Genomic DNA, 434,792 nt, shown 5'->3' with positions numbered 1-434,792 from the left:
TCAATTCAATTCAACTTTATTTCAGACAAACTGTCCATATGAAACATATAAATACAATAAAAAATAATACAAAGCATTATGTGACAACCGTCATGGAGAGAGGACTAATAATTATTTGTTGACATATAGTGCCTCTTAAAATATGTGGATTATGTTTTGAGGTTTATTGGATGTAGACTGTAGACATTATTATATTATTGATTACTATAGTTTACAAAACAAAACAACAAAGATACATATGTTTCGTTTCGTTTATTCAACAATTTTCTACACAAGATATAAACATAGTAAAAAGCATGTGTAGAAGGAAGCCTAGATAAGTTTTTTGTTACAAACAAATAAACTTTAAGCCTAGACTCCCTGCAGTAATAAACAAAATAACAATGGTTGGGACAATGAAAAACCATATATATACCAATATAAAAAAAACCCTGTATTACAGAATTTGCCTCGGCAGGTATTGCCTGATGTGGAAATACAGTACACAGAATTTGGTGCTGTATTAACGCAATGCTTATGGCAACACATTTTATTTCAATGAAGAATTGAGAAAATATTTTAGGCGAAATAAAATCAACTATTATATCTTATTATTTATAGATTTTTGTTTATTAAACAAAATGAAATAATTGCACAATTTTTCGACATTCTTCAATATGAGGGCGCTTCATCATTTTGGGAAACGGACGCCCGCACTCGCCATTTTTTTCCAAACATCCTTTTTGTTGATTGCTTACCTATATTTGCTTGAATGTATTTGCTAATGACTGTTGTAATTATTTTGGAATATTTTTTATAATTACTATTAAAGTAACTTATAACATGGAAAAACTGTTCATGTCACGAAACACTAAATAGATTTGAGTTACAGACAACTATCGTGAACACATCCACATTATGGAAATGTTGGATAACAATAAGTAAATCGGTTTTTACAATCGTCTGCACACGCTGTGATGGCTCACAATCACGTTTACATTAAGAGAAGATTTCGGAATTTCATGTCAAAGGTCACGATCACACTGTATCAATTTGTTGCGTTTGTCATTTTACAATTTTGTTGTTCCATCGTCTCCAAATTCAGAATAACGTCTTGTCTTGTATTGTGCAATTTAATTATGCATAATTTGGCTTATTATTTAATGTGTAACGTTAAACAAATAGATTTTATTAAGCAAACAATTAAGAACTTCTGAATAGTTTAAATTCAAATAAACAAAATGTAAGACTAATTTATATATTTCTCAATATATTTTTATTTTTATTTGTTACATATGTACATGTACAAGAAAAACACACTAAATACTGTCGATGCTTGTTTGTGCTCCACGAATTGTCTTCTAAATAATATTATAACTATACTGCCAAATTAACTGGATGTTTTGTGGCTCCAATCAGTTTTATTTGGTCTACCATTCCTAATTAAATGTATTCTGGCAGTCAGGTGGTATGTGTAGTGGTTAAGGAGAAAAGGAAGTCACAGGTTTTGATCCACATAAAGGACATTTTACAATTGATTCTTGGGATGGAATATTGTTTCTAATCTGTACAGTTATTACTGCATTTGATTATAATACATTAATATGTTTGTTACAGGAGATTTTTTCCCCAGAAATTGCAGATACTGTAAAGGTAAACTACATTGTCCCCAAATGTAGAATTACTGTATGAACAATAACTATTACAACTACTACTTTCTGGTTTCAAAATAATATTAAATTTTCGCTAATTTGTATCTTATATACAATATGTATGATAATTTGAAAGGTTGAAATGTGCACGGCAGAAAACTTGACAAATTGAACGTCATTGCAAAATAATCAACAGCACGCAAATAACTAATCAAATAGCAAAAATACCAGGGTGTGTTATAATGATGTTATGAATGATGTTATAATACAGTATATTAGCATTTAAACCTCTGGCAATCTAAATATGACTAGTTTTTCATCTGCTATTTGCAGCTTCAAGTAATACATTGTATCAATTTCAGTTAATTCATCCACTGCAAAATTTGTTCCACATATGACATGCCATTCTCCTCCTGGAAGAGACTGTTGCAACCTCTTCACCAGTTCAGTACATATCTCATTACGATATTTACAAGTTGTGATTACACGATTGACGATTCTGTAAATTCTTGCATCGATAGCTTCATTTCCATCACTGTCTACAACATTAGCTTCATAACTTGACAGATTTATCATAGGATCGTCAGTCGGACATTTGAAGACAAAAATCTTTTCACAGTTGTTCACGATAACTTGACCAAAAAAAAAATCAGAAATCCACATGGCAAAGTTGCCGCCCATAATACAAACCCAGAATTGTCCGAATGTTGCGCCCAATCTATTGCTTATGTGACGTTTGCGCGCATCCGTGATATCCAAGTAGTCTTTAGGTGTTGTATATGAGTTTTCTTTGATATTCATGTAGGCTTCACGGACAACTTGAACCAGGAATTGACGTTGGCCTGAAGACATCTTGGATGGAAGTAAGTCAATTTTCAAATCTGAAAAAGAAAACCATTTCTCAGAAGTTAATTAACATGACACATGATATCAGGTTGTATTTTTTTATATTTGTCATACTGCTATTGAGAGACATTTGGTTCCACCCCAATTTATCTAGCTTCATGCCATTATAGTTCCATACCAATTTCCTGGTCTGCAACTACCCCCAAAGTTGCCAAGTCTGCTTCTTGTCGTGCAACGCAAACCATATTTGGATGAAATCTAATTTTGCTAGATTGTTGCTGTACCATCGGAACATTCACTGCTGATATTTCATTAGACTTCTTCAGAACATCTGAGTGACTGTGCGCTATGTCAAACTCTTCGCCGTTTATCTGCAAGTTACTGAAAAATTCCGCTAATTTTGACAAAGTCTTCCGACTAGAATCAATTGCTGAATGTGTTTCAAAGAAATGTCGTTTATCAATGGCCGACAATGCTCGAATCTGAGTTGAAATGTTGTCACGCTTGGTCTTCAGAGCTTGTAAAGAAGCATCGTAAATCTTCTCCAATTCACTCTCTGCTTCGGCAACTGACGCTTTTACAACGGCTTCTTCAGAAATCAGTTTGCTCTCCGATACACTCAGCTGCGTCTGCATTTCATCAATCTTTGCGATGCCTTGCTCAATATCTACTCTAGCACGTGAAGCAGCTTCAGAAAGATTCACGCACCAGTGGTTCGGTTTGGGATGATCAAGTATTATGCAGTCCCTGCACACTGGCTTGCAACATTTCTTGCAGTAAAAATTCATACGCTCACCATGTAAATGACATCGTGTGTTTGTGAATTTTACTTTCGAACTTCCTCCAGCCTCACTTTCGTTCATCTTGCTCTTAATGGCGTCGATCATGCTTGACACGAAAAACATAGATTTGAGGCTTGACGTGGAACCGTTCGGCAGGACAGTCACCTCCCTACACGACGGGCACTCGATACGCTTGTTACGTTTCCATTTTGAAAGACAATGCTCACAAAAGAAGTGAAGACATTCCAGTAGTTTTGGTTTCACACATTCCTCCATACATATCTGACAATTTAAGAAATCAGACTTTAACTCTTCCAAAGATTTATTTGCCATCTTTTACAATTGGTAATAGAAGCTTGAAATTAATAGCACAATATTATTTAGCAGACGCCAATGCTTGTCTTCCATAGGTCTTGTCCCAACTCAACCGTATGGCTGAATATACAATCATTTTATATGATTTGATATGAAATGGCGTACGTGACGAACTTTAATCTATTAGTTATTAATTAATGTATTAGTTTAATTTTTAATAATTATATTTGCTTTGACACTCCGTTCCAAAGGTGAACCAGCAAGATATTCGTTTTGCAGCTCTAGCTTTAGCAAAGATTTTAATTTGCCTGCTGACTTTTCATTCCATAGATTATTTTTTAGATCCCTTAGAAACATGAATATGTGCATTTTATGCCTAAAAAAAGTATTTTTTTCATGCTTGCAAGTGCCTTATTGATAATTAGTTCCTTATTCAAATTCAAAGGGACTTTTGAATTTGCAGATTTTATCTTATTTTTATTATATTATTTCAAATTAGTGTTTGTTTATTTTGTTTGCATTGACATAATTTAATACTTTTTTTAGTACTACAGAAACCATTTTATTTGACAAGGTAAGTACTGTATGTAAATACATTTTGTATTGTTAGAAGCTTTTACGTTGCATTTATATCATGTGTATTCAACCAATCTGTAATTTATCTTAGGCAGATTCTGTAACACAGTGTCACATGTGATATATATGTGACCCTGTATTACAGAATTTGCCTCGACAGATATTGCCTGGAAATACAGTACACAGAATTGGGTGCTGTATTAACCAAATGCTTATGGCAACACATTTTATTTCAATGAAGAATTGAGAAAATATTTTAGGCGAAATAAAATCAACTATTATATCTTATTATTTATAGATTTTTGTATGGAATAATTGCACAATTTTTTTTTTATGAGGGTGCTTCATCATTTTGGGAAACGTACGCTCACACTTGCCATTTTTTTTCAAACATCCTTTTAGTTGATTGCTTACCTATATTTGCTTGAATGTATTTACTAATGACTGTTGTAATTATTTTGGAATATTTTTTATTATTACTATTAAAGTAACTTATAACATGGAAAAACTGTTTGTCACGAAACACTAATAGATTTGAGTTACAGACAACTATCGTCAACACATCCACATTACATAATTTTGGGTAACAATGAGTAAATCGGTTTTTACAATTCCTTAGACCCACACGAGTGTGTTCACTAAATGTTCATGCTTCCAAGTGCCTTATTGATAATATTAGATTATTGTACATTAGGCCAATACAGTGTTTGTATTTGCCTGTAAAGTTATTATTTCCTTATTCAAAATAAAAGGGACTTTTGAAAGCAGATTTTATCTTATTGTTATCTTCTTCCTGTTTCAAATTAGTGTTTGTTTATTTTATTTTTTGCAAGTGACATTGAATACTTTTTTGAACACTCCGAAAACCATTTTATTTGACAAGGTAAGTGTATCTAAATTAATTAATTTGTTTATAATTGTAGACATTGTTTATTGTTGATAATATTTTTCAATAATGCGCTCAGATTTTGGATGCGAAGAGAAGTTATTATAAGCTAAGCTACTTTACTTTTTAAATATACAGTATTTTTAGTCGCGTGCAACGCGATCCTACAGTTCACTATGTCGGTCGGTTGGTCGGTCGGTCGGTAAACACTAACTTGTATATGGCCTTGTCCTGATATCAGTTTCAACTAGCTAAGTCAATTTTTTAAAGTATATTCTTTATGGCCAGGAATCGATGTGGTTATGTTTTTACGGTGCGCAATAAAAATTTACGATTAAAAGAAATCACGTTTGTAATCATATCTTCACAAGCGTGTAAGTTAACAAAATGGTGAAAATATGCTAAATTTTAAAATTAATATAGATCGTCAGAATGCTCGGGAACACATATTTTGCATTTCATTTTCTTAAAGTGTATCATATGTATGATTTATTATGAAATAAAAAGAGCAAAAGTTGATTAAGTCATTAATTGCATATTAAATTTAAAATAATTTAGACAATTTAAACAAATTATGATAGGCCGAAATAACAAACTTAACATTAACTTTCTTCCTTAAAATGTTCATATATTAAATTTAATAGTATATAGTTTGACAGTGCATCATTTTTTTATATTTTTAAAGATTTCATCATAGTAAAAAGTTATAATTCATTGCGGTATGTAATTATCTATGTGCACCAAAGTGGTTACTGCATAGTAAATACACGTAGGAATCTTTCTACAACTTTTAGTCAGTTCTTTTTACGGTATGGCTCGGTGGTACAGAGATCGAGTCTCACCTTGGGAAACGAAACGAAATAAGAAGCTTAGAGACATAACAGCTTCCTCAATATGTGTGCTGTTTCTAGGATGGCCGACATCTCAGCTCTTAACTTTTCATGCCATTTTTACTCTACAGCTCACTATGTCGGTCGGTTGGTTGGTTGGATGGTTAGTCGGTCGGTTGGTCGGTTTGTCGGTCGGTAAACACTAACTCAAATTTGAGCACGCGACTGCAGCCATGTATATGGCCTTGTTAAATATAGGCTTAAAAATGAAGTGGGTATCGATAGCTGGATCTCAATGGAGATGTAAATAAAATACAAGGATACAAGGATACAAGGATACAAGGAAACTTTATTAATCCCAACTTGGGAAATTGTGTTGCTGTCTTATTACAATTCCGTAAGGAAAAAAGAAATGATAGGCCTAATACATAAGTGTGATAATAATAATAATAACAAAAATAGTGTATTCGTAATAAATTCCCCTATCTTTGAAATCTTTCATTATAGTCTCGTATGCCCCTTGGGAGGAAGGAGAGACGATGGCGTTCAGTGGATCCCCGTGGCGGCCTCAGTCTACAAAAAGCTAAATCGAAATGATGTTTCGGCTTTCTTAATTTCCTATAGTTGTTTTCACCTACTATGTATAGAACTATTTCCCTGTTCCAATATCAAGAAATGCAAGAATGCTCACCTAGACCGTAAAATTGTCTGCTAAATTATTTATTCTTTTTACGGTATGTTAATTAATGTAACTAGTTTGTATCACCAGCCCCTTGGGGTTTCTTGGAGGTTCCTTTCATCTTTAAAAATATGTTTTACTCCGTGTTTGTTTTGTTTGTTTATGAGATGAATAAAGAGAAATTATGCTTAATTGTAAATTCCAATATTATTATTATAATATAATTAATATGTATGTATTTCACTATATTTTTTAATTTAATGATTTAATTGCTATTGTTTATACGTCAATGGTTAACATTACTCTGTATGTATAGAATAGAGTTTGTAAACAGTAGCATCATCCCAGGTTACAATATATGGGCCTAGTATGTACAACAGCATAGAATTTTCTAGAATCTAAACGCATTGATTACAGATTCTTTCCCATTCAAATTATAATATTTAGAAAAATAATGATTGTGTAACTACTGTAATATTTACATTTACTGCTATAATAGTATAGGATTTATAGATAAAAGTAAATTATAATTGATTATAGTATCAATACAACATAAAATAAATTACAACCGTAAAACATTTGGATAAACACTTGCCGTTGCAGAGATGTTTACCATACCAAAATAGCGTCTAGATTGTCTAACAATTTAAATATGACCAGTTTTTCATTTGCTATTTTAAGCATCACGTAATATACATTATCTTTATCAAAGAATTCATCCACTGCAAAATTGATTCCACATAAAATAACGTGCCATTCTCCTCCTGGAAGAGACTGTTTCAATCTCTTCGCCAGTTCGGTACATAGCTTATCACGAGATTTACAAGTTGTAATTGCGCGATTGACAATTCGGCAAACTCTTGCGTCGATAGCATCATCTCCATCACTCTCTACAACTTCAGCTTCATAACTTGACAGATTTATATTAGAATCGTCAGTCGGATATTTGAAGACAACAATCTTTTCGCAGTCGTTCACAATAACTTCTTGAGCGTAAATAAATTCCGACTGGCACAAATAATTTCCGCCGATGATGCAAACCCAGAATTTTCCATACATCTCACCTAGTCTGTTGCTTATGTGGCGCCTACGCATATCCATGTTTTCCCAATATTCTTTGGATGTTGTGTATGGTTTTTCTCTGGTATTCTTATAGGCTTCACGGACAACCTGAACCAGGAAATCCTGTTGGTCTGAAGGCATCTTGGATGGAAGCATTTCTACTTTCAAGTCTGAAATGTTAAAAAGGAAACCATTTCTTAAAGTTAATCAACACGACACATATATCTGGTAAAATGATTTTAATAATGGCGATAAACAACACTACAGTGGTTGTGCCTTGTGGTATCTCGCTAATAATAAATCACTAATTTATTTTTCTGTTGTCACCGCCTGAGATACTAATTTGCTGCGTCTACTGTTCCCCAAGTTAGTTCCTAGTACCAATTAGTACTTCCTATTAAGGAAGCAACCAATAACAATCTGGTTCCACCTACTCTAAAAAAGTATTGTAGCTACATGTCATTACAATCGGAGTTACAATACATAGTTTAGATACTTACCAATTCTCTGGTCTGCAACTACCCCCAACGTTGCCAAGTCTGCTTCTTGTCTTGCAAGGCAAACCATATTTGGATGAAATCTAATTTTGCTGGATTGTTGTACTTTTGGAACTTTTACTGCAGATATTTCATTTACTTTTTTCAGAACATCCGAGTGACTGTGCGCTAAGTCAAACTCTTCTCAATTTATTTGCAAGTTGCTAAAAAACTCTGCAAACTTTGACAGTGTCTTCTGACTAAAATTAATTGCTAACTTTGTTTCAGAAAGATGAAGTTTCTTGGCTGACAATGCTTGAATCTGAGATGAAATGTTGTCATGCTTGGTCTTCAGAGCTTTTAACGAAGCATCGTAAATCTTCTCCAATTCGCTCTCTGCTTTGGCAACTGACGCCTTTACATTATCTTCTTCTGACATCAGTTTGCTCTCCGCTAATGTTAGCTGCATTTGCACTTCGTCAATCTTCCAGATACCTTGCTCAATATCTTCTCTGGCACGAGAAGCTGCTTCAGAAAGATTCACGCACCAGTGGTTTGGTTTGGGATGATCTAGAACTATGCAGTCTCGGCACACCGGCTTGCGACATTTCTTGCAGTAAAAATTCATACGCTCACCATGTAAATGGCATCGTGTGTTTGTGAATTTTACCTTACCACTTCCACCAGACACACTATGGTCATTACCTTTTTCCATCTTGCTCTTAATGGCGTCGATCATGCTTGACACGAAAAACATAGATTTGAGGTTTGACGTGGAACCGTTCGGCAGGACAGTCACCTCCCTACACGACGGGCACTCGATGCGCTTGTTGCGTTTCCATTTTGAAAGACAATGTTCACAAAAGAAGTGAAGACACTCTAGTAGTTTTGGTTTCACACATTCCTCCATACATATCTGACAATTTAAGAAATCAGACTTTAACTCTTCCAAAGAGTTAGTAGCCATCTTTTACTACTGGTAATAGAATTCTATCAAAGTAGTCTCTAAACAGGAGACATTTTCTTTCCTTTTTTCATATGGCTTTCTGACCTGACACGACACGCCTCTGTTTTGTTCTGTCTGGAACATCACAGTAGGCCTATACCATGGGAAACTGCACATGTTACCAGCGCTTGTGTCATCAAACAATAATCTCTTTGAAACCATCTATTGGAAATATCGACAACAGTATGTATGCGCAGCCTGGTCGCACAATATTGACATGGATATGTCGAATAATTGATGAAAAATATTTAGCTTTATAAAAACGTGGTTTTTCATCAAAGACCACGGTTCAGTTTCTTATGGCACTAAATTTCAAATAATACAGTATTTGAGAATATTACTAAAATGTAATTTTTATATTTAGATTATTATATTATTCCTCAACACTTTTAAAGCTAATTATGTGTTGACTGCCGCTTTGTCATGAATATCCCTGAATTGATATAGCAGATGTTTATACTGAGGCATTGGTGGTTGGCTAATGTCACAGCCAATCAATGAGGAATAGCTTTACGTAATTTAGGTTTCTACCAAAGCAGAAATTTGAAACATTCATCATTAAAATAGTACGGGTCTCCCTTCTTGAGCATGACTTGGTGCCACGCATCTTAGTGTTAAACATCGCTACAGTAATAATAACCGTGACACCCCTAATGGTTTTGGACCAGCCCATTTTAAACTTGTGTAGCTACAAGCCAGTAATTAAAGTAGAGCAGTTATATATTCATACCAATTTCCTGGTCCGCAACTAAGCCCAAAGTCGGCAGGTCTGCTTCCTTCCTTGCAACGCAAACCATATTTGGTTGAAATCTAATTTTTCTAGATTGATTCTGTACTTTCGGAACTTTCACTGCTGATATTTCATTAGTCTTCTTCACAACATCTGCGTGACTGTACGCTAGGTCAAACTCTTTGCCGTTTACTTGCAAGTTACTAAAATATCTGCTAATTTTGACACAGTCTCCTTACTATAAGCAATTGCTGATTTTGTTTCAAGATGGCGTTTATCATTGGCCGACAACGCTTGAATCTGAGATGAAATGTTGTCACGCTTGGTCTTCAGAGCTTTTAACGAAGCATGGTAAATCTTTTCCAATTCACTCTCTGCTTTGTCAACTGATGCTTTTATATCACCTTCTCGTAACATCAGTTTGCTCTCCGCTACACTCAGATGCGTCTGCATTTCATCAATCTTTGCGATGCCTTGCTCAACATCTACTCTGGCACGAGAAGCTGCTTCAGAAAGATTCACGCACTAACATATCTGCAATAAAAATTCATGCGCTCACCGTGTAAATGGCATCGTGTATTACTATTAGTGTATTTCTCTTTACAACTTGCGGATTCGCTATGATCACTAACTTTTTCCATCTTGCTTTTAATGGCGTCGGCATGGCATCTTTTACTGACTGGGCAGCAGCAGGAGAAATTCGGAAATTCCATAAAAAAAACTCCATCTTTGGAAAATGTCCCAGATGACGCGTGATAATATTAAGCACCTTAAGTACAAAGGATTTGTTTAATAACCACAATATTGTTGTACTGTATTTTCCACTGTTGTTCGTGCTCTTGACAGCCTAAAGGCCTAGTTAAAACAGTCAGTTGGTAAATGTGAAGAAGGATAGCGTTCATCATCATATGATTCTTTAATCCAAAAGCATCGTCTTCAACAAACACATAGGGCAATGTTTTATCTGGAGTTCGAATGTTGAGCAATTTATTCTCATATACAGTATCGTATCCAAATAACTACATCCATACACACACCATGACTCTGACGTCCGCTGTCCAATGACCAATGTCTACCAGTACCAATGTTTTAGTCTCAACGATTATAGACAACGTCTTATATAAGTCAAAGATGCTCTCCAGGTGGAATGCCATCCTGAGATGATGAGTAGTAGTAGTAGTAGTAATTGTTTATTTTTAATTTTATTTTCTATGGACCAGAGATTCCGAATTAACCGATTGAATGAATGAATAGTTCGCATCACAACCCGCCATAAGTAACTAAAGATTTTCTTTTAATTAAAATATGATTAGCCTGAATGATTAGGTGCTTGCATCACCTGCTTCCCGTCTATAGCCCCAACACAGTTGGGAAAATTCAATGACTCGAAAAATAAATTCATTAGAAATATCATTCCACTCTTCCTCTGTCGATAGATGTTTGATGAAGTCTTTCTCGTTTAGGACAGTCACGCAGCACCTCTGATTTTCAATGAAATTGTTTATGTTACCCCTTTTTAATGGCTTTGGTTTATCTGAAGTGGTCCGTTTATTCCGCACCATAGAATTAAGATTTAATTATAATCTACAATTTTTCAAAAATATAAATTTGATATTTTTAACTAAACCATAACAATTGCTTTACAATTACATGATGTATTTTAAAATGATCTGTAAACTGTATTTAGAAATAGAAGTAGAAATCATGAGACATTGTATGAAATTAATTTGAATTTATTAAGCATAGTTTTTTTTTTACAAGGAGCATGATTGATGTACTGTTCTGTACTGTCTAAAATTGAATTATAGATACATCTTATTGCCTCATCACTAAACCTTGGCTGCGCCGGATCATAAGGACTAAAAAATCTAGGTCTAAAACAGCATCCATGGACTTTTTACATTGACTTGCTATCCTTGCTATCAAAATACTTACAAATAATATTGTTTACGATTAACTTGTACCGTATAATTACAATTACAAATAATTTAATCTTTCTATTCGTTGTTATATTATTATAAATTATTATTATAGTAATTTAAAAAATGTGTACCTCAAAACCATGAAAAATAAAGATTTATGAAATTAGACTTTTAATAGGTAATAAATTTATTTACTTCTGTACAAAAAAAACCAACAAAAATAATGATTTCATTTATAAAAGACAAATTAAATTTAACAAAAACATATTTTCTAATGGATCGGACGGGCTTCCGGTTAATTTTTTTTTTTGCGCTTTAAATTTAAAAATAACATTTTTTTCGGTGCACTTGTTGGTCAAAGTGAATAAAGATAAATTTTAAAAAAAAGTAAAACCTTATTGTCGGAGCAATATCTTTAAACACAATAGTAGATATACATTTTAATGGATTATAAATCAAAACAGTATAATACAACCCTAACCTTAAAACATTTTGATAAATTAGGTAAATCCATTCCATACTATTACAGTATTTGGAAATTTGTATATACAATTCATTATTTGGGAGGCGATGAGACCAGTTTTACTTTTAATTCCATCCAAAAAAAAAATTACCACAATCATCGTCATCATCATCACCACAACCATTATTATCATCATCATTGTATTTAAATATAACCAGCTTTTCATCTGCTATTTCCAGCGTCATATAATATGCTGTCGTATTTTTAAAGAATTCATCCGCTGTAAAAGTGTACACAAATAGAACATGCCATTCCCCTGAAAGAGACTGTTGCAATCTTTTCGCCACTTCAGTACATAGCTCCTCACGATATTTACAAGTTTTGATTACACGATTGGCGATTCGGCACACTCTTCCGTCGATAAAATCATTTCCATCACTCTCTACAACCTTAGCTTCATACCTCGACAGATTTAATACATTGGAATTAATAGTCGGCTGTTTACACACTAAAATCTTCTCGCAGTCGTTAACGATAACCACTTGAGCGTTTGTAAATTCGGACAAAAACTCGAAGTTCCCGCCCATGACGCAAATCCAGAACTCACCGAATACCACGCCCATCGCAAAGCTTATGCAGCGCATTCGTTGAGTAAGCATACTTTCCTTATAATCTTGTGTTGTATTCGTTTGTTTAGGCCTATAAGCTTCACGAACCAGACGATCCAGGAACTTACGTTGGTTTGTCGGCATATTAGATGGAAGCAACTCTACTTTCAAGTCTAAAACCCCAAAATAAAAACATGGTTTTAAAATATACGAATCATGAGAGGAATGGCTACGTAGAAATAAAATATAGAAATAAATAGAAATTTAACAATCATTATCAAGCATAATTTGGTGTTTAGTAACTGTGGACTCCTAGTGTTCAACATCACTACAGTAATATTTAAAGACCTTGCCATCCCTTAATGGTTTGGACCAACCCATTCTAAACTTGTGTAGCTATACAAGTCACTACAATTGAAGTAGACAAGTTAAGAATGTATATTCATACCCATTTCATGGTCTGCAACTAACCCCAAACTCATCAAGTCTGCCTCCTGCCTTGCAACGCAAACCATATTTGGTTGAAATCTAATTTTGGTGGATTGTTTCTGTACTTCTGGAACTTTCACTGCTGATATTTCATTAGTCTTTTTCACAACATCTGCGTGACTGTACGCTAGGTCAAATTCTTTGCCGTTTACTTCTTGCAAGTTTCTGAAAAACTTTGCTAATTTTGAAAGAATCTCCTTACTAGAAGCAATTGCTGATTTTGCTTCAGAGAGATGGCGTTTATCATTGGCAGTCAACGCTTGAATCTGAGATGAAATGATGTCACGTTTGGTCTTCAGAGCTTTTAACGAAGCATCGTAAATCTTCTCCAATTCGCTCTCTGCTTTGGCAACTGACGCTTTTACATCATCTTCTTCTGACTCAGTTTGCTTTCCGCTACATTCAGCTGTACCCGCACTTGGTCAATCTTTGCGACACCTTGCTCAATATCTACTCTAGCACGAGAAGCTGCTTCACACTCATAGTCACTAACTGTAACTTGTTCCATCTTGCTCTTAATGGCGTCGATCATGCTTGACACGAAAAACATAGATTTGAGGCTTGATGTGGAACCATTCGGCAGGACGGTCACCTCCCTACACGTCGGGCACTCGATATGCTTGTTGCGCTTCCATTTTGAAAGACAATGCTCACAAAAGAAATGAAGACATTCCAGTTGTTTTGGTTTCACACATTCTTCCATACATATCTGACAATTTAAGAAATCAGACTTTAACTCTTCCAAAGAATTAGTCTTAGTTGCCATCGTTTACTCATAAGTCCTTTCTGTTTCGTATGGCAGAACATACCCCGTGGGAAACTAAACACATCATAAGTAATACTATCCGCTAGCCTATGCTACAACCGCCTGCTGTTGTATCAAATATCTTTTGAAACCATCTGACTGTGTAAATAATAATGCCTCTTACCTGAAAAAAAAAACAACGAAACTAAACCAGGTATAAATCGTATGCGCAGTCTGATCGCTCTTTCACATTATGTCGAGAATTAATACTGACAAAGAAAATATTTAGCCTGACACGTTTTTTTATTTCATCAAAATCGGACCATGAAAAGATCATTTTGTTACGAGCGTAAGTTTTACGTAGGCCTATTACTAAAATCAAAATATTACTATAATATGTAGTTTTCATATCATGAATTATTATATTAAGTTAAAGATAAAGTATGAGGGGTGCACCCACCCACCCTATAAATCTGTACCACAAAACAAAAAGTATCCTACCATAAGGAAAAAACATCGGGTAAGACTAAGTACTGTCAATTTTGATTAAAACACATTGTTTCAGCGTGCTAATTTAGTCGCCATTGCTGTTTTTATGCCTAAACCCTTAAAACACGCTCTTTCACTATGTATATTTTTTAACATAACTAGGCCACGGGCCACATGATAACTTTGAAGTCACGTCACTTTTTGAAATGTTAAGACCGTACCGGAAGTACTTTCATCGGGGACTTCCCCCTGACGTTGGCATTGGACGCAAAGAATGTTACCACTAGCAGGGCCGTAGCCAGGATCTGTCAAGGGGAGGGGGTTTATTTTGTTTGCATTGACAGAATTGAATACTTTTTTTAGCATGCCGGAAACCATTTTATTTGACAAGGTAAGTACTGTATGTAAATTAATTATTTTGTTTATAATATACATTGCAATTGTTTAATGTTAATAATATTTTTCAATATTGCGCTCTGATTTTGGATGTGGAGAGAAGAACTATGGACCATGCACTTTATAGGTTGGTTTTCAGTCACATTATTTCACTTCGCACAAAAATCTCAATATATTTACAAAAAGCTGCCCATTGAGTAGTACACTAATACTAACATAATTGGGTGAAATAACCCACACCATGAGATGCAAATAGAATGTTAAGTGTTATCAAATTTATTTAACTAATTTGTTTTACAAGGATAGAGATATTATTGTCACAAATCAAATCCAAGAAAATTTTTTTTGTTTTATTACAAAGCAATATAAGGCAATACTGTTATCAACCAAAAGGTTGTCATTCTTTTCTACAATAAGCTTAGCCACGTACAAACCGTGTCTGAACTGGGCAGAAGCAACTGGAAATTCAAGCATCGCATTTTGGCCCTGATTAAAGTAATTGAACATACATTACTAGAAGAATACAACATATCCATATGCTACTATTTACAGTATGTACTGTATACATCTGTTATACACTTGGATTATTCATCATTCCAATCTAAATATGTTTGTTTATTTATGATTGTTTATCTTGGCGACTACTGTACTCTTAAGTTAATGATGACTACATTTATTGTTATATACAGTATATAATAAAGCATCAAAATAAGAAAGTCAATATAAAAATTGTGTAAAAATAGGTTAGAAGCAATTCTAAAACATAACATGGTCTTTTCTTATGAAGAGATCAAGTAAGTGGCTTAACACAAACATTTGGAAATGCAAGATTTACTATATACATTAATACCCCACCCACTTCCATACCTTCAGATTAAAAAATAAGAATCTTAACAATAGCAATCATGTTCTTTCATTTGAAATATGACCAGTTTTTCATCCGCTACTTGCAGCTTGACATAATATTCTGTATCACACGCAAAGAAATCATCCAATGAAATATTGTGTGCCAAGAGGACATGCCATTCTCTTCCCGGAAGCGACTGTTGTAATCTCTTCCGGAGTTCATTACAAAGCCGCTCGCGATATTTACATGTTGTGATTGCGCGATTGACGATTCGGCAAACTCTTGCATCGAGAGAATCATGACCATTACTTTCTAAAACCCTGGCTTCATAACACGACAAATTTATACTTGAACTATTATCCGGTTGTTTGCAGACTAAGATCTTCTCGCAGTCGTTCACGATAACCACTTGACCATAGGTAAACTTGGACAGGCACAGACAATTCCCACCCATTACACAAATCCAAAATTCCCCGAATGTCTCACCTAATCTATTACTTATGTGGCGCATACGTGTATCCATGATTTCCTTATACTCTTCAGGTGTTGTTTTCACATTTGGTTGTTTTGGGCTTATATTCTTGTAGGCTTGACGGATAACGCGAACTAGAAAATCCTGTTGGTTTTTACACATGTCAGATGGACGTAACTCTACCTTCAAATCTAAAAACGATAAAAAGAAACAATTAATACTTAAAATGTACAGTGCTATCAATAGATGCAATTAAAAGTAGATTTATAGTTAGTATTATAAATATTCATACCAATTTCCTGGTCCGAAACTAAGCCCAATGTAGACAAGGGTGCTTTCTGTCTTACAAGACAAACCATATTTGGTTGAAATCTAATTTTGCTGGATTGTTGCTGTACCATCGGAACTTTCACTGCTGATATTTCATTAGTCTTCTTCAGAACATCTGCATGCCTGTACGCTAGGTCAAACTCCTCGCCATTTACTTGCAAGTTACTGAAAAACTCTGCCAATTTTGACAGGGTTTTCGTACTGGAAAAAATTGCTGACTTTGTTTCAGAGAGATGGCGTTTATCATTGGCCGACAATGCTTGAATCTGAGATGAAATGTTGTCACGTTTGGTCTTCAGAGCTTTTAACGAAGCATCATAAATCTTCTCCAGTTCACTCTCTGCCCTGGCAACTGACGCTTTTACATCACCTTCTCGTAACATCAGTTTGCTCTCTGCTACACTAAGCTGTGTCTGCATTTCATCAATCTTTGCGATGCCTTGCTCAATATCCTGTCTAGCACGTGAAGCAGCTTCAGAAAGATTCACGCACCAGTGGTTCGGTTTGGGATGATCAAGTACTATGCAGTCCCTGCACACCGGCTTGCGACACTTCTTGCAGTAAAAATTCATACGCTCACCATGGTATTGACATCTTGTGTTTGTGAATTTGACCTTACCACTTCCACCAGACACACTATGGTCACTCACTTTTTCCATCTTGCTCTTAATGGCGTCGATCATGCTTGACACAAAAAACATAGATTTGAGGCTTGATGTGGAACCATTGTGCAAGACGGTCACCTCTCTACACGTCGGGCACTCGATACGCTTGTTTCGTTTCCATTTTGAAAGACAATGCTCACAAAAGAAGTGAAGACATTCCAGTAGTTTTGGTTTCACACATTCCTCCATACATATCTGACAATTTAAGAAATCAGACTTTAACTCTTCCAAAGAATTAGTCGTCATTGTTTAATAAAACTTTAAAAAAACACGAGAAAAAAGCACTTCTTTTAATATTATTAGAGGTCTGACACTTGTTGCCGTTCCTTATTTGTAGCGTGTTCTCCTGGGTGTGTAGAAAGCGACGACCTCGAATTGGACGACTCCAACGACCCGGGCGACCTCGAATTGGACGACCTAGAATTGGACGACCCATAACACGAAACCGACGACCCTTATAGCCTAGCCTAGCCTAGGCCCAAGTGTGGTATAACATCCCGAAGCCGAACATAGCCAAAGATCTTTAAACCATACCTTATATAATACTCGCAAGCAAACAATTGATTGAAAAAATACAGAAATATCGCCATTTGAGATACTGAATGTGTCGATACGAACAAACGAACAGATATGGAACGCCAAGAGTGCATCATTAAAACTGCATTCGACTCGATTAGCACACGAAATATCATAAACATGGCAAACCAGGTCAAAACGGCCCCTTTTTCAGCGGCGGCGTTGGCGTTCCATATCTGTTCGTTTGTTCGTGTCGACACATTCAGTATCAAATGGCGATATTTCTGTATTTTTTCAATCAATTGCTTGCTTGCGATTATTATATAAGGTATGGTTTAAAGATCTTTGGCTATGTTCGGCTTCGGGATGTTATACCACACTTAGGCCTAGGCTAGGCTAGGCTGTAGGGGTCGTCGGTTTCGTGTTATGGGTCGTCCAATTCTAGGTCGTCCAATTCGAGGTCGCCCGGGTCGTTGGGGTCGTCCAATTCGAGGTCGTCGCTTTCTACACACCCGTGTTCTCCTCGACGCGACCTCTTCATCTCAAATTACAACCACATGGCAATGGCATCAATAACATTCCCCTTGGAGCTCTAGAGGGAGTATTACAAACACGTTTTGTGACAGATCCGGAGACCGCCCTCTATAATTTTAAGTACCGCCTGAACTGAAAGTTGATCACCACGTCGTCGCTCCGCTCTCTACCAGTCGTCTGCTGCTCTATTCAAAACATTGAAAAGTGAAGGCTTAGGATATACGCGAGTTCAGGTCTACGTATTTCCTGATTGGAACCTATAATATACACTTGGTTTTTATATCTTGGAAATGATACATTTTTCTGTTTGAGCCGTTTATATTTTACAAGATTTGATGGCTCGTTTTAAAGCAAAATTTGACTACGTCAAAGAACGTGATGATGTTTTAAGTTTCAAAAAGGGCGACCTGTTTGAGATAACTAACAAGGTAGATGAACGGTGGTGGGCGGCGCGTGCCGAAAGTGACAACAGCATCGGCTATGTGCCAGCCCTTTACTTGGAGGTAAGTTTATAATTCGTTACACCTAGGCCTAAGGCATCCTCGTTTTGGTGTGTTTGGGTCGTCTTGCTGTACCTTGTGTTAGTGTAATAAGTACCTATAAAGATCTAGGCCTAGGTACAATTGAATATTAAAAATGGTACTAATTCACACCTGTTGATAGATTTCAAGCAGGTAATATTGTACAATCATGCAGAATTTAACTCAGACAGGCAGTGCATAGCATATGACAGGTGGATTCCATGTCTTTGAAATCATACATACAGTACTTTTTATGTCTATTTATTTCATATTAAAGGTCCATGGTAGAATCTCTTATATATAATACTTTATATACTGTATAATTATTTTAAATAACATTGCAATATTTTATACATTTTTCAAACCCACTTTTCAAACCCACTTTATGAATTCTGTTTTTAAGGTTATTTGTGTATTTAATACTTAATTACATACGATTAGATTCTAAAATGCACGACGCACCTCTGATACTGTAAACATTGAAATACCGATTGCGCAAGGTACATTTGATGATATTAAAACGCGGCAATTTCTTTATAATGCGTCAAATTCGTTAACAATATCTAAACCTCTTGAAAATGTTAATTGGAATGTCTGAACATGTGGCTGTACAGTTATTCATGATTCACATATAGCCTTTCTCATACTCTTGTGAGTTAAAGGGATCATTTGGTGAAAATATATATTATACTTACATATAAAATACGCATTTTATTTTGGGGAAATATTTCTCACAAATGAGATAAGTATACAGGCCACAAGACTAGTGTAGGCTAAATAAGTCTTTAGGTCTAGTTCACAATATTGGTGAGGGGGAGGTGGGTGGAGGAGGGGAGGCTGTTGTTAAGTTACCCTTTTGTAAAAAAAGAACCCTCTCTGACTATAACAACCTGGTTACAGGTTTATGAACATGTTGTATAGATGGCCTTTAAACCTAACAAGTAGTGTTTATATTCCAATGGCATCAATATAGACCTTTTGTACTTACCTGCCCAATCAATAAACCTCTTAGTGTTTACAAAATGTGGCATGAACTCAGTCTTGTATCTGCCCATGAGCGCAATACCAACCCAAATATTTTATCAAAATGATGACACCAAACAAACTTGATCATCTGTAAAGGATTTGTCTATTATTGCTCAAATATTATATTATACAGTAGTTATTTACCTTGTCAAAGGATGGGTGTGTCACACTACTTTGCTGCTCACAAAGGTACTATCAAAGATCATGCTTGACTATCTACAAACATTTTAATCTTGGGATAAGATTTGTTATTTTCCAGTATTAAATTAAATTGGTAATATTGGATAAATATTTGAATGCTACGTTTACATGCTCTATTCTCTACATTAAATATTTAATTAAATATCTAGTTCAATTGGTTACATTTATTGTGTGTTCAACTGTTTTAAGAACAGAATTCATGATTGCAATCTTTTCATATATACTGTAAGTGGCACATGGCACTGCTCCCCATTATCTTATTGAACCATAATGTCCCACTACGCAGAGGTGTTCATTCTGAAACAGATCCTCTTATGTTAATACCACCTAGTACCAACCTAAAATACGTGCCTAAGGGCTTCTTTGCTCAGTTACCAGAGATCTGGAATCAACTTCCTTGTTCCATCCCCTTTTCAATTTAAATCTCTCCTGAAAACTCACCTACAGTATTTCAATAGCTATTTTTTTCTTGTTGCATTGTGAGACTCTCCGATAAAGAGCGCTTTATAAATGTTCGATATTATTTTATTATTATTATGACAGTTTTATTAGTCTAATTAAAACTACTGTATAGTTTAATGTACTTCCAAAATCCAACCAGCATCAACTTTGGTGCAAATGATATTTTAGCTTGTTTTTGTCGAAGATGCTGAATGTTAATTTCCTGGTAAAATGTTTTTGTTCTGTATGTTTTTTATATGGTTGTTTATCAGAAATAAAGGAAATGCATGAATGAATAATATGCAGTATGCAATACAATACAGAAACTCTGAATAAAATCCTATATTGGAGGTAAATGACTAGTGGTAAGAAAGTTACTGTACCCGTTCACAAGCACACGTTCTATGCTTGCTTATACTCTACTTCACTTTTTTCCGTCACTTTACGCTTTCCATGGTTTGATGCCATTTGTTTCAACTCAATTGTTTTTAATTATGTTTTTAACATGTTTCCTCTGTATACTGTAGCTTTGAAATGATTGAATGTTTGATCTTGTTTTATCCGTAGCCTGTAAAAGATAAACCAATTGGACGTCTAGTTCCCGAAGGACGAAAAGATACAGTAAGTATGATATTGTTAGTATTATTATTCACAAAATTTGACAGTGTATTATAATTTTTTTTTATTTCATTAATGTTTACAAATTGCATTGAACCAAACACAGAAACAATGAACAATGTTCCAACAAATATTCTTGAAAATCAATAACTTGTCATTAGGAATTCCATCACCAATAGTACAGTTATTCTACTGCAGCAGTACAGATATTGCATGCTTGTGTAGTATATTGATATCCTCTGACGGAATTGTATTTTTCTATACAAAGATTATATATGTAGCTTGTTGGTACTCACATAGTGGTTGTCACATGATGTCACATTTTACATAGACTATGTACAGTATAAAAATTGCATCTGTCAAAAAAAAGTTTAGTTCTCTGCCCTACAGTATGTGTACTACTGTAAGTACTCTAAACCTGGCCTAGTTTTGTGTTCATGTGTACCTGGCTCAGTACGGTACGGTAGGCCTACTTATGCATTATTTAAACATACATACTTGTACTATAGTCTTGATTAATAACTGATCCATAATGAGTTCAATAGGCTCATTTAATTAACCATTGTATTTGTTTGGTAAATACAATGATCAGTAGTCTTATTTTATTGTTCCTAATATCTGGATAATAGCCAACCTTGACCACTCAGTCACCTAAGTTATAATTGTATTCTAATTAAAATTATACTATTTGTTTCAATGCTGTGTATTAGAAATAGCCTTCATCTGTTTAGTTTATCTGCACATGCTGAGAAGCAGGTATTGTATTGTACAGTAGGGTTGTTCGCATGTTCTGTAGATATACAGCAGACCTACTGAATGTTATTAAGTTCATCTTGTTTATCATTCATTTGTTGTCAATTGTTGAGTCTATTTCGTGCCTGTAACTTACCTGGATAAACCAACATTAGCCTCTCTCTCCGATGAAAAGAATACATTATGAAAAGTATTGAACATTAACATAATTAATTGGTAGATTGCCAATCACCTGCTTGCTTGTAATCTAATCAACGTCACAATACAAAAAAGTAGATACTGTAGCAACAGTAACTGTTGTACTTAGCATAGAGTGCGTTTATGAAACTTTGACATTTACCCCCAGGTATGTCTTTCATTCATTCCTTAACGAGTGTATAATGGCTGGATTTAGCACGGCTTTGGAGGCTGCAGTTAATTTACTAAAGTTTGAGATTATACACTTTAAAAAGGGTTTTTATGGAATTCTATGCAAAACATGCTACTTTCGTGCAAAAATTGAAATGGTTATCTGGTCGACTTAGGGATGCTCTGTTGCCAGAAGATTTGACGGTCTTGGGGCTAATTATTTAATTTTAGACAGAGTTCCAGAATCCCTTTTAATTGTACAGTATTGATAATTTTACAGTATTGATAATTTTACAGTCTGTCAATTTCTATAAAATGATATTTTATTTATCTGTTATCTCTTGGTAATAAAAAGAGATCTGTTCAGAGGGAATTTTGATTAGAGACCTAAATGATTTACTGTGTGCTTGTTACTTCATTAGCAAATGAAGTACAGTGTAGGCATGTTTAATTTGCATTCTAGAGCCCTTTTAAGTGTAGTCATAATCTTTATATCTGTGAAAATATTTGATTTTAATCTTGTTCTCTTGGTTTTGTTGACATAGTGATTAGTAGTGTTATTCTTGTATACAGATTCATTGTATTCTAAATTCTCTATTGGTTTGACAAGCCTCATTCTATTTGTTCTTTCTGCAGCCTCACTTAATTTGTCACATATTAAATTATCATAAAGATATCTCATCTCTAATCTGTTATAACTTAACATAATATGGTTGAAGGTGCTCTTAAATAGTCTTAAGCCGCAACCACAGGGATTTTTTCTCGGTCAAATTAACTGACCCATTATAGTAGTGTACACTTGTAATTTCAGCCAACCTATTACTTGATGTTGCTTTAAAAAACTTTAACTACAGTATACCAGCCCCGGGATAGGTGCGTCATTTTTCTGATGTGACTTACCTTTAGATGACCATGACGCACCCGTTTTGACGCATTGTGACCAAGTTGTTCATAATATGGTGGGTGGGTAAAGTGACGGACATTTATACACCTGCGTAAATAATTATTTTTAAATGACGCAACCATGATGCACATCTCTCGGCAGTCATATAAAGTCAAGTGCATAACAGAGTTCCTACAGTAACTTTAAAAAATAAACTATCGGGAGGTGTAATAAAACCATAGATGACACTGTAATTGTTTAAATACAAACACTATTTAACTTCAGATTTTGCAAATAATTTGATATTTTTTATAATACAATCACTTTTTTCTGATATTTATAGACTGACTACGATTTAGTTTAATTGTGAGTCTTTTTGGAATTTGGTTTTTATTATGTAATGCCTCAACAGTTTCTTTTAAAAGAGTCTCTGCTTGTGACTGTTGAACCGTGTCTTTGTCATGCATCATGGTCCAACGAGTGCTTGTTGGTATTATCAACCTTTACATAAATGTTTCAGATGATAATAATAATAAAGATTAAGTGTTGAGCCTGTTATGACAAGTTTAAGCCCCAGGCAAGACCCACTTAAAATAGAGGCCCCTGACAGTACATGGGGAACTTCATCAGTAGAATTCAAAGTGGGAAGTACAGTATACTGTGTGCCGAGGTACATTCTATGAAATGTGCTGTTAAGAATTTTACAGTAAGCCCAAGGCAGGACCAACTTACAATAGGGGCCCCATTATAATAGTGAAAATTCATCAGTGGAATTTAGGTGAGAAGTACAGTATATGATGTCTCGCCCTGGGATATCAGTTAAAATATGCCAATAAAGTTTTTATTATTTTACTGTTACAGTAAGTAACATATTAAAATTTATTTTAGGGTGCAGTTGAATTCCCCCATTGGGACACCTGCTGGATCTAAGCAAAGGTGGTAAAGGTTCATAGAATCTACTTAGGAATCTTTCCACTTGTCTGATCAAATCTGATTTTTTTTTCTTTGAGTATTATGAATGAACAAATACAGTGTTCAAAATAATTTATTGGTCCATTTCGTGCCATGCTTACCTAGATACAGTAAACATGACAATAGAGTAGTTACTGTAGTTTTATGTTCTTCCATAAACCAAAACATAGTCTGTATAATAAATAACGTCCAACGCCACTGCATCCAAATCATGTTGTGAAGGTAAAGAATGGATGTTTCCTGGACAATTACAAAAACAGTTTGATATGCCCAAATATGGTAGTGGTATGCCTAAATATGGTAGTGATATGACATCATCGTGTCCATATATGTGCACATCACATTTTTTTGCCACATAACGTTTGATAGTGTAGACAGAGGTTAAGATCGGTTAATATGTAACTACAGTACAAGTGCTATTAAACTACTGTACAACTTATTAGGATCTGCCACCGTTAAAGCTACAGTATATTCACACTGAGTTTCCAGTCTGCTGTTGACCATATGAAAAATCTTGGAAAATGGATGTAGTGTTTATGAATCGAACCTAACTAACCTAATCTTGGATTCTCTCTGTATGTCTATGATTGAAAAGCACACTGTAACAGCCCTGAGTTATAAGCCAATGTACAGAATCAGGGCTTAGTGTTAGCTTTATTCTTTGTTGAAGTCAAGCTAAATCCTTGCATATACTGTATGTTGTCTAAACAAGGTACTGTATCTCTAGTTCAATATTTTTTAAGAACATATGGTAATACATTTTGTACTGAATATTTGATATGTTTAGTAGATTGGGTACTACAGTATTAGCAATTTACCTGGAATGTAATATTAAACCTACTGTAATGCATTATTATGGTGATTACACATTGACAAATCTACCTATCCATTTGACAGTAGATTACAAGGTCATTATACACTGTAGCGCTTTCTACTACAGTATGTAGGATTAGCATTCCTAATTACACAATATGCATAGTAACTTTAGTTATTTGAGTATAGAGTATAGTATAGTATCATTCACTACAGTACAAAGAATTTGTGATATCTGACAAGCGGCATTCTCTTTCTGGCTGTTTTACTTTATACCTTTTTGATTTAGGCATTATTTGTATCTCCATTGAGATCAGTCACTGATACCCACATACTGTAATTGTCGGTTTTTCCCCAGTAATTTGCCTTTGGAGTATATAAATAATAAAGAAATACTGTATATACATTATACCGTAGGTCTACTAATTGACATATCACCAACTTTCCCAGTCTATTTGGTGCCTAGCTTACATACCTGGATAAACCGACATTAGCCATTTCTCCTCGAAGAGTGAGATAGAACATTAATATGCTAAGTTTAGCACTTCATTTTACAATTTTCAGACCCTTCACGACCCCAACACTTCCCCCCCATGGATCTGCCCAGAGAATATACATGCATACGTACTGTATATTTGAGTAGCTCTCTTCTGGGAGAGAATAGGAAAGGCTAGGTTTATCCAGGTAAGCCAGCACTCATAGACTACCAACACCACTTTAAATCCATCAGAGTTAATTGTGATTTATCTTGTTCTATGTTCAAACACAAAAATCATTGGATGCAGGAGCCCAGAGGGGTCAACCTAGCTGGAAAGTTAACCAATTTCTATACTGCATTTCTATCACTTGCTTATATAAACAATACATAAGAGTTGAAGTTTGAATCTGAAAACAGTGGAGGTATTAAGAGAATGATTACACGATCTGGTACACTTATGTGTAATAAATCTTATTTTGAACTGTGACCCCAAGGAGAACCATTAAAACATATTTCAAGCAGTTGAAAGAAAAAGTATATACTGTATACAAAGGAAGTCTGTTCTGATGATAACATATGTTGTATATAAAACGTCATCACTCAATTACTTTAAATGTTTAGGTTAATTCCCACCCAGATTTAGTTAAGATAGTTCAATCACAAAACAATGTTGTCTTAAAAAAGTTGGTGCGCATTTTCTTTTTAAAGAAAATTATATAGGCAAAAGTTAGAGGCACATATTTAGTTGACTTTGACAGCTCTTTTCTTTCCTTGTGCTCCCATTTTCTATGTATCACTGAAAGGAATAAATAAATAAAATATAAATCCATGATATGATATCCATGTAAATAGTGATATTTTGCAAAATTAAGTAAATATGTCATGTGATTTTTTGTTGCTGATCAATAAAGTTGCATGACATCATTCACAACATAGGATAACTAGATTGCAATAAGTATAATAATGATGATAGGTTTATTGTTTGCTTTCATAGTAAAATATTTTTCAATTTCCTAACACCTGTAGATCAATAATGTAAATGGCACAACAGAATTGTAATGTGATGCTTTCAAACTGTAATGATCAACATAGATAGCTTAAAAAAATTCAGATGCATTCAAATACCTTTATACCAACCACTGTATTGTATTATTTGCCAACATACATATTTTGATGAGCACTGTGTGTTTCATTTATTCTTTTACATTGCATGGGATTTTCCATGTTATTTGCTTGGGATTTTCCTGGTTATATGCTGGGGATTTTCCTGTTATTTGCTTAGGATTTTCCCTTTTATTTGCTTGTGATATTCCCTGTAATTTGCTTGGGTTTTTCCCGGTTATTGGCAAAGGATTTTTCCTGTCATTTGCTTGGGGGTTTCCCTGTTATTTGCTTGGGTTTTCCCTTTTATTTTCTGAGTAAAGTTGAAGCTTGACACTGGAATTCAATTTGTTTCTTCTTTATTAAATAAGGAAACAGTTGTATAACCAAATATGGTAAACGAAATTCATATGAGACAATTTCTAGAAAAGTAAAAATTACTACTGTACACATTTTACTGTATTCTAAAATGTAGAAATAAGGTGAGTACTGTACTTATACTTTATAGTATTAGTAGTAGTAATTTGAATCAAACAGTCCATTTGGTCCTTATATTAAACAGTGCCATACAGTAGCTAAAGCTCTGTCTACACTATCAAACTTTATGTGAAAAAAAATGTGATATGCCCATATAATTTTATGGACATGATGATGTCATATCACTACCATGTTTGGGCATATCACTACCATGTTTGGGCACGTCACACTTTTTTGTGTCAAACTAGATAGAGCTTAAGTACAGATTAGCCTTCTTAATGCGTTATTCAGATATTTAGGCCCTATTTGCAAGTGTCTATAGATATTGTTAATTAATTTTATTTATGTTTTGAATTTGAGTTTCTGTGTTCTCAATCTGTATCTTCTTTTTGTGCTTGATTTTGCCATCTAGATTGTTCAGAAAGTAGTATAACCATAAATAGGCCTTATATTCATAAAAATAGCAATCAGTTGTATGTAGTAATAGTATAATACCGACATAAGAATAGCAGTCACCAGGCTGTACAACAAAGTAATATTTCCGTAAACAATACATTTCTAGTGAAATGGATTATTATTGAATTCTATATTACACAATTCGATTGGCAATTGTGAATGTTTTCCTATTGGTTATTCCCAATTGTATCCTGGATGTACACTCCCATTAGTTGTATTGTTGTACATTCACTTCCGGCTGGAATTTATACAGTGTACTGTGTCATTGGTCAGACATAGGTCTATTACTGTCTAGAGTACTTGGTTTGTTTATATTGTACAGTACTTGCTGTATAATTGCATATTTATTATCATTTTATACTGTATATTTTTCTGAGAATTTGATAATCAAACTTCTTTCAGAGCAAACATATTTTCTATGTATATTTTATATGCAAATGACAATAAATTAAAGTAATTTTCCACTGATGAATGATTGAATGAATTTGTTGATGACGTACAGTACTAGTGTATTTCATTATCATTTCAGTTTACGACTTAGAACCCCTCGTTTGCGAATTCCTAGTCAGGGGCACTTCCAATTAGGGACTCCTTTCTGTGAAACGAATGATGGACATTATTTTAACACTACTGCCAGCCACCACCTATTCAAGTGGATACCCCTATTAAGTTCTGTCTACACTATCAAACTAGTTTGAAAAAAAAAGTGTGATGTGTACAAATATGGTAGTGATATGACCAAATATGGTATGACAACTTACATCATGTCCATATAATGGGCACATCAGATTTTGTTGTCACAAAGTTTGATAGTGTAGACAAGGCTTAAGGCCCGGACATTTTATTGGTTACTGAATACTTTTGCATAATTCTCTTGCCACTGTTTCAGAATGAATTCAAATTTTGTTAAAACTTTCATATCTAGTTTAACAGATAATATTTTATTTTAACGTTTAGTTCAGTAGCACTTTTAATGTGAAACAAAAAGTGTACAATTAATTGATACCAAACTTGAGCGTTTAATTGAAATTAATGTTATCGAAACCAAAAGATAATAATGATTTTATGAGGACGATAATTCATTGTTATTCAATTTCAATTTCCTTTGTCATATTTAATAATGATAGATTTATAAACTCTCTAATAACCACTTTAAGAAAGACACTGTTATAAATAGCCTACAGTAATCATAAATTATTAGTATGACCAATTAAGCATTGATCATGGTATCTCCATCTGCTGTTACTAATTGCATAGTTATTTTTGTTGCTATAGAAATATTACCCACAATCAATCAGAATGCACCTTTGTAAAATTTCTGTTCAGATTATGCATAATGGTAAAATAGTATTAATTAGCGTCTAGGTAATATACTGTAATTATATTCTAGTAACTTTAAGTTTTACAATTTAATTATTATTCATCGAGGAAATTAGGATTAGGAGCCACAGTGCAGCTCCTATGAACACCGGTATGATATGAACTTTGTAACTCTTTTCGATACCAAGTTTCTTTATCAGCTTTACGTCCCATCTGAAGGATGAGAAAGAGGAAAGAATCTTGCGTTTTTTTATAATCTGCATACCACAAATTATGACAATCTACACTGTACAACCAAGGCAATCTAACAACAGGATGTTGAGCTAGGTCGCCTTGCCATGATAGGAACTCGTAACAGTGCTTTGATCTTGTATCTGACCACGACAAATACTGTACCAACAGTACTGTACTATGTATCATATTCTCCATGGCACGGTATCTGGAGGGCGTGGAAGTGATCATGTCACAGCCACAGATAAACCCTTTGATCTCCGGAGATCAGCATCCTGTTGTTAGATTGCCTTGGTTTAACAGAGGCACTATACATTTATGCTTTGATTTACTGTAATTTGTAAAATTCAAGAAATAATTCTTATATGTCTGTACTACAGATATTGTTGTTTACAAAATGATGCCTAAATGGCTATAAATAATAATTCAATTCAAATCAGGTAAACAAAGATTATTTACCAAGTTATACATTGTTTACCTGGAACATTGTATGGGTAGGTTTTGAATTTATTTGTAGATTGATAGGTGATTGTACTTTGAAATCAGAAAGAAATCAATATTGACAGATTAGAGGAGGCATATCTAATGAAATTTTGAAAGTCTATTTCGTGCCTAGCTTACTTGGATAAACTGACAATAGCCCTTTCTCCTCGAAGAGTGAGATAGAAAATTGCTAACTTTAGCACTTCATTTTACAATTTTTAAACTCCTTGCGACCCTAACTAACACTTCCCCCCATAAATCTGCTCGTGATAGTATGGTTTGATCTTGTTGCACACCCTTAACTTTAGGCACTGGCCCTAGGCTTTTTTTGGCTAAAAAATAATTGCCCGTACTAGCAGTTTATAAATGTTTATACTACAACCGGGCATATACTTTAAGATAACGAATTATCTTACTCAATAAAATGTTTTACTAGACTCTGTCCGTCCGACAATTGTAGGACGAGAGTTATATTATGCTTTTCTTATACCTGCTTCTTGATTGATACAATTCAAAACTATCATATATAATAGTACTAGTCTTCCTATCTGTCAACAACTAAACTTTGTACCGAAGCTTATTATAAATTTGATTAATTATTAATAATTTGTATATTTGCACATTTGAGGTAATTGTACTTTGAATTGGAAATCTAAGACAAATATGATGATATGAAAATATAAATGTTAATAGCATACTATTAATAATTAATTTGTCTGACAGACAAATTTGTATATTATTAGGCCAGGAATAGTAGTTTTTAGTTCAATGTGCAATTGGAATATTTATTTTATATCAAGCTGGTGTTGTCTGACAATGATACACTTTTTTCTAAAATAAGTACCTGTAGAAATATTAATAAATATTTACTAATTACGGCAGAAAAAAAATAGTAGCAAGAGTTGATGTAGCTACAGTATACTGTTTGCAAATGCGTTATAAATATATCACAAAAATGTCAAGATTAATTAGCCACTCAATGTGTATTATAAATCCTTCAACAATTAACGACCAAATCCAATTAACCTTGTCGTAATTAACCCAAATATGCAGATTACTGTTGTCATTTTGATAGATAATTATGTCCATCTTCAAAACAAAACTTAATGTCTAATAAAAGGTTAATAATCCTTGATTGCATTTTGAATCTTGTCATTTACATGCCAAAGCCTAGGTGTGGTAAAAAATGTAAAATCTGACAGCTGGGGTAGATTAGATATAGTGTAGTTACTTCTGTAAATGCCATTGTTAATAGACCAGTAAAATAGGCCTTTGGGAATTAAAACTTGGTTTTGACACTCATTGTTAAGTAACTCTACAATCAACGCATTTTATTAATATTTGTTGCACAATTAACCTATGTAATGAAGGTTGTAATTCCATCACACCAAAGATGATGAGATTAGTTGATGACTTGCGCTTTGGATTTATTTCAGATCTAGTCAGGATGCGTCATGCTCCTCGTATGCTATGTTGATAGGTAGGGGATAGTACTCCCAATGTGTGTGGAAGAATTAGGCTGCTTGTAAACTTTTTTCAAATACTTGTGTCAAGAAACTTGTGCTACTTTTCCAAATCACAATTACAAATGTCTCGGTAAATTATATAAATAGTATGTAATTTAGAACCTACCTATTTAGCGTAGTTGGCCTCTGACCTTAGTATTCACTATAAATATTGAGGCTTAAAAATTGAAAATAAATGTATATAAATTAAAATAAATTTGAAGCAATGAAAAATTGGTATTAGAAGTAATTATGTTATGTCACGTTGTTTTGTTTCGTTTATGCGTTGCGTGAACGTCATTGCGTTGCCTGGTCAGAACCAAGCTTTAATCTAGCACTGTGCCATACTATACCTGTAGCTTTGAGACAACATGCAACTAATACTACTGTACTATCTTGGTATTGGAATTAATTACATTATGTTATGTTTATGTGTTTTGTTACGTTTATATGTTGCGTGAACATCTTTGCGTTGCCTGGTCAGAACCAAGCTTTAATCTAGCACTGTGCGATACTATACCTGTAGCTTTGAGACAACATGCAACTAATACTACTGTACTATCTCGGTATTGGAATTAATTACATTATGTTATGTTTATGTGTTTTGTTACGTTTATATGTTGTGTGAACGTCATTGCGTTGCCTGGTCAGAACCAAGCTTTAATCTAGCACTGTGCGATACTATACCTGTAGCTTTGAGACAACATGTATTACTAATACTACTATCTCAGTGATTGATACTGTCTCATTGCATTATAAATTTAGAAGAAAACCCAAGTTCACCTTCTGAATATCTGATGCTATTCTGTCACTGTTATTAGATTTCAAGATTCGAGCCCACATGCAGCTTGTGTTTGTCTACCCAATACTTGTTTTACATGTGAAACAAGATTGCCATGTTTTGTATTACACCACAATATTTACATTTATCAAGTAACCATAGAATTCATTACAAAAGAGATATCGTTTATATTCTATGTACTGGTTGTGGTTACGAATAACTTATGATATTCATAAATTGATATGATGTACGTCATTATGTAACTCATAAATAATAGATAGAAATGAATTATGATTGAAAATGAAATATTATGCTAATATGTTCTTAGAAAGAGCTAGGACTAGTATGTATTGTCAATGGGATTGGATTTATTAGAATGTGTTACAGAAAAGTAATATTCAACAACAAAAATAAAAAAACAAAATCGAAAAAGCCAGAGATATTTTCAGTAATTAAACCGGGTTAAATTAACCAAGTCCAATAGTTACTTTTACTGACCACTGCCTGCCCAGTAAAACTTACCATGTTCTCGGTACAACTAACCGTGTGGCTAAAAATCCCATCGAACCTGCAACTCATGTTAACACATGTGAGTCAATCATTGTTTTTAACATCACGGTTAAATTTTGGTAAAGTTATGGTACAGTAAAACTAACTGCATGAAAAAAATGCGAACGATGGTCAAATCTTCTGATGACATTGGGTAAATCTACTGTGGTTAATTTGATCGTTTTTCAAGTCCAGTATGAACAAGGCCTTATACTATATTTATCTACTATTCCTGTAAGTTTACAATCAAATCTTCTTCATAATACAGAAATTAGGAAACATGTCATGTCTTGAACAAGGATTTCTAATTCTTCAATATAAACATTCTTTCAATTATTGCCTCTGGATTTAAAGCGTATTATTAGTAACACAGCAATGTTTGATTGAAAATAAACTTTCACTGTCATTAAATCTGTGAATTCCTGTGAATCACATATTTTATCATCATAAATTCCTCTGCTTTCTTGACTCAACATTTATCTTTGTTCTTCACTATGTTCATTCAGGATGATTCAGGGGAAAGTAATCTATCTATCAGCTAAAGGGTAATTAGACACTTAGAAGAAGGGAATGAATCTACATCAAAAAGTTGAAAGTGTCAAAGCTTTAGGTTCATAAAGGTTTAAAGATGAACTCAGCGTCCTCTTATTTCCTTTCCTTTCTTGTCCTTTCATCTTCTATTGTCTCACTCTTCCCTATTTTTCTTTCGCTAAATACTCCTTTTGTCCTCCCCATACTCCTTTTGTCCTCCCCATACTCCTTTTGTCCTCCCCTCTCCTATTCTCCTTTCCTGTCCTTCTTTGTCCTTTCCTCTTCATTCATTAAGGTTTAAAAATAAACTCAGCGTCCTCTTCTTTCCTTTCCTTTCTTGTCCTTTGATCTTCTATTGTCTCACTCTTCCCTATTTTTCTTTCGCTAAATACTCCTTTTGTCCTCTCCATACTCCTTTTGTCCTCCCCTCTCTTATTCTCCTTTCCTCTCCTTCTTTGTCCTTTCCTCTTCATTCATTAAAGATGTATTGTCCCCCAAAATCATGAAAAATAAAGATTTTTAAAATCGGACTTTGAATAGGCCATTTTGCAGTTTTAATGAAGTTGTTCACTTCCTTAAGAAAAAAAACGGGGGAAAAAATTATTTCACCTATAAAAAGACAAAATAAACAGTTAAATTACCCAAAAACTCATTGTCTTCCAGACAATTTGACAATTTTTTGCTTTAAATTACATTTTTCTCAGGTAAATACATTTTTTTCAGACCCAATTTTTTGTGAGAGTGAATAACTATTATGTGACATTAAAATAACTATTCAACAAAAAAATTTAAAAAAATATTTTTTTAGGGGGACAGGTTTAAAAATAAACTCAGCGTCCTCTTCTTTCCTTTCCTTTCTTGTCCTTTCATCTTCTATTGTATCACTCTTCCCTATTTTTCTTCCTCTCTGCTTAGTGTACTTCTATTCTTGTAACACTCCCTTTGTTCCACATTGTTTTGTTCCCTCCCTTATTCTTCTTCCCTCTCCTTCACTCTCCTCTCCTTCCCTTTGCTCTACCTATTCTTTCCCTCTCCTAGTATCCTTCCATTTCTTTTCCTTCCTCTTCTTCTTCTCTCTCTTCCTCCTCTTTTCCTCACCACTCCTCTCTTTCTCTATCTTCATGTCTTCCTCCTCTTCTGCTGCTATCTAAAGTGGTGTTGTTTGTTCATAGACAGACATTACAAATCAAGCGAGAGATTAATTTCTTGTCCATATCATAATTTCAAATGAATTTTGAATGAAATGGAACATTTTAAACATTATGCATCAAAATTGACCACTTATTATTACATTGTTATCACCAGTTCCGTGGTTTCCTTTTCAATCAGATCTATTTTGTTTTTCATACTGTAGTATGTTTTCACATTATCGTTGATATTTATAGATTATTTCTTAATAAGATCGGATAATGATATGGTTTATATTACATTCCGTATGTTCTCTTTAGTATGAACTCTTACTAGTGTAATGATAATAACGTTTAATACTTCTGTCAAATAGATTGGACTGGTTTATCGAGCCAGGTGCAAATATTTTACGAGACAACCGAGTATTATATATTAATTTTGTGTTTTAACTGTTATTAGAAGTGTTGTGTTGAGCTTATGATGTTCATTAAAAAACTTTTGTGTAGGTGTTCTGACGACAATGTTTTAAATTGTATTCAAATTATTTTAGTCGATTGTTGATACTGTATATAAATTGTCCATAATAAAAAAATAACACTGTTCAGGGAAAATTTTCATTTACAAATTTTGTTTAGCAATATTGCTAATCAAACTGATTTTTAAGTCGAGAAACATAGTTTTGTATTGTATTTTTTGCTACACAATTTTAGAAATGTGTAGCAATAAGGTTGTTTTGTATAGCTTTTTGCTACGCTACACTGGCGAAAATGTTCCCTGGTATTACAGAATTTGCCTATTTATGATACTAGGTGAATAATGGCATGTTGTATGTAGAGATACAGTACAGAGAATCAAGGGATCATTTTAATATGTGGATTTAATGTTGTTTTATGTTATTGTTATATATAATTTTCCTACATTTTATGTTATCTGGTTTATTTCATCACCTCCCCACCTTTTCCTTTCGTCTTTCTTGGAATCAAAGGGTCTATTGTTCTGAGAATATTCTTCTTCATTTCTAATTGGTTAGTTTACTTCACCTCATCACTTTTTATTGGTGAATTCTCAGATTCTGATTTGAAAAGGAAGCAGGTCAAAGGTACAATTTAAATCAGTAGTAGAGTATGCTCAAACTTAGCTATGTTTAAAGATGACATGCTCTGTCAGAGTTAAACTCTGTCTTCACTATCAAACTTTATGTGCCCATATATGGACATGATCATGTCATCACTACCATACAGTAGTTGGGTATATCACTACCATATTTAGGCACATCACACCTTTTTGTCAAATTAGTTTGATAGTGTAGACAGAGCTTTAGTTTAGCTTTTTCTGTGTTTAAATGCAAAATCAATGCGTCAGTTAAACATCTCTAGTGTGTGTAAACACAACCCTCGACTTCTACTTCTTCCAAGCATGTTTAATACATCATTTGTCACCAAACTAATTTGATTAAAGACACAATAATCTCATCATTGATTGTCACAAGAATTAGTAATCATAAGTGTTATTTTCACAGCTGGTCACATTAGTAATTTTTTTGCCCAGCGTTTATTTCGACAAATTGTTGCTGTAAGATTTGACAAATGTAAATACGTTAACAATGTGTGTTTTGAAGTATAGCACATCTAGATCAATTCCATCTCGATGGTTTCTTTGCAATGTGAAATCGTTTTCTAACGATTCATGACAAAATTTGTATGTAAATATACTTGATTGACATACAGTATTAAGATTTGTAATTTATCTGTAACAATTCTGAGTATACTGTCATTTTTCATACTGTGTTCTAATGTTTCTTGTGTGCACAGTAGAACCCCTATTAAGGGGACACCATTAGGACCCAACAGTGTCCCTGAACAGGGTTGGTCGCAGTGCAAAAAAAAGTATTGCCATTTGTTTCAAAGGGAAGTGTCCCCTGTAATAGGGGTGTCCCTTGAATCAGGATGTTCCAAAAAATATATTATGATCATAATTTAATATTTCAACATTTTTTAATTATAGGTTGAACATGACTATCATCTTGAGGCTCTCGCTGAACTACAGTCAAAGGTCAGACCCCTTCCAGGTTAGTATATATTTATAACACTCACTTGAATAAATCTGCGAAAATTCTCTTTAAAAACATTTACACAACTATGTAAGGTAAGTTCATTGTTTGCCGTGTTTATATTGTATAGCATGCGTCATGTTTTATTTCGCATTCTAACCTTTGAACTATTTAATTTGCATAATGACCATATATGTCAATTGACTGCCATTAAAACTTGCAATGTATATTAATACATGTAATGCTGCATGTTTTCAATATATTTTATGATATAATAAAAGTTTAACATGGGTTTTGTAATTTCCTGAAGATTGCAAGATCGTCATTGTATTAGATAGTTTCTGAAGACTGCAATATTTTAATTTTTTAAATCCATATTTATTATTATAAATATTCAAGGTTGAATATTATTCTTATTATTCACAACACAAATTAATTTTGATTATAATTTAATACTTGCATATTATATTATTCAAAATTGAAGACATAAACATATTTGCAAATTTTGTATTCAATAATATTTGCCAAGCATATTTAAAAAAAAAATATATTGGATAATTTATATAATATATTGGATCATGTAAAAAATATTCTACTGCAGTTACTGCAGTAACTACATTGTTAAAGCAATAACATATGATTTTAGTTTGTTTTAATGAGGCATTAAATAAACAGGTTAATGAGAATGCAGTTACTGCAGTAGTCTATTTCGTGCCTAGCTTACCTGGATAAACCGACAATAGCCTTTATCCTTGAAGATAATAACTCGAAAAGTAGAAATTTTCATTGAGCACCCCTCTCCACAAATGGTATAGTCCATGAATTACTGCAGTAATTTATAATTTTAACATGGTCCTATTTTATTTTATATTTTGAATCAATAATTTATTCAGAAGATTTATTGCAAAAATATTTGAGTATCAAGCCACATGCAGGTAAATTAATTTGTAAACAATTATTAATTTTTGTGAAATAATTGGTAAAAAGGGCTTCTTGATTTCAGATTTAATAATTAACTAAATGTTGAAATTCTAACTTCCATTTCAAATTTCACTGTAACTAATTTATAACTAAATTTAAAAATAATTGTTAATTAAAAGTTTGCATTTTTTTGTTTATTTGCATGTGTGTGTGTGTTTTAAGTACTGTAAATAACCCATTTGGAAAGTAGAGATTCGTTTAGGATCATACTGTATATTTATTGTTGGGCCTACATTCCAATTATATTTCTCATATTTCCCTTTGCATTATGATTTAGTATGACCACTTGCATCAGCAAAAGAAATTTGCATAAAAAATAAGAAGAAAATGCCTCCTGCTGTATGCCATTGTATGGAATATTAAATCCACTAATATATTCCTCATGTTTTATTAAACCATAATGAACCATGTCAAAATGATTATACTGCAGTTACTGAAGCTTTTTTGAGTAATCATACATAGTAGCTCATAAAATTTTACATTGAAAAATAATTATACATCATTGCAGTAAGAAAAAGTAATTACTGCAGTAATTGCAGTAGAATAATTTTGACATAATCCATAATGAATGTACAGTATCTGCATGATTTTTATTTTAAAATAAGTTTTGTGTTCTTTGCATTTTTTTAAAACTGCTCTTTTTTTTCTTTTAAATTTGTGTTTGTGCATTCTCCATTCTTTGCATTAAATCATCCCTTCGCACGTTATCACTTCATCAGCTCATGTTCTTGGCCAGGCTTTGGGGATATCGGTACCATCAGAGGACCAGCCTCCAATTCTGCCTTATAAGCGTAAGTTTAATTAATGAGTTCAAAATCAATTTATATCATTTTTTAATAACCATACCGTAGTAGAAAATTAGAATTCCATATATACTCATATAGTAGCTCTATTAAGAAATAACAATTGACAACTTCCTTGATCATTGATTGGTTCGTTAATGTCATGATACAGTATAACTGTACAGTATTGCTAAACTACTCTGTGCAGCGTCTGGGAGCTAAGTTAATTGGTCAGATGTTTTGCCCTACTATGTACCATAGTGAACTGCGACTGTGACTTGCGAAAAAGGTTCTAGGATGGGACTCGAACCCATGACCTTCAGATCACTATCCTGGCGTCCATACAGTAGACCACCAAGCTTGTCTGGTTAAGATTCAAGCCCAAGGAAGCAGCCTGTACTGTACTATGTTACAATATTCTGAATACACAGTAAAATGAAATCGGAGTATGGCAAAATATTTGACCAATGTCATAGAAATTTCAATACGATAATAAAATATACATACATAATTTATATTGAAATTTAACATAATTATAATAATCCTTAATTTACTTCTTTTTGTAGCAAAAAGATTAGTCTCCAATTAATATTTTCCTTGATAAATACTGTATTAATATTAATTAATTTCTTACTCAAACCATAAATAATTTTACCATATAATTTAACATAAAACGTAAATTTCTTTTTAATGATGAGAACCCAATGTAAATGAAGATTTGTCCACTTTAGTCTAGATATAGAATTGTTTTAGCTTGACTACATTTACTGTACAAATTCAACTCTCCCCTACCACTTTGACACATGTGCTCTCTAAATCTTCAGCACCTCCGACAACTCCCCCTTTCCTACCAAAAGTTTCTTTATCTTTTAATTTACCGACACCTTTTTTTTATAACCTTTTCTTTAATTTCATCCATAATTTCTTTTAATTTATTTTTTATACACTAATTGCAATAGATTAATATTTCTGTTACCACCATTTTAAATTTTGATTTAAAAATATTATTTAATAAAATCAAAATCTCTCAAAACAAAAGTTCAACCAATGTTTGCTTCGTCTTTGTCGTTTTGAAAGTCCAAACTAACTCATATCACCATTAATGTTGTTGATTATGCTTTTTAATTATAGTCAGATAGATTTGATTTTGTAGATTTCATTTTTTTTTTCAATGGTTTTTATGTATTTTAATATGTTTGGGATTAAAACAAGCTTTAAATTTTATATTTTACATTTATTAATTATTTTTTCTTCCAATAAATTATTCAAAACTAAATTCATTTCAGGAATTGTATTTTATAATATTTGAATGCCAAATATTTTTTAACTTTCTTTTAGGTTTACTTTACCATGAATTGCAATTATTATTTCATTATAAAAAAATCATTTAATTCGAATGTTTAGTTATCATTTCATAATTTTCTTATTTTGCTTCTTTTTTTTTGCTGCACACATAAACAAAACCAGACCCCTTAAAGAAAAGCACCCGACCGGTGCAGAACGATAACGAAACGAGAAAAAGTAAATCAACACATCGTGCAAAAACTCCCCCTGCTGTTGCGGAGAAAAAGACACGCGGTCAATCGGTCAAAGAACAACGGTGCTACGATAACATTCCAGAGGCTGACTACGATGACGATACGCCAGTTGGCAATGAGGAGACGGACTCGGACGTACCTGTCATGGCGGTACGGCCTACGGTACAAAAGGGTAAACACGTTCGTAGCTCAACATATAATGGCACCAGTTCCTTTACCGAGCAAAAAAGAAACGGTGTAGAATCTCCTGCTGCAAAAAATTTACCAAAACAAAACAATGCTAAACATTCTAGGCATAAGACTGTTGATGTTGCGTATGACCGTAACGCAAATCCGAAATCGCCGATTGCGAAGACGCCAGATAAATTGCCATATCACCATCAGTGTAAGTCTTGTTGCCGTGCATGTTCACGCTTGATTGGTTTCTGGATCACTAATCTTTACGTGTTCTTAATCTTGGTGTTTGTCGTCTGCTAAAAGTCTCTTCTGGTGTAATCTTTTACTTGTGCATATAATAATTCTTTGTTGATATAATTGTCCATTTTACCCTCTCCTTTAAATTGATGTGTTTCCCATCTTTATCAGTTTGGTTCCTGGTATACTAACCTCATACTTCTGCACGATTCTGTGTTTGCTGTTTTCCATCTTTCCCAGTTTGGTTCCTGGTATACTAACCTCATACTTCTGCACGATTCTGTGTTTGCTGTTTTCCATCATTCCCAGTTTGGTTCCTGGTAAACTAATCTCATACTTGTGCACGATTCCTTGTTTGCTGTTTTCCATTTTTTGCAACTCGTGATCATTTCCTCACAGTTTGGTTCCTGGTTTCTTATTTCCATAATTGTAATTTTGCTTTGTTTTCCGTTTAGCACAATTTATTTTTTTCTGTTTTGTATTCCATTGTTCATTTATTGTTTGGTTTCTGGTAACATTTCCCTCAAATCTTGGTATGCTTTTTATTTTCTGCTATATTTTTTTTGTGCTAAATAATAGTTCTTGCTTGTTCCATCTGCCTCGTTTGTTTATCACTTCTGTACATGTTTTTGTTTGGTATGTGGAAGAATAGAAATTGCACTTGCGCATAATAGAGTACAAACATTCTAAAAATATAATAACAAACTATATTATTATTATTAACTATAATATTTTTTCTAATATATATACACTATTTTCAAAATATGCAAATGTTACATTCCATATTTAGTTATTTATTTTGTTATATTTTATATAAGTTATTCTCTGTTTTTTCTAGTATTTTGTTTTTGAGATTTGTAGAGAGAAACCATGTTGCAAAAATACCTCTTTATGATACCGATAATGTTATCGCTGATATATTGTAAATCCTCTATGTTTTATCTAATACTACCATATTGGGAAAATAGCTCATTTATTTCAGTAATCTTTTGGCAACATATTGGCTAAATTTCTGATATTGCTTTCAAAACGATTATTAGGCAACTTTGAAATGTAATGATGCAAATACCAGAATGGTTATATAATGTATGTGCCCTTCAGCTTTAATATAAGAGACATCAAGCTATAAAAGTTAATATTATCAAAGAAATATTATATAAAATCAAACTCTGAAAAATTAGGCTTTTTTTTTCAGAGTTCTTGTATCTCATTAGTGGACCTTTAGTTATCTATGGCCCTGTTTCTGCTGCCAAGAAAATACCGTATTTTATACGGTATTTTTTGAATACCGTATTTATACCGTATTTTTTTGGCAGCAGAAACTGCGCTCATAAAAAAAATACCGTATTTTGTATACCGTATTTTCCCCACAAAATTTGTGGATAAAATACGGTATTTACAAATTTATACCGTATTTTTTGTACCCTTTTCTGCTGCCAATAAAAAATACCGTATATTTTTTGACCTGCGACATGAGGTCAACATCGTGTTTTTATTTTCTGTCGCTGTGAGCTGTTTTACACACGTGTATAGATATATTCGGCGAAAATGTGGAGCGAAGACGTCACAGTATTTACTATATAAATCTGTGTGGGGAAAAGGGGTGTGGGGAAGGAGGGGAAGTTAAATGTCCGGCCAACTAAAAGGTAATAAAAGGGACAACCACATTTATAAAGACATTTCTAAACAAATAAAGCAGGAGTACGGAATAGACTTGTCTCCAAAGCAAGTAAACTCAAAGCTGAAGAGCCTGCAAAAGCAGTACAACATTGCAAAAGACAATAACTCGGGGAGGGAACGAATTACTTGTCCCCATTACGATGTTTTCTGTGCTCTCACAACATCTCTATCACTAGGGCTAGCCTGTTGAAAGTGAGGCGTAAAACTTCCTTTATTGCGACTTTTAATTATCGACCAAATAAATGAATGGCAATTTGGGTAAAAAGGATGAAATTTAACACGACCACCCAAGAAGTATTGTTAGCAGAAACGGGGTACTGACAAATACGGTATAAAAAATACCGTATTTTATACCGTATTTTTATACCGTATTTTGAGCAGTTGCAGCAGAAACAGGCCCAAAGAGAAATATCTTTAAAATGTTCATATTGCGCAATATCAAGCACAGCAATTTTTGCTGAACTTTTAATTCCACTTGTTCGGCACCTATGATTAATAGTTTGTTTACGTTTATAGTAGTAAATGTTTCAATGATTTCCGTCACTGTATTTGCATCTCAAGGTTAATATTAGAAAATAGAAAATCTAGTGCTTTTTCCTGTTACTGTTTTTTGCTGTAGAAGAAAACACTACATTATATTACAGTAGTACAGTACATCTATGTCATTGGAATTGTGCCAATATCTTTGCACATTTTACGATTATCCCATTAAGTTCAACGGACTCGGTAGTAGCCGTCGTGATTAACGAATCGCAACGCATTTAGTGTGTAGATACTTATGCTGGTGCCAAATTGTATATATTTAATGTGGTTATAGTCCTATGGGAATTGCCTATAGATGTGGGTGTATACGTAGTATATGTCATTAACGAATATGTGACCTTGGGAACGCAAAACATTTCAAACTATTTGACACAACTGCTGTTTTAATGAATGCTAATTTAAGTTAATGGTTTTGAAAACATTCTGTAACTTTCTACATTTCATTGTGATTTTATTTTAGTGAAATTTGCAACATTTTTTAAGCATAGCAAAGTAAAATGAACGGGTATATGAAATAACTGGTTCATTAACAATATATCATCTTGCTTTGCCAGTAGCCAAGAACGAGTAAATGTTATTTCTAAACAGCTTTTCAACTACAAGAGAACCCTTACTTTGGAATACCCCTATTCAGAGTACACCCATGTTAAGGAGACACTTCCTGATATATGTTTTACCACTACTACCAACTTCTATTGAGGCGACACCCTTTTTCAACGGTGTCCCCTTAATAGGTCTTCTACTGTATGTTTTAATACTATTAGCCAAATCCCTATTCAGGGAACAACCCTGTTAAGGAGACACATTATTGGTTCCCTTAATAGGGTCTCTACTGTAATGATTTTCAATAATTCAACATCAAAACAATATTTAACCAATTGGTAATAATTATTTTAACAGGTAATAGCATTACTAGGCAAAAGGAGAAGGAGGACGAGGAGGATGAAATTCCATCTTTTCTGAGTCGTAAGTTAAAGATGATGTTACCAAAAAAAATGGCGGAGATGATTACTAACACCTTTTTTTATCGACTAAAGCGGAGATGTTTACTAACAAATTTTCTTATCAACTATGGCGCAGATGTTGACTAATATTTTTTATCAATTTAATGATTTTGTTTATTTTTACAGCTAATGAGTTGGTGCATGAAAAAATGTTTTTGTGATTTTATTGTTATTTTTTATTGTACCAAACTTTCTCAGATATAAATTAAAGATTTTTTTTAATGCATATTGACGGAGAGTAAAAACATTAAATGTAACTTTTTTATTACATTTTTAACTTTTAATTATCAGCTTATATTTTTTCTGCTATCAGTAAGAATTTCAACAATTCACAGATTATCGTGCTTTGTGTTTTCTAAAATTATTAAATGATAATGCTAAATTAATGGAAACAAAAACAATAATTTTGTAATTATTTTTCATATTTTTATCCACGTCGGAATCATGTCAAAATTGTTCTTTTGCATTTACTGCAGTAACTGAATTTTTTAGTTGAATAACGTATGATTTTATTTTATCTCAATGTAAAAGGCTTGCACTGAAAGTAAACAATGCATATGATTAACGAAAACGAGCAACCAAAACGAATTACTGCATTATACTATATATTATTTATCTTTACTACTAATCTTTTTTTATTAGTAAATCCATACTTGACATCAGTTTTTAGATTCAGTTTATTTGAAGGACCCATTTAATCTAAAGCTCTGTCTACACTATCAAATCAAATTAGGTAGTAATGTGCCCAAATATGGTACTGATATGACATGTCTATATAAGGGCATATCACATTTGTTTGTCACATAAAGTTTGATAGTGTAGACAGAGCTTTACTTATGTATGCCCTTCTTTACTGATCTGACTAACACTGTTTCATGATTTCCATTAAAAAGACAATTTATACTGGGAAGTACTATAACATATCTGAAATATAGGATGCAATCACAATACATCTTTTATGTTTACTTGGATGTTTACAGAATCAATTATTACAACAGAGTCGAGAGTGAATCATAGTCGTATAATGTTTATGCAGGTTATTTGCGGACATTCTCAGTTTCATGTGTTTTTACAGTGAAATATTCAATTTAGATTTTTGAAGGACGTGTAATAAATAGTGTGTTTTATTTAATTTATTTCTAAATTAAATTTCTAAATTTTATGTGCTATTGCTACAAAATTATAGAATTATTTAGTAATTTAATATTTATATGTCTATTTTATTTAGAGAATAATATAATGATTGATGATATATGAATGATGAATTTTTTTTTGTAATATTACCTAAAATGACACACATTTATGAGTAGTTCTATATTTCCATATATACATATTGCACCATAATTGAAATTTGTATTGTTTCCCTATCTGCCCTATCTGTCTACCAATGCGTAGATCTTAAGATTTTGTTTACAAAAAGCCTCAGGGCTTCAATTAAATTTGTATTTCTTGTTTTTTCTTTCTGCCTTATCTGTCTACCAGCATGTCAATCTAAAGAAATCTTTGCTTTTATTTTTTCATTGTACATTATTAATGAAGTTTTACTTTCTTATTTTTCATACTAAAATAATATTGAGCCTCAGGACTTCAATTGAAATTAAATTTCTTGTTTTTTATTTCTCTCTATCTGTGCATAGATCTAACAAATGCAACGTCTTATTAGTCATTTCAAATGCTTGATATCGCAACAGATTGTTGAACTTAAAGTAACACGATCTCTAATAGCGTGAATCATTATTCGCTAGCAATAATTGATGGTATTTTAATAGTAATTAGCATACAATCAACCATTACCGTGATCAAACTTTTGTAGCACTGGCTCGACTTGTTTCGCTTTTAAAAATCTATCATTCTGTCTCAATCTTTGGACGTTTAATTAGTATTTAATCTATAATTTGTCACTTTTGCTAGTGAGGATGAGTGATAAACTTACAAACTCATTGGGGCTTCTAATTTATTTTTGAAGAATGAAATTGGAATTATTATCAGGCTAGAATATCTTATCAGAGATTCGTGCCATAGATGGATCAAGGGGATGACTCTGTTCCACCCCACTGATTTTTAATTTCTAGGTTTCGGGCAAGTCTCTAAATCCAGTGTCTGTCACTCATAGGTCAGGGGCTCTTTTGTTTTGCTCATCCAGCAAATAGAACACAGTGTTGTGATAGCTTCTGCAGCTACTCCAAATCTAGAAATTTGTATAATTGTAGTTTGTGTTACACAGGCAATAATCTTGTTCAAATTCACATTTTTATTGGTCCTTCAGAAGTTCAACGTTTATATAATTTGAAAAAACAAGTAATTACTCTGTGATAGATTAATCATTTTTAATATGATAGAATTTAAATGTTCAGCTAGATTAATCTTTCATACCCTTTAGTAGATTTACTCATAAAATTCATCATTCTGTCTCATAATTTTTCAAAGTAATATGAACGAGTGAATACCTGTCAAGTGTGTTATTGACCTTCAGGAGATTTTCTACAAAATGCCAGTCAAGTGATTGTAAATGCATTTGAGTATTTCAAACCCATATTTGTTTCTCTACTTTAAGACTTATTAATGGAGAAGAGAGAGTTATCGTTTTCTTTGTTATCTCATCTATCATTCTCTAGTTGACATTTGTTATACTCAGTGGGGTATATAGGATTTGTGAGTTGAGTTTAAAGGAGGTAAGGGAGTGGGGAAAGCAAGGGTAGGAGGTATAAACTTAAGACCATACCACCAACCATGACTTGGTATGGGATGCATTTTTAAAAGAAAAATTTGACCCTTGAATATTACATGCAAGATGTTTGAATACAAGTCATTCTCAAAGCTTGTCTGCTAGGTTCAGTGTAGACAACTCACTCATGTGTCCTTAAAACCCTAGCCTTACTAAGGCTCTCCTCCACTAGGTGTAGGGATTACCCTTGGACCTGTGCATAGTTTTCAACACAGACCAGTCATAACTTGACCTTGGGGATTATCACATTTGTCCAAGATTTATAAACAAATAATTGTAATTGTAACAACAACTTAGAGGTAAGCACCCAGAGGTTGTGAGTTCAAATCCAACTTGCCTCAATCAGAAAGCTTGATGTTAGGGCATAATTTGTGTGTGTGGTGAAATAAATATGAAATGTTAATATTAATATAAAATATGTCTTTGATGAGAAGACAGCTATAATTAAAAATCCTCAAACCGAGAATCTCCACTAATGTTACTCAAGACTGTTGTTGGAGTGCCACTTGTGTCAAGGGAGTTTGTATTCAATTAGTAGATGTTTAATTAGTGCTCTGTTAATGTAGGCCATTGTTAACTCATTCCCTACGTCACTTTCAACAACATATAGTGATCCCACAAAGAAAATATTGATTACATACATTTTCTCTAATAAATTACATAACTGCTTTAGCTTAATTCCCACTAGGACATAACATAAGTATGTGACCAATGGCAATCAACAGCTCATTCAAGTCGTGTCTTGTCATTGGTCAATAATCTTAACGTTGCATCCAAGTTTGAACTAACTTTATAATTCATTTTTAATATTTTGAAATTTTGACACAGTGACACATACTATAATTTTATGAGATCATATAAGGTTATTGAAATATCTTTATCATTGTGTGGCAAGCTGAAGTAATATATTTTTATTTTAATACTTGTGCTGGTATTTTATATAATTATTTTGATGGACAAAATTGAACTCTATTGACTAAAGCTCTGTCCTGAATTGTTATGCTAAAAAAAACTTGAGTAGAGAATTAGCCTAGCTCTGTCTACACTATCAAATTTGTTGTGACAAAAAAATGTGATGTGCCCAAAAATTGTTTTTATTACCAGTATGTATCTTTACCATGCAAGCAATATTGCTTTTTTTTGCAATTTTTGTTTGATAAATGCCAAAACCATTAGTATTATTAATGCTCTTAGAAAATATGGACAAATTTAATACATGTAGAGTGAATATTGATTGTGAATATTAGTATTTTATAATCTCAGAGATTTCTAGTATATTCCGACAGATTTTTTAGTAGCTGTATTTTGTAAAGATTTTTTATTGATTACTAGGTCAACACAAATGTTTGTTAGTATCAGGCTTATACAGCTGTCATTAGCCCTAAACACAAAAGCGCTCTGAATATTTTTTTTGTCTCAAAAATATGAAGTATTAAATATTTATGTTGATTTTCAACTTGTACTTGTAGTCCCTCATTGTATGCTGTATTATATCTTATAAACCACTACGATTGTTTGCGTATAGGTTACTATGGTAACATAATCTCTATCCCTTTGAGTAGAGAATAGGTTCACCTGCCGAATGACATATTAATAGCGATGCTTGGTAATCATTTACATTTTACTTATCATTTTCTCTTAAGTAGAATTCAAATACTCTCTTTAGACTTACTTAAGTAGAATGTTGTTCACTAGTTAGCAAACATGCGTGAGAATTTTTCATTTACAATATTACTTTTTTCATTAACGATTTATACAGGATTATTGAAATTGTTTGTCTTTTTCTTAAAAGTTTTTTATATGCACATGCAGAATTCATCAGTTGAACTTGTAGAATATGAAGTACCCCCTCTATATTTTTCAATGATTAGACATATTTATTGACTGTAATATATAATATAATATTAACATTTGTGATCTTGTTTTTGTTATAGCCATAGATAATCTAGGTTCTAGACAGTAATTCTAAATTTTTTGGCAGACATGGCGTATCATAGGTATACTTGAGCTTGGTTTAAAAAAAATATCAAAATATCCGCTGGTGGCACTATGTACAGTAAAGAAAATAACTAAAGACTTGTGGCATAAAGCCATAGATTATGGGATAGCCTACAGTTTAGTATTCGCATTGTAGTTTAAGGTTGTGATTGGTCAATTATGCTTTAGAATTGATTATGATTGGTTAAGTTTCTCAACATATTTCATTTATGTGACTATGTAATTGTAATGTTCAAATATTCAATGCTGACACAGTGTCATATTTTATTGTTTGGGGAATGTATTGTACTTTTAATTCTTTTTAATTATATATTTTAATATTATTTTCAGATATTCTGCCTGATATTGGTAACTGGTTCACTGACAAACTATTTTAATTTCTTTATGCACTTTTTTTATATGTAACACAATTATTACTTATTAGTAATATTAGTATTAACTATATGTTTTCACGTCACATTCTGTTTCTGTCTCCTTCTTGCTTCTCCTTTATATACTATATGTATTGGTTTTGTTTCATTTTACAACCATATCACCATTTTGTCTCTTGTAACTTCATTTCAGTTCCACCACCACAGGAACCCCCACCACCACCAGACTATGACCTCAATGGTGAAGATGAATTGAACGAGGATGGGGTACCATATCATCATCAGTGTACGTTATCATATCAAATTTCCTTCAAATCATTGTTGTGAACTTGCTTTTAGACCTTTCCTAAAATTTGTTTACTAATTATTAAATTAAAATATGTTTATAGGCCAATATGTTGTCCAACGATGTTATTCTAAGTTACAGTTGGACAAAACATCTGACCAATAAACTTCTGACCCAAAGCTACTTATAGTAGTAACAATAATAAATTAAAATATAATTTTTATCTATGTTTCTGGACATCTGAACAAATTAGATGAATAGATTATTATTGTTATTATGATAATAATAATTTATCATGTATGCATCTGAGATTGATCTAATGGATGTAACACTCCTTCAGTCATCCTTTCCACAGGGTTGGTCCCATAGATTTTGACACGCCAGCATCTCCCTGCAAGGGAGCAGATGCTATTTCTGTCAAACGCTATTTGGGTAGAGATTGGTAAGATCTCTCCAGTCTAATGAGAGTTAAGGGTGTCATTATTTTTATTATCATTATATTTTACAAAACTACAAGTACAAAAATCAACTGCTTTAAATTTCCAGAAAGTTCTTTATTAAGAAGATAATTTTAGAAATACTGTACGTTTTATAATTCTAACAATAAGACTAAATAAAATGATTGTGTTTGTTTGTAATTCTAGTAAATAAATCTGGTAGAGACAGTTCTTCGGACGAAGGTCAACCAACATCTCCCGTTCAGCGTGCTTTTCTTCCAGCTGACGATAACCCTGTACTCATACCGCCTAAACCGCTACCAAATCCAGTCAAAGGATCCAGAATGCATAAGGATCTTCACTTTGAATTAAAACATAGGTAATGTGTTTGAGATTAATGTTGAAGAAGGTTGTACAGTAACATAATAGGGAGATTACGATTTGCGACGACTGACGACCTAAATAGGTCAGGTAAATTGATGTGTCATTGGTTGTTGCCTGGACCCAGAAATCATCTGTGTTAAGGGTCTTTCACACCTGTTCTGGCATGGGGCCAGTAAAATCAAATTGAATGTCAATGTTTGTTTCCACATGGCTATGTATCAATCGATATGCGTGTAACCATGTGAAAACGAAACATTAACGTTCAGGACTGGAACCATGCCGGAGCAGGTGTGAATTACACTTTAAGGTAGATAGCAAGGAAACATGTTATAATATCCCTGTGTGCAGATCATGAATTTGCATGACATACCTTGATTGCTGATCGTCTATCGTCACTAATAAACACAATGTTGATTCTTAACTTTACTTTGTTTTCTTTTTTGGAAATACATGGTTGAATGTTTAACATACAATAATGTTACACTATGTTTTTTCTTTTATTAGTGGTAGAGATGTACTAAAACCAGAGTTAACCAGGGTTATGACACAACGAAAACATCAAAAGTCTAAAGCTGAATTGGAAGAGGAAAAGAAAAACAAGAGAACAAGTCTAGAAATAAAATTACAAGAACGACAAGATAGGATAAAACAGGTATACATACAGTACTAATATTACTTGTGTTCATTTTGAACATAAACTCCTGTATACATATGCGTACATACATTGCACATTGCATGATAACAAAACTTGGTACGCTATTAAATTAATTGGCTCCCAGTGTAGAATAGTTGTACTGACTAGGAGGTAACCCAGTCTAAAGCTCTGTCTACACTATCAAACTTTATGTGACAATATTTTGGCATATCACTGCCATATTTGTATCACACTTTTTTTGTCAAACTAGTTAGTGTAGAGAGTGCTTAAAGAAGAAAAATACAATTTTTTCTTTTATAGGAAGATGAAAAAAAGAAAGTATCTGGAGAATCCATACCTGAAGAACCAGGTCAGGCAGAGTTGTACCGAATAAGGAAGTCTTTAAGGTCAAATGAAGCCACGAAAACATAACACTAATCTATCTTCTGTTTAATAAAGTTAGGGCCTGTTCAGACCTACAGAGTTATGCTTTTGTATCAGATGCAGCGTACAACATTATCAGATCCAAAAATATTAGTGGAAACCACCTCTTACAACACTGAGCATAACTTCATAGATCTGAACATATCCTATAAGTTAATTGATTTTCTAGGAGGAAATTGGTTTTTACACTAAGACCTGTGCACACTAAGTAAACTGAAAATTGGCTCCAATTTTGCAATCCACTTTTTACCCTTATTTGATTAAATTATTCTTGTGAAAGAAGCTATGAGTTTTGTGTCTAGTCTGTAAACAGTAACAGAATTGCCATTTGACAGCTAAAATTGTGATTTTTTCTGTTTTGTGGTTGAAATTTTCAAACATTTTTGCAATGTAGAGAATTGAGAATCAATGGCAAATTTTGAGTTCATGACCAAAAAGCTTGTTTTGATGTAGAAGGCGCATGGATTTGCGAAACTGTGAGCTGAGTGCTTACTACAATTATTAAGCAATCTCATTGGTTGTTTAAAGACTTATTTTGTAAGAATATGTACTAAATAACAAATTAATGCATTTTGATCTAAATTTGAAGTTTTCTCAACTATCCAAATGGCAAGACTAGAAGCAGTAAAAAAAGGCGGCACTTTTGGCAGATAAGAGTCCTGCCACTCAGAATAAACTAAGTATGCACAAGCCTTGTAGTCTACTTCCACATCTTTCTACATTTTGTAAACTTAATCATTTTTTAATACAGTTACGTTGCAGAATTGGCTAGGTGTGAACGAATATGCAAGTGTCCCTGATATGCTTAAATTTGAGGGTGAACCAATTTTATAAATTATCCACATAGTTCTCAGTGAACGCCACTATTCCAGTATCCTTATTTGTTTATTTGAGAAAATGCTTTTTTTAACTAAATTATTTAATACTAATCATTTTGACCAATCTGTAACAAACTACAGTAATAGTTTAAACTAAAATGTTATGTTATTATAAATTTAATTAATATTTTAATCATTACATTGCTAGCTTTTTATATAATTATTGCATATATCTTTAGTTTAATTTATCTTATTTAAAGTTAATTTGTTTTTCTATTAAAAAATATGTATATATAATTATAATTTAAGAATATCTCCAGTTAGAAACTTTCAATATTTTGTTCATTATAAGATATTACACATTAATTGTATAATTAAGTTTGAAATGCATTCGAAATCCCCTATTCCATACAAAATTAATTATTTACTATTCCATAAAAAAAAGACATTCCATCAATCTCGTTCAATGATATTGATACCAATACTGTAAGTGACCAATTTTTGAAAATTTCCAAAACATCAGAATTTGTTACTCCATGTGTTGTCATATGTTTATATTATAAATCTCCACAGATGACATTGTTTGTTTCAAGTATATTTTTTAAATTGCCAAAATCAATTTTTTAAATTAATTTTGAAGATTACTATTTCAGGAATTAACTGAAGATAAATGGAGTAAAAAATCACATTCCAAGTTAGGCCTAGAAGTGAAATGAACAGCCTTATTGTTGTTGTAAGATGCATGCAACCAGTCCTCAAGTTCTACCCCACAAGGACACTGCAAACAGGCCAGTATATTACGCTGGGAGGGGTGGGGATGGCTTCAATTTTAGCCTATATTGTTTAACTAGGTGGTATCCAAATCTATGACTTTTCCTCCCTAAAAGCTATTTTACACACCTGAAAATATGCTCACTTGAGGGCATCTTCAATGTTGTTAGAGATTCTCATTCCACTCAATTACATTCTATACATTCTAAAGCTCTGTCTGCACTATCAAACTTTATGTGACAACAAAATTTGTTCCCATATATGGACATGATATCACTACCATATCTAGGCATTTCACTATCATATTTATTTATTTATCTAGTTTGATAGTGTAGGCAGAGCTTAATAATTGTGTTTGCAAAAAGTCTTCCATAAGCCGTTGTCTTTGCCTTCTGTAACCATTACTGGTGTCAATAGAAAAATCCAAACATAACTTCCAAATAATACAATCGGCTTTAAATAATGAGAAAAGCTTTCATTTGCATTTCTAACATAGGTAATTGAAGTTAAGTCAATATATAAATATGTTTGTTAACGATTTTTTATTCCAGAATTTAAAAATGAAAGTATTTCTTTCTCAAATTTGTTTTGTGTTGACAGGTGTCCATAAAACACAGGTGTTTCTAAAACACAGGTGTTTATATCACACAGGTATAATACATGTGTCCGGTAAACACAGGTGTCTGGTAAACACAGGTGTCTGTAAAATACAGGTGTTGTATATTACATGTGTCCGGTAAACCCAGGTGTCCGGTAAACCCAGGTGTAAAATAAGGTGTCTGTAAAACACAGGTGTCTGTAAAACACAGATATCGGGTAAACACTGTGTTTACCCGGGTGTCTGTAAAACACAGGTGTCCGTAAAACACAGGTTTCACTAAAACACAGGTGTCCTCTTTCAATTCACATTCGTTTTGTTACACTTCAAATTTATAATTGTAAAACTGCAAACAGAAATTTTTTTAGAAATTTAAAAAAACTTATAATAGTGCCTTTATAGGTAAGCGTCTATCATTCTTAGGATTTCTTTGCATTTTATATGTTAAAATTTAATCAAGTAAACCTAATATGTTAACATAAGCTGTAGCTTTAGTAGAAATTATTCAAATTATAATAAGATGCAAATTAAATGCATGCTTGAATCGATCCATTCGAGTTGCTTAATGCTGGTTGCTGTGTTTCAGTTTCTACTATAAAAAAATTAGTTTGGTATTATTTTCGCAAGACATTATTAGGTAATTCTTAATCTCATTAAATAATTGTAACAATTATTTTGATTTGAACAACATAAAAAAAAATCCAGCGATCTGTCTGCAAATTACCGATCAAAAGTTATGTTCTTAAAGTTTACAATTTTTCAATTCCAACTTTATGAGTTCAAAATGCATTTTCTGCAAAACAGTAACTCTAATTGCTTAACGCGACGCCAAAGATTTGTGAAACAATGGAGGGTTACAGTAATCTGGGCGTGCTTACATACAACAGCTTTTCCACATTTTTGCAACAACACAAGATTCTTAACTCGGGTTATTGATGAACGGCTGTCACAAAACATGTATGTTTGTGAGCAGAGGATAAAAAATGGTTTTGTTTTTGTGAATTCATTTTCTCAAACACAATTAAACAAATTTATTATAAATTATAAATGTATTATTTTATGTTGGACTATAAATTAGTAGGTAATATAAGTTTTTGGGAAAGGGTGTAAATTACAATCAAAATGGAAGTAAGCATGCTTGATATGACGACGGAAATGTTAATCAGATCTAAATAGTAATTTTTACTAAATTTAACCTGATTTGTTCATATAAAGTAGAACCTATTACGGGGACACTTTTGGGACCCAATAGTGTCCCCTCTGAATACGAGTGTCCCAATGGAATGTTCTACTGTACTTTAATTATAGAATTATACTAAGAATAAGTTTATTAAAAATATATTGTCATAATTTTCTCAGGAGCAGGATAGAAATATATATAAACATGATTTACGGGATGTATTATAACAGATCATATAATCCTCAAAATACTTATTTTTTGTATTGTTATTGTTATCGCTGTGGATATCCGATGTCGGACAAATAGCCACGGCAAATTTTATTTTAATTGGTTAATGAAAAAACAGCATTATATAACAAAATTTGGTTTTTAAAATGTTTTTATTGTATGATAAAATATTTCATTATGATTAGTTAGCTTGTACATGGATAGAAAATGCTACTGGATTACGTAATCATTATTTTATATTGAAAAAAATAAAATTTAATTTAAACTAGCCATTACATGTATTGGTTATTTTGTATAAATAAATAATAAAAATTGTACATAACACTATACATCAAGTTTGTACATAGAATATATCAAGTTTTACTATTTATCCAGTTTAACTATACATCGAGTTTGAGCATAACTATTTATAGAGTTTGAGCATAACTATTTATCAAGTTTGAACACAAATACTGTATACATCAAGTTTGTGCACAACTATACATTGAGTGTGAACATACCATACATTGAGTTTGAACATAATATACATTGAGTTTGAACATAATATACATTGAGTTTGAACATAATATACATTGAGTTTGAACATTAAATATACATCGAGTTTGAACATACTATACATTAAGTTTGAGCACAACTATACATTAAGTTTGAGCACAACTATACATTAAGTTTGAGCACAACTATACATTAAGTTTGAGCACAACTATACATTAAGTTTGAGCACAACTATACATTGTTTTTATTTGATCATTTTGAATCTAAAGACTAGCAGCTACTTTGATTGCATGTTGTCAAACACAAAGTCCTTTTTATATGTCACTAAATGTTCTATTACTGTACTTCATCAAATGAGAGCAATGAGATCCTTCATTGTATGTACACTCGAAAGATGTGACCATTGTAATATTTATGTCTGGTTTGGCGTACCATAATTTCTTTGAAAACGCCCTCTGTTAATACAGATACCTTTTTAATGGGTAATGGGATTTCCAGAAGTTATTTTTACTAAGACTTGGTTTTTCCAGAGGAATAGGAATAGGAATAGAAATTAATGCTTCTAATCTTACCAAAGATTGTGGTTAGTTGCTGTGGGTAGAGTGGGCAGTAGAGGAAAGAAGGTATGCCTACTTTTAGTATGTAACTATTATAAGTGAGTTTAGAGCTAGGCCATGAATTGTTGAGTGATAAGTACACGTCATTCACCGAACTGCCAAGCTCAGTGTGTAGAAGGCCTATAAGTCTAATGCACTAGCTATACTAATCATAATGACCTAGCCTAGTAGTAACCCGTAATTTGTCTGTAACTCTCTAGGTCATAGAATATAGTGTATAGGTTGTTGTTATAGTCTACTTATCAACATAATAATAATAATAGACTAGCTATGTGCCACCCACCCCAGAGTAGTGTAGGCCTAGTCTAGTAGTAGTAGTAGTAGTAGCTGTTCGACTGTAGTAATAATAATAAGGTTCTAGTATTATTGGAACTTTCTTTAATATAACAACGGTCGTAGGTAGGCATGTATCATTGAAAAAGAATATTGTAGGCCAAGGAATTAAAATACCCATTATGATATTTTTCAATCATAAAAAATGCATCCTCTATCATATTCATAGTTTTCAAAACACTCTTAAAAACCCATCTATTTTCTTTGTAATTTCTTTCTGTTTTTTCTCTCAGCGCTTTGAGATAATCTTTTGATTGTGTAAAAAAGCGCTTTATAAATCGAACAACATTACATTACATTCATTATTTATTCATTGAATATTAATTTTCACAGTTCTCTCAAGTACGTTGTCATCATTAGAGGATGTCTCGCTCCAAATTCCAAGCAGGTGACCTGGTTAAGGTGCGGCGCTGGGATCCAATTCCCTACAGTCATTGGGGTAAATTTTGAATATTTTTTTATATAGTTTAATAATATCTCCAACCTTAGTATTAACAGGACTCAGAAAAGGATTACAACATACATACATTGGTTATAACGTCAATTGTTGTATTCGATTGAGACTTTTACCGTTGAGTACAGTTTTTCCGTTAAGTACTTATTTAACAGAGTATTTTGAGCATTGAGAAAGTTCTTAACGAAAAACCTTGTCAACGTTTTCTATTCGAATGACTTTCTGTTGAGCACAAATTTACAATTCGAATACAAAAAGTACTCAACGAATCTTTATGTTAACAATGAAAGTTCCCATTCGAATACAACAAATGTCATATTTGTTATGCTGATGTTTTTTTTGTAATAACGCCCTCTATTGTTTGGCTATGCTTTCATAAATTCTCATATTTCATTTTTCCATGATTGTACCTCTAAATATTTATTCCCTACAAAGAGAAATCACTACACTTAAGTGTATAGATTCACAAGATTGCTTTTTCAAAATATCTAGTGAGCTTTTGCCTCATGTATTTTATTCACTTTGGTTTTTAGGAGTGTACATTGGTAACGGTGAGGTTATGCACTTATCTGGAGCAGAATTTAATATCAAAGCAAAGGAGACAGCAAAGGTACATCGTGTGACATTAAAGGAGTTTGTTGGTGATGATGATAACGCAGAAGTGGAATGTATACCATGCCCTTCTGACGTCAGCCGGGAAGAAGTTGTAAGACTTGCGAAGAGTGCAGAGGGCGGTTTCTTTAGAAATAGACCGTATGATCTGTTTACTAATAACTGTGAGCATTTTGCTCGTTGGTGCCACGGTGAGGCAAGAAGCAAGCAGGTAGATGATGCTGTATGGTGGGGTACCGTTGGTGCTGCTGCTGTCGGTGGAGCCCTATTACTTGGATCTTTACTCTCATCTGATAAAGAAGAGAAAAGAAAGAACAAATACTAGTTTATAATGACAATTTCTATCATGCTCAATAAAACACAATTTTTTCCAATGAAATATACTGTATATTAAATGCTGTATAATTTAGAATACTTTATACTCTTGATAGTTTATTATAATATATTTTTGTGCATTTTCTTATGTGAAACATAACAGTTTATTTGTGTAATATCATTTGAATTTCCTCATTTTTATATTTCTCAATGTTTTTTGTTTCTGTACTTTATTAGTTATCCGCTTGTTAGAGCGGATAACTCCTTGTTATTGTATGGGATCAATATTTTTTTTCTGTATTATTCTTCTTTCCTTCCTTCCTTTTTGTGAGTCGCGTTTCTCTAAAATGTGTAAACATAACATTTCATAACTTTGACAACATATGGGCATTTACGTGAAGTTGTGCACCTCCTATTTTTGAATGACGTCATAGTTGCGCAACGTGACTTACGCGCAATTTTATGAATTTCAATGATTGATCATAGATTAAAAACCAAAAGTCATTTAGTATTGACACGTTGACAAAATTTAAGTCATATCAGGGGCAAACTTTCTACGGATTAAAAATGGCATGTTTCACAAGAAGTTACGCGCGCACGCGCATTTAAAATTTCAAAATGCGCAAAATTAATTTCTAATCAATTAATCTTTTTACGCGTTTCTTGTCATTTTGAGCATGTCAAAAATTCCCACGGGCGCGCAATTTTTTACGCACGCGGTGCGCACGTAGCGTTAAAAACATATTTTTTTCTCTTAATTATATTTTTCAAGCCTTTCCTAGTAATTTTGAAAACAATTTAGACCTTTTCCAGTTTAAATAACGCCATACGAACACGTTGAATTAGACAATTCGTGCGCGTTTTTTATGAAAAAGCTTAAAAAATCGTCAAAATAATGTCTTTTTTTTAAACAGTCATAGTTACTCAAGTAAACCGTGAACCGTTTATTTTTATTACAAAATCTAGAAGTTGATGAGTTGTAGATATCGGATCATGCATCGATAAGGCTAAAAAAACATTGTGACGTCATCGTATGGCCACACGAATGTAAAGTATAGGATTTTTGTCTCTTTCGTTATTGCTCATCACATTCAATGGAGCGCATCACGCTTATCTGTATTCCTTTTTCTCCTACATTTATATATTGTGTAGGTCAATCAACTTTCTTTAGCATGAGATAAAAATATTTTAAATTTTATGACGGCATCATGCCTAAAAATTATAATTACGTGGGTCATTAATTTCATCTTTACAGTAAATTTTAATCTGCAATAGCTCGTAAGAATAAAATGTGATAATCACGATTAAAACGTTTTCTGGAAGCTATTGGATTGTAGATACAAATTCATGTAAACATTTTGCCAATCGGATGTTGTGACGTCATCATATGGCCGTATTTTCATATTTTGCGTAATAGTTCATCACATTTAAAAGGGTGCGCATCTATATTTTACGTACTCAAATTTCTTCTACACGTTAATATGTTGTTCCTGAGATAATTTCCTTCTGAAATTGCTATCTAAGTGTTTCATTTTGATACCGTCGCCATGTTAAAAATTGGAATAAATGGCGGGTCCCGTAATTTCACCTATTCTACACTGTATGTAATATGTATACAGATTATACTGTTTGCATGTATATACTATATGACACAAAATTGACAGAATTCAGCACTAACAGCATATCATATTCTTCAGTTCTTGTCATAATGCCAAAATCTTTATCTGTGTGCAATATTCCAACGTATGATGTGCGCGTTTGTCGTGGTGCGGATAACTAACTCGTCAAAGTGACGAGTTTCATGTCTAGTTTAATGATTATTGTTTCTCACATTTGACCCTTTTTTACTGCACTATAATATAAACAAATATTTTTGTAAATAAAAAAATGATATTGTTTTAGAAAGAATTTCGAATTAGAAGGTACTACTAAATAATAGATACCAAGCCAGTGGTACCAGGGGAGGGGGGAGTAGTAGGGTGGGGAGGGTGTCGATGGGTACAGTATCACTAGGTCTAATGATAGAGGAATAAAAATAATATATTATATTCCGTATTAAAGAACGCTAACAAATCATTTTGTCGATCTGGTTTTTTTTTAAACAAAGACATAATGTGTCTGCCACTTCAGATTATACATTGTAAGGTTGAATAACATAATATAAAACCATAGGCCTACACATTTTTAAAACGTTTTTCTTCTCTCATTTTTCACTGTGTTGATATCTATTTTGCTGTTTTTAGAAAACGCATTAAAAAAACCGGACATTCAAACGTAAAACAATGATACTAAATGAAATGCTGAAGTAAACAGTCGTAAAACACTGTTTCGAGAACTGGTGACCAGAGGATGCCATCACAGGCGCGGCAGGTCAACATTGTAAAGTTTGTCTTGTTGGCGTTTCACGACGCTTTTACCGTACACGAGGATGTAAATTGTACAACCTCTCTTAAATAATATTTGTCGGATACAATCTTCCACCTTTTCCTGAACCTTCATGTATTTTTACGTTTGAGCTAAACATTAAATGTGGTTATACAGTATTTTTATTAATAACTCGAGGGAATAACAGGAATTGAATAATTGTTGTTTTTTGGAAAGGTGACCAAAACTTTCAAAACTGTCATATTGATGCATATACATATTTTTACCCCGTTTACACTATCACCGCAACAGTGTCGGGTGTGTCATTGCTTATTTTCTGTTATTCATTAATCTATGTGATTACTTAATCAATGTTATATCTGTTAGCTGAGACAGGTGCTGTTTTCTCAGCTAACAATTTGATTAAACAACGACCGAACGCATCATGTTATTTTACTTATCAAAGTTTATGTAAATAGACCGGCGTACTTGGTTTTTCCAAAAAATGTTTATATAGGCCTAGATGTTGTATATATCAAACAGTTCGGTACAGTAAGGTATAGTGAATAAAGGTAGAAAAGTGTTGTAAATTAGTAAGTACATTGTTTTTCATTAACTCCCTTTGTTTAGCCCAGAGATGTTAGGCATATCAAAAGTTCCAATAGGACTAAGGCATATAAATACACGTGACATCCTAACAAGGTGACGTGGGTCCAGTCATCAATGTATCAGTATGGTGCACTTTTAATTTAGGCTTGTGGACCTATAATACCGAAAGATTAAATAATACAACATAATTCACAAGCATATTGTAATATAAAATGTGTGACGTGTTTTCTCTGCAGTTCTATAGAGTAATGTACGCCTATAGCCTAATAAGTGATATTGTCTTCTTTTTTTCAGCAGGGCCTAATACCATTGTGCTATGTATCCTTACAATCTTCAAGCAGGCGACATTGTTACGGTAAAACGTACAAGTCCGTTTAGGCCTACTTACTACCACTACGGTAAATACTATTACTATTATTAAATGTCATACATATAACATTAATATCTATGTATAATGTAAAGTAAAAAGGCCGGCATTTGTATTCTTAAACATGTGGTTGATTGAATACAACCAGGGCTGAATGGACAAAAGTTGTTTTGTACTTATTTGAATTCCAGGTGTGTACATTGGTAATGGTGAAGTTATACACTTCTCTGGAGCAGAGTTTAATATAAAAGCAAAGGAGACAGCAAAGGTACATCGAGTGACATTTAAAGAGTTCGTGGGTGATGATGATGATAACCCAGAAGTGAAACGTATACCATGCCCTTCTGACGTCAGCCGGGAAGAAGTTGTAAGACTTGCGAAAAGTGCAGAAGGAGGTTTCTTTAGAAATATACCATATGATCTGTTCACTAACAACTGCGAGCATTTCGCTCGTTGGTGCCACGGCGAGGCTGAGAGCAAGCAGGTACAAAAAGTTGTAAAAAGGGCTATCGTTGGCGGTGCTGTTGCACTTGGTGTAGGCCTACTCATTCGAGAAGTAGTAAAAGAAATTAAGGAAGAGAAGAAACAAAGGCACTATTACTATTAATTTCTGTCATTGCTATTAAAGAAAGCATTGTTATAATGCAAAACGTACAGCCTAGTTAGTGTGATTTTAATTCTTAAAATCGATGTCAGTTAAACGGTTCAAAATTGATAAACTGACAATTCTTCACGTATAATTACCGTCTAAAAAACTTGCTTTGAAAACAATTTAACTGCCAATAAGCCATTTACCGGTAGTTATAAAGTTTTGATGCTACAGAAAATCCCTCCTTTGGGACAACACTATTTAACACTTTCACTCAAAACTATGGAAAATATATGTTTTAACACTACGGCAAACTACTCCGGTGACACTTATTAAGGGACAGGGACATTTTTTAATGTGCCAAATGATTGATTCAACCCCTATTAAAGATGTATTGTCCCTCAAAAACATGAAAAATAAAGATTAATTAAATCAGACTTTGAATATGTTATTCATTAGTTTTAATAAAGTTAATCACTTCAATAGAAAAAAAACCAAAAAAAATCAGGTTTTCACTTATAAAATGACAAAATAAATGTTAAAATTCAACCAAAAATCTATTGACTGGCAGCCAATTTGACCATTTTTTGCTTTAAATTACATTTTTTCATGTAAATATATATATTTTTTTTCGATCCAATTTTTGGTCAAAGTGGATAACTATTTTGTTACATTAAAATGGAATATTCAAAAAAAATTTTGTTAAGAATTATTTTTTCAGGGGGACAATACATCTTTAAGGTGAATTATTTTCCCATCATAAAAACAACAAAAAAGAGCAAATAATTAAGTTTTATCGTTTTTAATTATATATGTCTACATAAATTACCATGGTGTTATACTTCTACTGTATTTCCAGCCTCTTTCTTGTTGTTAGAAAGTAGTCATTTTGTTAAAGACCACTTCTTAATCAGATTCAATGATTGGAGAGAGCACTACCCTTAATTTAAATGCAGAAAGAAATGAATAGATTGTGCACACTGCGAGGGTGTGTGATTCCAGCCCGCAATCTTTGACTGTGTAAAACATTTGCTCACTAAAAAAAAGCTTACACAAACATAGTTTAAAAATAACCTAGTTATAGTGTAGTATGTCAAATTATATATAATGACATATCATGTTTTTGACATATTTACTGGATTTTCCAGAATTTGTCATGATTGTTTGAGGAAATTAGTATTTCCTCCATGGCTGTATGTATAAATAGGCCGGTCCAGCTTGGTTTTTCCCAAAACTTGTTTGTATACGGTAGATTGACCATCCTCAAGTAATAGTAAGTATATAAATTTGAATGTCTTTAACATTTGTTTATTCGGTGAATTTTAGCAAGATTAATGTCATAAATATAAAGTTGTTATTAATGTGTTTTTAATTGTTGATTCAAATAAACATTTTAAAAATACATTATAGTAAAAGAAAGCAAACATAATAAATATACAATTGTAGAAGAATTTGTTTTAATACTGATTTTTAAATCTAAGTAAGTAACCCATGTTACCAGAAATGACAATTTTGCCTGTTTTTATTTCGATGATTATTATCAAGCACGTTGTGTTTCCTCAGAGGAGATCTAGGCCGTGTTTCCGCAGCTAAAACTTAACCGATAAACTGTCTGTGGAAACGGGGTTTAACCGATTCCACTCGAGAAAAATTAACATTATTAATTAATTAACAAATCGGATAATTATAAATGCGACAATTTTTAATCTTTGACCTGGAGGACAAATTGATTGTGATTGGGCATCTGGGTATGGTATGTATCATTGAAAAAGAATATTGTAGGCCAAGGAATTAAAATACCCTTTATAATATTTAGTAATCATATTTATTCATTGAATATTAATTTTTACAGTTCTCTCAAGTACGTTGTCATTAGAGGATGTCTCGTTCCAAATTCCAAGCAGGTGACCTGGTTAAGGTGCGGTGCTGGGAGCTAATTCCCTACTGGCATTGGGGTAAGTTTTAAATATTTGTTATATAATAATATCTCCAATATTACCAGTCCTGACTGAGAAAAGTACAGTACTGCCATTTACAAAGGCCACTTTAGACAGACAAACAGTAATGGTCATAAGAAATATAACATAGATTCTATAAATAGCTACATCCTGGAAAGCACCTGGCATATGCCTACCCATTGTTATAACGTTGTCAAGGTCATATTATGCTGGTGTTTTTTTTTGTAATAACGCCCTCTATTATGTTGATGTATTTTAAATGTATAACGCCCTCTATTGTTTGTCTATGCTTCCATAAATTCTCGTATTTCATTTTTCCATGTTGGTAATATTTATTGCTTAAAAAGAGAATTTACTACACTTAAATTTTTATATTTTTATTCAAAGTATCTAGTGAGCTTATGCCTAAAGTATTTTATTTACTTTGGTTTTTAGGAGTGTACATTGGTAATGGTGAGGTTATGCACTTATCTGGAGCAAAAGACAAAGCATACGTACGTCGTGTGACATTTAAGGAGTTTGTTGGTGATGATGATAACGCAGAAGTGGAACGTATACCATGCCCTTCTGACGTCAGCCGGGAAGAAGTTGTAAGACTTGCGAAGAGTGCAGAAGGAGGTTTCTTTAGAAATATACCATATGATCTGTTCACTAACAACTGCGAGCATTTTGCTCGTTGGTGCCACGGTGAAGCAAGAAGCAAGCAGGTAGATGATGCTGTATGGTGGGGTACCGTTGGTGCTGCTGCTGTCGGTGGAGCCCTATTACTTGGATCTTTACTCTCATCTGATAAAGAAGAGAAAAGAAAGAACAAATACTAGTTTATAATGACAATTTCTATCATGCTCAATAAAACACAATTTTTCCAATGAAATATACTGTATATTTTTTTCATTTTTTTAGTTTAAAGATATGCTGTATAATTTAGAATAATTTATACTCCTGATAGTTTATTATAATATATTTTTGTGCAATTTCTTATGTGAAACGTAACATTTTAGTCTTGTATATCAAAATAAATCAGATTATTTGTGTAATATCATTTAAATTTCCTCATTTTTATATTTCTCAATGTTTCTTGATACTTTATTTATTTAATGATTATTGTTTCTCACATTTGACCTTGTTTTTCACATTTGACCTTGTTTTTCACATTTGACATTGTTTCTCACATTTGACCTTGTTTTTCACATTTGACCTTGTTTTTCACATTTAACCTTGTTTTTCACATTTGACCTTGTTTTTCACAGTTGACATTGTTTCTCACATTTGACATTGTTTCTCACATTTTACTCTTTTCTACTGCACTATATAAATAAAAAGTATTTCGAATTAGAAGGTACTACTAAATAATATATACCAAGCCAGTTGTACCAGGGGAGGAGGGACTGGTAGCAGTATCACTAGGCCTACTGATAGAAGAGTAAAAATAATATATTATATTCCATCCGTATTAAAGAACGTTAACAAATCATTTTGTCGATCTTTTTTTTTTTTATAACAAAGTTACAAGTGTCTGCCACATCATATTATACATTGTAAGGTTGAATAACATAATAATATAAAACCATAGGCCTACACATTTTTAAAACGTTTTTCTTCTCTCATTTTTCACTGTGTTGATATCTATTTTGCTGTTTTTAGAAAACGCATTAAAAAAAACGGACATTCAAACGTAAAACAATGATACTAATCTAAATGAAATGCTGAAGTGAACAGTCGTAAAACACTGTTTCGAGAACTGGTGACCAGAGGATGCCATCACAGGCGCGGCAGGTCAACATTGTAAAGTTTGTCTTGTTGGCGTTTCACGACGCTTTTACCGTACACGAGGATGTAAAATGTACAACCTCTCTTAAATAATATTCGGATACAATCTTCCACCTTTTCCTGAACCTTCATGTATTTTTACGTTTGAGCTAAACATTAAATGTGGTTATACAGTATTTTTATTAATAACTCGAGGGAATAACAGGAATTGAATAATTGTTGTTTTTTGTCATATTGATGCATATACATATTTTTACCCCGTTTACACTATCACCGCAACAGTGTCGGGTGTGTCATTGCTTATTTTCTGTTATTCATTAATCTATGTGATTACTTAATCAATGTTGTATCTGTTAGCTGAGACAGGTGTTGTTTTCTCAGCTAACAATTTGATTAAACAACGACCGAACGCATCATGTTATTTTACTTATCAAAGTTTATGTAAATAGACCGGCGTACTTGGTTTTTCCAAAAAATGTTTATATAGGCCTAGATGTTGTATATATCAAACAGTTCGGTACAGTAAGGTATAGTGAATAAAGGTAGAAAAGTGCTGTAAATTAGTAAGTACATTGTTTTTCATTAACTCCCTTTGTTTAGCCCAGAGATGTTAGGCATATCAAAAGTTCCAATAGGACTAAGGCATATAAATACACGTGACACCCTAACAAGGTGACGTGGGTCCAGTCATCAATGTATCAGTATGGTGCACTTTTAATTTAGGCTTGTGGACCTATAATACCGAAAGATTAAATAATACAACATAATTCACAAGCATATTGTAATATAAAATGTGTGACGTGTTTTCTCTGCAGTTCTATAGAGTAATGTACGCCTATAGCCTAATAAGTGATATTGTCTTCTTTTTTCAGCAGGGCCTAATACCATTGTGCTATGTATCCTTACAATCTTCAAGCAGGCGACATTGTTACGGTAAAACGTACAAGTCCGTTTAGGCCTACTTACTACCACTACGGTAAATACTATTACTATTATTAAATGTCATACATATAACATTAATATCTATGTATAATGTAAAGTAAAAAGGCCGGCATTTGTATTCTTAAACATGTGGTTGATTGAATACAACCAGGGCTGAATTGACAAAAGTTGTTTTGTACTTATTTGAATTCCAGGTGTGTACATTGGTAATGGTGAAGTTATACACTTCTCTGGAGCAGAGTTTAATATAAAAGCAAAGGAGACAGCAAAGGTACATCGTGTGACATTAAAGGAGTTCGTGGGTGATGATGATGATAACCCAGAAGTAGAATGTATACCATGTCCTTTTTTGGTCAGCCGGCAAGAAGTTGTAAGACTTGCGAGAAGTGCAGAAGGAGGTTTCTTTAGAAATCGCAAATACGATCTGTTCTCCAACAACTGCGAGCATTTCGCTCGTTGGTGCCACGGTGAGGCTGAGAGTAAGCAGGTACAAAAAGTTGTAAAAGGGGCTATCGTTGGCGGTGCTGTTGCACTTGGTATAGGCCTACTCATTCGAGAAGTAGTGAAAGAAATTAAGGAAGAGAAGAAACAAAGGCACTATTACTATTAATTTCTGTCATTGCTATTAAAGAAAGCATTGTTATAATGCAAAACGTACAGCCTAGTTAGTGTGATTTTAATTCTTAAAATCGATGTCAGTTAAACGGTTCAAAATTGATAAACTGACAATTCTTCACGTATAATTACCGTCGAAAAAACTTGCTTTGAAAACGAAAACTGCCAATAAGCCATTTACCGGTAGTTATGAAGTTTTGATGCTACAGAAAATCCCTCCTTTGGGACAACACTATTTAACACTTTCCCATCATAAAAACAACAAAAAAGAGCAAATAATTAAGTTTTATCGTTTTTAATTATATATGTCTACATAAATTACCATGGTGTTAACTTCTACTGTAATTGCCTCTTTCTTGTTGTTAGAAAGTAGTCATTTTGTTAAAGACCACTTCCTAATCAGATTCAGTGATTGGAGAGAGCACTACTCTTAATTTAAATGCAGAAAGAAATGAATAGATTGTGCACGCTGCGAGAGTGTGTTCTTCCACCCCGATCTTTGACTGTGTAAAACATTTGCTCACTAAAAAAAAAGCTTACACAATGTCACACAGCCGCAATTACGGCTCTTTCGGACATGTAATTGCTGGTAACCAATGATGAACAACGGTAAATAGCCACAACTGTACACATATAAATGTAAAAAGTAAAATTTAATAATAATCTTTGACAACCAATTCTTTCTTTTATAATTCAAACCCCCCAAAAAAAAACCACAAAAAAAACCCCAACCAATTCTCAAACAATGATACCGTATTCCTATTCCCCACAAACTTTATGCAATTCCCCAAATTTCCCAATCCTTCCAAACAAAATATCAACAATCTTCTTATTTTTAAATAAATCCCCGAAACCCCCCCTTTCAAATACAATAATATCACAAGATGAATAATTAAACAATAATAAATGTCCACAATATCGTTCCTTCTTGCCTTCTCTCCTATGCTGACACAAAAACAAATTAGAAAGATAAAAGTTAAAACGATTCTGCAAATAAACAACTCCCACGCCTCTGCTCCCGTTCTGCTTGTATTATCAATTATAATTCTTCCTATTTTCTGACATATAAATAAATCGAATATAAAGTTAAAATGTTTCTTGATGTCGTTCTGCCCTGCAATCCGCTCCCCGACCAATTATTTCTTTCTCCTTTTCCACGTAAAATAATATCAGTATCAATCCAGTTACTCTTCAATATTTCCAAACAATTCTTTACATGCAACAACTTCTGCTGTTTCCAACAGTTATTTCTTCCGTCAATTTACATTCACAATTTTAATTAATCCTCAGTAATCTCAACAATTAACAGTTCTACATTTAAGTACAGCCTTATAGTATTACTTCCAACTCACAATTTATTAACTTCATGTATATCACTTTATTTCCTTTCTGCTTCAGCTCTATATCACCATAATTATCTCCAACTCACAATTTATTAACTTCATGTATATCTCTTTATTTCCTTTCTGCTTCAGCTCTATATCACCATAATTCAATTACTTCTTCTCCTGTACGTCTTAGTTTCTCATATCAATATTCACCTATCCCTTTCTGGCTTAACATAACATAGCCCTCCTTCTCTGTCTCCTCTCAATTTCCATCTACCTCAAAATTCCCTCAATTATCCACATATCACCACCTTATCCTTCTCCACCAATCAGCAACTCACACACTAACTTAACTCTTATACCTCTCCTCCAATCAGCAAACCCCACACAATCCTTCTCTGCAACACAAAAACTCTGCTCCACTGGCTTCACACAATAGCTTCCTAAAACAAAAGAAAGGTTCAAATAGTGAAAACAAAAGGAAAAGTAAGAATGAGTTGCAAAATATATACACAACTTTATGTCACTTGTGACACACAAACAGTTTAAAAATAACCTAGTTATAGTGTACTATGTCAAATTATATATAATGACATATCATGTTTTTGACATATTTACTGGATTTTCCAGAATTTGTCATGATTGTTGGACCGGCCTATTTATACATAAATACTAATACTAATACTAATTTCCTCCATGGCTTTCTTTATGTATAAATAGGCCGGTCCAGCTTGGTTTTTCCCAAAACAAAACGGTAGATTGACCATCCTCAAGTAATAGTAAGTATATAAATTTGAATGTCTTTAACATTTGTTTATTCGGTGAATTTTAGCAAGATTAATGTCATAAATATAAAGTTGTTATTAATGTGTTTTTAATTGTTGATTCAAATAAACATAGAAAAGCATTTAAAAAATACATTTAGTAAAAAAAAGCAAACATAATAAATATACAATTGTAGAAGAATTTGTTTTAATACTGATTTTTAAATCTAAGTAAAGAGTCTGACATTCATGTTACCAGAAATGACAATTTTGCCTGTTTTTATTTCGATGATTATTATCAAGCACGTTGTGTTTCCTCAGAGGAGATCTAGGCCGTGTTTCCGCAGCTAAAACTTAACCGATAAACTGCCTGTGGAAACGGGGTTTAACCGATTCCACTCGAGAAAAATTAACATTCAAATCGGATAATTATAAATGCGACAATGTTTAATCTTTGACCTGGAAGATAAATTGTTCGTTGTGATTGGGAATCTGGTTGTTTTGATAATAGCTGATCATGCGCACTTTATTGGTAATATATTTTATAGATAATTTTATTTTGGCTGCGGAAACAGGGCCCTAGACATACTTAAGATTATTTTATTCAATGCACGGCTAATATATAAACAAAAAACAGCTTTTGAGATGTAAAGTCTAAAGACTGATAATAAAAATAAAAATATTACCTTTCGAAGTATTCAAATTAAGAGGCAATCTTTGAAATAAACCTCTCTTTATAAAGTATATAATTGTGTATTATAATTCTTTTTTTTTAGTATTTTCTTTGCATTGTGTTAAGATGTCTCGTTACAATCTTGAAGCAGGTGACCTGGTTAGGATCAGACGTCGTAAAAATGCAATTCCTAATTACTACCATTTCGGTAAACATTACATTATAATTATGGTATAAGATTGTTTATAAGGTCATATGCCTATGTAATATACCGTAATGCTATATTTTATGATATAATTTTACTTTTTAGGAGTGTACATTGGTAACGGTGAGGTTATACACTTCTCTGGAGCAGAGTTTAATATCAAAGCAAAAGAAACTGCATACGTGCATCGGGTCACATTAAAGGAGTTTGTTGATGATGATGACGATGCAGACGTGAAACGTATACCATGTCCTAGTGACGTCAGCCGGGAAGAAGTTGTAAGACGTGCGAAAAGTGCAGAAGGAGGTTTCTTTAAAAATCGAAAATACGATCTGTTCTCCAACAACTGCGAGCATTTCGCTCGTTGGTGCCACGGTAATGCTGAAAGTAAGCAGGTACAAAAAGTGGTGGATGGAGCTGCAATTGTAGGACTAGCTGCTGTAGGAATCGGTCTTCTAATTCGAGAAGTAGTCAAAGAAAATAAGAAACGGAAATATTATTACTATTAGGCCTAATATTCGCTTTCAAATAAAGCGTTAGCATGCAATAGCCTTAAGTTGTTAAAATAAGAACACCGATGTCAACGTTTCTCAAATAATGCCGCATATTATAACCGATGAAGAATATTATATCATGAACTGATAAACATTTTTTATTTAATATGCCTTTTCAACGCTTGAGCTATGATATTATTACTATTGTTAAACCGTAATCGGATGGAGTTGAGTAATCATTTGGTTGCACGTACGCAAAAAGAATATTGCATTATTGTAGAACGCATGCTGTCCTGAATTTATTTGTATCAGAATAAAATTCTAGTGTCTGGAATTAGCCTAGCTCTGTCTACACTATCACATTTTATGTGACACAAAATGTGATGTGCCCATGGACCCAATGATCACTACATATTTGGCCATATCACTACTATTTAGGCATATCACACCTTTTATTTTGTCAAACTAGTTTGACAGTGTAGACAGAGCTTAATACTTGTTGTATCAATATTTCCACACGAAAACAAAGCGAACAGCTTTTTAATTATGCTACAGTAGGCCCATACACATTTTACCATTTTCCAGATATACCGACTGAATTATACATTTGATCTACTGTAATTGATATAGCTCCATACTGTAACAGTCTGTTTCAATTCAAATGATTGTACCTACGACGCTAATACAATATTGTAGTTGTTCGACCTATTGCAATCGTAGTAATCCTCTGTTGTATTCTGAATATTACATTGTACGCCTGTACTTAATTTGTACCGTATGCAACTTTTACAGTTGACATCGTTATAAAATGTGGTTGAATCGCTCCGAATTTCAAGAAGGTGATCTGATCAAAGTTTACCGAAATCAAGGTGCCTTCAGTCATTGGGGTAATATGTTGTAATATTGTTATTGTTTCTATCCTCATATGCTAGTCACTTGTGTTGGCAGAAAAGATAGGTGAGTGGTTTGTTTAAACCACTCAAACAATGATTGCTGTTCAATTACCTACCTTTTTAAAAAATTATTTAAGTTGGTATTACACATTTGGATTCCTTTTTAATCTCCTGTCAAGAAGGATTCACTTTCATTTTATTTATCCTGTCACTATATGGTTTCCAAAAAGACGATGTATTTTCACGAAACCTTTACATTTTCAAATGTCTTTAAAAACTATGGTATTTGTGCAAGTATTGTTTCATACATATTTAATTTCTCGTTGTGAATTTCAAACAATAAACAAAGATTTATACTCAATTGGTTTTCAGGAGTGTACATTGGTAATGATGAAGTTATGCACCTCACGGTGCCTGAAGGAACGGTTAGTCGTGTGACAATGAAGAGGTTCGCGGGTAATGATCAAAAGGAATGCATACCCTGCCCTCCTGATGTCAACCGGAAAGACGTTGTAAGACTAGCAACAAGTGCAGAAGGAGGTTTATCTAGAAATAAACCGTACAGCCTGGTGACCAACAATTGTGAGAACTTTGCTCGTTGGTGTCATGGTGACGCAAGAAGCGAGCAAGTGGAAGTAGTTGCCCGAGTAGTTGCTACAGGCCTAGGGCAGTTTATCGTTAAATTAGTCAGACACATGTTGTTGGGAGAACCAATGCCCCCCGGTGGTGATCCAGGTGGCGAGACCCTCTGGGAGTTTGGCTCAATGAGCAATTTTAGCTCGTCTGGATCGAGCAATTTTAGCTCGTCTGGATCGAGCAATTTTTGAACAATCAATCTGATTAAAAGCACAGTTTACGATAAATATAGTCGTGTAACATAATTGATAGGAGACAAAATAAACTATATTTAAACAATTAATACACTATTTTAATTTCCTTGGTATTATTGTAATAAATAAAAGTCTATTAGAACAGTCATACCATGGAGAAATAAGTTGCGATTCTCCATGGTCATAGTGATTATTGTTTTAAAGAAAATTTTTAAGACTATAATATTAGGTGTGTTAAAAAACTCTTTGGTTCCAGCTAAGATAAGATACTCTCTTAAAATAATCTCTTTACATTCATACAATACAAGGATGCGACCAGAAGGTTAAAGTTGTTTTCTTTAAATGAAATGATCATTGAACAAATTTTTCATTTTTTTTTAGTTATCAAAGACTGCAGTAAGAGGGTTGCTTCCATGTTTGCGGTCATTTGTTGGAAGAAGTTTCCCTGATGATCCTTTAAATGTTACTGATAGTTTTTTGCTAATTGTTTGGATCAAATAAATGTTCTTGATTCTTTCCGTCCAATGTAAAAAATAAATTAAAATATTTTATAATATATGAACAATTTAAAATTCTAACAATTATATATAAATATTTATTATATATTATGCCAGGTCTTGCAGCTCATAGCCGTTTACACAAAAATTGTATTGAATTAATATAATTAAAATAAAATAAGTGTAATTGTGATGAAAACCCCCGAATTTACACTAACGGTAACCTAATGTACTGTATCAGCTGTTTTTTTTTCGAATTGTATCGGTATAAGTGGTGTTTAGTGGTTAAAAAAAACTAAGCTTAGTTAAAGTTAGAACTGAAAGAAAACTTTTATAATTTAATTTTATTTGTTCTTATGTGTAATAGTGAAGGCCATGAAAATAACAAGGCCATATACATGGCTGCAGTCTCGTGCTCAAGTTAGTGCTGACCAACCGACGCGTTGCACGCGAACGCGACTAAAAATTACTTAGATTGTAAGGGTTAGGGTAGCTAGCTTTATAATTTTCGTTTTATGATTTGATTGAAATAAGATATTGGTAGTATAGCTCCCGTATTGGTACATTATGATGTCATTAAATATTGTATTGCACAGTGGTGCAGTCACTATGTTAAGTGTTTTATTCTTTTGCGCGTGCTCAAGTTAGTGTTTACCTACCGAACAACCAACCGACCGAAATTGCTGAACATGTTTAAAAATGTTGAAAATGTTTTTTTTTTTTTAATTTACAGTGACACGTGTGTAGCCGGTCACTTTTGACGTGCTCGTATAATCGAAAATAAATTTGACAAAACAAACAAAAATTTTAAGCGCGCATACGCATGCGTTATATGTGCTACGCACGTAATTGTATTGCCATATGATGAAATATGACCTGAAATTTATGAGTACCAAATTTTATTTAATTGTGATTCATGCTTGTGAAGATATAATTACAAACGTGATTTCGTAGACCTCGTAATTTTTGATTGCGCACCGTGAAGAACATAACCACATTGAGTCCTGGCCATAAGGAATGTACTCTGAAAAATTAAATTAGCTAGATGAAACTGATCAATATAAAAACGCAGGAGACCATAACCGTACATCGGGTGACATTAAAGGGGTTTGTTGGTGATGACGCAGAAATGGAACGTGTACCATTGTCCTCCTGATGTCAACCGGGAAGACGTAAGATTAGCAAAAAAATGCAGAAGATTTCTTTAGAAATGAACAGTACAATCTGGTGACCAACAACTGGGTCATGACGCTGAGAGAATACAAGTACAAAAGGTTGTGAAAGGTTGCCATCCGCGGTTCAGTTGCTGTCAAGAAGGTACAACATGTTGTGGATATAGTAGAGCAGTTAGTGCCATAAAAATAGCCAAGTTGTGCACTTTATTACCAAAGCATGAAACTTGCCACAAAGTTTCTTTGATGTATATAGATTAAAAATATCGGGGGGTGCCAAGTGTCCAACATCCGGTATGGCGGCCATCTTGATTTCAAAATGGCCACCATAAAAACAAAAAGTGTTCATATCTTGGCAACTATAAACAGTAGAGACTTGATTCTGGTGTTAAATTGTTCACAAACCACATATTTCTATTTGCTCTAATGAAAAGTTTCGTCAAAAAATGACCGGAAATGACGTTTCTCCCAGTTTGACCTTTGACCTCTTATCTGTATATCTCAGTAACTACTTATCATTTTCAATCGATTTTGGTGTCATTTTGTTCAGAATAGAGACATTTATATTTGTAGTAATGAAACATTTTCACATAAAATGACTGGAAATACAATTTATAACCTTTGACATAATATATAATATGTGAACATACTGTATGTGGTTTACATTGGTATAAATGCACCTAATTTTTTTTAACGAAATAAATTACACTGCAAAAATGACCAGGAATTATTATTCTGAATTTTTGACTTTTGATGTGATAGGATAGGCGTAAAGTATGACAGATCACTGAGAAACAGCAATCACTGAGCTCATCTATGCCAACTTGTTTGCTAAACTGTGATGTGTCAATCGTTAGATAAAAGTTTTGGTCCTCTCTCCATCATCTTTTTTTTTTTGCAATGTATTATACCATATGGACAATTGTCTGAAATAAAAGTTGAATTGAATTGTTAGATGCCATTTGGAAATATTTTTGATGTAAAGTAGCATTCTTTCGTTGGGCTCTTTGATGTTGCATATGAGACAAGTTCGGAAAGTTTTCATTTTCATGAGTTAAGAGAATACCGTCTTTCAAAGTACTTACTACAAACTTATCCTGCATTTGTGCAGTAGACCTACTTTCATTAGTCAGAAACTCAGATAATTCTTGTTCATTTTCGTTGCATCTAAAAAAATGTACTCCATTTTTATGGTAATGGGCCTTTGCTGTAAACCATCTGAATCCTTTTCCTCGATTTTCTCTACTCATTGATTTTTTAGCAAAATCCGAACCAAATCAATTCGTAAAAGACATCTCAATATAATTATTCAAGTAATTCTCGAATTAGTGACATGGACCTACAATATACTGTTCTGTACAAGACCTTTTTAGGCATCCACTTGTGGACTTTCACTTTGAAGGTCTTGGTCTAATCATACAAGAAACAATGTCTGATTTAATCAATCAAAGTAGTGGGTCCAGACAAAGAAGGGGATGTAAGACCATCCACAGACAAAGAAGGAGGTATAAGACCATCCACAGACAAAGAAGGGGGTATAAGACCATCCACAGACAAAGAAGGGGGTATAAGACCATCCACAGACAAAGAAGGGGTATAAGACCATCCACAGACAAAGAAGGGGGTATAAGACTATCCACAAACAAAGAAGGGGGTATAAGACCATCCACAGACAAAGAAGGGGTGTAAGACCATCCACAGACAAAGAAGGGGGTATAAGACCATCCACACACAAAGAAAGGGGTGTAAGGCCATCTACAGACAAAGAAGGGGGTGTAGGACCATCCACAGACAAAGAAGGGGGTGTAAGACCATCCACAGACAAAGAAAGGGGTGTAGGACCGTCTACAGACAAAGAAAGGGGTGTAAGGCCATCCACAGAGAAAGAAGGGGGTGTAAGACCATCCACAGACAAAGAAGGGGTGTAAGACCATCCACACACAAAGAAAGGAGTGTAAGACCATCCACACACAAAAAAAGGGGTGTAATACCATCAACAGACAAAGAAAGGGGTGTAATACCATCAACAGACAAGGAAGGGGATATAAGACCGTCCACGGGCACAGAAGGGGTGTAAGACCGTCCACAGACAAAGAAAGGGGTGTAAGACCGTCCACAGATAAAGAAGGGGGTGTAGGACCGTCCACAGACAAAGAAGGGGGTGTAAGACCACCCACTGACAAAGAAAGGGTATAGGACCACTTACAGACAAAGAAGGGGGTATAAGACCATCCACAGACAAAGAAGGTGATGTAGGACCATCCACAGACAAAGAAGGGGGTGTCGGACAATCCACAGACAAAGAAGGGGATGTAAGACCACCCACAGACAAAGAAGGGAGTGTAAGACCATCCACACACAAAGAAGGATTATAAGATCATCTACAGACAAAGAAGTGGGTATAAGACCATCCACAGACAAAGAAGGGGGTATAAGACCATCCACAGAGAAAGAAGGAGGTGTAAGACCATCCACAGACAAAGAAGGGGTGTAAGACCATCCACACACAAAGAAAGGGGTGTAATACCATCAACAGACAAAGAAAGGGGTTTAATACCATCAACAGACAAAAAAGGGGGTATAAGACCATCCACAGACAAAGAAAGGGGTTCAAGACCATCCACAGACAAAGAAGGGGGTATAAGACCATCCACAGACAAAGAAGGGGGTGTAGGACTATCCACAGACAAAGAAGGGGGTGTAGGACCATCCACATACAAAGAAGGGAGTGTAGGACCATCCACAGACAAAGAAGGGGTGTAAGACCATCTACATACAAAGAAAGGGGTGTAAGACCATCCACAGACAAAGAAGCGGGTATAAGACCATCCACAGACAAAGAAGGGGGGTATAAGACCATCCACAGACAAAGAAGCGGGTATAAGACCATCCACAGACAAAGAAGCGGGTATAAGACTATCCACAGACAAGGAAGGGGGGTATAAGACCATCCACAAACAAAGAATGGGGTATAAGACCATCTACAGACAAAGAAGGAGGGGTAGGACCATATTACCGAGGAAGCATAGGCCTACAAAAAGAAGATGCAATCAAAATAGGCCTACCACTTGGAAAACAATAAATTGTAGAATAACTGAGGCTTGATTGTTAAAATATAAAGGGTTCTTTGTAAGGTCATTAATAATATATTGATATAAACACGATCATCATACTATTCATTTGACATTCAAATACAGTCTATCTCGAAAAGAAGCTCATACTATCACCTTTTCGAGGTTTTACGGTATTCCATAACATGTATGTTATTTCCTCTGTCAAACTATTAAAACTTTTAGCGAATCAGAAGGTGCCAACATCATTGAACTAATGGTACCACCAAGCACAATGTTTACCAATTTTATGTACTATATACAATTTAAGTCCATTAATCATTTAATATAATTACGCCTATCAGGTCAAAGTTCAAAATTAGGTGCATTTAAGACCACCAAAAACCACATACAGTATATTCACATAATTAAAAATCAATAATTAAATGTCAAAGGTCATAAATTGTATTTCCGGTCATTTTATGTGAAAATGTTTCATTACTACAAATATAAATGTATTTATTCTGAACAAAATGACACCAAAATCGATTGAAAATGACCAGTAGTTACAGAGATATACAAATACGAGGTCAAAGGTCAAACTGAAAGAAACGTCATTTCCGGTCATTTTTGGACGAAAATTTTCATTAGAGCAAATAGAAATATATAGTTTGTGAACAATTTGAGACCAGAATTAAGTCTCTAATGTGTATAGTTGCCAAGATATGAACATTTTTTGTTTTTATGGTGGCCATTTTGAAATCAAGATAGCCGCCATACCGGACGTTGGACACTTGGCACCCTCCGATATTTTGAATCTATATACATTATAGAAACTTTGTGCCAAGTTTCATGCTTTGGTAATAAAATGCACAGCTCATGTCATTAACTGCTCTACTAATAGAGCTGTCTTATCTCTGTAGACCGAGCTTCTGTGGAAATGGGTCCAATAATTCGAGAAGTAGTAAAAGAAAATAAGCAAAAACAAAAATATGATTACTATTAATACCTTCTCTGGGAAGTACATAAAAAAACTGAAAATATTCCCTGCTGACTTGCGACTGCTTTTGCCTATTTTGACTTTTGATGTCTTTTATGCATGTGTCTTGTTTTTTTAATGCTGTATTGATTTTTATACATTTTGTATGCGATATTTTTGACATGTTGTATAAAGTTGGTCAGTATTTTTGTATTTTTTGGAAATTTACTTGAATATTATATCATAGCGGTACAGGAAAGAGTTAAATTATTATTAGTTATAGAGTAATGCACTTTTCTGGACCATCAAGTAACAAATTCGAAAGTGTAATCGTACGCGAAGTGAATTTATATACATTTTTGGCGAGAGGCAAAGATTTTCAAGCATGTTGCATGTCCATGTGACCGATGCGACCCGGAGTGTGTTTTAAGCCGTGCAAAAGAATATGAAGAAGAACACAACAAAATCAAAAGAAAATTAGACAATCGCACCGAACTCATTTTGTTTTTCCGTGACAATGGTTTCAGGAAAAAAGAATAAAAATAAATCCAAAACAGGAAATGGAAAAAAACCAGATTCGAGTGTTGAATGAATGATATGTTCAGTCGCAGTCAAGTTACTTATTCATCTAAAAGCACAATTAATCTTATGCTAATAAAGACACCAAAATATGTGCGTCAAAGTTGAACATTCTCAGAGATAGTTTTGGCAACACAAATCAAGATAGTTCGTCAAATGTAATGACGAGTTGTGTCTTAAATAAACTGTACCCAAGAAAAATGATTTAATCCACTATAAGGAGTGGGGAAGAGTGAAAGCAGAAAAGAAACAAAACATAACTTTACTTAAAGTTTTACCAACCAATGAATTTGCTGATTTGTTTTCGAAAAAGAAAGTAATGACGTTTGCAAGCACATACAATAGGCCTCAATGCGTTAAATATCAACATAATATGAAACTATAAGCTCTTGTAAAGAAAATATGCAGATATTCAGATGGATTTTGCTGAGAATTTCACGTGTATACCATTGATAATAGATATATAGATAATTTGCCTTAATAAACCTTTTTAGTTAGCTACGTGTGTGGCAATTGGCTTTTAGTAGATGTGATCATATCAATGGTGAAAAAGAAAGAAATCAGACAGCATGGAAATTTACAACAAAACCGATGGACACACAACAAAAGACATTTTAATTTTTGGAATTTCCAAAAACAGAAATAAGAAGGAAGTATCTAACATATCACCAGAAGATATTGGTTAACTTTACCTATCGAACGCTTCACGGTCGCATTTTTTATATTCACTCACAGGTAAAAATCTCTTGTTTTGGCCTTTAAAAAATACAAATAATAAAAATAATCTCGATTTTTAATTTAAAAGTAGGTTGTAGGATCATTAATTGTAGTTAAGACTTCATGTTAACAATAATTTCCTACACTACTTTTCTAATGCACGTAATGATTTTTTGTTTGTGTAAAAGAGGTATATTTTCAAATTCTCACTCACATCCCACCCCCATTTTTGTCAATAATTAAAATTTCGTAATAACCAAAATATCCTGATGGTGCAGTGTGGTCCTGCAATCGGGTTTATTAGTAAATTCTTTTTTTTATATAATACCGTACTGATTTTGTCATATTAATTTGTAAGCAGAAACAAATGCCTTATATTCGTATTCCTACGTTTTTCCACATCGAAAAAATGTCTTAATATTAATTTTATAATAAAATTAATATAATATAATCTCTATTCTTAAATATACATTTTCAGTTACAGTTGACAGAATGTGGTGGTTTCGCTCCGAATTCGAAGCAGGTGATCTGATCAAAGTCTACCGAAATCAAGGTGTCTTCTGCCATTGGGGTAATATTCTGTACCTTTATATCCTCACTATGCATGATGGTAACTTGCGTTGGCAAAAAAAGAGAAACAATTGCCAATTAATTAAAGATGTAGTGTCCCTTTGACTAATTTCAAAAAATAAAAAACAAAAGATTTCGAAAAAAAGTGGGTCATTTTGAAGTATCATAATAGTTACTAACTTTCACCAAAAATTAGTCGAAAAAAAAAATCATTTAACTGAAATACAGACGTTTTTTGTTCAAAAAATAACTTTGACTTCCAGTCAAAGTTTCGATCAAAACATATCCCATAATGCAACGCGCTTGTGTGGCTACTGTACTCTATATGCATAATCTTGAAACTTCCTCGTGACAAGTTGTAAACAATCTTAATTAGCATATCATGCATGCATACTCGTGGTTTGAAATCTTTGTTTACTTTCGCTCGCGACGATTTCTATCAAACTAATTTACTAACTAATTTTTATTAATTACGTAAACTTGTTGTTTTTGGCTCGAATTTTCGACTTAAAGTGAATAACTTTAATTTATTTATTTATTTTTTGACTCATTCACCTTTGAATCGGTGGCACTCACAACATGCGGTGCGGTCCAAAAACAAAACATAACAATTTGAAAAAGAAACTAAAAGAAGGAAAACAAAATGAGAGAAAAAAAAAGAAGAACTAAAAGAAAATTAAACTATATACAAAGCAACAATACAACAAAAACAGTCATTGGGAATATTTCAACAAAGACCGTTTTTTCCATGACAAGCTTAAATATCTTTTACATAATTTAGCGAATGCGTTGTAAGAATTGTCAGAGAGAGGAATAAACTCTCCTCCTAAGATAAAACTTAGTTTGGTTTCATCATTTGCATTTAAATATCGTGTCCATATGCCATAATCATTACAGAGTGTCAATTCATTTTCTAGTTTTCTTAATTCTTCTTTTCTGATTTCGTCAAAAGCATTACAGTTCAATAAAAAATGATTAATATCTTCAGATTCACCATTATTACATAGAGTGCAAAAGCCTGTGGTTTCGTTTGACCACTTACTTGTTTTACAGTCTAGAGGTAGGCTGTTTGATCTAGCCTTAAACTTTAGGCTGGCACCATAGAAATTTGTTTTGTATTTTTCTAATTATGGTTTGGGGTTTAATTTGGAGTAAATGTTTAAAGAAGATTTATTTAGTAAATTATTTGACCACTCTGATTTATATGATTTAGACAAGGCTTGTTCAATATTCCTAACAGAAAATTAATATTACTTTGATATGACCAATTTAAATTTAGAATATTTTGACCTTCATTTTTTGTGTTTCAAGGGACAATACCTCTTTAACTTATAGCTACTCTTTTATTAAGTTTAGTATTAGTGCACATTTTTGGAGCAAGAACTTAGTTTGATTCTTTAATCTTGCATTCCTTTTGGGCTATACTCTCAAGAAGCATTTCATTTTATTCATCCTGCCATGTTATGGATGATGTATTTTTACCAAACCTTTACATTTTCTAATTTATTTAAAATATATGTTTTAATTGCAAGTATTGTTTCATACACATTTAATTTCTCGTTGGGAACTTCAATCAATAAACAACAATTTGGTTTTCAGGAGTGTACATTGGTAATGGTGAAGTTATGCACCTAACGATGCCTGAAGGGACGGTAAGCCGTGTGACAATGAAGAGGTTCGCGGGTAATGATACAAAAGAATGCGTACCATGCCCTCTTGGTATCAGCCGGAAAGACGTTGTAAGACTAGCAACAAGTGCAGAAGGAGGTTTATCTAGAAATGAACCGTACTGTCTGGTGAATTAACAACAACTGCGAGCATTTTGCTCGTTGGTGTCATGGTGACGCAAGAAGCGAGCAAGTGGAAGAAGTTGTTAATGGGATATGGGAGTTTGCCGTTAAAGTAGTCAGATACATTTTTTGGGGAGAATATTTCACTTCAACTTCAACTTCAACTGTGAAGGAGGAGGAGGAGGAGACCGTGTACGTTGCACGCGGAAGGCGCACAACAAGGGTCCGGGAGAAGCCGTCTAGAGGCCCTGGTGGCGAAACCCCCTGGGACCTTCTTGCCTCAGTGAGCAGTTCTAGCTCGTCTTCATCAAGCAATTTCCAGCGTGGGGCCAGGAGGAAAGATGCGCCAAGGGCCCCCGGTGGTGGTGATCAAGGTGGCGAGACCCCCTGGGACCTTCTTGCCTCAGTGAGCAGTTCTAGCTCGTCTTCATCAAGCAATTTCCAGCGTGGGGCCAGGAGGAAAGAGGCGCCAAGGGCCCCCGGTGGTGGTGATCAAGGTGACGGGACCCTCTGGAAGTTTGGCGCAATGAGCAGTTTTAGCTCGTCTGAATCGAGCAATTTTTGAGCAATCGATCTGATTAAAAGCACAGTTTACGATAAATATAGTCGCCTCGAAGAATGTAATTGATAGGAGACGATATATAAACAATTAGTATATAATTTTTTTCCTTGGTATTGAAAGTCTATTAGAACAGTCATAGCATAGAGAAATAAGTTGTGATTCTCCATGGTCAAAAACTACAGTGACAGGGTTGCTTCCATGTTTGCGGCCTTTTGTTGGAAGAAGTTTCCCTGATCATTTAAAGATGTATTGTCCCCCCGAAAATTTTTTTTTTACATTTTTGTTGTTGAATATGCCATTTTAATGTCTCATAATAATTATCCACTTTGACCAAAAACTGGATCGAAAAAAAAATGTATTTACCTGAAAAAACTGTAATTTAAAGCAAAAAATGGTCAAATTGGCTGCCAGCCAATGGTTTTTGGTAAAATTTAGCCATTTATTTTGTCATTTTATAAGTGAAAACATTATTTTTTTTCATTTTTTTTTTCTACGGAAGTGATTAACTTTATTAAAACTACAAAATAACATATTCAAAGTCTGATTTAATTAATCTTCATTTTTCATGTTTTGGGGGGACAATACATCTTTAAATGTTACTGATAGTTTTTTGGTAATCGTTTTTTGGATCAAATAAATGTTTTTGATTCTTTCCGTCCAATGTAAAATATAAAATTAAAAGTAGTTTATAATATATGACAAATTTAAAATGCTAACAATTATATATAAATTAGACCTACTACATTAATATGTCAGGTCTTGCAGCAGCTCATAGCCGTTTACACAAAAATTATATTTAATTAATGTAATTAAAATAAGTATTAATGTGATGAAAACCACCGAATTTACAATAACGGTAAGCTAATGTAGGCCCTCTATATCAGTTGGTTTTTTTTTCGAATTGTATCGGTATAAGTGGTGTTAATTAAAAAAAACTAGGCCTAGTTAAAGTTAGAACTGAAAGAAAACTAATTTTATAGTAGTAGTGGTGGCGGCCATGAAAATAAAAATTACCTAGATTGTAACACGATAACAATTAACTGGTGGTATAGTAGCTAGCTTTATAATTTTCGTTTTATGATTTCATTGAAATAAGATATTGGTAGTATGGCTCCCGGCCTTTTGTCAATTCATCATTCGTATTACTAATTATTATGATGTCATTAAACATTGTATTGCACAGTGGTGCAGTCACTATGTTAAGTGTTTTATTCTTTTGCGCCCCATACTTTAAACGCCACCAGCGGCAGAGAGAAAACAAAAACAAAGATGGCAGCCCCCTTAAGAAAGATTTTGGCTTCACCCAGTGCTCTCACTAAAACACAATTTATACATACTTTTAAGTCTAAAACAAAATTTATTTTTCCTCCAACGGTGCAATGTAGAAGAAGTATTTCTACATTAGGAAATGAACTCAATGTTGAATATTTGGATGCAGAACATGAAGGTAGGCTAGTGGCCTAACTAGGCTAGGCTAGCCTCTAGTAGGCCTAGGCCTAGCCTATTATAGTAGTAGCTAGTTTAGGCCTAGGTAGGCCTAGCCCTAGATAGGGCTAGCTAGTAAGTAGGCCTAGATTAGTAGGCCTAGTACTAAGTAGTTAGCCTTTTTAGTAGGCTAGGCCTTTGCCTAGTAGAAGTAGGCCTCTAATAATACGCAGTTGAGTTGTTGATATTTATTACTAAATAAAATAAATAACTTGGGCCTCGCCCTACTTACTAGTAGTAGCCCTCTATAGTTAAGCTAATGTTAAACCTAACTACCTACCTAGGTAGGCTAGTTAATAACTTTTGTAGAAAAAAAAAGCTAAACAAAATAATTATAAAAATACAAAATAAACAGTTAAATTACAGTTATTTATGTGACATTAAAATGGCATATTCATCAAAAACATCAAATACATTATTTTTTATATATCTTTACAAACAATGTAGTAGGCCTAGGCATAGTTTAGTATAGAATGGGAAGCCCTGTATTTACTCATCAGCATTCCTCAGCATTGTTAACTCAACACCCATCCATGTGAAAGGATCGATGTTTAATTTATTGTCTCATAAAAAAACTTGGGTCTAGGTAGGCGTTTTATTTTATATTTATAACATTTTATTCTTTTAAGTTGATAATAAATAATTATTACTTGTATTATTTATCAATATAGGCCTAGGATATTATAAGTAAGATTATCAAGCTTTGGTATATCAAATAATACTGAAAAATACTTTGCACAGTTTGACATTTTCTGATTTGAATTGAGTATTTTGATTCAAATTGCGCAAAAGTGTGCATAACATAGTAAAGCAGGCCTGGCTAGCATGAAAAGCGAGGCCTACTCTACTAAATGTACTGTACTCGCCTCATACAGATAGTGATGGAGGGGTGGTAGCCATAAGTATGGACTTGCATACCTACTAGGCATAATAATTGCTTGCAATTCACGTCTTATTCATTATTTACTTAAAGTATAATATTTAATAAGATTTGCTATTTGTGCGAGTCTTCTCCATTTTGTACACATCTAGGCATATACATACATCATTTCGCCAAATATCATTTTTTTACCCAATAATTAACATTTTGTCCATTAATAATCATTTAGGTATAGTTGTATTTGGCATCAATAGACCAGCCGCCAAGAATGCTGTCAACAGAAGTGTTCTTACATTGGTGAGTTTTCTTTCTAAATGTATTATAGTTTCACTCAGATGAATATTCTTCGACAAATTCACAAATTATCAATTCAGTATAGTTTAGTTCTGTAATAAAGATATGCCAGCAACTTATATTGAGAACTCGGGCAATCCTATGCATTGATCAACAGTGGTGGAACATGTGAACAGAGTGTCTATACTTTGTCCCGATGGATTTAGGAGATAATAAAATCATACAGAAATGTAGGCTGATTGTCATACTACACACCATTAAGGAGTTTACAATTTTTAAATTTATATTGTGTTCGGAAAGCCTCTAAAAAAAATATATAATTTTTCTTTTTTATGTTTGGCTAGTCACGATTTTTGTCATCTGGCCTTTGTAGCACAAAAATTGTGTATTTCCAAACTACTGTGTATCTTCATTTTAGCTTAAATAGACTTAAATAAGACACACATAATATATTAACAATGATAACAAATTCATTTTTCTTATACCTTTAGTTTGAAGAAGCAGTGCAGGCAGTTCGTTACGATAAGAACGTTCGTTCAGTAATCATAAAAAGCGATGTTCCAGGAATATTCTCTGCAGGTAAGTCCATATTTGCTATTGGTTAGTTACTGATACTGTACAAAAATGATACAGCAGTAGCAGTAAATCTCTTTAGGTAATTTACTGAAATGTAAAAATATATCTCTTCTCATATTTGTAGGAGCTGATTTAAAAGAAAGAGTAACACTGAGTCCAAAAGAAGTAGCATCATTTGTTGACAGACTTAGAAAATTTACCATGGACATCACTAACCTGCCTATGCCTGTCATTGCAGCCTTAGATGGGACGGCAGTAGGGGGCGGCCTAGAGTTTGCCCTGGCCTGCGATATGAGGACAGCAAGTGAGTTATGAAAATTGTGTACAGTATGTAACAAAACACTTTAATACTTGCTTTTCAACCTTAAAATACTTCAATAGAACTAAACTACACAACAAAAGTTGAGTCATGGCGTGAAATTTATCCCATATCAATCAACAAGAACATATTTTCTTTAATAAAATTAATTAATACCCGAGGTTTATTTGATTGAGAACTTTGTACCATTTAATTGTTTTATGATGTCTGGTTTTTTTTTTGCTTGAATTTAGCTACAACAACACAAATGGGTTTAGTTGAAACAAGGCTTGCAATTATTCCTGGTGGGGGTAAGTGTTTTTTTTTTAAATTAAACATTTTTATCTTCAAGCACCATACAGAGGACAAGAAAAGATTTTTAATAAGAGCATAGCATTTACATTGTATTGTATAAATGTATAAACAACTAGAAGATGTCCATTTTAGGTATACAAAAATAAAAAATAGAGGGAGCTATTACAATTTCATAACTTTTTCAATAGTTTACATGCAAGTCATGCGAATGTTTATTTCACTTAAAAATCTTATTGTCAGCCTTATCAAAAAAAATTTACATAAAAAAATTTGACTTTTAAAAAAACACTTTTTGTTTTGTTACTGTTTAGGTGGAACTCAAAGGTTGGCTAGACTTGTAGGCCCATCTGTTGCCAAAGAACTGATCTTTACTGCTCGTGTTTTTAATGGGGAGAAAGCTGCTGAATTAGGCATTGTAAACCACGTTGTGGAACAAGATGATAGCAATGAGGCGGCCTACAAGAAAGCGTTGGATTTAGCAAAGGAGATCATACCTCAGGTGACTTTCTTTCTATCCCAACAGACATTTTCAGTTTTACGATCTAATAATGCATTTTTCTTTTATAAATTATTTACACATTTTTTACATTATTTTATTGTTTTATTTGGTTTTTTTTTCAGGGACCAATTGCAGTACAGATGGCTAAGCTAGCAATTAACAAGGGTATGGATGTAAGTATAAACATATAGCATAATACAGTAGAACCTCTATTAAGGGGACACTCTCGGGACCAAACAAAGTGTCTCCTTAATGAAGGTGTCCCCTGAATAGAAGTTAATTTTGGCCCTTATATGTTTCACAACAAAGTGCCGCATTAATAGTGTGGCTGTATAGCCATGTATATATATGATGCTTGAGTTAAAGATATATTGTCCCCCTAAAAAAATATTTTTTAAAATTATTTTAATGTCACATAATAGTTATTCACTCTCACAAAAAATTGGGTCTGAAAAAAATTTATTTACCTGAGAAAAATGTAATTTAAAGCAAAAAATGGTCAAATTGTCTGGAAGACAATGAGTTTTTGGGTAATTTAACTGTTTATTTTGTCTTTTTATAGGTGAAATAATTTTTTTCCCCCGTTTTTTTTCTTATGGAAGTGAACAACTTCATTAAAACTGCAAAATGGCCTATTCAAAGTCCGATTTTAAAAATCTTTATTTTTCATGATTTTGGGGGACAATACATCTTTAAGTCAAGTTGATTCATTACGTACAGTTGGGATGCCCTCTATTCCTCGACACAGTTTTGGTTTCTAGATCCAGGTAACAACCGACGATACATCTATGAATTCGTCGTCGAAGTCGTCATAGGGTTGCAAATTGAAAACTATAAAATTACAGTTCTTACAGTTTAATTAATATGCTTTACACATACACAGGAAAATCAAATAATAATTATAAGTATTAAATTCAACATGCATACACATTCAATAGACACACACATAGCAAAACAGAACTTGGCACAATTAATCTTTATGAAAGTTGTAGAAATAGTATTGTCTTGTTTTTGACAGGTGGATCTTACAAGTGCATTAGCTTATGAGGGCGCTTATTATGCCCAGGTACGTGTTTTCTTTCTTTCTTATATTTTTATTTCAATATAACATTCTTTTTATTCAGTAAATCAAAAATAAACAAACACCGAAATCCTACACCCCATGAAAATACACTACTAATACTTTATTTTTTGTTAATATTGCCATGAAACCATGTTATGTTTATTCGCTTTCCAATGCCATGTGTGGTATATAGATTCGAAATATAAATAAGTAAAAAGTGCATATAGATTTAACTGTGATATCTCTGAAGAATGGAAATCAATAAAGATTGATTGATTGAAATCTATATAAGAATCCAAAGACAAATTATTGAAAAACACAACAATGCTGTATGAAAATGACTGGATGTCAAATGATAAAAAAAAAATTAAAAACGCAATAATTGTGAAAATAATCTCAACTAGTTGCCAGCAAGTGGTCACCATTAATACTGCCCTCATGTGATGGAAACATCAGGATAAGTTTATTTTATCATTGTACCTTTGTACTGTCCTTATTTTGAGACAAATAAATTAAATATATGAAAACTCCTGTTGTACATGTTGTACTTCTGTGCCTTCAAATTTAGTAACCATCTGTAGTGACATTATTTATGTCCAATTGAGGTACACGTAGTTACACAGTCATGGTTGAAAGTTGACGCAATAACTACACGATGCAAGTTGCGACAAAAGTTATTGTAATCACGTTTGATTTTATTTCAGGTTATTCCGACAAAGGATAGAATTGAAGCGTTGAATGCATTTAAGGAAAAAAGAAAACCGCAATTTAAAGGAGAATAGATTTTTTTTTTAAAGAGTTGGGGAAAAAAAAGCATGCGACTTATAATATTTTAAGAGAGCAAAAGCATTATTGAAAAAGATTTTTTATCATGATGGAATTTTGATTCAAAATAAACTGGTAAATTTCTGTTGAGCACAAAGGTTTCTAAATCAAATACGCCAGATGATAAGAAACTTCCAAAAACAGAGCCGTAGCCACCAGTACGGTTGGTAAGGTTTCAACCTGACCACTTTTCCCAGAGGCCTTTGACAACCCAGTGGCTTGAGCAGAGATTATTCACTTTTCTTGTGAAAACCGCACCACTTTATTTCTTGTGGCTACAAGCTTTGGGGAAGTTTATAATGCTAGGTGAATATCCTTATCGAATGCATGATGAATAAAGAAAACATTATCAATGATTCTTTGTCTTGTTATCAAAAATAATTGGTTGATTCAACCCATTATGTTGTCATTGTGTAAACATTAGAACAGATAAATATAGCTGATACTAAATTAGTATTATAAATTATTGATTTTTTAATGCTTACCTAATTTTTGAATACAGATACAGTATAACAATCGTTGGATTGTAGCTGGGTTGTAGTGGCACTGTAGCTGTGTTGTATCAACACTGTAGCTGGGTTGTAGTAACACTGTAGCTGGGTTGTAGTAACACTGTAGTTGTGTTGTAGTAACACTGTAGCTGGGCTCTAGTAACCCTGTAGCTGGCTGTAGTGGCTCTGTATCTCGGTTGTAGTGGCGTTGTAGCTGGGCTGTAGTGGCTCTGTATCTCGGTTGTAGTGGCGCTGTAGCTGGGTTGTAGTGGCGCTGTGGCGGGATTGTAGTTAGTGGCACTTTAGCTGGGTTTTATTGTGCTGTAGCTGGACTGTAGTGACACTGTAGCTGGGTTTTAGTTGCGCTGTAGCTGGGCTGTAGCAACATTGTAGCTGGGTTGTAGTGGTGCTGTAGCTGGGTTTTAGTTGCGCTGTAGCTGGATTTAGTGACGCTGTAGCTGGGTTGTATTGCCGTTGTAATCGGGATGTACCCAGAATGCTCTCTGGTAAAATCAGGCTAATGTGCTATCAGTTCTCGCTCATTATTGACTCCACACAGAGGATTTTTTGTTTGTTATGGAGAGATAAGTTATCACTAGGGGTAGAACTATAAGATAGACAAAAGTTATTTCGGGTATTTCCCCAAACCCCATAAACTTGATCTGCCTTTATTGCATTCATACAAGCCAATAACAATCTCAATAGGTTTACTAGTTCAAAGAATTTGTAAGCAAAGAATGTTTAGCACGAATTGTTATTCAAAAAGCGCATTCATTTTGTGTTTTATGTTTTACGGTCTATTTGCTTCGTTCATGATAGATTATCGTTAATCAATATAAAAGTAGGCCCAATATAAAAGCCCTTTATTTATGTGGCCCTTTATTTCTACTGTCCTCTATTGTCGTTTGCATGTATTGCAGTCTAGTTCTTTAAATTTCGTGATAATTATAACCAACAAAAATTAAGTTTCGCAAATTCTCAAGACGTATTAAAATATTATTTGTTTATTTAACAAAATTAATCAAGAATGCTGTATATGCGCTCTTGTCAATTTTGTGGCTTTCATGATTGTCGCGAATATTAATGGCGAGCGAAAATAAATTGTCTTTTACATTAATATCTTAAGTACCCGTGACACCGGCCGACATATTCGTATGCACGGAACTCCTGTAATAATTGTTTATACAGTATTACTTGAGAGACATGGCTTTACACAACAAAAGATGCTCGTCTATGTTTACATTGTGCGTGTTCCATTCTTCTAGTAAACAATGCATGTCATGACAAGACAGAATTGTTTTCATCGGTCCGAACCCTTCTCTGTCGGATTTCAGTTGTCCCGTCGTAGGAACTAACGTACGGGAAAAAATCGCTCGCGGTTTGTGTACGTTTTCACGCATCGGTGAGTGGCCTTACCGAAGAGTCGATTGCGGAGGCCGAAACGAACCGATGGAGGAACTAACGTACGGGAAAACGCGACCCGTCGTCGATATTCGTTTGTTTTTAGCGTAAGCAGAACCACTCTCAATGACTGCGTTATAGTCGTTTAAGCTTGGTTCCCACTAGGACGTAACGCAACGCAATGGTTTGACCAATCTCAAGCAATTATTCAAACAGTCACGCGTGATTGGTCAACTCGCGTGCGTTGCTTCTACGTCATTGTGCTGCGTCCTAGTAGCAACGAAGCTTTAGTGGCGAAAGATCGCTATAAAATCATGGTACATCGACCGAAACAACGTAGGCCTAAACGTAAAGCAAGCAAAATATATGTTTTGTTGATTCTAAAAACATAAATAATACATTTCCAAATAAGATCTTTAATATAAACTTTATTTATTTCTTCAACACGCCATTCGTTGTCTAAAACATTTGAGCATTATTCGCATAAAACTCATTCAAAATACATTTGTCAAAAATTGCAAAACACGAACGGCTCTATTAAAATTATCACACACAAAAACACACTGTTTAAACTCGAATCTATATTTCTGGAAACTACTACAAGTGGCCTTATAACAGGCCTAAAATAATTATATATAAGGTAGGGCCTACGGTACGACAAGTTCGACATTGACATTGACAAGTTCGGTGAGAGATTTCCTCACCGAGGATTTTTCTTATCACTTATAGACAGAAAAAATGTAAATGTGAATTGTGAATACGGCCACTGGTAACCGACCACAAACGATTTTTAATTAAGGGATCAAATATGCAGTTACTGCAGTATTTCACTCATTTTCCTCTTTAACCTGTTTTAAAAGCTATAGTAAATGCCTCATACACTTGAAACAAACTAAAATCCTAGGTTAGGCCTACTGAAGTTTTTATAAGTAGTTACTGCAGTAACAACTCAACAAATTATGAAAGTTGGCCTAAAATACGAAGTTCTGTAAAGCAAAGATTAAATGCCCAGAAATGTTCTTGTTGTTGGAAATTCGGTTTAGTTTCGTCAAAGCACATTGTATCGGATCCGTTTCAAGACCAAACTCGAATTGTAAAATTAAGTTAGTCGCATTGTACCTCTAATAACCATTGCATAATTCGAGCACCTTTGTTTTTCATTTCATCTTCCTCATTTGAAACCAAACGTTCCGCTGTCGGGATAACATACTGCGAGTTTGAATGCACGTCGTCGCTCATCAAATGCAGATCAGTTTCAGCGCACGCGGCACCGCCTTTGGTCGCCGCCGCCGCATCCGTAACTTGCCTTATCGTATCTTTTGTAATTTCGTATTGCACAAGAACTGGTAACGTCACGTGTAGATTATTCGGTACTATAATTTCTTTACTCGTTTTTTCTTTCTCGTCGTACATATAGATAAATGTCTTATCTGTCCGACGTTCTGGCATACGTAGTAATTTATTCGTTTTTGTGTCACTTTGTTCGTCGTTTCCAACTTCAGAACTAGGGGTTGTATGTCCGGAACGGTTCGTAATAGATGTCCTATTTAGATTTGTGTAAGAAGGTGATTTTTGAGTTGATCGGCCATTGTTGGTATTATCAGAAAGTTGCGACACAGTCGCACTACTGGATGTCCTTGAAATGGTCGCACAATTTGATGGTGGCGATTCTGTCGTCGCCGATGACGAAGACAATGATCGTCGATTTGTCGGTGTCTTTGAAACGGTAACTGACGTGCTGTTTGTCCTAATCCGCCCGGATTTTAGCCGTGGTTTCGCCTCTAATTTGTTCATTCTGAGGCATTCGTTTGGGCTAGGCATGGATTAAAATCATAATGCATAAGTTTATTGTTTGGTGATTAATATCGCAGACGATAAGGATTGCAAATACTGATACTTATGCTGTTGACTTATGTTAGTTAATGTTGCATTAATTACCCTTGAGTGTCGCAAAGTCCAGGTTCTTGAAGTTGGTAGCCTGCAGTGAGTTATTGTCACAATTAAATATATATGTTTATATTGCATTCTCTGTGTAAATACAGACAGCCAGTTATAATGTCACAGTACTTAGTACTTGTAGTCATGCCAACGCGAATAAATCACGATTTTAGAAGAGGGTGTCTGTCGTCTGTTCTCGTAAACCTTAAGGTGACCTGCGGAAAAAGAATGGAACAATATGTACATTGGTAATGTGCAGACTTAGGTGGATTACGGAAGTCATAAAACAAATTAATGTGTTTAAACACGTTGATCACGTAACAATGGCGTGATAAGCGGACCCGTGCATGGGATACATTTTCGGGGAAAACTACCCTGCTGGCGTATAATCTCTAGAGATGTGTCTAGTCTAGTATAGCCTACAACAAAAGCATGTGAAATACTTTTCATCTGAAATGAAATAACTATGGTTTGTTTCTTTTCATTAGTATATTGGTTGATTAAATATACTGCATTTCACTATTAAAATGCTTAAGCAAAATGTACTACATATTTACATAACAGTAGAACCCCTCCTGGGACACCTATTCAGCGGATGCCTCTGTTAAAGGAACAGTTTCATATGAAACAAACGAGGGGAAATATATATTTTTAAACACTACGGCAGTACCAACCCCTATTAATGGAATATTAAAGGGCCTCTTTGTTGGGTCCCGAAGGTGTCCCCTTAATTGGGGCCTATTTATGTGTAAATTATACATTTCAATTTCAACTTGAAACAATTTACATAATTATATCGAATTGAACCTCAATGTTTTTATAGCTTGGCGTAATTGATACGTCGTAATAAAGACTCATGGAGGTATAAAATAATGTATACCTCCATTGTATACCTATCGAGGATTTAATTGCCCATGCATTTAGTTTAAGGTGTATAATTGTCATCTTCTACAGCCATGGTACAGCCAACACATCGTTGTTTTTATTCTTTACCTATATACTATTCCAATGTTTTATTAAGCTATAGAAAACTTAGTAGGCCTAAACCTACCTTTTCCCTAAACCAGTGACGCATCCATTTTAGAGCAATATTTAGTTGCCAATAAGTCTATCACAACCGCTCATTCGATGTATAACCAACTCTCACCAGTCTCTTCCACAAACTGACAATGATATGGTAAAGACATCATAATACTCCTGTAGATTCGTCTCACACTCGGATATAAGGACCAACTTGTATCGGTAATGTTCCGCTAACTGACGACGATATAACATAGGCATATAACACTTCTTGATCACACTCCGCCGCCGTCGCCCTAATATTCGTTCACACACTCAATTGTAAATGTTGTTTAATTACCAGTACTTTGCGTTTGTTTGATAAAAACTTGCCTTGTTTTCTCGCCTTGTGAATTCTATTGATTTTCGAAGGTATCTCATTTGTCCCAATCATCCACGGACAATAGCGCCAGGGTCGTCCACTTACCTCTCTATTAACAAAACGGTTTATCGCGTGTGAGGAATTCTTACATGCTGCCACCATTAATAAGTTTTTTCTATTTTACTGCACATGCGCAGGTTTATGATAGCCCGTAGGCTACTACACCTTGTCAACGAATAAATTAAGTACAAAAATGTATTTATTAATCAATCTGCTCCTTCAACCAAATATAGGATATTAAATTACATTCAACTAAAAATATTTGCAAAAATTCAATTTCTTCTTTTATTTTTTCTTTTACTTTCTAATCTTCTCTTTTTCTTTTATTTTTTTGTTCGTTCTTTTTCATTTTTTCTTTTGTTCTTTTTCGTATTTTTAAAATTCTTTTTCTTGTGTTCTTTTTCCCCTTTCTTTCTTTTCTTTTTCTTTTTTGTCTTTTTCGTTTTTCTTTCGTGCTTTTTCGTAATTTTTTTTCTTCTTTTTCTTGTGTTCTCTTATTTTTGACACGTTGGCAGTATGTCCTGGGCTTACTTCTTCCGTATGTGTGATGGTCCGTGCATACATAATATAATTAATTATTTTATTGAATTCCATTTTACATTATGGTAGGCAACATCTGTGCTCAAGCCTAACCTCTTTTATATGGTTGGCATATTAATCATGCTACACCTCTCTGATTTTTTAAAACGATCTGCCCTAAATATCGAATGCGCGTATTTCGTTAGGTCCAAGTGGGAACCACGCTTTATGTTATCCAGTGAACATTTTCCCTTAACGGCTGGGTTCCCACTAGAGATGCAACACAAGGACGTAACGCAACGTATGTGAGTTGACCAATCACAAGTGATGGATTATTCGAACTCTTGTCATTGGTCAACACGCTTACGTTGCGTTTATGTCCTTGCGTTGCGTAAAGTACTCTGAACTTTGAGAGGATTAATCGAGTTTCCAATTGATAGTCATCCATTGTTTACATTTGAAATGTCACACCCATTTGACAACTATGACATAGTAGCCTACTACGTTGTTTATCGGTTTTATCTTGTCAATGGTGGCAGTAGCGTGGGCAATCCAACATTTACTGATCCTGTCCTTGTGTAGTAGAAATAAGGGATGTTTTTGCCCAAGGATGATTCGGCCCGGGACATTTCGTTACACTTTTCCTGAAACGTTACGACCAAAAGTGATCGAAATTCAAAGTTCTCTGGACTGACTGCGTTTCCAATTGATATTAGCGTCATTTGAAATTTCACACCCTTTTGACAACCATAATAGCCTACTACATTGTTTATCGCTTTTATCTTGTCAATGGTGGTAGTTTCATCATGGTCCTATATAATAGGTCAATGGTTTTATGATCCTGTCCTTGTGTAGACCTTAGAAAAAGTAGAGTAGGCCTAGTGTAGGTGCATTACAAATATAGTTGACGATAAACATACTATGAAAATTCAATATAAGTTTGTGGCTTTATTTATGTGTAATAGAACAGGCTTTTGTAGTATCACAACCCAGGAATTCCATAGGAGTACTAGGCGCAGCCGATTTAGTGACAATGTGAAAGAAATATTGCTATTGAATATATTAAATGAAGCGTGCTATGCTTGTTGATATTGTGTTATGCTTCGCATGATTTAGCATACTCCCATTTAGGCATCAACCTTCTACCGTGTATTGACTATAACACTGAGTTAGGCCTGCGTAGGATAGTAAACATTTACAGAAAATGGAGAATTTACAAGTATTGGTTGTTCTAACTGTACTAAGCTTGATGTGCCGAACTTGCTTTGGAAATCCTGGTGGAGCCCCGCTTTCGGCATGCGAGTCGATGACGCCTACGCACCCGGGGTCTCCGTCTGCACAGAACCCAGCAGACAATTCTGTCCCGTATGATTTGGTTATTAATTTTCCAACTTCAGTACGAGAATATATCACAGGAAACTCATTACAAGGTATGGTATACCATGGATTCGATGGTACAACATTGTCTCATTCTCCGGCTATTTCGTTAGAGTAATTAGACTAAGGGGCGTTACTCAAGGCGTCAATTGCCAATGCATCAAATCATAGAGGAGAATCCGCGCCCCAGCTTATTATTAGCGCTCTCCCGCTAGATCCTTCCCCTACTGAGAATACGGTATGTATATACCGTATATATAGGCCTATAACCGTTAGTTATTCGTTATTTCAAAACTACAACTGAAAACGTTAGTAACATACGAATAAGAACGCATTGATTATGAAACCGATGAAAAAAATGTAATTTTGATTTTAACAGTCCAGATCACTGGAATTAACGGGGTCCTGTTTCAAGGATTTTTACTTCAAGCAAGAAGAGTATCAGATAACATGATTGTAGGGGAATGGACTACTGTCGCTGCTACCAATCCAGCTGATACTAAAACATTAGCATGTCCACCAACGGGTACGGGTGCCACTACCATTCCTACCAGTGTTACACACAGTAACAGTAATACCAAAGGTACTAGGACATTTAACTGGTTGCCGTCAGCCGATTATGGAGATGTGTATATGGTGTAAGTTGTCTTCAATCTATGTATGTAGGCCGTACTAGCTAGGCATATTATTATCACTAACGAAAACAAAACTGTCGGCAGGGATGTAGGCTGTTTAAAAGATAGGCATTTTAATATAGTTATACTATTATTATAGTGATTGCAATAGAAGGATGAGGATGGCAATTACGATGATAACAATGAGGGTCCATCCATCCTCAAACTTGACATCCTCGATGTATTTAGCTCCCGCTTTAACGGACAACGATTAATAAGGCCTACAATCTTATTTTTTAGGATGACCGTTGTTCAGACTGAGACGATATTCTGGATAGGAATTAGATCACAGTCCTTCGCACACTCAGGTATTTGATTTCTTTACAAAGTACTATTAATTATTAAAGAAATGCACTTTACAACTTTACTATTTTGTGTGTGAAATTAATTGAAACGTATATGCGGAGCAGTTGTCTATAGTGATTAAGATACGTGGATCTTTAGGCCCTGAGACCCTATTTCAAAAGCGTTGATCCACCACTGATTTCTGCCAATGTGTTCAGATCTGAAGAGATTTCATGTCGTAGGCGCGCCTAAACAGCGTAAACTTACATCTTGCCATTTGCGCTATGTGTAGTTTAGAAAATGATGGAAAATCTAAATGCAGTAATATGTTTCTGACTTCTTCGATCTTCAGTTATATTAACAACACAGGATTTTTGCGCTTCGGAGCCGTGCCAAAATGACGGGACATGTTCTCTCTCTGGCACGTCATACATATGTGATTGCCCTAGTAATACTTGGGGCAACAACTGTGAGAATATAGGAAGTGAGTTTGGTAGTGGCTATACGTTTTTTGTTTTCTGGGCAAGCGATTATCTTCTTTGGGCAACAAGTTTGGGAATATTAAAGTATTGGCCAACGTGTATTAAAAAAAATCTCGTTATGCCTATACTTGTTTTAAACGCTTAGGCCTATTTTGAAACAATACACTTTGTAAAGTGGTTTTAGGGCCTACGTTGTAATTGAGAGGTTCGTGGGTTTCAAATGATATTTTTTATTTGGTCAACAATATTCACCCACGGTTTTTTTCGATTCAAACTAGTAATTTTGCTTGTTTTAATTTTTTTTATGTTTGAAAATAAATATGGTTATGGGTTGTTTCTTCTGTGGGTTCTAACTTTTTAAAACATTTTACATTATCACTTACTTTGTGTTTTAATTAATTATTTAAATTTGAAACAACCCATCTTTTGCATGAGAAATAGATTATTTTATTAATTATATTTAAAACGACAGACGTCATTTCTAAACCAAGGTATTCATTTGTTACGTTGGACGATTGTTTATTCATCCTTAATTTTGGGGATTTGTGTTGTTTATTCCTGTGCAGTCAACCTCAAACATTCTACTACTCGGTGGGGTTGTCCTTAAACAAACCATCGTACTAGGAACGAACTTAACCGGGCTAAGGATGTGTATTCAATTGCGTACTCGAGTCCCATTTATAAATGCCAATCCAATGAACACGATCGTATTTCAATTTCAATCTTTTAAATTGAATTTGCAGTCTCTTATTTAAAATAGTGTTTCAATCCAACAAATTATCAATCTTTTTCTTCAATTAAATTTTCAGACTGAACGGCAATTCAGTTAACACGATCGTATTTCAATTTCAATCTTTTATATTGAAGTTTCAGTCGCTAATTTTAAAATAGTGTTTCAATCCAACAAATTATCAATCTTTTTCTTCAATTAAATTTTCAGACTGAACGTCAATTCAGTTAACACGATCGTATTTCAATTTCAATCTTTTATATTGAAGTTTTAATCTCTTTAGGCCTAATTCATTTTAAAATAGTGTTTCAATCAAACAAATTCTCAATCTTTTTCTTCAATTAGGCCTAAAAGTACGTACTATAGGTCTATTTTTATACTTGCATGTATTTAAATGCAAATCCAGTTAACACGATCTTAATTCAGATTCAATATTTTCGATTAAAGTTTCAGTCTGCTTTTAGGCCTATTTCATTTTAAAATGATTCAATAAAGTAATTTCTTAATTTTTCTTTTTCAAACAATAATTATTGTTTTTGATTCGTTTTCATTAAATTTCTTTTTTAAATTTCTCGATTCTATAACCGTTGCGCGCGCTTCTTGCGCACAGCATCTGAGAAACTAAGCGCTGTTCTGGCGATTGAACCGATGAAGGCCAATGGTATAACGGTTGGGCGTCAGCATGCCAAGCGAATTTCGTCGTGTGCCACTATAAATATACAAAACTGTAATAATATTGGTGACACTTTCTGTTTTAGAACTTCATGCTTTTAAGTTTTATACAATTTCTATTTGAATTGGAATTATCTCGCTTCGTTAATTTTCATTGTTATACTACAAATGATGGCAATGAATGGTACGATATTTTGTACCTGTCACGTCAAGCGTTACACATACCGGTAGTAGAAAATGAAGGAATTTATAATCTTGTAATTATAAAGTGGAATTACAAACTGCCGATTTAAAACTAAAACTGCCTAGGCCTAGTGACTTAAACTCTTTAGGGAGGATTGAAAGTCACATTAGGCCCGTACCCATTACATGGTCTTGTTGAAGATTTAAATAAGGCCTACATTTATTTCAACCTGTTCTGACATACAAGGGCCTGTCGTTTATAGTGTCTATTAGGCCTACTGTAAAACTCGAACTTAGTAATATCTCCATAATGGCGAACGCGATACAAACTTTTTGGTTGTAATCGAACTATTATATAAACGATTGTAAATTCCTTCGTTAGATATTTTCACTCGGACAAGTGTATATTGGCTTTATTTTACTTTTTCGTTTTAGGTTGTCTGTCTTCTTCTTTTCTTTCTCAATTCTTCCCAGTTAATAAAAAAAACAAACAGATATAGTAGAACCCCTTACTATCAATACGAACAAGCAACACAACATTCACGACAATAAGCATTGTATAGGCTTATATATTTTATTTCTATTTTTAAAACTCGATTGTTCATATATTATCACATTCATAGGTCCTGGCTTATGTGCCACGCATGCCTGTTTGAACGGTGGGGTGTGCGTTCCAGTAGGTAATTTCACGACGACTTGTTCATGTTCAAGTGGATATTACGGTGTGTTTTGCGAGACTGCGTCGTTACCGTGTGTCAGCAGCGACCCGTGCGTCTTCGGGACGTGCGTACCTCTTGATGATCTAACGTTTGAGTGCCAATGCAATGCTGGTTATACGGGGCAACTGTGTAATGCTGAGGCGAATCCTTGTAACTCTGATCCTTGTCTCAATGGAGGTGAATGTGTTAACACCAATTCCACTCATTTTGAATGTTCCTGCTTAGAAGGTTATGGAGGATCGTTATGTCAGTCCAGCGGGTGTAAGACATCATTCTCCATTTCTAAAGCTTTATCTGTTGCTTTGCATGACTTTTTGCTGTTGAACATTTTTTTTTGAGCATTCATCTTCTAAACAATCCAACTATGGGTCTAGACCCATTACCACCTGATATATGTTCCCTTTCACAATATTTCCCTCATCTGTTGGTATCTTCTGGTCTGGTAAGCATAGGCTGGTCTGTATTGGTCACCGTGACTCTATTGTATGATTGTCATTTCGTCATCATTTTGCTCATTATATTAAATCTGGTGTCGGATTTTTTCTTAAGTTGCTGAAACTTTTATGATACATTACTGCTATATTTCACATTCATATTTAAAATTCTTTTTCCTTTTTTACGTCTAATGACGCCTCCATAATAATTATCTTATCAATTTGACAGGCATCACACAACCCTCTCCTTTATCTCCGATTCAAGAAAAGCATGCCTCCTATTTTTTCTTTCTTTATCGATTTTTTTACATTTTTCAATGTTTTGCTGTTTCATCATTTCTTTTCAATTTTTCAATTCAATTAAACCATATTTGTTTTCTCTTAATGCGGCTAGACTGTACAGGAATTACCCCGTGTCCTACAGACCACATTTGTACAGTATCAGGCCTGGCTTATGTGTGTTCTCTTTGCTCTGATAATATATCAAATTTAGCTTGTAACACGTCATATATTGCCCTGGAAACTGGTAAGTTTTGAAAAAAAGTTTCTTCGATGAAATGGATCGTAGGCCTACAAGACATAGAAATGTGTTCATTTTGAAAACCCAATTCCATCACTTCCAAAGACTTTGCTTTTGTAGAGCGTGTATGTCTTGTGAAACCAGGGTTGCCATCTTTGAGAAGGATAGTGAATGAATTTGGCTATCCTTGCTGATGGATCAAGCAAAGGTCGCATAACCCGTCAACAAAAATTGTCGACCGAAAAATACGACCGTTTTTCAAATTCATTTTTCGGCTTAACGCTGTTTACTGAGGCGTCTTTACAAGCAACAGTTACCACTTATTGATTTCATACATGTTATCCTCTTATATGATATGTGACTTGCTTTAATATCTATGGAATCCTTAAATGGTTTCCAGGGGAACATGTCATAAAACCGCATTAAAAACACTCATTAATATTGTGTAATACACGATAATTGACGTCACTAAAACTAGATAATCAATTTTGTCCCTAACCCCAACAAGTGTAGGCCTACGGTATTAAACTCTAAGATAGATTCCACTGATTATTCATCTGTTCTGTTTTGTCAGTAACGAATCCATGCGTTTCAAACTCGTGTACAAATGGCGGTGAATGCGTTGCTGCGTCACAAACGTCATACACGTGTAGCTGTCTCGCTGGATTTTCTGGAACTTTTTGTCAAACGGGTACAGCGAGTAAGTAACAATGTTATTTATTTTTGGATGCAATTTTTACAAATCAATGTGGTTTGTTTTATCTTCAAATCAATGTATTTATATCTTGTTGGTTTACTGTACTTTTTATCTTTTATTTAAGTTCTAATATTTTCGATTTTATCTTGGTTCGAGGAGTTTCGTTTCGTTCGAATTTTGTTTAACCTTTACAAAATTATCAATACGCTTCATATCGTTCGTTAGGCGCGTTATACTATTTTGTGCCAGTTATCCCCGTCGTGCACCGAGTGTGTCTTAAGGTGGCCAGTGTAATTTATTGCTGTTTTCAAGTCACCCTGTATCCTGTTTGTCCATATTTTCTTCGGTTTTCAAAGGTCTTTTTCATTTCTTGTTATCTTCCTTTTAGAGTTACTTTTTGTTGCGTTTTTTCGATAAGCCTACTCGTCGGAAAAGGGTATTTTCCGTTTTTAAATTTGCTGTTAAAGTAGGCCTTTACATTATGATCATTTTTGCATTCCATATGACTATTATCTTTTGGCATCGGCCGACTGGAGCTAGCTCAATGGTACGACGTTCCAGAACTTGTTGCAGCGGACGTTCTATTATCTAGGCCTATCTATTAGAAATTAGTAGGCCTAAAATGACAATAAAATGGCAATAATTACAACCTTTATTAATGTTACAAAAAGCGATGTTATTACAAAGTGCGACAACTTTATTACAAAGTGCGACAATTTAATATAAGTGCGACAACCGCGGTGGGTATGGCACGTCAAGGTATGATGCGCCGTAAGTGTCATTCAAAACGTACAGTGAATTACGTATGGCGGGCCACAGACGTCAAATTTATAAAGAATTGGTAATGTTGGTTGGTATTGTAGGTCATTTTGCTGAAAAGTAACAATAAATGATAAATCACCATATCAATATAATTATGGAAGTACAATAACAAATATATATATAGGCATGGAAGGCTCAAAATGTAAAAAAAATGTAGAAAACTAGAAATCCAACTGGAAGATTTGAAAGCCTTTTAAGCACAACAATTTGAGAACCATATGTAATATGTTAATCATGAAAGTGTTTGTTTTTCAGTTACTACACCATGTAACCCTAACCCGTGTCAAAATTTTGGTACCTGTGCTGAGTCAGGCACTTCTTTTACCTGTACATGTGCTAGTGGATGGACAGGAACAACATGCACTACAGGTAAGCACATTGTAGTTATTAATATTTATTAAACCAATATGACACCCATTTAGAATATTTAGTTGTGAACTACTTAGTACATTAGCATTTTCTTTTTTTCCAGTTAATACACAATGTAACCCTAATCCATGTCAAAACTTCGGTACCTGTGCCGACTCGGGCACTTCCTTTGTCTGTACTTGTGCTAGTGGATGGACAGGAACAACATGCACCACAGGTAAGCTGGAAAAACCTGTACTTATTAATTATTTTTTTAAGCCAATCAGATGTGATCTACTTAGTACACCAATAAAATTGTATTTGTTTTTCAGTTAATATACCCATGTAGGTCTAATCTAGTTAAATTGACCTGAGGAAAAAATGGAGATATAGTATGTAAATATACTTCGCGTTCTAGCTGAGTATCTTTTTAAAACTATTTTTAACTGCTATAAGACGCCTCTTAAAATAGTAGGCCTAAACTATTTCAGAGAACCAAGGCCCATGTTTAATCAGAAACTCGAAATAGGTAAAGTATATATTCTTTTCATACATTAAAACACATATTAGACAGTAAATAATTAAATTAATTGTTTGTTTTCAGCTACACCATGTAGCCCTAACCCGTGTCAAAATTTTGGTACCTGTGCTGTGACAGGCACTTCCTTTACCTGTACTTGTACTAGTGCGTGGACAGGAGCAACATGCACCACTTGTAAGTTGAAATCTTGAAACAACTGTATTGTAAATCTATGCCCCAGGTGAAAATAGGAGTCATTTCATCTTTCACCGAAAGAAAGTATTTACCCCATTGCACGAATATAAAACATTCGTAATTTACATAATGTTTACAAGAGGCTAGGTCAATTAGGCCTACCATTCGAAAATGCAGAAATCCAATCGGATGCAGAGCAGAACAATAGACGACATGACATTACAGGTTGATTATCGATGCGCATTCAACAGCCTATCCACACGTCATGCCTTCCGGTTGCTCATGTGTAACACAACGAGGAATAATGCACTCTGACATCAAGAGTTTGTCCATGTGACCCACAATCGTTCAATCAAAAGACAAGAATCTTTTTGGTGTGTTATATAGTGTTATCTCATACGGATCCAACTAACAGCACGCAATCCAATTTTTGTCTGCCCACCGAATTGGATCCAGGCTTCAGTAGATATAACTGTACAATTTTTTAAGGCTTCTTGGACACAATGTGCATAAGTAGTATGTTAACCAGGAATGTGTTTGTTTTTCAGCTTCACCATGTAACCCTAACCCGTGTCAAAATTTTGGTACCTGTAGCGTGGTGGGCGCTTCTTATACCTGTGCTTGTACGAATGCGTATACAGGAGCAACATGTGAACTTAACGGTAAATATCGAGTTGAAACATAATTTGTTTATTGTTATTAGGCTTCAGAAAAAATGTTTATTTATTTTGACAAAAATGGTTGTAGTGGAAATCTGTCAAAAGGCGTTTCAATATCACTCTTGTAATCATGAATCACAATCATATTCATTCTCTATCATAATCAATGGAGCTTACGAATTACAATGGCCAACGACCGTTGCTAAATAAGGTCATGCTTTATTCTATGACACCGTTCTGCTGGTTTCTAGCTTCAGACGACAACCTATGACACATCAACATCCTAGGCTGTCGGGCAGCGCAAATCAAAAGCTTGTTAATGTCATATCGCTAAACAGGCACATACTGTTAGTGTACACTCGACTATTTTACACAGCATTAATAATTAACCTTTGTTTACAGTTGATCCCTGCCCGTCATGTGCAGCCAATGAGTACTGTTTACTGTCAATAGAGGGAGTATATTACTGTGCTCTTGGTAACTTTTGTCAGCTTTTTAAAAAATTTAATTTTCTTTAAATAAATGTTTAAGTAAGAAATTCTAACTTAGTTAAACGAAAAATTAACTTAGTTACTATATTACTGTGCTTTTGGTAACTTTTGTCAGCTTTTTTAAAAATTAAATTTTCTTTAAATAATGTTTAAGTAAGAAATTCTAACTTAGTTAAACGAAATATTAACTTAGTTAAGGGAAATGTTAACTTAGGTAACAGAAGAAACGCTAACATAGTTAATAAAAATAATAACTTAGTTAAAATAAATATAAAATCTAAATAAAGAATATTATTTTAGATTGTTTGTTCTATCAGTGAAATTACACTTCTCATTTTTGTTATTCCTCCCTGGTTTTATCCATTTTACACTTTCTTGATAACTTTTACAATTTTTCATTTTTTACATTTTCATATAATATTTTTTACTTTATTTCTGGTTAAAAGAAAACCCTTGTAACTATGTGAATTGTCCTGACAACACTGTTTGTGTAATCTCCGGCACTATACCTTTTTGTGAAAGCGGTAAACACACATCTTTATTTTATTTATTTTTTTTTCAATGGATTTTTCCTTAGATTGTGGATTTCAGTATTATCTAAAATTGCTTATTGCTTTGAACTTGGAAAACAAACAAACTAGGAAATTCTCTTAAGATAGAAATTAAAAGAGAAGGAGAATATTTATTATTTCTATTTTCTTTTCAATTTTTTTTTTAAAAATAATTTCCTTATGTGGGAATGTAGATTCTTCCATATAGTATTTTTTTTCCAGTATTTTTTCTATCCATATACCTCTGTATCTATAATTTTCCCATTCATCTAATCATTCTTGTGGTATAATTTCATTTCAATTATCTATTTTTTAATCCATTTATTTAACATTTTTTTCCTTTTCATTTGTTTTTTTTATTTATTAATTTTTGCATTCATCCGATTTACCTTTCTTTCCATTCATTCCTTCCATTATCTATCTATCCATTTCACCCATCACTTTTTGTACTGTGTAGCGCACCATACACAGTACGATTCTCTAAATGCAATAGTATAATTCATTGTTTTATTTTACCCTTCATTTGACCTCAGTTGACCCTTGTGCATCGCTCCTTTGTCCAACTGGTAGTATTTGTGTTCAATTCGGTTTGGAAGCTTCGTGTTACAATGGTGAGGTGATACTCTGAATTAAGTTTGACTAAACAACAATGTCAATTAGAAATTGTAGTTAATTGAAAATAAGTAAGCGTTTTTCAAAAAATAATATTATATATTATATTAATATACAGTATTATATTAAGTTTTCTAACTATTGTTTTGTTTACATTGTATGAGAGCCACCAATACAATGGCTATTTTGATGTTTTAGATTCCATGTCTAGGTATGATATGCCAACTGTGCCAAAATGTTTTTCGTTTTTTAAATGTTAAGCCAAATCGTCATCTAGAACGTAGACTAGAAATGTTTATACCTTCTTAATCTTAATATAATAACTTTCTTTTTTATGCTGCTCATTTTCGACATGTCAAAGGTCAACAATGTAGTCCCAATCCATGTCTTAACGGAGGAGTTTGTACTCCCTCTGGTAACTCTTATAATTGTAATTGTGCTGTGAACTATGAGGGGAATAATTGTGAGAATTGTAAGTTTAATTCATTGCACAGTATTATCAACTCATCACTGTTCTTCATCACCATATAACCACTGTACTTGACCTCATTGTCATTGGTGACCTCATTGTCATTGGTGACCTTGTTGTCACTGGTGACCTTTTTGTCATTATCATCATCATTGTTACTGTCACCTTTGCCATCTATCTATATAAAAGGCAAACAAAACAATTATGTCACCACTTTTATGATGGACTGCATTTTTATTCGTGACCTCATTTTCATGCATGACCTCATTATCATTCTTGACCTCATTTTCATTATCATTGTCATCATCATTAGGCCTACTGTAACCTCTAACACATAAAGAATACGTAACATTATCCGTATTACATGTATTTTAAAAACCTACATATTCCGTATTACTATCCCTAGTACTTCAGCCTACTTCAGACTGCAACCCAGATCCATGTCAAAATGGTGAATGCATTGAGGTATTGCAACCTGGTAGTGAAGATGTCTTACTAGGGTTCGTCTGCCAATGTGTTTCTAACTGGATAGGCACCTATTGTAACATAACAGGTAGTAGTGTTATGCATGAAGCGTTTTAAAGTTTCTCTTTCTATTGATACAATTTTGGGGATTATGTAATACTTTGAATTTGTATGGAATATTGTATTTTGGTTTTTATTTCTATTATTGAGTTCAGTCTGTCAATTTGTTTAACATTTTCCAGGTTTTTGTTGCTATGTCAGTACTTTAACTTTTTGAAATTTAGAAAATGTTTTTTATTCAAAATATAAAGTTAACACTTTTTTAAACATAATTTTCTTTTCTAATTCAGTTTTGTAGTTTTGTTTCTCTTTTTTTCTCGATTATTTGTAAAATCTAGGAATTGTTAATACATTCAATTCTTTTTCCTGGGCCTAAACTCTCTAGTTTGCTGAAGAAAATTTCAATAAAATTAATTAATTTGTGACCTTTTGGTGCATAAAGAGTTTCAATAGACTTATCAGAAAATGTCTTTCAGGAAAATACTCTTTTCTTCTTATCTATCCCAATAATAATAATAATTGTGTTTTGTTTCAAGGTTAAGCCCACTGGGCTTGTCTTTACTTATTAGGTATTTTATTTTCAAATAATTTTAAGAGAAGTGGTTTGCATTGAAAACATGTTTGTATATTTACACAATATCAATTCCCACAGTATTATTTTAAAACAAGCAATTGTGTACTGCATTTATTTGTCATACATAGCTTGTACAAATATTTATATAGTTCTTGAATAAACACAGTGTAAAATGGTGTTTAAGGTTGAGTGCAGTCTTGCGAATATACAGTGTATCTAAAATAATTCATCATGTGCATCCATATTTACAAAGTTTTGTCAAAATGAATGGAAAGATGCACTAAACTAAAACATTTTTTCTTTTCATGTTTTTCATAATGATCTTACAATTAATGTACTATTTCAACTTGTCATTCATATTGACATAGTGACAATCTAGAACCTTTTTTTTTTAATTTTGGCAGAGAAGAAGAAAAATCTTCACAGATTTTGTAATTTTTTTATTTTATTTATTTACAATCATTACTTTGTTGTCTTATGATTTTTCAGATTATTTCAATGATTTTCATGATATTTCAATATTTGAGTTACAATATTTATTACTAAACATTTCTTTATCATTTGATAATAGGCCTACACCATGATGTAGCAATTGGAGGTGTTTTTTTACAGTACAACCACTATTAAGTGGCCACAACAAGGGGTGTCACTTCATACCATTGGTTTCACAGGAAATGTCTAGGTATTTCCCAGAATATGGGTGTCCATATTCTACTGTAACTTTATAAACTAAACTAAACTTATTTTTGTAACTTTTTATATAGCACCGTGTGTGAGTGGTCCGTGTCTAAATGGTGGTGTCTGTCAAAACCAATATTCCGGTACCAATGCTTATTATACCTGCGGATGTACCGGCACTTTCACAGGAGACAACTGCGGAACTTCTAGTAAGATATCTTATGTTTTTTTTTTGTTCAGAGGTCATTATATATCATGTTTTTTTTGTTCTTGACTACTGTAAAAATAAATTGTTTTGTCTACAAAATGGAGAATTTTTTTTAATGGCATTAAACATGATCACTGAACAATTAAATTTTGAGTTTTATGTTTGGCTTGGTGGTTATGATGCTTGGCTACCACTCCAAGGGTCCTGGGTTCAAGTCCCGTCACATGTCAGGATTTTTTCTAAGGACCAAATTACTCCACTCCCAAAGACTTGTAATAAGACTTTGTTTATGTAGAGCATCTTGTGTATATTATGTTTGTCTTGTGAACCTCTGAGGGTCCCTAATGATCAGCAATAGCTGGATGGATCACCCTCATTAAATATGGTTAAAAAAAAAAAAAATGCGTTTTTCTTTTTTTATATTTTAGCCTCTCCATGCAACAGTTCCCCTTGTCTAAATGGCGGTACATGCTCTGCAGATTCCGGCTCCTTTTCTTGTACATGCGCTAGTGGCTTTGGAGGAACAACTTGCAGTACACGTAAGAGATCAAAATTATTCTACTGTAGTTACTGCAGTAACTCCCATTTTGTTTAAACTTTTTTTATGCAATTATAATATCGTGAGCTTTTTTGGGTAATCATACACACTTTATACTGCCTCATTTTTTAATTGAAAGAAACTAAAATCATACCTACTCCCCAGAAAATTGAACAATTGATTTTATTTTATAGCATTTTTTATATAGCATGGAAATAAAAAAATAAAAAGTTGCATAAAAACAAACAAAAATACATAAAATTGAAATTATTACTTGTATTTAGTCATCTGATAACATCATTTGCCCTACAGTTATTGTTCATAATTTGTTTTGAATGCCAAAAAATTATCGATAATTATTGGAATAAATGATTAATATATGTTTTTCCAACACTGTCCTAGACTTTGATCTGTTTTATAGCTCTTTTGTTATTTGTAGTGTTTAATTATGTGTTTTACACAGATATATATTCTTGTTTTATTTTATATATAGCCAATCCTTGTAACAGTTTCCCCTGTCTGAATGGAGGTACATGCGGTACAAATGTTCAATACACAGCTTACAGTTGTAATTGTGCCAGTGGATATATAGGAGCTACATGCAATACACGTAAATTTTCAGACAGTTTATTAATACGCTGTTAACAACCTATTGTATTGTATTTCTACAGTCTGTTCAATATCAATCTATTGTGTAATGTTTCACTATAAAATATTTTGTTTATTTGTTGTAGTATTTATTCCTCTTTTCCTTGTTTGATTTGTGTGTTACAAATTGTTTTATTTCATATTTAGCTAATCCTTGTAATAGTTCTCCTTGTCTGAATGGAGGTACATGTTCTACAAATTCTCAATACACTTTATACAGTTGTACATGTGCTACAGGATATACAGGGACTACATGCAGCACACGTAATGTTCTACTTTTAATCTTTTGTCTATTTGTAAAAAAAAACACACTTTTTGTCTCTTTCTAAATCTTTTATGTTGTTAAATGTTTAACCACAATCTTCACTTACCTCTACTATACTGTAGTACTTTTTTCAAATCTAAAATTTTCGCATATAGAACCTCTATTTAAAGGACACCTTTAGGACGTAACAAACTCTTTATTTTATAGAGATGTCCCCAGAATAGAGGTTAGCTAAAATGTTAAAACACTTATATTCTCTTATACTCTTTTTGTTATATGTTTTGCTTTATTTTGTATTTAGCTAATCCTTGTAATAGTTCTCCTTGTCTGAATGGAGGTACATGTTCTACAAATTCTCAATACACTTTATACAGTTGTTCTTGTGCCAGTGGATATACAGGGACTACATGCAGCACACGTAAATATCCATTCAGTTTGTTTAATATTCCGTACCAACACAACACACTTGTGTCCATGTTTAGGAATCAAAACATGATTCCATCATTTTTTAAACCTAAACACTTTAAAATCTATTCTGTTTTTATGATAAACCTTTTGCCTAAAACTTGTATACTGTTTCTTTTAATGTTTAAATGTGACATCTTCACTTACTCACTTCCAACTTTTAAAATATTTAACAGAATTGTTTTATTTTGCCTGTTTAAAGAGCAACCTACCTTTATTGTATTTTTTCAATCTAAAGCTCTGTCTACACTATCATATACTAGTTTGACAAAAAATATGTGATGTATCCAAATATGGTAGTGATATGAAATCATCGTGTCCATATATGAGCACATCATATTTTTGTGTCTCATAAAGTTTGGTAGTGTAGAAGAAATATTTAGTTTGAATTACTAATGTTATTGCTATAATTATTTAATCAAGGAATACAATATACTTTTTTATCATTCAAGTCAATATATCTATAAAGCTTTTTTCCCTCATGGACATACAATAGATACAACGCAAGTGATTTGACCAATCGTGAGCGGCAGTTTAGATTATCCATCGCATCATGATTGGTCAAATGATAATTTGTGAGTATTAACAGGCATTTTAAAAATATTTTTTTGGTCTATTTATATTTTAGCGAGTCCATGTAACAGTTCTCCGTGTGAAAATGGAGGTACGTGTACAACAGATTCCGGATTTACTTCTTACAGTTGTACATGCGCCGGTGGATTTTCAGGAGCTAGGTGCATGACAGGTAAATTACCCACCTTGTTTGTTCAATGCTTTTGTCTGTATATAGATACTAATTTTTCTTGTTTCTTTAAAATCTAACTGGAAATAGATGTTTGCACTAATAGACCCCTCTCCCCTTAAATTAAAAATTTCACAATATTAGGTCCTGGATCCCTATTTCAAAAACCTGGATCCACCACTTCCTGGCAGAACTTTCATAGTTTCTTCAACTAAAAAAGTAAATATATCATACATTGCAATTTGTGCTATAAAGCGTGGGTACAGTATGTTTGTGTCCTTAGACTAAACAAAAAGTATTATCAAATCTATCTATACAAAAACATAAATGACAACTGTAAAAAGATTATAGTTCACTTCTTTGTTGAATGCATCAATGCTCAATGTCATGGTGTATGACCATGAATACTATCAGGTCACTCTATTCTAGTCTGTATTCACCCACACTCATTGAAATAGCAATGGAATGTTATTGTAAACTTTGGTATTTTACTTTATACACTTTGTTTCTCCAAATATTTATAATATGTTTAATATGAAGTTAACAAAGCTATTTTCTTTTAAATAAACCAAGAAATTCATTTTGTGAATTTGATTATTGTTTTGAGAGAGTCAATGTTTAAGTTTATATATATTGAACGATGGGTGTGGTTAACACCACAAACTGCTTATGAGAACCAGGCAATCTATTTTTCATTGGTTAAGAGAGTTACAGTGAAATTTTGATCATTAACAAGTACCATTTGCATAGGGTTAAATATTTGAACATACAATACTGACAATTGTGAATATAACAGTTAGCGTTTTACCGTACAACACTTCGTACAACGCAGAACCCTATTAGTGGAAAATGCTAGATACCAAGTTGGTGTAAGACTCTTCCAAACAGATTTGAATCCAATCAGAACATTTCCTATAACTATTACAAGAAACATACTGAAGGTGGAAACTTCCAAATAATGATAAGCGTTGTCCTGTGTCTCAACATCTTCGTTTCTTATTTATAATTAATAATAAAAAAACGGCCATAACTCTTTATTCTCTTTGTTTAGCTTTACAATGTGCAAGTAACATTATAACCATGGAGCATTAACATACTAACTAACTGTGCCTTCTTTAGCCATGTGCAAGTAATTATAGGCCTACGTACTGTACTAACTCTATTAACAACTGTATTGCTTTGTTTAGCCTTACCATGCACAAGTAACCCTTGTCTTAATGGAGGAATATGCATGCAGGATGCTGGTTTCACGTTCTATTCCTGCCTCTGTGAGACTTCTTATTTTGGAACCCAATGCGAAATGTGTACGTTCATCTTTTTGTGTGTTCTATACAACACTAAATTTAACAAATAAATTTTAAATCTGTTTAAATTCTTAGAATGTGTAAATAAACTTGACCTCATAATGGAATCAAATTGTCATTATTTTTCTTTCAGTTGTTCCTAAACACTCTAATTTAAAATTTAAAGTATAATTGATATTTTAATTAATAGGCAAAATTGATAAAAGCAAAAAAAATATATTTCCTTTATTGCCCTTTACATGACGAATTCATTTTATAATAATTTTTATATTATTATGAAAAATCTTTAATAAAAATTAATTGTAGAAAATAGTAAATTGTCTTTTGAAATTATTTTCTTTCATTACAATAATACAATTTTTTTTTGATTAGACATTTTGGATCAAAAGTTTCCAGTTTTATGAAAGTTAACATAATCATTTTTCTTTGTACTATCGCATTAACGGCTCAACGCTAACAACAAAACGCTTTCCTATTTCTCCTTTTAGCCGATCCTTGCTCTAGCACGCCGTGTCAGAATAACGGAGTTTGTGTAAAAACAATTACCGAAACTATCTTCACGTGCATATGCCCTGTTAGTTACTTTGGGGACATGTGCGAATATTGTAGGTTTTTAAGATCTAGTGGCTGTATTTTTTTTCTTCTTTTACTTATTAATCTTTCATTTTTAATAGCATGCACTGTTTTTATTCACCTTCCATAATAATGTATGTAATAATATTTGTATGTATTGATATATGTGTATAGATTTGTTACATTGCACTGATAAGGGTTGCCCAAAAGCTCTGCAAATATTTCTGGGTGTTCACTTTTACTTACTTTTTTTTACACTTGATTTAGCTTTTTGCTTACTTTATTTTGTATCTCCATAAAGATCCAGCCACTCACAGCATTGTAATTTTTTCTCAGTAATTTGCTTTTGGATTTACATTTATATGTTGGTTATATTTTGTATCTTTTTGTTTACAATTATTTAATTTAAATGATTTCAAGGAGTCACTGAAATATTACAACACATAATCTTGTTAATGTTCGTCATTCTAATTTAAATTTTTTAGTTTTAATTAATGTTGGATATCATTGTTTTGTTTATTACTGTACCTTATATGTATGTTATTGTTTTTAAATTTCTTTTATATGGTTTACCAAGCTTTCGATTTTTTATTCATATTACTTTATGTTTACTTAAAATAATAGAGTTGGTTAGTATAAAAAAAATAAAGGCATTCTGCATTGCCTAGAATGAATTAAAAAAATGTATAAAAAGATTATTTCTTTATGAAGGTAATAACATATGTAATAAAACCTGACAAGATTTGGAATACCATCCAAGTGGATTTTCAGCTACTTTAGATAAAAAGTTGTAGTAGTTAGTAGGCCTCTCACAACCACACCACTTTATGTACATGTGTAAATGTTTATAGAATAAGTGTGTTATACCTTTCTAAAGCTCTGTCTACACTATCATCAAACTTTATGTGACAAAATAATGTGATGCGCCTATATATGGACATGATGATGTCATATCGCTACCATATTTGGCCATATCACTACCCTATTTGTGCACATCACACTTTTTTTGGTCAAATTAGCTTGATTCTGTAGACAGAGCATACTAGTAGTATATAGTATGCTGTAATAACTATATCTTATTAACTTTACCACAGGGAATCCATGTTTTAATGTTGATTGTCAGAATGGTGGTACTTGCAGTATTTCTTCTGTTGATTCCAGTGCATATATCTGTACATGTACAGATAATTATGCTGGCGACCACTGTGAAAATAGTAAAGTATTGTTTATTTCTTACGAATACACCAAGGCTTATTTCTAGTGTGTTCGGCAGCTTACATCTTCAGACGATCATTTACTTATGAGCTATGTTGCACACAGGCACAATGGTCTCATTCGAAAAGTTCTATTAGTTTATAATGTATATGTATTTACGTCTCAAAACGTGGTGTTGTGTTTAGCTCTGTCTACACTATCAAACTAGTTTGACAAAAAAGGTGTGATATGCCCTAATATGGTAGTGATATGACATTATCATGTCCATAATATAGGCTCATCACATTTTGTTGTCACATCAAGTTTGATAGTGCAGACAGAGCACATACAACAACTTTCATACCCACAAAGGATACCTTTGTGTCAAGCTGCCACCAAATGGCACTGGTTCTTCTATCATCTTGTTCTTCCAAGTGTTTTTTCTGCCACTGTACCAGGATTTTCTCATTGCAATCAAGGTACTGAATGGAAATTTTGTAAAGTAATAAATCATACAGAAAATTGAATGGTGCTGTCTTCTGTGTCAATGTAGCTCGATGGTGACACTTCACAAAAATCACTGGTCTAATTTTGTTGGGCGACATCAATAAATAAAAAGCATAAATTAATTTATGAATAGGTTTTTATAAAAAAATTTTTTTTTTATGCAGTTGATTATTGTAATATAATTTCCATCCCATGTGAAAATGGTGGTACATGCATACTCACAGATTCTTTTTATGAGTGCATCTGCCCAGCTGAGTATACAGGAAATAGTTGTCAGCAACGTATGTATTTACTTTTTTTTTCTTCAAAATCTTAAGTACGATAACATCAAATTGTTAAAGATGTATTGTCCCTTGAAACACAAAAAATGAAGGTCAAAATATTCTAAATTTAAATTGGCCATATCAAAGTAATATTAAAGTTATTCACTTTAAGTCGAAAATTCGAGCCAAAAACGACAAGTTTACGTAATTAACAGGTAAATTAATTTGATTACATTGCATCTGGAAAATCGTCGCGAACGAAAGTAAACGAAGATTTCAAACCACGAGTATCCATTATGAATGATGCTAATTAGAATTGTTTACAACTCGTCATGGTTGAGAAGGTGTTCTCACACAGATTGCGAGGAAGTTTTATGATTATGCATACAGAGTAGACAAAAAAGCGCGTTGCATTATGAGATATGTTTTGATCAAAAACTTTGACTGGAAGTCAAAGTTATTTTTTGAACAAAAAAACGTCTGTATTTCAGTTAAATGATTTTTTTTTTACTAATTTTTGGTGAAAGTTAATAACTATTATGATACTTCAAAATGACCCACTTTTTTTCAAAATATTTATTTTTTTATTTTTTTGGAATTGGTCAAAGGGACAATACATCTTTAATGAATATCTAACAAATATACAAAGCAAATATCAGCATTTTGCCAAGTAATAATGTTAATATATATACCGGTTGTTTTTCAGTTATTGCACCATGCAGTGTTGAAAATCCTTGCCAGAATTCTGGTACATGCACCGATTCGTTGGACTCAGACACCGGAGTGTACTATGCAACCTGTTCCTGTACAGAATTATATGAAGGAACCAACTGTGAAATTGGTAAAATTAATTTCTATTTTAAGTGGACCAATACAATTTCTTGACGTTTATGATTTGAAAGATAGGATTTTGGAAATATGTGGTGATTTTTTTATATATTTATTCCATATTTTTTGTATGTTTTACAGAAATTACTCCATGTTCACCAAATCCTTGTCTAAACATGGGAACTTGTACTGCTTCCGGAACTACGTACACATGTTCTTGTACGTCAGCATATACTGGGACAAATTGTGAAATTGGTAGGAGAACAGAACTTTTCTTAAGTTTTCATGTATTTCTCCTATAAACTCGTATAACATGTTCATTTGACTTGAACAATTGTTTTGTTGTACTTAATTGTTTCATATACTCAACTGGTATGCATATTCAACTGAGCTGCAGGTCTAACTCCTTACTGTTGTGATCAGTGGGAGGAGATCACTGCAAAAAGTTGCGAGTGATCAGTCAATGTATTCCATTTCCTCTAACCTCATGTTAAAATCATATTCATCTGACATTTAACTCATTTTTATGTTTTATTCAGTTTAATTAGTTCTGTTGTAAAGTGCTGTTTAATGTTCATGCAGAAGAATATATGAATGTTTTTATTTTCCATTCTTCCCTTCAATCTGACTAAAAGTAGTACAGAAATCGTCAAGTTTTGCTTTTGGTCGCAATTGGTCGCAAATAAAAATGGGACCACAATTAATATAAGATGTTAATAGTTTCAAATATCTAAGCTAGACATTAGGCAATTTTAGGCTTACATCCCAAAATGCTGATTTAAAAGACATTAAATTTCGTAAATGTCATTACATACTTACCAAAGTAAAAAACATGTGTTTAAATGGGGACACATCAGTAACGTGTGCAAAATAGTCTCAAATCTTCATATTCGTCTAGAGATCGATGTATGAGTCATTTTCATCTTGTCAAAATGGAACTGGTGTCTGATAGTGTAATATAATAATATATGTAATATATGCAGTTTCAAATATTTTTACCAAGTTATGATTGCAAATCATAAACTATCATTTAAAAAATATGATTTTTTACATATTACATGTGTTTTCCAGCAATTCCATGTTCCTCTAATCCTTGTCTGAATGGAGGAACTTGTACATCTTCCGGATCTGCATACTCATGTTCTTGTACGTCAGCATACACTGGGACAATGTGCCAAACCGGTAGGAGCAACAATGCTTTCGTAGAAATTGCTCAACTTTATGCAAAAATTTGCTTTCTCAAAAATATTCTGGCATGACTCATTTTATGTTTTATTCATTTTAATTTAAATGTTTTGTATTGTTGTACTTGTTTCATAATTAATGTATTGATATAAACTAAAAAAGGAATACTTTCTAAATCATATAGATTGCAGCTACATTCTCTTCTTTCATTTTCTATTCACGCTAGCTTGTTTAATGTTCATGCAGAAGAATATATGAATGTTTCTATTTTTCATTCTTCCCTTCAATCTGACTAAAAGTGGCACGGAGATCGTCAAGTTTTGCTTTTGGTTGCAATTGGTCGCAAATAAAAATGGGACCACAATTAATATAAGATGTTTAGTTTCAAATATCTAAGCTAGACATTAGACAATTTTAGGCTTACGTCCCAAAATGCTGATTTAAAAGACGTTAAATTTCGTAAATGTCATTACCAAGTTATGATGGCGAATCATAAACTATCATTTAAAAAATATGTGTTTTCCAGCAATTCCATGTTCCTCTAATCCTTGCCTGAATGGAGGAACTTGTACATCTTCCGGATCTACATACTCGTGTTCTTGTACGTCAGCATACACTGGGACAATGTGCCAAACCGGTAGGAGCAACACTGCTTTCCTAGAAATTGCTCAACTTTATGCAAAAATTTGCTTTCTCAAAAATCTTCTTGCATGACTCATTTTATGTTTTATTCATTTTAATTTAAATGTTTTGTATTGTTGTACTTGTTTCATAATTAATGTATTGATATAAACTAAAAAAGGAATACTTTCTAAATCATATAGATTGCAGATACATTCTCTTCTTTCATTTTCTATTCACGCTAGCTTGTTTAATGTTCATGCAGAAGAATATATGAATGTTTCTATTTTTCATTCTTCCCTTCAATCTGACTAAAAGTGGCACAGAGATCCTCAAGTTTTGCTTTTGGTCGCAATTGGTCGCAAATAAAAATGGGACCACAATTAATATAAGATGTTTAGTTTCAAATATCTAAGCTAGACATTAGACAATTTTAGGCTTACGTCCCAAAATGCTGATTTAAAAGACGTTAAATTTCGTAAATGTCATTACATACTTACCAAAAATTGTTTGTTTGTAAAAAACATGTGTTTAAATGGGGACACATGTGTAACGTGTGCAAAATAGTCTCAAATCTTCATATTCGTCGATATTGATGTATGCGTCATTTTCATCTTGTCAAAATGGAACTGGTGTCTGATAGTGTAATATAATAATATATGTAATATATGCAGTTTCAAATATTTTTACCAAGTTATGATGGCGAATCATAAACTATCATTTAAAAAATATGTGTTTTCCAGCAATTCCATGTTCCTCTAATCCTTGCCTGAACGGAGGAACTTGTACATCTTCCGGATCTACATACTCATGTTCTTGTACGTCAGCATACACTGGGACAATGTGCCAAACCGGTAGGAGCAACAATGCTTTCGTAGAAATTGCTCAACTTTATGTAAAAATTTGCTTTCTCAAAAATCTTCTTGCATGACTCATTTTATGTTTTATTCATTTTAATTTAATAGTTTTGTATTGTTGTACAAAAAATTGCAGATAAATTTCCTCCTTTTTTTCATTTTATATTCATGCGAACTCATTTATGTTTTATTGTTTCATTCATTTTAATAATACCGTAGTTCTGTTTTTCTTTCATATTCATTTCATTAAAAACTTGTTTAAATACCACGTTTCTTCTTTCACATTCTATCCTTCTCTTCGCTTCACCATTGCTTCATCTAGAGGTCGATATATGCGCCATTTCACCGTGTCAAAATGGAGGTAATTGCATACCAAATGGGGGTCAGCGTACATGCGTCTGTAATAATGGTTATTCAGGAACTGACTGTGAAATAGAACGTACGTTTTACTACACCCTCTAATATTTTACTGTACTACTACAGCACTGTATTTGAGTGAGGAAATAAGTGCTTTCATTTTTGTAAAAGTCTTAAGCTCTGTCCACACTATCAAACTAGTTTTACAAAAAAGGTGTGATGTGCCCAAATATGGTAGTGATAATATGATGTTATGGTGTCCATATATGGGCACATCACATTTTTTTGTCGCATAAAGTTTTATAGAGTTTAAAACATTATTTCATTCAACATTAATATTATGTTTAAATTTAATTTTTCTTTTCTTTGTTAGAAAATTAATTGTGTGTTCTTTAACTTTGTGTTCTTAGTCCTTAAATTGTAATAAATATCATATTTTTTTATTTTTAGCGGTTAATCCATGTTCGCCAAATCCCTGTAATAACGGAGGCACTTGTACGTCATCTGGATCTGCATACTCATGTTCCTGTACGTCGGGATACACTGGGCAAACTTGTTCAACCGGTAGGAGTACACAATTTTTCTCGCTTGTAGAAAATTTGTTTGAGCATTTCACCTATATGTTAACTGCATATTTCCTTCAATTCATTTAATTCATTCTGTACTTTTTTCATATTCATGATAGCATATTATTTATACTGTATAGATAAAACAAGCAAAATACCAAAAATAAAAATAATGCTTAGAATCTATGTTCAGTTTGAGCCCAGATTTGGTCCAATGGCCTAAAAAGAAGCAAATTATGTTACGTTTTTTAAATGGGTTAGTGTGAATGATCCTATTCTATCTACTCTATTTTCATAGTTTTTTATCTGACATTGGACTGGGATCCGGGCTCAATGTGAATGCAGCTATATTGAATCCTGGTTCACATTAATGAGAGCTTATTTTATTTTTTTTTGCCTGTGTAAACTACGCTTAAATTTAACTGTACTGTGTTTTAGCATGTTTAGTACCATTTTATTGGTAAAACTTGATAAGCCTTCTCTTGTGTTCTTGCCAAAGATGAATATTGCGAAGATATTGAAACTTTCATATCTCAAGACATAAAGCTGGGCTTATGTCAAAAGCGTCTCAACTCAAAGATTTTAGTTCCAGAAAAATAGAACTCAAGTTTAACTCAAAGCAACTGACCTGTGCTTATGTTAAAGCTCAGAGCGCTTGTCAACGAGTTTGGACACCTAAGCACACTTTTAGATACAGCTGTCGACATGCCTTCTTTCAAAATGGAGTAATGTTGACATAATATGTTTGCGCCCATTCTTTTCTACTTACGGTACTTAGGGACAACTTTGTATCTCACCTAGTCTCACCTAATTCATAATCAAGCAATAGAGGGCCTTCTTAAAAAAGTACTTCTTTTGATGTACAATGTCTGCGCCCATGTGAGTTTGCTATTTTTGCAGTATGACATCTTTGGTTCTTGTAGTCGTTAACTTTACAGTGTAACCTTTAACCTTTACAATGTACCTTTAACCTTTACATGTAACCTTTAACCTTTACATGTAACCTTTAACCTTTATAATGTAACCTTTAGAATGTAACCTTTAACCTTTAGAATGTAACCTTTAACCTTAATTTTGTTTTCTTACATTTCTTTGCTTCATCTAAATTCTTCTAGTTGATGCTTGTAGTCAAAATCCATGTTTAAATAGCGGAGTGTGCAATCAAAATGGCAATTCTTATACATGCAGTTGTACATATCTCTACACAGGCAGTACCTGCCAGTCTCGTAAGCAATTTAACAACAAAACTGTATTAATATAGTTTTGCAATATGAAGCTTTGTGATGACCTATGCATATTGTATTGTTGATTGTCGCATACTGAAAAGCAAGTTAAAATGTCACTGCATACACACAATTAACAGGATATTAGTTCCCAGGTCATCTCTGATTGAAAGCTCTCTATTGGGAATAGAGAACATACGTCATCCGGGTTTTGATTGGTCAGTTCATGGCATGTGCTTTTTTCCCCAGCAGTCATATTATACAAAAATACAATAAACACTGTCTGATTCCACCTGTTTGTTGGCTTAGTGAGCCGACGATTTGGTGATTGTCATAATGTTTGAAAGTTGTTTTAAAATTATAATGAATCATGATTATTTGCTCCTTTGTAGCCTCCAATTGCAACCCAAACCCTTGTGAGAATGGTGGAAGTTGTACGTTACAATCTGGTGGTTCGAGTTCCTGCACATGTGTAAATAATTATAACGGAAACCTTTGCCAAAACGGTATGTATCAATCGGACCTATTAATAGCAGTTTTTATATACTATGTGTAGAAATGTTAACTGTACAATTTGACAATGTTGTTTACGTTTTTATTTTAGCACCCGCATCATCCTGTAATAGTTCTCCCTGCCAGAACGATGGAACATGCTATCATAACGCAGCAGAAAATAAGTTTGTGTGTACATGTGTGGAAGGATTTGTAGGAGATAATTGTGGAATAGGTATGGTTTTAAAAAATAAGGTCAGAGGTCAGATGAACCCCCTTTTTCATTCCTTGGGTACAAGAGTAAGATTGTTCCATGCTGAATCATTTTTTAAAATACATATTTTTATATTTTTCTATAAATTTAAAATAGCTTTTTGGAATGATCTCATAAAATACATTTTGATCAATATGTGATGACGTCACAGAAATCCATAAATATAATTTATTAATGATATGTTTTACGTATTGTATGTAATTTATTCCATATTCAATTTGTTTTCTGGCTAGGAGCCTCTTTACCCGGTCTGATTCAAATTCAGTATCTAAATTGTGAATTTTCTAAAATACATTCAATTATTAATTTTTACAGCATATAATCCTTGTGATAGTAACCCTTGTATGAATGGAGGTACCTGTACCCAACAAGAATCTACCTATGATTGTGCATGTGCGGCTGGATACAGTGGAACACAATGTGGTACAGCATCTTGTAAGTATATTGGTCAGTCGTTAGTCAGGAATTATTCACCTAGTTTATGAGTGCAATGGTAAAAATAATTTCATATGATGAAAGATGCAAGGTTATATTAAAGAACAATTCATCTTTCACCTCATGAAATTATTTGTCCCATTGCACGAATATAACTCTTATGATGATTTGCCAGGTCAAGGCCTAAACCACTCAAGAACATGGAGTAACACACAACAATAAAATATATGATGTGTAATATTGAATGTCATGTCATCAATTAACTACTCCAATGGATCCCTACAAGTGATGCAAGTTGAATTTTGTTATATGGGCGTTTATTCTGGTTTTACAATAAGCATTTTGGTACGTGTGCCACAAGGCTAGGCTGTTTAATTGTTCATCTTTGCATCCAAAATTGGAACACTGCCTTTCAAATGGTTTAGGTTATTATAGCCTCTTGTTTTTAGCAGTGAATTATTATTGAATAAAAGTAGGTGTGATAATAACAATAATATTATTATTATTAATAAATAACGATTAATTTGGCAAAATATTCTATTTTTTCACTTCATGAAGTTATTTGTACCATTGCACTATTAAACATTCATTATTTGTATAATATAATATAAAATATGTCATTTATTATTTAATGTGCACAATGTGCTGCTGTTTTGAAAGCCATTTGTTCACAAAGAGCATGGTGCATTATAGTATGATTTTAACTTGTCTTTTTTGTTGTCAGCAACCACCGGGTGTACTGACGATTATTGTAAGAATGGGGGTACTTGTTCTTTTGATGGCTCTGAAAGAACTTGTGCATGCTCACCGGGGTACAGTGGAACCACTTGTGATACTGGAACTTACCAAGCACGTATGTATTGGGCGGGATGGTTACTTTTGCAAAAGTTTCTCGATTACAAAATCATTCAGTCCTTCAACTTATTCTTTATTTACTTGCATTTTATATTCACCCCAATATAATTATCGGAAGCAAAACGTTTTCATGATATTTCTCTTAAACATTTCTTTCACTCGAGTGGCCGAGTGGGTAAGGCAGAGCGGCACAATCCTCTTGTGGCGGAACCAGGATTTTGAAAGAGGGGTGGGGGAGAGACACGGGGGAAGGGTGCTGGACCCAGGACGCAATGCACCCAGGATGTGTAATTGTAATATTAAGTTTACCTATCTTCCTATTTGTATGGTACTGTTCAAAATTTAGGGGGAGGAGCTTGGAACTGCCTATGGCCAGCACAGCCTATCCTCTTTACGATCTTTAGTTCATAAGGCTCTGTAAATTTTAATCTATGGCCGCAGAACGGAAGATTTTTATAAACATTAGGCCTAGATAAAAGTATTACTGTATATATTTTAAAATCTTTTTTTTTTGCAGCAAACGGTTCTTCAAGCAATTGTCTGCCTGGTATCTTGTTGATGTTAACTGTTATACTCTCTGCTTTATGGATGCTGTAAACAATTACAATCTGTGTCAAACTTACTATATTGCATTTTTCATCATTTTGTTTTTATTGGTTTGTACCTTATGGTTACATAATGTTACAGTAAAAAAAACAATGTAATTCAAGTTCACATTTACTCAATAATAGTTCACCTCTATTCTTACTCTAGAATGTAGACGACTTAGTAAATTTTGGCACACATGGCGTTTCATACCAAAAATAATGATATTGCACAAAACAATAAAAATTAAAAGTAATAATTAAACCTAAGTTTAATAGTAATTTATAATAATGATAAAATTACTTTTAAAAGTGATGATTGACAATCAAAAAAAAATTATGTTTTTATAACACTTCTGAACAATTGATTTTCGTGGTAGTGTTATTCTTAACTTTCTATGTCGTCTAAGACCAACCAACCTTTAAGGAAATATAGACTTTCAAAGCGGTAAATGGCTGCAATTTTTACTCTATAGTTCACTATGTCGGTCGGTCAGTCTATCGGTCTGTCGGTCCGGTATCACTATGCGTTTTATCGCTTTTCTGTACTTTTTGAACTGTTTTGATGTACAGAAAAGTTTTAAAGTACATTACTTTTTGAAAGTTCATTTTTTTCTGAGAGCACGCGACTTATGGCTGTTGGCCTTGTTAATTTATGCTCTGGTTCCCGTTTGATTTTTCTGATATAGGATTTCTACATATCAAGCAGAAGGTTCCGGGTTCAAATCTTGGTTGGAGCAGCTTTTTCTCATTCTGATATATTTCTCCATCTTTACCGTTTATAAATACATTTTTTAATCTCCAGTACATCACCTGATGGTGTAGAATGTAGAGTATGTCTATGCCTGTTAATTTATATATTTAAGCTGCAATTTTTAGCTGCAAAAAAAGTTTATTTTTTGTTTTATATTTTATTCATTCACCTATGAATTTAACTAACAAAAGACACCTTTCTTTGAAGTAATCTTATTGTTATGCCTGTTATAATAATATTGTCTATATTTTATGTTTTTCCTCTAGGGCCTAGTTGTGTATTTAAAATACTTAATTCGGGTCAGTTTAAATTATTTTATTAATTCAGGAATATTTTGTACATATTTTTATTATGTAATCTGAATTGTTTTGTAAAAATCAATACACAGATTATAATAGTTTAATGATTATTATAAAGACTCGCATACTAACTTTGTAGATTTGCAAACAAATAAGGGAACTATCGCTTTCTAATCACCGTCGCCAATTAGAACACATTTTGATGAACTGTGTCCCCATTAATATTGTTGACCATTTCCATGGAAATTACAGTACGACTGAGATATAAAACAATGGTATTAAATTCGTAACCAGGTCATTTATTTCCAATTTCTTGCCCCTTTTTTAAATCTTTATATAATTATGAACTATGTAACTATTTTATATTATAAATATAATGTAATGTATTGTGGGTAAAAGTGTAGTTAAGAAACTATTAGTCTTAAACTAGAATAACGAAATTTACTATCACAACTCCAGTTAGCGTGTGCGCATGCGCAGCGTTTCGTTTGATCTTCGGTGCCGCGTTGAATCTGTATAGTGAGTTTTATCTGCAAGTCGCTGGATGTAAAAACTATTCATCTGGAACGATTCGATGGTTCTAGGAGGTGGACTCGTCGTCGCAGTTTGGCAACTACGTTCCAGTCGAGCGTGCGTAGAATGACTTTTAATTCGACAGCTGGCTACGTAACGAGAGGCATCGTAAACATGAGAGCTTCCTATTGATATGGGTGCTTCAAATTATGTTAAACTTTACCTCATTCTTCGAAATCTTATTAAGTGCGTTTAGATGTAGCAGTAGTTACATTTTATATAAAAAAGTACTAGTGTTATGGTTTAAAGGTCATGTTGAAAAATACGCGTCGCAGTCGAATAAGTGCCGCAGTCGAATAATTAATATGCGCAAACAAAGTATGCAAAAGCACCGCGACGCTAATTAATTTTATAGTTAATTAAATCATTCTATGCATTGAATTTATTATAAATAAGGGATTTTGTACAATTTATTATAATCGATTAATTAGTGATTTTATGCCTTTATACGAATGGTGGAGAAATGATAGATTGAATGAAATAAAATATTTATTTTCTGTACATGTGTTGTCTTTTGTTTTAAACACTTTAGCAGGATAGATAGATAGGCCTAGAGGGAATTTATTGCTGTCAAAATGATATTGATTATGGCGATAATTATGTTATTGAACCACGCTAATATGATCAATTAAAACAATTTACCGCGCAGGTGAGTAGACAGTCATTACAATTCACCGTGTTTACCGATAAACACCTCAACACAAATTCCGCTGCTACTTCGTAACGCGATTCTCTTATTGATACAAATACTATCGTTTTGGACAGGCTTTAAAAAAGGTATGTATGTAATAATTGTTTATTTGTAATTCTATCTGTGTTTCTAACTGTGTTTAGTGGTTTGTATTTTAGCAGGTCTATCTTAATGTAGGCCTAATTATTATGTGTCATGAGGAGGGAAGTCGCACGGACTTATTTGAGTCTCTCTGTCATCCCTCCAAATGATACTTTGTTCTTTCTTGTTTGTATAGGCCTACATATGTTGATTTTGGTCGAAATAAATGTTGAATTGAATTGATGTGAAACATCCTTCGTTTTAAAATTTAGGTCTACCGTCGTTTGACGTAGGCCTACGAACCTTACTCCTGTTGGCGAGTTCAACCTAAAAAAAATTACAGTATTTAGTATATGCAAAACTGTAGCTATTATTTAGGAATATAATGCAAAAAACTTGGTAACATTTTGACTGAGGTTTAAGTATGTTTGTCTGCTTTTGATGCTCTGCTTTATTTTGTTGGTATTAGCCTCAATATTGTTCTTCTGAATTTTTTGGAAAAATATCTTAATTTTTTGCAATATGCAACTGTAGCTAGCTTATAGGCCTAATTAGCCTCAATATATTCGTAGGCCTATAACGAATAATATCTTGATTTGTAAATCTACTTCTAAAAAAGGAACCGGTAAATGTTTTAAATTCCATAATAGATCTTCTTGTTTTATAATGACGACATCTTTCTTTGATTATTTAACTTTCATTAAACGAATAAAATGTAAATAATTTTATATCAATAATTATATATTATAGGCCTAGATATTATTAAAGCTGTTAAAGACTATTTTCCTAAAAATGTATTAATTTGTTTGTTTTTGTAGGGAACGATTCGTCGTTAGGCCTATAGGACTAGGTAAGAAAAGCCTCTTTATTATTCGAGTGTTCGTATTATAGGCCTACAAATTAGTTTTGTTGATACCATCTTCACATGGAATTGTATCGCGAATTATAGCTAACGATCCATCGTAAACATTGATTAACTTTGCTTGTGTTTATTGCTTGAGACTAAACGAGTGTTGTCATAGTAACGTAAGCAAAAGTTAATCTAGCAGAATATTTTCATGACATTGACGATCAAAATGATATATTGATGTAAAATACAATATTTGTATATATGATTATGATATTACTAATATACAGTATAGGCCTAGCTATGACTATGATCCTATTGTCACATGCATTGCTAAGAAATTATGGAGATTCGAACTAAAAGGTCTATAGCGCCTACAGGTTTGGATGGATTACCTTAAAAATTTATCTATAAAAAAGGCAAAACAAAAAAACAAAAATGCTGTAATGAAACGGTAAGGATGTAACGTAAGGACCAGCAGTCACCATGACAATTCAATTCTCTGGTGGGAATTGTTTTTCTATTTATCTTATTTGTATCCAATAGGGACATAATAAATACGATACTCACCGTGCGTCATTTTCCGTCACGGTTCTCAATTCCATATCCATGGTTACAGTTAACTTTTGTAGTGACCCACATACCCTTTTTTTTAAACACATAAAAGCCTAAACAATATTTTCAGTATATAAGTATAATATTTTGGTATTTATTTTAAATGATGGATTGTTGATGATGAAATGATAAGTTATTTTACGCAAGGCGTTGTTCCAATAACGGTAACTTTCTGTTCTTTTTGTAGGCCACCATTGGGATAACATCTGCTAACTGTTTTGACCTTGGCTTGTATTTCACCCAAAACCGTTTCAAATTTCAATCAACATGACTCAAATACCCAATTTCACGAAAATAGCATTCAAAACAAAGCGTAGGCTACTTGGGATAGCACAGCAGGAGGAGGACACGGCCAAGTTTGATTCAAGGCGACGTCGAAAACGGTTTTTATCCGTCGCAGAAATGTTTCATGTTGAGCCTGGAAAGCAGGTTAAGACACAGAATTCGCTATCAACCTGGGGTAATGTTCGTGAGAATTTAACGAATCCAATGTCGTCGACAAGGCGACATTCCGAGGGATATGCGGCTCTTGGTAGGCGGGACAGACTTTCGATATCATCTAGTTTTAACAATGGTAATTTATCAAGCATTGAAGAGAGGAGGTTCTCTAGAGAACACAGTGACATCAGTCGTCGTTCGTCTGTTGTCGGTGGACTTCTTGGGACGGCGGCGTTCAAACGGCAGCTATCAAGAAAATCGGTTAACCTAAAAAGACGGGTAAGAACGGTCGCAAAACATTCCTATTTAGTATTAAGTGGACCCCAGGCTTGGGGACACATCCCCCGTCCCCCACAAAAATCTGGGAAGATTTTGTTGTTTGTAGTATTACGATCCCTATTTTTGTATTGATGTGTCCGGTATATCCTTAATAGTGTTTCTAATGTTTCAGTATAGTAAACAAATTCATTAACGTATAGGCCTACTTGTTTGTTATTTTTTACATGATATTATTACCCCTTGCATAGTTTTCAGCTATAATATCGAAATGATGCTTGATTAGCTATAATAATAAATAGCACACTATCTTAAATCGATATAGGCCTAGTTAGGCATATTATCACTGTAGAAAAGAACAGGAGTGAACAAACGGTTCAAATATGTTATTATTAGTAGGCATATACTCCTTGAGATAAAGATATGGGCGTGCTGAACAACATCGGTTTATTTATGACTATATATTACTCTATATTGAGTTCAAACGGACTTTTATTTGATCTAAACAAAAATCGGCAAAAAAAAAACCCCGTACAGTATATATATATATAAATATTTATCTTTGAAATGCCCAACTTGTTTTATATTCAGAAATTTGAATAATAATACTATAACACATATTGAAACGTATGCCTAAATATATGACCTTTCGTTTTCGATATCGCCGCCTACCAGGCTTTATTTTTAAAGATGTTATGAATTTATTTTATGATCGTGCTTATTGTGTTAAATCTTTTGAAAATATTTCTTTCTTTCTTAGTTAATGTTGTACATGAAGTTTAAGATGCTTGGCCGCCTGACGATTCTTCTTCATAGAATGTGTACGCTGCATTTTCAAGAACTACAGTTAGTAAGAATGTTTTATTAGCAAATCTTTGATTGATTGTATTCGAAGATAATGACGTCATGACAAATATGCAAAAACAACAGTGCCGTCAATGCAAATCCATTCACAATACCATGCAATATGGTGTACTAAAATACATTTAATTTGGGTGTTTTTTTTCACCTGTAATTAACTTTCATAGCAAGAACACTGACGTAACAAAGTAATAAAATACCTTAATAATACGCACCGACAGAAGAGAAGTTTACGTTCCTGATTGCCTTTTTCTTTAAACTTTCGTTTTTCTTCAATATATTAGGGATGATGAAGAAGATTCGAACGCTATGTCATTTGCCCAAATCGCGTTTCATGGTAAACGTGACCCCAGTGTTGACCTCATGTTTGATGTCAGTAAATTCAAAGCAAATAAGGAGGTACGTTGTATCCATGTTGATGGCGTAGCGTACGATGATTTTGATAATGATGATTACGAGTGACGAGGACGATTATGTCGTGCAAAAAAAAATGAGAGAAAAAGAACTAATGTAAACCACAACGGCAACAAAGACGACGTTGACGCTGGACGTGGACGACGGCAACGTCAATTACGATAAATGAAGCGGCGTTGTTGTTGTGATACATCATCAAGTCGATGGTAACCATTGTGATGTTGGCAGTAGGAATGATTGAGGTCACGTGGATAAAGAATAATGACTATAATAATAATAACGACTATAAATTCAGTGACAGAAAGAATATTGATATTTTTATAAAGTAAAATATTTATTTTCTTTTTATAGTACCGAATATCATCGGACACTAAATCAGTAATGAAGTTACATCCAAATGAACGCACTGATGACGATATTAATGTTGTAAGTAATTTATATATTTTTTTTATATCTATTTCTAGGCCTAGTGAAGATATATCAATTATTTGCGCCCACGAAAATGTCTCTGAATTTTAATAGTAATGTTAAATATTAATATAGTAGTTTTATATTTCTAATAATTTATTTTCATTTGTGATATGAATATTAGATTCAGCGCACCCTCCTTGACCTAAGGTCGTTTGCTGAGTACCCTGTTAAGATGCAAGTAAAAGTTGCAAAAGTTGGTTGGTTACAGACATTCAACCCAAAGCGGGTCATCGTACGAGAAGGTCATCCTCCGCAGTATTTTTACTTCCTAATTTCAGGATCGAGTGAGTAATTATTTTTAATGAATAGTTTGCAATTTGTGAAATCATAATTGCGTTATTATGATAACATTTTACAGTATCATCACCATTGTTATCATTTATAATCATTTCTATTCAACATTGTAATAGCATCATTACTAAATCGTGGTTCTCATAAAATACGCAACGTAAGGACGTAGACGCAATGCAATGCACCAATCAACAGTTAATAATACTCCATCGCTTGTGATTGGTCAAATCAATTACATGTACATTGCGCTTACGTCCTTGAGTTACGTCTTTAGTGGGAACCAACAGTTTCTAAAGCATAGTCTACATTTGCAAATTTTAGTTTGTAAATACGAGCAAGTTGAAAGGTTTTCCCAAGTTTGCCCATGTAGACCAGCCAGTAGGCCTAATTATATTTCGCAACATCCTCGTCATCATCATTATCACAATCTTCTTTGATCATCTAATCTTCCTTTATCTTCGCCAATCTTCCCTTATCTAATCAACTAGATTTGAAATCAGATTTAAACCAACACAATGCCTGAATAACCTGCATGAAAAAACCGTGGTAAAATATTTTTGTAAAGATATTATTTATAATAATTATTATTAATATTACAGTTTTGATAACGTCAAGTAACGATTCATATACCGATGGTTCAAAATCCATATCTGTATTAAAACGAGGGAGTAGTTTTGGGGTAAGTATCGACACTTATTATGGGACGCCGAAGAGAAATACTAGAACAAAACTAAAGCAATAGGCTTGTCCATTATTATACTCTCTTTGGCGTTTTTGACTCTACCACTTTATCAGATTCGTAAGTAATATGAGAGAGAAAACTTTCTTACTCGAATCCGAAACATCACGCATAATAAATTTGTCTCATCGGTAACATAATGATTTCCATCAACTTTATTGATGTATAAACAGACATGCCCAAGTATACGAAAATATCAGATGTTGTGTTTTTCTTTGAAGGATCTTGCCATTCTCCAGAATGCTAAACGGACTTTTACAGCAACAGCTAGTGAAAAAGTTGAACTGTTCTGCATTTCAAAAAAGGTATCAAAGCGAAAATCGTGATTTATAATTATTTAGGCCTATTGATTGTAATTCTTATTAGTATAGTATTATTTGGACAGTAAAGTACTATACACTTTCACTGTATAATTGCTCAACGTTCTTTTTATTCGTAGGATTTTATTAGTATTTTTATGGCAGGTGGAGAAAAGAAACTTCAAGACCCGGAACTTCTCAAATTTATTAGGTTTGTAATTGTAATAATTTATGAAGTTTCTGTAAGTTTCCAATCACGATTGACACAGACGGACTCATCTATGTTACCGTACTTCATTAATATTCATAGAATAGAAGTAATGTGCTCCAGTAAGATCGTAATTAATAATTTTAAAAGTTAAAATCTTTGGTTATAGAAATTTGGAATTTTTGAAAAATTGGCCCATTGAATTGTTGGAAGATCATCCAGAAAAATGTATGTTCAATTATTTCAAGTAAGTACTGTACAGTTCTTTTGGTTTGTTTATAGTTTTTTTATGTAAATAGGAAATCAATTTGTACGTACTATTTTTAAAAACATATTTAACTGCATTAAGTTTTGGTTTTTTTCTTTCATATGACAGACAAGGGACCTTGCTTGTAGAAGATAGCAATTCCAATGATAAAATCTTTATCGTCAAATCTGTAAGTATAAATATGAGGTCCATCAAATAGTGGAAAGAAATAAAAAAAACTTGTTTTCAAAAACTCGTTTTCAAATTGTTTTTCTTGTTCAACAGGGAAGTTGTACAGTGTTGAAGAAATTGAGATGTAAAAGATCGTCTTCGGTGAAGAAAAATCGTCGAGACAATGGTGAGGTCATGTTCGATGCAAAGCGTGTTTAGTGGAGCTGTAGCTTGGTGATTAACGTGCTTGCCTTTCAGTTCCAAGGTCCAGGGTTCAATCCTAACGTAGTGCCGTGGTTCAATAATGATTTTTATTTCTACTCTATTCCCAAGATTCAACTGTTTATAAGCATAGTATTCCTACAGTAATTCTTTTACTTATTGTCCTGGTCTTTTTACTTCTTAGAAGCTGTTGCAGAAATTGTCGTTACAAACGAGGAAGAAGAAAAAGAGTTAACTCATAAGGAGTTGATTGAACAAAAAGAAAAACTTTTTCTTAAGCGGAAAATAAAATCACTCAAGAAAACCAACACATCTCTGTATGAAAGAGGACTGAACCTTCCTCTTTTGCGTTCAAAATCTACCGGAAGTGACGTAATGCGTGACAGACCTGGATCAATATTGTCTGCTATTTCTGAGCGGGATTCCGCAGTGTCACATGACTTTATCCTGCGTGACGATTTGGTTGACGATTCATTATCGGGAAGTTCGTCAAGAAGTGGTTACTGTATTTTATTTATTTATTTATTTTATGTCTTTAGGCACTGTGGCCAAGGATTACCAATAGTGAATTAATCACTGTCCTATCAGATAGGTGGTAATCCCCCTGATACAGAGGCTATTGTGTGAACCAGTTCACCGGGGTAACCCCCTACTCTTTTTCGAATAATGAACTGGGTTCTTTAAAGTACACACAGGTTATAACTGTGTACACATGACTGTACTTCACATGATGACGTCAGATGCAATAATTTATGTTTTTCCCAATTTTACAATATTCCAATGGACAGTGACCAGGGTAACACTGTTGGTAAGTGTAGTGAAGAATCCCAGGCGTTCTGTACAGAGAGGCAGCACCCAAGTACAAGACGAAAGAAGACTGTGGAGTCATGGCTTTCGGATTTGCCTGTAGAAACTAGAACACTTACCGATGCAAAATGCAGGAATACGAAAAACGATTCAACTCATCGAAAACATCAAGTATCACCACATCAAATAAACGTTATTCCACAACAAGATACCGTAAATAAAATCAGTTTTTAAAAACCAATAGTTAAACGGTAATTCGACCAATCACAAGTGAGAGTTTGGGTGATTCGGCCATTATGATTGGACAAATTAGGCCTACTTGCGTTGTGTTAATGCCTCTGCGTTATACCTTTTAGTTGTAAACGACGTGTAAATAACGTTTTTTATAGAAACCAAGATTTATATCGACTTATTTTTATTACGCATGCGTTGTGAGGATGCAATTCAGAATTATAATAACTACGTCATTTATCTTTATTAAGGTTCTTCTGTCACCTGTACAACGAGATGTGAAAGGTTTGTACAAGTCAATATTAAATGTTTATTATTTAGGCCTAACATCAATCGTAGGCCTATAAAATCATTTTGTAGGCCTATACAATGATTAATGTAGACCTATACAATCAATCGTAGGCCTATACAATCACTTATGAGGAATGGATAAACAAAATAGCACAGAGCGTTAATGCATGTTTCTTTTCTTTAGAACATTCAACTTCAACGACATCTGTTTTGAGTAATGTTTCAAAACTCTCCAAGGCAAACAATCGGTTCGTATTTATTGAAGTGCAAAAGTTACACAAAGGATGTGTATTTGTAAGTGACCTTATAGACATTGTTTAATATTTTGATATTGGTCAATAAGCGTCTGACAATAAGTACAAAGTATTACCGGTAGCTAAATGCATTCATACTTTATTTAAAACACATTTCCCGTACGTACCAGCGATGAACCCCGAGTACCAATCCTTCGTATGTATTTATGCCGTTTATGCATTACGTCATTATTTTATTCAATCATGCAAAACGGATTGTAACTAGCGTCATCACAGCATTTTAACTTTCCAAATTGTAGCTTACAACTGCTAACCAATGTCAATGTCGGGACAAAACAACTCCATTCTCATTTCGTTGTGAATGGATTGAAGTATAACATGCAATGTGCGTTAATAATTATGATCGAATATTCCAGTTTCTATACAATGCCGTTTGATCTTCATAGGGTCTTTCAAGCGATTTATTCGGTAATCAGCCAACTCTTAGCCTGGTTAGCGATGGTGCCGAGTGCTTAGTTCTATCGAAGCAGTTCTTTCTTGAAAATGCTACGGACTTTCAGATACACGAAATACGTGTGGCTGTAAGTATTTTAAATTCAACATCAACGTTTTCAACCGTTACTCTCCTAATAAAAAGTGTTTAAATACTTTCTCTGAAAAATAAACACCCGTCTCAACGTTTTCAATAGTTACGGTACTCTACTAATAGAAACAGTTTAAATACGTTCTCTAAAATCTAACTTCCCGTCTCATCAACGTTTCCAACCGTTTCCTAATAATAAAAGTTAGAACCTGCGTTTTATTTTTTTTCAAATGAACATTTAACATGCGTTAAAGATAATAGTACTGTATTTACTATTGCTTTTAGGGCGTTCCATACCCAACTGATGAGGAGTTACAGGTGAACCTGGAGCGGCACGAGGCATGGAATGTGTACCGGAATAAGACTCTTAATGACGTCATAGATTTCGTCACTTTAAATAGGCGGAAAAAAATAAGACAGTTATTACCACTCTTCTAAACAAAATTAATAACATCTTTAAAATATGTTTTTTATATTGTTAACTTTAAACATATACCCATGGTGTTAAATTGTACTGTATACAATAATTGGCCGCATTTACAATATTTTGTTTACAGTATTAAACCAACTGAAGCCGAACTATTTATTTATACAAAAAACGGTAACAAATGAAATGGTCGTTTGATGTAATGCTGCTAAGGGCAGGGGAAATAAAAAAATTAAATAAAAATCGATGTTAATAAAAGCATATACCAACAATTGATGGCATATATTTAGGGTCAATTGAGATAAATGGAACGTCTAATTAAATTAAGAGTGGCAATGAGTAGATACAAATCATGATTTTTTATTTTAATTTAGCGAGTACTTTTGGGCATAAAGTATTCGTAAATGATGTAATATAGTATAAACTATGATAAAAAAAAAAGTTGGAGAAGTTGTAAACTATTGGTGGCAGCAGAGACGTTATGCAACACACAAACAAACAATTGGTTTTGGGGGAGATACTGTAGTGTGGTGTGTAGGCCTGGACGGCGTTTAATATCTGTTTTTGTCCTTTAGTATTCTTACTTAGCATGCTCGAAACATAGTTTATAATAGTTATGAAAAAGGAAGAATACTGAAATCGCTTGAAAACTACTGAGGTATGTGAAGTAATTGTATATTAAAAACCTCTTAATCTTCTTCCCCAAAGGCAAGGACGTTAGGCCCACAGATAGCCTAGCTAGCTAGCTAAGAGGAGGCCGAGAATAGTGCAGTGGGTCCCATCCATACGCCCTCCATCTCAGCTCAGGGGACCTTGCCTTGATTGATATTTTGTAAGTTAATGGTTGCCTAATTCTATTCAACTGACTGATAATGATGTAGTGTAGGCCTATTAGTAGCCATATGGAGTATAGTATAAATGAATACGTTGAGTTGAACATGCACCCCCCATCCCACACACATGTTTTGCAAGTCATCCACTGAAACATAGGCCTACTACTACTAGCCTATACCATGAAGCCCTTTTTAGTGGACTATTGGAAGGATGTCTTATCGCAAAGCCAAATACTAAATAGTGTGCGCAACGCATGGTGCAAAGGATTTAACCAATTAATTCAAGCTGTGTATTAGTTTGTTTCTTACTTTGTGCAATTTGCTCAGTTTTGGCAAATAACAAAAAATGTTCACGTCCAAGAATTGTTTATGATGCGAGACGCTTTCTATTACTAGCTAGTATTAGTAATTAGCTATTGTGATGCCCTAAACATGAATTATAGTTGAAAATCCTGTTGTAATCATACCTCTTGACAATCACAGTCTTGAAATTGTGATGGAAAACTTTTGTTTATGAAATACAATTTTTTTATTATTAAATATATAACAGAAAAACAATGTACAGTTTTAATTTAGGGCTGCTACATTTTGGTTTTTTTTTTAATTGGCCTTTAAATAGCTAAATAAATGTATTGTGAGTTATCTACTATTGTAATACTAAATTCTGCAAGTCATATTGTTCAATGTGAATGGGGTTTAACTACAGTACAATAAATCAGTGAAGCATACATGCTTTTGATATTTTTTTTATTAACTTACTTACATAATTGTTTATGTACAACAAAAAGCTTAGTATATCCAGTCCAATAAGAGCAACAAAAATAGTAGGTTAGTAATTTTAGTAACACTATAATTATTAATAGCCTAAGCATTATTACCATTTCATATTTATTCAATGTGTGGCGTTATCTCTTCATGAACTTTAACCCTTTTGTTGATTGTGTAATTATACTGTTGTGTAACCTTTGAGCGTACCCATGCATATAGTTTCATTGAAAAGAAAATTTGCCATTTAGCGATCAGGTGTGATCTACTTCAGTTACTGCAATAAATACAATTTTGACTAAAATAATATATGATTTTAATTTGTAGTTTTATGAGAAAGTGTGTGCAATTATGTAGCAAGTTTAAAAAGCAAACAAGTTTACTGTAGTAGTAACTGCAGTAAAACAAATTTGGCGTACTGTAGCCCTGGCTTCAATATGTGTAAAATACAGTTACTCCGTATAGGTCGACAAAATATTAAATAATTATTTGAATTTTAAATCACTTATTATTTATACAATTATACATATAATGGGAAAAAATTGAAAATCCAACTAATACATATGGTTGTACGTATAATAGTAATATACATATGGTTGTATAATACATATGGTTGTATAATACATATGGTTGTATAATACATATGGTTGTATAATACATGGTTGTCTATGACTTGACATATTTCTTTATAGTGACAAGATAATTAATTCATCAGCTGTCAATTCAAAGGTAGGCATAAATACAATATGTATTCTCTAATTAACCTGAGGTAATTAGGGTGAGTTTTTTTATTCGCTCTTCCATATCTCCACTTTTGATTTTGATCTTGAGCAAGTGAGTTGTCCAATCATAAGCAACAGTTCGGATGATGTTTTGATGAGACACATGCTTTCGTCCTTGCTTTGTGTCCAAGTGGGAATCAAGCTTTAATTTATTTAAAAAATTAATTTTTATTCTAAAATTTAGTGTTAAACTTCACATAAAGTTCTATATTTTGCATTGTATTTCTCAAAATATGGGTGGATGGGTTGCTGGCCACCTGGATCCGCCTATTGCTAGAATTTAATTTTTTTTTTTTTATATTTTGTAGATCACAATGGCAGCGGAAGAACACTGGTTCTGTGGCAGTCTAACTACATATGATTCTCTGGATGACTTCGTGTGGGATTTGGACCACACCATTTATAACACATGTTTCAGCAATTTATTATACTGTGTACCACATCTAGGTTTTACAGCCCTTGCGTCTCTGTTGCTACTTATTATGGGATGCCTTACGAGTCTAAAAGATATTAAGTGCAAATATCTAATACAATATCCTGGTCATATGGTACGATGGGTCACAAACGCGGTGTTCTTTCTCGTTTTACTGAGCGCAGTCGCCGAAGGTATTCTGACCGACATGCAGGTGAATAAAGACACGATGACGATAGTTCAGCTGTACGTCCCGGCATTATGCGGATTTCTCGCTGGAATAATAACTATAATCTACTTTCATATGATGGAAGCGTGGAATAAACCGGTGATGTCGCTGCTGTTAGTGCTGTACTGGGCGTGCTCATTATGCGCGGAGGTTGTACGCTTTCTGAATCTTCAGAACTTCAATGACAATAACAACACTGGATCATATATGAGATATTATCTGAATATTGTTTTGATGGCTATATATTCATTCTATGTATTACAAGAACTCAACGTTGTTAGACTCAAGGTGAGTTTATGCCTTCCATACTAAGAAAATTATATACTGTACTATTATAACTAATATAACTGCGAGTGAGGCTGATTAGGGCCTACATTTTGCTTGGTGGCAATTTAATTTAGTGTTATTAATTACGTCCGGACAAAACAATATAAAACTTTTGTCATCTATATATAAATTTACGTATGGGCAAAATTTGGTAAATCGCATGTTTCCTTCTAGAATGTTTACTCGATGGTATATAAAGTTGGTTTGTACTTTCGGTACTGATTTTAACCACCTGATGTAACCCTGTTTACTAATTAAATTGAGTTAGATAATTAGTTATTGACAATTGTATCACAAAACTTTCTAAGGGCCCGTTTATGCATTATAGTTATTTACCTGAGTTAGTTGAGAACAGATACCGCAACCTTTGGTAGGTAGGAACCAACTTACCCGTGTAAATAACTAAGTACCAAATCGACTATTTGTGTAAATTTGACATTTGGACTTACTTTGTGACACTGTGTTTAGTGGTATATTATTTGTAAAACATGAAAACAATTAATATTTCGTTACTGAATGATCCCTAAACCCTAATGTTACATACAAAACATGGGTTTGTTTAAATTTGACTCAAACATTTTGACTGATTTTGTGACTTTCTCTTTGGAAAGAAGTAATTTCCAGGGTGCTAATTTTTGTTGACTACATAAATCACCGTGTCTATTTGTCGTTCCTGTAAATGACATGTATTGTTGTCCTGCAGAACATACATTTAAAATCGCCAGTTTTTTTATTCTGAAATCATGCATGTACTGTATTCGAGAACCATCTGTGGGCACGACCTAGATGGTACTTAAGCGAAGCGAGCGTACCATTTAGTCTTAAATAATATGTAAATATTGTGTATACTGTATATGCGTAGCACGTACTGTGCACAGTTTTATTTTAATAATTTTATGGGTTTTTAAAGTTTTACTAGTCTTATGTACTGTAATTTCTGCAAAACTACTACTTTTCCAAATTTGAATATTAAAGGGGATAACATTACACATTGCAGTAATTATTAGTACCCTGTACAGTTTTTCAGGTAAATAATTTTCTTTTTTCAATCCAATTTTTGGTCAAAGTAAATAACTATTATGTGACATAAAAATAGCATATTCAACAAATAATATATTATTCGCATTTGATAGTTTTATTTTATAAGTGAAAGAGAACATAATGCTGGTATAATAAATACGTCAGAAATCCATCTTATTAAATGATGATCATATTAATAGAAAGATGGATTATTTATTTTTTTTAAATCTACTGAAGTCATTACCTATCGTTTGCCATATCTCACAAGCTTACATAAAACAAATAAGTTTTATAATTTGTTGTGTACATTTAAAATTCAACCAAAAACCCATTGACTTCCAGTCAATTTGACTACTTGTTGGTTTTAAAATACAGTTTTTTGCAGGTATATAATGTTTTTTTCAATTTTTGGTCAAAGTAAATATTATGTGACATAAAAATAGCATGTTCAACAAATGATATATTAAAAAAAAATTATTTTTCAGGTGGACAATATATCTTTAACATTTTAGAATATTCAATTTCAGTTGTGCTGTTGTGGGAGCCGTCGTAATAACGAACTACCCTATGACTTACGTAACAAGGACATGCATTTTGTGCAGGGATATACAAACCTTCTATCAACGACCTTCTACTGGTGGCTCAACTGGCTGTTCCGAACCGGGTACAAGCGCCCTCTTGAGATGACAGATTTAGGCGATTTATCTAAAACTCACATGTCTAATCACAACAGAACAAAGTTTGAGAAAGCTCTTAATGAAGAAAAGGTTAGAAATGTTTTATTTTTGGCTGAAATTTGTAAACACTGTATTAAAACAGAATACAACATAACATTTTCAAAACTATCCAAAATATATACATTTCCTCATAATATTAAAAGGAAGTCCATCACAAACAATGATAATATTAGCAACATCCTGAGTGAGGTATTACAACATACCTATATCATGAATAGTTTATTCAATTCAATTTATTAAAAAAAACGCTGTGGCTAAAGATACGGTACCGTATCCATACTTCTAAAAACTAAAGGTACGGTAATTATAGATGGCGCTTCCGTTTGCTAAATGTACGGTAAAATTGCATTCCTGTGTGTAAATGTTTATAAGGAAAAACATAGATTCTATAATTTTATTATTACTGTTACCGCTCGTCTGTGTAAATTGGCCTTAATATAACCAGTATTATGATTAAAGCTACATTCACACTGACCCCAGATTCCAGACCGGAGGCTGGATAAAAACTCGGGAAAATGGGTGTAGTGTGAATACAACCACAACATATTACGGATTCCGTAAACAAACATACATTTGTGGTTTAAAAAAACATAAGCACAATTTTCGTCGGCCACCGGGCCAAATCTTGAGTCGGTTTAAAGATGTATTGTCCCCCTGAAAAAATAATTTAAAAAAAATTTTTTGTTGAATATTCCATTTTAATGTAACCTAATAGTTATCCACTTTGACAAAAAATTGGATCAAAAAAAAGTGTATTTACCTGAAAAAAATGTAATTTAAAGCAAAAAATGGTCAAATTGGCTGCCAGCCAATGAGTTTTTGGTTGAATTTAACCATTTATTTTGTCATTTTATAAGTGAAAACATTTATTTTTTCGGTTTTTTTTTCTACAGAAGTGATTAACTTTATTAAAACTACAAAATAACATATTCAAAGTCTGATTTAATAATCTTCATTTTTCATGTTTTTGGGGGACAATACATCTTTTTTTTTTTTTTTTTTCTCTTTTGTGAGGTTCACTCACCTTTATTTCATTTCAAAACATAATCATTTTGATAAATAAACAATTTTTTTTTTTTTTATGTTTGCGTATTATCTTTTTAAATATATAAATATTTTCATTTATAAATATAAAGTTTCCCCTTACATCTTTAAAAATAAAAGAAGTGTGTAAGCGATCATTTATACATTTACATTACATCTAAACAGAAACAATATCAATACATATATAGAATCAAAAGCAACTAGTTTCTTGTATAGTATAGCATTTTCCGTGCTTCTTGTTTACTCTCCTTTTTAGTGTTTTTCCTTTTTTTTTTTTTTCTCTTTCTGTTTTATTTATACTATTTACATTTTTGTACAAATTACTTTATTTACAGTAACCTTCAAAATAAAAAAAAATTAATAAAATACATTCATGGAATGCTCTTGTGTAAGTATATTTTTAAACATAATCCATGAGTTTTTACAGATTGACCTATTTAATTCTGACAATATTTTTATTTTATATATAGAAAATAGAGCAATTGAGTATAACTTATTCTTTATGTTGCATTCAGATCCAAAAACTAGTTCTTCAAAAGAACAGTTACTATTATCTAACTTTTTAAATATTTCATTGATTTTTTTCCATAATAAGACATTGCTTTTACATTTGAAAAACATGTGGTTCTCATCCTCAGTTACATCACATAACTCACATTTTTTTGTGTTTTTAATTTTCCATTTATATAATTGTAAATTTGTTGGTAAAATTCTAAGAAGCAATTTGTAATTAAGTTGTGCATATTTTTTGTTTTTCTCATTTTTTACTTTTCTTGACCAAATATCAAACCAGTTTGTAATTTCAATACCAATTTCTTTTTCCCATTTGGGAATGGTAATAGGAGCAACAATACATCTTTAATCGTAGCTTTAATTCTTTTCAGGAACGTGTAGCAAGAACCGGACATGAGCTTAGTTTGTTTCGTGTTTACGCCAAATGTTACGGAAAGAGAATGGGGCAAGCTGGTATTCTCAAGTTTTTTGGTGACAGTCTGGGTTTTATCAGCCCCATCGCATTGGGCGGGGTTGTTAGCTACGCTACGGACATCTATTATGGAAATGAAGAAAATGTGAGTTGAAAGGAACAAATTAATGTTAATAAATATTATTTTTACTTTAATAACTGGGATGGTGTATTGATGCACTAAGAACCATTAAAAAATACAGTAGACCTCTTCCTCAAGGACACCCCTATTCAGGGTAAACTTTTGTATGAAATAAATGAAGGGTCATATATTGTTATACTGCAGCCAACTCCTATGCAGAGGTCACTCTTATCTAATAATGTTTTTTAGTTTGATTTAATGTAGAAGTTTATGAGGCAGTCAATGCTATGAACAGGTTACAAAAAAAATACATTGTAGTTACTGCAGTAGAATAATTTGACATAGTTCACTAAAGCTTGATTCACACTAGGACACAATGTTGCATTACTTGTGTTGCGTGTACACCTTTGCCTTACGTCCAAGTGGAAATCAAGCTTAACATTATGTTATATATTATACAGATTACAGACGTTCATTACATAACCGTAGAAACGTTCTTTGCAAATGGTTTTATTTTGGTGTTGGTGATCTTCATTGCGGCAACCTTACGTGCCATTTGTCTGCAGTCTCACTATCAGATCGTGATCATGGAAAGCATACATCTACGTGCAGCTATTCAGGTAAATACTGTAAGGGTGTGTGATGCAGGACTGACAGTTTGAAATCCACTTTCCACCTAGGTGGGGAAATAGGCCAACATAACTGCCCTGATTACTAGCTGCAATATTATGAGGATGAGTATATGTTTCATACGTGGTTGATCTAATGACAGGAGTATTTAAAAGAAGTTTCCATTGATATGGGGCGTGGAACTGATCGTGTCGCAGCTCAGCATTGCCTTGGTAGTATTAAGCTATTCTTTCTTTGCAGGCTTCTGTTTACGACAAATCATTACATTTGTCAAGCTTTTCAATGACTGGTGGCGCAATGACAATGGGTCAGATAACAAACCATATGTCTGTGGATGCCATGAACCTGCTCAACTCTTTCCAATGGATCCACTATGTCTGGTCAGTCCCATATCAGGTATGACATCTTTTTTAATGCTACTATGTATTAGTGAATGTGTAAGAAAAGAAATCTTAAGTTTATAAAATTACACCACCAACTACCAAGCAATGTAAATGAAGGATTTATCTTTTATACTTTTTGTATCTGTAGCTTGGCATGTCGTTGTTTATCCTGTATCGCCAACTTGGATTCTCAGCTCTTGTTGGTGCCTGTGTGTTTTTTATAACGGTACCAATGCAGGGTAGGATGGCAAAATTATTAGCTGGATTCCAAAAGAAAATCATGGTAAGTTATAGTGTACATTAAACCATAGAGGTATTAAAAACTGTAGAGGATTAACTAGGTTAGATAATTAGAGGATAAAATATAAGATATTTTTGTACCTGTTTGTGTATCTGATTGGCTAATTTGTGGCAGCCATAATAGCAAAATGACATCCAATTGGTTGGATCCTTTTTGAGCACTGTTCTATTTGGGATTTTGATCAAGGGTTTTAACATTTCCATAATATCAGTTATTACTTCGGTTTTTAGACAAATTCTGACGAGAGACTAAAGAAGACGAACGAGATGCTTGGCGGAATAAAGCTTCTTAAGTTGTACGGTTGGGAAGACATCTTCTACGAGTCAATCAGTGACAGCAGAAACAAGGAGGTGAATGTCATGACAAAAGCTGTTGCGTGGAGAACTGCTCTCAGTAAGTGAAAGCATATCATCATTTATGTATTCTTAAATATATTAATAGACCTAGATCAAAGTTCAAGTATGTCAGAGTAGGGTAAACATCTGATAAATTAACTCCTAGCTCCTTGACGAAAAGCTACTTGCAAATGGTTATTAAATTATAAAAATAATTATGAAACTAAAGCTGAAATGTGGATTTTTGTTTAAACAAAAGTGAGTAAAAATTGTTTATCTTGGATCATGGGTGAAAGCTTTTGCTTAAGTAAAACTAAATTAGGCTGGTTATAAGATCTATCTACACTATCAAACTAGTTTGACAAAAAAAAGTGTGATGTACCCAAATATGGGAGTGATAATCCCCATATATGGTGGTGATAGAGTAGACAGAGCTTTAGGTCATATGTCACCAAATTATTAGATTTAATAATTGTTTTGTTTATTATTTTAGCTGGGACAACTGTTGCGACTCCACTTCTAGTAACTCTATGTGTAAGTTATTTTATAATCTCTTTAAAAAATATTTAATTCATTTTATTTTAAGATTATCATCACTGTATGCAATTAGGCTTTATACAATATACTAATGTTTATTACAGAGGTTATATAAAGAACAACATACTTTATAATATAATCATTATTTTGTTCCTAGTGTTATGGATTGTACTCTGTTATTGAGGGCAAACCTTTGACCCCTGACATCGCCTTTGCTTCACTCTCACTCATCAACCAAATGACAATACCACTGTTTGTCCTGCCAATGACGTTTGCGTTTCTGGTTAATGCGTATGTTAGCACTAAGCGTTTAAGAGACTTCTACATGGCTCAAGAAGTGGAAGAACGAGAGGACGGCAGGTCGCACCCAGATCCTGACATCAGTGATGACGTCGATGAACATCATCAAGGTCATGGAGTCGTAAGTACTTATAACTGACCAACATTAAGAAAAACTTGACCGTTTGGCCAGGGTGTACAAATCTGTTGTTCAGAATATGTTTTAAATGTTATTGATCAATGGCTGTTATGACTTACGTATGAAACACTAAAAATGTAAAAGTCTCCTATCAGGGAATTTGCTTGACTATTTTTGCCTAAATTAAAGTGAAATACTTTCACTGTCAAATCTATATATGTATTATTAAATAAAGTTTCATTTCTAGTGTTATTCTCTCTGTCATTATAAAGAAAATCTTTTTTTTTTTACATTTGTTTACAGCTCCCTGATGTTGTTATTCGTCAACCTTCAGTCTCCAATCATACCCCTAACCACACCCCCAATCACACCCCAAACCATACCCCCAGCCACACCCCCAAGTCTGAATTGTTGTCCAAAGAGTCTTCTGGTTCTTATGGCACTTTTAACCAAGCTAATGGATCAGCAATGCCACAGCCAAATCTTCCTGACGATGTAGCTATCAAGGTAAGTAGTATCATGGTGTGACCTTATTCTCAGCATTTCTAAGGTTAATGTTAGTAGTAAGTGAGTGGCCGAGCGCTTAAGACAGTGGAACCATAATTATGTAGCCATAACATCGGCAAGAGCTCGAGGCTCACTCGCTCTATGGTTCTGGTGGTAGTCTTCTCGGATAAGGACACCGTACAATAGGCCCTGTGTACACATCTAGCTCATGTGCTCTTTAAAGAACCTAGTACATCTTTCGAGACGAGTTGAGGGTCACCCCGGTGTACTAGTACAAACACAGGCACTGTCACACACAGGCACTGATCTTAACTGAAACCTCTGTGAGAACAGTCTTTGACTGAAGAGGCTACCCAGTATAAAGAAATGATAATATTAAGCCAATATATAGGGGTCCTTTTTTTCATAAATGGGGAAAAACTTGTCATGAACTAGGCTACAGGTAGTTAAGCCTACTTATCACTTCTGCTCCTATTCTCTAGTTTGAAAGGAATACAGGAAAAGCCCCTCTTGACTGGATAGGTCTTCAAAACAAAGTCAATCAGGATGTTTTACTTCTCTCTCTTGTATGTTTGTTTTACCTTTAGGTAACCAATGGAAATTTTGTGTGGGATGTTGCTTCAGCTCAACCAACTCTATCAAATATTAACATTGAGATACCTGCAGGTGGGAACATCAATATCAATGATAATATCAAGGATCCTCAATTAATTTGAAAGTAGTTGACTCAGTTGTCAATATAACATGATGTTATACCACCACCATTTAAGTAACTACTACACTGTGTATTTTAATTTTCTTTGCCATTTTTCTCTATGGTTTTGTGTTCAGTTGACATTTTTTTAAAGATGTTTTTTCTCCCAAATGTGAATAGGTAAATTAACAATGATCGTGGGTCAAGTAGGGTCAGGCAAGTCATCACTTCTGTCAGCCATTTTGGGTGAGATGAGCACTGTGTCTGGTGATGTCCAGTTTAACAGGTATAATGTTTTGATTAATTATTAATTGATTAACGCACCTTTATAACAGGAAGGTTCATAATAGGAAGGTTACTGTATGTATTCATTTGGTGGTGTTCTTATTTTGTAGAAATAAGTGTACGGTGGCGTATGGTGCGCAAAAAGCCTGGCTGTTGAACGCAACTCTTAAAGATAATGTTCTTTTTGGTGAAGATCTTGATAGTCAAAAGTAAGTAAGGACTTATTCCTAAACATGAAAAATAGAAATAAACAAAATCAAACTTTGAATAGGCTATTTTGTACTTATTCCATTTTCATAATTATGTTTCTTTAAATTACGGTTCATTGGGTAATACAAGAAAATATAAAACCAACGTTTTTTAGGAGTCAATATATCTTTCTCCAAGAATAATTCACTCGTATTAAATTTGATTTATATTATATTCATTTTTCAGGTATTCAAGAGTAATTGAGTCTTGTGCCCTTAAGCCTGATATCGACATCCTTCCGGCTGGTGACCAAACTGAAATCGGTGAAAAGGGCATCAATTTGAGTGGTGGTCAGAAGCAGAGGGTCAGTGTCGCTCGTACCATGTATAGCTCTGGCGATATTGTCATACTGGTAAGACAGATATTATATCCGCTTTGTGTGGTACTCTATTTGCAAACTAAATATAGTGCTTAAAAAGTTTTATTTATCTAACACATCGGGGCATACTTTTCTTTCAGGATGACCCACTTTCTGCTCTTGATGTTCATGTTGGAAAAGAGCTCTTTGAAAAGGGTGTTCGAGAATTGCTTGTCGAAAACAAGAGGACATGTATTCTGGTCACGCATCAAGTGCAGTATTTAGAATACGCCGATCTTGTGAGTGAAAGTTAATCAGCATTGCTAGGGTTTCTTGCTTGTCCCACAGACTCAGTTAAGCCATTAGGGAGCTTTCGGTTCAGCCTAGGCCGGACCTACACATTGATGTGTGTGGTCGTTGCGAGACCTGGAAACTGTGTCATTAAAGGCCCTATGTGGCACCTTAAGTGTAGTGTGAGCACCTCTTGTAAATGGATTAGTAAAACATATATTTCCCCTTGTTTATTTTACAGAGAAGTTTCCCCTTATTAATAGTGAGGTCCCAAAGAGGTTCTACTGTATAAATGTTATATATATATATATATATATTATAAACAATAGAATCGCAATGTTAAGTTTTTAAATTTATAAACGTAATGTGTATTTTTCAGATGCTGTTTAGTATTTATACAGTTACTTTGATACAGTTTAACAATTATACCCTCTTTTATCTATTTGTTGATTTCTAGATAATAGTAATGAAAAATGGAGTGATTGAGCATCAAGGAACAATGGATTACATCTCGCAAGTGAACCCTGAACTGTACAGCAGCTGGCAGACAACCGCCAAAGAGATTTCAGAGACAGAGGATGAATCTGAGGGAGAGGACACAACAACTACTGAAAGAAAGAATCTAGCTAGAAGTCTATCAAAACAAATTTCAGTATCAGAGGCTGAACCATCAGGTATTGATATCTGAAACAATAACTATATCTATTTCATGAGATGTCTATTTTATGAGATGTCTATTTCATGAGATATATTGTTCATAAGATATTCATTTCATGATATGTCTATTTCATGAAATATCTTTTTCATAAGATATTTATTTCATTAGATGTTTATTTTATGAGATATCTTTTTCATGAGATGTCCATTTCATGTGATTCCTGTTTCATGAGACGTCTATTTCGTGAGATAAACAGTTTGTGAGATGTCTATTTCATGAGATGTCTTTTTCATGAGATGTCTATTTCGAGATGTACATTTTGTAACATAGATATATTTCATATGAAAACTCTTGTTTTACATTTTCTTTCAGGTAAAGCTGAGCCTAAAGGAGGAAAGTTAATCGAGAAAGAAGAACGTGTTAGAGGCTCTGTATCGGTGAAAATGTATTGGTACTACTTTTTGGCTGTACGTCTTTTTTTCTGTGCTCTTGTATTTTGTCTTGCGGTGTTGTACAATGTAGCAAATGTATCAACGAACTTCTGGCTTTCAGCATGGACTGAGGCAGGTGCCAATCTAACAAATACAACAGATGTAAGTATATTAAAATATTAATAAAATTATGTTTCACACGATTTAATATTTGCCTTTCTACCAGTTCTTCTTGGTCTGGACTGAATTTTTCATTCAAGTAATAATGATCAAAATCATTCTACCTTAACTGAGTATGATTACATATTGCAATATGCAGAAAAAACGTTCAGTAGATATTGTCTGCTCATGAACACAACTAATTGTAATAATTGTAATTCATTTCTATCTATTAGGAAGATCTAGATGACATCTTGTCCAAGTACCTGGGTGGCTATGCAGGACTGTCTATTACCAGTGTGTGTTTTTCTGTAGCGTCTTCGTGTCTAGCGCTTCTGGCCGCATTACTCGCTTCTAAAAGAATGCATGCAGAGATGTTGCACAGAGTAATGCATACACCAATGAGGTCAGTTGTATAACCTCATTGACCTTTTGCTTTCATGACGTGCAATTGGCTAGGCACCTATTAAGGAAAAAAGTATTTCTGCGCATACTTGATAGGCATGTAGTCTATAGGCACATAATCTATAGGCATGTGGTCTATAGGCACATACTCTATAGCATTGTAGTCTATGCACATAGTCATGTAGTCTATACACACTATACACACTAGTCTATATGCACATAGTCTATAGGCATGTAGTCTATAAGTACGTAGTCTATAGGCACATAGTCTAAAGCATGTAGTCTATATGCACATAGTCTATAGGCATGGTAGTCTATACGCACATAGTATATTGGTTTGATAGTCTATACACACATAGTCTATAGGCATGTCATGAAAATGAAAGTTTGTTACTATCTGAGTAGCAAGAATACACATTTATAGTGTTCAGTTCAGTGTTGTGATAACTTTCACAACCACCTCAATCATCTTAAACTGTAACTGACATAATTGGCATTGATATAGTGCATCATGTAGCAATGGAACTGCAGCTTGGTGCTTGCTTTATAATCCCAGTGTCCTGAGTTTAAATCCTACCTACAACCAATACAGTTCATTAGACCTCAGGAAGAGACTAAAACATTGTATGTTTAAATTATTTTATAGGTTTTTTGATACCACACCTGTAGGCCGCATTTTGAATCGCTTTTCATCAGATATTCAGACCACAGATATGGTAAGATCCTCATAATGTTTTACAGTGTGTGTGTACAATAAAAGGTGGTTATTCTCAAAAAAGTTTTGTATACAAGTGTCTGCCTATCTCAGAATAAGTTCATACTTTCTGTAATGATTTTAACCGCATGATGTAACCCTGTTTAATAATTAAATTGAGTTAGGTAATTAGTTATTGACAATTAAAACGAATTTAGGTTCAACGATTTGCCCCAAAATGTTTTCCGACCGTGGTATACACTTTCTAATGGAGGTCCATCTTGAAAAATACCCGCACACAATAATACGAGGATGCTTCGCATTTACCTATCTCCTATGATAATTGTTTTTAATAGCTGAGAACAGATCGAGTACAGCATCATAATGTTGAAGACCGGCCGATTTTCTTTAAAAAATACTATTTTGATAGTATTGATTTGCGATGAATGGAACATTCCAATCTCTCAGTCTTTCCCAGTATAATTATTTGGTTTAACACAAGTAGGTAAATTTATGGGCCCTTGGGGGATAAACTATAAACCTTTAGATATAGTATTGCAATATACTGTAATTGCATATTAACCATTTTTGGTCACCATTTGAATTGCAAATTTCTCACTGTGAGTGTGGGTACTGTTAGATATAAACACCTACACAAATAAATGTATTACTGTGAGTGTGGGTACTGATAGATATATAAACACATAATAGACAAATAAACTTTATTACTGACAGTTGCTTCTCAACATTTGTATTAATTAATAATTATGACAGTGACAGTTTTAAGTATTAAATCTCAACTGTTCTACTGTATTTATATGCCTATAAAAAAAGAAAAAAAATATTTTGTTACCGAGTGGATAAAGAATATATTGTTTAAATGAGTCCAAATAACAAATGTGGACGAATGTGTGACAAGTTTCTCTTTTGGTAGTAATTCACGACGGGCACGACCTAGATGGTAAGCGAACGTATCATCTAATTAAGCATAATTTATACAATACAGATGCACTACTTCATATTTAAATAGGTTTATTAATTTGTTGTTGTTTTGCAGAAACTTGGACAGACTATTGCATCATTTTTGAGGTTTTCGCTATCATGTCTCACGGCAATCATTGTAAATTCCATTGTTGCCTGGTATTTCATCGTTGCTATTATTCCAATCTTTATCCTTTACCTTGTTCTTATGAAGTTTTTCATCACAACATCAAGGTAAGTGAAGTAGATCTCTATATATGGTAAAAATAAGCGTCTAACCATAAGTGTGTAGTACTGCTGCCTCCGTAAAAAAGTGCAAAAGATAAATAATTGCTCTACTAAAACCATATGGTATGTATTTCCACGATAATAATGGAGCCCCTATTTTATGGACTGTAGTATATTGTCCCTAATTCGTTCCATGGTAAAGTATCCCCTTAATATGGGCGTCCTCTGAATAGAGGTGTTCCCTGAATAGGAGTGTCCTCTGAATAGAGGTGTTCGCTGGATAGGAGTGTCCTCTGAATTAGGTGTTCCCTGAATAGGAGTGTCCTCTGAATAGAGGTGTTCCCTGAATAGGAGTGTCCTCTGAATAGAGGTGTTCGCTGGATAGGAGTGTCCTCTGAATTAGGTGTTCCCTGAATAGGAGTGTCCTCTGAATAGAGGTGTTCCCTGAATAGGAGTGTCCTCTGAATAGAGGTGTTCCCTGAATAGGAGTGTCCTCTGAATTAGGTGTTCCCTGAATTGGAGTGTCCCATGAATAGGGTGTTCCAAAGGAGGGGCTTAATTTTATTTCAAATTGTTTATGTATATTTTTTTCATCTCCAGAGAGTTACAACGTCTGGACAGTATTAGCAAGTCTCCAGTGTTTGCGCATTTCTCTGAATCACTTGGCGGGCTGTCAACCATTCGTGCATATTGGTAAATAATGTTGTTTCTTAAAGTATAACTGCCAATCCTTGTGTCATGCATGTAATTTTAGATACCCACTTATCTTACAACTATTCTGACCTTTTATTCAAATTCATGTTTGCATATATGCAGGTATATATAGTATATACCTATAACACTAAATTGGTTTTTTCCCCTAAGCCAAGAGAATCGTTTTAGACGTGCAATTCTGGAGAAGATTGACAGAAATAACACTGCCTTCATCTATCTTCAAACAGCTAATAGGTGGCTTGGAATAAGATTGGTAAGAACCACAATCTTGATGATTTTTTTATCTCTCACCACCTGCTGGCCTCTCACCACCTTTTTGCCTCTCACCAACTGTTGGCCTCTCACCAACTGTTGACCTCTCTCCACCTTTTTGCCTCTCACCAACTGTTGGCCTCTCGCCACCTGTTGGCCTCTCACCACCTTTTTGCCTATCGCCAACTGTTGGCCTCTCACCACCTGTTGGCCTCTCACCACCTGTTAGCCTCTCACCACCTGCTGGCCTCTCACCACCTGCTGGCCTTCACTAACCTAGTTTGGTTTAGTTTACCAGATAAAACCTTTTTGTAGCCATTTTCTCTGTCTGAGTAATTTTTTACAGTTGAAGTAAACTTTAATCCATACATTGACATACACTGTTCAAATGAAATATATTAACTTTGCAGGATGTGATAGGGGCTTCAATAGCCCTTGTAGCAGGTCTTTCTACGATGATCCCAGCTTACTTTGGGCGTTTGGAGCCTAGTATGGTAGGCCTAGCCATTACATATGCGCTGTCTGTAAGTAATATGTATTTTATATACTCCATTATACAATTATTTTTTAAAAAATAGAACATTTTGCATGATGTAATATTGTTTGATATCTTTCAGATGGCATCGCAGTTAAATTGGGTTATACGTATGTCAGCTGAAATGGAGATGAACATGAATGCAGTGGAGCGTATCAATTACTATAGTAACATCAAAATAGAAAATTATGAAGGTAAATTATTAGATGAAATTATTATTTAAACGCTCAATTTTTAAACATTTCATAATCTAATAACGAGCGAGTGTCTGAGTGGTTAAGATAGTGATGCGTAGTTATAATATCGGCAAGAGTTTGAGGCTCACTTGCTCCATGGTTCTAGTGGTAGAACGAGTCTTCTCGGATAAGGGCTAAAAACCGTGGGTCTAGTGTACACAAAATACTTCTGTGCATATTTAAAGAACCTAGTACTGTACGGGGTAACCCTGGTGTAGTTCATTCACAGCCACTGTCCTAGGTAGGACTTCTAGTGAGCCTCCTAGTTCCGTGATAATCAATATGGTGTTTGAAGATGAAGAATCGCATTAAACGTTATATTACACGCATGATGTTAACCATATCATTATATTTAATATAAATGTACAAATATTAAATTTGTGTGCTTTCTCTCAGGATCATCATATGCACCACTAAACTGGCCAGACAAAGGTCAAATAGACATAAAAGACATCTCAGTGCGCTATGCTGAAGGACTAGATTCAGTACTAGAAAACATCAGTGTTCAGTTCAAGTCTGAAGAAAAGGTTAGAACTTTATTCCAGACTCGATATGTACATAAAGACCTTTTGTTGTCTTGTGTGTTACATAGTGCGATGGATGTAACCAAATACCAACTCTCCAAGTACTAGTGGCTATACTCACCATTCAGATTTAGGCTATCTAAGTGAATACCACTATAGTGAAATTCTAAAATATTTTTTAACTTAAGTGGAATACTTAATATTTAAGGGAAATGGCTCCCTTAAAGCGTGGTTTCCACTAGGACACAATGCAAGGAAATAAGCGCAACATATGCAAAGTAATTTGAACCAATCACGACAGGATGGATCATCCAAACAGTCGCTTGTGATTCCTCAACTCACTTGCGTTGCACCTATGTCGTTGTGTTGCGTCAAGTGGGAACCAAGCTTAAGTGTGATTGCTAAATATAGCTACAGACACACATAGATCAATTGCATTCTTCTTAAAATGATCACCCAGGAAATTGATGTCTCTCCCCAGAACCAAGCTGTTTTAAAATGTATAATGTCTAATTCAGTTTACCGTATCAAAATGTTATCTTATTATTTGTTTTTAGATTGGTATTTGCGGCAGAACCGGCAGCGGAAAGTCATCGCTCACTCTCGCACTTTTTAGAGTCATTGACACATTCAAAGGTATTAGGTTGCTTGTCAAACAAAATAATGTTGGATATGTATTTAATATTTCTTGAGTAATGCAATCAGACAAGGTTCAAGGCCCTACTCAAACATAGTCTTCTCAACTTAAAGACTTTTTAGATTTAAACCCTTGTTGTAGGCGGTGCATTAAGGCTAACACGAGTCCGTAGAGGACCTAATGCAATTGAGGATGAAAATTGATTTTTAAACATTTATTTCAGGTGTTATTGAGGTGGATGGAGTCAATATAGGTATGTTACCATTGACCAGTCTTCGTAGGAGAATTGCGATAATTCCTCAAGATCCTGTCTTATTCACCGGCACTGTACGGTTCAACCTTGACCCCATCAGTGATAGATTAGACGCTGATTTGTGGGAAGCCTTGGAAATTGCTCAGATGAAAGATGTAGTAGCTGATCTAGATAAAGGACTAGGTGTGTGTTGCATTGATTTGGTCTTTAAAAACCCCACAAAATATGATCGACAAAGACAATAGGATGTTTAATCTCATAGGTGAAGTTAAAGTTCAAATTTAACTTATCTTGCCAATACATATCTTACAATGGAATATAAGAAAGCACGTGTAGTACAAAAAAAGGATGTTTTTAAAAAATACAGTGCATATGTTAAATTCATTTGATGACATTATAGATGCTGTGGTAACAGAAGGAGGTGAAAACTTCAGTGTTGGACAGCGTCAGTTGTTCTGTCTTGCGAGGGCGTTTCTCCGTAAAACTAAAATTCTGATTATGGATGAGGCAACGGCTTCTATCGACATGGAAACTGATGGCATCCTTCAAGAGGTCGTAGCGACCGCTTTCAAGAATAGGACCGTGCTCACAATTGCTGTAAGTTTAACTATTTCTTTTTTTTAAATTGCACTTTCAAAATAAACTTTCTTTAAAAAGAGCACTTTAAATTCAATTTTTTTTATATTATTAGCATCGTGTTTCTACAATTCTAAACTCGGATCGCATACTTGTGTTGAGCGACGGTAAAATAGTGGAATTTGACGCTCCGGACGTCTTACTTGCACGAGAGGACAGTGTGTTCTCATCTCTGGTAAAGGCTAACATGTAAATTTAAATTAAAAGCAGAATGCATTTTGATTTTTTTCTCTGATGAAAATCTTTTGAGGTAGTGAAACTTTTAAATTCAATTTAGCGGTTAAAAGACAACAAAATAACTGAGCATGATTGCAAACATACAAACTATATCAGTGTTGTTGCATACAAATTTAGAAGTATGATGTGCAGAGAGGAAATTACGGATTGCGAAATAGCGGGCGCCAGCCACCTGTAGGTATTGTCATTTTTTAGACTACTGTATTTTTTATTTAAGAAATTTGTTTACACTTAATTTGAACACCACAGTTCAAAGGTTACGTGTGCTTCCGTCTGATTGGTGCTCACGTTGATGTAACGTATTCACCAAAACATGGTCGCAAGTTGTGGACACCTTTTATTATTAATAGCACATAAATACATAAAATAAAACAAGCAATAGATTATGGTCAAGCAAATGATTATTTTTACTAATATTAATAATGCTTAAATAAATTTAAATATTTTTTTAACTGATTGCATTAAACCAAAATTAGTATTCATCAAAGTTTACAGTCAACAAAATTACAGTATTTATTTGTTTGTAAATATATTTCTTATAGTATGTTTACTATAGTATTATTATGTAGGCCTACTGAAATAATTTTATTACTGAAATAAAATATTTTGTTTTTGAGTTAGAAGTTCAGTACGAACTGTTTTATTTAGATTAAATAGTTTTGGTTTGTTTGAGGTGGGATAGTTTTATTGACATTTCTATACCAAGTAACATTATCAACTTATTAGGTTTCGACCTTTTCACCTACTATTTAATTACTATTTTAAGCTGAAATAATTATAGATATGATGTCCTTGTTGTTATATTTAAAAAATTACTGAAATATTATGTTTCGTTAAAATGGACAGTTTGCTTTTTAGAAGGGATGAAATCAATTTAGTTTTAATGCATTTAATGTGATTGAAGCCAAGCCTGATATATTAATATTCTAATATAAGATGTTAATGAGAAGATAATTATTTTGGAGAAATGTATATTTAGCTAAAAACTTTACAAAATAATAAAACATTTTTGGTAAAAATAAAGAGTACATATAATTTAAGATAAATAATGTATTATTATTATACCTCAATTGTCTTAAATTATATCATATTTGTTTGACTAGATAATAAACATATAGTATACATAAAGAATTATTGATATCATTTTTGTAACGGCACATTTCTAAAGTAATGCTAACAAATTTTCCGCTGTAGCGAATGATCCGGATTAACCATCAACCGAAAATCACTACAATGATTTTGCTATTTGTTTAGTACAACATGCAATTTATAAAATGATAAATATATACACATTTTGGAATTGGAGACCTTTTTGCAAGTATCTATTTAGATTGTTGTTTGTCAGATCTGACGAGCGATGCAAATTCAGAGTTCCGTTGTAGCAGGCGATCCGGACTATCGTACTCGATAACCTTTCCATCGGAAAGTACTACAATGATGTCCGAATCGAGGATAGTTGACACACGATGCTGGAATAAAAGAAGTGTGAATTAAAAAGTTATTTTATTTATTTTATTAAATTTTATTTATTTTTTTAAACTTTTAAAACACTAAATAATGTGGTAATGGAAGGTCATGTGATGGATTGTCGAACGGGTGTTGAAACAGACTGTATACAAAGTTTAAATTACTCATTAAAAAATACTTACAGCAATTGTTAAAACTGTTCGGTCTTTGAAAACATGACGAACAACCTCTTGTAAAACGGCGTCCTAAATAAAAATAATAATATTTATTCCAAATTGTACTCGCAATAGGAGTGTTGATAGGGATTTCAGCTACATAATAATTTGGCATCTGTTCAGCATATTCCATACATAAAATTCCAGACTTACAGTAGAAGGGATTTGACCTTCGTGACCCAACAAACTGTTCCCTTAAAGATGTATTGTCCCCCAAAATCATGAAAAATAAAGATTTTTAAAGTCAGACTTTGAATAGGCCATTTTGCAGTTTTAATGAAGTTGTTTACTTCCATAAGAAAAAAACGGGGCAAAAAAATTATTTCACCTATAAAAAGACAAAATAAACAGTTAAACTAGAATTTAATTCGTCACTTTGACGAATTATAGGTGATCATTTTCATCATTTTACTGAAATTAATTTTTTTTAAACATGCACGTACGTTAACATACAATCGGAAAATGTTGATGTATGCCATCCTATTATATGCTTATAGTGCTAAGTTGTGCCTATATGCCATATACAATATGTACAGTATATACTGTATATCTATATACAGTGTAGCATAGGTGAAATTACGGGACACACATGTTCTAATTTTTTGGCATGATGACGTTATCAAACTAAACTTTAAGATGACAATTTCGAAAGATAATTAATTGTGCAAAAAAATATAAGATTTGGAAAAAAATTTGGCACGTAGAAGCGCTGTGCGCGCTCTTTGAATTGTGTATAACTTTGACGAAAAATATGAAAAAAACTACTTTTTCACTTCAACTGGCCATATGTTAACGTCACAACATCCGATAGGCTTAATTTTTATATGAATTAATATCTACATTTCATCAGCTTTCATAATAAATTATAATCATCAAGGTAACCTTCAATTCTGAAGAGCTGTAAGATATTCAAATTTACTGCGAAGGTGAAATTACACGGCCTACGTTATTCAAGTTTTTACGCGTGATGACGTCATTAAAATGAAGATAGTGTCAACTCATGATAAAGATAATTAATTAAGCAAGCACATACTGAAAGTTGTGCGAAATTCGAGCACACATAACCAAGATGCGCTCTGTTGAATGTGATAATCTACACAAAAAGATAACAAATCCTAATTTTTAAATTCAAGTGGCCATTTGATGACGTCAAAACATTTTGTACGTAAAATGTGTACATGAATTCATATCTACAACTCAATGGCTTCCAGAATAAGTTAAAAAAATCGGGGGTCATCTTGCATTCTGAAGAATTATTTTCATTTTAAAAAAGACCTATTTTTCACCATTTTCAGAACTTTTGTAAAATAAATGTGCGCATTTTGTCATTTTTAACGTGCTCGTATAGCGTTATTTTAAGTCGGAACTGACTCAAATTTGGTGAATGTACTAAGGATGGTGAGTAGAATGAGATTTGTAAAAAAATTCATATTTTTTACGCTTTTTAAGTATCGCGCGCGCAAAAACGCATTTTTGCGCAGTAATTTTTTGAAACACGCAAATGGCCTAATTCATGCTCTAAATTGATCAAAACTTAATTTTGAGCGTTTTAAATTTTTAACGCGCGATATCACGTGCATGAACCTACGTGCGCGTGCGTTTTTATTTGCTAATATTTTTACCCTTGATCTGAAGTTTACGTGTAGTGAATTTCATTAATATGTGATAATGAATTATGGAGATATGATTGATAATGTGATTTCGCAAAATGGCGTATAAATGTCGTCACGGATGAGTGATCACGCTGGAAAGCTTATTAGGATTAAGTTGTATTATTTGAAAGATATTCTGAAATTTTTGTAATCATTGACATTAAACTTTTTGAGATAATTGTTACACAAAATAGTGTACAGAAACAATAAAAAGAAAAAAAATAATAAAAAAAAAAATAATAACTAGAATTTAATTCGTCACTTTGACGAATTATAGGTGATCATTTTTATCATTTTACTGAAATTAATTTTTTTTAAACATGCACGTACGTTAACATACGATCGGAAAATGTTGATGTATGCCATCCTATTATATGCTTATAGTGCTGAGTTGTGCCTATATATGCCATATACAATATGTACAGTATATACTGTATATCTATATACAGTGTAGCATAGGTGAAATTACAGGACACACATGTTCTAATTTTTTGGCATGATGACGTTATCAAACTAAACTTTAAGATGACAATTTCGAAAGATAATTAATTGAGCAAAAAAATATAAGATTTGGAAAAAAATTTGGCACGTAGAAGCGCTGTGCGCGCTCTTTGAAATGTGTATAACTTTGACGAAAAATATGAAAAAACTACTTTTTCACTTCAACTGGCCATATGTTAACGTCACAACATCCGATAGGCTTAATTTTTATATGAATTATTATCTACATTTCATCAGCTTTCATAATAAATTATAATCATCAAGGTAACCTTCAATTCTGAAGAGCTGTAAGATATTCAAATTTAATGCGAAGGTGAAATTACACGGCCTACGTTATTCAAGTTTTTACGCGTGATGACGTCATTAAAATGAAAATAGTGTCAACTCATGATAAAGATAATTAATTAAGCAAGCACATACTGAAATTTGTGCGAAATTCGAGCACACATAACCAGGATGCGCTCTGTTGAATGTGATAATCTACAAAAAAAGATAACAAATCCTAATTTTTAAATTCAAGTGGCCATTTGATGACGTCAAAACATTTTGTACGTAAAATGTGTACATGAATTCATATCTACAACTCAATGGCTTCCAGAATAAGTTAAAAAAATCAGGGGTCATCTTGCATTCTGAAGAATTATTTTCATTTTAAAAAAGACCTATTTTTCACCATTTTCAGAACTTTTGTAAAATTAATGTGCGCATTTTGTCATTTTTAACGTGCTCGTATAGCGTTATTTTAAGTCGGAACTGACTCAAATTTAGTGAATGTACTAAGGATGGTGAGTAGAATGAGATTTGTAAAAAAAAATCATATTTTTTACGCTTTTTAAGTATCGCGCGCGCAAAAACGCATTTTTGCGCAGTAATTTTTTGAAACACGCAAATGGCCTAATTCATGCTCTAAATTGATCAAAACTTAATTTTGAGCGTTTTAAATTTTTAACGCGCGATTTCACGCGCATGACCCTACCTGCGCGTGCGTTTTTATTTGCTAATATTTTTACCCTTGACCTAAAGTTTACGTGTAGTAAATTTCATTAATATGTGATAATGAATTATGGAGATATGATTGATAATGTGATTTCGCAAAATGGCGTATAAATGTCGTCACGGATGAGTGATCACGCTGGAAAGCTTATTAGGATTAAGTTATATTATTTGAAAGATATTCTGAAATTTTGGTAATCATTGACATTAAACTTTTTGAGATATTTGTTACACAAAATAGTGTACAGAAACAATAAAAAGAAAAATAAAGATTTGATACAATAACAATAGGTGATCATTTTATTCTAAATGATCACCTAATAAAGATTTTATACAATAACAATAGGTGATCATTTTATTCTAAATGATCACCTAATTACCCAAAAACTCATTGTCTTCCAGACAATTTTGACCATTTTTTGCTTTAAATTACATTTTTCTCAGGTAAATAAATTTTTTTCAGACCCAATTTTTTGTGAGAGTGAATAACTATTATGTGACATTAAAATAACATATTCAACAAAAAAATTTTAAAAAATATTTTTTTAGGGGGACAATATATCTTTAATAAGGGTTGGCCATAGTGTTACAACATTGCTATATTACCCCCAACCTTTATTTATTCATAATGTATTACTATAAAAAGACAAATTTACTTACTGTTTTGATATCAATTGATGCAGTCGCCTCATCCATCACTAAAACTTTTGTTTTGATCAAGAATGCTCGAGCAAGGCAGAGCAACTGTCTCTGACCAACACTAAAATTATCTCCACCTTCAAACACTGGTGAATCTAAAAACAAAATGCAGTGATATGTAAATGTGTGATTCACATAGAAATATTTGAGACTCGATTCCACAATGCGGTGCCGCGTACTATCTTTCCGTGACCATGCATGCTTAATTATACTCGGGTAAGCTGGTTCCAACCCAACCAAGTTAGCGATAATTGCGCCAATGAAACCAACTTTCACAGGATCTAGAGTTTAGTGGCAGCGCTGCAAGTCATAGCGACAAAAGTTGCATCTCAGCAAAGTACAAGCGCCTTGATCACTTTGTGGATATGTGCGCTTTATAAATCTTATTATCTTATCTTATCTTGAAACTGGGGTCCAGTATACACATCTGGCTCATATACACTTACCAGACCATCTTTTTAAATATAAATATAAATCCAGTTATCAAAAACTTACTAAGACCAGCTCCCAATTCTGCAACAACGTTTTTCATTTGTGCAATCTCGAGGGCTTCCCACAATTCTTTATCTGAATACAGACTATCTGGATCCAAGTTGAACCTTAAAGAAAGAAGACATTGTAAGTATGTACAACACTTGTTAACGTATATTGAATTGCATGTTAATAACTTGTCTGCTGTTGATGCCAGCAGACATGATACTGCAGGTTGTTTATTGTCACTATGCATGATACTGTATATTTCTATAATGTGTGCAACTTAACTCCTCATATCTTTACATTTTCTTCTTCTTTAGTCAACCTACCTGATAGTTCCTGTAAACAAGACCGGATCCTGAGGAATGATGGCCAGTCTTTGTCTAAGTTGATTCAAAGGTATGGTGGCAATATCGATATCGTCGATTACAATTCTTCCTGAAAGTAACAGAACAGACAAAAGCGTCAAAGATACAAGCTGTATACAGACAGGTACATCCCATGAGTATAAAGTACTCCAATTTTTTAGAAACATATTGCTCCTCATTTCCCCTGAATAGGAGTGTCCCAGTTCTACTGTGTTCATAATATTATTCATAATAAATTTACCTCTAAATGTATCAATAATTCTAAAAAGCGCCAACGTTAGTGATGACTTTCCACTTCCAGTTCTTCCACAAATGCCAACCTCAGAGAAAAAAAGTAAAAAACTGTACTTGTATTCATTAACCATTCAGTATAATCAGTTTTCAACTACTTTGCTGTTTAATTCTAATTGATAGTGTAAAACAATATTGTTCCTCTTGTCGCTTTTTTAGCTATACTGTCATCCATTTTGAACAATGACCAGAAGAGTCTCATTCAAAACCTTTGCATTTTGTTGAATATTGTACTGCCTGACAGATGCAGTGATTTGCATTTTCTTGCTTTATAGTATAAAGATGGAATTGTCTGAGCCTTACGGTAAGTGTATTTAAAATATTTCTTGTATATATGTTATTGTTTTATATACCTTTTGTCCGGGTTTAATATTAATAGTAACGTCTTGTAGGATGGTATCAAGACCTGGTGCATATCGAACACTCATGTTATCTATTGATATCTCACCACTGTGAGGCCATTGTGGAGAAGGTAATGCATTACCTAAAAACAATTTAAATAAACTGTTAAAAATGTATATACATTAAAAATAAATAGTATAAGCCAGTCAGCATCACACAGTTAGGGAGCTTTCGGTTTGCGACGACCTAACTAGGTCAAGTCAATCAACGTGTTGTCAGTCAGTTTAACCTGTCGAGGTGGAAAGCAAGGAAAACTTCCTAATATCCCTGCATTCAGACATTGAATTAACATGACATGGATCGTCACAAATCAAAATCTTCCTTTATTACTCTTATTATTACAGTATTTTATTTTATAAGTGCCACAGCCATTTTCAGTTAGGCAACCCAAATAAACGCTGTATTCGAATAATCGTTGTGGTAATTATACCATAGTTTACCTCCTTGTGGTTCAGTGCTCAGGTTCGTCCATACTTGACTTCGCTCTATTGCATTCATCAAAGTTTCGATTTGTGCCATCCGTTGAACAATGACCGACAAATATGTACTCATCTAAAAAAAAAATTACAATCTATAATAAATTGTAATAGTTTTGACAAATTTCATTATAACTGGGCATGCCATAGTTTGATAATAATTATCAAGTTGTTCAAAGCAAGGCAGTCTAAAAACAGGATGCTGAGCTTCGGATATCAAAGGTTTTACCTGTGGCTGTGACAAGATATGTTAACAGAAACTACGCGCAGCAGAGAATATGTACATAGTACAGTACTGTTAACATTTGTCGCAGCCAGACATAAGATCAAAAGACTGTTACAAGTTTATAGATGGATGAATACGCATAAATATAAGCTGATGCTTTGCGATTTGTGCAAAGTGGAAAACAGGCTTGATGGAGGCCTAATTAATGAAAACTTACCGAGATGGCATATGTAATAGCCAGGCCCACTGAACTGGCGTCCAAATAGCCCATAGATCCTGGTATTAATGTCGCTATGCCTGAGCTGAATATTATTAACGAACCAACTGTTGACTAATTAATAAAAACAGAATTATGTTATTAATAAAAGAAAATTGACAGTAATAATAATATTTATTTGGTCATCAATGAATAATAACCAGAAATGAGAATAGACAAAAACTCAAACAGATTCTGCATACACTCCATATTACAGTAAAGACACAGAGATAATAAACATTAGTAAATGAAGAAGTGCATTTCAGTTCTATTTATAAAAGACTCCTGATTTGGAAATCGAGGTGGTCGCAGGAGAATATCACAATGCTTATTGGTTTGAGAATATGAATAAACAAACAAAAACAATACCAGTCTAACAGACAACCACAGCGTCAGGACTTGTTGGTATAGGAGAATCGTTGAATTATGGTCAATCTTCGCAACCAAACTTTGCAAGAATGGAACTTGCTCCCTGTCAACAAGAAAATTATTAATTATTATTCAATACTTTTTTTAAATAGTGTTCTTCGTTGTACACAAACAGCATTATGTCCCATTCGAAGGACAAGGCAATGTGCATTAATTGACAAAGAGAGGACTCAAACCCAAGCCTCTCAAATGCTAATATCCCTTTACCTCTAAGTTACCTCTGCATACTATTGAAATTTCTCTTAAAATCGGCAAAGCCCCTTTCACTCAAGTTGGGAAACGTTTATGAAAGAATTGGACTTACTGAAATGCTCGCACTGAACTAAGTCCGTTTATGGTCTCGCCAAAGTGTGAATAAACCGGTGACCTTGTTATCGATTCAATACGTTTAGAATCCCTTTAAAAAATAATATTTCAATTCAGTTATTTTATTCACTTCTTCATAAAATTAAACAAAAAATAAATAAACAAAATCTTACTCGCTAGAAAAGATAAATAAAATAAACTTGTTTACCTACAAATCCTACCTTACAAATATTTATTAAGTAATTTATTTTATGTAAAATAATTTCAGATAACTAGTTTACCTTGAGGCTGATAGATAATACTTTAGAAGAAAGTAGTAAGTAATCGCAATTGGTATGATGGGAGCAACAAATATATAGGAGATAATTGCATTCACTATCAATCCACCTGTCACGAGCATTACCATACGTGTATGGAACGGCAAAATGTTCATCATTTTCTGCAAGATTTATGGAAAATATTGAGGATTATGTGGGTTTTTGTAGCAACGTTTGAATCTGAAAGGTATGGTTTTGGATTGTTACATCCAAAAAAATATCATAATATACGTTATATGAAGTTGGATATTTCATAGATTTTAATTAATAGTTAGGATATTGTGATGTTAGACAGATTTTGGATGGAACATTGCATGAATTTGGATGAAACATATTGCATGAATTTTGATGAAACATTGTATGAATTTGGATGGAACATTGTATGAATTTGGATGTCCAATAGTATGAATTTGGTTGGAGCATTGCATGAATTTGGTTGGAACATTGCATGCATTTGGTTGGAACATTGTATGAATTTGGATGGAACATAGTATGAATTTGGATGGAACATAGTATGAATTTGGTTGGAACATTGCATGAATTTGGATGGAAAATTGCATGGATTTGAATTGAGCATCCTTGGGGGATACCAGTATGTATAGAAAGAAGAGAAGAGACAGAAGAATTAAAGGAAATACGTTGGAAGCTAGAAGAACGGTAAGAATCGAAACCAAAGGATAGTATTGGGGGAAAGGCCAAAGAAAGAGAGCTTTTTAAGGAGGATTTAGTGGTTGATGGTGTCGAATGCCTTGCGAAGGTCGATGAAGACTGTGCCAATAAGGTTTCCATGATGTATGTGTGGGTATTAATAATAAGGCCGGTAAGGGTAGAGTGGCAGGGACGAAAACCAGATTGTTGGTCAGAAAGAAGATTATTAGTGTTAAGGTAGTAGTAGAGTTGAGAATGGTAGTAGTTAGAGAGTTCATTTTTGGGACCGGACTTAAAAAGAGGATAAACATAATAAGAAATTTTCCAGAGAGAGGGAAAGGTGGAAGAAGTAACTGAGAGATTGAGAATGTAGGTAAGAGCACATGCAATAACTGGAGCTGCGAGCCTAAGAAGCCTGCCATCAATCCCGTCCGTGCCAGCGGACTTGCCAGGATTGATATTAGAGAGTTTGTAAAGAACGTGCTTTTCTTCAATTTCCTGAAAGTTAAATTTGTTTGATATTTCATGTATTGATGTATACACATGGATCGATATTTTCGTTAGTGTCAGGGCCAAGACCACAAGCTACATTAACATTGCATGAATTTGGATGGAACATTGCATGCATTTGAATTGAGCATTGCATGAATTTGGATGGAACATTGCATAAATTTGGAAGGAACATTGCATGAATTTGGATGGAACATTGCATGAATTTGGAAGGAACATTGAATGAATTTGAATTGAATATTGCATGAATTTGGATGAAACATTGCATGAATGTGGATGGAACATTGCATGAATTTGGATGGAACATTGCATGAATTTAGAAGGAACATTGCATGAATTTGGATGGAACATTGCGTGAATTTTGAAGGAACATTGCGTGAATTTAGATGGAACATTGCATGAATTTGGATGGAACATTGCATGAATTTAGATGGAACATTGCATGAATTTATATGGAATATCACATGAATTTGGATGGAACAGTGCATGAATTTGGAAGGAACATTGAATGAATTTGAATTGAATATTGCATGAATTTGGATGAAACATTGCATGAATGTGGATGGAACATTGCATGAATTTAGATGGAACAGTGCATGAATTTGGAAGGAACATTGCATGAATTTAAATTGACATTGCATGAATTTGGATGGAACATTGCATAAATTTGGATGGAACATTGCATGAATTTGGTTGGAACATTGCATGAATTTGGAAGGAACATTGAATGAATTTGAATTGAATATTGCATGAATTTGGATGAAACATTGCATGAATGTGGATGGAACATTGCATGAATTTAGATGGAACAGTACATGAATTTGGAAGGAACATTGCATGAATTTGAATTGGCATTGCATGAATTTGGATGGAACATTGCATAAATTTGGAAGGAACATTGCATGAATTTGGATGGAACATTGCATGAATTTGGAAGGAACATTGAATGAATTTGAATTGAATATTGCATGAATTTGGATGAAACATTGCATGAATGTGGATAGAACATTGCATGAATTTGAATGGAACATTGCGTGAATTTAGATAGAACATTGCATGAATTTGGATGGAACATTGCATGAATTTAGATGGAACATTGCATGAATTTGGATGGAATATCACATGAATTTGGATGGAACATTACATGAAGTTGGATGGAACATTGCATGGAATTACAAAATTGGAATTAACACAAAATCGTAAGTAAAGAATAATTTTTTTTGTGTTTATTACTATTAGTTTAGAGTTGTACTAATTAATATATAATATACTTTACATTTATTTTATTATCGCATCATTAACCAATAATGTTTAACATTAATACTTAAACAAGATTTAAAAACTGACCTGGTCCAATACTTGCATATCCGATGAAAATCTGTTAAGAATTCTTCCTGTTGGTGTTGTGTCAAAAAACCTTTAATTATAATTAAAATTGTTATTGAAAAACAGTACAGTAGGAGTAGTAGTCTCTGTACTGGGTCTGTTACATTCATATTTCTGAAAAACTTTGTAGCGGTTAAAAAGAAAATAAACTTTAAAAAGTAGATTTTCACCTCATGTAAGCGTGTAGGATTGCGTTTAACATTTGGCGATGTACTAGATTTGATGCTGTTAACAAACCATTCAAACTTAAAACGGATGATATCATCGTCATGACAGCAGCACCCATTATAAATCCTGCGTAACCTTGTAGAAACGTATCTAGCTCAGAATCTATTTGCTCCTGCAAAAGGAAAAGTAAGTCTGAACAAATTCTCTTTCCTAAATGTGTACTAGGTAGATCTTATCCAGGAATATTTCTTGTTGCATCCTTATCAATGTACAGTATAATTATGCCATCCCTGCTTTAAATGGCAAGACCGTCTATTCTGTTTCAGAACAATTCAGTCTATGCACGCTCCCAATACCGGACTCTCTGAAAACAGAAAACTCCAGACTTTTCTTGAGGTCCAAAAGGTTCTAAATTCTTTTTTAAAATTACATTATAGACCTGGCCAAGGATGTCCACTATTTTGGGAGAGTTAACTGTATTACCTCACAATTATTACCTGTGTCTTATTAGCTGAATCCACCGATTTTTGTGTATAAAGTGAAAGCCAAACGTTGCTGTAAATAGAGAAGAACGTCTCCAGTGCAAACGACAACAAACACACACCAGTTATCAGAAAGCCCACCATTTGAAAGTAGTATAAATAGGTTCTTTTGTCAACAGATCCGGTGTTACGTTCCTCTTTTTCTATAAGACCACTTCTGGTATCGTCTCCTAATTCCTGCATTCCTACATCGGGAACAAAGAGCAAGACAGAATAAGTAAAAGCCAAATGTGATAAGGAACCATGGTAAATGTATTCTACTGCAGATACTGAAGTAACTACATATTATGTTGTGCTGCTGTGCCATAAAACACTTATTACCTTGGTCTTTTCCAGAAGCTCCAGTAGAAACAATTCGTTTTCTTTTTGCCATTTTCAACTGTATCTTCAATTTTCTTCTTTCCAATTTAGTCTTACTGTCCTCTTCATCTTCCGTTTCCGTCTCGCTAATTTCTTTCATTGTTTTCTTCCAGTTCTCGTACAACATTTTGTCCTGGCTGGCAACCTCTTCGAATGTTCCTTGTAGCTGAACTTGTCCATTTTTAAGGACAATTATCTGAAAAATATAACAGGCTGGTTTAATGAAAGTCATTAAAATTCTTTTTCTTATAACCTTATGAAAAACTTCTGTTAAAAAAATGGGGGCTAGTATTTCAATTTTGTATTTTGTACTCGGAGCTACCCTTTAATATTTGTTGTAATACCTGGTCAGCAAACGGTAGATATTGTAGTTGATGAGTAACTAGAATCACAGTTCGTTTGCTTCCTATCAGCCATCTTTTGATGCCATTTTCAAAGACATGTGCTCCTACATGAACGTCAAGAGCTGACATTGGATCATCCTAATATAAGAAATGAAAGTGAAATACCATTATGTAAAGCTCTGTCTACACTATCAAACTAGCTTGTAGTCAAGCTTTGTTCGTTTTTGGTCATCCTTTCCATTTTAAATTTTCTGTTGATTATGAAAATAATATAACTAAAGAAAGATTAAAAAATAAATCAAAACTAAAGCAATTAGGAGCCATTAATACCAGTAAAACAACTTGGTTATCACTGTACAGTGCTCTTGCAACACTAATCCTCTGCCGTTGCCCTCCGCTCAGATTAATCCCTTTCTCACCAATCTCCGTCATGCTTCCAGCCGGGAGGATTTGAATGTCTGGTATCAGTGCGCAGGAGGAGATTACTTGCTGGTATCTGAAAACATTTTATTCTACAGTAAATATCAATTAATTAATTAATCAATCAATTATTCAATCAATTAATTAATCAATTAAACAATCAATTAAGTATTCAATCAATCGATAGGATTATTTGACATACCTCAGTGTATCATATTCTGAATTAAACACGATATTATCCTTGACAGACGCATTCCTTAGCCACGCCTCCTGTCCACTGTAAGCAATGCTGCTAAAAGGGCTATAATAACAAAATATCATGATTTAAAGTCATCATTTTCAATTGTTCTTTAAAAAATTGTTAATATGGGTAACTGCGGGATCAGGATCAGAAAAGCGCTTGCACTGGCACCTATTCAACTATGAATCGCTTCATGCGCGCCTTAAAGTAAACACGACTAGTTACAATCAATTCCAGTGTCGACATACAGTAAGCGTTAGCACACTGGTTCCTTTCAGTTTTGTTTAGTTCTGTTCAGTTGCTCAAAATGTTGACACAAGTGCTCTCGCGCAACTAGTTCCTTTCAATTGGGTTCCATGTCGACATACTGTAAGGGCCCCTTAAAAGTTACACTGCAAATAATTGCAACAATGTTTTTCAAACTGACCTGTTCCATTTAAGTCCACCATCCACTGTGTACATCTCACCCATGATGGCAGACAACACGGATGACTTGCCACTTCCAACCTCACCAACAATAATGGTTAAACGACCTATTAACATGCAAATTTGATTTGAATTTTTTTGAAAATCGGTGTAAAAAACATATGAAATCATATAAGAGCCTGTTTTATTTGAAAAAATTTATGTTTTAATGACAACAAGTTTACATTTTTTGAAAGATATAATTTACAGATGAGATATCAATTGTCAATCAATATACAACAACTGTCTTCTGTAGTAATGCTAGGCGAGTATAAGTGAAGTATAATATCATCATTATCAATAACCATCGTCATCATCGTCTTCTTCATCATCAACATCATCATCATCATTCTCATCATCATTATCATCATCATCATTATCATCGTCATCGTTTTCTTCATCATCATCAACATCATCTTTACTGTGCAGAACATTGAGTATAGTCGCACATACAGTAGAATGGTCACAATTTTCAACTGAGCTTTCTAATTTCTTTCTCCAACATGTTTCATTCATTTTTTATGTTAAAAGATTCTACTTTCCTCCATTTTGTTGTTTATTGAACATAATTTACCTCTAGGAATCTCAAAATTGATGTTTCTCAGGATAGTTTCTGATGAATCGATGTCCCATTTGAAACTGGCATTACGAACCTATTCAGAAATTTAAAAATGATCAAATATTTCCACATACTGTAGATGAGTTATTAGGCTTACTGTACAATAATAAATTGTTTGTCTCTGAAGTTCCTTTTTATTAATAGGCCTATTGAGTCCAGATCAAATTTTATAGGAAAAAATATATTGTATCATTACCCTTAATACTATATCCGTTGGCAATGTAGATTTTAAAATTGATTTTGGAAGAGGCTTTTTCCCTGTCCCGGGGGTAAAGCTACCGTACGATGACTCCGCTAATGCTTCGTTTCCAAAAGTTACGTTCTCCTGGTTTTCGTCATCTTTATCCATTCTGTTCTGTAAATGTAATTTAATCATTCATTTTACTTTTATTTCGGATTCATAGGTTTTAAAATAATTATTTTTGTCCTTGTGGAAATTGTCTAATAGCGTTACCGATAGAAGAGATTCCTGGTTTACCTTGTCATTTACTAAAACCTTCTTTGTCACTAATGTAGAGAAAGTGTCTTTATTCGACCTTCCAACGTCGTGCTTCTCTATCTCTGGCGATTCCAAAAACTTCTCGATTCTCTTTAAACTGACAAAGCCACCAACAACCTGGTTGATGGTAGGCTGCAGCAGAAGCAGTGGTGCGCTAAGGTTTTGAATCAGAGGAATTGCAGTGAATGCAACGTCTGGGGTGAGCGACTTGCCCTCTACTAGAGAATATATACTAAATGTCTAAAAAAAATAGGAATATTTATTACAATATTGTCTAGGTACCTATATTAGCTTTTCATAAAGGGTCTTTCACACCTGTTGCAACTTGGTTCTTGTTTGGCGTCAATATTTCGTTTTCAACCAGCTACACATCAATTGCCCCATAGCCACATGGCATGGTGTTCAAGACAAGACATTGGTGTTCGATTTGATTTGCCGGTACTGGACCTGAGCCATGCCGGAACAGGTGTCAAAGACCCTTAATCTAGGAGAGCCCCATTAAGGGACAACTCTAAAGGGAACAACAGGGTATATTACGTTTAATAGTAACTATGGCCAACACCTATTCAGAGGACACCTATAAGAGGATACTTTGTTAGGTATATCGTAATAGGAATTCTGTTAAATTTGCATTATGTGAAATGATGTCATAATAGTTTCCTTACCAGTAAAGCAACGAAGGATGGTGAAACGAAACCCAATGGAACTAGAAATAAAAAATGAAAAACACTTTTACACACTCTTACTTTACTAAAATATAATATAGATACGTATTACCTACACATTTTTCTCTTCCCATATGGAGAAAGTCTTATAGTACTTTGTCTTCCATGCTTGCCTGGGGCTGCAGACACTGCCTCTGCCCACTCGGTAACTTGTTACTTTCCTTTCCCATAGTTCTTCTCCGGTTTTCTTGTTTTCTTCCCACTCATCTCTAGCCTTCAGCTGCCCATGTCAGTGGTTCCAGTTCTTCTACATAATAGTAATACTAATTTACGAATTTAAAAATGTCTTTCGTAAAACTTACTTATGATTGAGGTAATGACTGTTTGTCTGCGTAACATTCCCACTTGAAGGTTTCGGCATTTAGTGATGATTTTGTAGAAAAGATCTTCCCATCCTAAAAGTTTAATCAGTTTCATGCCTTGGATAACTTCGTTTATGGACTTTAGGCGTTCATCAGAGAACCTCTGTAAAATAAAATCAACTTTGGTGATGTGTCGAAATGGACAATAACCGCAAATCTATGTCGTAAAGACAATTAATTTAACCACTGTGTACCATGATGAGAATATGGCTGCTGATTAGACTAAACATCAGACTACATAGAGAATAACTCCGATTAAGGAGGCATCTTTAAAATGTCTTGGTAATGGGGTTCTACCAAGGCACTGAGTTTTCCTTTCCAATATAGGAACTCATAGCAATCCTTTGATCTTATGTCTGGCTCCGACAAATACCAAGAGTACCATAATATGTACATATTCTCAGCGGCATGAAACTGATCATGTCGCAGCCACAGATAACACCTTTGATCTCCGGAGCTATTAGTATCCTGTTAGTTTGCCTTGGTTCTACTATACTGTTTAGACTGGTTATTTTATAGGTATCTGCAAATTCTGTCAGGCTGTCAGTTGCTTCACTGTCTGTTTGTCTTACTTAAATGTTGAAAACTCAGAGAGAGAATTGGAACATTTACCATTGCACGTTTCTGGAAGAAAATGCTAACTCTTGCTAACATCATTTGTATTGGAAATATCGCCAGCATAATGGATGCACCAATCATAGCAGACACTCCCATCTCATTAAACAGCAACAGCAATGCTATAGTTACCTACAGATAGAACATACATTAATAGACGTTAGTAGATATTCGGTCGTAGATAACCAAGAGATGGAGAGTAATGTATGCGTATCAATGCGAAATAATGCTAAACTTTGTCTGTACTACCTCAATCACATTGAGGTAGTACTCATAAATTTTGAAGATTACATGCGTTTAGCTGCATTCACACACGTTCTGTGATTTTCCCTTATTTAATAAAACATCACCGTCTTCTGCTCTGTGAGGTGTGAATCATAATGTAGTTTAAAGCTTGGTTCCCACTAGATTGCAATGCACGGACGTAGAGGCAAATGCAAGTGATTTGACCAATCACAAGTCATGGATTATTCGAACTGTTGCTTGTCATTGGTCAACAAGCTTACGTTTCGTCCATGTCCTTGTGTTACATCCTAGTGGGAATCAAGCCTAATGCACTACATTGTGGACTGTTTAACTCTTCCATATTTTGTCGGAGGTATTTACCTGAACGGGTATGGACCATACGTTGTGTATATTAACCATCATGCTTTGTAAGTTGTCGGTGTCAACAAAAACTCGATTGGCAATATCGCCAACACCACAAGACGTTTCCGGCGGTGCAGATGTAGTGAGACGAAGCGACTTGTCATAAATTATTGTCTGAAAATAAGGTAGAAAAGCATAGTCATTTCAACACTCTGTCGACATTTTCATCATAATTATCTTGGCAGTCCTCATTTTTGTCGAGGTCATTATTATCGTTATCACTATCATGGTATCACCATTGTTATTGTTTTCAGTTACTGTCGTCTTATCATTCTCAACGTCCATTTTGTCAACATTATCTTTGTTATTATTACGATTGTCGTCATCGTTGTCTCAATCAGCGCCCTACTTATAACAGGAATCGTCATCATTGTCGTCATCATCATCACTATCGTCGACCTTGTTTCCATTTTCGATGTGTGTCATAATTGTTGTCAATTTTACAACACTGCCATCCTCGTTCTCATCTCTCATTTAACTTTACCTGTAGACTCCCCTTTAACCTAATATTTTGCTCCCAGATGATGTAGTTTGAATATTGCAGGAGTATGCCTCTAATGACGACTGATAGTGTTGACGCAATCAACAACACAAATCCATTGGCAAAGAAACCTTCAATTGTTATATATTCTCTCTATCAAATAAAGAAAGAAGTTGTTGTCATTAATTAATTTGGAATCAATTAGATACTTAAACTCTTCCTTTCTATCAACTTTTCGTAAAATATAATTTATTATCATTGTACTCAAACTAGACCTCGAACTGTTTTTGTCATGACCTTTTTTATTTTATATATATAATTATATACAAATGTATTTTTTTCTTTTCGTTTATGGGTCTTGCATGACAAGAAATCTCTTCTCTTCTAATGGTATTTTTGTATTGTCTCATTATAAATTACCACTCTTTTTATTGTTATTGCTTTACCATTGATAGAAACTAAAATATCTCTTCGTACAACTACGCATTTGGTTAATTTAGACCTATGCATTTACTACTGTCTGTTAAAAGCACCCCTTACCGGATTACTGGTTGCGAGACTTTCTGCATTATTCTGCCGGATGACGTAATCAACCATTCCACCAACTGCAAGTGCTGGAACAAAACTTAGTGCATCTGCTACTGCTTTGGTCAATGCTGATTCGAGAAAGCCAAAACCGTATATCCGTCTATAGCCTCTGAATATGCTTGGCTTATTCTCTGTCATATTCTGGAAATATGATATGTGATGTATACTGACGTTACTAATTAAAACCTTATCCGAATACGTCCCTACTCGCGAGGATGTTTGTTAATGCCATGCTACTTTAATATTGTTAGGGAAAAGTTTATAAAAATATAGAAATATTAATCATATTGATTAATAATAATGTATTTACCATGTAACCGTCTTTTTCATCGATATCGTAAATTTCATTGTACAACTCCGTAGAGTTTAATCCAGCCGTTAAAGATCTGGGCAGATCTCCAAAGTCATCTGGATTCAATGACTGCTTAGAGCCTAACTTTACTAAATCATTCATCCACCAGAAGAGTAGACCAGATAAGAGATTGGTATGGCCTTGAACAAATTTAACGTCCATTCCTTGTCGTCTCAAGTTGATTGGCGCAATATTTTTAGGTCGTCTACTTGGATAAAACAACTAAAAAAGGCGAGATAAAATATTTTGAAATAATGAAAATTCTTAGAAATAACGAAAATATAATGACATTCCGTTGAAGAGAATGAGTCATGGAAGAATATATTGCGAGAGTGGTAAGGTGTGCAAGAGTAAGGCAGAGAAGAGTGAGGTTATGTAATGTATGCGATGAAAAGCAATCTTTGATGGAAGATTAAAGAGTTGGCAATCTCAATTTTTTTTTAGGAAAGTTATCTAGATGAATATAAATGTCTTACCAGGTTTAGAGTGGTATGGATCTCAATGACTGTCAATATTATAAACAAAATCAGGTTTATCAGGCACATCAGCCATCTCATCGTACTATCAACATTATCTGGATCCTGTTGAATATTCATGAACCGAAGTATCTCTGATGACAATCCCATAACCCAGTACATTAATGGAAGAAACACCATATACCATATGTTCCATGCCTCCATGTGATGATAATAAGCCAACATTGTGATGATTGTCACTAAAGCCAGCATCTGTGGAAGGTATAAATGATGCTCTAGACTGCCAGACTGGTTGCTAACGGCTGTAAGGATTCCTTCCGCCATTGATGTCAGTTGGGTATGGCAGAGCGTCAATCCAATTGTCCATCTTAAGCGATGCCATGGGTACCGAATGATGTATGGGTGGTTGATGCTACGTAGACTAGAGCGAGTGTATAAGAGACTAATCACGAGGAGTGTTAGAGATCCAAATATGGCGGATATAATGAGGTAGTACCCGTCTACAAAGCATGGGTCATTTATGCTGCTAATGTTACCTAAGCCTTCCCAAACCATCAATAGTAAAGATTCATTCTGGCCACAGAACCAATCATCCGAGTCAAACATCTTGTTCAGCAGTCGTGAAAGGCAACTTTAGATATTGATACTGTATTCTACATGAAAGACAGACAGAATGTTAACAATAGACCTATGATTCAAATTTTGGTTTGAAGGTAGTTATGGCATTCAACATAGAATCTTTAACTTCATAAGGGAAAACTCTCAGAGAATACTATTTGACGTAACCCCAGAGGTTCTACCATCAACTTTCACTAATCAAATTAGTGTATATTTCATTAGTCTAAAAGTATGTACTTTTGTGCATAAAACAAAGAAAGAAAAACTATTAAATATGTTGATAAAATACTAACTTACAGAACCTCGAAGATCGTAAAATAATTGGTAACAAAAGCACTTAAGTGTTTCTGTCAATAACTATGAACACCTAATATGGACCCTAAAAATTGTCCCCTGAATAAAGATTGGTAATAGTGTTAAAACATATAGGCCTATTGATTTCACATGAGTCTTCCTTTAATATTCGTGTCCCAAAAGATGGAGTTTGGTTTATTAGGTAGATGTTTATTTACATATTTACCGCTAATCACTAAATATATCTTACCTTTGAATTGCCTTCAGAAGATGCAGAAAATATAATATATATCTCAGTATTTCATTTTCTCTTGAGAGAAATAAGTCCAATGTTCTTGATAGTGTAGTTGTTTATAAAGTATTAAGTTTTTAGCCAATTTTATTAATCTTGGAACTTTTTGGATGTGCTGGTATGTCTTGGTGGTAATCTTGGCGGCCAAAAGGATCAATTTCAGGCTATATACCTTCACTGCTGGTATTGGAAAGGTAACACTATCCTTTACATACAAACTTACAGGTACCTTTTCTCGTGGTTTTTGATAACGACAACGCATATGCACTTTGCAAAATAATTGACTATTTTATCTTCTGATGAAAAGTTAATTCAATAGAAATAGTCTTTTGTTTTGTTTAGATGCATTGTATGTCTTGAATTTATCATAATTATTTTATAGAAAAGCTGTGAAATTTTAAATAGTAAATTGTAGATAGTCTTATTGGCAGAATAATAATAATTATGATTGTGTTGTATGATTTTACCTTGAATCATGAGTTCAATTCTATTATAAAGCTCTGTCTACACTTTCAAACTAATTTGACAAAAAAAGTGTGATGTGCCAAATATGGTAGTGATATGACAGACAGAGCTTTAATCTTTATTCGATTTTTTGTCTTGCATAATTGCACACATGAGTCAGCTAAACCAATATTGTAATACTATAAGTAATATAATATTTAGTGTGTAAAGTGTTTGTATTGTTACTGTAAGTTGAGTAAGTTTTTGTGTATTTATGAAGGATTTTTAGATTTTTCTTGTTGATATTATTTGATATATTTTATTGAAATGCTATATTTATCTTAATGTGCTACTCAGTAAGTTGGTAACACTGGCTTTTAGCCATAGGGATTTTGTTCCCTTTTCTGTTTGTTCCCACTTACTTTGTAGTTGTTTGTTGTTGTTTATGATGTTTTTGGCAATAAAGAATAGGAATGTAAAGAAATAAATGACAGTATTCTCTCTTTGGAATTTTAATCGTACCTATTCCGTCACATAATACACTACCTAATCTACAGTATACACAATCACCATACAATATGCATTGAGAAAAAAAAACAATTAGAGACAAAATAATAGCATTTTCAAATTTTAAATAAATCTTGATTTTGGGTAATTTTTCCTAGTCCTATTGGACGGTTCTGTTGTTTTCTGCCATCCATCAATATGGATGCAAGGGGTGTCCTTTGAGTATTACAAAAATGGTGGCAGGTACTACTGTACGTGTTAACTATTACCCGACATAACCAAAAAAAAAAAAACCTAAATCATCAATAAACATAAAAATAAACCTCAAACAAGTATAGGAAAATAAATGTTGATACCACTAGTACTTAGTTTATCTGTCTTTGGTGTCTTCAATATTAACTATAATCATCATAACATCATCATAATGTCCACTTCCATATCATAATCTCGTTTTCAATCACTTTTATTTATTAACTTTACATATTATACCTTGATTATAACTTGATCTTGAGACATTTGAAGCTGTGCCTGTGTGTCCCTCGATGAGTAAAACATTAAATCGTATTGAGTAGGCAGAATACTTCATGTGGTGGTCAGAATGTGATACTCCAAACCAGCTTTCAATTAATTAAGGTTGACTCATAAACAGATGCGAGAAGTGGGTTCCAATCATGATGGTTTTCACAGAAAAACATTATGTATCATATTTTTTTTATGAATTAATAATTAATTAGATTTTTAATAGTCCTATTTCTATCATTATTCTAGGTAATTTTATAGGTTATATATTATAATAGCTTATAGTAACCTAGTAATAGTTTATTGTCCCAAGGCCTAAATTAATAAAATATATATTTGCCCTGGCCATATCTATTAGGCTATAATAAATGTTCAATTGCATTTTTAAAATATTACACTGTTTGAATCATAATATTAATATTGCACATGTATTTTATATTATTTTCAGATATATGCCTCTTAATAGTGCTGTTCTGTCTTTTGATTGGCTTGCAGTCGAAGCATGGTGAAATTATGGATTAAGAGCGCCTATTTTGTAGGCAATCACAGAATTGAACATTGGCGGCAGTGTCTTTACTTGTTTGACTTGACGAGCGAAGCAAACACAGAGTTCCGTTGAAGCAAACGATCAGGTGAGTCATACTCGATAACTTTACCGTCAGAAAGTACTACGATGACATCAGAGTCTAAGATAGTTGCCACTCGATGCTATAAAAAGAGGGACGAAGAAAATGGTTAGGCTATTTTCTCGGATAAACTTACTTGAAAAAATGTCCCATTTTGTAATATCTGTATATCAAGTCTGTAATTTACCAATGAAAAAGCTAAGGTATACTTACAGCTATTGTTAACACGGTTCTATCCTTAAACACGCGTCGTACGACTTCTTGCAATATAGCATCCTGAAAAATTAGATAGTTACTCAAACATCAGCAAAAATGTAATTCATTTTGTTTAAAATTGTTAATTGCTGTAGTAATATATCTAAAAACTTTAATGTCGTCTGTATATTCGGTTTGAAGTATTTATTACTTACAGTTCTCTGATCGATAGAGGCTGTTGCCTCGTCCATCACCAATACTTTTGTTCTGATCAAGAAAGCTCGGGCGAGACAGAACAATTGCCGTTGACCAACGCTAAAGTTTTCTCCGCCTTCGAATACCGGAGAATCTAAAGAAAATGTCAAAATACACGTTAAAACAAGAGATTACAGATTTGTTTTCGCGGCGTACAGTAATGACATTCACTTATGTATTGCTGTTACTTACCCAGGCCAGTTCCTAACTCTGCAACAATTCGTTTTAACTGTGCAATTTCAAGCGCTTCCCATAATTCTCTGTCCGAGTGAATACCATCTGGATCAAGGTTGAATCTATGTTAATAAAAAAAATAATGAACATTCATTTAATCATGTTGTTATCATTAGTAGAAAACGTTCCACTGATTCCATGTGGCATGGGATCTACCGTAGTTATAATTTCTCCAGAATGATAATCTAAATTCTATACACCAACTTGTCTTAACTTCTTTTTTCCCTTTTTTTTTACTAATGTTTGTTCTATTTTATTAGAGTTACATGTTTAAAGCATGTGTGCACCATTCCATTGTCATATTATTTTTATTGTATTTTTATATGTTTATATTTTGATTAAGGAATAAAAATATCGATGAATGATTGATTGAAATTGAATTGAATAAATAAATTGAATAAAAATGTAATCTTTCTTACCTGATAGTGCCTGAAAACAAGACTGGATCCTGAGGAATGATGGCCAGTCTTTTTCTAAGCGTATTCAGAGGTACATGAGCGATGTCAACGCCATCAATTAAAATTCGTCCTAAAAATGCAAGATGTTAGTAACGGTGAGTTTCTTAGAAATTATTTCAGATTATTGTCAGTGTGAAGTTGGCCTGAATATTGTCCGCTCATCTCATCATCATCTGCCTATACTGTGCAGAACCTCATTTGAGTATAGTCGCACATGGTTGAATTGAATTGACCCAGAGGGCCCAGTTATGATCAGTGGCTGTGATGTACTAGTACACCAGGGTAACCCCTACTTGTCTCGAAAGATGTACTAGGTTGTTTAAAGGGTACATGATCTAGACCTATGGTTTATAGTCCTTTTCCGAGAAGACTCGTTCTACCACCAGAACCATGGATCGAGTGAGCCTCGAACCCTTGCCGATGTTATGGCTACGTAACTACAGTTCCACTGCCTTAACCGCTCGGCCACTCACTCGCTCATAACTTTGCATATAAAGTGGTACAGAAAAAATTCAGGTAATTTGCTAACCTCTGAATGTGTCAATAATTCGGAACAACGCTAGAGTAAGAGAAGATTTTCCACTTCCAGTACGTCCGCATATTCCAACCTTTTAAAAAAATATTGAGTGAAAAATATTTGAGATGTTAAAATGTTTCCAAATGTACATAAATAAGTACTGTAGTACTTAAAATAATCATTTCCTTCAACGTTATAACAATTTGTTATAGATATTTCAATAAAAAAATACCTTTTGTCCTGGTGTAATATCAATAGATACGTTATCTAGGACAGTATCAAGACCAGCAGCATATCGTACGCACGTTGAATCAAAGGTCACATTACCATAATGCGGCCAATAAGATGGTGGGTCCAGAGTACCTGCAAGTGTATGCAATGACGTCAATTATGCAAATTAATTATATCAATGATATAATATGTAAATTAGATGGATTTAAAACTTGCATTTTTAAAGCAAAGTGTGCATGTAATAAAAAATGTTATCATACATCAAAATTAAATTTTAAAATTAGTATTTACCATCAAGCGGCTCTGTAGTAAGTACAGTCCACTGGTAACTACGCTCAATCGCATTCATCGTAGTTTCAACCTCTGCCATTCTTTGAACAATAATACTCAAAATATTTGACATCTGAAAAATAAATGTGATGTGTCCTCGTCATGTAAAAGTTTTCAAAAAAATATTTTCATTAATTAATTAATGTTTATTTGAACTACTGAACAATAAGTTCTAGTACAATTGCAAGCTTTTTGATTTAATATTATGCACTGAAGAAAACCAACTCATCATTGGAATATCTGCTTGCCCTCATGAGTATTGAATCTATTTAGTACCAGTAAATACTAAACTATTTGTCTTTTTTGATTACAAAATTTAATTAGGGCATTGTATAATATACATTATTATTTAAAATGAAATTAGCATTTTCAGAAAATGTTTAATATGATAATTAATACTGTATAGTAAATGGAATCCAAATTTAGGATCGAGAAAAACAAATTGATGCTTAGGCCTACCAGTATAGCATAGGTAATTGCAAGTCCTACTGAGCTAGAATCAATACTGCCAAAAGCTGCTGGTATCAGGGTTGCTAGCCCTGAGCAAAGAATAATCAACGAGCCAATAAGAGACTGTGGAGAAGGAAAAGTTAAAATGTTATTTGAGAGCTTAGAACATTGTGTACCTTTAATAGTAGTGTCCCCTGAATAGATGGGTTGTGTTAAAACAAATATTTCCCTTCATTCTTTTCACAGGAAAGTGTCCCTTTTTCATAGGGATCTACTGAAAGGAATGGGTTCTATGATACATATATTCAACATTATTATTATATTTTTTTTCTTTTTACCCCAATTATTTATTAAAAATGTTTCAAAGAACATTTTTTACGGCATAACTTACCAGTCGGACAGACAACCACAATGTTAGAAATTGCTGGAATAGGAGAACCACAGAGTTGTGGTCGATCTTGTTAACGAGTGTTTGGAAAAATGGAATCTGCTGTCTAGATAGATAAATTAAATGACATTTAAATGTATGAATGTTCAATTTGGGAAATGGTTTATAATTATATAATATAGTTAAATGTAAAAGCGTTCCTAAAGCTATTTACACTTTTAAAAGTATAAATAGATAGGATCTTGCTAGCTGTTTTACAATACATACTGGTATGTGTGTGGCATGTACAGTACAATGTTTGAAAAATACAATTGGAACTTACTGAAAAGCTCTAACAGATGTTAGACCATTAATCGTTTCGCCAAAGTATGAGTACACAGGAGATCGTGTTACTGCTTCAATTCTCTTAGAATCTCTGAAATAGAAATGCAAACAATGAGTTGATTATTTTTTATCGTTTTAATAATTGTCGGTCCAAGATGGGAATAAATGGCACAAAATAGAAGGACGATGAAGCATAGTGAGGAGATACTTGTTTTGTATAGTTGTTTGTCTGCATTTGTTTGCAAGATAACGCTCACGATAAGGTTAACAGTTTCGTTTATTGTCCTTATTTTTTTTTTAATAGTTACGTATCAACAGTTTTAAAATTTTATACAACTCCCTACTTTTATATAAAAAAAAATGAGTATATTGATGATGTCACAAAAGCTGATTAAAAATTTGTTTACACAATAAATAACGCACACTTTGTCAGTCACTGAATTTCGCAAAGTATGTAGCTCGGTTTTTGACAATTTATTTTATTTATTTCATTCCAACCCAACAGCGAATCATTGCTACTAACAGGCTGGTTAGAATCTTAATATAAAAAAAACTATTTTTAAATATAAAAAATGAATTCATTATTATTTTATTGAAGTATTGTATCTTCATAATTAAAAAATAAATAACAAGTCTCCTAACAAGGAGGAACAGTATTTCAACTCCATCATGGGGTCATTCTCAAGTTCAATTGAACATTAAAGCAAATTAAAGGTCAAAGTATCTTCAGTTTCTTAAACATTGTATGTTAATTCTTATATATTTACCTTGATGATGACAGGTAGTATTTGAGTAGGAAATAGTATAACACAGCAATTGGTACAACTGCTAAAAGAAAATACCAGGACACGATTGAGTTCACAATCAATCCACCAACCACAATCAATCCAGTACGAAGCAAGAAAGGGATTAAGATCAACATTTGCTGAAAGAAAAAAAATCATCTTTATTGCGTCATGTTAATTTAATGTGTGCATACGTGGCATTGAGACGTGCTCTCATTTAAACACTAAGAATCAAATGTAAACGGAATCACAAAAACGCCTTTGTATTTACCTGGTCTAATACTTGCACATCTGAGGAAAACCGATTTAGAATTCTTCCACCCGGAGTTGTATCGAAAAACCTATTAAAATAAATAATTTCATTTGTTTTTATCGAGTATGTATGTGTTGCCCACACCTGTGCGCAATTCAGCCCAGTAAGCTGCAAGTCACAGGCTATTCCCCCATTTACATTTACAAAGAATTACTTATTGATGATGCGTCATCTACAGATGTAGAATAAGACAGTAGAAACTCTATTAAGGGGACATCTGTGAGACAAAATGGCCCCCTTATACTGGTGTGTCGCCTTAGAGATATAACAAAATGGCCCCTTTATAGGGGTGTCACCTTAAAGGGACATAAAAAAATGGCCCCTTTATAGAAGTGTCGCCTTAATACGGTTGACCTTAATATTAAATGATGTTTCATGGAAAAGGTTCATCTTAATAGAGGTTTCTCGGGTGAATAGAGGTGTCCCCTGAATAGAGGAGGACCAAAAGGGGTTCTGCTCTATAAGATTACCTCATAAATGCATGTAATATTGATTTAAGCATCTTTCTATGGATTTTATTGGCTGCTGAGAGTAATCCGTTCATTATTAGAATTGTTGATACAAACGTCATCGTTGTGGACCCTAGTATAAAGCCGGCGTATCCACTAAGGAAGTTGTTCAAATCAGAGTCCATTTGTTCCTGAAACGTAATTTAAATATGTTTGATAATGTCATACAAGATTGAACAAGGAATTTCTTAAGTTAGGACCAAACGTGAAAACATCAGGCACAGACGCCATATTAGTGGAAGCATTGTCAAGGTAATCGTACAGTAATAAACTAGGCCTTCTAGTAAAATTTTACCTGGGTTGCATTGTTGTAATTTGACGTGGTATCGGTGTAGAGCGACAGCCAGAAGTTACTTGTTACGGATAGTGATACTTCAATTATGAACGAAAGCGAACTTATAGTTGCTAGGAGGTACCCCACCATACGAACGTAGAAGAGGTAAAGGCCGTATCTTACTGCACCCTTGTCTCGATCCTCTTGAGAAATCAAACCACTCCTTGAGGTATCAACAAGATCAAGCATGCTGAACTCATCTAAGGGGAGAAAAGAGAAAAATTAAATGGTACAACAGGAAATCTAACTATTGCAGCTGCAGTGGCAGCTCCTTTGCTGCAGTGGCAACTTCTTTGCTGCAGTGGTAGCTTATTTTCTGCATTGAGAGATCCTTTGCTGCAGTGGCAACTCCTTTTCTGCAGTGGCAGTTACTTTGCTGCAGTGGCAGCTCCAACATTTTAGTATTCCCTACCAATTAAAATCCGACAGTGTGTAACTTTGAACTAACCCAAGACCCAGCTGGAGACTTCTATTTAGTACCCTAGAGATGAGCAAAACTAAAAATGTAATTGTCCAATACAATCGTTGGATACAACCCTACATACCCTTTGACCTTGAAGAGGAACTGGCTTCTGCCATCTGCTTGTTCTTTGACTGTGTCAACTGGATCTTCAGCTTCCGTCGTTCCTGTTTCGTCTTGCTGTCTTCATCGTCTTCCGTTTCTGTCTCGCTAATTTCTTTCATGGTTTTCTTCCAGTTCTCATACAACATTTTATCCTGACTGGCAACTTCTTCAAATGTACCTTGTAGTTGGATTCGTCCATTTTTCATGACAATAATCTATAGGAAAAATTGATTATTAAATTTTTAAAAAGGTAAAGCATAAATGATTGAATGCATTTTCAATTATTATTGTTGAAAGTTGAATCTGCATTGGATTATCTGTACTGTATCTCCATTATTTTATGACATCTGTTCAGACAAATGCTGGAATACAGTTTTCACATATGTATCCCATGTTGTGCCTGTACTATATATTATTATGCCTATGGTAGAGTCATCTCATCTGATATTTGCCTATGATAACTGGATATTAAAACACAGAGCAACCATCAGAGCATCGTGAGTAAAGATTTAAGAGAGTTCTTACCTGGTCAGCAAATGGTAGATATTGAAGTTGATGTGTAACTAGAATCACAGTCCGTTTGTTCCCCAGCAACCACCTTTTGATGCCATTTTCAAAGACTTGTGCTCCAACATGGACATCAAGAGCTGACATAGGATCGTCCTAAAATAGAGTTACACATTTAATTCATATGGAAGAACTCGAAAGAAAGAGGGCATGGATGGATGGATTTTATAATTGTTTGATAGTACAATATAAAGTTTTCATTGTAAAATTTCTGTTCCACTGATAACACACTTACCAGAATAACGACGTCATTGCTGCTGTACATCGTCCTAGCCACGCTGATCCTTTGTCGCTGACCCCCACTGAGGTTAATCCCCTTCTCACCAATCTCCGTCATATCACCCGCGGGTAGGATTTGAATGTCCGGTAGTAGAGAACATGAAGAAATTACTTGTTGGTATCTGTAATTTTTTTTTTAAAGGAATTCAGATAGGATAGAATAGATCAATCATAGGGTAGCATTTATTAGTCTTTTTACTTAAGTCAAACTAAGAAGTGCTTAAGTGAAAACTGAGCCATTATTTGCCAAACCAGTTTCTTGGAATGGCATGGAAGAAGTGTATCCAAAAATAATAAATAATACAAGATTCTATATTGGTCCATCACTGAACTTAAGGGGTGGGGAAACCTGCATTATTTTTATGGAAATATAAACCTTACCTTGATAAATCATATTCATTGTTGAATACTATGTTGTCTCGGACTGTCGCATTTCTAAGCCAAGCTGACTGTGTTCCATAAGAAATGCTACTATGAGGTCTGAAAATGATTGAAAAAAAAACACATTTTAATATTTTCTTCTTTTAAAAAATTTCTACAATACCCTACATTGTTACTATTTATTTGGGTTTTTGTTTAATTTTCATATACTTATTTATATATTATGTTTGCTTTCACTCGCATTTCTTTTTTCAAATTTAGCTTTATAATACACTACATTCTTTACTGTGTACTTTTATATTATGTTTCATTTTAATTTGTGTTTTATTTTTTTATTTATGTTTACTTACGTGTTCCATGTGACACTTCCCTGAGAAGTGAACATCTCGCCCATCATAGCGGACAACAGTGACGATTTACCACTGCCCACTTGACCAACAATAATGGTCAAACGATCTATAAAAGAAAACATACAAATTAGATAGCGAGTACGTGAGTTTAATGTTAAAATAAAAATCAATATTGTAGACGATTCAATCGTATGGAGCTGACAACATTCAATGACATAAGGACCAACGCATTGTTAGTTGACCTACAAACCATGTCAATTGAAATAAAAAAAATAAAAAACCACCACCATTCAGACTTATTTTCCCGGGTAAGTTGGTTTATGGGTATAGTTTAGTGGATATCAAACGTATATTTTGTTAACTTACTTTTGGGAATTTCCAGATTGATGTCCTTGAGTGTATGCTCGATCGAGTCGTTATCCCAGACGAAATAGCCATTGGAAACCTAGAAAAGTATGAATTTAAATAATTAGCAGGGCGCGTGGTGTTGAATAACAAAAATAGCACGGGTGTTAGTAAACACTCCATAAGGCCAATTATAATGATTGAAGCGTTGTTCCCACTATAAACGCGCAACACAAGGACGTAACGGTACGTAAGTGTTTGACCAATCACAAGCGATGGATTATGCTAACTGTCGCTTGTCACTTTGATCAACTCGCTTGCGTTGCGTCTACGTCTTTGCATTTCGTCTCTAGTGGGAACCGAGCTTTAGTATTCATTTATGCTTGGTTCCCAGTAGAAACTCAACGCAAGGACGTAGACGCAACACAATCAAATGTAGGTACGACACGCCATGTGTGCCAAAATAATATTAGGCCTAAGTACCTTCACCACGATGTCATCTGGTATGAACGGTAACGGCTTTGAATACGTGTTTGCTACGATTTTCTTGCTGAAGGTTCCATAACGATTGTCTTTACTTGGTTTGCCAAAGGACGTGTACTCTTTATCAGAGACTATCAAGCAGTCAATCGGATCTAAGCAGTTCTGAAAAATAAAATTGTGAACAACCAACTTAAAATAAAACTAAATTTCTAACTTTATGAAATATAACAATAAAGTATATCGCAAATCATCAACAAAAAAGAGAGAAAAAAGAAGGAAAAATATCGCTAATCGGTGCTCCTCAAATAACCATACATATTTTGAAAATGTTAGGACAAAGCACATCTTGTTACAACTGTATTATGCCCCTATCGGAATATTTTAGTTTAGGTCATTGTCACGTGAACCTAATCACACGTATCACTATATTATGGATTTTGACTTCTATAAAATTATACAAATTATGGTACTTGCCTAGATACACTAAAAAATCAATTAAGATAACATTCTTACACTTTCGTTTAATAGAACTTCATTTTTCACCATTGTTGAAAAACTGTCAACGTTAGTGCGACCAATATCAGTTTTGTCTATCTCTGAAGATTTCAGAAAGTCTTCTATACGTTTAATGCTGACGAACCCGCTGACAACTTGGTTGACAGTGGGCTGTAGAAGTAAGAGAGGGGCACTCAGGTTCTGGATGAGCGGGATGGCAGTGAATGCAATTTCTGCTGTCAAGATCTCATCTTCGACCAAGGTGTAGAAGACAAAACTCTGTAATATGAAACAAATTATGATTAATTATTCCCACGCCGTGTCGTAATTCGCAGGGTCTTTTTAGACGTTGTTTCATGTCTACTATCTTCATTTGTCGTTGTCGATCCCGAACGTAATGCATTGTCGGCATGTTAAATTGTGACCATTTTAAAACCATAATATTAACTACAAAAATAAACTCTTCTTACCAATAGGGCAATAAAGGCAGGCGATCCAATCCCCAAAGGCACTGAAAGAAAAAGCAGAAATGCCTCGTTATACAAATAGCCTTATGTTTACATTTACTGCGTAATGTGGCTCCGATTTGTAGGTACATTACTGCTTCGATTGGGATTTAAAGCTATGGCAAAAGAAAGTTACAAGGAAGTTCTGACAGTATCATATCGTCATGCGGTTGGCTTGTTAGGCCTGCGTCGGCTTATCTCTATTGGTCAAAGGACACTTAAGGGATGGGTATTCCCCTCCCCGTCTTTGTTTTCAAAATGGAAGAAAGAAGAAAATTATAAAACTTACTAATTATAGAAGCGATGGTTGCTTGTTTCCTTAGCAGATATATCTGAAGATCTCGGCTTTTGCTTATGAGCGTGTAGAACAAGTCTTCCCAGCCAAGCAGTTTGACTAGTTTCATCCCCTGTACAACCTCGTTAATCGACTTCAGGCGATCGTCAGATCGAACCTTAGAAAAGAATAGAAATTGAAACGTTTTTAGCATAAGTATACCATCAGCTATCGCTTGTGATTGGTCAATTGCGTTGCGGCTTCCGTCTTTGCGGTGCTTCCTAGTGGAAACTACGCTAAGGAACAACTTTATGAAGCTACTTACCATCGACATTTTTTGGAAGTGTACGCTATATCTTGCTAGCGAAACTTGACAAGGAAATATTAGAATCATCAATGATGCGCCGATAAGAGCAGATATGCCCATTTCAAGGTACAGAAAAATCAAAGCAAGGATGACCTATATTACAATAAAAGTATTCAAAATAAATTCAGTAAACGAAATTCCAATCACAAATCTGTTAATACTGAAGCTAACATTCGCATGCATCCGTTAGTCTTGGGGTGGAGATAATATGAGTATACTTTTAAGTGTTTGAGTATGATGGGTGCTCATATCAACTATGTTTTATAGTTTAAACTTTGACCCACCTGGTATGGAATTGACCACACATTATGTATATACGTCATCATTCTTTGCACACCGTCGGTATCAACGAACACCCTGTTAGCAATATCTCCCATCCCCGCTGACTCATCGGCGGATGCCGCCGTCGATAGGCGAAGAGATTTATCGTAGATAATCGACTGAAAAAAAAAATATTGTTATAAAGTGTAAGTTGTCATAAATAGTATCCTGCTGACGTGCAATAGTCAGTTAGATACTATTTTTTGACAGCGGGTGAAATAATAGTAAGAAGTTTTAGTAAGAAGGCGGTTTGCGGTGCAGACTTTTTCATAATGTTCTTAATTATTCCTTTACGAGCGCACACATTTTGATATTTTTTCCTGCTCAAGTATACGTATGACACGCCGTATGTGCCACAATATATAGGTCTATAAGTTTAATCAATAATAAGCCGAATCTAGTGATGTGTGATTCCTGAAACGGTCAATTTTACTTCTTTTCACACGGTTTACCGCAACTAACTAGTTCTTCGCCAGTCTAAAAATATCAATTATGAACGACCTACCTGGAGTGCTCCTTTAAGCTCGATGTTTTGTCTCCACAATATGTAGTTTGAATATTGAAGAAATATACCTTTTAGAATGATAGCTATCGTTGACAACGCCAAAAGGACAAATCCGTTTGAGAAGTAATCACTTATTGATATGAATTCAATCTGCGAAAATGTATTCAAAAATATTATTTAGATTATCATAAATGTATCTTTAAGCGAGGGCCTGCTATTTAATATTTTGGCCCATATTGAAGATGATACGGATAATTCGAGATTTTAATCAGCATTTGTGACGTCACCAATATATCAATTTTCCTGAAAATTTATAGGCGTGGCCTGTGTTTAAATAGATAATACTAAAAGAGAAATTCAGGACAATAACGTTATCGTAGAAACATACGTAGGCTTCCTACATACAACGTAGGCCTATAAAGTAGTTGTATTTGCGATGTTTTTAAGACCGTAAAGGGGGAGGGGGTGGCAGCAGTGGAAGTAATGGTAGTAGGCCTACTAGTATAATAGCCTAGCTTGTGAGGATTTGTTTACGTTGTGTCGAATCGCCCTCCCTCCCCATATAAACTACGGACTTGGTGTTTGTACTGTGGGTGTTTCTGCTAATAGAAAATGTACGTGATTCAAATTGATAAGAAATATTCACAATCATTGACGTTGTTGTCGTATTTAAATAAATATGTATAGGGCCTAGCCGTTTCAATAATAGCTTAAAGTAGGTAAGTTACCACCAGTTAATTTGACTGTATAAATATGTTATTGAAATGATACTGGTATACAGTAGCTTAAACAATCTGGACCTATGACATCAGCATTTAAGCGTTTAGTAAAGCAATCCTGAGGTAGGTCTAGTATGCACTATATAAATATACATGATTAATTTAGGCCCAACGATAATTATTTTTTACGAATAATTTGACAAAAGCATTGAAATTGGTTAAAAAATTAGTTTCTGTAATTAGAAACCAATTCCTTTGAGTATACGATGATCTAAGTAGATATACTGGTTTTGATAATAATAATAAGTATTGTATGTATAAATTGCGAAATTCTGCTAATTTCCAATAAAAACCCGCATAATTTTAATTAAAATAAGTTCTTACCGTACCGGTTATCATTCAATTTAATTACATTTTTAATTAAGAAGTATTATGTTTTTTCATCTTTTTGTTTGAAAGATTTAATTTAGGCACATGCCCAAGGATTACCAATAGTATATTATTCACATTAGTGGACCTAAAGTTTATAGTCTTTATCAGAGAAGACTTGTTTCCCTTACCAGAACATAGGAGGAGCGAGTCGGCATCGAACCGTACCCATGCCGATAATTATTATTGGTTCTTTAGGTATGGTAAACGGCGGCCTTTCATACCTGCTCGGCCATTGTTATATTGATTAACTTACGTGTTCTTCATTTTGTTGATGCATTGTATTGACGTAGTTGACCATCCCTCCGACAGATAGTGCGGGTATAAATCCGCATGCGTCCGACAATGCCTTTGCAATGGCCGATGCCATGAACTCAGATCCGTATATTTTCCTGTACGCTCTTTTTATACTAGGCTCCGAGAGTTCTCCCTAAATACAAATATTAAATTGACAAAAATATGTTTTACTATAATTGTTATATATCTTAATTTTATATACTGTTAAAATTAGGCCGCCCATGTGCGGCAACGAAGCTACTCCATATCTGTGTTTCTTTTTATTATATTCGTGCAATAGTACAAATAAATTAATTCGTTCTATTTCACTCGGCATAGTTACTGTACCTTGTCATGCTCCGCATACAGATTCTCGTAAAACCGGATCGCGTTTGGTCCAGCCGTCATGGTTCTGGGAAGGTAGCCAAAGTCTTCGGGGCTCAAATGTGTGTTTGCGCCTAGCTTAACAAAGTCATTCAACCACCAGAACATGATGCCAGACAGGAGGTTAGTGTGTCCCTGAAGGAACTTTACATTCTTCCCTTCCCTCTCAAGATCTATAGGTATTTCATCTCTTAATGATCCGACACTGCAACACATCTGTAAAAGAATTTCGACAAGAATAAACTATTGTTAAAAAGGTAAACAATTTGGCACACATGACGTGTCATATTATTTACGACTAAACATCAAAGGAATACAAATAACATTTAGACATTTTTATACACAATAACTGGAGACTTGGCTACGGCAAGAAGGAATCTTTCAAACTTCTGTTTGTAAACTCCAGTGTATACTTAAGCTTAGGTTCAAACTATAGGACGTAACGCAAGGAGTTAAGCGCAACGCAAGTAGTTTGACCAATCACAAGGGATGAATTTATTGAAATCGCTTGCCATTGGTTAACTCACATGCGTTGTCATTACGCCTTTGCGTTGCGTCCTAGTGGGAACCAATGATTAGGTTTAAAAACATTGGCGCATTCAAAGTTTTCGAAGAGCAAATTTTGTTCAATAACTTGGCTTTGATGATGTTTTTAAGAGAGGGGGAAATATTTAAAAACAGGTTGAACTTACCAAATCAAGAGTCGTGATAATTTCTATAACGACTAGAAGGCCATAAAATGACACGTTAACAACCGAGATAAGCCATCGCATTGACGTTTGATCGGCGTTAGGATCATGCTGAATATTTGTCAGACGAAGAACTTCGGACACGAACGCAAGCATCCAGTATAGTAGCGGAAGAAACACCATTGGCCATACGTTCCATACCTCCATATGATGGTAGTAACACAACATTAATAAAACAGTTATAAATGCTATCGTTTGAGGTAGATATAGATGTGCTTCGTTCGTCATATCAGACCGGTAGTCTAAAGCTGTTAGAATACCTTCTCCTATAGACGCGAATTGACTGAAACAAAGAGAAGCGCCCAGGAGCCATCTTGCGCAGTGGAACGGGTATCGTACAATGTACGATCGGTTGAATTGTCCTAAGCTTGTACAGCAGTAGGCTATGAGTAATATCAAGAGGACTGAGATAGCAAATACGACTGCCACCAGAAGGTAGAATCCATCTACGAAGCAAATGTCGTTAACTATGGACCCATTAAGTGTCCACTGATAGGCCGTCAGCTGAGACGTGAAGTTCGACTGGCAGAAGATACTGTGTGGAAACATCGTGAAGTGATGCTGTCCAGATAAACTTTAATATGAAAGAAAAAATTAGGCTTATATCATTATTTTGCAAGTTGCATAAATCTCTGTCTACACTATCAACCTAGTTTGAGAAAAAATGCGTCACATCACATTTTTTGTTACATAAAGTTTGATAGCTTAATACAAAAATGGCATGAAGAACGATACGAAAAATATATCTATTTACAGTATATAAACATTTACAGGTACGTATTAGAAGAAATTCTAAACCACTGGGTGATTATGATATTAATTAATTAATTTTGAAACAACAAAGATGAGGTTATCTCTGAGTGAGGAAAAGCCCCTCCCCAAATTGATTCGAACTCTGAAACTTCTGCTTGATATGCAGATGTCCTAAAACCATTAGACCACTCGGCCAAAATAATATATAACTATACTTAGGCGAATTTATATAAAGACACTTATGGTATTCTCCCTCTGATGACGATTACTAAATATTATATATATGTATATAATATATATAATTATATATTATGCATATATTTAATCAATTAATTTTAAAAAGAAAATTATAATACCTTTAATAAAATATATTTCGGTCAAGATGCTTCTTCTATGAGTGTATACATTGGAATCGGTGCCAACAACTTGTAGCCGAATTCACACTGAAATATGCATGTACACAAGAGTGTATATGATTAAAGGAAAGTGCGGGTCCATTCTGAGGCCTATTGTAGATTGTGCTTAATATTCTATTGTTATGCAACAGCGAAATATGTTTACATAGGAAGCTATTTGATTTAATTAGCACCCTTTGAATATGTTGCGAGTTCTTTTTTTTAAAATAGTTTGAACTGCAAAATGCGTATAGCCTTTTATTCCGTTTACACGTCACCAAAACTACGATTGCATTTAAAAGAGAATTAGAAAAGAAAGAAACAAAATAAAATTCATTTGTTTTTATAGAATTGTTTTACAGAAAAGTAAAATCAAATTCAGCTTTGATTAGGCCTATAAACGAAAAGGTTTTTGCCAACTTTCGTGAAGATCATGGATGTATTTTATAGGAGCCTACCATCAAAATGTTACACTAGGCCTAGGCCTAGTACACTTTACAGAAACTAGACCTAATGATATGATAATAGTACCATAGTGTAGGCCTAATTCGTAAACAGTAGGTCTACTTACAATACTAAAATGTTAAATAAATGTTTACCTCTCTGACGGCGAAACAGTTCTTTTTTTCTTATATGAACGTCGCCTGAGATCCTATATCCGCACGCACTAAAAATGAATGATGGTCTTTGAATCTGAATTTCTCCCTAAAACTGTTTTGCGTAATTTATTTTAAGCTACCCTTATTATCTTTACATTCATTCAGTATTTGTTATTCCAAGGAATAAATTAATTAAACACAGTGCGCTACCAGTAGAACTATTTAACCTTTCACATAGATACCGGTAAGGACGACGTCATTAGAGGGGGGAAATTTATGACCGATTGTGTGGGGGTGGATGGGGTTGTTATATAATTAAACTATGATATAGGCCTAGTCTTTTTAAACCACCCTAGTGGCGTATCGTATTTGTGTAGACCCCATGGATCCAATTTAGGCGTTCATAATAGCAGAAATGGTGCACTGCTCTGGATCTCTCTATGTCACTTTTGTGTAATGTATCTGGATAAGATACAAATTAAGTCAATTTGGCCACATTTGCGTTTCATACCTCGTTTGTTTTGATTTGTATAGCGCCAGATCGAAAGCACATGGTTGTGTGGAGTGTAACGAAAATCAACTGCTCTAAGCTTGTTTTTTTAACCGTTTATATGCTGTTTGATAAAAGCCTACACAAACTCAGAATAGTTTATAATAAACTAATTACATTGTAGTTACCCTTCCGTAAGTAAAATACGGTTTTAACATATAAATTAGTTAAGTTATGCCAGGCCGACATGAGAGCTGTCAAACTCGCAGAATAGCACCACACATGGCACGGTCCGGTTGAGTTGGAACCCGTTGGTACCATGGTGGCATGGCCATGACTAGCATATAGGCCTAGACAACTCTCGTGAGTGTAGGCCTATTCATTTCACAGGAAATCATGTGGAATTCTCTCTGCCTACTCTAGTGTAATGGAGCACATCTCTGCTTTCAATGTTATATTATGTTTCTACACTCCTCCACTAATGTAGTAATAAATGTCTTATTATTAGTATTATATTATAGACTATATGAAGGGAGTTAATCAGAGACTGCCTGTTGCTTGGTAGATTGGGAGCTACCCTGGTTACATTCCATTACCCGCCCTTGTGCTTATGATAATAATAAGAGTAGATCATCTTTCAGCTTTTCTCCTTTCAATGTCACCTTTTTCATGATACGGAAGACGTCATAATGACAAACAATGCAATGCAGAGAGCAGCAGAATTAAAACCAACAGAAATTTATAATAAATACAATTTTAAAAATCGAATGACAAAACCATTAAACTCTTAAAAAGACCAGTCATCGTGAAAGTCACGACAGATGTTTATAAGGTTGACATTAACAGGTTAAAATATGAATACTGTACTGTATGTTTAAATTAATTAAACATTACACCTTGTATTGTCTCTAGTGCTTCCACAATCCCCTATAAACATTTTGAAATTCATAGGATATTTTACACAGCTAAATCTCTACATTTTCTCCATATATCTACCTAGAGGAGTTTAATATTTGAATTTTTTTTAAACTAAAGATGTGTTCACATATGATTTAAAATGTCATCCAAGAAGAGGGTTGTAGCGGAGGTGAAAAAAAAATTGAATGAAAAACTTCTATCTGTTGAAGAGCAAGCTAGTTTTTTGTATAAATTTATTGATGACATCATCTCAAAGGTAAGATTATATTTTCATATATACAGTTGACTCCACCCAAATCGAATTCGCGTAAGTCGAAAAATCGCGAAAGTCAAATTTTTATGAAAATCCCATTTCTTTCCTATACATTACTGTGTAATTTTTATTTGTAAGTTGAATTTTTCTAAGTTGGAACTCGTCTAAGTCGACGTCTTTTTTGGGGTCCGAATACACACATTCTGTAGTGATTTATATCGTATAAGTGGAAGTCACAAATCACGTGGCAACAACACGCTAAAAAAGCAGACGAAACTATGTAATTCGATAAAGCTTGGTTCCCACTATTGACGCAGCCCACGCAACGTAACAAAATGCCCTTCTTATAATTGTGTTTTCCCCCGTCTGCGTGAAATCAAATCTTCTTGTTGCGTGTCAATGTTAGCATGCCATAGACTTTGACCTGGTGCACCGCATACTTTTGAATATGCGCTGTTTTCCAGTGTTCTTTTGCCTTGCGTTGTTGCGTGAATTTGGTCACTATTTAAAACGCACACACATTTGTTTCTTTAATATGCAATTTCACAATTGATGTTAAATTTTTAGCCATGCTCAGATGCTCGAATTCTGATCACACAATCTGATAACAAGTCATTTCTAAAGAATTACTCTAAAGCAAATCAAGAGTTAGAAGGATGCTTAGACACACTATTTCTTATCAGGACTTCTCTTCCAACACTAGACAATGGTAAACTACTTGAATTGTTAACATTTGCCATAATATTGTTAATTTTACTCCACTCCTTTAAAAGTAAAAAAAAATATACTACAGTGGTCTTTAAAAGCTTTGGAGATAAGAAGAACTAGTTATTGGTCAATAGTGCCAGGGTCATTTTGTGTCGTGCATCCTGGAAAAAGTGTTCATTCATTTATTCACAATGAAATCAAAGATTGTGGTACTTGCTATGTCTAACTATACGTTGGTCGCTTTCTGATGAGAACACTCGTTAAGTGCATAAAGGTTATTAATTTTTTATTTCTTGTAAAAAAACTAGATACTTGTAGCAGTGATGAAGAAGACGGCGAAGAATCTGTGTCTGACAATCTTGAATGTTCAAAAGGCAACGATGTACCTTCTGAAAAATCTGGGTCTGTTACAGGATCTATGTCAGTAGATGTCAAGACACAGCTTGAAGAAGGTATCTCTGTAGCTTCTGATCATAGCCTCAGCTACCAGAGCTCTTTCCAGCAAACGCAGTTCAACCAGCTTGGAGGTATCGAAACGATTGGTAGTGTTTCAGAAGTGCAACAAAATGTGCCATCCATCAAAGAGGATTCTGCGAAGAAAAATTGGTTTGAGGTAGAACATGGTGGTAGTCAATTGATTAAAGGATCTTGTCTTGATAACTATCAGTCGTTGCTACACAAGCCTTCTGGTGATGGTTGTCAGTTAAACACTGCATCTGTACAAGTTGCAGAGATCGCCAAACCACCAGTAATGAAGAGATCCAGCAGCTTTGAAAGCAATACAAGCAACCTGCCAACTCAACAAGAGACCTGTAGTGCCATCGTTCACAGAATCAAATATGAACCAGATACCATCTCTAAACTCCTTCAGCAATCTGCTATGCAACCGAAAATACCAAATAGTACGTTTACTGATGGCACAGTTCTTAAGGTGCTGGTGACTGAGGTGGTGTCGCCATCGATCTTCTGGATCCAACCAGTGTCATCATCACTAGCATCATTGATGCAAAGATTAAGGTATTCAATCAAATAAATATGGTATATTTTTAATGTTTTCTGCATAAATTGTTGTATAGCTTTTTGTTTTAGCTGGGGAAACCCAAGATGAACGCTTATATATATTTACTGTTTTATGCATGAATTGTTTCTTTTGTTTGCTGAAATAAATAAATATCGATCTTCTTAATTATTTAGTGTAGCCTATGGTGGAGGCAAAGGTGACAGTCTCACCATACCAGTAATTGGTATGGCTTGTTGTTCATGTTTTACTCAAGACAATTGCTGGTACAGAACTCGAATCATTGATATATATCCATCTGGTAAACTGTTTTTTATTTTCTATTTATATCATGAATCATATTGGTAACCTCGCTTGACATAATACTTTGTATGCTTAAGTGTGGTTACCAATAGCGATGCAACATAAGACAACACAATGACGTATTGACGTAAAGTTCTGTACTGCGTAATCACAAGTGGGAACTGACGATGCAACGGTGCTGCAAAAATCGAAGTTTTATTTCACGCAGACGGGGGCAATCACAATTATTGGAAGGGCATTTCGTGTCGTTAGTGGGAACCAAGCTTTATGCATTTAATTTTTAAAAATCACTGACATGCTAATGTCCATATTTGACTATGCTACAAGACACTAATCTCATTGACTGTAGGGGAATTTATTAAAGGCCAACCCAGACAGCGTCGTATGAGGAGGCCTGACAAGTCGCCTCGTCAGGGGTAAATTAAACACGTTTTATAGTTCTCCCGACATCCTAAAAACTATGCCCGATGCTCTCTCTAGACAACTCTTCTCATTTGGAGTCAACTCAGACAGCACCGACGAGTCTAGTGTGTGGCCAAGTGAACATTGGCAACTGTTTGAGGCTCACTCGCTCCATGGTTCTGGTGTACTTTAAAGAACCTAGTACATCTTTCGAGACAAGTAGGGATTACCTCGGTGTACTAGTTCACACACATCCACTGTCACAAACTCATCATACACTGCGCCCTCAGCGATAACAGTCTTTGACCGAAGATGCTACCCAGTATGAAGAATAAAATAATAATAACAGACGTTTTGTCGGGCCTCGTCGTATGATGCTGTCTGAGTTGGCCTGGACAGGTTTTCTTACTTATTCTATTAAGGCTTTTATTGTTTTTCTGTTGAGTATTTATTTTTTTTTTAGCATTGAGTTAGAAGGTGTTTTCCCGAATGATGTACGATCAATACGGTACTAGGTATGATCAACTAGCGTTCATGTTCCCAACTAATCATTCATTCATAGAAGTACTGATGAAGAAGTAAATCTGTGGCGACTATAGAAAAAACCTGAGAGTTTTAGATGATAGAAGTTTTGAATTATAATTATGTACTCTTTCATTGAAAAAAGTTTCCAAATAGATTACACCATATTGATCTCACAATCTCTTACAGTAAATGGATCAGAAGTAGAGGTAAAGGTTGTATACGTGGATTATGGAAACTGTGAAAGACTGCCACTAAACAGGCTCAGATATCTACTGCCAGAGTTTGCCTCTTTGCAGGCACAAGCAGTCTGTTCTGGTCTAGCTAAGGTACACTTCAGTGATCATCTGCATCTTGTGAGGCATATGGCGCAGTGTGTGTAACGTGTGTGGCATTGTGTATTAGGCGTTGAATTTTATATCATTCACATCACTCGTCGCAATGCTTGTGTCCTTAGGAAAGACACTTTACATTTGCTCCTTTCCACCCAGATGTAAAAATGGGTACCTGGTAGGGTTAAATACAACTGCATTGATTACTAGCTGCAACATTATGGGAGCTCTGTGCATGTTTAATTTAAATGACCGGAGTAATAATGTGAAGAGGCTAAGAGCAAAGTGCTATATGTAGCTACTGTACATATTATATTAATCATAATTATTGTTTTCATCTGTAATGCAATCACTCTTTTATAATCTTACTAGGTGGTCGAAGGAAAATTGACAATTCCATTTTTTATTTTATTTTTTCAGGTGAAGCCGCCAGGTGTTAAAAGCTGGAGCCACGAGCACACATTATTTTTTGTCAAACTAGTTGTCAATCAAAATCTGACTGCGACAGTTTCGTTCCGTCCAGGTACACAAGCACCGTTGGTTGATCTGACCTATGACCTCGTGGCTAACCAGGCTAGTAATTCAGTGTTTACAGATAAAGATACGTCACCAACAATAAAGGTAATATAGTGCAATATTATCTATTTATGTGTTGTTAAAAATGGAAACATTCAGTGTAATTTAACATCATATTTTGCTTATAATAGGATGAATGATGTAATGTTTTTGATAACTGGCCTTATGTTCTTACATTTAAAATACCTGGTTGATGAGTTTAAACCTATAGTATATTGGTACCCTTGTGAAACATATTTGAGCCATGACGGCAACATATTCCAGTCAGCTTTCTAATGTTGCATTTGTTTGTCTTTACTGAAAATTTAATATGTCAGACCCTCAAAATCATATGTTACTATTTTTTTCATGCATCAGGGGTGTTGGTAGCCATTTTAAATAGCCACCATTCTCATCAAAATGTGAACACAAAGTTGAGTTCTAATTTTGCCAGGGAATTTATTTTGGTATCAAAATACCAACAGAACACCTATGGTTTTATGAATGATATTTGAACTATATCATTTTTATTGTTTCAGGTAAATGTTGCTGAGTTAATGATTAAAAACGGACAAGCTGTTCCTTTTAGCCAGATCACTAGACCAAAGAAAAAAATTAGTAAGAGTCATTGTTTATGTTGCATGTCTTTTAAAGTATAAAAATGTTTACATTTAAAATACTTTTTTGCAGTGTTTTTTTGTTTCACAATATAGGTGTTACATCAACCAAAGGCAGCTCTATCTGTGTTGCTAATTCAAATTGGTAGTCAAATGCCTTCTCGTGTTTTTGCCCTAACGCTAAATTGAACTCTCTATATAATATTTATCAAATTTAAAATACTTTATTGCAGACTATTTATATGTTTTTCAATATAGGTAATAGTCAACCACAAGTAGCTCTTTCTATGTCACAATGCCAAGACATCGGTTCCTCACCAGCTACACCAGAGGATCAGCTAGAAGTTCTTAGTCCTATTACAAAAGCCAAGATGATATGCAGTAGGTTGAAACAAGACAACGCAAGTGTGAAAGATGAGAGTACAAAGCTAAGATCTTCAAGTGGCGTCTCTCTTTCCAGTAGTAGTAAATCTTTCAGTGTTCCAAGACTGGATATTGGAATCAAGAAAGCCCCTAAAAAGGAAGAAGGTGTCAGAAAAGGTCGAGGTAGAGGTCATGGGAAAGTTTCGAGTTACTCTAAATCAATCTCGGATGCATCATCAGAAGATGGTATTCAAATTGGAATAAGCTCAAGGAAGAATGCACCTCCCAGGATTCCATCTTTTCAGAAAGATTTCATTACACAATCGGAAACAAACGTAAAGGACCGTCCAACAGTCACTTCAAACCAGTCTTTGCTGCCTAAAACATCACCACCTTTTAACGAATCTGCAACTGTACCACAAGCAAAGACAACTAAGGTGGTCTCTGAAGTGCCAACATCCTTAGCTGAAAGAAAAGATAAAATTGAAGCAGGAATGTGCATCAATATTGCAGTCTCTGACATCACCAGTCCTACAGAATTTTACTCGCATATCATTAGTAGTGATGCACCTAAATTAGATTACTTGATGGATGAACTAAATGACTACTTGAACACCAGTTCATCTGAAGACGTTGATACAAACTTTGATGTTGGTGCCATTTGTTCTGCAAAATACTCCGAAGATGAGAGATGGTGTCGAGTCAAAATTCTTGAAATGAAGCGGAAAATGGAAAAGTCTGACCAAGAAGTGGAGATGGTTTTCATCCACTATGTGGATTTTGGGAATACTGAGTGGGTTCGTAGATCTGAAATTCGTAAATTACCATCCTGGTTCTTTGATCTGCCACCTCAGGTGATCAGGTGTTCGCTTTCTCATGTTTACCCAAAGAAAAGAGATGCGAAAGAAGATTCAGTAACAGAAGGTTAGTCTGACGATTTCTTTTTAAAAAAAAAACTTTTAAAACTGCAATGCATTATTGTAAGAGCTGAAAGAAAAGCATAGTTACACCAACTCTTAAGAAATAAATTGTGTATTACTAAAAGAAAGGCAGAGCTCTAATTGTAGTTTTGGTCTCCCAACATAACTAGGTATTTATTAAGATTTTTAGTTTATGTGATTTTCTGTTAAGCTTTGTTTTCACTAGAACACAATGCAAGAACACAATTTGACCAATTGGAAGTGATGGATTATTAAATAAACTACATCCTTGCGTTGTGTCTTAGTGTGAACCAAGCTTAAAGAATAAATCAAATTCATCACCACGTGTGCTTTTTTTTTTAGATGGTTGGTCTCGAGAAGACATTGAACAGTTTGTTCACCTTACAGGGTACCTCCAAAGAATCTCAGCAAAATGTATATCAACCGAAGAAACATCAAAGTAAGTTATCTGGAAGATCTAAGTGGTCATGTCCAGATTATTCTACTGCAGTTACTGCAGTATTAAATGTTTTTGTGTTACTCCAATTAGAGTAACTATTGGTGTATTATTTTAGATTGTTGTAATGTAGAAGTTTATAAGCGAAATAATCAGATGATATACCCTAAAAAGTTTAGGTTAAAGAGAAAACAAAATGTAGTTATACTGCATGTGAAAAGAAAAATATTTGATTTTCCAAAAATACAAATGTTTTTACAATATTAGTGTCAATTTAGAGGAAAACCTTGCTGCAGTTTGCACAGGTACTTTTTATTTAATAGAATGCAATTGTTTTGCTTTATTTTAGCATGGTAATTCACCAAGTGATATTAAAAAAGGTCATTGATGGTGTACAGTCATGCATCAATGAACAGATGGTGACCTTGGGTCATGCTGAATCAGACATGTTTGAGGCACAATGCGGTAAGGCTTGAAAAAAGGAAATGAGTAATTTGAATTTTTTTTTTTTTTTAAATTGTGTCCATACAGGATATTGGTACATCACATTTTGTTGTCACATAAGGTTTGATAGTGCAGACTGAACAGTGAGACATACAAACAAACAACATGTAATGTATTTTCAGATATTCCAGTTGTTAGGATTGATCATAAAGATTTAAAACAGGAATGTGCACCAACAACAGAAAGTCCGTCATCTGTCCAACCTGTCAACTCGTGTATTATTGCAGAAAGCGTGGCGCTAGATAATTGGAACCCAATGATGGAGGACTTCATATCCCAACGGAATGCATATAATATTGATGTCGATGATCCTGGCATAGCTACTGTTGGCTATAGTATGTATATACAGTATTTTATTTACTTGCGTCTGCTCCCTCGAGAGCTGTTATGGGTAATGGTATGGATATTGAACTGACATGTGGCAGGTATGGGTTGAAACCTGTGGCATGTTGCTTACTCCTAAAGGCATTTGTGCACCGTACACTATTTGAAAATAGTCGTCTTCCGGTTTGTTGATCATATCATATAACCCAAAACCCTGAAACTTTACCCACAGCCCTGAAACTTTACCCACAAACCTAAGACTTGACCCACAACCCTAGGACTTTATCTTCAACCCTGGAACCTTACCCAAAAGCCATTGGACTTTACCACAACCCTGGTACTTTACCCAAAATTCTGGGACTTTACCCACAACCCATTGGACCTTACCCAAAACCCATTGGACCTTACCCACAACCCTGGGACTTCACATACAACCCTGGGATGGGGTTGGCATAATAATACTAAAATAGCTGGTATATGAGTTCTGACAGATATTACTCAGCAAGATTTTGTTATTATTTTCAGAAAGTGATGTAACTAATAAGGTCTGTCGATTTTATGCAATGGGTGACTTGTGTTACCAAGGTGATAATTGTCAATATCTTCATTCCTCAGGTAATGAAATCTTCTTGTTTTCCAAAAAAAACCAAAATATACAATTGGTATTTTAAATAAAATTTTATAAAATAGCTTTTCTACATAATTTTTATGTCTTAAAATGTCTTTTAATTGTTGTTAGTACTGTTTATTTTTATTTCAAATCTATACTGTACAAAACATACCCCTTTCATTCACATCGCTTCAACTGCAGAGTTTTCACACACTGCCATGGTACACAGTGTTGATGTGAGTCTGTGCAAACTCTTGAGGTTTGTTTATGAAAGAGGTATTAGCAAATTCTTTAATTAAAGACAATCCTTCTATAATGTGTACTAAACATAGGCCAGGCAAAAATAGAGTTAGCTAGTTTGATAAACTATTGCAATTATTGTTTTGTGTAGAAATCAAAAGAGAAACTGTAGATGCATATTGGAATGACAATCCATTGTCACTACCGGACGAGGGCAGCTGTGTTGCCATGCAAGTAAAGTCCTACTACAGTGCAAGCCATTTCTGGGCTCAGTTGCCATTCGGCGCCAAGGCACTGCAGGACGTAAAGGTAGAACGGCATGAACATGCTTTAGAGGAGGAGGGGGAGACCCTGGAAAGCTTGGTTGAGTCGATAAAGTAAGTATATACTTTCACTAAGACAGAATACATTTTGCATGGACACTTTATCCCATTCTATTGTATTGTGTGGCCGAGCAGTTAAGACAGTGGAACCGTAATCCATAGCATTGTGGTAAGGGTTCAAGGCTCACTGCCATGGTTGTTGGTGAAACAAGTTTTTTTGGATATAAAGACTATAAACCGTAGGTCCAGTGTACACAATATGGTTGTGTGCACTTTAAGAACCTAGTACATCTTTTAAGACGAGTAAGAGTTACCCCAGTATACTAGCTCACACAGCCACTGTTGAATGATGAAAGAGCACCAGAATTGGCAGCACTGACATGACGTGACCGTTGGGGGAGAATGTCATTAAATAGTGTAACATCTAAAGTACACAGCACCATGAAAAATGATTGTTGGAATTGTATATATACAAAAGGAAATTGTTATTCTTATTACTATTGTTTTAATATCTTATATCTATCTTATATTTGTATTTATTGTGTTTTCTTTGTTTATTATGACGAGCAATGAATTTCCTTTTGAGGATCAATAAAAGTTATCTTATCTTATCTTATTTTATTGTTTTAATATCCATCAGCAATATTTATGGAAAGTCTTCGCATACAACTCATACCACTGATTTACTGTTAAAAGCTGATGGTGAACTAGTGTGTTGCAAGTACCAGGCTGACAACAAATGGTATAGAGCTAGAGTCACATCCACAAATGCAGAGGAAAACACAGTACAGGTATTTAATTATCCTCCCTAAAAACTTTTGCATATTTCTGCATATTTTCACTCAAAAAACACACGAGTGTCTGCACTATTTAATTTGTTCAGAATCTTATAAGTTTCATGATATAGTTAAACATGTTAGTCACATGTTACAGTTATATCGTGGAATTAATTTTAAGGTTAAAGTAAACACAGTGTCACATGTGATCTGTATATAGAAAATTGTCTAGATACCCTTGTAACTTCTTTTATTAGACTTAAACAAGCACAAGTTATTTGAATTGTTTTGTCTAGAATAATTAGAATAATCATTTTTTTGCTTACAGGTGTTTTATTTAGATTATGGAAATTCGGAGGTGGTGCCCGAATCATCGGTGCGACCTATGCTTCCACAATTTCTTCACCTTCCTTTCCAAGCTGTTGAGTGTTTTCTTTACAATGTGTCGGTAAATGATAGGAAAACGGAAGAAGCTAGGTAAGATTGCATAGATTATACAGAAAAAGCGTAATTAGAGCTCTGACAGGTATAAAACGTGAAAACAGATTCAGAATCATGTCTAAATATTTAATGGAGTTCATGTTATGTACGCTGCGCAGTATGCGCACAAATACGTGTGCCTCTAAAATTTAATAGAATAGTCCATGGTTCAATGTCTATCAAAATAGTGAAATTTAATCAAAATCTGTTAAGTAGTTTTAAAGTAGTTTTGACAGACCAACAAACAAGTCTAGATTTGTTTTCTTTTGAATTTTTAGTATTGTGATATTCTTTTCAGAAAAGTAATGGAGGAATTGACGGTAGATAAAACCCTAGTAGCACTTGTGAAGGCAAGGTATGTATCCAGTTGGAATCTAAATACTGTTTTTGGATACCCCTATAAAGGGGACACTTTCCTATTAAAACAAAGAGAGGGAAATATGCTTTAATATCATGTCACTATTTAAGGGACAATTTGTTGGGTCTCGACGATGTCCCATTAATATAAATTCAGGACACAACAAAGTGTCCCCTAAAAAGTGTTCCCCTTGTTCATTTCATATGTAAGTGTCCCCTTAATAGGGGTTCTAATGTCATCATCATCATCTTTTATTTGAATCGGCTTTCTCCCTCTTCCAATGGGTTACTGACTGTCACTCGTTCCAGGCTGCTACATCACCTCTCTACTTCTTCCTGTCTGCGCATCATGTTCTTCCAAAGCAACTTTCCTACTTTCTTTCTTCACCATATTTTTACACCTCACCTTTGGCTGTCCTCTTCTACCTCCAACTTTGAATGCCAAGCTCTCTTTACTGATGCATCTTTTCTTTAACTATGTCCCATCCATCTCAAGCTCCTCCTCACAACTTCCATGATTGTTCCATCCATGAGCTTCTTTGTGTTTCTCCTTTCTGCCTGCTTAATACCACACATTGGCCATTTCTGTTCCTTTCAAAATTCCTTCTTCAGTTGTCTTTATGTTCCATGTTTTGGTGGCATACACAATCGTTGATCTTACACAGGATTTGTCGATCTTTCCTTCCTAAATCTTCAGCTACACACATATTTTTTGCATGTTTATTATTATTCTTACATCAGATTTTGTCATTTTATTTCAGTATGGCAAGCAGAACTTTACACGTCATTTTAATAGACACCAGTCAACCAGGAAACGATTTATACTTGCATCAGGAGCTTATCGACAGAGGTCTTGCAACTTCTCAACCTTACGACCAACAACAGCCAATCGGAGAGAAATCCAAGAAATATGATCGATATGCTAATTGTGTACCAGGCTGAGCTACTTTTTGTTTTGGAGAATATTTACCGTATGTACTGAATTAAAAGTAATGGAAAGCTTTTGATATGCGACGACGTAGGAACAGTTACGTCACATTAATTCATTCAATTTTGGCGGATTTTATGCTTAGACACGACCAGCAATATGCATGAGTAGTTCCTTAGTTGTCACAAATTGAAGCTCCCTAATAATGGTTTATTTTGGAGCACTTAATCGTGCTGTCAGAGTATTAACTTAATAAATTGATGTTCAAAGTTAGGACATTGAAAAAAGGCAGCTCCAATTTTTTACGTATAGATAGCGTACACTACAGATGATTTGCTGATCTGTCCACCTTTCATGGCGAAATTGTTAGCACTGTTCATTATCATCATTAAATATCAATTCCCATTCTGTAGAACCAATGCAATCTAACAACAGGATGCTGAGCTCCGGAGTAGATCAAAGGGTTTGTCTGTGGCTCCAACAAGATCAGTGCGCTGCAGGGAATATGTACATAGTACAGTACTGTTGGTATTTGTCGCAGCCAGACATAAGATCAAAGGCAAGGCAAGCTCGAGTGTCTTGTTGTTAGATTGCCATTATAGTTGAACTACAGTACAGAAAGAAAATACTTCAACTTTTCTTACAAAGTAGCTTCGTAGTAGTATGCTTCGTACTGTAGGCTATGTTGTTGGTTACGTATGTTACATTGTTTGGCTTCGTAACCTCAATAAACAACTTTCAATGAGCTACGTTCTAAACTTCGTAGGGAGTTCGTAACCTTAATAAACAACCCTACGATGTTCTTAGTGAAGTAACAAGGTGTGAAAATTAATGTGTTAATTTTGACTGGCGGAGGACCAAGTTGTAAATTACAAAGAAATATATATTTTTTTAATCGTACTCATTTCCTTCGTGCGTGTTTACCTACTCAACGGCAAATATAAATATAAATTTCCCACGATGTTAACGTACAGACACGATCCAACACAATGAACTAGGCCGACAAAAAAGATCGTAATAGTATCAGAATGTTCAGTCGGTCGCTCAAAAATACAGACCTAGTTTTTTTGGTCACATGACATGAAACGTGATATTGTACTCTCTGTTTTACCGCAACCTCTAACGTGTTTTTTTACTCTGTACGACGAGAGGGGTGGCTGCAAAACAGTAATTAAGATCGTGTACATGGATTTTGCATCACATGACATGAAACATAATACTCTCTAAGTTCTAAACTGTTCCCTCTCCAAATTGTGGTCGTGATAATAATTTAATTGTTAAATTTTAATGTTAAATCTTAACATGGAATATATATTTGTTTTGCATATATTTTGTTGGTGTCCTAGCCTAGGTGTCGTGTTGTTTTTATAATTTGCTAACCCAAGGTAGGATTAAATTAAAATTTATAGTGTAGGCCGCCTCTCTGCCTGAGCTGAGGCCCACAGGCCTGATGTCGTCTCGCCAGCGGATGTCCGGGCAAATTAGGATAACCTATGCGTAGGACGGCTACAAAAATTTACGTCTTCTAGCTTTAGATAGGATTTTAATTAGCGAACAATACTCTGTTTGTATTGTCCATGACAATGGTGTTTACTAACCCTACAAACCACCCTACGATCGACGCGTAGATAATTATCATAAAAATACATCGTAGGTGCGAACAACACTTTGTAGGCTACGTTCAGAGAACAATGACTTACGATCTACCTACATGTAGGCTACGAAAGGTTCTGTAGATACGGAGCAGTCATTTCTTTCTGTACTGTAATGGCTTGTAATACAATTAACCAAGTGGAAAAGATACACTGAAGTGTGTTGTATTATTTTGCCTATTTATTTAATAGAATGTGATTGGTTGAAATGGCATCACATATGATACCATTCCGGGGATCGAAAATATTATATTACTATATTTTGCATCCGTGCTACATGCTTTGGAAAAATATAATCCCTCGAGAACAGTATAATTTCTTCTGAGGATTTAAAATGTTTTATTATCCCAAAGAAAGCAATGTCCGTATAATAAAGTATACCATTTTTGTTTGTCTTTTTCAGAATGTTGTGTAGGCCTGCAGCGATGGTTTTGATCTAGTAGGTCATGTAGTGCCCAGCAGAGCATGCTAATTTCTGTTCCTGTCTGCAAGGCCAGCATGGCAAAGAAATTTCACCTTGTTCTTTTAATGTTTTGCTACCCATTCAAGAAATTATATTATTTTTAAGTTTTTGTAAGATATACATTTATATATCTATATTATTTTATACAAATTAAAACTTTATTTAGAAAATGAATAATTTTGTTCTCCTTATATAACAAGTGTATGCGTACATATAGCAATAGTAGCACATAATTAGCAGCAACAAAGCATAAAGTCATTTGTGGCGTTTCATACGTGATTCCTCTTTGTTTTCAGGAAACAGTGTATTCAAATGCCAAAATTTAAGATTCAAATGGAATCCCCAGTTTGTATCGTCAATTAGTCCAAGGCTATCGAACCAAACGACATGTCAATGTATGAACTCATAACAGTCCTTTGATCCTATCTTTGGCTGTAGTGTCAATTTGTCTATACTGTACGTTTGGGTGGACAGTAGTAGTTTCTTCTAAAAAATAAGGCACTAGCGCCGTTGTTGTGATCAACGCTCCACACACAGTAATCAATGAGACTCTGTTACTATTGACTATAACAATCAACTTTTAATAACTCCTTGAATGTAAAATATCAACCGTAAAGGTATATCAACAAACATAAGTATGGTGCGCAGAAAGAGCATAATACAACAACGTTGGCGTAGGGCACTTTCGCAACTGTCTCGTGTTACTGTACTTTCGCACCTAATTGAAAACCCTTCAAAAACAATTCACCCACTGCGCGGAGGCGATGTTGAGTGGCAGTCTTATGCCCAATAATCTAGCGTGGTCACATTAAGGTGCGAAATTGGAAGTAGAATTACACAATACAGGTGCAAAAGTGCACTAGCACCAAAAATAATGTTGATCCGTGTCATTGACATTAATCAAGAACCGTGTTAACCTTTTTAATAGTTAATAATAAAGCGTAATTTGTCTAGGTAAAAATTCTATTGAAAATTGATTACCAAATTGAATGACTGACTTCTAGTGTGTACGTACTGGAATCTTTCATCTGATGGAAACAAAACTGGTGAGTTTTCTTTTCAGTTATATATACAAATTCAATTCCATAACATTTTTATGGAGTGGCCATAGTGCCATTTATATATACATATACAACGTAGGCTTAAGTACTGTGCAAACAGTTCAGTATAGTTAATAAATAATATAGGCCGCACCTATAAAACCATACCTACCAATTTAAAGTTATGGTTGCGTTGACAACCCTTTGTGCGTATGCGCTATAGAAACACATTTAAGTTTATTTTCTCAAAGTACTGTTTGTGAAGATTGACATCTTATTATTCAAGGGAGCTGAGGTAAGTAGACATAACATTTTTTTATGTGGCTTTAACCATTAACGCTTTAATGTGTGATGCAACCAACTTTCCATCACAAACATAATTATAACAAAGATAAATGCGTAAATGGCGCTTCATAGAAATATATTATGGTCAGCCGCGAAATAAAAAATTGTGATATGTTTTATCGAGAAATTATTGATTCCATTGCAAGTTTGTTACACAAAAACTGATTGACAGGAATATATCAAAACAGGAATTCCTTCAGTCGATTACATTAGAAGTAGAAGGACTGGTGAGTTGTTTTTCAATTTATTTATAATAAAAATGCTAGGCCTAGGATAGACATTGGGAATAACCATCACTAGTCGGGCAGCACACACGACGACTGGCTTCTGTCAAGCTAGCCAACAATAGGCCAGCCCACTTATTTTTCCAGCCAACAATAACTATGAAACGCCGTTTGTGTATTTTTAAAATTTTCAGTGTTACTTATGGTTTTTAATGGTATTCGAAATTAAATATTTGTGAGCAAACGACAGATTGTTTTCTGGGAATCACTTAGTGGGATTATACTAGGGTACCTCCTTAGTTGTCCAGTATAAGTTAGAGTAGGACCACTGGTCCCATTTACTCAGCCCTCATCTTTTAAATTTGAGTGTAACTCAATCACGATTTTTAACATATAGTGAAATTTGAAACTGTATTCGTAAGAAAACGGCGGATTGTTCCTGGTAGTCACTCGGTGGGATTATAATAGGGTACCTCCTTAGTCGTCCAGTATAAGTTAGAGTAGGACCACTGGTCCCGTTTACTCAGCCCTCATCTTGTAACTCAATTTACTTTAACCATATGGCAATTTGTTCTTTCACCAATTTATTCATACGGCAATGTGTGTGTCCGTACAGCAGCATTTGTTTGACAATCGAGGAATTATATCTTTAACGCCATTTGTTTGGACAGCAATGTTTGTCTATTTTGGCCCTAGTACTACTACCCCTGAGTAGGTAACAGTCAAACCAATATTCCATATTTACTGGACTTGCATTAAACAGCATGACATAAGCTCTTAAGCTAAAACATTTGTTTTTGAAAAGAAAAAGAAAGAACAAAATCAGGCCAATTGTATCGATAGTAAGGGGCTGATAACAAAAATGTTTATAATTTCGATGACTGGTGCAACTTGGTTCCTAGATTTCTATATGGCATTTATAAAAGCAAAATAAATGAAATTAAATGAAAAGACTATAAGGTGTAGGTGTCATGAGATTAGTTATTCTAGGTTGTTCTAGAGGGGTAGTTTTCCAAGGGGAATATTAAATTCAATTTATTCCAGATTTTACTGGGGGAATCATCGCTTTCGATTGGACGTCCCATCCCGAATTTACAAATTTAATATATATAAATAGACTGGTTAAGACCAAACATTGGTTATATCAAACTCATATAAGATCATGATAGATACATAACTGAATAATATAAAATAAAAGATAAGCAACACTAACACTAAAGTTTTTTTTTGTAGAACACTGTTTAAATTTAACAGAAAAAGTTTTAACATCAAGTAGGTCTACGCATATGTCCTGGACATCTGAAGGATTAACTCCCAGATCCGAGGGAATCTAATAGAAGTTGTCCTAGAGGATAGTTGTCATAGAGGGTAGTTGTTCGGGTGGTAGTTGTCCGAGTGGTAGTTGTCCTAAGAGAGTTCAGCAACTTCAGAACTGTCAGTTGTTTCCTGTCCAACGAAGGTAACACACAACACACGTTTAGCAAAGTGATTGTTGATAACTTTCACACTCTCTTTGGGAGACAAGCCAGGAATGGAAGAGGAAGGTCGAGATCTAAGATTGCATATCTTCTTGATATTCTTATGCCATTTCAATGCTCGTAGATCTTCGATAAAAAGCTTTCTTTGCTTTCAGTATACATTTTTTAGTTCCTTCACTTTGCGCCATTGAGCAGTAGCACCAGAATTAAGAAAAATCTCATTACGTTTATCCAAGTCTGATTTTTCTATTGACATGTGTCGATTAATTGACAACAACAAGATATTGCTGAGCAATTTGTCACAATCACAATCGGACTACGAAAAGTTCACTTTCTTACGACCGTAATTTTAAGTAGTTGGTAATGTTAATAAAATATGTAATTTTTATATTTGAATTATCATATTGTCCTGCAACCTACTGAAATTTAAAATTACGTTAATCTATAGAATATTAAATTATGCATTTGACCCTGTATGTCATTACCGTGTGCAGTACAACAAACATGTTTTTAATATACAGTATGGCATTCTTGATTATGTATTATTGAGACATAAAGTAACTATATCTGTTGATAAAAACAGTAATAAGATGCATAGTTTATGAAATAAATAGGATTAAAAATGTCCCGTCCGTAACATCAAATATGGTTTTTTTCATATTTAATATTCAATAACTTAAAAAATAAATATCAGAAAAATAAAAAAAATTGCATGTCTACTTTGAGAAATGGCCAAGAGTTACATCAAAATCAGTAAATGAAATTGTTCAACCCAAATACTGTGGAATGCCACATATACTGTATGTTTTGTAGATAGTTACCTTTACCTTTTGTAAATGTGTGTGTGCTGATGTAAATTACTTTGTTAGTTGTCTTTGAATTATTTTTATTATATTGCTAATGTTCTCACTCTTGAAGAGACACACCATTTGGTTTGACGATACACTCCATTCACTTTAGAGAGATGTGCCCTTTTGTTGAAGAGACACGCCATTTGGTTTGACGAGACACTCCATTTGGATTTAGAGAGATGTGCCCTTTTGTTGAAGAGACATGCCATTTGGTTTGACGAGACACTCCATTCGGGTTTAGAGAGATGTGCCCTTTTGTTGAAGAGACATGCCATTTGGTTTGACGAGACACTCCATTCGGGTTTAGAGAGATGTGCCCTTTTGTTGAAGAGACATGCCATTTGGTTTGACGAGACACTCCATTTGGATTTAGAGAGATGTGCCCTTTTGTTGAAGAGACATGCCATTTGGTTTGACGAGACACTCCATTCGGGTTTAGATATACGGCCATACAGCATAGAAACACTGGTTCTCGTCAGATCACTGAAGTTAAGCAATGTTGGGCCCGGTTGCATTCTGGATGGGAGACTGTATGGAATCACGGCTGGTGCTGTATATACCGGAGAGTGATGGTTTACTGATAGCATACAGTATAATAGGCATGGGTTCGAGCCTACAGTATCTGTACCATATTAACTGTATCTTTAGGCAAGATGCTTTACTCTCATTGCCTCGTCCTTCGGATGGGATGTAAAGCCGTTGGTCCCATGTACATAGTGCATATTCGCAAAGAGTTGGAGATTGTCTCCCGGTGTGGTGATTTGGTAGACGCTGCACTGCTGGCTGACGTGGGTCTGTGGGGGGCCTAATCTGAATTTCCTCAGTTTGAGGACAATTATAAATACCCAACACCAAAGAGAGAGTTGGAGAGACGTGCCATTTGGTTTGACGAGACACTCCATTCGGGTTTAGAGAGATGTGCCCGTTTGTTGAAGAGACGTGCCCTTTCGTTTAAAGTGACGCATTATTTGGTTAACTAGACACATCATTTGGATTGACGAGAAAGACATGCCCTTTAGGTGTTAGTACAGTAGTAGCGCATGTCTTTCTCAATAGGAGTTTGAGATTAGATTCTGACAAAGATGTTAATTTTTTGTTTGCCATTAGATTTTAGTGGTTTATTAAAAACAAGCTTGTGATGCCCTGTTGCAGATGAGTAGTATTGGAACTATAAGACATAACGCCATACCAACCACCACTAATCAGGATCTGGAGGACCTCGAGATACTCATCGGGTCAAGATATTGTGTGAAATAAGGCAAAGGACCAGAAAATGAGCTTCAAATTTGATAAAATAGTTACTTATATACCGCTTTAACAAAACTCCTAGGAATTGGCATCAGTTGTTACTTCAAATTAATAGCAAGAAGTATTATATAGTTTGGGTTGTAGTACAGTTAGGTTTGTGGTACACCATATATTTTTCCAAAAGGAAAGGATGATTGAGAATGCCTTGATGTTTCTAAGAAGACAGTTGTACCCATTCATAGCCAACTATATAAGTCAACCTAAAATTGTCTTTTCGGAGGTTCTACCAATCATAACATCATGTGTGGGCTACAGCATTTGCATCATGGCATAGGGCCAAACAGGAGGCAGGAAAAACATACACAATGATTGGAACACTAGAAGATCCTGGCATGAATATCAGATCCATCAGAGAGCTTTTGTAATGAACGTTCCAAGATATCATACACTCTGAAGGTAAGATAATATCAGATCCAACAGAGAGCTTTTGTAATGAACGTTCCAAGATATCATTAGGTGAGATAAGATAATCAGATTGGCAGTGACATAGAGCATTCAATTATTTGTCATTGAAAAGATTAATCTAGTTGATAAAATACATTTCCCTCATCTATATATAAATTTACGTAAGGGAAAAATTTGGTAAATCGTGCGTTAATCCTAGAATGTTTACTCGATGGTATATAAAGTATATCCTCTTCCCCATCCCTCAACTCTAAGGCATTTTGGTACTTTAAAAGGCCCATATGACCGATTTGTTTACTTTGATCAATGTGGAAAGGCGCTATATAATCAATTATTATTATTATTACTTTGTTTATCCCAAAACTGACACAAAGAAAAAAATTGATGGTGTTAAGCCAGTTAGACTTTTATTATTATGAAAAACTATTATTATTACTGTATTTGTTTCCCTTAGTTTTCGTTCATACTTGCTGCTGATGTTGACTGTGGAGGGTGTAAACAAGATCTCTGAGGCAACCAGCTTTGGATCTCTGGCTTTGGTTGACTTGGCTGGATCAGAGAGGATAAGTAAAACAGAAGCCACTGGACAAAGACTTTTTGAGGCTGCAGCTATTAATAAATCACTTACGTCACTTGGACAGGTACAGTACACCAAACTTTTCATATTTGAAACTTATAAATATAATGTTGATAATATAATAACTATTTTGAAATAGCTTTATGTCAGAGAGCTAGCCACTGGTCTATAGGTATGAAAGCCATGGCTAGTGGTTGTACTGTTAGGTTTGAGTTCCCACCCAAGAATGACTTGCAAACTTTTCAGAAGGATTCTCAAATGTACTTATGGTGTCAGATGAAAACGGTCGTGCTTGAAATCGGTCGCGATAAAATCAACATCCTGTATTTTGTATAGGGTGCCGCTAGATACGCTTTTTATCATAATAGTTACATTTGATATCGGACCCGTTTTCTTTTGGTCGCTCTAATTTGTATGTGGCACACTAGATACACATTTTGCCGTTTCTAGGTGTTTTTAAATGAAAACGCTCATTATGTTTTTATTTAATTTTGAATATAGCAATTCTAATAATACTATTGACATTTTTTTAAACCTCAACCGTTATTATTTTTTAAGTACAGTAAATATAAATGTTTATCTCCTATTTTATAAAAATATACACTTGATTTGCAGGGGAGGATCCAGGATTTTGTGAATATTGGGGAGGGAGGGGGCAGAACTGTAGAGAGTCCACACCAACTCAGCCCGACCATGGTTGGGGTTGAGCTGAGGGCGATTTGACACCTAGATTGTCGGAAATGTTATTATAAATGTATTAACAATTGATATTTTAAATATGAAAACTGAGGTACTAGCCTATTAAAAGGTGACATTTTCCCCCATAGGCCTATTTTGAGTAAAAGCGTCACAGCATTTTCACATAGCGGAAAAGAGTGCTTGTCCAGGGTCGTCAAACTTTGTTAAATGACGCCCCAGATGACCGGAAATGGTACTCTCGCACATAACATTCATGATAAATGGCACCTCTAATTTGCAGGAAAAGGCACTTTCTCGCATGTAGCATGCTACCAATGAGTAAAATGATCATACCTTTTCCCTTCGGTAAACACACACGTAATTAAAGACAATAACATTTTGTTGCCGATGATATCATTCACTCAGTATTTTGTTTTGATTGCGTTCAAGTTCAATGCGAACTTATGTAATATTAATATCCTCTTCATAGCCATACATACTGTAGGTACCACGGCATTCCATGTTTGCTTGCTTAAAATGACATGAAACACGTAGGAAGTTGATTAGAAATTGATTTCTAGCATTTTTAAATTTTAAATGCGCATGTGCGCGTAACTTTCTTTGAAATATGCCATTTTTTTTCACAGAAAGTTAGCGCATGATATAAACTACACTTTTTCTAAGTTTTAATTTAAATTGTTTTCGATCTATGTTAAATACGCGAAGTTCATAAAATCGTGCGTAACTTACACTGCGCGTCTCTAAAGTCATATAACAAAGTTCCTTGCACATCTACAGCTACAGGTCAATCTTATTACAAAGTTACAATCTTATGTTTGCCAGAATTAGAGATACGCTGCGAACAAAATTCGTGGAAAGAAATAAGAATATAGAAAAAAAAAAAGATTGTGACAATAACAAAAAATATCCACATAAATAATCTAGTTCCTAAAAAATATAAATTAACTCTATATAAAAATGAAGAAAATGTATATCCCACTCGCATGCATCATCCCGCTTCATACAAAATAGCGCGACCGGTATCATCAAAAGTATTATAGCTCTAGCGACACGCCATACAAAATACCGGAAGTTGATTTTATCTTGACCGATTTCAAACGCGAACAATTTCATCGTAAACCACTTACATAGAGTACTATTGTATAGAGTATGGCAAAACATCTGACTAATTGGTATAAATTTGATTTAGTATTGTATCTTGTGGATTACTTTAATGCTTTTAATTTTGTTGCAGGTTTTCTCAGGTTTAAAATCAGGTGCTTTACAGAAATTCAAAATTAACACATTTAATTCAACCATCACTGGGCAGAGATTCTAAGGTAAATTTAAACTACAACTTTTAATTCCCATGAATGAGACTGTAATGCGTCATGTCCAAATGTTTTCAAACGTACAAACCACATCGCGTGTAACGATCGTAGAAGAGCACCGTAATTTTTAGACGCGCGTTAGCGTTAAATGTCATTTGTTTTATTATGTCTATGTGTCATCGACTTTATGGACACAACACACAAACAATGTATTGTTCGCTAATTAAAATCCTATTTAAAGGTGGAAGACGTCAATTTTTGTAGCCGCCCTACGCATCGGTTATCCGGTAGTTATCCTACCTTGGGTTAGGGAATTATGAAAAGAACAACACCTAGGCTAGGACACCAACAAAATATATGCAAAATAAATATATATTCCATGTTAAGATTTAACAGTCATAGGCCTTTTAAATTATTAATATTATTGTGTAAAGAAAAAGGCCCGAACCTGAATTTGGAGTGGAAAAAAAACATGTGATCGGAGTGTGGGAACAGTTTAGATATAGATAGAGAAAATCCAGGTACACGATCTTAATGTTTTATCGTCGTCGGCAGAGCAGCCACTCTCTAATGGACGGCCATACTGAGTTTTATTAAAAGCTACTGTAGAGGTTGAGGTAAAATAGTGAGTATCGCTTTCATGCCATGTGACCAAAAAAAACTAGGTCTGTATTAATTACGGTCTTCTGTCGGCAGTCTTTTTGAGCGACTAACTGAACGTTATGATACTATATTTAGAATGTATTTTTTACGATCTTTTTTGTGAGCATCGTTTCTGGATAGACTGGATGTTTATTATTAAAATTAAATTATTTATTGAGGTTACGAACTTATAAACGTTTCAAAATGATGCTTGAGATCAGCACCCCCGGAATACAATTTAGAGAGTTTCTCTTAAAAGGCAAACTGAAACGAATTGTTTGGGCCTTGTTTGTGATGACTCATCGTTAAATCGACATTACACAAAGTCAAGCATATTGTCCATTTCCAAACGGTCTGACGATTTTAGAATTTTCACGGCTACAACAAAAGAAAACGCGATTAACACGCTTTGTCAAAACATTTGGACATGACGCCTAATGCTTGTTGTGATATTTTTAAAAAACGTACAAGCCAATCTCAAACGATAAACATTTTGATATGGTTTCCTCTATATGCCAATTACATACTACTGTAGTGCCAAGGGTTCTATAGTCATTATCCAATCAAATATGAACCATACCATGAAAGCCCAAGTGGTTCCATGTTCCAATCTCAGTTTTGTAGTGGCTTTTTCTCATTCTCACAGATTATCCTCGTCTTTATTGCTTAGCAATTATTCTGAGTTAATTAATATACTATAATATGATCCATTTGGTTTATATTTGTATAAAAAAACTATCTCTAGGTAATGTCTTCTTACTAAATTTCTTTGTAGGCATGTTTGTTTGTTAACGTGAGTCCAGATGAGAAGAACCAGAGCTAAACAAGTCCAACTTGGTAGAGCATCTCAAAATATTAAAGAGCCATAAAATAAAAACGAGTGTATAAAATATCATGAGCAAGACGAGTGTATAGTCAAGTCAAGTCAGTGAGCATGCTAAATGTAACAAGAAAAATTAGAATTGTTATGAAACTCTATATATTTTAAGTAATATATTATATATATATATATTATAGGCATACATGAAAATGTTATTTGTGAATATATATAAAATAAATAGAATAAAACCAAAATAGAGAAATGTATATGAAAGTAGATATTGTTTAAATTTTGTTCAAGTCATGCTTTAGTAAATATAAAATTTAAAAAAGGCTACTGCGTAGTCCAAGTACAAGTAGCCTGCGTCCAGTACAAGTAGCCTGTGTCCAAATACAAGTAGCCTGCGTCCAAGTACAAGTAGCCTGCGTCCAAGTACAAGTAGCATGCGTCCAAGTACAAGTAGCCTGCGTCCAAATACAAGTATCCTGCGTCCAAGTAAGTAGCCTGCGTCCAAGTAAGTAGCCTGCGTCCAAGTAAGTAGCCTGCGTACAAGTACAAGTAGCAAGCATACAAGTACAAGTAGCCTTCATCCAAGTAAGTAGCCTGTGTCCAAGTACAAGTAGCCTGCGTCCAAATACAAGTAGCCTGCGTCCAAATATAAGTAGCCTGCGTCCAAATACAAGTAGCCTGCGTCCAAGTACAAGTAGCCTGCGTCCAAGTACAAGTAGCCTGCGTCCAAGTACAAGTAGCCTGCGTCCAAGTACAAGTATCCTGCGTCCAAGTAAGTAGCCTGCGTCCAAGTAAGTAGCCTGCGTCCAAGTAAGTAGCCTGCATCCAAGTAAGTAGCCTGAGTCCAAGTAAGTAGCCTGCGTACAAGTACAAGTAGCAAGCATACAAGTACAAGTAGCCTGCGTCCAAGTACAAGTAGCCTGCGTCCAAATACAAGTAGCCTGCGTCCAAGTACAAGTAGCCTGTGTCCAAATACAAGTAGCCTGTGTCCAAGTACAAGTAGCCTGCGTCCAAGTAGCATGCATCCAAGTAGCCCATGTACAAGTAGCCTGCGTCCAAGTACAAGTAGCCTGCATCCAAGTAAGTAGCCTGCATCCAAATACAAGTAGCCTGCGTCCAAGTACAAGTAGCCTGCGTCCAAGTACAAGTAGCTTGCGTCCAAGTACAAGTAGCCTGCGTCCAAGTACAAGTATCCTGCGTCCAAGTAAGTAGCCTGCGTCCAAGTAAGTAGCCTGCGTCCAAGTAAGTAGCCTGCATCCAAGTAAGTAGCCTGAGTCCAAGTAAGTAGCCTGCGTACAAGTACAAGTAGCAAGCATACAAGTACAAGTAGCCTGCGTCCAAGTACAAGTAGCCTGCGTCCAAATACAAGTAGCCTGCGTCCAAATACAAGTAGCCTGCGTCCAAATACAAGTAGCCTGCGTCCAAGTACAAGTAGCCTGCGTCCAAATACAAGTAGCCTGCGTCCAAGTAGCCTGTGTCCAAATACAAGTAACCTGCGTCCAAATACAAGTAGCCTGCGTTCAAATACAAGTAGCCTGCGTCCAAGTACAAGTAGCCTGTGTCCAAATACAAGTAGCCTGCGTCCAAGTACAAGTAGCCTGCGTCCAAGTAGCATGCATCCAAGTAGCCCATGTACAAGTAGCCTGCGTCCAAGTACAAGTAGCCTGCATCCAAGTACAAGTAGCCTGCGTCCAAGTAAGTAGCCTGCATCCAAATACAAGTAGCCTGCGTCCAAGTAAGTAGCCTGCGTCCAAGTACAAGTAGCCTGCGTCCAAGTACAAGTAGCCTGCGTCCAAGTACAAGTAGCCTGCGTCCAAGTACAAGTATCCTGCGTCCAAGTAAGTAGCCTGCGTCCAAGTAAGTAGCCTGCGTCCAAGTAAGTAGCCTGCATCCAAGTAAGTAGCCTGAGTCCAAGTAAGTAGCCTGCGTACAAGTACAAGTAGCAAGCATACAAGTACAAGTAGCCTGCGTCCAAGTACAAGTAGCCTGCGTCCAAATACAAGTAGCCTGCGTCCAAATACAAGTAGCCTGCGTCCAAGTACAAGTAGCCTGCGTCCAAATACAAGTAGCCTGCGTCCAAATACAAGTAGCCTGCGTCCAAATACAAGTAGCCTGCGTCCAAGTACAAGTAGCCTGTGTCCAAATACAAGTAGCCTGCGTCCAAGTACAAGTAGCCTGCGTCCAAGTAGCATGCATCCAAGTAGCCCATGTACAAGTAGCCTGCGTCCAAGTACAAGTAGCCTGCATCCAAGTACAAGTAGCCTGCGTCCAATTAGCCTGCGTACAAGTAGCCTGCCTCCAATTTTTGAAAAAATTCCTGTACTATAGTACAGAGATTTTTTCAAAAATGTTGACTTTCATTGTTACTATGGCACTATAAGATGTATGATGATAACACAATAATATGACCATATATAGAAATATTATTGCATAATAATTGTTACGTTTCGACCCTTTCAATTTGTCAATTTTTGAAAAAAAATTCCTGTACTATAGTACAGAGATTTTTTCAAAAATGTTCACTATTTCATTGTCGACATAACTGGTTACTATGGCACTATAAGATGATAACACAATATATGATCATATATAGAAAAATTATTGAATAATAATTGCATATTTTGGCCGTTTTTCAGAAAAATCATTAAAAAAAATTACAAAATTTCAACTCTTTTATTTGTTAACCAAACAAAAAATGGCAAATTTGATGTAAACATGCACAGACACAATGATGTGAGTCTGCGCATGTCATTACAATATTCAGACAACAATAAGTCTCTTTGTAAAGTAAATACTAAGTTAAAGTTTAAAGTAGCTTAAAGCTTTCGAATAGAAACTCTAAACACAGTAGTTATTATTCTCTTCGCCCAAGTAGCCCAATCCAAGAGACATTCACCACTCTCCCGCTCTGTTGCATCAATGGCTATCACCAATTCTTAATTCTATGTTACCAAGTAAAACAAGAACAAGTAATGTCCCAAGGCAATCTGCTAGCGCAATCCAAATTTCCTTGTGTAACCTGTATCAAGCAATTAAAAAAATTATTATAATAATAATTTCGATGTGAAAAATCAAAATTCCAGACCTGACCACTTTAATTAGCTTCTACTATTTCCTAGATCCTTTTAAAATATCATGCATGTATGTAGTGTATGTACAGTATGCATGTATGCTCTAGGAGTGGCAGAGCAATATGGCAGATAATGTATGTATGTACAGCTCATGTAATGATACCATGAATAAAAAGATCTGATATCAAGGTTAATCATTGTCGTCTTTGACTATATAAACAACACATAAAACAGTCACTATTACACATAAGTTGCAATATATAAAATAGTATTTGCGAAGAGATCATCATAATAATACAGAAAAAACACATCACTGTTTCGTGTCTACATCAAGTCAATGTTCGAGTACACGAACAGTTTCATTGTAATTTTCATGATTTTTTCTAAATATCTGGTCCCTTGGTGTGTTAGCATTGCCACTCGCATGAAAGATGTCATTCTCTTTCAATCCAAGACTCCTAATGAAGCTTTTCCAATCTGCGCCCATATTCCCGGCAAACGTGTTCAGTTGCAATTCAGAAACTCGTTCATCAGGAAATCGGTGTAACTCAGAGCTGGCCGATTGTGTAATGCCAGAATGATCCATGTTTTGAGCAAATGGTGAATTTCTATCTTGAACTGAAGTAGAGTAAGGTAAATCTCTATTCATTGGCCACTACAAATAAAAAAATTTAAAACATTAAATAAAAGTTTATATTAAATTAAAAAATGAGTTGTGAATTTCTCTGTAACATTTTGTACTCCTCCCAAGTTTCTTATCCTTATTTTAACAACTTATTGGATGTGGGTATAAATGTATAGGCTATTCAGTCTCTTGAGATCCACAGTCAAGCTGTATTGCCCAGAATGCTGTAGACATCCTTTTTCGGCCAGTGATTATCTCGTCGCTTTTCAAATACCCTGCTCTCGAATTCAATATTATATTTCTTAGTATATTTTTAATTTATGGTCCTCAATTTACAGAAAAAATCGTATTCCTACCGGTTTTGTTTTGTTTTTGTCAAAATCATTATTAGAGTTTTAAAAAATGTGTTAGAATTGTAGGCCTATGTTCTTTCATAAGTATTTAAGTTATACAGAAGCAAGTTATTAAAATCAGCTGATGTGGCTTGAAACTAATTTTTTTTTTTGCATTACGGATAGACTAATCGATACTGAACATATATACCAAGTTTGAAATATTTTTTTTAAATTTCAGAAGTATTTTTTTTCTCTATGTATTTGGATGTGACTATTTTGCTCTGCTCAACTGGTGCCAAATTGTGTCCACTTGAGCACACTGTATTATACAAAAAGATATTAAAATGCAGGTGACTTATTTCTATTTTATATCACTGTGCTCCACTGGCGCCAAATTTGGTCCACTTGAGCACAGTGTATTAACATACGAAAAAATATTAAAATTTAGTGACTTATTCTATTTTATATCACTGTGCTCCCCTTGTGCAAAATTGGGTTCACTTGAGCACAGTGTATTAACATACAAATTATATTAAAATTAGTGACTTATTTCTATTTTATATCATTTCTATTTCGGAAGTTAATAAAGGCATAAATGGCGCTCCATAGAGAATGCTCCATCGTCAGAATGACACTCTGAATATACCTCCGCGAGACTGCTAGTGAGACGTTGTTTTCTATCAAAAGCAATATTAGAGTGGGATGTAATATATAATATTGATTTGGATAATTCTATGCTGTTTCTAGGTGTTTGTTTAGACTTTTATACCCACTATCACATATTGCTGATTGTGTCATTACCTATATAATAATAAAATTAAAATTTAGTAGTTAGTTTAGTATTATCCCCGTTTTAAATAAAGACACGTCTGACTAGTATCAAAATATGTAACTTTGACTAAGTTACCATAGACCATAGACCTATACATACTCTTGCTAATTGTAGGCTATGTCATAGTAATATTGTCCCTTAAAAAATGTATGTTTCCCCTAATGATTTAAGTACTTTCTGAATCAACAGTCTATGACTATTTGAAATATGAGTTTCAGATTAGCAACAATTTCTAACTTAACTAAATCAATGAAAAATTGCCTATGTAAAACCTCCTAGAAAGAATTTTATCTGTGTTTGCTGCGATATTATCACTTTTTTTTTTCCATCCAAACACGAAGCTCGGAGATAAATTTTGAAAGCAATTCACTTGAAATTAGTGAAATTTGTGAATTATCATCATAAAATAATTCTTGAAAAATATTAATTAATTAATTTTTTTAATTTTTAACTTGTATTCTACTGTACTATCCAGATAATAAATAACTACAGTAAAGTATTTGTTGATTATACCGTCTGAATTATTTTATGAGTTATCAAATCTGTGTAGCTGTATATTAAAACCGACTACATCAATGGATCTATCCCAAATATATACACATATCAAGACATGTGAATGATTCCTACTCTTACTACTTCATATACATGGGGTTGACATACAAGAAGACACAGGCTATACAACCATAATTAGGGATGGGATGTCAGCTAACATTTAGAATGAAAATGAATGAAAATATTCATAATTTATTTTGCAGTGTGTCTTGCGATTGTAGTGTGAAAAGACAATTCCATTGGAGAAGCTACCTACAATTGGCAGTTAAGCATAAAACCCACTATAGTTCAGGCGGATTAACTGAACTTTTGAGTATGACATGGATTTCAGTATGACATATTATTTAAACAATTTCCGATACAACAAATTTCTTTAACATCTAAAAGTTATACCCACAATACCTGATAATAGAATAAAATATTATATACATTTAATAATAATAATATTTATTCGGTCATCAATGTAACAATAACCAGGAATGAGAATAGGCTAAAGCCCAAACAGATTCTGCACTCACTCCATACAATACAAACAGTTAAGATAAAACCATATACAAGAAAAATACAAATAAACTATACATAACATGAAATATAGTGTTTTGTTAGAGCAGCCTTAAATATTGAAATCGTTTGTGAATCTTTTATGTCATTTAGTATTTGCTCCCATAGTCTAGGAAAGGAAACAAATACAAAATTATGAAAAGTATTGCCTTTCGAATTCCAACGTAAAAGCCTACCCGGACATCTTTCACTAGTTTTAATATACTCATTGAAAGAATGGGGACAGTAACCTTTCAACACCTTAAATCCTAATGAAAGTCTATGTAATTTAAACAATTAGATGTTTTTGCCCTACTCTGACGTAATTTGTACTTTATACTAAGTACATTTGAGAATACTTGCGAAAAAATTCGCAAGTAGTTCTCGGGTGGGACTCGAACCCACGACCTCCAGATCACTAGCCTGGCGTTCATACCTCTAGACCACCGAGCTTGCGCTGATGGCTAGTGGCTAGATTCGAGCCCAAGTAAGCAGCGGGTACTGCACCAACAGGATTGTAATTGTAGTTTTTACGTCAGAGTAGGGCAAAAACATCTAATTACTCAACTCCCTGACGCAAAAACTACAATTACAATAATTTAAACAAGTCATCAATAGATAATAATTCAAGCACTTTCAACCTATGAAAATAAGATGTGTCCCAGGAACCTTCCTTTCTAAACATTATTATCCTTGTTGCTTTCCTTTGTATACTTTCTATTCTATTGATATGCGATTTCTCAAATGGTGCCCACATTGAACAACAGTAGGTAACCGCTGGAAGTAATAGAGCTTTGTATAAGTTCAACATAGCTAACCAGGACATATTTTTACTACATTTCGAAATGAAACCAAGCAATCTGCTTGCTTTACAACATACATAATTAACTTGTGTATGACACTGTGATTTATTTATTTATTTATTTATTCTTTCTTTATTCTGCAAGCACTTTCAGTACTAGTGCACTGATTTCCAAAGTGGTACAGTAATTGAAAATATAACAAACATAATAAAATAAAGACAAAGAGTAATTGAAATATACATTAAAAATAACAATCAATTTTAGAAAACAAAAAATTCAGTTAAAAATGTTGAGTACTAATTGTATTTTGGAATGAAGTTATTGAAAAATCTTTAAAGTTAATTTTTAATTCATTTGGAAGTTCATTCCAGCTTTTAGATGAACGATAAGTAAAGGTTGATAGATCACTTATCATCTTTAATCATTTAAGAAGTGAACCCTCTGTATAATGTGAGCCCTCCTCTGGTGAGGTATATTCAGAGCGTCATTTCGACGATCGAGCATTCTCTACTTCTACGGAGCGCCATTTATGCCTTTATTTACTTCCGAATTAGAAATAGTACTACGGTAACTGCTCCAGTGGACCAAATTTAGCACCGGTGGAGCATTATTAGTGATATAAAATAGAAATAAGTCACTAATTTTAATATCTTTCGTATGTTAATACACTGTGCTTAAGTGGACTCAATTTGGAGCCAGTGGAGCACAGTGATATAAAATAGAAAAAAGTCACTGAAATTTAATCTTTTCGTATGTTAATACACTGTGCTAATTTAGAGCCAGTGGAGCACAGTGATATAAAATAAGTCACTAATTTTAATATATTTTCGTATGTTAATACACTGTGCTCAAGTAGACCTAATTTGGCGCCAGTGGAGCACAGTTGTATAAAATGGAAAAAAGTCAATGAATTTTAATATCATTTCGTATTTAATACACTCTGCTTACGTGGACCCAATTTGGCGCTTGCGCCATAAGCACAGTGATATAAAATAGAAAAAAGTCAATTAATTATAATATCTTTTCGTATGTTAATACACTGTGCTCAAGTGGACCCAATTTGGCACCAATTGGAGCACAGGGAAATAGTCACATACAAAAACATCGAGAAAAAATACTTTGTGAATTTAAAAATATTTCAAACTTGGTATGATTATGTTCAATATCCGATACTCCATCCGTAAACCAAAAGAAAAAATAGTTTCAAGCCACATCAGTGATTTTAATAACTTCCGTTTGCTTAAGTTAATACTTATGAAAAAACATACAATTCCGACACATAGGCCTATGTTAAACTCTAATAATGATTTTTACAAAAAAAAAACGGTTAGGAATTCGATTTTTGCCCTGTATATTGAGCAACTAAAATTAAAAATATACAAAGAAATATAATTGAATTCGAGGTGTATTTTTTTTTTTACAAAAGAAATGTTCGTATGTTAATACACTGTGCTCCAGTTGCTCCAATTTGGCACCAATGGGAGCACAGGGAAATAATCACATACAAAAACATCGAGAAAAAATACTTCTGGATTTCAAAAATATTACAACTTGGTATATATGTTCAATATCGGTTACTCTATCCGTAAAGCAAAAGAAAAAATAGTTTCAAGCCATATCAGTGATTTTAGTAATTTTCGTTTGTTTAAAATGTATATTTATGATAGAACATAGAATTCCAAGACATTTTTTAAACTTTTAATTTTGATCGTCATAAAATAATTGTCCTACACATTTGAAATTTGGTAGTATATGTTCAATAGGTTACTGTGAGGCCCTTAAAAACTCTTAGTGATTGACAAATTGGATTTGACCAAAACCATATCAACGGTATGTGCGTTAGAGGCCGCTAAACGACAAAGGGATGAAATAAATCCTCAACAGCTAAGCCTAGACCAGACAAGCACTACTGCGGCTGTAAGACAGTCCAATAATATGAGAAAACATCACAGTAAAAAACCAGAAAAGCAGCATATTATCAAGCAGCAGAGTAAGCAACAACCATCTTGTAATAATGATAAATGTAACTACTGTGGCAAGGTCCACCAACGTGGAAGGCAGCACTGCCCTGCTGCAGATGCTATGTGTAATACGTGTAGGAAACGCGGACATTTTTCAACCGTATGCCGCTCTAAGCCCCAAAATGGAGTGATACGGATCAATACGTGCAGTCAGTACGATCCGTAGACACTCTTGCTCTTCCTGATTCCGGTTCAGATATTTGTCTCGCTCCTACATCACTGCTCGAACAAATTAATGACCATGTAGAGAATCTCATCCCTTGCGAAATACGACCTGAAACTGTCGAAGGTAGCAGAATCCAGATTGCAGGAAAATTACCACTAATCGTTTCAACCGACGAACGTTGCGTGAGTGTTACAATTTATTTTTCTGATGACATCGATGACATTATTTTATCATGGGATGCATCAAAGCAGTTGGGATTTCTCTCACCAGCTTACCCTGAGCCACTGTGTCACGCAAACGTTGCATCAGTTACTTACATTAGTCTGATTGCTGCGCCACGTTTCAATCTGACTAACTTGTCCAAAGAATTTCCAGAAGTGTTTGATGGTATAATTCGCTCGATGCCTGGTGAAAAATTCACAGTCAAGATAGCAGATGATGCTAACAATTTTGTGTTAGCACCCTACGAAAGATACCGTATGCCTACAATGATAAGCTGAAAGCAGAGCTTGAAACGCTTGAAAGCCAAGGCATCATTGTCAAGACTACTGAACATTCCAATTGGTGTGCTCCAATTGTCATTGCACCAAAAAAGGACACTGAAAAAATCAGAATGTGTGTTGACTTATCTCAACTAAATAAAAGTGTAAAACGCGAGTATTATCCTCATACTACTCCACAGGAAGCTGTAGCAGATATTGCTGCATCAGATGCTCTCAGTTCTTTACAGTAATCGATGTGCTGAAAGGATATCACCAAATTCCATTAGAGAAACAGAGATTTTGCCTTTGTGAATGGTAGAAATTATCTGATCGTGGTTGATTTTGGTGCGACGGAGGACCACAATTCACCTTCAATGGTTTTAAACAGTTCGCTAATAACTGGCAGTTCACCATATCACCAACAATCTAATGGGAAAGCTGAAGCTACAGTTAAATCCATGAAAAAGCTTATCCACTCATCATCTTCAAATCATACATTACCAAACAAAGTTAGCAGTTAGCAAAAGCGCTCTTGCACTACAGAAATATTCCATGTAGGAAAGATGGATTATCTCCTGCTATAAAGTTATTTGGACGACCTATTCAGGGTACACTACCAACGCACCATCGCGCCTTTAATGCCGACTTCCAGAAAGATATTAAGGAAGCCCAAATCATCTTGGAAAAGGGGAAGGTGAAAGAGAAACAATACTTTGATCTTCACACCAAAGCTTCATAACCATGTTGCAGTATATAATCATTTAGATAAACTGTTTAACATTTACGGAACAATAATTGATATAAAACCAAACAGGAGATACTTCATCAAAACATTGGGGAGAGGGTGTTAGTTAGAAACCGACGCTTTATACGTAAACGTACGCCGCAATCCATTGGCTTTGTACCAGTGGACCCGCCCGAAAGGCATAGGTATATGCGCAGCACCATTATATTAAGGCCCCTGCAAGATTGATTGAAGATCCAAAATGGCCATAAGCACTTTGGATCTAAGGGGAGGTGTGAGGCCCTTAAGGCCGCCCATACGTATGACGTATGTAGTTGGAGGAAGAGAGAGACAACGTGCGTAGACTGCCATATTGTTCGTTTGACTTGAGTTATTATTAAAGTAATAGTTATAGCACATCTTTGTGTATAGTTTTATTATTGTGGTATTAACGAAGCAACATACCCAAACAGTTACTACACGTTCAATATGTTACTACATAATTCATATATTTAACATATGTCTTTTTTTTAATCGCTAATGTTTAAAAAAAAAATGTGTTGGAATTGTATGTTCTTTCATAAGTATTTATCTTAGACAAACACAAGTTATTAAAATCACTGATGTGGCTTGAAACTAATTTTTCTTTTGCATTACGGATGGAGTAACCGATATTGAACTTATATACCAAGTTTGAAATATTTTTGAATTTGATAAATATTTTTTCTATAAGTTTTTGTATGTGACTATTTCCCTGTGCTCCACTGGCGCCAAATTGGAGCCACTGGAGCACAGTGTATTAACATACGAACATTTCTTTTGTAAAAAAAAAATACTCCTGGATTTCAATATATATTTCTTGGTATATTCTTAATTAAAGTTGCTAAATTTACAGGGAAAAAATCGAATTCCTAACCGTTTTCTTTTGTTAAAATCAATATTAGAGTTTAACATAATATGTGTCGGAATTGTATGTTTTTTCATAATAAGCGAACGCAAGTTATTAAAATCACTGATGTGGCTTGAAACTAATTTTTCTTTTGGTTTACGGATGGAGTAACCGATATTGAACATATATACCAAGTTTGAAACATTTTTAAATTCCAGAAGTAGTTTTTCTCGATGTTATTGTATGTGACTATTTCCCTGTGCTCCAATTGGTGCCAAATTGGGTCCACTTGAGCACAGTGTATTAACATACGAAAAGATATTATAATTTAGTGACTTTTTTCTATTTTATATCACTGTGCTCCCCTGGCTCCAAACTGGGTCCACTTGAGCACAGTGTACTAACATACGAAAAGATATTAAAATTCAGTGACTTATTCTATTTTATATCACTGTGCTCCACTGGCTCTAAATTAGCACAGTGTATTAACATACGAAAAGATACTAAAATTCAGTGACTTTTTTCTATTTTATATCACTGTGCTCCCCTGGATCCAAATTGGGTCCACTTGAGCACAGTGTATTAACATACGAAAAGATTTTAAAATTAGTGAATTATTTCTATTTTATATCACTGGGCTCCACTGGCGCCAAATTGGGTCCACTTGAGCACAGTGTATTAACATACAAAAAGAGTTTAAAATTAGTGACTTATTTCTATTTTATATCACTGGGCTCCACCGGTGCTAAATTTGGTCCACTGGAGCAGTTACTGTAGTACTATTCTATTTCGGAAGTAAATAAAGGCATAAATGGCGCTCCGTAGAAGTAGAGAATGCTCGATCGTCGAAATGACACTCTGAATATACCTCCTCTGGTGAGGTGCACAACAAACAGTGTACAATATGGCGTCTGAATAAATGGATCCTGAGACTATATATGAAGTTGTAATCGTCTGTTATTATTGTAATCATTCACCCACCAAACCCATCAAAACATAACATGATGTCAGAAGTGTGTGGTCTATATGTTTGGTAATATATTTTGGTGTAGTTGGTACTATAAGCTTTCGATTTCTGAAGGTAAAGTAGCTATACATTATTTGTGTGGTGAACGGTTAGCCCTGCCTCAGACGGGAGTGTGTTTAGTATCTTTGCACTGAAAAACATAGGCCTACAGGATTTTGTTGTACATTCACGGTTGAGTTACGTTTAAAAAGTCAATTACATACACTACATTCATCATGGCAGACAGAAAGCCTAGCATGGACTGGAACAGTCCTAATCTTGTCAAAGAATTAAATAGATTTAAAACCCATTGTTATTTTACTTTTAATGGTCCGTTATCAGACAAGACGGAGTTACAGAAAGTAAGTTATCTCATGACGTACATGGGTAATAGGGGTAGAGAAGTTTACTCTATGTTTACCTGGCTTCCGGCTGTAGAAGCTGCAGGAGATAATCCCGCAGTGGCAGCTGAAAATGCCACATTAGAGTGTTTAAGAAGTTTAAGAAATTTGAAGAATATGTAGCACCAAAAAAAAATGTCATAAGGGCTACAGTAGAATTTAATAAACGATTCCAAATGGAAAATGAATCATTCATCATCATCATCAGACTTAAGAGTTCTTATTAAACGATGTGAATATACAGATGAACAAAGAATGTTGCGTGATGCGGTAGTGTTAAAAGCTGCAGACACAAAAGTCAGAGAGAAATGCCTAGAAGTAGGTGATGAGTTGACACTAGATAAAGCAATCAATATTGCATTAAACTATGAGTCATCACAGGAGAGTTTAGTGGCAATGAATGGTAAGACAGTTGATGGGGTCGAAAAAAGAAAGGCCCAAAGAAGTAAAGATAAGTTTCAAAGGGGTCGCCAACAAAGTTGTTTGGGGTGTGGAAGAACACATGGACCTAGAGCATGCCCTGCATGGGGATCAATCTGTCATAAATGTAAGGGAAAAAACCATTGGTCAAATTTCTGCAAATCAAAGTCTAAAAAACAAAAAGATAAAACAATTGAACTAGTAGTAGAGTCTTCTGAGGAGGATGAGTTTATAGTTGATGTAGACGTGTTGAATATCGGATCTAATAGTGATTGGACCATATCAGTTGAAGTAAATGGTTTAGAAATTAAACTAAAGGTAGACACTGGGTCCCAGGTAAACGTATTACCATGGGAATATTATACAAAATTGAAAGATAAGCCGTCCATCACTGATACAGGGGTGAGATTGAAAGGTTATACAGGCACTGCCATTCCTATAAAAGGAACTTGTGTCCTGGACATCAAACATAATGGATGTATTCATAAACTACCTTTTGTAATAACCAAGCCACTAGATAGTGTAACACACAAACCAGTGTTAGGTCTGGCAGCTTGTAAGGAGCTAAAAATAAAATTGCTTAACATGGCATCTAACATTGATAGCAATGAAGTTCACACAACACAAGAAATAATAGGCAAATTTCCTGAAGTTTTCAAAGGTTTAGGGTGTCTTCCTTCAAAGCATAAGATATTTGTTGATGAATTCATCAAACCAGTACAGAATGCCTGTCGCAAAGTGCCTTTTAAGCTAAGAAACAAAGTAAAAGATGAATTAGACCGTATGAAAAGGTTAGGAGTAATTGAGAAAATTAAACAGCCTACAAATTGAGTTAATAGCATGGTAGTAGTTACCAAGAATAGAAGAGATTATGGCAGAATTTACTAATGCTAAAGTGTTTAGTAAATTGGACGCGGCAGCTGGATTCTGGCAAATACCGCTGGAAGAAAACAGCTGCAACTTAACTTGTTTTATAACGCCTTTTGGGAGATATGTCTATAAGAGATTACCTTTTGGGGTCAATAGGGCTCCTGAAGCATATCATCAGAAGATATATGAGTTATTCGAATCAATGGAAGGTGTCAATACAATGCTGGATGACATAATTGTCTGGGGGAAAGACAAAAAAACAACACGATAATAGACTCAATAAAGTGTTACACATAGTAGAATCCAATAAACTTAAGTTAAACAAACATAAATGTGAGTTTGGTATGGACAAGTTAGTGTTCTTGGGGGATCTGATAACTAATGAAGGAATAAAACCTGATCCGTCTAAAGTGAGAGCTATAAATAACATGCCAACTCCAAAAACAAAGTCTGAACTACAGCGATTTCTAGGTATGGCAACGTACCTTGCGAAATTTGTACCAGATTTGTCAAGTCTTACTGTACCATTACGACAGTTGTTATCTGAGAAAAATGAGTATGTATGGAAAACTGCTCAGGAGGAAGTGTTGATTAAAGTCAAGAAATTACTTACAAACGCTCCTGTATTAAATTTTTATGATCCTAAGCTCAAGTGTAAAGTATCAGCCGATGCTTCAAAAGATGGACTAGGTGCAGTCCTGTTGCAGAAAGAAACGGAAGAATGGAAACCAGTGGCATACGCTTCTCGCGCTATGAAACCTACTGAGACAAACTATGCACAGATAGAGAAGGAATGCTTAGCGCTTACCTTTGCTTGCGAGCGTTTTCACCAATTTATCTACGGACAGACAGTGGAGGTAGAAACTGATCACAAGCCCTTGGCAATATTCAAGAAGCCTCTTGCTGACGGTCCTTTAAGATTACAACGAATGCGCATACGCTTACATAAGTATGATATTACGGTATCATACACACACACTTTTTCAAATCAAAGACATCTCACAAAGTTTCATGGAGACATCCTAGGTCTAAACACTGGCATCAGCTCGACTTAATAATCACACGCCGTTCTTCCTTAAATGATGTTCAAAATACTCATACGTTTCATAGTGCAGTTTGCGAAACAGACCACTCTCTGGTCTGCAGTCGACTAAAAATTGTGCAAAAGCAAAGACCAAAAACCAAACATCACCCTCTTCGGAAGATCAATGTCAAGGAAACAAGTTTGAACATCAATTAGCAAAAAATCTTGCTATGCAAGATGAGTGCAAAAATATTGAAGAATACTGGGGGAAAATGAAAACTGCAATTTATAACTCTGCTATAGAAGTGTTTGGTAAGAAAATAAAAAACAACCAAGACTGGTTTGAAGAAAAGTCTGAAAAGTTACTGCCGTCATTGAGAACGAGTTGTGCGCCAGTGCACTAACGAGTACTGGGAGGAACTTAGTGCTCAGATACAACAAGATGCTGATACAGGGCACTTCAAGGGAATGTATGAAGGAATCCGAAAAGCCATTGGGCCAGTGCAAAAGAAAACAGCACAAATTAAAGACCGAAATGGTAATGTGATAATCGATCAGAAGAAACAGATGGACCGATGGGTAGAACATTACTCAGAAGTTTACCAAACTAAAATGCCTGTATCCCAGGAGGAACTAAAAAATGTTCAAAATTTACCAACTATGTTGGAACTTGATGCCTACCCAACTATGGATGAAGTACGATCAGCAGTAAAGCAACTGTCTTCAGGCAAGGCTCCTGGTGATGATGGTATACCAACTGAAATTGTTAAAGCAGGTGGCCTGACTCTAATACATCATCTGCATGAGCTTATTAGTCTCTGTTGGTCTCTTGGTAAAGTTCCACAGGATTTCAAGAATGCATCCATTGTCACTCTGTACAAGAATAAAGGTGATCGTGGTTGCTGTGATAATTATCGCGGCATTTCTCTGCTTAATATCTGTGGAAAAGTATTTGGAAAAGTAGTTCTACAACGTCTGCTGCCTTTAGCGGAAAGGGTATATCTAGACTCTCAGTGTGGTTTTCGCTCTGGAAGATCTACCATTGATATGATATTCTCTATTAGACAGCTGCAGGAAAAATGTGTTGAGCAAAAACAGCAACTCTACCTGGCATTTATCGATCTCACTAAGGCTTTTGACCTTATTAATAGAGACTGTCTATTTGAAATCCTAAGGAAAATTGGATGTCCACCTACTCTATTAAATATTATCCGATCCTTCCATCAAGGAATGCAAGCTACTGTCAAGTACAATGGAGCAGTGTCTGACTCATTTGATGTCGAGAGTGGGACAAAACAAGGAGATGTTCTTGCCCCTCTTCTTTTTGGGATTTACTTTGCAGTCGTCCTCCAAAGAGCTTTTGAACCTAATCTTATGGAAGGAGTTTTATTGCATTGTAGATCTTCTACTTGAAAATGTTAGTAAATTTTCATATCTTGGTTCAGTTATAACTTATAACAACTCTCTTGATTGTGAACTAAACATTCGAATCAGAAGAGCTTCTAGTACTCTCAGTCAGTTGTCTGCACGTGTTTGGGAAAACAAAAATATTAGAGTGGCTGTGAAGATAAAAGTGTATATGGCATGTGTCATTAGCGTCCTCTTGTATGGAGCTGAATCATGGACAACCTATGCTAGACAAGAAAAGAAACTAAATGTCTTTCACCTCCGCTGTCTCCGGACTATCTTAAATATCAGATGGCAGGACAGGGTAACAAACAACAGTATCCTTGATAGATGTGACATTCCTTCGATATTTACATTAATTCGACAGCGAAGACTACGATGGCTTGGTCATGTCAGAAGAATGGACGATACAAGAACTCCAAGGTTATGTTGTACGGTGAGCTAGCGAATTGTAAAAGATCCAAAGGACGTCCACTTTTGCGTTTCAAAGATGCATGTAAAAGAGACTTGAAGGCAATGGACATCAATGTTAACACTTGGGAAAAAAAGGCTGATGACCGAAAATCATGGAAAGATTGTATTAAGGCAGGACTTGTACACAGTGAAGAAAGATATCGTATGGAAAATGAAGAAAGGTATCTGAAAAGAAAATCTAGATCAGCCACTGGAACTCACACAGACTCACTGGAAAACGGATGAAATTCTCTCCAATGTCGTCTCCATAGTCAATCTTGACTGAAGGATGCCTGATGATACACACCTGGAAAACAATTATTAACAGCAGACACATTGTCAAGAGCAGTAGACGCAACCAATCAGAAAGATACTGATCAGCAGTTAGATGATGATGTAGAAGCCTACTTAAGTATGGTACAAAAAACTGCACCACTCACAACTGCAATGATGGACAAGTTAAAGTATGAAACTGCTAAAGACAACACGTTGCTTCAGCTTAAAGAAACCATAGAAAAAGGATGGCCGGAGAAAAGAATTACTGTACATGTCTCTGTACGTGAATATTGGACTCATCGAGACAAATTATCGGTAGTCAATGGAATTGTATATAAAAACAACAAAGTCATAGTTCCTAGCAGTCTACAGGAACATATGCTGAAACAACTCCCCAAAGGTCATCAGGGAATTGAAAAATGTAAAAGACGAGCCAGAGACTCAATGTTTTGGTGTGGAATAAATAAACAAATAGAAGATATGGTTCAGCGATGTAAAACATGTAGCAAATTTAAGCCAAAGCAGCAAAAAGAGCCTATCATAAAATACCAGCAACCTGAGAGTGGCAAAAAATTGGTGCTGACCTATTCACAGCTAACATGTTGAAGTTAGCTCCCTTGGTACTACGACAACATCAACTGTAATAAAAACTATGAAAGAAATGTTTGCTAGACATGGTACACCAATGGAAGTGTTCAGTGACAATGGACCACAATTTGCAAGTAGTGAGTTTGGTAATTTTGCTGTAAACTGGGATTTTAAACACAAAACCTCCAGTCCTCACTTTCTGCAGTCAAATGGTCAGGCAGAGAATGCAGTAAAGCTTACAAAGACATTGATCCTAAAAACAGCTGACAGCAAAGAAGACCTGTACGAGGCACTACAGATATACCGAAGTACTCCATTAGAGCATGGGTTTTCACCTGCCGAATTACTTTTTAATCGTCGTATAAGGTCTAATCTGCCACTTAAGAGTAACATGTTAAGACCGCAAGTTCCAGATGTTAAAGCCTCTAAGGAAAAACTATAATAAGTGTGCAAAGTCTCTTAAACCGTTAAAGGAAGGAGACAAGGTTATGATACAAAACATGACTAAATTTGATAAACCATTATGGGATAAAAGTGGATATGTTTTAAAATCCTTAGAAAATCGTTCTTATGAGATTAAAACTGAAAATGGCGATGTCATTAGAAGAAACAGACGCCATCTGTCATATGAGTGGAAGGGTAGGAGGCAACTTACGATAAGCAAACACAACAACGTGGTTCATTTCTAGTCGGCCCTGTTACATCCGTGTACTTTTATTTGTGTATCATTATTAGACATAGAGGGCGGTGTATCGGTAATATATATTATCATGACATCTTCCTTACTTTGAGTTCAAAGAACAGAATATTATTAATTATAGTGTAAATCATTAAACATTATTAAGTCAGTGGTTGTGCTATATTATTATGCTAATTAGTAATAAATGCATAAAGTATTGATACTGTATTGTTGGTCTTATGTATCGAAACGATAGCATTGTCATTAATCATGAGCCACAGAAACATTAACAAAAAATAATAACAATGTCCGAAAGTTCAAAATAACAAGTTCCATCTTAAACGATGAAGGTGCACAACGTTGCACAACATATTTTGTGTGTAAAAGTTCACAAGTCAAGTTTGTTGACTGACTTCACTCGTCGTCCAGCGCGAGTTGTGTAGCTCTGGTTTGGTTGTGGTGATGCTACGTCGGTTGAAGTATTGTTGTTGGTTTCTGGAATACGGTTTTGATATTGTTCTAGGTGGCTATCAGTGTGACCTGTGTTTTGCTGTAAGTTTTGACGATTGCTCCTTAGTTGTCTGCTTGAGGTCTGGACAATGTAGGATCTTGGCTGATCTGTTTCACTTACAACATTTACTGGACTCGACCAAATTTTATCGTGGCATGTCTTAACACGTACAACGTCACCCGGTTTCAATTCTGGTAGTGATTTGGCACCGTATCGTTTGTTGCAAAAGTGCTCGTAACGTTTCTTTGTTTCTCTATCTTTTTCCTTTATTTTGTTTATGCTAGGCCATTCTGGTTGAAGCTTCTTTACACGTATAGGTAGCGTCGTCTTTGGTTGGCGTCCCATTATCAATTGTGCAGGGCTATAGCCTGTTGCTTCAATGGGCGTTGATCGATATATCATAAGTGCCAACGTTGGGTCTGTTTGTCTTAGCATAGTTTTCGCTGTTTGGACTGCACGCTCTGCTGTACCATTTGCTTGTGCGAAGTGTGGGCTGGTTGTTACGTGGTGAAACCCAAATTCTTCTGCAAATAGTTTAAATTGACGTGAAGTGAACTGGGGTCCATTGTCGGAGATGACCGTTTCAGGGATTCCCCATCTAGCACAAACAGGTTTAATCGCTTCTACTACTCTCATGCTTGTTGTGTCTTTTTTAAGGTTTGTGATTTCAATATATCTTGAAAAGTAATCGGATATTATAAGGTAGTGGTTGTTTTGAAACTCACATAGGTCGGTAGCTATTCGTTGCCAGGGTCGGTTGTTATTAATGGCTCTTTCTTCTGTGTTCTCTTGTAGAGTTGACAGTGACTACATTTTTCAACAAAGTTAGCTATGTCCTTGCTTGTTGTTGTCCTTCCACCAAACACATGATTTTGCCCGCTCTCTACATTTTGTAACACCTTGGTGTCCGTCATGAATTCTCTGTAAGATTTCCCTTCTCATAAACAGTGGGGATGTATATCTTATCATCAAAGGTTATAATTCCATCATCAGTAGAGAAGTGACTTCCTAAACTATACAATGGTTTTATGCTATCAGGAGTGTCGCTGAAATGCTTTGGCCATCCTTCCAATATGACTTTCATGAGCGTTTGGCATTCACGGTTAGTTGCTTCCTTAATATCCGCTTAAGTCTTGATGGAGAGACTGACCAGGTGTTTGTTATTGACTCTAAATAGAGTGCTACAGCTTGCTCTGTGTTTGATTCATTTGTGTTTATAGGGCTTCTGGACAACGTGTCTGCAATAACCATATCCTTCCCAGGTACATGTTTTGCTTTGGGGTTGTATCTCATTAGCCTCATGATTAGTCGTCGTTAGCATAACGGAACCTGATAATAGCCACTAGTTGCATCTAACGCTGAGAAGACTGTGGCGCCAGCCAACTTGTGTGTTATATCATCTATCGTTGGAAGAATGTATCTCTCTCTTTGGACGGATTTGTTCAGTTGGCATAAATCAACGCATAGACGAGCATCCCCAGACTTTTTTAGAGTTACCGCCATCGGAGCACACCATTCTGTAGGCTCAGTAACCTTTTCAATCACACCGGCTTCTTCCATTTTCTGTAACTCTTTTTCCACCTTAGGCAGTAGAGGTAATGGTACTCTCCGCGGTGCGTTAATGTGGTACGGGATAGCTCCTTCTTTTAGATGAATTTTTACCGGTTCAGTTTTCCACAGTCCAATAGTGGTACTATTGATCTCCTGTATGTTAGCGGTAATAAGCCCCATCAGACGTGTAGCGACTCAATAGATTACTCATAGTTCCTCTAGTCACATGAATATCAAATGTGTAACTTTCATTGTTATACATTGTTTTGACTGTAAACTTGCCTAGTGACACTAATTTTGTTGTTAGGCTCTTGAGAATAATGTGTGTTGGAGTTAACTTCGGTTTTGGCTTTAGCTGATTATATGCATGTTCGGATATTATTGTAGCATCAGCTCCTGAATCAATTTTGAATTTGATCGTAGTGTTTCCAACTTTCAAATTTACTAGCCAAGGCTCCTCATCTTTATCATTACATGTGACAGTATCTAACAAGTACTCCTCCTCCTCCTCCTCCTCAACTGGTTCATTGTCAATGATAGTTCCCCCACTCCTTTGTGTGGCAACATTTTGCAAAGTGTCCCTTTTTGTTGCAACGACGGCATTCTGCACTTTTTGCTGGACAGGCTGTACTTTGATGTACATATCCGCACCGGCCACATTGTTGGGTGTTTCTTCCACCAGTACGGTTATATTTATAGTTTTTGTTGTCATTACTTATTCTAGGTTCGCTTACCCTAGGTCCGTATCTGCTGGTTTGTCTACCACGTCCTACGCTTGCAATAGCTGCTTCGACTTTGCTGGATGAACTAAAATCCAGTTGGTTTGCCATTTGTTTATCAACAAGTTCAGCATTTCTTGCTAATTGTATAGCGCCCTCAAGTGTAAGCTTTGTCATGAGTTGAAGTTCCTTTGAAACCTTTTTGTCTTTTAGACCAACGACAATTCTATCCCTGATGTTTTCGCTTTTGACCGCTGGGCTTTGAAAATCACATTTTTCAGCCATATCATATAGTTCACGCACGTACTCCTCGACGGTTTCTCCCTCGTGTTGCTGTCGTTGGAAGAATTTTGCCCGTTCGTGAATCACGTTTATTTTGGGGATAAAATGTTCGTTAAATTTATCTCTTACTTTAATGTAATTTTGTTTGTCCTCATCTTCGGTGAAGGTAAAAGATTTGAGGATGGTTTCAGCCTCCATCCCCATCGCATATATTAAGGTACTAACTTGTATATCGCCGTCTTCCTTGTGTAGCTTTGTAGCCATTCGATATCGTTTAAAGCGGAGGCGCCACTCGGGCAATGCCGCCGGTTGGGAAAAGTTAAAATTGGCTGGCGCTGCGAATTTCGCCATGCCTCGTTTTCTGTATACTCGACATCTTTCTATATGTGTCGATGATCAAAAAAATAATCCCGTCACTGTCACAATGTCATATGAGTGGAACGGTAGAAGGCAATTTACGATAAGCAACATGGTTCGTTTCTAGTCGGCCATGTTACATCCATATACTTTTATTTGTGTATCATTATTATACATAGAGGGCGGTGTATCGGTAATATGTATATTATCATGACACCATCTGCATAAGGTTTTAGATAATGCAAGTGATACAGAAAGTGACGATGAGCTTGAGCCAAACAATAAACATGTTCAAAACAGTAATGTTAATAAGGGAGTTGAAAGACCGAAGAGAAATAGAAGAGAACCATCCTATTTAAAGGATTATGTAAAACGTTAATTAAACAATAGTTATAGAAAGCCATTTGAAGTTTGTTAAAAATTTATTTAGTTTTAGAAGTCAATGATGGACTTAAATGTTAGTTTCATATCTACATTTCATTGATAGATCACTTATCATCTTTAATCGTTTAAGAAGTGAGCCCTTTGTATAATGTGAGTCCTCCTCTGGTGAGGTGCACAACAAACAGTGTACAATATGGCGTCTGAATAAATGGATCCTGAGACTATATATGAAGTTGTAATCGTCTGTTATTATTGTAATCATTCACCCACCGAACCCATCAAAACATAACAGACACGACCACAAACTATTTACATACACACCTAGAAATTTGAATTCTGTAACTTTAGGAATATTGTCTGATTCTATGGTATAATCCCAGTATCTCTTTACATCTTGTAACATGCATTACGGCGCATTTGACAGGATTTAAATTTAAGGGAAGTTTGTTTACATTTGTCCATTTAGCAATTAAATCTAAATCCTTTTGAAGCAATTTACAATCATTATTGTTATAAAGAGTTTTTTAACAAAATGTATAATTTCAACGTCAGATTTTCAACTTAAAATCAATTCTATGCGGTCAAAGTAATTTCCGGGTTCACGATGAGTTCACCTTGCAACAACCTGGTTTCAACTATGTTGGCCGTTTCATAGTGGTTATATATAGCCATTTTAGTTTTTTGTTTATTTTAGAAACGGACTGCGCGTGTGAAGGTACAGTAGTTAAAAAATAAAAATTATACTGCAAATTAATAAAGATCAAATTAAATATACGCCATAAAGCATCAGAATATATTGTGGGGAATAGTATTATAAAATTACAATATAGGGCGATTTGATGATAAGACATTTTGTTTAAAATCGAGTGAAATCCCGAGGTTTTATTGAGTAAGCTGGCAGGAATAACTGTAGGTTATCTGTGTCCCGGGATGTCTGCCGATGTTGCAAGCCGTCTAAAATGACTTCTTTCTTGGGCCGAAACGGCCTACTCTGTCGTGGAAGTTAGTTTCAAAAGATGTTTAAATTTAATAATGTATTAATTTAATATTAGGATGGTATTTATTTGAATAAACGCCTCTCCAATAAAACATCACTTTGAATAGTAATCCCCCCCACCCCCCAAACTAATAAACGCCCATCCACATTTATAATACACACAATATTGTATTATATTTATAATAACACAATTATACTATTTGTAGTAGAATTCATCCCACTGTTATCTACAATTTACCAAGCATTTGACATTTATTTTAATAAACGCCTCCCCAATAAAACAGCACTTTGAATAATAAAAGAAAGAATAAAAGAAGTCTTCCACACATTTAGCAATAATGTGTACATGAAATCCATTAAAAGTTTTTGGAAAGTTAGTGTTTCCATCATTATTAATTACGGTCTTCTCTGTCGACAGTCCTTTTGATCGACTGAACTTTCTGATAGAATATTTAAAATTGATCAGTGGAAAATTAAATGAAGTTGGTCGGTCGAAACGGAATAATTTAAGGTTGGCAGATCGGTGGCCTTGATATTAGCTTTAGACCGGGTGGAAGCCTTTTAGGCTCTTCCTTACAATTACATGTACTATATAATATTATTTAAGAATTCATAATAAACAGATTTCACCAACCTATAATACGGATGGACCACATTTATTGGTCTTCTTTTTATCTGTAAAATAAAATCAATACATAGTTTACTTGATTTGTTTATTCAGTCTTTTTCACATATAAATGATGATAGAATAATTGGTGATCTTAACAAAATAATCTAATGTTATTGTACAACATCTTTATTTTTATTAGGTGATCTTTTTTGTAAACAAGATTACCTATTGTTATTTAATAATCCTTATTCTTATCTTTTTCTTTCTGTAGACATTTTGTTAAGCAATTATCTAAAAAATCTTAAAACGCGGCCATAATAAGCTTTTAAGCGTGAACACTCAACTTGTTGTTGATCCATAATGTTACCCAAGTTTTAGTTACTAAATGTTAATCTTCTGGTATGTCAATAAACTGTGATTCCTCCTCCTGGACCCACCAGTGGAGCACATACAGAATAAAATAAGGTCAATATATACCGTAAAAAGCAGTAATAGGCCTAATTATATTCCATTTTTCAAAATTGGTCAAATTGAAGGTTACCAATCGTACTACTCTTGTGGATAAGGCACTTTATTTAGATTGTCAATCCCTGTATAAACTTGTTATCATGTCATAACCAATAACTTCAATCTTCCTTCAAATGTTATAATATTATTAAACTATACAAAAATCAACCTTTACCTCTGAACTTGCAGGTGTATTTGTCTGAAAATAAGTAAAATCAATAAATTAAGTAGGTATTTAGAACATCATTTTAAAGCATTCTCTACTTAAATGTAGTGTAATTTGTTAATACACTGTGCTCCCTTCATGTGCCACAAGTGGAGCGCAGTAAAAAAAAAAGCAATGCATTATAATTCAAACGTATCATTATCACAAACGTACCATATACAAATTTTGAAATACAAAGTTTTTTTATTTCTTATTAAATATATTACACAGAGGCAGAATTAACAAGAAATTCTTGTATATAATAAAACAATAAAGCATTTTCACAAGTCGAAAGAAGATCAATTCCAAAATTTAAAATTTAACTTGTGTCATCGTTCGGGTTCTATTCGTATGTCTTGTCAGGATGCACACACCAGAAGTAACGACGATACAATAAGATTGATTGCAATAAAGATTGATTGCAATTTGGTATTCTTTATTTATGAATATCAGTACTCAAGGTGAAGAACACAACAGTAATGAAACGAAAAGAAAAACCCCTAAACACAAAAAAATGAAGGTCAAAATATTCTAAATTTAAATTGGCCATATCAAATCAAAGCAATATTAAAGTTATTCAATTTAAGTTGAAAATTCGAGCCAAAAAAAAAAATTTTAAAAAAAATTACGTAATTAACAGCTAAATTAATTTGATTACGTTTCGTCTGGAAAATCGTCGCGAGCGAAAGTAAACAAAGATTTCAAACCATGAGTATACATTATGCATGATGCTAATTAGGATTGTTTACAACTCGTCATGGTCGAGAAGGTGTTTTCACACAGATCGCGAGGAAGTTTTATGATTATGCATACAGAGTAGCCAAATAAGCGTGTTGCATTATGAAATATGTTTTGATCGAAAACTTTGACTGGAAGTCAAACTATTAGTATTATGATACTTCAAAATGACCGACTTTTTTTCAAAATCTTTTTTTTTTTTTTTTGGGAATTTGACAAAGGGACAATACATCTTTAACAAAATGTATTAAAGGTGACAATACATTATCTGTCTCAACTATATAAATATCTCAAATCAAACAACAAGTTCCTAACATTTCTTTATCTATATAATAACATTAAGAATATTTCTGATAAAATTATTAACTAGGCCTAAATCAGTAGCATTGTACCCATAATAATACATACCCAACTAGAGATGGTTTACGATAAAATCGGTCGCGTCTGAAATCGGTCGCGTTTGAAATCGGTCGCGATAAAATCAACTTCCGGTATTTTGTATGGCGCGTCGCTAGAGCTATACTTTTGATGAAATCGGTCGCGTTTGAAATCGGTCGCGCTATTTTGTATGGATCGAGCGGGATGCATGCTAGAGCGGGATAAACATTTTTCGTTTATATAGATTTAATTGATATATTTTAGGAACTAGATTATTTATGTGGATATTTTTTACTTGGTTAATAAATATTTATTATCAATCATTAAATTAATTTTTTTTTTTTGTATTTCACAGGTCTCGGAGAAGGACTGTGTCTGTTCAAAATGGCCATTTCTAAACACGTTTAAATATTATATTAGGCATAATGTTATATTAGGCATATAATAATTTACCTCTATTTATATGTAGGCCTACTGTAATTAATATATTATATGGAGAATACACGTCTGCCGTGTCTTTTATTATGCAAACAATTACGTAAAAGAGAACAATTATTTATTTAAAAACAATAATTTTTACAATATAGCCCGTAAAGACAGCGTATCCATTTTTATACTTATGCATACTGTGGCAGATTATATCATATCCATGTCGTTAACAACATACTATTCGATCACCTTATTTTTATTTCCTTATTTTATTTCTATCCGTTATGTAGGATAATATTAAGTGTATAATGATTATTGTTGAGGCAAATCACGTGTATATTTTTATTTCTAATGTTTAAAATAGTTTTTAGTAAAATGATCATTTATATGCGGATGGTTGAAAAGCGAGTAACTGAAATAACCCCTCACATAAGCCATATCGGAGATGCGTCTTCTATGATCGTGCAGCTGTTTCCTCTAACAATACGTTATTTTACTGACGGGGTTTCCCCTTTTAAAAAAACACGCACTTGTTAGTGTGTCAACTCATGGACAAAACATGTACGATCGTTGTCCATGGCGAGGTAAAGATGACAGTTGACAGTATGATTTATATATAATTTACGTAGGCTATATACGTCGGCGATACTATAGATTTTAATTTGAATATCTTTTATTTCTTCATTTATAATACAGTAATCATTTAATGTAAATTTAAGTAAGTGCATACGTAATTGTTTGCATAATAAAAGACACGACAGACGTATATTCTCTATATAATATATTAATTACAGTACATATAAATAGAGGTAAATTATTATATGCCTTATATAATATTATGCCTAATATAATATTTAAACGTGTTTAGAAATGGCCATTTTGAACAGACACAGTCCTTCTCCGAGACCTGTGAAATACAAAAAAAAAAAATAATTTAATGATTGACAATAAATATTTATTAACCAAATATAAAATATCCACATAAATAATCTAGTTCCTAAAAAATATCAATTAAATATATATAAACGAAAAATTTATATCCCGCTCTAGCATGCATCCCGCTCGATCCATACAAAATAGCGCGACCGATTTCAAACGCGACCGATTTCAAACGCGACCGATATAATCAAAAGTATAGCTCTAGCGGCGCGCCATACAAAATACCGGAAGTTGATTTTATCGCGACCGATTTCAAACGCGACCGATTTCAAGCACGACCGATTTCATCTGACACCCTCTAGAGATAAACTTAAATAAAATATCTTAATCTTAAATCCTCAAGTCAAGAAAATGACGGTAATCCTCCAATTTTGTTGTCAAATTTCACTTGTGCAAAACACTAAAAATAACTAGACATGAAACTCGTCACTTTGACGAGTTAGTTATCCGCACCACGACAAACGCCACGTGCACGTCATACGTTGGAATATTGCACACAGATAAAGATTATGGCATTATGACAAGAACTGAAGAATATGACATGCTGTTAGTGCTGAATTTTGTGTCATATAGTATATACATGCAAACAGTATAAGCTGTATACATATTACATACAGTGTAGAATAGGTGAAATTACGGGACCCGCCATTTATTCCAATTTTTAACATGGCGACGGTATCAAAATGAAACACTTAGATAGCAATTTCAGAAGGAAATTATCTCAGGAACAACATATTAACGTGTAGAAGAAATTTGAATACGTAAAATATAGATGCGCACCCTTTTAAATGTGATGAACTATTACGCAAAATATGAAAATACGACTTTTTTTATTCAACTGGCCATATGATGACGTCACAACATCCGATTGGCAAAATGTTTACATGAATTCGTATCTACAATCCAATAGCTTCCAGAAAACGTTTTAATCGTGATTATCACATTTTATTCTTACGAGCTATTACAGATTAAAATTTACTGTAAAGATGAAATTAATGACCCACGTAATTAAAATTTTTAGGCATGATGACGTCATAAAAATTAAAATATTTTTATCTCATGCTAAAGAAAGTTGATTGACCTACACAATATATAAATGTAGGAGAAAAAGGAATACAGATAAGCGCGATGCGCTCCATTGAATGTGATGAGCAATAACGAAAGAGACAAAAATCCTATATTTTACATTCGTGTGGCCATACGATGACGTCACAATGTTTTTTTAGCCTTATTGATGCATGATCCGATATCTACAACTCATCAACTTCTAGATTTTGTAATAAAAATAAACGGTTAACGGTTTACTTTAGAAACTATGACTGTTTAAAAACAGACATAATTTTGACGATTTTTTAAGCTTTTTCATAAAAAACGCGCACGAATTGTCTAATTCAACGTGTTCGTATGGCGTTATTTAAACTGGAAAAGGTCTAAATTGTTTTCAAAATCACTGGGAAAGGCTTGAAAAATATAATTCAAGAGAAAAAAATATGTTTTTAACGCTATGTGCGCACCGCGCGCATAAAAAATTGCGCGCCCGTGGGAATTTTTGACATGCTCAAAATGACAAGAAACGCGTAAAAAGTTGATTAGAAATTAATTTTGCGCATTTTGAAATTTTAAATGCGCGTGCGCGCGTAACTTCTTGTCAAACATGCCATTTTTAATCCGTAGAAAGTTTGCCCCTGATATGACTTAAATTTTGTCAAAGTGTCAATACTAAATGACTTTTGGTTTTTAATCTATGATCAATCATTGAAATTCATAAAATTGCGCATAAGTCACGTTGCGCAACTATGACGTCATTCAAAAATAGGAGGTGCACAACTTCACGTAAATGCCCATATGTTGTCAAAGTTATGAAATGTTATGTTTACACATTTTAGAGGAACACGACTCACAAAAAGGAAGGAAGGAAAGAAGAACTAGACATGAAACTCGTCTCTTTGACGAGTTAGTTATCCGCACCACGACAAACGCCACGTGCACGTCATACGTTGGAATATTGCACACAGATAAAGATTATGGCATTATGACAAGAACTGAAGAATATGACATGCTGTTAGTGCTGAATTTTGTGTCATATAGTATATACATGCAAACAGTATAAGCTGTATACATATTACATACAGTGTAGAATAGGTGAAATTACGGGACCCGCCATTTATTCCAATTTTTAACATGGCGACGGTATCAAAATGAAACACTTAGATAGCAATTTCAGAAGGAAATTATCTCAGGAACAACATATTAACGTGTAGAAGAAATTTGAATACGTAAAATATAGATGCGCACCTTTTTAAATGTGATGAACTATTACGCAAAATATGAAAATACGACTTTTTTTATTCAACTGGCCATATGATGACGTCACAACATCCGATTGACAAAATGTTTACATGAATTCGTATCTACAATCCAATAGCTTCCAGAAAACGTTTTAATCGTGATTATCACATTTTATTCTTACGAGCTATTACAGATTAAAATTTACTGTAAAGATGAAATTAATGACCCACGTAATTAAAATTTTTAGGCATGATGACGTCATAAAAATTAAAATATTTTTATCTCATGCTAAAGAAAGTTGATTGACCTACACAATATATAAATGTAGGAGAAAAAGGAATACAGATAAGCGCGATGCGCTCCATTGAATGTGATGAGCAATAACGAAAGAGACAAAAATCCTATATTTTACATTCGTGTGGCCATACGATGACGTCACAATGTTTTTTTAGCCTTATTGATGCATGATCCGATATCTACAACTCATCAACTTCTAGATTTTGTAATAAAAATAAACGGTTAACGGTTTACTTTAGAAACTATGACTGTTTAAAAAAAGACATAATTTTGACGATTTTTTAAGCTTTTTCATAAAAAACGCGCACGAATTGTCTAATTCAACGTGTTCGTATGGCGTTATTTAAACTGGAAAAGGTCTAAATTGTTTTCAAAATCACTGGGAAAGGCTTGAAAAATATAATTCAAGAGAAAAAAATATGTTTTTAACGCTATGTGCGCACCGCGCGCTTAAAAAATTGCGCGCCCGTGGGAATTTTTGACATGCTCAAAATGACAAGAAACGCGTAAAAAGTTGATTAGAAATTAATTTTGCGCATTTTGAAATTTTAAATGCGCGTGCGCGCGTAACTTCTTGTCAAACATGCCATTTTTAATCCGTAGAAAGTTTGCCCCTGATATGACTTAAATTTTGTCAAAGTGTCAATACTAAATGACTTTTGGTTTTTAATCTATGATCAATCATTGAAATTCATAAAATTGCGCATAAGTCACGTTGCGCAACTATGACGTCATTCAAAAATAGGAGGTGCACAACTTCACGTAAATGCCCATATGTTGTCAAAGTTATGAAATGTTATGTTTACACATTTTAGAGGAACACGACTCACAAAAAGGAAGGAAGGAAAGAAGAATAATACAGAAAAAAAATATTGATCTCATACAATTACAAGGAGTTATCCGCTTGGTATACCAAGCGGATAACTAATAATACAGAAAACTAGATTTGAACTCGTCACTTTGACGAGTTCGGGTTATCCGCGCAAACGCAACATGCACATACGTTTAAAATATATGAACGCCGAAAATTATTATGCCATCCTATGACATGAATTAAATATGTTTACAGTGTTGAATTGTACCTATTTTGTAGCATACAGCATATTACAGTATTTACAGAATACACTGTATATGTTATATACAGTGGTAGCATAGACGAAATTACGAGACCGATCTTTTAAAGCCAATTATTAACACGATGACGTCATCAAATTGACTTATAAAGATAACTATTTTAGAAGATAATTATCTAAATAATTACATTAATACAAATTTGAAGAATTTTGGGCACGTGAAAGTGAGATGCGCTCTCGTTTAAACGCAATGAACTTTTACGCAAGAGATGAAAATACGACTTTTTTTATTCAACTGGCTATATGATGACGTCACAATATCTGATTTGAAAAATGTTCACATGAATTCGTATCTACAATCCAATAGCTTCCACAAAACCTTTTAATTATGATTATCACTTTTTATTCTGACGAGCTATAACAGATTGAAATTTACTGTAAAGATGAAAATAGGTGACCCACGTTATTTACATTTTTAGACATGATGACGTCATAAAAATTAAAATATTTTTAACTCATGCGAAAGATAGTTAATTGACCTAGACAGTATTAAAATATCGGGTGAAATGGAATACGTATAAGCGAGATGCGCTCTATTTAATGTGATGAGCAATAACGAAACAGTAAAAAATCCTATATTTTACATTCGTGTGGCCATACGATGACGTCATAACATCCGAGAGGTAAAAATTCTGCATGAATTCATATCTACAATTTATCTTCTTGCATAATAAGTTAAAAAAATTGGGGGTCACCTTCGATCCTGAAGAGCTATAATAGATTCAAAATAGGCATATATTTGACAATATTTTGTAACTTTTTCAACTAAAACGCGCGCAAATGTTATAAATCAACGTGTTCGTATGACGTCATTTTTATTTGAAATGATGTCAATCTTTTTTTAAATGACTAGGAAAGGCTGGAAAATCACAATTCAAGAGAAAAAAACATGTTTTTCATGCTCCGTGCGCACCTTACGCGTAAAAGTTTTCGCGCGCGTGGGAATTTTTGACATGTTCAAAATGTCATGATCAGCGCAGAAAGTTGATTAGAAATTAATTTTGCGCATTTTGAAACTTTAAATGCGCGTGCGCGCGTAATTTCTTGTAAAACACGTCATTTTTAATCCATAGAAAGTTTGCCCTTAATTTAACTTAAATTTTCACCAAGTGTCAATATAAAATAACTTTTGGTTTATAATCTATGACCAATCATTGAAATTCATAAAATCGCGCGTAACTTACGCTGCGCGACTCTAAAGTCATATAACGAAGTTTCTTGCACATCTACAGCTACAGGTCAATCTTATGACAAAGTTATACAATCTTATGTTGACAAGAATGAGAGATATGCGACGCACAAAAATCCGGGAAAGAAAGAAGAATAAAGATGAAGAAAAAAGATATTTACAATAACAAGGGTTATCCGCAACTTACTAGTTGCGGATAACCAAAAAATATTGATCTCATACAATTACAAGGAGTTATCCGCTTGGTATACCAAGCGGATAACTAATAATCAATACAAGCCACAATAGTTTAAACAACCAACCTAATTATCTATTTTTACTCTTCTATACAACTTATAACTAGATATTTATTTAAAATCTGACGCTCGATCCACATGGGTGCAGCCATCTTGAATCTTTGTTTCAGAGCCATATATAGAGAGAGTTACGACTTCGAATGGATTAGAAACCATGTTTGTGTCCAACTATTCCTATGTAGCGTATGGAGTTGAGTCTTTTGTTTTGAAAATGTATAACGTTCAAAAGGCTTTAATTATCGAATTTAATATCAAAACAATCAATTTGTTTAAAGGTTTTTGTTAAAATAATAAAAAAATTATAAAGTTACTGCGAACATGATTTTAAACAACAAAAATAGCAATTTCGGAACGGCTCTGGTTGTGCGCTCCATGCACGCTCTACGCGTGCGCGTTTAGTTTGTACAGCGATTCTCTATAGTAATGCATTGTTTTTACAGTTTGTTGTTTAAAATCATGTTCGCAGTAACTTTATGATTTCGTTATTATCTTAACAAAAACCTTTAAACAAATTGATTGTTTTGATATTAAATTCGATATTTAAAGCCTTGTGAATGTTATACATTTTTTAAGCAAATGACTCGACTCCATACGCTACATAGGCATAGTTGGACACAAACATGGCCGGCGTGCACACCACGTGACTTTCTAAAATCCGTGAACGCAATGCCGTAACTCTCTCTATATATGGCTCTGCTTTGTTTACAACTATAGCGCCACCAATCATAAAATAAATCCTAATCAACTACAGCATGACGCCCTCATCGGTCAAAAACTAGTTTACAAAATCCACCATTTTATCGATAAAACTCATGTTCTGTGAACATAATCCTCGCAACATAATAAATCCTCATAATCTAATAAATATACTCTTCTCTAAATAATATAATTACTTATAAGTCAATTACTGACACGCAACTAGTCCGAGAAACAATATCTCCAATGTAATTATTTACTAAATTTGTACCACTCTATATGACTGATCGACAGTGAGGTCAAAGAACTTATGGTGAGGTACACTAGCTGATTCTGCTCGGCTGCGAATAACATTCATTCAAGCCTAGCCTAAAGTTACTTAATATATAATCCAAACTACTTTTATCATCTCCTATAACTAACGTACCTTAGAACAAAATAATATCAATCTCAAATTTGAAGTTTAACAGGTATAATTAATAAGATGCATAAAGATAAATAACGGATGTTATTAATCTCAATCTCAGTTATCGGCGCTCCAAAAACATGTGTCCTCTCGCCGTCGCGGGAACAGCCTCATTACACCGAACCACCATCTAGAATTATTCCTCCTATAATTGTTTCTTAATTCTCACTATTACAGTCAAAGTTTGTAATGTATAACAACATTGTATAAATGTATACATCGTAATTTAACAACCAATCTCTAAAATTGAACATCGTCATATAACACTTAATTTGATAAACTATTATATTATTACACTGTTCTAGTTTAGTTTGAATGAATTCAGTCTACGACACTTGGCTAAGAATATCCTCAATAATTGAGTTCAGGGCCGTAGCCAGGATCTGTCAAGGCGGGGTTCGGACACTAAGTATTTTGGTCAACCCTAGCACCCCCCTAGTGTGAATTTGGTTAATCTTCTTATCACCTGTATTATAATAAGAACGTTTTTTTGTTTTAAACAAGTTGGTAATTTTCAATAACAATTTTTTAAACTGATGAATTTTTAATTTCATTATGTAGGCCTACTGTAACTCGTTCCAATGTGTTATAATAGATGGGACAGAAGACAAATGATATGATATACTTAGATAAAGAGATGTTCATCCCATTGTATAAAACGCTAATTCGTCCACTCTTAGAGTACTGTGTACAAGTGTGGTCACCTAACCAAGTTGGACTCAAGAAGATTTTAGAAAGAGCACAAAACCGAGCAACCAAACTTGTACCTGAACTTATAGGGATCTTCCCGCTGATGAGCGTCTCGCAATGCTTCACCAACCAACACTCGAAGAAAGACGAGATAGAGGTGATCTCATTGAAATGTTCAAAATTATCCGTGGTATAGTAAACATTGAGGCAAATTCATTTTTCACTCTAAGGCAGAACCCCGGAGGTTATATAACCAGAGGACACTCACTTACACTATCTAAACCTAGACACAAAACCATCAGGAGAGATACCTATTTTGACGTCAGAGCAATCAACAAATGGAACTCACTATCAGAACATGTCATTAACAGCACAAACACAAATTCATTCAAAAACAACCTCGACATTCACATAAACAAAAGGAGAGAAGGCAACTATTACGAGCATTAAGCTCACAGCCTCTTTTAATCACTAAAGGTAAGAATCACTAAAGGTAAGGATATGGTCTTACAATTATATTTCGGATGTTACGCAAGTTATAAACTTAAATATTGTCAAAAAAATTAAATAAGGAGTAAAGATGTTAACTTATGAATAATTTAAAAAAACAGTATTAGATTAGAAATTGTCTACCTTTTTTCAAGATAACCAGCCTAATTCTTGTCTTAATGCATTATTATTATTCACTTTATTTATTCCATCAAAAATCTATTACAAATAGTGGCCTAAAGGGCCAAATTGCTTATAAAATTACAATTAAAAAGAAGTCAGCACAATATAAACACACACAACATCAATACAACACAAAAAAATGAGCAAAAATCACAAAAAAAGAAAAAAAAAGACTGAAGCAAGACCATCAGAGAGAAGGGTGAACATATAGAATAAAATATGGTTAATATATACCGTAAAAAGCAGTAATATGCCAAATTATATTACATTTTCTGTTCTGTCAAAATTGGTCAGATTGAAGGTTACCAATCGTACTACTCTTGTGGATAAGGCACTTTATTTAAAGATTGTCAATCCCTGTATAAACTTTTATTATGCCATAACCAATAACTTCAATCTTCCTTCAAATGTTATAATATTATTAAACTATACAAAAATCAACCTTTACCTCCGAACTTGCAGGTGTATTTGTCTGAAAATAAGTAAAATCAATAAATTAGGGAGGTATTTAGAACATCATTTTTACAACTAAAGCATTCTAATAAATTCAATCAATCAATCAATCAATTCTCTACTTAAATGTAGTGTCATTTGTCAAATGTTATAATATTATTAAACTATACAAAAATCAACCTTTACCTCTGAACTTGCAGGTGTATTTGTCTGAAAATAAGTAAAATCAATAAATTAGGGAGGTATTTAGAACATCATTTTTACAACTAAAGCATTCTAATAAATTCAATCAATCAATCAATCAATTCTCTACTTAAATGTAGTGTCATTTGTCAAATGTTATAATATTATTAAACTATACAAAAATCAACCTTTACCTCTGAACTTGCAGGTGTATTTGTCTGAAAATAAGTAAAATCAATAAATTAGGGAGGTATTTAGAACATCATTTTTACAACTAAAGCATTCTAATAAATTCAATCAATCAATCAATCAATCAATTCTCTACTTAAATGTAGTGTCATTTGTCAAATGTCAAAATATTACTAAACTATACAAAAATCAACCTTTACCTCTGAACTTGGAGGTGTATTTGTCTGAAAATAAGTAAAATCAATAAATTAGGGAGGTATTTAGAACATCATTTTTACAACTAAAGCATTCTAATAAATTCAATCAATCAATCAATCAATTCTCTACTTAAATGTAGTGTCATTTGTCAAATGTCAAAATATTACTAAACTATACAAAAATCAACCTTTACCTCTGAACTTGCAGGTGTATTTGTCTGAAAATAAGTAAAATCAATAAATTAAGTAGGTATTTAGAACATCATTTTAAAGCATTCTCTACTTAAATGTAGTGTAATTTGTCAATACACTGTGCTCCCTTCATGTGCCACTAGTGGAGCACAGTAAAAAAACTTTTTTTTTCTTAGGTTACTAAAAAATGATTGCTAAGCAATGCATTATAATTCAAACATATCATTATTACACCCATATACAAATTTTGAAATACAAAGTTTTTTTATTTCTTATTAAATATATTACACAGAGGCAGAATTAACAAGAAATTCTTGTATATAATAAAACAATAAAGCATTTTCACAAGTCGAAAGAAGATCAATTCCAAAATTAAAAATTTAACTTGGCTAAGATATCCTCAATAATTGAGTTAGCGTTTACAAGTACAATATCTCTTTGTGTATTATAATTAGGGCAGTAACATAAGAAATGAAGCGGATTCTCAACATTAAAGACACAATTACAATTTGGATTGTCCCAAAGTCCATTTAAGAATAAATGCGAATTGAGACAACTGAAACCAAGTCGGATTCTAGTGTGAATTTGGTTAATCTTCTTATCACCTGTATTATAATAAGAACGTTTTTTTTGTTTTAAACAAGTTGGTTTTCAATAACAATTTTTTAAACTGATGAATTTTTAATTTCATTATGTAGGCCTACTGTAACTCGTTCCAATGTGTTATAATAGATGGGACAGAAGACAAATGATATGATATGGTCTTACAATTATATTTCAGATGTTACGCAAGTTATAAACTTAAATATTGTCAAAAAAATTAAATAAGGAGTAAAGATGTTAACTTTAAAAAACAGTATTAGATTAGAAATTGTCTACCTTTTTTCAAGATAACCAGCCTAATTCTTGTCTTAATGCATTATTATTATTCACTTTATTTATTCCATCAAAAATCTATTACAAATAGTGGCCTAAAGGGCCAAATTGCTTATAAAATTACAATTAAAAAGAAGTCAGCACAATATAAACACACACAACATCAATACAACACAAAAAAATGAGCAAAAATCACAAAAAAAGAAAAAAAAAGACTGAAGCAAGACCATCAGAGAGAAGGGTGAACATATAGAATAAAATATGGTTAATATATACCGTAAAAAGCAGTAATATGCCAAATTATATTACATTTTCTGTTCTGTCAAAATTGGTCAGATTGAAGGTTACCAATCGTACTACTCTTGTGGATAAGGCACTTTATTTAAAGATTGTCAATCCCTGTATAAACTCATTATGTCATAACCAATAACTTCAATCTTCCTTCAAATGTTATAATATTATTAAACTATACAAAAATCAACCTTTACCTCCGAACTTGCAGGTGTATTTGTCTGAAAATAAGTAAAATCAATAAATTAGGGAGGTATTTAGAACATCATTTTTACAACTAAAGCATTCTAATAAATTCAATCAATCAATCAATCAATTCTCTACTTAAATGTAGTGTCATTTGTCAAATGTTATAATATTATTAAACTATACAAAAATCAACCTTTACCTCTGAACTTGCAGGTGTATTTGTCTGAAAATAAGTAAAATCAATAAATTAAGTAGGTATTTAGAACATCATTTTAAAGCATTCTCTACTTAAATGTAGTGTGATTTGTCAATACACTGTGCTCCCTTCATGTGCCACTAGTGGAGCGCAGTCAAAAAACTTTTTTTTTCTTAGGTTACTAAAAAATGATTGCTAAGCAATGCATTATAATTCAAACATATCATTATTACACCCATATACAAATTTTGAAATACAAAGTTGTTTTATTTTTTATTAAATATATTACACAGAGGCAGAATTAACAAGAAATTCTTGTATAAATAAAAATGGGTCATAGTATTATGAATTAGGAAAAGGATGAATATGGATCTTGTAGATTTTTAAGATGTTTGTGTAAATGTGAATTGGTTATTTTTAATATATATTTTAATTGATTATTACTATGTATTTTTTAAAACTTGTTCAACTTTTAATTTTATAGGACATTTTTTTCTTTTGTAAATGGGGAAAATAGAAGAAATACCTTATACTTTAGATTTCTTTTTTTTCAAGTCACCGCTGCGTCGCTTTTGTTTTTGGTTTACCGTATTTATACTGAATTTTTAAAAAATGGTAAACTGGAGCACAGTGTATTTAACATTGCAATATAGGCCTACCGTGTGCATATTTAGTATGTGTCTTTCCAGACGCACATATTCAATTTTGCAAATGTCGCACAGTTTTTTTTTCCCCTTGGTTGGGTTTCTTCTAAAAGTTAAAGAAAATAAAATCACATTATTACATAAAAACAATAATCAGTGGCTTAGTCCTTATGTTAGAAATATTTCTAATATGAAAGTTTTAGAAGTCAAAAATTGTTTATTTAACATACGCCTATATTTGAAATAACAATATTTATATTTAGCTAGTAACATGCATCTGTTTTAGGCTATGTAATATGACAGATAATATTGCACTTTCTTTCAGGACAATATGAATTCCTGGAAAAAATGTCAGGGGTGAGGGAATTTCATTTCCTAAAAGGAATTCACTATAAAAGGTGATATCTGTTATATTACATAGCCAACAACAAGTTGAATATCTACTGCTGGGTCGGGTGTAGCTAAGCCTCCTTATATTTATTAATATATCATCCGTCAGGGCACATTATAGTAAACATTATACGTTATTAATTCACTGTGAATCTGGTAGTGCCCTGATGGATGATATTTATTAATGTATCATCCGTCAGGGCACATTATAGTTAACATTATACGTTGTTAATTCACTGTGAATCTGGTAGTGCCCTGATGGATGATATTTATTAATGTATCATCCGTCAGGGCACATTATAGTTAACATTATACGTTGTTAATTCACTGTGAATCTGGTAGTGCCCTGATGGATGATATTTATTAATGCATCATCCGTCAGGGCACATTATAGTTAACATTATACGTTGTTAATTCACTGTGAATCTGGTAGTGCCCTGATGGATGATATTTATTAATGTATCATCCGTCAGGGCACATTATAGTTAACATTATACGTTGTTAATTCACTGTGAATCTGGTAGTGCCCTGATGGATGATATTTATTAATGTATCATCCGTCAGGGCACATTATAGTTAACATTATACGTTGTTAATTCACTGTGAATCTGGTAGTGCCCTGATGGATGATATTTATTAATGTATCATCCGTCAGGGCACCTTTGGTTAACATTATACGTTGTTAATAATTCACTGTGAATCTGGTAGTGCCCTGATGGATGATATTTATTAATGCATCATCCGTCAGGGCACATTATAGTAAACATTATACGTTGTTAATTCACTGTGAATCTGGTAGTGGCCTGATGGATGATATTTATTAATGTATCATCCGTCAGGGCACATTATAGTTAACATTATACGTTATTAATTCACTGTGAATCTGGTAGTGCCCTGATGGATGATATTTATTAATGTATCATCCGTCAGGGCACATTATAGTTAACATTATACGTTATTAATTCACTGTGAATCTGGTAGTGCTCGATGGATGATATTTATTAATGCATCATCCGTCAGGGCACATTATAGTAAACATTATACGTTGTTAATTCACTGTGAATCTGGTAGTGGCCTGATGGATGATATTTATTAATGCATCATCCGTCAGGGCACATATAGTAAACATGTTGTTAATTCACTGTGAATCTGGTAGTGCCCTGATGGATGATATTTATTAATGTATCATCCGTCAGGGCACATTATAGTTAACATTATACGTTGTTAATTCACTGTGAATCTGGTAGTGCCCTGATGGATGATATTTATTAATGTATCATCCGTCAGGGCACATTATAGTAAACATTATACGTTGTTAATTCACTGTGAATCTGGTAGTGGCCTGATGGATGATATTTATTAATGCATCATCCGTCAGGGCACATTATAGTAAACATTATACGTTGTTAATTCACTGTGAATCTGGTAGTGGCCTGATGGATGATATTTATTAATGCATCATCCGTCAGGGCACATATAGTAAACATGTTGTTAATTCACTGTGAATCTGGTAGTGCCCTGATGGATGATATTTATTAATGCATCATCCGTCAGGGCACATTATAGTTAACATTATACGTTGTTAATTCACTGTGAATCTGGTAGTGCCCTGATGGATGATATTTATTAATGTATCATCCGTCAGGGCACATTATAGTTAACATTATACGTTATTAATTCACTGTGAATCTGGTAGTGCCCTGATGGATGATATTTATTAATGTATCATCCGTCAGGGCACATTATAGTTAACATTATACGTTGTTAATTCACTGTGAATCTGGTAGTGCCCTGATGGATGATATTTATTAATGTATCATCCGTCAGGGCACCTTTGGTTAACATTATACGTTGTTAATAATTCACTGTGAATCTGGTAGTGCCCTGATGGATGATATTTATTAATGCATCATCCGTCAGGGCACATTATAGTTAACATTATACGTTGTTAATTCACTGTGAATCTGGTAGTGCCCTGATGGATGATATTTATTAATATATCATCCGTCAGGGCACCTTTGGTTAACATTATACGTTGTTAATTCACTGTGAGTCTGGTAGTGCCATGATGGATGATCATTATTAAGTTTTATCCGTCAGGGCACCTATAGTTAACATTAAAGAGTACATTAACGTTTAACGCGCAGTGTGCGCGCAAACATCTGTGCGCTCATGGACATTTTTTAAACGCTTAAAATTGCCTGAAACGTACACGAATTTCATCGAAAATAAAATTTTGAATTTTTTAAGCACACGTACGCATGCGTTATATGCGCTATGTTGCTTCCATGTTGATGCATGACATTTTTCATCAACAGCAGGTGGTAGGGTCCATTAATTACTGTAAACCTACAGTATGTCACGACCACTGTTACCTCTCCAAATGGAAAATCACGTAATCTATAATGACGTGAGTGATGAATTAAATGCACTGGTTTTTTGCTTTTTTATTCCAGGCAATGGTGCCTGCCTTTATTTTATCTGTAAGCCACGGGCGTATAGATTCACAATATATTACAGTAAGGTTGACTTATATAACTTTGGATAAGAGGGATTACGCCAATAATAAGGACTTTCCCTTTCTGCCTTATAAGCCGGACATACAAGACAAAAGTGATACTCGTCTTCTATTTTAATTTTAGTGTGCTTTGAAGAAGCTTCATATTTTAACCAGCACATGTGTTGGAGCATGGTTTTCTGTGCTGTTTTTCTGATGTGGTTTGACCGTAAAAAAACACTTGTCCCAGGAGTCGGGTAAGTGGGTTTGCTAAAGCTGATGCCTTGTCTAAGTAAAATCTGTAAAATACTGCAAGTTAATTTTTACGATTTTGTAATGACAGTGGTCATTAAAACAGTTATTTTCATTATATATCTTAGTCCCTTTAATTAGGCCTACATTATGAAGCAGCGCTATGGTGCAATGAAAATAAATAGTGTCGAGTGTTTTCTTCGCATCCAGGTATTAATGCCATTTGCATTTTATGCTAAAATAATACAAGAAATTATGTTACTCACATTTTTCTTAGGCCAGCCAGACTGGCCCGTCGTTTATTGTCCGAGACATCTTTGTGGACCTGTGATATATGTCGTGAGACATTGACCACTTTGGTCTTGCAAAAAGGACACTCCTAAAACAAAAATAAAATAATTATGTATTTAATTATAAACACATTTTAAATACTAAGCCTATATGTTTATGCTAAGTCTGTTATATGTAATTTTCAAAATATTGTGTGTTAGGGTTTAAAAATTGAAAAGATTATTTTGCTTACTCTCTTCTCCTTTTTTGACTTCATATTTTCTTTCTGAAATATAATATAACAACTAGAATTTAATGTTATACTGTGACAAATAATAGGTGATTATTTTTATAATTTTACTGACATTTAATTTTAAAGAAACATGCACGTAAAATGATGTTGATGTCATCCTATGACATGATACATTTACGCTTATAGTGCTGAGTTGTACCTATGTGTCATATAGAATGAACAGTATACTGCAGTATAGCATCTATATATAAATTATGGTTAATTCTGACATAGGCGAGCACAATGCAAAAACTTCGGTACAAATCTCCGCCTTGGATACCTACCTTATCTATCTCAGATGTACCGCGAAACGTAGATTTGATAACATTAATGTGCAGTTCGACGCTATTTTTCCATATTTCTATCTTAGCAAGATATTATAAAGAGTTTTTTTAACAACATTTATGATTTCAACAGTAGATTTTCTACTCAATTTCAATTCTTGGCGGTCAAGTAATTTCCGGGTTTATGATAAGTTCACTTTGCAGCAACATGGTTTCAACTATTTTCTCTCTTTTATACACAAGGGAGCAGTTAAAAAAATAGATTTGATCCTAAAGGTGACTGGAAACAGGCACTTTCCATCAATCAATACAGTGTCCCTTTGGAAGACGGAAGAAAAAAACAGATACTATACATGTATGTACGTACTTCCAGTCAAAGTTTTCGATCAAAACATATCTCATAATGCAACGCGCTTATTTGGCTACTCTATATGCATAATCATAACACTTCTTTGCGATCTGTTTGAAAACACCTTCTCAACTGTGACGAGTTGTAAACAATCCTAATTAGCATCATGCATAATGTATACTCATGGTTTGAAATCTTTGTTTACTTTCGCTCGCGACGATTTTACAGACGAAATGTAATCAAATTAATTTAGCTGTTAATTACGTAAAATTGTTGTTTTTGGCTCGAATTTTCGACTTAAAGTGAATAACTTTAATATTACTTTGATATGGCCAATTTAAATTTAGAATATTTTGACCTTCATTTTTTTGTGTTTCAAGGGACAATACATCTTTAAGTAAGCTGGCAGGAATAACTGTAGGCTATCTGTGTCCTGTTAGGACCGAGATGTCTGCCCATGTTGCAAGCCGTAATGTCTTCTTTCTTGGGCCGAAACGGCCCACTCTGTCACGGCAGTTAGTTTCAAAAGATGTTTAAATTAAATAATGTATTAATACTTATTAGGATGATATTTATTTGAATAAACGCCTCTCCAATAAAACATCACTTTGAATAATAATCACCCCCCCCCCCCCCGCCAACCCAACTATCTAATAAACGTCCATCCCATCCACATTTATAACAACACAATTATACTATTTGTAGTAGAATTCATCGCACTGTTATCTACAATTTACCAAGCATTTGTTATTCTTTTTTACCACTTTTCATATCTATTAGATAGAGGATTTCATTTGATTATAAATGTTACCATATTATTAAAACTAAAAAATTTAACATATATCCCTCGAATAAGCCCCTCCCTCAAATGAACTCCGCCTCCCCACCTCCGCCCTATAAGGGCCCTACCAAATAATAAAGACTATACTTTAAAATGTTATTAATCATCTAAGACACTGTGAAACAGAATAGTTCAGTTTTACGAATGTCAAGCATTTTCAATAATGGTAACCGACAGAAAACGTAAAAGAAGAACATTATCATTCCGAGAACCATCGTCTACACTTCCTAGAGGGGGAGCGAGCGAAGCCGAGCTCACCCTCTAGTAGATGAAATTACGGGACCCACATCATGTTCTAAATTGTTGGTATGACGACATTATCAAAATAAACTTGAAGATGACAATTTTGAAAGATAATGATTTGAGCAAAGAAATATTAGATTTGGAAGAAAATTTAGCACGTAGAAGCGTTGAAATTTGTATAAATTTGTGGTGGTGCTACGGGGGCTCTAGCCCCTCGTCGGGGCCATTGACCGTAAGTACGTCAGAGGGCTATTATGCACTTTAAACATGCCATTTTCGCTTAGCCAACAATTTATTATAGTTAAGTTATTAAATTTTCAATGTCCTGTATGTCATGAACTTCTCACCACTCGGAAGTCCAGATGGTACGCACGCATACACCTCGGAGGTATAAACTGATTTCTCCGACTGAAAAGGGTGCACCCGCCGACTCTCACCCCCCTCCACCACAAATAAAGGCAAAACCAGGCCCGTAGCCAGGGGTGTTTTTTGGGGTTCGGGCGAACCCCCCCTTTTACCAGCGAACCCCCCTTGAAAAACAAAGGCCCCACTTCCAAAATCGTGCAATTAATTATGAATTATAGCAGATTTTTTGGTCATTTTACTTCTATTGACTATGTTTAAATCGATCGAATATACAGATTGTCCGATGTCAAAGTCACTGCTGAGCGTGAGATCGAGAGATTGTTGAGAGATGATGGTTATAAATACTAGAGGAAGTGTAGACGATGGTTCTCGGAATGATAATGTTCTTCTTTTACGTTTTCTGTCGGTTACCATTATTGAAAATGCTTGACATTCGTAAAACTAAACTATTCTGTTTCACAGTGTCTTAGATGATTAATAACATTTTAAAGTATAGTCTTTATTATTTGGTAGGGCCCTTATAGGGCGGAGGTGGGGAGGCGGAGTTTATTTGAGGGAGGGGCTTATTCGAGGGATATATGTTAAAGATGTATTGTCCCTTGAAACACAAAAAAATGAAGGTCAAAATATTCTAAATTTAAATTGGCCATATCAAAGTAATATTAAAGTTATTCACTTTAAGTCGAAAATTCGAGCCAAAAGCAACAAGTTTACGTAATTAACAGGTAAATTAGTTGGATTACATTTCATCTGGAAAATCGTCACGAGCGAAAGTAAACAAAGATTTCAAAACACGAGTACGCATTATGCATATGCTAATTAGGATTGTTTACAACTCGTCACGGTTGAGAAGGTATTTTCAAACAGATCATGAGGAAGTTTTATGATTATGCATACAGAGAGTAGCCAAACAAGCGCGTTTCGTTATGGGATATGTTTTGATCAAAAACTTTGACTGGAAGTCGAAGTTATTTTTTTAACAAAAAAACGTCTGTATTTCAGTTAAATGATTTTTTTTTTCGACAAATTTTTGGTGATAGTTATTAACTATTATGATACTTCAAAATGACCCACCTTTTTTCGAAATCTGTTATTTTTTATTTTTTTGGAATTAGTCAAAGGGACAATACATCTTTAAATTTGTTAGTTTTAATAATATGGTAACATTTATAATCAAATGAAATCCTCTATCTAATAGATATGAAAAGTGGTAAAAAAGAATAACAAATGCTTGGTAAATTGTAGATAACAGTGCGATGAATTCTACTACAAATAGTATAATTGTGTTATTATAAATGTGGATGGGATGGACGTTTTTAGATAGTTGGGTTGGCGGGGGGGGGGGGGGGTGATTATTATTCAAAGTGATGTTTTATTGGAGAGGCGTTTATTCAAATAAATATCATCCTAATAAGTATTAATACATTATTTAATTTAAACATCTTTTGAAACTAACTGCCGTGACAGAGTGGGCCGTTTCGGCCCAAGAAAGAAGACATTACGGCTTGCAACATGGGCAGACATCTCGGTCCTAACAGGACACAGATATCTTACAGTTATTCCTGCCAGCTTACTTAATAAAACTCAGCTATCGGGATTTCACTCGATTAATGTCTTATTATCAAATCTCCCTATGTAATTTTATAATACTATTCCCCACAATATATTCCGATTCTTTATGGCGTATATTTAATTTGATCTTTATTAATTTGCAGTATAATTTTTATTTTTTAACTACTGTACCTTTCACACGCGCGGTCCGTTCCTAAAATAAACAAAAAACTAAAATGGCTATGACTAATGGCCAACTTAAGCTCCAGTCCTACTATACATACATACATGTATAGTATCTGTTTTTTTCTTCAGTCTTCCAAAGGGACACTGTATTGATTGATGGAAAGTGCCTGTTTCCAGTCACCTTTAGGGTCAAATCTATTATTTTAACTGCTCCCTTGTGTATAAAAGAGAGAAAAATAGTTGAAACCATGTTGCTGCAAAGTGAACTTATCATAAACCCGGAAATTACTTGACCGCCAAGAATTGAAATTGAGTAGAAAATCTACTGTTGAAATCATAAATGTTGTTAAAAAACTCTTTGTAATATCTTGCTAAGATAGAAATATGGAAAAATAGCGTCGAACTGCACATTAATGTTATCAAATCTACGTTTCGCGGTACATCTGAGATAGATAAGGTAGGTATCCAAGGCGGAGATTTGTACCGAAGTTTTTGCATTGTGCTCGCCTATGTCAGAATCATAACCATAATTTATATATAGATGACAGAAAAATGGACTAACCAATCGCGTGCTTCGGCCGGGCTTTTCGGAACGCACAAGATCACGTTCAGTTCAGTTCAATCTTTTTGGGGATTTTTATTTTTTTCCTGGAAATATTTTTCATTAAACCAAAGAATTTCACTGTGTAAACTTGAATAAAAATGGTGCTGAGTTAAATTGGTACGTGTACGTAGGCCTACCGTATATTTCGGTGTATAAGACGCACTTTTGACACGCAAATTTGACCTCTAAATGTTACCCTAATTAATTTAATTACCTACTAATACTTAAATTAATTAACAATAGTGTACTACTCTGCAATGTAGGCCTAGCTAGTTACTCACTCCTGTCTAACCACAGTGTGGTAACAAGTTTATTGAATTTAAGGTAAATTGTCATCCTCGACTGTATTAATTAATATTACAGTACGCATTAGATATTCTACCCAGGCCTAGTAGTACTCTCTGAACTCGCGGGTGTGTATTCTAGCAGCATGCAGCATCACAGCACAACACATTTATGGAAGAGTCCATTAATTACGGTGGTGTCACATTTTAATTACACAATAACTATTTCCCTTGATACGGTGGTTTATTTTTATTACATCTCTATGTCAACAATCACATAATTTTATAATCATGTAGGCAATAGTTCGTATGTCAAGCGATATCTAAAAGAGTGTGTTGTTATTGTGTTAAGTAGCTTTCCCTAATCTCATAGTGTATATGGCCAACAGTGCTGGCCACCAGGCAAGGAGCACATGGTTAGTGCTCTCCTCACCTCATAATGCATGGAAATAGGAAAGATTTTCATATAGGCCTACCCAACATGATATTCCTGGTTCATTATCAGCCCAAAAAACTGAACATCATTTGGATTGATTTTATAATGGTCATACACACAATAAGAAGGTATATATTTAAATAATATGAAATTAAAGTTACTTAAATAGACATAGGCTAGCCCTACCCACACAGTGCATCGTAACTGAAACAATATGGGGATTTCCCTTTTCATTGAACGTTCAGTAAAACAACCGAAATTGCTCTGAGAGCCAAAGCTTCCAGGGGCCTTCGGCCCCGGGACCCCGACCGGGGGCCCTTGGCGGCCCCCTGGCCCCCAGCCTACAGTTGCTCGCTGCGCTCGCAAAATACTTGGTGTCAAGATGCATTCCCCCTCTGATGCATTCTGGCTACGGGCCTGAAAACGGACCACTTTTTTAAGCATCTAGGCCTAATATTTCCAAAGTATAAGATCCAATTTATGAAGACCTGCTGCAGCTCTAGTTTTAAAACTTTTTTTAGCTCAGCCCCAACCATAAAGCTGGTCATATTTCGAAGTACAATAAGTGCATTTTCCAGGACCTAACAGCTCTATTTTTCAAACATTTCTTAGCTCAGTCACAACCATGATAGGGACTTACTTATTTTGTTTCATGTTTGAAGTATAATAAGTCCAATTTCCAGGACCTCCAACTCTTTTGGACAATTTTTCTAAATCTTTTCTTAGCTCCATCCCAACCAGGGTTGTCTGGTTTTGTGGACTTGTAATTTCGTTTCATAGTAGTAGGCCTATCAATATTATGTATAATTGCAACTTCCGGGGACCAAGCAGCTCCATTTTTCTAAATTTTCTTACAGATCAGCCCAAGGCACGCATTTACAATTTTTGCACCCCCAGACAGCAACCAGCCTACGCCTCTGCGATAAACAATGTACTGTAGGCCTACCTCTTTTCTATGCTACAATTTACCCGATAAATATAGGCATATTTTGAACTTTTATTTTTTAAATTGAAAAATATGGATTGAAACAGTCATCGTGCATCGTTTTTTGCACGCAGTATTTTATTTATGCCTTATAAAAAATGGAAAAAGTGCTTTCAAAATTGATCAAAACTTAATTTTGAGCTTTTTAAACTGTTAACGCGTGGTTTTACGTGCATGACCCTATGTACGCATGCGTTTGATTGGCTAATATTTTTATCCTTTACCTGAAATGTACGTAGGCCTATAGTGAATTTGATTGATATGTGATAAAGAGTTATGGAGATATGATTGATAATGTGATTTCACAAAATGGCGTATAAATAACGTCACGGATGAGTAATCACACTGAAAAGCTTAACAAAAATTGAAATTTTGTGATCATTGACATTTAGCTTTTTGAGATAATTGTTACACAAAATAGTGTACAGAGAGAAATAAAGAACAAGAATAAAGATTTCATTACAATACTTTTTAATCTAATCAAATCTTATTTATAGCAAAAAAAGCTCAAATTTGGAGAATTCAGGTGTTAATTATTTAAAGATGTATTGTCCCTTTGTCAAATTCCAAAAAAATAAAAGATTTCGAAAAAAAGTGGGTCATTTTGAAGTATCATAATAGTTATTAACTTTCACCAAAAATTAGTCGGAAAAAAAATCATTTAACTGAAATACAGACGTTTTCTTCCAGTCAAAGTTTTCGATCAAAACATATCTCATATTTCATAATGCAACGCGCTTATTTGGCTACTCTGTATGCATAATCATAAATTTCCCCGCGATCTGTGTGAAAACACCTTCTCAACCGTGACGAGTTGTAAACAATCCTAATTAGCATCATGCATAATGTATAATCATGGTTTTAAATCTTTGTTTACTTTCGCTCGCGACGATTTTCCAGACGAAATGTAATAAAATTAATTTAGCTGTTAATTACGTAAAATTGTTGTTTTTGGCTCGAATTTTCGACTTAAAGTGAATAACTTTAATATTACTTTGATATGGCCAATTTAAATTTAGAATATTCTGACCTTCATTTTTGTGTGTTTCAAGGGACAATACATCTTTAAAAACAAAATATTTGTTTATATATTTTTTTTCGAACACCTAAGTATATTATTTTGAATATAGAAATCTATACAATTTTTAAGCAACTTTGTCTTACGAAAATATACTAAGCTATGCTACTTATGTTGGTTAGCTGCACAGAATTGTTTGTCATTTTTTGTCTACCGTATAACGTAACCCTTAAAACTCACTATCGTAGGCCTAACCATAGAGATGTTTCTATGGCTTAACCCTAACATAATCGTGACATATTCAGCCATAGGCTAGTTAATGTTTCAATTTGACGTTAGGTCTATATATCTACCGTATTGTGAAAAAGGCATTGGCTTAATACACACTGTTGTAAGGCCTACATATCTACGCTGTGTAGTAAAACGTATATATATGCTTAATTAAAAACAGAAATCAAGTTGAAAATCACAAATTCACTAATAATAGGCGGTAAGGCCTATATAACCAGACTTACCTCGATTATACTTTTTTCAAACTGACCGTTAGTTTGACGTATTCAATATGTCATACCTCATGCATATTCAATATAGAGAATGAATGAATAATTAATGTTTTCGGCATCTTGACTAAAACAAGCTTTATCATATCAAATGCAGAATTATCTTTTTATAGCGTATTACAAGACAGAAAGGTCTAGCATACTAAGTTAAAAACCTTACTTATCAATCATCAAGAATCCCTATAATGATTACGTAACCGTAACTGTCCTAAACGATCTCGTAATTTAAATAACAATAGCATGCACAGGTGAACAATATATGTATATAGCCTGTAGTTTGACGTGAAGGCGTATTTAGTTACCATGTTCTTTAGCGTGTTGACGTGTTTAGTTGTAGAAGGACTACTTTGGATAAATGTGATTCAGTATTAGTAAAAATAAATGGAAAGACGACTTCCAACTTACGTAACCAGCCTTTCAAAAAACCTGTACATTAAATCAAATTACAAATTTTAAACTCTTGCCTCTTGTACAAAAATGAAGTTTTTTTGACAAGTAGTTCATTTTTTTTTTTTTGCCCGAATCAATGTCTGATGTCAAAGACGATATGATGATAATTAAAAAAGTAAAGTTTATCTCATTTTGAAAGAAAATGTAGGTAGTAGGCTACTTTAATAGCTAGGCTATCCTCACCACATTGGTAGGCAACCATTTAAACCAGCCGCGTCTCCTTCTAATTCTACACACGAGGGGCCTACGTCGGTGATTGGTCTCCACGTGACGTGTTTTGATATTCAACACACACTCGCGGACGTTTCTTTTCAGTTATTTAAACTGTAGCCTATTACCGTATAATTTTCATCAAAAAGTAAATAAACCAAACACTAATTCACCATAAATCGTAGTTACTTTATTTGAACGCCTTTTTCATAATACCGTGGGCGTGGACATAATTATACCATGGATTAAAGAATAGATCCATGATTATACATACTGTGCAGCGAAGCGTAACCACGTCAGAACCCACTTTTTGACCAGGGGATCGCTATATTTTTTTGATTTACTCAGACAAGCCTAGTTGGCCTAGACCTATTTATACCTGTTACGTAACACTTTTGATAGGAGGGGTTTTTACTAGGTGTGAGAAGTTGGGAGGGGCGGCCGCAACACTTTTTGGCGCGCAAAAAAAAAATATTCCGCGAAAAGATAGATGGCGCCCCATAGGGCTATAGTTGACATGCTTTGTGATCGTTTTTGTTGTTGTTGTACGACGTGGTGGTGGTCTGGACGCGGATCATTTGGAGCTATATACAATTGGTCTGGGTCTTCGGCATTCTATTTTTATTCAAATATAGTACACTAGTATGGCTTGCATCCGTGATAAACAACCATCAACACTGCCAGAGGAGGAATGTGGATGTGATGCCCGTGTTGATATTTGCCGTGAGTCTAGGCTTAATTAAAGCCTAGCTAGGCTAGCTGGTAGTAGCTAGTAGGTAGTACTAGTACTACTAGCCTAGTAGATTAGGCCTAGTTAGTATAGTAGTATGCCTACAATCGGGATAGGCCTAGTAGGTCTAGGCCTTAATTAATAATAGTAGGGAACCCTATCTACTAAGCCTAGCTATACGGGCCTATATGATAGTCCCAATATTAAGATGTATATATAGGCCTAGATTAAGGTAGATTAGTTAACTAAAGAACCTACATAAATTGTTAAATTGTCAAATAAATGGTTATAATTATTATATTATATGCCCACCTATCTATAATTAATAATATTATTAGACCCCTAGTTACATACACATCAGATTAATTACATTTGATTACATATTACAATTTATAACTGTATTATTTATAACAATTAACCGTTATTACGTTTTTCAGAATACCTAGCAAGTAATGGCCCAGATAGAGAGAACATAGTGACAGAACAATTTTCAACTAATAAAAATGAAGAATCCATACCAGTTGAAACTGCTTGCACACACAGGAGAAGCCGGCGCCGAGCTTGGCCCAAGGTTTTTTTTTTATCTTTTGTGGTTAACTACCACCTTTATTCAACAATTACAGAATCTCATATATATATTTACATTATTTTCTGCATATTTTTTTGTTATGTTATCTATTACAAAATATATTGCATGTTTAATGAAAAAAGTTGTTTAGTTATGAAACGTTTGTTAACTTATTTAACATAATTTGTGTATCTTTCAGTTTATATATTTGATTTGCCCTTTAGGGAAATGCTTAACAAGTGGTGTAGTATACCAGGCCACTGTCACAAGAAATGGCACTAACAAAATTGAAACATATGTTGGACAGAACACTGACAGAAAATACATTTAAGTGTAGATAGTAGACTCTGTGCAGCTGTATGTACTGTGTCACTAATTTATTGATGTTACTCCGCTATAGATGAAAAGCTCTGATTGTTATTCTCGATATGTGACCATGCAACAAAACAATGACTGTACAGTGACATTATTTTTTTTTCCTTACAGACACCAAGTACAGCAGGAAGTTCAATAACCGAAACGAGGATAGAACCAGAAAGTAAAATACCTAAACCAAACACGTGCAGATGTATTGCCTATGATTTTCTTAATGACAAATATGACGCACTTTTTAAAGAATACATCTCATTGCGCGTCAAACATAAAGAATTGAAAAAACAAGTTGCTCAATACAATGGTAAAGGTTTCTGTGATGCAATCTCTGTCATAGACTATTTCTGTAGAAATGTTGTGTTTGATACTGTATCCACTATTAATTTTATTATACAGTGGCATACAGGTTTAGAAAATCCCTATACATGGACACGCCCAAAAAAAGTGTGAAAAACATAGACCTTCTTGATATTCTAAACTGAGGTGGGTGACCTGCAGAAGATAAATATAACCTACAAAAAAAAATATTAGGCTGGCAGCAGACACATTTGTTAGGCCTTGGATTTAAAAGCTATACAATTTCATTTTTATTCAGAAAAGCTACAAAGGCGTTCATATGCAAAAAAACAAGAACAATCGGATTCTATGATGGTGAGTTTTAGGCAGCCAAGCGTCTCGGTCTCCAGTACTAGTAATTCAATGTTTCTGTAAAATTAAATTTTACAAATGTGTATAGAATCCTCATTCAGATAAAGGATCTGTATATTGGAACAGATTGTAAATTGTCCTTGGGTTAGAGTTATACTCTAAAGCTTGCACCTGATGACTTAAGCCATATGTACTGCAAAGTAAATTGAATCTAATATAACATATTTGACTTGGCCTCACACAAATTAGGTTAACAAGACATTTTTTTTAATAGATCGATATTGGTCATGGCATCTTATTGCACCAAGAGGTCCTTGAGAACGTCCTAATAGACGGCACCAGTCCCACAAAGTTGGCACGAAAACTCTTTGTTGCTCTTTTCAGACTTGAAGAGGTGATCGGAAAGAGCTTAAGTGGTAAAAAATGTAATGTCTATCAGAACAAAGAAGTCAAGCAACAGCTGGATCCGGAACGAATTGGCGCTATTATAGGTATACAATGAAGGATATATTGTTTCGTCTACTTAGACAGCAATAATCCATCCTGCCCAAAACAGAAAAATATGGAAACAAATCATGCATTTTTTAATTGTAAATTATTGTAAATAAAACCTTTTTGTATAGAGCTTTTCTCTCTGTCTCTGTAAAATCAACCACTATAACAATAATGGAATGCATAATATCTGATTGACAGAAAACTTTTCGAGAGGACAATAAATTCTCATCTTATCCATTAGAAATTTGGTTTCAATGTGTGCCCACGGACTACTATCTGCGACGTTTACTTCTCTGGAACGATATAACATAGTTACACATAAGCATGTGCGTATTCGTATTCATAATGTTTTTTTTTTGAGTCAATTTTTAGATGACATCAAATTCTGCGTCTATTGTGCAATGGTTTATTTATGTGTTAATACGCATGAAAGAGCATGGTGCAGATCTAAGCCAAACCACTAGCCTTTGGACAATGCCGCATCATACGTTAAAATTGACATACAGTAATTACTACTCGTCGCACGTAAAACTCGCTATTGGTTATTAATGTAAAAAGGTTGGTACTCAGCATTACACGCATCTCGCACTATTGCAATGTCTTCCCTTCTATTTTCGTTAACCTGGCTGTTATTCCATTGCAGGTCACATACTGTTTCTGTTAAAGATACATAATTAAATATAGTATTAATGTTTTAATTGATTTTTCTTTTTGTAGATTTCACAATGAGCAGGTATCCACATGCTTCGAAAGCCGTCCTCCGACAATCTTTAGCCGCGAAAATCCAGCAAATGGTCAGTTACAAGGACATGTGGTTTTGATCGAGTGGACCATGGTGACATCACCTACACCTTGACCAGTAGTAACCTAGTAAAACTTCTCATTGTTTGCCTTGCTAGGATAAACAAAATATGTTGACTATTAAATCAGTTGTGCTGCTGTTGTTTTTTTAATGACCAATGTATATACCTTATTTATTTTGTGAATTTTTGTTCCAACTTACTAAACAGAAAAATAATAAAATGTACATTAGTTGTAACAAGCTAACGTTAGTTTATGAACCCGACAGTTTTTGTATTATGTTAATGTGTTTGTATTAAAAAATTGAATTAATTTTCGTCTTTACTTTTTTTTGTGTGGTCTGCAACAAAATTAATAGCGTAGAACATCTCAGAAAACAACATTTTTAATTTGCTACATGTATTAAAATACAATATCCTAATTTATGAGGAAAATGATTACATTGATTTTCTTATAATTATAATTAAAAATAATAAATTTGTCAATAAATAATTATAAGTAACTTCTACTTTGTTTTATATCTAGGAATATATATCGTCAACTACATCATCATATTGACAGATTTAGCTTAGGAGTAATTGTAATATCAAAGTTCAATTAAATGCCTAGAGTGAAGATTTAAAAGTTGCAAGAGACATTATGAAGTTCTGATTTTATGTTATTTGGTAGAGAATTCAATAGTTTTGTTGTCTATAGACAAAAGTTCTTTTACCTTGAGAGTTATGCCATAACGGAATATATAAATCATTATTACTTTGAGAGCGAGTGCATTTATTATGGTTATCTACAGTACATTGAAATATTGTAATAATGTATTAAAATTAAACATTTAAATAGCATTATAAGAGGTCTACTCCAACCAAGAGTATTTAAAATATCAAATATTAGGGATATACATGTCTACAGATAACAATATTCTACCAAATCTATTTAATAAAACCTGTGAGAAGAAGAGAATTTCCAAAACTTATGTTACAATTGGATCAACGCAGCAACAATAATCAAATACATGTAACTGAATAAATAGAGCATTTGCTAACATTTTCAAAGTATACATAGGAAGATACATCTTAATACGACAATTCACACCGATACGTTTAGCTATTTTACAAGACATTTTGTCTATATGTTCTCTCCAATTAAGTTGAGGATCAAAAATGACACCTTAATACTTAAAGATGTATTGTCCCCCTGAAAAAATAATTTTTAACAAATTTTTTTTTTAATATGCCATATTAATGTAACATAATAGTTATCTACTTTGACCAAAAATTGGATTGAAAAAAAATGTATTTACCTGAAAAAAATGTACTTTAAAGCAAAAAATGGCCAAATTGGCTGCCAGCCAGTGGGTTTTTGGTTGAATTTAACCATTTATTTAGTCAATTTATAGGTGAAAACATTATTTTTTTTCATTTTTTTTTCTATGGAAGTGATTAACTTTATTAAAATAACATATTCAAAGTCTGATTTAATTAATCTTCATTTTTCATGTTTTTGGGGGACAATACATCTTTAAAAGAATCAACTCTTTCAATAGTGTCGCTATTATGAAGTAAAGATATATGTTGCCGTTTTCTGATTAGTGCTGAAAACCATAATTTTAAGTCTTATTAAGATTTAGTGTGAGTTGATTATGGGCAAATCATTCTATAATTTACATTAATACTACTGTACATTATACTACTGTATTATCAATATTATTCAGTTATATTATAATCTTGGCCTTTAAAATGTAAGCCATGTTTAAAGTAATAAAGGGTATACATAGTGATTGATTAATTAAGATTTATTATGGAGAGCTTTTAACTACATACTGTACAAGTTGCAATGTTAAATCACTATTGAGTATTGTACCATAACTAATTAAAATATCAAGACAATATCTTCATTTGTACACAAAATACAATAAAAAATGCTCCGCTTAATATGCAAGTACCTTCTACAGCCTGAAAATTTTACACTAATAGCCTACTATAAACACATTGATTATAATTCAGAAATTCTTCAAATCAACCACACTATAAAATTCGTTTATCTAAAGGCAAAATACTGTTTTAACACCATAGAAAATGTTGATGACTGGTTTGTGTTTGTCTTACAATTAAATGATTGTGAATCTAGTTCTGTACAGTTCCCTACAGTTATTGTCTATGTGCAATGACAAGACTGCGAGGAAGAAACTGAACAGAATTCACATTACTAAGAAATATATGTTTAGTATTAATAATCTTATAAAGATTACAGTAGTACCTCTGTTAAGAGACACCTTGGGAACAGAATCTTGTTAATAATCAGTGTGACTTGAATAGGGGTTTGCAGTACTGCAAAACATATATTGTCCTACGTTTGCTAGAATTGCACTTCGTTTTATGGTGAAATTTTCCTTAATGCTTGGTTCCCCCTAAGACCCAATGTAAGTGAGAATGGAATTGGATTGAAATTATGGCACATGCATAAGGGTAAAGAAAAATTCATATAAGAACGTATTGTATATTGTACAAACTACAGCATGCTGAAAAAAGATTAAAAACCTACAATAATTATAAAGTGTCATACACGAAAATTTACAAACTGCCCTATAAATACAAATTATCTTAAAATCTGTACTCAAAATGGTTAATTAATGTCATAAACATACTTGAACTTCAATACAGAAAATAGTAATAAAAGGGACTTTTAGATTGCAACAACTATGTTGTCTTTAATTATTGTTTCATTTTACATAGCGCCACCAGTGAGAGTTTCTATTTTTTCTGTAGTATTACACACCATATGCGCCAAAATATTTTTATTTTTAGAATCAAGCCGAATTGCTGTCTAGAACGAGTTTGTGCGTTTCATAAACTTTGAAAACATATTGAAAGGGAGATATTTTTTTCATACAATTGCAAAAAAACATTGTTAAGTCTGGATGACATGTTAATGGAATCAAATTTAGGTTACAAAATGTTCAGCATCACACATCAGCTACCTGAGCAGATTATTTAAATTGTTAGTACATTTGAAACACATTTTGTACCAATATCATATTTGTTAAAACAATCTAAAAGTCCCTAATATTAAACTATATTCCTTCAAATATTATCTAATTCTGAAGATCAATGTGATTATGTAAATCTGTGTTCTTTCTCACTGTGCTTATTTCAGTCCAGTGGCAAATTTAGAGAGTTTTGCTTTACCCAAACCCTTCCCCTCTTCCCCCAGCGGTCTGTACATTCTCCCCTTTCTCAATAGCCACTGTAGTCACTGTCATTAGTACTATTCTAAACTATATTGTTTACAATATTCATTCGTTACTAAAACAAACTTGTTTCATTATTTTGTTTGATATACCTACCATAGAAGATTTAGTTTAAACTAAATCAATTCCACCGGCTGTGCATATAAATTAATATTGTCTATCGGCATGGTAAACTGTGCCAACAGTCAATATTTGGTGTGGATACTATTGGCACGGTTAACGGTGTGTCAAATTCACTATTTCCTATCAGCACAGTCAACTGTGCGCCTAAAGGCCCATTTACACTAGGACGATAACGATCAACGATAAATAGAATATGCATTTTTCATACATAAAGCAAAAGAAATCAAAACATTTTTCATTTCAAGTATATGATAACTATCTATGCTTCTTTTGATGAAAATAATATTTTCACACATTCAATCAAATGACTTTTTTAAACTTATGCAAGCAGATAAATTGTAGATATGAATTCATGCACAATTGTTACCTCTCGGATGTCGCTCATCATATGGCCAACCGAATATAAAATATAGGTTTTTTGCCTTATTCGGCATATCTGTATTCCATTTCCTCCCAGATTTTAATATTGTCTTAGACAATCAATTTCGCATGAGTTTCAAATATATTGCTTTTGCATTATAGGTCATCATGTTTAAAAGAGCGCACATCTATATTCTACGTACTCGAATCTCTTCAACTTGTTAATATGTTTTTGCTCAAACAATTTTCTTCAGAAATTGCTATCTTTGTGTTTCATTTTGATGACGTAATCATGTTAAAATTAGAATAAAAGGTGGGTCCCATAATTTAACCTATGCTATGTAGTATGTAGGCCTATACAGTATACTGTGTATAGTGTATACTTTTAGACACAAAATAGAGAGCATATTAACAACATTTTTTCAATAAATTTTTGTTTAGTATACCTTTATCTTTATAAAATTTAAATGCAAACTAACAATGCACATGTATGTTAAACTGTGCTTAAAAATGGTTAATATAATGCAAATTTATGAAAAAACATGCTCATTTTGAATCTATCATAGCTCCTCAGAATGGATAGTGACCACCTATTTTGTTTATGAAGGAAGCTGATGAGTTGTAGATATGAATTCATGTAACATTTTTGCTTGACTAGAGTTGCGATGTTATCATATGGCCACACAAATGTTAAAAATAGGTGTTTTTTCTCTTTTGTGCTAGTTAATTCTTGCTTATTTGAACCCCAATCTTTCCCATATTTTAATATTTTCTTGCTCAATCAATTATCTTTCAGAGAAGTTACATATCATGTGCGTCAAAGTGACAAGTTCAAATGTATGTGTATCTATTTATCGTTGATAGTTATCGTCCTAGTGTAAATGGGCCTTTATGCCTTGTTTTCTATGGGTAAGGTAGACTGTGTGCCTTAATTCTGGCATGGTTAAACATGCTGATAGGTATTAATAAGTATTATTAAAATACTGCACACTCATGATTGAATAAATTACTGCATTATTTTATCTTAAAGTAACCTCACTTGGAACATCAAATTATTGCAAAGCTACGTTAAATTATAATTTGACCAATCAAGTTATCTGATTGGTCAAATTATTGCTGTGCGTCCATCATTGTAGGAAGATTGTTGCTTGCATCACCTAGATCGATGGACTGGTGTACGAAAACTTTTACAAAATAGTATTTGATGTTTTCAAAATAGTATTCGCAGAGGTTTTAATAATGAAAATATGAATTCAAGTTGTAATAAGAATTACCAAAATTAGAGGAAGAAGGAAGCCACCAACCTTTTTCTGATCAAAGATCAAAATATATTTTAAATGCATCAACTTCTCTTTAGAGCAGCAATAATAGACAGATCTGTAACATTTTATAGATCTTTATGAGGTTTCATGTACATTAGCCTATATTATAATAATAGTTTAATTCCCTCCCACCTCCCTTTTTATTATAATGGTCAATATGGTCAGTGCAACAAGGTTCTGGACAATGAGAGATACTATTAAGATTATAACTTAATAACTAAACTTTTAACTAAATATTTGCTAAACCAAATTTTAAGTCTACAAAACAAGGTTCTATTTTTCCTAATCACTAATCTTAAATACAAAAAAAAATTTGCAAAGCTAGTGGATGGTCATCGCACACTAACCAAAATTTGCATTAAATTGAAATATTTTTCTAATGTTTGGGTGTTTTTTCTGCAGCAGAAACGGAAAGAAAACCATTCAAGTTTGTTCAACCAATCATAAAACTTTTTGTAAAAGTACAGTTTCATATTTTTTTATTATGTTATATTCATTGACTTTTCTGGGTTCAGGAAACTCAGGATTGTGAGCAATATAACTATAAATACTTTTGCACCAACAAAGCAATTGTTACATGGAGTGGCTTAAATTCTGTATCTGTAAATAGCTATTAAGTTCATGTTTTGTCTCTATTACTAATACATCCTTTATATAATAGAGTAGATAATTGTCTTATTAGGTTATTATTACATTCATATACGGGACCAAACAACAACTTTGCAATGTGCAATTAAATTATGAAGAATTTCTAGTGTGAAAAGAAGACTGAATATGAATATGGCATAATGATAATAGTGTACAGTTAAAGATGAACTTTGTTTTAACTTAATGGGTTTACAGTATTTTACCTTTAGATTAATTATGAATGTTAACATTATAAAAAAAAAAACATCCAGTTATCAGGGGCATTTCAGAGGGGAAAATCAAGGTGACAAATTTGCATTGAAACCCCTTCCAAAAATATTCGTTACCTTTACTATTCAAATCTAATTTTCTTTAACTCGGTCACTCCGTCATGAACCTCCTTCTTCAATGTATTCATCTCATTCTGAGACATTTGCAGTCTAGCATAAATAAACAGGTTTAATTAATATGTACATCAATGAATACATTATTAACAATATGACAAAACGAACTAAAATGATTGTTGATCATAAATATTTGAGGATATTTAGCTCAACATTGATCAAATCTTACGAATGACAATCACTTTTTTCCACCAAAAGGCAATCTAACGACAGGATGCTGCACTGCATAAATATATCTGTGACATGATCAGTTCCACGCCCTTATCAGGCATCGTGCGCCACAGAAAATATGTACATAGTACAGTACTGTTGGCATTTGTCGCAGCCAGATCAAAGGATTGTTACGAGTTCCTATCTGTGGCTGCGACACGATCAGTTCCACGCCTCATAACAGAGAATATGTACATAGTACAGTACTGTTGGCATTTGTCGCAGCCAGATCAAAGGACTGTTATGAGTTCCTATTTGTGGCTGCGACACGATCAGTTCCACACCTCTTAACAGAGAATAGGTACATAGTATAGTACTGTTGGCATTTGTCGCAGCCAGATCAAAGGACTGTTACGAGTTCCTAACTGTGGCTGCGACACGATCAGTTCCACGCCTCTTAACAGAGAATATGTACATAGTACAGTACTGTTGGCATTTGTCAAAGCCAGATCAAAGGACTGTTACGAGTTCCTATCTGTGGCTGCATCACGATCAGTTCCACGCCTCTTAACAGAGAATATGTACATAGTACAGTACTGTTGGCATTTGTCGCAGCCAGATCAAAGGACTGTTACGAGTTCCTATCTTGGTAAGGCGAGCTGAGTGTCCTGTTATTAGATTACCTTGCTTGAATCATAAAGTGCATACAATTAAAATATCATTGGATTCATGAAATGCATAAAATGAACACAAATAGTTATAAATACTTACAGTTTCCATTGGTTTGTAGGAACGAGAGCATTTCTATTTCCTCTGTAAGATGAACCAGGTTGGATGATTGTAGGTCCAACGTTTGGTCTCCCAACACCCTGGAGAACACTCCTCATTTGAAATCTGATATCATCACTAACAGTTTTTTGCTGACTGTTCAGCTACGAAAACAAATATAGCCAATTTTAAACAGGAGAAACACAGATTGAAAAGATTCTTAAAAAACAATTGATTGTTAATCGCAGCAATAACATAATAGCCTAAATAACAGACTAGACAAAAGCAAAGATGACATTGAACATACAAGATGGTCACCATTTCTGTTGGTGTCAGAGTAGGCAATACTTCACTCTAGGTACTGTATCTAGTTCTTCCAGTATAATAGGAATATTCTGTAATACAGCATAACATGTGTTTCTCATACAACATTCGACAAGTATCATAGACCTTAAAGCTAACCCTTACATTTTATTTTTATTTTATTCAGTCAAAATGATACAGGCATCACAAGTGATACACATGAGATGCTGTATTATCAGATTATCCTATTGTAGAATGTGGAGATACAGCATCGAGAATTGGGTAATACTTTAGTATACCTCATTGGCTAAACTCGGCATCGATACCTCACGCTTTCTTGTAGTAAAAACGTCCGTTTTAATAATAAAGAAATAATATGGTGTGGCTAACATAGGGTGTTGGCATTGTTTAACATACTAACCTCTTGAAGACGTGGATTGAGGATTGAAAATTTCGCAAACATTTGTTTTATTTTCCCAGCCAAGATCATATCTGACTGATAATCAAAGAACGCTTTTCTGTAAAATAAAGTCATGGTAATGCAATAGGTAAAATGTTGGCCAGTGATAAAGGCAGACAGACGCAAAAAAGAAAGCTCAAATATACACTTTTGTAAAAATAGGAACTTTTTGATTGCACTAGACAAATGTAGTCATCATTTTTTTTCCAAAACTTTAAATCAGAATTCAAAATTTAGTGTAATTGTGCAGACAACCATAACATTCTTCCAATTCCATTGGTATATGCAAGCAAAAAGTTTAACATTAAAGAGGTTTAACTTACGTGTACCAGCTGCCGAGAATGTTATGTTGTTCAATCCATCTTGTTTCACAATGATCCTTAAGCTGACTCATTCCTTGTGTACAAAGTAAACTCAATTTTTGTCTGAAGAAAAAAATAGCCATATGGTTAGACCATATAACAATAGTTAGCCCATTTTTCTACTTAAACTAGACATCCTTGATCTGGTAAGTCCCTGATGAGTCCAGTTATCTAAACCAGACATCCTTGATCTGGTAAGTCCCTGGTTAGCCCAGTTATCTAAACCAGACATCCTTTACCTGGTAAGGCCCTGATGAGCCCAGGTATCTAAACCAGACATCCTTAACTGCTATTGCAGCTGATAAAAAAAGTATTATTACTTTTGAAGGTTTAGGTAATTCTAGATTTAGAAAGATCAGTTTAAGTGTTAAGTAAAATGATATAAAATAAGAAGACTTAATTACTTATCCATCTTGTGTATCTGTTCTTCATTATAAGCAAGACGCTTTGCTCTTTTGTCATCTTTAAACTGGTCACAAATTGTTTTTGTCCCATTCACAAGGACTTCAAAGCTATCATAACTGGTGTTATTTTATAAAAAATATTACTGGTGTTATTCCTAAGTTCATGGTGAATTAATCATCTCTCACTCTCTCTTCTTTCAAACAACACTCCCAGCGCTGATATTTTTTTATATAAGTTTATAAACGATTAGTGATGATTGTATCGTCCATATGGTAGTTGTGGTAGTATTCGTCTTTAATTTGTTCAATCCATTACTTTTAAAACACAAATATATTTAAAAGCAGTAGTATGAAAGCAAGAGGCTTCGCTCTTTTCCTTGAACTGGACGTGTCGCAGTCTTTGCAAAACTTCAAATCTGTATGTCATTTTTTGAATATTACTTCTGTTATCTCATCATCTATCTTTATCTCTCTCTCCAGTAATCTCTTCAGTAATAATTCTCACATATTTTTATCAATCACAAACACTGATTGTCAGTCTCACAACATAAAGTCAATTTCTTTTATGACGTATACGTAACATAAAACACTTACCAAAGTTGTTCTTTCTGGCATCTCTGCCTATCATCATAGGATTTTTCCAAAACTTTATCTCGTATTATTTTTCTTGAGAGACTTTTAAACTCTTCTAATACATCACAAAGTGGATTTTGAATCTGCGAAAATTAGAAATTGTGACGAGAACTTTTGTCAAACTCTGATGTAGCTACAAAATACAATTGTTGCTCTTGGGAGAAGTTGCCACTTACAACCTTAGGATCCTTGTAAAGAATAGTATGCTACATTCTGAATAACCATACTAGAATTGAGACCAGAAAATATGATGGGGTTAAAGAGTATTCTCTCTGTAATAACTGATATCAGTAAGTATAATAGGAATTAAAGAGTACCTCTCTCTGGTAATCCTGCATTAACATCTCCAGTTCAGTCTTGACTGCAGAAGCTCTGTGATATACCTCTTGTACACTTGCATCTGCCAATTGTACAGGTACCATTTCAAGTAACTCTGGGTCAAGATTGCACAGAGAAAATGTCATGGTTTCTTCAAAGTTTAGTTTTTCATTTTTCAATTTCTCCAGATTCAATTCGTTTTCTCTGATTCTACTTTCCATAATATTACTACCAAGAAAAAAGTAAATCAGAAGTTTAGTTTCTAGAAATCTTTTACAAATGGGAATCAAATTGAATTCTACTAATTCTGAATACAGAAGAAACGGTTGAGGATATGTTACCCTTTTCAATTTAATACAAATTATTTTGTTAAAGGTTGCACTAGTTTCAGCTGTTGGCACCATTTATTGATCTTCATACTGCTTCTGTAGAGTACATACGTTATAATCAATAAACTACAAAAGTGGATGGCTATTCAAATTTTAATAACTAATGGAGTCTATAAATATTTATGTTCATATCGTCTATAGAAAGTGCTTGGTTCAGTTAGTGACACAGATGTACGTACTAGCAGGTAAGCACAGAGTATATCTTACAAAAAATATAGTTATATTTATCAATAATTTTTAGTTATAGTGCACATATACAAAAATAGTAAAAATGCCCTATAATTTTTACCATTTTATTCTTATTTTGAATGTTTGAGTATTTAGAATAAAAAAGGACAATGTGCAAAAAACATTGATTGGAGGAAATGGGGGAAAAATATTTTTTCATGGTCCTAAAAATTTGGTTTTCTTGTTCAATAAAGGAAGATTTTACTACGTAAAGTAAGGTAATTCTTCTCTCCTAAGGGTCACGTCATGTCAGTGTGGTCAATTAAGACTGTCCATTACATTGGCTGTCTGTCACACTGAGGTAACCACCTAATCGCTCGAACGATGTACTAGATTTTAAAGTACTATTGCTATTTAGATACCTAAATTATTTGCAATCTCCCCAGGCCTCGCAGAATTTTGAGTCCGAGGTTTGGTTGCCCTGACAATATTTTAGCTTGCCCACATTTTTTTCATTTGAATCTTTTTTTTATACCAATTTCTAGATTTTGAACATTAATAATTGGAGTTTTAATTAGTTACAGTAGATAATTAGAGATATATTATTATGATTTACAATTGCATATTTCAAACTTTTGTATAAACAATGCACATATACAAAAACTCAATATTTTTGACAGTAGTAAATTGTAAACTAAGCACTATTCCTAGGGTGTACTGCTGTCACTTTAACCCATTGACTGCCAACTTCGCATTTATGCGAACAGGACTCCACCACTCGCTGTGCCAACTTCGCATTTATGCGAATAGGCTAGTTGTACAGGCTGTGCCAACTTTGCATTAATGCGAAACAATTAACGTCTCAATAAAATAGCCTACATAACGTCTTCATCGAGTCTAATTGTATTGACATGATGCATTATTAATGAAAGCCAATGAACCATTCTATATTGTGACGCGAAAATTTGTCGGGCTTATTTACTATATTAAAAATTTGAGTATTTTGAGGTGAGAAGTTGTTGCTACTGGGCTTGATCATGATGGCTCGGATATTGACGTCAATTACAATGAAGAAGAAGTAGTAGAAGTAAATTTAGAAGTAAATTGAAGAAGGCCAAGGCAGGCAATGTGGTATGGACGTAGACTCTGCAAATTATCTAGTAGACCTAGGCCTAGTAGGTCAGCGCTAGGCTACTACTACTATATAGCTTGGCCTAGATCTAGATCTGTACAAATATTGCTAAAAACCTTATAATAAAATACATTTGCATGTAGAAATGTCTGATGAATATTTGTTTTATTATTTATATTTTCAAATTATCAATAGTTTATAAGTTATTTGCAAAATAATACTACCCTGTCAAAAAGTTTGTTTATTCTCGCGTTGGTAAAAAAATGAGCTGGGAAGCAGGAAATACCTCACTGAAATAATAACCATCCGGCAGTCAATGGGTGGGTTTTTTAAATAGTTACGATGATATGTTTTAAGTTTAGTTTTTAAGTTTGGTATGAAGGTGAACAGACACAGGCCAGCAAGAGGGCTAGTTCATTAAATATACTTTAACTTTACTGCATTTTTAATGTTCATCTTTGTCTGATGACTATATATATTAAACCGCTCGGATGTTTCTCCTATCTGACTACATAAGAAAAACCGCTCGGACTCATGCGAAGCCCGTAACATTGTCTTTTTTAAATTGGTAAATTGTTTTATAAATAATAGAATAATTAACTTATTTAATAGTTCACTCTACTCTCTTATTGCTATCTAAAGCATACATTGTAGAAGGGTTAAGTGCAACTAGTTGTTTTTTATACATTTTAAAATCTATACAAGAAATGAAAAATAATTTAAACAACTCCAAATCATTTTTGTAATTTTAGTTAAAGCTATTTTAGAATTAAAAATAAATAAATAATTAAAGTAATTAACATGTAATGGGAGGAGGATGTAGTGAGAGGAAGAAAACTTCCTTATATAAAGTACAACTAGTTTTGATTTAATCTTGCAAACTGCAAAGTACCTAAGCTAGCCCAGCGGTACGTGTTGAGCCTAACAATTGCTGACAATACAGCATCAATCAGCACGAGTTCGAACATGCTTAGGTACTTTTTTTTTTAACCACCAGCAATCACAACACAAACAAAACTATAAATTTTGATTACATTATCAGGCGATATTAGGTAACACAGGTAGTTTTCAATATAAATATTTATGGGGCTATAGTTTTGAATGACTTCCTCCTTTATTGTCATGACACGGATATCAATTGCACGAAGCAAAACAAGTAAACTGTCTACGCATCAATAAACATTTTAAAAAAATAAATAAAAGATTGTTGTGCAGTAAAACTGCTAATAATCTCATTCAAAATAATATTAATTAAAATCAATTTGTTTTCTTGGTGTTGTTTTGTTTAAATCTGTAACATTTTCTGCCAACTTTCCATCTAAGTAGCACTAACCCTTTGATTTTTCTTTGTTTTTTCGCTATCCTAACATGACCGAGCGGTAAGTGCTCACGACACACGACTGTTCAATGACAGTCTTCAAAAGCACAAGTTCGAAACCTGTTAGGATAGCACACTTTTTTAAATATCAATACTTTGTTTTGTAAGTATTATTGATCCATATGCCTGGTTGTTTTGTGTTAGAAAACCATAAAATTGATTTTCAAGCTAACTACGATCGCTCCTGGCCTAGTAATTTTCAACGACCTCAAGCGGGCCGTAACCTATTTCATACCATTGTAACCATGTCAATTGCAGCTCCGCGCAACGTACCAAGCTCCAGGCCTAGTAATTTTTAACGATCTCAAACGGGCTGTAACCTATATCATACCATTGTAATCTTGTCAATGCCTATTATTAGGTAATTTTTAAAACATTATTTGTACCAGTATGATTTCAAAATACAAGTGGTTATATAACTACATAGGCTACAGACAAAATAAGCCTAGTTGCAGTCAGGCAGACATCTAAATAGTCAACCAGGTGTTTTATTCCTGAGTAGATATTGTAGATGTTGCCATCCGTGAAACCACATTGTATCAGTGAATGTGTGAACTTCCACATTACATAGCAAACTCCAGAGATATGTCATAACCTGAGTTTTCTATGGTATGCACTCCGGTGCGTGTGAACTCAAGAGTATTGTAGGCAATGTGAAAGAGATATCGCTCCCTAAATATATGATCTACAGCACATGGAAACAGTCAGCTAAACAGTAGAATGTGTATGGGCCATGTAAATGTCATTATCATATGTAGTGTATGCTTGCAAACATCAACAAAGATTAGCAGCAGATACAATCCTATTTGTTTCCTATACAATCTCATATCATACTCTCTTGGGATTTCAAAGCATAGGCATAACAAATGTTCCAGCTTTTCTTTTACACAATAAAATAAATTAACGATAAAAGTAAGGCCAAGTACACAGATGAGTGGTAATGGTAATAAAAATATAGAATCTATGTCATTTAAACACAGTGCAGAGCAGACGGGCGGTTTTTGCTCAGGATAGATACAGATTCTTCGTGGGACAAGCTAGACAGATTTCCGCTTACCGCTCGTCTGTGTAAATTGGCTTTTAGGCACTCAAACATAGCATATCCTGTATAATTTCAAATGCTAACATCTTCTCATTTAACAACAACTGTTAATAAAGGGAAGGGTAGAAACTCACCAAAACCATTGTACAGAAACAGTCATCAAGCTCTGCATCTCTAGGTAACTTTCTACCACATTCAAAAAGTAATACATCGAACCACAACAGATCTGTAAACAGAACCAAACATTAAATATATCATTTCATCAATTTACAAATACTTGCCACTGTACAAAGAGGCCACTGCTGTTCATGACTGATCAAAACGTCGTACATGTCACCAATTTTCTCTTTGTTTGAATATGAACAAACGTTTACATTAAAACTTCACACTTGTATAGCCTTTCTCTCCATCACTATTTTGCAAAAAGTAGCATGTTAAAGGTGTTATTTATAGAGTGAAGAAAATTATTTAACATTTTTCACTGTGAAATCCCGCAGATAGACACACTAACGAGAGATCTGTTTTTGTTGACCATGTATGCGCAATTTAGGTATTCAACTGCCCACAAACGATTGTAACAAAATTGCGCTTTTTTAACAGATATCACAGAATTAATGATGGGTGTGTTAAAACAATAAAATATATTGGTGATAAATATTGTGTATTGGTATTCAACTCTACATTACATGGCAAGACATTCATGCAGGTCAGCATAACATTAGCAGGAAAAGAATCCAGAACTCAGTGGAGAGTGTGAACTCAATGGAGAGGATGAACTCATATAAGTGGAGAGGATGAACTCAAAGTGGAGAGGGTGAACTCAGTGAAGAGGGTGAACTCAGTGGAGAGGGTGAATGTCCATAGTAAAATGTTGAAGTGAAAATTATTAGTAAACCCCAACCATAGTAGACTTTAAATAAATGTTAACAAGTCAATGGTTAGTTTTAGTCCAGTACAGAAGGTTCAGTGTACGCTACTACAGTGTGGCCCGTCTACACTTACTAAAATAGTTGCATAAATAGATGAAAACTTGATTAACACAACATTTTTTTTTAGGTTTTACCGTTTTCTTGGTAAACTAACCAGAAAAAAGTGTGAATTTTTAGTCAATTTAGAAATCCAATAAATTATTTCTCAACTTTAAAGTAATGCATGACAAAACAATTAAAAATGTTCTTATATTTGTTTTAAAAGATGAATGGTGCCTATCTGAAGGCTATCATTGGCATCATCGGAATAACTCTGAGCGCAAGTATACCACAAAAGCAGAAGATCATACTGACGGAAGGTAACAATAATTTTTACAATGAAGTAGCAATGGGTAATTTCGTTGCAGATGAAAATATATGATTAAAATAAAAGTGTATATCAACATACTAATTTGCATAATATGCAGGTGATTATAGGTGACTAATTTTTAACACAACAAATTAAACTCAATCCACTGAAAATCCAATCATATATTATTACAAATACACTAGATAAGAAATAAAATATTTTTACAAACCAGCTATCTTTAATACAACAAACCTATTCCGTGCACTACAAACACTATAAAGTGAAGAATTCTGAAATATTTTTGCAGAAAGATTCGAGAATTCCATACAAAATTCCTAACCTTAGCCAAAGGGGCGTCGTTCTCCAGACTATAAGGCGTGGCAATCTTTGGGAGCTTAGCTGTAAAATAAAATAGAAATATTCTAAAATGCTTAATATCAGTGATTATATCCTTTCTGTTACCATGTCATTTATATATCAGTTTAATAAGTCTTTATGTTTCAATTATTCCTTTCTTTCTATATAGGCAGAAGATTTACACACAGGAATTCCTGTGGAAGATGGAATAACAACTGAAATACAAACCTAGAAATTTAGTAAGAAAAATCAACAGAAAATGTCTTTATATGAATGCAACAAAAATTAAAAGAAAATTAATTCAAATTCCCTGCGGTAACTAGGATGAAGCTATAGGCTTGTGATCAAGAATAACATTCATTTTAATAGACAAATTTTAACTCCAGTGCGAACAGTCCACTAAACCTTCCTCAGGTAGTCGTCATTTGGCCAGTAAAACTAAACAACCACTAATTAATCAAAGTGAATGCTTTTTAATGCAGTAGTTTAGGCCATATTTAAGATCTACGTCCAAAAATATTGTCTACCACGCAAACCGAAAACTTGGGCAATAAAATTCCACCCAACAAGCGGCCAACAAATTCAACTTTAATCATAATATGTTTAGGTATTTTCTTTACTACAGATTTTCTCTCTTAATATAGTAGTCAGTTTTTATTGTATTGATTAGAAAATAAATTTAAAGAAACAAATACTTACGTCTTGCTGGTTGAATAGGTAATGGAAATTTTTTAAGATCTCTTCTAAACAAAATAATTGGATTCTTATATGTAGTTTCACAATATTCTCGGCTTTCTGTGAATAATGTAGTACTATCTAGGTTCTTTCCATTGTAACAGAGAAGTTGTTGAGATGATGTAATTTTGGTCTCTTCTGCAACTTTCGCTACAAAGTCATTCCAGTCACTTCTAGGAGGCATGTACACACTTACTATCTGCGAGGTGACTGTGTTAAACACATGAACTTTCTTTAAGCTTAGAATTTTTTGGACCATTGTGAAAAAAGTATCAAAGGAATACATCTTGTCAATGTTACATTCCAATAGTCCTACAAGAAGTTGTTTAATAAGTTTCCTCATAGGCCTAAAAATTTAAATAAAAGAAAATATATACAGTTTCTTTCTCATCAATTTGTTCAAACTCTACTCGTGTTAAGCATGAATATAACAGATTTACAGGTCTTTTACATCTGCTCCAGCTCCAGTTCACATCAGATTGTGCGGTGCCTGTGTGAAAGGCCCTTTAAGCTTTAAACCATATAACCGATGTTAACACTCTTTGTCGTTAACTCCAATAAAACTGCTATGTGCTACAATATAACTCTGATATGTTTTTAGGGTTATCTGATGTAATGTTACACCACAAAGTTTGTCTCCAATTTAATGGAGTATTTCATGACCATATATATACAATGTCTAATGTGGTTTAAATCTGGTAAAGATCCATCTTTTAGTTTGACATTATCCTGGTAACATATCGCAGACAAAAATATAACTCTGCTGGCGAGGTACTAATAAGCAATGACTTTACTTACCCAGGCAGGTGACATGTCTCAGGAAGATGGCTAAACCATTCAATTTCACCTAATGGAGAGTTATGCTGAACTCCGCTTATGACACCATATGGTTTCTTTGTAGTTAATTGTATCCTACAAAAGACCAAGTATTGAATAATAAATATTACAACAGTTATTATAAACAAAATGTCAAATTTAAACAAATACATATTATACAATAGGCCTATATTATGTTTCAACCTATTTAGACATGCATTATGATTTGTCCACTCTGGCTGGAAAATACTGGAAAGGAAATTACAACCAGTCAGTACATTGTTGATTGTCTTAGGAGTAAATACAGATTTGACCACTTTAGTGTAAAGAAAAGAGATATCACACATTCTCGCACTTGCATGCAAATAAGATATAACACATTTTCACTCTTGCATGCAAATGAGATATCACGCATTCTCACACTTTTATCCAATGGGTTTGGTTTAAAATTTTTCTTCATAAGACTTCTATAAGGTCAGAATGTAATAAAAAAAAACTCTTCATTATGCGAGACACAACCAATTTCTTTTATCTCTGCCACATATGATATTTGAGCAACTTAAATATTTCTCAAGATGAAATCCCATTTTGTATCTCAATCCTATTATGTATAAGATTTCTTTCCAGGCCGGACAACAGTTTGCAAGCAAAAATTTTAAGTATTACTTTACAAGGAAATATAAACTTTGATAACGTCAGTTAATGCAAAAACTAGAAAAAAGATGAGATGATTGTTATCAGATGAAAAAGTGCTGTGCAATCTAAACTCCTACTGTGATTGTTAATACATTATTTTCCTTTTTTCCCAGTTTGTCTAAAAACATCACTTAAGAGCCATTGTCTGTAAGAATCAAAGAAATATCAAAAATAGTGGCAGACTCAAAAAAATGGATTTCTTTCAAATTTTGCACATGGCTATATATGTGTTGAGAGAAATCAAATATGAAGTATTTTTTATTTCACACATATATTTCCATGGCAACGGCCAAATTTGTGTTTTTGACAAATTTTGTCCTTTTTTAAGGTTTTTAAAAATGGATATTGGTACTACTTTGATGAACGATATTTTTGTTTTGTTCATTTAATTATAAAAAGTAATTAGTGCATGCATAATAACAATGCATTGTGTACCTGTTTCATATTTTTTTTTTATTTTTGATTTCATACTCTGGGAGATACCATTTATTTAAAAAGGGGTGTTTTTCACTTTTTTTTAATTGTGAAATGCAACTAAACTTTACTTCACCATAACGCCGAAAGTGGTGTTTTTTTTTAGCTGATTTATTACAAATAGGTAGTTCTAATGTTTAATAAGTGATTTCTAAAATAAAATACTGGGGTATTTTTAAAATCTACAAGCAGTGTTGCGAGAAACATAGGCATTTTTATAAAAAAAAAACATGGTATATTAGTAAAAACATTTTATTTTCTTTGATTATCTGATTTAAAACTCATTGGTCAGAAAAATTCTTAATGTTTTATATAGCTCTAGTTGTGTTGTGAGAAAAAAAAACAATATTTTTAATTATAGATTCTGTAATTCCCAGTTTTAATGTCATTTTATAGGTTTATCCTCTGGAAATTTGAATAAATTATCATATCGTTGTGAATTTTAATCTTTGCAACAGATTACTCCTCTCTTATTTTGAAGCTCCTCTTTCATTTTTTTACTTCTTTTATTTGCTAACCTAAACAGATCCCACATGCCCATCCACCACCACTTCCGACTACAACCATCCCCCCCTCCCCCCTTACCCCGACAATAACCACAAAAAGATAAACTGCAACACTTTGGTCGATCATCCACTATAGAGTGTCAAATTCATGCATTCAAGCACCACCCACACTGCCGCTACCATCGACCGATTCAAACTCCTCCATCCCACCATTCCAATCTAATTAGTGCATTTGGTACCTACCGTAAGCGGCCACCTCCCGTAAGCAGCTGCGGGCACCTTTTTATACTAAAAAGAGATACTTATTGCATGGACCTATGAATTAGAGGTCCATGTTTATACTATTTCTTTATATATTAGCTTTATTTCGAAGCGGTTTTAAAAACATTACTGTGAAGAGATGAGAAAACTACACAGATTTTGACCGACCATTTTTCATATGCTAAAAGCTTTTAAAATTTGTCTGAAAATGCTAAAAAAAACTAAACCACCTGATTATAAATAATAATACAATTAGCTGGAAAATTGAGAGGCTCGTTTCGTTAAGAATATCGTGCATAGCCATAATACGTGATTTTGGCCCTTTATCGGCACACCACTTTTCCAGGTCCCGAGGGTGGTCACTTACGGGAGGTTCAACTGTATTTTAAAAAACAATTATCCTTAGTTACGCATAGAAACAGGTTCTAAGATAACATAAATAATACATTTTGACATAATTTGACCCAACAAATGACCCTTTCACAAGATCAGACATTTTCTGGGATTCAGTAGATAGGTAAATTTGGAGAGAAAGTAGTAGCTATGTAATCAATTTTTTGTAGTCATGAAACCCCATATTAAAAATATTGTACTTAGTTACGTATAGAAACAGTTGCTACAATACACTGTAGGTAAAATGTTGATGTCATTTGACCTTAATATGTAAAATGTAAATTATGAAAAAACCCATATTTTAAAAATATTTTCGCATAGAAACAGTTACCATGGTAAAATGTTGACCTCATTTGACCTCAAAATGAATGAATTTACAAGGTCAAGTTTGTCATCACTTTAAGATTATTAGAATGCAGTAGAAGTAAAATTGAGAAAAATTACAAATGCAATCAATTCTTTGTATTAATAAAAACGCCATTTTTTTTCGATTTTTTTAAAATTACTTTCCTTAGTTACACATAGAAATGGTTGCTAAGGTAACAATATAGGTAAAAAATGAAAATTGTTGAAAATTTTTATGAACTATCTTGTAAATTTTGATCAAACATTAATAGTTGTAGTAAAGTGGGGACCTGTCCTGTTTTGCATTCTAACCCCTTTTGACCTCAAATGACCAATTTACAAGGTCAGATTTTTTGGGAGGTCTTTCTGTATCTCTTTACACAAAATAGATGAAAAAAATTATAAAAACCTTGACGCAATTATTTCAAAGTTTAACGTTATTTTCCATCAACTAAATATTTCAATGCAAAATACTGTTTTTCTGGCAATTAATTGAAATAAACCTGGCAACACATTCTCCTATTTTATCTAAACTATTCGTATGACTCTAGTAGCATTATGACAAGCCACATATTATTTTATTATTGGATTAGCCATATTTAAATTATGTTTCATGTGTTTTGTTTGTTGATATTTTGTTTGTATTTTTTTGTATTTTCCGTATTTTCCTGGCAACACAAAGCCTATGTACGTAATTTACCCCAGTGTTTTTTTCGTGATTATTGTTGACAAACCTATTTACTATCAAATTACAAAACCTCATTGATATAAAAACACCACTTTGGAAGTTATAGGTACGTTTATGATGTATACTTTTATAAAAAAAATATTTTTTAAAAACACCCCTTTTTAAAATAATGGTATCAACCAAACTCCATTTTGTAAATTTTTTTTTTCTACATTAAATGGAACTCAATACATGTTGTTTACACTGGTATAAACAAAATCTGTATACTGTAAGTATTTTTGGTTAAAATAAGTATACAAGTTTGTACTTTTTTACTATAGAAAATCTGTGAAAAATGGCAAAAACATCAAAATTTGAATAATTGACCGTTGTCATGGCAACGGAGGCTAAAAATTAAAATGAATGTTGTAGATATGCTTTTTATTGAAATGTCTATTCATGGTAAAAATTTGAGAGAAATCCATTTTTTTACATCTGCCACCAAATCTTTGATTTTTACAGACAATGGCTCTTAATCTTCGGCTCTTCTAGCACAGGCATTGTTCAATTCCTCGAATTGTTCAAATGTATATTAATATACAAATTACGTACAAGTCAGAGTGCGTTAGTGGAGTTGCGGCACACTTAGACTTGTGCGTTACTTGTTTTATAACATGGGTCTATGAACTATGTTCACTTACCTTTTTAGGAGCAGCAATCACCACTCTCCTTGGCGACCAAATCACCACCTAGCCTAGGCCTAGCAAAACAGTCGTTTACCAGAAATTACAAGATATGTAATATGGTTTGTACTCGTAAATCGTACTAATCTGCCATACGATTTACACGCAGTGCTGTTAAGCTTTTTTTGCTGCGCACTTTTGCACTCCAGTAAATGATAGTGAAAAAATTAAGAGCGCACACTCATTTCAGCGCGTCTGATTGGCTACATCCTTGAACCCATGTTATAATATCTATTGATAAAATTAATATAACTACAGAAACAATTCACAGCATACAATACATAGATGTGATGTTGGAAAAAAATTACCCCTTTAAAGGTCACACACTGCAAGATGGTAGCAATGACATATGCTTCGATATTTACTACACTGTAGGTAAATGTATAGAACAAACATTTAAAAATTATGAAAGTTTATACTATGCACATTTATCTATATTAATCAGTGAAAATGAGATTATGCATTAAAACACCTTTACAAACAAAACCTTTGACAAGCACTATTCTAAACAATATCTATTGTCTTTTCAAACACAGAGATTTTTAGATTAGAAATGTCAATCGTATCTAACTGTGAAAGTAATATTATAATCGTGTAGAATCACAGAGTTTCTATCTAATGTTAAAACTAATAACATATTCTAGAAGACTAAAATGTAAAACTGTGGCTTTAAATAGCAAATGTGGCTGATGAAAGATACAAAACACTCCACACGTTGCTTTTCAAACATCAATGGTTAAATTTTATCAAATTCAACAACTTACATAGTTTCTCTGTTTTTTCGACCTCCAAATGGCCTGAATGGCAACTGTCCTGTTGCTACATGATAAAAGGTCACTCCAACTGACCACAGGTCAATTTTAGCAGTGTAAGCACCTTGGTTGAATATTTTCAATACAGCCCTTTGATACATGTCTGGATGCTTAAAAAGAAAATGTTTGGTAAATATTAATGTTGGTAAAACTTTCATTCATTTCACTAAAATCACTTAAAGGAAGACAAAGAGATGTAGGAAAGCTTGGTTCCCACTAGGATAAAACACATTGACCAACCACAACGGCAATTTAGATAATCCATAGCTTCTGATTGGTCAAATGACTTGTGTTGCATTTACGCCCTTGTATTGCATCATAATGGGAACCAAGCTTTAGGAAACATTGGCGGAACTGAAGGCTAAGAATCTGAAAACTAATGACAATGATGATATATTACCAAGTAAAAATAATCTTGTTTTAAAATGAAATATAGATAATAAAGGAAAAAGACTCCAATTTGCAGGATAACATTACTTCAGTTGTGTAATTTTAATCCCAGACAAAAATGAAAGAAGTCATCTCACAAAGTATGAATCGATGGCTATACAATAGTACTTTACTAAAACACCGAGTACTATATCATCAAAATCATCATCATTTATATAAAGTAAAGTTTGCCACTCTTACAAGGGTAACTAACTGTTACTTGTCCTCTTCAAATCTTTATATCTTGTAAATCAATGAAATCCAGAACTTGGTGCGTTGATCCCTTTCGAGCTACTAAGTTATACTGGGACTGGGTGTAGGTGAAAGTGTCGGAGCCAAAATGTGCAAAAAAGTATAATTACAAGGAGAACTGAGGAAAAATAAGGGTGAATTAAAACTGGTTTGATTTTTCAACGACTACCACCAGCGGACGGCCGCAACTCACTAATAGAAAGTAGATTTGCTTCTTGGAAGGCTGCAGTTGACAAAGAAGACAACTGCTGGTAGCGGGTTCCATATTTCCAATTCTCATCATTATGTTCCTTTTTTCATCATTTATCTCCATCATCCATTTGTTTCCTTTTTTAGGTTGACTCTTTTTCCTCCTATTCTCATGTTTCTTTCTCCATCATACCTTTCTTGTCATTCATCTTGTCATTTCGCCATCGTCCACTTGTCTCTTTGTCACTTCTTTTTTCTTTGATCTGGTTCTCATGTTTCTTTCTTCAACATATCTTTCCTTGTCATTTTTCGTCGCCTACTTGTTCTACATCTCTCCACCTCTTTTATCTTGTACACCATTCTGTTATTTCATCATCTTTCCGTATACTCTTTAATCTAAATACCATCATCTCTTTTCCAATTGTTTAAATAAAATACTTCAAATATAGTATATTTTGTAGATTTAGGTCTTAAACCCAAAACTTTCTAACTATTAACATTAATTCTTACCAAGTATTCTTCAGTTCCGTAAAGTGACATAAACTCTCCCCCTTCCTGTAGCTCACGGGCCGCTCCAAAGTCTGCTAACTTGTAAATTGATGTGTTGTCCGTATCGACTACTCTCATGATATTGCCCGGTTTCAAATCCCGATGGACGACATTTGACTCTCGTAAGTATTTCATTCCAGAAGCTGAATTGAAAAGATATTACTATTAATTTTTGATTGATCACATTAGGCGTATATGAATGGTCACTTGCAAACACCTTGCAGTGATCTGATCTGCTAGATCTACTGATTATCTGCTTCAAAATCAAAACAGAAGTCAAATATGCCTACATTTTGTTTTTACATGGTTCTTTACAAAAACAATCTCAGTCACCCTCTGTATCACTTGGATTTCAATGGCGTATCATATGACGTAAAATACATATTGTAATATATTTGTGTTTAACATACAAAGAATGTAAAAACCTATGGTATAAGAACATAGTTGAATAATGTGAACTAAGGAGAAAATATAAAAATAATAATATGATAAAAAAAATAATTGAATCTAATGCTTAAATTTCATTTTAATATGTTGTGCTTAGTGGGATATAGTTCAACTCTATTTGAGACTCAATTCTTTCACCATATTTGTCCATAATGATTATAGAGTCTAAAAATAACATTGTGGAAATTCCAAATTCTCTAGTATAGCATCATCAATTTCCTAGATTATAATAAATTATGCCAACAGGCAAGATACTGCGAAACTGTAATTTCCAATACGATATAAACATAATCATGAGTAATGAAATTATTCCTTCATTTTCAAAACAACGTTAACATCTGAAAACTTACAGTATAATCACCAATCTCAAACATAGAATTTGTTTAAAAAACATAAAAACAGCATAGATGTCGATTTGTATTTTCAGAACCTTAGAAATTCTGGCCTATTTTAATTTTCCAGAATTAAGTTGAAAGAAGAAAGAAAATAATGTTCATAATTAAACAATTATCATTTTATTCAACCAACTAAAACAGAAAGAAGTAAAGCTAAAAGAACCATGTTTTGGATGGAAGGTGTTAGAAATAGTATTTACTACAGTAAAATTAGATCCACAATTTTCTAAAAAACAACTTCATGACCCAACAAAGTGCCATTTTCATATGGATGTCCCTTGAATAGAGGTTAGCTGTAGTGTTAAAACATATATGCCCCTCATATATGTTTCATAGGGAAGTGTTTCCATTATGGGCGTGTCTCAGAGAAAGGATTTGACTCAAGGAATAATCGAGTAAGTTCCAATTAGGTCTATAATTAGAGGGAGACATAACTATACAACAAGACAAATCGTCATACAAACATTCATTTATTTTCACAATAAACATCTCCCAGGTTGAATTATTTTCATTTCAATTTCAGGTTGACATTTCATACCTGTAATACTATTGTTGATAATCAATGGAGCAACTGAAGCAAATAATACATACAAAGCTTTATGGATTTTTCCCACATAGAAAATAACTGTATTATTGAAAGAGTAGACTGCTAATACACTAGTAAAATAAAAATGAAATGAAATAGTAGAAAATGTCCTAATTTCTTCCTGGAAAGAATTACCAATTTGTGGTTTCCTTCCAAAATATCAGATCTCTTGATCTGGTTTCCTAAGGTTCAGAAATTTTTTTTATAATTCTGCTGGAGAGAATTCAAAGTTCTTCTCTGACATGAAAAAATCTGAACAGAAAGAGACATTCTATATGAAAAAAATTGATAAAAGGGATCATGCTTTCAAAAGAATAGATGAAATCCAATAACTTTCTCCTCTTAGTCTTGGTAAAAATGCTGAAGTTGAAATGAGGACTAAAGAATCTTGGCTAGGTATCTCCAACCAACACATTACATTTTTGAAAGTTATTGTTGCTATGTCATGCAAAAATATGAATACACTTTAGAATTGGTCTTCAATATTCCAGCGACTATTTCAACAACAACACTATTTCCCAGGTCCAACAAAAAAGGAACCAATTTTATAAAGTATTATTTTCTATTGCTTTATATATAGTAACAATGACAGGAAATCACAGATCATAAACATTTCGATTGAAATTAAAATCTACCACCGATAAATATGACTGCTGGAAATCAAAAGCCTAACCATTGTTGGTGCCGTCCTATCAATGACAATGCTAAATTGAATAAACAGTTCCATTGATAAATTGACTGACTCTGGAATTTTTAGTAAATACAAATTTGTAAAGTTCCAATTTTGCAAGATTCTTCTACTGTACCAACCAATAATTCATCAGATTCTATGCCAGGTGCCAAAAGAATTGATTCTTTCATCAAAACATGGATTTAAAACTAGTTTCATCAGTCAATATCTGCCACATGTTTTCATGGGTGAATAACCTCATGTGTCGAGATAAAATGTATGATAGGAATTCTTACTACGGTAAGTTGCATCATAGAAAAAAAAGTAAAGAAGGTTATTAATAACATAGTGGACCATTTTCAAAATTGAGTAGTAAGTGGATTTCAGATCTAGCTGTAGACCAAAGGCAAAGGCAAGTTCTTCTCTCAAATTAAAGACCAATTTAAGCATAAAGTTCAATGTAAAAACTTTGGGTTTCTAAATTGTCTTGATGAAGTTTATTGGAATGAACAAAAGTTGGGCTTTTAAAAAGAGTCTGGCTTAGCTTAAATTCTATTTTCAGAGAGTTGAACTTAATGTACGCAAAGATAGTGGGCGAGTCTGTCGTCATATCAGATATTCAAATGTAGCTGTTTATTATTTGTATTTATACTAGCAAAAGCAATGGAATAGAAATCAATATGCTGTTATTATTCTTTGGCAATCGGTGCATAATAGCTAACCATTGTTGCTATGTTACTATTTATAGTTTGGGAAACTCTATAATTACACACACCAGATAATGGTTACGTCACGCGAGGAACGCCATTTTATATTGGCATGACTCCACGGTGAACTTACGAAACGCACTGTACGATTGACAATTGAAAAGGACAAATCATTAAAAAATACTATAAGGTAAAGGTCAAAATCTTTTCTAAATTGTAGTTGCAATCTATTTAGTATTAATATTATTAGTTACAATACATTGTTGGATATATATCTATCAAATTGATTGTTATTCATCATACGAATGTCGCCAGGCCAGAACAAAGGTAAGTATAGACCGGCATTTACCGGTGTGTGAATGCATGCGAGACCTTAGAAGCGTGCATGTCAATGGACTTTATGCTGGCCTAGATGAATCACAGGCACAGTATCTGTAAAATGGTATATTTAGGAAGATTTCAGCACTCTAAATGTAGATTTTCATAAACAAAATTAGTAATAGATGATTCTGGAAATAGTACTTATTATTATATATTGTTTATTTAATTAAATTTTCTTATGCGAAATTTCCACAATCAAAGTAGGATTAATTTTCTCATCTGTATTTCTTCTGTATACCTATAAGTACATAGGTGGTAAACAAAGAGGTTTCTAGGGAGGTTGATAGTTTCAGCATAATGTTTTGAAAACAAAAGGCTCTTAATTACGGTAATTTAAAAATTAAAAATATCAAACATAATGAATGACAGTGTTTTTTAATGTATGCGATAAAAATTTGGAACATCGTAGTATTCAATACTTCTCAATTTTTCTGGACTTTATCTTGCAAACATTTTTAGATCTGTGGAGCTTGCTTGTGGTGTCACAGAATAATTACGATGTTTAAAACTATACTCTCGTGATTGTTGCTGAAAATTGTATTCTCCCTTCCACATTGGTCCAACATGATGTGTTGTACCTAAAGACACTGTAAGAACGTTCTCAAATGCATTTTCCTTCAAAATGGAAAATTAGCCAATAACATGGCAGAAAATACTTACTGACATCTCGCAGAACAATAAGAAACTCTTTCTCTTTGAGGCCAAAAATGTTCTGTGGTTCCTCAAGAATGCTGTATAGGGATCCGCCCATACATAGTTCCATGACAATAACTGGTTGCTTAGTAATCTGGTCATCTTCAATGGCTAACAAATGCACAATGTTTCTATGTTTTAGTTTTCTGATTACTTGTAGTTCTCGTACTTGTACGTCTAGTGGTCGTGAATATGATGCACTATTAAATGTTTTCACAGCGACCTGTTCTCCCGTTTTCTAAAACAGTATCATTAAAAAAAAATGTATAATATGAAGAATAAAAGTGTGTAATGCACTTGTCAATTGTATGACCCACTATAGAGGTGGTCATATCTTTTGCGTCAAAAAAGTGACTTACGTTTAGGTGACCATGACACACCCATTTTGACACATTGTGATCATGTTGTTCATGATACGGTGGGTGGTAAATTGACGGACATTGACACACCATTGTTTATTGATGTGACGATTTAATTTTTTTGTCGCACCCTTGCGTCAATAATTATTTGTAAGTGAAGCATCCATGATGCACCTCTCCCAGGGGTCGTATAGTGGGTCATACAATTGACAAGTGCATAATGTAGGAAAGTAAGGTTTATGGTACACCATGTATTTTCCAAAAGAAAATAAGTAAAGTTAAGAATGTCTTGTATTACTTTACTTCTGGATGCCAGGCAAGTCAAGGCAAATAAATTATATTTCATTTCCTATTTAGAAAACACATGAAAAACTTTAAACAATATGTGTAATGCAAAAAACAGTATTTTACATTTCATGCGGCCATTCTTAAATGAATGTGCATTAAATATCATTTATTATGTCTTTATATATAATTTTAAAAGCAGCAAAACAAAATTATAATATACATTTATGCTCAATAAAAATAGAACCGTCATTGTTTTATTTAATAAATAGAGATTGCATTGAACCGAACATAAAATCAGTCAACCATCAGTTACATTGAAACAAGCAGCGAACACCTATTTATTCCCACTGTTAAATGTTTGTAACTAAGGAAACAATGTTTGTGTTTCCATGGTTTCAATAAGCAGGAATTCTGAAATACTGAATATCATTTACTAACGACTTCCGTAATGATTGTACAGGTTTTATCAATAGGCCAACATGTTTATTTACATTTCCTTAACATCCAGGGACCACAGACTTTATAGTTTATTGATTTTAACAAGGAGTTATGTTTCTCTAGTCGTTTCTTTATGTGCTTTTGTTTTTAGTCATAACATAGAGGGCAGCACACAAATCATGCAAATCAGTTTAGGAAACCCGTCCGTAATTTTACGGCGCTCCATGTTTCATAATACATTATCATGTTGGCATTCATCCAGAGGCAATAACAATTCAATAGTAGAGTATGTATTCTAGTTATTTTGTAGTTTCTTCAAATAACTTTCTAAAGTTCTTTGTATTTGCTGACAAGGAAGTATCAACTCTAAATCAACAGCAGTCTACCATGTAAATGTTTCTGTGATTTCCTGCAACTCTGGCGGCTATCAATATGATTACACAAGTCCCTATTAATGGGTTTACGTTAGCTATATACACAATTGTGGCCATGTTTACTGGTTGATACTAACATTTAATTGTTTTAGAACAATCAAATAAAGCCAATATGTGACCAAAAATTGCCAATATACAGTAGTCTCAGTTGGTATAAAGTATTTGTCATCAAAATGTTTTGCTCATTCAATTGGTTATTTTCAATTCTATTCTGTGGCATCAATCCACTTCCAGTTAATTTAGATCTCAACTAAGAAGTCAGAGAGTTAGTGGAACAAGAGCTGCTTTTGTTGAGCACCAAAAGTTGCCTTTCAGAAATTGATCTGTCAACAAGAGTGATCTTCCACATGAACTAGTCAGGACAAGACAAGACCAAATTAGACCAGTTTAGCAGAGCAGTTTATCATAAATCACAGGTGGACTGGAGATTAGTCTTCTTCATAATGGTTATACGTACTGTAGGTCTACTGTACATACATTATATTCCTTGTGTTTAGGAACATTTCTTTTCCTTTCAATACATTTAAGCCTTTTTCAAAAGATTGTCTGTTAGTTGGAAATAGTTTTTATACAGAAACTAAGCTAATTTATTTATAATTATATAACCTATAGAAAACTTCCTTTGTTAATTCAAGTAAATTACTTCGAAATGCTTATTTTCTCATGCATCCCAAATTATAATAATTAATCAACGATGATAACTCTTGATAGTGCAATGAATGCATGGCACTTGTGAATCTGGTGACATTAAACATATTTTCAAGGGCAGGAAAAATAAATCCCCTGGGAAGAGGTGAGAAGTTGGCAGGGGAGTGAGAAGGTGCAACAAGAAAGAAGCAGGTGTGAAGTATAATAGATGTTCAGGGGCGGACACAGGGGTGTTGCATCAGTTGCCCGGGCAACACCCTTAATTTCATACTAAATGTTTTTTTATGCCACTAAACTAAAATTTAGATCCCATTTCATCATATTATATATTAACTGTTAACGTTATAGAAATCCAGGGTTGGAAAAGACTATATTATTTTTACCCCCTTAAAATCGTCCTGCGACCGCCCCTGTTGTTGAAACAACAAAAACAGAATGTGTAGCAGGGGGTAATAAGGCAGGAGTAAGCATTGAAGAAGGATATCAATAGCAAGAAACAAGCAGCACAATAAGAGATTGTGATAAATAAGCTGCGGAGATTAGTGGTTTTACAGTATAACGAGTAAAGAGTTGGCCCTAGTAGAGAAAAGTACTGTAGAACAATTACATTTTAGAGATTAGGAGATTAGTTACTGTAGTACTGTATGTGGAGCAAGTGCGGAAATAAAACTTGTCAGACTGTTGAATTGTTGATTCAATAGATGTTGGCATTCTTGATTGATTGTGGAAGAGTATTCGATAAGGATGGAGCTGAGCAAGGGAATGACCAGTCAGCAAATGTATGTTGTCTGCATGTTCTTGGTTGGAATAGTCAAGGTGAGGATATAGATGAATTACGAAGATTTCTGCAAGTGTTCTGGAAGGAGATGAGGGATAAAAGATATTGCGGTTATTGTTTATGGATGGCTTTGTAGGTGACCATAAGGATCTTGAATTCTATGCGTTGTTTAACCGGCATCCAATGTAATGAAACATGATCTGAACTGACTGGATCATATTTATTTATTTTTTTAGAATAAGTCGAGCAGCTGTATATTGAATGTTCTGGTTGAGCAGAGTTGTATTAATTCCTGATTACTATACGATAACTATTGCAATAATCCATTCTGTGTGGATAGTGATTTTTATTGATTCATCAGTCAGCATTTTCCGGATAATGGCTTATTCTAAAAAGTTATAAGTTGGTTTCCTTTACAATGTGGACTGGTGGAACACTTTTGATTCTCCTAGTTGGCCAAGTGGTAGAGTCCTGATATTTATTTGCCATGGTTGTGGAACACTGTTGATTCGCCTGCTTTGTTAAGTGGTAGAGACCGCTGATAGTGATCTGCCATGGAAATGGTATTGGTAGCCTAAAGGTATAATCTTATTTGGTGGGCTAGAGGCAGTGCTTGTACAATGGTATCCTGGTGAAATGCTGATTTTGAATTACCTATGGTGGTACTGTAGTGTGGAGGTACAGTAGTACATAGTACTCGAAAACTGGTTGTTTGCTGCTGGTCACATAAGACTGGTTATTGGTGAGGAAGTGGTAGTGTTAGTGGCTAGTTGGAAAAAGATACTGTAACAGTAGAAATGGCTAACTTAAAGTTAGCTATTTGTACGATTTATTCAATTAAATTAATTTGTGATTCTAATCTTATTTGATTCAAGGATTGATTTCTAATCCGGGAAAACAATAAAATGAGGACACAGAGGATGTGATATGCATGTTTGGAGAAGATGAGAGTGTGTGCATACAGTAGGTTGAAACCACAGATTGCATGAACATCATGGAATAAAGTCAGAATATGTTCTGAGATTTTGTCAATGTGTTGATGTAGTCTATTCTTGTGCATATTTATCTAAGTTATTAAGTGTCTAAGTTATAAGGAATTTTTACAGAATTGTTTAGAATTAGGTTTGTACCGCCCTGTAATAAGCTTGTGGGTATTGTACAGTATTAAATGCAAAAGTTTGATGTGGACATTAGAGCTGACTGGCAACGGGTTTCCTTACAAATCAGCTACTTTTCATACAAATTTCTTTTGCAAGTCAAATATTTCTGTATTTAACTCAGACAATATACAGTTACTGCCAATGAGTTAATGTATTTTGATCATCAAAGGGTTATCAATTTAACCATTACTGTTGGCGACACTATGGATGCAATGTGTTTGTCAATTTTTACACATATCGAGTTGAGTGGCCGAGCGGATAAGACAGAGTAGGATTATACAATTGGCCAGGTTCTCCTAGACCCTTGTTCTGGTGGAAGAATGTAAGGGCGTGTGGCACAGTGTGTTGGACGTTCGACTACTGATCGTGAGATCGAGGTTCGATTCCAACTCTCGCTCCATTGCATGATCCCTAGGCAAGATACTTTACTTACGTTTGCCTCTCTCCACCAATGGGGGGTAAATGGGAACCCGGTTAGATCAAGACACAACTTTGCGCTGATTACTAGCTGCATTATGGGAGTATGTTTCCATAGGTGTTTGATCAGGACTGGAGTAATAATGTTCAGGTGCTATATAAATCCAGGATATTATTATTATTAAGAAAAGGTTTTCTTGCATAATAAGGACTTCAAACTGGATGTCCAATATACACATCTGGCTTGTGTACACTTTAAAGAACCCAGTGCATCTTACCTTGGTTTACCTGGTCTATCAGCCCCTGTCGTTTATTAGAGTACAGTAGTTGTTGCCTAATCCAATTTTACACTTTTAAATGATTGTAATTTACATGTTCACTTTATATTTATCAGCAACTGTAATTTAAATGTTACAGTAAGAAGGAAGGAGTGGAGGTATGGTGTTTTCCAGAAGGTTTTTTCTTTCTATTATTTCTAATTATAATTTTTGTATGATTGTCATGTCATAAAAGATTCATTAGTACATCCATCACAATCAACCAGAATATTATATTAACCATTTATTTAGTATGTTTCTACAGTTATGCAATTTTATTTTTTATTTTATGCAATTGAAACTACTTCTATCTGGTCAAAACCTATACATCAATTTTTTGCATTTTATAATTTATTAAAACATTTTAGATATAGGAACTTATACCTTATGTCTACCAATGTAGACATTAGATGTTGCTCCTGTGCCCAATACATGTCCAGTGTACCAAATGTACGACTTGGTACTTTTCAATTGTTCTGGTCGACTTGACATCTGTAAAAAAATTTAAAGCAAAAATGCATCATTTCATCATTTTATTTTTAGTCATCACAGATTTATTTACGGTATTATATTAGGACTGGGCCATTTGATTTAATGCTTCACTGTGAAAAATGTTTCCAAGTCTAGACTAGCTCAGTAAACTAGAGTGGAAGGTTAGAAGAACCCCCCTCCTCGGGAAACCGGGCACCCAGAAAGTTTATTCATGTAAAAGGCCACAAAAGGTTTGATGGGCGGATTATGTAGATATATAGCTAATATTCAATAATCAATATTGATGCCGGGTCATATCCTGTAAATTTTCCCTGGGGACACCCAATAGGAAGGGTAAAAAATGGATTTAATCATGTGAAAAGCCACACGGATAAAAGTTGTTGGACATTGTCCTCATATGTGTATATAATGTTAAAACAGCAATGACAGCAACTTTATCCTGTAAGTTGCCCGAGACAGTAGCCCCAAGTGACCACTCAAAAATGGTGTTATTCATGTCAAGAGCCACACGGCATTGTAACTGCTACACATTAGGATGCACAAAAATACCATTGACAGCAACTTTATCCTGTAATGCAGTAATATATTCTTTCCTCTTAAAAATGTTCTGAAAAGTGACATGTTTCTTTTCAAGGTGCAAATGTTCTCTGTTCACTCACCACATATGACACATTGGAGTCTACAGTATGTATGTGTACTGTCACAAACTCCTATGTTTCCAAGCGATTAAAGACACAATCCATAAAAAGTAAGTTGTAAATCAACTTAAACCAATTTCAACATTTTTTCCTCCATGATTTCAAGCAGCTTTCAATAAGAATCCAGTAAAAACCATTTAACTGTTACATTACAATCAAATCCTTCTCTATTTATGTGCCTTGGCTTTTTTCTAGATTATTATTCGCTTACATCATCAACAAATTGGATTACTGTTCCTATAAATAGTATACTGTACATTACTAGTTTCCAGATTATTCATTTGTAATTAGGCATACATTGTTTCTAAACTCTATATAGGCCTACCATATGTTCAAGAATTTCATGTGTTAATTATTTTACTATGTGGTATGGGCTATGGTAAATTCATTTAATTTAGGCCTATAATTACATTACCAGTTACAGTAGCATTCTTCAAGTTTAATCAATAATATCGGTCTAAATGTGGGGGTATGTATACAGTAGCCCAGAAAGTTGTAAATTACAACTCCTGTAAACAACTCCATGTCCCAGTTGTCCAGCCTGAAACATGGAATTGGAATGTCCCAAACGTGGTGTGCCGAAGATTACCCGTGCCGAAACGTCTCGGGCGAAACATCCTAGGCCTAGTAGTAGGCCTAGCTAGGCTACTGTAGCTTAGTTAGTTTACTTTACTTAGGCTACTGGACTTTCCCATTTTTGTATTTTATTTCAAAATATTTATATTTTGTCTCATAATTCACAACATAAACCTACCCCTTTTTAGTCGGTCTATTTTTTCTGAGAATAAACTAGGCCAGGCATGGAGGTATATAGTCAATCAATTGATCATTTCCAGCCGTTGATTTTCTTCAATTTGTCAAAGGTTAGAATTGTGCCGAATAAAAAACCGCCGAATGCTGAAAGAGCCGAACGTAATGGTAAATGGGCCGGGCCGAACCGATTGCTGAAAGAACCGAACGTAATGGTAAATGGGCCGAATAGAAATGTACCGAATGCTGAAAGAGCCGAAAGTAATGGTAAAAGGGCCGAATAGAAAAGCGCAGAATGCTTTAATAATGTAAACAGGTTTAAATCTAAGATCTATGAGATAGATATTCTTAAAAGACAATAGTGTCCAAATATTAGGTTTAGCCGAAACATTTCTACAAAATGATAAAACAATTGATATTAACAGCTATAAATGGATTGGCAAAAATAGAAAATCTAAAAATGGGGGTGGTATCGGTTTTCTAATATCGGAGGCGATTACAATCATGGATGATAATTATTTCGACCCGCACGATGATTATGAAAGACTATGGATAAAGGTTAAGTTAAACAATACTATAGTATTGTTTAATATGATATTATATATCTAGCAGTAGCTTATTTTCCTGTCGAAGGAACTGATGCTTGTCTCTCTGATGAATTATATAATCAACTCCTATCAGAAATTTTACAAATTGAAAATGAACAAGACCAACAGCCATTAAGTCGCGTGTTTTGCATAGTGATACCGGACCGACAGACAGACCGACCGACAGACCGACAGACCGACCGACATAGTGAACTATAGAGTCGCGTCCACGCGACTAAAAAGATGCACACATTTTAATTATGGGAGACTTTAATTCCAGAATTGGTAATGCAATCCCATATGGAGACCCTGTTCTTAACACCAATGGCAAAAATTTTCTTATTTTTTGTGAAAATTCAGAACTTACAGTTCTCAACTGTACAAAACTATGCCACGGAAAGACAACGTGGATGAGAAATAATCAATCCTCAACTATTAACCTCAGACAACCTAATAGAATAATTATGTAGAAACATTTATTGTGGATGAAGACCACCGGAATACATTAATAACAAATTTTAAACAAAGCTTTGGTAAATTAAATAAAAAGGAAAAGAATATACACTCCACAAATATTTGGAATATTTTACCGGATCAAGACTGTTTCAATTACCAGGAAGAATTAAAAGATACTTTCGAAGAATGGAACGCCAATGAATTTGACTGCCCAAATATGCCATGGTCCTCATGGCGATCAAAATTATTACAAGCAGCAAATAAAACAATAGGATTAAAAAATAAGAAATGTAAACACAAACGATGGTGGTACTCAAACATTGATCATTTGATCAAAGATAGAAAAGCTGCCAGTAAAGAACACCGACATTGGGTGAAGAGTAATAACAAGGCCAACAGCCATTAAGTCGCGTGCTACAATGCATAGTGATACCGGACCGACAGACAGACAGACAGACAGACAGACAGACAGACAGACAGACAGACAGACAGACAGACCAACCGACATAGTGAACTATAGAGTCGCGTCCACGCGACTAAAAACACAGTACATGGCAACGAGCTATGGCAAAATTACCAACATAAAAGGAAAGCTGTCAAACACGCAATCAATAAGAAAATAATGCAAGTTCGCATTGATAAAAGCGCACAAATTTCTGAAAACGGTGGAGTAAGCAGTAAGAATTTTTGGACAAACTTACGAGGTTCTAACCGCAAAAAAAGTTAAAACTACTTCAATTAAACTGCCTAACTCTGATGAGACAACAACAGATAAATGTAAAATAAAAGAGACAATATGTCAATATTGAAAGACATTAGGACAAAGTAACTTAGGTACTCGCGATTATTCAATTAAACAAACAAAAGAAGAAATAAACAATCTAAGAAATAAAAGTGATGAATGTAATATCGGAAATGAAAATTCCCTTCAGCTTTGCAATATATATATCTCTATGTTAGATATTAAATGGGCGTTAGGCCAATGTAAAAATCACAAAGCACCTGGCACCAATACCATTCCTAATGAACTTCTCAAATTTGGAGGAGATAAACTAATCCAATCTCTCAACTATTTAATCGCCTGTTAGAACTTCAAACTATCCCTGATGAATGGAACAAATGTATAATAATCCCGGTTCACAAGAAAGGTCCAAAAAATTACTTAAACAATTATAGAGGTACAACTCTCAACTCATGTGTGTCCAAGGTATTCACACGTATTATATCTAATAATATCTCAAAGTTTCTTGAAAGCAACAACATATTGTCTGAAATCCAAGGTGGATTCAGAAAAGACCATCGCTGTGATGATCATATTTTCACACTTAAATGTATAGCCTCAACCAGACAGGCAGAAGGTAAAAATACATATATGGCTTTTCTTGATTTTCGAAAGGCCTTCGATACTGTATGGAGAGACAAATTGTTAACCACAGCATGGGATATTTTAATAGTACTAATTTTTAATTTTTTTTTAATCTTTTAACTTTGTAAATTAGCTTAAGTATCCGTATCCGTCATTTTATGTTAATTGTGTTCAATATGGATGTACCACTTCCACCAATGTAAAGGTGCAATTTCCAAATAAATTGATTGATTGATTCGGCTCTTTAAAAAGGGCCGAATAGAATTGAAGTTTGATGCCGGAGGCAGCGATGGCGTTCCATAATAAGCAGTCGTTTCTTCTATTTTTAGCATGCAAGAGGAAGCAGTTCTCATTTCCGCCGTCGCCGCGCCGCATGTGGCAAGCGGAGTTTGTGTGGTAAACGTATGATCTTTCTATGAATATTGAAAGTTGCTTTCGATAGATTTTGTAAAGGTTTCACCAAACGGGCATGAAAAAAGAGAAGGGAAATCAACAATGAACATTATTAGTTCTTTGCTTTTGCTGCTGGGTTGGAACTTAAAATAAATTCAAACGAATGCCAGGCATATTTATGTAGCCGAAAGAAAACTATAGAAACAATTAATTAAAAACAAAGTAAAAACAACATCCAACTTTAATATAATAATTGATTAAAATAATGTTAATCTGTGTAGGCCTAAAACTACAGTATTATTACTATATACCCATTGAGTTAATCATTTATTTTCATGACAATTTGAACATACCAAATATGATATTGTTTTAGTACGGTACCTTTAATTCTTTACTCTATGGAATTATCAGTATTACTCAACTAACGAGAAAACAGAAATTACTAGTGCACATTATTGCATAAATTAAGAACGATTAGAACAGTTGGTCTACAATTTAACATAAATATAGCTTATTAAGATATAGACTCACTCCTTTTTTTCAGTGCTTCTCTGGACGACGTAAGCACAGCGCAATGTGACCAATACGACGCAAGGTTTCGTCATAATCATCATCATCTGAGTTATGTATGCTCAGAAACATTTGACCAATCGGAAAACAGGAAGTGGAGGCTAATACTAATTTGAACTGCTGTTTGTGACTGAAAGGCCTATGAATCTACTTTCTACTATGAATCAATTCTTGTTTGATATCTTGCTGCCAGGTCCTCCTATGAATGTAGGTTATCATATTTTGTCAACTCTGTGGTAGGCCTACTGTTATTTTCAGCTACATGCATGCTTCTGGCTATCTGACCGTCTTTGTTAAAAGGGCAGCTCTTAAACCATATCCAAACTAATGGAGGTTTGGGGTGTTCTCTATGTCTCGTGAGGTAGTTGATGGTGAACACTCTACTACTTTTTCTACCAGTTGTATTGGTCGCTTGTTTCCATTGGATTAGCGTTAAAAGAGTAGTCACGTAAAATAAAATATTTTTTCAATCCCTTTAATACATTTTCAATTTATATTTGTATACGGCCTATATCGGACTAGCATGCGATAAGCATGGGTTCGAGAATATCTTCTTTTTTTTATTCATTCCAGGCAATGCTACCTGCCTTTATTTCATCTTTAGGCCACGGGTCCCTAGATTCACAATATACAGTACAAATGTTGACTCTCTCTTATTTATCTGTACCATACTGCATCCTAAGGCAAGATGCTTTACTCTCATTGCCTCGACCTTCGGATGGGATGTTGGTCCCGAGTACATGGCTAGTTAAAGAACTTGGTACACTATTCGCAAAGAGTAGGGATCGTCTCCCGGCCTATCTGGTAGGCTCTGCACTGTTAGCTGCCGAGGGAATTGATTGATTGATTGATTCGGGGTGGAGAGCTTAATCCGAAATTCGTCAGTTTACAGTTAAAGAAGATCTGATTCATTTACCGTAACTCCGTAGTTAGAATGTTTGAACGTCCGAACACTGTTCGGTTACGTTTCTGATTGCACTTTAAACGTTTTGTCGAGTATATGATTATGAGTATTCCATGCGGTTTACAATGTTCCCAACATAGGGCCATCAAGAATGATACATGTGAATGCGAGCAATGACAATTCAGGCACATCACTGATTGATCTTCTATTGTATCATCAGAATTAAAATGTGGTAGAATACTGGAAAAATACTGGAAAACGGGTTCCATGAATGTACCGTATACATCTTCAAGAGCCACTGACAAAACTCACTTTTAAAAATAGATGGCGCGCCCAAGGCATAAAATCGACACTTGAATAGGCCTACAGACAGACAGTGGCTCAACCTATTTAAAAATCCTGGATCCGCCACTGGTTAAGGTAAATATTTTAATTGTATTTTTTTTATGGAAAAAAATAACTGGGTTCTCAATTCTGGGCAACCTTCACACTGGAACAATAGATATAGCTTCCATTAGAGACGCAACACAAGACGTAACGCAACGTGAGTGGTTTGATCAATCACAAGCGACAGCAGATTATTCGAACTGTCGATTGTCATTGGTCAACTCGTTTGCGTTGCGTTTACGTCATTTGAGTCTATAATGGGAACAAAACTTAAGGAAAGCGGGGGAATTACTTTTGAAAATAAAGTACGTCTAGACATGGATTAAAGAATAGAAGGATATGCATCGACGGTGACATCAAACGATTTTACAACGCGCTTGCCTATACTAAAGCACTGCTGCCAATCAAACAAACACGCTCATTGAACTCCGTGTCTCTAACCGCGGCCCTCTGTAAAACGCTGCGAATCAACTGTTACATTTTTTGAGACCAAAACGTAACCATGTAGAAATCGTATGCGCAGTCTGAATGTTCTATTGACATGTCTGCGTCGATGATTAATTGACAACAAAAATATATTGCTGAACAATTCTGTTTTAGTTTCATCACAATCGGACTACGAAAAGTTCACTTTCTTACGACTGGTAATTTTAAGTAGTTGGTAATATTAATAAAATATGCAATTTTTATATTTGAATTATCATTATTTGCCTGCCATCTTCTGTCATTAAAAATTGCGTTAATCTATAGAATATTAAATTATGCATTTGACCATGTATGTTGTTAGCGTGGCCGGTGTTCACACATACAACAATCGTGTTTTTAATATATGGCTGAGCAGTAGTTTCTTCATAAATCTCCTTAATTATCGATGTGATTATATTTAAATTGTAGTGCCTGGTGATTGGCTAGTGGTTATGTCATCCACATCACATCCAATCCAATCACCGAGCCTAATTGAATGAAAACAGCGATCCCTGATCCGGGATTGGCTGGCTATGTATAGTTGCGATACGTTACCTAGCGGTCGTTTTGAAAAGTACACGCAGGGCAAACTTAATCACGAACAAACGAAGTACCTATTATTATTCACACAAGAAGTAAGACAACGGTGAGTATATAGATAATGATTAAATGTTGTATCTACTACACTTAAGATTAGCAGTATCAATGTCGGCAAATCATATGGTTTACTAGTAAGCCTAAAAGGCCCAGGCCTAGTATTCTTGCTGATTTTGTAATTTTTCATGTAGGCTGAGACAACAAATAGTTATTGTCTCAGATGTAGGGCTACTACAGGTCATAAAATGCTACTTTAATGTCATAAAAACATTAGCGAAGATCAATCGCGCAAGAAACCTATACTAATTACAATTATAGCATCTACAATTCTAAGCCAATAACAATATAGTATTGTTTTTATCTAGTATATTGATGAAGTAGGCCTACACTCTATAGGGTCTTCACAATAACATACAATGTAATTTAATAACTGTTTTCAATAAAAATTATACTCAGTGGCGTGAGGCAGAGGCCTGAATGGCCCTCCAAGTTTCAAAGATCGAGGCCTGGAACGTTTTTAGCATTTTCGACATATTTTATGCCTGTTTCTCTAGGCACTGTTCATGGGCCCAAGCTTCAGGGCCCCTGGGTTTAGCCAGTGAGCGCACATAGTCGTTACGCCACTGATTATACTGTTCAAATATGTATGAATACATTAGGTGCAACAATATTTTCTATTTTCTAGATAGAAAATGAGCAATCACCAGTTGTGTCTGCAAACGATTTGTAGGCTATGTCATGTGATAGCAGTAAAGTTTCTATGAAGGACCGGAAACCAAAGAACGCGCGAAAGAAGCGTAGCCAGCAAGGTTAAATGTCGTTGCACATGTGCAATAAACAATATATTAGGCAGGCGACCGTTTCGTTGTTGCCATGCGGTTAATTAAACAGTAACATTGTGGGCGGTCCGCGGTCTGTCGGCGAGAGTCAAGGAACCCTTGATCTCACGTCGATGCATATCCTTCTATTCTTTAATCCATGGTCTAGACAAGAGATTTGGCGTATATAAAGAATCAGTAATTAGGTAACTATCCTTAATAAATGGAAATCCATAACTGATAGAATTGTATTGTTCAGAACCGTACCTGGTGATTATGTTGACTTCCTGTGTAGAACGAATAATCATTGTAGGTCTACGCCATTTATACTGACGATTGGGGAAATGTAAGGCATAGAAGTCCAACTTCGTGGTTATACTAATTTACAGCTTGTTTCACCTACAATAAAAAGATAACTTACTTTAATACCTCATAGTACTTAATTAAAGGTGAATTACTTTCAAATCATTAAACAAAATTTGTTTTAAGTTTATAAAGACAAATTACCTTATAAATCTAAAGTTTAGTTTGAGTTTTCAACTAACCTGTTCTACTTGGACGACTCGAAGGTATTTAAAGCTAGTGTGTGTGTGTGTTTACTTTATTATGGACATTTTTCAATTCCCTTTGTTATCCGGCGTACCTTGAAAACACAATAAAAGCATACAATATATTATAATTAATAATCTTCTATTCGTAAGAATTTACAAGGACCCATCCTGATTGTTCTACTTATTTATTTATGTATTTATTTGTTGACTATATACACCTTTGAATCAGTGGCACTCACATGCGGTGCGGTCCAGCAAACAAAGCAGAACATGATAGAAAAATAAAAAGACATGAATAACTAAACTATAACTACGCAAAAAAAAAAAAATTAACAAGAAACTACAGTATTTACAAGCAACAATACAATAAATTAATCATTGGGAGTACTTTAATATATCTTTAATCAGGGAGGAAAAATCATGGAGGAAATAATATTTTTTCCTCCATGCTTTAATAATCAATAATTCGATTGAGTGACGTTAATAATAAAGATAGGCGGAGCTACCGTAATTCGTAATGCAAATAATAAAACATGACAGTCCTTGATAATGTGATGCATGGATGCAGAATTCCGTGCAGAATACAGAAGAATCGTCACCAATATACTTACACAGCCTCATTTTGCTGAGTTAAATAGAATAAACTTACCAAATTTGATCCCTTGTTGAAGGTAAGCCTATATTTTGATGGAAAATGCTAGCTATAATGCATGCATGTATTATTGAGTTACAGTCACTCGACAAAATATTGATGATACAGATCTGCGGGGAGAGAGAGAGGGCAGTAATGAACTAATATGAAATAATAAACGGATATGGTATAGTACTGTACTGTAGTACAGTATTGAGGTTATTAGAAAGATATTAATCTATTCAACTAGACTTGTTTGATACGACCCGGATAGGGCATAACATGCCGCTGTTTATTAAACAAGAAGTCTAGTTGAATAGATTTATCTTTCTAAACTAAACAAAATTTGTTTTAAGTTTATCAAGACAAATTACCTTATAAATCTAAAGTTTAGTTTGAGTTTTCAACTAACCTGTTCTACTTGGACGACTCGAAGGTATTTAATGTGTGTGTGTATGTTTACTTTATTATGAACATTTTTCAATTCACTAAGCCTCTATTTTAAAAATGTAATCGGAAATACATCGTAAGAATTAAGTAAGCCTATGCCTATCAACAGTTTTTCATTCATATAAACTTACCGCATCTTCAGTCGTTGTAACCCAACGAAAAAACAGTAAGCATTCTCAGTATTTTTATCATATTTTGTCTAGGCCTACATGCAATTTTTATTGATGTTTTAATTTTAAATCCTATGATCACAGTTATATACATCAACTGCCAATTATTATTTGAAAATACATAAACCTATTGTGTAGTGTTACTTGGCAACAGTTATGAGCCTAGCGGGCGGTGTTTAAAGCAAAGATCAATGAGGAAATACTTCTTCTTTTCGTTGACGTCTAGTTTTCACGTCCGATATTTGATAATGTGTATTTAAAGTAAATCATGTTTTAGATTTCCATGTAAGCCCAGAATAATAAATCCTTTACAATTATATTTTCTTGATTTTCTTGATTTTTTCTATATTCAAATTATGCTTTTTGAAAAACAGTAAATGCCTAGTAAATGTCACTTTCACGTGGCTCGCTCCCAAACCTTTGGAAGGGGTGGTGGTGGGGAATGGGGCGTTAACTAACAACTAATTTAACATGACATTATGCTGGTTTATGCATACAGATATTAATTATATAATATCTCTTTGGTTTATGTTGTAACATTTTTACAATAGTACTATATATTGTTAAACCAGGCATTTTTTTTAGATTTCGGTTAACGCTATACCAATTCGGCGGGCCGCATTTTCTTTTCTAAATACAGTATTATAAATAACCAGGTCCAATGTCACTTGGGTTAAAAGCTGAAATGAACACATACACGAGTCGTATACGGGCAGTTTGGATTAATCTGAAAGCTTATTTAAGAAAACAACATAAAAGTAAAACAATGTTACGTAGCCTACCTCAATAAGAGAATTGCATTGTCCGTAAGTACTAAGCATAATCCAATTCCGTCCGCCAGTAAAGATACGTATAGTGGTGTGGTTGATTTCATAGCCTACTCGAAACGGAACTATGCATATCTAAACTTAAACCAATGACGTGGCAATACAACAATAAATATAAATTTAAAAAAAAATTAAATTACTAATTAGGAAAGAGGTTGAAACGTTGAAACTGTGGTACATTATGTAAAGGATAATTGCAATGAATGAGTATGTTGATGATGGCTGATTCTATTTATAATAATATCATCAGTGATTGTGCGTGATTATGACACATTACTGTGTGATAACAGATGGGACATGTGTAGGCCTAAGGTAAGGTAAGGTTTTTATATTTTTGTTCGAGGTCGATGTATTTTTGTATGGTCATGGGAGCTCTTAAAAACAAGGCGCGTCAATTTCATCGGCTGGGAGGGGACGATAAACACTTCTTTTTTGGTGAATTTTGTCCAATATGGAATTGAATCAGCAAACTAAATATATTGTTTATTAAAGAATAAGAATACATATATTATTTAAATTATAAAATAATAACAATAACATTATAATAAATGTATTAAAAATCAGCGGCGTATCCAGGATTTGGAAGTGGGGGGGGGGGGGGGGGGTTTGGTCGCCGGGAATTGCCAATTTGCCGACAAAATTAGTGTCATTACCTGTACATACACCTGATCAATATATGTTCTAGGATTGCATAGTCATATTGTCTTTTATGGGATAACGATGCAAAATTAAAACCAAATTAAACATTATCTGTTAATATGTTGTATTAATATTACAATAAAGAAAGAATTACGAAAATCTGACTTGTAGTTTTCGAAATATAGGGTCTAAAACATCGCCGAAAATGATCGTTTTTAGCCACGAAAGAAGTAAAACAATTTGCGGCCTCAGTCGACAATTCTATTAACTACGCCATTTTTGGTTAAAATAATTACATATAATTACGTTTTAGTAATTTATTTTATATATCACTATTGTAAATATCAATAAAACATGTTATTAAATGCTTATAAAGTATATAAAGTTGTTTACTTAGTAACGGAATTCGGACAAATTCATTGCTCTAACTTTGTGTAGTAACGATCAGAGAGACCGTACGATCGACTTCTATTCATGGTACACGCGCGAGAGAAAACATTCGCTGCGGGTGATTCGCATCCACCAATCAAATCAGCCAGAATCCAAAATCATTCAACCGTGAGCAATGCCAATCACGAGAAAGCTCAGCTTTGATTGGCTTACGATGACATCATATCACAAAATGGTGGTTTTGTAGTTGAGCTTCACGGAATATTCTGTTCCAAAAATGAAATACTGTACATGGATATTTTATATGAATATGGTATGTGTGCTTTTCTTTTAAAAATTTGAATAATAAAGGCCTCATATCGAGGAGAAAAAAAACGGGTTTTTGGCACTTATAATAAATATATCTTAGAGAAAAGCACATGGCATGTGGAACTAGCGTAGGAAGACATACAAATCCCATGTCAGGTCATGAGAGGCTCAACTGCAAAAACAAGGTTGAATATTTTTTTTTTTATGTGTTTGGTTATGTGTTTGGTTAGATGTAATGAAAATAAAAAATAGTTGATCTGAAGTGAATGATAACTTTATGCCTAACTTTATTTTTTTCCCGGCACCTTTGTTTCCCGACGGACGCGATGATGTGCCGACGGACACCAAATCAAATTATATAAGTAAATTCATTTTCTTTTTTTATTTTTACTATCTTTCGTTATCCCAAATTTCTAACCTATACTTTCTACCTCATTCATTATTAAAGATGTATTAAGTAGCTCATTTCGCAGTTTTAAAAATATCACTTCCGAAGAAAAAAAAACTAAAAAAATAATCTTTTCACTTTTCAAAATAAATTGAACCAAAATCCATTGATTTCCAGTCAATTTGACTATTTTTTGCTTAAATTACACTTTTTTTTGGGTTAATAATTTTTTTTTCAATCCAATTTTTGGTCAAACTGTAACTATGTGACATTAAAATGGCATATTCAACAACAACAAATTTTCAGGGGGACAATATATCTTTAAGGAGATTTATGATTTCTTCAACAGTAAATCATAATATATATTTGTAATTAAGTTAAATGTAACGTTTTACATTGCTGCAGTGAGTTAATTTGGGAATATTCAATGAGGTGTATGTATCCAGTATATTCCTATTCAATTACCTATTAAAAATTGTTAAAACAATAAAACAAAATGTATTAGGCCCAAAGGAAAAAAACAAAGTTTTTTTCAGGCAGAAGATAAATGTTTTTAAGATGTTGTAATGGCTGATGTTTCGAAACCACTGTATGATGAAACAAAAAAAAAACACAATCTGTTTTACATCTTTTAATAATATACACACTTTTTACATGCTTGATCATTTAAAAGTTACTGAAGGCGGATGTGATATTTTTTCCTCTTCAGACATTGGGCAAACAACTGATGGCAAACACCTTTTTATCTGGAGTCTACTTTATATGTGTAATAGCTCCATATGGTACTATACTGTTTAATATGTAAACAGATTTATCAATGTCACACTCAGTCAGTGAACAAGATAAGTTGAAGGGGATGCATCAGCCTGCTGTCACGTTCTCAGTTGTTGGAAGAAATTCTGAAAAAAGAAAAAAAAACATATTTGTACAGAATCAATAGTAAGCATTAATGACAACAGTAAATGATACTAAAACTAGAATATTAATTGAAATTTGACATTGACATAAAAAAAAACACCCCAAAAATAATATTACCTTAAAAAATGTCTTAAATTGCTTTGGGTCTAATGTTTTAAGTGCATTAATAAATTCCTGAAACAGAAGAACAAATTCTTTTATAAATACAGTAGACTGACTTATTAAAAAAAGTTTTATACCATTTAACTTATAAAATACTACAACAGCAATTTTAAAAATTCAAAACATAACATACATACTCCACTTAGTCTTTTACAAAGAAAAATAAACACTTACTAAAACTTTTTCCTGTGGTAAATGTGCAGTTAAATATTTTTGCTGTAAAAAGGTCAACAAACTTTCTTCTTCTGATATTTTCAACGCAGTCAATAAAGACGCTGCTTCATTTAATGCCTACAATAAGTAATTTAGTTCTTGTTTAGAAACGATGAAAGTCTGTTTTTACATGAATATTTTAGACTATTTCTGAGACACACACAACTTTCTATAAAATTTCTATATGTCTTTTCTTTATTTGAACAAATAATCATGGCTTTCCTCTCAATATTTAGAGTCAGTTTTATACTGTGAAATTCTGTGTTTTCATAATTTGCAATATATTATGACAACCAATATGTAAAAAAATTATTCATAGTATATACACATTCAGTGAATGGGTTTGTTGACAATATCGATTGAAATAACAACACCGCCTATATTAAATTGAAACACGTAGGAATAATAATAACAATAATAGTAATTACAAAGTGGGTGTAACAAAGTTAACTTTTGTACAATAATTTATGAATGAAAAAATATCAGTCATCATGTATCATCAATAAAGAAACCCACATGGCCATGTCATTCAATACACACATGCACGCACGCACGCACGCACAGCATCAAACAAAAGAACATTAGTGAATCAGCGATGATTTAAATGAAGTGTTTGTCATATTGTATACATAATGGTAATATGAAGAAACAATAGCACTTTCATCTTTAAAGGAAAATAAACAATCTTAAACTTGCCCATTGTTTTATTTTGAATGTAGACTTTCACTTCTTTAATGTCTACATACTGTCGAAGATTTCATTGTTTTTTTTTTTTTCAATCATCCTTTGTGTAGGAAGCTTTCAATTTGCCACAACCTATGACCTACAGATGTCTAGAAAACTCAGAGATCATGAGTTTTCTAGTTTTATTTTGCTATTAAAAGACTCGTGGACATTTAAATGGATCGTTCCATTATTAATCATTTTATATAACTTTACTATACAAGGAAACATTAAATTCACATGACCAAGTATGGTATACCATACCATACTTTGTAAAATACCTTTCTTCTTCTTTCCTATTGGTTGAATAATGTTTTGGAATTCTATAAATAGCAAGAGGAAACTATGCAACAGCACTTTTAAATACTACTTGATATAGTAGTAGTATATTAAAAAAAACTTTAACTGTAATTAGCTTATGATCTGGCAATCAAATATCCCTGTTGATTTACTTTATGTCTATATAAGTTCCTTGAAAACAAAACAGGGAAATACCCTTTATTATAGAACAATTTTCCTTATTTATCACAGAGAAAAACAAATGTCAGAATTCCAATAAAAGAAATCCTATTCACATAATCATAGTGAATATAATATATTACGATATTAAATTCTGTATCCTATATCCTGTTCAATTTATATGTCAGGGTCCATGTATTTTTTGTTTGTGTTTCTTGGTATAGTAGTGAATACACATTGAATCACAAGTATTAACAGGATCTTCAATTGAAGGCTGCAGAAACCTCAAACAAACAGGACTATAAAAATGAACTACTTTATATTTCCATCAATAAAGACATCCTACATAGTAAAGGTCAACTAACAATTACTGTCAGTAACATAACAAATAGGTAAAGCAGGGCACTGTAACCCTAGTCACGTTAATGTCATGAGTTCATGGCTGGAATATAACCATAGATCTTGTATTACTAACTAGAAATACCAACACATTCTTGCCAGGGATAGATGAAATAGTGCCTGTACTTGGCAGCATTATTTGACATGACCTGACCCTTAGGAGAGGAACATGCTAATTATGTTCCTATATATATCAACTTATTAATATAATTATTATTTTAGAAGTACTTTATGTGTAAATAAACAAATTAAACATACCAACATTGATTGAGCATCCTGGAAGTTGAAAGGAGCACGGAACACAGCTGGGATAATGTACTCATACAGAAAGTTGTGAAAGAACGGTTTAGAAGCAACTCCTTTGCTTCCCCAGACATCACCTAGTCTTTTCATAAGATTAAAACAAGTTTTTTGAGCCTAAAAAAAGAGAAAACAATCAATATTAAAAAAAAAAGTTTAATATGAATACCAATTAATTTAAAAACTTTCTTTTAATAATCATTCATACTTAATTTCTCATCCTCGATCAGTCAAAAGTGGAATGCACTTTTATGTAGAATCCTCTGTGCATTGAAAACCAAACAAAAACAAGACGAGCTATTGATAAGGATCACATTTCCAAAAAGTTGCAAAAACCCGAGGAACTATATTATTGATCAGTATCATATCTCCAAGTTGCACAATAAAGACACAAAATGTTTGATGATCTCTGCTTACTGAAATCCAGTGAATGCAATAAAGCAAAGTAATATAAACACAAAAATAAAATGTAGTACACTTGAATTAGTACACAGCACCTAGAGCATGACTGTATGACAGTAGGCCTACAACTGAGGTATAACGGTAAAAGCATCTTACTTTTATAGTTAGCAGTACCACATATCAATTTGCATAATAATGAATATTAATATGAACAAATTGCTACACATGAAAATAACTGTTTACCCTGTATCCAAGTGAGACAAGTATCCATCTATAATAATCATGCATTCTTTTCTTTTCTTTTGTTTCATTATTATCTAAATAAATGTTAAGAAGGAACTTACCACTGGATCTTGATCTGGGTCAACAGCTCCTTCAACAATCGTCATTAAGATTTGATGAAAATGTTGCTGCTCTGAAAAAATAAAGTAACTATCTATTATAAATATTATTTATAACGGAAAAATCAAGTTGCATTGTTTACATTTTACTGAAGTACATATAATGCACCATGAAATCACAATTAAGGTCAGAAGTTTATCTTCAGTCTATCAATATGCATGACCTATTTTGACAGTGGATCTAACAGGCATCAGACTATTTATGTACAAAGGGTGTAAGTATAGAAATAATACTATTAGTATTACAAAAATATCTGCACAAGAACTACTTTGACAATGGCTAGTGGCATTTTGGTAGGTCATGATGACAACTTCATTTTTTATTTGTAATATTTATGAACCGTAATTTGAAGATTGTATTATATTAATCGTTGTTGTCCGATAATATTTTTGTATTACATTTATATTATATTTTTATATCTGTCTTTGTGATAAGTGAGCAATGCAATTTCCAGTTTATTTGGACAATAAAAGTTATCTGTATCTGTAATACATTATTTTCAAATTATAGGGTTCTATTCTAATACTTTGGCCTTTAAACACGCCATTTTGTATGCCAATACAGTATATTATTTACCATCCTATGCTATTTGTTTATCAACTGAGTTTTGTTTAATCCATACGTGCATGGTCCAAAATCTAAAAGCAGAGATAACAACTCTGTGTAAACAAGTGGATATGTAAGCCAATGAAAACTTTACAAGGTCCCAAAGACTTTATTGAATTTTTTTATAGATTTTATCTATCAACACCATATATAGAGAGACAAAGAGTTCAAATGTTGAAAGTCAAATAATCATTCTTTAACAACAAAAAACCAATACATTATGTTACACATTATACAGTGCAGTATCAGTACCAGTTTAGGCTATCAGTATCCAGAATAATTTCCTGCTTAAAAGTAATTTAATTTAAAAGTACAAAGAAAAGATTGTATTTCCAGGTGAGTGGGTATGAATTACCAATAGAATGTTACCATGAACAGTACTTCCTTTAAAGCTCAGGTACAGGCATGTATTTTAAATATAATATCTGGTTAATTGTACATAAATCAAATATTTGGAACAGAAATCAAGATGAAAAAACATGAATTTCACTTAATATGGTCAAATACAAAATTTTGCAAAATTCTGCCATAAAAACCAGGAAGACTTTTTTTCAGTAGTTAGGTAGTTTAACCTAATGTAATAACATGTCTGGTGACTCCCTAGAAGGTGAAAAAAGATGGTGGATATACGGTGGATAATTTTTGCTATAGCATGAAAATAAAAATCTGAAGTTGAATAAAAATACCAGAAATGTAAAATTCAAGTTATATCACCTATATTTAGTCATCTGATAACAATTTTTACCACACCGTTTTTTTTTCATAGTTTTTTAAAATGCCTCTCTATTTACAAAATTTGTGTACAAAAGAATAGAGATTTTACTGTGTAATTTGAAGTATCCCCCCACTGATAAGAAAGTTCTTATTTTTAACAAGCTTGTGTAACACAAATAAAATCCCAAAAATTATGAAACATAGGGGAAACTATAGATCGATAATTATTGGAATGTATGATCAATAGAAATTTTTTGCCCGCACCTGGCCTTTAATATTGTATACATAGGAACTGGGAAATTACGTGGTAGAAACTGACATAAACATTCAACTTTGGTTTACCATAACATTTTACAATCTTTGCTCAAGTAAATGTGGGTATTGTGAAAACACATTATTAATGTGTTTTATACAATGACTCAAATATTAATTATTACAGAAATGCTTTTCTTTTGTTGGCAGAAAAATATGTCCTTTTTTTTAAATCATAAATTACAGAATTTATTAAACATCTTGAACTGAAGGTTAATATACTACTAATGTGGTTTATGTAGGAGGATATTGAGGTAATGTTAATAGTACCACAGTGATTTTTTTATCCGCATCCTGCCACAAAAGAGCTGAATCAGCTGGTATGAATAGCAAACAGCTCATCAGAAATTTCCAAATGAGTGTACTCTTCTAAAGGTCAACATGTAAAGGAGGTGACTCATTTACAATGAGCAGTTAATATTACAGTACTACAGTACAAAGTATTATAAGAGGTTTTATTTAAGAATTTGATATTAAGTGGGCATAGAAGATTTATGTTTAGTGAAATTCTTAGTTAGCAAATTGTTCACGCCCAGTGCACACTGTGAGGAAAATGGAGTGGAAAACAAACTTATAGATAATTCTTGGCACAAAATTTCTGAACATTATTTTCCTGTCTTATATAAGTAGAAATATAAATATTACAATCGGTCCACTTTTGTGCATTGATATTATTTATATTCTGTTACAATATTTGAGTAAACCACTGAGTAAAATTACAGTATTTTCTAGTATCTTTTATTACTTTATTTAACTGACCTTGGTTTGACATGACTTCTGCTAGTTCATTTATAACTAGGACCTGTAGAAAATTAAAATATCCCTTCTGTAGGCTGCGCTTATCCCTATTAGCTTGCATGTCCATTTGGTCAGAAGGCTGAGCCAGTACATTGAATATGGTGGTTACTATGGGCATAAATACCTCTTGTAGAAACGGTGCAATGACCCTCTGAAAGGAAGGAAAAATTGTACCAATTATTTTTAGATCATGGTGGGTTTTTTTGAAATTTTTTCCACAGCAAATAGATTGCATACACAAGAAAGGGATGAAAAAAAAAGGGATAAAAAATTAAGTATGGAATAATTTGTAAAAATATAAATTTAGAGTTTTGTTTGAAATTGTGTTTACATTGTGGTATCATATAAAATGCTCTTTCAGTATCATGAAGTGAAACAAGAAGCAACAATGTAAACAATCTTTATTGTTATCGCCTTAATACTATCATTCATTCATTCACAAATGTTTATAAATAAATATGTTTATAAGTAAAGCAAAATGAAACCATTTGTAATGCTATAGAACAGCTTACCGATTATTAAAGACTAGCTTTGTTAACAAAGCAACAGAGTGTAATATATAAACAAACATACCTTAAATTTCGAAATTAGCTGATTTATTAAAGGAATAAATTCCTGAATATCTCGCGCTTCACATTGTTTCAATAGATGTTGCACCGCAATCGGTATGTAAGGTAGCACGCTCTCTCCAAGACAGACAATCATTCGGTGTAGATATTGTCTAACTGCCGAATGTAACACCTGATGCTGATAGGGAGTGTTTAACGCCTGAAGAAAGATTTCCAACGCCTCGGTGTAGCAGCCTTCGCAACCATGTTGTTTCATTGTAGCTTGTGTGTGAAAGGCTTTCGAGCTGCGGCTACAATAAACAAAAGAAAATTTAAGTCCTAATGGAGAAGAGTTGCATCTTGGTGGTTAATCATCTACCAACCGATCTCAGGATCCTGGGTTCAAATCCTGTCAGATGTTATATTTTTTCTCATGACAAAAAAACAACTTCACTCTCAAAGACTGGTGATTAGACTTTGTTTATGTAGAGCATCTTGTGCATATGTTGTATGAAAAGGGTTGTCACTTTTGAGGTAATACACCAACTATCCTAGGCAAGAAACCCCTAAAAATTCTATGTACTCCACACCCACAAGAACAGCCATAGCTACCATAACAAGGAATAGGGACAGACAGACAAACAAAACACACCTCTTACCTTGCAAGAGAAATTGCGTAACTAATAACTTCAGCATACTTTTCTTGAACGTTCGGGTCTTTTTCACGACACAGTTTCTCAAATGTTGTTGTAAATTTTTCAATTGTTGGGGATAGCAGACTTTTCATAAGTAGAAGTTTTTCCTAAACAGAATAAAATGGTATAGGTTAATAAAAAAAAAAACAGCTCTTTGTCTTAAAATTGTTAGTGATCTTGACAACAGGACATCTAAGCAGTTTTTTCAAAGATTTTGTTTGCTGTTTAAAGGCCAATTTACACGATGACGAGCAGTAACGGTAAGCCGTAAGCAGAAAAAAAAATAATAATATAATATATGTTATTTCTTATGACCGGATAGATCCTACAAGAGACAAACATGGGCTATAACTGTTCGTTTGTGTAAATTGAATATTTGGAAAATACACAAAAAATTGTTTATTCTGGTCTCATTACCTCAGGTTTTAGATTGCTCATTATAATCACAATTCCAGCTGCCTCATAAATAAACAATTTGTCGTCGTTTGTCAACATCATATGAGTTCCGTTTGAATTTTCAATTTGTAACAAGTCCTGTAAACGTTGCAGTATTAGCTCCGTATATGGTTGTAAATTCACCCGCAACGTTTTGACAAAACGTAGGAATAAATAAGAACAGCGACTTCGTACAGTCGGGTGTTTATGGCGTAAACCACGGTTGTCCAGAAACGCAACTAACACCTTTGGAATGTGTTCTTGTTGCAGAAGGAAATACTTCTCATAGCGTGCTACAGTTTCCATATACTGAAAATTAAGCAAATGATTTTCTTATTTTATATTCCGAGATATCATTTATTCTGCTTTATGAAATACTCACAAATACTTATAATATTTTAGTTTGTTATATACTAAGGTACCCAGATAAAGACCTAAGGCTGCACAAAATATAAGTTCTTCTTATAGGGAAATATAGACAAGGTTTGGGAACAAAAGAAGTTTTAACCAATTTTTTAATTTTACCGTGATCTTGCTAAAATCTCCCATAAATTTAATCTATTGCGAACAGGGCTTTTGTCTTAATGATATATGTAGCGAAATATTAGATATAATTCTCATATCTGTCTAAAGATAATGATCAGATGAAACAGAAAATGTGATTTATGATAGAAAACATTGACGGAAACAGAAACCAAACGATGACATAAACACACTACCTCACTGTTTCACTTGCATTATGACAATGCTTGTCAACAAAATTTGTTATCTAGTCTGTGCATTTTATGAAACAAACCTCTTACTGTACTGTAGTACAGAGGAAGTATTGTACTGTAATATATTTTTCTTTGATACAATATACTATTATTAGAGAACAAGAAATCTCTATCCATTCATCACTTGTTTCTTTAATTTTATCAATAACATTCATTAAGGAAAGAAGAAGGCGCCTGATTTATTTTGAACTATGCAATTACATATGAGATGTATTCATTCCATAAGTTAATTATCTGGAATTTCCAACTTTCCACACAAGATTTTGGTAAATCCATTGTTAATGCAATTTGAGTATACTTTTACCACCCACTAATTTTCACCAAATGTTGTACTCATGTGACTATACTCAAATACATACAGCATTACAAACACAGTGCTTATTTTCTCAATTTGAAAAATCACTGATGTATCTAAATTAATAAAAACAATTAATTTCCGACCTTTCTATGCTAATTTGCAGATAATTAAAGTTGATATTTTTAGATGTGAAAAAGCCAACTCTAGATTTATTATGTCAGCTGAATATCAGGGCAACATATCAATTTTTTGTAGTACCTCGTGCCAATGAAAACAAAAGCATAAAAAAGTGCTATCAAAGTTTGCAGGAGACATTAATATAATTAAACTTCAGTATCGAAAATATTCAATTTGATGTCGCTTTAGTGTTATATTTATGTCTGTCTGTCTGTTCAAACATGTCTGTTTAGATGAAATTCACAGGCGTGTTTGGTACCACGTACACAATCAATTACCTTGGGTTTTTCCATTGAAAGTGGAAATTGAATTACTCCACACATTATTCAACACATCGATTTTAATTCATTTTCCCTCTGTGATACTGATGCAATAATACATATCGGTTATGTAGGTTTTTTCCAGCAATATTATCATCACTTGCGTGGTAGAGCATAAATATAGTGAACTATTTATGGGTAGAGTTGCAAACAACATAATGTATAATAATGCATCCCACAGGCTGGACGATTGAGTAATTCAAGATGCGACATAGGAAGTGATTTTTGGTTTTGAAAGCCCTCATGAATAATACATTACTCATTGAATGATCTCCACATCTGTTCTGGCCAAAGAGGTTAAATAAGCTTAACTAGTTAACAGCGAACTGATACCCAACCAACTTTTTAAAACTACTGGTGTACAGTATGTCTGTTCGAAAATACTATTTATAAAAAATAAGGACCTACTGTAGATCTATCTAGGTCAATTTTACATTTGTTATAAACTCATAAAATCTTTATCAGGTTGAAGTTTTGTTGCTTCTATATAAAGTGCAAATAAAGTAAGCATTGTCAAAGTTAATATTATTGAAAATCAAAGGTCAAGGTTAATAAACAATGTCCAGAAACAATGACAGGAATAATTATATAATACCCTGGATATTTTTAGATCTGCATTGCATATCAAATTTAACCACAAATAACTATAAATAATCCATAATTAAATAATAAATCTTGTTTATGACTTTGATCTTTAGTAGATAAAGAAGTCCTTGTGACCTAAAAAACTTTAAGCACAATGAGTCTAAAGTATATTTTGGCCAATCGTATCGTACTTTAAGGAATTTATTGAGGGCACACTTTATAGTGTATATATTTTATTTTCTGGCAAAATGACGGTGAATTAAATTCTAAAATTATAGTCTTTTTAAATTGTCTGTTATGCAATACATATGTACAATTGCACATGTAGATAATGTATTGACAATTAAATAACTATAAACTATAACTAAAAATAACGTTATTTGAAAAGGGTGTGTGGCGCAGTGTGTGCGCACGATTGTTCGAATCCAATGCCCATCGCATTGCTTGTTGGGCAAGACACTTACTTACGGTTGCCTCTCTCCACCCAGATGTACAAATGGGTACCTGGTAAGGTCACGACACAACTTTGCGCTGATTACTAACTGCATTATGGGAGTATGTTTCCATATGTGTTTGATCAAAAAATGACCGGGGTAATAAGCGCTTAGAGGTTTCACAACATTAGGCATTATAAATCCATTATATTATCATTATTATAGTTGCGGTGGAGACATTGATACAATTTACTGGACAAAATGTTACAGTAGGCATGACGTTCATGGCAGGAAACATTCCTAGTAATGCTAATAGGTCTAGTTGATGCTGGCATGGTGCTTACATGTCTCATCCTGATATACCAGCATGGTAATAGCATACTCACGGAACACAGTTCTCTGACAAAAGGGCTTTAGTGTCAAAATATTAAAATAACTTACCTGTAAACCAACTATCCAATGAGGATGAGAAACGACGTCACATGTTATTAGCTAAATAAAGAAAGCAAAAACATAAATTAGGATTGTATACCAGAGCAATGATCTCTATTCAACAGTTTTAATCACTTTTTATTTTATATCATTTGGTAAATAGTTACAATATGACTTCATAAAAAAATATGGGTCCAAACTAAGAAAGCATAATTATGCAAGACTAGATGGCATCTAACAGTACCCACACTTACAGTAAGAAATTTGAGATTAAAATGGCGACCAAAAATGGTTAATATTTACAGTATTGTCATTGCAATACTATGTCTAAAGGTTTTAAGCTTATCCCCAAGGACCCATAAATTTATCCACTTGTGTTAAACCAAATAATTATACTGAGACTGAGATATTGGAATGTTCCATTCATCGCAAATCAATATATACATACGTATAAGCGTATACATTAAAGCTAAAACAGACAAATTTCTTGTTTCTGCCTCAAAATAAAATATTGATTATACGAGTACTTTCGACCATAGGTCATCATCAGGTATTGATAGAATATTGGTAAAAGACGAATACATATAGAAAAAGGGTACACTAGAAAACAAAGGAGTCTATTATGGGTTATATGGGCGTAACAATGAACAAGCAAATAACAAATTGACAAAATCATTGACAAACAAAAGGTACATTAAATCTATCAAAATAGTATTTTTAAAGAAAATCGGCCTGTCTTCAACATTATGATGCTGCACTCGAGCTGTTCAATCGGTTTTCAGCTATTAAAAACAGTTATTGTAAAAGGAGATAGGTAAATGCGAAGCATCCTCGTATTATTGTGTGCGGGTATTTTTCAAGATGGACATCCAATAGACAGTGTTTACCAAGATCGGAAAACACCCCTATTTTGGGCACATCGTTTTTGTTTTAATTGTCAATAACTAATTATCTAACTCAATTTAATTAGTAAACAGGTGGTTAAAATCAGTACCGAAAGTATGAACCAACTTTCTATACCATCGAATAAACATTCTAGAACGTGCGATTTACCAAATTAATAATTAATTAATGATGTTTTACCACCAGAGGAAAAAGAAGCATTTTTGTTAAATAATAAATTATTCTTGAAGGAAATAGATATAGCGTAGCCAGACTAGTGGCTGACAAAGTGTTTAGGTGACTAGCCTTTTATATTATTAGAACTATTATATCTACATTTTTCCGAGAATGATAAAAATAAACATTAAATTATATTACAACAAACAAAGAATAAGTTATGCATAAACAAGTGTACAAATAGAATTTCTCAGAAATATGATAAGAGTATCAACAAAAATCTTTCCAAGAAGTGTAAAAATTTTTAATTATTTCCAAGAAAAAGATTTAAAACAGCTTTATCATAGCAGTATGTAATTAATGAGAAATCTCACCAAATTTAGATCATTTTGGCAAACATTACTTAGGAGCTGATTGGAAGAAATGATCAAAGCTAAAATATTTTTACTCATTTAATTTTTCTCTCTTGTGTTGTTGCTTTGTAAATATGGTACTTTGTTGTTTTTAAGTTTTTTTCCCTACTTTTTTAACTTTTATTTTTATATATACCGTAGTTCCCCGGGTATAATCCCACCCCCCTTGTACGTGAAATTTGCCCGAATTTGGGAGGTGGGACTATACCCGGGGATTTCCCGCTGCATGAACTGAAAATGACGATATTTCTTCTAGCTACGATTTAGGCTATCTAAAAGCTATATTCCGATGTAGGCCTAGCAATTAGACGGCCAGGCCATCCAGGCCTAGGCGGCCTAATTGGTCTTACCTGTGCTATGCCTACCGTATAGATTTTCCCCGAGATTTCTACTTAAAAAATACCCTAAAGAATGTTCACCCACACGCTCGAGCTCTCTGTGTAAATCGCATGTTGTTGTTGCATGTGACACAAACTCTACTGAAGCCGGTCGGTATAGAGGGCGGTGTTTTTTTTACGGTAATCAAGCATGCACAGTAGTGTAAACAACAAGAAAGAATGTACACGACGGCGAAAGGATGTACAGAACGTGACGATCGGGGCATGCTAGCCTAAGGTTGTATTCAACTTAACAATGTTTGATGAGTTTTAAGTCACCCAAATTCAGAGAAAATACTCTATTTTTTTGGTGAGAAATTGACGTCGGCCTAGCTAGCTACAGTAGGCCTAGGCCCACCTCTGGCCTAATGTTAAATTATACACTGGGACTTTGCCCGGGAATATGCTTGCATGTGAAGGTAATCGTAAAGTCGGGGGTGGGATTATACCCGAGGTGGGATTATACCCGAGGAACTACGGTACTTTTATTTGACTGCACCAAAGTTTTTGTTGAGTGCCACCATTCTAATGGTGAATTGTCCTACAAAGTAAATAAATATTTGGTTCTAAATGTTTTTAAATCTCTTTGATTAATTTTTTAATCCAATATTTCATTCATTTATTAATTGGTTCTAAACATCATTTGCATTTGACAGAATGTGCTTCAGATTGATTATTCTTAAAAAAAGATGTTTCAAAGATCTGTCTTATTTTTCCTATCATGCCGTTTTATTGTATCTTAACTTTCAAAACCTTGTCTCACCTTTTCCATCATGCTCTTCATGGCCGCAACTCGTTGTCCTTCCCCCGAAAAATGATTGCCACTGTTTGCAGGGATAGCCTCTCCCATCATGAATAGAATCCGAATAGATAACTCAACTTGTGTAAAATTTACTGTCTTCCAGGAACTGAAAAATGAGAAGAAATGCAGTGAAAACGGTTGTTACTGAAAACTCAAGAAGAAATATTTTTAAAGGCATGGCAATTAAAAGTTTGTAGAAAGAATGAAGCAAGGAGCTCAGGGAATGTCAAGGTGTGAGGGAACAATGGAGATGGTCAAGACATGTTTTAAGAATAGATGACACTGAACCAAGCTTGGATTTCCAGCAAGCAGAAGACTGTGTCATGGAAATAAGGGAATGACGGATTATCTCCAGTGAGCGGTCAAGGGGACAACCAGTCCCGACCCGTCCGGCCTCAAGCTAGATGGAAAGACCAGACCCCAAAGGATACAAGATCGGACATTTAGCAAGCGGAAGACTGTGCCATGGAAAGAAGGAAATAGCAGATTATTTCCAGTGAGCGGCCAAGGGGACCGCCAGTCCTGAGGAATTAAGTAAAGATAGTACAGTAAGAGAATGACCCACAGATGAAAGACACATTTAAGAGAGACAGCAAAAAGAAACCATTAAATCAAATAGTGTATAGCAAGGTCTACAACAGCAGTATAGTCAAATGATCGTGTCAGCTACTGATGGTTACCCGGCAGAGTCTCCTTCGTGTCAACTACCGATGGTTACCCGGCTGAGTCTCCTTCGTGTCAACTACCGATGGTTACCCGGCTGAGTCTCCTTCGTGTCAACTACCAATGGTTACCCAGTTGAGTCTCCATTGTGTCAGCTACTGATAGTTACCCGGCTGAGTCTCCTTCGTGTCCACTACTGATGGTTACCCAGTTGAGTCTCCTTCGTGTCCACTACTGATGGTTACCCGGCAGAGTCTCCTTCGTGTCAACTACCGATGGTTACCCGGCTGAGTCTCCTTCGTGTCAACTACCGATGGTTACCCGGCTGAGTCTCCTTCGTGTCAACTACCAATGGTTACCCAGTTGAGTCTCCATTGTGTCAGCTACTGATAGTTACCCGGCTGAGTCTCCTTCGTGTCCACTACTGATGGTTACCCAGTTGAGTCTCCTTCGTGTCCACTACTGATGGTTACCCGGCTGAGTTTCCTTCGTGTCAGCTACTGATGGTTACCCGGCTGAGTCTCTGTCGTGTCAGCTACTGATGGTTACCCGGCCGAGTCTTTGTCGTGTCAGGTACTGATGGTTACCCTGTTGAGTCTCCTTCGTGTCCACTACTGATGGTTACCCGGCTGAGTTTCCTTCGTGTCAGCTACTGATGGTTACCCGGCTGAGTCTCTGTCGTGTCAGCTACTGATGGTTACCCGGCCGAGTCTTTGTCGTGTCAGGTACTGATGGTTACCCTGTTGAGTCTCCGTCGTGTCAGCTACTGATGGTTACCCGGCTGAGTCTCCTTCGTGTCAACTACCGATGGTTACCCGGCTGAGTCTCCTTCGTGTCAACTACCGATGGTTACCCAGTTGAGTCTCTATTGTGTTAGCTACTGATAGTTACCCGGCTGAGTCTCCTTCGTGTCCACTACTGATGGTTACCCAGCAGAGTCTCCTTCGTGTCAGCTGCTGATGGTTACCCAGTTGAGTCTCCTTCGTGTCCACTACTGATGGTTACCCGGCTGAGTTTCCTTCGTGTCAGCTACTGATGGTTACCCGGCTGAGTCTCTGTCGTGTCAGCTACTGATGGTTACCCGGCCGAGTCTTTGTCGTGTCAGGTACTGATGGTTAACCTGTTGAGTCTCCGTCGTGTCAGCTACTGATGGTTACCCGGCTGAGTCTCCGTCGTGTCAGCTACTGATGGTTACCTGGCTGAGTCTCCTTTGTGTCAGCTACTGATGGTTACCTGGCTGAGTCTTCTTCCTGTCAGCTACTGATGGTTACCTGGCTGAGTCTCTGTCATGTCAGCTGCTGATGGTTACCCGGCTGAGTCTCATTCGTGTCCGCTACTGATGGTTACCTGGCTAAGTCTCCTTCGTGTCAGCTGCTGATGGTTACCCGGCTGAGTCTCCTTCGTGTCCGCTACTGATTGTTACCTGGCTGAGTCTCCTTCGTGTCAGCTACTGATGGTTACCCGGTCGAGTCTTTGTCGTATGAGCTACTGATGGTTACCTGGCTGAGTCTCTTTCGTGTCAGCTACTGATGGTTACCCAGCTGAGTCTCTGTCGTGTCAGCTACTGATGGTTACCTGGCTGTACTGATGGTTACCCAGCTGAGTCTCTGTCGTGTCAGTTACTGATGGTTACCTAGCTGAGTCTCCTTCGTGTCAGCTACTGATGGTTACCCTGTTGAGTCTCTGTCGTGTCAGCTACTGATGGTTACCTGGCTGAGTCTCCTTTGTGTCAGCTACTGATGGTTACCCGGATGAGTCTCCTTCGTGTCAACTACTGATGGTTACCCAGTTGAGTCTCCGTCATGTGAGCTACTGCACGGCATGGAACAATTGGACGGCAGAAAAAGACAAGTAAAGATAAGGTGGAGAAAGAAATATAATTGATGGGTAAGATATGAATAAGTGAAGATATGGTATAATGGAATGGAACAATTGGATGGCAGAAAATGACAAGGAAAGATATGATGGAGAAAAAAAATATAATTAGATTGAAAGGTAGAGAGATGGCATGGAACAAAACAACAAAATTTTTCTTTATTAGACTGTTTAAAATAAAATAACTTAACAATACTAGCCTACTAGTAATTATAAATTAGGGAATACCGTAGATTTTAAGATGTGTTTAATGAGGTGATTATTATTACAGTACTTTGATTATTCAGTTTTTGAACTTTGAATAAAGAATTTGACTTTGAGAACTCTATGAATGGAAAACATTGACTTTAATAATTGATGAAACTTATTGACCAATGACTAACCTTAATGTTGTAGTAACATATTGATGCACGGCAGAAAACACAAGTTGTTGATCCAGTTGGGCTAGATTATCAAAGATCACCTTAATCTGCTTACGATAATCCTGAAACATGGCTTCGTCCTCACCTTGCGGATCAAAATCGTATGATTCGTCAAATTCAAACTTCTTTAGAATTATATAAAGCATTTGTTTTAGAAACTCCTTCTGAGCAGCATTTGTGTGGATAATCTGAAAATATAAATAATAACAAATATTAATCCAAAGGCAAATTACTGAAAAAATGACAATGCTGTGAGTATCAGTGACTGGATCTCAGTGGGGATACAAATAAAATAAGCAAAAAGCTAAATCAAAATGATAAAGTAAAACAGCCAGAAAGCAGAGCTTTTGGGCAACACTAGCCCTTCATCAGTGCCATATATAAATGCAGTAGGCCTAGCTACAGGTGTTTGTTTAAATGTTGTATTAAATTTACCATTTCATTGGTTAATTTTATATCACATGCTGTTCATTATTAGTTCTACCACATAATAAAAGTTCTTTGATTTCTATGAAAATAGTGTTTTCACAAACAAATTATTTTTCTGAAAATAAATAAATGATAAAAATATGATTTTCATTCTAACCTGTTTTAAAACTGTTATGTAATCTTTAGCAAAGTCCGCCACAGCCAATGATATGTCATCATCTTCATGACCAAGAAACTGGAACATTAACGGTATCTTTGACTCTACTGCCGACAGAGTTCGAGCTGCACTTATATGATCTTTAATCTTCACTTGTCTGAAAATAAAATTTTTTAAAATTATTAATATAATGATTTGAATGTTTATTGAGAAAATCATAATTCTGAGATGTTTGGTGAATTAATTAGAATATATTATGTGTAAAAAATTAGGTAACTTAAAACAGTAAACATACTATCGTGTGAATTTAGTTTGGGTTTTAAGGTAATTAATACAATATACTTTTTCGAATGAACACACTTGGATTGGCCGAAATGTTAAAATTATATACAAAAGTATAAATTAAATATATATGTGTAGTTATTGTGCAGGCCTGTTATTGTTCCTGTAAACATAAATTAAATTGGACAAATTTGGCACACACTCCAGCCACAAAACAAATTATGCAGATACTTTCTGAACTAATCCCATAATAATTGACAACACACATTTTAATCTTACTTTTGCCAACTGATTATGAGATTACAACCCATTCCGTTTACAAGTCGAGCAAGTTTTGCTAGAAAATCAACATCTTCATCCTGTTTTAAAAATACAAAAACAATATATTTTTCAGAATAATACAGAATTGAATGAAGATTTTATGTCAAATACAGACTTAGGTGCTATTCTCATTGAAAGAGAAACTGGGATAAGTATAAATGGGGGGGGGGGGGGGAGTTGGAAAGGTCAGTGTTTGATCTATATCTATATATAATTTCAATCCAGACTACTGTAGATGGTGATACGTAACACCATAGCAACCAACAACAAATAACCAGTCATTGTCAAACAGATGTCTATTCTATTCTATTATTATTATTGCAAACTTTAAAATCATGGGGTAACCGTTGTTTTACTTTTTCTGCTCCATTTATTTGGAACCAACTTCCCGAACATGTTAAATCTGCAAATTCATTGAATTTCTTTAAATCAAAGCTGAAGACCTTTATTATCAGCTCCAACTTTGACTACATGATTTCATTCATTGCATTGTTGTGTCAATGCGCCGTGAGCATATCCTTTTTTTATGGAAACCAGCGCAATATAAGATTTCCATATTATTTATTATTAATACGGTATCATATCTAAATGTAACAGTACATATATACTTTATTTTGGCTCTAATTTCATTTCAATCTAAGTAGAGTTATCGATAATTAATTATATAATGGTCTACATAGTAGAATCTAAATTTCTTAAGAATCTGTTGAATGGCCTAGAATTTGAAAGGGTTCAGCATATGTTGCAATATATTTGATGTATTATTAACGGAAAGACAATGAATTCAATATTTCAATCAATTACCAGACAGCTGCTAATGCTATAGTCACATTGTGCAATATCTAATTGTTTTTGAAAAATATTTACAGTAAAAAATATCACATGATAGCCATAAGCTTAAAAGACATTTGGCATTAATGATTATTTGTTTCCATATTTCGCAATGAGCAATAGTCACGCTATCATTTGAGTGCCAATAACAATGGCTTTTTATCTGATAAAGTTTAATATTAACTATAACAAATGAAGAGATTGCCAAAAATGTTATGAAACGGAAAAGGAGCAAAAAACATGATATTAGTACAAAGTCAAATAGTTTGTAGCATTACTAGATATTTGTATTGTGCCATTGAACTGCTACAATCATAATACTGGGTGCAGCATATATGTTTTACTGCAGCCAGGATATTTGGGGAAGACTGTATATTCAGAGATCTCCAACTTGGAAAAGAGAAATATTGGGAGAAAGCATCTAGCCAAACAAGAGAGGTTGCTAAAAAAATTACATAAAACATTAGAGGTTGCTACTAAAACAATGCTGGGCATGCATTTATAGTAAAAAACAATCGGGAGAAACTGTCCCTTAGTGGGAAAGTGACTTGTAATACTGAGAAGTCTCTATAACGGATTTAACAAAATACGGTTACCAATCAAAATTCAGGCCCAAAGGTGTCTTTAAATGGAGGAAAACTGTACTTACTTGTTTTGGGGGGATTACACCAATTTCCTCGAGTACTTTCATCAACGATTCAATCAGTTCAGTTTTCATAATCGGGTCCATCCCTTTATTGATAATATCATGAAGACAGTCACATGCGGATTCACGTAAAACGTCAATTCCTAAATAGTTTAATAGTTTGCCGACAAAACGATCATTTGCAATTAGACCAATGTCAATCCACGACACGTAAAGTCCTATGACCTCAATACAATCACAGGCTAATTCGGGGTGCGTGCTCTCATAGGTTTCAAGGATCTGGTACCAGGATTCTACGAGGTCATTCACGCAGCGTACACGCATCTCATCCTTAAGAAGTGTATTTCTTTGCGCTTCCTATTGAAAAATAACATTTTTAATTAAAATCCATCACTTACATCACTACAATCAATGAATACAATGCAGAGAATTCATATAAATTTTAGGCACCCGATAATAGTTATAAAGAATGAATGCAGGAATGTCTCTACCAGACTGTGACATTAGAGGTTTGAATACACTAAATAATTACAAGGATTTACATTAAAATTAACTCAACTATTTAATTGAAATTTGATGAAATAATAATATCTGTTTAATTATCTGAACTTTTTTTTCTACAGGATGTAAAGCATTAACTAATAACAACCTACAAAGTACAGCAAAACAATCATTAGAATAATCATAAACTATAATAGCAAATGCAAAATATATTTAATCAAATGTGAGGGTGCTCTTGTACATATCACATGTATGTAACCAACTGATTTTGCATGAATGTAAAATATGTAGGGAAAAAACTATATAATAAAATATTCTATAGTACCATCTCAAATCAGATGGCATAATAAAACACATAAACATGAATATGTAACATTCCATTACCTCAGGTGTGTGAACAATTTCACGGTCCACCACCTCGGAATCAATGGCTAGTAAAATGCGTAGATACATATCTACAGATTTGTTGCCCAACTGCAACATTTGTAACAGAGTGGAGAAGAACGTGGGCCATCCAGCGGGAAAGTCAAAGATAAACACTAAAGAAAAAAGCTGGGCTACTTTGTTCTTGATAAAATTCTTCTCCTGGCCTTCTGTTGTAACCTGAAAGAGAGGAAATTGTTCACCAAGAAAGTGGTAAAATTCATTGAAAAGATTGGATTGAGAAGGAATGTTCTAACAGATATTTTAACAATACACAGATGTCGAATCAAGTGGTTAAGACAAGGGCACCGCAAACTAATAGCCATGCAAACAGCATGGGGTCAAGGCTCTCCTGTGGTAGAGCAAGTACATCTTTCTTCTTCTTTCAGAAGAGTAGGGAGTTACTCATGTGTACTGGTCTGTCTAGACCTGGCCGTTGTGGACAGACAAATAAGTGCGGTCTGTTGGCAGCTGTACAACACAGACCTTTAGGAGATCAGAAAGTTGTCGCACATGTTGTCCACACCTGTGCGCAATTCAGCCCAGTACATTATTCCACCACATTTACATTTAATTATGAAAAGTTATGAAATGATGAACATATTCAGTCAACTATCTATTAAAAAATAATTCCACTAAAAATGTTCACTGACCTTTAATTGTAGCCAGCTCAACAACACCTGTCGCAGGTGCTGTTGGTCTTCTGGGGTACTTTCTCTAAATCTAAAACAAGGAATAAAATAGAATTTATTATCAGACACCTACATTATATTGTGACATGGATAATAATGTGTGGCAGATTTTGGAAGAATAGAAGATGTACAGTATCATTAGGACACTAAATCTCTGGATGGGGAATGAACTGGTGAACAACCAGGTATAACTATGATTTTGATTTTTTTAGAGGGAAAGTCATTAGATCTTGTGTTTGGACATTGGCAAATCTCTGACTTTAAAGAATAGAAGATGTACCATTAGAATTTTACACCTCTATGGATGAGGGGTGAATAAGGTCATTGACCTTGTTTTCTGACCTCATGATGAGATTAAGCCATCTGTAAATTCTGCACATTAAACTCACCTGTTGCTAATGAAATGTTCCAAGACCTGAAAGCAGAAGAAAGAGACATTTTCATCAGCTGTTCCCTTCAGCAAGGTTTCTCCACAATGCTTCCATCCATCTGGTGACAACTTCAGTTGTTCAAAGTAATCAAGAACCTTTAAAAAAGATTTTTATCAATTAAAATTATTTACATAAGTATGTATATCTTTAAAGCTATGTTGTTGGTAGATGAATGGGAAGGAATGGCCCAAAGCACTTGGAATGCTTAGTACTTGCTTTGTTTGTTAGCATGAGAGCGTCCACAAAGTTACCATCCTGAATTTTTGGATGTTAATATGTATACTTACAGAACATGCCTATTGATTTTCAGGAAATTGATATTGGTTACCGCTATTAAATTAATAATTAATATTCTACTATCCTATCCAAAATATCAAGTAGTGATCCCGCTCTTTCCAAATATTGTTTTCTCTGATATATATTTTGCCAAGTACTTCACTCAGTTTCTGAGTGCTTTCATTATTATTATCTATTTCCCAAATTATAAGTGGAAAACATTGTTTAATGTGTGTAAATTAAACAGTTTGAAATTGTGCAAGGTATTTCTTGCTAAATTTTAATCAAAATGCTCAAGGATTTTAAGTATTAGATAAAACTAAAGATTGATGTTGTTAATATTTTTGTTTGTAAATTGCAAAATTATTAAACTTTTGTTTCAATGTCCTTACCTGTGCCTGTTGGTGTGGATCAGTATAAAGACCAATACCCTGTATTAGTCGAGAATCCATATTGCTTTCCATTTCATCTTTTTATGAATTCTAAGTAAATATAAATAAACACAGTACTGTATTAGAGTAAGTCTATTATTAATTTGTCAAGGTATTCATGTACAACAATAACAGTATATTGAAAAAAGTAAGCCTAGGCCTAGCAACTACTTTTGTGTGACATTTTGATAACTTCTTGTAGTTGTACCTCTAGACTCCAGGTAGGGCATAGGCTAGGCCTACATCTAAAATAAATCATAAGCCTACTTCTACCTAGGCTTATTAAAGATTTGATTATGCTAGTAGTACTCTAGCTAAACTAGAGGCCCTCTAGTTAGCTAGCCTAAAAAATATTTTTAATTAAAAAAATATAATAATAGGCCCTAGGCCTATAATATTAGTATTATATTAATTATTATTATGTTCACTGGGACCGAGTCACGTGAACCACTATTAGTATTAATATTTTCCTAGAATATAGATATAAAAGCTTACAAATTCAATTTTCCATAGATATTTAGCGATCTAATATTCTAGGCCTATTGAATGCTAACCGGCCGTAAAGGACGAACAGTCAATGATGCGCCTACCACCACCCATCCCATCCATCATCATGCATGTCTAGCCTACTACTAGCTAGGCCTAGCTGTATGCTTCTGATTTTAACGTTCATAATCTATTTTAATAATGATCTAATTTGCTTCAAAATTATCCTGACAATTAGTTAGTTTTCTACCTGCAATTTAAAGAGTTTACTGTGCTAATTTTGATGATTTTACCATTATCTTTTGGGTGTAAATACAACACTTTTTTTTCTGTACACGAAACGTGTTTTCCTTTCCATGAAGCACCCCCTCTATAAGTGATGACACTTTCTGAAATAAGTTTAACAGCGCCCTCAATTAATCCGGCCTTTTCTCCTCGTGGACGCCATTATGTCGTGTAAAGGACAAGTAAGTCGGGGAATAAATGTTTAATTTTATCAAAAAATATAAATCTTGATTGCCAACACTCATATCTGTATTTCCTCTAATGTCTATTCTTGAAAAATAGTTAAAAATATTCTGGTTTTGAAATTGTGAAAGCCATTTTTTAATATCGCAATTTGTTCATCCACATTGATTGGATGGAAGGTGCGATCGAATGCAAATAATGGAGGAGACTAGCCTAGTCTAGGCCTATCCCAATATTACTAGGCCTATGTAAGTGGATAGGCCTAGATTGGATTGATAACTTTCGCACCTGATTTGGGTATTAAGCGAGGAGTACTAAGGCTAGGCTAGGCCTATATACGTAATTAAATAATAGATAAGCCTAAATGTAGCCCAATTCAAAAGCAAATGAACTTTCTTTTCCCTGTTTCAGTTGCGGGAATTCCATGTGGTGGGGCGCAAATTGCCCACCGAAAAGGAGCCAACTCCTGCCCTCTACAAGATGAGGATATTCGCTCCCAATGCTATCATTGCAAAGTCTCGTTTTTGGTACTTTACCAACAAATTGAAGAAGTTAAAGAAGTCGCAGGGCGAAGTCTGCAGTTGCAGAAAGGTAATTATGATGACTGGATACTATATGGTGTAACAAGCACTGAAAAAAGAGAACAACATGCACAAAACTCCCTTGAACTTCCTAGCATCACAGTAGTTTGAGTTTAAAATTGTGCACAAATAAATGATCAGTTTTGTCGCCTTTCCTAGCTTAAATGTAGCTTGGAAAGTGAACTAAAAAAACTGAGACAAACAAAGTAAGGAAAACTACTTGGGATTTGCTTGCTGTTGATGAGTAGCACTAATCACTTTGTTCATTTACAGATTTCAGAGAAACGACCAGGAACCATCAAGAATTTTGGAATCTGGTTGCGTTACGACTCGCGTAGTGGAACCCACAACATGTACCGCGAGTACCGTGACTTGACCACTGCAAGTGCTGTCACACAATGCTGTAAGTAATGATGTCACAATTGGTTTTATCATCTATATATTTATGTAGAAAAGTATTTATCAAACTGCACATAAACTCCCTTGGACGTACTTGCATCTTCAGTAGTTCAAGTTTTAAAATGTGCATATAACAAATGCAATCGGTTTTGTCGCCTTTCCTAACTTGACTATAGTTTGTGGAAGTGAACTAATAAAACTGGTACAATATCATTGGAAAACCCCACCCCTAGCTAATCTGTTCAGGGGTTTGCTAGGAGTGAAAAAGAAGTGGCTTAGAGTGGACATGAACCTACACTACAGCTATGGTTTACAGGCAAGCGCCAAAAAAATCAACTGCTCATAAAGATATTTAAAATTTATGAGAAATCTTATTAATCCATAGATCGTGATATGGGAGCTCGTCATCGTGCGAGATCTCACTCAATTCAAATCATGAGAGTTGAACAGATCGCTGCCAGCAAATGCCGCAGATCTCATGTTAAGCAGTTCCATGTAAGTTACACTATTAATTTCCTTTCAACGTGAAAGTACTACATTTCGTCGAAAATGATTTTTTTGTATTGAAATTTGTATTTGATTTCTTTCAGAACTCCAAGATCAAGTTCCCACTTCCTCACCGTACCATGCGTACATACAAACCAGTTTTCACTACCAAGAGACCAAACACATTCTTCTAATGGAATGGTCTACTTTATAAAATAAACATTCAGGCACTGGATATATGAATAAACTCTCAGATTCAGCTCTGATTATAAAAAATAAATGAAAACTAATGACAAAAAAATGGTTTTGTTTTTTTGTGTAGTACAGTAGTAAACCCAAAGAAAAGACATGCACAGTATCGCAGTCATCTTCTCCTTCCTAGTCTTCTCATGCCTACAACTTGGCATCTCTCTCTGGAAAAAAAACCTGATAGCCACAGTTTTGCCATTGACCGTTCATTGCCGATACTTTTATTTCAGTGATGGACATAGGCCAGTGATGGACATAGGCCTATACAGTAATTTCATATAATTTAATTATATTATAATATTAGAAAAGTCTTACAACTATTACATTATTGAGATGCCCAAGTGACATCCATGCATTGCCTATGCTGTTGAGAAAGACTGAAAAAACCGGGTGGCTGGACACACCCTACAGCGCGTAAACTAAACAGGCCGAATTGGAAGAAATCCTCTCTGAAATCATGCTTCAACAAGTCTGGGACTGTGAATTTAAACAACCTGTGAATTTAATCGTGGTCACTATTAATCAACGTGTGGTATGTTGTATGGAAAGCCACTAGCTAAAGAACATACCCCTCTAGACCACGCCGAGTAAAGAAGAATGAAAATAAAGCAAACTAACCCTCAAGGCTTGTACTCAATAATTACAATGTTGAGTAAAAACAATATGACCAAAAGCATAAAGGCCAATTTACACAGACACGCGGTAAGTGGAAAACCATGTAGAATCTGTATCTATCCTGAGCGGAAACTGCCTGTTTGCATGTGTAAGTGGTCATAAGGAATAACATACATAGATTCTATATTTTTATTACCGTTACCGCTTGTCTGTATCAATCAGCCTTAACTGTGCTCCATACAAAATACCAGAAGTTTAATTTATAGCAACCAAATATAACCGAATTCAATGTGATTTGGATGTTACTTATTTGTAAAGTTGTCTGCATTGCGTTTTGCATTCTTATTATCCTTCGTTATCAATTGTTTTAATACTCCTTTGTGAGTGGATGCGCTGATACGTATCCTCTGTTTTCACAGATTTCATCCGAGATCCTTTCAATCATTGAGTCTCCATTATGATCTGGCGCTGAAAATTGAATCAAATATATTAATTAGCGACACTTCTTACTACAAGAAAAATAACGCAACAGCCTAGTCGTTTTTCAGATACTAAATCTCCTAGCAGGGTTTTTAATAAAGCCTGGCACACACTATAGCTATCGGCTGAGCTAACTGACATTAATAACACTTTGCTCACAGTGTGCGCCGGATAATTTGTGAGGAATCGGCCATGTATGCCGATGAGGAAAATATCCATCATGTTTAATATTTTTTGTCGCGTCATTTTCCTCAGTGTGCAGCAAAAAATTCCACTACGCGTGTAAATTCTAATTTATTATAATAAGTCACCGCACGCTGTATAGTGTAGTAAGTAATTATCCAATCCGACTTTTTGAAAGCATTCGCATACTGTTATTCGTGCCAGTTGGTTCAGCCGAGCTACAGTGGGCACCGGGCTTAACCTAAAATTTAAGTTCTCTTTTCAATTCTAATTAGAACACTATAAACCACAACAAACAATGCACACAGTGCCCACTTGCACCGATGCCATAATACAGTACAGCAATAATATTAATCTAGGCCTCCAAACTATCTTTGTAGGACACCATGAACATAATTTATTTATTTTCTCCATCGTATAATGTATAGTTCTCTATTGACATGGTTGACCGTACGTACAGTACGTCTAGTTGTCTGTCGCAATAGAATAAATGCGGATGATAAAAAACGAGACATTAGATGAATGGTTGACCGTGTCGATAAATGATGACATCATACAGGTAGAGCTTAGTTCCCAGTAGGATGCAACGCAAGGACGTAAGTGCAACATAACCGATTTGACCAATGAAAAGCAACAGTTTGAATAATCCATTGCTTGTCATTGGTCAAATCGCTATCATTTATCTATTCATCTCTAATAGGAATCAAGCTAAGACCACTTGCGAGATCCTTCATTTGACCTCAATGACCCAATTAGCTATCTCTTTTTTGACCTCAATGACTCAATCAGCTATCTCTTTTTTGACCTCAATGACCCAATTAGCTATCTCTTTTTTTGACCTCAATGACACAATTAGCTATCTCTTTTTTGACCTCATTGAACCAATTAGTCATCTCTTTTTTTACATCAATGACCCAATTAGCTATCCCATTTTTGACCTCAATGAACCATGTCAATGAACACTTACCTAAGGTCAATTGTTTAACATTTTCTAGTACTCTGTCATACGCTTCATTACAAAACACGGTAGCTATCAGATGATCATGATCGTTGTTTTTAATGCCATTGACCTTTGCCCTTGTTGCTCTTGACAACACTGCAGTCATACCGTAAATGTCTATGGCAATATCTGCTATCCTTTTTAGTACAAGTTGTTGATTTATAATATCCTGAAAACAAATTGTTAAGATTGTTTTTATTTTATAAATATTGCATTTTCATGTTTAAGAGTGGTTCCCACTAGTGACAAAACCTATGCAGTTATTAATTTGAGGATGTCCTATATAAGGTATGAACAGACTAAACAACAAACACCAACCTTTTGAAATTTACTAAGCATAGATTCATTGACATAATAAAAGGTACCAATGCATCTTTCAAGTTGCTCTTTCTGTTCCTAAAAAAACAATTAAAAATATAATTAGAAAATTCAACATTCAAAAATATAACAAACATACTTTATTTAATATTAACATAATTTTATAGACATATTTAGCAAACAGCTATGGTCTTATCATGGAATATCCACTCACACATTATATATCATATATGTATATGTCACTTCTTTCAATACTACTACTGTCTGGTTTTCCAGAAATTCCATTATCTAATGTTAACAAATTAGTTACTTTTTGGATGTTTGAATTTGGGAGAGTTTACGATTTTTAAAGAGTCTGATATCGGGGAATATTAAATGTGACTCATCTAAAATGTACTAAAACAGAATAGTTGTAATCATACCTTAAATGTTGGATGTATTCCAAACTCCCCAGGCTGTATCAGCATATCTTTCTTCATTCCTAATCTGTATTTCAACCGGTCTATCATGCTAGACCATATAAAGCCTGGATTGGATCCTGGGCTTTTTAACTTTCTGTAAATAAATGTTACGAGAGTGAATTAAGCTTCCAACTTACTACAGCAGAAATGCATGTAATATGAACGCTAAATATTAATGTCTTTAACATTGGGACATACAGTATGTTTTTGTAACGAAGTGATTTAACTGGTAGGGTTGTCAGTGATTAATGACAGGGGCTGAAATGGACATTGGGGTGACCTCTTACCCTTTCTGAACGGTGTGCTGTTTTCTTTAAATCACATACGAGACAGATGCATATACTAGACCTCCCGTCTTATCGATAACTATGATTGGAATGCGCAAATGCCAATTATGGCTGGGATATATAGTAGGTACAGTACACCCCTTTCTGTGGTGACTGTTGACCCTATATATTTTTTATTATTTAACAAGGGCATTTTATTCTAATTTTAAGCCTACTATACACACAGGCTTATAGGCAGCTAGTATGACTAACCCGGAGCTGATAATATTATGAGGAGCTATTTCAGAACAGTCCCGATATTATGACAAAACTAAGATTGAACCAAGGAGTCAAGTCAAACAAGGTAAAGCACCGTGTTAAACACCACTACTTACTTTAGAGATTCTTTCATCTCTCCACCAGCATACTGGAGACCAGTCAGTGATATGAACATTCTAAGGATCTCATTGGTTCCTTCAAAGATCATCATGATCCGACTGTCTCGTAGGTAGCGTTCGTACGGGTAGTCTTTCATGTAGCCTAAACCTCCAAGTATCTGAAGTGCCTGACTCACATGCTCCCAGCATGCTTCAGAACTGTAGATCTGTCAACGAGTTTAAGTTACAGTAATATCAAAAGAACTTTACACATTATTACTACGTACTTAACATACTTATATAGTGCACATTTTATCATATAATCATAATCAGTGGTGCTTTCCTTGAAACAAAAAGTCTCTGTATATTCAGCAAAAAATATATTGTGGGTAATTAAGCATGATGCAGCTACAGTATTGCCCTGGTTAACAGTGGCAAAAGAAAATTTAAAAGATTTTACGTATTGTTGACCATGTCGTTGCCACTGTGATTTATTACTGTAATACTAGATGTAATTGCATTGTGATTATAGGATTTTTTTTATTCATACACACATAGCATAACATAAGCTGGCATTAAAAGTATCTATGTTTTATGATACGTTATGACATGGGTTCAATGATGTAGCAAATCAGACACACTGAAATAAGTCACATGTGCGCTCTTTATTTTTTCACACTCATGCAAAAGTGCACATCATAACAGCACTCTGTATGTAACCCGTATGGCAGAATACCGATCGCACTAGGCCGCTAACGCACTCCAACTTGTGCATTATTTGTACCTTAACAATGGCAGCTTCTATAGAACAGTCTTTTTCACCAGGCTGGTCCATCATGGAGGCCGTTAAAAATGCTGTACTCTCCATCACATATGCTGATATGGCCATGCGTGCTATTTTATCCTTAATCATTCCAAAATCTTTCAGTTTGGTCTCAAACTGTTTACGTGTCACAGCATGCTCTACAACTTCACCTGTATGCAAATAAACCACATGAAGAAATCATGATAAAAATCAGTTGGATAGAGAAAAGTATTTATAAGTTATAGCATGTAACTTCACCTGTATGCAAATTAACTAGGTCTAGAAATTGATAGCGTTTGGTACAAATCACATTTGAAAAATCATATATATTTTTAAAACAGTATCATATGGATAGCATTACAGCTAGTGAAGCATATCTCAATAGTATTGTGTCACATGTACATTACTTACCAATCAGTGTCCTTATAATACCGCCACCAGACGCTCCCATGCTGAAGCGGCCATTATTCAAAATGTTCAACGCTAACTTAAAGCCACTGCCAGGCTCTCCAATCATGTTCTCAACTGGGACGGGACAATTTTCAAAATGAACCTCACATGCTGAAAATAGCAAGTATAAATAAAATATGTTTCCCCGACATCTAGGAGAGCAAGACAGGATTTGCACTTCCTGTATAAATTTCTTACTTCTAAGTTTGATTGTAATCTTGTTTCGTTGTTTTATTTTAATGTTCCTGTTCGTAATCTTTGTAGTAAACCCTTTCTTCATGTTAAATATTCTCGTGTCAATGTTTGTAAAAATGGTATTTTCTGTAGACTCTCGTCATTGTACAATTCTTGTCTTTTAAAAAATAATTCTTTAGATATCTTTAACTGTAATTTCTCTCAATTTAAATGTATTATTAACGAAATTATTTAAATAATCTTTTTGTATATATTTATATTGGCTTTTATCTTATAGTTTAGTTATTTTATTTTCAACCTGTTATTGGTGTTTAACACTGTTGGCTTGAAATAAAGAATAACATAAATGAAAATCAGACCTCCCAACACAAGAGTTCCACAGATTTCATGTGATTTTCCATCTCCTGTTACATGGTAATTTCTCCCAATATGACACACTTATAAAGCATGCGGCATACCTGTTTTTAATAGATGCTGATACCCAAGATTGTTTTAATAGTGCCCTCTATGGTTTGATCTCCCTGGGAGCTCTATGTTTTGTTAGTAGCAGTTTTAACTACAAGACTTCACTTACTATTGGATCCTCGAATACCCAGTTTGTCTTCAGGTTTCCCACTTGTTACTCCGCCAAACTTTCTTTCAACTATAAAGGCCGATATTTTGTCTTTCTTTCCACCCTAAATAAATAATTAACCATCATTTTAATTATTGAAAACAATAAATGATAAACTACAATATGGAAGATATAAATAAATAATAGGTTTATGAATATTTTTATGATTTATTTACATTATGATTATGTTTTATATACCTTATTATCCGCTACTTCTTCTCTTGCAAATACAGTGAACACATCAGCTATGCCGCCATTAGAAATCCAAATCTGGAATTGATATATGGTCTTAGAAATAGAAAGCTACATACAGTACATACCTAAACCTAAATACCTTAGTAAGGCTAAAAATAAAAAAAAAATCCCTTTTTTTGAAAGGTTAGGGGTACAAGATTTAGAGTCAAATTTTACGGCACAAACAACAACATATCTTTTTTTTCACCGAAAATAGGACTTGAACCTGGGACTCCACCATTGAAAGGTGAATGCAGACCTATTAACACCACATTTATATTTCCTAGTTTTTAGTGCAATTAAGTGTAATCACACACAGTACAGTTTTTTTTTAAAAAGAGCGATGTTTTTGGTAGAGAAATTATCCAGCAGGCGGAGAAATGCACACTAATAGTGCCCTCTACTGAAGGTTATTTTTACCTTGCTTCCATTCAGTAGATAAGTCTTGCCATCCGGACTTAATGTTGCTCTTGTTCTTAATGATCCTGCATCACTACCGCTGTAGTAATAAATAAATATTGAGAATGTGATGGGGTGTTCAAATTATTCAAAACTCAATCTTAGCATCATTGTAAAAATTGTTTCATATTGTATACTAATATTATTGCCAAATATTAAAATATTAAATCCAAGATTCCTTACCTTGATGGTTCTGTGAGGCAGAAGGCAGCTACATGTTCCCCCGTCGCAAGCTTGGGTAGGTATTTGCGTTTTTGTTCCTCAGTTCCCGACATAATAATTCCCTATGAGTGTAGAAAAAACAACATAATAACCACGTTTAAAACGTTGGATATTAATAAGTACAGTCAGTACTCTCCTATCCTTGGGCTAGTCTATATCTGGTTTGTACAGACATTCTCAAACTAGAATCAATTTATATTGGTAAAATGAATTGTTTTAACCTCAAGAAAATCTGGTTTTCAGAGATTTCACTGTTCTGGTGGTATTGGAGCGTGTTGACTGTATAATTCGTTCCTTAATTATGTTTTTTGCACTAATGACCCAAAACTGGTGTCCAAAGCAATAATTTATCTTTAGATCATTTCTTTTTTCCTCATCAGAACTATTTGTTAGTACTGTACTCTTAAGCTCTATCTACAACTATCTATAACTATATAAAATGTGATGTGCCCAAATATGGTAGCGATATGACATCATTGTGTCCATATAGTCTAGACAGAGCTTTAAAGGTTACCTTTAAGCCTATAGCTTGATGAGCTGCGAGCGTAACTGCAATAGCACCATCGTATGATGTGTATTCTTGTATCTTGGCATACTCAACATTGGAGAGGGCTAAGCCACCTGTAAACAAGGAGCAAGTTATACTTAATATTAGTATATGAGAAAAGGTATTTTATAACATACATTACAAATTACAATGCATATGTACAGTTGTGTTTATTTGCATAAAAAAGGGTGTATTTATGTTTAGTCTACACTATCAAACTTAATGTGACAACAAATGTGATGTGCCCATATATGGAGACAATGATATATATTTTGGCACATCACACTTTTTTTTGTCAAACTAGTTAGTGATAGCGTAGACAGAGCGCAAGATACGTGGGTGGATGTATGTTTTATTGTTTTTTAGTATACAGTCTAATGCAAAAATGCACCATCTTTTAAATCATGTATCGTTGACGTAATAGTAATATTAGGCCTACTTACCATATTCAAGAGGAATCTGTTGTCCAAACAAACCCATATCTTTCACTTTTTGCATTGTTTTGTCATCAATTTTTGCTGCCAAATCTATTTCTTTTGAAGGCACTAGAGGAAAAAACACATTTAAAACACATAAAAAAAAAACACATTAAAAAAACTTTCTAAAAAAAAGTTTCTAACAGCAACAATGTTGATGATAATCTAAAGCTCTGTCTACACTATGAAACTTTATGTGACAAAAAAAATGTTATGTGTCCATATATGAACACGATGTCATATCACTACCATAGTTGGGCACATCACATTATTTCTTGTCAAACTAGTTTGATAGTGTAGACAGAGCTTAAATGACACTGGACATATTGTGAACAATAACAATAACACTGTGGGTATTTTTAACTGACATGCACCTACCTTCTTCTTTGAAAAACTTTTCAATTGGTGCACACAGTTCAGTAATTTCTTGATATTTTTCCACGGACACTTCTGGATAGGGGAAAACATCTTCCTAAAATAATAAACATATAATGCTTTTAATTGCCATGCATCTGCAGCAGTTAAAAGAGTAAAAAAAAAAAGTTATTCACTTTGACCAAAATTTGTATTTAAAAAATATTTACAGTACGATAAAAACTATAATTTAAAGGAAGAAATTCAACCGGAAGTTGTCTATCTTTTATATATTTGTATGCAAAATATTTTGGAATATTTTAGAATATGACTTTATTGAAACTACAAAATGACCAGTTCAAAGTTTAATTTTATTCATCTTTATTTTTTGGAGTAGAATGAAGTTAATAATAATAAAACACTGAAAATGAGTACATTCCATCAATATTACTACTAGACTTTGCCCTGAATGTAAACAGTGGCCATGTGAGTCACACTTTCCTTAAAAGTCACAGCCTGGTCATGGGCATGTGACTTCTCAAAGTCATTGTCAAAGTCAAACAATCACTATAGTAGGTATACTGTATTTTCATTCATTCATCAGTAAATTATTTTCATTTGTTGTCATTTGCATATAAAATATACATAGAAATTTCTGTGTTTAATTACTATCATAACATAGTTTAAAATAACCAAACATTTATTTTTTTATTACTTCAGCACTTAATTAATACTTGTTTGCACCATTTATAATGTGGTGTTCCTAGAATCCTAAAATCTTGTTATTTGCTAAAATTATGTTTACATTTGATTTTGCTTCTAATTATCAAGTACCAGACTAAAGTGTACTTTGTAATTTAATTTGCATGTCATTTGAGAATACATTGGCATGCTTCTAACATTGCATATCAATTGAGGCAGCTTAAAATGAATGAATAAAATACATTTTTGGAAAGAAAGTCAACCAATTCCAACTAAAAATTGTCTTTCTTAATAAATATAAAAATACAAAATAATATAATATTAAAAAAACATTTAAAATGACCTATGCCTACATAAAATACATACTAAATACTTGATTAAAGCCAACTCCCTTGTTTTTAAATTTATGACAAAAATCACATGAATGAAAAAGAATGAAAATGAAAAAAAAAAAAAAAAATCACTTACAAATATCATATCAAAGACATATCATTTTTTTTAACAGACGAAAAAGGATTCCCCAACCCTAATGGCAATGCAACCATATCCCCAAATAATAAACGCCTTGGTTAGGATTCCAGCACCGGAATTCAACTGCCCACCGACACGCTATTGCGCATGCCCAGAGCGAAGTAATTGTACCTTTCACTACTCTATAGTGCCACAGACCGCGCACCACACCACCCGAGAGTCGGACGTTGTTATTATAGGGATTTTTTTCACATCATATCCGGGCGGCGGCTGCCGTCAACAAATCAACTTGTATACGAGTGCATTGTTATTACAGAGTATAATAATGCGTTATATGAAATCTTTTATTTTGTACTTGAAAATCATAAAACTAGTCATGTAATTATAATTCATAATTATATGAAGTTTATATATGAAATGGGTTAGGCTAGTTCGCCGTGGCGCAGCTATTATTGATCCATCGCTGTTAGCAAAGATAGTGTAGTATCTTTGCTGTTAGTCTGTAGATGATAGAGTATAGAGTCGCCGATTACTTCGCTCTGGGCATTGCGCAATAGTGTGTCAGATTCCCTAACGCTGGGCAGTTGAGTTCCGGTGCCGGAATCCTAACCACGGCGAATAATAAATGTGTATTTTTTTTTTATAATACATATACTAATAGGCCTATGCGGCCTTAAAACATTCAGAATATTGCAACATTTCAAATACTAAATGAAAAAGTCTTCAATATAAAAATAAAGTAGTAGGGCCTAGGCCTACTGTATGTATCAGTATTGATTTTACTATTATTAGGCCTAGGCTCCTGTGTACCTACCTTTATCAACCGGCCCATGAAGAGATTCTTCGCGAACGCCCCTGAGTTTACCGGCGTCCAATGAAACTGCCGAGGCCTACCCACATGTTGGCGTTGATTAGACGAACATATTAATATTTCGCCATTTTTTAACGCATTTCTACAACCTACATGCTCTATTGTCTTACGCACGCCTTTTATTGCACTAACATTTCTTGAAAACATGTTTTAATATGTCTAAAAAAACACTAAGCTAAAACAAAACGGTCTCACTCGATTCTTGTTTTGAGCAACATGGAAGTATGAATAACCCATTTGGCGTTTCATACTATGTTATGCGCAATGCTATAATTGCGCAAATATTTTTTGTGAGATGTGAAATTGCGCAAGCAAAGATTTGCGAAGTTTGAAAAATACAATTTTGCTTTTTTGTTGATTACTTACATTTACATATTTATAAAAGTGTATTTACGCAAATTCGTTTATTGCCCATAACATATATGAAACGCCAAAAGTGCCTTTGGTTCGATAAAATCAAGATTTAAAAAGTCAAACTGTATGTATATTGGCCACATTTTAACACAAAATGAATAAGCAATAGACAATGTTACTGAGGTTTTATTTGCTACTACATATTAAAACTATCGCTAATCTAAACAGCAAGCATATTATTAGTCCTACTCCTTGTATAAACAAATCAGATATGCATCATTATTATTTTCAAATTCAAAATACTTAAACGATAGACAATAATGGTCCAATAAAAAAGATGAAATGTTATTTTATCATGCTAATTATTATTTTTTGTGGGATATTAGTACTTAGTTACTATTTAGTAAGAACATGATTATATTATATCATTTAATAGAACAAAAATGATCACACAAAAGTGCACCAGAATATATCTTGACACACAATGATTTACTTAAACAATATGGTAGAGGGTGTCCTATACTCTGACTTATATACACGAGTCATTCAATTAAGTAACACATTTTTATTGCAATAAAATAAAAGCTGCAGGACAAGATATATAATAGTTTTTAAATAAAGCTAGAGAGATGTCGTTTATCATGACGCCACGCCACTACGCAGGGTATGTGCATAATTTTACTCGACAACTGCGTAGGTGGTAGATCACTATTACACATAAGTCGCATTATAAAATAGTATTCGCAAAGATATCATCATAATACTACAGAAAAAATGTACACATCACTGTTTCGCCAGAAACGCATAAGTTTCTATATCAAGTCCATGTTGCCTAGCTTTTTTAACAAGTACTCGAACAGTTGCATTGTGAGATTCACGATTTCTCCATTTTACCAAACAACTAAATATCTGGTCCCTTGCTGTATTAGCATTGCCACTCGCATGAAAGATCTCGTTTTCTTTCAATCCAAGACTCCTAATAAAGCTTCTCCAATCTGCACCAATATTCCCGGCAAACGTGTTCAGCTGCAATTCGGAAACTCGTTCATCAGAAAATCGGTGTAACTCAGAGCTGCCCGATTGTGTGAAGCCAGAATGATCCATGTTTTGAGCAAATGGTGAATTTCTATCTTGAACTGAAGTGGAGTAAGGTAAATCTCTATTCATTGGTGTTGGTGAATCTGTATTATCTTGACTCGACACTACAAATAAAACAAATAAAAGTTTATATTAAATTTTAAAAAGAGCTGAAAATTGTAACATAACTGTAACATTCTGATCTCCTCTGAGTTTCTTTAGCTTACAACTTATTGGATGTGGGTATAAATGTATAGGCTATTCAGTCTCTTGAGACCCACAGTCAAGCTGTATTGCCCAAAATGGTGTTGACATCCTTTTTCGGCCAGTGATTATCTCGTAGCTTTTCAAATACCCTGGTAAAAATCGCATCATCAACATCTGCTGGTAGTTTATTCCAGTAGTTTATGACTCGATAGGTGAACAAATTTTTCCGGGATTCCGAGACCTTTTTTCATAGTTTTATAGCTTATATTATGACCTTAATGTTTGAAAAATCTAACCATTTTGAATTACTTAAGAACCTTTTTTCATAGATGGTTTGTATAGCTTGAATGTATGACTTTGGTGTTTGAAAAATGTAACACCATGTGGAATTACTAAGAACCATTTATTTAGTCTGGTAAACAACTTGTTTACTTTGTTGTTGGGTATAATGCAAATTAATAATCTTATACAAGCGCTTTGTGGTGAAAGTTAGTTGAACTCCTCTGTTAGGGCTCCCTCTTCTAAGACGACTTCCCTAAGAAGGGAATCAGTTCTTGAGTCTCAAAGATGTCCCCTTAATAGGTGATCCTTTCCTGTATTAATTGACCTAAATAATAAATTATTATTTCCAAATATAGCAGGAAATGGAAGTGTGGGGGTGGGGGGTGGTTCTTATTTAGATAATCGACAAACTGTATAAAATACCTTGATTTGGATAATTTATTGGTTGTGGATTCTGAAGTTTTTCATTTACAAAATGATAGAGCGGGTCTTCCATTTCTTTCAGCGCTTGTAGAAAACTTGGAAATGCTTTTGGCCCTCTTGTCGGCAAAGTGTCGAGAAAATACTCATTCTTTTTCATTTTTGTTGGTTTGGAGTCTATGATCTCAGAATCTTCAGTTGTCATTACACTATCCTGTATCATGTAGTGTATCAACATATCTGTTGGTAAATCTGACACTAACCGCACTCTGTTACTAAGTAGAAGATATTTGTGCTGCTCGTCCATTATGAGAATATTTTTTTGAAATCTGTAAAAACAATTTAAAAAGAAAACTCTTGCTAATACTAGCCTAGATTGAGTATAGTATTAGTAAAAGTTCATCAGTTAATATTATTATACTTGCTAGATTTATTTAGCTAGGGCTAGCTAGTACTACTAATACGATACTACCTACCAGATTTAGGGCTTACATTTTTTTAAAATAGAATATTCGATTTGTACAATTTCACTCAGACCAGAAGCACTCCACTGCCTTTTTACGTTATACTATATTATAGTTTATTTAGTGATTAAAACTCGTAAGAGAGGGGCCTACCTAGCCCTGCTTTGTAGCGGCGCTATAACTGTGGTTTCTTATTATTTAGGTGGCCTAGCTATGCTAAAACAAATTTAAAAGGCTAGGCCTAGTAGGTAGGCCTTGCAGTCGGAAAGCCGCGTTGGTAACGCATCACTGATTTCATTCATTGTGAGGGCGCGCTTCGTGGAAAATGTTGGAATTTTTGCTATTTTAGTACACTTAGAAAATGGTATAATTTTGATATTAAATGAAATCAATAAACGTATTTCAATAGTTGAACTACAAGCGTAAATAATGATAAAAACTGTGATCTAAATTCCACAGATTTTTTGTTTCAAGAAATATCATTATTTTATGTATAAACTTTTTTACTTTAATTTTTTTTTAAATGATGGTAAAAAATCATTAAATTTCATATTTTCTAGATAAGGTTTCAAAGCGAATTTAAAATCCTTTCAAGATAAACTATTAAGCTATCTATTAAAATAAAAATCTAATTTTAAGCTTTCTTGGGATGCAACTCCCACTAATCAAACCAAACCTACTACATTTCTGTTCTGTTTCGATCGAAAAATCGCCATTTTGAAACTTTGTTTACGTTTTACGAAGCTGGTACGAATCGTCCCGGACCGAATCGTGTCTGTGTTCAATACGGTTTTCATGCAGGCGTATTACGTCATAGGCCTAAGATTTCAATTTGCTCCCCGATTATTGTTCTATTTGGTTTCTGAGCTAGGAAAGGCTACCTACTATAATTACTTACTTGATTTCTAGCCTAGCTAGGCCTAAAAATAGTATTTTCTAGGCCTAGCTAGGCTGAGTAATTCTGATATAATACTATTATATTAGATAGGTAGGCCTACCCTAGTGAGTGTTAATAATAGTAGCTGGGTATTCTATAGTCTAGGCTGGTGGTAGGTCTATCCCAGCTCTGCTCATACCAAGCAAGAAGAAGCCTGAAGGAGAAACTAGGCCCAGAACAAATAAAAAACTGTTAAAAAAACAATAAATGGAAAAACAAAAAAAAATAACCCATTTTCAATTTATATATGGGGAATGTTTTATAAAATCGGGCATGTTTGTTTCAGAGACTCAAACGTGTATTTTTATATGGTCATGTTTTTAAAAAAGATAATTATGGGCCCAGCTGAAACCAAGATATACAAATATAAGTCCATCATTTACTTGAGTATTGTTACAGTGATTGGTTGGTACTCAGTATTTCAGTATCTGGCAGTAAATGTCACACTTGTATATAAATATTACTTTATTAGATACAACTTGCATTTCACACAAGCAACCAATTTTTTTTTTACGTATACAGAATGTGAAAAAGCAGTTTTTAATACAAATATCTTTCAAACAATACTGATATAAATAGTAAATACTACTACTGTATATAAAAACTTGCTTTTATTTAAATAGCACCTTGTTCATCAAACATAACAAACTAGCTAGGCCTATATCATGTTAACTTACGCGAGTCTTACGGTTGTACTGATTTTATGATTGTTTTATATGTTTATATTGTATGTATCTGTGTGACTCTGGTTAATAAAGTAAATCAATCAATCAATTGCAACTTAATTTATATCTTATCATTGACTGATCTGAAACGCTTCTAAAACTTGAATGCGTATGAATGTATATGTTATATTATTATTAGCGAATAAAATGAAAAACTATCAGCTGCAGCAATGATATTGAAATCGAGAAAACCATTACAGCTTCCACCGTCCAACCTCATATTGAAGAACGAGACAGAAAATCGTCGAGTCTTGATACCAACAAAAAACCTAAAATGAAAATGAATAGCTGAAATGTAATGAATGAAACTATTTAAATAATTGTCACTATGATATGAACAAAACATTGCATCGTTATACAGTATAATTATTCAACAACCTGAAAACATTTTCAGATATAGGCCTACCATGAAAAAGCAGCAAATACAAAATTTCCTTATGTCTGTTTATTGTAATAATTATTAATATTATAAATAAATTGTACCCCTCAGTTGTCAATAATTTTACTATAAATAAATATTTAACTATAGAATAGGTAGGCCTATACCTGTATCAGGCTGCGATTTGCTTAATTATCTTTTTAAAACTTCCCAATGCATCTTCAATATAGAGTAGGATTGTAACGATACTTTAATAATACTAAATTGTAACTAAAGTATTTAAATTATTAACAGAACATGTTACTAGGCCTAGGCCGATATAATACGACAACGATCCACCAGGTCGTGCATATACTCACCTACAACAACCACAATCAACACACCATGCACCACACACGACGGAACTAGTGCCGCGAGACGTAACAATATATGACATGAGGACCTTTTTTAAAATGTTCGCTATAGGAAGCTTAAATAGGGTTTCAAGCCAATTTTAACGTAAAACAGACTATTGATACTTACTCTATCCATATACGTCGGTTTTTTGGTAATTCACTGTATGGGATGCAAATCCCACTAATGGAAAATTTGTAAACAAACACCTGTTAGAAAACTTCAGTTTTGACGGACGCACACGAACTTTGGAAAGAAATTGTCGCTGACAACAAATCCAACAAATTTTTCAGAAAATTAGGTGACCTGCGACATCTTAAACATATAAGGAACTGATCTTCCCATATATGGTTAATTTTTCGCCTACTAATGTTTATTAAACAGCTATTAAATGACGTATACTTTATGCTAATGTTTTCGCGCGAAACGTTGATGCTTCTGTGCCGAGAGAGGGCTTCTAAAATTTATGACGTCATGCGAAGTCGAAAATTCAGCGATAACGGTCATATTTCCCAACGCGGCTCTCCGACTGTTGGTGTCGTGGAAAGTGGGGTACAGAGTGTCACTGTCAGTGACACTAGGCCTACAGTCAGTGACCTGTGAAAAGCCCCTCCCAACACCAATTGACATTGACAAACAAAAACTTAAAAAAGGTTAGCCTAGCTAAGCTATCTACTATTCATGCCTAGCCTATTCAACTTCTAAGATGATGTTAATAAGTACTAACTTTTATATATGTATAATAAAAAAGTTCCTAGGCCTACTTGGTAGCTAGGCCCAGCTTCCATTCGCGTGTATTGCTGCTTTGTTGTGTAACGCCGCGGCGATGTCTTTAGTCCGCCGGTACTTCTTCCCCGTAATTTTTCGTCTTTTTTCAGCTCAGTTCCGACACCGCCCTCGTTTTTGACGACCAAACAAATAGAGGGCGCATCATAAGAGGGGCCATAGTGGCAAAAATATTCAATAAGCACTCATTTCGTCATATCGACATTGACATAACATTTTAAGTTGTTTTGCGGCAACAAGGTTGTTACAATTTTCGCACCTTCCTTTGAACTATAAAAGCAAAATATTAGGCTAAACCGAATCAGTCTGGGCCCAGATTATTAAATAAAGAAACCTTTTACCACAAAGATTTAAACAGAAAAAAATACAAACAGATATTGTGTATTTATTCAATAAAAAGTCAACAAATTATTTGTTAAAGAATTGGCTGTGGAGTCGTTAAAATGATTGTAATGTTTTAATGTATAGGCCTATGCGATGGGAGAGTTTCTTATCTATGGATAATAGTCATACTTCAAATATGGCCGGCCGACAACATGTATGTGGTAGTTGGTATGCAAAACCTCAGACAATTGACGTACTCTTCTACGGTGGCTGAGAAATAAAAAATGCCGTCGAAAAATACTGATAAAGTAAATCTATTCAATTGTGTCCCTTATTATGAATGCACGAGCCTTGTCATATTACTGGTTTTATAATCTACAGACAATCTTCTTGCCGCCCCTGTCACTAAAAAGGAGACGTTACGTTCTAAACTACGAATAGAATATTTGACCAGGCTCTTCTGTATGTGTATTACTTTAAGAAACAGTAGTGCTTTTTAAAATGCATATCTTATAATATGTAAGCCGAATTATTGTAGAGTGCTGTTTTGTAGAGTGCTTTGACCTTTCTTTGAAAAGGTGCTTTATAAATAACTGATATTGATTCCATCATAATTTCTAGCCATATACAACGTAACTGGCCTAATTGTAACCATTTCGTCTGACCCCATGCGCCGAAAGCTCACAGTCAACAACACCAGCAAATGAATATTCTATTCGTTGACATGATAAATAATAAATGTTAGGTTATGATTAATAAAATAAATAAAAACAGTTTCCATTCCTGCAATAATACAAAAAAACATAGAAAGTTTATACAAAAAATATGTTTATTTAAGGATAAACAAACTATGGCGATTTAGAGATGTTTACAAGAAAAAGAAAACTTACTGGATTGAACCCGGATCTGGTGTCTATATAGGCTCAGGGAAACAGGCACTATAGTCACAATGGGAACCCCTGAAAATATTAATATTTGAAAACATGAAGATATGACGAATATCAAGAAAATAATGTATACAAGTTAGCGTATTTTTCTATCGGAATCAACTTACCTTTTTGGAAATTCCGCTTTCTCTATCCCTGGGAGATAGAAGGGATATGATACCGGCTCAGATGGAGGATCACAAGTACAAAATGCACATCCGCCGACTATTTGAACACCGTCATCAGAAATTAACACTTCTTTGGATTTGAACGATCTTGCGTAGCAATTACCAACTGTCAAAAAAAGCATAATACTATACATCTCATGCACATTCTGAATTGAAATAACATGACTGTAAGCAATTACGAATCTTGATAAAATTCAATGAATATACCTGGAGTTATAAACCAGACATACATATACAAATAAAATTATTATTTATAATAGCAATTTACGTACCTTCACAAATTGGACATCTACAGAAATCGAAATACAATGGTTCAACGCATTCGTTGTTCACGAAACAATCGGGTTGCTTGATGCACACTCTTTCATTTTCAGAGCGGATACAGAAGCAATCGTTGGCGCATTCTGGGAGATCATCATAAGTTTCTACGATTTGTTCTTCTTCAAACCCCTGGCACACGCAGTTAGAGTAGTCGCATGTTGCTTTTCTGCCGAAGTAAATTAGTGATAATTTACGGTAAAAGTTCTAGAAATTCGGCATAACGGTTAAAAGTCTCTTAGTTATCTGAATAATATTGGAACCAGATCCAACTGTATGGCTCTGATTGGAACAACAGTAGTACCCCTATGTTTTAATACTAAGGCCTACACCTTTTCAGGGGACACCTTGGCGGGTCCTGTAGGTGGCCTTTAAAATAGGTGTGGTAACTGCAGTTACTTCAGTATTCCTTGGGGTTTTTTATTGGTGGATGGAAGAGGAGGAACCCGGCCAGGACGCCACTACATAAACAAACAGCTGGAGTTTAGGTATAGCACAAAATCGTGGATCTGCCACTGATACTAATCCTACTACACTAGTACTATACTTCGAGAGTACATGAAGGTAGTCGCATCAACACTCCTACCGTTTGGGAAGTTCAGGGCGACTGTCGTCATATGTAATTTGTGTAACATGAGATTCGCATGTACACACTGCGCATCCAACATCCTGGGGACCGTCATCTGGTATTAACACTTCTTCATCTTCATAATTTATAGCGTAGCAATCACCAACTAGAGGATATTAGAAAAGGAAATATTATTATGCCGTTCAGACGTACAATATATACCAAGTAATGACAACACGTTTAAGCTACATTCACACGGAAGATGACACTATTAAATTCTGTAAATGATTTTCTATTATTCAACAACACGTCTTCCGTTCCGTGTATGTTATTCCGTTATGTATTACGTAACCAATTCTCATCAATTAACCATGGGTCTATAGTTACATATTTCGTACATTAAAAGTCACAAATAAACGGTATGGGTGATTCACAATAATATGTTTCTGGGTTTTTAAAGACATACCTTGATTTTGACAGGACGGACATCCACATTCAGTGACTGGGCTGTGACACACGTTGGAGAGCTCACATGGTGGAAAGTTGATGCACAGTTCATAGTTATGATCTTGAATACAGAAGCAACCAAATGTGCATTCTGGAAAATCACTACTAGTAGCCAATACTCTGGACTCTTCATAACCATAACAGGGACAGTTGGAATAGTCACAGGTTGATGTCCTGTGGAATAAAACAGTATTGTAAATTTCACTAGTCGACACTGGTTAGCTCGATCAAACTCCCGAGTTTTCCAAAGTTTGCTAGCGTAGACCAGTTGACAAACTTCGGCAAACGCAAAAAACAAGTTTGCAGAAGTCTACACTAGAAAACAAACCATAGTCTACAGTAGTAAACTTTAAAAAGTTTTCTAGTGTGTACACCAGTTGACAAACTTCAGCAAACTGCAGAAAAATAGTTTGCAAAGGTTAGGCAGTGCAACCTTTTTAATTGACAAACAATATTTTTCTGGAGTTTGTGAACTCAGCGGATCGAATCACAGTATTTTAGTCATGTTATCCTGTAGTGTAAACAAAGAGATTGTAGTATTAAATAACCTCTCCAAACAGTGGGAAAATCGGAGTTTGCAAACAACAGTTTTGAGATCAAAATTCAAATCCGTAAAACGGAATATGTGTGAATATGTAATTGTTTTAATACTGTAAACAATTTGTTTTACTACCTTGGAGGTACGGAGCCACCACCAAAAGGAATAAATGGTACTGAATGACGGTCACATGTGCACACAGCACATCCGACATCTTGTGGTCCATCGGCGGATATTACAACTTCTTCATTTTCAAATGATTTGGCTAAACAGTCTCCATCTTAATTAGGAAAACAGAAAGAAACGTTATAGCCTACTATGCACATTGGCATGTTACAGCAAGCAACTTATAAAAGGTAACATTTAGATTATTTTATTCTCTATCAACATTGAGACAACTAATACTGTCCCTTCAACTAGAAATTCCTTTCTTTGCTCGTGGAGTCGAAAGTCACGTACAATAATTATGAAAATAATATCTATGGTCCAGTAGTAAGATCTGAATAGCCTTTTTCTTCTTGCTCACGGTCTCATCGTCTTCCTTGCTTTCAACGCTTTTCCTTAAATATTCCACATACTTTTATGAGCCTGTATGGTACAATATGATCTAAACAAAGATATTTACCTCCTTCACAGAATGGACACCCACAGACTTGTGTAGGTTGAAGGCACTTGTTACTTATTTCGCATGGAGCTGGGTCAACACACAACACAGCATTCGCAGATCGAATGCAGAAACAACCGAACGTACACGATGGGATATCAGCGCCAGTATCGTATACTCCAGACTCATCGTAGCCATGGCACGCACATTGCGAAAAGTCACACGTTGCCTCTCTGACAAACAGAAATACGACATAATCAGTTCGACACAAAACAATTCGATGACAGAACATTCTTATTTAGCAACACGTTCTAATGTGGAGAAACCAATAAAACAACAAAAAACTAATATTTAGAAAATCCAAACTTACCTCTTTGGCAGTTGTGGTATATTGTAAGGAGGTAGGCCCAAGAAAATTGGTTCAACAGGCTCTTGGCACGTGCATACAGCGCACCCTACATGTTGAGGACCATCATCCGATATCAAAACCTCTTCTCCGTTTTCTAAGTGGGCAACACAATCGCCCTCTGTGACCAAATAAACAAACGGTACAGAATAAAGTTACATAATTACATAGTTAAAATATTGAAGCAAAATTGAAAAAAGAAAGTGTGTGAAACCTACCTTCACAGTATGGGCATCCACAGAAGCTTGGTTCTGGGTCCTGACACTTGTTACTTACAGCACATGGAGATCCGTCTATACATAAAGTTTTACCTTCAGACTGGATGCAGAAACATCCAAATGTGCATTCTGGTATATCAGAAATTGTGTCATATACTAGTTCGTCATCAACTCCTTGGCAGCCACACTGAGAGTAGTCACATACCGATTTTCTGTAGAAATACAATAAAGCACTTATTAGGTAATTCAACAGGTGTATTTGGAGTTATCTAAGATCATTTGGATTTACCAAAACTGTACAATCGCGACAGATGCTATTATAATGGACTTCATGTTAACAGAAAACATTCCAGGATTATCTTAATGTACCAAAGTCTTTTAATAGACCAAAATGTCCTCTATTTAACTAAGAACGTATAGTGAACGTTAATGGTCTGATGGGTATATCTTGATAAAGACCTGCAGTATGCTCGGTCAATACTAAGTCTTAGATGTTCTCCAAAATTTGAGTGAATATTGGATGTCCTTTTGATTATATGCGAAGATGTTTAGTAACATTTGTTTTGATTCGGTTAAATCTGGTAAATAATGTTAGGAGGACATAGCATACCTTGGTGGAGCTTGTGGAAAAACTGTTTCCGGTGTATATAACGCAAAGACTGATGGCGGAGAAGCCGCTAGGCATGTGCACACTGCGCAACCAAGTTGCTGAGGGCCGTTATCAGATATGAGCACTTCGTTTCCTTCGTACGTTTCAGCAAAACAATCTCCATCTATATCAAGATAAGTGAACAATCGTATAAACAATTTGTTCAATCTTGATATTTTACTTACATGATTCGATTGGAGTTTATTTAAACTTCTTGTGAATAGACCTTACACACGTTTACAAAATGTTTCCAGTCACTTTAGTTACACTAAGATATATTCAATTGAATGAAATATCAGTGTTTAATTAAAACAATGTAACCTATTTTATTGGAAAATAAATATTAAAGTAAAAGAAATATTGAAGTAAAAAATGGCGAAAAAGAAAAACTTAAGGCAAAGTACCTTCACAGACTGGACATCCACAGACGTTCTTTTCTGGGCGTTGACATATATTACTCACAATACAAGGACGAGAGTATATACATAACGTTTTATCTTCAGATCGGATGCAGAAACAACCGAATGTGCATTCTGGGATATCATCAATTGTGTCATACACTAGTTCTTCATCAAATCCTTGGCAGACACATCGAGAATAGTCACATGTGGCTGTTCTGCAAACAAAAAATACAGCAACAATAAAGCAATTATTAAACATCAGTACTTCTAAGGTGTTTAAACACCGAATTCTCAATTCGGTTCTAAGTACAGTATGGTATATTCTGTAAATAATATAATAGATTAGAAAAATAAAGACGTAATATATAATTATTACCTTGGTGGTACTGCTGGAATTGCTATTCCCGTTATAAAGATCGGTAAGTCTATTGGTGCAGAAGCCGCCTCGCACGTGCACACTGCGCAATCAAGTTGTTGGGGGCCGTTATCTGATATCAAAACTTCTTCTCCTTCATACGTTTCAGCAAAACAATCTCCATCTATATCAAGATAATTTTAGCATTCTTACCTTAATGTAAAGTTTTGTTTTATTAAAACAATTAAAAACGAATTATTATTGGAAATAAAATTAGAAAAATACCTTCACAGACTGGACACCCACAGGCACCATCTTCTGGATGCTGGCATATATTACTAACAAGACAAGGAGCAGGGTCTATACATAAGGTTTGGTCTTCAGACCGGATACAGAAACAACCAAATGTGCATTCTGGTATATCAGCAATTGTGTCATATATAAGTGCTTCATCAAATCCGTTACAAGCACACCGAGAGTAATCACACGTCGCTTTTCTGAGAACAAAAATAGAGCACCAAAAATCAATATTAATTTGGAATCTATAACTTATCTAAATAATTCATAAGAGAAGACTCTACACAGGCCACTGGTGGTAGTAATTGAAGAATTTAAGCTTCAGTATATCTTCGTATCTGTAATCTTTTAAATTATTTACTTTCGAATAATGTAAACACTATACATGTTACCTTTTCGGTAGTGGTGGAAGTAGGTCTAATAATGTTGCTGAAAAAAAAGGTAAGACTATTGGTTGAGAAGGTGCGTCGCACGTGCACACTGCGCATCCCACTTGCTGAGGACCGTTATCGGATATTAAAACGTCTTTTTCTTCAAATGATTTGGCAAAACAATCTCCTTCTGTTAGAGTTAAAGAACATAAATTTTAGTTGATTATGATGAAATTTACTGCAATTACTGTATTACCAATTAATCTAATTAATCTAACCAATTAATTAATTTAAGATAGTTCTTCAACAATCCAATGTTTCTGTTTCTGTTATTTATGTTTTTTATTAATTAGGCCTAAGTTTTCGGAAATTGGAAACTTTATCTATACAGTCACTAACCATCACAAATGGGACATCCGCATACGTGATGATCTGGTTTGAAACATTTGTTGTCCACTTTACAAACGGCTGGGTCTATACATAACGTCGCACCTTCAGATCGAATGCAGAAACAACCGAACGTGCATTGTGGAATATCAGCTACGGTTTCAAACACTTGGTCCGAAGGGTGACCATGGCAGGGGCATTGAGAGTAATCACATGTTGCTTTCCTGTACACAAATACATATTAGCTTAACTATATGAGCTTTCCGATTTAGGACTACACTTTAAAGCCTAGTCTACCCTAGCAAACATTATAAAATCTTGGAGTTTGATTCAGTTTTGCAAAGTAAAGTTTGCTAAAATGTAAACTTCTGCAAACTTGCAGTTTTCCGAAGTTTCTTAACTTTGGTCTACACTAGCAACATTCTTATTGCCAAACTTCGTCGAGCTTGTAAACAAATGTTTTAAGTGTAGACTTCTGCAGATTTGTTTTCTGCAGTTTGCCGAAGTTTGTTAACTTTGGTCTACACTATCAAACTTTGGAAAACGTTTCTTGCCAAATTAGGAGTATGCAAACAAAGGCTTAACTAGAGTACTATAGTAGTATTAAGACTTTATCAACTTAATCTCTAAACCAAACCTTCTTTGAGGAGATTCCTTGAGTAGGCCTAAGAATAATTTGAATCCGCATCCGGGGCACGGCTCTGCTGGCTCTGGTAGATTACAAGTACACACGGCACACCCAACAGCTTCCGCAGATCCTCCTCGGATTATCACTTCTCCACCGTCAGGATGTTCAGCAGCACAATCATTTCCTAAAGATAGTAAGTAAATAATTTCAAATATTTACCAAAGATATTTTCTAATAGATCTATAGGCCTAACTAATCATTTTTTTTTCTAATGCTTTTTTCTTTATAAAATATCTATTTTAAATGTTATATGATTGTTAATACTTATATAGGCCTACTGATGTATGTAGGCTATAATTAGTATTTTTTTTATGTAGGCCTACTTTACTTCGATTTGAATAAAGTGGAGACAATGTTGGAAACATAACAAAAAAAGTATGAAATAATTCACTTACGGCCTCCGCAATCAGGACAATCATGACAGTTAAATGTCGGATCTGCGCATGTCACAGAAGCACCATCACAACTTTTTTCGACACATATTGTACTGGATGTTCTAACTCTACTTGGTTTATAAGTAAATGTGCCATGGTAGTGGGTGTACCCTCCAACGCAAAAACAACCAAACGTGCAATCTGGAATATCTTCTTCTGCCTCGTAGTCTAATGGTGAACATTTGAGCGCGGCAGTCGCCCTATCCAGAAGAACTAGAAGAACAACAAACAACAGAAAGCGATGCATTTTGAAGTTGATTTCACTCTAACATCAAACTGCTCCTACAACTACTTTATATATCTAATATATCTAAGATTAATCTTCTAAATGATAAAGATTACTAAATAGGAAACTGACAACTATAAACGATTAACTTACTATATCCGTCTCTTCAAACAGATTAAAATGGTTTCAAGGCTATGGAAAGGACGATTTGTTTACTTATTAATTACAGCAGCATTCATACAACATGCAAAAAGAATGAAGTAAACGTACTCAGTACCCAGTATTTCCTCTTACTGGCAGTTACGACGATCATGCAATTTCTTCGAGCAAAAAGTTTATATTACGTTATCCGAGGCGCATTCCGATTTTCAGCAATTTCTACTTTGCTGTAATACTGCATAAGAAAAAAATTCCCTCGATACCTTTCTCTACATATCATATAAATATATATACCAAGCAGAACCGGGTTCGAATCTCGGTTGGGGCGACTTTTTCTCATTCACACAGATATCCTCATCTTTATCGTTTCAAATTATTTATTAAATTTCAGTATATCACCGGGCGGTTTAGAATTTATTCTGTGCCTGTGATGTTTACATATAACTATATCTAGTTTCGTAGGCATGTTGTCCAGTCCACGTTGAGTTGCGGTAGTGACGTTGAGTGATCCAGATTTACGATTCAACAGGAAAGGATGGAAATCATGTTTTACGGTACGTCGACGCTTAAACCGATGAAAATGTTCTTAGTAAAAGCAAAAAGCTGACTTGACTTTTATGAAAACTATAAAATATTTGTTACAAATTGTTTTATGTCAAATATAATAAGAATACAAAAAAAAAACTACTTATGATACTGTTTTATTTCATCTTCATAATTCTGAAAAGAGAAATTACCAATGGCATATTTTCACCAACTTTTCATCATACCATTAAAATTCCATTGCACTTGAACGCTGGTGTATTGATACAACAATCACAAGTACATATCACATTCAAATATGTTAAAAGCATATTTGATAGGTAATCAATCGTCAAATATATGCAATACATTGTATGTACTAAAATGGTTTGAATATATATATATATTACATATTTGATGAATTGTTAACAGAATTGAAAACACCGGGAAAACTTTGTAAAATGCTAGGATTCGCCGTTTGTAGACACATAAACACACAATAATAGCTTAAAACACTGTTATAATTAGCATTGAATATTAAATAACATAGTTTGCATAATTCAAGAGAACATGATTTGTTCACACCTATACATAATGTATTACCATCACCAAAAGTCTCTCGTTGAAGTTTCAACCACCTAGTTAAATCTCTTCAAGTTTCAATAATTTAATATATCTCAAAGATTATCATATTTTAGGCCTATTTCCGAATTATCTCACAATATTCCGAGTTACTTTTCGGTGCACTTGCAAATGTTATAACCACCTAAAATTACTTCAAAATTTAAAATCACCCACAAATAATATTGATATCAATAGGCGTCCATCCGTTTGGATAGACACACACCATCAGCGTCATGGTGAAAAAGACCAAAATGAATGGACCTTCTAAAAATCCCATGGATATCGAAAGAGATACGCTAAAAGCACTTTCCTATTATTTTAACCATTTCTTTAAACTCTTGTATAACCTACAGTTGCTACATTTATAATTTGGGCATTAACAATATCTTGAAATATGAAACAGACTAACATGTTAAGTATACTTTTATATTATGTGTAATGTTTAGTATAAAATATCATATTGAGTTTGATAAAAAAGGCATATATAATGATATCATATTTAAATATGCATTGTATTATTTTTGCATAAAGCTGGTGGTGACGAAGGAAAAGAACACATCATTTTAAAAGTTTCCTGATACTAATTACATCCTAAGATATTTCGTGTAAAATCCTCAATAATTAACAGGCAACATTATGAAGAATAGTCAAACCACCAGCAACTAAGTTGCGTAACATATACATATTTTGGATGAGTCTATCAGCACGGTCGCAACTATAGACACTTTTCATTTTGAATTACAAGTTGGAGTAAGTCTGTATTATAAAAAAAATATCACGATTTGCATAATTGTAATTATTTATATCTATGCAAATCGTCATATTTGTCGTGTTTTTAAGAGCAAAATTGTGATAAGCGCAGCGCACGTTGTGATGACATATTAACGATTTGTAACCATTTTGCTGCTGGGTAAGTGATAACATTTTACTAACCAACAAATGTATTTAAGAAGTAAAATAGGTCTAATTGTCGGTGAACACACCAACATATACCAAATAATTTGAATTTTAACATAAGATTATAAGACTTTCTTTTTTGGTAGGAAATGAAATTATGGTAAATGTATTTTATTTATTTATTAACATCAATATGTAATACAATTAAAAACACTAAAACATTAGATACCTAGTGGTGTCCAATAAAACTCATGTGTTGTTCTTTAATTTAGTAATTTACTACAGTAATGTAAATCAAGTGCAGGAAACGTAGCTTCATCTTTCTATCTTATAAAACAGACTACCTAACATGTCATAATCTATATCAAAACTACTTATTTAAAAAACAAGTCAATCACAATGATAAAACGGCATTGGAAAAAAAATCTTATTTTCAATGAAACACGAAATTAAATTAAAAGGTTTTACATAAATCATACGATACGAAGCAAATAAGAAATTTAAAAAAACTTGTTATATCTCCTCAAATCCACGCAATAGATCATCTGACAATTATTATAACATTAATCCTTTTGTATATACACTGCATATTTTAAATAATTATATACTATTTGCTTTACAAGGTAATATATCAATAGAAAAGGCAAAAAGAGTAATAAAAAGTAAATTTCAAGTAATTCGTATTAGTATTATTTACATTTATTTAATACAGTATTATTATAACGCGATATTTTGATTTTAGCTCCGCATTGCAATCGCAGTACCGGCTGCGGTAACATAAAACGTTTTTATATAGGTAAACGCAATATATACGCATGCGCATATAGTGTATAATAAGCGAGTCCTCAGCGGTTTTTGTCGCTTGACTTTGGTTAAGATGCGTCAGAAATGTTACTACAGTCAAAGTTTTTAATATAGAGTTCATTAACATAGTTAATTTTTACAGTTGATAAAATGGTCAATTAATTCATTTCATCTACAAAAACAAGTTTCAGGTTTTGGAAAGTTATGAACATTCAATACCATATTTTCTGAGGTCCTGTAAAATGTTGAAAAGTTTTGGAAATATTTAAAATGTAAAACTTGTTTTCAATTAAATTTAATTTCTGAAAAATGTTAACATCGTTGGTTTAGGAAATTTGTTTCTAGCTTTGGAAAAAGCTAAATAATCAACCGGATCTAACCTAAATATAAATGTGTTTAATAATCATCAACAAATCATGAAGGGTGAAACTATACCGATCGTTTTGTCTATAATATCATTACAGTTGTTTGTAACATTTAAATGGGACTACTATTTACCTTGTTCATATCACAAATTTAATTAAATCAACCCGACATACCTAAGTACACAATTAAAACTTGTAGAAGGCAAACTTGCTAGTCTCAAAGCACCAGGTCATAACTTCTGACAAAAGTGTCTGCTATGGAGTCTAGTAGGACCAGTGTGTTCTAATTAGAACCTGTCTGGTTAAACTATCTATCAATCAGGGAAGAGTAAAATGTAATTCCAATCTTCCTTGGTAACAATATAGCAGTCAGATTTTTCCATTTTCTAGTTATTTTTCTTGTTCAAGTAAACCCCCATGGAATGACAAGATATTGACAACAACAACACAATTGTGCATAAAATTGAACAATATAACAATGTGATGTGATAGTGATTGTAGTAATACCAACAAAACATATAAAACCCTGTCAAATATCTTGTTTTACAAAACAATTAAATTCAATAAATAGTAGTGGTGAAAATAGACACAAAAAGAAAACGTGAAACTAAACGGTATTTACATATAAATAGATACAGGTGTCAATTATGCAAATATAAGTAGAACTTCAGTTTAAACATCAGTTACAACGATAAACATTTGTTATAAATTATTAAAATTTTAATATGCAAATAAACATTGAATGCATTAATAATTATGAAAAGTAAGAAATTTATGTTTTTTCTCAAACAACTTAATGAGATCTCAACAATTAATTTTCAAACTAATGTATATACTGTACAACAATATAAAAAAGTGAGTTGTATGGTATATATATATTAAATTTAGATGTATAATTTCTACTCTCATTAAACAGTTTTCTAATTTCTATGATAGTTGGAATATCAAAACGTTCTATTAAAAAAAACTGGCTAAAATTTTAATTTTTGAAAAAATATTTTCAATCTATTGTGATTGGAGAATACATTTGCAGATGAATTTTTATTATTATCATTTTATCACTCAATTCATCAATATGCTAGGTACCTCTTTAAAAACAAGATCTTCTGTAAATCAAAAACAAAATAATCATTAAAATAAAACAGTTTTTTTAAACTAAGACTAATAATAAATCTCAAACAACAGCAGCACGAAAAACTAAAAAATGTAATACTGTATTTCAGAAAATGATTTTAAAATAATTTAAAATAAAAACCAAAAACATTTTTTAAACTATTGCAGCTTTTTCCATGTGTCAAATAATTTATTATGAGTGAAAACGGTAATAACAAAACTGTCATAATTTGCTTTTATTGTCAATTCAGTACAAAAAGTCGTTTCTATTTGTCGACGTCACCCGCAAAAATGTCATTTACTCATTTCTGTCACATCAATCGCTGTTGTAACAGGAACGTTGGCACGGCAAGAAGCATTAACCAAAATGAGGGTGATAAAGTTATTCCACCGCTGCAAATATGTTGCTCCTAAATTAACAAAATAAAAATATTTATCCAAGTCAGATAGAAATAAGGCTACCAGCATGATCGACCATGCATGCAATTTTATATATGCACAGTCGACCATGCATCAATGTTAGAACTTTCTATCGACACAATTGGTTATTGAAGATGTAGTGTTAGTGTTAGTGAATGTTTATAGTGCTAGTGTATAGTGTAGATGATTTAGTTTAAAAGTGCAAATTAGTATTTTCCGATTACCACGGTAAACCGTGTTCCTTTATTCTGTCATACCTATAAAAAACTTTAAATGAGACACACGGTCAACTGCACATGCAGGATTGACTGTACTGTGCTAATAATCACTTCCAACTAAGCAACATAAAGACACCATCAAATTCAGAAAGTCACGCTTTCTTTCAAATGAATGATGAAAACATTGCAAAAGATTTGTGTAGTTGTAGGTTAGCATATTACTGTATTTCAATTCTTTTAAAAACCAATTTCTCATAAATGAAATGTGCTAGGTTATACATACCTTGGAATGATTATAGAAACAATTTTTTGGCCGCCTTCGATATCTCGGATATTTAGCCTCATCTTCAGGTTTCGGACCAGGTGCATAGGAGTTAAGGGCTAATTATTCAACAATAATATAATAGTAAATATTCATACTTAATAGAGGCCCTCATTTAGGACACCCCTATTCTGGGAAAAACTTCAAACAGGACACGTAAAGTACTAGACTTTTCGTTTCCACAATGCGCCTCACGGCTACGTGCCTATTAAGTAAAAAAATCATTCTACACACGGTCATATATTTCTGAGCGTGCACAGAATTATCTTTTCACTCAATAGACATGCACCCGCGGAAGTCGATATCATGGAAGGTAATGTGTATGCTCTTATTTTAAAAACTGCACATTGGTCTATCACCATCAAGTTACAACATTATTTAATTGCAATCTAAAGGATATAATCCTGTTGAGGCTCTTGTCGTAAGACTTTTGAGGTGCAGGTAGTAGTAGAGTTATCGGGGGCGTCCACTATCACTAGTAACATGTTGGTAGCATTAAGATCGTCCGTGTTCAGCCTGGCTGCTTTCCATTGTCTATATCAAAAATAAAACAAGTATTGCATCTTCTTATTTAATAATTTAAGATGTGATTTTTTTTTTCAAAGGGTCTTGCGGCTAAAGAAAATAAACTTTTCCTATAAGATCCCTGCAATATTGAATAAATGTGAATGAATATAAATCCAACCGAGAATGGGAAGAACACAAGGAAGACAAAAAAAGAAGATGGAGAGATGACATCTAGAAATGTCTGAAAATTTTGAGCCTCAGTAATGTTACATCCAGCAAATGAATGAGTTTCTGGTTTTCTGGGAGTTACTAGTTTTTTAGAGTTTCTGGTTTTCCGCAAGTTTTTGGTTTTCTGAGAGTTATTGGTTTTCTCAGAGTTTCTGGTTTTCTCAGAGTTTCCAGTGTTCTGAGAGTTTTTGGTTTTTGAGTTTCTGGTTTTTTCACAGTTTCTGGTTCTGGCAGATTTGCTTATTGAAGTTATTTGGCAAGAGTTAAAATATTACATACCTTATACCTCCTTGTATGCAATCTGATACATTTCCTTCTGCATTGCTAACATGTCCAAAATGCCATAACTTCTGAAGTTTAATACAGCTCTCGTTACCAGGTTTACCAGATTCCTCAACAGTTTCTACCATTTCCTCTGTCGTATACAGGTCATATGGCAGTTCTGTTGTTTGGCTAAACACTGTTTTACGGAAAATTAAAATTAAAATGTTACATATTGCTGGGAACTAAGGAAATCAAGAGTAAACTTTTAACATTTTTGTATTGGAGCTGTAGCTTGGTGGTTATGCCTGCCTTCCAATCCCAAGGTCCAGTGGCTGTATTCACCATTCATACTTAGAACACCCTTCAAATTAATAAAATCTCCTATCTAAAGTGAATAAAATTTAAGGGAAACACTTAAATATTTATTAAGTTAAGTGAAATACTTAATATTTAACAGAAATATCTCATTTAAATGTGATTGGTGAATACGGCCACAGGTTTCTATCCTGACCTAGTGACAGGGTTGTTACTCAGATGATTAGAACACTAAAAACTAAATGCACATTTTATTTAAGTTGTTACCTGATAAGATGTCCCCAGACAGGATTTGATAGAACAACTGTTTTACAAACGACCTGAAAATTCAAATACATTTTTATTTCAACAAAATCTTAATATAAATTATCAATGTTTATAATATTTTCACATTGCCAAAACAGTGTAACAATCAGATAAAATTAATTTGAATATAATATTTAAATGTATTCAGCATCACAGTGGAGTTTGTTAACACAGTAAGTAAGCCAATTATCCACCATAACAATCATCCAATTTTGCATTACGGTCTTGTCCAGAGTTACAATATCTGGATTAACTCTAAAATTTGGATGGCAGTGTAAAAGAGAACAGGGGCAGATTCAGGATTTTTTTAATGGGAGAGTGCTATAATAGTAATAGTCTGTTTAAAATAGATATAAACAAGAAGTTTATAATTTAGCTTTTGAAAAGGGTGATAGCGTGTGCCTATTATAGCACTACCTGCTGGATTTTCTGAAGAGAAAAAAGAAAAACAATCTTACCACGAGGCAGCGGTCACAACATAGTTGAAGTTGAGGAAGTCTGCTATGGTTGGCTGTAGGCAAATTATAATAAAAAAAAATTATACATAAAATGTTATTTTTAATTTATGTTGAGACTTTTGTGAATTTTGGAAACATGATTTCATATATATGAAGATATGGTAATTATACCAATGATGATGATGATAATAATGTGACAGATATGGCGATGATAATATTAAACTTACCACATAGAAAGACTTGATTCCAAAACTTTCAATAGAATCCACCGATTCACATGACGCCTGGAAATCGTACAGCTCCTCTCTAAAATTATACAAATAAAAACAGCATAATTTATTAAAAGAGAAGAGGTTATGTTTCAGCACAAAAACAATTAAAATTGAGACAACCGTGCTCTGTCTACACTATCAAACTAGTTTGACAAAAAAAGTGTGATGTGCTCAAATATGGTAGTGATATACCTCAATAATGGTAGTGATATGACATCATCATGTCCATATATGGACACATCACATGTTGTGTAGACATAGTTTTATACAGCTTTGCTTTCAATTGTCAAAGGACCATAACAAAAATCTTACTTATCATAAACTCCTTTATCAGTTAGCGCACTCATAATATCGCCCTCAAACATTCCAAAGAATCTACCAACCTAAAATATAAATTAAGATTAAAATTTATATTCTAACAAACCTTTATTAAGAAGATGAAATACAGTATTATTTGCATGGTGTGAGCAAACTGATTTGGTGGTGGAGTGCTTATAAGATTTTAAAATACAATACACCATATGTTTCCAAAAGGTAATGAGGTAAAGGTGAGAATGCTTTGTAGCATAACAATCAAATAGATTCTGGAGTTTTGGGCCAGCCCACAGGTGCCCAGCCCACAGGTGGCCAGCCCACAGGTGACGTCCAACCCCAGGTTCGAGCCAGTCGATCAACTTCCGATCCCACAAGCGTTTATATTTTTTTTCTACTTACATCTATTGTGGTATCTGCACTAGTGGAGATGAGAAATCCACCATCATCAATGAGGTAACAGATGATGCTCTGTAAAACAACATTTTTGCATAATAATATTTATTTCAAATTTAATTTATAAATACATATTTCCTTGTGTTAAAGATAAATTTATTGCAGTACAAAAAAAAATTATGTGAGATTCGACAGAATAATATTTCAACACACATACCGAATTTATACAGGATTCAACCTATAAAAAAAGTAAATATGTATAGAATAACAAAGCAAAGCAATAAATATATCATATTTTTTCAAATTTTATATGGAGACAATAAGGGACATTATTATATATTTAGAGAGCTTTCGATTTGATGGTTTCTATGTCCAGGCAATGACTAATGACACATCGATCGACCTGATCTAACAAAAAAACTAACTAACAACTAACAAAAGCAATTTACAACTAACTAAAACAATGTATACATGTACATGATAGATTTTTTCAAATAAACTATATGAGTACATACATTATATGTCCATATTGTGGCAAATTGATCATAGCTCAGGATAACCGACATTACTATGAAAAAAAGGAATAAATTAGATAGTATACAAATAATGAATGTTTATGAGTGGAATGGTACAAATAATGGCATGAGGTGTATGACAAAATATATTTCAACAAGATGAAGCCGAGTTGAAATATAACCTTTCATCATTCACCAGATTTTGGTCTAAATTTAGTACATATATCTCTCCAAAATGTACTTCATCACAGTTCAATTTTGGTAAAATTATGGTAAAACTAAATGGTGAAAATATCCATTAAATTTACCGTTTTTCAAGTCCAGTATGAACAAGGCTTTAGTGAAAATGTCAAATGTTTATGCCTCAGTCACTGTGTATGATTGGCAAAAACAATCTGAATAATTACATGAACAGGTTCAAGTATAGTAACTACAGTAGAATAATTTTGAGATGTTCCCTTACCTGCTGGTATAACTTCTCGGACCCGTATTGCCATACTTATAGTAACCTCTAAATCATCTCCACTCTCATACCTATGATCATCTAGATAAAACAATTAAAATAAATTAATTAGGGAAAATATTTATTTTCAACTAATTATTTTTTTCACTATGTAATATTTCAATTACTGTATTAATTAAAAAAACTATATTTTCAAGTATCAAATAACTACATTTAATTTAAATGTAACTATGTTGCACTACATGTAACTGTCCAAAAAACTACTAGTGTTTAAAAACCTGTTTTCAATTGTGTAGCAAACATACCTTTTTTGTAAGGTACAGCAAACACAAAACCATCAAAATACAATGACCGTTGATAGTAGGTCTGTTCCCAAGGGTCTTGTACACTTGCTATGTCATCTTCGTCCCTACAATCAATAATACAAAAGCAAAATTTGTCATACTGTACACAAGCCAGTAACACTTTTGCCAGAAGTGCTTTTTTTAACTAAAGACCAGCAGCAAAATATGCTAGCTTGTTGTGATTTTTGCTCCATTTGTGGAAACCCCTCCAGGCTATGGGCTAGTACATGAACAATTTTTCAACTGTAACAAATCAGGTTTGGAATTAGACTCACATCTTTTACATGGGTATCACAAAAAATTGTTGATGCTGTATATCCAAAATGTCTTTTTATTTTTATGAAGATGAATAAGTTTTTTGTATTTTTAAAGAATGTACAGTAAATGGTGACTTTAGTCTTAGATTATTACTATACATCTTTAAATCAAACAAGAACTGTTATACATACCAGCATGGATAGATGTGTGTATACCCGCATTTACTTGCTATCATTAAATATTTCGGACCATTATCTTCACTGTTAAAAACAAAAACATAATTATGAACCCGAAAACAGAATAACTTAATAATAATTTACAACATATTTAAGCTAATGTACCCCACACAAGACAACCAAACATTTTTAAGCATACATTTTAATACAGTTTAAAGTGTTATCTTTCTGTCAATTTTGGCTGGGGCGGGGAAATGTCGTAATTTTTTTGTATGTGGCCTTAAGCTTTGTCTTACACTATCAAATTAGTTTGACAAAATAAGTGATATGTGCCCAAATAAGGTAGTGATATGACATCATCATGTCCATATATGGGCACATCACATTTTTTTGTTTGATAGTGTAAACAGAGCTTTATAACACTTACTCAAACAAACAACCAATGTTGTTCTCTGTTTCAAACTCTTTGACAACTTTGATATCAAACAGAAGACATGGCACCATAATCGGATCACCTGCAAGAAAATAAATTTTAAACACAATTATATTATATACTATAAATGATGCAAACATTTAGTAGCTAAAAAGATGAAATTCCGATTCATACATCATACAATTGGAACTTGCATATAAAAGACATGTAATTCAGAGTGGTGGATTCAGGATTTTGAAATAAAAAAACAAAAAAATTCTGTACACTGATGTAATCTTTTTTAAAGCCATAAATGCCATTTGAGGATTTATTGTAAAGATATATTAAATTGAATTGAAAACTGAAGAACTGACTTTTTCTTACATTTTTTGAATTCCTGTAAGCTATTGCTTTTCATTTCTTCCAGCTCCTGCTTAATCTCCTGCAACACTTCTTCACTAGTACTTGTGCTGGACAAGCCTGGACATAATTCCCTGTAAAATAATTACAGTCAAATTGACAGAAATAGACAACTTCAATCAGAATATTGAAGTAAGATAAAACTTGACATCAAGACCTTTTTCTTTTTTTTTCAAGTTTCTTACTGGTTTTGCCAAAATTTCTTTACTGGTTTTGCCAAAGTTTCTTAATGGTTTTGCCAAAGTTTCTTTACTGGTTTTGCAAAAGTTTCTTACTGGTTTTGCCAAAGTTTTTTACTGGTTTTTCCAGTTTATTACTGGTTTTGCCAACGTTTCTTAATGATTTTGCCAAAGTTTCTTAATGATTTTGACAAAGTTTCTTAATGATTTTGCCAAAGTTTCTTTACTGGTTTTGTCAAAGATATCTTACTGGTTTTTCCAAAGTTTCGTACTGGTTTTGCAAAAGTTTCTTAATGATTTTGCCAAAGTTTCTTACTGGTTTTGCAAAAGTTTCTTTACTGGTTTTGTCAAAGTTTTCTTACTGGTTTTGCCAAAGTTTCTTACTGGTTTTGGAAAAGTTTCTTAATGATTTTGCCAATGTTTCTTTACTGGTTTTGTCAAAGTACTGGTTTTTCCAGTTTATTACTGGTTTTGCCAACGTTTCTTAATGATTTTGCCAAAGTTTCTTACTGGTTTTGCAAAAGTTTCTTACTGGTTTTGCCAAAGTTTCTTACTGGTTTTGGAAAAGTTTCTTAATGATTTTGCCAATGTTTCTTACTGGTTTTGCAAAAGTTTCTTTACTGGTTTTGTCAAAGTTTTTTTACTGGTTTTGCCAAATTTCTTACTGGTTTTTCCAGTTTATTACTGGTTTTGCCAATGTTTCTTACTGGTTTTGCAAAAGTTTCTTACTAGTTTTGTCAAAGTTTCTTAATGGTTTTGCAAAAGTTTCTTACTTGTTTTGCAAAAGTTTCTTACTGGTTTCGCCAAAGTTTTTAAGAATTATGGATTTTAAAGAGTGGATTGTAACACAAAACCACTACCTATAAAACATGGTTTCCCTATAAACATGTAGTGACAATAAGTATGGAAGGAATAGTTTAACAAGAACATGTATTTCAGCTTAAAACCAAAATAGTGGGCCCTGAAAATTGAACGCGATGTAATATGGTAATTAGAACACTTACCAATTTGCATAAACGTCTGTGCCAATTCTTTTCTCCTCGTCTTTTCCTCCTACTAACTCAATGTAGGCTGTAATACAAAAATAGAAATGATGGCTATTCAAGTTGAATAGATATGTTAGCATGGTTTAGTGGGGTTGTTGGAGCTGGTTAAAATCTAATTCTAATTAGTTTGGTATATGAATACATTACATTCAAGTTTGTAACTAAACATATTAAGTATAAACAGCAAACGCAGATGTCTATTGAATGATCGTTTCTGCTTAAATTGAAACTGAAAAAAAATCATATTACTGTAGGCTTTCCTTGGGTCTACACAGCAGCCATAGTACAACACACTCATTAATTAGCTTAGGAGAAGATCCTCTACTCTATGTTTATTAGTGTAACAAGTACACAGGGTAAACAGCAGTTTAAATTTATTGTTATAATTATTAATATTTATACAACAAGCTAAACACATAGCAACAATAATTACTACAGTAAAATATCATTAATAATATTGCACCATAATCAGTGGTAACAATATTAACAAAGTTAATTTAATATGTCTACAGTACAAAGCACTTCAAGTTTAATGGCAGTATTTTTCCTGTTTTTTAAAAAACTTCTTTAGGCGCATTAAAATACAATCACTGTAATACGCTACATTAACATTACAAACCTAAATGATGAGTTACTTGGGTAAATAACTAAGCATGAACGTGTTCATAGAGAGAAAATAATTCATAAATATATATTGTGATAAATTTGGAATGAGTTACTAAAACTACAAGCAATACAGAATATGGTAGCTCAATGTGCAACTTATTAGTGGCGTATCTAGCACATAGGCCTAGAATGGGATGATTGTGTCATAAAATGCTATTTTCATTAGAAGCAGGCAGTACAATATCGGTGTAGGTTAAAAGCTTTTTCGAACGTATTTATGGTGGTTAGGAGTCTTCTTGGATTCACCTGCACCCAATCCCAGCATAGCATAGGTTAAGCATAGATATATTATAGTGAACAATCTGTATGGTTTAAGCTGCAACATGATTATTGCACCAGCAACTACATATAGGCAATATAGTGAAACACTTGTGGCCATATTAAATGCACATACAGTTTTAGCTATCTTGACTTACTCGCCAGGGAACTAAAGTCATCTATGTTATATTCAAAATCCTGTTGCTTAGATGGTATTACTTTAAAAAAAAAAATTATCACACAAATTGTTTAAAATCTTATAAAAAGTTATGGTATAAATAGCATACAAATCTATACAAAAAAAACTGTAAAGTTATTAAAATAAAAGAAAATGAAGATGAAGAAATCTGTGAGAATGAATAAATTCCCAGCAGAGATTTGAAACCAGAATATTCTGCTTGATATGCAGACATCCTACATTCATGGTATGGTTCAAATTGGATTGGACAGCGACTAGTTTTAAAAATTTTTTAAAAACAATATAATTAATTATAAAATGAAATTATTAAAATATATGTTGGTAATCAAGACATAATTGCTATATCAAAGAAAACAAATGCATAAATTAATTTTAGTAAATTATAGTAGAATCTCCCATTGATAGTCCCCTAAATAGTATGGATGCTACTCTATAATAATCAAAAGATGAAAATAATGATCATTCAATTGGGATAAAATATACAGTTTCAATACATTTTCTGTATACAGTAAATATAAATAAATAATTAATGATAATATTATTCTGCTCGACCCCATTGGCATTATGACCAAATCTAATAGTGAGTACTAGGTATGGTAAATGTGAATATAAGATAGTGCTATGTGATAAGCAGTAATCTACATACTAAAATGAGTTTACAGCAGAACCCATTTTAAGGGGACACCATTGGGACCTAACCTCTGAATACTGTGTGTAAAAATAAAATCATGCAGGTGTGAAAGAAAAGAAACCCATTGTCAGTAAACAAAATAAATGCATGCAATAAATCCCAATTCTGTATCACCGCAATGAAGAAAGCTATCATGCAGTAAGCACAGCAATTCCCAAAACAACCTTTGATTATTAAGTAGAATTCCAATATGCTTTGTGGTGATTACCTTCTGTTGAATTGGCGGTCACTTTACATGTAAAATTACTGTCTATAACTTGGTCTAGAACTGTGAAGAGTTTAAACCCAATTGTATAAACGTTGATGAAACAGGAAAACTAATATTAATATTATTTATTGCATGACCTCTGGGGTCCTACTATGAGACCAATTACTCTACTCTAAAATAATTTATGAATAGTTCTTTTTACTCTCAATGTGATAGAAAAATATATATTCATTATTCATAATAAACTAATAGTAATGTTATACTGTTTATCAATATGTATAGCATGTTACACAATGGAACATGAGGGTTCTGGGTTAAAATAATGGCATAGTCACAGAACCACAATTCCCTCAAAGCCAACAAACTTCCTAAAGTCAAATTTCCACTAGGCGAATTGAAAGCGTCAGCTTATACACATGCTCATTAATGTTTTAATCTTATAAATCCCTCTCCGAGTGTTTCATTCAGTGAAATTGGTAGCTGTTTCTACTTTTTGAGAAGCAAAAAATTGCACAACCAATCAGAGCTTAGGAAATGAGCTATGACATGTTCGTGAGCACTCATGCAAATCGAAAAGCTCAGCAGACACGCGATGAACATAAAAGGTCAGCAGGACATAAAGGGCAGTACGATTTTTTCCTCTGCGAAATGTTGGATTCGTGCAAACAAATTCACCCAGTGGAAAGTCAGCTTTAGTCTAATCAAGAGTTTTATTTTACGAGGATATTGTTGATTGTACACTGAAAGGATTGTACTACCGTACAAGGATCAAACTTGTTGTAACACGGTTACTAAACAACTTAAACAACTTAGTGCGAAGATTGAAAACGATATTTTACCAGTATTTACTAGTCGTAAGACACCTTAAAACCTAAAGAAATGAAACCCAGAATCATTAATTCACAATGCGTGGTGTACAAATTTCAATGTGGTTTGTGTGATACAAACTATGTCGGTTACACTTGCCGACACCTTTACAAACGCATTAATGAACATAACAAAAGTATTATAGGCGATCACCTAAAACAACATGGCATAACTGGTGATATCTCAGAATACTTTAGAGTCTTATCTAAATGTAACAATAAGTTTGATTGCCTAATTAAGGAGATGTTGTGGATCAAAGAGATAAAACCTACACTCAATAAACAATCGGATTCCATCAAAGCTAAATTGTTTATCTAACTCAGTAGGAGGAGCTAATTACTTAATTAGCCCTCAATTAGCATTTCCTGTCACCAACTTTGGTGCTTAGTGCACATAATTATTATTGTTTTGTATTCACTTGATCTTGAAAATGGTTCTATGATGGTACCGAAACGTCGATCTCTATTTTTGTCATTAAATTTTATATTGAAATTATATAGTAAACGTCTTTTAATTTGTACACTGAAAACACATTAAAATAAATTCTTACTTTTGGCAAACTCAGTATCACTCAGTATCGAATTGGCCACTTGGAATTCATATAAATCAAACTTTGGCTGCACAATTGCCATGCTGCAAAATATACATTTTTACATTAACAGCATTAATCAATATAAAATTAATCATATAAATATTAATTACACCAAATAATATATACATCCTTAAAAGCTTTTATTACGTTATAACTAGTATAATGTACAATGATACAAAGTTTGCGGTACAACATATGTTGCTCTAAAAAACACTGTTGAGATACTTGACATTTGAGAAATCTGCTCTAAAAAGCTAAAATGAAAAGTACATTTGGCATTACATCTACAGTATGTTGATCCTGTGACTTAAAAATATTGACAATAAAAATGTCGCTGTCCCTCAAATGATTTGGCCTGATACGACTTAAGAAGTGGAATATTTTAGTATCAATCAAAACAGCTTAAATCTTGTGATTGTTAGTTCAACGAGTCTCAAGATATGCCAGGTGAAATAAATTCACTGACAGGAACAAATGAATGAATTTTTTATATTAGCTCCAGTAACTATAACCTGTAATCCGCAAACTAACCTGAAACTTGTTGCATTTATGTTTGTATAAGAGTAAGTCATACTGATGTTGTGAACATACCGCTGTAAATAAAAACATAATAGTATATAAATCTTGTAGGTCTATTGTTATTGTATCATACTATTTGAAAGCTATTGGATTTTTTTCCATTTTACAAATCGAGTGTCTTAAGTGTCTTTCGCACCCGTTCCAACACAGTTCCGATCCGGCAAATCAAATTGAATGTTTCGTTTTCATGACGCTACACATGGCTATGCACCAGTCGATATGCCGGTAGTCGCGTGAAAACAAAACATTGACATTTTACTTAACTATAACAATTAAATTTACATTTGCAAAGAAACAAAATAAACCTTACTTCACCCTTTGACATTACTAGGGATATAAAGGTCACATTGTTCGTCATCTCGTCAATCATCGCTTTTCTCAAATTTACCAACTTAAAAAAAAACACAAGAAATGATGAATAATAATATAATTATGTTGCCCGGTCATTTTTTAATCAAACACGTCTGAAAACAGTTTCACTTGAAGAAAAGGACATACTATAGGTAACATATTTTTTTTGCAAAAAAATTGTCTATTTGATCAGTTTTGCATTTGCAGCGTCAGTATATTTTTTTTAACTAATTGCCAAATAAAAATGGTGTTGCCTATAACAAAAAATGACTTTAAACTTTGAATACTCACATCATCACTTCCTTTTGGAATGACCTCAACTTCCAAGAGGTCAACATTAGGAGGATCAGACAAGTATCCAAGCTAAGTCAAGAAAACCAATAATGAAAATATTAATTCAATGAAACATTTGTATTACTCCACAAAACAATAAAAAAATAGTTCCTATTTAAAAATTCTAATCTTTATATAAAATATACATTTTACTACTATGCTGTATGCTGTTTTTTATATCTTAAACTTTAAATCAAAAATTGAAATTATTGTTAAATTAGTTATTGGCTTATTGTTTAAATATTTAACTAAATTATTAATAAGATTAATTGAAAATGTTATTGTTATTTTCGGAAAGTTTATTACGATTCACTACACATTTAATAGGTCCAACAAACAATAATTAGGTAATACAAATATTGTATTAATTATATATAAACATTATAACTTGTTTTTTTTTTAATTATTAATTGCCACACAGATACATTATATTAATAAACATGTTAAGTAACTTATTCAATCAAATAAATCATTATTGTTTATTATTATTATATTATATTAAAACTTAATTATAAAACTGATTATAATTAGTTATAACAATTAAGAACTCATTCAAAGATTAATTATGTAAATATAACATTACACACAAATAAAAATAAGGTTTGATTATACAGTATTTGAAAATCAGTGCTGAAACAAAAATATGAATAACACTATAAAATATGAGACCTACTCACTTTTGAATGTTTTACCACATAGGAAAAACACCCAAGTGGTTAGAAAAATGATGTGAAAAAACATTCATCTTTAAGAGACCAGACCACCTAAGCTACTGAAGATTGGCATGCAAATTGGAGGTAAGTGTCTGGATATTTTCAGTAGAAACAAATTGGAAATATGCACAGGATTAGTTAGTAAACGTTTATTTTTTTTCCTGGTTAAAACTGTTCCAGAAGCATGCTTTCACGAAAGTACATGCTTTTTTCCATGCTTTTTCTTGCTTCACTTTTCCCATTTTCTATTAGGAATATACAAATCACACTTTCTTTCCCAGTCATACTGTATTAAGTTAAAAAAATTCACACTTTCTAAGTAACTTTTCCCATTTTGTATGGTTCAAGCAAAATAACACTTTCTTTTCCAGTAAACTTTTCCAATTTTCTAATAGAAATACTATTTCAAACAATTCACACTTTTCCTGTCACTTCTCTCAAATTGTTCTATTACACCACTTTCTCTATGTTAATATTTCACTTTTTATCACATTTTTCCTATAAAAATTATTTTGTTTTTTCTAATTTTCTCAAACCATATGGTATGAACATTTCTCCAAAGAAAAAAACTATCAAATGCTTTCCATTTTTTGCTATTGTTATCATGGAGGGTTTACCAAAACAAACACATAAAATTATAGCTTTCATCCCTTCAGAGTCTTTTAGTCTTATCTCTCACTTCAAATTCTTTGATTTCACAGGACTGCAGATTTTGAGTCCAATGTTTAAAATAATAACATTTTGCTATAAAAAAAAGGTTTTCTACTAACAGTACCACAGACTGAAACTGCTCTTGAAATCTTCTTCATATAATATAAGACATTTTTTCACTGTTATTTCAAACTATAAGTTGAAACAATTCACATTTTCTTTCTAAGTAACTTTTTCATTTTCTAATGGGAATACTGTATTAAGTTCAAATACTTTCTCACTAAACTCTTCACTTTCTCAAATCTGTCCAAACACCATATCACACGTTCACAACATAAGTTTTTTCCTATCTGCTCACTTTCTCCAAACTTTCTTCATAATATTCCTTTGTTTTCATATATTTTGTAATACTTATCTTCTCGTTTCAGTGGTCGTCAGCGACTAATGTTTATGGCAAATAAAAAAAAAACAACAAATTTTGTTCTACTGCAAGGAGGGTCAGGCAATAAATAATGAGGGGGGAGATTTGTTACCACCACACAGCAAATAACAACTACAAAATTACAGTCTAGTGGTGTTCTTATTGAATATGATGCTATGATATGTGCTGAGAAAAGATAAGAGCATTTAGGGGTAAAAATGATTACTTAATACTTTGTCTATATCTGGTATATGAATGGGTGAGCGTTTGTGTACAGACATTTTTAATTGACATACAATACTATGATCACAAACGCTAATCAACAGATAAATTACATTTCAAAACATTCTACAAAAAACAGTGCAACATAAATGCTATTATTACCTGTGGCATTTACAACAGGAAACGATTATTTCACGACATGACAAAACATTAAAACACGACCAAACATGTCACAAAACATTATATTACGTGAGTGATTATCGGAGCCACAAAATCCAGCCTGGTTTTTACATACTTTCTTCATTTTAAACTCAAATTTCAATCAATATCAAATCAATATTTTACGATTTGTTTAAAGAACATTATTTAGTAAAAATTGAATACATTGTTTTTGTAAATAAAATAAACTTTTATCATTAACTCTTAAGAAATCCCCGTAATGTCCTTCAATTTTGTTTTTCTCAATTGTTCACTTATTTAATGTTTAACAGTTAACGGTTAGGCCTAGAATTTTGTTGCAGTTTTAATTAAAATTAATCATATTATTACATTTTAGATAACATAGAGAAGCAAGTACAGACATCAGACAAACAGGAAACTTAAAAAAACAGAGATTATTTTAAAAATTCTTTATAAAATAAATTATACATTAAAATTATACTGTTCACATACATTATTATTTCCTCTGAATAAAAGGGTAATTTTCGTATAATTGAAAAAGGTAATTGTTGAGTTATTCAACAAAGGTGATTTTAAACAACGAGGGCAGGCTTCAAGATTCTACGAACCAACTAAAGGCATAATGAGGCTCCTAGCAGTGTTACAAACAGGCAGTTGCAAAATAATGTGCATTTTATTGTGCAATATAACATCACATGCTGCGAATATGCTGGGGAAATGGTTGGAGGACTTTTTGAAAATGTTTTTGCTGAAAATAAAAATAAACTGTGCATTGCAAAATGAAAAAAAAAATGTGTTGCTGGTTGCTTTTTTTTGGAAGGATCAGTGCGTTAAATTTGATTGCGTTACTATATTTTTTAATTGTGAAATTATATTTTTTATTTCATTATTTAAGCAAATATAATGTGTTTAAGTTTTAACAGGCATGCTTTAGTATCTATAAATCTTAGACCATCAATTTGTCAATTTATGTTTTTTAAAACCATATGCTTTAAAAATAATTTGTACATTTCTGGAATTCTATTAAACATTTTTTTTGGTGGGATAAACAAATTTGGTATTAACATTAGTTACAGGTAGTAGAAATTTTAGGAATATCAATTTGGCGTTTTGACGGGTTTTACATCGAAAAGGGGTACCCTCATTTTTATGATAACAAACCATCTTGTTTCCTTCCAAGTGTAAAGGTACAAATTTCCATTTCCAAATGTTTATTATTTATAAAAAAAAGATGTTATTCAGCAAAATTTAGAATAAATGTTTAATAATGTTATGCATGCATATTGATTAGATGCCTTTGAGCGTTTCATTCGAAAAATTACTGTTAGTCGGTTAACAGACCCAAAACTTATAGTAACATCTACGTATTAAATTAGTTTTCCATGCTATTAATAATTGTTTGTTTTTTTTCCAGGCAGTACGAGAAAGCTACCAACTTATATAGTCACATGACCTAGCGGCAGATTATACCACTTTCTTTTTCTATACGGATAATTTTATTTTTCAAACACTAATCCAAAATAATGTGCTATACACAGTAAACAGTTCATGGACGCATGCTCCCTAATGCAATTTGATCTTTTTCCGAAAATAATGGGGACTTATTTAATGTGTGCTCACTTGGAGACTACAATAATTGAGTTACTAAAACGTATTTACTATATATCATATACCGGTAATTTATGCAAATTTTCTCGTGTACTCAGGATTTAATTGTGCAAAAGTGGTGAAAATAAACAGTGCAACTAGGAAATGAAAGCGTGTCTGTTAATGATGAACCACACTGAACATTTACAGATGTTATCCTGGTTTAACATAGGTCAAAGTGCAAAGGTTAAATTCAGTCACATGACTATTCTAACTTTGGTATCATTCTCAGGATTTGAAATGCAGCTCCATTAAATGTTATGTATGAAATGGAACTACAATTTAATGGAACTACTTTTTTTGTATCAAGTTAGCAGCTTTCACAAAAATGGATTTTTTTTGTAGTTGTTTTATTTTCCGTGCAAGAGTCTATGCAGAGCTTTCGTTAATGGATGGATGCGTTTTCTGAATTAGCATAACAGTGATACAGTAGTATTTTCGGCATACATGTTTGTGAAGCATTCAAGTGGTTATGTACCTTCAAAATAGGCTCAATTTCTTCCTGGTATGCCATGAGAAGTTGAATGATCGTCAAGAAATGATTTGATTAAAATGAAATATTCAACAACCAGTTGGGGTAATAGATTATAGGGATCGGAATGTAATGAAGAAAAAAGAAACAATCATTCTATTCTGTATATAACATCATTGTGTATTATCGGGGCACACCCAAGAGAAAACATTTTTGACAACCGCAAAGTTTTTTTTATTATAAAACAAAAGACAATTTTGAATGATTAATATGATGAATAAACATTCAAAATTGTCTTGTTAATAGTTAGCAATTGTTTGGTCTAGATTAATTTCAGGCAATATTTCATGGAAATACGAAGCAAAATTTGTGAGAAGCAAAACAAAATATGTGTCCGTGGCCTAAACCATTATGCGTGAGACAAACTGTCCAATCTGAAATTAAGCTACAGTGCATTACAAATTGAAGCACACTTTACAAACAATATGGGACAAGAAAATTAAAGAAAATGACAACACGCCAACATTTCATTAAACAATTTACTAAAAAGTAGACTAAATTTGGCGAATTGTTTTTGTCTGAGTGGATTTAATTTAGAAGACTGTAAACAAATACAAAACCTTCTGCCCTTGAACATATTCAAGGTCAGAGGTCACACAAACGTGAACGATCACAATCAAGACACTCAAACCACTCAAACAAAATTGCAAATGTTCGTGTTTGTGATATATATGTTAATGATTTTTTTTTAATAATTTTGTGTGACAAAATGTTTCAGGGCCATTATTATTTTGAAAAGGAATGACATATGGAATAATGGCTTTTTTTTCTATTTTAGAAAGTAAAACTAATCATTTTATTACAATTTTAAGGTTCATTGTGGTAAAAGTTAATCTTTTGTCTTAATATAAAATAATTTTAAAAAATATCAAAATTTCTTCATAGCAGTAAAACGACTTGCTTTTTTGTAGATAACTGTTACCACAACCTCTGAACACATATATTTGTTATTTTGCAACTTAAAATTTTAGGAGAAACAGAGCCTGAAATTAAGGCTCAAACAATTTGGAAAGGTCAAATGGTAAAGGTTATCAGAAGTGAATATATTGTTTCTTCTTTCAGTAGAAAATTCTGAAGAGAATGCTAATGTTGCCCTGTGATAGGTGGTTGCCACACTCATTTATAATTTGGATGCATGAAAGAAAAGAAGATAATAATCATTAATGCACCCTTAATTTGTTAAATTATTCATGCTGATGGCCAGTACATCTCATTAGCATAATTGGCTTTAGAATTAACAGGATTAAAACATTTCCCAAAAATAGATTGGACAACCTTTTAACCAATAATGAAAACCCATAGCCCTGGTTAAAAGTGGACGAATATATCCAAAAAGAGTATAATATAATAATCTGTAAGTCTTGGTCTTTATTGTTAAGGTTGGGTAAATTTTCACATAACGATCATCATTGAAGAACAGAAAAAGGACTTTAAAGCAAGAAACCATCACAAAGCAAGTAAAAAGCCAATCCATTTTCTAATGTGCTACGGGGTATTATAAATTTGCAGCAACTTGGGCAGTCTCGGACATTAAAGGAGTTGGTACATCCTTATTAGGAAATCTATGGAGCAATGAGGCAAGTTCTCACATATAACATCAGTACATTAAACATCTAACATTACTAAATTTGTCACAATTCTACTTGGCAATCATTTTATTCAATTTCTATGAATATTGTTCTAATAGCCTAGTAAAAAGCATTTTGTAATTTGAAGCTTAGATAGCATAGCTTAGGGTAAGAAGGACTTTATAGATATGAAGACAGGGTAGCTTATAGCATGGGGGATTGATTTGGGAAGGGTGGGTCTCTTTTAGAATCCTCAAAGATTTATTTTCCCTTTAATGGCCATTTTTGGGATGGAGGTTGGTATAATCTTAATTAGGATGCCCATTCATTTTTAAAAAGTAATGAGGCCCATGTAAAACCTAAAGCTCTGTCTACACTATCAAACTAGTTTGATAAAAAAAGTGTGATGTGCCCAAATATGGTATTGATATGACATCATCGTGTCCATATTATGAGCACATCATAATCTTTTGTCACATAAAGTTTGATAGTGTAGACAGAGCTTAAGTGCTGCCTCATGGTTAAACTTTGCGACTGTGATGCCGGGATAATTTATGGCTGTAACAATATCTATAGAAACTAAAAAGCATTTCAATTTTTGCTTGATTATTTTTCCCAGTTATTCAGTGAGAACAACCCTCAATCATTGTATTACTTTTTAGCACATTTTTGTTTGGAAAGAAATTTCATGCGAAAGACAAAAATCACTTACCTGGCCTTTGAGTCGTGGATGAATGAGAATGTAACCGTTGCTGTTGATTCCGAATGCATATCCTTCAGGCCCAATCTGGAGGTAAACAAATAACATCAACAAAAATGTTTTTATTATTAACATGATTCGAAAATACACCTTTAAAAGGGAAGTATGATATTTACATTTTGAAAATCAAAGGTTAAGTTATGAAATTATTAAGATATGAATGCGGTTCATTGTTGATTTTGTTTTTTTATTTTCATTTCATTTCAAATAAACATTTGTTGATATGTTTCAAAAGAACAAATTTGCAGGATTTGAACCCAAACTTATGGTAGAAAAACAAATAGATAACTGCTATGCTGTATGTATTACAAACTATAGGACGAAACGTTAATCTCTCTGAAGAATAGTGTGTCATCCCGATGTGCTGGTCTAGCTAAGTACGTCACTACGACCAGACTGGCAAAAGAGCACAGTTTGGTGGCAGCTCAACACTCCCATAAGAGAAATGAAAGTTGTATATATATCAAATGTGCTTTAAGATGGTCGTTACTGAATAAAGTGCATTATAAATATTAATATATTTTTAAAAATTAGCTTTTATAATCCTGTAGAGTATGCTTGATAGAAGAAAAAAATAATTGCCTAAATAATAACTAAATGTGTTTTATGTATTGAAAAATATTAAATGTATTTCAAAATTTGTATTCAAATTATATTTAAGCAGGACTGTTGAAAAATGTGAAACAAAGAAATAGTGCATTAGATTTACATTAGATTAGAATACAATAAAATAGAAAACTAGATTAGGTCAATAGAACATACATTAAAGAAATAGAACAAGAAATGTATTCATGATTGTACAGGGGAGGGCGAAGGGAAGTACTAATTTCTTACCATTGTGTGTGGACGTATTACAAACTTACCATACATCTATACACAAGAGTGAAATACAATGATAAACATGCAAGTGTGAACAGGATAAATTATTATCAAATAATTCATAAATTTACATTAGAAAACCTAATAATTTAATTTACAAAAGTCATACTATACCTACTAATATTTCTAAAATATTAAAATACCCTAAATAAGTTCGTTTTTGTATCTACCATATTCATAGTAGTTTTAATAAATTTAAACATTTAACATTAAATTAGAAAAAATCAAATACACCATTAACAATATCAATTCAAATTAAACTTGTTAACTTAAAACATATAACAATACATAGAAATCTTTAGATCATATTAATTAACAAAATTATGTACAAATAAATTTAATAATTAAATAAGCAACAAAAAGATAAACTAATTAAAATTAATAAATAAATAAAATAAAATATACCAATTTAAAAATTATATCAATAAGGAAAATAAAAATTCAGTATAAAATTTAATGTAAATAAAAAATGTATTCGGAACTAAGTATTTGAAGAATTTAAAAGAATAAAGAACTCAATGAATACTACACATACAGATATGAGCTGGACAATTTAATAAATTGTTTACTGAATGATTTTAAGCACGAATAGCTAATGTAATGGATCGGAAAGCTTCCGAAGTTTCTTATACCTACATTATTGGTGGCGCAATATATTGCATTGCATTGCTATTGTTCACTACTGGTATTCGCGGGCGTATTTGCATATCAGGTGAATGATTATATCGAATAGGCTGCGTGAGCGTTGGTTCTGCAGAAGTTGTTTTAGTTGTTGTCTGAGTAAGACATGTTATATACTGTATTTCTTTTAAGTGTGGATTCTCGCCAATACTGTGAGTAGATAATTATTTTCTATACAACCATAATGTTTTACAGTATTACTCCATGTGCATAACCGAGTTAAGTTGTTATCGTTCATTATTTGTAACGACAATGAATTCACTGTTTATAATTTCTCTTTGATATACAGCTTTGTCTTATTAGATAGCATACATGTTGAAGTTAGTTGTATCACATACCATGTTGAAGTTAATTGGATAACTTACCAGGTTGATGTGATTAGTAGTATGAAATTGGTGTATTGGATCCAGGTATAAGTTCGTTAAATGTTATATACAGTAATACTAATTGATAATTAGTGAAGTGACCATAATTATAGTAAGCTTGCTTGTGATTGTTTTTATTGTTAAATTATATTACACTGCTGGAAAAATAATAATTATGACGTTGTTTTATACAGGGTTTGTTCCTGTTTAGAGAAATAAATGATACAGAGTAAATGCAGCCTCATCTTGCGTATTGTTTTGTTGCATGGGATACATGGCTTCACAAACCAAACCTTAATGGTCTAAACCTAGCAAATCAATATTAAGGATTCCCGAACCACGACAAATTGGCGTCACGGACAGGATGGATGCAACGTTTCAAGCGTTCCTGAAGGAGGATTGCATTGTGTATTTTCAACAATTGTTTTACCAAACCCTGGATCGTGCATAAGACAAGGAGTATTGGACAGATAAGATTTATGAACTTAATTTAATTTTAGAACGGAAAGTGTATGGTTTTATATATATTACAGAATCTTTGTTCCGATGGACATGGCAGCCAGTGTGTTGTTATTTAAGATGATGTTGTGAATTGATGCTTATACTTACCTTATATGAAATATTGTTACTTTTGTATTACATTTACGATACTTATTTTTTGTATTGAAACTCTGTTTATTGTAGTAGTGTTTAAAGTATTTGTAGTTACTATAATATTGTCACAAATTCACCTTCTGCAATGTCGCTAGGCGAATCTAAATCTGAAGCAGCTGCAAGCGGCGATGGCGTTAATGATATGATTGCGGCATTAACTAATGTTTTAAAAGGCGTTTCGGTTCAGAAAGCTCCTCCGATTAAGTTAGTAAAATTTAAGGGTGTTCCAAGTTCTCCTGGGGACCTTACGTTAAAAGAATGGCTTGAAGATTTTCGAATTTATTGTGATCATTATTCGTTGGGCGATGATGATCGATACGATACCCTGATTAGTCATCTTGGTGGCTGTGCGAAGGATGAGGTTAAATGCAGTATGAGCATGTGTGAAAATGGGAAGAATGTGAAAGCGGCTATAAGAATTTTAGAACTCGCTTTTAAATCGGAGGATTCTGTTGCATCATATAGTTCAGCATTCTATTCTAGGCAATTGTTACCGGGTGAAACCTTGGCTGAATATAGCCTTTCTTTAATGAAATTGTACTCCCAACTTGTCGAAGCGTCTCGCCCCTCTGAGCAATCCGCTTTGAGACATCTTCAAGATACTACTTTAAAGCAGCGTTTAGTGGACGGTGTTCGTGATCCTACAGTTAAGCGTGAATTACGTCGCATTGAGCTAGCTTTTAGAGGAAAATCTTTTTTTGATATGCGCGAAGAAGTTCTTGAGTTGTATAAAATTGATATTGTTAGGTCAAATCCGCGTGCACATGGCGTAGAATGTAATGAACGGCCCTCAGAACTATCAGAAGTAAAGCGAGAATTGCAAGCATTAAAGAAACAAATTAGCGAAATTCAGCGTTCCCAATTTATATCTAGTCCACCTAAGTTTAATCAAAATTCTACAGGTCCTTTGAAATGTTACAATTGCGGTAAAAATGGTCATACCAAATCTGATTGTGAAATACCTTCTGGGTTGTGTTGGTTTTGTAGAGGAAGAGGTCATTATTCATATGCATGTCCACATAAGAATCGTAGTAGTAATTCTAATACTCCGGGTATCCAACGTAGTGCTTCAGATACGCCTACTCAAGATATAATTAATACTGTTTCTAAGTCACAAGCCAATCATCCAATTCCAACTGGTAGTGTTGAACGTGAAGTTCATATCCCTGTTGTTGCCACGGACAATAATGGAAATATGTCTAACGCCCAATCCTTGAAATGTTCCGATGCTGTTTTAGTAGATAAATTAGTAGCCAGAAGTCCATGTACTATCGTTAGAATAGGCTCAACCGAGTTAGGTTGTATCTTGGATACAGGGGCTGAAGCTTCAATAATTCCGTCATCGGTCTATAATAAGCAGTTAAAGTCAATTGTTGGAGAGCTGGGATCTGTTAATGGACTTTTCATGAATGTTATCGGTGTTTGTGGGGTGGAGGTTCCAATCGAAGGATATGTAGAAATTCCCATTGTTATAGGTGAACAAAAGTTAACTGGTAGCTTTTTGGTAGTTTCAGATGCTGTCACTGTAACTAATCATAGTAATGAATATCCTGTTTTGATTGGGTGTAACATTTTACGCGAATTACAAGGTTTCCATCTATTACGTGATCTTTCACAGGTAACAGCTACACATGTTGATGCTCCATGGAATAGAAAGGCTGAAATTCTTTTGCAAGTAGATGAGGATGAATCAAGTATCTTAGTTTCTTTGCAACATTCTGACGTGACTGTTCCTTGTGATTCACATTCAGACATTGTTGACGGTAGTGTAAAATCTGATATTGATGATTGTAAATTTAGTGACCACACCCAAAGTCGACTCGTATCCGTCGGTTCTGTGCGTAAGTTATATGACATTAATCACTCTTATTCTAATTCTTTTTGTGGTACCGAGTTAAATTCTGAGAGCCAGCAGTTACCGCCTGGGGTAATTATCAACGGTAACCTTGATTGTGTGGAAACTCAACTAGTGACTAACCTATTGTCCAAATATAATCATGTTTTTTCTCATAGTGCTTTTGATGTTGGAAAGTGTGATGTTATTCCTCATGTTATCAATTTAAAAGATGAAACTCCAATTAGACTACCATATCGTCGTATTCCTCCTCATTCTATATCAAGTGTTAAGTCTATGTTACAAGAAATGTTAGACCAGGGAATAATTAGGCCGTCCAAGAGCGAATTTGCAAGTCCCATTGTGTTGGTCAAAAAGAAAGACGGGTCTTTGCGCATGTGCGTTGATTATAGGAAGTTGAATTTCCAAACGTTGAAAGATTCATTTCCCCTACCACGCATTGATGAGGTTTTAGAAGTACTCACTGGGTCTTGTTATTTTTCTACCTTAGATTTATCTCATGGATTTTTCCAAATTATAATGGCAGACGAATCCATTAATAAAACTGCATTTAGGGTTCCTTGGGGACTGTATGAATTTGTTCGTATGCCGCAGGGTCTGTCTAATAGCCCGGGAACATTTCAACGTGTAATGGAATATGTATTAGGCGACATGAATTTGACTCAGATTGTGTTGTACTTGGATGACATTTTGATATTTTCTTCTTCGTTTAAACAACATTTATCTAGATTAGAAAATGTGTTGTCTAGATTGTATAAGTATGGGTTAAAGGTTAAGGGCAAGAAGTGCGATTTCTTTAAGACGGAGGTAACCTATTTGGGTCATGTTATTTCATCTGCTGGAGTTGCTGTAGACTATGGGAAAATAGAAAAGATACTGACCTGGCCAACGCCAAAAAGCATTACTGAACTTAAATCATTTCTGGGACTCTCTTCATACTATCGAAAGTTTATCTGTAATTATGCCAAAATTGCTGCGCCTTTGCATTTGGTAACCCGGTTGTCTGACACACAAGCGGGGAAGGCCTACAGGTTTCGTTGGACTGAAATTGAAGAAGCTGTATTTGTTGAATTAAAAAATGCTTTAACTAAACCCCCAGTTCTTGTATATCCCAAATTTGATGAACCATTTGTTATTGAAGTAGATGCCAGTTTGAAAGGTTTAGGTGCTTGCTTGTTGCAGGACTCTAATGGTTCTCTTCATCCAATTGCTTATGCAAGTAGAAGTCTTCGTGGTGCTGAATGCCGATACCCTGATTTATCGAGTTTTAAGTTGGAGTTGTTGGGGCTAAAATGGGCAGTGGTGGATAAATTCGCTTCTTACATTCAGGGTTCAAAGGTTACCATTTTTACTGATCATAATCCTTTAGCGCATTTAAAAACTGCAAAGCTTGGCGCTACAGAAATGAGATGGGTCTCTCAGTTAGCTATGTTCGATATTGAAATCAAATATAAGCCAGGTTCTAGCAACAAATGTGCCGATACTTTAAGTCGTCGTCCGATTAGCGTGTGTACAGATTTTAAGTCAGATCTAGGAGTTATCGCTTCATGTCTTAATATATATGTTGATTCTCATCCCTCAATTAATAAGTGTAAACCATGTATTGAGATTGATCAATCATCACGTAGTATTAACAAGGCATTGTCTATTTTTCCTTCTTACTCTCATGAGCAGTTGGCAGAATGTCAGAAGAAAGATAGGGAATTGGGAGAAATCTGGAAATTATGGATGGAAAAATGGTGTCCTGGTGACCGCTACAATACAGATAATTCTAGAATGTTGGGCTGGTTGAGACAGTGGACAAGTTATAGAGAGATTTGTGGAGTTCTGTATAGAGAGATCAATGAAGATATCCATGGTAAAATTCATCAATTGTTAGTGCCTACTAATTTGCGCAATCTTTTTATAGATTTATGTCATGATAAATGGGCTCATCAAGGAGTTCAACGGACTATACAACTTCTAAAGCGTCGATGTTTCTGGCCAGGTATGAACGGTGATGTACGTACGCATATTTCCAAGTGTTTTAGTTGTGTATCTAGTAAAGTCCCTACACCAACGGTCAAACCCCCTCTTCGTCATATTCTAGCCTTTCGTCCTGAAGAGATTCTTGCTATAGATTTCTTAAAGATGGATCGTGGAAAGGGAGGCTATGAGGACATTCTTGTTATGACTGATGTGTTTAGTAAGTTTTCACTAGCGGTCCCATGTAAAGATCAGACGGCTGATACAGTGGCTCGTGTATTGAGAGATAATTGGTTTTCCCATTATGGTGTGCCAGCACGGTTACATTCGGATCAAGGTAGATCCTTTGAGGGTAAAATTATTCGAGGTATATGTAGTCTTTATGGCATGACAAAATCTCGCACTACGGCGTATTGGCCTGCAGGTAATGGGCAGTGCGAACGTTTCAACAAGACCTTATGCAGTTTATTGCGTTCTTTAAGCCCGAAAGATCGACACAAATGGCCCGAATTGCTGCAGCATATTGTGTTTATGTATAATTCCACCCCTCATACCGTTACAGGTGTAACACCGTATCTTCTTATGTTTGGTCGTGAACCATTAATTCCATTAGATCACTTTATTGGAGGTGCGGAACAAGATTGGTCTGAGGATTATTTGACTAAAGAAGCTGATCTCATGAAGAGGGCATATGAAGTGGTTTCACGTAGAATCAAATCAGCAGCAGCTAAAGAAGAGCATCGTTATAAGTCTTGTTCTCCGAAGGAAATATTAGAAATTGGTGATCGGGTTTTACTTCGCCGAAGACATTTTAATACTAGACATAAATTGGCTAATAAGTTCGAGGAGCACTCATATATTGTTGAGACTATTAACAAAGAAGCAGACGTTTTTGGTATCCGCTCTGCAGTTGGGGGTCCTTTGAATTATGTTAACCGTAGACGATTGCGATCAGATCCTAGGAGTGTGGTGGAAGAACCGGTACATTTTGATTGGAATGAGTGGTTGCCGTATGATGGTCTAGAAGCGGATGTAAACTATAAAGATGAAAGTTGTGAGTCTGAATCTGACGATGATGTTGAAAGTTTTAAGATTGTTGTAGATGTGAATTCTGATAAACAAATAGATGTTGAGCGTGATGATTCGGGAGTAATTCCAAGGCGATCATCTCGTTCTACAAAAGGTGTTCCCAAAAATCGATATCGTTTACCCATGTCCACTCTTCAAAAATAAATTTGTTTGTTTCGCTCCTTTTGGGTCAAAAGGGCATCCAAGCGGGGAAATTGTAATGGATCGGAAAGCTTCCGAAGTTTCTTATACCTACATTATTGGTGGCGCAATATATTGCATTGCATTGCTATTGTTCACTACTGGTATTCGCGGGCGTATTTGCATATCAGGTGAATGATTATATCGAATAGGCTGCGTGAGCGTTGGTTCTGCAGAAGTTGTTTTAGTTGTTGTCTGAGTAAGACATGTTATATACTGTATTTCTTTTAAGTGTGGATTCTCGCCAATACTGTGAGTAGATAATTATTTTCTATACAACCATAATGTTTTACAGTATTACTCCATGTGCATAACCGAGTTAAGTTGTTATCGTTCATTATTTGTAACGACAATGAATTCACTGTTTATAATTTCTCTTTGATATACAGCTTTGTCTTATTAGATAGCATACATGTTGAAGTTAGTTGTATCACATACCATGTTGAAGTTAATTGGATAACTTACCAGGTTGATGTGATTAGTAGTATGAAATTGGTGTATTGGATCCAGGTATAAGTTCGTTAAATGTTATATACAGTAATACTAATTGATAATTAGTGAAGTGACCATAATTATAGTAAGCTTGCTTGTGATTGTTTTTATTGTTAAATTATATTACACTGCTGGAAAAATAATAATTATGACGTTGTTTTATACAGGGTTTGTTCCTGTTTAGAGAAATAAATGATACAGAGTAAATGCAGCCTCATCTTGCGTATTGTTTTGTTGCATGGGATACATGGCTTCACAAACCAAACCTTAATGGTCTAAACCTAGCAAATCAATATTAAGGATTCCCGAACCACGACACTAACATAGAGAACAAATAGCAAAACGAATATACAGTAAAACACAGAAGCTCTAAATTGTGTAAAAAAATGTTTCGCGCATTAAATATTAAATTATAAATAAAATATGTACTTAAAGCATGAACAGTAAACATAGAATGGGATGATCACCCATTTTGAGTCTCTCTAAACATGTATTACACAAAGGTATTCGGATTCCTGTCTCTGAGGATAAGCCTAAAGGTATTTCTTTCTTAGGGTATGAGGCTATTCTAAAGCTCTGTCTACACTATCAAACTTTATGTGAGAACACTTTTGTCAAACAAATTTGATAGTGTAGACAGAGCTTTATGGTTAAGTTATTCGTCTAGTATCCCTTTCAGCTGGCATTTTGTGAAAGGGTTATGGGATAAGAAATTTCCTTTCTTTAGTGGAAAGACTAGCACATATTGCTTGTACAGATCTTGTACCAAGGTGTGACCAATGTATTAGGAGGTGTTTAGAATGTAGATGACGCTAGGCCTGAGGATTTAGTATTAGACAATGTATAGCATAATAAAACGTCTCCGAATCAAGTTTTACACTAAAAGCACATCTAAATACATACATCAAAACATACTTAAATTTAAATTATTAAAATATTCTGGTGTCAAAAACTTTTTGACAGATGGGCAGCAGTGTGAAATTAAGCACAAATAGTACAACAACTATTGCTTAAAAAAATCAGAAATACACGGTGTTGACAACAAAAATTACCAACTTAAGGATTTGACAACAAAAATCTACTGGAAGAAACAAAGTGAAAGTCACAAATTTCACCGACATAAACAATATCACCAACTTGTACAAACGATACTGATTACAAATAATTTGACTAGTTTATCGAGGGCGCCCTGAATGCGTTTTTTTCCTCGGACTGTTTCAAACTTACGCAACGGTAACTGCTATTAAAAACAGGCTGTAATAAAAGAGATAATAATGCAGTTTTTTAGTCTTTTTCCCACATGAAATGTAAATTTGAAATCTTACTTTAAACTTGATTTGTTCACTCTTACCTATTTCAGGGGGACATTACTTGAATGGGAAGTGCGTATGGAACTATATTGAATATTATATTCCTTATTATTGGATACACATAAATCATATTTATATTATCGGCATAAGCAGAAGAATCATTGAGATATGAATGGATGAGTATTTAAATAAGTATTCATTCTTGTCAGTAGGTAATTAATTGTGATAGAAGAATGAGGATCTTACATGAAACATTAGTAAGGTAAGGTTTTCAGTACACCGTTGGTTATAAACATCATTATAATATGTTAAGAATAACTTGAAGCTTTGGTGGTTGTACAGTACCACAAAACTGTACCCAAAACCTTACTTTACTATTGAAGATGTTTATGAAATTGCTGTTGTTTGTGGTGATAGGATAAAATGATTTGAAATGTTTGTATGTTAAATAAAATTTCTCATCTTTTTAATGTCAAACAAATTAATAATAATTTACTGACAATCTTTCATAATCTAAAATAGAATTACTGATAAAAAGAGTAAATAATACTAAACGACAATCTATTTTAATATTTGGAAAATTTACAAAACCTAAAATACATAGTGTGTATTAAATTCCAGAATGTGATAATTAATAATAATAATAAAAATAAACAAATAAAAAAATTAAATGGTAATTCCATCTAACAGGTAAAATTTACTATGAAAATTGTCAAACGTTAAAGAAGAAAAAGAATATTCGCTGTTAAGCAGGACGAAAACAATAGAAACTGCCAAAGGCTTTATCTTCACCCCTAAAAAAACAGTTGGCAAGCCTAAAGTAGAAGCGACCACCCTAACCAGTGTTTCAACATCAACTTCGTCAACACCTTATATGGAAATACTGTACTAGTTTTGAAATAATTTTCTGAATTTACCGAACTCCTATTTTGATATGAATAAAGCAGCTTAAAAGCAAAAAGATTACCTTACTAAAATTTCCAAGCATGAATAATTAATATTTTAAAATCTAAATAAGGTTTTGTAAAAAAGGAAGGAGGGAAGATTGTGATTGTTGCGTTAGACTTGTTTTAAAGTATGTTCTATTGTAAAAATATTAAAAGCATGCTATATATACGTTACAAGTCATACATTAGATTCTCCAAATTCTATAGTAGTTTACTTTGGAAGGTAAAGTATAAAATGTAATTTAACAACAAAAGCTAATATTCTTCTACTATATATACTCTTTGAAATAAAATTAAAGCATAACTATTTTACATTCTCATTATTATTGAATTAAAAATGTAGAGATATATTTAAAGTATAATTTGTATGCTATTTGGCATTAATTGCCAATGTAATAGAGCAATTCCTACATATAGAAAACTAATGACATATCGAACTCCACAAGTAAGACTACAGTATGACGTACATATCAAATATAGCTACTAAAGTATATAGCATTAAAATATGGCAAGCTCCATCTAGACTGAAGTTAGCAAAGCATTCTCAGCTATAATATTAAAAAGTTAATTCAGTAATTGCATGCAAGGCAATATCTTTCATCAAACAAATTTAATTTCAAAATCGATAATACAATTATGAATCAATCATACCGTTGAACACAAACTATTAAAAATCTTTGGTTAAAAGTTGAAATAAAAATAACAAATATTGAAAAAATATTAAAACAAAAGTCAAAACATGCGGATACTTTACCTAAAAATTATTCTTGAAATTATCTCCGTCAGAGTAATAGTGCATGCATTGTGGGTAGGGGGGCACATTCAATGTTAATGAAATAAGATAATGTACAACAGAAACTAACAGAAGAAATCATGATGTTTTCTTATTAATATATACTTGCTTAAATTATCAGTAATAACACCGGCAGTCATAAACAATGATCTCAGTGATGAGAAATGTTGGGTGTACTATTCCTTCACCGAAAAAGAAATACTCTACAAAAATTGGTTGAAGTAGTAACTAGCCTCAATGTTCCATAAACAAATTCGCACCCAATTCAAGATTTTATTTAATTTATTTTTTAAGAGGGGCTTATTGAAAGGGGCTTATACTGTATGTATGTTTTTTTTTTGCATTTTCCTGTATTCCGGACACAGGCAAACAAGGTGAATTGGTGTTGCTGTTTATGTGAAAACAATATTTTTACAACCATACAATATATATGATTTGTTGTAGTTTTTTTTAAACTATTTATTTTTTTTAGAAACAAATTTGTACACACCTTCAAATTCCTTCAACTTAGTATTTTGTCTTTTCATATTGGCTTCCGATTAGTCTCGTAATTTAAAATAATTTAAGCAAGTATTTAAGAAAATAAAGTATGAAGCTGTTAAAGATAAAGGAAAATGATTTAAGCATGTTATGATGATAAAGAAAAGTTAAGAACAAAACGGACTAGATCATTTGTTTTATCTTCGTGTTATCAATATTAAAGAAGATTATTACAAGAATTGTGTCAGTTTGATGGGTAAATACATTTGGACATGTCAACATAGTACACTTGGACATGTCAACATGGTACACATGTTATCAATATTAAAGATTATATTTTGAAGAATTGTGTCAGTTTAATGGGTTGTAATAAATTTGGATATGTCAACATGGTACACTTGGACATGTCAACATCTTGAACATGTCAACATGGAACAAATGTTATAAATATTAAAGATTATAATTAGGAGAATTGTGTCAGTTTGATGTGTTACTAAATATTTGGACATGTCAACAAGATGAACTTGGACATGTCAACATGGTACACTTGGACATGTCAACATGGTACACTTGAACATGTCAACATGGTACACTTAGACATGTCAACATGGTACACATGTTATCAATATTAAAGATTATAGAATTGTGTTAACATGTCAACAAGATAAACTTAGACTTATCAGTATGGTGCCCTGGGACATGTCAACATGGTACACTTGGATTTGTCAACATGGTACTCATGTGTAAAATTGGTATTAGACATGTCAACATAGTAAACGTAGACATGCCAATTTGTACTACAGTATATGCTGAATCCACTGCAGCCATATTTAGTTACAAATTCTTTTGAAGATATTTTTGGAAAATTGTGCATTCCAGTATTGCATAAATATACTGTATAAATTACACTTGTCAATTGGTAAATATAGTAATTGAGGTATAACCATAGGACAACGCTTCTACACTCATCCCTGACGTCAATGTGTTAAATATAAAAAAATGACTTTATAAAATTAAACCAAGACAAACACTGTACTTAATACTATTGTTTTAAATGATTATTAAGAAATGACTGATAGTAAACAATGTGTTAATTGACTGAAACAATCGATGAAAAACAATATGAATACATAGTTATTACAAGTATAAAGATTAATTTAAAAATTTACTTACACGAGCTTTAGGAACCAAGTTTTCCATTCCTTTAATCGTCACATCTGTACCAACTACACCAAGAAGTTGTTGATTCTAGACACAATATTTAAAATTAAAAAGAAATATTTAAAGAAGATTTCATCATAAACATAGTTTGGGTTGAACATATGTTTACAGGATTTTATATATTCTAACTTCACTATAAAATTGATATATGAAATATTTTCATACAGGAGATTGATAACAAAGTTTTCTATTCTTTTCTACTCTATTCCAATAGTCATAATTATCGGCACAGGTTCAATGTATTTGTAAGTGGAGAGGGGAACTATATGTCAACAAATAATTCTTGGTCCTCTCTCTATAACGGTTGTCATATAATGCTTTGTATTTCTTTTCTATTGTATGTATATGTTTCTTATGGACAGTTTTGTCAGAAATAAAGTTGAATTGTATTGAAGTGAATGCTTTTCTTGATCACAGTTCTGGTGGTAAAACATTCTGGGACAAGGACAAGAGATCCAGTGTACACATCTGGCACATGTGTACTTCAAGAACACAGCGCACTACTCTTGTTACTATCTTGTCCATTTAAGGAATCTTTCCTGGGCCAAATCATCCTGAATTCTAATTTTTAGATATTTTAACTATAGCCCTTTTCAATTTAAATGTAAACGATATTATTATATTATTATATACTTTAACTTTGTGTTTTTAAATATATTTTATTATCAACCTGTAATTGGTGCCTTGCACTGTTGGTTGTGAAATAAATAATAAAGAAAAGCAAAGAATAAAGAATTTCCATTTACTAATACAACATAATGTTTACTTACCGCTGAACCATCTGGAAGTTTTGTCTTGTTAAATGCTGGCAGGGTTAGTGTGGTCATCATTCCAAGTCCCTGTAATGGTTTTAAATTATAATAAACAATAATACTAATATTTCTCTTAGGTTCTTTATAACCTGCAAAATCCCTATGTCACATGTGATCTTAGGTGATACTTGACATGCAACAACTATTCCCTTTAAGCGGACAACTTTAGAGTGTCACTTGCAAAGAGTGTCCTGAGACAAGGAAGTCCTACAGCTGTTCAAGTATTAAGACTACATGGTGTATGTTAGTTCATTTTATATACATTTGGTCAATTACAATAAATAAAACATTACATTTAAAAAGATAATGGCTTACCAATGCATCTAGGTAAATGTTAGACCACTGATATGTCCGATTTCCTGCTAACACTAGAGGGCGACTCAACACAGGAATATAATCCTAGAAGAAATAAGCAATAAATTCAGAGGCTTAATGGTACATTACTAGGCAGCCCACCTTTCAGTATTATATTGTTTACCAGGTGGAATAACCTTCAATGGACACACAGCCATCATGCATTGTGTTTTTTAAGCTGTATGTACACACCAGATTCATATTATTAGGGAAGAGTGAAATTAAAATATTTAAACCGTAATAAGTAACCCTAATTTCACTCTTCTCTGATATTATAAAGTAGACAAATCTTAAAGGCCAAAGTAAACATTCTACTTACCAATGTTGTTAACCGGACAGCTCCGATTGATGGAATATTGCTAAAGTAACCTATGCAAACAATAGGAAAAGAGATTACTTATACAATGTATCCATTGAATGAATGCAACACTTTTTACACCTCTCGGAGGAGAGAGATAAATGAAGGAAAAGTTAAGGTAACAAGCTGTGCTTGATTGGCAGACTTAATTGTTGAATACTAACCATTTGTGAGACAGGCCATTTCTTTTACTCCATCTGAAGATACCATGGCGTTTGGACCTACATTGTACACAAATATTCGTGTCTAAAAGAAAATGTTCAAAAACATTAAGCTGAAATCAAATTGTATCAGTTTTTTGTTTCCAATTCCAGACTAAAGCATATAGCCTAAGGATACAATCAGTATGGCAGAGGCAGGCTCGAACCTATGCTAGTCCGACTTCCTTATCATTACACCTAATAACTCTCCAATCTATAACCTAATGCAACTGAGCCAACATTGCTTAAAAACGATGATCTGATTGATGAGAACCGGTGATGGCCGCATTGCTATTTCTTTATAAGTATGCACATATATTTTTTTCTTCCATTGTATTTATAAATGACTATGACTTACTCTTTTTTGATCATTGTACTTTTTAATAATTTCTTCTCCAGAATCGGGGCCACCATCTGTGAACATCAGGATGACCGAGTTACAGTCCGCTCCTTTGCCATTATCAGAAGATACGGCCTCATCCATTAGCTACAAACCAAAATATCAGGTTATTAAAGGATATATTATTCCATTCCATACTATCTTATATTCTAAAATTTACACTTTACATTCAACATCCTATGCAGTTTTCAGTTTAAGTCTTTTTCCAGTCGACATTGAATTGCGGTTGCTGAGCCAGACAGGCCTGGAAAAGAGTTAATTAGGCCTATCACTGATATATTAACGATTCACAGGAAATGAGGTAAAACTATAAATCGTTAAAACAATTGCAATTGTTGAAGTTCAACTGTGTTACGCTAGGTTGCAATATCAAGAACCAGGCTGCAAGTAAACGACCTTGGTTTTGCGACACTTCATGCCTTTTTGTCTCAGCAACGCTTGAGAGTAACCTTGGTTTAGCAATACTTTGCGTCTACATGCCTCAGCAAAGCTTGAAGAAACGCTCAACCAAGTCAAATTTTAAACGATCGATAAAGTTTGATCTTTTAAAATTTGTGTAAATTATTAGTAAGTTATAAAACACATTTACATTTTGAAGGGATATAAAGGCAAATTCCAATGCTCTTGTGTAGTTCGCCATCTCCTCTGTGGCATTATTTTCCATATACTCTTTCAATTGTTTCTTTAAATGCTAAAAAAAAAAAAGATTATTGCATAATTTTCACAATTGCGTTTGTGTTTGGATAGCAATAACTTATTTACTATTTACTGCAGTTACTGCAGCTCTTGTTTTAAAAAAAATGTTTAAAATATACATGAATGGCAACAGAAAAAAATCGAAAATATGATGGAGGCCCGACTTCAGATGGGTTATACAATTTGAACATTATTGCACTGCAAACACGGGGGTAGCCAGCGATTGAAACAAATTATGGTAAACCTAAATTTGCCCAATTCCAGTAAAATTCTAAGCCAGAGAACAAAAGTTATGAGGTTTTTTTATGCTAGATTTGACTGAAATTAAAAATAATGATAGATGTTTGATGGGAAGTATAATTATGCCAGAGATTTAGCCATTATGTTTGCTATTTTTTTCAAAAAGAAAATAAATGAAGTTGAGAATATCAACATTTTGGTTGTTATTAACTCTTTTCCTTTTTAGAAACTTTGCACCACAAACTTTACTAATTTGAATATTACATATTTGCATATTACCTGTTTGTTTCTCAAATTAGCTTGAACAAAAGTTGTCAGTTTAGGATCTAGAAATGTTGTGTTGTCATTGAACTGTATAGAAGACAGAAATATGTTATATATAATTTTCATATAATAGCCATATAGATTAATATTCTAATTCAGCAAAAAAAGTTAATAATACACAAAAAGAAATTACTTGTTGGCCACACTGTACAAAGGTTCAAGTCTCTCCACCAATAATTCTGGTGGTAGAACAAGTCTTCTCAGGTCGTGTGCAACCCAGTGCATTTTTAGTATTATGTACTTGTCACCTTGGCTCGTCGTTCATGTTAGGCTGCAGAGTTGTGAACTCTGTAGAAGGCCTAAATCAAATTGATAATGAATAATATAAAACAAACTCACCATTGCTACATTTACAAAGTCGTCATCTCCAAGCGTGTCAATTGCCTCCGAAACAGAAACTTTTATCAAGTTTGAAGTGATGCCACTGGTACTACCACTCCTAATATGGAAAGGTGTTTTGTATATTAAGATCTGTTTACACTATCAAACTAGTTTGTGTGTGATGTGCCCAAATATGGTAGTGATATGCTTAAATATTGTAGTGATATGACATCATCATGTCTATATATGGGCACATCACATTTTTTTGTCACAAGTTTAATAGTGTAGACACAGCTTAAAGATGTATCATCCCTCTAAAAATAATCCTAAATTGAATTTAAAAATAAAAAATATTCTTACATATCCACAAGTATTAGAACGTCTTTTGGTGAGTTGGCCGCACCGATGTACCTGAGAAAAAAAATCATAATCAGATTTATATTTGTTTACAAAGAATTCAAACAAATAAGTATATTATTTTGTATTATATAATAAAGTTAAAGCTGGTATTAATATTCTAAGCATAAGGATCCCACAATACAGTATTGTTTAGTGTTTTGGTTAGTTGTTTCATATTATATTAGGTAATTGGTTAGACTATTGTCGTAATTCTTTATCTTTTATTTTGTCAAATTTATAGATGTATTGTCCCGAAAAAAAACATGAAAAATTAAGTTTAATAAAAAAAAATTAAAAACTAGGCCATTTCATAGTTTTAATAAAGTTAAATTAATTAATTTTTTCAGAAGGCAATATATCTGTAAGGTAGAATCTAATGTTTTTTGCATTTATTATGTCATGATCATTTGACAGATGAAGATCGGTTTCACTTCATTGCAATAACACATAATTTTATTCATTTTCAATTAACTATATATGTAATCATTTTCTGCTAACAATGTTCATCTCTAGTTTCACATCAATTGTTCAATTTCAATGTAATTTTAATAGAACATTAAATGAAGGCTATACATGTTTTTAATTACTGTTCTGCCTGATTGCACATTAACATAGTAATGTCATTTTACCATCCGACAATACTATGGTTTGATGTATGTATGTTTGATTCAAATGCACGCAAACTATGGGAATTCTACTTCACTGCATACAACATAATATTCTAATGCATTTATTTTTAAGTGCTGGATCAATGAAATTGATTTTGATAAGAAAGGTGTTAAAACACTCCTTCAATTAAATCCAAAAAAACAGATTGAGCAAACATAGAAACTAGGTCTTAAACAATGCTATTTGTAGATTTTTTTTTTAATAGCTTTCCAGTATTTTGGAGAGTACTGTATATTGTTTGTATGGCTACCATGGTGATTATAGGTTCTTTGATGGAGTTGGGTTCTTGGCAACAAAGTACACAATAATTGGATAACACCGGTAAATAAATATCCTCAAAGTATTGAATTACATGATGCATTAAGTTCATATAGGGTTCTTTATATAAATATGTTTTTTCCAATATCAATTTTCTGATTGAATGTTTAAAACATGAAAACAATGTAAGAAATTCAGAATCATCTCCCAAATCCAAAGATATTGATAAGCCGATATTTGCATATTGATTTTGCCGGTAAAGACCTAGCGACATTCAATATCCCGCCACTTCACCTGTAAAAATCTGCTTCGTAATTGGCCAGATTTATGGTAAGGAGGGCAGTTGATGTGTGACATTGTTACGAAATGGGATTCCATCGTTTGCACTTTAGGCTGAGTGCTTTGTATTGATGTGTCGGTTTCAAGTAGAAATTCGGAGTCAAACTAAAGTTATATTCTTTTCTGGTATGCAATATTAAGCACATCTTTGAAAGTGAACAGAAAAATCTTCAATTGGATTACAAATGAATATGGATGATAAAACAACTGCATTCGTGCGTATGTATGTACATGATAACAGGACTGCAGACATAACAAAAGGTAGGCGAGTCCATTTTTTCGTAGTAATATTATTCTTTAAACATGGTAATAAGTACCTAGGGATAAGCAATTTTGTAGTAAGTTATTACTTACTTGTCCAATTAATATTTGTAACATAAGTAATATTATTCTTTAAACATGGTAATAAGTACCTAGGGATAAGCAATTTTGTAATAAGTTATTGCTTACTTGTCCATTGTAACATAATATATTTTATACTTACCTTAACAAAAAATTATTAAAAATTTCTAATAAAAATCTACATAATGCATCACATTACATATATAACATTAAAACGTGCACATTACAATAACATTAAAATACTTTTAAAAACTGTTATACTACCAATAAAAATACAAAAATAAGACACCACAACACCATACATGCAACTACTGTACAAGAAGTGCAAAGTAAAAATATCAATAATAATAATAATAATAAACATGATCAAACAACTAAGCAATGAAAAGAGTAAAATTGTATTTATTTAAAGGAACACTTAGTTTTGATAATCAACTTAAAAACATAAAACAATTTACAAAACAAAATAATAAATAATAAACAATTCTTTCATGTTAAAGTTATACTGTTATTCCCTACTTATTACAATCAGAGTAACAGTGTGCAAATATGAAGCATTCATGAATTATGTAGATTCCTTCATGTTTTAACTAATCTATTAAAGCTCTGTCAACACTATCAAACTTAATGTGACAAAAAAATGTGATGTGCTCATATATAGAAAGACACTACCATATTTGGGCACATCACATGTTTTTTGTCAAACTTTGATAATGTGGACAGAGCTTCAGACCCAGTTGAAGACTAACCTTTTAACAAGTTTATTTATCTAACAATTCTGTTTATATCCTGTTTTACTTCAGTTTATGTACCTGCTTAGCGCAATGCATTTATATATAACATTAATAAAAAAGAATTTTTGCAACACACCTGTCCTGAGATAATGTTTATTATATTCTTATCTCTTATTCTCAAATAAATAACATAAAATACTGAAAAAAAAGTAACTATTATACAATAATAAATAAATGCAGGTGTATATTTTTTTTAAATTACTAAACAACATGTTTAAATAATTCATATAACTATAAACTGGGTGTATGATTGTAAAATACAGTTTGACATCAACTAAACATCTAATGTACCAAACTCACAAACTGGCAATTACACTATATAAATACATACATACAGAAAGTGTATACTGTTTTGGAACATCTATACATCATAAATATTCATGAGACAGAACAAGGTGAAACACTGAGGGCAGCAAACTCACCAGCTTCTTCGTCTTACATCATATTGATCCATTTGTAACTTTTTGCTGAGTTTCCATTTTTTGCCTGGTTTAATGTTTGCCAGGATTAGAAAAAAAATGACGTTGTCATGAATTTACTGAGCGGATAATTTACATTAAATAACCCAGCCACCAAAATAAAATTGAATAAAAAATATTCAGTTGTTAAAAAAAAGATGCATTCAAATAAGATTCTATTAATATAATTTTGCTCACGTTTCAAACATATCTATACTATAGGAAATGGCCTCTGTACCCTAAATACATTTTTGTTATTGCACGCATCCATATGCAAGGGGTAGTAAAAGGTTGAAGGTATTAAATTTACAGTTGAAGACCACTTTGGGGTAGTAAACTGCCATGGGGGGTTGAATCCTTCCAAGTGAAACTATAACAAATACAATATGAAGCAATAATTAATGTTGTGTGACCGTGGATGTAAAAATAAAACACCTTTTTTGTATTCATTGCTAAATAAACAGTTGAGGGTTTTAAATTTACAGTTGAAAACCATTCTGGGGTAGTAAATCTTTGCTAATGGATACATAAACTTTAAACATAATCTTTAATGTTGTATGAGTTAAAAATCCTTTTTTTTTAATTCATTGCTACATAAACATTTGTTTTTAAAAATAAATGCTAGAAATGTATGTGTATATAGTATATATACACATATTAACAGCTAAACATACATTTATCACACCCTTTTAAAATATTTCTCCTATACTTCAGAAGCTCTACATACTTGCAATCCAAATCTATTTTTTTTTTCTCAAGTAAACATAAACTCAAAAGTTTATTAGAATTTCAAAATAATCACCTTTTAAAATTGGAAACCAACAACCTAAAGAAGAACTATTTTAAATTCAGACTGTCTGGCTGCAATCGGCCAACTCTTGTCTAGAAATTCTAGATAATATATTTAGAATATGGCAAGGTTACATCATCAAGTATGTAGCTTAGTTCATAACGGAAATAAGATCAGCTAACATAAATGTTAATATACAAAATTTATATCTCAACTAAAAATCCTAAATGACTTCTCCAGAGGCAGGTTAAAAAATATAGTCAACTACAGCGTCTCTGGTAGGACTCGAACCCATGACATCCAGATCACTAGCCTGGCGTTCTACATCTAGACAACCGTATATTAACATTGTTTATAATAACTACAGTACTAAGAGAAAGTTACTACATTATAATTTTCTCATATTCTTACTCTTAGCTTGTTATTGTTATATGCTCTGATAATTTTAAATGAAGAGGTATATTAAAAATGCATGTATGAGATGCATGTAATGAAGTACTGTGTTAAAACTAATGTAATACTGATTACCTCCTGCATCATATAGATTATTTCAGAGCTAAAGCCAATCTCTGAGTCATTGATAACAATGCTTGAGCTATGTCATACCATTGTGGTTCACTTACACTACTCCCAATTTTTACATAAAGTCGTATAACTTCACCCATCCCAATGTTGGCATAAGGAGTGGCCTTACACTCAAGTCAGTATGGTAATGACATGTTATTGGTTTCAAATTTAAAAATATAAACAGCAATTTTACTTTCATTTCAGATTCACATAAAAATAAAAATGAAAAAATTGTTTTTTATATTAATTTAAAAATGATAAAATATTTGATTAAAAATATAAGTCAGTATGGTAATGACATGTAATTGGTTTCAAATTTATAAATATAAACAGCAGTTTTACTTTCATTTCAGATTCACATAAAAATAAAAATAATTGTTTTTTATATTAATTTAAAAATGATAATATATTTGATTAAAAATATAAGTCAGTATGGTAATGACATGTAATTGGTTTCAAATTTATAAATATAAACAGCAATTTTACTTTCATTTTAGATTCACATAAAAATAAAAATGAAAAACATTGTTTTTTATATTAAATTAAAAATGATAAAATATTTGATTAAAAATATAATAATTCATATCATATAATACAACAATAGTAAAATTAGATTAAAACTATGTTTATTGTACTTCGTCTATTGAAGCCACAACTATTTTTAGGCCTAATTTTTATGATTAGAGAGTATAAGAATATTTTGAGTGTAAAATCAATATGTAATTTATGCAATTATCGTATGTAAGGATTATAGCAATGCATATAGCAACAATTTTATATTTATTCATATTAATCATATAAGATTAGATTATTAATGGAAATGGCAAAAACACATCAATATTATTCAGTGGTATTAAACCGTTGTAAATTGTACGACATAGCATCAAAACAATGTATATTAGCATACGAAAGGTTTTTGCAACCTAACCTCTATTAAGGGGACACATTCAGGACCCAAAGTGGGTTGTTCCCTGAATAGGTATTGACCAGTGTTAAAACGTATTACAGTAGAACCTCTATTAAGGGGACACATTCAGGACTCAAAAGTCCTCTTAACATGGGTTGTTCCCTGAATAGGGATTGACCAGTGTTAAAACGTATTACAGTAGAACCTCTATTAAGGGGACACATTCAGGACCCAAAAGTCACCTTAACATGGGTTGTTCCCTGAATAGGTATTGACCATAGTGTTAAGTAGACCTATTGCAATTTTATGTTTTAAGATAAACATATTGAAATCATGGGTTAAATTATGGTCCAATAGTATGATACCTTCCCTGCAAATGAAATGTGCAGTTCAATTCATACAAACAAAAATGCAATAGATGACAACCACTATTACACAGTCATATCCACAGGCAATTTCTCAACAGACTTATCTCTTTCTTTCACAACGTAATTTATTGCAGGAGAAAACAGTAAAATGCGATAAAGTCGCTCTAATACAAACATGTCACATTGCAGGCAAATTAAACAGCCTTTTAGGTAGTAGTTAATAAGGTCACAGATTGCCTTAAACACACGCTTCCAACAAAACACGCTTAGAATAATAAGATAGGATTATCTGAAGAAAACCATGTTCTCTACTCTATAAATATCATACAAGTTGTATTTTTGTAATTCTCGATGGGTGTCTGTCATTTCTGAGCATTTTCTAATGTTAAACTAATGGTTTGGTATGACAATGGCATTGTAGGTAGGGATGTCTGTGACGGAATGAATAAAACAAAAGACAGTGATAATAAAAGTGATCAGGATGAGGTAATTCTACATAAAAACCAATTATAACAATATATTATTAATATGCAAAAATTCTTGTTTTTAATAATTCTGTATTAAATAAGTGCAAATTAAAGATAATTAAAGGCTTCTTAAAAAACTATATAGCTATCTATACTAAATATAAGTTTATTATTAAAACACAGCACAGCAAAAAAAAAAAAGATACACTTTTCCAAATTGTCAATTTTTCCAAAACATTTTTATTGCCGACAGTACTTTGTAAATGGGATGGTAGGGAAGGAGGGTGTGTTAATTATCAAATCATTTCCAGCTTAGGTGAACCTTCTCAAGCAACATAGAATTTCCAGAACTGTCAAATATCAAAGTTTTTATTTTAAATATATTTTGGTTTTCACTGAGTTTTTTTTGGTGCAAGTTACTGGTAGTTTTTAGGGTAAGTTTCGGAGGCAATTTTTCTTGGGTATTTTAAGGTTTTAAGATTTGGAAGAATTGACTCAGCTATTTAAAAGAAATAAAGTATTACTATCAGTAAAGTAATTAATTCTAATTAGGCTACAGTTGAAAAAAAAAAACACTCTTTCTGAAAACGAGCAAACATTTTACCATCGTCGAAATGTGACCCTAAACAAATCTAGACCAGTTGGATCTATGGGGTTTCTTGTACCTGTCACCAGATAGAAAGAAAATGTTACAAGTAATCTATTAGTAAAGAATATGGAAATAGAATGCATAGTATTTTGATAACTGAGAGTGGTAGGGTATGAAAAAAAAGGTAACACTTCCATCAGGGCATACAAATGAGGCATGGCTTATATCAGATACCTAACATTAAAATCATTTGACATACATATAATACATCAGAATCAGAATTTATATTGCTTTAGAAAAAAAAATTGCTCCTTGGCCTTATAAATAAAAAAAAGTGTAAATGTACGAGATCAACAAACCATATTAGCTTAAAAAAACCTCCATGGATCTAAATCTACATGCTTTCAGACATTTTTATATGGCATCATAGGCAAATTCTATAATACAATGTCATATATGTATCACATGTGACGTCTGTATCATGCTTATAGCGTTAGATATGGTAAATATGACACTGTATTACATAATTTGCCTATGATACTTGCTTGAAATTATTATACAGTACTTTTGAATAAGATAAATTATTACAGACTAAAAGTTACTTTAGTATTTTACTGCCTGAAGGTTCAGCTATGTTGTCTTGGCAAAAGTCATATATATAATTATTATAAAATATCCTTACAGAATGCTAATAAATTGGCGGTCCTGCTAGACTTAAAAAAATTGCCAATTACAGTTGAAGGACACCGAAGGTAATAGAATGTTATGCATGAATGACTCGGAAAATGAAACTAAAATCTTTTAACATAAAAATTTCATTATGTTACGGATATCTTTTTATCAAATGGATATTTTTTTTTTCAATGCCAACAATTGTCGCATATATCCATCAGTGAATTTCCTGACATGATATATCATGTAATTTGAAATTTTCTTATTACATTTCACTTAAATTAGGTTTGTGCTATGAAAAGTGATCTTTTTCAATGAAATAAATTCACAACTTTAAACATAACCTACTTTTATATCTACAGTAGCTACGAAATATAAGATTTTCTATTCCAACGTATCTATCGGCTGATCCAACTTTCATGAATAGCTATAGTGTGTGCAAGGCTTTAATCAGCCAAATGTATGTACTGTATGTATAAAGCATCACCCATTTTGTAATCAAATAGGGATTCGATTCAATCAAAGCGTTATTAGCCATCATTTGAGCTGTTAACGTCTACATAAAAAATGCGCAGAAACTTACCTGTTGAAATATACCTAATAGTCTATGATAGAGGCATTGCTGTAAGGGAGAACTTTGACAACGTAAAGGAGAAAGTTAAGGATTTTTCTCTGTAAAGGTCTATTTACAGAAATATATTACTTTGCTATTGTACCTGGAGTATTATTATCCATGATTGTACGTGATTAAAATTAATCAACAACTAAATGATTTCTTTCTAAACGCAGAACCAAATTACACAATTTGTATTGGATTATATTAATAAGAAAATGATACAACTAGGAGAAATATGATCCTCAAAAGGAATATCATATTGTATATTAATGATTCCATAAATATGAAATCTAAAGAATTTAAAATATGAAATCAAATGTCAACTACTGATTTTCAAAATCATTATACTGTAATATCCAAGAACAGAAAATTTAAAAAAAGAAAATGTTGCAATATAAAAAAGTATCCCAAAATTTAACATACATTAAAAATGTGTTTAAACTCAGTTTAAAATTTAAAATTCAAAAATATTTATGCTCATGTTACATCATTAAATCTTTATTTTTAAGTCATTTCATTTATTCAAGTCATTGGCCATTTAATTCATATTTGAATCCAATTTTCTTGGAAAGAAAGATTAAATTGTTATTCTTAATGTTCAAAAAATTATCATATGCACTAAAATTATAGCGATGACGTCAATGAACATGTAAACATGTTCATACATTCGTACCAATGTAGACATTTTTTTTATGATTATTCAATTTTGGGAAGTGTGAATTGGGTATTAATGTCATTCATATTTCAAGACATGACTCACACAAAGCAACATTTTTACTTTAAAAATAATCTTTGAGTCCTCTCAATATATCTTAAATGTAGGCATGATTTGTTTTAAACAATCATTATGTTTTGAACAACAACTTGTCAAACAGGTTTGCCTCCAAATAGCAACCATTCTTCTTTAGCACAGAATACAATCTTATGATGTTATTTCTTTAAAACAAATCTAGATGTTACTTATACTACAACTAAATACCTGTACTACTGTAAAACATGCTCCCAAAAGATTAAATGATTTATTGAAGATGAACAGAGTAAAGGTAATAGGAAATAATTTTGTCTAAAACTGTAGAATACAGTAAAAAACCCTATTACCCATTGTTTTCTAAGTACTTTACCCAGGTTAAAAAAAAGGTTTATTATAGAAGACGAACAAAGAAAAGTTAAATAAAGATTGTCTAAAACTTACAAAATGTGGTGAAAAAACCTCTAATTACCGATTGTTTTCTAACTACTTTTACCGTGTTTAAAAAAATGTGTGTGGAATTTTAAAATGCGGTTACCATGAACGTGTTCGTCTGTCCAACACGTCAACACCATGCTTGTTTGTGTGTTCGTGTGGGGATCCTGATATTGCGGAAATTAAGAACGTTATTGTTTACTTACGTAACTGTCGGCAGAATAAAATTACTCTGGTTCCGTATCAACCCAGGAAGAGTGAGATTATATGGCAAAATGTCGAACCTCACTAAAAGATTACTAAAAGATGCGGTACAACCGCTTGGCACCATTGCATCGATTATATTAACTAATTGTTTAACGTAATCTCACTCAACCCTGGAAATGTATCACCAAACGTTTCTTGATTATAAGTTATAACCATGTTTTTAGATATACTTTAATAACCAAATGTCTATTTATGCTTTAAATATATATATATATAATTCCATTATAAGCAGAAAATGTTGAGAAAAAAAAAATGTTAACAATGTTAACTATGATAATGTCAAATGGCTTTAACAGAACATAATTGAAAAATGAGTATTTTACATTACACTTTTCAATATTTCAAATAAAAGACATGAATAAATCAAGACATACATCATGAAAATATAATGAAAATGTATAACCATATGGAATTATTTAAAGATCTGGAAAGATATTGTTAAAATAAAAAAATGGATTAAAAGATGCGGTACAACCGCTTGGCACCATTGCATCGATTATATTAACTAATTGTTTAACGTAATCTCACTCAACCCTGGAAATGTATCACCAAACGTTTCTTGATTATAAGTTATAACCATGTTTTTAGATATACTTTAATAACCAAATGTCTATTTATGCTTTAAATATATATATATATAATTCCATTATAAGCAGAAAATGTTGAGAAAAAAAAAATTTTAACAATGTTAACTATGATAATGTCAAATGGCTTTAACAGAACATAATTGAAAAATGAGTATTTTACATTACACTTTTCAATATTTCAAATAAAAGACATGAATAAATCAAGACATACATCATGAAAATATAATGAAAATGTATAACCATATGGAATTATTTAAAGATCTGGAAAGATATTGTTAAAATAAAAAAATGGATTAATCACAACAGAAATAAATGTATCGTTCACCTTGATTAGTTTTACCATTAATATACCATATACATTTCCTTTGAACCAATATCATAACCGAACACACATTACCATGATTTTCGCCGTCTGTCCCTATCATCAATACCGTGCGCGTTTTTATATTTATGTTCAGATCCTGAATGTGGGAATATCCATAAAAGTTGTGATAGCATTGGTATTAAGGAAAATTGTTATGTACATAGTATATGCATAGTATAGGAATATATGGTATGTAACAAACATTATAAGGTATTAGATATAATTATACATTGTTTGAAATTTATTCAGTGTTTTACAGTAATACTATTAGGCAGATCATTATGAAGGGGAAGGAGCTTGTGCATTGCTTGTTGCAATATAACGTTTCGTTTTGCGTAATATATGATATTGATGATTTGGATGTGTCAATGTTGGTGGTGATGATGGTGAGATAATGACGAACAATTAGGATGTGCAATAAAGAGAATTAAAATGATGATGTAATCATTATTTATTGTATAATGAAATTCACAAGCTGAGTTTTCCTTGTGAGAAAGAATAAATATTATTTTACAAACTGCAACTAGGATATTATTGTATTGTAAACAATGATGAAATTAGCATTTGATAATCAAAATTTTAAAAAGGACAATGACGACACTAACGATGATACTATTAATTATTCATGTTAATTAATGTTCAAATGATGACATTAATATTATCTAATTAATTGCTAAAAGTGTATTCCACCTTTATTAGTATTCATTGCACCAGACAGTGTTTAAATTTTAGGGAAGCATATAGAATAATTATTTATACAACTTCTTTACCAAGATCGTAGTCTGCGGTCTAAAACATCGACACCATGTTTGTTTCGATGTTCATGCTCCGATCCTAAAATCATTGAGAACATCTTGTCACATTGACATCTTTGTTAATATTAGAAATCATCAACATTTAATATTAATGATCATTATTTGTGACCACGTCATTGTTAAACCACCTTCTTATTCTGCTTTGATTGGACCCTTTTCAGTGCCCACAATGTTAGGTGTTTGTGGACAGTTTATTTACCATGATTGCCTCCTTCGGTCTAATATATCAACACCATATTTGTTTCTTTCTTCATAACGTGATCCTAAATAATTCGGATATCCGGTAAAATGTCAATTTCTTGATAGTTACAAATGATTGTGATGATGGTATGATGATGGTTATTGTGATGGTGGTATAAAGATGATGGTATGATGATGGTTGTTGCGGTATAAAGATGATGGTATGATTAAGGTTGTGGTTGTGGTGGTGATGGTATGATGATAGCTGTTGAGTAGTATGTCTATTGCTTGGTGGTCTTCCAATTCAAGAGCTTTATGTTCAAATCCTTCCTCTGTCACATTTTAAACCAAAACAGCAGTTAATTATTGTTTTCATTTCAATCCTGTGGTAATTAAGCCACATTGCTACGTAAAATATTTGTTTATGTATTAAATTGTGATGGGTAACTTTACCTGGGTATGATCTATAGAAGCCTGTTGAACTCCCCACATATTGCCAAAGGAGACCGGTGTCTTTTTCTCTATTGTTAATAAAGATTTCATCAATTCCGTCTGTTACTTTGATTGCGTTGAGTATAATAGGATCTATAATACACAAAAATAAATATAGCTATGCAGTTACTCACCTATGAAGTATACAGTACTAATCATTATTGGTATATACAAATATAATTCTACTAGCAAAGGAGGGTTAGGCAGAAATGTCAAAAATGTTTGAGAAGTCATTTGTTTTAATTTTCGAAAAGAAGGGTGGAAAGGGGTGGGGTGGTGAGGGGAGGATGGGATGGGAGATAGAAGCTGACATATCTATCATCCAGTAGCTTCTGTCCCTGTTTTTAGTTTGTTAAATTGTTGTATTTATTTTTTTCTGACCTTCATTGTATATATCTGTAGGTATCTGTACTGCACTCATGTCAAACGTTACATCTTTTCCACCAAATTTGTCGTCTAAAATCGATTCATTGGTTATGTTGTTAGCATTCAGAAATTCCACGTTAGGAAACTGCAAAAAAATGAATTATTTTAATCATTACTGAAATATTAAATCAACTTTACAGATAACGGTTTTCAGTTTTCTGAGTGAGATAATTCCCTGAAAATCGGTTTAATCAACTACATGTTGAATAGTAGGAATACATGTTGAATAGTAGGAATACATGTTGAACAGTAGGAATAGATGTTGAATAGTAGGAATAGATGTTGAATAGTAGGAATACATGTTGAATAGTAGGAATAGATGTTGAATAGTAGCAATACATGTTGAATAGTAGGAATACATGTTGAATAGTAGGAATACATGTTGAAAGTAGGAATACATGTTGAATAGTAGGAATACATGTGGAACAGTAGGAATAGATGTTGAACAGTAGGAATACATGTTGAACAGTAGGAATACATGTTGAATAGTAGGAATACATGTTGAATAGTAATAATACATGTTTGATAGTGGGAATACATGTTGAATAGTAGGAATACATGTTGAATAGTAGGAATAGATGTTGAATAGTAGGAATAGATGTTGAATAGTAGGAATACATGTTGAATATTAGGAATGAATTTAAGACTTTTAAGTCTTCCAGCATGATGTCATTAACCATTGAATGCATTAATAAATATAAATTAAAAATTAATTACTTCTTCGTAAGTAGCATTTAAAGATGAATTTTCTAAAAATTCAACAATGTTCTGAAAGAAAAAAATGAATAGTTTAGTTCAAAAGTTATAGCTTATGAAATTGTAATCAAATAATACAAGTGTAACTCCAGAGACATATTTTAAACATTTGGTGTTTCAATTTTTTTTAATCACTTTCAATAATCAATCAATTGTTTACTTATAGGGTCAACTGACATTTGGGGGTAGGTCACCAGTCAGGAATTTGGTATACTGTAGTTTTAAATTTAGGTCCAATAAACAATTGAATTAACTACTAGTTGCTGTAGAATGAATTGTGAGGAGCATTGTGAATGTGATCATTTTAAGTCATATACCATGAACCGTTGTTACCCAAAACGAGTATCCATTCATAATATATTATCGACCTTTAGGACAGGTCACAATTCATTTGATATTCACATTTCCAAGTTGATCCCAAGCTAATGAAGTTGAGTGCATGTTGTGAATTGTAATAATTCGCTTCAATAACCCCTGCTCAGATACACTTCTACAAACCAATTTGTGAAGGTCACATACAATTGCTAAATTTCTAATTGAATCTCCCTGGCTACTACAGTAATAACTTTGATTAGGTTTTTGTCGAAGTACTGGATGAAAAATGAGAATTTCAATACATTATGCAATAATAATATATTCAAATTAGTTTCTCCTGCACAGCCCACTGTGTCATATATATACACTCTACATACTACTACACAGCAACATACTACTGTAGTACATAATCATTTCAAACATGTCATTATCATATCCAGCATAGACCTTTACATTTTGTTGTTGATGAAAATGAAGTCTCTAGCGGGCTGATGCCTGTTAGATAGAAGGTGAATATTACAGTAGACCATAAGGCAATACACTTTCAATGTCTTTAGTGGATATGGATATAAACAGAACTCCTTCAGAGCCATCACTATAGCATGGTTCCCATTAGAACGTAAGGCAACGATGTAAATGCAACTCGCTTGTGTTACAGTATGTCCGTGGACACTTTCTCATGAAACGAATGAGGGACAATAGTGTTTTCAAACTACAGCCAAAACCTATATACACAGGAAACTTATATATCCCTTTAGGTTCTACCTATACCCTACTATACCTTAACAGCTCTTTTCTTTTTTTCTAACAACTCAACCCAATTTGTGGCTACTTTGTCCACCAACTTATTTCCATCAACATATGATTCTGTTAAAATTTCCTCCACAACTGCTTGTTCATATATCTACAAGATAAAACCAAGAAAATAATACAATAATGATTATGACAGAATTGTCACACAAAATTGAGTTTATCAAAAGGAATATGGTATATAATTAACAAGCATCCCTAGTTGATTAGTTTTTATTAGTATCTTCATATGTACTGTATACATTCAAAGCAAAATATAATAGTCATAGATAAACAATGTGGTTTATTAAAGTCTTTAAAACGTGTTATTATTCAATATTTAATTACTTTCTCTCAGCGTATACACAGAATAAATTATAAAAATGGTCGACATGAACAAAATTAATAAGACCTTTACTATCCAGTAATTAATTTAGTATATATATACTAAATTAATTAGTACAGAAAAATCAACTAGTGTTTGTTACAGACGGGTGGCAGATACATCCGTGGCAGATATACCAGTGCGGTGGCAGTTACATTATCGGCAGATACACCAGTGCATGTACAATATTGGCAGATACATGTACTAGTGGCAGGTACACACTACTGGCAAATTCAGCAGTGGCAGATGCACACTAGTGGCAGATACACACCAGTGGCAGATACAAGTACTATTGGCAGATGCACCAGTGCAGATAGAGTTACACACCAGTGGCAGATACACACAAGTGGCAGATATACACACCAGTGACAGATACTGTACATACTTAGTGGTATTTAAAGCAGTGGGTGGCACACTATTGGCAGGTACACCAGTGGCACTGGCAGATAAATCAGTGGCAGATACACACCAGTGGCAGATACACACCAGTGGCAGATACACACCAGTGGCAGATATACACAAGTGGCAGATACACACTAGTGGCAGATACACACTAGTGGCAGATACACACTAGTGGCAGATACACACTAGTGGCAGATACACACTAGTGTTATTTAAAGCAGGCCCAAGGGCAGATAAAACAGCGGCGCATAAATCAACAAACAAACAAGAAAGTAAAAACAGTGTACTTGAGTTTCTTGTCCTCGTTATGTCAAATAATGTTAGAGAAATAGGACAAATTAAAGCCGTATAATAATATCATAGTCCATTTGTAGCCCTATGAGACCAACTTATAATTAGCTTGGTTTTATCTGGATTTTATCCAATAAAACAAGAATTTATAAAGTGGCATAAAATAATTATTATTAGCACATGATCGAACATGCTATTATGGCAAACGCCTTTAATGTATGTTATTCTGTGAAAATCAGAAAAAAAAAAATGAGTAAAAGTTTTGATGGAAGTTTTTTTTCCAAAATTTACTAGGATTTAGAAAGCAATTGGTATACTGGTAAGGGATATCAGATTAGCATAGGAAAGGCACGGGTTCGAAACCTGCCTGCGATATTTATTATATTCTTAGGAGACATAGCCTCCTGTCCTGTATATGCATTGCATGTGCATGATAAAAAATTGTTGAGGAGATTAGGGGATAGTCTCCCCATCTCCTGATCATGGTCCCGTACAGTCTTGAACTAAAAACACTATTTTTAAAAGTAGCCTACAATGTAAATCCACTAATGTACTGAAGGCAATAATTGGTGAATGAGATCATTAACAACATTCAATGCTCCCTAGGGTCACATTATGTCCAACCCTAGCGCCACTTTCTATCATTTTAACATCAATCAAATTTTGTCTTGGGCATTGCAATAAATATTACAAACAAATAGGCCTACATTTGTACGGTCTACAAACTTCTGTCTATATTTTCTTCTTATCTAAATTTTGATTTTGCCCTTTTGAATTAGTCAACGTCATCGGCTGACGTAATCACTGCTACAATATAGCATCAGATATTATTGTCTATCATGAAAACTGGTGAAAAATACACCCACTATGTAAACCATTTGAATAAATCACATTAAATTGATGTGAACAATTTAATACTGAACAAAATATATGGCATTTTCAAAGACGCAGTAAGAAGAATTTGTTTTTAGAAGTAAAATTGAAATGTGGTAATAAACTTTGTGGTAATCTTTCTAATTCCTGTCTTTTTTTACCAATAATACTGCAATAACAATTGACTGTGTATCATTCCCAAAGAAGAGGTTGCTGATGATACTGTATATTTACTGTATAGTTACTGTATAGTTACTGCAGCAGCTGCAGTAGAATCATTTTAATAACTCTTATCTTTTTTCTACACTCTTAAGCAAACTCTTATATAATATTTTCATATTAAATATTCTCAAGGTTGATGGGTGGTTGTTAATGTAATATTTAATCTCCTTTTCTCTGCCATTCTTCTTACTGAAGTAGATCACAACAGCTTAAGTAGATACTATTGCTTGTTACTCTTTGACATTAAGAAATTCTAGAAAACGCTGTTTACAGTTTGTCCCTAGACGCAAATACCTGATCAGATTGCTTATACATTAACACTAGAAAGTACATATTTAAACAGGTGATTTTATCTTGAATCCAAAAATCAATTTTGTAAGTATACAATATACACAGTATAGATATACAACTGTATAAAATATATAACTAAATATTTCCTATTCAAAGCCTCAATAACAAATTATTATGTGCAAAGAATGGTGACATTTTGTTCTGATAATTTGTAGTTTATTATATATGAACAATTGGCTAATCTACTGCATCCTCCCTCCCTGCAACTACCAATGAATACAACCTTTAATATACCAATGTAATGTTATGAAATTTCATGTTATTACTGTAGCTCAAATTTGTTTCAAATACACAAACTAGAAATAGTGTTGGTAATCTATGAGTGCCACTTAATACCTGGACCAAGTTAGATCTGCAAGGGGGAACTCAAAAAGACCACATGTATTCAGTTTTTGTAATTTTTGTTGTCTAACATCGCAGCAGGTGATAGGCAAAAAAAAGGTAACAGTCTTCAAACAATGTTCAATAAATAGCAATGTATAGATTTGAAATATTACAGTATAATAACAATAATTAATAATAAATACATTTTTATGGCCAATTTAAGAATAACAAAATAATGATTACCTCAATAATAACAAATTAATTTCACAATTAGTAATATCTATAGACTTAATAAAATGTGTAATCAACAGATGTTATGCAATAAATGTATAAAATAAAATGAAAATGTTCACTCTAATCTAAAGCAATGAAATTGTACACACATGCAGATGGGTAAAAAACAGCAATTTCTTAATTTAATCCAATCTATCTTAATAACATACAGTATGAACGTCAAATTAATTAGTACATGGCAATAACTAATAACAATATGCTTATACCAAATTTAAAAAGCTTAAAGAATTAATTCCCAATACTGGCCATCTTAATCTTATTACAAACACAAAAGAAACATTGTATGTTTCGAAAATGGTTGTCGGGCAATAACAATTACGATCGTCTTCCGCCTGATCCACATGACAATATTGTAAATATCGATTGGTATCCGTCGATATAAATCATTTAGGTGAATGAGTTACTATGGAACGGCAACAGACAATACAAACAATAAGACTACTTGAGTTAATTAATATAGAAATGGATAAACATGGAATACAAACAAGATATTGGCTATCTAGTGCAATGATAGTGTTACTACTGAACAGAATAACAGAACAGAGCAGAACAGAATAGAACCCCTCCTTTGGACACCTCTATTCAGGGGACACCTCTATTATTAAGGACAAACAAGTATAAATACATTACAATGCACTATGGCCCACCCCTATTCAGAGGACAACCTTATTCAGGGGAAACTTTGTCAGGTGCCGAAGGTGTCACATTAATAGAGGTTCTACTGTATATTTTTGTATTTGTCAACAATGATCATAGGTTGAAAATTACTGCATACTGAGAGTATACTAATAATAATATCCTAACTTGTAATATATGCAGCCAGTTGAAAACTTATTCAAAATGAATATTTCAATTATGTATCTCGTTGTTTATCTAATATCCTTTCGTTGCAATTAATCAATCGATCAATCAATTTGTATAGCGCTATTCAACAATCTTTGCTCATACGGTATATTGACATTGCTGACAAAAGATCAGAACAAACCCCTACTTTCACCCCCTTTATTGTTTTTTTGTTATTAAGAAAACTTTAATTTTTAAATGTAATCTGGGATCTCTTCCATACAAGATTTACTGGTTTCCTGAGAGACCCCATTTCATTTAAACATTGTAGTACATATCATTATTGTCACATAATGATTTGATGAAAACATTGATCACAAGACTTCATTTATGAATATACTATATTCCTGCAATGTCATCAAGGATAATGGTATGAATAATGTATTGAAAACAGAATTATATTATTCAATCATACTTTTATTTAAATCATTCAATATATGAATATAATAATTTTCCCATTTGCAAAACATAATGGATTTGGTAATTTACAATAAATACCTCTGCTTTTACAGAAAAATGAAGATGTATTTATGCGACCAATGCAAAGTAATTATAAATCATAGAGTCTTGCTATCGCAGAAAGCATGATTCATAATATGTAGATCTTTATATCATTAAATCTATCTAATAAGAAGTGTCTAACATCAACGAAATACAAGCATGAATAGAGTTATTTTGCCAAATGACATTCTCACTTTCTTAATCACAGAAATTATAGTCTAATCTAACGGACTCATTATAACGGTGAATTAGTCCGATTGCTTATGATATTATTCAGAAAAAATAATCAATTAGCTTGAATACCAGTGTTGAGTTGCTTGGGGTGTGTTAGCAATAATTCCTAAAACTAATTTTAAGATGAAGTGATGATTGTGAAATTAAACACTAATTACAACAATCCTTAACAATCACAGAAATTAATGAAAATTCTGAAAAGAAAAATATGTAAAAATACAAGAGATACAAAATTTATTTGGTAATTGTAAGTACTTTTTCATGTCAAGTTACTGTAAGGCTCAATAAAAATTGTTCATTAAATATAGTGGAGCTGTAGCTTAGTGGCTTACATGGTTGCCTTTCAATCCTAAAGTCAAGGGTTCGATCCTGATCTAGTGCCAGGGTTGTAAACTCATGAACTCTCGCTACTTAACTCACACTCCCTTAGCCTCAAATGAGACGAAGAGTTCATGAATTCTGTAGTTAGCGATTTTCTTGACAAATTCTCTTGATCCGTAAGGTCTACTAACATTCCTCCTGTACTCAGCTGGTACTACACAGGAATGAAACATTACGATGTTGACAGCTTTTTTTACGACTTCTATTTTGCATCATATCTATTGCTTTATTGCCAAAGGAAAAGACATTTTTGTACGACAGAAACCAATTTCTATTTATTGAGCAATAAAAATATCTAAATATTTTGTTTCATGATTTGGCAGAAGAATATTACGCTAGCGAATTCTTACAGGAACAGTTCAAAACATAGGGTACAGGCATTGTATATCTAGGAATTTATTATAGTAATAATATTTCATATTTTATTTTATCTGTGGATTGCTACTACTTTACAGAAATACTGACAGTACAGATTGTCAACAAAATAATAAACTAAGGATAAATCAAGAATAGAAATTACTTCTTAAATATAATCTCAAAAAAGGATACATGCATTATACAGTAGCTAGAAATTTATTATAGTAATTTTTCATATTTTATTTTATCTGTGGATTGCAACTAATATACTGACAATACTGAAAAAAATATTAAAGGGTAAATCCAGAATAGAAATGACTGTTTAAATATAGTCTTTGTTTCATCGTCAGCAGACATAAGCATGTTTACTGCTTCGTGCCCTTGTGGACAGGGTGTGTCTCAACAAACCAGGGAGAATGATAATCAGCAGGGTGATATTTCAAATCCCTTTCACCATCTGCTTAAAACTACACCCCTAAAGTAAATCAGTGAACATATTTAATCAGTGCATGGAGCAACCTACATAAAATGAGAAATGGAACTATTATGATCAAATCTTGTTCTTGTCGTGTTGGGTTACCAAATTGTCAATTTACAGTACATTAACATGACTAGTAATACTGTACATGTATAAATGTCAGGTTTACATTTTTAATGAATAATGAATACATAACATTTAAATGATTGACCCATTTACATTTTTAATCATTTAAATGACATTCTTTAATCATTGGTAATTATGTTTTGTATAGCAAATGAATAATTCATTTTTAACTGATTAAAGTACATACAGTATATTGTATGCTACAAACAGTATTATACTTTTAAAATGGCACTAATATTACTTTATTCAAGTTTTCTCCAATTTGAATTCATAGTATTTTCATTTCATTATTAAAACCATTACAAATTAAAATATTTCATTCTAAAAAAGCAAACTCATTTATGAGTGTTGTTCAAACAGTAATGACATTAAACTTGTGTTAAAGATTAGGAAAAATTAATGCTCGACAAAGAGACTGAATTTCGAGGTACAACAATGGATTAAACGAACTACTGTACTACTGTAGATTCATAATGTACACTAGTGCACAACAGTAAACAGTGGCATTATTTCTAATATCAAGTGTGTTTAGTAGACTGTAGGATTGGCTTTATTGCTGTATTGCAGAATATTTTCTCACTAGTGTATTACCTATGAATATAGATATTGCTACTGTATAGCAAGCTACTATATACTCTACCAATTATTGTAGTAATGTAGAAGATACGATACAAATTAGCGCATTAAGGTGTCAGTTATAGTTGGTTTCATGAGTACTGTCAATCGCTAACATTGGTGGGTAGGAACCAACTTACAGTACCTGGGGAAATTCGGCCTGGCTCAACTGCTATGACTTTAACTATGGGGTATATTGTACCATGGGCCAGATTTTATTCTCATTTCAAGGAATAAACAAATTTTATATTTTTTTTAGAGATCACTTCATTACTAAGATAATTGTTTTAAATCTAGACAATTCAAGTGTTTCAAACAAGTCAATTAAAATTACAGAATAATAATTGGAATGCAGTTTCTATGCTGATTCAGTTTACTGTAATTAATAAAGTAATTATATTTTCACTAATTTTTACTACTTATACTGCTGCCTTTATAAGATTAGGCATTCTCGGTCTGTACATTTACAATCTTAACGATATTTGAAATAATAAACTGAACAAAATTGAATTGTTTTACAATTATTTGTAAAATTGTAAATATTGAGTAACACAATAAAATCGCAAATGAAAGAATTTGTCTCAATTTCTTATGCCATTATTCAAAGGATCTTCTGTATTGTAAAACATATCTTCGCCTTTCAGACAACTGTTCATGCAATTTCGATGAAACAACTCTTACAATCAAAAGGTCATGTTGAGTACTAGATTGGTTTGAAATGGTTAACGACAACGTCAGTTTGCATTCAACATAACAAACTGAGTAACTATTGTACAACCTAGACTATGTGACACTCGTTTGGGAAGCCATCAAACTTGATTAATCATAAAGCTCTGCCTACACTATCAAACTTTATGTGACAAGATGTGCCTCCTAGGTACTCTATGGACATGATGATGTTGTGTCACTATCATATTTGGGCATATCACTACCATATTTGGGTACATCATACTTTTTTGTCAAATTAGTTTAAAGCAAGCTCTTTTCTCTACCAGAGATAAATACCTCTGAATTAAAACCTACTGTATCAGAAAAAAACCTAGCCCATTGGAAAAAAAGACACAGAAAAGCGAGTTACCGATCACAAAAGAAGATACATCGGATGTAAAAGTAACACTGAAATGATTCGAATTTTTTATAAAAGCTTAATCCATTTTATCATGAATAACTCTAGTGTGTGTGAACACAGACAATCATTGATCATGATTAGGAAATGTGGAAGTAACTGTAAAACACAAACATTATTTTGAGGAGAATGAGGCTGTAAATCACCAACAACCATTAATTGAGCTCTATCAAATATGTTCCAACAAACTTTAATTCATACCATAAATTTTGATGAGGCAATTAAAGAATAATCTTTTAAGGCTGACATTAAATATTGAAAAAACAACCTTTTTTATAGTCTTTAATTACCACCTAAGCAATTTCATCAGGATTCAATAAAAAAACAAAAGGTTCTTCCGCAAAAATCACGGCCTGTTATTTTTTTGAATGAATTGAATCATTTAAAAACTAATAACATTATTATTTTATGTGACTATATCGCTATTACAGTATTTTGAATCTCAACAGACTTGGAAGGTGTCTATCTTATGCATAGTCTAAAAGCTATTAAATTACTAGATATCATGCAATGAATATTTGAATAAATTTGCATATAATTATAATACACTTCAAAGAATTCTTTTTATCTATTTCAGTGACCTTGGACACCATCTTGTAAGATGAGTCAAATTATCATTTTTTTTTATTTGAAGTTTTGAATAAACAGCTATGTATGTTTCAAATCTATTCTATTTAAAATTATTATCTATTCAAAAATTCTCAAAAATATTATTTGAAATCAATGAATGCATAGTATAATTAGTTCCGTTTGTAGTGTGACATATGACATTTAAAACGTAGAATACAAGCTATTGATAAATACCTATTATTATTTTACAAAAACCTAGTCATGATACAAATTTATCTTTTTTTCAAAGGGCCTTTTTTTTCTGGTGATTTTATTTTACATCCATTTTCTTATTGTTTTTTGTTGTTTAATCATTTTTTATTCAGATTATTTTAACAGGGTAACATTAGTTGATAATCAATAATATTTATAGTATTTCTATGTCTTAATAATAATATACTGTATGTACTGTATATGGCTGTCAATGCCTTATTACTGTATGGGATAATACTCCATGCTTATTATCATGCAGAAATGTTTAAAGGTACTTAAAATACAATTCTTTTTACGTACTTGAGTGACTCCATTCACTAACAATAACAACATTATACAGTATACAAAAATACACTCTTTTATTAAATGCAATATAACAGAGTCTGACTGGCATAAACACAGTGGTAAAACCTAATTGTATATCAGTGATATAGTACAGGGCAGGTATTTTTTTATACAATATTGTATCTTACTTACAAGATACAGGTACATAACAGTAGAGGGAGCTTTCGATTTGTGACAACCGTGGACCAGCCTAGGTCAGGTCAAACGCTACTAAATTCAAATACCTTTTAAAAATATTTAAAGACAATATATTATATGGCCTCTGGAAGAACACCTTTCTGGTGAACAAGGTTTTCCGTTGCAAAAAGTAAAAATTGTATCAATTGTTATTATTTCTACTAATAAAGCTATACATATTATTAAGTATCTTAATATTAACATAATTCATAAAAATTTTAATATCAAAAAGCTTTTAAAAATATATTAGTCACAATCTTCTTTTAATTCTAGTCACGTAACATATCTAAGAAGAACCCTAATCTTATATGAAACAAGCCCATCCCTTATTAGGTACCATCTTGAACAGAGCAAAGATGTCATACATTTTATAGTTACTAAGGCAATAAATAATAATATATACGTATTACACTACAGGCAATATAATTTATTCTAGAAGAGAAATCTTGTCATGTTAATCCCTTGTTAAAAAAACTTTATTTGGATAAATTGTTTTATAAAAAAAACAAAATATTTGTAATAAGTTAAGATGCATTTTTAAGGTTGGCATCACACTCATTCAAAAGTTTGGGACGGGAAACAGAAAATAAAATTGAGATATCCCTAGTCCTACTATTTAACTGAACAACATATGCTATAAACATAATTTTTTATAGAAATTAATGCGAAAAAATGTATCAAATAATTTTTAAGCATTTACAGTATAACATGGACTGCTAAGAAACATCTAAGCTCTGTGATGTGCCCAAATATGGTAGTGATATGGCCAAATATGGTAGTGATAACATCATGTCCATATATGGGTACATCACATTTGTTGTCACATAATGTTTGCTACTTAAAATGGCAGTGAACATACTGCACACAATATGTTAATAACATTACACATTTCATTAACTCTGCATAAAGCAGAAATCAATAATTGGAACATGATATGCGGTTATTTACTCCTAAGCTGTAACGATCAGCTAACCTACAAAATGACCCCTTAATTATAATAATCATAATACCAAACAATCACCAAATTAGGATGCATGATCGACACACATTTTAGCTTCCATGTTGTTTGTAGTTAATTAACATAAAAGGGAAGTAAAAGGTCTATGTTAAAAATCTTTATTAAAATCATTTTTTAAATTGATCAAAGAGATATTTAATAGCAACTGTATGATACCTGGTTTTCACAGATAAATGATGACTTTATAGTTGGCCCTCACTGGATTTTCTTCCAGAAAAAATATTATGGGGGGTTTGAATAACAGGTTTGCACAATTTACAGATATATTATGTCTCGGCAAATTTAAACTTATTTGGCATGCATTGACCAATTTCTAACAAAATAAGCTTTACAATGTTACTTACATCTTGCAGTTTTGATGGCTTCATTTTGTCATTAAGGTGATTTACTAGGTCCAACTGTATTCTTGATGCCATTTCTTTCACTCTACAAAAGAAATATAATTCAAGTTCAAATGTGTACGAAAGTAATCAAATATCGAGGCACGGTCTGGTTTCCCACAGGACAAATACTAGATATTACCATACCACTGTACCATAGAAATTACTTTATTAAGGCTCATACAATTAGATCTTTAGCATGGTTTTCCCATTGTAAATTAATCATTTATTTATGGATTTGTAAAAGGGCGCTTTACCTAAATTACTTACTGTACCACACCCATCACTTGATTAGAGTTCAAAATCTGACAAGAACTAAGGTTATGTTTATAATTGACCAACAAAAAATATTTTATGCAGGTCCATTAATTCAATTTTTTAATATTTTATCTATTATAGATTTTTATGATTTGGAACCTGAAGATGACACTGTAGAACAAGTTTTCTCAGATACAAGTCCTACTGTACATAACAAATGTGTACACAATTTGTAAGGAGGAAGGATGGATTAACTAACTGCTGTACAACACCTGTTGTGGATAATATTATAGGAGAGTAATTACAGTAATTAATATCATTTTGATTTATTATACAATTTTTATTACAATTTGGTGTAAAATTCTCATTAAGAAGTGTAGGCTAATATTGTATTGTCATGTATTAATTATTATCATAATATATAATATAACTTTTTTATGAAATAATATTATACAAATAATGAATAAATTATATATAATTATATATATAATTTATTTATTATTTGTATATTATAATAATAAATAAATTATTTATTCAATAGTTGATGAATACTGTATTTCTCTTATACTGAGTAATAGTTTACAAATATTGATGATTTACGTACATTGCAAATCCATCTTCAATTAGATTTCTGACGTACTGTATGATCAGATTTATTAACTATAACTATTTACGAGTTGGGCGAATTGTGAATTTTATAAAGGCTGGTATAATATTATTATGATATGAAATAATAATTACTGGTAAAGGGAAACTTTCAATATTGACACTGTACTACTACTAATAAATTTAGAAAAACAAACATGTTAAATGAATCAAAAAATAATCATTATAATGTATTCAGTAATTTATAGTTGTCATACATGATGCAGCATATTATTATAGAGTTTATTTATTGTATGTAAGGCTCACAGAATAACCTGCCTGAGTTTCTGGGGCTACCAAAAAATCATGTCGAACATAGAATTTCACTGCATGTAGAAAAGGAAAATGGAAATTGATGAATAGTTTTTCTAACAAAACAATTTAACAATAAAGATGGGCAGGTAAAAATTGTTTGGGAACAACCAAATTGTAGCCCAATTCTGTGAATCAAACGTTTGACAGGAATAATAATAAGAAAAGCTTGAAATAAAACCTTCTAAAACTGTTACAAAATCATAAAATGATCAATTATTAAAATCATATGCAAAAAAAGACAGGCTCTGCTTAAAATCCTGTCAAGTTTTTTCTCACCAAAAAAAACGATAACAAAACACCGTAAGCACACTCCTAAATATGTGTACATTTGTCCTGTGAATGGATTTTTATCAGAAAAGTTAAAAAAAAGACGCAGAATCAACAATTATTAATGAGGCAGGCACTGACTTAATTGACGCAGGAAGTCAGGCAGAAGAGAAAGATCCTGATGAGGCCTAAGGCTAAGCCTGAGAAGCCTAGCTAGTTAGCAGGTACTTACTCTTCCAAAGGAGGCACTGATGTATCTAATGTAAAAGTTCCAACTATACTGAAAATTAAAAGGTAAATAACAGCCCAGTAAGATGCCATTTTAAGCACTAAGTTCTCTCAAAAAGGGAGAGAATCGCTGGATTTTATTAGCTACGATAAGACATCAGACTACACTGGCAGACTATAAAATGGTATTGTGAATTTTGTGATGACACTTTATTGACAGTCGTCTTAAATGGCGCCCTCTCTAGTTTAATAAGTCAATACTTAAATTTGTTCTTATAAAATTTGTATTTCAACTGGTACATATTATTGTTTCCACTAGTTTATACAAATCAAATTATAAAATGTTTTACAGCTAGGAGAGAGGAAAATACACTCTTCGATTAAATTGACCATGAAAAAGATTCTCTACTATAATGTTTTATTTATGAATGTATTTTGATGAGAAGTGATAATAATAAATATTTAAACAAATAAATAGGACAATTAAAATAGGACCTTTTTTTTGTAGAGCATTTTTAAGACGTGATAAGATATGGTGAACAAGTCCTAAATTTCTTTAAACTAGTATTGCCCATCTCCAGCCACATAGTCTTTACGACCAAACAAACTGAGATTATATCCAACTACTTACTACTTGAACAAAGGAGAACCATAAATAACTCTGAGAATGTAGACCCAGATCTGTTTTTAACCAAATTGAATTTTACCAGAACTAGAGGATATTCATACAAATTGTTTAAAAAGCAACTAGTTAAAGCCCTCAAGAGTGCAGACCTGACTTCTAATTCTCGCAAAGAATCATTCATTTCTGGAATTCACTCTATGACTAAGTTTTTCCTCAATTACATTCAACTAGAATATCAAACAATAGTTACAAAATCATAAAGCTCATTCACTCACTTTTGTTATGTTTGTGCCTTATACAAGTATTATATAACCATTTACTCATTAAATACTTACTTATTAACATTAATCATAAAATCAAAAAAATGTTTTTAAAAATTATAATTATATAGATAGATGTATAGACTCATCCCGGCTCACCGTTCCCTGTGTGAATAGTTTAAAGAAATGACTAAATCAACTAGATTTAAAGGCCATGTAAGGCCTAACATTTTCCAACTGCAATCAAGTATACTAGGCTATAGGCATATCTTGTAAAATTCTATGGAAATTAAATATAACATTTTCACACACAAAAAAATATGCTATGGTTATCATTCAAATTTGCATAACTAACGGCTACGTATAATAAATCTGCATGACTTTGACCTGTTGGTAGGTAAGTATGAACTAAGGGTTTTGTGTACAATCGATTTCCCGCAAGGAAGTCATTGAGCAAACTATATTGTAGTATTGATTTCATTTCCAGTTGGAAATTCCCATATCCATATATAATGTTAGCCATTTCATTGTTTGCGCGACCACAAAGACTTTTGTCGCGCAAGGTGATATTTTGATAGAACTGTTGGGACTAATAAGGTAGAAATTTAACACTCTTCCTTAACTGTGGTATTGTGAAACATCCAGTAACGCCCGCCAACCTTTAAACCTGCGGTAAGTTAATAAAAACAAGTCACTACTACTAAAACAACTTAATTATTGTTAAATTTGTACCTCCATATTAGAAAATAGAAACTATACATTTTGCATGAATGGACAGTCATAGATAGTCATTTGTCGTATTCGATTTAGACTTTCACCGTTGAGTACAGTTTTTCCGTTGAGTACTTCTTTAACGGAGTATTTTGAGCGTTGAGATTGTTCTTAACGAAAAAGCTTTCGTTGTCAACGTTTTCTATTCGAATGACTTTCTGTTGAGGACAAATTTACAATTCGAATACAAAAAGTATCTTTACGTTGACAACGAAAGTTCCCAATCGAATACGACAATTGTTGTGCATTGACAAATCTTAGACTATATATTATGGTACAACCATATTATTTAGAATAACTCATTCATGGTACAAATGTCGCGTTAAGTTTTTTGTTGTTTTGTTTATCTCCTTTATTACTGTATGTTAATTTCCTTGATATGTATTGCTTTTGCTATTTCAGTGTTATTCTTCAAAGTAAATGTATTTGTTAGTATGGGGCAAGAAATTGAGTTGTTCTATGTCTAAATCATAGTCAAAAACAATTGTATCATTCAGTAACATGCACTTGACTAAATCTGGGTTCCACTAATTTCTGTATTTTATAATATTGAAAATACAGAATTGTTCATCACTTATCAATACCATGGGTAATCTTTGGAGTAGAGGAGGAGTGAGTGAAGCAAAAATGAAATCTTTTAAAAGAGAAAACAAACTTCCGGAAGAACCAGTATACGAGCTTCCGGAAGAACTAGTAGACAAAATTACAAAAGCACCAGTAGAACTTTTGGGAGAACCAGAACCGGTAATTCCACAAGATGCGCAAAATGAAGAATTACAAGACGGTACAGTGCAGCCTGAAATCGCTGTGACACCACCTCAATGTGATAGAAATACAGAACAAAACCAAACTGCCAATGAAATTGAAGAAAATGTTAATACATCTGATATTATGAGACAAATTCAAGCTATAAAGAGAGTAAGTAAGATGAGAAAATAAAACTATTATTATGAAAGACAATCCTCATAATTTCTAGAATAAAAAAGTAAATGACAAACATTATAACAAACTATATTTCTCACAGCCAGTAGGATTATTTTTCTTCAAAAAATGTTTTTTAAAGATACAGTATATAGTGGCTACCATAAAATAAATGTAATTCTGTAGTAAATCTGTGTTGTTAATATAACAAAAACTGTGGAAACTAGTTCTGGATAATAAATATTTTTGTTTCTATATTGTGTTTTTTAAATTTGTTCATACCTGTACTTTTTAATGGGTTTGTTTATGTGTGTTTTAAAAAAAATTTACAATTATGTTTTCAGAAAGTACAAAGAACTTGAATAAAGACATTGAAGTCGGGTGTGTGGAAAACACTGCTCAGTGCCCGTCTGGATCAAGTACCGGTAAACCAGGTAGGCCTATCGGTATCACTTTGTAAAGTATAGTTAGGCCTACGTTCGTTGTTTCTTTTACTGAGAATTGTACTGCTGTGATGTTATAACATCATACTCTTTTAATAGGAACGGCAAAAGATTTTCTAATGCATAGTCTAGATGAGAAATTGGAAGACATGCCAGAGAGTGTACTCTCGAAAATGACTATGACGTTGGATATGACAGATCCTGGTGGGAAGAACTGGCAGTTAATAGCGGATCATTTCAACGTAGAGAAAAGGTGTATACGTCGATGGGAGAGCAAGAGTGAGACAAGTTCTGTATTGTTTAGTCCCTCAAAAACCATGATACAGCATTTAACAATTACTGAAAATCGTGACCCGACGGTTGATGAATGGCGTCAGGCTTGCATAGCCTGTGGACGGTTTGATGTTGTTAGAGTAATTGACAAATATTATGTATCATAGATACACTGTCTCCCTTCATCGATTAAAAATCTTGACGCAAAGCTAATTGGTATATATATTACTATATACTGTATTTAAAAGCTCAAGAAAATGTATAAGCCTACCTATATATATATCTAGACGTCCTTGTATACTGCTATAACTATTTGGTTTCTTTTTTTTTGAAAAAGCACTTTATAAATCCATATAGTATAGTATATAGTATCTAAAACAAGTTTTACTAAAATACTTCATTGACATTATACACTATCTTCTGCTATAGACTTTCATTAAACATTAATAATTTTTATAATAAATTTTGATATTATGAAACAATTTTCTATTATTTTTCTTTAATCAGGTGAATGAATGTAACATAGTTTTGTAAGACAAATACAAAAAATAACTGTGTTTTTAATTTGCCTTGTTCATGTCACTATTTAACTTAATTTTATTAATTAAAGCTATAAAATGAAGGCGGAGTACCAGACACCACACCACAATAATTACCCATCATTAATTATATAAAAAATACATAACATAATCAACAATATTCTGTATGTTGGTCACCTTTATTATCAATAACAATAATAAACTGAACATGCGCAATGACACAACCAGTTTGTATGACATATAACGTGATAATGACCTTTAACCTTATTCCTACTATTTTAAGACTAAAATTGTCTTTATTATTTTGATGATTGCACTTTTTTGTGTGGGTTAACAAAATCAGAAATATCAGGTTATTTTAGCTAAAATAAAATCAAACTTTAACTAATTACTGTACTGGAAATATGAATAATTTTACAAATAAAACATTTTATTTGTTTATATTTATTAGTTACATGGAAAAGCCTCAATTTTCGAGCGCCATTGTTTAGATTGTTTAATTTCACAAAAATAAAATGCATGATTGAGAGTACATATCATTAGGGTACCAATATAAATGTGTTATAATAATTATAATAATAAACTTAATTTACAATAATCAACACTAAAAACTGAACAAAAAATATTATATATAGTGATCGTTTATGAATGTATAAAGTCAACTAAACCTACGTTCACACTGTGCCCGGATTCATTCTGGCGGCCGGAGAAAACTCTAGGCTATGTTACGTTTTTTGTTTACACACATGTGTTATACGGAATCCGGTATGTGTTTAGTGTAAATGGTTTATTCTTTAACACTATACCCATTGTTTAATGATCCTTTTTCTGCAGTCTCCAGACTGGAATCCGGCCTTAAGCCTGGTTTCCATAAAATCGCTACAGCGTTTCCATTAAAATCGCAACACGCGCAGATGTCGCCGACGCAATCGGGAAGGCTCCCCGATTCATCGCAGTCAAATCGGCAAAGTTCAACCATGTTCAACCTTGCCGATTTTGTCGACGATAAATCGTATACGCGTACCAAAGAATATTTAGCGCTCGCGTACTAGATCCCCGATAAATTCTAGCGTTTCCACAGAATCGCTACGCTCTGTCGTGTAGCGATTTTATGGAAACTAGGCTTTAGTGTGAACGTAGATTAAGAACTGTACACGTTATTGATTAGGCCAATGATAAGACTAAGTACACTACAAATAAAACAAGGGATTAAAATAATGATAATGATTATTATGAGGTATTCTCTCTATAGCACACAATGGAATAAAAATACTTTTTATTGTATTGGGGTTGTACTCCGAAGGGGCGGATCCCCAAAGGTACAACCCTCTCCCCTTTTGACAGCCACAATGAAATTATGAACTACGTTTTGATATCAATTTTTGACAACAATAGTATATTTTAGCGCACCCCGTTTGAAATGTTCTGGATCTGCCCCTGCCGAGAAAAAGGATATGATGGTAAAAATAAAAGACACGTTTGGCCAAAGGCACAATATTATGATCGGGTAATAGGGACTGTACAGTACATTTGCAATATACGAAGCAATTGGGTGTGACGAATACTGTGTGTACATGTCTAAACACAACATGCGCAAGTCTAAACACCTATCAGCATTGTGGTAGCTTATGCGAAAATAAATTTCATATAAGATTTGACAATACTTATAGGTGGTTATCCACCTTGGCGTTAAGTATGCGCGGAAGTCCCAAAATGCCTATTTCAATGATTACATCATTATATCTAATCTTGGAAATTGTCGTAAAAATAGTTAGGAACAAACAGTACATCATCAACAGTATGAGGGCGACGTTAATGAAAACTTAGTGTTTTAACTGTTGTGCATACAGAAAATTCTACTAAGCACTATTTAAAATCAACACTATTTACTAATTTTACATTATTTAGTTATAATACAATATAAATAGTTATCTTTGTGATTTATATATTGGTTATATTATCCCAATAGTCAAAGGCCTGACCCTCATATCGGGTGGGTTCAGCAGAAAAAGGGGTTAACAAGGGCAAACCTTTACTAGGCCAACAGAACTCACAATAAAACACATCACATATTATGAATTTAGACAAATACATAGCTTTTCCATTTCTATGTATAATTTCTATAAATAATTTATGTAGAGTAAAACTTATTTGTATTCGTAATTACAAAATTTTAAAATGTTGAAAAAGTGGAATTAGCTCGTAAAAAAGGCATTAAGGTTAGTTAAAATGAATATAAGTTTATTCGAGGAGGTACAGTACCACTTATTTAGTGGCAAGCTAACACAAAACAGAAAGACACTA

At 33.5% G+C, this 434,792-nt stretch overlaps 28 protein-coding genes, 1 long non-coding RNA gene and 1 other non-coding gene across 57 annotated transcripts; 17 read left to right on the top strand and 13 right to left on the bottom strand.

Moving 5' to 3' along the window:
• Positions 1 to 15,191: 15,191 nt before the first annotated feature.
• Positions 15,192 to 18,358, bottom strand: LOC144855392 (tripartite motif-containing protein 2-like). Of its 2 annotated transcripts, XM_078713240.1 has the most exons (3): positions 18,274 to 18,358; positions 16,543 to 17,440; positions 15,192 to 16,441 (listed from the first exon to the last, which is right to left on the bottom strand). In XM_078713240.1, exons 2-3 carry the CDS (start codon positions 17,432 to 17,434, stop codon positions 15,822 to 15,824), a joined length of 1,512 nt encoding a protein of 503 aa, XP_078569366.1. In that variant the 5' UTR covers positions 17,435 to 17,440; positions 18,274 to 18,358; the 3' UTR covers positions 15,192 to 15,821. The 2 variants fall into 2 exon arrangements, with proteins under 2 accessions (XP_078569366.1, XP_078569365.1); XM_078713239.1 differs by lacking the exon at positions 18,274 to 18,358 and having other exon boundaries at positions 16,543 to 17,994.
• A 123-nt stretch (positions 18,359 to 18,481) lies between these two features.
• Positions 18,482 to 51,577, top strand: LOC144856326 (uncharacterized). 4 transcript variants are annotated; one of them, XM_078714301.1, is made up of 10 exons: positions 18,482 to 18,798; positions 21,052 to 21,105; positions 35,916 to 35,979; positions 37,662 to 37,733; positions 39,192 to 39,647; positions 42,800 to 42,865; positions 48,191 to 48,283; positions 48,928 to 49,099; positions 49,609 to 49,756; positions 50,060 to 51,577. In XM_078714301.1, exons 1-10 carry the CDS (start codon positions 18,631 to 18,633, stop codon positions 50,168 to 50,170), a joined length of 1,404 nt encoding a protein of 467 aa, XP_078570427.1. In that variant the 5' UTR covers positions 18,482 to 18,630; the 3' UTR covers positions 50,171 to 51,577. The 4 variants fall into 4 exon arrangements, with proteins under 4 accessions (XP_078570427.1, XP_078570428.1, XP_078570430.1 ...); XM_078714302.1 differs by lacking the exon at positions 37,662 to 37,733 and adding an exon at positions 36,855 to 36,896; XM_078714304.1 differs by lacking the exon at positions 37,662 to 37,733.
• Positions 51,578 to 54,740: 3,163 nt separating this feature from the next.
• LOC144856339 (phospholipase A and acyltransferase 2-like) lies at positions 54,741 to 63,532 on the top strand. Of its 2 annotated transcripts, none has more exons than XM_078714321.1 (3): positions 54,741 to 54,895; positions 55,556 to 55,661; positions 62,926 to 63,532. In XM_078714321.1, exons 2-3 carry the CDS (start codon positions 55,586 to 55,588, stop codon positions 63,309 to 63,311), a joined length of 462 nt encoding a protein of 153 aa, XP_078570447.1. In that variant the 5' UTR covers positions 54,741 to 54,895; positions 55,556 to 55,585; the 3' UTR covers positions 63,312 to 63,532. The 2 variants fall into 2 exon arrangements, with proteins under 2 accessions (XP_078570447.1, XP_078570446.1); XM_078714320.1 differs by lacking the exon at positions 62,926 to 63,532 and adding an exon at positions 56,210 to 56,697.
• On the top strand, positions 59,438 to 60,633 carry LOC144856281 (phospholipase A and acyltransferase 1-like). Its single transcript, XM_078714237.1, has 3 exons — positions 59,438 to 59,560; positions 59,874 to 59,974; positions 60,135 to 60,633. Exons 2-3 carry the CDS (start codon positions 59,893 to 59,895, stop codon positions 60,548 to 60,550), a joined length of 498 nt encoding a protein of 165 aa, XP_078570363.1. The 5' UTR covers positions 59,438 to 59,560; positions 59,874 to 59,892; the 3' UTR covers positions 60,551 to 60,633.
• Positions 63,533 to 64,822: 1,290 nt separating the features above from the next.
• LOC144856193 (phospholipase A and acyltransferase 1-like) lies at positions 64,823 to 65,884 on the top strand. Its single transcript, XM_078714146.1, has 2 exons — positions 64,823 to 65,236; positions 65,397 to 65,884. The coding sequence occupies exons 1-2, from the start codon at positions 65,155 to 65,157 to the stop codon at positions 65,810 to 65,812; spliced, it is 498 nt and encodes a 165-aa protein (XP_078570272.1). The 5' UTR covers positions 64,823 to 65,154; the 3' UTR covers positions 65,813 to 65,884.
• A 2,460-nt stretch (positions 65,885 to 68,344) lies between these two features.
• LOC144855235 (phospholipase A and acyltransferase 3-like) lies at positions 68,345 to 69,296 on the top strand. The gene is made up of 3 exons (XM_078713042.1): positions 68,345 to 68,441; positions 68,686 to 68,790; positions 68,893 to 69,296. Exons 1-3 carry the CDS (start codon positions 68,345 to 68,347, stop codon positions 69,294 to 69,296), a joined length of 606 nt encoding a protein of 201 aa, XP_078569168.1.
• Positions 69,297 to 70,021: 725 nt separating this feature from the next.
• LOC144855234 (phospholipase A and acyltransferase 3-like) lies at positions 70,022 to 71,001 on the top strand. Its single transcript, XM_078713041.1, has 2 exons — positions 70,022 to 70,168; positions 70,547 to 71,001. Exons 1-2 carry the CDS (start codon positions 70,090 to 70,092, stop codon positions 70,999 to 71,001), a joined length of 534 nt encoding a protein of 177 aa, XP_078569167.1. The 5' UTR covers positions 70,022 to 70,089.
• Positions 70,064 to 82,117, top strand: LOC144856543 (uncharacterized). Of its 2 annotated transcripts, none has more exons than XR_013614937.1 (3): positions 70,064 to 70,081; positions 78,483 to 78,569; positions 80,168 to 82,117. It is a non-coding gene; the product is annotated as an uncharacterized LOC144856543 (long non-coding RNA). The 2 variants fall into 2 exon arrangements; XR_013614936.1 differs by lacking the exon at positions 70,064 to 70,081 and adding an exon at positions 77,931 to 78,016 and having other exon boundaries at positions 78,477 to 78,569.
• On the bottom strand, positions 79,887 to 92,501 carry LOC144856542 (uncharacterized). 2 transcript variants are annotated; one of them, XR_013614935.1, is made up of 3 exons: positions 92,037 to 92,501; positions 89,879 to 91,200; positions 79,887 to 79,896 (listed from the first exon to the last, which is right to left on the bottom strand). XR_013614935.1 is itself a non-coding variant. In XM_078714558.1 (2 exons), exon 2 carries the CDS (start codon positions 90,866 to 90,868, stop codon positions 90,152 to 90,154), a length of 717 nt encoding a protein of 238 aa, XP_078570684.1. In that variant the 5' UTR covers positions 90,869 to 91,200; positions 92,037 to 92,501; the 3' UTR covers positions 89,468 to 90,151. The 2 variants fall into 2 exon arrangements, 1 of the variants encoding a protein (XP_078570684.1); XM_078714558.1 differs by lacking the exon at positions 79,887 to 79,896 and having other exon boundaries at positions 89,468 to 91,200.
• Positions 82,155 to 87,511, top strand: LOC144856541 (methylglutaconyl-CoA hydratase, mitochondrial-like). Its single transcript, XM_078714557.1, has 9 exons — positions 82,155 to 82,367; positions 83,515 to 83,582; positions 84,071 to 84,158; positions 84,280 to 84,459; positions 84,708 to 84,764; positions 85,080 to 85,267; positions 85,390 to 85,440; positions 86,286 to 86,333; positions 87,035 to 87,511. The coding sequence occupies exons 1-9, from the start codon at positions 82,190 to 82,192 to the stop codon at positions 87,110 to 87,112; spliced, it is 936 nt and encodes a 311-aa protein (XP_078570683.1). The 5' UTR covers positions 82,155 to 82,189; the 3' UTR covers positions 87,113 to 87,511.
• Positions 92,502 to 94,077: 1,576 nt separating the features above from the next.
• LOC144855345 (uncharacterized) lies at positions 94,078 to 123,273 on the top strand. Of its 2 annotated transcripts, XM_078713169.1 has the most exons (30): positions 94,078 to 94,375; positions 94,702 to 94,960; positions 95,237 to 95,304; positions 100,796 to 100,909; positions 101,013 to 101,126; positions 101,493 to 101,603; positions 102,152 to 102,265; positions 106,249 to 106,371; positions 106,799 to 106,909; positions 107,402 to 107,518; positions 107,704 to 107,820; positions 108,123 to 108,239; positions 108,915 to 109,031; positions 110,216 to 110,332; positions 110,821 to 110,937; positions 112,000 to 112,119; positions 112,771 to 112,887; positions 113,576 to 113,710; positions 113,839 to 113,952; positions 114,769 to 114,879; positions 115,409 to 115,519; positions 116,247 to 116,357; positions 116,683 to 116,799; positions 117,168 to 117,281; positions 118,399 to 118,509; positions 118,899 to 119,012; positions 119,111 to 119,233; positions 119,588 to 119,707; positions 120,432 to 120,560; positions 121,080 to 123,273. In XM_078713169.1, the coding sequence occupies exons 1-30, from the start codon at positions 94,150 to 94,152 to the stop codon at positions 121,157 to 121,159; spliced, it is 3,669 nt and encodes a 1,222-aa protein (XP_078569295.1). In that variant the 5' UTR covers positions 94,078 to 94,149; the 3' UTR covers positions 121,160 to 123,273. The 2 variants fall into 2 exon arrangements, with proteins under 2 accessions (XP_078569295.1, XP_078569296.1); XM_078713170.1 differs by lacking the exons at positions 110,216 to 110,332; positions 110,821 to 110,937.
• Positions 123,274 to 125,196: 1,923 nt separating this feature from the next.
• LOC144855233 (uncharacterized) lies at positions 125,197 to 130,283 on the top strand. Its single transcript, XM_078713040.1, has 12 exons — positions 125,197 to 125,723; positions 126,481 to 126,566; positions 126,866 to 126,980; positions 127,347 to 127,421; positions 127,588 to 127,750; positions 128,357 to 128,436; positions 128,718 to 128,801; positions 128,936 to 129,006; positions 129,173 to 129,250; positions 129,380 to 129,440; positions 129,536 to 129,608; positions 129,828 to 130,283. The coding sequence occupies exons 1-12, from the start codon at positions 125,274 to 125,276 to the stop codon at positions 130,214 to 130,216; spliced, it is 1,725 nt and encodes a 574-aa protein (XP_078569166.1). The 5' UTR covers positions 125,197 to 125,273; the 3' UTR covers positions 130,217 to 130,283.
• An 81-nt stretch (positions 130,284 to 130,364) lies between these two features.
• Positions 130,365 to 133,406, top strand: LOC144856335 (uncharacterized). Its single transcript, XM_078714317.1, has 5 exons — positions 130,365 to 130,663; positions 130,933 to 130,966; positions 131,157 to 131,266; positions 131,673 to 131,807; positions 132,095 to 133,406. Exons 1-5 carry the CDS (start codon positions 130,424 to 130,426, stop codon positions 132,245 to 132,247), a joined length of 672 nt encoding a protein of 223 aa, XP_078570443.1. The 5' UTR covers positions 130,365 to 130,423; the 3' UTR covers positions 132,248 to 133,406.
• LOC144856315 (ATP-binding cassette sub-family C member 9-like) lies at positions 132,776 to 392,124 on the top strand. Of its 3 annotated transcripts, none has more exons than XM_078714276.1 (31): positions 132,776 to 132,894; positions 134,527 to 134,563; positions 134,925 to 135,545; positions 137,132 to 137,371; positions 139,270 to 139,455; positions 139,893 to 140,051; positions 140,302 to 140,457; positions 140,593 to 140,727; positions 140,976 to 141,138; positions 141,574 to 141,614; positions 141,775 to 142,038; positions 142,339 to 142,542; positions 143,130 to 143,208; positions 143,417 to 143,522; positions 143,632 to 143,730; positions 143,957 to 144,122; positions 144,230 to 144,367; positions 144,817 to 145,033; positions 145,390 to 145,610; positions 145,844 to 146,013; positions 146,659 to 146,728; positions 147,764 to 147,921; positions 148,516 to 148,608; positions 148,780 to 148,882; positions 149,292 to 149,405; positions 149,499 to 149,610; positions 150,049 to 150,179; positions 150,734 to 150,812; positions 151,037 to 151,249; positions 151,467 to 151,663; positions 151,758 to 153,058. In XM_078714276.1, exons 3-31 carry the CDS (start codon positions 134,931 to 134,933, stop codon positions 151,893 to 151,895), a joined length of 4,767 nt encoding a protein of 1,588 aa, XP_078570402.1. In that variant the 5' UTR covers positions 132,776 to 132,894; positions 134,527 to 134,563; positions 134,925 to 134,930; the 3' UTR covers positions 151,896 to 153,058. The 3 variants fall into 3 exon arrangements, 2 of the variants coding, with proteins under 2 accessions (XP_078570402.1, XP_078570401.1); XR_013614915.1 differs by lacking the exons at positions 132,776 to 132,894; positions 134,527 to 134,563 and adding exons at positions 134,684 to 134,746; positions 392,110 to 392,124 and having other exon boundaries at positions 151,758 to 151,955; XM_078714275.1 differs by lacking the exons at positions 132,776 to 132,894; positions 134,527 to 134,563 and adding an exon at positions 134,684 to 134,746.
• Positions 152,838 to 170,554, bottom strand: LOC144855231 (ATP-binding cassette sub-family C member 9-like). Its single transcript, XM_078713038.1, has 29 exons — positions 170,465 to 170,554; positions 170,048 to 170,197; positions 169,522 to 169,677; positions 168,913 to 169,047; positions 168,241 to 168,403; positions 167,879 to 167,919; positions 167,193 to 167,453; positions 166,911 to 167,069; positions 166,670 to 166,748; positions 166,058 to 166,163; positions 165,592 to 165,690; positions 165,300 to 165,465; positions 164,970 to 165,107; positions 164,588 to 164,821; positions 164,221 to 164,457; positions 163,726 to 163,895; positions 163,517 to 163,586; positions 160,976 to 161,133; positions 160,693 to 160,785; positions 160,329 to 160,431; positions 159,921 to 160,034; positions 159,442 to 159,553; positions 158,953 to 159,083; positions 158,550 to 158,628; positions 158,270 to 158,378; positions 157,962 to 158,065; positions 157,428 to 157,561; positions 153,589 to 153,651; positions 152,838 to 153,408 (listed from the first exon to the last, which is right to left on the bottom strand). The coding sequence occupies exons 1-29, from the start codon at positions 170,552 to 170,554 to the stop codon at positions 153,262 to 153,264; spliced, it is 3,801 nt and encodes a 1,266-aa protein (XP_078569164.1). The 3' UTR covers positions 152,838 to 153,261.
• On the bottom strand, positions 170,558 to 172,710 carry LOC144855230 (ATP-binding cassette sub-family C member 9-like). Its single transcript, XM_078713037.1, has 4 exons — positions 172,623 to 172,710; positions 171,461 to 172,113; positions 170,943 to 171,206; positions 170,558 to 170,773 (listed from the first exon to the last, which is right to left on the bottom strand). Exons 2-4 carry the CDS (start codon positions 172,064 to 172,066, stop codon positions 170,558 to 170,560), a joined length of 1,086 nt encoding a protein of 361 aa, XP_078569163.1. The 5' UTR covers positions 172,067 to 172,113; positions 172,623 to 172,710.
• On the bottom strand, positions 173,612 to 188,482 carry LOC144855229 (ATP-binding cassette sub-family C member 9-like). The gene is made up of 31 exons (XM_078713036.1): positions 188,022 to 188,482; positions 187,294 to 187,545; positions 186,926 to 187,099; positions 185,522 to 185,671; positions 184,980 to 185,141; positions 184,654 to 184,788; positions 184,344 to 184,506; positions 184,019 to 184,059; positions 183,567 to 183,827; positions 183,054 to 183,215; positions 182,592 to 182,670; positions 182,226 to 182,331; positions 181,876 to 181,974; positions 181,451 to 181,616; positions 181,174 to 181,311; positions 180,629 to 180,863; positions 180,045 to 180,283; positions 179,711 to 179,880; positions 179,199 to 179,268; positions 178,910 to 179,067; positions 178,141 to 178,233; positions 177,822 to 177,924; positions 177,440 to 177,553; positions 176,942 to 177,053; positions 176,652 to 176,782; positions 176,432 to 176,510; positions 175,864 to 175,972; positions 175,403 to 175,506; positions 175,171 to 175,304; positions 174,974 to 175,036; positions 173,612 to 174,842 (listed from the first exon to the last, which is right to left on the bottom strand). Exons 1-31 carry the CDS (start codon positions 188,304 to 188,306, stop codon positions 174,708 to 174,710), a joined length of 4,422 nt encoding a protein of 1,473 aa, XP_078569162.1. The 5' UTR covers positions 188,307 to 188,482; the 3' UTR covers positions 173,612 to 174,707.
• LOC144855672 (uncharacterized) lies at positions 190,374 to 204,511 on the top strand. The gene is made up of 19 exons (XM_078713585.1): positions 190,374 to 190,509; positions 191,351 to 191,489; positions 192,054 to 192,195; positions 192,503 to 193,211; positions 193,389 to 193,513; positions 194,629 to 194,768; positions 195,192 to 195,392; positions 195,866 to 195,944; positions 196,202 to 197,230; positions 197,590 to 197,686; positions 198,033 to 198,148; positions 198,310 to 198,522; positions 199,037 to 199,126; positions 199,513 to 199,738; positions 200,325 to 200,475; positions 200,789 to 200,937; positions 201,239 to 201,295; positions 202,059 to 202,268; positions 204,281 to 204,511. The coding sequence occupies exons 2-18, from the start codon at positions 191,373 to 191,375 to the stop codon at positions 202,237 to 202,239; spliced, it is 3,822 nt and encodes a 1,273-aa protein (XP_078569711.1). The 5' UTR covers positions 190,374 to 190,509; positions 191,351 to 191,372; the 3' UTR covers positions 202,240 to 202,268; positions 204,281 to 204,511.
• LOC144855942 (kinesin-like protein klp-3) lies at positions 209,840 to 214,209 on the top strand. 2 transcript variants are annotated; one of them, XM_078713907.1, is made up of 4 exons: positions 209,840 to 209,982; positions 210,446 to 210,632; positions 212,502 to 212,586; positions 213,995 to 214,209. In XM_078713907.1, exons 2-3 carry the CDS (start codon positions 210,468 to 210,470, stop codon positions 212,583 to 212,585), a joined length of 249 nt encoding a protein of 82 aa, XP_078570033.1. In that variant the 5' UTR covers positions 209,840 to 209,982; positions 210,446 to 210,467; the 3' UTR covers position 212,586; positions 213,995 to 214,209. The 2 variants fall into 2 exon arrangements, with proteins under 2 accessions (XP_078570033.1, XP_078570032.1); XM_078713906.1 differs by lacking the exon at positions 209,840 to 209,982 and adding an exon at positions 209,990 to 210,042 and having other exon boundaries at positions 213,995 to 214,206.
• On the bottom strand, positions 217,721 to 264,237 carry LOC144856340 (uncharacterized). Its single transcript, XM_078714322.1, has 14 exons — positions 263,999 to 264,237; positions 255,620 to 255,652; positions 255,363 to 255,475; positions 251,973 to 252,063; positions 251,317 to 251,340; positions 251,126 to 251,149; positions 249,764 to 249,787; positions 249,573 to 249,596; positions 249,378 to 249,401; positions 249,187 to 249,210; positions 248,996 to 249,019; positions 238,306 to 238,329; positions 237,648 to 237,688; positions 217,721 to 217,774 (listed from the first exon to the last, which is right to left on the bottom strand). The coding sequence occupies exons 2-14, from the start codon at positions 255,641 to 255,643 to the stop codon at positions 217,765 to 217,767; spliced, it is 471 nt and encodes a 156-aa protein (XP_078570448.1). The 5' UTR covers positions 255,644 to 255,652; positions 263,999 to 264,237; the 3' UTR covers positions 217,721 to 217,764.
• Trnat-agu (transfer RNA threonine (anticodon AGU)) lies at positions 220,382 to 220,456 on the bottom strand. Its single transcript has one exon. It is a non-coding gene; the product is annotated as a tRNA-Thr (tRNA).
• LOC144856331 (uncharacterized) lies at positions 264,595 to 267,949 on the top strand. The gene is made up of 6 exons (XM_078714309.1): positions 264,595 to 264,748; positions 265,193 to 265,326; positions 265,810 to 265,999; positions 266,291 to 266,346; positions 266,618 to 266,834; positions 267,556 to 267,949. Exons 1-6 carry the CDS (start codon positions 264,670 to 264,672, stop codon positions 267,657 to 267,659), a joined length of 780 nt encoding a protein of 259 aa, XP_078570435.1. The 5' UTR covers positions 264,595 to 264,669; the 3' UTR covers positions 267,660 to 267,949.
• Positions 266,833 to 310,596, bottom strand: LOC144856321 (serine/threonine-protein kinase TBK1-like). Of its 3 annotated transcripts, XM_078714294.1 has the most exons (20): positions 310,514 to 310,596; positions 309,130 to 309,242; positions 308,475 to 308,572; positions 308,197 to 308,328; positions 299,831 to 299,938; positions 294,575 to 294,845; positions 290,690 to 290,871; positions 289,262 to 289,419; positions 284,395 to 284,508; positions 283,561 to 283,943; positions 282,845 to 282,903; positions 281,361 to 281,452; positions 277,117 to 277,345; positions 276,761 to 276,882; positions 276,167 to 276,283; positions 275,724 to 275,825; positions 275,362 to 275,458; positions 274,641 to 274,801; positions 273,663 to 273,755; positions 266,833 to 267,495 (listed from the first exon to the last, which is right to left on the bottom strand). In XM_078714294.1, exons 5-19 carry the CDS (start codon positions 299,936 to 299,938, stop codon positions 273,668 to 273,670), a joined length of 2,283 nt encoding a protein of 760 aa, XP_078570420.1. In that variant the 5' UTR covers positions 308,197 to 308,328; positions 308,475 to 308,572; positions 309,130 to 309,242; positions 310,514 to 310,596; the 3' UTR covers positions 266,833 to 267,495; positions 273,663 to 273,667. The 3 variants fall into 3 exon arrangements, with proteins under 3 accessions (XP_078570420.1, XP_078570418.1, XP_078570419.1); XM_078714292.1 differs by lacking the exon at positions 266,833 to 267,495 and having other exon boundaries at positions 267,860 to 273,755; XM_078714293.1 differs by lacking the exons at positions 266,833 to 267,495; positions 308,197 to 308,328; positions 308,475 to 308,572; positions 309,130 to 309,242; positions 310,514 to 310,596 and adding an exon at positions 301,391 to 301,410 and having other exon boundaries at positions 267,860 to 273,755.
• LOC144856319 (exportin-T-like) lies at positions 312,901 to 335,616 on the bottom strand. 2 transcript variants are annotated; one of them, XM_078714288.1, is made up of 20 exons: positions 335,160 to 335,616; positions 334,385 to 334,474; positions 333,675 to 333,811; positions 333,247 to 333,316; positions 332,555 to 332,773; positions 331,673 to 332,026; positions 330,151 to 330,230; positions 329,590 to 329,746; positions 328,965 to 329,191; positions 326,005 to 326,149; positions 323,402 to 323,452; positions 320,353 to 320,679; positions 319,900 to 320,042; positions 319,266 to 319,551; positions 318,654 to 318,843; positions 316,205 to 316,275; positions 315,417 to 315,575; positions 313,539 to 313,655; positions 313,320 to 313,376; positions 312,901 to 313,183 (listed from the first exon to the last, which is right to left on the bottom strand). In XM_078714288.1, the coding sequence occupies exons 2-20, from the start codon at positions 334,454 to 334,456 to the stop codon at positions 313,157 to 313,159; spliced, it is 2,889 nt and encodes a 962-aa protein (XP_078570414.1). In that variant the 5' UTR covers positions 334,457 to 334,474; positions 335,160 to 335,616; the 3' UTR covers positions 312,901 to 313,156. The 2 variants fall into 2 exon arrangements, with proteins under 2 accessions (XP_078570414.1, XP_078570415.1); XM_078714289.1 differs by having other exon boundaries at positions 335,203 to 335,616.
• Positions 335,275 to 337,144, top strand: LOC144856337 (large ribosomal subunit protein eL20-like). Its single transcript, XM_078714319.1, has 5 exons — positions 335,275 to 335,376; positions 335,789 to 335,968; positions 336,232 to 336,361; positions 336,743 to 336,852; positions 336,948 to 337,144. Exons 1-5 carry the CDS (start codon positions 335,359 to 335,361, stop codon positions 337,035 to 337,037), a joined length of 528 nt encoding a protein of 175 aa, XP_078570445.1. The 5' UTR covers positions 335,275 to 335,358; the 3' UTR covers positions 337,038 to 337,144.
• LOC144856322 (complex I assembly factor ACAD9, mitochondrial-like) lies at positions 337,230 to 347,425 on the bottom strand. The gene is made up of 15 exons (XM_078714295.1): positions 347,135 to 347,425; positions 345,172 to 345,265; positions 344,761 to 344,862; positions 344,285 to 344,391; positions 343,732 to 343,832; positions 343,510 to 343,588; positions 343,054 to 343,125; positions 342,817 to 342,919; positions 342,009 to 342,158; positions 341,577 to 341,767; positions 340,811 to 341,019; positions 340,111 to 340,243; positions 339,689 to 339,766; positions 339,338 to 339,539; positions 337,230 to 338,175 (listed from the first exon to the last, which is right to left on the bottom strand). The coding sequence occupies exons 1-15, from the start codon at positions 347,336 to 347,338 to the stop codon at positions 338,075 to 338,077; spliced, it is 1,926 nt and encodes a 641-aa protein (XP_078570421.1). The 5' UTR covers positions 347,339 to 347,425; the 3' UTR covers positions 337,230 to 338,074.
• On the bottom strand, positions 347,714 to 353,314 carry LOC144856334 (death domain-containing protein CRADD-like). Of its 4 annotated transcripts, none has more exons than XM_078714314.1 (3): positions 353,157 to 353,314; positions 349,535 to 349,860; positions 347,714 to 348,747 (listed from the first exon to the last, which is right to left on the bottom strand). In XM_078714314.1, exons 2-3 carry the CDS (start codon positions 349,836 to 349,838, stop codon positions 348,329 to 348,331), a joined length of 723 nt encoding a protein of 240 aa, XP_078570440.1. In that variant the 5' UTR covers positions 349,839 to 349,860; positions 353,157 to 353,314; the 3' UTR covers positions 347,714 to 348,328. The 4 variants fall into 4 exon arrangements, with proteins under 4 accessions (XP_078570440.1, XP_078570439.1, XP_078570442.1 ...); XM_078714313.1 differs by having other exon boundaries at positions 353,194 to 353,289; XM_078714316.1 differs by lacking the exon at positions 353,157 to 353,314 and adding an exon at positions 350,149 to 350,172.
• On the bottom strand, positions 353,754 to 361,641 carry LOC144855228 (kielin/chordin-like protein). Its single transcript, XM_078713035.1, has 18 exons — positions 361,356 to 361,641; positions 360,910 to 361,084; positions 360,285 to 360,496; positions 359,907 to 360,075; positions 359,503 to 359,714; positions 359,239 to 359,401; positions 358,866 to 359,077; positions 358,423 to 358,585; positions 357,813 to 358,024; positions 357,559 to 357,715; positions 357,210 to 357,421; positions 356,720 to 356,864; positions 356,006 to 356,220; positions 355,558 to 355,705; positions 354,926 to 355,140; positions 354,594 to 354,759; positions 354,430 to 354,498; positions 353,754 to 354,322 (listed from the first exon to the last, which is right to left on the bottom strand). Exons 1-17 carry the CDS (start codon positions 361,639 to 361,641, stop codon positions 354,453 to 354,455), a joined length of 3,108 nt encoding a protein of 1,035 aa, XP_078569161.1. The 3' UTR covers positions 353,754 to 354,322; positions 354,430 to 354,452.
• LOC144856316 (voltage-dependent calcium channel subunit alpha-2/delta-1-like) lies at positions 362,465 to 428,822 on the bottom strand. Of its 11 annotated transcripts, none has more exons than XM_078714280.1 (42): positions 428,661 to 428,822; positions 426,908 to 426,989; positions 416,391 to 416,513; positions 415,256 to 415,306; positions 414,494 to 414,623; positions 414,074 to 414,205; positions 413,640 to 413,703; positions 402,350 to 402,400; positions 402,008 to 402,107; positions 401,624 to 401,695; positions 400,998 to 401,099; positions 400,367 to 400,495; positions 399,973 to 400,054; positions 399,770 to 399,819; positions 399,412 to 399,495; positions 399,055 to 399,123; positions 398,237 to 398,311; positions 394,761 to 394,787; positions 385,326 to 385,400; positions 382,992 to 383,015; positions 378,638 to 378,709; positions 378,306 to 378,386; positions 377,948 to 378,009; positions 377,375 to 377,457; positions 375,958 to 376,017; positions 373,894 to 373,960; positions 372,675 to 372,784; positions 372,306 to 372,393; positions 371,894 to 371,962; positions 371,406 to 371,509; positions 371,101 to 371,181; positions 370,638 to 370,690; positions 370,340 to 370,360; positions 370,129 to 370,197; positions 369,727 to 369,797; positions 369,370 to 369,448; positions 369,143 to 369,195; positions 368,646 to 368,698; positions 368,079 to 368,259; positions 367,465 to 367,598; positions 367,026 to 367,105; positions 362,465 to 366,514 (listed from the first exon to the last, which is right to left on the bottom strand). In XM_078714280.1, the coding sequence occupies exons 1-42, from the start codon at positions 428,747 to 428,749 to the stop codon at positions 366,416 to 366,418; spliced, it is 3,381 nt and encodes a 1,126-aa protein (XP_078570406.1). In that variant the 5' UTR covers positions 428,750 to 428,822; the 3' UTR covers positions 362,465 to 366,415. The 11 variants fall into 11 exon arrangements, with proteins under 11 accessions (XP_078570406.1, XP_078570405.1, XP_078570407.1 ...); XM_078714279.1 differs by lacking the exon at positions 413,640 to 413,703 and adding an exon at positions 413,396 to 413,459; XM_078714281.1 differs by lacking the exon at positions 413,640 to 413,703 and adding an exon at positions 408,952 to 409,012.
• A 2,075-nt stretch (positions 428,823 to 430,897) lies between these two features.
• LOC144855227 (uncharacterized) lies at positions 430,898 to 432,257 on the top strand. Its single transcript, XM_078713034.1, has 3 exons — positions 430,898 to 431,230; positions 431,578 to 431,667; positions 431,776 to 432,257. The coding sequence occupies exons 1-2, from the start codon at positions 430,898 to 430,900 to the stop codon at positions 431,593 to 431,595; spliced, it is 351 nt and encodes a 116-aa protein (XP_078569160.1). The 3' UTR covers positions 431,596 to 431,667; positions 431,776 to 432,257.
• Positions 432,258 to 434,792: the final 2,535 nt, after the last annotated feature.

Source organism: Antedon bifida, chromosome 11, assembly GCF_963402885.1.
Source record: "Antedon bifida chromosome 11, ecAntBifi1.1, whole genome shotgun sequence".
Taxonomy (NCBI): Eukaryota; Metazoa; Echinodermata; class Crinoidea; order Comatulida; family Antedonidae; genus Antedon; species Antedon bifida.
This window is presented reverse-complemented; position numbering and strand designations above follow the sequence as displayed.

Bases quoted from the DNA above. Each gene is read 5' to 3' on its own strand.
- LOC144855227 (XM_078713034.1), top strand. From the start codon at position 430,898: ATGGGTAATCTTTGGAGTAGAGGAGGAGTGAGTGAAGCAAAAATGAAA.
- LOC144856339 (XM_078714320.1), top strand. From the start codon at position 55,586: ATGTCTCGCTCCAAATTCCAAGCAGGTGACCTGGTTAAGGTGCGGCGC. The intron at 55,662-56,209 runs GTAAATTTTGAA...TTTGGTTTTTAG, and splicing joins AATTCCCTACAGTCATTGGG to GAGTGTACATTGGTAACGGT.
- LOC144856321 (XM_078714294.1), bottom strand. From the start codon at position 299,938: ATGTCAAGTCGACCAGAACAATTGAAAAGTACCAAGTCGTACATTTGG. The intron at 290,872-294,574 runs GTAAGTATTTTC...TTTTCAATTCAG, and splicing joins TATTGTTCTGCGAGATGTCA to CTTCTGGAATGAAATACTTA. The intron at 283,944-284,394 runs GTAAGTAAAGTC...TTAAATTTTTAG, and splicing joins GAGACATGTCACCTGCCTGG to GCCTATGAGGAAACTTATTA.
- LOC144855345 (XM_078713169.1), top strand. From the start codon at position 94,150: ATGGAGAATTTACAAGTATTGGTTGTTCTAACTGTACTAAGCTTGATG. The intron at 107,821-108,122 runs GTAATGTTCTAC...TTTTGTATTTAG, and splicing joins AGGGACTACATGCAGCACAC to CTAATCCTTGTAATAGTTCT. The intron at 119,234-119,587 runs GTATGGTTTTAA...TAATTTTTACAG, and splicing joins AGGAGATAATTGTGGAATAG to CATATAATCCTTGTGATAGT.
- LOC144855672 (XM_078713585.1), top strand. From the start codon at position 191,373: ATGTCATCCAAGAAGAGGGTTGTAGCGGAGGTGAAAAAAAAATTGAAT. The intron at 193,212-193,388 runs GTATTCAATCAA...TTAATTATTTAG, and splicing joins TCATTGATGCAAAGATTAAG to TGTAGCCTATGGTGGAGGCA. The intron at 198,523-199,036 runs GTATGTATATAC...TATTATTTTCAG, and splicing joins CATAGCTACTGTTGGCTATA to AAAGTGATGTAACTAATAAG.
- LOC144855234 (XM_078713041.1), top strand. From the start codon at position 70,090: ATGTGGTTGAATCGCTCCGAATTTCAAGAAGGTGATCTGATCAAAGTT. The intron at 70,169-70,546 runs GTAATATGTTGT...ATTGGTTTTCAG, and splicing joins AGGTGCCTTCAGTCATTGGG to GAGTGTACATTGGTAATGAT.
- LOC144856322 (XM_078714295.1), bottom strand. From the start codon at position 347,338: ATGTTTTCAAGAAATGTTAGTGCAATAAAAGGCGTGCGTAAGACAATA. The intron at 345,266-347,134 runs GTAGGTACACAG...TTATTATTTTAG, and splicing joins TCATGGGCCGGTTGATAAAG to GAAGATGTTTTCCCCTATCC. The intron at 342,159-342,816 runs GTAAGTGAAGTC...TGCTATTTTCAG, and splicing joins GGGTATTCGAGGATCCAATA to CATGTGAGGTTCATTTTGAA.
- LOC144855228 (XM_078713035.1), bottom strand. From the start codon at position 361,641: ATGCATCGCTTTCTGTTGTTTGTTGTTCTTCTAGTTCTTCTGGATAGG. The intron at 360,076-360,284 runs GTTAGTGACTGT...TAACTCTAACAG, and splicing joins CGGATGTCCCATTTGTGATG to AAGGAGATTGTTTTGCCAAA. The intron at 357,422-357,558 runs GTAAGTTTGGAT...TCTGTTTGTCAG, and splicing joins ATACCACAACTGCCAAAGAG to AGAGGCAACGTGTGACTTTT.
- LOC144855233 (XM_078713040.1), top strand. From the start codon at position 125,274: ATGACTCAAATACCCAATTTCACGAAAATAGCATTCAAAACAAAGCGT. The intron at 127,751-128,356 runs GTGAGTAATTAT...TTAATATTACAG, and splicing joins CTTCCTAATTTCAGGATCGA to TTTTGATAACGTCAAGTAAC. The intron at 129,609-129,827 runs GTGAGGTCATGT...TTTACTTCTTAG, and splicing joins GAAAAATCGTCGAGACAATG to AAGCTGTTGCAGAAATTGTC.
- LOC144856319 (XM_078714288.1), bottom strand. From the start codon at position 334,456: ATGGAAAGCAATATGGATTCTCGACTAATACAGGGTATTGGTCTTTAT. The intron at 332,027-332,554 runs GTAATGGAATGT...ATTTTTCAATAG, and splicing joins AAATTGTTCACACACCTGAG to GAAGCGCAAAGAAATACACT. The intron at 330,231-331,672 runs GTAAGTACAGTT...TTTTTAAAACAG, and splicing joins GTGTAATCCCCCCAAAACAA to GATGAAGATGTTGATTTTCT.
- LOC144856315 (XM_078714275.1), top strand. From the start codon at position 134,711: ATGAGACACATGCTTTCGTCCTTGCTTTGTGTCCAA. The intron at 135,546-137,131 runs GTGAGTTTATGC...ATTCAATTTCAG, and splicing joins TCAACGTTGTTAGACTCAAG to TTGTGCTGTTGTGGGAGCCG. The intron at 142,543-143,129 runs GTAAGTAGTATC...TTTTACCTTTAG, and splicing joins CTGACGATGTAGCTATCAAG to GTAACCAATGGAAATTTTGT.
- LOC144856542 (XM_078714558.1), bottom strand. From the start codon at position 90,868: ATGCCTAGCCCAAACGAATGCCTCAGAATGAACAAATTAGAGGCGAAA.
- LOC144856335 (XM_078714317.1), top strand. From the start codon at position 130,424: ATGGACAGTGACCAGGGTAACACTGTTGGTAAGTGTAGTGAAGAATCC. The intron at 130,664-130,932 runs GTAAATAAAATC...ATCTTTATTAAG, and splicing joins TTATTCCACAACAAGATACC to GTTCTTCTGTCACCTGTACA. The intron at 130,967-131,156 runs GTTTGTACAAGT...TCTTTTCTTTAG, and splicing joins TGTACAACGAGATGTGAAAG to AACATTCAACTTCAACGACA.
- LOC144855942 (XM_078713907.1), top strand. From the start codon at position 210,468: ATGTTGACTGTGGAGGGTGTAAACAAGATCTCTGAGGCAACCAGCTTT. The intron at 210,633-212,501 runs GTACAGTACACC...ATTTTGTTGCAG, and splicing joins CACTTACGTCACTTGGACAG to GTTTTCTCAGGTTTAAAATC.
- LOC144856334 (XM_078714314.1), bottom strand. From the start codon at position 349,838: ATGGACGAGCAGCACAAATATCTTCTACTTAGTAACAGAGTGCGGTTA. The intron at 348,748-349,534 runs GTATTTTATACA...TTTTATTTGTAG, and splicing joins AATAAATTATCCAAATCAAG to TGTCGAGTCAAGATAATACA.
- LOC144856193 (XM_078714146.1), top strand. From the start codon at position 65,155: ATGTATCCTTACAATCTTCAAGCAGGCGACATTGTTACGGTAAAACGT. The intron at 65,237-65,396 runs GTAAATACTATT...TTTGAATTCCAG, and splicing joins GCCTACTTACTACCACTACG to GTGTGTACATTGGTAATGGT.
- LOC144855229 (XM_078713036.1), bottom strand. From the start codon at position 188,306: ATGACGAACGAAGCACATCTATATCTACCTCAAACGATAGCATTTATA. The intron at 182,671-183,053 runs GTACTTAGGCCT...ATACTTTTCTAG, and splicing joins CAGATGACATCGTGGTGAAG to GTTTCCAATGGCTATTTCGT. The intron at 176,511-176,651 runs GTATTTTTTTAT...TTTTTTTAAAAG, and splicing joins ATATTACACCAGGACAAAAG to GTTGGAATATGCGGACGTAC.
- LOC144856326 (XM_078714301.1), top strand. From the start codon at position 18,631: ATGGCTCGTTTTAAAGCAAAATTTGACTACGTCAAAGAACGTGATGAT. The intron at 39,648-42,799 runs GTAAGTCTTGTT...TTATTTTAACAG, and splicing joins ATTGCCATATCACCATCAGT to GTAATAGCATTACTAGGCAA. The intron at 49,757-50,059 runs GTATACATACAG...TTTCTTTTATAG, and splicing joins GACAAGATAGGATAAAACAG to GAAGATGAAAAAAAGAAAGT.
- LOC144856337 (XM_078714319.1), top strand. The intron at 336,362-336,742 runs GTAAGTAATGAT...ATTAATCCATAG, and splicing joins AAGTGCTGTCACACAATGCT to ATCGTGATATGGGAGCTCGT. The intron at 336,853-336,947 runs GTAAGTTACACT...GATTTCTTTCAG, and splicing joins CTCATGTTAAGCAGTTCCAT to AACTCCAAGATCAAGTTCCC.
- LOC144856331 (XM_078714309.1), top strand. From the start codon at position 264,670: ATGGCTTGCATCCGTGATAAACAACCATCAACACTGCCAGAGGAGGAA. The intron at 266,000-266,290 runs GTAAAGGTTTCT...ATTTTTATTCAG, and splicing joins ACAAGTTGCTCAATACAATG to AAAAGCTACAAAGGCGTTCA. The intron at 266,835-267,555 runs GTATACAATGAA...TTCTTTTTGTAG, and splicing joins ACGAATTGGCGCTATTATAG to ATTTCACAATGAGCAGGTAT.
- LOC144855235 (XM_078713042.1), top strand. From the start codon at position 68,345: ATGCGACAATGTTTAATCTTTGACCTGGAAGATAAATTGTTCGTTGTG. The intron at 68,442-68,685 runs GTAATATATTTT...CTTTTTTTTTAG, and splicing joins TGATCATGCGCACTTTATTG to TATTTTCTTTGCATTGTGTT. The intron at 68,791-68,892 runs GTAAACATTACA...TTTACTTTTTAG, and splicing joins TCCTAATTACTACCATTTCG to GAGTGTACATTGGTAACGGT.
- LOC144856340 (XM_078714322.1), bottom strand. From the start codon at position 255,643: ATGAAGTCAAAAAAGGAGAAGAGA. The intron at 249,597-249,763 runs GTAAAGGTTGAT...ACTTATTTTCAG, and splicing joins ATACACCTGCAAGTTCAGAG to ACAAATACACCTCCAAGTTC. The intron at 237,689-238,305 runs GTAAAGGTTGAT...TTTATTTTACAG, and splicing joins ATACACCTGCAAGTTCAGAG to ATAAAAAGAAGACCAATAAA.
- LOC144855230 (XM_078713037.1), bottom strand. From the start codon at position 172,066: ATGTTTGACTCGGATGATTGGTTCTGTGGCCAGAATGAATCTTTACTA. The intron at 171,207-171,460 runs GTAAGACATTTA...CGCCTTTTTTAG, and splicing joins TCCATACCACTCTAAACCTG to TTGTTTTATCCAAGTAGACG. The intron at 170,774-170,942 runs GTAAATACATTA...TCATATTTCCAG, and splicing joins ATGAAAAAGACGGTTACATG to AATATGACAGAGAATAAGCC.
- LOC144856316 (XM_078714280.1), bottom strand. From the start codon at position 428,749: ATGGCATCTTACTGGGCTGTTATTTACCTTTTAATTTTCAGTATAGTT. The intron at 401,100-401,623 runs GTAATATGCAAA...TTTTTTTTTTAG, and splicing joins CTAATTTGAGAAACAAACAG to CATTTAAAGAAACAATTGAA. The intron at 370,198-370,339 runs GTATGTGTGTTG...GTTGTTTTACAG, and splicing joins TTGAATCCTGTATAAATTCG to AGCATCATCTGTTACCTCAT.
- LOC144855231 (XM_078713038.1), bottom strand. From the start codon at position 170,554: ATGCATAGGTCTAAATTAACCAAATGCGTAGTTGTACGAAGAGATATT. The intron at 166,749-166,910 runs GTAATGATACAA...ATTTCTGAATAG, and splicing joins CAACGGATATAGTATTAAGG to GTTCGTAATGCCAGTTTCAA. The intron at 165,691-166,057 runs GTCAGTTTGAAA...TTGTTATTATAG, and splicing joins GGTGGACTTAAATGGAACAG to CCCTTTTAGCAGCATTGCTT.
- LOC144856541 (XM_078714557.1), top strand. From the start codon at position 82,190: ATGGCAGCCCCCTTAAGAAAGATTTTGGCTTCACCCAGTGCTCTCACT. The intron at 84,159-84,279 runs GTAAGTCCATAT...TCATATTTGTAG, and splicing joins TCCAGGAATATTCTCTGCAG to GAGCTGATTTAAAAGAAAGA. The intron at 84,765-85,079 runs GTAAGTGTTTTT...GTTACTGTTTAG, and splicing joins TGCAATTATTCCTGGTGGGG to GTGGAACTCAAAGGTTGGCT.
- LOC144855392 (XM_078713239.1), bottom strand. From the start codon at position 17,491: ATGACGACTAATTCTTTGGAAGAGTTAAAGTCTGATTTCTTAAATTGT. The intron at 16,442-16,542 runs GTATGAATATTT...TATCGTTTTTAG, and splicing joins AGTTTCGGACCAGGAAATTG to ATTTGAAGGTAGAGTTACGT.
- LOC144856281 (XM_078714237.1), top strand. From the start codon at position 59,893: ATGTATCCTTACAATCTTCAAGCAGGCGACATTGTTACGGTAAAACGT. The intron at 59,975-60,134 runs GTAAATACTATT...TTTGAATTCCAG, and splicing joins GCCTACTTACTACCACTACG to GTGTGTACATTGGTAATGGT.